Raw genomic sequence first — 542,280 nt, forward strand, 5'->3', positions numbered from 1 at the left:
TAAGAATTTTCTTTATAATATGAAAAGATTTTGCCAGGAAAAGGAATGAAATCATCAGTTGGATTAAGAAAAAATAAAATAAAATAAAATAAAAAATAGACACATTATGGGTATTGTAAAGCATATAAGAGAAAAACAAAACAAAACAAAACACTTTTATCACAATTATGTTATTTAAAAAAAAAAAAAAATGTGTCGCTCTCTGAAATTCCCCAGCCAGGCAAAATTTTTATAAACGATAGGTAGTGAAAGCAGAGCATGGCAATAAAAGGGTTAATCTACAGAGCAGAGCCATCTGGCTGAGCTGGTTTGTTATAATCGAGGAGATTATGTTCACGGGACTCAGAGTTAAAGGCTCCTCTCCCATAGAGCAACTCTGCACAACCCAAGCAGACCAACTTTGGGACTTTGAATGAACATATTTACATTTACCTTTCTCTTCATGTCGACTTTTCTGGAAACATTTACACGGATGCCATGGTTACTCCTACCACGGTAAGGGAAATTTGACGTTTTCTAATAGGGTCCTAAGAGGGCGGGGAGAGGAGGGGGGAGAGGGATTCTTTAAAGAATTATAATGGTAGTTTGGGAGGGGTGTCTTGCAAGAAGTAGATCTGTCCCAAATGTTGATGTGTTTCCCATTGTGCCTCCTCCTTCCCCCACCTCTAATTGTCCTACAGCTTGCTTTAGTTCTGAGATTTCTCTCTCCTCCTGCTCCGCACACTGTTGTTCAGATCCCTGGTAAAAAAACAGCGGAGGAAAAATATGAGGTGCTAAAGGAATCTAATTTGAGAGGCAGAAACAAAGGAGACTCTTGGTTTTATTTTAAGATGGAAACCAGAAACTTCAGATGTAACAAAAGGAGTTGCAAATCTTGAGTAGAGGTTGCAGAAACCAGCCTCAGAATACACAGCAGACTTGCCCTAAGGGAAACTTAGAGCCCATGACACGCAAAGTCAAAATTCCTACTTCCTAGACCTCTCCTGTCTCAGGTACTTAACTTCACTGGAGCTTTGTTATTTTTCATGCGAGTCAGACACTGAAAACTCTACTCATGACCTTTGAATCAATCTCCCCTCCCCTCAAACCCAACACTAAATTCTCTGGAAGGAACTGGAGATCAAAGGATACCCTGTACATCTGTGGTTAGGTGAAAAAGATATACTCACTTTGTGTGTAGGATGGCAGGGCGACTATTCTTACGCTACAATTTTCAGTGTTCATTAAGCGTCCTCTAGGAATGCAACACACAACAAATAAATACAGACATATAGAGAGCAAAATAGAAAGCTGTTTCTCATCTAAGCAGCTGAAATGCAGCTTAAAGCATTAGTTACTGGCAAGTCTTTATAGAATTACCAAATGTTATTAGCTAAGAGGGGAAAAAATCCTTGAATGGTTTAGATAGTTTTCTGATCAGTTCTTAATCCTTTATTAAAATAAACGAGAAAGCTCTGTGCTGGTCCTATCTCTTGAACTATAAATACGCATTATTCAGAGAGATGGATATTTTGGAATGAAAAGGGCTGCTATGCACACATTCCCTCATTCCTATATTTCAAAACCAGTTATTTAGAGGGGAGTGGGCATGTGCTTTTTCTTTCCTTTTTAAATAAACAGAGAAGTGTGCTGTGTGGTCCAGACAATTGTTATGAACTGTAGTGTTTCAAAAAGCACTCTTAACTCTTAGGCTCATGTGATTTGTTGCATGAGAAGTGCAAATGGTATGTAAAGTTTGACTTAACACTGTGCCCTCAGGAAAATACCCAGACAAAAAAGAAAGACATTCTCAGGCACTGAAATATGTGGCCTGTGCGAAAGTAGAGGAGTGGTACAAAAACACTTAAGATGTCAGAAAAATGAAAATAACTAAACTACCTTGCTTTGTGAAAAAAATAGACAAAAGCAGTAGAGAATGAGAGTTAAGCATGGTTTCAACAACACGTAGTATAAAGACTTATACTCTCAGATACACGTCAGTACCAGAAGCTGAGTCTGTTAGCATGGTAGAGGGAGGAAAGCAAGGTATGATCGCAGATGGAGGACTCAAACTATGGGGAGAAGATAAACCAGAGGGGTCAGGACAGGGGTGCTTTGTGTAGGAAAATGGTATATTTTGAGGTAACTAATATATTTAGTGTTTCTTTTTCTTTTTTTTTTTTTCCAGAGAAAAATTAATTAAATAATTCATAGAAAGAAATACCTCAGGAGTTTGTAGGGAAAGTATTAAGTGCTGAAAATAAACCACAATGTACTCTGCTATATATTGGGTAGTTAGAGCAGGTAAGCCATGCAAAGGTAGTCAGTGTAAGAGGGAAACTACTGCAAGTCAACTGGACAGAGAGAATCTTCATGGATGGAGAAAAATTTAGGAGCTCAGAAAGGGAACTATGACTTGAGAGGGATGGGAAAGATGCAGACTGGATATTGGGTGATAATATGAAAGGGACTTACAAGGATGTAGGAGGGGTGTGGAGGGGTATGCAGTGGGAGTTTAGAGAGAATGGTGAAAGCACAGTGCAGGAAGGATGTCTGGAGGAGGAAGAAAAATGCACATAGGTTTCTCTGAAAGTAACACCTTCCTGTTTATTTCCATTAAATTGCAACAAAGAGAACAATTACACTGTTTGATATAGCATATTCTCAGCTACAAAACACTATTTTTCAACAGTCACCTCTATTAACTATGCATTTTCACCAGCAATGAAAAAGAGCCCGCATACCACATTCATAAATATCTGCATGGCTGTCTGGAACACGGCTTGTCTTTCATATCCACCTCTGATGTAGTAGGCCAACAAAGTAAAATAGGAGGCATTACTTTCATAGCATCTGTCATATATTTGGATAGAAGCATGAAGAGCTGAGAGAAATTTCAGAGGCTATAAGCCTGCTGGAGTACTGTGGACGTGTTGTGAGTGGTTATGAAGCAGAGGCAGAATGAAGGAAAAAGCTGTGCGAAGGTACTGTGAGGAAATGCAAGATAAGTAAAATTATAGGGACAGGGAGAACTGTGAATATGAAGATGTGGCAGTTCTCATGAAGCATGAGAATGAGGAAAGAATGAAGAATGAAGAAAGAAGAATAAAAAGGGTATAAGGATGATATTAAGAGCTGGGTTTTCTGTAAAGATGTGTGGGCAAAGGGAGGTAAAGGACAAGAGAGCACAGAGAAGAATATTAGTTTTGTATTGCTTTGAAGACAAACTGAGGAAGTAGTTCAAAGGTGAATAGTTATTTGCCTATTAGAAACAAAGGATGCCTCTTATCTGTAGTCAGGATAGAACAGGCAACATGTAACAGGAGAAGCAGCTGAGGAAAATAGTGGAAAGTAACAAACAAAAGTGTGGGATTAGGAGAACACATACAAATTAAAAGGAGTGATATTTTATTTAGCGAGATGCATCTAAAGTACTTATGAGTGTCATAGGCACTAGCTAAAAGAAGCAGAAAGAGGGAATGGAACAAATGTGCTTGCAGAAAAATTACTAAAGATATAAAGGGATAACTACCTGCAGGACTTTATAGACCACATGGCTGTACTTATGTAAAAAGTGAAGTGTGAAGTGTGTGGATAGGTTAGTGGAGTTAGGAGTCGTAGGGCATGAATTGGGATTAAATGAGAATGACAGCTCATGTAACAAGGGGTGAGAAATGATGGTCTGTGAGCAAGAAGAGAAATTGTCAGTTTGTGTGTATTTGTAAGGATTACACACGAGAAGGTGGTAGAAGTGAACAGCTGTCTGAAAAGTGAGTTGTGCACACAGCATGCTCAAAATAAATGAAGTACAGGTAACTAGTATAGAGCTGGGTGTGGGACCTGGGAGAATGTCAACAATTTGGGGTGGGGAAGGGAAGAGCAATGAAGATTGGGAAGGATTTTATGAGGGTGTAGACAGTCCGCAGTTATCTGTCTCTTACTTTGATGAAGGTTGTCTAAGAATGCAGGTGGTAATGCATATGTAGATGGCAGCATATGAGCAGCATGGGAGCTAAGTGCAAGGGGCAAGCAAGTAAGAGGCACAGAAAAAATGCATATTGTGAGTGATGATAGGTGTGTGGATATACGCAATCACAGAATCACGGTATCACAGGAATTGGAAGAGACCTCTGTAAAACTTAAAGTCTACCTCTCCTGCTAAAGCAGGTTCCCTAGAGTAGGTATCACAGGAAAGTGTCCAGGTGGGTTTTTAATATCTCCAGAAAAGGAGACTTCACAATCTCTTTGGGCAGCTTGTTGCAGTGCCCTGCCATCCTCAAAGTAAAGAAGATTTTTCTTTACTTTAAAGAAGTTCATATGACACTTCCTGTGTTTCAGATTGTACCACAGAATGGTAGCACAGGCTTCTGGTGTGTTAGCCGCTCCTCCCAGATTTATGTCATTCACAAACTTGCAACAGGTGTTCCCTGTCCCTTCATCTATGTCACCAATGAAGATGTTGAACAAGACCACACCCAGGAGTTCCTGTGGAGTTCTGCTAATTACAGATCTCCAACTACACTCTGGGCTGCTGATCACAACACTCTGAGCTCTGTCAATCAGCCAGTTCTCAATCCACCTCACTGTCTGCTCATCTATCTCACACTTCTTTAACTATGAGGATGTTATGGGATACAGCATCAAGAGTCTTGCTAAAGTCACGATAGACAATACCCACTGTTCTCCTCTCATCTACTCAGTCAGTGATGACATCATAGAATACTACAAAATTGGTCAAGCATGATTTCCCCTTGGTGAATCCATGTGGACTACTCCTGATAACTTTCTTTTTTTTCCAACTTCCTGAATATAACATCCAGAATAAGCTGTTCCATCACCTACGTAGGGAGAAAAGTGAGGCTATCTTTCAAAGATGACAAAGAGCAATTCAACAATTACTTCTGGCAGATCCCTCAGCACTCATGGGTGCTAACCATCCGGACCCATGGCCCTGTGGGCATTGATTTTGCCTACACAATTTCTGACCAAATCCTCCTCAACCAAGTAGAAGTCTTCCTTTCCCAGACTCTCTCTCGTATCTCTAGGGTCTTGGATACCCAAGGGGCAGTCTTAGCAGTAAAGACTGAAGCAAAGAAGGCATTCAGCATCTCCGCCTTCTCAGCATCCTTTATTATCAGAGCATCCACCTCATTAAGCAACAAACCCACATTTTCCCTAGACTTCCTTTTTATGGAGACATACTTAAAGAAGCCTTTCTTCTTGTCCTTGCCAGTTTAATTCCAAGTGGGCCTTAGCCTTCCTCACTTCTTCCCTGCAGCCCCTGACAGCATTCCTATATTCTTTCCGAGTTACCATACTCTTTTCCCACATTCCGTAAACTCTTCTACTTTTTTCATGAGGTCTTGATTCATGCAAATGTTCTGCTACCTTTGCCTGATTTCTTGCTCTTAGGGATGCACCGATAATGAGCTTGGGAGAAATAGTGCTTGAAAGTAAAATATCTTTCCTGGGACCCCTTATTTTGCAGTGCTCTAACTTGACCTCCAAGTGGGTCCCTGAAGAAGTCAAAGTTGATTCTCCTGAAGTCCATGGTGGCAATCCTACTTTTTGCCTTGTTTTGTCCTTGAATACTACAAACTCCACTGTCTCATGGTTGCTGCAGTCAAGGCTGTCCCCAGCCCTGACACCCCCGACCAGCCCTTCCTTTTTTGTAAGAACAACGTCCAGCAGCTGACCTCTCTTGATTGGCTCGTCCACAACATCTCTCAGAAAGTTATTTTCCACATATTGCAGGTCCCTCCTGGACTGTGTGTATACCCTGCAATATTGCATTTCCAGCAAATGCTAGAATATGCAATATTGCATTTCCAGCAAATGCTAGAAAAGTCACCCAGGAGAAACACTGTCTATGATTGTGAGACTGCTTTCAACTGTCTGTAGGTCTCATCAACTTCCTCTTCCTGATCAGGCAACCTTAGTAAACATTCACAGTGGTGTCACCCACATTTGCCTGCCCCTTAGTTTTCACCCATGAGCTCTCCACCCTTTCATAATACATCCCGAGGGATTCAAAAGGATCCGCCATAGCTATACACACCCTTGAGGTGGCTGGCATTCTGGGTCATGTAATGGGAGGCAACTAAGAAACACTTGTTACTGTTCTGTTTGGTCTGGCTTATTCCCCAGTCATAAGCATAGCAACAGCATCGCCATTTTTAACTCCACTTCTTGAGTCCTTTAGTTTAAAGCCTGCCTCATTAGGTTAGTCCGCCTGCTGCTGAACATTGCCCTGTCTCTTCTAGACATATGGACTCATTCCTCCCTAACAGGTTATAATCTTCTTTGGAAGTCCCACTGTGATACCCTCATACCAACACCAGCCATGTACCCAGGAACTGATATGAACTATATAACTATTTCTGGTTTCCCTCTTTCCTCCAACTGGCAAAACTGAGAAGGTAACTTGGGCACCAGTGTTTTTCACTTGTGCTCCCAAGGCTCTATAGTTTTCTTTGATTCTGCCCATTTTCTGGCTTCCAGTGTCACTCATGTACATGTGGAAGGGCAACAGGGGATAATAGTCCATGCTCTTGACAAGCTGTGGCATGCTTTTAGCAATATCCTGGATCTCAGATTCCAGGAGGCAGCATATCTCTCAGGACACCCTGTCAATCCAGCAGAAAGGAATATCAATAAAAGGGAGTCACCCACTATATGCAGGCTGCTGGTCTGGCTTTTTCTTGCAGATCTTGGCCATGGCTGCCTATAGCTGTATAAGCATACCTGGCTTTGAGAGTAAAGCTAGAGTGTGAACTCAACTGCAGACTTAGAATCATAGAATCATAGAATCACAAGGTTGGAAACAACCTGCAAGATCATCTAGTCCAACCACCTTTCCAAGCTACAAGTACCACAAGCTACTAAACCATATCTCGTAGCTCCTCATCCAGGCGCCTCTTGAACACTGCCAGGGACGGCAACTGCACCACCTCCCTGGGCAGGCCATTCCAGTGCCTGACCACCCTCTGAGAGAAAAAGTTTCTCCTAATGTCCAACCTAAACCTCCTTTGGTACAACTTCTGGCCATTTCCTCGGGTCCTACTATTTGCCTGGGACTTGCTTTTGTGGATCACCAGGGATCAAGGTGTCTTTCTCTTAGTGTTGTTCACTTCTGGAATATGACTATTAAACAACCTATCTCTCTCTCCATTGGCACCTCTAACACTACAAAGCCTTTAAACTGCTTCTTGCAACCCAGCTCCTTGTTGTAAAAGATCGTCCCTGTGAGTGTATCATGTGTTAGTACTTACCTTATCTCCAAGAGAAGGTTCAAGGCACTCAATGCTACCAACTGTCTGAACTGAAGACTCGTTTCTTACCAGTTCAGTCTCAATGGATGCTGTAGACATCTCTGGAAATTTCTCTATAGGGACACTAGTTTTAGCTCTCAGACAATTGTTTACCCCCATACTGGCAGACATGAAGAGTACTTCCCTTGGTTGTGAATCTGCAAGCAAGTTACAGCACTTTGTCCTGCCTGCACAAACTGCTGTTATTGAGTGCTTCTCCCAGCAGTGATAAAGTGGGTCATCCACCACCCTTCCTTATTTTACATAGCACTAGTCACATGAAAGCTCATAGATCTCTTTCCAGTTTTTTCCAGGGATCAATTCCTGAACAACAACAAACAAACAACAAGAAACCAAACCAACAAAAAAAAACAATAGTGTTGAAGTCACAGGAAACAAACTGCCACCAGTGCAGGTTAGGCTAAAGCCCTAGCATTCCTCTGCATACTTCCTCCCTGTTTAACCATTGATCTACTAGAAAGCAAACAGTAATTCAATTTGCCATCTGGCTGGGAGAAGAGAAAGGGATTGACAGGCACAATTAGTGCTAGGTGGTTATAGGAAAGTGTTCAAAGCACGAGTAAATCGTCTGTGTTCAATGTGAGGAACATGGAGTGTTTGTATTCACCTGAACTCCTTTGTAATCACGGCACAGCCAGCAAAATATTTCTGCAAAGGTGGGAACATCTGGGTGATTCTGCATCTGTCTTCCAGTGCTGGGAACAAAAGAGCACAATCCATCCAATTCAGTGGTTGTGTGATACAAGCATGTCACTGCGTGAGCAAACTCAGTACAGCAGTCTTAAAGCTCCTGTCCTTTTAGGACAACAATCATATAGAAAGCTCAGAACAAGATCATATAGTCTTCTCTCTCTCATCTTTCTCTTCCTCTCTCTTCTCTACTTCTTCATACACACACACACATATACATAGGTCTTGCCCAGTCTGACTTTTAGGTTTGTATTTGAAATTTTTCTCTGTGAAAATAGATGTTGAAGATATGTGTAAAAGGAAGCAGAATTGTTTTGGAACAGATCATGTGTCTGTATTTACTGTAACTAAATTCACTGGCCGTCATGTGAAGCTCAGGAAAGTAACCTGTTGGTTAGATTTAAATACACATGAAAAGGATGGCAGTTCCATATTTCCAACAAGCAGCGTCAGAAAAACAGAGTGCATGACTCCATGTTACACTGTCTGTATTTTTGAGTGAGTCACCGCTCATCTAGCCATGTAAATATACAGATTGCATTGAACAAGTCCCATTTTTGTCATCTGTTACATGCCTGTACCAAAGGCAATGAGAACATTCCTGGAGGATTGCTTCTTTCTTTTAAGATTTATAGCGCTCCTCCAACATTTTCTGTGCTTCAGCTGTGTGTGTTACCCACTGTGGAACTCAAGTGCTACTTTTCAGTTGCTCTCTCACATCCTCCAGCACTGAATTCCTTTATTTGGGTTTTCTCTCTACTGTACTTATTCCATGTTTTATCTTACGTTACCTGAGTTAACATGTAAGAAACTCTTAATCTAATTAACTCAGATATATTTATTTCTTCATTTCTATTTGCCAGAAGTCTAAGTTAGTATTTTCAGAGCTAGCTGACATCAAGCCAGTGAGTTACAGAAGGAAAAGTATATTGTACTATACATGAATGTTTAAAGGCTTGTCTACCTTCAGAAGTGAATTCAGGTTGTGAGTGTGAAATTTAAACCCAATAGCTGCTTCTGAATAACTTTGTGGTTAGAGACAAGTTCTAAGCATCCTCTCCTACAGCTTTTTCCTCAGCCAGGAGGTGAACAAGGATAATTTCTCATTGTGGGCCCAGGTGAACTTGATGAGATTTAACAAGGCAAAATGCAAGGTGTAGTGCTTAGGTTGAAGTAATCCCAGATACAAGCACAGACTGGGAGAAAAACTCCTTGAGAGCAGCTCTACAAAGAAGGACTTGGGGACCTATATGTCCTATATTGTCCCCTATGAGGACAGGCTGAAAGAGCTGGGCTTGTTCAGCCTGGAGAAAAGAAGGCTGCGGGGTGACCTCATTGCAGCCTTTCAGTACCTAAAGGGAGCCTACAAAGAGGAGGGGAATCAACTCTTTGAAAGGGTGAGTGACAGCAGGACAAGGGGAAATGGTTTTAAGCTGAGGGAAGGGAGATATAGGTTGGATGTCAGGGGGAAATTCTTTACGGAGAGAGTGGTGAGGTACTGGAACAGGCTGCCCAGGGAGGTTGTGGATGCCCCGTCCCTGGAGGTGTTCAAGGCCAGATTGGATGGGGCCCTGGGCAGTCTGGTCTAGCATTAGGTGGAATGGTGGTGGCCCTGCATGTGGCAGGGGGGTTGGAGATTCATGATCCTTGAGGTCCCTTCCAACCCTGGCAATTCTGTGATTCTGTGATTCTGTGACCTTAGTGGATAAAAAGCTGGATGAGAGCCAGCAGTGTGCCCTTGAAACCCAGAAAGCTAACAGTATCATGGGCTGCATCAAAAGAGGAATGGCCAGCAGGGAGAGGGACTGCTCATCTATTCTCTGCCCTCATGAGGTCCCAGCTGGAGTACTGCATTCAGGCCTGGGTGCCCCAGCACAAGAAAGATTTAGAAGAATGGAGTATGTCTGCAAGAAGGCCACAAAGTGATCAAAGGGCTGCAGCACCTCCTATGAAGAAAGGCAGGGGCAGCTCGGCTTATTCTGTCTGGAGAAGGCTCTGGGGAGACCTCACTGCAGCCTTCCAGTACTTAAGGTGAGCTTATAAACACTTTATACAGTTTGATAGTGATAGCATAAAGGGGAATGCTTTTTAATTAAAAGAGGAATTTCTTAAAGAAGATATCAGGAGGACATTTTTTACTCACAGAGCACTGAAGCACGGGCTGCCTAGAGATGTTGTGAATCACAGAATCACAGAATTGCAAAGATTGAAAAGGACCTCAAGAGATAGTTGAACCCATCCTTCCTGCTAGAGGAATACAATAGGTTGCACAGGTAGGCATTCAGACAGGTCTTGAATATCTCTGTAGAAGAAGAATTCACAACCTCCCTGAGCAACCTGTTCCAGTACTCCATCACCCTTAACATAAAGAAGTTCTTCTGCATGTTTGTATGGAACTTCATACATTTAGGTTCTGGGCCTTTACTCCTTATCCTATCACTATGCACCACCAAGAGAAGCCTGGCCGTATCCATTTGCCTCCCACCTCCCTTTAGATATTTATAAACATCAATCAGATCTCCCCTCAGCCTTCTTTTCCCCAGGATGAGCAGATCAAGGTTACTGAGCCTTTCGTCATGTAAGAAATGCTCCAGACCCTTTATCATCTTTGTAGCCTCTGCTGGACTCCTTCTAGGAGATCTCTGTCTTTTTTGGACTGAGAAGCCCAGAACTGGACACAGTATTCTAAATGTGGCCTCACCAAGGCAGAGTAGAGGGGAATCACGGAATCACAGAATTGTTGGGTTTGGAAGGGACCTCTAGAGATCATGGAGTCCAGTCCCCCTGTCAAAGCCGGCTCCCTAGACCAGGTTGCACAGGTAGGCAGCCAGACAAGCCTTGAATACCTCCAGAGAAGGAGACTCCATAACCTCTCTGGGCAACCCATTCCAGTGCTCTGTCATCCTCACCATAAAGTTCTTTTGCATATTGCTGTGGAACTTCCAGTTTATGGTCATTTCCACTTGTCCTATCCCCACAGACCAAATAGTTGGCCATGTCCCTTTGTCTCCCACACTTAAGATATTTGTAAACCTTAATAAGATCCTCTTATCTTCATTTCTCAAGGCTGAACAGACCCAGGCCACCCAGCCTTTCCTCATAGGGAAGATGCTCTGGGCACTTTATAATCTTTGTGGCTCTCCTCTTTCCAGAAGATTCATGTCTTTTTTGTACCAAGGAGCTCAGAACTGGATACAGGTGAGGCCTGACCAGGATAAAGGGAGAGAATCAATTCCCTTGACCTGCTGGCCACACTCCTTTTAATGCAGCCCAGGATCCCATCGGCCTTCAGGGCTCATGGCTGACCTGTTGTCCACCATGACTCCCAGGTCTTTCTCCCCAGAGCTCATCTATTATTGGTTTTTCCTCATCTTTCCAGTTCTTTCCTGCCAGGGTACTGGCATATGATGATGGTGCATTCCATACAACTCTCTGCCACATATGTCACATACATACCATGTCATCTGCGTCTTGGGAACTGGTATTATTGTCCAAGTTAATTCCATACAACGTCTTTACCACAGAGAGTTCCCTCGAGTACTGGATACCTTTCTCCATGGTGCCTGGGTTAAGTACCAGGTCTTCCTTGAAGGGATATCCTTCCTTCAGGGCTGACAAGAGTTGCTGCCAAGGGGTGAGAGATTGTATTCTTTTTTCAATTGCTTTGTCAGTGCCTAGAAACAGATCTCAGCTTCTTGGCTTCACTGCCTGCTAAGTTCAGGATACTGGTTCCACCATCCCAGAACCTAAGCAGCCAGGTGGCAATATGCTCACCTGGCTGGTAGCTGTAATCTTTTTTGCAAATCTCACAGTTCACTTATTGATAGGAGTCAGATGGTTTCTGTTCCTTCTTCTTCCTTTTGCTTCTGTGATGGTCACACTCCATTTTTTTTTCTCTGTACTTATGAACTTCTCTCTTTGCTAAATATTCTGACTTTTGTAGACATTTTTCTTCTTGCTTATAGGGGTAACTGATATTGGCACTATTTTGTTCCTCAGTTAACTGTGGGGTTTGTCAGGGGGCCTGGAGTGACTACAAGACTGGTTGTTAGGATCGTGGTACCTGCAGGGCCTTTCAGTAGGGTTGGAGTAGCTGCAGGGTCTGTCAAAAAAAGTCAAAGCAACTGCAGAATCTGTCACAGGGGTTGGAGTAGCCACAGGGACCATCATGAGGGCTGGAGCAGACAAAAAGTTTGTTGCAGGAGTTGGAGAAACTGCAGAGTCGTCGCAAGAGGCAGAGAAATCGCAAGGTTCATTGCTGGAGTTAGAGCAACCGGAGGGCTCATTACAGGAGCTGGAGCAACCAAAAGGCTCAGTTGGCACAGGACATGCCCCAGCACGCTGCAGTGATTTGTGCCTCTTTAGGATCGCCAGCAGATCTTTTCCAAATATTCTACTAGTTTTTCAGGGTTCTGCTGTTGTTCAGAGGTGAAGGTCCAAACTGGTACGGGGGCCCACTGTTCTAGGCACCTGCCCATACCATCCTATACTCCCTGCCACTCACAACTATCCTGCCTTGGGGCAGATGTCGGGATTTTATTCTTAAATAATTGTTTAATCTTAAACATAACCAGCAACATACTGATGACTCATGCTGGTTTGAACATTCCATAGATATTCAGATTTCTCAAGAGCTATTGTAACTAGCTCTTGAGCTCTAGGGAAAGAAGGAAAAGTGAAAGAGAGGCTGAGGGACTGATAACACTAATAGTATAAACAATATGGCTTCCAAAACCCAAAGATGACTGCAGTGATGAATACACACAGAACAGCAGTTTCTCGGCTGCCAATTTTATCATGATATAAGTCAAGGTCACACAACACAGCAAAATAAAAACCTTAATCTAATCCCCAGTAATGACAAACAGTGCAGCAGGGAAAATAAGCAGCACACAAGGTGCTGCAATACAGTTTCAGAAGCAGACTCTTAAAGATCTTCTGTTAACGTCAGGTCTTTGGTCAGGTCTGCTGTTATCTCAATCCTTTGTGCCCCATGCTGTGCGCCAAAAATGATTGTTGTGGTTTAACCCAGCAGGTGGCTAAGCACCACACAGTTGTTTGTCACTCTTCCCAGTGGGACAGGGGAAAGAATTGGGAAAAAGAACAAAGTAGAACTCATGGGTTGAGATTTAACTAATATAAAAAAAACTAATTAGAGAAAAGCAAAAGATAATAGTTATGACTATATATACATATACATATATACATACACATAAATGTATATAACAAGCGGTGCACAAGCAATTGCTCACCCCCTACCAACCGATACCCAGCTCACTCCCTGAGCAGCAGAAGAAAGACAAACTCCTACCCCCTTCAAAACTCTCCTCTGGCAAGTTTAAGTCAGCTGCCCTGCTTCCGTTCCTTCCCAGTTAGTACGAGATGAGAAACTGGTATGGCTTTGGCTCTGTAAAACACTGCTAAGCAGCATCTATAAACATTCTCTATAAACTATAAATTTTCTCCTAGACCCAAAGTATAGCATCACAGCAGACACTCTGAATAAAACAACTTCGTCCCATTTGAAACGAGGACACAGTGAAAATGTTTAAGAACTACTTCAGAGGATTGTGGAAACATGTCTACATGTTAGCATGTTAGCAGCATGCACAAAACCAAAATGCAAGGCATTAGCAAATACATAGTCCAGTGACACCATTTTAGCAGAAGATAAACTTTACCCTGCTCTGGATTAGGTAACAAATATATCAGTATTAAGAAGGAACATGCCATTTCATGTGCTGAGCTTTTTCTTGGGTTGTAAACACTAGAAAAAATCTATTTGGTTCTTCGTTTTGAGCTCCCGTACTAAGTACAAAATTATTTCCTCCACTCATTTCTCAAAGAATTTTTTAAGGATACCTATTACAGTTTTCTGACTTAATTCTATCCACATCTTCACAGCACTAGAATGCCCAAGACTAAAGGTGATATTCTAAAAGCATAAGATCTCTTTCATCTGTCTGATACCACTCTGCATTTGCACTTGTCTTCTGTAATTATGTTAAATTTTTGTACTATTTCTCTCTTATCTTTCTCTCTTCTGATATAAAAAGAATCTTTCTGTAATAAATCCAGCACTAATTTATTATTTAAAGCATAGCTAGCTAATTTTCAGTACTATGCCTTACCAACTTATTCCCTAACATTTAATATATATTCTTTGAAATTATTTTCCCTAGTATACTATCTTGGGCTTTTCTTTCTGAGTCTCTTATTTCCTGCCCATTTTTCTAATCACTTTCTATCCTATTATTTCATGTTTTTAATTTTTATTATGTTATATATGTATATATATATATTTATTATATTTATTCTTTATTTATTGGCAGCTTTACCCTTTAATTTGTTCAGATTGCTAAATGAAACAACTGAAGAGAGCAGTACATCAGCTTTGATAGTATCACTTATGAGTATCCTGTTTTATGACTTACATCCAGTTTTCAAGTCAGGTTTTTTTTTTGCAGAGTAGATGAGAGATATTTATAAACTGAATATGTGTATGTACAGGGATGATGCATGCACATGTGTGTATGAATGGAAAAGTAGGGTTTGATGTGTGACTCCACTACAAGTTCACTGCATCCTGTTTCTTTGTCCTCTTTCTGGCCTTCCTTGCACTATTCTTGCCCTCTCTTTAGGTTACATAGGACTGCCACTACAATAGCTCTTTCTTTCATCAGCCAATTCATTGCCCCTCTTGAAATTTTTCCATACACTTCTGACCACTTACTTTCCTATAAGGGATTCAGTAATCTTGCTGGTAGCCTTCTACAGTGTGCTCATTCTCCACCTCATCACCACCATTCACACCTGCAGTATCAGTTCATAGTCCAGATGCCTTACTGAGCCCCTGTTGATCCCTTCCTGCCCTCCTCCATGCCCTCCTCCATGCATCCCATCCACTTGCCTCTACTTTCAGTTCACTTTTTATAGCACAGGGAAGCCAACAGCCTTACACCGGCAGAAGTGCCTCAAGTCTTTGGACAAAAGAAAGTTCTTTTTCAATAAATTAAGTAAAATAAACTTTCATTTGATGTGGAATGTGTGTTATTAAAGCATTTCCTATAGTTGGTGTGGTATTAGTATACACTATACACTAATGATATACACTATAGCTGTGTATATCATTATATATTATATATATATATTATTATATATAATTACAAATATCAGTACAAATAAGGACTATTAGTCTTTTGAAACTGCTGGTCCTAAGGACCAGAAAGCAGGATTTTAAAAAACAAAGCTGATACTTCTTTATTTGAAATAAACATAAGTTTTAGCATTTAGCAAGGAAAGCATTGTTAATCCAATACTATGAGGATCTTAGAATTCCACAAACTAAAACTCTTACAAATATTCACCTCATATAGAGGAATGTGTCTTAGACTTTACAAGTCTCTGTGTTAAAAAAGTCACTCTTTCTACTCACACACAGTGAGTACTGCTAGCACCACATCCCTCTGTACTTTTGCATGGTATCTACATGTCAATAAAACAACATGAAAGAGGTTGTGTGTGCTAGTGCTCAACACTGCATCTTGATCTTGCTTTATTTGTAAGACCCAGCTGAAAGTAAACCCTGGAAGGTCTGTGTACTTACAGAGTTTGGCTGCTTCTGTGTAATAAGTGTAATTTGCAACAGACTGTTTTTCTTAGTAATTTTTTTTTTTTTTTTTAAGAGAGATAGCAAAATAACAGTAGAAGATGAGTTCATTTGTTTGTTTGTTTTTAAAAAAGCTTCATAAAATTAAATTTTGCCCTCAGAAGCTAAAGCTCCTTTACACGTCTGTTAGTATAGGGAGTGGTCTTCCCTGGAATTTTCAGTTTTCAGAATTTGCTGCCATTTGAATCATCATAAAGCAAATTGGATAGGTTTAGTTGTTCTTTGGTGGATTCATTTCTTTGCCTTCAGCTTTCTCAGTGTCTCAGGTTCAGATTGTGCCTTTACTGACTCAATTTCTGATGACTGTTTCACAACAGCACTTAAATTAATTCAGCACATTTGTTTTTATTTTCACAACTGTTATAAAAGCAGGACTCACCTGAGGAGTAAATGATTAAATGCTTCTGATTACATGCCAAATTCTGATCTCAGTGACACCTAGACAATCCTACCAAAACCAGCTAGTTTCTCAACAAAACTTAAATTTGAGTCGTGATGTTTGTTTTTAAACCATGGATTCACATGCAAGGCATTTTAGTATGTTGAATCATATAAATTCAAGAGAGGAAGCGAATGTATCCAGATTAGACAACCGCTATATTTGACAGGAATAATTGTAGCAAATAGATTTCTTTGCTGGGATTTGTCAATTTCTCAGAAGGCAATAATTCCCCAAGCACACTTAAGTTTCAAGTAAGGCCCCTAGGACATAAAGTGTACACTTGGCAGATTTTCCCCTTGGTAGAAAAACTTGTCTTCTTATTGATCTCTCTGTTGACTGCTAGAGATATTAGCCATCCATAAAATTATCCAGCCCAGGAAATTGATACTTGCAGACACAGGGACAAAGCCAGTGAAGCTTGGAGCACTCTAGGGCTTAACAACGTCCGCACACAGGGGACAGTGAAAGCTGCTGGGGTTGAGAGGTGTGAATTCCTCAGAACTGGAGAAATAAAACCAACAAAATCCATCTCCTAATTCAGTCCAATATCTCCTAAAATGGTCTGTAGTCCAAAGATCCAAATCAACCAGGTGGCATATTCTTCAAAGATCTGTCTGTGGAATGTGTGTTATTAAAGCATTGCCTTTTCACAAGGACTACCCAGCAGCTTCTTCAGTCATATACAAAGATGAAAGTAGCTATAGTTGGTGTGGTATTAGTAGCTCTAGCTGTGTATATCATTATATACAATATATAATAATAATAATAATAATAATAATAATAATAATAATAATAATAATAATAATAAATAATTTTTTAATTATTATTAATTAAATATAATTATATATTTATATATATTATTAATTAAATATAATAAATAAATAATTATATATTAATTGATAATATATAATAATATATTATTAGTAGTAGTAGTAGTAGCATTATATATATAAGATAAGAATATAATATTATATATATATAAACAACACTGCTTAGCAGCAGCTATAAACATCAGTGTGTTATCAATATTGTTTTTGTCCTAAAACCAAAAACATAGCATCATACCAGACACTCTGAAGAAAACAATTCCATCCAAGATGAAACTAAGGCAGCTTGTCTAGTATGTGAGACAACTCTTCCAACAATGTTACCCAACTTTACACCGTGAAATGAAGACTCTCCTAGAACAGCTCCTAGCTTACAAATACAATATGTGCCCTGAAAGACTGTTTTTTCCATTGCATCTGAATCTTCAAAAAAGCTATTGTGCATTTAGAGAAAAGGTCATTCAAATTATTGCATTACTCTCCAACAAATTTTTTACAAATAAGTCTGTCCTGAGGGTAAAATCTGTTTGGGTAAATCTAGGTACTCTGCGTTTTTTTTTTTCCTTGTACAAAAGAAAACAAATTCTTACTGAAGATATTCATGCATTTCATGAAAGTGTCCTTCTGAATTCTGATCATCATGAGGGTTAGTTACATCATTGGATAACTGCCTTGTAGGTAAGATATGAGCTGCGGAGGCACTGGTGGAGTGCTACGCTCTGTTTTGAGTGATGTTTTGTGAATGATCAGGTATTCACTGCCCTGACGGGCAAGATATCATATTTGGGTGCACAAATCAAACTGCAAGAATAGATTCAGTGTGCGTGAGAGCAAACAGAAGGCAAGGAAATGCTGTTGGCAGTCATACTGTAGGCATGGCAGTGCTGCAAAATGAAGCTTTTTCCATAAGAATACACATAAGAATGGCTTTGGCAAGCACCTGTTTTTGCTATGATTTTATACAGCTCAGACATTGACGCTAAGACAGGTTACGAAACTTGTCTGAGGTCATGCAAGCCCAAGGCCATGTAAAAAGTGCGAGCTTTCAGGTTTTCTTCTCAAGAGATGTAGGCTGTGGTTGGTTCTACTCACTGAACTAGCCTCTTCCTCTTGGTTCTTCTCAACTCACCTCAGGCCACAGCTTCCTTTCTACCCCAAAGTTCAGTGGGTAAGCAGATCAAAATGAGAAGAGCTTCTATGTGACATGTCCTTCATTGAAAGGGTAGTAGAGAGAAACAAACCTTACTCTAGTGAAGTCAGAAGTAATTGGGATGCAAGAGGAGTGAAAGAAGAAGATCCAGAAAACACTGCAAAACTGCCTATGCCTGGATCATGAAGAAGATATCAGGGGCCTTCAGGAAATAAGAAAAATAAACCTTAAAAAAGTAGGACAATGAAGATCAGGCATGACAGTTCAATAATGCTCCCAGGCATCAATGCTTTGTTCATCAACAATCAACTGAAAGAGTTTTAATTTTTCATTTAGCAAAGGCATGGTCCTAGACTTTAATTTTCATAGTAGAAATCCTTATTAAAATGAAGCCAAATGCTCTTGTGCTTCAGGAAGTAGGAGAATAAGGGAAGATTACTTTGGATAACAGTATAACCTCACAGTGTAGCCTATACAAGGAGAGATGCACAGCTGCATTTCCCCAGGAGCAAAGTCCAGAATCACATTGTATGATAACTGTTGAGTCATGGCCTGAACCACTGATTGAGTACCTGGAGAAAGGACCCTGTCAGCTCTGGGAGCTTCTGTGACCAAAAGGGGTGGAGCCTGGCTCCACCTTTCTTAGACCTCATTTAAGGGCTGAATGCCCCTGTGGAAGGATCTCTGGTTGGAGCTCCTTCACTTGTGGAGTTTCTTCTGTGAGCCTAGATCTTCAGAGATGGGTGAACACCCTTACTTTTCCTTTGAAATACCATTCTGTCTGTGCTAGTCTCTTTGCTGCTTTGCTCCTGTATTGCCCTTCTACTGCATTAATCTTTCCAATTGTAACATGCATCAGGTTGGAGATGTGATTCCTCTCTGTTTTCTCTCCATACCACACGCTTTCTTTGCTCTGGTACAAGAGTTGATTACTTCATCCTTTCTTTTTCTTTGACTAATGTCATGGAGCAGTTCAATCTCCTGTTCTCCTAGTTAGCTACTTTCCTTATTAAGGAAGGGGCCTACGGTCAAGCTTGAACTGTCTGTACTTCTGTCATCTTAACACCCGCTCTCCATCCACTTCTTCTTAGAAGGGTGTACTGAGTGAGCAGCCTTTGTTCTCCTTGCTGCCAGCAGAATTGCAATGAGCAGACTGAACTTCAACAGTCATGAGAACAAAGTTGTGGGGAAGAAGGAGAGAGATGTATTCTTCTCTCATATTCCTACCTGACTACTTGGTGGCCATGGCAACATGTGGTGGATATAACCCAGCAAATATATTGTGTACATAGTCAGAGATGAAGATCTGTGTTAAAACAATATTGAATATTACAGGTACTCAAAAACATGAGACTGTGTTCCTTGAAACCTGTGAAGGACCAACATCTTCCTAACATGATTTCAATCTTTTCATAGAAAATATGAAAGGGATCCTGCTTTAAGTACAGAAAAAAGCAATCTCATCTTTAGAGACTTTTGGGAGATAAAGATATTGAAAATCTCTTTAAAGTTAAGAGGCTAATGAAAATTTTTGGATAACTGGATGCAGAGTGGATAATGTTCTCAGGCTTTATTGACAGTAGGAATACAAAGATGCAAACAGTGAAGGAAGCTAAGGTAACCTTACCTGTGGCTTGCACTGCTGGGAAGATCACACATACTCAGGGAATATTTTTGTGCCCTCTAGGAAAAGCAGTGGCATACACAGACCTCTTTTCTGTTCCGTGCTTCTATTTTCTCCCCCCTAAACTTCCATCTTTTTGTTGAAAACACATTAAGCCTCAGAAGTTTCTAGCCATGTATTGAAGTTCTCTCTCTTTTTACTATACACAGGGAAGCACAGTCTGCAATTTTAACCTTCAATCAAAATACAGTGAAGTGAAAAGCAGAGAGGAGCATGGAAGGTCAAAACTGAAAGATTCAGGATATCTGGAGTACTGAAGTCATTTGCATGTGAAGAGATTAAATTTAAAGAGAAAATGCTATGTCCGTGTTATTTAGTGAAGATAGGAGACATTTGGGGACTGCTAGAAATTAAATAAAATTGCAGACTATCTAGTCTCATTTTAAATTAGTATGCCTGGGGAGAAATCTGAATATGCAACTCATAAAAATTGAAGCTCAGAGGCTAGTTTCTGCCTTCAGTCATACAGAAAATACAGACTATAGACTGAGTCACGTACAACAGATCATAATCTGGCATAGTATCTGAGCTGGCTCAATATTGTATTAAGCTAATGTCAGTACTGATGAATTGTAATGAGAAAATCCTGTAGGGAATTGCTGAGGTGTTAATGTTCCTAATGAGATTCCATTCACTTGAGGAAATCTTAATAAACAGTGCTGTGTCTTCTGATTCAAATTGCTTTTTTAGACTTAAAATAACTATTGTCGTAAGCTGTGCTTCTTCAGATTTATCATGGTGTAAGTTAAGAGAGAATGTTGAAGAGACCTTTCCGTGTCTTTCCATCTCTATCAAAAGCAAGGAAGAAAGCATATGGAAATATTTGAACAAGGAGATAAAGCCTTCTTATCCTCTGCATCTTTTCAAAATCTTTTATTTTCCTTAAGTTTGGGAAAGCTTGAGTCTGTGCTGTGAAACTTGGAGTCATCTTCTTTGATGGTTCTGATGGCCCATAGCTATGTGGAAGAAAGAAAATAATATTGCAAGAAAAGTATCTAGTTTATCTAGACTGTAATGAAATAAACGCCTTAAAATACAAATGCAATTCCTCTATGTTGTATGTTGTAATTTCACTGCCTTTTTACTACATGTCAGTTGAGGTGGATAAGAGTTTAATCACAGTATAAACACAGTGACCTTTTAACTTTCTTTTGTTTGTTTATAACTAAAGAAAATTATAAGAAAAGTACAAACTGTAGGCAAATTTCCATTCTGCTAATCTGTGGTAAGGTGTTTTGTGTTAGTTGAGGGAAATCTGTACATCTGTATCAATTCAGCCATTTTGAGGCTTTCTCCTAAGGACTGAATGGGTTCAGATGAGAAGCTGTGATTTTTGGCCTCCTTACCGCTTTTATCTTCATTTAGTTTAGTTCTTTCACCTTAGAGCCTAGAACTCTTGTCCTAGAGCATTATTTTACTAGTTAGCACTTAATGTACAACAATCAAGGAATTACAACACTTCAGCTCAATATGTAATGTAGAGACATTATCTGTTATATCTAGTAGGCAAAAATCCATTATATCAAAGAATTTATTCAAGGAACTCAAGTACAGCAAGATAAGAACAGTCCTATGGCATTCCTGCCAATGTCTTATTCTACACAGACTATGCCAGGAGAACACTTTCAAGGCAGGGAGTTTTTCTGGAGATTTAAAAAGAAACACAATGTCCATTTTGTACGAAAATAAAATCTTTGTGATCATAAAACTTTCAGTTAAAGCTGGAGGGAATGAAAGGAACAAAGATGAAATTTCATATTGAGTCCATAGTCATTTAGATTTGATTAGCTCTTCTTGGTGCTCTGGGAAGGCAAAATTTAGCATTTGTAATGAAACAAAGTCCCACAAACTACAAGGAAGAGGGGAAGAGAAACAAATAATGTTCATTACAGTCTATCTTCAGGCCCCAGATAGTTGTTGGCTACTCTTGATAAGTGAATTAATAAATATGAAGGAATTATATTCCTTTTGAAGATTATCTAGTTGGAAATTTTCTTATGCATTTCGCTTTCTTTTCCTCTTTTTAAAACATTCTTGCTTTAGTTACTCTTTAGGCTCCATATGTCACATATCCTTTGTATGAAACAGTTTAAAGCAAATTCTCATTTCTTTCCTGAGACCTGATTCTAAAGCTTTACTGCTATGAACAACTAATACTTTAAAACTAATAAAAACTAATACTTTGATCAGTCTCTCCCTCTTCCATTTTCTAAATGTCATTTAACTCATCACAAGGCTTTTATATTCTTTTCTGTAAAAATTAGCCCAAACAAGTCTTCATTTGTAAGTGTTCCTATTATTAACTCCCTTCAATTCTACAGCTGATTGCTCTCTGACTTAGTTCATTATCATACTACTTGAGTTCATTCAAGTGCATTTTTGAAGTAATGCAGCATATAATCTTATTTTTTTTTTTTTTTGCTTTTGCTTTTCTCTAGAGTATATGTTAAATAGGATTTGTTTAGTTTGTTTTTCCAATTATCAGAGGCTTTTCAATAACTTTTCTATGCTTTGTACAAGCGTAACAATTTTCCTAGTCGGATTATTCTCTTTGCTTCTTTTTCCTTGGAAGAAATTTAATTTAGCATCTTCATAAATATTTGCTGTATGCCATTACATACATTTTCTGTGTAAGAAATGCATGCACTTAAAATTGTCCAAACTGTTCAGTGTAATTACCAGCTAATTCAACTTGATGCTTCCTGTGCCTCTCCTTAAATACTATTGTGGACTGGGGAAAATTCCTCTGCATCTAATGCAATTAAACACATGTGAGGGAAGTGTGAGTGATAAAAGACTGTCCTCCTGCCCTCTCTTATAATATTCACATTCTTCAGATCTGGTCTATACTGCTTGTTGTCAATCATGTGTGTACTAAAGGTGACAGAAAAAACAAAGAAATAGGATTAAAATGGACCTCCAGAAAAGCTACATCACTTAATCTATGGAATTTTCAAGAAATCTGTATCAGAAATGTACTGTTTTACAGGAGAATCATTCAGGGCTGCTCTAATTCTTGTCATTAACACAGCAATATGGGCAGAAGATTGTGAGTCTCTCTGAATCTGTCCTGGCAAAAATGAATTTTCCTCTTTTAGTCTGATTTGCTTGTTGAATTTAGCTATATCCATAAAAAGCAAGGAAATACAATTGGTAGTGGTTGCCTATTGATGGAGACAACCTGGCAATAATTTGACTGTAGATCAAGACCAGATCTACATTTAAATTTTTCCCAAATAGATCTTTTATCTCTTCCAAAATTTACTGAGGGCTGATGAATGTGGACTGTATCACTACGTAAACCTCATATTTTACAGAGATTGCCTTAAATTTGGTTCAATGGGCTATGTGTTGCTAAGACACTTCTGTTGTTGTTTGGATTTTTTCCCCATTATCCCTACTTCAGCCACAGGGTCTCTGTTGTACACAATTGTTGTCTTGTTCTTTATGCTACATCCTATGCTCCTTCAGATGTCTACTTCAACAGTTGTCCAGAGAAAGAAAGAAAGAATCCCTATCTGACATATCTGTAGAATGGCTTCCAGAGGGAGGTGTAGGCTCTGTAAAACATGGACATCTCTTCCTGTGTTGTTAAGCAGATATTTTCTAACTCCATGGAGAAGCCTAACAATCAAAGGAGACTAGGATCTGAATGCAGAAATTGAAGCCAATTAACTGGGAGCAGTTAAGATATGTGCTGTCTACTCTGGCTCTTGAACAGGTATATAGAATCACTCACAGCTCGCAAAGCTGAGATGATACACAAAAGAAATTGGTGTTAGGATCTTAGTCACATTTAATGGAGTTTTTCTGGTTGTGACATTCTCTATATCATGATTTCAGAAATACTGCTTCTTTAGCATTCAGATATTGTGCACAGATGGAATTTCAGCGCAAACTGGTGCTCTAGCATAGCTAAAGATCAAGAAGTAAATGTTTTCGGTTCAGTATGCCAGGGTACAGACTGTGTGTTTTTATTCAATGCTTTAATTCCATTTTTAATTGTGTAATGATCAGCACAAAAAGCTTTTAGGATAATTCTATTCTGTACCATTATCTTGATTCATGTCTATTGGACATTTTATTCAAATCAGTTCATGAAGCTGAGGAATTATCTCCTGACAATCAATACAAATGTCTGATGGAAAGCTAACTTCTCTGTATATATGACCTTGTTACCCTATCTCAGCCCAGAAGAAAGCTTTCTTCACTGGCCTGTCATCTTTAATGCAGCAAAGTTGAATATGCATTTGAAAAACAAGAAATTTTCAAAGCCTATCAAAACAGAGTGAAGTCACATGCTCTGCTGATAAGGACTGTTTAGAAGGAAATGAAATCAAATATATAGAACAAATAAGGCAAGTATTAGTTACTTCTTAGAGCTAAGTCTTGGGATTGCAAAAGATAAAACTTTAAATCACTGGAGCGTGTTACAGTCCTAAAGATTGAATGAAATGCCTCTTGAAATAATATTTAAAATATAGAAGAGAGGAATCTCAAATCAGAGGTAGCCTTGAAGTATTAAAAGTTACAAACTTGGGAAGAAAATCCAGAATCAGTGTCAGAAAGTTTACAAGTTGACCACCTGAAAATATTTTGGATTCAATAAATTAAAGCTTCTTGCTTGACTTGAATTTTAAAAGAAATAAACATTTTTAGAAACACAAGTTGTCTATTTGCTTGAAGTGAATAGGATTTCTTTCCACATGGCTTGAGGTTTGACTGGACTTTTCTTATTCAAGATATTTTCTGGAATTTAGGAAGTGTGGGATGTATGATATGGTTGTTCCAAAGTAAGAATCTCATCTGCTTGCTAGATACTAGCTACTCAGTAACCTGAAGAATAATATAATTGCAGTGGAATTATCATAACTAGCAATGTTGTTGAAAAAGTAGGAGATACAACTGTCTAAAATCCTTGAGGAAGTTCTTTTTGTCTGACATTACAGTATCTAGATTTTGTCTCGATGACCAGATCTTCTGTAGCACAGTATGTTTATGAAACAATATCACCTAGGGAAGATAATAATCCTTTGTATGTCAAACCAGCATACACACCAAGCAGGAACTGTTTTAACATTTGATGCCAGTGAACTTTTTCACCAATTCTAAAACCAGTAACTTCATTTCTTAATTTAAAAAAGCATCCTCCCTCCTACCTATCCTTGTTCTTCTTCTCCCCACTGTCATCACTGTTAACAGTTTGAGTAAGCTGGTAAAAATAAAAATATATATATTTACCAGTACTGTTTATTGTTGTGTTTGCTGATATTGACTGCCTAAATGGAATGTCTATGAATTGACAACAAGCCACATACATGTCTACTGAAATTGACTCTTTTATCAGTTTTTCTCCTATTGTCTTTCCATAAGACATACATTAAAACTTTTATCTTAGATTGTGAGCTTTGGGGGATATAGATTGACATCTTGCTTCATGACTATACATAACTGTCAGATCTTGAGTGCTAAGCATCAGAGTCCTGTAGTTCCTGTCCAGAGAAAGCCAAATTTTCTGTCTTTCTGTGGCCTTTCCCCTGCTTTGTGAATCTACATGCTGTATTAACTGAGGTCATGGAGCAGGAGAAACATCACTGAATTGCAGCTGTGTATTTTATTTCATAGGGTTGTGTGAGAGAGCAAACTTACTAGAAGACTTTATTTCAGCTGCAGCTGAGTACTATAACCCTTTTCCTGACTGGATGTGTGCCCATTGGACAGTCCAGAGAATCTTGGTTGCCTTCCAGCCCCAAATGCCAGAGGCATGTCCTGACTTCCTCTCCCCTTACATGACGAAGTCTGTTGGGTCTCATTCATTATAACTTACAAATAACGTCTTACACAGTCTTAGGCCTCTGAAGTCAGAATCTGATTAGGGCCTCCAGATGTTATTGTAATAGCAGTAATAATTAAAAATATTCCGTGATTAATCAAATATACCATAAACTTTTAATCTTTTTTTTTTCCACGGAGTTTTAGGAAAGCTGTTGCAAATCTGTAGTCATAAAAGAACTGTCCTTTAGCGTCATGCACACAGTATCTGTGACTTTGCAAATGCTCCTGACTTCAAGTACTGTTAAAACCAACTGAAAACTGGCAGTTCCTAGAAATTCTGTAGGATATCTTCTTGGTGTTCAGCTAGTCAGAAATAAGTGTGTGGTGCTTAAGTTCAATAATCTGGATTCCTAACTCCCCTTGGTATTGAATTTATTTTGAGAAAACAATTAAGGACTTGTTGATGCTGCTAAAATTAGCTTCATGTTTTACAGTAGCATTACCAATGAACATGTAGCTGCTGTAATGTCCTACTGATGTTACCAATGTCCAATGTCCTACCAGCATGTTACTTTACTTTTAGTTTGAGATTTTTGCTGAATTTGACTGCTAGTATAACTGAGATATTGTATATCTGTTTGTTTTGCTTCACTGTTGTTTGGACCCTGGGTAGCTACAGTGCGTTTAGTGATTATGAAAATAAGAAATGCAGTTAGAAATGCAGTTTCCTAAAATGATTTTTCTACCTGTAAAATGTGATAGTAGTACTTAACTTTGACTCAAGGTTACTGTAAGAACTTTGAGACTAGATTTGCTGTGGGAGCAGTTAAAGACAGCTCCTGGATCCAACATTCCTTAGATATATTTGTGAATGGGCAGTATTTTTAGGTATTTGTGTCCACTGTGTGTTTCACACATCTATTTCACAGAAGCTAAATAAAACCTAGGGAATACTAGGGTTTTGCTTGCCACAGTTTTCATATATAAAGCATACATATAATGAAGATATATATGAATATAGCTGTAAATGATAGTCCTGGATACAGACCTTACGGACTCATTATTGGTGTGTACAGTGATCGAGTGGTCTGTGGGTAGACTAATATGTGGCTTTGAGAGGCATGAAAGCTTTCACCCCCCGCCCCTAGACAGTGCATTTATCTCATGATGCAGGAGGTAACATGGTTTTGTTTGCTTATGGAAACCATGACACTGATTTTGCTCATAAAGTTATTTTCTCCAATTTTCACACTAACTTCACAAAAGAAAGCATAAAAGTGACTTCTAATTACAAGAGTTAAAGTTATGTTTGAGAAGAAAAATGTTATGATCCTAAAAATGGGTATAGAGGAATGAATTACAAGTACAAATAATATTATGTGCTTATAGTTTCACTGGTCCCAAGGGTAATCTGTTCCTGTTCTTCTGTAATGAAGGAGGTTTTGATTTATCCTATGCTTTCTTCGTCTTTAATGCCTTTTAAATTTGTGATTGACAGCCAAGAGCATGAACTGTAAGCTGTCTTGCTAAACAGAGAGCTTTGTAATATGATATGTAGCATATTTTGTATAATCGTAGACTTATTAAGATTGGAAAATACCACTAAGATCACCCATACAACCAATTGCCACCATGCCCATTAAACCATGTTACCCACTGTCACATCTACCCTTTTCTTGAAAACCTCCAGGGATGATGACTCCACCACTTCTCTGGGCAGCCTATTCCAATGTCTTATCCCTCTCTTTTGGAGAAATTTTTTCTAATATCCAGCCTGAACCTCCCCGGTGCAACTCAAGGCCATTACCTCTCATCCTGTCAGGCCTAAAGGCCAACCCCCACCTTGCTACAGCCTCCTCTCTCATACTCCTAGAGAGTAGTGAGGTTTCCCTCAAGCCTCTTCTTCTCCAGACTGAACAATCTCAGTTCCTTCAGCTGCCCCTCATAAGACTAGTGTTCTAATCCATCTCCAGATGAAATCAATGGGAGTCACTCCGTCTCCATTTGGTGAGATGGAATTGGACTGATAAAGCTGTGAGAAAAACTGAGGAATGCTTTGGGAGTATTTAAAATTACTTAATGAGTAAGGGTGAAAATATACAATCCCTCTGGTATTTCCTAATATATATATATGGTATTCCCTTCATATATCCAGTAATACAGTATGTCAGGATATTGGATACTGGAGTTTATCCTCTAAATCCACTATGCCCACAGCTATATCAAACAGTGAAGACTGTCATCTTCTTACATGATTCATCTAAGTACTGTGTCGAAAAGATTTTAGCTCTGGGAATAGAAGAATGCAGTTCCTCATTCTTCTTCTGCCCTTTTGGCCCCTGCTACTCCCAGAGATGGCTATATCCAAGATGGCAAGTAATACCAATTTGTGAGTATGTTAACTACCCAGCATGAATGGTCTTCTGTGTACTACGTTCGTATAAATTCTCTCTGCCTGATGTCAAACATAATTACAAATCATTCCTTCTTTGAAAGCCTGATGTATACCTGTGTATAATATTTTATATGCAATAGTAAAGGACATTCCTCCAAATGCAAGCAGCCATAGCAACTTGTAACATTTTCATTTAAAACAGAATAAACATTGTCTTCATGTCCAAATCAGTAAGTTGCAGGAGCATAATTAAATTAATATCTGCAATCCTATATCTCTTCATTTTATTATTATTATTATTTTTTGAATGGCGGTTGTTTAATAAGCTAACATCATTGCAACTGTTTATTGTTTTTCAAATCACAATGCCATATTCCTAAAGGAGAATATTCTTTTTTTTAATTGAAAATAACAAGAAACCCTTCATCATTAATTTTGCACTTGCAAATTCAGTTTTCCAGAATTTATATGTGTAAAGGGGGGGTGGTGGTGGTATTATTATCATTATATACTGGGTGGAGAAAGTGGCTATTTTCTTAAGAGAATGTCTAAGCGTTTCCAAATGTCACATCTTTCACTTCATCATTCATTTCAAATGTCACTTCATCTTTCTAGTATATGTAAGATAGAAGTTTAGAAAGAACTGAGATGAAATAGGATTAGTTGTATTAAGTCCTACGCTTTCAAAGGGAGTACAAATGTTCCTTATGTTTTCTGAAGATCTGTATTCTAAACAGCAGTTATCAATCCTTTTTTTTTTTTTTTTTTTTTAAATAAGGATTGATTGTAAGATGGTGGGTGAAATTTCCAGTGGTCCTGTTCCCACATACTAGCTCTGGAATTGAACACAAGGGTCTGTAGAGTCTTCTCTAGGTGTTAGCAAATCTTCAGGAATTGCACTCAATTTAATTTAAACATGATAGTGGGAGAACAGCATTTGATTCTTCTTCACCTCTTCTGCCATGGCTGTATCTGAGACAAACATGCATTTGACTTTGGTTTTAAGAAAGCTTCTGAGAGGCTCTCTTTCTGTGTGTACAATAATCAGAGCCTGCGCAGTAATGCCTTTGAGCAGTGAACCACCACTAAATCGTGCTCTAATAGTAGTGTTCATATTTGGCTAGAGTGTGTCTTGTTCCAGTACAGTAAGTTCAATAGGCCTGGAGCTGAACTGTAATACAGTCATTAATCAAAAACCCTATAAAATTGGGTTCCAGGAATTTATAAGTATATAATACAAATATGAGCTGTGAGATTTCTTCTATAAACATTGCATCTCAGCAATGCTTTGTGTCTCCCTGTGCACTATCACTTCACAAGCTAGCACAGCTAATTCTAGCTCTTAATTTCTATGTGCCTTAACTGTGTTGTCTTGTTTTCCATTCCTGCTTTTCTGTTCACAATCATTGTGAAGAAGAGAGACGAAGAGGACTCTTACTTCCACAGAAGCCTATCTAGTTTTTGTCAAGAGTAAATTGTATTATTTCTGGAATAAGGTAAACAGAACTGAATCTCACCTGCCAGTAGCCTGTCCACAAAACACCAGTTCAGTATAACACCAAAGTCCTTATGAATCTCTCTATTAACTTCATTTGAATTGATCTATGAAGTCCAAATATTTTCATTATAAAATGGAACAGAGAAAAATTATACTTTGCTTTTTGTGAAGAGATGTTCTTTCTATTTTATGCTTTCATTTTATTTGAAAAATTCTTTTGTTCATCTTCACTGTTGTTTTGCACTGAGTATCTAATTTTTAGCTGTCAGGGAGGGAAGTCTAACACTTCAAAGCATGGGTGTCCAAACTTGGTTTGTGTGGGCCACACTGAGTGAAGAGGGTCACATATAAAATGTAGAAAAGGTATAAAATTAGTGATGTATCTTACTTTTAAACTGTTTTTATTAGACCATAAAAAGATGGCAAAAAACCCAACATCACGCTAGTAGAATATTTGACTATTTTTGTGAAACTAATGATTATGTTAACTTATGAACTTACTATTTTACAAAATAACACAAGCTCAAGTTTTATAATTAAATGAGAAATCTTACACATCTGCTGTATCTTCACAGATACATAGGTAGGTTGAGATGTTAATGTTGCTAAATCACTGCATTTTACTTGCCAAATGTCACAAATATCTGTAATGTGTAATGCACACAGATTTTGATTCAAGTGAGTGTATGTTGCGAGAGATGGGAGTTAGCACTGCACTGTGCCTCTCCCACCCCTCCACAGTATTCCTTTGTTGCCTACGCAGTCTGTGCTTGAACATGCAATCAACTCATGAGAAATATCATTAGAAATCACATAATTATGTTAAAATTTTATTATCTTGCAGGGCTGCATTCTTAGCTGTCCAAGGCCCCTTGTGGCCCCTGGGCTGTGGGTTGGAGACCTAAGCTGTAAAATGTGAAAACAATGGGAACCTCTTGTTGAGACCTCTTCACTGGTCCTTGCAAAATGTTTCAAAGTAATTCTTCTGCGGAGGGTTGAAAATGACGATCACTCCCTCAGCCTTCCAAGAACGACATGTAAAGGACTTTTCCAGTGAATTAATTTGTATTCATGTACTCTGCAATGTTTTGTTTTGTCTTGTCTTTGGGCAGACTGCCTTGTGAGGGCATAAGCACGTAGTCTTTAACTCAGAAATTCTGTGAAGTAGAGGGACTTGAGTTTTCTTGTAGGCACTTGGGTGTTTTTTGATATTCATTTTTAATTTGGCATGAAAACACATCTCAGGAATTCACAAACCACTTAAGATATTCATTTTAGACTAAGTAAATGAAAATAGTTGTTAATTTTTAATTTTTAAAGGTGATGCAAAATACAAAGCTGCATATGTAGTTCACAAGGTTCCCTTCTCTAGCATTTGGTCACCATTTAAAACTTATAAACCAAGAGCTAAACATAGTGGTTATCTGTGTCTGTTAAATATTTCCCTCTCATTTGTTATCAACATTTGGTAATGATACATACATATGTCATGCAAGACAGTAAATATGCAGAAGTTCCAAGGGATTAATATTTGAAACTAGCGTAAAATCTAGAACGGTAATAACCTTTAGCGTAATCTGGAGAAATGAATGCAGCTGAAAATTGGCTCTAACAGAAGGTGCCACAGCAAAACTGATATGACATCCAGCCTCCAATCTGAGGGCTGCAGACACTTATATCTCCCCTAGGCGCATTTAGTTTAGTCTGAGGCAGGAAATTGCATTTTGATCTTCATTCTACTGCCAGCTGTAAGCTAAACTCATACTTCTTGAAGTCTGCAGCAACAAATTCATTAAGCACTGGAATCTAGGATAACTGTGCTCATTGGACATGTTAGCTCTATGCTTCTGTTTTCCAGAGTTGTAACATATGGATGAGGAGTCTTGCTGCATGATGCAACTTTGAGGATTAACAGCTGAGGCTTTGCATAGTGCTGTGGATACTAACATGACTGAAACACTAAGAAATGAAGAAGAACCATAAGTGCATATCTGAGGAAGAAAGCGTGAATGCTATAATTCAGACTAAGAGATCATAACATAGAGGGGAGATATTATCAGTCTATCAGACACGTGTTAACCATTCCAGTAAAATTTTGTTACTAACATACTAGATAAAGATTAGAAACTGCACTTATGCCTATGTTTCTGTAATAATAAAACATCAAACAAGACAGCATGGTAGTCAGTGTGAAAGTTTTCAGAAACTCCTCAATACAGCAAATGTGCCACTAAAGGCTATTTATCTTGTAATTGTCAAGATAAGTTGGGGCATTGACTCAGGTGCCCGCACACTGATTTTACATGCTGAAAGGGATTCAGCACATCCTCCTGTAATGCACATAACTCTAGACAAGCAGGAGTCTTCAGTAAACTGGGTCTAGATTTGCAGAGATGTTTCAGGCATGTAAAATGTCCCTTAAGACATTAAGCAAATTTCTCCTGGGTGTCTATGAAAAACAATCTCCATGAGACTAGTAGTATGTAAACAATATTCTTGCTTTATGGTTTGGTAGGATTTAAAAATGGCATTTACTAGCTAGCATGAGAGAAATTCACGTGTTTCAAATTTTGCGATTTAGGTTTCCCACATTGGCAAAGCACTCAAATATCAGAAAAAGGCTTCTGACATGCAGTAAGATAAGCCCTGCTTAGTTGAAGGATATATCAGGAAGATGTCCTTTGAGCAGCTATGGATCCTTACAGCACAGCTACAGATTTTATAAAATGTGTAAAGTTCTTATCCTGAAGGCCAGCGAGAACTGGATAGAAAAACAGATTATACAGAGCAAGCAAGAGTTTGGGAGCAAGGGCATGGTAATCTCTTCATGTCCATTTCAGACTCTGTATGATTTTCTTGTCTGGAACATTCTATTTTTGAGAACTCTGGAGCTATTGCAGGAGAGAGAAGTGCCTATATGTAAGAAAGTCTGCAGATTTTTGGTTGAGGGATGATACAATTTGCACAGAGATGTCATATGTTATTTCAATAAATGTCTATTTCTGAATTCATTGCCTTTGTAAACTCACTGAGTAGCAAAAGATAGTAGAGGAAAAAATGAATAGAATATACAGTACATTAAAGAGAGAGCTGGTACACAAAGTTTAATTTTGCATTTCAATTTTTAAAAATTGACAGAAATAACTAATTAGTATGTATTTGAAATCAATAAATATATTGTGAAATAATCATAAATGTAATATGCATTTAAAAAATAATAATTACGCTAGATTTCTTAAATATTGGGATCGACAACTGAACCTTAGGTTGCTGTGAGCTGCAAGGTATACAGTGATCTGCCAAAATAATAGTATATATGTATCCTTGTGCATTTATTTATTGAGACAGGGCAACTGAAACTGTGAAGGAATGCCACCAAAGGCCCTTGTGCTGCCCTTGCTGGCCTCAGCCTTATAGTAAAGGTAAGCAGAAAGGTTGGGAAAAATGTGTTTGTGGCATATAGGACTGAGAGGATGTTCTGCTTCATTCGGTGTGCTTTTGTGAAGGTTGGGGGAAAGTTGTTAAATATTCACATGTTTTTATGTCATGGTGTTGGGAAAAAACAGTTAGTACTGATTCTGTATCCCTGTTGTGAATGAGTAAAAATCCAGGCTTGCCAGTCTTGTCAAATCTGAACCTGTATCAGTCTGTTTTACTAAAATAGTTAAAATCTGGTAAACAAAATATAATATGATGGTTTCAGAGTTTCCATGAATAACTGAGTGCAACCATATGCAATTGCAATTATCAAAAATGTCCCCTGGTGTACATATGTTTTATTGTCTTTGGTAAATCTGCTGAATTCTCTGCAGCCTCTATACATACAACACCATGAAGAGCAAACGCTTGTATCTTGGAAAATAGTCATCAACAAGCATGCTGCGAAACAATGGGTGTGGATGTAGATACTGGACAAGGAAATTGTAGGTTGATTTTATAAGGAAAAGCTAGGAATATGATGGCATGATTACACTGTAAGAGCAACAGAAATCAAATAAGAGTCCCAAACACACTTCAAACTTAATAACAAACCAAAATCATCTTACAGCAAAGGTAAAACTAGGATGAGCATTAATCTTGTTTTAAAAATGGCCATGGGTAACAATTCTAACTGTAAATATTCCATTGCAGAAATCCAGCTAGTCCTCTAATAGAAGTCTAGCACATAGCAGGTGTTGAAAATGGAAATGCAATTTCCCAGCTAGGCAGACATGCAATATTTATGAGCCAAGTCTATGGAAATAACTGAAACTGCGGATAGGGACAGAATAATTTAGCAGAAAATTGAGTAAGTTTTACACTTCAGGAAAAACTGTCATTCACCTTTTGTCTGATCATGTTCCTACCACAGCCCGAATCTACTGTTTGGTGCTAAAGAAACAGTACAATATACTAACAAAAAAATGTGAGCATCTCCAAAAATAGAATTAATTGCAGCTATTTAGTTATCTGGTTGAGCCAAGTGAAGCACATACGAGAAAAAAGAAAGGAAAGAAAACAGATGCCTGAAAGGAAAAATAGTCCACTACCTTGCAGCAGTACCTTTATTACTTTTTAGCCAGTATTTTGGGTCCAAATTAAAAATAGACTGGAGTTGAATTTATATTCTGATTTGACAATATCATAATCTTGCAAGATATTTTTTGAAATTTCTTTCATATTGGTAGAAGCTTTTCACGGGCAGCAGATTCTGCTATGACATTTCTGGAGCATGGAAATATACCTCTTGCACTTTTGGATCTAAGTCAGAACAAGATCTGCAGAACTAGAATGTCTCTGGGAAAAACAAATCTTGAGCACCCTTCTCCTCAGCCAAAATCTGAAAATGCTTAGGTTTGCTCTATGACTGTTAGGGAATAATTGAAAATTGCCAGACAGGCAGTTCTGTTCCTGTCAACACTCCTAATTCAAAAGTCAGCTCCCGAATTTGCTTGAGAATTTCCTGTTTCATTCTGATAAGACTTCGGTCTCATTTTGGCAGAATACCTACATCAAACTGCCAAACTAGACATAGCAACAATTCTTACAGGTATCTGTGCAAATTCAGATAATCCTGGCGTGGGCCAGATCTCAATAGGTCAGTAGAGAATTAAGATGTGGAGAACTTAATGAAAAATTCCTAAAGAAGAATAAAGACAATATATTTTCCTTCTTTCCATCTTAAATTCACTCCATTAGAAGACTAGTAAAAAGGCTGGGATCAAGATAAAGTACTGTAATACTAGAGCTTAAGTAGCATCAATGTGGTGGTTTTGCCCATCATTCGCTCTCTGTATAGAGTGATCATCAACCTTTGAGAATTGGATTTAAGTGGATTTTTATACCCCTGTGCACACCCAGTTGTATTTGTGTATTTGCAGATGTGTCAAACAACTTTCACTAAGTGATTGCTTTTTTGAGGTGGAACTAATTTGGGGAGTTTTTCCTAGGTTTTAGCAATGTATCGATAATAAGAGCTTATGAAATCTTCCTTAAAATATTCATTGAAACTTTTTCAGATGTGAATGCAGTGTGACATTAGCAGAGCACAGCCTGACAAATAACAGATCCCAAATATTGTAATGCATAAGTTTAACATGAAAATACATGTTGCAATGAGATGATAATACAACCTGAAGACCTAAGAACATATGAACAAGTCAATCCAATTCTTTCTGAGGAATCTAGATTTTTTGTGGCCAACAAAATCAGCATTCTTGGCCCATGACTTGAAGGTCCTAATCCAGTTATATGGGATACTTAGCTGGCCTTCGTCTGGCAGATATTGTCCTGTGTCATGATCTTGTGCTATATTATGGCACAACATGCTTCTTTTCAGATGGTTAATTCTTCTTTGAAATATGCAAAATTGAAAGAAAATGCATGCCAATACTCAGTGGAAAGAGTTGCATTTTTCAGATGCACTCCCTTCTACAGTCAAGCGATAAGAGGAACTTATTACTTTGTGATGTGTACTAATGCAAGTTCATATCTGCTGTGGGGGAAAGAGCCTGAAAGCTTTGTTCCCAGTTTTCTCCAAGAGCATAATTATGAATTCTCAGATACTGCTAATTTGTCCAAAATAAAATGCAGTGCTAGGAACCGGAGAAGTATTCAGCACTGTTATAAATCTTTGAATTTGGAGGTTTTACGTAGACACTAGATGAGACAAATGTATCAACAGAATTGTCAGCAGTGAAGCTTTTGTTCTAGCATGTGATCATGTGCCTCTAGTACCATGAAGCATAATAATAATAATACAGATTTATTCCTTTTTTTTTTTTTTTAACAAGAGGTGAAACCATGTTTGAATTATTTCAGAGCAAGTAAGCACCAGAAAACAGCAGAATGAAAAAGTTATTGCTTTTCCAGGATCCCCCATTTCAGAGGCCATCTGGACCACCAACCAGTTGATCCTAAATAATTGTTACAAATTATGTTTGACATACTAAACATAAAAAAAAAAAAAAAACAACAACCCATAAACATGAAAATATTCAGTGGAAAAGAAGTACTGTTTAACAGTATAGAAATTACTCTACCTTGCATCTCCTTTTGTGCATTCCTACTGTGCTTTTTTAGCCTGTTTTACTGAAGAAAAAAAAAACTGTATTATCAAATAGCCTGCTAATCCTTCCCAGTCATTCCTAAATTTGGAAGTCTTTTATTTAACCAAATTATCAAGATGTACAAAATTTTCTAAAATACTAAAGTCCTACAAGTTTCATTATAACTGGCACGAAAACACACTCAGACTAGTGCCTCATGTTTAAAGAACAAAGCTCATAGCTTCCTAGTATCTGCATTAGCATTCACAGAGTTCAAATAGCAAAATGATGCGCTGTCTCTTCACAAGCCAGTAGTCAGAGAAGAGGGAAAGAGATAAGATACTATAGTTGTTTAATGGACAGGGAGGTGAGAGGAAGTGGAAGCTGAGATATTGCAGAATGTAAGGGAATGAAACTGAGAGAAGGACTACTGGCACAGAAAGTAAGCTCATAAGCAGTTTGGCTTTATTAATGTAGCTGTAAACCAACAGTTTGTGTTGGTTTAGTCTTTGTAGCTTGAAAATGAATTTCTATTAACCATAAAACCAAACACATCAGAACTGGATTATGTGCAGTTGGAAATTCTGACAAATCCATAGTCTGCATTAAATTCATGCTGTATCCTTTTCTATCCTTTTTTATAAAGTATAAAGCTTTTTTTTTTTTTTTTTTTTTTTTTTTTTTTTTTCCCCCCCTCCATGTAATAAGATAATTTACTCTGTGAGAAATAGATAATGTCACAAACAAGTCTGAAGGAGAGATTTCAAAATCTTGACCCTGGATAAACTATTCTAATTCTGTAGCAAAGACATAAGAATTATATTAAATTTGTATGAAGGATAACATTCAGGTGGGAAGACAAAGGTCAGAGTTACTAAAAACCATTCATGAAATGGGAAAGCAAGTAAACAGAACACATCATTATATAGACAGTGCTTGATACAATATTCATGTTCTGTATGATAAATCTCATGCACAATTTTTCAGTCTGTTATCAACTCCAGTTGGGAGCCACAGAGTTTTACATGCCTTCAAGCTGTTGAATAATATCAATGTAACATATTCAGAGTACATATTTAAATATAATTTAATTCAAGACAGTTGAAAGTATCAGCCTTGTCCTTCTGAGAGGTATCTTTCATTATGAATGGTTAGGATTATTTTGCAAAGGGTGTTTCTTTCCAGGCTTGTCTGTAGTAGACGTAGACTAAGTTTAACAACTTGCTTTCTTAATTGCAAATTTCACTTCTCTAATATACTGGGACACCAAGTTTGAAACCTAGCAAGTCTCTTCCACTTATAGATGAGATGGTGTCTGCATGCATAAAATATTCTGACTGCATCTTTATACAATTTTTTTTTTTCTCACTAAGATACTAAAAAAGAAGATGAGCAGCAATAATTTTGTCAAATAATTATAATATAAGCAATTGTTATTATTTAATTATATTTTATATTTTTTAATATAATTATGAGCAAACAATAAATTTCATGGGAGCTTCTGGATTCTATCTGTTTGGACAGCAATGAGACACAAAGGAGTCAGTTTGAGACATGAAAAAGTTACAATTTCATGCTGCATATTTAGGGGGAAAAATTGTTATGAAAATTGCCAGAATGCCCAGTAGAAACAAAACAAATTACAAGTTCTGTGGGGAAAGTATGAGACAGCTGACTGTCTGGATTAGCAAACTACAAACCCATAGGAACATGCAAAAAAGGAGAAAACTGAGGACTACAAGAGAGAATTGACAAAAGCCAATTAGAGCCTACTTGTAAAAGAAACATAAATAATTGCATTATATATATGGAAAAAGTATCAGCTTACGTAGGTCCAGATTTTGTTAAGATTTTTTTTTTTTTTTTTTTTTTTTTGCAACTATGAAACAAAATTGTTCTGCAAAAGATGGCAAAATGGACTGAGTGTATATAAGAAACTCAGTTGTGTATGCATCCTGTATGATTGAAGAGAATTAGTCATTGGAAATTTGAAAAGATTTATATACATATTAGCTGGAATATCACCTTGAATACAAATTAAAAATTTTCTAACATAAATTGTGCTTCTGTGCACAATTTAAAGTGAACATTGGAATGATGGAAAAGCATTTGAATAGACACCTATGGATGTTACGGACAAACAATAGTTCATTCTAATGTTCATTCTAATTAAATTTAAGATAAGAATTACTGGGCTTTTTAGTGTTGTTGTTTTTGTGAGTTTTTTGGCCAGTGGAGTGGCAGGAATTCTTTTATTTTTAAAGAATACTAGAAACACACCACTGAACATGATGAAGAAGGACTGAAATACATTTGCATCAGGGAAGTGTAGGAAAATCAAAATACAAGAAAAAGAACTTGAAAAAAAAAATTGAATTCATAAAACCAGTGATGATGATTTCCCAGAGCTCATATCGATGATCCAAAAATAATACATGCTGTTTATTCTGTGGGGAAAATTGTATTTTTAGGGTGTGTATTACCAGCCTCATTAGTATGTCAAGGGAATATTATGTGCTTACAAGTCTGGAAAATTTTAAAAACAGAATACCTGCTAATGTATGTCTAAAATCAAAGGCTTTACTAATTCTTTCTATTATCATGTAAAAATCAAACAGAAAATCTGCTCAGACATAGGTTATGTTATCTACTGTCTTGTTCAATGTACAATATATGTATATGTACATTACACATGTACGTATATACATGTATGTGTATAAAACATGCCATACATATAATGTTCAAAACAGAAGAGCCAGTGGGTCAGACACCACTGAGAGACTATACAGAACTATGAAGATATTTGAATTCCCATGCAAAATAAGATTTACAAGTGCTGTATTTTCATTTCTAATTGGTATAATAACAATTTCTAAATTACTCATAATAAAGTATAATTAACATTATATAGAAAGATTATGACTCTACAAATGGAAATTTAACTAGGAGGCAGAATGACAGGGTTAAACATAGTGTAGGAAAATTCAAGACAGAATTTCCTGTGTTTTCAAAGATAAAGAAGAAATGTATTTCTTAACAATTTCTGAGAATAACTGTGTAATTTTCAAGTCACTTGAACAATAGGATGAAAACAAGTATTTCCAAACTAATTTATCTTCAAGATAATGTAGCCCTTGTTGAGTCTGATTGATTTGATGCTGATAACTGGCAAAATGGGCTTGTGCTGAACAAACTTGACACTTGTCCCTTTATATAATCATTAGGTTTTCCAGACAGCAGAGTTCACTTCTCCCCATCTGCTCCTTTTCATGAAGAAAAAAGGAAGGAAGAAGTGAAAGTGATAAAATATGACTTTAAGCGCTTCTTTTCATGTCCTTTATTCTGTACCTGTGAAGACTAGGGGTAGTGCCTATGATTTTTTGCTTTGTGGAAAGTTAAATACTGGGTTTCATGCTTCAGGTCTTCCATGAGATAATTCATCTGAATGAAATTCATGGAGAAAAACATTGAAAGAAGCAAAGTAATCAAATCAAAATATACTTGCAGAAGGAGCAAACAAAACCTACAAATGAATGTGGCATCAGACTCGTGATTAGATAATATTTGATGTAATCTAGCAGCAAATAGGTCAGAGCAGAATTTCAGATGAAAATTTGCTATTCTAGATTTGGAAAATTGTTTCTACATTCAGAAAAGATTTTGTACAGAGACAAGTACTATCAGATAACAGAATCACAGAATTGCCAGGGTTGGAAGGGACCTCAAGGATCATGAATCTCCAACCCCCCTGCCACATGCAGGGCCACCACCATTCCACCTAATGCTAGACCAGACTGCCCAGGGCCCCATCCAATCTGGCTTTGAACACCTCCAGGGACGGGGCATCCACAACCTCCCTGGGCAGCCTGTTCCAGTACCTCACCACTCTCTCCGTAAAGAATTTCCCCCTGACATCCAACCTATATCTCCCTTCCCTCAGCTTAAAACCATTTCCCCTTGTCCTGCTGTCATTCACCCTTTCAAAGAGTTGATTCCCCTCCTGTTTGTAGGCTCCCTTTAGGTACTGAAAGGCTGCAATGAGGTCACCCCGCAGCCTTCTTTTCTCCAGGCTGAACAAGCCCAGCTCCCTCAGCCTGTCCTCATAGGGGAGGTGCTCCAGTCCCCTGATCATCTTCGTGGCCCTCCTCTGGACCCTCTCCAACAGCTCCCTGTCTTTCTTGTACTGGGGGCTCCAGACCTGGACGCAGTATTCCAGATGGGGCCTCACAAGAGCAGAGTAGAGGGGAACAATCACCTCTCTGTCCCTGCTGGCCACCCCTCTTCTGATGGAGCCCAGGATCCCATTTGCCTTCCGAGCCGCAAGGGCACACTGCTGGCTCATGTTAAGTTTTTCGTCTACCAAGACCCCCAGGTCCTTCTCCACAGGGCTGCTCTCAAGGACCTCTCCTTCCAGTCTGTAGGGATGCCTGGGATTCCTCCGGCCCAAGTGCAAAACTCTGCACTTTGCCGTGTTGAACCTCATCAGGTTCACCCGGGCCCACCTTTCTAGCCTCTTGAGGTCCCTCTGAATGGCATCCCGTCCTTCAACTGTGTCAACCACACCACTCAGCTTGGTGTCGTCAGCAAACTTGCTGAGGGTGCACTCAATTCCGTCATCAATGTCATTGATAAAGATGTTAAAGAGCACCGGTCCCAAGACAGATCCCTGGGGGACGCCGCTCGTTACCAGCCTCCACCTGGACATAGAGCCATTGATGACCACCCTCTGTCTGCGGCCTTTCAACCAGTTTCTTATCCATCGAGTGGTCCACCCATCAAATCCACATCCCTCCAGTTTGGAGAGAAGGATGTGGTGGGGGACCATGTCAAAGGCCTTGCTCAAGTCCAGGTAAATGACATCGGTCGCCTTTCCCTTGTCCACCGATGCTGTCACTCCATCATAAAAGGCCACCAGATTGGTCAAGCATGACCTTCCTCTGGTGAAGCCGTGCTGGCTGTCACGGATCACACGCCCTTTCCTCATGTGATCAAGCATGTCATCCAGGATGATCTGTTCGTGGAAACATTCAATAAACAATTAGAAAAATAAGTCACTCGGTATTATTTTATGAATTAAGTTAAAGTAATCAACTTTATGGACCTGGCTGAAGGAGCACTTGAATATCTTAAATAGCAAGAAGCTCTCTGTACCTTTCTCTTCTGGCACAGTAGAAGGATCAATATTTCTGCCTCTGTCCACCCTAAAAGAGCACGTTGTCCTGGGGGATTTGGAAAAAAAATCTATGACTTAGTTCACCTTTCCTAGTGAATTTGAATCCAAGAAAGGGGATGCTTGTATGCTCTTTGAGAGTTTTCTTCTACAACTATATTGTGTAGCACCTTGCTTGCTTCTTATTTTCCCTGCTGCATTAGGGGTTGGATTAAGGTTTTCATTTTGCTATGTAGTGTGACCTAGATTTACATCATGATAAAATTTGCAGCTTAGAAACTGCTGTTTTGTGTGTATTCATCACTGGAGTCATTTTTGGGTTTTGTCTGTTCAAACCAACATGCTCCTATTACTATGTGTCATGAATGTGTTTCAGGTTATGTTTAAGATTAACCAATTATTTAAGAATATATATCACCCTGCAATCTGCCCCAAGGCAGGATAGTTCTGAGTGGCAGAGAGTATGGGATCACATGGAAAAGTATAAGATGGTATGAGCAGTGAGCACACGTAGTTGTTTGGACCTTCACCTCTGAACAACAGCAGAATCCTGAAAAATTAGTAGAATACTTGGAAAAGATCCACTTCTGCCCTGGCAATCCTAAAGAGGCACAAACCACTGTAGCATGCTGGGGCCAGGCCTGTGCCTGTCGAGCTCTGATCAACACTATTCAGAATCCTCATGGGGAGGAGAATACCTATGGATCTGATGACAATATAGGGAATCCTTCAACTACTGTCATAGACGCTGAAGCATCTCGAGTTCCTGAAAGAATGAAAAATTGTGGCCTAAATGAAGTCAGACTACCACAAAGTGATCTATGATAGAACTGCAATCTGAACTCCCTGTTTTATCAGCAGTCAAGTCTTCTAAGTCAAGTTTTTAAAGGGATCACAAATTGCATCTGGGGAACTTGCTTCTGGAGAGCTTTGCAATCCCATTCAATAAGAAATAAACCTAGTTATCTTGGTGAAATTTTGCTAATTGGTGGGATGATCGAGAGGGTCTTCCATAGCATAGTGATGCACTGTGCAGGCATGCAAGTTTGTGTAACATTAATTTGGGGATCCCTGATTTCTGCCTGGATGTAGGTATACCTCAGTTATCCTTGCAATATGTTCTCTCAAAAAAGAGCTTTTTCCAAAGAACAAACATTCCAAGTCTAATTATTAAAACATTATTTAATTTCAGTAATTATAGCATTTATTTTGACTTCTTTCCTGAAGAATATCATCATAAAAATGATCATAAGAAGTGAAAAAACGAAAAATAAAATTGCAAACAAAGTTCTAATCTAAAATCATCCTATGCTAGGCCATTCTACGATTTTCCAGGCCTCTCCTGTTGCTAACAACTTTTGTGTTGAAAAATATGCTATACTATAGGAATGAATAGAATGCAAGTTGGATGGGAGATGATATTAAGATTTTTAGTGGAGTAATGGAAGCCCACTTGAATTGAAAATTAGACATGACAGATCTTTGAAGAATATGCCACCTGGTTGATTTGGATCTTTGGACTACAGACCATTTTAGGAGATATTGGACTGAATTAGGAGATGGATTTTGTTGGTTTTATTTCTCCAGTTCTGAGGAATTCACACCCCTCAACCCCAGCAGCTTTCACTGTCCCCTGTGTGCAGACGTTGTTAAGCCCTAGAGTGCTCCAAGCTTCACTGGCTTTGTCCCTGTGTCTGCAAGTATCAATTTCCTGGGCTGGATAATTTTATGGATGGCTAATATCTCTAGCAGTCAACAGAGAGATCAATAAGAAGACAAGTTTTTCTACCAAGGGGAAAATCTGCCAAGTGTACACTTTATGTCCTAGGGGCCTTACTTGAAACTTAAGTGTGCTTGGGGAATTATTGCCTTCTGAGAAATTGACAAATCCCAGCAAAGAAATCTATTTGCTACAATTATTCCTGTCAAATATAGCGGTTGTCTAATCTGGATACATTCGCTTCCTCTCTTGAATTTATATGATTCAACATACTAAAATGCCTTGCATGTGAATCCATGGTTTAAAAACAAACATCACGACTCAAATTTAAGTTTTGTTGAGAAACTAGCTGGTTTTGGTAGGATTGTCTAGGTGTCACTGAGATCAGAATTTGGCATGTAATCAGAAGCATTTAATCATTTACTCCTCAGGTGAGTCCTGCTTTTATAACAGTTGTGAAAATAAAAACAAATGTGCTGAATTAATTTAAGTGCTGTTGTGAAACAGTCATCAGAAATTGAGTCAGTAAAGGCACAATCTGAACCTGAGACACTGAGAAAGCTGAAGGCAAAGAAATGAATCCACCAAAGAACAACTAAACCTATCCAATTTGCTTTATGATGATTCAAATGGCAGCAAATTCTGAAAACTGAAAATTCCAGGGAAGACCACTCCCTATACTAACAGACGTGTAAAGGAGCTTTAGCTTCTGAGGGCAAAATTTAATTTTATGAAGCTTTTTTAAAAACAAACAAACAAATGAACTCATCTTCTACTGTTATTTTGCTATCTCTCTTAAAAAAAAAAAAAAAAAAATTACTAAGAAAAACAGTCTGTTGCAAATTACACTTATTACACAGAAGCAGCCAAACTCTGTAAGTACACAGACCTTCCAGGGTTTACTTTCAGCTGGGTCTTACAAATAAAGCAAGATCAAGATGCAGTGTTGAGCACTAGCACACACAACCTCTTTCATGTTGTTTTATTGACATGTAGATACCATGCAAAAGTACAGAGGGATGTGGTGCTAGCAGTACTCACTGTGTGTGAGTAGAAAGAGTGACTTTTTTAACACAGAGACTTGTAAAGTCTAAGACACATTCCTCTATATGAGGTGAATATTTGTAAGAGTTTTAGTTTGTGGAATTCTAAGATCCTCATAGTATTGGATTAACAATGCTTTCCTTGCTAAATGCTAAAACTTATGTTTATTTCAAATAAAGAAGTATCAGCTTTGTTTTTTAAAATCCTGCTTTCTGGTCCTTAGGACCAGCAGTTTCAAAAGACTAATAGTCCTTATTTGTACTGATATTTGTAATTATATATAATAATATATATATATAATATATAATGATATACACAGCTATAGTGTATATCATTAGTGTATAGTGTATACTAATACCACACCAACTATAGGAAATGCTTTAATAACACACATTCCACATCAAATGAAAGTTTATTTTACTTAATTTATTGAAAAAGAACTTTCTTTTGTCCAAAGACTTGAGGCACTTCTGCCGGTGTAAGGCTGTTGGCTTCCCTGTGCTATAAAAAGTGAACTGAAAGTAGAGGCAAGTGGATGGGATGCATGGAGGAGGGCATGGAGGAGGGCAGGAAGGGATCAACAGGGGCTCAGTAAGGCATCTGGACTATGAACTGATACTGCAGGTGTGAATGGTGGTGATGAGGTGGAGAATGAGCACACTGTAGAAGGCTACCAGCAAGATTACTGAATCCCTTATAGGAAAGTAAGTGGTCAGAAGTGTATGGAAAAATTTCAAGAGGGGCAATGAATTGGCTGATGAAAGAAAGAGCTATTGTAGTGGCAGTCCTATGTAACCTAAAGAGAGGGCAAGAATAGTGCAAGGAAGGCCAGAAAGAGGACAAAGAAACAGGATGCAGTGAACTTGTAGTGGAGTCACACATCAAACCCTACTTTTCCATTCATACACACATGTGCATGCATCATCCCTGTACATACACATATTCAGTTTATAAATATCTCTCATCTACTCTGCAAAAAAAAAACCTGACTTGAAAACTGGATGTAAGTCATAAAACAGGATACTCATAAGTGATACTATCAAAGCTGATGTACTGCTCTCTTCAGTTGTTTCATTTAGCAATCTGAACAAATTAAAGGGTAAAGCTGCCAATAAATAAAGAATAAATATAATAAATATATATATATACATATATAACATAATAAAAATTAAAAACATGAAATAATAGGATAGAAAGTGATTAGAAAAATGGGCAGGAAATAAGAGACTCAGAAAGAAAAGCCCAAGATAGTATACTAGGGAAAATAATTTCAAAGAATATATATTAAATGTTAGGGAATAAGTTGGTAAGGCATAGTACTGAAAATTAGCTAGCTATGCTTTAAATAATAAATTAGTGCTGGATTTATTACAGAAAGATTCTTTTTATATCAGAAGAGAGAAAGATAAGAGAGAAATAGTACAAAAATTTAACATAATTACAGAAGACAAGTGCAAATGCAGAGTGGTATCAGACAGATGAAAGAGATCTTATGCTTTTAGAATATCACCTTTAGTCTTGGGCATTCTAGTGCTGTGAAGATGTGGATAGAATTAAGTCAGAAAACTGTAATAGGTATCCTTAAAAAATTCTTTGAGAAATGAGTGGAGGAAATAATTTTGTACTTAGTACGGGAGCTCAAAACCAAGAACCAAATAGATTTTTTCTAGTGTTTACAACCCAAGAAAAAGCTCAGCACATGAAATGGCATGTTCCTTCTTAATACTGATATATTTGTTACCTAATCCAGAGCAGGGTAAAGTTTATCTTCTGCTAAAATGGTGTCACTGGACTATGTATTTGCTAATGCCTTGCATTTTGGTTTTGTGCATGCTGCTAACATGCTAACATGTAGACATGTTTCCACAATCCTCTGAAGTAGTTCTTAAACATTTTCACTGTGTCCTCGTTTCAAATGGGACGAAGTTGTTTTATTCAGAGTGTCTGCTGTGATGCTATACTTTGGGTCTAGGAGAAAATTTATAGTTTATAGAGAATGTTTATAGATGCTGCTTAGCAGTGTTTTACAGAGCCAAAGCCATACCAGTTTCTCATCTCGTACTAACTGGGAAGGAACGGAAGCAGGGCAGCTGACTTAAACTTGCCAGAGGAGAGTTTTGAAGGGGGTAGGAGTTTGTCTTTCTTCTGCTGCTCAGGGAGTGAGCTGGGTATCGGTTGGTAGGGGGTGAGCAATTGCTTGTGCACCGCTTGTTATATACATTTATGTGTATGTATATATGTATATGTATATATAGTCATAACTATTATCTTTTGCTTTTCTCTAATTAGTTTTTTTTATATTAGTTAAATCTCAACCCATGAGTTCTACTTTGTTCTTTTTCCCAATTCTTTCCCCTGTCCCACTGGGAAGAGTGACAAACAACTGTGTGGTGCTTAGCCACCTGCTGGGTTAAACCACAACAATCATTTTTGGCACACAGCATGGGGCACAAAGGATTGAGATAACAGCAGACCTGACCAAAGACCTGACGTTAACAGAAGATCTTTAAGAGTCTGCTTCTGAAACTGTATTGCAGCACCTTGTGTGCTGCTTATTTTCCCTGCTGCACTGTTTGTCATTACTGGGGATTAGATTAAGGTTTTTATTTTGCTGTGTTGTGTGACCTTGACTTATATCATGATAAAATTGGCAGCCGAGAAACTGCTGTTCTGTGTGTATTCATCACTGCAGTCATCTTTGGGTTTTGGAAGCCATATTGTTTATACTATTAGTGTTATCAGTCCCTCAGCCTCTCTTTCACTTTTCCTTCTTTCCCTAGAGCTCAAGAGCTAGTTACAATAGCTCTTGAGAAATCTGAATATCTATGGAATGTTCAAACCAGCATGAGTCATCAGTATGTTGCTGGTTATGTTTAAGATTAAACAATTATTTAAGAATAAAATCCCGACATCTGCCCCAAGGCAGGATAGTTGTGAGTGGCAGGGAGTATAGGATGGTATGGGCAGGTGCCTAGAACAGTGGGCCCCCGTACCAGTTTGGACCTTCACCTCTGAACAACAGCAGAACCCTGAAAAACTAGTAGAATATTTGGAAAAGATCTGCTGGCGATCCTAAAGAGGCACAAATCACTGCAGCGTGCTGGGGCATGTCCTGTGCCAACTGAGCCTTTTGGTTGCTCCAGCTCCTGTAATGAGCCCTCCGGTTGCTCTAACTCCAGCAATGAACCTTGCGATTTCTCTGCCTCTTGCGACGACTCTGCAGTTTCTCCAACTCCTGCAACAAACTTTTTGTCTGCTCCAGCCCTCATGATGGTCCCTGTGGCTACTCCAACCCCTGTGACAGATTCTGCAGTTGCTTTGACTTTTTTTGACAGACCCTGCAGCTACTCCAACCCTACTGAAAGGCCCTGCAGGTACCACGATCCTAACAACCAGTCTTGTAGTCACTCCAGGCCCCCTGACAAACCCCACAGTTAACTGAGGAACAAAATAGTGCCAATATCAGTTACCCCTATAAGCAAGAAGAAAAATGTCTACAAAAGTCAGAATATTTAGCAAAGAGAGAAGTTCATAAGTACAGAGAAAAAAAAATGGAGTGTGACCATCACAGAAGCAAAAGGAAGAAGAAGGAACAGAAACCATCTGACTCCTATCAATAAGTGAACTGTGAGATTTGCAAAAAAGATTACAGCTACCAGCCAGGTGAGCATATTGCCACCTGGCTGCTTAGGTTCTGGGATGGTGGAACCAGTATCCTGAACTTAGCAGACAGTGAAGCCAAGAAGCTGAGATCTGTTTCTAGGCACTGACAAAGCAATTGAAAAAAGAATACAATCTCTCACCCCTTGGCAGCAACTCTTGTCAGCCCTGAAGGAAGGATATCCCTTCAAGGAAGACCTGGTACTTAACCCAGGCACCATGGAGAAAGGTATCCAGTACTCGAGGGAACTCTCTGTGGTAAAGACGTTGTATGGAATTAACTTGGACAATAATACCAGTTCCCAAGACGCAGATGACATGGTATGTATGTGACATATGTGGCAGAGAGTTGTATGGAATGCACCATCATCATATGCCAGTACCCTGGCAGGAAAGAACTGGAAAGATGAGGAAAAACCAATAATGGATGAAGTGGCTAGCCTGCTTTGACAATATGAAGATAATCTCTCTTCCTCCCCAAGGGTCTGTGTCTCAGCTGCGGAGAAACTGGTTCAAGAAATCAAAGCAAAAGAAACAGCTTCAACTGCTCCTCCAGCTGTATGAACCCGTACTTCATCCATTAGGAGTAAGCATTCCTCTGCTCAAGCGAGAGGATATAGTAGATACACGCCATGTAGCATCCGGTGGTTTTACCTTCATGACCATGGAGAGGATATGAGGAAGTGGGATGGGAAACCCACCTTGACCCTACAGGCATGAGTACTTGAGCTGCAAGGGAAAACAGTCACAAGAGTGGGTGTTTGTAGCAATATGGACTCTTCAGTTTCCAGCAGGCAGTTCTCCAGACAGTGAAGACAGTGCAATCTTATATCCAAGGATGACAATGAGACTTTTGGTTCTGATACACAAGAGATGAGTAATAAATACCGTAATCAAAACCAGAGGGACCCTTCCTCCAGCCAGATGCAAGAAAGGGACAGTCAGGTGTACTGGACTGTGTGGATTTGATGGCCTATCACTTCAGAACCAAAGAAATATGAGGCTTTAGTGGATACCTGTGCACAACGTATTCTAATGCCATCAAGTTATAAAGGAGTAAAACCCATCTGTATTTCTGAAGTAAGGGGGAATTGCAAAGGTTAACTGTACTGGATACCAAAGTAAGCAAAAGGACTCCGTTGCAACTGGCTCAGAGGCCCTGTGCATCTTTAGTACAGATTACCTCAGGATAGGGTACTTCAAGGGCCCAAAAGGGTACTGGTAGCTTTCAGGATAGTTGCCTTGGAGGCAGAGGATATTAAGCAGCTGTCTACCTTGCCTAGTCTCTCAGGAGACTCTTCTGTTGTGATGTTGCTAAGAATAGAACTGCAGGTGGTGGTTGCTAGTACAGTGGTGCACTGGCAGCAATATCATACCAACCGGGACTCTCTAATTTCCATTCATGAGCTGATTCGCCAACTGGAGAACCAAGGAGAAATCAGCAAGACTCTCTTACCCTTCAGTAGTCCCATATGGCAAGTGCAAAAGTCCATTGAAAAGTGTTGCCTAACAGTGGACAGTTGTGGCCGGAGTGAAGTCACATCACTGTTACACGTTGCTCTGCCAGATAATAACTGCAGACAAAGGCAGCCAAATTGTATGCCAAAACTGACACTGTGAATGCTTTTTTCTCAATCCTTCTGGAAGCAGAGTTCAGGCCACAGTATGCTTTTACTTAGAGGGGTGTCCAGTTCACCTGGAATCGACTGCTCCAGGCATCAAAATACAGCCCTGCCATTTCTCACGAGCTGATCCAGAACAGGGGGAGGCTCCTGAATACCTGCAGTACACTGACAACGTCATTGTGTGGGGCTACACAGCAAAAATTGTTCTTGAGAACAGGAAGAAAATAATTTAAATCCTTCTAAAAGCTGATCTTGCCATAAAGAAAAGTTGGATCAAGGCACCTGCACAGAAGATCCCATTCGTAGGAATAAAATGGCAAGATAGACACTGTCAGATCCCCAAGGACATGATCAATTAAATAACTGCTATGTCTCCACCAACTAACAGAAAGGAAACACAAGCTTCCTTAAATGTTGTGGGCTTCTGGAGAATGCATATTCCAGATTACAGTCTGAATGTAAACTCCCTCTATCAAGTGATCTGGAGGAAGAATGATTTCACATAGGGCCCTGAACAACAACAGGCCCTAGAACAAATGAAACAGGAGATACTTCACACAGTAGCCCTTGGGCCAGTATGGACAGGGCAGGATGTAACAAAATGTGCTCTATGCTGCAACTAGGGAGAGCGTCCCCACTTGGAGCTTCAGGAAGAAAGGCTCAGGGGACACACAAGTTTGGCCCTTAAAGTTTTGGAATCACGGATACAGAGGATCTGAGGCCTGCTATACTGAAAAAGAGATATTGGCAGCAAATGAAGGGTTCTGAGCTGCTTCAGAAGTGGTTGGTAGTGAAGCACAGCTCCTTTTAGCACCCCAACTGCCTGTGCTGGGTTTGATGTTCAGAGGGAGGATCCTGTCCCCACATTGTCCAACTGATGGTATGTGGAGTAAGTGGATCACATAGATCTCACAACAGTTTCAAAAAGAGAATCTCAGTCATCCAGGAAGCTTAGAAGTGATTATGGACTGGCCCAAAGAATTAAGATTTCAAAATATCACCAGAAGAGGGGGTTATACGTGCTGAAGAGGCTCTACTGCATCATAAACTGCTGAAAAAGTTTTGCTGATGGGTCCTGTTGCATTGTGAGAAAGCATCAGAGATGGAAGGCTGCTGTATGGAGTCTTATACAATGAGCTGTAGAAGCTAGTGAAGGAAAGGGTGAATGGACTGTTAAAGACTGCACTGGGACATTCAAACACTGCAGTGTACATTTGACAAAAGCTGCATGGTTAGTGAACACTCAGGGTTCTGCCAAATGAGCTGATCCTGCCCAGCCAAACCTACTGCATACCGCAGAAGAGGACAAAGACCAGGTGGTGCACATAAAGAATGAGCTGGGCAAAACAGACTGGGTTATTCCTGCCTCAGACAAAAGCAAACCTATTCATGGGATTGCTTTTGCTCAGAAACCTAAGTACATATGGTGAGTAATGTGGATGAGGATGTCCGTTGTGTACCTCAGGGTGACTTGATGCTGGGTGAGAAGAGCCAATAATTTGAATTATGTGATGTTAAATTGCTACCTAATACTGTATGTCATCATTATTATGGTTCTTATATGCCTTTTTAACAGTAGTACAATAAGAACTACACAGGTTAAAGAAGAATGAACTCTGATGGAACCAGAACTAGCTTCTGCATGCAGTAACCCAACACTGAATCATCCCTCCTACACTGAAGGACTGTTATAATAGATGGAGCTCAAAGTTATGAACTATATGAATAACATGGACAATTTAAATGGATAGCCCACAGACTATGGAAATAGTGTATGTGTGTATTTATTAAAAAACAACAAAACAAGGTAGGTGATGATAATTAGTTAGGATGTGTAGAAACTGTGGGAACACGAATAAGGGAATAAGGATAAGGGGTGGATATTGCCTTAGTTTCATCTGAGAAGGAACTGTTTTACTCAGAGTGTTTGGTATGATGTTATGTTTAAGCATAGGCTCTAGAAGAAAATCTAGAAGAAACATCATCATCAGTGACCTAGATGGAGGGATAAAGTCCATCCTCAGCAAGTCTGCTGATTATACAAAGCTGGGAGGAGTGGTTGACACCTGAAATTAGTTCTGCCATTCAACAAGACCTGGACAGACTGGAAAACTGAGCACAGAGCAATCTTATGAGGTTCAATAAGAGCAAATACACCTGCAGAGGAATAACTTAATGCATTACAGGTTAGGGAATGACCTGCTGGAGAGGAGTTCTGAAGAGAAGGACTTGGGTATTCTAGTGGACAACAGATTGGCCATGAGCCAACAGTGTGCCCTCATGGCAAAGAAGGCCAGTGGTATCCTCAGGTCCATTAAAATGAGTGTGGCCAGCAGGTTGAGGGAGACGTTCCACTAGTCTCCCCTAGTGAGGCCACATCTGGAGTACTGTGTCCAGATCTGGGCTCCCCAGTTCAAGAGAGATACGAACTGCTAGAGAGAGTCCATCAGAAAGCTACAAATATGGTTAGGAACCTGGAGTATATGAGAAAAGGTTAAGAGATCTGGGTCTGTTCAGCCTGAAGAAAAGAAGACTGAGGGGGAATCTGGTTAATGTTTATAAATATCAAAAGGGAGGTTGGAGGCAAATGGATGAGGCAAGGCTCTTCTCAGTGATTTGTAGTGTTAGGACAAGGAGTAATGGCCTAAAACTTGAATGTAGGATGTTCCAAATAAACACGCGGAAGAATTTCTTTATGGTAAGATTTACAGAGCACTGGAGCAGCTTGCCCAGAGAGGTTGTGGAGTCACCACTTTCTATGGAGATATTCAAGATCAGTGCAATCTATTGTTGGGAATCTGCTTTAGCAGGGGAGTTGGACTTGATGATCTCTTTAAGTCCCTTCGAACCCCTGCAATTCTGTGATTTTGTGAGAAAAACTTATAATCTTACATTTCCCACACTTCCCTATGTTCTACCAGAAATACAGACTGCTTTTCTCTGAGAATGACTAATGATATTCCAAGCTAGTTATGAGCAAACTGCTGCACCTGTGCAATAATCATGAAAGATGTATTAGTCTTATAGTGCAGTAAAAATTCCTTATTATGGTCTGAATACAAACAATAGAGTTACATTTTACATGTACGACAGAGCATAGATTCAACAGCCACTGTCTGTAGCCACATTGTCATCCCCACCACCTCTTTATCTGCTAAAGCCTTGTCCAATTTGTGCTGAATTCATGAGATCTTTCTGGTGATTGAATTTATTTGGAGCAGGCCTCTTGTTCTTCAGAAATCCTGCCTTCATAGCATCTACATCCAAAACTTTGCACATGCATGTCTAGCATGTTGTCTTTTCTATTTGAAGGTTGGTGAACCTTTGAGGAGTATGGAGAGGCATTTCAGAAAACAAACTTAATTCACAAAATTGCCAAGGATGTATTTCTGCACAGCTTTTAAGCAATCAGGAGCCACGGGATTTTGCAAAGCAAACATGGGTTCAGTTTTAGTTAAAATGAAATAGGGCTTCTCCACTGAACCCCTTGCACAATGACAGTCCCAGTCCCATGGAACACAGCTGAAGTTCATTATGTATGGAGACACAGCAAGGCTCATGCAGTGTCTGGGAGAAGCTTCTGAGCCAGAACGCTGCTCCTTCCAATCAAATGATACCTTATAGACCTTGAGAGATACATTACCGCCCAAATAGCATTCCTGCTTTCTAGGCAAATGTGCATTCTCAGGTCACAGTAAAGCCGTCAGAAAATGGAAGAGAAGCTCTCTTTTCAACAAAAGCATCCAGGTTCTGTTCAGAAATTTTCATTCAAACTAAATGAAAGGTCACAACTTCTAACTGGCATTTCCTTTCTCTATTTCCTTCTGAATATGAACTTTGCCTGTATCCATTAAAAAGGTCGATGGAACTGGGACTTGATAGTGAGGGTCTAATGTTTTTGGAACTCTGACTCTTTCCTCTGCTTGCTTGCTTGATTTGACTTTTTTCCTTACTTTATAAAAACTAAATTAGAAAATACTTAAAAAGGCAGATGAGGAAAGTTTCAGTTTTTAAAACAGAACAAAGCAAAACAAAACAGAAATCCTCTTGCTTATAAACTAAATTCCAGCAAAACATTGTTTTGAATTTTACATTTTGAAAGACTTTTCTGCTTGTGCTTTTTTAACACCAGAAAATCTAATCTAAAAATATAAAGTTTTGAAATTTTCTCATTTTTTCTTAAAAAAAAAATAATAATCCTGCATGTAAATGATTCATCCAGTTGGAATGTAAATATGAAAACACCTCATGTTTTTATACCTCATATCTTACTTTGCAAAGTCTCTAAAAGGCTGCTCTTTCATATCCTACCAGGAGAAACAGGAACTGTTGTCTGACTAATACAAAACAATTTATTGGCCCTGTTTGAGCCAAAGTAGATCCAGATTGATTTGAAAGGATTGTCAAAGAGTTATTTTAAAAGAAGAAAATTTAGATGGATTTTCAGGGCTGTCGCAAAACATAAAAACAGGCCTCCTTGGTGTGGCTTTGGGCTTGTTTGCAAACATCTTGTAGAGCTTGAGAATTTATTTTGATGATCAGCTTAACTTCTCTTTCTTTAGTTTAATTTCATTTTTCCTGATTGCATTCCTTTGCCCCACCTTACTGTGAACACTCGCTTTTAGCAGTGTTTACACTTTCTAGATCTTTGCACAGGTTTGCTGTCATGCCTTTTTTATCACATTATAGCAAAAACTTGCACATTCAAGGCAAATTCCTTAAATGTCAGTTATACAAACTTTCTAGTCTTTTTTGCTGCTCTTTCTTTATTTTATTTTTATATGACAATACCTTCCAACATTCAAACAGATTTCTTGATTTTTCTGCTGTGCTACAAAAATTCCTTCCTAGCTCTGCAATGCCATGCCATGGTAATTGCATTTATTAAATATTATACCTTTCTAAAGTTTTTAGTAATTCTTAGGCCTTGCTCAAGATCATTATTCTCCCAATATACTAACTTGTAATTTCTAGTTCAACTCTCATTTTGTAATTTTCTACCAATATTTTATGTCTTCATTTCCCCAGCAGAGATTGTATTTTTCTTTGCGAACTGCTGTTTGCATACCTTCCCAGTACTGCTGCAAATTTAATTTGCTTGCTGCTTGACTCTTTTTCTATTAACAATTAGCAGTGAAAATACTATATACTTACACTACATACTACATACTACATACTACATACTACATACTACATACTATATACTAATATTATTCTCCATCATGGATTAGTTCCTGTGCTTTCTATTTCTAATTTTCAAATGATTTCCAAACAAACAAACAAACAAACAAACACCAAAAAACTGAAAAAAATAGACAAATGCAAAACTATGGGCAAATTATCAGTTTTTGTAAAAATAACACAAATCTAAACAAGTCATTGGAATTTACTGATTTAACTAAGAATTTGACCTTTAGATTTCTTGTTACCTTGGAGAATTTTTAGAGCTACACAGTGAATAATATGAAAGCAGAAGACTTTTGCAGAAATTGTTTACCTCAGCTTTAATTCTTTGTCATGACTAAGATGTGGCTAATTGCTTATCTCAGATGTGATTATTTTTATTTCCATATCACAGTTATCACTCTAGTGATCAACTTATCATACAACACTCCAGACGGGTTTTCTGATGCAGTCAGTGCAGCATGAAAACACATAAACATATTCTCTGTACTCCAGGTTTGTAACAGAATGCCTGTACAACCTTGTTAATTACATCTGACCTCTCTGTTTCCAGTCTGTTTAAAACATGAACAAGAGCATCCTCCCTAATTTTTCTGTATTAATGCAGATAAATGTTTTTGGAGTTCTCAAATATCAGCAATATGAGAGTTGTAAAAGAAAACACGATGATTTACATTGAGAACATTTACGGAATATTTATGTTAAATGTGTCATTAGTCTCTAAACAGTCAGACACCTTCCATATAGCATTAAGGGCATTATGCTGCAATGTTGTCAAGCCTTGTGTGGAGAGACAAAATCTTTAGTCTTAGTAGGGCAACAACAGACAGCTCTTTGAGGAAGAAAGCAAAGGATGTTCAAGTATTTATCCAGGATAACAAAATGTCAACATCATTTCATGGAGCTCCTTATTTTGCAGATGTAGAAAGTCATGAACAGAGATTTTGACTCTACTAAAATCTTTCAACAAATTAGAGGAACCAGGATCCCAGCCTCTCATGACCTCACCCTGAGTTTCTCAATTTGCAGATTAATTACTCAACTGGTTAGTGCAAAACTACATGATGGCATTCTAGGCAGAAGTAGACAGGTGTAATCATCATGTCACAAAAATATAAATGAGGAAAGGAATTAAAATAGAAAAAGACCTAGCTGTGACTGAGGAGAAATATTCCTGCTTCTGTAGCTGATCGCAGAGCAGAGGATGCAACTTGTGCAGTTGGTACACATTATAAATAGTCAAGCCTCTTGGTGGAATAGGTAGAAGATGCTGGAGAGTGTCCAGCACCTCTGGGAGGTCTCAGCTGCCCAGAATTCCATGTCAATGTTGCGGGGATGAAACCCTAACAGAATTACCACTGCACAAGGTGTGAGAAGCAGTTGTTGTTCCAAGTAGTGAGGTAAGCACTGAGGAACTGCTCCTGACCTTTCTCTTGGAAATAGATAGGTATGTATAAATTGATCATGTTCTAATCTCCAAAAACATACATTTGCAGAAGGATCAAATGCACACACACAAAAAGTTGCAATCAGCTGCATCAGAAAAGAATCGAAGTTGCTGCAGTTCTACTCAGCGTGTTTAACAGTTAAAGTTTTTTCCCCTCATGGCAGATGTATTATCACATTTTGTGATTATTCTGTCTCTCAGAAAGCTCTCACCATTTGAGAAAGCTTTCTATAGAGAAAAGTACAGTCAAGATCACAACTGTAATAATAAGTAAGGTAGATTTGTTTGAAGTGCAAGTGAGTTTTTCGTACTCGAGTATATAACTGTTTAAAGAGGAAACGACAGTGACTCAATAGGCTTAATGCCATTACTGCAATACCTCTCACTGGTATATCTCTCACTGGAGACTGTTGGGACTCAAGTACTGAGATGTGTTCTCTATTGAAAATGACCTTGATCAATTCGTAATTAAAAGCCACTGATCTACTGTGGGTCCCTCCTCCTCAGATACACTGTGTTTCCCTACCCCTCAGCCCATTTGCAAGAGGAATGCATTGGTTTCAAGTTCCTTCACTCTAGCTTACAGTTTGGTTGGCCCTGAGAATGGGAGGGTTAACACATAGAGCTGCCATAACCCAGTCCCACTTGATTTTATGTCTGAATTCTCAGGCTTCTTAGTGAGCCTTTGTGAAATCTTTGGTTTCAACTGTGTATGTTGAAATTTCTGTGTCTTGAGAAACAGAAATGTTCAGGAGGGTCATAGCATCTCTTGGGGCACTCACTGCTCTGTAGCCATCTATCATAATAAATTCTTCTACAGACATATAGTCAACAACAAATAGTCAATTTGATATTGACAAATAGTCAATTTCTATTCTGAAATATGTGCAAATTTTAATATACAATTATTTCATAATCTATCTTCTGCCATCTGAATATTCATGATACAGTGATATCTTTCATTCTGTACATTTTCATTCCCTCCCTAAGCACAGAAGGTAAGGACTGCATTTCTTATCAACAAAGTTATAAAGATTAGGAAATGTAAAGGGCATTTTGTTACTTCTTGTTTTCCGAGAGTTTGTGAAAATAGTTTAGCAACTATGAGAATAATTGCACTGTTAGCATTCAAAAGCCTGAATAAACTGTCAGCCACTACAAATGATCATTGCTTAGTCTGGAAAAAAAAAAAAAAAGCTGTTCTTAAATTTTTCAGAAAGTGCCACATACTTCAAGCTGACTTACATAAATCATGTTGGGTATTACAATACTGAATGAAAAATTTACCAGTCACACCAGCTTCTATTCCAGCTCCTCTCAGCAATGACTTAAAAGTGGATACTTAGGCTGTGTCTCACAGTACTAGGGTTTCACTATTTTCACAGCACATATTAAATGACATTTTGCGCTTCAGCTGTGTAGACTGTTCAGAGAGTAATCAAAATAAAAGATATTTATTATTTTTAATCACCACAAAGAAAACAAAAGAAAGCTTTCCAATCTTATGTAAAGCATTGTGTCAGAATAGATTGGAAAGTAATTTACCGGAGACTGGTGGGGATTTCATTTCTTAATGAAAATAATAGGTAAGATTGTTTATTTCTCCTAAATTTAGGACTTCCCCAAGACGCATATGCTAGACAGCATCAATACCCTGTCAACATCATGGGAATATAAACCATTAAAATAAAATAAAGCTAAGGTGCACTTGAAAGATTGAACAACTTCACAATGCATCATATTTTTAGTAATGTTTGTTTTTACCTGTTATGCCATGAATGTCAGCAATCTCCAAGTCAAACTTGTTTAGTGCACATTAACAGTCTGCTCTGTATACTATCAGTTTTTGCTGGCTTTCCTGCCACGGTGTAATATCCGCTCCTATAAGTCCTCTTTACCATTCAGACTGCTTAATTGCCATTTAGTTCTACTCCTAGTTCTGCTATGGATCTTTGCTCCTGTTGACATGTTTTAAATCACTTTTGAAAGCTGAGATAGCATCTCTGCGTAAGTGGAGACTGACACTATACAAAGGGATAAATAAGAAGAAATGAATATTTTCCTACTTTGATGACCACTACTTCTCCAAATTTCACATAGCACACTGACCACATTTAATGGCTTCTTTGAACCATGTATCCACCCACTCTTTTTAACCACCTCTAGCAAGAGTCTAGAGTAGCTCAAAGCATCAAAGCTACATCCTAAATATCTAGAAGACAACACAGAATAGTAGAAGATGAAAGCAAACCTAATCCAAAGATTCTCAGCAGATCAGGAAAAAAGTTTTACAGAATATATCAGCAGCCCTTCCTGAATTACCAAAACGTGGAATGGAAATGGAACTTGGAGGTGCAGGAGGCTACAGGCACAAAGCGAATCAAGTTATCTACCACTACGTTCTTCCAATACTGAGTTCCTAGTCAAATGATGATTTCATCATAAACAGGTAGGTCAATAAGGGATACATTTTGATGTAAATCCAGAGAAGATGCTAGGTCAATTTTTTCAGATTCAAACTGAGATCTCTAAAATCTTCTACAACCACAGAACAACAAGGTCAGGCATAGTACATATTGCACAGAAAGATTATTATACTGATTCAGTTTTATGTATGGTTATACTCGATATATACTGAGGACTCACTTAAGTCAGGCAAGATGATATACCTTAATGTTAAGTAGGCTGTGTGTCACAGCCAACTTCACATGATCTTTCTGGACTGGAATTTCTGAGTACACCACTATCTTCACAGGTAAACTGTAATTTCTTTAACCCCATCTTTGCATTTTCTTTCCAAATTCTTGTCCCCAAAGTATGTCAGAAAACTGTAAAGATCTGTTCTGAGACAATTTACTTTTTGTAGCACATTATTTATTAAGATGAAGTTAAACTGCAGGTTAAATTTCGGAGTAGTATAAACTTTTCACACCAAATTTATAAGACATTTTACTTTAGGTTCAACAAAATATTTTTCAACAAAAGATTTTTACCATTAACATAGTTCTGCCATGGGTTAAAAAAAAAAAACAGTTTATTTTAACTGATTTGATTTTGAGGTCTCTAACCCTATCTGTGTGCAGTATGACATTAAATGGAGTTTGCAGGAACTCTAGTCTTACTTTTCTCACCTCATCACCTGCTCCAACTTGTGTACTTTGTGAGTGCCACTTAGTTTTGAAATGAAGCAGACCAGTGACTACATGCAGCTGCATGCTGGCATGAATAATGCTTTCAGCTTTTGAGCAGTGTTCTCAGAGCTTTCCTAACCATTCTATGGCCTTGTGTGTCATATTAGTTCTTGTGAGTGCTATGAGAAACCTGTTGAATGACACATGTTTTAAAATGTCATTTCTGTTTTATAAGGATTGTAATTTACCAAGGGCAAGCTAAATTGCACAGGAAAAGATCTTTTATACAACTCAGTCTGGGTTCTGAGATCCATCTACATGAAGTTAGTATTTATTTAGGTATGACAGTAACTGCATGGTAACTGAAAATCTAAGAATTTCTTTCAAAGCATAGCTTTGCTGCAAACAACTGTCTAGATTTAGGCGAACTCATACTGTGACAGACTGAGAATGGAGAAAACGCATTTCTTGTCCATAAAAGGACATCCACAGAGGGTAGCTCTGATTTTGCCGCAGTTCCAAACTATGAAGAGGGGACTCACTGTTGCTAAAACAAGTTTTGCTTCGTTCCCTTTTCCCTTTTCCCCTTTTTCCTTTTTTTTTTTTTTCTCTGCCTTCTTAAACAGAAAATGCTTTGTTAGAAAATTTTATTTTAAAAGGTCAGATTTCTCTGCAGTTTTTTTCTGAGAAAATGCACAGTACCCAAAACATTATCAGCAAGTCAATGGAGGTGATTCTTTCGCTTTATTCAGTACTGGTGAAGTCACATCTGCAGTGCTCGGTCCAGTTCTGAGCACCCTAATACAGGAGACATGGACACACTGAAACAAAGATGACTAAGGGACTGTCATACAAAAAGGGGCTGAGAGAGATGGGACTGCTTAGCCCAGAGAAGAGAAACTCAGACAGATCTTATCAAGGTGTAGAAATACTTAATGGGAAAGAGTAAAGAAGGTGGAGCTAAACTCTATCAAGCGTTCCATACAATGACAAGAAGAAATGGGCACAAACTGAAATAGAAGAAACTACTGAAATAAGTGATATTTTTAGTTTTTTTATGATGAGGGTGATAAAACACTGAAACAGATTGCCTGGATGGGTTTTAAAGTGTTCATCCATGAAGATATTAATGAAATGACTGGACATAGTCCTATGCAAGCTGCTTCAGCTTTGTGACCCTGCTTTGTGAAGAAATATTAGAGTAGATGATCTCCTAAGGATCCTTGCAACGTCAGCTGTTCTGCAATTTTTTGAATCTGTGACTTCATTCCCGAATGCTAGCAAACTGACATATGGTGGACTAGTTTGCAGTGTGGGAGAATGAATCTCAAGACTTTTTTCAGTCACTTGAGGCAGTACTTCACCCAGGGCCTCTCACATGGTATGACAGTTCTGTAACAACATGAGTTTTATATTTTCATCTTCAGTCCACTGCCTGTGTAAAAATTTCAGTTAGTCTACTTCAAAGTCAATGGTTTTCTTCCATGATCTTATATTTGACAGTGAATATTAGTTTCATTTAAATTCAATTGCAATTCAATACAAAATAAACAGTTATCCACAAGGGAAAAAAACACTTCCTTACACAAATGCTCATAATTCTCAACTACAGTATGATAAAAGGATTGAACCAAGTGGCCAGAGGGCTTTCAGAAGATACTTAGAAGCTAGAATTAGGAAGACAATGCAGGAATCCACATTAAGCATAGTATGGCTAAGTGCAGTACAAAAAGAAGCACAGTTTTCAAAATTTCAGTCTCGAGTTCATTTTGATCTATTTGAACAAGACTTCATTTTCAAGAGGAGTGGGGAGAAGGTTGTCCTTCTGTCCATGAATATTTCTAGCTTAAGTCAGTTTTGTTCCACTCATGAAACAAGGGAACTTCATTAAAAGAAAAAAGAAAAATAGCAAACTGACCCCAGCCCAGAAAAAAAGCCACGAAAAAAAAAAAAAAAAAGCTCAGTGGATCTATCTGGACTTCCCACTTGTATTATAAAAGCCTAAACATTGGTTTCCGATGTTCAGAATATAAGAAACACCACTTTACAGCTTAACAGTGTATTTTCTCTTCAAGAGTACTCTATCTTATAGCTTGAGTGAGAGAACACTATTCAAACACTGTATTTATTTCTCAGTGTATGATGATGATCTTAAGGTTAGATACAAGCCATTTGATGAACAGAAATTTGATGTATTCGTGAGATTTCAACACATGCAAATTCTTGACACTTAGCAAAGTCAGACCTTTTTCATTTTATATCACTTTAAAGTCTGCTACTCTTCTTGTTTTTTTAAAACCAACCACTCATCAGAACAGACTCTGCAAAAGTGATTTAGCATCTGTTCATTATCAAGGCTTGGTCATGCTTTCCCAAGAGTAGCTACCTAACTTTGTGGAGATGGGACTTAACTGGCATGTCTGTCATTATGCAAGGAATGAATAAAAGTTAGATCATTCTTAAAAGTGCATGAGAGGTTGATTAAATGCTGAAAAAAGAAATTGTAAAATGTTTGCATTTAGTACAGAATAAAATTAAATAATGTATTAAAATACATATAGCCTATCTGTATCTATCATTACTGCATAAGAAGTAAAACATTAAAAATTAATCATAATTTTTATGTTTAAAGCATTTAGTAAATCTTACTTAATTGCTTTTATCTTGACTTTCTGTTTCTTTGTAGATCTTACAGGTGAACAAGGTGATGTCCATCTTGTTTTATGTGATATTTCTTGCATATCTTCGTGGCATTCAGTCAAACAATATGGATCAAAGGAGTTTGCCAGAAGATTCAATGAATTCTCTCATTATGAAACTCATTCGGGCAGACATTTTGAAAAACAAGCTTTCTAAGCAGACAATAGATGTCATGCAAAACTATCAAAACATAGTGCAGAAAGTAGAGGATCACCAGGAGATGGATGGAGATGAAAATATGAAATCAGACTTCCAGCCAATTATTTCAATGGATACAGACCTCTTAAGGCAGCAGAGACGCTACAACTCTCCTCGAGTTCTCCTGAGTGACAACACACCACTGCAACCACCACCACTGTACTTCACAGAGGATTATGTTGGAAATTCAGTGGTATTAAACAGAACATCTCGGAGGAAAAGGTACGCAGAGCACAAGAGCCACCGAGGGGAATATTCTGTTTGTGACAGTGAAAGCTTATGGGTCACGGACAAATCATCTGCTATTGACATTAGAGGACACCAGGTAACTGTGCTGGGAGAAATTAAAACAGGCAACTCTCCAGTTAAGCAATATTTTTATGAAACAAGATGTAAAGAAGCCAAACCTGTTAAAAATGGCTGCCGAGGCATTGACGACAAGCACTGGAACTCCCAATGCAAGACATCCCAAACTTATGTTAGAGCACTGACTTCAGAAAACAATAAACTTGTAGGCTGGAGATGGATAAGAATAGACACCTCCTGCGTGTGTGCATTGTCAAGAAAAATAGGAAGAACATAAATCTGCATCTCTTTGCTATATAAGTTATTACTTTAAATTATATGATATGCATGTAGCATATAAATGTTAATATTGTTTTATATATTATAAGTTGACCTTATTTATTAAACTTCAGCAAATCCACAGTATATAAGCTTTCTCTCTCAATAAACAAGACTAAAGGCTGTGCGTCTCTGCTATGGGCAACTGCAGATTTCTTTAGGCTATGTTTGTGACACTGTTTGTTGGCAGAACACCATAACCTGACTGTAAAATCTCTGTAAAATCAGTATTCTTAATTCAGTATAGTCAAACCAGTGACAGTTATTTTGTAAACTTGTTAAAAATCAGATTAATGTCAAGAGTTGTGTATATATTTGTATTTCTCACTATACACTCACATTTAATTGGATTCAGTATCAACACTAAAACAGAAAAGAACTAAAATCTGAGTCGTAGCCTGCAGCTGATGTTGTTGTCAGAGTTATCTAGTAACTGTAAAATACAATTTATCTTTATTGTGTCAGTTTTGTCAGTGAAATGACCGTTTTCCCTGTTAGCATTTCAGGATGATTGTTTATAATCCAGCAACCACTGTTGTTTTTAAAGTACATTAGTTTTGCAACTATTTCTAATGCTGACAAGTAATCTTAGAAACAATATTTAAAAAATCTAAAATGTTTGTAACTAAACTAATGAGACCAAGAGCGGATCTGAATGGATCATTAATACATAAATGATTATTTCTTCTGGATATAGTATTTATTGTGATTGACCTTTTCTTCTACACTAATCTATTATCTCATGCTTAATTTTTACATCATTCTTCTCTGTCTGAATTTTTAAATTAGAAACAAAGCCAGTGTTGTCTTAATGTCTTGGCTTAAGCCAAGAATATATAATTATTAAGAATTATAATAAAGAAAGAGATTATATCCTAGGATGGTTATCAAAGCCACACACCCATATGAAACTGTTCTCCAAAGTAGCACAGTCCTTGTTTTTAATAGAGGAAAAAATGAGTAGAACCTCACAGCAAACCTGGCACTTTTCACAGAGACATAAAAGATTTTATTTTTCTTTTTGAGCCATACTGTCACTAAAATTCAGGTAAATCATAGCTATAATAAAGTTATTCAGTCACACAGGTTTGTGGTTAGGGCAGAAAAACTTGCTAACAAATACCTCAAACTATTTTTTGCATTGTCATGTAGTTCCAGTGGGGACACTAATAATTATTCTAACTGAAGATAAGGGCCATTCTACATCAGCTATATTATGCCCTGGATGGTATCTTACTGTCATAAAAGTAAATCAGAGTCATGTCATGGATTTTGGTCAACAGAACTAAGATTGAACCACATAAATTATCTGTCCGTAGCTAATACTTAATCCACAATCAGTGCTCAAAACAAAGCCCTTTAGAAAAGCAGCTATAGTGGTCTTAAATTTTTACATTATGGCTTTCATTGCTGTAGCATGTTCCACATTAGAAATGAAAATGAGATCAAAGTATGCAAAAATATGGTGAAAATATGGTGATATGGTGCCTTTATTCATATAATTTTCACTACTGAAGAATCAACTTTGAATCTGAAACAGGTGATCGATGCAGCAAATTGTGTGGTCTTCCCTAATCCCTTGCAGAGAGCCTTACACATCATAAAATGGATAGGTTTCTCACAAGCACAAGCAAGGGAATAGCTGACACTCTGAAAACTAGGCTGGAGCATGGAGGTGTAATTCTGGAGGGAAGGTCATACACAAAAAGATTTTTTGAGAATTCTCTGTTATCAATATGAGGCCAGGGTATTTACCTCAGAGGAAAAGTAATCACCTCAGTGGACTAAAAACTAACTTTGCTTCAAGCAATAATAGCTTCAGTTTTAGTACAAAGGCAATGATTAAAAGGGAAGAGATGATGTAACAAGCAACTCAGTATCTAATAAATGTGATTAGATTTTTTTCCTGAATTCTCCCTCATTGGAAAACAAACAAAAGAAAACCATCAACAGATCTTGTGCTATTTTTACTGTCAGAAAAGTGTAGGTTACAATAACCCATGACTATTAATTTTTCTTTTGTGAGGAGAAGCATGCTTTTAAGAGGACTGTCCCACTGAAAAATTTTCCAGGTTATAAACTTAATTTTACACCCAAAATTTCCAAATAGAGATTATTTTCAGATACGATGAATAACTGAGACTAGATACTGTCATCTGTTATTGACTTCAGAGGTTTCCATTCTTCCATGCATCAATTTGGTCTATATCTATATAAGAAGAGCATCCTCTGAACTTGAATAGACACTGTTGCTTACATCCCATTAATTGGTGACTTCACTGTTCCTGGAGTATGGATGGTGCTCTTGTTTACACCACTGTATATCCAGAGAAAGTATGCTAAATACAGGTGAAAAAATGTATTATTATAGCAATGTAATTAAAATCAAAATGGATTCTATTCTAATTATTTCTACCACTGAAAATGATCATTCTTCATAGGTTTAAAGAAAACAATTTGTTATTCTAGTTAAAGAAAGTCATTATCATTCGTAACATCACTGATACATTGAGTGTTTTCTAAGTGCCCAGCAAAAACACATCAGAGCAAATATAACTACAATCATCTGAAACATATTACATAGGAAAGAAACAGGGTGCATAAGGTTATGAGATCAGCTGCCTCTTTCTTACCTCAGTATAGAAATGAACAGAAGTGTTACACTTTGGGTATGATCCAACTTCCATTGAAGTCAACAAAAAAATACTGAGGGGAAAGCTGCATCAGGCCATCAGTGAAGAGAAACCTGCAGATCTCAATCAGAGAGCAGAGCAATTGCACTCATTAGTTACATGTTCTTGTAAAACCTGTGTACACATAAGATGCTGTATAATTTTGTAACAAGTTTGTAAGCAAAGCCTGTAATAAATTTGTTAAAGCTTAGTTCTGTTTTGCTTGTAGCTTGGGATGATTTTATTGTCGGCTTCAGTGATGACACACAGAATTAAAAGTTCCCTATCTGACATTTTTGTATGTTTAAGTACTTAAGCAAAATACTCAGCTCACAATACTTACTTTAAGTATTTTGAAACTCACTCCTATTAGGCAATTTCAATATTCTGTCAATATTATTTTGCCAATAGATCATTACAAAAACACATTTCATTTAGCTTTTCTCCCAAATGATTGAATGCTATTCTGAAATTGCCTTTCTGTGTCAAAGTAAATTTTCTCCATTTTTTTACCTATTTTTTTATAGTCCATTTAGCAACAGTAAAAAATGCTCCTCTGAGGTTTTGGAAAACCATCTGCATTTATTTTATCACCTTTGAACATGTGTTCGGGAATGCAGTATGTGTAGAGAGTTTACTGCTACCAAGAGATTTGTGCTGCTGCACCAGGAAAAAACTTTGACTGTACAGAGAATGCACTAAAAACCACTCTGCTCATACTCTATAGTTTCAGTGCTATAGCAATCAACATCAGTATACATTATGTATTTGCAAACAATACCAAACAAGAAATAAATTTGACTGGGAGTCCCAAAATTAAAAATTTAATGGTAATGACCTGATATTTCTGTCCTTCCAGTAGATGCATTTACACAGTAAAGTAAAATGTATGACTATTCATTTCATTTAATAGAAACACTGTGGCAAAATCAATGGGATTCTATGTCTCCCTGCTTGGTACATGTATTTAATTCATCAAGCATGTGATGGTGGGGCCAAGGGAGAATGAGGAGAGGATAATCAGCTCAACAGCTTGTGAGAAGGGTGGGAGCATTTTTAACGTGCAGAGGGCTTATTTTCAAAAATGCTTTGCCTGTATTTTGTTACAGCAGATGGCAGAATGACGAAGCATGCGCAGACATAGTGTAAAAAAAAAAAAAAAAAAAAATCAGGCAGTGAATCAGGATCATGAAACCTTTCCCTGGGAGAGTCTGCTATTTTCTGCCCCTGTAGGTCCATACAGTTTTGTGAAGATTTTTTTGAGAGTTTAGCAGTAACATTTCCATTAAATTACATAACAAGAATCTGTGTCAGAAAAAAATATATCTGCTACTTTTTTTCTGGAATGTCTTAAATTCATAGGCTTGATAATCTTATTAAACATATGTATGTATACTTGTAACCAAAAGATGTTTTGGTACTTCTGATGAACAGCAAATGGTAATACTTTACATGATTTCTTCTCTGTTTTGTTGGGGAGCTTTGAAGCCAGAAGCACGTGAAAGCCATATTTTCACTATAGAACTGAACTTTTGATGTCATGATCTTATATTTCTAGCCAGCTTGATCACATTTTGCAGATGTTCATTGTACAACTAGGTGAGAACATGAGCAGCCTTCTCTAAATCCTGCTTGAGAAGCAGCTGTGCGTATGTTGGTTCTATATGGAGCATAAAGAGAGAGAATGTGACAGAACTTTATACTGTCTTTTCACTCACTTTCCCAAATCTCTAGTCTCTCCCTTGAGATGCAAGTTGCTTAACCAAGGAGTAGGTAATCAAGAGTGGCTTCTTGTTTATCTAGGGGTTGAGACAGAAGATAAAACTTTGACATGAGTACAGTGGGTTCTCCTCAGTTCACGTTTCTTGTCTTCTCAGAAGTGGGCCTTTCATGAACTTGAGTAGTCCTTCCATAAAGCAGTCTATGACTGCAGAATGTTGTCTACCTCTCTCTAAAACAGAGGAGCAGAAGATGCCCCTTCTGAGGATGTTGCTGCTATTTACTAGTGCCACAGAGGAGAGAGAGAACACTTGAAGACTTGGATTATTTGCAAGTCATGTCAGATAATTTGACAGAATATGCTAATATGCTCAGGGAGGCTTCTAAGGGAGATGAAATGCTGCTTTTTTCTAACTAAATATATTTCCATGGCCGGTGAGAGAAAAACTTCTGAGAAGACAGGGAGTCAGAAGTGTGGTGTTCCAAAAGTCTCACAGAGTTTTTTTAAGGAAGGTGGGGTTGAGGGACTATTCAGCTGTAATCTCAAGTGAAAGAGTCATTCCTGATATTACAAGTGTTAAATAAACGCTACCAGATCATCTGAAACATTGATTCAAAATGAAAATTAACCTCTTTTAATTGAGGTCAATCCTCCTGCATTAACTAGGAATTAACTATGCTCAATGAAGACAGAAGATGAAGTCTTGCTCTTGGTTATTCCAGTGCAACCCTTGTTGTCAGCACTTTGGACTACAAAGCTGTTAAGTGAGGGCAGAATTTGGCTAAATCCAAATTGAATGTGAAAGAGTTAGCCTAAGTTGAAAGGATTATCCACCGTGCAAAAAAAGCCAAGGTTTTATCATCAGTGTCATAAAAATTGCTGAGTATTCCATCTAGTTCCCTATACTTAACTTTTAAATGGTATTTTAACTACTCAATATGATCAGAGCACAAATGTTTAGCAGCAAATGAAAAAGAAATTAAATAGAAGCATGTAGTAAAATACTACGTCTAGCACTGTAAAAAGGAATCAACAGAAATTATGTTCTGTGTGTCTAAGGAATGTTAATACAAATCTTAATTTTGCTTTCTACATATTTTCTTGTGTAATAAGCACCTTGCTTACTGCTTGGAGACACTCACAGTGTGTAATCTGTGTATAATGGAGTAGAAATATGCCTCTAATCTTTCTAGGCCAAGTAAAAGTTGAGAAGTTGCACATTAGTGTAGTAGATAAATTAAACATGAGATTGAAATATTCTGCTTCTCAGGCTCAGAGATTAAATACATTTTCAAATATTGAATGGAGTTTTGTCACGTTATTACAAATACTTTCAGTCAGATTCATACGTGACACAGCCCACTGGTCAGATCGAACATACTTTGTTTTTGTACACACTGACTAAATGTGACTCCTATTAAGTTCGGAAGACAGAAATTTGGTCATTTCTACACTGCTGATAGAACATACACTATAATCCCAATATATGAGACAAATTACAGGTCAGAACATGGTTCCTGCATTTATGCCCTGAGGAAAAACTTCCAAGAAGGGATTTTTTCAGTGCTGGAAAAAAGTTCTTGGCTACCAGAGCCGCAGTGTCTGCACTAAGACACCGCAAAATCTTGTGTTTGAAGTCTCAAGAAGGCAGAATTCTTCAGACTGAAGAGCTGAAAGGTAGAAAAGGTGGAATGTATGACATAATAATTACTACATTATTTCCTTGAAAACTAAACTCCTCAAACATGTGAAACAGACTGAGTAGCCCTCATGAAACTCCTGGTCTCAGAATCTGACTCAGAGGCACAGGTCAATAATCTTGGCTTCTTGAGACTTGGTATCAGGATGTGGTAGTTGTTCTAGAAGAGGGTAAGGGTGAAAAAATACCTTCTTCCAGCATAACTAGATAGCAACAAATATGCAAAACAGAGTTCTTACGGAAACAGCCTTGTCTCAAACTCCCACGTTTTCTGGATTGCTGCATGCAGTTTTCTCAGAGGAATGTAAGGGTATTGGAAAACAGAAGTTAGACAGAAACAGGAAATTTCTCATTCAATAACTTTTTTTCAGTGATCTGTTTTCCTTTCAGCTTTCCTCTTACCATACGGCAGCCCTACTACAAAAATGTGTGGTGACGTTTTAAGTTATGAATTCCACTGCAGGGGAAGAAAACTACTGCAGTACTGTGCCTGGATTGAAGTGTTACTTAGTGTTACCACTTATCTGTGGTTCCTTCCTTTTTTTTTTTAATATGCCATGGAGACTGGTGTGGGTCAGCAGCACAAAATGCATATTTCCTGTTCAAACACACAGACAAGGAGAGAGTGAAGTCAACTCCACCATCTCCAAGGTGGCGGAGACAGGTCCCTTAACTCTAACAAGTGTAATCTTTGAGGAGAGAATTCACACCATTATTTTGTAAATCAGCTTTAAGAAAAATCATGGCACTGCTGTAATGATTTAGATCTAGGTCACAATAATTGAAAGACTAAGAAGAAAGGAATGTTTTTTTGCACTTTTGTTCAAAAGTTTTCTATTTAACAGTTTCATTTGTATCCAGAATATCAGAAAAAGCTAGTTGAAATAGCGGAAAATGCTTAAGTTACCCATATAATTTTAAGAGGAACTGTCACACACGGAACTAATAAATACATAGCAGTTCTGATCTCATAAAGGTTTAATGTCTGAAGTTCTTACTGACACAATAAAGCTTGGAATCATGCCTCTGACATTTTAAAGCAGGTGGTGAACTCTGAATTCATTTTCTGCATACCATGTAACTACTGCCTGTGGAACTACATGATGAATACCAATAAAATTATTTAATATTATAGATTACAGGAGCATTACACTATGCTGCAGAAGCTTTATGCTACAATTGCTCTTCATGTAGAGCTATCACTGTCAGAACTCAGATTGATTCAGTATAGCTCACTAAGTAAGCTAAGAAAGCTCAGGGACTTTCTGTGGCATAAGATAAATAGTCTCCCCTGAGAACCACCATACATAGCAGTTAAATTGAGTTTATTTCTTGCTTCAGATACAACTTCACTGGGCTTTGTTTTGCTTGAAGAAATGTTAATTAAGAAATTCTGCTGCCAGGGATATTTTCATGCTTCAAACATGTAGTATGTCTCTGCTTATAATCAGGGTAACCACTCCTAAAAAATTCCTCTGTTAAACCCGTAATCCCACTGCCCATCTGGCTGTGGGAGTGGCTTATAGATTTATTCTTCAAAAAAATACATAGTCAGGATTTACTGAGAACTAGTTCCATGGTTCGGCTGCACTGAAGGGAATTTGGTTCACTCAGCCTGCTTGCCTATGTCTTTGTCCAAGGCAGACAGCATTTAATCATATGCTCAATTTTAAAAAGACGAGTAGTTGTCTTGAAGTTGGTAAGATTAACTATGATTAAAACTAAGCACATGCCTAGATGAATCAGGACAATAATAAGGTTTCAGATTATATTACTGGAAATAATAGTGATTCAGAAGGAAAAAAAAAAAAAAAGAAAGAAAGAAAGAGAAAAAAAAAAAAAAGACAACAAAACAGCCCATTCAATCAACCAAAACCAACAGAACAACAGAACAAGAATGTGAGCAACCCTCGTATTTCCCATCTCATAAACTCTTGGCACTCTTTGGCAGTTTTTCAACATAGTCACCACCATTAGCTATGTATTTTTGCTAATGATGAATAAGAATCTGCATGCTATGCTCATAAAAATCTATATGGCCATAAAGAATGTGGCTTCTCATTCACATTGCTGTTGCTATTGCTGAAACACACCATCCACCACTTCACTGTGCTAACATCCACCTTTTCACTTCCATAAAAAAAACAGCAAGTGTTAGTGATCATCAATGGGTAAAATTTTTTCTGCATACAGAAATTCAGAATTAAACAAAATATTATCAGGAAGGTTCAACCTCTACTGCCATTCCATAGACATCCATCATGGGTCAACATAACAAAATAGGAGGCATTACTTCCAGAGCAGCCCTCCTACCTAAATCCATCTGCATGGCCTCTCGTCCCTTCAAGGAGTCAGTAGCACCTCTCAGTTTTGCGTTACTGACAGAGACAAACATTTTTTTGCTGAGCAGGGGACAGTATAAACTGACAAGAAGATTGACTAAGGTTAAGGGAAAGTTGGGATTAAGAAGCTGAGGCCACCCATGCGGTGAGAAAGCACTAATGAGAAAGACATTTTGCAAGTTAAAAATATAACGATTTCCTTAACACAGAGTTGTAAAATAACAGCTGTACAGCAAGGCAGAACAAAGTTTCTTCAGTGGTGAATGAAAAGTGGCCGAATGGAAAGACACCATCTGCTTTATCAGAAATAGGCTCTGCCAGACTGTAAACCAGGACTTCTTCAAGAGGAAGGTCAGGTTGCATTCCACCAAAATGGCAACACAGCTTTGTTCCACAGGCAAGCACAGCCATCTTCAAAGAAACAGTGAAATACTAGATGCTTTAAAAGGATTTTCCACTGTATTGATGTTGTTCCTGTAATACACAAGCCAAGGAATAGAAAAGCAGCACATCAAAACATGTTTGCATGTACTTGGAATCAGGTGTCTCTTTCATATCAGAGCATACTTTAAAAGCAACATTTCACTTGCAAGTCCATGGAGAAAAAAAAAAACTTCCTGCAGCACCTCAACCACAGGCAAGATGCTAAGAAGCAATCATTGCCAATGGCGACTTAAAATTACAACTCACAGGTAGGAATGAATACTCTGGTACTGTCCTAGGTTTCAACAAGACCACTTCCATTGCTTTGAGCGTATTTGACACTACAGTTTAGGACTGATCACTGTAGCGGTCAACCAAATGTATAGATATGAAATATACTTTGATCCTAGCTAATTAAATAGTAATTATGAGCACTTTTATTCAGAAGTACACCAGATGCAATGAAAGAAAGATGTGGCTGTAGCAAGGAGTTTTTTTGTTAATTCATTAGTGGTCCATCTGCTTGGGAGTGAGATCTGAAGCACCACAGAAGAATCTCTGGTCACTGCAAGATGCAGGTCTACTGCAAGATCAGGAGCTAACAATGCTCTTTGTGTGTCCTAATGTTTACCTTCAATCATCACATTTTGTAACACTATGGGACATGGTTTCTAATACAGTCTGTCTCTCTGCACTCTTCTTTCATACAGCTCAGTGCTCCCTACTATCACAACTCCAACAACTTTAAGATTTTTCTTTCAAACAGTAGCACATGGCAAATACAAAATAATGTCAAATCTAACATGTAAGTTTTCAAAACCCCCTGCGTAACTTGGAAGAATCCTGAAGCAGACTGAGATGATTATCTTGCAGTGTAACGGCTGACTGCTTCATAACACAATAGCTACTACTCACATACTACTACCCAGGGTTAAGGTGTGTGCTAGATAAGAACAGTAGCTTACTGAGTGTACTTATGAGCTTCCTGCTGACTAACAACTTTGACTTGCAAGAGCTCTCCATATCCCAGAATAAGAAATCAGGCAGATGAGGCAGGAAACCATCATGGCTGAAGTAGGATCTGCTCATCAGATTGATGGTAAAAAAAGAAAAGTACAAGCAGTGGAAGCAGGGATGGGAGGCCTGGGAAGAATCATAGGATTGCTGTTCAGATGTGAAGAGACAGAGTCAGAAAAGCCAAGGTGCAGATGGAATTAAAGTGAGGAATTTAATTGGCGAGGGATGTGAAAGAAAAATAAGAAGGGATTTTTTTGGATACATTGGGCAGAAAAGACAGGTAAATGAGAGAGTACCGCCTCTGATAAATGAGAAAGGAGAGCTGGCCTCCTCAGTCATGGAGACGGCTGAGGTACTTAACAGGTTATTTGCCCTGTTCTTCATGTCCAGAAAGGGTACTCATGCCTCTTATCTACAGAGTTTCTAAGTGGGGGTCAGGGGAGCAAAATCCCTCCCAGTGTAAGAGTGGAGCAAGTCCAAGACCAACAAATGAGGCTGAATGTGTACAAGCCTATGGGACTAAATAACATGCATCCCAGGGTTCTAAAGAAACTGACTAATATGGTTGCTCTCCATCACATTTGAAAAATCATGGTTGTCAGTCAAGTTTCCCAGTGACTTGAAAAAATAGAAATATCACTCCCATCTTTAAGAAACAGAGAAAGGAAGACCCGGGCAACTAAAGGTCAGTGAGCCTCACTTCTCTGCCTGGGAAGACCATGGAGAGGATTCTCCTAGAAGAGATGTTAAAGCATATGCAAGATGTGGAGGTGATCTGAGACAACCAGAAAGGCTTCACCAAGATCATGTGTCATGGTTTTATAATTTTTGGTTATCAGTATTCCACATCATAACACCATGTAATGCATCGGGGGCTTGACTGTGGATGCTCAAGTTCTGGGTGCCTGTCTGGAGGAGAACAACAACTACATTCCCCAGGGGGCTTTGCGGTCAGCAAGGAGATGTAACTCCCAGTAAGGTCACTTGATGTTCTCTTCTTTGCCTGCTCTTCTTTGCCTGTGCTCCTCTGTCTGCTCTTCTCCGTCTGCTTTTCTTCATCGGCTCAACTGGACCGCACTTCTCACCTCAGCGTTGTGGTGAGACCTATCCACCTTTCGCACACACTCCCTCTCTCTCATTATATTTTGCTGATACTATATTTAGTAAATTAGTTTGTTTCACCTCAGATCGTTGCTGTTTTCAATTATTTTGGGTCCCTTGTTTCCCTTTTCCGGAGGCGCAGATCTGCGGATCCCTCCAGCCCACTAGTCATGGAACCGGGCTGAACCAGCCCGTAAACCATTGACATTATGTCGTGCCTAACCAATCTAATGGCTTTCTATGAAAGACAGCAGCAGTGGATAAAGAAAGCACAGCTGATTTTATCTACCTGGATTTGTATATTCTTATCACTGAATTGGAGAGAGATGGATTTGAAGGGCAAACTGTCCAATGGTAAAAGAATTTGCTGGATGGTTGTAGCCAGTGGGTTCTTCTCAATGGCTCTATGACCAGGGGAGGCCGGTCATGAGCAGCGTCTCCCAGAGATTCATCTTGGACTGGTGCTCTTCAACATCTTTATCATTGATATAGACATTACCTCTGCAAGTTTGGTAATGACATCAAGTTGAGAGGTGCAGTTAACAGAATAGAAAGAAGGGATACCATCCGGAGGGACTTGGACAGACTTGAAAAATGGGCCCATGAGAATCTAATGAGGCTTAGCAAGGCCAAGTGCACGGTGTTGAACTTGGGTTAGAGCAATTCTAGATATGAGTACAGACAGAGAAAAGAACTCATTGAGAATGGCCCTCTAAAAAAGGACTTGGTCTTGGTGGATGAAAAGCTGGACAAGAGCTAGCAGTGTGTGCTTGCAGTCGAGAAGGCCTAAAGTATCCTGGGCTACATCAAAAGAGGGATTGCCTGCAGGGAGAGGGAGTTGATTTGTCCTCCTTGTGAAACCCCATTTTGAGACCTGTGTCCAAGGCTGGGGTCCCCTGTAAAGGAATAATGTGGAGCTGTTGGAGAGGGTCCAGAGAAGAGCCATGAATCTAATCATAGGAGCATCTCTCCTATGAACTCTTTAGGGAGTTGGGCTTGTTTAGCCTGGAGAAGAGAAGGTTCTGGGGAGATCTCATTGTGGTTTTCCTGTGCTTGAAGTGAACTTACAAGCAGGAGAGGATCAATTTTTTATACAGTCTGATAGTGGGGAATGGGGAAGGGGGAATGGCTTAAACTAAAAGAGGGGAGATTTAGGTTAGATGTTAGGAAGAAATTTTTTACTCAGAGGAAAGTGAAGAGCTGGAACACGTGCCAAGAGAAGCTGTGCATGCCTGCATTGGGGACCTAAAGGGCCCTGACTGAAGAATGATGCTGGGATGGGACAAAGTGTTCTGACAGTTTTAAAGGAACTGATATTTGTGGCTGTAGCTGCAAATATCTTGTTTTGTAAAGAGAGCTGACCTTGGTAGTTTATTTTGTTTCTTCAAGGACGTGTTTTGCAAGCAGGTGTTCCACTTGGGCTCTGTATCTTGCATTGGCCATGCAGGTATAGCATGCAAGTGGAAAAAACCCACAGACCATGGGGAGAATAAAAGCAGGAGAGAAGCTGTGGTGGAGGAGGGAGGAAAAGTGGACTTTGAAGCAGGGAATGCCCTGCTGGCACTACCTACTGAATCTACCACCAGCATGTTCCTTCCCTCTCCTTTTCAGGAGTTTGTCATCTCTCAAGGGTCAGTAAGTAATAGTGCACTTGCTTAGGGAATTTATTCTTCCCACTTACAGGGATTATCTAAAAATGGATGTCTGTGTGCGTATGAGTGTGTATGGTGACTAAAACTCACAACCCTCTGTGCTGCTTGCCTCTGCTCCTGAGACATCACATCATTCAGATCCAAACCTACCCTAAAACAGTGTTCTGTCTCCAGAGGCATTCAAGGCCAGGTTGGATGGGATCCTGGGCAGCCTGATCTAGTGGTGGTTGGCAATGATGTCCATGGCAGGGGCACTGGAAATAGATGATTTTTAAGATGCCCTCCAACATAAGGCCTTCAATGATTCATACAAAAAGCTTGTTTAGATCCCTTCCTGCTTCATTAAACATTAATTTGTAGACAAGCCTGTCAGTTCTTTCTATTAAAAGTTCTGTATGATGATGGGAATCGGGCTTCCAATTTTAGTTCCTAATCTTTGCAAATACTGTTCTTATTACATTGCTACTGCAATATTCTTATTATTCTAGTGTTATTCTATATTAGTCTTCAGAAATTAATTCAAAACGCTTCATGACTTCCAGATTTCTGATTCATGTAATATTATGTTATCAAAGGTAGAGGCCAGATTCTTTTCAGTGGTGTGTAGTAACAAGACAAGGAGCAAAGGCCAAAAACTGGAATATAGGAAGTTCCACACTAATACACATAAGAACTTCTTTACAGTGAGGGTGACGGAGCACTGGAATAGGCTGCCCAGAGAGGTTGTGGAGCCTCTGTCTTTGGAGCTATTCAAGACCCATGTGGATGCCCACCTTTGTGACCTAATGTAAGGAGCCCTCTTTAGCAGAGAGGTTGGACTAATGATCCCTAGAGGTCCCTTCTCATCTCTAAAATTCTGTAATTCTATGATTCACTACTTATTTAGTGTTGACATCTTATCCATTGACATCTGCTTGATATGTAGCATATCTTTTAGCTATCTTGCCTCTTGTCACCTTCAGTTGTTCTACAGTTTATTTTTAAATCCGAGAATCTGGAAAACAGTAAGAAATCAATGACATTTACTTATGTTGTAAATAGGGTGCCTGTCTTGCACTTGTTTTAAGTATTTACCATTTCAGTCAAATGTGACAGGGAAGCATTGAGTCTTACAGAGAAAAAACAAAGATACTACTTAAAATTGCAAGCGAAAAAGTTTGTGGAAGAATGTTTATTCAGTGTAATCTGGCAACGTGCTGCATAGCGGAACAGACCCTGCTCCTCACTATTGGCTAAAGAATAAAGAGAATTTTTCAAGGTTGTGGACATTCTTTTAATTCTAGTAAATCATGTGTTAATGCATAAAAGAGAAGTCAGACTGGATGAACCTTTTTCAATTACACGTGTGACATGCAGGAAGAAGAGAGAGGTGTGGGGAAGCATAACATGTACTAACCAGTTAGGACACAGAACAAGCACCAAGCAGTCAGCAGTTGCAAAATGGCTACAGTAAGATTGGAGAAGTTTGGCTCTGTACAACTTAAAGGACCAGATTTATTTAAGCACACCAGGGGAGATGCCTTTATAAGAGCATAATTCTCCACTGGGAAAAGGCAGGCCCCAGTCCTGGAAACTCTTACACGTGTTCTTAACTGTAAGCATGAGTATTCCTACCAACTACAGTCAGTGTATTCCTGTACAAACAATTAAGCACGTGCATAAAGGTCTGTAGGACTATATTTACTGAAATAGAAGATGTTACCAAGAAAGATAAATTCTCTGACATGGTGTTTGTTACAGCTTTATTCTAACAGGAGTGTGGTAAGGTCACAGTTACATCCCCCCTTTAATGTAATATACTCTGACCACTCATAATGTTAGAAGACATTAGCAGTCCAGGAAAAAAAAAAAAAAAAGCAGTTAAGAACTGCTCCACAAAAATCTCAAATTGTTGCAATAAAAATTGCTTAATTAATCATTCTAATATTTCTAATTTATTCTACATAATGTCTGTCATAGGCCCCTCACTAAAGGAGTTCAAGAGCATTTTGTACTGATCAAATTAAGTGAAAGTGACCTCATTTACTAATTTGTAGTTCCCATCTGTTACTCCCTTATTAATGAATCACAGACATGCACTCAAAGGGTATCAGTATTTTTGAAAGGAGGCCAGAATCACACCAATGACAGGGCACACATATCTTTGTAGCAAGCCATTGGCAAAGTGATCTTACGTATATCTATTCTCTGCTTCAGTTTTTTGCTCTTTATTAAACAAATCACAAAGTTTTCCTTACTTGCAGAATTCAGTGCCTTTCACACACACACACATACATGCTCGTACCTGTGCAGAGGGCTTCAAAGGAGAACTATCTATAATCCCTGTTGCCTGAGATCATTACAGCCTGGGTGCATACGAAAGTTAGAGCCTGTAAAGCGTGCCCAGTCCTTAGTGCACTGCAAGGATACCCTAAACAATATGTCTGAGATTTCCTTTTGGGAATACCAGATATCAGTACTGGGAGAGTCGTTAGGGTATTTCTGTTAGGGTAGATATGCTGTTGGAACAGGCAACAAAATTAGAGTCAGGCTTGTTTGGAACTGGCTGTTCTGTACAGGAACAATGATATAGCCATTGGCTTCTTAGTGGGATTGATTTGCATATATTAAATAATAAAAATAATATTATATTATATATTATATAAATATAAAAATATTATATTAATAACATATAAATAATATGAAGTAATAAAAATAATATAATGTAAATAGCTAAACACCGATAGAATTTAATCTCTAAATTTTTGCAATACTTTCCCTATGATTTGAATCAAATGTTAGCACTTTCCCCAGTGCTATCCCTTTCATTTTATCCTTGAGTTTACTCTGTACTTTCCTCAGGTTCCCACAAATAGGAAATCAACTTTAGAGTCCTCAGAGTTAGTAGATACACCGCCCATCTGTGTTTGCTCCCAGACATAAGTGACCTTTGTAAGAATCTTAGCACCAGTGGAATTATTTTAAAAGTATATGTTACAGTATATTTCAGGAAATATGGCAAATTTTCCTCCCTAACTGAAATGTCCTGAAATGCTGTGAGACTTATTTTGTTCTTACAACACCAACTTGTATTATTTCACAGTCAACTCAGTGAGGGTAATACCAGACTTCAGTTACCTATACTCAGTCTGTCTGGTTTACACATCACTTTTTGTACAGCTGTGTGGCTTGCAGCATTTTTTATGTTGTACTATAAATATGATTGTAGATATGATGTTATTAGTATGCCATGAAATGTTGTCAAATATAACTTAAAATTGGATTCTTAATGAAGATCTAGTCCTGAATTTGCTTTTTCTTATACTTGAGTCAGACAGAGTAGCAGCTCTGAAGGCAATGGACATTGGCTCATGTGTCAAACTGTACATCCAAGGAACAACTCTGAAGATACTGAGCATGTGGGAATTGGAATTAATATTAATTAACATTAATTAATATTACACAATCTGAACTCTACTAATGGGTTAAGACTTCGTGTATCCTGTCATCAATTAATGGGATCAAGGCTATTGTCTCAAGACTTTTTAATAATAGAAATCCGAAGGCAAACAATTAAAGGAGTTTCTTTTACCCTGCCACTGAAACAAAAAGTTCCTTGTGAGGCATTAGTACAGGTAGGAAGAATTTACCATGCAGGGAAAAGAAAATTGGACAGGAAATGTTTCAATGCTTATTTTAAACATCTGGGTGAGGTAGCAGATAAATAGGACTAAGAAACTTCAGAGAGTTTGAAGTCTTTTCCTTTCTGAGCCAGACTGCTCTTTCCAGCTGCATACTCCTAAAAAATTAGGTATTAAAAGATTTATTAACTGAAGAGGGAAAAAGCTTTAAAATATTTTTCTTCATTGCTTTAACTTGAAGCAATTCAGAGATTGTGTGCCCCTACATGAAGACAGAATAATATTCTTCCATGACAGAACTATGCTTTGATAAAATAAATTGCTTTAAGCTATAACTTGCTATGGAGTTTGGTAAAATTGTTTAAAAGCTGAATTTGTGCTACCTTGAATACATGTAGATGCAAGAATTTGGTTAAGGATACATATCAAGTTTTTCCAGTACAAGATTCCTGTATATGATAAAAATTCATATTTTGCTTTATCAAATGCTACCACATCCTATAGTAGATATTTATGCTATGCATATATGCTCATGTCTGGTGTGCAGCTTTCAGCAGTCAAGGATGTATCAGTCAGTACTCTCTATACAAAAACAGAAGTGCTATTTAGCATCCATTCGGCGGCTGTGTGAAATTAATCTTCAGTCATAATTTCCACAGGTGAGAAAGGTTTCTTGAACACGTTTGGCTGAAATACAGTATGGTAATAAAAGAGATAAAGTTCTTGGTAGCAGAAAACTGAAATATTTGTAAAAGAAATAGCAAGTAAGCAAAAGAAGCAGCTCTGATGGGGAAAAAAAAAAAAAAAAGAAAAAAAGAAAAAGAAGAGAGACTATAGAAAAGATTTCCTGTCTACTGAAGACAATACGCACTCTCTTATGAAAGCAGAGCAGAATAGGCAGCAGCAGCAGGTTAAATTTTTCCAGTGATTCTCACAGAATTGGGACACAGAGTTTTCTTTGGCAAATAAACTAGCTGCAAGAGCCAAATGTCTTCAGAAAGAGCTTATCCTCTGGTAGCTGTGTTTTGCTTGAACTCTCAAGAAGCATCTGTAAAGCACTGTGAAGCATGAAGCCATTCCAAATGAAATCAGTTAGATAAGGCAACGTTGATTCTGATTTAGATGCTTGTTCTAACAAACTTAGTAATTAAAAGCTCTGTGGAAAAGAAATGTCAGGCTGCCTGCTGTGCAGCAGAAGGTCAGGTTCTTATATAGAGGCCAAATAGTTTAGCAATAACTCAGCCCAGACGAAAAGACCAAAGGGAAAATCCTGCTCTTATATCTGCAGGGCTGATCTCAAAGCCCTACATCTATGCAATTAGAAGACAGGTCTACCACTGCACATTTTTCCTTTTGTCTGCTTTCCTGTGAGAAAGCACTGAGTGCAGAATTAGACGTTGCTTGCAGAGAATATTCCTGTCTCTTTTCTGTATCTGATGTTTGATGTAAGGAAGGAAGAAGATCACATTCCACAAGAATGCCTTTCTTCAAGGACATGCAAAGTTCCTGGATGGTTGCACTTTAAATCCATTCCTTACAGGGTGATGATCTGGTAGAAAAGGAAAGTCTCAGGGGACACAGTGGCTCTTGTAAGAGGAAATTAATGGCTGGCACACAGCTGTTTATATCCTCGTTTGTCAGCTACCAGGAGCACAGACAAGAAATTCAATTCCAGTCAAAACCTGAATTACTGGTTGACAGTTTATCACTAGTCTCCCTGCTGTCATGTCCAAGTTGGCAAGAAGTCCTAGTTTTAGAACCACCCAAACATTTTATTTCTCATACATTTTATATGAATGATGGAAGACATCAGAAACAATTTCTAGAATGCCTTACACATTAACAGAAATAGACTGAATGTCAGATTTATGTATTCTATTTAAACCGATGCCTAAATAGATTTTCAAGAACATAACTGGAAAAAATGATTCATCTGAACCCAGTTCCTCAAGCACTGCTTATATGAAAAATTATACATATGCTTATTTTCACATAATGCCAGAACAGTAAATGGCAACAATTTGTTCATGTGTTCATGTGTAAAAAGATGTCGGGAGAAGTTGTAGGATTAGACTGCTCATTTTCTATTTGAAATAGAACTTTTGTAGAAGTACTTCCTATTTAGCTGTATAAAAATAAAAATACATTTTTAAAATTGTAAAATTGTTTGAAATTGTTATGAATCCTACAGTACCCCAATGAGTAGATGCATCTTCCAAATAGATGGACAAAAAATAAATATTATTTCATATGCAAAGTAACTTTCACAGAAATATGTGATAGTGACATTAATTCTCAATTTTAAACTAGTATTTTTCATGTTTTATTTCTGTTTTTTTTTTTTGTTTTTGTCTCTTAGCATTGTCCATTTCTATAAGTTTTGGGTTTTTTTTCCAAATATGAGACCTAACTAGTGCAGCTCTCTTTAAAAGTGGAAACTCGTGAAAGCTTTTTTTATTTGTTCTAAGGGGGATAGGAATTCACTGGATTTTTAAAATTTTGATTTATTTTAATTGAAGTATGTGTACCATTTCATGTGAAAACTCCACTGGACAGAGAAGGGGGTGGATCAGGATACAAAAAACTGCTGCCTCACCACTCCTCAGAAGATCACATTCCTGTCTCCTCAGCATGTACACAGTTCTCAGAACAGAAGATAAGTTTCCACTTTCAGTATTCCAATTTTCATCAGTTCTGTTTGATTCCTTTCCCCTTTCTCTTGGGGACTTATAAAACAATCATGGCAATAATTAAATGCTAATACCGGTTTGAAATATCTCTGTTTCCAAGCCAGGACATTATTTCGGTAGATATTGCAATTTAATAGGAATGACTCCCATGTAACATCATTGTGGTCAGATTTATTTATTTATTTATATTGAGAGAAAGAAAGAGAGAGAGAGAGTATTCAGCCCTTCCTTACTGCACAAATATCTGCCAAAAATAACATTTCAAAAATAACAGAGATCATAAGCATCTATACATGCTGTACTCTTAAGGAGAAGATATTTTGTAAAGGCTTTCAATAGTGGCCTTCTTGACACCCAGTATATTCTACTTCTTGGAAGTAAAAGCAAATCCATAGGCCTGAAAAGAAACAACTGAGTATACACACCTTCAATCACTATTCCAGTTCTGGATAATATGGAAGTCAATAGAAAAATTACCTTTATTTTTCCTGAGGTTTGAGTAAAGCCTCAAGACAAGAAAGGTACATAGTATAGACATAACGTTTTCCATCTTCTGATAGCTAAGCTTTAAGAATGGTAAAGAGAGTTATGAGAGCTTCTTGCTTTTCTACTCAATTAAACTCTCCACATTTGGAAATGGAAAATAGCTCTATTTAGTGCATCTTGTAAACAGTGGTAATTATAAGAGACTTCTTCCACTACCTATAATTATCAGCAACAATGTTAGGTTCAGTTCAAGAGACAAAAAGTTATTTAAGCTTAGTGCCAGCTAACTTCTTTAACTCACCTTTGAGAAGCAGTTGTACTCTGTTGCAGTTTTAATGTGCATGTCTCTACATCAATGTAAATAGCTTACCTGATTTACCAAGATCAGATTAGTAGTCAGCAGAGCTAAGCATAGCCCCAGGCAGGCAGAGGCCACCCCTGAAAGACATATAATTCCACATTTCAAATAAGATCAATACAATTTCATCTTTTTTTTTTTTTTTTTTTTTTTCCAGTTAGGTAAGGTGGTACATCACAGAACATCCAGACAATCTGTAAGCAGACAGGAATCCATGTGGACAAAGGGTTTGTCTTCAGAGCATGTCATGCTCCTTGCTGTTCCCCAAGCCATGCTTGTATGTATGTAGCCAGACTTCCTGCAAGATTAGCTATACTCTAATCTGAGAAAGGATGACAGATTGTTTCTAATGAAGAACGTCACTTCTAAAACAGATTTCAAAGGAATCTATGCACAGTAGTACATGAAATTTTCTGTATTTTATTTTTGTGACTATTAGGTTGTAGCCACAAGTCCATATTGGCAACAGATCTAGATAGCTCTTTGTTTTTTATTTATTTGTGCTTTTTTGTTGGTGGTTTTTGTCTTTCAAGAGCAGTCATACTTACAAAGTGATTTATTTGAAGACACCAGGAAACTTAGTAGCAGATCCATCTAAAGAACCACTGTTTTATCTATTTATTTATTTTTAAAGTGTGGCATGATTCAAAGGCCTATGAATGCATCCAGGTCTTTGGGAATCTTTCATGAACAACTGATCGTTCTCATTTGGTTACCTTACTGAATCAACCCTGTGGGAGGTATGGGGGACTGGCGAGAGAAGAGAAAGCAGGGAAGAGCTAGACCCACAAATCCATCATGGGAAGATATGCATTTGCTTTGGTTTTCATCCAGTATTTCAAGAAGTGCATATATCTTTCAACAAGGATATAAAATCTGAGGGTTCAGTAGCTCTCTTTCCACTCCCAAAGGATCTCATGTTTATACCCATTAGGCTACTCAGTAATGAAGAGGGGAGGCAGTGGAGTGAAAATACTGTATTTAGTATGAATTCATAGGGGAAGAGTTGTCCTGTGAACAGTGCCTGAATTTGCTTAATACCTCAGGGACTGTAGAAGTGCATTTTTTCTTTGCATTTACTGTGCTCAAGAACAAAACCTCAGTCTTTTAGAGACTTCTATTAAAAAGTTTATTGCATTAACAGAAGAATATTTGCTATGGATAAAGCTGCTTGAATGAGCCAACAAAGCAATAATTTCATTTATGGTGGCCAACGATGCCGGGAACCTCTCTTCCACACATGCCTTCGGCAAAACCTTTCAAGGCAAACAGCAGGATGTTTTCTTCTACCTATTTTGTCTGCACGACTGCTCTGTATATTTGTGTGTGGAAGATATATTGGGATTTGTGATTTCTTCTCTGGCCTAACTCTGCAGTGACTTTAAGGTTCACTTAAGGACATCCTGATCAGTTAGAAAAGATTAGTTGAGCTAAATTTTCTCAAGGTGCCTCGAGTCTTGCAATGCATTGGGTGCTGGAGAGGGAACAAAAAAACACACTTATTTGTGCAGACACAGCTCATTTTTGCTGGGCCTCCTCTCAGTCTTACATATCTTTTCTGGAATTAAAACTCAGATGCTTAGCAAGTGAGGCTCTTTGTCTATCAAAGGTGTTAACAATCTCAGAATAAAGCCCTGCCAAAAATAACGTTTTCTCCTCTCTACTGCATTTACCCATGTTTGTTTTCCAGTGTACAACTGGCTTAGACTTGTTCTTAAAACTGAAGATGAGCCACTCTTTATTTTCCTTAGGGAAAAGTGTGGCAATTTCTCTGTTAGTCTAGACACCTCTGGTGGAGCTGAGGGAAGGTTCTGCAGGATTTAGTCTCCTACTCAGTTTATCTGCCTGCATGAAAACAATTCATTCTTGCTTGAATACAGACTGATAAGCTTGGACTAACAGCTCTGAGCAGCAATAAGAAGCGTATATACACTTGGCAGACCACACCACCAGTTATAAAGATCTGTAATTTATCCTATGAACGCATATCCTTCTCTGCATCCTGCTAGCGTAGCTTGTCTTTGAGAGACATCTACCACTCCCATATTTGGGCTCTCCAATGTTCCTGTATTTGCCTGTTCATTAATGATGATAAATGGTTTGTGCCATTCTCTATTGCAGCATCAACCAATGTTGTCTAATACTGTAATTGCATCAGTTTACACTGAAATCACAGATCAGCACCTTTTAAACATAAAAAAAAAAAAAAAGAGGAAATAGTCAAATAATGGTACTGTTCCTCATGTGGTGATATAGAAAAAAATGAAAGCAATGCAACTGCACTTGCTTATAAAAAAGGCCTCTGGCCACCTGGAAGAAACAAAAATATATCCTTTTGAAATCTCAGTTACCCAATACAACAAGACAGGGGGAAGAAGTCTGTCTCAGGCACAATGGACAGGCTCCAGGGTGAATGTTAGCCTGATTCTGCAGGTGTTTCTTCAGCAGAGTGCCAACTCAAGCAGACTGCTACTTTGTGTCACCAACAAGTTTCCAACGGCCTGTCAGGTGAGATTGGAAGAGGGGCTCAGCTAAATGTAAAGGAAGTATTTTGAAAATCCTACTGAAAGCTGTAGTCTGGATAGCCATGCAACTGCACAAGCCATCTGAAAAGATAGGAATTGCTTAAGCCAAAGCTGATTCCAGGTAAAAATCTCCATGAAGTCATGACATCAGGAAGAATAGTGCCTTGAAGACCACACTATTGATGAATTATGTCAGTAGGGAATGCAGAAGGGAGTCAGACTTCTCCAGTCTTTTAAGTAGGGATGTAGGTTACTCCAGAAATAATGTTTCCTACTTATCTCCATCATACAGCAACAGATACCAAAAGAACAACATTATTTGATAGATACAAAACACTGATTTTTAACATAGTCATCACCATTAGCTACTCATTTTCACCAGGTATGGACAAGAGGCAGTAAGCCAACTCAAAAATCTGCACAACAGATGTGACTCTCTGTCACTACTGCTAAAACACTACTCACCACCTCACTCTGCTAACATCCACCATTTCATCTTCATAAATGTTCAATAAGTGTCGATGAATGTCTCTGGGAATAATTTCTGGTGCATGGAGGAATTAATTCCACACTTCTGTTTTATAAACTTCTGAATCAGGTAACATTTTGTCTAACTGCCTCTGCTGCCACCTGTTGCACAGCAACAAAATTTAATGGAGTATTAGTGGAAAGTTTCACTCTGCTGCTATCCCATCAACATCTGCCTCTGACATTGTGGACCAATACAATAAAATAGGAGGCATTACTTCCAAAGCAACCCTTATATATACAGCTAGTTGCCAAATCCATTGCTAGAATGTCTCATTCTCACTCATATTTTTATCCTAAGGAAGAAGTTTGGTTTGCACAACCCCTGTCTTTTGTCTCTGAAGATCTCTGTGGTCACACAGCAGGCTTTCTCAAATATCCTACATTCCATCCTTGTCCAGAAGATCTTCACACAGTATGGCCTTTTGCAATCCCTAAGGAAACAAATGAGTACAGGAAGCAAATTTTCTTTTCTGCTTTCTATAAATAACAGTGAAAACATATTAGCTTACCCCTTCCAGATCATGCCTCCAATGGGCAAAAATCAAAAGACATGAGAACACAAAGCAAGGACCTGGAGGACTAAGTTTCTAATACAGCAGTAACGAAATGAGTGACCTTGACCCTGCCATATTTCATCTCCATATCTTAGTTAACTTCACCTGTTTAGTTGGAATAGGTGGATGTATAATTGAGTAGCACCATGTTAAAACTGGGCATTGCTATGTGATTGCTGAGAATAGAGCCTGGTATTCTCCATCAGCTGATCCTTTGGAGATCAACTGCCCCAAAGAAGAAGGCATCAAGAGATAGGAGAAACTCCTGTTATCTTTTATCAGGTAATTCAAGTGACACTACTTTACTCCTTATACAGTAAGGAGGGCTGCAGCTTTAGACAGGTTTTAAATGAAGTTAAAAGCAGTCACCAGCACATGGAAACACAAATGACATCTGTTCAAAATTAGCTCTGCCCCTTTTATCCTCATAAGAAGTCAAGCTGAACTTCTATCTTTGGACTCTCTTGACACATTAGCCTTTCATTACGAATAAATGGCTGACCACATTATGACAGACAAATGATCAGCAGCAGGAGGGTCTACCACCATGCCATGCACTCCCACAGTCACTGAGGGGGAAGTCTAATGAGCAAAGAACCTGCTGCAACTTTCTACTTATTTCCTGTAATTGAAAACTCTTCAGCACTTTGGAATGCAGATGCTTGTCAGTCACAAGGTCATAAATAGGATTAGAGGCTGTTTGTGGAAAGACAGGCAACTAGCTTTAGATGCTTGGTTGAAAACACAGATGTTTTCTGGCTGCTTAGTTGTTGGGTAGTGATGTCTCTAGGTCTGATTAAGCAGATTGGCAACTAGCTCTACTTTGAGGCCCAGTCTTGCAACAGGTGCAGATTGCCACTGAGAGTGCAGAATCCTAATAAGTTTTGGCTGCCTAATCAGCTACAAGATTCAAGCAGTGAAACTTCTGTTTAGATAGATACACCATGGAACACACTCTCTAGCCTCCAAACTTACCTCTAAAGTTTAATGAGCACAGAGACCTTATTTCTGTTAAGGAATCGTTGACTATTGAACAAGAACTTAAGGTACAATCTCACCATGAGGAGAATCTCTAATTAATTTCTCTAGCTTACTGGGGAAAACCTGAAAAAGAAGTCTGAGAAATTTAGTCTCCTCTATCCCAGCTACTGCTGCTGCATTTCAGAAATATATGAAAAACTTCTATTAACCAATATCTAGTTAGCTTTTTTGTGACATTGGCCAATACAATCATTTCACCACTATAGCTTCTAAAAGCAAATATTATGTAAAGAAAATAAAACTGTTAAAAGATTTTTTTTTTTTTTTTTTAATTTAATATCTTACAATGAACTGAGCTGTTTTTTCTGAGACTGTAGAACTTGTACAACTTTTGTCAAAGTAATATGACCATTAATGGTAACTAGCAGACTCTGCTCTACAGCTTTGCTACTCTTGTGTTTGTCCCTTCATTTCCATATCTGTGACAGAATTTATTTCTCTTGTCAATAGAAGCTATGTCTCCTGTCAGTAAATCATGTTAGTTTTACCCTACTGATGATGCGTTGTTGCACTAGTAATTCTGCCACAACAGAGCCTTAAGGACCTAACCAAGATTAGGGCTGGCGAGTCCTTTCATAAGGACTTCACACAGAAAATAAATAAATAAATACAAATCTTGCCTTGAAAAGCACTTCAAATCTCCAGGATACAAAATATACAGGATGAGATCTATTGTAGTGAAGTAACTTTGTCAGGGACACATAGGAAACAGCTACAAGATCAGGAACGTAACTTGCACCACCCACACCTCACTGCTGTGCTCTGTACTGAATTTCATTACAGTTAAAATAGGGAGAGAGGTTATATCCATTTTAAATCAGTCCATCAAAGCTTACAAAGCCTTTATATGAAATGCAGCTCCATACAAAACCTTGTCATTTTAGCAGCTTATTCAGAATACACAAATCAGCTGAGAGCCTATTACATGATTGAATGTAAACAGAAAGAAGAAATCATTAAAATCTTCAAGAGCAACAATATGACAGAGATTATTGTTTTTCACTCATCTATGTCAAGTCACATAAGGCTCCAGAGAAATACTGAGATCTGGTCAGTGCCCTGAGAAGCTGGCATTCTAATTATGCACAGAACAAAGAGGTCAGTGGATAAGATGAAGGTCAAAGTAAGCTGGGGTTAGGAGGATGAAGACATAAAATTATTCAGCAAAAACAAGCTCAAGTTATGCCTCCTTCCATCTTTGGGTTCATCCTAATGCAGACAAGAATCTGCCTCACTGAGGATTTCATTGTGAGGTGACTGTACCAAATACATCATTTTGTAACAGGCCACAGAAGAAAGTTTCAGGCAAATAATTCACTTCTCTGAAAAAAAGTGTTCAGATATAAAAAGATTACTGCTTATTTTTAAGTCATAGTCAGTCTCTTTCTGACGCACTCATACATGCAGTTTTTGCAGTTAAAAACATTCTACATATCTGCCAGCCTTACTTACCAATTTAATTTCCAGGTATATATCACTTGGAGCATAAATTTGTATTCCTCAAGTAGAATAACATTAACAAGAATACTGAGGTAGAAGCTGAGAGGTGGCAAGTATTAACATAAAAACTTCCCCTACTACATTTAACACTATGAAAGATAAATATCTGACTTTTGGAATCTGAGAAATTTGAATGAGTTTTATCTTGAGACAAAAAAAAGACTAATAATCTTGCATCCTTTCATGTTTTTTGTTGTTGTTCTCTGGGTTGTTTTTTTTTGTGTGTGCACGCATGTACTATCATTCAAACTGCTGTGAAAAATGGCAATATATTGTTCTGTAGATAAATTAAAATTCTGTAAAGAATGCACCAGTCAGTGCAAATCTAGTTCAGTTTAATACATTTCTTTATGTTCCTCTAATGTTATGTTTGCCTCAGCAACATACACAGAAATGAGTTTCACTTATAATATGAATTTGTGCAATGCACACAATACTTCATATTAGAAAATTTCAGTGACTCTTAGGTCCCTAAACAGTTTCAGCACACATCCAGTAGCAATAAGATTAAAAATAACACATGAATATGTCTTTATACAGCTTACAGAAGAGTTGAATTGTAACTTCAGTACCTCAAGTAGTTAACAAAAGGGAGTAAACCAGGAAGTTTACACAGTTGCAGAAGACTTCAGTTCTCAGAACCAGATTCTCAGATTTCCCAAAATCTCAATATTTTCTTATTTTCCCCCAGCTGGAAGGACTCTCATTGCAACAAAGACTCCAAAGGTCCAGCACTTCAGATTCTCTAAAACTTAACAGTTGTCCTTTGGGTTTGAAGTTTTGTGGGATGATTAGATATCCATTTTAGCAGTTACTTTGTGACCACAGTAATACATTGTAATAATGGATGGTAGGTATAGTGAAATGCTAAGTTACAGCTTGAACCAGTGATTGACCACCTGGTTAGGAAGGCAGAGCCCCCCCAGGGGAGCTCAGGTGCAAGCAATGCACCTGAGTGACCAGAAGGGGTGGAGCCAGGATCTACACCTTCCCAGACTTCATTTAAAGCATTGGTAGCAGGAAGTGAGGGTGGTGTCTCTGGAGATTCCTGCCTACCTGAGGATCTTATAGGCTTTCTGTAGGCAATCAGTTGTGGTTGTTTTTGTTGTTGTTGTGGTTTTTTTTTTTTTTTTTTTTTTTTAATTTCTGCACCTACTGTTGTCACATCTAAGCAGATCCACACTTGTTATAGCCTGAGGCTTTACTATCTTGTTATGCTTTCTATAATGTTACTGTAGGTCTCTAAAAGTGTTTGGATGCCTGAAGATACAGGTGGAATTAGCCAGAACCACCAGGTTACGTAAGATCACAAAAAAAACCCACATACCCCTCTGTCTCTGAGGTGCTCCAACATGAGAAATTTGACTTTGAAGATAAAAATAGTGAGGGTCAAACCTTAATTTCTTTAAGTCCTAAGTAGTGTTCAATTTCAGTAAAAGGAACGCAATCTTACATAATCTTTAGTCTCATAGTTTTCTCCTGTTTATGAAGTATTTTTTCTTTCTCTGAATGTTTTGCACTGTCTGTGGACCACCCAGCTCACATCCATGCTGAAGCTTTTCAAATATTTACTCTCCTGGTGGAGCAGCTGTTACATGAGGTCATTTTCTTAAACAATCCTTTTGATTACCCCTTCAATTCCTATTGCTAAGCAATATCTGGTCCAGGAGTATTAGCCTGATAAAAAAACAACACTTATCACCCTCATATATTTCACATTTCCTTTGGCATCTGGTCTGGGATATCCAGTTTTCCAGGGATTCTCTCCTTTTTATTCTCTTCCAGCTCCCTTGCTTTCCTTCACTCTCTCTACTCCTATAGCAGAAGCAGATATCCTGTAGTTTTTCACCTGTAAGACAGTAAAATTCAGTTTTGTATGATGTTGCTAATACAACCTCAGCTGGCTCAGACTGCAAAATGTAGATGTTATGTATAGCACTGTGCAGATTGGAACTAGGCAAAAGGAGTTGCCTTATGTATTTGTCTCTATCCATTTGAGTTCTCTAAGCATAATTCAGCTCACTCCCAGCTGTCCTTACAGAAAGTCACAGGTCTCTAGTATGATTACTGTCAAATCAGGCAGATCCCTTGGGATGTTTCTGATAGCATCTCCGGATAGATAAGAACATGTTTGCATGAAAGTAAGTGAGTTGATTCTCAGTTTCTATTCTTACTGCTTATCACTAGGTGTTCTGTGATGCTGATGGCAATGTAAGCTACTAACAAAAACAAGAGCCCTGAAGAGAGGATCTGTTTTAAAGAGGTAATTTACTTATGTTAGGTTGACAATGACTCAAACATCAAGAGGGATAGCCAAGGCAGAAACAACTGACAACAGTCAGGGAAGCTGCCTCATGAAAGATCATGAAGAAAAATGAAAGAAGAAAGGAAAAACTTATGATTTATATAGGAACAGGACCCAACAGCAATGATTTTTTTTTTTTTTTTAATTCCTGCATGCATACACATGAGCTATCTGTAGCAACAAACTGGTGAATAGTAAATACAATCAATTTTAAAGGACTGAAGGTGACACAGACCTCACTGTTTCCTGGCCTCCAGGCAATACATTTTTAAAATAGAAAGTGTTCCCTGGTGCTCTTTCACAAGGCTTTCCTGAGTATGATTGTGCACCCAGAAAGTGCGATGGCTTTCCTACAGCAAAACATTTAACTAGCTCTTCAGTGGTATGTAGGATATCATTAGCAATGATATTCAAGAACATCAGGAAGTCCTTCAGGAGGCAGAGTGGAATATTTAGGAAAGGTATTAGGTGAAGCACATCATGGATGTGAAGGGAATGTATCCCTCACTAGATTTTATCAACAGACAAAAAACAGCTTGGATGTGTAGGCTGCATAATTTTTTTTTTTTTTAGAAGAATTGCCATCCATAGAAGAAAAGTTCATACAAAAATCACAGAGAAGTCTAATTCCCATATATCATTCTTCCAATTACCAGATGTAAGGAAAAACAGTAAAGAAAGGTTGTAGATTGATCCTGTTTTCCCATGGTGTCTATCCAGTCTCTGAGACAGGTGTATAATAAATGAATACAGATGTTATAATTAAGAAATATACAGTAAAGTTAGGCTTAGTAATATTATTGCAACAGGAAAATAATATATGGAAAAATAATATATGGAAAACACTTACCAATGTTGTAGGCTCACAAGATTCTCCACAGCAAGTGATCTCCAGGAAGAGACAGGGGCAGTCAGCACTTAAATGGGATCTAGGAGAGGTAGAGCCAGGCTCCACCCCTTCCGGTGAATTACCTTCACCTGTGCTCCATGGCTGACTCATTGCTTGCCTCAAATGGTCAATCAGAGGTTCAGCCCATGTTTCAGCAGTTCCCATATAACAGGGAATGCTTTTTTTTTTTTTTTAATCACACTGAAGAAACACACCACCTGTTCTGTCAGTGCAAAATGTGGCTAGCTTTGGAGGATTGTTTCCTGTAAGATACTTTGAATCTCCATTGCTCTTAACACTAAGACATTAACATTGAAGTCTTAAAGAACAAATAGTGATGGTGGTGTTTGAATGAGCTCATGAAAGGTAAAGTGAGCTGATAAAAAGAATCATGTTCTCCAGAGAACATGATTTGCTTTATAAAAGGCTATAGAGGAGTTAAAGTTTTTGGAAACTTTAAGACTTAATGTTATTCTTATTATCCTCCACGTGGGAATCAAATGTTTCTGCATTAGAATTGGATAATATTTTTTTTATTTTCATGGTCTCCATTGTCATAGTTCCTTTTGGGAGTCTTTCTACTTTACTTGGGGGGAGAGCGGGTGGTCTCTGGTAGTTTGCATCACTTATCCTCTAGATGAACCTTCCCCAGGAATGCATGCTCTGTATATAGGTGTATATATGTATATTTTATCATACACATTGGGAGAATATCCTGCACAAGATTGATCAAACCAGAGAACAAGTCATGGCATGTCCAAGGAAGCACCTGAAGAGATACTGGGAAGGCCTGGCATCATCCCCACCCCCCATTGCTCTTTGTTTAACGAAGACTTTGAAGAAAATCACCATATCAATACGACAAGAAGAGCACTGAGCTTATCTTGGAAACAACAGGATGGCTACTGACTGACCAGATAACACACTAATTACAAATGTAAACTTTGATAAGATTTTGAACCTGGAGTACCCAGCCAATGAGGAAACGGGGGTGGGGGGGGGAAATAGGCAAAGGGGGAAACAAGGTACAAAAAGCTGTCATTGTGTCCTTAAGGGTGCTTCTGCTTGCAGGACACCTGCCATTGCAATAGTGAATAAAATCTGCTTTTATCAGATGTACCGTTCTGACAAAATTATCTGGATATTTCCAACGCTCAAGGTGGTGGATTTGTATTGACTATTTAAGATAATAACATAACTAGATAAAGATAATAAGTTCTGCATGTCTTAAACATGCTGTACATTTTGTACAACACTCACAGTATTCCTTGTATAGAATTCCACTGTATTTACAGTTATTCTCAAACCGATGAAAACTGGATGACATATCACAAAGTGATCAGCCAAATACATGTGGCACTGTTTCAAAGTGAGAAGTGTGTAATTAGCTATCAGAGAGGAATTAGTATTCAAGCTGGACTTGCTAATTTTCTGATTGTTTAAACTGAACACATACTAATATTATCAGCACACTTAGTATGCAGTTAGATTTTATTCTTGGCTTCAGAGGTTTTTTACAACACGGAAACTTGCTATAAATGAGACACACATTCTTATTTCCAGGAATTTCCATTTGCTGCTTATTTTGCAGTAGGACCTGAAGAATAACTGAGTAAAAAGAGTTGCTAATTACTTTTTTCGATTTAAAGAGCGTTTCCACATCACAACAGTTTATGTGAACCACGTAATTTTTTTATTTCAATAAAAGGTCAGACTTTTGAGTAAAGGTCAGGTTTTGAATAATGGGCTTTCTTAGAATCACAGAATCACCAAGTTTGGAAAAGACCTCCAAGATCATCTAGTCCAACTAAACAATGTCCCTCAGTATACCATCTAAACATTTCTTGAACATCTCCATGGATGGTGACTCATAATCTTCCTGGACAGCCCATTCCAGTGCCTGATCACTCTCTCAGAGAAGAATTATTTCCTAACATCCAAACTAAATCTTTCCTGGTGCACCTTGAGGCCATTTCCTCTAGTCCTATGTCTAGTTACGAGGGAGAGAAGGCCAACACTCACTTTGCCACAGCTTCCTTTCAGGTAGCTGTAGAAAGCAATAAGGTCACATCTGAGCCTCCTCTTCTCCAGATTAAATAATTCCAGCTCCCTCAGCTGCTCTTCATAAAGCTTGTACTCCAGACCCATCACCAGCTTCACTGCCCTTCTCTGAACATGTTACAGGGCCTCAATGTCTTTCTTGTAATGAGGGGCCCAAAACTGAATGCAGTACACAAGGACCAGACTCACCAGTGCAGAGCACAGAAGGGTGATCACTTCCCTGTTCCTCCTGTTAACACTATCTCTGATACAATCCAGGATGCCATGTCCTTTCTGGCCACCTGTGTACACTACTGGCTCGCATTCAGATAAGCATTGACCAATACAACCCCATCCTCTGCAAAGTTTTCCAGCCACTCTGCCCCAAGCCTATGGTGGCCTTTGTGGCCAAAGTACAGGACCTGGCACTTGGTCTTGCTGAACTTCATCCCACTGGCCCCAGCCCAGCTATCCAGTCTGTCCAGATCACTCTATAGGGACCCCAGGCAGATGAACACTTCTTGCCAACTTGGTGTCATCTGCAAACTTATTGAGGGCACTCAGTGCCCTCACGCAGGTCATCAGAAAAGATATTGAACAAGACAGGCTGCAGTACCAGCCCCTGAGGAACACCACTTCTGACCAGATACCATATGCTTTTAACTCCATTCACCAGCACTCCCTGGGCCCTGTGATCATGCCAGGTCTTTACCCAACAAAGAGTATATCTGTTCAAGCTACGGGATGGCAGCTTCACTGGGAGAATACTATGGGAGACAGTGTTGAAGGCTTTGCTGAAGTCAAGGCAGACTACATCAACAGCCTTTCCCTCATCCACCAGGAGGGTCGCTTGATTGTAGAAGGAGATCAGGCAGGTAAAACAGAACCTGCCTTTCATGAACCCATGCTGACTGGGCCTGATCCCCCACTTGTCCCACACATGCCATGTGATCTCCTTCAAGATGATCTGCTCCATAACCTTACCTGGCATAGAGGTCAGGATGACAGGCCTGTAGTTCCCTGGATCCTCCTTACAGCCTTTGTAGACGGGAGTCACACTGGCAAGCCTCCAATCCTCTGGGACCTCTCTGGTTGGCCAGAAAAGCTGATAGACAATGTAAATGGCTTGGCTATTACCCTCACCAGATCCCTTAGCACCCTTGAGTGGATCCCATCCAGCCCAATGGACTTCTGGCAGCCCAGGTGGAGTAGTAGGTCTCTAACTGCTTCCACCTGAATCATGGGAGTTTTACTATGCTCCCCATCTGAAACTTTTTTCAGAGCACCTTGAGGACAACTGATCTGTCTTTTAAAGACAGAAGAAAGAAGTCACTGAGAGCCTCAGCTTTTTCCTTATCCATCCACAGTGGTCACATTCTCCACTGCATCCAGTAAAGGATGGAGATTCTCCTTAGCCCTACTCTTACTGTTAATAAATTTGTAAAAATGTTTTTTGTTCTCTTTTACCCCAATAGGCAAGCTGAGTTCAAGCTTGGCATTTTGCTTTCTAATTTTCTCCCTGCATATCCTAATAACTTCTCTGTATTCTCACAAAGTTGTCTGTCCTTTCTTCCATAGGAAGTTGATTCTCTTTTTTCTCCAGAAGCCTCAGGAAAAGCTCCCTTTTCACCCACACCTACCTTCTTCCCCGCCAGCTCATCTTGAGGCACAGGGAGATAGCCTGCTCCTGTACCTTTAAGGCTTCCTTTTTGAGGAGTGTCCAGCCTTCCTGAATTCCTTTATCCTTCAGGACTGAATCCCAAGGGACTTTTCCTACCAGTGTCCTGAACAATTCAAAGTCCTCCCTCGGGAAGTTCAAAGTAGCAGTTTTGCTGCCCCTTCCTCTTCACTTCCCCCCTTCCACCCCCCCAGCTTCACCAAGAATTTCATGGTCACTCTGTCCTAGACAGCCCTGGACCTCCACATCTCCCACCAGTCCTTCTCTGTGAACAGTGGATCCAACAGGGCATCTACCCTGGTAGGCTCTCTTATAAGCTGCTTCAGGAAGTTTTCTTCCATACACTCTAGAAACCTCCCAGACTACACTGTATTATATTTCCAGCATATAACAGGGAAGTTGAAGTCCCCCGTGAGAACAAGAGCTGGCAATTGTACAACTTCTGCCAGACCACAGAATGCCTCATCGGCCTCTTCATCCTAGTTAGGTGGTCTACAACAGACCCCCACCAGGATGTTAGCTCTGTTGGCCCTCCCCCTGATCTTACCCATAGAGATTCAACCTCAAGCTCAAGAAAATCAAAACACTCTCAAACATAAAGAGCCACACCATCACCCCTCCTTCCTTGTCTAGCCTTTCTGGAGAGTTTATAGCCATCCATTGCAGCACTCCAGTCATGGGAGCAATCCCACCATGTTTCTATAATGTCAACTAAGTCATAGTTTGCCTGCTGCACAATGGCTTTCAGCTCTTCCTGTTTGTTGCCCATGTTGTGTGCACTGGTGTAGATGCACTTCAGTGAGCCACCTGTCTCAGACCCAGTCCCAACATCATTCTCCTTGGCCCATCTCTAGTGGGCCTGATTTTAACCCCTTTCTTCATATCCAGTTTAAATCCCTCTCAATGAGCCCCACTGGGCTAGGATCTGTTTCCCTCTTTGAAATGGATGAAATCCATCAGCAGACATCAGGCCAGGTGCTGAGTAAACTGCCCCATGGTAAAAAAAAAAAAAATGAAACAAAATGCACACACACATACACAAAAACCTGACAGAATTCTTGTGGTTGCTCCACTGTTCAGGGGGTATCATGCCATTGTCTTTCTTGCAAGTTCAGCAGAGTTACTTCACCAATCTATGTCCTGCTCACACTCTCTGATACTCCTTTATCTCTCCACCTCTTCCTTGAGCTTCATCACCTTACTGAGCAGAGCATCCACCTGCTCATACCTTATGCAGGTGGAATCCCTGTCATCCTTCACTAACAGCAACAGGCTCAGGCACTTGCAGCAGCCAGAGTCTTGAACTGTCACATTTTTAGGCAGATGCTCTGAGTTACCACATTTTTTCTTGTCAGAGCTTTCTGCCTAGCAGAAACTATGGCTAGATTTGTTGTCCAGGAGGCAGCCAGCAGGTGAGCTGATCTCCTGAATGGACAGAGATACTCTCCCTCCTCACCTTCCCTACTCAAACAGCCTAGGCAAACTGCCATGCCACCCCCTTCTGATGTGCCACGTGTTATGTTCCTGGGCCACTGTGCTCCCTAGAAAAAGGTTTTATACACAAATGGAGTGATCCCTCCACTGCAACTAGGTCCAGCCTTGCAACATCAGAATGCTGCTGCCACATGGAGGACAGTGGCACCCAGAAGCTGCTCCCTGACAGGGCTATCCCTCAACCAGGTTAGGCAATTCCTTGCTTTGGCATGGAATGAGTCCACTCCAGAGCTGACTACCTTGCCAAAAAGTCTCCAGAGCTGACTACCTTGCCTTGATAATGGCTGTTTTTCTCGGTTTGAATTCCTCACCGCACTTGACTTGCTCAGTTAGAACATGAAGACATCTTTGTTCAAATGCTGGTGAAATGCTCTGTATGGATGTTCTGCCACCAACGTAGAAGCTCATTTCTCTTTTTAGACTGTAGAGCTAACTAACACTCTTTCTGGATGAAAGAGACAGTCAGTTATGAAGAACCACTGCAGAGTCGTAGACCTGAGTGTATGAATCCTTCTTTGTTGTTTTTTTTTTTTTTTTTGGCTCAAAGCTTGCTTCCTGAGGTATTTCCTGTGATAGGACTGACTTGTCTAGGAGATGGGTGATGGGTGTTGCCGTGCGGCAACAACATCACTGTGTGGACAATTTTAGCTGTTTGCCTTCAGAAGAGAGTGCTCAGAACTGTTTACTGGCAGATCTAGCCTGTGATCAAATAACTCCAGCTTGTTAAGGGAGACTGGGGGATGATACCACTATATCCTGTGAAGACAAGATACAAGTGGGTGTCTCCCTGCTCCCTCTTATCTGCTGACAAGGCCTGGAAGATGGGAACAAAAGGAGTTCCTGCTGAGATCCAAAAACCAGAAGCTGTCACTCCAAAAAGAACTGACTCAACCACTCTGGACTTATAAATAACTACCATTGGAAAGAAATTGCCATCATCGCCATGGTCACCATTGTCATGACCAATGCCCAAAGACCCACCACTACTGAAGATCAATGACTGAACTACTAACCATGCTGGATCCATGGTGGTGACTATCTCCCTCTTGCTTTCCTATAAAGACTCCTTGCTTTTTCTTTCCTATCTTTTCTATCGTCCCCCTTCCCTTCCCCATTACCCTAATTCATAATAGTGTCTATCCTCCCCTTCCCCATCTCCCTGATTAAGATTTGTAATAAACTGGCCAGACCAACATTTGAACCATTGCTTCTTAATCTCACGCCAAGTATACATATATTAATAAGAACCTCCTCTCCCTCCTATAAACTGAAGCGAGACACTGAGTCATAGACTTCAGAAGAAGAAACTGGCCTGGGTGCTCTTTACTCCTCTAGGACCTGCTCCAGCCCATCTCTTCACTTCCCTGCCAAAAACTGGTTCATTTCAATCAAAGACATTTCCCAGAAAGGCTCCAGCTTCCAGATATTCTACTTTTTAACAAAAACATCACTTTATTTGAGAATTATTGAACCAATTACAGTGGTGATGAGACAGTCTTTATCTTCAAAATCCTCAAAGCCACTTAGACAGGAAAAAAAAAAGAGGTAAAAAGGAATATGGTTGTTGCTCAGGTAAGCAGCATAATAGCAGTTCTTACCAGAACTGTGGCATTGTCTTTATTTTTTTCTCTGCTGGCTGCCCACAGTGCTCACTGATAGCTGGTAAAATAATAAATGAAGATTATGAAATTCAGAAGCTCTAAAAGTGCAGGCAGTTCTATATCATCCTACCTTTGATCTTCCTAATAATTTGTCTCAAAGTCCACAGAGGTGTCTTTCCTTCCTACTGCTATGAAGTGTCTTACTGAACCTGGAACCAAAGCCCTTATTCTCTAATACAGGTGGACAATCAAAAGCATGCTCCATTTAAATATGTTGCACCAGGTCCTGATTCATCCCCTCCCTATTTTTACACACTTCATCATTGTATTTCTCCAGTGATTTTTCCAGTGATTTTTTCTGATATTCTAGCTACCTAGTAATTGTTTTCCTTCTTGGTTTCAATTTGGATCACTTTACACAACTCATAAACCATATGTGTCTGGAAGAGGTTGCTTAGTGTGGGTGGCTGGGAGAACAAGACTGAACTCAGGAGGAAAAAATCTTGCAGTTGTTTGAAGGACGCATGGACAGGTCTTTATCCTACAACAAAGGGATGGCTTTGAATGGAAATTCAACTTCTCATTTTAAATATTCCTTTGAAATGGGGAATGACATATATAGCCAATTCCTAAGAACAGCATTCTGTCTATTTTTATTTATTTTTAGTCCCCCCAAAAGATCTATTTCTGCCCAAGCATGGTAACTCCATCACTTTTAAAAATAAAAGTTATGTCAGAAATAAATATTCACGAAAAAAAAAGAAAGAATTAAAAAAAAAAAAAAAAAAGAGGGAATTGGTCTCTCTGAAATTGTTTGCTAAGTGAATAACTCTACTAGCTTTATTTATCCCTTTCATTCCAGCTCTGTGTTTTAGATTGAATCACTTCTGAAGATGGTGCTGCCGTTATCTCTATTGCTGTTTGGTCTACACCGCAGCATGACCTCAGAGCACACAGATAAAATTTCTTTTGGAGGGATCTAACCTGAAAGAGGCAGCCAGGACTACACTTGAAGTGCTCCAGCCGTGAGTATGCAATCAGACCACAGAAGCGGTCTGGAATGAGCATGAAGTAATCCATTTCTCAAACATATGTGAGGTGGACATCTGACTTAACAGCACTCACTGCTTCCCCCTGCTAATCTGCTTGCTCGTATAGTCGTGGGCAGTGTGACAACCTACCCTCAGCCATTCCAGCTTTGCAGGAAATAATGTTTTAACATTTGTTACATTACAAAACTTAATGGAATACCTTTCATCAGTAGCGCAGAGGATAAGATTCAAATCTAAAATAAGTAGTCACACATAGCATGTAGCAAGATATGAGAAATTTCAAACCATAGGAAAAACAAAGCTGAAGCTTGCCAAGATGGAAATGTTTCCAATGGAAATTAATATGTACATATACTAGCTTCCATTAAATCTTTAGATAAATAGTAGCATTTAAACGCTTAAAAAATGCTTTCACTATTACAGAACTGGCCAGTTTTTGTGATATCTGAGAGCACTTTATGACCATATAGTCTACATCTTGACAATAAAGTTCATAATCAATAATCATTCCCATCACGAACATTAATTAGTAATTGATGCCTATTTTTTCTCATGTCTTTGGTATATTTTAAGAAAATATGATGGTTAATTGCAAATAAATGTTTTTCCTATATGGCCTGGAATGAAGTTTTGGATAAGCAGAAGGCTAGACTGTCTGGAAACAACTCACGGCAGTATTTTTGAGATGAAGAGATGAAAGCTTGGATAACCAGTACCGAGCATCCGTAGTAACATACAATGGAGGCAATGCACTTACATTTGGAAATTTAGCTCTACCATAATTTTGAAGGACTGAAATGTGCCCAAAATAGATAATGGGGTTCGGGGGAGGGGGACAGGAAATTGATATGCTGTCATACTCTAATTTCTGGCTGTAATTAATGTTTCTAGAACATTTAGCAGATTTGGGATGGAGTTATACCATCTTGCAAAGGTTTAAGCTGTCTCTATTATTGATTTATTTGAAATCCTAGGAGAAATACTCAAAAGAGGACAGGAACAGGAAATGTAAAAAGATCAATATAAGGTTCAAACGCATATAATAACTATGGTGCACAATAAAAGAATAAATAACTTGCTCCATCCTTTAACCTATACTACAATCACATTACAGCTAGTTATCATGTAATATGATGTATTTAGCCATTATTAAAATGTCTTTTTCCTTGACACATAGAAATAGGTGTAGAAGATTCATTTCAGTGATACCACCACAGTTGGTACCAATTTTTGCATTAGGAAGAAGAGAGGGGAAAAAAAAAAAAAAAAAAAGGTACGAACGGTTTGCCGCGACCCGGCCGGTCCCGGGTCACGTGTGCTCCGGGAGAGGGGGAAGGGCAGAGAACTAGCCGATAGTTTTAACAAAAGAAAACACAACGGCAACGATCTGAGGAGGAAGGGTAATTTACTGAATCTAACTAAATCAGACAAAACGAGAGAGAAAAGAGTATCAAAAAATGAGAGTCAAACCACGATAGTGCGAAGGAAAGCACGTGCTTTCTCCGCGGCGAGCTGAGATGGCTGAGTCGGGCCAGACAGGGAGAGGCAGCTGCTCGGGGTCCGCAGCTCCATCCCACTTCCTCTTCCCGCCAGCTCCTCCGGGGATGCCGCCCCTTCCCGTCCCATCAGGATGCTCAAAGAGTCCACAACAGTAAACGAAACCAGAACATTAACTCGTTAACTCCCACTTGTCCACATGATGTTCTGATGTGGAATACTGACAACAAAAAAATCACGAAACCACAACAATGGGGAAGGAAAAACTGGTGATAAAAAAGATAGGAAATAAAAGCAAGGAGTCTTTGTAGGAAGCAAGAGAGAGATAGTCACCACCACAGATTCCAGCACTGCTCATAGGTCAGACGTTGATCCTCAGTAGTCATCAGGGATTGTTGTTTGGATGATGATGATGAGTAACTTTTCAATGGCAGTACAAGTCCAAGTGGCTCTCTTTGGAGTGACGGCTTCTGGCTTTGAGATCTCAGCAGAAACTGCCTTGTTCCCATCTTCCAGGCCTTGCCAGCAGATAAGGAGCAGGAAGCTGCCCACCTGCAACCTGTTTTTCACAGGACATGATGGTATCATTCCCCAGTTTTCCATACAAGCCTGGAGTTACTTGGTCACAGACCAGATCTTCTGCCAATAAACACTCCTGAGCATTCTCTTCTGGAAGCAAACAGCTCCAAACAAATGCTTTCAAATGTAAAACTGTCCACAAAGTGATGTTGATTTCCACACGGCAACACTCACCTCTCATCTCCTACATAAGTCAGAGTCCTATCACAAGAAATGCCTCAGAAAGTAAGCTTTGAGCCAAAAACCAAGAAGGGTTCAGACACACAGCTAGATCAGGTATCCAGACTTGCCTTGAAAGTCTCCAGGAACGGGACATCAACCACACCACTGGGCAAACTGTTCCAGTGCCTCACTTCACTTCACTGTAAAGGATTTTTTCCTTATATTCAACCTAAATCTACCTTCTTTGAGCTTGAAACCATTTCCCCTTGTTCTGTCACCACAGACCCTGCTAAAGAGTCTGTCCTCTTCTTTCCTGTAACTCCCTTTAGATACTGAAAGGCCACGATTAGGTCACCTCAGAGCCTTTTCTTCTGAAGACTGAAGAGCCCCAGATCTTCCAGCCTGTCCTCGTAGAGGTGTTCCATCCCTTGGATAATTTTTGTGGCCCTTCTCTGGATGCTCTCCAACAGATCCATGTCCTTCCTGTACTGAGGACTCCACATCTGGACGCAGTACCCCATGCAAGGCCTCACCAGCTGTTGTGGTTTTGTGATTTTTTGATGTCAATATTCCACATCAGAACATCATGTGGACAAGTGGGAGTTAACAAGTTAATGTTCTGGTTCCATTTACTGCTGTTTATGGGCACTTTGAGTATCCTGATGGGAGGGGAGGGGGTAGCATCCCTGGAGGACCTGGAGGGAAGAGGAAGTGGGGTGGAGCTCCGGACAGGGCCTGAGCGTCTGCATCTCTCTCTCTGGCCCCTGCTCAGCCATCTCAGCTCCCTGCAAAGAAAAGAACGCGTTTTCCCTCACACTATCGTGGTTTGACATTTTGGATACTCTTGTCTCTCTCATTTTCTTTGATTTAGTTAAATTCAGTAAATTACGATTCCTACTCAGACCATTGCCATTATCTATTCTCTTCGTTAAAACTACCTGCTAGCTCTCTGCCCTTCCCCCTCCCCCAGAGTGCATGCAGCCTAGGGCTGGCTGGGTCACAGCAAACAGTATCCCTTCCTTTTTTTTTTTTTTTTTTTTTCTCAGGGTCTGTGCCCCCCTGTCACGGACTTATATCTAAGGATAACCCCATGACACCAGCGCAGAGTAGAGGGCAGGATCACCCCCCTCACCCTGCTGGCCACACTTCTTTGGATGCAGCTCAGGATATGGTTGACTTTCTGGTCTGCAAGGGCATGTCACTGGCTCCTGTTCAGCTTCTCATCCACCAGTACCCTCAGGTCTGTTTTAGTTTCAGTGGGGAGGAACTTGACACAAAATGCCCTTTTGAGCATAGTCCTTCTGAGCAGAGGTAGAAGTCATCTTGCATTGTTCATATTTCTTTTCCCATATTTCTAGAACATTTCAATATATTTTTTTATGTTTCATCTTCAGTTTTGAGAACAAATTTCTTCGGTCTTTTCTCACAGAGTGCAAGACATCACTCTCAAAGCTGGATGCTTCAATCAAGCCACAGCATAAGATCTGTTTTCTCATTTTAAGTACAAAGTGACTTTTTTTGAGGATGTGCAAGTTTTTGCAGTTAAAGTTTTATGCAATAGTTGTATGATTGTCATTAACAGACTCCATACTCACATTAAAAGAAATGGTCTTAAAATTCAATAGGCCCTAAACATGCTTCTCCAAAACAGCTCTGATTTCCAAGATATTTTTTAATTAACATTCTTGGATTTATATATAGCTGTATTTTTTAAATTTCCTGGACTTGAAAGAGTAGGCTTTTTTGATTGTTACAGTGTTTTCATAACACTTTTTATTCATATATTGCTGGTGGGGCCCCCATATCCCGCAGCTTCATACAGTTTTGTGTATGGAGATCATGCAAAACAAACGCACAAGCACATTCTAATAGACATCTTTCCTGAACAGTAGTATTAGGAAGTTAAATAACAGGAAGTATCACATAAATATTTTGCATGTATATCTCACATTCACTTGGGGTTTAATTTTATCTCATTTACAGAACTGAAGTAGTTCTTCACAGTACACTTATTAGCTGTTGGAATGAAACCCTTTAGGCTTTAGGCTTTAGGCAAACTTTGTTAGCAACACTGGGCTTTCTAGATAGTTTGACAGTTTTGCCTGGAAGCAGAGCTTCTTCCTCTCTCAAAGACATGAAATCAGGTGTGAGCCCTTTAGAATCAGTGGAGCAGCACCAGCATCAACTAAAGGTTGTTGTAAGTTAAGGCACCCTCAAACATAAGGATGTATAGGTTTTGATGCTCAAATGACATTCAAAAATTGCATTAGCATCAACTGTATCTCCTTTTATCCACTAATTGTGTAATTCATTCAAAAGGGAAAACTAGATTGGTCTCATTTGTCACATGCTGCTTGGGCCAAACCCCAAGAAAATATTTTCCTTAGCTCATCACAAGAAAAACATTCACACACACTCTTCAGGATGTGCCATGACTGTTCTTCTAAAAGATGTTGTACAATTTGAAGACCATGATACTGGAATGACTAACTGACAACAACAAGAATGAATAACTGACAAACAAATAGCAACTTGGAATTGAAAATGTTTATGTCCAGACGTAGAAATTTCCACCAATGTCAACTAGTGATTAGACTCAGGTCTTTCTCTATTCTTCGTACAACTCTCCTGTTTTCAGTTTTGTTCTTCCAGTCCTGGACAAAAGATGTAGAAATTTTCTGTACAATTTCAGATGCTCTCCATGCAGTTGTTCCACCTTGCCAGAAGATGCAGAACTCTAGATATGTGAGCAGTTTTCTGTTTCCCTGTCTTTCTTCTTTCATTAATGAACTGTCATCACTCAAAATATCTTCTACTGAAGGGAAAGCTGTGTTTAATTCTTTGCATTGAGTGTTTACTCTCTTTGTGTTACTTCAGTAATGAGTGAATGTGTACAAATGGCTACATGTTTATATATCCAAAGAATAGGCAAGCATGCGGGAACAAACCCTATTCATTCCCACTGATCCCCAGAAGCACCAGGAGGGGAGACCAGCCGTCAACTTTCTCCTGCGTTCATGGATGATCACACCTTGTAGGTCATCTGAATAATAGTTGTTTTAAAGCAGAAGAGTTGGCCTCCTTTTCCAGAACAAAATGATAAAGAAATTGGTAGCCTTAGAGGTGATTAGCATCTTTGTAGTGTTTTTTCCTGAATTTTCTTTTTCCTTATGTTCTGAAGAGATGAACCACTAATTTTTATGTTATTTTCAATATGGCTTGTTTAATTCCATTTTGGAAATAAAAAGGGAAGAGCACAGGAAACTGAAGGGCAATGAATACTGAAGGTGAGGTCAAGACGACCACTGCTGTCAAAAGATGTGGAAGGATAATAAAGGCTGGGTGTAGAATGGCTTGAGAACAGCCCTGAGGGGAAAGATTTCAGAATGTTGATTGATGAAAGAATGAACATAAGCTGGCAATGTGTGCTTCCAGCCCCGAAGTCCAACTGTACCCTGGGCTGCATCAAGAGAAGAGTGACCAGCAGGTTGAGGACCAGCAGGCTGCTCCTCAACTCTGCTCTCTTGAGACCCCACCTGTATAACTGCATCCAGTTCCAGGAGCCATCACTGGAAGAACATCAAGCTGTTGAAGCAGTTCCAGTGAAGAGCCATGAAGATGATCAGATGGCTGGAGCACCTGTTCTACAAGGACCGTCTGAGAGAGCTTGGGGCTCTTCAGCCTGGAGAAAAGAAAGCTGCAGAAGGACCTTATAGTGACAGTAGAATATCTGAAGGAGGACTCCAGGAAAGCTGGGGAAAGACTTTTTAGAAGGGCATGAAGCGACAGGATGAGAGGAAATTGCTTTAAACTGGAAGAGAATAGACTTAGACTAGAAATTAGGAAGAAATTCTTTACTGTGAGGGTAGTGAGACACTGGAACTGCTTGCCCAGAGAGGCTGCTGATGCCTGCTCCCTGGACGCATTCAAGGCCAGGCTGGATGGGGCTTTGAGAAACCTGATCTAGTGGGAAGTGTCTCTGACTATAGCAGGGGTGTGGGAACTAAATGATCTTAAAGGTCCTTCCAACCGAAACCATTCTGTGATTCTATAATATCTATAGGTTAGAGACAATGATGTAGGGCTTAAAAGAGACAACATAGGGCTTGTAGGGAGGTAGGCAAACAACAAGAGGAACAGGGCTGATATCCCCAGAGCTGAGGTGGGGCAGGAGATCCTCCTTACTGTTAGCATGTTTGGAACTGTGCTTGTCAATATTCTTTTCTCCCTGCCACTCAGTGTCACAAACTTCCTGCATTGGTGACAAGACACAGGCTTCATGGATGTTGCTGGCCAACAGCCAGAGGCTTCTATGATAAATAGGCATGGTTAAGAAACCTTGCTGATAAGCTCTTTTGATTCATTTTCACTGAAAAAAAAATCTGTCTTACTATAGCTTTCTAGAAAATATATTAAAGAGAAAGAGAGAGAAAAGAGAAAGAAAGAAAAAAGAAAAAGAAAAAAAAACAACAAGGAAAACAAAGGAAAAAGGAAGGAAAAGCTATTTTATCTCCCATGAAGATCTGACATTACTTTGTCTGCAAAGGTTCTGTGGTGTTCCTAAGGAACTGTGGCTCAGCTGGCTTGCACCTGTGCAGGGCCTTAGGCAAGATTTCCTCCAGCACCCAGTTATAAACAGAGGAACAGGGTCTGCACCTAGCATAAACAGAACAGCAGCAAACATAAAAGGCTAAGGATCGTATGGGCTATTTAAATCTTTTTTTCATTTAGTACTTTCTCGCAGCATTCACTTTTGTTAAAGGGTTAAGTGATCCTAATCTCCACTAAAGCCAAGACAATAAAAGGCAAGTTACAATTCATTTATTGTCCTTCTTTCAGAGAAAATCCCAAGTGGTTATTTTTCTTTATCTACTAAACCCTTCCAAGGAAAAATCCATCGATGTCAGTTATGTGAAAAATATTTCTGACTGAACTGGAACTCACTTAGTAACTTTTGAAGTACTTCATTCTGAGATGGTTTGAGGTGTGTTCCCAGAACCTCTCTACTTTGCCTACCCTTTGTATAGGGCACTGTTTCTTTCTGCTTTCTTGCTCCATCTACTGGAATGAGTTTTGCATGGCATTTGAATGAATAAATCATATGATAGTTACAGAATCATAGAGTAATAGAATCACTAATACTGGAAAAAAACAGTAAGATCTTCTAGTCCAACAATGAACACATTGCCACCATGCCTACTATCCCATGTCCCCCACTGCCACATCTACCCTTTTCCTGAACACCTTCAGGAAAGTGACTCCACTGCCTCTCTGGGAAGCCTGTTCCAATACCTCACCACTCTTTCTGAGACTAAATGTTGACTAATATCCACCTGAACCTTCCCTGGCACAACTTAAGGCTGTTACATGTCTTCCTGGGAGAAGAGGACAATCCTCACTTTGCTACAACCTCCTTTCAGAGAGTTGAAGAGAGTGATAAGAAGCACAACTATTGATCTTTAAGAAAATCAGGCTGATAATATGACTGTTATGAGTTTCCCTTTAGGAGAAAAAAAATCTCTGTGAAGTACAAAAACACAATGTTTCTGGTCACAGACAGCATTTCAGAAGTCTTTTCCAAAGCTCACTTGAGATCTACCTGTGCTTACAGGAACAGCATCATATTGATTAGGTTGCATGAGTTGGGATAGGTCTATTCCCTCCGGGAGGAGATAAATTTGGATTCATAGAGAAGAAAAGTCATTGGTATTGCCAGCATGAAGGACATAGATGGGAAATTCATCAGCGTTCCCAAAAGAGAAAGTTCTCGATGTCTTCTTTAATATTCTGCCATTTTTTATGCTATTCCTTCATGTTTGAGAAGTGCTTTCATCTCACAGTGTTACAATGGGAATTTCTTCCAGTACTCTGAGAAGTGTACTTTGACTGTGATGACACAGGAGTATTCTGAAAGCTGCTCTTTGTGCTGCTCTTCCAACTTGAGAACAACAAAACTTTTGACTTGTCAAAGGAGCAGCATGAATGTCATGAAAAGTGCGTCAAAGTTTCTGAAACATCATGTACTTTGAAGGAATGTTGTTAAGTCAGGTAAGACAGCAGAAAGTTCAAACTAAATTACCCTATGGATTATACCTTCCTCTTAATACACAGTGTTCTAAATGATCTGAGCTGTTGGTGCTTCATCAGTAGTTATCTCCTGCATTCAGTGCTTCTAAGATGTTTACAAGGGGGAAGCAAGGAGAGCAGGATAGAGCAAAAGCTAAGAAAGGATGTACTGGGAAGCAGAGAGGCTGATCAGAAAGAATTGACATCAGGCTATTATCTTTTTTCCCCTAGGAACAATAATCTCCAATAAATTCAGTTCTATTTTCTTCACCTACTTCCTTTCCTTCATGTTTTGTGTAGCATAACTCTGCAATTGGGCTCACTGTATGTGGGGGAAGATGTAACTGTGAGCGAGTTACCAAAGAGTTTATCAGACTCCTTGATAGACCCTATCACTATGAAACCTTGGGAGTCTGGAGTGTGAGACAGAGAGCAAATGGTATCTGTTTGCATCTAAGGGTAAACAACAGGTTCTATTTGTATGCATTGTTAACCTTCTCACACTTAAGAAACCTTTCATCCTTTATCACTGTTGTTTGGGAGAAGCTAGGCCAATTAACTGATTAGAGGGACAGGAATTTCTTGCTTGTAAGTGAATGGTATATAAGATGTATGTTGAACACAACAAAGCAGAACTATTCTGATGCTACAAGAAACTGTGAGAGCTCTCTCACTTGACTGAGCGCCAACATATATGTTTGTATATTTATTTTAGAAACATTTTTTGTTAATAAATTAAAAAAAACCAACCCTCTAATCTAGTCTGTACAGTTGATATAACTTTGTCTTATAATTAAGAGTGTATTTTGCACACACTTTTTTTTTTTTTTTCAGACTTTTAATCAGAACCCTGACAATAAGAATACTCTTCTTTATTTAGAAGTCCTTATAGGTTTATCTTCTTACCAACCTTCAGTGTTTCCAAATTCTTATGAAATTATGTTGTTGTTTCTCAGAAGATTAGATTTAGTAAAATACAAACAAATGAGCAATCAAAAACTCTTCCAGCATCAACAGAAGGATATTTTGAGAATTAGTTGGCTGTACTTCGAAAATTGCTATAAAATTCATAATTTGCATACATACTGTAAAGTAAAAACAAAAGGGTAATTTCCTTTTAGTTTCTAATTTGTATTTTATTAGGCATATGTAATTATCTTCTCTCTTTCTCTCTCTCTCTCTCTTTTTTTTTTAGGTGTCAGAACAGATGGAAAAGAAACTGAAATCTAACAAGCAAGTTTAAATCATACCTGGAAAGCTCAAGATGACTTCATTGTTGTGTTTGTCTCTTAAAGAAGTGTCTACTAAAAATATTTTTAGAAAATAATCCCATTAGAGAATTGGCTTCTTAGGGTAAGGATAGCTTTCTGTTTAATTCCAAGGTAGAAAATGCAAGGAGCTCTCTCCCTATTTGTAGTTAATTGTAGTTAAAGACCCCATTGCTTTCTATTGTTATTTGATTGTTTCTTTTGTTGTGGGTTTTTGTTTTTTTTTTATTTGTTTTGTTTTAATTGCTGCTGTCCTTTGTGCATAAAATTTGGAAGAGTAGTCAGAAATTACTCATGAAACAGACTTTACCTTATGGGTCAGATTCAGATCAGACTGATTTCTTCCTTTTATTTCTCTTTAAGTAGAAAGTAGTTTGTTCCCCAGTGTATGAATTTCAAATGAAACTGTTAAGACTTTATCAATATATCTGTCAAAGATCATCTCACATTAGTAATAGTAGTCAGTGCAAGAATAACAACTTACAGTGAATGGACCAAGGTATTTTACATTGTAGAATTTAGAAGTGCTAGCACTAGTGACTGTTTTCCACTGATCCAGTTATGATAGAGCTCCACTAAAGGATGAGGCTGTGGACTTGAATCTCATAGTGACAACTTATAAAAGGTATGTGTCTACTAACACTGTACAGAGAACTTTATTCAAATAAGAACAGTATTCTTCCCAATTTTATGTTACTTATACTAGCATCGTGTACTACTACATCGTTAATCAGAATAGCTTTGATGACACGATTCTTCTTTAATTTCTTATATACTTAAATTCAAGCAGAATAGAAAGTTGCATAGAAGAAACTCTCTGATCAAGAGCACACTAAAGACAAAGGAAAGAAGACTTCCATTGATTCTAGAGAGGTTTGAACCAGAAGATCATGGACCAGGAGTCCATGCTAGAGACAGACATAATATAATCTCAAGATTTTTAAACTGTGTAGAACTAGGACATCAGAGAAAACAGCTTAGAAAACCTAGTGCATGTGAGTAAAATAAATGCTGTTAATGACTGCCTGAAGAATTGGAAAAAGTAAACCTTCAGGATTGTGATAGCAAGGTGACTAAAATTCCATAGAAATAAACAGTTTTAATTCGATGATTATGTATGAACAAAGTGTATTATTGGACTGTCTCAGGAGTTGCTATGGAATTTTCTTAATTTTAACAACTTCACTGACACTGTGAGGAAGGTAGTAAAGCAGCTCATTAATTAATGAAATGATTCATAGCTTAAAAATCAATTAATAATTATTGAGTACCGTTCTACGTTATGGGAACTATAGGAAATATTCAGAGTTTTGGTAGTACTGAGGGACTTAAGAAGGGTTTTAAAAGATTTAAAAAAAAAAAAAAATCATTTCCTTTAAAAGAAATGTTAGGTTGCACATATGACATACAGAATCCGTACTCATTTTCTTGCTAGAAATATAATTCATCCATTGTCTGTGGACCTTTTACATGAAACATGCATCAATGTCCTTTCCTAGTCAAGAGTTATGAATTTGGGTGAACGAGCGCTGCTCTGAAAGTAATGCCTCCTATTTTATTATACTGGCCCACAATGTCAGAGGCAGGTGTCAGTGGAATGGCAGATGTTAAACCTTCCTGCCAATATTCTGTAATATTTTGTTGCTGTGCAATTCATGGCAGCAGAGGGGCAGTCTGACATAATGGAATCTGACATAGAAGTGCATATGAAACAAAGGAGTGGAATTGAATTCCTCCATGCAGAAAAGGTTGCACCCACTGACATACATTAGCATGTGCTGAGTGTTTATGGAGGCTAAACAGTGAATATTAGCACAGTGAAGTGGTGGGTGGTGTATTCCAGAAGTGCGTCAATGTTTTATGGGCTGATTTGGCCCCATTCTGTGATTTGCGGGGTGGAGGGACCCATGAATCTGCGCCCCAGAAAGGGATGAGGAAAAAAGGATAGAGAGATGGGCCTAAAATAGAAGAATCTGAGGAGAAACAAACTAAATAAGATATCAGATTGCAAGATAACACACTATATAATATACATATTATAACATAATATAATTAATATAATATGAATATAAAATAATATAATACAATATAATTAGACTTCAAGCTAATAATCTAAATTAAATGAGAGAGTGTCTGAAAGCCAAAGGCCTTACTCTAATGCAGAGTGAGATGCGCAGTCAGGACAAGCAGAAGGAAGGGGAGCCTTGTCTTGTGACCTTGCCAGGGGCTTTATCTCCTCTCCAAATGCAAAGTCCTCTGGGGTATGTAGTTCTTCTGGGACAGGTATCCAGACCGGGAGAATTAAATCCTTAACTCCCAGTGCACTACATGATGTTATGATGTGGAATGCCGATAGCCCAAAATCATAAAACCATGACACAGTGATAACAGCAAAATGAAAGACAAGGCACATTGCAGATTTTGACAAGCATGGCACGCAGGTTCTTGTTCATGACTGGCAAAAATGCATAGCTAATTTGTTTGACTATGTTGAAAAATAGTGTTTGGTAGCTCAGAATTTGCTCTGTCAAATAGTGCTATTGTGTGTTTCTGTTGTAGTTTTCAGGAAAATTAATAGGTATTACTTTCAGAGTAATCCACTTACTTCTTTTCCTTTCTATTCTAAGTGCAGCAGAAACAATTCCTGCTGCTACATCTGAAAAACTGATGTTACCAGACATGTGAGATATATATTATGGTGTGGAGGAAGGTACCTACAAGTATGGGTCGCCCACCCTCCCCCCAAATAAATAAATAAATAAATAAATTGTTTGTAATTTCTTCTCAAAAGCAAAAGAATTGTACCAGGTGGGATATAAAGCCATCTATGCTTAGTTAAAGGATGAGTGTGTGTAACAGCAACAGAACAGAACAGCAACAGAGTCTCCTGTAGTCAGAAATGTTTATTGGTAACAGTAGTAAATACCATGCATGTTGAAGTAGATATTTCCAAGCAATAATTTAACAGATATACTTCCACAGAGGCTACTTTTTTCTTCCCTGGACTATGTTTAATTAGTTTTTAATGCCATGAAAAAGATCAAATTGCAGGAGAGGTCTAGATAACAACATTTTTCTGCTTTCTGAGAATGCTCAAGAAAATTACAGTGATAGAAGTAGTGTAGTGTAGTACTAGTGATGATGCTTTAAAACGAGGGCAAGTCTCCTTTAAAATTGCATGATGGAAAGGGCTAACATCCCCCTGCAGCTTCATTTAATTCTTGGAAGCCCTCTTTAAAACTGGAGATAGCCACTGTGGAGAGGTTAATCTGTGTGTATGGATCTGGATTCTCTAACTGAATGTGCTTAAGTTCATAATGTGACTCAGAAGCAAGGAGCAAAGACACCTTCAATCTGAGTCAATATATTCTCTTGAATATCTTCAGAAAGCTGTTTTAATCTTGCACCAGCAGCACAAAGAAGAAGCTGTGGTACATGGAGCAACAATCTCTGTTAGTTACCATAAGATTCTGCTAGCAGTAGAGAGACTAAGAGCTACTTACACTGCTACTTACACTGCCTAAGACTCCTTACACTGCCTAATAATTACATCAGGACCAGTTATACCTCTGTTAAAGCTTTATATTAGGGTCATTATTATATTTTTTTACTTCCTGTTCTCACTGTTCTAATTAGATATGTGTTATGTATGTCCCTCTTAATGCCACTAGACATGAAGCCTAGAATGTAGGTTCAGTATTTTGTGACTGTGTCTGAGTAGCATTAAATATTCATACACAAAGGGATGTAGATTTTCATTTGTTTGCACTTACTGTTGTTTTTATTCTTACTTTACTATTGGAACTATCGGACGGATCTACTACAATCTGAATAGAATGTTTAAAGGCATCTGCACAAATTTCTTCTCTACTTCCTTTTCTCCTTTCTTTTATAGAGATTTTAACTCATTTTCATTGCAAGGAATCACAAAAGCTCAGAGGTTTTGTAACTGCTTTGCATTTCTACTTGCATTCCTGCTTTCTTTTTCCCTAGAGAGAGCTTTCCATGCACGTCTCTTGAAATAGTCATTGTTTGCTTCTGAAATACGTATAATAGTAAGGGAGTACTTTGTGTCTGGACTTACAAGTATGCTGATGAAAAGGGATCAGATAAAGTCTTTCTTTCTTTCTCAAAGGAGAAAAGTTAGAAACTGGGAATGAATAAAGAATCAATCAGTGATCTACAGTTACAGGAACTGATGGAAATTAGTATCAGAAGAATCCAGAGGCTACCACAGAAGTGTAACAATGAATGCAGTCCTCGGGGACTGAGGTCAAGCAGCAAATGTGCAGGAATTTTCAATGAATGAAACTTTCAAGTTAAGAGAAACATAGAAAGCATATCACAGGTAAAGATAACTGAGCTGTGTGTCCTGCTTTTGATATCATAGTAGATCCAAATCTGGACATCAGCTGTGTTTGCTGCAATGCCTCTTTCCCAGCCTTGTTTGGGTGAGATATATAAATCTCAGGAGAAATTTCAGAGCATCAGCCTGCTTCTATAGTTCCTTTTGCTAGGAAATCTAGAAACACTTTATCACAGAAAGCATTTCAGTTGCTCGTTATGGAAATTCTGTGCCTAATACATTTAACTTTGTGATAGCTTTTTTTCTGACCATTCTTGAGTAACTCAGAATTTTTTAAAAGGCAAGAGGGTATTTCCTGGTTTGAGAGAAAGTGTGCAGAAATGGTTCTGTTAAGAAGAGCCTTCACTTTGACTATGTTGCATCCAGTTTGTTACAGGAAAAAGAGTGTAACTGTGAAACTCATTCTAAACCATGCATGTACTTCTGCTATCTGGAAAAAGAAAAGAAGAATAAAATATTCTAAAGATCTTGCTTGACTTTATTTCTGCTGTTTAAAAACTTGACTTTTCTCCCCGTCGGAGACATTTTGCTTTGAAGAAAATTAATTGAATCAATCAACTGGAAATGTAAACCACAACAAGTAGACAGTTCCAAACCCTCAGGTCTCCCTACCAAAATACTACAAAGTGCAAATGAGATCATAGTTGTCATTAAAATCAGCTGACATAAAGTATGGGCCCATAGATTCCCTGACAGGGCTTGTTGGTCCTTTGAAAGTAAAATAAGAGCCAAGAATTCCCAGGGGTGATTCATGCATTTCTTTCAGACAGCAGTGTCAAGATGAGATGGGTAGCCAGTTTGCCAGTGCCTTTCTTTCTGAGGTGACTACAGAGGGAATCTACCTAAATTTTAATAGCTATGTTGTGATCATATCAAGTGCATTCTCTGAGACGCAAGCTGCAGTATCATGATTTCTGTGCCTCACAAGGATGTTGTTCATCTGTCTACAGGTGACTGTGAAGTGATCATACTAGGACAAAAATTGTATTTAAAAAGAACAGTTTCCTGTAATTTTCCTACCTATTGGAATCACATATAAACACCAAATATATACAATGTCAATAGTCTACATTCATTACATTGTTTCAGAAGGTCTTCAAATCACTTGTTTTGGAAAATGTGTATAAGAAGAAGGAGTAATATAGTACGGCACAAAAAAATTATACTGTCTGAATTAAGTTTATGTGAGATAAGAATCAAACATGCAGTTTTTTGTTCAGGACGATGAATAACAATTAGCTTTCTAGTTCTAGCAGCTTTACTAAATTCTGATGCATACATTGTGGCCTCTGCCTATTATCACATACGTTCAGTGTCCTGCAAAGCAAAATATGATATATATGGAGATATATATGAAGTCCTCAGTTATTTTCAGTTCCTTCTGTTCTCAAAGTTCAGTGTACTTATCAATGGCCCTAAAAGCTCTACTGTGACATCACTAAATGGCAGTAGAAGTTAGAAAGGCACATCAACCCCCATGACTCTACATGTTTACCAGTCATATAGTGACAGCTAAAAGCCATGAGACCATGTCTTGAAATTGCACATTTCAGTAGGGTTAGTCAGATCTGCTAAAAGACAGATATTAGGGCAGAAATATCCCTTCCATCTCCCATTCCTCACAGGGAATGTATTCAGGGACTGCATATGTGAGGAACATTCCTGCTTACCTACTCAGTTGACATGCACCACTATGGGAACCAGCTACAGACTCAGCATAGCCCGTATCCTGTACTGGTAAATTCTGAAAATGTAGAAGCTCAGATAACATATAAAATGTAACAGAGACACTTACATATGGAGTTTCTAAGAAAGAAAAAGAAGCATCCTTTTTTGTTCCATTTCTTCCTTAACTGTCTCTCCCTCCCTTGCTTTTTTCAGAATTACAGCACGCAGTAAAAAGTTATTGCAGAGGTTATCCTCCTTGTGGAGTCACACTTCTGTGTGCTGTGAGCTAAAGGACGCAATGCTGCCTTTCTGACTGTGATTAAACTGAGAGAAGCTTGCAGCTTGGATTCTTTGGTCTTTGGTCCCACTTTCGTGTTTGCGTTTGTTACATGTGATAAAGCTTTCAATTAATTTCATTTTTTTGTGCTCTTCCTTTAAGAAGAAGTCAACAAGCACGCTTTTCTCCTTTTTTATTTGTTCACTGATGTCCTTGGGGATGTCAGGAATCATCCAGTCAACCAAAACACTGAGGAACATCACCAAGTTCTGCAAACAGAAAAATACATGAAAGAAGAAGGAATAATACAAAGCACCTTCCCTAAAGCAAAACCAAACCTGAGGTATGATGCTCATATCAACCACACTTTCCTGAAGTCAACATAGTATTATATGGTTGATGACAGCCTTCTTACAGAAAATCACTCACATTTGTATGCAGTTCCATCTCAGTGGTAAGACTGATTTAAACATGTTTCTGTCAGATCGAAGAAGGATTTGACTTGGATTCATCAAATAAATGTCTTAAGTAGTTAAAATAGTCTTGTTCCTTACAGAGGTTCAAAGGTACTCAGTTCTCAACATCAAGTTAGTTGAGGCTGTTACTGAATCCATTACTGAAGAGCAGGATTACTGGAACCATTTTCCTACACCATCATACCCATTTGGCTTTAAATGTCTTGCAGGTCATGGCGGAAAATTACTGAAGTCAGAGTAAAGAAGCAGAAGATGGCAATATAAACCAGGTAAGACTCTCAGGCACAGTTAGGAATATTTGACAGATGAGAAGAAAAGACAGGCATTTCAGTGTCAAGGATGACACTGATTAAACTGTCAAGAGATCCCAGGTCAAGGACGAGTACAGAAGGCTCTTGCCATTCAGAATATAAGCCATGACTGCAAATCAATGAACCAATGAACTTTCAAGCTGGGGGAGAATGTATTTCTGTTGACTTGTAGAAAGTAACAAAAGATCTTGGAGGATTTATTATTTCTGTTTATTTCTTGTTATATGTAAAGAGTAATGTTTCACAAGCTTAGATAGTATTTATGTGCTGACTCTGATTCAGCCCACTTACCTGAAATGTTCAAGATCCTGTACAGGCTATGTAACTGCTCTTCCATGAAGGGAGAGAAAATTAAGGAATTATGCCACACAGCTCCAAAGGGAGAATATTTTCTGCAGCCTAACGATACCTCAGAAAGACCAGTAAAGTGAGTACAAGCAAAACAGTTTGAATATTTGCAAGCAGAAAAACTCTATTGAAGATGGACTTCTTTAGTACATGCCTTTCAATCTCTAATCAATATTCTTGTGAAGAAAATTGCATAGCTTAGCAGGCTTACCTGAAATAGAATAACAAAAGCCAAGCGAGCAGATAAGACCGCCCAGTACTGTTTAGAAAACTCATATTGATTTTGGGACCAGGGTGGTTCTCTGTAATCTTTAAACCTGTCAATGAAAACAATTCATTTGTCACAAAATTCCAGCAACATTGTCCTACACCAACTGCTTTGATTAACACTATTTCGCAATCACAAAATCTAAGGAATGAAATCTTCCAGATGTTCCTACTTTAAACTGTATTATATAATACAACTCTAGAATTATAGCTGGGCTATTGCCACTGAATGTAACCAAGAGCAGAATATTATTCTAGTGTTGGACATTGTCAGATTTTTCTGAGTTCAAAATGTGTCATTTATTTTGTAAATTGATCTCAGTATACAGGGAATAAAGTATTGAAACTTAAGCAGAAAGATAATCCAAGGCATTCTCAGAGGAAAGGAGACAAGCTTGCATTCATCGCACCTGAGTTCAATTTGGGAGTAAATTATCCAACGTAATATCTGACTCACATTCTTGTGGTTCTTGCCTCTGCATAAATGACAAGGCAAGCCACAAGAAAAGCACTTCCTAAAATATCTGACTAGCCTTAGATAAGATAAAACAGAGCCTTGATGGCTTAGTGCAAAGACTGATGCTTTTAGTATCACCATGAATCATTTGGAAATAAACAACAGACTAATGGAAATCACAGATGCTCCTAAACTGGAAAAATTTGCAAGTAGCAGGGAATATAAAAAGCAATAAGAAATACAGACAGGAAACACAATCAGCGTAATCTGGGAACACATAAAATAATTAAAAATGAAACAGCTAAGGATCTTTGAAAGCATAAACATTGAAAGTAAATGCAATAAAAATAACCTTCAGCTTGTAGTAGTCAGCTGGTTGGCACAAGTTTGAAATATAGCAAAGTATGGCAACAGGTAAGTATTACTTGTGAATATAGAAACAGAAGGCATGATGGTGTTGTGAGGTATTATCCCTTCTTTGAACAGCTCAGGTAAACCCACACCTTGAATCAACAGTCAGCAGAACACTAGCAAATGATTAATGGTGAAAGGTGGTGTTGTCAGAGCTACAGACAAGGTATGTGGGCCTTGGCTACCCATTTCCTTTTTAATTATTTTATAGCATGAGAAACTTCAATAACCTAGATCTTTTGTAATTACTACATTCTACAGATAATTTCTTGTAGAGTGGGGAGAGAGGGGAGGAGGTGGGATGAACAGAATCCTGTATTTTCTCTCATCTCTTCAATTCTTTGCTTTTAAAATGCTTCATTTAAATGTATGCTATAGGGAACAAACAGTTGATGCTCCAAAGACTATTGCATTTTAAAGAGCAAACAACTCTTAATTCCACTTTAATTCCACTTAAAAAAAAAAAAAAGAAGTAGTCAATATGGTTTTAAGAACAGAGCACAGAATAAAGATAACTGCATACTGAAAGTAGAGAAATGTTGGGGAAGTTAAGTGAAAACAGATGGAGAAATCAGGCATCACTTAGACAAAACTGATCTGCAGCTAGAGGTAAAAGAAATATGCAGATAAAGAAACAAATATTTAACAAGTAGATTGTTTGTCAAAGAAGAAAGACAGAAATAATCAGAATTGTGGATTGTGGGTAGGTAGTTGGAACTACAAATGAATCTAAATAAGCTGATCTGTTTAGTCTCCTTTTTAAGCCGGTGTTTAACAATAAATTGAAGACAGCATTACTGAATCAATAGGAAGTAGTGTTTCCTCAGTGCAGAGGTATATAAGAATTGTTCAGGGAAAACATTAGAATCCAATACTGATCACCAGGTGTAGGTGAGATGAATCCCAGGGCAGTAAGGAAATTAATTATTTCAAAGACATTTTATAAATTTGGAAGCAGAGTTATGATAAAGGAAAAGTCCTCGTAATTACCCCCTATCTTCTGCATTTTTTCTTTTCAGTGTAACCAGAATGTTTTCATATACTCCATTATCATACCTAATTATAAAGATGAAAAGGACTAGAGTTATGTCACATAACTTAGCAAGGTTTGCTTTGAATTTGCCTTCAGCTACACAAAGACCATTTCCCTCTGGGAAAAAAAAAATTACAATAATGTTGTGTGTCAGATTGGCACTACTGTAATGTTTATTTGGAAGCAGTGTCAGAAAGTTGCATTGCATTAAATTCTGCTCAAAATCTTCAACAAATGTATTCTGTATTTTTGATGGGAGAGTCATTTTTGGTTTGCTATCGTTATTTTTAAGATACCTCAATCTCTGGCAATGCCTGAGAAGAGCAAAATTCAGGCTTATTTTAACCACGTTTATCTCTAGAGATCACAGAAATCTAAGAGAGGTCAACTTGTTCCCAACATATTTGCCAGAAGCAGAAAAACAGATTTTTTTTTTCCTGCTTAAGGGACAGGGCTTGTTGCCTGCCTCCTGGGACACAAGCAAGATACCTAATGTTTTATCACAATCGTAGTTCCATACAAAGTTGTGACTTTGATAAGATGTAAATGAGGTGGCTGATAATGAAGCGAGTGGATAACTTTTCATAAATGTTTTCTGACGAGGGCACAGAAATTCTTTCATAGTTGTTTCTCATTCAGTAGTATGTGGGCATGTTTGCAATCTATTTATTTATTCATTAAATGGTAACACAGACTTGATATTCCCAGGCAGTGACTACTTCTATACCTAGTGTTGTTATTCCCTTCCCATATTTCACTTCCTCCATTAAACCCACAGTAATCTGAGAAGTGAATTTCCAGATACACTGGTAGAGTCATACTCCAGAAGCAGAGTCCAGTAACTGAGACCAGGTAAACAGTTGCAAAGTTAATACAGCAAAGTCACAACAAAGTGAGAGGTTCATATGGATGGAGGTATTTGCCAAAGAAAAACGGGCATTAATTCTGTAATACAAGAACTGCTACGTGTAAGAACTGAGAGCAGTAAAGAACTGCACAGTCTTATAAGTAGGTGAGACAAGTATAGAGATGCTGCGCACTTTCATGCTTGACATAATGCTAAGCAATAACTCATAGCAAATACTAACACAGGAAACATCAGAGCTCATGGGAACAGAATAATGAGCAAAGAAAGAGGAGAGCCCTGAAGCTTAAGACATTTTACCTTGTCTACCACAAGTAGTCTTATATGCAGGAGAGTTTTTATTTTCTCTTTTTGTCTGCTCTCAGATCTCATCTGACCACATAAGAGGCAGCACAGATTCCTTCCCAGAAGTTCCTATGACTGCGAATGAATTTCCTGCTCTATTCTCTTTTCTTAACTGCCTAAAAGTTAGTAATCATAACCATATGCACTCATCTAGCCTTTGTCTGTAGTCAAAGTAAGCAGGTATGTACATTCCATAGGCAATCTTAAGAGAGGTGCCCAAGATAGAGGGCATCTCTGCATTTACTCTGCCTCCAGTGACCACAGAGGGAATGGAAAAGAATATTTTTCATGGATTACAGCCAGGTGAGACAAATACCACTGCTTAATATCAGTGTGATCCTAAGCATGATTATATTTTGCCTGTGTAGGAGTGGAGGATAAGCATGTGCAGATTACACCAACTTCTAGACTTCTTTCTCAAAAATGATTACGTTCAAATATTTAATATTTTATGTAAGATGGGTATTGAATTGTAGGCCTCATTACAGAACTTCCATCCCTTCTCAAGCAATTTCAGCAAAACTCATTATTTCCTAAGAAAATCAAACAATCATAGAATGGCTTGGGTTGGAAGACATATCAAGGATCATCTAGTTCCAATTCTCCTACCATTTGTAGTTTTGTAAGACACTACACCAGGCTGTCCAGGATCCTGTCACACCTCACCTCGAATGCCTTCAGAGATGAGGCATCCACAGCTTCTCCACACAACCTGCTCCCACTCCTCCCCACGCTCTGAGTAAAAAATTTCTTCTTAATATCTAAGTTAAATATCCCCTCTTTTAGTTTTAATCCATTGCCCTTTGTCCTTCTACTATCAGTCTGTGTAAAAGTACTGGAAGACCACAGTGAGGTCTCCCTGGAGTTTTTTCTTCACCAGGCTAAACAAGCCCAGCTCCCTCAACCTTGCTTCATAGGAGAGGTGCTCCAGCCCTCTGAACATCTCCATGGCTCTCCTCTGGACCCAATCCAACAGCTGCACATCTTTCCTTTACTGGGGCCCCCCATCCTGGACCCAGTACTCAGATGGGGCCTCGCAAGGACTGAGCAGAGGGGACAATTACCTCCCTCTCCTTGTGAGCCACTCCTCTTTCAGTGTAGCCCAGGATAATGTTGGCCTTCTGGGCTGCAAGAGCATACTGCTGGCCCATGTCCAGCTTTTCATCCACCAGGACCCCCAAGTCCCTCACTGCAAGGCTGTTCTCAATCAGAAAAATAAGCATGGTAAAAATTGATTTAGTAGCAATTAGGTATGTAGTCTTAATTCAGAAATATGCAATCATATAGAAGCAAGGGAACGTTTTTGGCTACTTCAGTAATCTGACTAGAATATCCCTTAAATAATCAATGAAAAGAGGTAGACTGCTCTAGAAAGCAATTTACAGAACCTAAGTTAGAAGCCTAATTACAAAGTAAGTTTCTCTCCTCACTTTCAGATGGTTGCTTGACTTACTTTATTTTTAGAAGAGCAAACTCAACAAATAATTAAGACCAATTGTATTATTGAAATGTATGGAGTTTTTTTTCCTTTTTTTTTTTTTTTTTTTTTCCCCTCTAGAACTGTAAGATGAAGAAAAAGCTTTGGCAAGACTGAAGTGTGCATTTTAACTAGCTTTAGTTACAAGCTTTCCATGTCACACTGAGAGTGTCTCAAAGATTTGTAGAAGAGATAAATAGTCATAACTTAACTGCAATCCTATTAAAAAAATGTGGCTGCCTTAGAGATCTGTATCTACTCTCTAAATACAATTTATTTTAAAAGTTACAAATGCAGAAATATATGGATCACTGGAAGTAATAATGGGAGAAATCTATCTGTATATTGAAAACAGATTTGTCAGTGAGAATGAAGTGAAGTGTATGACAGGAAGTATTCTGAAGTTTTATTAAGAAAACACTCAATTATATCTTCAATAACTATCAATATTTTCTGCCAGTATCACAAAATCACAGAATTGTAGGGGTTGGAAGGGACCTCCAGAGATCATCGAGTCCAACCCTCCTGCCAAACCAGGTTCCCTACACCAGGTATCTCAGGATTCAATGAATATATATTGCAAGGAAAGGTGCATCTGATGTGAATTTCACCTGTAATATTTGTCTCATTCTGCTCTTCTTAGTAGTTAGTTTTGCAACCCTGCTTTGCCACTGATTTGAGAGAATATGCTGACAGATTTTCAGAATCCCATCTGTTTTACACTTCAGCAAAAATTTGATCTCTGAGTAAGACAATGAAAGCAGGAGACCCAAAATCTGAGTTGGAGAAAGGAGGTTGGGAAACATAGAGGTGAAACTAGTTTTGGGACTAGGAGAGTTACAGATGGTTTCTGTCAGGAATATGAGATTCAAAAACCATGGCATATATCAGGAAAAAGAGAGAGGATGTATGAGAACATATCTCTGTGTCAAAACAAAGGAGACAAATTTAAGACGTCTGTGTAGTAAAAACTATATAAATTAAAGCTCTCCTTCAAAGGAGAATGAAAGAGGAAATTTTGCAATGATCTCTTGTGACTGCAGAAGCTAAATACAGTGATTCCAAGTGAATCCAAAAGGAAGGTGGGCCAGGCTGTTGACTACAACACTGACCATGGGGCTCAATTTTGAACAGCCTTCAGCTGTATCACCTTGAAGCAGTTCCCTGAATTTACAGATATTTTTATGGAAAAGCAAGGTTGCATTGACAGTGTTGGAACTATTATAGTGATTTCTCTTATAAACTGTAACTGTTCCATAACTATCTCCACAGTACGGTTTTCTGCTCTTCCTGAGGAACAGTGGACTAGATATTTTCAACATATATATTAGAAGTTGGCCCTTGTTTCCCCAGCCTGAAAAGATGAAATTTAAGCATAAGATCTGTATATAGGAAACAGTGCAGGTTTTAAAGATAGACAGAGCATATTGAAAACTCAAATCTTATAAAGTAAACACTGAGCTTAACGAAGAGAAGGAAAGTCTGGTTCTAATTAGCAGGAATCTAGTTTAAAAGCTGAATTTTGTCAATGAAAATTGTTTCTTGCACACATTCAAAGGATTTTTTATTTGATTAAGTCTGCAAAATTGTAAATGTGTGGGAAAACTCATTCTAAGCACCGTCTAACATTGGGGGAATAGTCTAAAAGCAGTATTCTTAAGACCACCTTTTTAAGACACAAACATTATTAGTTCCCACTTGGGGAAACTTTTGTCTGTCAAAAGAAATAGAAAACTGTCATCGGAAGTACTTTACCTGCAGAATAAAATGTCCTGTGCAAATGGGGAGTTTTCTGGTTGTGTTCCAGCCTTGAGATGACTGACATTGAAGTATGAGAGCGTGTGATTGATGAAGCCATGCATGCTTCCATTTTGACTATATGCATATTGATACATAAGGCGTGGAATGAAATCAGATGTGACAGCAATTACAAAAGCCTGATACACACACAAATAGATGGGGAAAAAAAAAAAAAAAAAAAGAGAGACAACATGGTGAATCTATGTCTAATGTGTCTCATATTAAATTGATTTAGTTGTCAATTTTCATGTTCAAGTAAGTTTGGAAGAGTGATGAAGTGCAAGTTAAATGGACAGACCTTGTACTGGGGTACAATCACTGGGTGATTATATAAACACAAAGTGATTTGCTTCGTGTCTCCAGGAGAAGGCAATAGTTAGGGAGATGGCATATATCTCAGATCATAGAGTAGCAAAAACAACTAATCCTTTTACGTTTCTCCAACTTTTTTTCTCTTTCAAGCCATTAGAAGCTCTTCAGCTTTAAAGTGTAAGACATAATAGTTGGTATATTCTGAAGCATAATTTGGTATTGATACACAGTGTCATCTCCGTTAAACCATCTGAGTGTAAAGTAGTCATCCTCTACTCTCCATTCTGAAGCAGGACTTAAACATTTGACATCACTAGATCTCATGCTGGAATAAAACTTGTATAACTGTGAGTGAATCAGACAAATGAGTATCTAGATCACATCAACAATAATTATCAGATCTGTTCAGAGCTACGTGTTGCTAAATAGTTCTGCATCAACCTTATACAGATGCAGAAAAGAAGCAGATCTGGGCATTGAATTTTTTTTTTTTCATATTGGGCATGGAGATATTTACATTTCTGTCGGCAAGAAGTAACTAACTGATATTTAAATTAAATTTAATAATTGAAAATGTTCAGGTTTTTTTTTTTTTTTTTTTTTTTTTTTTTTTTTAGACAATAAATAGTCAAGGATCATAAACTTGCAAAGTTATTCAGATAAAACCAAGAAGCTGCAAAAACTTAGCTCATCCAGCACAGATCAGTTCTGGAAAGCCTGAAACCTATGCCTGACAGCAACTTCATGGGTATGTGCAAGGCTGTACAAATATCCTGCCTTAAATCCTGCAAGCTGCTAATGCCCTAAGTGAGCAATCTTTGACTCATATCAAACAATTCTGCTTCTCTGGAGGCATTATAGTTGCCTAAGTTGTAATGATAGCTTACAAATTGATACAGAATGCTGCTATGCTGGAAGTTATTTTATTAAATAAATTACATAGCACCTCTGCACACATTCTCCTTTAGTAATGACAATTAGCTACATTTCTAAAGTGCTTTAAATCTATAGATCAAAAAGTCATAGTATTAAAGCTAAACTCCTTTGCATGAGTTTTTTTAATCATAAAGCATACATAATATATTTTTTCTTAAGGAATACATGTAGAACAATAAGCATAATAAATCTGTATACCAAACATACAGGTATTCCACACATATAATCAGTCTCATTCTATTAAAGAATATCTTTTCTCACTTATGTTTTGTAGCTTTGAAAATGTGTGAGCCAACTGAAGAAAAAAAAAAAAGCTACTCTTCCAGAAAAACTCATTCTGCGGGAGAAATTATACTTATTCCTCCATATTTCTAAAAATCAGAACAAAAATAACACTTTTTCTTCTATCTGGGGGCTAGAATGCACTTACAGATTTTATTTTTACAACATTTTCATTTGTATCAACAATTATAATAGCAGAGCGACAGAAAAATTATGGCAGTAAATGAGTTGATAAATCTTTATCAACTCTCTGGAGTATTGTCTGTTTAGATTCCAGTAATATGAATTATTTTTATACGAATTACTCTTCCTGTCCTATTTAACATAAGTAGATAGAAAATGAGGTGAGTGAATGGTTATCTCCTTCATAATTCAGATTCTGTTTTACACTTCCACAAGAAAGGACTGGATAACTTAGATTTTATTAGATTTTATAGCATTTAAGAATCACTTTTACATCATGTCAGAGGAATAATATAAGCTCCTAAGATCACATACTTACATTAATGATAACAGATAGCTTTCCGATACCACTCAAAATGTTATACCAAATTCCTGTAAGTGAAAAACAGAAGAGGTTTAGTAATATCTTTCTTTCCCCCCCCCCCCCCCTCCATTGAATACTTGGTATTCTCATCATTTTAATGTTTTTCCATTACTTACCTATATCTTTTGCTCTTACTGTGTCTGGCCTCCTTAGTTCTGTAACAAACTTTTTTGCATCAAGCCGAACTTCTATGATATTGTTCAGAAGAGCAAAGAGTGGTGCCAGAGGAAAGGAGGCAACAAAGAGCGTGACAAAGCCGAACTGGATAACTATAAGAGAAACATGTATTTTTCTCAGATATATTTTGAAAAGAACAGGTAAACACAGCTGACAGTAAAATGTTGGTGAGCTTTGTGGGTGATAAAACCCGCAACACTACACTTTGCAACTGGAATGCAGCAGTATATATTGGAAAGCAAGGCTATGAAAGAGATGAAGGTTTGTCACTATGTTTTATGAATAGTTCTAATAATCCTCCGGTAATGCATCAACACAAGCCAAAGTAAATAATAAATTTAATAAAGAACAAGGACTTTGCAGTGTATTCTGCTTTCCTATATAATCAGTTGAATGTGATGCTGCTATTCATCGCCAGTTTTTACCTGTAGGAAAATGATACTTTAGATATCACTAAGGAATGATACATTAAAGGAGGAAATATACAGTAACTTTATTTCACCACAGATTCTTTTGGAAAATTTGGTGGCAATATGGGAAGAGTAGTGTATGAAAACTGCTGAATCATGGCCTGAACATCTGCTTGACCACCTGAGATGAGCAATGAGTCAGCCCTTGGAACACAGGTGAAGGCAATTCACCTGTGTTGCCGGAAAGGGTGGAGCCTTGCTCCACCTCTCCTAGATCCCATTTAAGTGCTGACTAGAAGGGGGGAAGGGTCTCTTCTGGAGATTGCTTTTCTTGGAATCTTTTCAGCAAGCCTAGGATAAGGGTAAGCTTTCCATCCATTCTTCTTAAGCATGATAACATGTTTAGCCTACTTACTTTGTATGTTTCTTAATTATAACAGCTGCATATTCATTAATTATACACATGGTGAGACAGCAGGCCAAATATACTGAAGTTTACATCATGTCCTTTTGATGGTCGGGGGGGAGAACGTTACCCCACTAGATAAAATGATTCCAGGACAGATCCCAGGATTTGTGGGATCTCCCTACTATGAATTAGCAGTTATCACTGAAAAATAGGGTTCCTTATGTGTAATGGGAAATATTTCCCTATGTTGCATAACAGATTACTTTCAGGGACTTAGAAAAGATACACTGAACACCAAAGAAAGACAATTAGCTACCTCTGCAGTGGCAGCCACTATTAAATGCTTTAATTCATGCTGAAATGAGGAATAATAATTTAGAAAATGAAAACCAATTTTTGAAAGACCATATTGAAAAGTTAGTGCAAGAACTTGGCACATTAGCAGGGAAGAAGCCAATTCTGCATCTTCCAATAGGTCAAGTTTGTAACATTTCAAAAACCACTGACCAGACTCCTGAATCAACAAACTCAGTTGATCAAGAAAATAAAAACTCTAAATTAGGTCTCAAATCTCCGATTTCAACAGATCCACTAGAGGTTTGTCCTGTTGTAACTCAGAAAACAAGGAAAATACAGGATAGACTGGTAGGGGTGCTGACTGATGGGTGGCCCCCTGCCCAGACTCATTTGTACATAACAGCCCGGCAACCCACGGCAACGGAATTGATGGTTTTAGTACAACGAATTTGGCAGAAGCCTAGAGAAAGTGTGCGGGCTTGGTTATTAAGACTGTGGGATTCTGGGGCAGAAAGTGTTTTGGTGAATGGCTCGGAAATAGCCAAGTTGGCCACCATGACTGTCCACTCTGCTCTCAGGCAGAGGTTATATGTGAGTAATCAATATCTTAATGAAAAACCATTCTATAATAGAATGGTTAATGGAGGCCTGCTGTATGGTATGGCCGAATAAGTCTGATATACCTCTATGTATAGGGATATGGTCCTCCATGGAGGATCTTCAAAATTATATCTGCGAACTAGGCGTAAGGAAAGCAATTTCTGAAGACACATTTGACGGCCCTGATATGATCAAATTCTCAGAAGGGATGAGAGACTAAATTCTACAGCAAGCTCCCTCTCATTTGTACGGTACTTTGGTCTCTGTACTGAATTCCCTGGTGGCCTCAGAAGTGGTAGCCCAGCCGGCTGCCCAGTTAGTGGCCGACCTAGGAGAAATAGAACACCTGCGGACTAGGCACAATATTTGGACATTAGAAGCTGAGGTCCTGCCAGTGACTAAAACCAAGATGTCAGCTACTTGAGCTCCTCAATTGAGACCCATAAGGGTCTCCCAAAAACAAATGTTTAATGATTTAATTTGGACTGGGTTCCAATTTGCTAAGATTGACCGCCGGTCCAATCATGTCCTTCTCCAGCTTTGGAGACAACTAAAGGACAATCAAAAATTTCAGAATCTACCCTAAGAAACCAAGGATAAGGGTTATAGAGAGAATACCAACAACAAGATTTCATTGTTCTTAAGAGGAAAAAAAAAGCTGCCTCAGGGCCACGATGTCTGAGCCGCCAAAAGCAAAAGAATATGGTGCAGCAGAATTCATGGCGTGACAAGGGATGTTAGTCCCCCAAGGGCCTCCAGAAGGGACCAGAGGCCCTATGTAGAATTGACAATTTATTGGTCCTGAAAATATATTCAGAGAGGTATTATGGCATTAGTGGGCACTGGAGCAGAAACATCATTTACCTACAGAGATCCAACTAAATTTAATGGAGACAGAGTGATGATTGGTGCTTTTGGGGACAGACTATTCCTGTCACCCAAACATGGTTGAAGTTGGGGGTTGGGCATCTCCCACCCTGGGAGTATAAAGTGCCTATTGCTGCAGTCCAGGAATACATTCTGGGCATAGATATTCTATGGGTCTGGCTCTCCAAACAACTGTGGGAGAGCTCAGATTTTGACAGAGATGTATCAGTATCCGGGCAGTGCAGGCAATATTAAGAGGCCACGCAAAACATGGGCCTATTTGCGTGCTGAAACTGCGCCGCAATACTAATGTAATGCAGTATAAACTCCTGGGTGGGCAGGATGAAATATTGGGTTTAGCACACGAATTGGAAAAAGTGGGCATTGTAAGACCTGCACACAGCCCATATAGTTCCCCCATACGGCCAGTGCGAAAGTCAGATGGCACATGGAGAATGACAGTGGATTACAGAGAATTAAATAAGGTCACGCTGCCTATTCATGCGGCCATACCCGATATTGCCTCACTAATGGACACACTGAGTAGGAAGATAAAAACCTATCGTTGAGTCCTAGATTTAGCAAATGCGTTCTTCAGTATCCCAATTGCTGAGGAATCGCAAGATCAATTTGCATTTACGTGGGGAGACAGGCAGTGGACCTGTCAGGTCCTGCCACTGGGGGACGTGCATTCACCAACATATTGTCATAATCTAGTGGCGTGTGACCTGGCTAATCTGAAAAAACCTGATGATGTTAACTTATATAATTATATTGAAGATCTCCTGTTGACATCCGACTCACCAGAGGCAGCAGGACAGGTGGTAGGTTCATTAGCCGCCTATTTAAAACAGAGAAGATAGTCTATAAATCCCCAAAAGGTGCAAGGTCTGGGCCTGTCCGTAAAATTCCTGGGGGTGGTTTGGTCAGGAAAGACCAAAGTGCTACCCAGTGCTGTCATAGATGAGGTTCAGGCATTCCCAGTCCCTACAACACCAAAGCAGCTGCAAGAGTTTCTAGGTATATTGGGTAACTGGCGTTCCTTTATACCTTGCTTAGCACAGCTGCTAAGGCCACTGTACAGGCTCACAAAAATGGGGCAGCTACGGGATTGGGGGAAAACAGAACAGGACGCTTTCCAACAGGCAAAACTGGCAGTTAAACAAGCCCAGGCATTGGGGAGCCTACCCTCCCAGCTGAGTTGGACGTTCACATCACTCCTGACGGCTTTGGTTGGGGCCTGTGGCAATGCCAGAGTTCTGTTCAGACCCCCATTGGTTTCTGGTCTCAGGTCTGGCATGGAGCAGAAGAAAGAGTATGATTGGAAAAACAGCTATTGGCTGCCTACTCTGCATTACAGGCAGTAGAGCCGATAATGCAAACGGCTGAAGTTATAGTTAAGGCCACTCTGCCAATTCAGGGGTGGATAAAAGATCTGACACACCTTCCTAAGACAGGGGTGGCCCAAGCACAAACAGTGGCACGATGGGTCACCTACATCAGCCGGAGGAGTCGTCTGTCTTCATCACCATTAAAAGAACTTCAGAAGATTCTAGGCCCAGTGACGTATCACAGTGATGCACCAAAAGAAACATTGGTCGCTCCACCAGAGAAAAGTCCTGTTCAGGAGGGAAAATATCCTAGCCCTGAAGATGCCTGGGTCCAGCAAGGGCAACCCGAGCAAGAGGAGAGCAATAGCATACCATCCTTCGACTGAGACAATCTGGTTTGACGAGGGAGATGGTCAGCGCAGCCAATGGGCAGAACTGCGAGCCATGTGGATGGTTATAACAAGGAACCCGGTGATGGTATTCTGAATATCTGTACAGATAGTTGGGCTGTGTACCGGGGGCTCACTCTTTGGATTGCACAGTGGACCACCCAAGAATGGACTATCCACCCCTGACCAATCTGGGGCAAAGACATGTGGTTAGACATACAGAATACAGTCAAACACAGGACTATATGTGTCTACCATGTTTCTGGTCATCAGCCCCTACAGTCATTGGGAAATGATGAAGCCAACACACTGGCCCAAATTCAATGGATTGAGAATTCACCATCTGAGAACATCACCTGTTGATTACATAAGAAGCTACGGCATGTGGGACAAAAGACAATGTGGGCAGCTGCTAAAGCACAGGGACTGCCCATACAGCTACCTGACATCACCCAGGCATGCCGGGATTTACCCCTTGCTCTAAGATGAGACCAAGATCGTTTTCTGAAACAAGAAACAACAGCCCATCTTGCTAGAGGACACAATCCTCTCCAATGATGGCAGGTCAGCTACATTGGACCCCTTCCTCGGTCTGAGGGGATGAGATATGCCCTGACCTGCATCGAAACTGCAAGTGGGCTACTGCAGGCCTATCCAGTGCCAAAAGCAAACCAGGCATATGCCATCAAGGCACTCACTAAATTGATGTCTGCCTACAGGACCCCTCAAGACATCTAGAGCAACCAAGGGACTCATTTTACTGGTGCGACGCTACAGTGCTGGGCAGAAGAAAATAACATCGAATGGTGATTCCACCTGCCATATAATCCAACTGGGGCAGGCCTCAGTGAACATTATAACGGTATTCTTATTGCTGCCCTGAAGATAGATTCCCAGTCCCTGCAGGGGTGGACAAAAAGACTGTATGAAACCTTGCGGGACCTGAATGAAAGACCCCGAGACAGCAAACCAGGGCATTCCAGTGCCCTGAGAATGTTACAGACAACATGGACTACCCGCTTGGGATCCAAACTACAGGCACTGATAATCAGGTAAAACCCCAGATTGGCAATGAAAATAATCTTCTGCTCCCTGCCTCTGAGAATTTAGATCCAGGTACCCACAGAATAAAATGGCCTTGGAAGGTGCAGGTAGGAATGAAGTGGTGTGACCTACTTGCACGTTGGGGGCTATTATTGGAGGTGGAAGGCTCAGTAGTCCCTCCAGTAATACGTACATGGCCTACTGATATTGTGGTCAACACTCCAATCTTCATTGCTAAAGGGGCCCCCATCATGTCCCTACGGCAGATCAGGACACCCCCTTTGGTGCCTGATATAATTATGCAGCTGCAGGCATCTGGCCAGAAGGTGTGGTACACGTGGCTGGGACATGCCCCACTACAAGCTGAAGTGTTGACCCAGGATAGAAATACAGCCTGTATCATGTCCTGGAGAGCAGACCTTCCCCTCCTGGTACCCCTGAAACATCTGTATTACTTCCCGTGTGTCTTTGAGCCTTCAGGATCACTGGAAGGAACAAAATGCCATCAAAGCGTTCCAGTGTTACTGTCGGATCACATACAACACCTGGTGATGGTCTACATGGGACTGATGGAGCATAGGACAGGCCTGCACCTCGCGACCTGCTCAGTTACAGCAGAACCATTTACACCACTTCTATCACACTTACAAAGATATCCACCAATGACTGCTGATGTCAAGACATCCTATTTTTGGCCAGAGTACATGAACACATGAGTACGTGGAATATCCATATTACATTCATCTTTATACCTACCACAAATTCTCCATGCGAGCTTTTCTAGTAGTCACATATAATCCTATGACCACTCATTGGAGCCCTGCTTGACTTGGGTGATTATTCTCATATGCTTTGTGGTAAAAGGTTATAAAGACCAGTGTAAGAAGATGAAGAAGCTTTTTTTCATGGATTTCCTCCCTTTAGGTCAGATTGAAGGACTACAAAGATGAATACTACTCCATTTTATGTCAAAACCTAGTGAGCAAATTGCGAATTGTATACAGGGAAAACTTGAGGACAAGGGAAATAAAACCTTCTCTTCAAAACAGAGCACTAGATGTGTAGTCAAATGACATGGGCTTTATTTCTGATGAGAGAAAAAATCCAGACTGCTAGTATCAAGGACAAGACACCTGCATTGTCAATCTCATTCAGGAAATAAGTAAAGGCCTTAGAGCCAGCACACATGGAACAGCATTCCCAACATCTGGTGCCATATATACAACATTTCATTTAGGCTTAGGCTGGTTGGACCCTGAGACAAACATCATCAAGAGAAGTCTCCCAGATCAGAGCAATTATTAGAGGACCACTTTTTGTGGAAACTAATCACCTGTACACAGAACCTAAATGGAACTGAATCCCAACAAAGAAAGACACAGCAAACACTGTCCCTCTAAAGTGGCTTCCAAGATAAGATTAAGAGTGCAGATTGTTGGTTATTGTTCTTGTATAAGAATCAGTCCCCAATATAAAATTTCTCACAGTGAATATCACTCAGGTTCTACTTGATTTACACACTGAGTAGCATGGGTAACCTTTGCATTGTTTTTTGGTATCAAAAACTAACCTGAATGAAGGTAATTGCTTATAATTGTTTTCCCTTTTCCTCATTTCTTTATCAATAATATGTCATAGAACTATGTGTTACGCTAAGTAAAGAATGGAATAAGTTTCTAAGAAGAAATTTTTCAACCAAGCCTGGCTGAAATTAAGAAATAGGTGTAATTTACTACTCTTTAGTAAACATGTATATAGCAAGTCTACACACAACAGACTGAGCTGGTATTTTCAAATCCATGCTCAATATAGAGATCATAGCAAAATTTAAGTTCCTCTTCAATTATTCTTTTTTTTCTTTCCCCTTTTGCTGCTTCACATGTTGCCTGTTTGATGGCTTTTCCTGCTGTAGGAAAGTTCTTTCAAACCTTCCTTATGGTAGTCATTTGCTACAGACACTGGATCTGATCATTTGGTTCTTAGAATTCAAAAAAGAGTTTTGCCCAACTGCTTTTTAACAGCAGTCAGATGATGAAACTCTTTATTATATCTCTGAGAAAAATATGTTTTCATTTAATTGCCTTATAAACCCTGGGCTCTTAGAGACTGGAGAAGAGTAAAGAATCTGAAAATCATTGCTAATGTCAGTTTCTTCTCAAGAGAAAAGTCAGTATTGGTGTAAACTTTACACGCTCACAAGCATCATTCAAATGGTTTTTGACAGGTCTTTCTAAAGTTATTTCATTAGCGATGCTTATTGCTCCTCTAAATATCAACTTCCTCTAAATATCAGCTTCTAATATGGTAGGCTGCTTGTTGTGAACTTACTGCCAGCTGAATGGGAAAATTGCTATACATGCTGCATACTTTGGGAGTCATTTCAGAGTTTCAGAAATGGAAAGTACTCATTAAAAATCTGACGTTAACAGTGACAATTTACATTTCAGGACTCATTGCACAAAATTTTCAGATCACTCAAACATTCAGAGTTTCTGCTCAAGAGTGTCTGCTAAAAAAGATATATATCAGTTAATAGTACCAAAACAAATGATCATCAAAAATTTCAATAGTGCAAATTGAAACTATTATTGATTAATAAGGTCTGTTTAAGAAGAAAGCTCAGTACAGTCTGCTGAGTGAAATCAGATTGAGAGTACTGAAGAAATGACCCACAAGAGCATTCTCCAAGGAAAGCAGAGTTTATTAGCCATAAAACATTGGTCTCTTCCTCCCACACTAACAGCGTATGTAAAATGCCAGTGAAGGCAATAGAAATTTACTTGCAGACTTTGTGGTTTATTTCTTATTTGTTTTTCAGATTTATTTATGATTTCTACTTTAAAAGCTATGTCCCTTAGTCTAAATGTCTTGCATACTGTATGTTAAATCAAAGTCATGTTCTTGACTTCCATGGACTTGCTCTCAGTTTAATGTTTCAATTTCATGAATAATAATTGTTGAAATAGAATTTTATGCAATAATCCATGAGGCCATCATTCCTTTCATTGTCTGCCCTGAATTTTCTCCAGTGCCTTTGTTCCATGCTGCAGCTACTGACTTTCAGTCAAGTGGTTCCAAGCTATTCTAACACAATTCTTAAGGAAAACTTGTGCTTCAGTTTATGAATTGGAAATAGATTTTGAACTCATTTTCCTGGATTCGCCCTAGCTGTCTACTTCATTACTGTTTTAATGCTATGGATTGAGCCTTTATTCCGGGCCACAAAACATCCTAGTGTCACAAGCTGCTAGCTTGAAGCCTCAATACACATACTTTCCTAACTAAAAAAGTAAAATGACAAGTGGCCATACTTCTCTGAGTATGTCTTTCTGGAGCAGAAAGAGCTCTCAGCAAACTAATGTGTCTTTTTTTGAACGGGGAGGAGGGTTGAGAAGTTAACAGTCCGGAGAAGTTACCACCCTGCTGATGACATCTAGTGCAAATGACAGGAAACCTTTCTACAGGCAGACATGTTTGTTTGGCTTTGGGTGATTGGTCAACTCCTGAAGTGGTAGAAGTACGCATGATGGTGTAGCTGCTGGCCTAGGGATAGCTGGAAATGGAAATTCCAAGGAACAGGATCACCTGTGACTGATTTAATTTAGAGTGATATTAAACATCCAAGTCCAAGAGAACATTTAAAAAGCTGAACATTCTCTACTGAAGCATTAAGTTGCCTTGTGAACTGCATGAACTGGAAGGGAATTCTCCTGGGGCACATGAGCATAGATTAGCTTTAAGACAGAAATTGCTGATTCTTCTTCTATGCTTGCTGTTCTTAATGTTTACTGTTAAAAGGTTAATCACGAAAGCACCAGCTTTTGTGATCCCATTAGCCATCACACTGCCTGTTGCTTTAGTGGAGTGGTGCTTGTAACTTTGTTGAAATGGAGTATTGCAAATGGAATTTGATAGAAAAAAAAGTCCAGAGAACAAAAGTAGAACCACATTTCTCCGCATGAAAATTTGGAAGATTTAAAAAACAAAACAAAACAGTAAACCTAATTATTTCTATTAGTTTCAGTAGACATAAATAAATAAATAATAATAAAAAGAAAAGCTAACCAAAGATGCTCAGGTTTCTTAATATTATAAGTAAGAATAAAATGAAATCCCAGCAGGTCTGAAATGGCCATTACAAAACAGAAGTGAAAGAGTTATATCAAAAACTCCTCTGTTCTTGAGTTTTGTACTGCAAAGCACATCCTGGCATTGCTCCAAACATCATCACTCAAAGAAGTAGGGCCTCCTCAAGGGCAATTGTTTCATAAGGGAAAGCAAAGAGAATACACAACCAGAGTTCTAGTTTCTTACAGAGAGCATGTCCTTTCATAAAAATGAACAGAAGTTCCTGAATTTCCAAAGGGAGGTTGGGGGAGCAAAATCCCTTCCAGTATAAGAGCAGAGCAAGTCTGCGACCACCTTATGAGGCTGAATGTGTACAAGTCTATGGGGCCAGCTGACATGCATCCCAAGTTTCCTGGCAGATTTGGTTGATATGGTTGCCAAGCCACTCTCCACCACATCTGAAAAGTTGTGGTTGGCTGGTGAAGTCCCTGGTGACTGCAAAAAGGGAAATATCACTCCCATTTTTAAGAAAAGGAGAAAGGAGGACCTGGGGAACTACCATGTCTGTTGAACCGGAGAACCCCATGTCTGTACCTGAGGACATCATGGAGCAGATCCTCCTGGAAGAGATGCTAAGACACGTGAGAGATCAAGAAGTGATCTGAGACAACCAGAAAGGCTTCACCAAGGCACGTCATGCTTCACAACTCTGGTGACCTTCTATAATGGAGTGATGTCATCATTGGACCATGGAAGGGCAAGCGACATCCTGTACCTGAACTTGTGCAAGGCCTCTGACATAGTGCCACCCCACATCCTTACTTCTAAATTGGACAGACACGAATTTGAAGGGTGGACTGTTCAGTGGATAATGAATTGGCTGGATGGTCATAGCCAGAGAGTTGTTGCCAATGGCTCTACTTCTGGGTGGAGGTTGGTCACAAGCAATGTCCCTCAGAGGTCCATCTTGGAACTGGTGCTCTTCAACATCTTTATCAATGATTTAGACTGTGAGATTGAGTGTACCCTCAGCAAGTTTGGTGATGACACCAAGCTGAGTAGTTTAGTCAGTACAATAGAAAGAAAGCCACTCAGAAGAATCTGGATAGATTTGAAAAGTGAGCCCACAAGAACTTAATGAGTTTCAATAAGGCAAAATGCAAGGTGTTGCACTTGGGTTAGGGCAATCCTAGAGATGAGCACAAACTGGGAAATAACTCCTAGAAAGCAGCCCTGTTGAGAAGGACTTGGCCTAGTCCAGGGCCTGCTTGCTGTGAAGTTTCCTGGCTTTCTCCCATCCCCCCGCAGTGACCAAATGGTTCCTGAGATCAATGACTGAACTACAAACCACGCTAGACCCATGGTGGTATCCATCTCCCTCTTGTTTCCCACAAAGATTCCCTGCTTTTATTTCCTACCTTTTCTATCGCCCTGAACGACCAGGATGTGTAATAAACTGGTCAGACTAACATTTGAACCGTTGTTTCTTAATCTCACCTCAGGTGTATGTATATCTCAAAGAACCTCCTCTCCCTCCTATAAGTCAGAGTGAGATGATTAGGAAGAGCCTTGCAAGCTGATCAAGAGAAGGAATCCTTCTCCTCAGCACAACTGTGAACACACTTCACATTGTGAAGGAAACAATACCCCACAAGTATTGTTTCCTCTTCTGTGCTCCCTAGTAGATAAAGATATAGACATGCTGCAGTGAATTCAATAAAGAAGTGCTAAAATGACCGGTGGATCAAAGGATTTTATGAACAAGAAGTTTACATAGCTGGGACTGTTCTTCCACAAGAAGACTTGGGGGTCTCATCGATGAATTCAAATATTCAATGGGACCATTGAAAAAGATGGTGCTAGACCCTTCTCAGGGGTGCCGAGTGAAAGAACAGAAGACAATGGGATCAAACTGAAATAGAGGGAATTCAAGTTAAGCAAAAGTTTTTACTACTAAACACTAAACATGTTTTAGTAGTGTCATGATTTTATGATTTTAGTTATCAGTATTCCACATCATAACGTCATATAGTGCACTGGGAGTTAAAGAGTTAATGCTGCAGTTCCATGGATTGTTGACAGTTTTGTGTACCTGTCTCAAAGATAAGAACTACAGCTCCCAGAAGACTTCACTGTTCTTCTTCCATTCAGAGGGAAAGATAAAAGTTACTGAGTCTCGAGACTTATTTTTTTTTTTCTGCTTGTCTCTGTGGTGTGTGCTCCCTTGCCATCTCACCTTCAGCACTGGGGAAAGACCTTCATTTTTATGGACTCTCTCACTTAACTGATTTGTTAGCTTCAAGTCCTATTATACTGTGTTATCTCCCATTCCACATCTTATTTAGTAATTTAGTTTTCTCCCTTAGTTTGTTGCCACTGTTTTGTTTGTAGGCCTATCTTCCTACGTTTTCCCAATCCCTTTTCCCATGAGTCCCCCCACCCCATTAGTCACAGAGCCAGTCTAGACTGGGCCAGAACCATGTCAAGTATAAGAGTGATCAAACACTGGAATGGGTTGCCCATGTAACTTGTACAATATACATTCCTGGAAACATTGAAAACCAAGCTGGACAAGGCCCTGGGAAACCTGCTCCAGCTGACCAAACTGTCAACAGAGCTGGGTTATGTGATCTGGGGGGTCCCTTCCAACAACAGCCATTCTGTGATAGAACTTCCAGCTGGTAACACCAGACTCTTTGACAATAGAAGTAGTAACAGATGCTAGGACTTATCGTTGCTTCTATGTTGGTAATTCAGTAGTCTCATACCCCTGCTGTCTTCCATGAAAAGCTACAAAAGTATTTTGGTGTTCTTCCTTTAATCATACCAAGTCATGGCAGTCATGCAATGTATGTTACTTAGTCCTATGAAAAAACTATTGTTGCAGAAAGGGAATTCAGAATCTTACTCATTTCCATGTATTCTGGAGTCAGCCCAGTGAAAGGTTCCAAGCTGTAGTCAAGATCCCACTGCTGTGGGTCCTTTGGTTGGTTGGTGTCCATTTCCTTTGGTTCAGTTCTTTCATCCTTCATCTTCCTGAAAAGCTTCTTTAATTTCCTGAGGAACAAAAGGTCAGACCAAATCTTTTTTTCCTTTCCTTTCCTTTTTTTTTTTAATGTATTTATTTATTTATTTATTATTTCCCCAATAGGGTCTGTCCTAAATCTTTGTGTTAGGACATAAAATGAATATCAAGTTCCTTTAGTGCCAAAAGGCTAGCTTTGCAGCTTCTCCTAAGCTGCTTATTGCCAGTTAACAGGCTGCTGAATGAAATGGTTGCTGTGTTTCTGTATCAGAAGAAAGTTACAACACCATAATATGCTATGGTAAAGTTCAACCCAGTACTTCACAGTAATGACTTGTCTCTAGATACATATTGAACAAGCATATTTCTGAAGCTTAAGCACCTTGGGCTTAAATAATAGTAGTAGTTAGTAATATGCATCTCCCTCAAGAAGGAAAAACAGGAAAACAAAATCTTGGAAGGTAATGCAAAATCTTCATACTTCGTATGTTGCACAGGTGCACTTTTCTCTCAACATGAAATTTGGAAAATTCCATATAGTATATTTTGTGGTCAAAATGATTGAATGTATATATTGCCAATCAATGAGGATACTAGAATATACTCATTCATAAACCTGGTAGACTTATGAAATTTAAGCATAAAGATTTCCCACTGTCAACACCAAAAGATTGCTTCTGCTGATAAATCTGCAGCACCAAAAAATAAGTCTATCTAACTTACTGATAGCTCTGAAGCCATATAGGACTCTAAAAATAAACACCAGTGACTTCCAGTCAGCCCTGTAACCAACAGGAAACACTTGAAGATGCTTGGGTTCCAGTCATCTCTAATCTCAAGCACATATACCTGAGTGTATTTAAGTCAACAAATAGATATCTCTATATATACATATGTACTGCTTGGGGAATCTTAAAGAGACAACATTTGTCTCCATATTAAAAAAAAAAAAAAAAAAAAGTCTACAATTAATAAAAATTATGAAATATATACATACAAAATGTCAAGTTTGAACAGTATCTTAATTCTATTAAGGACCTTTGCTCTTGTAAGGACTTAATTCCCTTACAGCTATGTAACTATCTACCTAGCCAGTCTTCAGATGAAGAGCGAGATTGAGATTCGTAAGGGAGATTCAGTCAGGTCAGTAGAATTTGGCCCCAGGGTGGTTTTGTCATTCCTTTCACACACAGAAACAGACATAATACCTTAGTCACTTTGGGTTCAGTAAAAAAAAAAAAAAAAAAAAAAAAAAAAAAAAAAAAAAAATTACAAAAGTCGCTTGAGATATATGTAGTTACATCACATCAAAACTCTGCTATAGCACCTGTATTGGAACTCAATGAGAAGAATTGTGACTCACTGTATCTCATCTGCAAGTTTACTCCTAAACTATTGAAAACTACAGAAGTATATTAACATCAAATTTGAGAGATTTGTTCGAATTCTTACATGAGAAAATACATATTTCTGAAATTGCCGTTCTCTTTTGAGAGTTTACTGACAATATATGACAAAGTATACAGATCCCTGCAGACCCTGAAAAACTTATTTCACCAGAAGTTAGATATTCTATGTACTTGCACAGCTGTATCATCATCCTTTACAGATTTCTCATAAGAGATCTGCAAGTTCTGAATTGTCCTTCAGTTATACCTTAGTGCACAAAGCCTAGGCTTCACTGAGTGAAAAGGAATTGTTTTGGGCTACATATACATAGGCCACAATGAAAGTAATGCCTCCTATTTAATTTCAGGGAAACTACAATGAGCACGGTAACTCTGATAGAGCAAATTTTCAGCTACAAATATTTTTTAGCATAATCATCACCATTAGCTCTGCATATTCGCCAGTGATGAACAAGAGCCTGTATGCCATGCTTGTTAAAACCTGCACTTGTGAAGGTGATTCATAGTCTCTGTTGCCACTGCTGAAACACACTACCCACCAACTAACTGTGCTCACATCCACTATTTGGTCTCCATCAATGTGCAGCAAGCGTTGATGACTGTCAATGGGTGCAACTTTTTCTGCGTGGGGGAATTCAGTTCTACACCTTTGCTTGCAGACATGCTTCTGTATCAAAAATTATTTTGTCAGACTGACCTTTTGCTGACATCTGTCACAGAGCAACAAAATATAATGGAATATTTGTGGGAAAGTTCAACATCTACTGCCACACCACCAACATCTGCCTATGAAACTGTGGGCCAATGTAAGAAAATAGGAAGCATTACTTTTAGAGCAGACCTCATAAAATACATAATATAGTTAATGCATATAAGTAAAATATATATATATTATAACTATTAATATTTTTATTGAAATATAAAAAGAAAGCAATAAAGCCACAACACTAGTGGGATATTTGACCTTGTCTTTGTGAAACTAATGCATCAGTCTGATTCGACTGATGTGGCTGCAACTCATAGTGAGTTCTCAAAGTGTGATTTTTGATAAAATTTTACACTTCCTCTGCTTTCAGTTGTTCACAAATATACATACTGCCAAAAAGGAAAGACATACAGTGTGAATTTGAATTGAAGGATATTTTTCTCTGGTAAGATAGTTCTTATAGAAGGCTAGTAAAGAGACATGATCAAATTTTTGAGTTGAATATCTATCTGATTGCAACTATATGTTCCATTTAAAAATTCTCAGGTAATGTGTCAACTGAAAATGGATTTGCAAATATATGAAAAAATGATTTCAGCAATCTTCAAATCTGATCATAAATTAAGGTATCAGAATGGAAAGACTGCTTATTTTTCACTTTCATAGTACTGTGTTTACCTTATATATCAAGATGCATAAAATTACTTGCCATGACTTGAGTCACACCACACTGCACTCTCCCCATGTTCTGGTTTCAGCCCAGACAGCATTAATAGGTCACTGATGTTTGGTTGCTGCTGAGAGATGGGCTGGGCTGGGATGCTTGGTAGAGAAGAGCAGCTGTCTTTAAAGAACAGGGCTGGGGCCACCAACAGCCTGCTAAACAGTTTGCTAACAGTTCTTAGGTAAACGCAGGTCAGTTATGTTTTTTCACATCCTGTAGATCAGATCAGTTGAAATCTTAATTTCTCCTTTTGACCATGTTTTACAACAGCATTGGCCATTTTAGACTCAGTTGCCAAGAGCAGCTGCTTTGGATCCAGCCCAGTCAGAACTGGAGCAACAGATCTCAAAGTATAAGGTTTTAGGGATTTCCCTTGCTGGGGAAACACAGAGAAGCAAACCTACAGCGATTGGCAGCTCTTGTGAGAGAGGCTGACACGGCATAGCCATTGCCAGGGCATACAAAGGCCAAACCTGTGCCCCCAAAAGACGCAGTTAAGGTGGGCAGCAGCTGGAGTAGTAGCTCACACAGCATGACACTGTGATTCTGCCAGCTGCAGAAGTGAAGGGCGCTCATTCCAACTACCCTTGAAGTAGAATTTGTTTCTAAGACTGCAGCTCTGGCATGGGGGATATGCACCATTCACAGAACTACTCTAGACATGACCACTGCTTCCACCCAAACTGAGCTGTTAAAGGCAGAAGCAGCTATGCAGACTCTGATCTATGGGAAGTGCCTGGTCCTTGCTCCTGGAGCAGAGGTGGGTAGCAAACTCACCTGCATAAAATATGCCCAGGGAGAGGACTTCCTGCAACAGGTGACTGTGCTTTACAAGACAGTCAAAAGGCTGTGTACTATCTGGGAGGCAAAAATGGAGATAGACAGCTGGACTCACATGCAACCTGCATTGAATCTACAGTCTGAAGCCAAACAGCCCCAAACACCTCCAGAAACACATCCAGTCAGAGGGGAAGCCAACAGCAGTCAGAAATGGAAAACTGCCAGGACAGAGACTAACATAATTAAGAAGCCTGCCTCAAAACCAGAGAAGCTTCTGCAGAACTATGAAAGAAAAGAATAAAGAAACTGTAATAAATCCTCAAAACTTACTAAGGAAGCCAGACAACTCCGACTTGCATAGCATCTACAGCAACTAAAGAAAAGCAACAGGTGAGAGTGGTGGGTGATTCTCTTCTTAGAGGTACAGAAGCACTCATCTGTAACCATGCCTCACTATTTAAAGAGATTCGCTGCTTGCCAGGGGCCTGCATAAAGGACAGAGAGATTACCTGATCTTGTATATTCCACTGACTACTACCTGCTGCTGCTGCTTCACATAAGCACCACTGACATAGCTGTGAGTAACCTGAAAAATAAGGGACTACAAGGAGCAGGAAGTAACAGTGAAGAACTCAGAAGCACAAGTCATCTTCTCATGAATCCTCGCATTTAAAGGGATGGGAAGTATATGGGAACTGCTGAATCATGGCCTGAACCTCTGATTGATCACCTGCGGTGAGCAATGAGTCAGCCCTCTGAACACAGGTGAAGGCAATTCACCTGATCTGCTTTCTCAGATCCCATTTAAGAGTGAAGGAACTTTTTCTGGAGATTCCTCTGTTTGGAGTTTTCCAGTAAGCCTAGGATAAGGGTAAGTACTCTCTCTATTTTTTTTTTTTTTTTTTTTTTTTTTTTTTTTTTTTGTATAATAACCTGTCTAGCTAAACTCTCTTGTATATTTCTTAATTATACCACCTATCTATTCTTTGTCTATACATTTGATGAGCCAGCAGGCCAAGTATGCTAAAATTTACATCATGTCCTTTCTATAGAAATGCTTAGAAAAGCATTATTAAATGCTTTAGTTCATGCTGAAATAAGGAATAATACTTTAAAAAATGAAAACCAACTTTTGAAAGATCGCATGGGAAAGTTAGTGCATGAACTTGGCACATTAGCAGGGAAGAAGCCAATTCTGCATCTTCCAATAGGTCAAGTTTGTAACATTTCAAAAACCACTGACCAGACTCCTGAATCAACAAACTCAGTTGATCAAGAAAATAAAAACTCTAAATTAGGTCTCAAATCTCCGATTTCAACAGATCCACTAGAGATCTGTCCCATTGTTTAGTTGTCTCAATCATTGGTTCGTATTGTGAAGAAGTGGAGAGTATGGGAACTGCTGAATCATGGCCTGAACTTCTGATTGAGTACCTGAGGTGAGCAATGAGTGAGGGCTGGTGAAGACAATTCACCTGTGCTGCTGGAATGAGTGGAGCTTGGCTCCACCTTTCCTAGACTCCCATTTAAGAGTGATTACCAGTGGGGAAGGATCTTTTCTGGAGATTCCTCCTTTTAGAGTTTTCCAGCAAGCCCAGGACAAGGGTAAGCCCTCTATCTGTTCTTTTTTAGTGTAATAACCTGCTTAGCCAAACTCTTTTGTATATTTCTTAATTATAACGCCTATGTATTCATTGATTTTTATGGGGAGGGTAAGGGCTGAAAGAATTCAGAAAATCAGTAAACAGTTAAAGGAGAGGTGTCATGAAGTGGGCTTTGACTACTTTGGCTGTGAGACTAGCTTTGACAAATCTGGTATTCTGAGAGAGGATGGGGTTCATCTTTCAGAGAAGGGACAACAAGCTTTCCAATTTAGTCAGGAGGGCTTTAAACTAGAGTTGCTGAGGGAGGGTATCCTTAACCCATCCTTTATTGAGACTGATGATGGTAATGATGCCTAGGATTACAGGCCAGGAAGACGGTGCCTAAAGTGCTAGATAAAGGAACTCCAATTGGTAAATCAGCCTCAAGGAGAGCTCATTTCAGATGCCTGTATACTAACACACAGAACATGAGGAACAAGCAAGAAGTTACAGATGTGCACATACCTACAGGGCTATGATGTCACTGGCATTATTGTGGTGACATGAGATAGCTCAAATGTAGGAGTAGATGGAGATAAACTTTAGGAAAGATAGGAAGGGGAGAGGGTGTTACCCTCTATGTCAACAACCAGTTTGAGTCCATGGAGCTCCACCTGGGTATGGATGAGGAACTGATAGAGAGCTTATGGATGAGGATTAAAGGAAAAGCAAGAGCAGGAGACATCATAGTGGGAGTCTGCTACAAGCTGTCTGAGCAAGAAGGCCAAGTGGATGGGGCCCTTGCCCAGGCATAAATCTTGACCAAGGACTGTACTTCATGTTTTTTTACTTTGCAGGGTGGGCTTGCTTGTTCTGGTACCAGTTAAACACTTATTTTATTCGAGTGATTACTGAGGAGCTCCCCTTTATCCCAGCTCTGTTGGGTCTGGCTGCAGGTTCCCTGGAATATGGTAAAACACTTTTTTTTTTTTTTTTTTAGTTGCCTCTGGTAAAGTGTGACAGAAATCTCTATCATGTACGGAGAGAAAGAGTAAAGGGGTACCCCTGAGTAGGTACCCCACATGTCAGTAGGGAGACATCCCAAGTGTGCAGGACAGGTTTCATATTTGCCAGTAACATAGTGAGAGAAGCCCCTCAAGAGAAATAGGGTGCCAGTCCCTGTTAAGGGGAGTGCTTGAGAGAAGTACCCCCCAGGCTGTATGTCTTCCCAAAAGTAACGTGGTGAGGTGGGACTTGAGAGATTCAAGACCCCCCAAGAGAAACTAGAGAGCTTCATTTTTTGGTCACTTATTGATAACTGTGCTGCATTATGGTTGCTGGTTTTGTGATTTTGTATGTGAGTATTACTGTAACGGTGCTGACCTTTTCATTTTTTGTTTCTTCGCGCTGTGTGTATGTGGTGGATCTGCAGTCTGTTAAGCTTTGCTTCTTACTTTTGTAGCTGCAGCAGTGTGTGAAGGCAGTTCATACATTCCAGACATTCCAGACATGGTGGAGTCGGTTGTGGAAATTGCAGAGGAAACTTGTTGAAAACTGTAATAATTGATGGATTGGAGAAATGATTAAAATTATTTGTGGAAACCTGGAATATGGGGGGGGGGAGGGGGGGGGGGATAGAAGAAAAAGAAAAAGAAAAAAAAGTAAAGTTCCCATCTTGCTAGGGGATATTGGTTATGGCTTATCTTTGTAGGAATTCAGCGTACAATCGTGCCTTGAGGGAGCCGGCAGACTCCATTACCTAGCAATTTGAGGAGGGACAATTGTCCAGTATAAAGTGTATTTCCATTCTTGTGATTCTTGTGTATTTAGATTGTTATGATTGGTTGTGGTTTGCCAAGACAAATGAGTAGTGTGAGGAGAAACCCCGGCACCGCCCCCCTGTGGCTCGCAAACGGAAGAGCTGGGGCCCGAGACACTTGCGAACTACTGTTCTAAAACAGTGTTACCTGGGGGTGGGGAGGAATATACTACAAGTGAGAGAATGTCCTTATCTGCAGAGATCCAGGAAACCTGATATCTCCCAGCGTTAACACTGGAAGCCGCCAGGGCCAGAGATAAAACTGAAATTTGGTAGATGCTATTGGTTTTTATATTTACTAGGGCCACCGAAGCCCTTAATTGGTGGAGATTAGTTGGAGAGAAAACTAAAATTTTAAAATGGGATCTTTCCTAGGCAGGAGAGTTGCCTGGAAGATCAAAGAGAGCTGAGCCAGTTTGTAATGATGAATGTTTGGGGAGAAAAATAAAGAGGCTTGAGGAATTCACAGGAGGGAACAGAGAGGAAACTCAGAAAGCAAAAGAAAGGAGAAGATAGAGACAGGAAATTACTGGCATTGGCCATAGTGCAAGGAACTGAAAGGAGGATGAGGAGAAACAAACAAACAAAACAGTATATACAGAGGTATAACGTAGATGCTGGAACCAAGAAGAGAGAATATAAGGCCAGAGATCTCAGTTCTGGAACTTGATCAGTGTAGACAATGTTTGAATTTTGGGCATTGGCAGTGGGATTGCTCACAAAGAAACAGCAGCAGAGATCCAGAAGATCAGAGCCAGACCTCTCAAAGGCCATGGATATAATGGCAATAAATACAAAAAGAGGAGGACAGGGGGATGAGACCCCAGCTGAACCAGCAACAGTAACTATCCAGCTGAAGGTGGGAGCAGCACCAGTAAGACAAAATACTGCTTGGAATTATAGAGACTAGAGCCTTTGATAGAGTATTTTTAGCTTGCTAACTGCTGTATGAAGTCTTAAAAGGAAAAATGGAAAACTTGGTGATGGACTCCAGAATGTGGTAGTCCTCCAGAAACCTCAAATTGGAAAGCCTCGGTTTAAAAGCTGTTCCAACTACAATCCAGGAGGACAGAAAATTGACTTTGGGAAATAAAATAACTTTGTAAATCCCGCATGTGGTTACTGCAGTACTGAATCAATCAAAAGGGAAGTTACTGGTTATCCTGGAGCAGGATTATGAACTACCAAGTGATCCAGCAATCCTGGTGAAGCAAGAGCATATGAAATTAAAGATATGAAAATGCTTGTGGATGGTAGCAGTCTTCTGTGAGATGGCTTAAGAAGGCTGGGTATGCTGTAACAACCAGAGATAGAACTCTGGCACTACCACTTCAGCAGAGAAAGTAGAACTCATAGTCTTGTTAAGACTACTCGACTTTGCAAAACAGGAAAGTGTCAACATCTGGATGGACTTAAAATTTGCATTTGGGGTTGTGCATGTGCGTGGTGCTATCTGGAAAGAACGGAGGCTATTAATCTACCAGAGAACATTTGTAAAACATGAGAAACAATAATAGAATTGTTAGAAAAGGTGCAATTACCAGAAGTTGCTAATAATGCACTGCCACCAATGAAATGACAATATCAGTCTGGGCAACAACTATATACAGATAGTTTTGGCTGCAGATACAGCAGCCAAAACTCAGCAAAAGGATTTTCCTCCAGTTAGTACCCTAGAGATATCAAGAATTGATTGGTGAATCTCCAAAGAATCAAACAGAATAAGACAAATTGGCTTCCTTGCTAAAAGCTAAGAAAAATGAAACAGGATGGTGGGTAACTTCAAACAGTCAGGGAATAGTTCTCCAAGAAGATAATTATTGGGATATACACTGGAAATTAGATGCTATCATCGATAGTCTAAAGACTCAAGTTTTAAGCATGCAGATGGGAGGAACTGTGAAAAGCATGCTAAACAAGTGTGAAATATACCTGAAATGTAATGCACAGAATGCAAAAAGACCACCTTCTAGAGTTACAAGGAGAGGAGGCAGCCCAGGAAACAATTGGCAGGTAGACTTTTCTGAACTCCCCACGCAAGCTAGCTACAGATGCTTAGTGGTATTGGTTGATACTTACTCAGGATGGCCAGAGGCTTATCTCTGTCACACCAACAAAGCAAGGGAAGTAGTAAAAATCTTGCTTAAAAGAACCCCTAGATTTGGGGTACCAATAGGGATAACATCAGATAGAGGTTCATATTTCTGTAGCTAAAGTTGTTCAAAACCTAACAAATATTACTGAAATAGGATGAGAGTTACATACTCTGTATTGGCCACAGTCTAGTGGAAAGATGGAAAAAATGAATCAAATTTTGAAAAAATGTTAGTAAAATCTGTTATGAAACAGACTTGGAATGGCTTGAGGCCCTACCCCTCATCTTACTATATCTTATGGTAAAACAGTGTGCTAAATAGAAAATTGGTCCTTATGTATTTAATTTATTATTATATTATAAAATATTTAATGTAATTGGTCCGTATGTATGTATCCTTATTATGTATGGAAGACCGTTTCAGCTATTGGCAGGTAGTATTGATGTAAACCAATTGGATGAATTAAAACTAAGAGAATGTCATCTCTTTAGTGAAAGTCTTATCTTCTAACCAGAGATTTGTGGCTCAGGCAGCACCAACACTTCTGGTAGTCACAGTATATCCATTCCAACTCAGTAAATGGGTGTATCTACAGGCCTGGAGCTCTGAACCACTATCAAAGAAGTGGAAAGGACCATATAAAATACTACTACAATGCACACCTGCTATCAAGGTGGAAGGAGTAGACTCTTACACAAGAACAAAGAAAGCTTCCAACCCACAGTGGTAAGTGGAACAGACTGCACTGATGAAACCGAAATTTTCACGTAAATGAACACAACTTGTAAACAGGGAAATGGTTAATCATATTATGAACCTGAATATAGTTACTGAAATATAGTTACCTTTAGAGTATATAGTGATTTTTTTGCCTTTTATTAACTGCCTTAATTGTTTGCTTATGTTAGTTATTTAAAAAAGAAATTCTTGCAGTATTTAAGGGATATATATATATTTTTTTGTCTAAAATGATAGTAAATTTTAGCAATACTTATGCTTATCATTTGGATGCATTGGGTCAAAACTAAGCACATGAAGTTGATGGAAAAAGGTGGCTGCTGATAGCAGTAATATCCTCGGAATTGCCAATGTGGTAAGTCCATACCTATTATGGGAAATACCATTACACTATTGTAACAAAGTTGGGATACAGTATTTGTTAACAAATCCACAGAGTACTTTGCAGATAAATACATAGAATCACAAACATGGATTGTAGGGACCCAGTCTATGAATGCTGTCTGATAGATGAAGGGACTAATCAAATAGGGAATGCTTCACTAAGAAAATAAACACATTGTAAATGGATAGTACAAATGACAGATAAGTATTTTTGAAAAACATGCACAAATATTGGGTATCAGATAAAGAAAAAAGATGATTATGTGGAGACTGAGTTTGGAAGGTATTACAAAGGTGGACCACAACCTGTACCCTAGGAACAGTAATGCCAAAGGTGATGTGTAACAGATCAGTTAACTGCAATAATACAGAACTGAATACTCTTGGAGGTTGGGAGAGAAGTGTTCAATCCATTAGTAGAAAGGCTTAGTAGTTTTCACTCGTTCGCTAGGTGGTTAATTCCCTTTTTAGGAGTTGCAGAACTGGAAAAGGCTATAGTAAACATCTCAGCAGTTATGGAACACCTCAGAAATGAAACATTAGGTGCTTTTATTGCCCTTAAGAAGTCCAAAGCTTGGCCAGGGTAGTACTGCAAAATAGGACGGCTTTATGTATGTTGTTAGCTGCACAAGGAGGAGTTTGCGCAGTAGTAAATGCTAGTTGTTGTGTTTATGTAGATCAGAGTGGTAGAATAAAGACAGACATATATTAGATATGACACCAAACTGAAATACTGCACAAAGTAAACCAGGATTACATAAGCTGGAATTTTAACCAAAATGACCTGCTGGCTTCCCAGATTGGATTGGTTAAAGAAGTTACTCTTGTGGATAGAGTGTGTAATTATTATATATATCTTTGCTAGTTGTATGATTCAATGTGAGCAATGCATCTCTAAATATAAAAAGTTGAGGATGGTGAGGATTAGGATATAAAAATCCCAAAAGATATCCATAAAGGAAAAATGAGGGATTGATATAGGTTGATTTGCTTAGCAATAGGGATTAGTTTAAGAACCAATATATTGGTTTTACAAAATGAATCCATAAATTATAGTTTAAAAACTTTCCATTTCAGCTTTAGTGGTCTTTTTTCCCTCAATAATTTTGCACTGGGGACATAATAGAATACTGTAATCTTTTGCCTCAAAACATGCAAAGATGTTTTCCTCAGGGTCCACATACATCGTTTTTAAAGAGTGGCTCACTATGGCCTAATAAGCAGTGGAAATCTTCCAAACTAGGTAAAAGTGTATGGAAGTGAGTCAAACGGTGATGTTGGAAAAAAGGGGAAGATGACAGAAAATGCCTGGAATCCAGACACCACAGATAAATGTCTATTTCTATTAGATGGTTTTTAAGGTTATTCTTTCTGTTAATACTTTTTCTTTTGTAGAAAGCTAGTAAACTTTAGAGGGAGAAAACTAGATGGAAATTAAGTACCTGGAGCACCTTTATCTAGAGAAGAAGAAAGTTTGACTCAGATTCTCCTGTTTGCTGCTTTGTGTGATCTTCTCTTCAGTCATATTCCTGCAGTATGTTCACATAACAAAAGAACTTCTCATATTAATGGGCAGATGATACAAGAAGAAAGCAAAAAGAGAATTGAAGTACTTAAATTTCACATCCTCATCTTCAAGTTATTCTTTGCTGGTCCACCCAAACCTCCTGAATTCTATGGAAGCTTCAGCTGTGTTTGTTAAGTATTGAAATTAAAAAAAAAAAAAAAAAGGCAGCAGTTGCCCCATTAATTAAGAATAATTTTTGGTGAAATGCAACATAAAACATGGCAGCTATGGTGTGGCTTTAAATTGATTTCATTATCTCTTTGTATTCTCATCCAGCACAGTTAGGAGCTTTCTGAAATAAGTGATAGAGACTAATGTTGAATAAGAGGCTAAAATTGCTGTTACATTGAAATCAATGGGAGTTTTTGCATTTCTTATTTGTATATATTTTTTCCCCAGCAATGTGAGAAATTCAGAACGGAATAAAAAAAGTACTTCAGGTTAAGGCTCTCCAGACCTGCAGCTTTTTCTGGTCAATTTGCATGGAAACAAAAAGAATTATGGTATGTGACAGATCTGAGTGAACCACTGGATAGTAATGTCTGTAGAACTTCTGAATTCCAGCCCCAGTAATTCTAACACTTACATTAATCTAACTGTTGTGGTATTATTCAATGCAGAAATGGGAAAAGAAATTGCAGAAAGGTGAACTTGCTGGTGTTTCTAAACATCTTTCATATCTATGGTGCAATTTCACAGAATTGCAGGGGTTGGAAGGGACCTCCAGAGATCATGAGTCCAACCCCCCTGCCAAAGCAGGTTCCCTATACCTTGCACAAGTAGGTGTCCATGCAGGTCTTGAATATCTCTGGAGTAGGAGACTCCACAACCTCCCTGGGCAGCCTGTTCCAGTACTCTGTCACCCTCACTGTAAAGAAGTTCTTGCACACATTTGTGTAGAACTTCCTATGCTCCAGTTTCTGGCTGTTTCCTCTTGTCCTGTCTCCAGACATTACTGAAAAGAGTCTGACTTTGCCATTCTGCCCCCCACACCTTAGGTATTTCTAGACCTGGTGCGGGTCCCCTCTCAGTCTTCTCAAGGCTAAACAGACCTAGTTCACTTAGCTTTTCTTCATAGGGAAGATACTCCAAGCCCTTCACCATCTTTGTGGCCCTCCACTGGACTCTTTCCAAGAGATCCCTGTCTTTTTTGTACTGGGGAGCCTAGAACTGGATGCAGTACTCCAGATGAGGCCTTACAGGGAAGATTAGAGGGGGAGGGTCACCTCCCTCAACCTGCTGCCCATGCTCTTTTTAATACACTCCAGAATGCCATTGGCCTTTTTTGGCCATAAGGGCATGCTTCTGGCTTGTAGCCAACCTGTCATCCATCAGGACACCCAGGTCCCTCTCTGCAGAGCTCCTCCCCAGCGGGTCATCCCCCAGCCTGTACTGGTACATGCAATTATTCCTCCCTAGATGCAAGACTCTACACTTGCTTTTGTCAAACCTCATCTGGTTTCTTACTGCCCAGCTCTCCAGCCTGTCCAGGTCTCACTGAATGGCAGCACAACCTTCAGGCATGTCAGCCAATCCTCCCAACTTTGTATCATCAGCAAACTTGCTGAGGGTGGCCACTATGCCCTCAGCAAGGTCATTGATGAAGATGTTGAACAGGACCGGACCCAGCACCGACCCCTGAGGAACACCGCTAGTTACAAGTCTCCAACCGGACTCTGCGCTGCCAACAACGACCTGCTGTGCTCTGCCAGTCCGCCAATTCTCAACCCGCTTCACTGTCCACTCATCTATCCCACACTTCCTCAGCTTTGTTATAAGGATGCTGTGGGAGACAGTGTCAAATGCCTTGCTGAAATCAAGGTAGACTATATCCACTGCTCTCCCTCCATCCACCCAGCCGTAGTAGGCTACCAGGTTGGTCAAGCATGACCTCCCCCTGGTGAACCCATGCTGACTACTCCTGATAACCTTTTCTTCCAGCTGTATGGAGATGGCATCTAGCACAAGCTATTCTATCACCTTGCCAGGGACACAGGCTGACAATCTTCCTTCTTGCCCTTTTTGAAGACCGGAGTGACATTAGCTATCCTCCAGTCTTCAGGCACCTCCCCCATGCTCCAAGACCTCTCAAGATGATAGAGAGAGCGGTTCAGCAATCACCTCTGCCAGCTCCCTCAGCACCCATGGGTGCATCCCATCGGGTCCCATGGATTTATGAACATTGGTGTTGCCTAGGTGCTCTCAGACCGTCTCTTCCCTGACTAAAGGGAAGTCTTCCATTCCCCAGACCCTCTTACTAACCTCCAGGGTCTGGGATTCCTGAGGGGGAGCTTTTTAACTGAAGACAGAAGCAAAGAAGGCATTCAGTATCCCTGCCTTCTCAGCATCCCTCGTTACCAGAACACCCCCCTCAGTTAATAGGAGAGCCGCATTCTCCCTAGTCTTCCTTTTACTGTTAACATACTTAAAAAAGCCTTTTTTTTATTATCCTTTATCACAGAAACATAACAAGAAAAGGCAAGTTTGTGTTCCAATGACCCTGAGCAATGCAGAACTGCTATGAGAAGTTTAATTCCATAACTTTTGAGTCAGCACTGATAAGCCATAAGGAACACCTCAAATGATGGTTCCCAGCTGTTTGAGCATTTGATGTGCCAGAGGCATAACAAATGGCTGCCGCTAATAAACTCAGTCTATAGTCTGAGTTTGTTTATTTATTTATTTATTTATTTATTTATTTAGTGAAAGAGGTAGAAAATGGGAGTAAGGCTTTGTGATCTTCAGCAAATCAATTAAACTGTTCTGGGTTTTATGACAAGTAAAATATGAAGATTTTCTGGAAATAAATCCAGAAATTTTCGGATTTTGATAAAGAAGAAAACCTTTTTGATCTGGGTCATTATATAATTTAGCAGAGAGATAATTCCATGTTATAGACACCTAGAGGACAATTCCAGATTCTGAAGAATAAATCACCATTTATGATGTACCTTCCAGCTCTCCATATGAGTAAGGCTGATTGCAACACTTTTTGACCTTAGTGAAAATGCAGGGAGGAAATGGAAGAATTCATGTTATTTAAAGTGTCTCTCAGTCACTTCCAAACAGACACTAAAGAAGGGATAAAAATCACAGCTGCTAAAACTGGAGATAGAAAAGAGTGACCCATCTTTTTGCTACAGGACTATTTGTTGCACTGTTTCACTGTTTGAGTGAAAGTAGACACTGGGAAATAGAAGAAGAACCCTATTATGACATTATACCTTGTGAAGAAAACAAAAGCAGAAAACCCTTAATGGTAGATAAGAATTCTCTAATATAGGAGATGAGGTTAGACAGGAAGCTCATGATCAAGCAGAAGAGGTAGCAAAGCAGAAAAAACAGAATATATTAGGAAAGCAGGCAAGAAAGCCGGAGGATAGAGAGTGGTCTGTGTTTATCTACACATCTGTTACATCTGCTAACAGAAGCAAGCATAGATAGAACATGTGAGAAACAGACATGCTAGAAACCATGTTTGCACAACACATATGCATGTCTGGAGTCCCTATTGGTCTGTATTCATATGTGCCTAGCATCTTTGTGGCCAGCCCTCTGAAAATCTGTCTGATCCATACTGAAAGTGTGTCTCTGAGTGTGTGTGAGTGCAGGACAATGACTGAGTGCACCCTCAGCAAGTTTGATGATGCAGCTGAGCAGTGTGGTTGATACAGCAGAAGGAAAGGATGTCATCCAGAGGGACCTTGTGAACATAAGGTTCAATGAAGCAAAGTGCAAGGTTTTACATCTGGGTTTAGGTAATCCCAGATACATATACAAACTGGGAGAAAAAACACTTGACAGCAGCCCTGCTGAGAAGGACTTAGGAGTCTTGGTTGCTGAAAAAGATATCATGAGCCAGCAGTGTGCATTTGCAGCCCAGAAAGCCAGTGTTATCCTGGGTTCCATCAGAAGAGGAGTAGTCAGCAGGGCAAGTGAAGTGATTATGCCCTTTTATTCAGCCCTGGTGAGGCCCCAGATGGAGTACTGTGTCTATGTCTGGGGCCTCCAAAACAGGAAAGATGCGGAACCTTTGGAGTGGATCCAAGAAGGGCAATAAAGAGGATCCAGAGAGGTGCTGGAGCACCTCTCCTACAAAGACAGGCTAAAGGAACTGGTCTTGTTCAGCTGGGAAAAGAAAAGGCTGCAGGGAGAGTTCATTGCAGCCTTCCAGTGTTTAAAGGGAGTTTACAAACATGGGGAAAATCAACTTTTTACATGGGTAGATAGTGATAGAACTGGGAATTGTCTAAACTAAAGGAAGGGAGACTTAGATTAGGTGTCATAGGGAAGGTTTTTACTGAAAGAGTGGTAAGGTGCTAGAACAGGTTGCCCAGAGAGGTTGGAGATGCCCCATTTCTGGAGGTGTTTAAGGCCAGGATGGATGGGGCCCTGGGCAGCCCCAGTCCTGGTCTTGGACTCAATCTGGCAGTTGGTGAAGTTGGTAAGGTCCCTTCCAACCCAAGCCATTCTATGATTCTAGGATTGTATGACAGATGAGACGGAACAAAGAACATTTAGGGACCTGGTCCAAACCGGTAGAGGGGTCCATGCCAAAATAAACTGTTAATTTAATGAGCTCAATTGCTCAATAAAGCACAGTGTTCCCCCTGTTGTAAATAGTTCCAGTGATAAGATATATAGATACCCTCTTGATTTGCATGAGAATACAGAGCAGCAAAGGAAAACCAGATGTGTTTATTTCATAATGACAAGGTGACTGAAATGAAGTATTTAGCTGGGAAGGAGAGGATGAAAGTATGACTGTTTTTAAACTCCTACTCAGTTTTTAAAGATGAGGTCACTATATGTTGATGTCAGCAGAATGAGAAAGCAGAAAACAGAGAAAAATGGGATGAAATTTCCACTAACAGATGTAGTTTTGGAACTGAGAAACAGTTTGACAGTAGTATTCCGTTTTGACTGAATCAGCCTCTGCTTTCACGAATCAAAGATAATAAATACAGTATTTTTAACATCATAAAATTCTCATTAGAAAAGTGCAGTCACATTAAGTTTTTTGGGGGAAAAAAAACATCACGGGTTTACACTGAGGAATTATTAAGCCTTCAACGTGTCAGATATTTTGGGAACAACTTGTCACCCTCTTCTCACAATAACCACAAACTCAGTGAGGTGTAGACAGAAAACAGGCCTGCTTTGTGAACTTTGATGCAAGAATAATTAAACCATCCATAATCCATATTTGATTTGTTTGGGAAGTTTTTCTCTACGTTTGAATTTAAACTATCTTGACAGGAAAGGGGAGGTAAAGGGCTCACTTTTTAATTAGTTCATAACCTTCCAAGCATCACTCATTTTGGTGTCTCATTAGCCTTCAGTAGTGATGTGATTCAATAGCTATATAAACTAGTGAAAATATTCTAACTTCATTGGAGCTGAGGCATGCACCTAGGCCAGACTTTTCACCTAATACAATTCACAGAGCACTGCCATCAATAGTGATGATTCACTAAACAGAAACAAAACTTCTTAAGAGGCAGGAGAAGGACATTCTCAGTGGATTTTCCTACCTGAAGATCCCCTTGGCACTGTAGACACACAAAGAGATTTCACAATGTGTTTGGAGCACAGGACACTGTGCAGGGAGCACCCTGTTTTAGTCAGCTGCTGAACAGCACAGCATTATCTCCCGTATTCTCTGCCTCCTCTGTGATTCACAGAGACATAGAGGCAAATTAGAAGTGTGTGAACTTCATATGTAAACCTTTAAAACAGTCATAGATCAAGTAATATATTTTAACATCTTTTAGAAACTTGCTTTTCTCCTCTACCTTATAATAATTTGTATTCAGTGCTGCTACCACAAAAGCTTCTCTAAAAACTCCCAAATGATCTATCATGCCTTCTCTGTTTTCCCAGGTTTGTTTCTAAAATGAATTTAGATAAATTATTTAGTATATTCAAACATTTTCTTTCAGACATTTACTGCAAATAAAGCCAATCATTCAACATAAAATACAGTAATTCCATCACAACCGAATATATGATTTATCATCACATTCAATTAGAAACCACTGAAGTCAGTGGTAAAACACCCATTCATCTGAATAAAGATCAAGCCTGTAATTTACTGTGTCATAGAAATAAAGTGTGGAAACAGATAAGGCTGGGATACGCACGGGATTCCAATTTCAAACAGATTGTTTTGAATCAATTGTTTTCCAAGCATAATGATGCTAAGCTGAATACAGAGTTCCATCAAACAGCCTCCTGGAGCACACTGTAATTAAACAAAAATGTAGAGTGTGAAGGAAATAAGACAATTAATTTAAAAGTATCCACTTAGAAGAGTTCATACGAGCCCCTCTAAACCTGCATGAATTTCTGCCCAAGTGCAGAACTCATTCATCAGTGCAATCTATCTTAACAAGGTATTTTAACTCTACTCATAAAACCACATTACAGAAAATACACAAAGCAGTGAAATAGTTAATTGTGTTCCTGGACTACATATTTGCTTTTCAAATATTTACTGTATAATCAATGTAATAACCATAAAACAGTATCACCAATACTCTTCCAAACTGATGTCACCCAAGGGAAGAGAAAATCTTCAATCTTTCAAAGGCTTATGCATAAACTCTGCAATAAAACCTTTGGTAAGTCTGTTGCTTTTCAAGGGATACTCACAGCAATTTTAAAGGAATGTTTGGGAAAAAAGTTTATGGATTTGCACCAAATGGCCGTTGTTTTAGGCTATTAAAATCACTAGGTTTCTAGTAATTTATACAATAAGAACCCAGGCTAGTACTACCACAGGCTTCCAAAGGGTTTTCATCAAATCATGTAACATTTGCATCTTAGTGGCTGTTTGTAAAATAGATAAATTGTGAAGCTTCACCTAAGAAGGACTGTCAAAACTGCAGAAAAAGAGAACATAATATTGCCAGAAAGAAAATGGGGGGAATATTCATTTATGTTAAAGTTTTAACAAATTGATAAACTAGTTCTCAGTAAGTGTTCTATTTTTCCTTCACTGTCTGGATTCCACTGAAACACTGTAAATGCACCTGCTTCAATGATATCTTTTTTCAGTTTCTTGTGTACTTACTTCTTCCATTCGGTAACCATCAAACACATACACATAATGACCAGGACGGCCAACAAATCTGAAAGTGATGATAATATAAAATTAAGAAATAAAAAGTTAACTTCAGCAACATAATTGTTCTTTCATACTAGTTAAAACACTTCAGAACTGAATGCTTCAATTAATGAAATGTAAAAGACTGAAAACTTCAATTATTTGATTTTTTTTTCAAAGTATTATGACTATACACTTTTCCTACTACATATTGACAAAATAATTCTACTAAAATATTTTTCTGTGCTAAGAGCAAAACATCTCTCTCCCTTGATTAGCGGTCACAGACAAAACTGGCAGTATGTATTCTAAATCACATGCTCTTGGCATCTGAGTAATGCCCTGAATGGAGGACATTATTACACATCTATGCATAATCAAGGTTCTTCAGACTAAATTGGGTCAGAGTTCTTTTCATTAAATTGGGAGAAACAGTGAAATCAACTTTATTATGACCATATGACACCAAAAAATGGTTAGAAAAGAGAGGTCAGAAATATTTTTCATTAATGTCTTATAATATTTACATCTTCCAGTAAATTTTATCATTGAATTCTTAAATAAATGGTGCTGCATAGGATTAGTGAACAACATAGATTAACTAAGTTTACAGCCCCCAAAAGGAATGTAAATTGATTCGAAGCAGAATTCAGAAGACGCTTTTCATATTTCTGCTAGAGTTTTAGCAAACAGTTATCTTAAGTTTCCCATACAAAAGCATGTGAAATGCTGTGGATAACTGCATCCCAAAGGAGAATGATCCTAGGCCCATAGGAAGTAACACTTTATTTAGCAGAACAGCTGAATTAGTTTTTTGGTCAATCAATTTATTTCCCAAAATATTCAACTTCCAGTTGACTATGTTGCAATTTAGCTTGGGTAAATAGTACAAAATGTGAAGAAAGCAATAGGGAAAATAGTTCCAAAATTTTAAACCGAACTGGAATGTAGTGCTTTAAGAAAAAATTTCCAAAAATTGAAAAGTGAACATGAGTGAGAATTAGCATTAATTCACAGACCTTCATTTTTACACTGAAATTAGTTTCTAAATTAGTTTCTAAGCTGTGGATTATTCTTAGTAAGATAAATAAAACAACTGCATTTCAAAACAATGCTCTACTTTGAAGAAGAAAGAACAGCAGTAAAAATAGCGCTCAACATCCTCAACGTCAGGCCCTCTTATTCAACAGGTAGGCTTAGACAATTTTTGTCATAACTGGTGAAGGTGCCCCAAATCAAAATTAGTTAGGCAGATCTTTGCCTGTATTTTTTAACACAGATCCAAATCTGTGTTCATATCTATATGCATATCTTTCTATCCATCTTTCTATATATAAATACACAAAAAACATTTGTCCTACCTTCCTTTAAAAAAGGCAACATAAAAAATTGGTGCATATGAATTCACAAACTTCAATAGGAATGCCTTCAAAATCAGTCTCTCCTCAAAAGTTTTCTCTGTTTTTGGCATCTCTGAAGAAAAAAAAAAAGCAACAAACCACAGAATTCAATTAATCAATTAGTAAATATGTAAACATCCATGATATCCCCAAATACAATACTAAACTACAAACTTCAGATTCATACTATTTTTTTATTTCATCCTTTTAATTTCTGTTGAAGCACATTAACTCCTTCACCATCTGACTCTGGATTTCCAGAGAGTCTTTCCAATCTTCCAGATAGAAATTAAAGATGCTTTGGTAGAAACTTTAATAATGACAACATAATGAACTTGATTTCAAGATGCTTAAGGTAGTCTATGCAGTACGGTAGTATCAAAACCAACAAATCCTGATAGCTTGCCTGAATCTGACAATACCTCAGTTGTTTTCTCATCTTTGCTGCTGATAAATCTAGGCAGACCACATCAGCTTCCTCTGCATCAGGCCATGTCTGTGAAATCCTAGCTAAAACCTCCAAGTACTGTGACATTTATGATTAAATATATAATAGTATTAGATATATATTATTAATATAAGGTGTATATTGGTAAAAAATAGCAATAAAATGGAGGGAGGGAGGAGAAAATGATAAAGATGATATAAAGATGATAAAGATACAACTTATATTTACAAAATTCTACTAGATATCTAGAGTCTAAAGGAAAAAAAAAAAAGAATTAGTTCTTGTTCATTCAACTTCATAAAGCTAAAGTGGAATATATGCATATGTACATATATATATAAGGTGTATGTGTGTGTGTGCATATGTAGGTAACTCCAAAAGTAATACCTCCTATTTATTTCAATCGAAACTACAACAGATGCAAAAACCACAATAACACTGTTTTATAGAGTAGATTCTCAGCTACAAAGCTCTATTTTTCAATACAGTCACAATTAGCTATGTATTTTTGGCTGTCATAAAAATCTGCACCTGAGGAGATGACCCACTGTTTCACAGATGTTATGATGGAATAGTTGCTAGGAAAATGCTGATGAATATCAGTGGATGCAACTTTTTCCACGTGGAGGAATTAAATTACATACTTTTGCTTCATACAGACGTCTATGTCAGCCAACATTTTGTCCAATTGCCCCTCTGCTGCCATCAGTCGCACAGTGATAAAATATATATCAGAATATTGTTGGGAAGGTTCAAGATCTACTGTCACACCATCAACGTCTGCCTCAGATGTCATGGACCAATATAATAAAATAAGAGACATTAGTTTGGAGCAACCTTCATATATTAATGCATATATCAGTTAAACAGTTGAAGAAAGCATTAATACTCTCAGCTCATGAATGATGAAAACAAAGCACACAGATTTTCTTTCAGAAAAATATGTATAAGCCTTTTTTCTGTAATGAGATCTTCATTTAAAGATTATATCTGGGTTAGACTTTGTATTGCTATGCTCATAATGAGCTTTCAATTAATATGAGAGCAGATAATTTTACTATGTAAGTTCTTAATTGAAATTCTGTAGCAGAATTGATGAGACAAATCCAGAGCTCTAGCTTAAGCATTTCATTAAAAATAGTGCTATGCTTGGGTAATCATTTTATTTTTTGTTTATTTGTTTATATTTGTTTTCTTTTAAAAAGGGAGAAAGAAACATTTATTTGAACACTAAAGAAATAACAAAATGCTTGTAAGTCCCACAGACCAATGTTATTTGTAATCTTTTCCACCATATTCTCATAAAAACTCTACATGTGGTCTGATGAGCCACCCTTCATCTATTTGTATAGAAAACCCAAATTAAGTTTTCAAACAATTTGAAAAAATTGTGGATGACCCCATATGACAGATAGATCCATAGAACTGCTCAGGGCAACAGGAATATCCAGTAACAGCACTGCAGGTTTTAAAATGAGGAAGAGAAATTCTGGCTTTTGCCTTGTGCAGAACTCCCACAAAGATGAGATGAGCCACTGGACAAAAATTTGCACACCATATATGGTTCCAGAGACTCATTCAGTTCCTTACACCCTCCCCACTCTCAGATACACTGTTACCATTAGAAATATGCACAGAATTTACCCTATAGTTAGAGGAGTCCATTATGCAATAAATGGGTTAAGCTGGAATAGATGCATTAGAAAGAGAGAAAATTCTCCAAACAACCCAATATACTCATAATAAATGGCTGTGCAGCATGTTACACACACACACAAAAAAAAATGCATATCTGAAACTTTCCAGGTGAAGAATGAGCACAGATATCTGGTATGGGCCTTAGTTCACCAAATACATTACTGCCTTTGTAAGTCACAAACACAAGAAGCTTTAAATTTATCTCCATTTAACTGATCCTTTTTTAATCTTGATGAAATTCAGAGCGAGCAAATAAGTTCTAAATCAAGTCTGTCATTATCTGCTTACATGTTCAACTTTACAATACCAGGATATAATCTGCACTTCTGCTGTTATGATCTGGAAGAAAGGGATGTCATTGCCTTGCTTTGCTGTGTATAGAATCAGATGCATTACTTTGATCCTATGAAGAATGCAATCAGTGGTACTATTCTTGTGCTTACAGATGTACTTAATTTTTCACCCAAAGCGCTGGGAATGTTTGGTGTTGGAATAGAACCCTATGTTGTCAAGAGCTATTCCTCTTACCCAAGAAGCTTTTACATTAGCTGCAGTGTAAAAAGAAAATTAAGCATGTCTTACTCTGTGCAGCACAATGAAAGCTCATAACATAAACATTTATCACCATTAATGAATTGTCTTTAAAAAAAACATTTTTACTACATTTTACTACATCTGAGACATGCACTGGAGAAAGTTGACTGAATGAATTTTCTAACCTAGGAAATTTGTAATAATAGATGTTACTCACTGGATCCTTCTTAAACAAAACACCTTGTGGTTAATTAGGAATGCTACTTGAATAAAGCTACCAAGATTAGAAAGAAATGCAAAGTGATGTGGAGAATAATCTGAAAGCAAGAAAGAAATTCTTTCTCTCACGATTCAGAGCTGCACACTTTTTTAAGGGTGATGATTTCCTTCTGCACTTGCCCTACATACGCAACATCATTTCCCAGCTTTTGCCTGGAACCCTACAGGAAGGAGAAGCCTCAACTTCTTTTCTTTCAACTCTTTCCACACAGCAATGTCATGCCCTAAAAACTGTGCCATTTCTTACCCAGGCAGGTGCAGTCGACAAAATTGCTCAGGTCATGCACAGACAGTTTGTAACTTTTCAGTTATGTGAAAGCTGAAAATCTAGATACAATTTTGGCCTGAATGATAGGAAGCATGAGCTTCATTGAACTAGCACAGAGTTAATTTATGTAAATCTGCTAGATTCTGCCCAAAGCCTGATGCAAAATAGAAACAATCAAATGATTTAACCCCATACAGTGGCTTTTTTTTTTTTTTTTTTTTCTTTTTTTTTTCTTTCACAGTGCTTTGCTTGTTCTTCTGTTCTTTCAAATACTTTCGGAATCTAATACAAATGGTAAGACTGTCCTTATTGGTACTACATTTCAAAAATTCAGGACTCAACCTATAAGATAAATACAGAACTTTAAAAAAACAAACAAACAAACAAACAAACAAAAAAAAAGGACTAAAATAGATGGTTTCATTTTAGACTTTTCTTGAGAAACTGAGAATAAGAGGCATAAGTTATGAGTTCCTAAGGTTTTAGATCCAAACACCTTTAGATCCCTGCAATTTCACATGGGAGGCAATATAAAATTTTGAATGAGTAAGTCAAGTTCCAATTGTCAAAATGTTTCTCATTTGGCTGCCTAAATTTAGATATCCAAAAATTAACAGAGCACTTATTACAATTGTAAGCATCTGTAGTCACTGATTGTCTTTTAGTCCTGAGAATAACGGATTTCACTTTCCCAGTGTTTGTAGCATCTAGAATTGTAGGTGATATAAAAATATAGGAATCAATATTTAATGATAGCTGTAAGAATCATATTGTTAGACTCCTATCAGTAGACAGCTTTGGCCTAATCTATATGACAAAACAAAACCCCAGCCTAATCTTCTATAGTTGTCAAAGAACCTTTAAATGACTCTAGTATATCACCCGGCTTATCGCAATACATCCAAAAAAAAATAAAAATAAAATAAAAATCAAACCCTTAATTAAAACAGGTATTATCATTAAAAAAGCCCAGTCTAGACAAACCCCTGTAACAACAGAAAAATTCTTTGACCTGATAGAAATCACACTAGATAAATAACATGGGAAGAATTTGCTTTGTAGTAGTCAGCAATGTCTTTGTAACAACCACCGAGTTTCAGCTCCTGGAGGAAAAATTATATATCAAAATACATTCCAGGTCAAAAATTCTCATCTAATTCTAGATCTTGGTACAGAGCCAGTGCAATGCAGCCAGCTGAGATCCTGAAACCAGCACAGCTGCATTAACATGGCATTATGGCCAAGCTAATTAGTCCTATTAGTGGCACACTGCAAGTTGTGGCTCAGACCCGCAGTTTACAAAGGCATGTCTGAGCATCTTGCCCCATAGGCCTGAATATTTTCACTGACACTCTTCCATGGGAAATATTCCTATTAGAACATCCTTGAATACTCTTGTGTCAATACGTGTAATGTACTAACGAGGAATGTGGTGAGTTAGCTTTACCAATTTCTGTCAGCCATTTGGCCACGGCTCCATAAATTTCATCAAGTATAAGTATGACAACGAGATTAATGATGACAGCAGTCGCAGTCACAGTCACTCGTACATTTGACCTGGTTGCCTCATTTGTGCTGAATGACAAAGCTGCTGATGTAGTAATGCGGTATACGATCACACCAAATACTGCAGAAAATGTCAGTGTAATCTGTAAAGAAATATACACATATGTTAGTTTAATCATGATACTAGCTTTTAAACATAAGCACTGAATTAGATGTTTAGTTTGTTCTATGACTCGGAACTCTGTGGTTATTTCTTCAAGCAATACAATAATAAAGGGATAATTAAACTGAAATTTGAGAATTCAAAACTAATAAGGACATAATAAAAACAATGGATGCAGAATTATGAGCTAAAACAACAATTCCTAAAAAAGTGCATTTCCTCTGAGATTAAAGCTCCAGAAATTATCCATTCAGTTCTGGTGAAATTCAGATGGTTCAGGTTTAAATGCAAGTATTAACAGTACTAACAAAATCTTTTACCTGCCAATAGGTTCTGGTGGTTTGGAATGAAGGACCTACATGTATGTGAAGCCAGGGAAGGAGGTCCTGCAGAAGTGCTACTTTATGATAGCAATTCTGTTGGTATAAATATTGCTACAAATTAAAACATACTTATATATTTCCCTTACTATTATTAAGATAAAACACAGTTAAAGATTCATTTCACATGTCTGTCCTAAAAATCAGCTGGTATCCTGGGATCCTTCAGGGGTTGACTGGCCCGTGAGATGAGGAAATTCAGCACTTCAACTAAAAGTCAAATTCTCACAAGAAGAATTTGATTTTCACAAGACTGTGTTGTTCTAGTTAAAGAAAATCTCCAAAACCCACAAGGAAAGATGAATTTGAAACAATAACAATTAAAAAATAGCCCATATTCATAGCCATATCAAGAAAGAGAGAGAAGATATATTTTCTCCTTCCATTTTTGCCTTTGGCAAGTATTCTAGTGGGTATTCGTTATTACTTGTAAAACATCTTGAGATCCTCAGATAAAAAAGACTACTTAAATATGAATGATCCAACTATTGTAATTATTTCAGTGGGCCTAGGAGCCAAGGTTCAAAGCACAAGTTCAGCAAAATTTATCTATTAATTTTAATGACTCAGTAAAACCTTACTGAATCTGAATTGGTTAAGCACTGGAATAGGCTCCCCAGGGATGTGGTTGAGTCACCATCACTGGATGTGGCTAAAAAAACCGTTCGGATGTGGTGCTCAGGGGCATGATTTAGCAGAGGGCTGTTAGGGTAGTATGGTTAGGTTGCGGTTGGACTTGCTCTTGAAGGTCTTTTCCAACCTGAGCAATTCTATGATTCTGTGATTCTCTGCATACAAAGATTGACTCATGAATGGTACTAGGTCAAAAGAACCAGAACAGGATTAAGAGCTAGTTTTTACAGGTTGTAGAGAAAAGCTTGGCAAATTTTGTATAATAGTATTAATTATGAAGTGAACAAAAACATGAAGATATCAGATAGAATTCACCTACAATTTTTCTGAGAAAACTGTAATAAAATGTTAAATTTTAAAATGTCATGTTTTATCTCTTTAAAGGAATAATTCATTAATGTTAAATTAAATACAGATGACTTAAAAGTTTTTGCTTCATGCTAATATTTTTCATTCAAATCTTAAAGAATAAGAATATCAATATACAATATTCTGAATGAAAGTTTCTTTCCTTTTTTTAGTTTTCATTATATTGCCTTTTTTGTTGTTGTTGTTCTTTTGATTTTTCTGCCAAGCATGCAAGTATACAATACGCACAGCTCTTACTATGAAAGGAACACAAAGATCAGAACTATTATCTAACTTGGCCACTGAACTTGCCCACTACCAATTGCCACATAGAGAGATTATCCTTGATAATAAGACAAAATGAAACAAAACTACATTGTGGTAATCTAATTCACCTTGCATCTCTAGAGTCACTTGAAGCTTTTATTTTTCTTATTTTGGATCATAGTCTCCTTCCCCTTCATCACCTTTCAAGTATTCTTTTTTCTGCCTCTTTTTCCTGTGAATTTCTTTATTTCTTTGACATTTTTACTCTTTTGATGGGCAAGCAAAACCAGAAAAGTAAGCATCATTCTAGAGCCAATGAGCAATCTGGACCTCCACAACTATCCCCATCACAAGCACCCACTTATAAAAATAATAGCTTTACACTTCAGGAAGAAGAGTCATTATAAGAATAGTCATCACTAAACAGAGAAAGTGGAAATTTCAACTGACAGAAAACAAATGCCAGAATCTTAAACTTGACCAAAAGATTTAAACAAAACGTTATTGAAGGGTGAGATATCATCCTGGCACAAAACTTTCTGGGCTAAGGTGATACCTTCCTCCAACATTTTATTGTCCAAACAGTTCTCCAGTGGAACTATTCCAGAGTCAAGTATTATGCCATGTGAGCAGGAATAGGGCAGTAGCGTTCAAAAGAAGGAACAGACTGAACTCTTCTGCCATTACAATAATTGGTTTTCTACTTCTGTCTGAGTCAAGCACATGTAACAGAAAGAAAAGTGATGCCAGACTACTCTCTTGCAGCAGCTACTGAGAATGTAATAACTACATTAGAAATCTTTGCTGCAACATATACCTTCTAAGTGCAAAGTTTATGAATTGTCATGTTATGACGTTGTTACTAATGACATACAATCAAAAATGATATAAAGACAGCTGGGGCTAGACCTCCTCCTACACTAGTCTTATTGAGCAAAAATAAGATTTATGAACTTATTCTAAAAATCCTTTCAAAGAAGACTGCTTAAATCAAGTTTGGTTCTTGTGCCCTCTATAGTCAGGTAGAGGCTTTATGTAAACAGAAGAGCTTTGATCAGATTTTGAAGCACCTGTAAAACTGGAATTGGAAACGTTGGAATTATATGGTGGCATAAAACTATAAACCAGGTGTAACAACTAACTGAACAAGAAAACCAGTACACTTAATTAAGAGGAGAAAGGCCAGGAAAGAAAAACAAACACCGTTCTGCTTTAAAGGAGATTCTGCTTGAAAATTAGAAATAAAGAGAAAAAGCTTGCAATAAGAAAATTGCTAGCAGCTTTCAGGATTAGAATTTTCAGGGAAACTCTTCTATATAAAGTTGGGAAAGAGAAGAACAGAACACAACATCCATGGCCTGCAGGCTGCAAGAGGCCAACACAGCTTGTACTGTTGTACTCTACTCAGCCCCCTGCCACTGTGTCATCATGGCAGTGACTCCACCCTGCTGAGAGGAGGCATGCCTCCATCTGTCAGCAACACTGACAGATCAGCAACAACAAAACACTGATGCATGATCAGCATTGTACAAGCTGAAACCAGACACATGGAGGTCACAGTGTGGTGGTAACTCAAGTTATGGCAAATAACTTCAAGCATTTTCATAAACTGACTAAACAAAACAATATGAACAGTAAAAAATAAGCAGCCTTACTTTCCATTTTGATACAGAAATTTGAGAACAGGTTTCAAGAATGCTGAAAAAATACATCCATTTTTTTCATATATTTGCAACTTCATTTTCAATCACACAAATATATAACCTGTGTAGTTACAATCAAATATTCAACTAAAAATTTGATCGTCTCTTTACTAGACTTTTATGAGGACTATCTTACCAGAGAAAAATATCCCTTGATTCACAATTACACTTCATTTATGTCATCACTTATCGGCTGTATTCATGAACAACTATTTTCAAGGATGAAGCACAGGAAGAGTAAAATTTCATTAAAAAAGAAAAATCACTGACAAGCATCTTAAGAACTCACTAAGGATTGCAACCACTTCAATCAAACCATACTGATGCATTAGTTTCACAAAAACAAGGTCAAATATCCCACTAGTCATATGTTTTCTTACTGTCTTTTTTTCATGTTTCAGTAAAATTAATAAAAACTAAAATAAGTAATTTTTACTTACATATATTAAATGTGCTATATGTTTTCTCTGTGGCCTAAAACAACCACTGTTCAGTAAATGGGACCCAGGCAACCCAACTGTTGGGTACCCATATTAACTAATGAGTTCGTCTGCCTGACCTTTGGTCTTGGAAAAGATTATCTTAAACATCACTTTTCTGTACTCTCTTCTGCAACACTGGAAAGAAGTATGTGTGTGTGTATCTTTGTATCTGTGACTGAGTATTCTCAATTTCATCACTTATATTTATGTAGTTTTCACAGCTAAAAACATTAGCCTGTGTGAATAATAACAGAGACTGATGAAGCATTTACTTTCCTTAGTGCAATTCTATTGTAGATACTGACAGTAAAATTTCAATCTGATGTTTTCAATTATGGTATAACTAATCAGCAGGGGAAAAAAAAAAAAAAAAGGAAAAGTTACATATAATATAGTATGGATTAAAATTTTCATAATCTTCATATAAAAGAGTGGAGATGGCTCTTCGCAAAAGACTTGAGTTTTATACATAGCTTGTAAGTTGTCTTCTGTAGGTGCTAATGCTTTACTAATGCTTTACTAAATATTCTAGAAAAATAATTGTGGCCACCTTTCCTAATGGTAAAAGACAGCAGAGTTCCTCTAGTCACCAGGAGGAATTGAAGAACTGGAACTGTACATTTTACTTTTATAAATCTCCTCAAGATATTACCATAAGCACGAGCAGTAATACATAGGCTATGATGCAGGAAAGCACTTCAAGCTCATGCTTAGCAGACATTTAAAGATGAAGTAAACTAACTTGAGAGCACCTGTAAGCACTCTATCTGAAAAAGAAAAATTTGTTAAATTTAATCAGGTCTTTGTGCTTAGTCATAACCACTATTACTATGTGACTGGTAACATCTGAGCTAGCTTTGAGAATGTAATTATAATTCTCTTAGTTACTTTGCAGTTGTTGTTTCTTCTTGTTCAGTTTTATTCAGTGGCCAAAAAAAGCAAATATTTTAAGCATATGGATGATGTTCCATTAATTCTAATCCAAATTAGTGAAAACATGTACATTGACTTATTAAAATGCAAATGATTTTCAATTTTTTTTTTCTTTCTTTCTTTTTTTTTTTTTTTTTTTTTTGTGCAGAGAAGAAAACTACTGCAGTTTAGCTAAGTTCCAGATAATGTCAGTCAGAAGTCCTGTATAAAAAGTAAATGCTTCCTGTGACCTCAGGAAGACAATAGTCATTCAAAATTTTGTAAACATAAGCAAATGACACACCTAATACTCACATTCACATAAAATATACCTAGCATACTACAGATATATATATATATCTCTCTATATATACACATGTTTATGAACATTTAAACATGAATTTGACTTGAATATGAACATGAAATGTCTTCTAGTATTAGAGAATGAAATTAAACCTTCACATAAGGTGAAGGTTTATGCAACTCATGCAGTGTGTAGTAAACTAGAAATACAAACTTTTACGTATTTTAAAATAATTTAGTTCTTGAGCAAGTTTCCCAGGTCAGAGTGTGGTGCAAACTGGCATGTTTCATTGTTAGATGTGGATGAGAATGGGTTCTTGACAACGTAATGTAAGCTTTATTAGCCAGTCATTCATATTTCTCTTCACAAAATGCATCAGTTTCATCACACGATCTGCTACAAAAATTTTCAGCAATCATAATGTCCATACTTTACACTTAATCAGACCTGTACACTTTATTCTTGTTCCCAGGTGAGGATTGTATACCATGGTCTTCCACAACTACAGTATAGTCCATCAGCACATGTACTGGACAAATATTTCTCAGCAGAATATTTATTTATCCCATACTTCACCTCATTAGGCTTCAAATTTCTTAAATATTAGAACACACTTAATTCTCTTCATTCAAGGAAATACACAGTAGATTTCATTTTTTCAGATAATGGAGGATAGAGCAGAAGCCCTGTGGAGAGATGGCATCTAGCAACAGGCTGCTGTCATTACAGCATGTAATCCTCTCATAAACAGCATTTTGAAAAAAGAAGATAAAGTTGGAGATGTATTTTAAGATCTATGAATCTTCCTAGTAGGATATGTATTTCTTATCAATTGTAGGTCATTACCCTAGCTATCTGTAGCTATCTGTACATTTCAGCATCTTTGAAAGTATTATTCAGGTTTCCATCCAAGATACTAATCACTAAGTTTCTCACACCTAAGAAGTTTGGAGAAATAGATTATATTACCATAAATAAAATCAATCCAAAATTTGCTGCATATCCAGGCATACGGTCATTCCAAGTCAATTTGTCTTCTCCATCCTGTGACAAAAAAAAATAGACATTGTAGAACTGTGCAAAAGCAAATATTAGAGTCCATAAGATCTATCAGTGAATAACATTCTTACTTTCCCTTCTCCTGTTCTAGAACTAAAATTGATTATAAGACTTAGAAGATTTAGTCCAACATTTTAAAGCAGGCATTACGTTGAGGAAGAAACATGGTAAAAGTTGAAGAAAGACTATATAGAAAATACTTGAGAAATCAGGAAAAAAAGTGTAACTAGGTTTATAATATTTGCAAAAAAATGTAACCAGCTATATCTACATTTCATCATGCCAAGATTTGGACTTAAAATTCGCTTTAATTTATTTTCAGTCAGAGTAAAGTTCAACCACTCATTTTAAATTGCTTCTTGCAAAACTTCAGGAGAAATCATGAAAAGAATGCTATTTATCACTGCACCCAGATTTTCTGTCTAATGGCTTTATTAACTATATGTGGCCAGTAAGTTAATTCTCGCAATGATATCCTAATCATTCTTTGAGTACTTGGATTATAGAATAGAGGAATTACAAAGGCAAACATCCTCTTTAACTTCTGCAGCCAACTTTGTTTTCTTCTTCTCCCTCATTATTGAATAATTTAAAGTAACTGTGATCAGTAAAATATTGTATGCTTTTACTTTTCCCAAACTCAAGTCCATCTCATCTAAGAAGAGGTATGAATATAGATTTAAGAGGAGGGAATCGTATCTCCTATGTAAAATAATAAGGTAATTTTTTTTAAGATAAACTAAAACTTAACTAAACAAGTTAACTAAAGATTCTGAGCCCATTGCTGTTTGCATTTCAATGAACCACCATTGCAATCCTGTGGATGAGTATTTCGTTTACACTGGAGTTAGCCCAGAGTTAGTTTGTAATTTAAATGAATTTGTATTGGACAAGAAGAAAGCTTAAAAGTTTCAAATAAACCATTTTCAAGATATGATTTTCCTAGATAAAAATAAAAATAAAGAAGTATAACAACTTCATAAAAACCTTTCCTAAAGTACCAACAGGAATAGAATATATACTCTAATGACTCATTTTAGAGAATTTTCTGAGATGTATTAGGCTGAAGACATGATCATAGAAGCATAGAATCCCAGGAGGATGGGAGAGAGAATTGATAAAAATAGAGTAGAACTCATGGGTTGAGATAAAACTATTTATTAAAATAGAGAAAAGAAAAAGGATAATAGTTATGACTGTACATACATATCTATGAATGCATATAATAAATGATGTAGAGGAAATTGCTCACCACCCCAACCAGTGCCCAGCTAGCCCCTGAAGCAGTGGAAGAGAGCAAGATGAATTCCCACCCCTTTCAAAACTCCTTCTGCATGATATTTTATGGTACAGAATGCACCTTTGGACAGTTTAAGTCACAGAATCACAGAATCACAGAATCACTAAGGTTGGAAAAGACCAATAAGATCATCCAGTCCAACCATCCACCTATCACCAATGGTTCTCGCTAAACCATGTCCCTCAACACAACATCCAAACGTTCCTTGAACACCTCCAGGGAAGGGGATTCCACCACCTCCCTGGGCAGCCCATTCCAGTGCCTGACCACCCTTTCAGAGAAGTAGTATTTCCTCATATCCAGCCTGAATCTTCCCTGGCGCAGCTTGAAACCATTCCCTCTAGTCCTATCACCAGTTATACGGGAGAAGAGGCCGATCCCCAGCTCGCTACAACCTCCCTTCAGGTAGTTATAGAGAGCAATAAGGTCTCCCCTGAGCCTCCTCTTCTCCAGACTGAACAATCCCAGCTCCCTCAGCCGCTCCTCATAAGGCCTGTGCTCCAGACCCCTCACCAGCTTTGTTGCCCTTCTTTGAACCTGCTCCAGGGCCTCAATGTCTTTCTTGAAGTGAGGGGCCCAGAACTGGACACAGTACTCAAGGTGCGGCCTCACCAGAGCTGAGTACAGGGGAACAATTACTTCCCTATTCCTGCTGGTCACACTACTTCTGATACAAGCCAGGATGCCATTGGCCTTCTTGGCCACCCAGGCACACTGCTGGCTCATGTTTAGCCGAGCATCAACCAACATCCCCAGGTCCATTTCCTCTACGCAATCTTCTAGCCACTCCGCCCCAAGCCTGTAGCGTTACTTGGGGTTGCTGTGGCCAAAGTGAAGGACCCGGCATTTGGTCTTATTAAACCTCATCCCATTGGCTTCAGCCCAGCTATCCAGCCTGTCCTGATCCCTCTGTAGGGCCTCGCTACCCCCAGGCAGATCGACACTTCCAGCCAACTTGGTGTCATCTGCAAACTTACTGAGGGTGCACTCAATGCCCTCATCCAGGTCATCAATAAAGATATTGAAAAGGACAGGCCCCAGCACCGACCCCTGGGGAACACCACTCGTGACCGGTCGCCAGCTGGATTTAGCTCCATTGACCACCACTCTCTGGGCCCGGCGCTCCAGCCAGTTCCTTACCCAGCCAAGAGTGTACCTGTCCAAGCCACGGACTGCCAGCTTCTGCAGGAGAATACTGTGGGAGACAGTGTCAAAGGCCTTGCTGAAGTCTAGGTAGACTACATCAACAGCCTTTCCCTCATCCACCAGGCGGGTCACTAGATCATAGAAGGAGATCAGGTTGGTCAAGCAGGACCTACCCTTCGTGAACCCATGCTGGCTAGGCCTGATCCCCCGGTTGTCCCGCACTTGCCGTGTGATCTCCCTCAAGACAATCTGTTCCATAACCTTCCTTGGCACCGAGGTCAGGCTAACAGGCCTGTAGTTCCCCGAGTCCTCCTTACAGCCCTTCTTGTAGATGGGAGTCACATTGGCAAGCCTCCAGTCTTCTGGTACTTCACCCGTCAACAAGGAGCGCTGATAGATGATGGAAAGCGGCTCGGCTATCACCTCTGCCAGCTCCCTCAGCACTCTCAGGTGAATCTCATCCGGCCCCATGGACTTGTGACAGTCCAGTTGGAGTAGCAGGTCTCTGACTGTTTCCTTCTGAATCGTGGGTGGTTTAGTCTGCTCCCCAGCCGAGACTACCAGCTCAAAAAGTGGAGTATCCTGAGGATAACCGGTCTGACCCTTTAAAGACAGATGTAAAGAAGGCATTCAGGACCTCTGCCTTTTCCTTGTCGTCAGTAGTCACATTCCCAGCCTCATCCAGTAAGAAATGGAGATTCTCCTTAGTCCTCCTCTTACTGTTGATATATTTGTAAAAGGATTTCTTGTTCCTTTTAATCCCAGCGGCCAGGTTGAGTTTGAGCTGGGCTTCCGCCTTTCTGATTTTCTCCCTGCACATCTTAACAACTTCTCTGTACTCTTTCTGAGTCGCCCGTCCCTTCTTCCACAGGAGGTAGATTATCTTTTTCTCCCAGAGCCTCAAGAATAGTTCCCTATTCATCCAGGCCGGTCTCCTTCCCCGCCAGCTCATTTTGCAGCTCAGGGGGAAAAAGTCAGCTATCCCAATGCTGTTCCCGCCCAGCTCCTTAGGCCCTTTGCTGAGAGTGGCCTTGGTTCTGCACAACACTGCCTAGCAGTAACTATAAACATCAGCATTGTTTTTCTCATAGAATCACCTGGCATCATATCAGACACTCTGAAGAAAACATCTCCCTTTCAACTGGAATTAATACACCAGGTCCTTATCCAACCTGGCCTTGAACACCTTCAGGGATACGGTATCCACAACCCCTCTAGCCAACGTGTTCCAGCACATCTCCACTCACCTCTCAGTGGAAAACTTTCCCCCGAACTTTCCTCTAATCTAAATCTTCTCTCCCTTTGTTTTAAACCATTCCCCTTTTTCCTACCACTATTTATCTCCTTAAAATATTTATTTCCCTCCTGTTTGTAACCTAATCTCCCTTTTTAATTTTAGAAGGCCATAATGAGATCACCCCAAAGCCTTCTCTTCTCCAGACTGAAGAAGCCCTGCTTCTTCAGCTTGTCTTCATGGGAGAGGTGCTCCAACCCTCTGATTATCTCCGTAGCCCTCCTCTGGGCTTTCTCCAAAAGTTTGACATTTTTCCTGTGCTGGGTACACCAGACCTGAATGTAGTTCTCCAGATGGGGCCTCACAAGGGTAGAGCAGAGGAGGAAAATCACCAAACAGCCCAGTCCCTGGGCTAGTTTAACACTTTTGCTAGTTTTGCTTGCTCAAATGCCTCTTGTTCCATTTTCCTCCAGTCTGATTTTTTATCTTTCTTTGTGAGTAGATATAAAGGCCTCAGCAGCTGCATTAAGTGGAATATAAAGTAATGCCAGTATCCCAGTACACGCCAAAACTCTTGCAGCTGGCTTGGTGCAATAGGGACTGGGAGCACTTGAACCTTGCCTATTATCTAATTGGGTCTTCCCTGACCAAACTACACCCAGGAATTTCACAAACAGGCCTGGTCCTTGCACCTTCTGTGGGTTTATAGCCCACCCTTTCTCTTGTAGAAACCTACTGCCTTTCCTAATGCCTCCAGTGAATCAGATATCAACATGAGATCATCAATATAGTGGTACAGTTTGATGTTAATGGAATTATTCCAGTATGCTAGGTCATGCACCGCTAAGTTATGACAATAAGTAGGTGAGTGCACATACCCTTGCAGCAGGACCTGAAAGGTCCACTGCCTGCCTCCCCACGTAGATGCAAACTGGTGTTGCGATTCTTTATGGATGGGAATACTGAAAAACGCATTTCCCAAGTCTAGGACACAGTGGTAGGTTTCTATCTCCCTACTCAGTGTATCCATCAGGGAGGTAATATTGGGTATGGCTGCATGAATGGGCAGCATGACTTTATTTAACTCTCTGTAATCCACTGTTGTTCTCCACATGCTGTCTGACTTTTATACTATCCATATGAGGGAATTATACAGGCTATGTTCACGTCTTATGAATCCTACTTTTTCTAGCTCCTGCACCGTTCTGGAGACTTCGCTCCTGCTCCCCTGGGAGTCCGTATTGTTTAGTATTAGTAATCCAGCGCAGACCTGACAGGTGAATAGACTTTTGTTTCGCATGGTTTCTAAATATCACTTGCACTGCCCAGATACTAATGCATCTCTTTCTTAGTCTGAACTCTCCCACAGTCATCTGGAAAGAGAGACTCCATAGTGTATCTATGCCCAGTATATACACCAGGACTGGGGGAATAGACAACTTATACTTCCAGGGTGGGAGATGCCCAACCCCCAGCTTCAAATATGTATGGGTTACAAGGCTGGTCTGTCCCCCAGACACACCAATCATCACCCTATCTCCATGGAATTTAGTTGGATTGCCGTAAATAACTGAGGTTTCTGTGCCTGTGTCTACTAATGCTATAACTCACTGTATGTTCTTCCAGGACCAAAAAAATATTTCAATATAGGGCCTTTGGTCTCTTCTAAAGACCCTAGGTGCAAGGGGACTGGCATCCCGAGTCATGTAAGTAACAAGCACAATCAAAAATTCTTTTTTCTCAGGTGGCTCAGGCAATAGTGGCCCAAGTCACTTGAGGAGGCTTTTTCCTTTTGTTAGGAACTATGAAATCTTCCAAGTTCTATGTTCTCATTGATACTTTTTCAGTATTTTTTACCCCTGCTTTTTTGGGGATATTTTGAAACTTTTTATTTTCCTCCAGCTGCCTTCATAGCTAGAGGAGAGCATGATTGGGCAGGTGATCAGTTTTTGCAAACTGAACCCCAGCCCAGATTAAATCATTAAAATTCTGTTTTCAGGATACCCATAGAGGTCCCAGTTGAGAAGTCCATGGGGCAGGTCTCCTAGTTTTAGTTTTAGGGAGGACCTCTGTCCCTTCCCATTTGCAGATATTGCACTTGGTCCTAGGGCACTCTGTTTCTTCTGGATCAGCCACCAACTGGGTGGCTTGTTGGACAACAGCCTCTGAGGCTACTAAAGAGTTTAGTATGGACACCAGTGTGACATATTTGTAGGGGGGAGCTTGTTGTAAGATAAGGTCCTTCATCCCGGCTGAGTTCTTAACCAGGTCTGGACTCTCAAAAGCATCATCATGAATCGCCTCCTTCATTCCCAGTTCTCTGATATAATTTTGAAGTTCCTCCATTGAAGTCAACAGACCAGTTTTTATTGGGACACTGCTTTTATTTGGCCACATGATCCTACGTGCAGCCACTATCCATTGAATCAGAGAATGATTTTCCTCATTATGCATCACAGTCACATGTGGACCAAATGTGTGGTAATGGATACAAGTTCAGAAATCTTGTGCCCATCAATAACCACATTTCAGCCCCTCATGTCCCCTAATCTGAAGAGGCAAGCTGGTATGCTCTCTCATGGTTTCTGTTTAAGTCATTGTAATAAATCCCTGAGTTTGGCAGCTGTGTGCAGGTACACTGTGACACTGTCACGGAATTAACTAGATCAGTTTATGCCCGTGACAGGGGGCAGTAGGCCCCTGCCCTCCCCACCCCCCACCTGGGCCCACAAAATGGGAAGGAAGGGGGAAAAGGAAAAAAACAGCGGCAACAATCTATGGAGGTAAACTTATTTTACTAACTATGATATCGGAATGCAAGATAACACAATATAATACAATCTAATTGAAATTGAGACTAATAAATCAAATAAGATATGAGAGAGAGTTCCCGAGACCGAGTCAAACCTGAAAAAGCTTGAAACGGCTAGGAAAGCACCCTCCAGCACCCACTGCCAGGCAGTAAGAGACCGCCCCACCCCGGAAGGGTCAGATCCCATGACTTCCGTAATGTATAGGGATAGGTACGTAGAATTAGAGCATTAACACTTTAATTCCAGTACATGATGTTTTGATGTGGAATATTGAAAATCAAATAACCAAAACCATGACAGACACGTAACGTGGTGTGGGCAGGGGGGTTATTCCTCATGTGACAATCCTGCTGGTCTATCTTGGATTTTCTTTTTCTTTTTTTTTTCTTTTTTTTTTTTTTTTTGTGTGTGGGGGGTTTGTTTGTTTGTTTGTTTGTTTTGAGTCTTACTGGTCTTATTTCTAGAGGATCTGAGGTTCCCAGAATAAGTTACTTTTATTTTCCAGTTGCCTAATATGGGCTTCTAAAAGCTTATTTTCATCTTTCAATCCTTTCTCAGAGGAGTGATACACACTAATTGTAGGAGCAGCCATGCTAGAGGATACGGCTACTACTTCTTCCTCAGCTGTCAAAAAAAAGTTTGTTGTAGTTTATACAATAATTCAGCCATCTTACAAGGGGATTTAATAATGGGACCATGGTCCCTTATAGGTCCCAGAGAAATCTCTGCACCTTTGGCTGGAGCACCTTTTTCTCCTCTTTCCTCTCTCCCTTTGCTTACACAGGCCTGTTTCTCATGTTTTCCCTTTCTCCTCTCTGCCTCCATGGCATTTTTCCCTTTTCTAAATACATTCTTCCATTAATCTGCAGAGAGCTTTGCTGATGTCCTCTATTATAGCTCTAATGAAGATGTTGGAACTGACCATGTCCAGCACAGGTCATCCCCAGTCTCTTCCCAGAGCCCCTCAGTGCCCTGACACCAATTGCCAAGCACATTATATTTACTTTGCAATACTGAGCAAGAAAATGCACATTGAAGAGAACTCAGTGGAATGAAAGTCACTGAAAGTGTTTTGCCAGCTTCTTGTCATGGAGGACACAAAGGTCTTGACAGAAGAAGGGAGGCCATGCAAGGCAAAGAACATCTGGATAAAGGAAGGAAAAGATCAGAATATGATCTGGTGAGCTTTCTCTCTATTGGATGTGCTTTCTTTAACCTTATGTGACTTCACTATGAGTTTGCCATTCTCTGTAACACCAAGCCAAAGGCAAAAAATGAACATAGGATGGAATCAGAAGTCAGAAAAAAAATGGATGAAAATATTGTTGCTTAGCATGGATGGCAATAATTTAAGTACCAAATTTTGAAATTTTTTATCAATATAGTTTTTAATGCTAACAGAAAATGCTATTTTCCGTTACGGCTCTTGGTAAGAAATTCAAATCTAAAACTTTACTTGGTATTTCACATCACATTCAATTCACTGTCAGTAGTGCCATCTAGCTGTTACAAGGCTGTACTGTGAGTTTTCAAAAACACCTTGTCTGGAAAGTGTTATGCTTGAGCATTGCAGATAATAACTGTGTTTTGTTCTAAATTAATGGAATTTGTCAGTAGATTTCTTAGGAAACTCATCTCATTATAATCAATTACATTCATTATTGAACATTTCTTAGATTTTAGAGGTAGAAAAGCTTTCTGGGACATTAATGAAAACTCAGCCAGATAGGTAAGGAATCTGTTTGGAGCAGTTCAAGAAATGTATACAATTACTGACATAGTAGACTAACACTGATCATCTGAATAACAGTCTCAGTGGCAGATATGTCATGCTGTGGCATGTTCCCCAAAGGAAACTACATTTCATGGAAATGTTTACATGAAGACAGAAAAGTTCTCAACAGAGATTATGTTTCTGTGGCAAACAAGACAAGATAATAGATCATTTTTAAATTCTTTGAACACAATTTTATTTTCACTGTTGATTAGACGAAAAAGATATTGAGTATGTAGCTGTTTTGGATGTAGTCATGTATTCCTGATTTAAGATGATGTTTCTGGAAATTTTTTTCTTCCCATTAAAATTTTAAAAACATCATACAAAAAAAAAAATCAGAAGAGATATTAATACTAAACCAAACACCATCTAGGCCACGCACATCCAACCTGGTGCCCAAAGGCTATATGCATCCTGGCACAGATAACACTGCAGCCAGACCTCTGGGTTGTTTCATCATAATGGTGGCTCTACCCCAATGAGTAGCCTGGCTCAGCCCTGGGTACAGCTCTGCAACAACCAACATTGGTGCACTATTAACCCTGTCTGTGTTAAAAGCAGAGCATGAGGAACAGTGCAGTGCAGGTTCAAGTTACAGCAAATAAGTTTGTTTATTTTGATAAGCTGGCTAAACCCAGTCTTGTAAACAGTGGGGGGAAAAAAAAAAAAAAAGCATATTTGCCACTTCATTTTCAGTTAACATAAATACATGACCTGTAAATGTTTAAATTGAATGCACTGAGTTGCAATCAGATGTTCAACTGAAAAAATTGATCATGTCTCTCTACTGGACTTCTGTACACATTATCTTAGCAGAGAGAACTATCCCTCACTTCACAAACATGCCGTATTTTGGCAGTATGTATATTTGTGAACAAATGCTCTCAAGGATGAAGGACAGGAAGAGTAAAATTTCATCAAAGATTGCTGGTAAATACCTAAATACCTTGAGAACTCACTAAGAATTGCAGTCTCTTCAATCAAACGAGATTGATGCTTTAGTCAAGGTCAAATAACCAGTATATATACCACAAATAACCAAAACCACTAGTTTTATGATTTTGTTGCTTTCCCTTTTCATGTTTTAATAAAAAATACTAAAAATTTTAAAAAATATATTACTTATATACATTAACTGCATTATATATTTTATGAGGTCTGCTCTGAAAGTAATGCCTCCTATTTTATTATGTAGGCCTACAATATCAGAGGCAGATGTTGACAATATGGCAGTAGTGGTTGGAAGTTCCCATTAATATTCGATTATAATTTATTGTTTTGTGACAGATGTAGCAGAGGGTCAATCTGACAAAATACCATCTGACATTGAAGTGCATAAGCAAGCAAAAGTGTGGAACTGAATTCTTTCATGCATAAAAAGCTACAGTCATTGCAATTTATTGACACTTGCTGCACATTGATGGAAACAAAACAGTGGATGTGAGCACAATGGGTGGTGAGTTTCAGCAGTAGTGATAATGACAGTGCATCACTTCTGCTGGTGCAGATTTTTACGAGCATGACATGCAGACTCTTGTTCATCACTAATGAAAATTATGGTGACTGTGTTGAAAAATATTGTTTTGTAGCTGAGAATTTGCTGTATCAACTATTGTTGTATTCTTTGTATCTGTTTTAATTTCCGTTGAAATAAATAGGAGGCTATACTTTTGGAGCGACCTATGCAACCAAGACAATTCCTTTTCATTCAGTGTGGCACAGGCAAGCCAGAATGTTAGACATCCATGATCAAGTTTTTGCTGGATGGTTCATTTTTGGTTTATAACATCATATGTTACCTAACTTGATAAAGATCCACCACATCTTCACAGTGCACCTGCATCTTCACATGAGCCTTTTAGATGTGGAAGCATCTTGGACAGCACCAGCAGCTTTGTGGAAGTTGTGTTTCTCCGTGAATTGAATCACAGCCATTTTGCTCAGATCACAAGAGCTACAGTTATTTATTTATATTTGTATTTTCCCACAAGAAAACATCTCAAAGGAGGTGTTTGTAACCATCAATAATGCCAGCTTAACCTGCTCTCAAGGAGTAAACGACATCTTTTATTTCTTATGTTTCCTGGCTTATAATTCTAGTTTTGCAGTTCAGACTGTTCACTCATTTGTATATGAAAAACCTGAATGACATCACTTGGTTTTACATATGTCACGGTTCTGTGTTTTTTTTAATTGGAATTCCACATTATAACATCACGCAGTGTACTGGGAGTTAAACAGTTAATGCTGTAGTTTCTTGGATTGTTGATATTTCTGGTCTCCGGACTCAGAAGAAAAGAATGAACTACAACTCCCAGAAGACTCCATTTTTCCATTTCTGTTTTTCATTCAGAGGGAAAGATAAAACTGACTGGGAGTCACAAGACTTTCTTCTTTGCTCCCTGCTGTTTTGCCTACAGCATTAGTTACTCTACTAATGTAACTTTGATTTCAGAAACTCTCTCATTTTTATTTCATTTATTAGTTTCAATTATAGTCAAATTGTATTATATTTTATTATCTCACATTCTATTACTATATTTAAGTTTTTCCTTAGCTAGTTGCTGCCATTATCATTTGTCTAGGCCCATCTCCCTACCTTTTCCTCCCCCATATGCCTTTTCCCACAGTATGGATTTGTGGGTTCCTTCACCTCCTTGTCATTGAACTAGGTCAAACCAGGTCAAACCGAGACATAGAACTGCAGTAATTGACTGGAATAAAGTAAAAGATGATCAGGAAAGAATAGAATCTAGGACCTCTTTCGCTTGGCTTTCTAAGATTTTGCACAGCAACCAACAGTAAAAAGCTGTAGAATTATATTTCCAATAACAAAGTGCAGAAGTTCATCTGGAAGTGCACACAAAAAATATCAAACAAGTTAATGCCATTTTTATATCTATATTTTTCTGAGCAGAAACAAAAGCTTTAAAATGTGCAAAAAATCTGATGTCAAAATAAACATCCAATAGTAAGAATGGTGGCATCTTATACAGTTCTGCATTTGAATAACACATCAAAAATTACACGTGTATTACAGGCTTAAACAAGGAATGAAATGAGCTTATTTTGAAATAAAGTGTCACTGTAATTTTACTTTAAGCATGGCATAAGATGAAGACAAGGAGAAATGGATACTTCAGAGCTTTTGAGATGGTAAAAGAACCTAAGAGCCAGAAGGAACCTGCAGTGCAGGCAGTTTTTGAAGACAGTGTATACCAAGATGACCTTAGAAAAGGAGGTACAAATAAGACACATGAACATTTCTGAAATCTTACAGTGGTCCACAGTGACAACTACAGGTAGAAAACTGTTTTAGCAAATTCCTGGGACTGTTCCAGGAATTTGAGCAAGTCTGTACTAAAAGGAAAGATAAAAATGCTGCTACCCTGACCATATGCTGTTCCAGGAATTTGAGCAAGTCTGTACTAAGAGGAAAGATAAAAATGCTGCTATCCTGACCATATGCCAATGCCTGTACCTGTACCATTTTTTTTTTTTTATAAGGATAATAAATCTGGTTTAGCTAATATTCTTATTAGAAAAACCTCTAATTACAACTTAAGTATTTCTATGATGAAGTCACAAACCTCATTAGGTCCTAACAATGGTAATTACCCTTGCTGTTGAAAATGCGTGGCTTATTTCCAGGCTGAATTTGCCTATCTTCATCTTTCAGTCTTGGCATTTAGCTGCAACTTGTTTAAGAAAAACTACTAGCAGATATCTGGTTTGGGCTGTAGGTTCTTACAGATGGTAACCTGGGCACCTCTTGGCTTTTATTCTAGCTTCAGCCACTCAGTCCGAACAGAATAAATCAGCCAAGAACATAGCTGTGATTTGTCCCCTGCAGTGCGATTGGAAACAATTCTTCTACAGGCTACAACTTGCCTTGAAATGGAGAAGTATGTCTGAGCAGCCAAGGTCCTTTGCTTCAAGATACCTATATCCCTTACACAATAACAGACATATGATGCAATGGTTACTGTGCTAAATGAGGGTCATGGAGCACAAAAAAGCCTGGTGAAAGACACCAGCCTCTTCTCTGTCAGTACTGCAGAGAAACTGGCAGAATTAAGGACAAGATAATTTAAAAAGTGTCTAGTATTTATCCAACTTAAAAACCTTCTTCTGAACATTCTCAGAAATGCCAAGTTGTATGTATACATATATAAATAGACACAGACATACATGTAGATAAGTGCATGCATGTTGGCATATGCATATATATCATATGCATATGAGTACCTGAAAAAAAACAAACTTTTTTTTTTTTTCTTTTTTTTTCTTTCTGCAGAAATAGCGCATACCTAGGCTATGCTAGGAGATACATATTAGCTATCGGATATGATAGCTAGGATGAGAAGCCCTCAAAATTGCATTCCTATACAGCAATGTTATTGAAAATTCTACCTTAGTTTCAAATATAAGAAATCATTGTTCTTGGACTAATTTCAGAGAAGTATTTCAAGTTGTTTCATTCACTTATAAATAATGACAAAAAGCCAGAGGTCTGCTACCAATGTGATTTAAGTTTGTAAGGCTAAACTTGTTTAATTTAATTCACTGTTGTTTATTCAGAAATAGAAATATTTCCTTGATACGCTGTATTTAATGCATACTTTGTCTCTGATAGCCATCTTAATGTTTCTGGTGCTTTCTATGATTGTAGCATATAGTGATCATTATTGTATAAAAAGCATTAAGATGCTCAGTCTTCATATCACTGTTTAAAATCAACTCCTAGCTATTTACATATGGTTTGAGAGAGAACTGACTTTTTTTCTCTACAATGACAGTTTAACATATGGCTTTACAAGAATTCATTATTTACAAAAACAGAAGATATTCAGAATATTACCAGAAAAAAAGTACTGTAAAAACACGAACAATAGGCAACTCTAGTGTTAAGTATTCATTGTTCATCAGTAGTCTTCAAAATTGACAAAAATAGAGTAGGTATATATCAACAAAGTAAATTTCCGTAGTCGGGAAGCAGTTGCCATCTATGTATGAAACTGGCATGTAGTATCTAGACAAAGATCAGCAAGCAGTTTGTCCTACACTTAACAAAATAATTCTGAAAGTCTTGCCACCTAAAGGACCTCAGGGAAGTCTTGAGTCTAATAAGGCGATTTAGGATGATTCATATTTTGCTGTGTTGGCCCACAACATCAGAGGCAAATGTTGGTAGGAGAGGTTAAACTTTCCAAACAATATTATGTTGCATTTCTTTTGCCATGCAAGAGATGATAGCAAAGAGAAGGTATAACAAAATAGCATTTGATACAGAAGTGCACAAAAGAGTACAACTGAATTCCTCCATGTGGAAAAAATTGTACCTACCGACATCATTGACATTTGCTGAATGTTTATGAAGACCAAATAGGGGATGTTATCACAGTGAGGTGGTGGATGGTGCCTTTCAGTAATAGGAACACATTTTTACAAGCACAGCGTGGAGGCTCTTCTTTATCACTGGCAAAATGTATAGCTAATGATGGTATGTAAAACAAACAAAGGTGATGATGGAGCCTTTATTTGAGATACAGGCAACACAGAACAAGATGACAAAGAAAGAGGAACTAAGTCACCCCTCCCAGCAACAGTTCAGAAAAAGGCTGAGCTCAGGAATGCAGCCCTTCCCAGTTCAAACTCTTGCACTTCAGAGGGGGAGGGGCAAAGCACTCCGGTTCTGAGTACATACAGTACATTATCAACAGTAAGAGGAGGGCTAAGAAGAAATTCCATCCCTTGTTGGACACTGAGGGCAACACAGTAACCAAGGATCAGGATAAGGTTGAGGTACATAATGCCTTCCTTACCTCAGTCGTTAATAGTAAACTAGTTCCTTCCAGGGCACACAGCCCCTTGCACTGCTAGATAGGGATGGGAAACAGAATAGGCCCTGCATGATCCACTATGAGATGGTTTTGGACCTGCTCCAAAAGCTGGATGCTCACAACTCCATGGGACCAGGTGGACTGCACGCTAGAGTGCTGAGGGAGTTGGCAGATGTGGTTGCCAAACCACTCTCCATCATTCTTCAGCAATCCTGGCAAAACAGGGATGTCCCAGTGGACTAGAGCAAACGTGACACCCATCTTCAAAAACAGCCAGAAAGATGATCCTAGTAGCTACAGACCTATAAGTGTCACCTTGGTACGGGGAAGGTTATGGAACAGATAATCTTGGGAAACATCATGAACCAAGTAGAAGTCAGCCAGGGGATAAGGCCCAGTCAGCATGGGCTTATGAATGGTAGACCCTGTTTGACAAACCTGATTTCATTCTATGACAAGGTGACCCGCTTAGGTGGATGAAGATAAGGCTGTCAGTGTGGTCTACCTGGACTTCAGTAAAGCCTTTGACACTGTCCCACACGACATTCTCATGGAGAAGCAAGCTGTCCATGGTTTGGATGGGCATACACTCCACTGGGTGAAACACTGGCTGGCAGGCCAGGCCCAAAGAGTTGTGGTCAATGGAGTTAAATCCAGTTGGCATTGGTCACAAACAGTGTCCTCCAGGGGTATTCAACATCTTTATTAACGATCTTGATGAGGGGATTGAGTGCACCCTCAGTAAGTTTGCAGACGACACCAAGTTGGGAAGTAGTATTGATCTGCCTGAGGGGAAAAAGGCACGACAGAGGGACCTGCATAGACTGAATCAATGGGCCAGAGTTAACTGTATGAGTTTCAATAGGCCAAGTGTCGGGTCCTGCATTTTGGTTACAACCAAACCACAGGCAATCCTACAGGCTTGAGGAATAGTGGTTAGAAAGCTGCCTGATGGAAAGATACCTTGGTGTACTGTTGGATGGCTGGCAGAATAAGAGCCAGTAATGTGCCCAGGTGGCCAAGAAGGCCAAGGGCATCCTGGCTTGTATCAGGAATGGTGTGGTGAGCAGGACTCGGGAAGTAACCCTGACCCTGTATTGGGCACTGGTGATGCCTCACCTCGAGTACTGTGTTCAGTTTTGGCCACCTCAATACAGAAAGGACATTGATGTGCCTTGGAGCAGGTCCAAAGAAGGGCAACAAGACTTGTGAAGGGCTTGGAGAATATGCCCTACAAGGAGCAACTGAAGGAACTGGGGCTGTTCAGTATGGAGAAGAGGAGGCTGAAGGGAGACCTTATTGCTCTCTTCCAATATCTGAAAGGTTCCAATATCTTGCAGCAAGAGCGGGGTTAGTCTCTTCTCAATGGTGACAGGTGACAGGACAAGGGGAAACAGCCTTAAGTTGTGCCAGGTAAGTTTAGGTTGGATATCAGAAAGAACTTCTTTAAAGAAAGGGTTATTAAGCACTGGACTAGGCTCCCCAGGGAGGTGGTTGAGTCACTATCCCTGGTTGTGTTCAAAAACTGTTTGGATGTGGTGCTCAGAGACATAATTTTACGGAGGGTTCTTAGGGTTGTATGGTTATGTTGTGATTCTTTTCTAAGTCTTTTCCAACCTGAGTGATTCTATGATTCTATGATATTGTCCCAGATACGTTCCAAAGATTCTTAAGTGCCATTTACATCAATAGGTAATCTTGCATTTATGTCCTATCGTATAACCAAATTTCAATACAAGTCAAGAAAAATAGCTTCCTCTGGAAAACAGCTTGCAGTATGGAGTCATCAATGTAAAATTTCCTCAGCCTTCCCAGAAATATGCAGACTGACCCCCTCATTTGCTGGAACTACTTTGGATGGGTCTTGTAGAAGATTTTCAAGGTAGACTCTGTCCAACAGAAAATTGCAGGGATTTGTTGGGAATCCTCTGTTAACACAAATCTGATATAATGGATTCTATTACACATTCCGTTCCTCTAACTAGCATATTGTACATGATTGAAATGAAGGTGATAGATATGGACTAGGCTGCCTACATTATTGGTTTCTATTTCAATAAATTTTGAGCTAAGTAGCCTGTAATTTGGGCAACCATGTATCTGACAAGCATCCACAGAAATGCAGAAGCTTCAAATTATCATCATATGCATGCACACACATAACAGTTGTATCCTGCAACAAGATAAAATAGTGTCAAAATAAACAGTCCTTCCAAATTGTCTAATAGAGTAATATAGTTAATCTCCTCTGAGACGGAATGAACTTTTCATTCAACCATGAGTTAATAGGAGGAAAAGCAGTATGGGGAGAGAGAGCTTGTGTAGAGACCTCTCACTAATGTTTTTTTCTACAAGCCCATTCTCTTTCAAAAGTCATAGGGTATATTTGGTTTTTTTTTTTTTTTTTTTTTTTTTAACCCTTGTGAGAATATGCACTGTTCACTACTGATACACCTGCAGGGACAAGAGAAGGAGGGAAAAAGATTATTTGGAACATAGCAATCTTGAGGAATTCTCCATTATCTGCACTGCTGAATTCAAGGCTGTGTACTTTTCTATAATCTTTCTATTTGTTCCATTTCAAACTGTTATTAAAAATAACCTTGCAGGGGTCAAAAATAGATTTTATCAGAATTTAAAAGTGTTTTTAAAATTTATATCAATCTAATGAAAGAAATTAGCCGTTTCTAATGAAAGTAACAGCTCACTGTTACTACAGATAAAAAAAAAGCGGAGGCTTAAATTAGAAGACGTAGATTGAAAACTGAGAAAATCATTTGAACAATAAATCTTTCTTCCAGCCTTTCAAGCAGGCATAAATAACACCTGGGACAAGTTCCTATTTTCATCACTGAAGATTTTTTAGTAAGAGGTTAAGGAAACATCTGGCAAACTTGACATGGTGTATAGCTTTGGAGCGCAAGAACAGAACTAGATGTCTTCTCAGATTCTTTTTTTTCTGTGATGTGTATGACTTTTGTAGTCTTAGAAAAAAATTTCTGAGTAGTTTGTTTCTTTTACTTGTTCTTCAGAAAAAAATATCAAATGCTGAGAAATCTCACATTCTTCATTTCAGGAGAACAATATCCACAATATCCAAGAGATGCTACTTATAAAAAAAGGAGAGTATTCGTTGATTACCTCATGGAAATCTATACCCAGAATATAACCAGGAAAATCAGATATACCAGACGAGGGGCTTCACAGCAGACAGAACTCTGGAATGAAACCAAGGAGCTAGAGACTGGCTGAGGTACCACCTCACAAATATAGGTTCACTTTTCTACGTCAAGGCAATCCAACAACGCTGCTAACCATTACAGTTACCATAACCAGCACATTCCCAGGGGAATCTATCTTCACTAGAAGACGTAGGAAACACAATAGTGGCCTGCCCCTTAACCTCTTTATGTTTGACAAATGTGGTTTTCTGAGCCAATAGTCCTCTTACTTTTCTTTTTCTTTTTTCTTTTTCAATTATGCTACTATTATTTTATACATATAGCTTGTGGTCTTGAAACTGTTAAAATCCACCAACCGCAAATAGATGGACGAATAAAAGATGCATCACTAATAAAGCAATGCCACTGAAGTCTAACTGAGAATGAACAAATTAGCAACAGATTTAAGCATCTGAGGTAGTTTGACTAAATGCGCAGGTTTATCAAGAAAATGTTTTCTTCTATTGGGATTTCTGTTTAATATTTATTTCAGTACAGAAGAGCTTCACTGGGCAGCAGGAGAAACAGCCAAAGGAAAACAGTTTGCTTCTTTGCTCAATAAATGAACTATTTGTTCTGTATTTTAAGGAAAGTGAAAATCAGCACAGTGCTAATCCTGCCAGGCATGGCCTGCATGTGGTAGGTCAAATGAACCCTGAAATATTGTTTGTAAAGGTCTACAAGTTCAAAAGGAGACTGATGATCTTAGTAAACTTAGACTTTCAAGGGAACATTATACACTGGTGACTTCAGAGGCCCATCAAATTATTTAGCTCCCACTTTCCTACTACTAACCTGAAACATGGAACCTGACACATTTAATTTCTCTGAAGAGCATCTACCTTACACTAGCATCATCTGCATCCACCCCTTTCTCTTTTGCTGAATTATCCAATTGTCTGTACATCCAGGGATGCCAGGTGGCTATTCTACATGCAAAACAAGTTATTCAAAGATGCTACTCAGGATAGATTGCCAACTTTTGAATATAGAATGTCCTTTGGGGACCGTGAGTGGGTGGTAAGTTACCTAACAATTAAAAAGAAACTCTAACATGATTTCTAACCCTGTGGATTTCTATTACTCTAGAAATAACCCGGAAATACTAAGGCATCATTATCACAGAATTTCTAGAATCCATATTTTTCCATTCTTGTTTTAATTTTTAGAGAGAGAAGGCAACTGGAGATATTATCTTTGCTCTGACTCTCACATGAAGAATTATCTATAGTGAGAAGTTTGCATTTACGCATTGATGCTCTCAGAAAGATCTATTAATTTCAGTTACCTCATTTGTAGCATTCTTCTTCTGGTCCGACTTTTTCAAGCATGCTATGTGTGTGGCTTCACCTCAAAGAACATACAGCATTCATCTAATTCTTGTCAAACCCTATTTTTGTGATGTCACTTTCTGCCTGTCTTTTTGAATGTGTCTGTGTTTGCTCTCTCTTTTGTCCATTATTCCTACTCTGTCCACAGAACCACTCATTTCACTGACACAGTCATTCTATTTATTCTCACTCGCCTCTTGACATTGCCATATTATTCATCAGCTCTCATCAAGTATTCATCTTAGACTGGAATCTCTCACTGATAGGGATGGTATTTTGACTTGTGTTTCTATAAAATGTTTGGTGTGCTTCCAAAGTCTGTTAGAATAATTTTGTGATTGTATCATAACTACTACCTTCCTTCTCAGTTAAGTTCATAGTGGTACGAATATTAGAATATTTTTTATTTATTCAATTCTTTACAAACCTTTTAAAAAGACATTTAATAACAGAACTTGGAAACTCCTTATTCTCTAAAAGTTGAACTAAGACATTTCGCTACAATCAAAACTTAAATAAATGTGTATTTATAAATTAAGCCACATTTTCCAGTGTAGTTGGGCTTCAGTCCTACTATTGTTTGGAAAAGATCTGTTCTCATTGTTCTTCCAACACAAAAACAACAGATGTCTGTAGAAGGGAAATGTTGTAGCATTAACCCTACTATTAATACTTATTCATGCCATACAGTGCTATGGAAAATGACTTTAACTGGTAATGGAAACTTCCACATAGTACCTACCCACTGGCACTGAACATACAATAAAGTATTTTAGTTTATCTGATCCTGCAAATAAGGTTTGAAATAGTTACTGTCAGTGCTTTATTCTGTACTGTATTGAATGTATTCTACCTAATCAACAGCTGCTGGTGAAACAAGTAGTTCAAGGTGAGATGAGGAAATGAGTTGAAAACTAAAGTCTCCTACGTGAAACCCTGGTCAAATCTCACTAGCATAGTACCATATCCTTGCATTCCTTGCAGATTTGTGGAAGACTTTCTTACCTTTGACAAGGTCTTACAAAGGTGGATACAGCATGGCCCTGAACAACATTAATTTTGATATTTTTATCTGGACGAAAATATGAGGCGTTAGGTAGTGCTGTTCAGATGTGTCAATTGCTTCATGACATTTGATTGGCTTGAAAAGTATGTATGATAAAGTGAGAAATAAGAAGCTGTGGAAAACTAAAAACTTTCTCCCAGAATCATGTACATACAGTACCAACATACTGAGCAAAAATCCAGCTTTTGCAAATACAGTCATATTTTCTCAGAAAATGTTAATCAAGCAGAATAAAAAGGTAGCCTCTGTACCACCCCAGAGAATTTGTCTGTATTTGTATAGAGAAGTGTGAGAAACACATTAAAAAGTCAACTTCAGCTATAGTAAAAAAAAGACCTTCTATGTATTTATCATACCTATATTCATAGAAGCATAGAATATCCATAGTTAAAAGGAACACAAAAGGATTGTTAGGTCCACACCCAGGACCACTCAAAATTCAAACTCTTTGCCGTGACCGATGTCCAAAAACTTCTCAAACTGCAGCCTACCTGCTGCTGTGATCACTGCACTAGGGAACATGTTCCGATGCCCAACCACACTTTCGGAGAAGAGTTTATCTAACATCCAACCTAACACAAGATACGCAATAATTGTATAAAATTGAAGAGAATTGGCTCCAAAATTGAACCCTGGGAAATCCCAGTTATGACAGGCCACCAGCCAATATAATCCTATTTAATATAACCCTTTGAGCTCATTTTGTCATTCAATTACTATAATTGTTATTGTAATAATAATAACACCCACTCTATTATGCAGTTATGTTACAATCAAAAAGATCAACACAGTGGAAAGGTGATAGAGGAGAATAACAGCAAAGGGACTAGTGCAGATAGAATAATGTTACAAAGGAAAAGTGTTCATCCGTCTCCAAAGATCTAGGCTTGCAGAAAAGATCTCTAATCAGAGCTCTTTCCCCTTAAGTCAACCCTTAAGTGAGGTCTAAGAGAGGTGGAGCTGGGATCCAGCCCTTCCAGTTGCACACGTGAAGCCTGGGGTTGCTTTGACCAAAGTTTAAGGACCAGCACTTGGTCTTGTTGAAGTCTTTGGCCTCAGCCTATTGATCTAGCCCATCCAAATCTCTCTGAAGGACCTTCCTACCCCTACAGATCAACACTCCCTACCAACTTGATAGGAAGTTGATCTGCAGCTTTCATCTGCAAACTTTCTGAGGGTACACTCAATCCCCTCATCCAGATCATAGATAAAGATATTAAACAGGATGGGACCCAAAACAGACCCCTGGGGAACACCACTCATGACTGGACACCAGCTGGATTTAATTCCATTCATCACCACCCTCCAGGCCTCTCCCTCCAACCAGTTCTTTACCCAGCAGAGTGTACTTGTCCAACCAATTGGGCTGCCAGCTTCCTCAGGAGAATATTGTCAAAGACAGTGTCAAAAGTTTTGCTGAAGTCTAGCTAGAATATGCCAACAGCCTTTCCCTAATCCATTAGTCTAGTCACAGTGTTATAGAAGGAGATCATGTTGGTCAAGCAGAACCTGCGTTTCATGAACCTATGCTGGCTGGGCCTGATCCCCTGGTTGTCCTGCACATGCCATGTGATCTCACTCAAGATGATCCATTCCATGACTTTCTCTGTCATCGAGGTCAGGCTGACACACCTGGAGTACCACAGATTGTCCTTAAAACTCTTCTTATAGATGAAAGTCACATTCACAAGCCTCCAGTCCTCTGGAACATCTCCAGTTGATCAGGTGGAAAGTGGCTTAGCAATCACATCCACCAGCTCCCTTAGCATCCTTGGGAGGATCCCATCTGATCCCATGGACTTGTAACAGTCTAGATGGAGTAAAAGGTCTCTGTCTCCACCTGAATTGTGGGGGGTTTATTCTCTTCCTCATCCTAGATTTCCAAATCAGGGAGTAGAGTACCCTGAGGATAACTGCTCTGACTATTAAAGACAGACGTAAAGAAGGCATTGAGAACCTCAGCCTTTTCCTTATCCTCTGTGGTCACGTTCCCCAAGTTGCCCATCCCTTCTTCCACCGGGGGCAGACTCTCTTTTTCTCCTGGAGTCTCTGTAAAAGTTCCCTGTTCATCCATACCAGTCTTCTTCCTGGCTCATTTTATGATACTCATGGACAGCCTGCCTCTTTGCCTTTAAGACTTCCTTCTTGAGGAGTGTCCATCCTTCCTGGACCACTTCACCTATCAGGTCTGACTCCCAAGGAATTCTCCCTACCAGTGTCATGAATAGTTCGAAGTCTGCCCTCCAGAAGTCCAAAGTAGCAGTTTTGCTGCCCCTCCCTCTTAACTTCACCAGGACCTCACCAAGAATTGAGAACTCTACCATTTCATGGTCACTCTGTCAAAGACAGCTCCTGACCCCCAAATCTCTCACCAGTCCTTCTCTGTGAACAGCAGGTCCAGTGGGACACCTGCCTTGTAGGCTTTTTTACCAGCTGGGTCGGAGAGTTATTTTCCACAAATTCTAGAAACCTCCTATATTATGTAGTGCTTCCTCTGCACTACATTATATTTCCAGCCTACATCAGGGAAATTGAAATCCCTCATGACAACAAGGGCTAGCAATCATGCAACTTCTATCAGCTACTCATAGAATGCCTCATCTCTTTCATCCTAATTAGGCAGCTTATAACAGACACCTTCAGGATGTCAGCCCTGTTGGCCTTCTCCCAATTCTTACCCATAAAGACTCAACCATTGCTATTCCCAAGCTCAATAACATCTAAATATTCTCTAGCGTAGAGAGCCGCACCAACACTCCTCCTTCCTAGCATGACTCTTCTGAACAACTTATAGCCATCCATCACAAGACTCCAGTTTGGGAGTGATCACAGCATGTTTCAGTAAAGGTAACTAAGTCATAATTTGCCTACCATATGGTGGCTTCCAGCTCGTTAAGTTTGTTGCCCATGTTGCATGTCTTAGCATAAATGCACATCAGCTGAGCCATTTGCCTCATCTCCAGCCCTAGCCTTATTCCTTCAAGACTTTTCTTAAGCAAGCCTCATTTTATCCCCTTCCCCCTTCATACCTAGTTTAAAGCCCTATCAGATAGTCCTGCCAGCTCCTCAGCTAAGTTCAGTTTCTTCCTTTGAGACAGGTGAGACTCACCTGCAGGTATCAGGCCTGCTTCTGAGTAAACCACTCCATGGTCAAAAAAGCCAAAATTCCTGCAGTGGCACCAGCCTCTTAGCCACATTTTTATTGCAAAGGTTTTCCTCTCAATATCCCTCACTGTCACTAAAGGCAAAGAGGAAAACACGACCTGTACTTTTGCTCCATCAGCTAACCACCTTGATCCCCTGAAGAATAATCAAAGAGTAGAACCAGACTACAAAGTTTTTTAGTCATGTCTTTGACCAAGGTCCCAGGGAGGCAGCACAATTGCCTACAAGTAGAGTCTGATTAACATATTGAGCCCTCTGTTCCTCCCTTCTTAAGCATAGAACATCATGTAAGCAATGCACCATCAGTGCAGTTTTGACCAGAATGTGTTAAAGCCTAATTTTTTCCCACTGGGAGCTTACTCTTCCTTCACACTTGCCCCCTGCTTGGCATTTTACTGCTCTGTCTCACCAGAATGCAGTGCATGGGACCCAGACAGCTTAGTCAAAGCTGCATTTTCTTCCTTAACTCTATTGTCAACTGATAATTATACTCATTTTGAAAATAATGGGATATTTACCCAGTGGCAGTATTTATAAAAGCAGCCATTTTAATCACTTGCAATTTCTGTCCACCAAATACTCAAAGCAAGAGCTGAAAATAGAAAAGAAAAAGTAGCATGACTAGTAATGCTGGAAGACAGCATCTCGCATTATATCTCATAGATTTCTGCAGATTCAAGTGGAGTGTTAGTATGCCTTCTTGCTGCTTACTCCCTAAATTATCTATAGTCAAAGAATAGCAAGAAGTGCCCCCTAAGTTGGATCTCTCTAGGTTGGAAATATTTTTCTCTTATCTTTATGAGGTATCTAAGGCAGTGAGACAACACAGACTTCCCTCATTCTTTAGTTTCTTCAGAGAGGAGCACTGGCCAGAAAGATAAAGGCCAAAGCATCCTAAAAATTGCTTATTTGAGTTCATTCTTTCAGTCCTTAAAAAGAGAAACTTTAGAGATTCTTTTTGTAAAGGCACATCTGGCCAGACTTTCAAGAGCTCTAAGTTCCCAAACGGTTTTATGATTCTCAGTGGGCGATAGAGTCTGTTAAACACTTTTGAAAATACAGTCATATATAAAATTAAAATGAATTGAATTCAGTGTATTCTTTGGCCTGTATTCCTGACAGCTGTGATCAGACAGTTATACCTCAAGCTTGTGGATCAATCAGCAGCATCCCTCCCTGAGAACAGTCTAAATGTAGGCCCTCTTTAGGGTCTTTAGTAGGAATGCACTCTACAACAGCTGATCTAGTAAGCAGCTACCTCTGCTATATACTAACTGCAGTTCCACTAACAGCAGCACAGTGTACCTGGTGGTGACTCAAGGTTTCTCTTCCTTATAAAATTGCAGTCAAAATATTTGGTTGGCTTGGCAGTGAAATGCTTTGGCACGCTATACGGATTCCAATTATTTCTACTCTGAAAGAGAGCATAATCCTCGGTGAGTTTAAATTGCATACTGCTACATTATTGTACTGGGCCACAAGGTTCATTGTTTAAATTTCATCTGACTGGCTCAGTTTTATTTTTGCTTGCCTGAAATTTCTACCTCCAATACTTTCAACAAAAGTTATCCAGGGATTTAAAGAAATCTCTTAACCTCAGAATGGTTATTTTTCCTGCCAAGCAGATATGATTGCAGCTGGCTGATTCACTTCCATTCAGAATCTAATCTTGCCATTAAGTATTATATGAAAGTTGATAGCTTTTCTTAAAAACAACTAGCAGTTGGACTGGTTTCTCAAAACCCTGATGGGTCAACTGAATCATGAAAGCGAGGAACTCTTTCAATAAATGCCTTCAGGTGGATAACAGATAGAACTGTGCTCCTCCAGCATTTTGACTCTCTTTCAGCCTTGAATTCATTTGATTTGTCTAACGGCTTCTTCAGTGAAGAAAAATATTCTGATGAATGAATTGACTTATTGGATTGACAACTGTGACTGTATGGGAATTGTTGAGTCACAGTGTGAGCCACTAATTGTTTACCTGAGGCAAGGACTGAGTAAGCCATGGGAGCATAGGTGAAGGCAATTCATCTGTGTGACCAGAAGAAGCGAAGCCTGGCTCCATCTCTCCTACACCCTATTTAAGGGCTGACTGCCATTGGAGAAGGATCTCTTTCTGGAGATCTCCTCCTTTTGAGTTTTTTTTACTGTGAGCCTAGGACACACATGATCATTTCATTTATTTTTGATTGTCTCTTTCCACCACAATAATCTTTCTAACTATAAACCTGTAAAACCATTTTAACCACACCACTCTTCTAACTGTACATTTGTTAATTGTACAGTGACATTTAGTTACTTTAGGCACTATAGCTACACATGCAACTGGAATGTATTCAATGCATCCTTTTTTTTCTACTACAGTTTCTCCAAAACTCACCCCTAAGTTGGCTCTGTAGAGTTACAGCAGGACTCTCAGAATGACTTTAGAGCAAGGACTTAACTTAAGCTTTATACAAAAAAACTGTAAACATTTGTCTAAAAACTACAGAATCTAGCCCTAAGTTTAACACAGTGAAACTTGTTACATTTCATGACACACAGATCTTGGGGGAAAAAAATGTTCAATAGAATGTTTATTTGGCCATCTCAAGCAACTAGCAAGAAACAAATATATTAATTAGATTTTTGTTTAAAATGGTAATAATGTGCAGATAAAGTCAGCAATTTTAATATTTGCTAGAGAATTAAAAGTTCAGTTCTAACAATTCAAGAAATACACAAACTGTTACTGGACTCCTATTTGTACTCAATTGCTACATCAGAATCTAGAGGACTTAATTTTTGGCAATATCTTAAGAACCAGAAACTTCGGTCAAATCTTAAACATGCTATTGAAATAGCTTGAAACTACAAATGATTTGGTTGAAATTGCAATGATATCCTTATGTTCCATCAATGGATTAAGCTAGAACTCATGTCTAGAAAAATCCTAAAATCAGTTTGTTCCTTTGCTAACTGGGTTGTAAACTTCATAAACTTTATAAACTTTGGGAAAAAACAATTCTGTGTTGCTCTTTTAAAAGACATGGAAAACACAGAAAACATACTTCATCTCTCAAAGTTCTTCAGTACAGCATAATTTACTAATTGATTCCTTTGTTTCTCTAAGTTTATCTTATTCCTGTAAGGAACAATATTTATAGGTTAATATTTATCACATGCAGCATATTTGCTGTCAATATTGCTTTGAGAATAGCAGGCCATTTCAAGAAGTACACATGAAGCAATTCCTCTAGTTTTGTTGTGATCTTCATGATATCCAGTACTATAACTCACAAGCTTGAAATTATATTTCCTTAAGAACACTACAGTTTGCCATGTTGCCAGTTAATTGACAAAAGATCCAGAGAAAAGAAAACAATAGCAATAACTTCCTTTTTATTAAAGTTAATAAAAATAAGAGTTATTTGAAATTGTTTTGTTTGCTTTATCTATAAGTTAAGGGTCACATATTCCACATTTCTATATTTGATAATTTTGCCCTCAAAATATTACCCAAGAAGATCGTATTGGCTTTAATTTTCATGTTATTCAGAATCCGTTTTGTCAAGATAAAATATATCCTTTCATGAAATGATGTTTTGCATAGTATTTGTAAGTTACCTTCCAGAAAAGCATAAGTAATGAAACAGCTACAATAAATAATAATCTCCAATAAATAAAACACCTTTTTTGTATGTTAACAACTGTGTGGGAGGATTGATAAGGTAGCATATCTGATCATTGTCCCAGATCCATTACCTCAAAAAGCCTGGTAAAACTTCTTTGCTGATACCTTTATATATGCGTTGCATGCACCAGGACAAAAAGTGTAAAATTAATGTCAGAATAATTGTCCCACAAAAAATTCAAACATAAAAAGACTCTTTCCTTACACAGTGTATTTTGAAATATCTTAAACCTGAAATTTCAAAATTATGATGTATTATTGTAGGGAGTTGTTAGGTCACAACTTCAACTGGTGATTGAGCACCTGGTGAAGGGGTGTTGCTGGCCTAGGGAGCACAGGCAAATTGTTTGCATCTGTGCTCCCCATGTGACCAGAAGGGGTGGACCCAGGGTGGAGCCATCCTGGGTTCATATAAGGGCCAGCCAAAGAAGCAAGAGTATCTTTTGGACCTGGCTTATTCCTTAGGTTGTTGTACAGCTGAAGATCCCCTTTACCAGCTGGATGAGTTCAACTCATCTGTATGTGTCTGACTATTGGTTTACCTGTGAATACTTTTCTTGTGTTGTCAAGAATCTATCAGAAGCAATTTTGCTTATTCATGAGCAGATCAGTTATGAATATGTAAATCAGATTTTTTTTTTTTTAAATTTTGTTACATTGTTGATCTCTTTAAAGTACTTACGCCTTGAATCTGTAGGCAGAAATTAACTAAGCCCTTTTAAGGAATTCCCAAGTAGAATGGATTTCTTCTATGAGAAACGTTTGGTACTTTTACTGCAATTCTCATTTGCAGTTTTGAATAAGGCAATCCTTTAATAAGGATCTTTCATTCCTTTCCATTGATGTACAATTGCCAGAAAAAAAGAAATTTATTTTTCTGTATCTTTGAAAGATTCCCTTATTTTGTCATTTAAATTGCTTGAACATTCAGTTTATCAGAACAATCAATACTGAAAATTTCAGCTCTAGAGTGAAAAATTCTAACAGGATGTTCCTGAACCTCAAACCATTAGCAACTATTCCATAAGTAAACATGGGGTCTCTTCTTCCTTTAGCAGCTTGGCCACTGTACCTTGCTATATTTCCTCTTACTGAGGAAAATGAGACAGAATTGATGAGGAAAACATGAGATACAAAGCATGGAGAAATAAAGACAGATATTTAGAGATAGAGTAGAAGAAATACTTGGGAGGAAGGAGGAAAAAGAATAGAAAGGACTATGATAGGAGATACAGACCACAGTAATGGAAAGTAGAAAGGAAGGGAAGAAGTAGGTTAATTTTGAAAAATCTATTTGAAACACAGGAAATGTATCAACACTTTTAAGATGTTATTTGAATTGCTTTATGAAATGAGGTCTGACCTATTTTTCAGATGATTCATCTCAATAAGAAAGCCAAACACGGAACATGAAAATGAGGCCCAAATTAGGCATAAAAGTGTAATGCTTGATCCAGGAAGTTTTCTATGCTTTGCCTAAGACACTGAAATCTTTTACACAAAGGAAAGATGACAACTGGTCTATGAATTAGAAAAGATTCTGGGTAGATGTTAAAGAAATTTTTCCACTTCTAACCTATGATGATTTTCTTTATTGTTGTTTGGGAAGAGAGTGGGAAGGATTGGAATTATATGGTACCATGTCAGTCAGGTGGAGTCTTCAAACAAGAGAGTAAATTAATCATAGATTTTCAGCTAAATTTGAGAGTTAGACTAAAGACAGCAGTAAAATAAAGAACTATTCTTCTACATTGGTATCAAACAACTGTAGAAGTTTCCTTTTGATTTTTCTAGTTTTTATTCCATGGAACTTTAAGAATACAAGGAAATTACATGGAGGGTTGAATTTCTAACAGTTGTGTTATAAAAGATAAAATTCCATTTTAATTCATATTACTGAATCTCTCTGAGACTACAAATGTTTTACATTACAAACTAAGTCCTCTTTCATTAAATTTGCTTGTATGATTCCCAGGTGACATCAATAGGATAAAAATTATTTGAATGATCGATTAAGAACTCAAGTTTATCTATTTCATGAATTACCACAGTGTGAAAGATCTTCTAAACAGCTTGGCATCCTATTTCTAAATCAAGTGTATCATAAAAATTAACAGATCAGCAGGCAAGTGTTTTTTCAATTAAGTGTGACAATAGCTAAAAAAGTTGAGCAGTTTCAGCTGGCTTCTTCAGCTTTTCAGGGAGTAGATACCCAAAGAAATTTAATGTAAATGTATTTAAAAATGCAGACACAATTGCTGCATGCATTAATATAATCTCAAAATCATCTTGGCAACTATCTTAATTTAATGTTGTTTCCACAGCCTATTTATGTAAATTTGTCCCAAATCTAGGCTTCTCTTTTAACCTTGGAGATGAATAGCATAAAATTTTTCCTATAGGTATGGTCAATGGAAGGTAAAAAATATACTCAGATACAGGAGTTTGTAACCAGACACAGGAAAGGGAAAATACTCTAGTTTTCCTTATTCAAGCATTGGCATTAAATCAAAATCCAGCAGACTTCAGGAATCTTATTATTTAATCTGAGACTTCACTATAAATCTGTAACCTGTTATAGTCTTTCACTGGACACAATATGATAGTAAGTCAGTAACTGCAGACTTTATTACTTATTTTGGAGAAAATGATTGCTATGGAGTTAGCGCATGTGCCCGCCAGCCCACCAGGTAGTGGATGTGATTGTTGCATGATCAACTGCTGACTCCCCTCCCCCAGTTGGGGGGGAGGCCATTGCCTTGAGCAACCAGAGATGCATGTGAGCAAAATGAAGATTAAAAAAAAGAAATGAAGTTCAGAGGTAGTGGTGGGTGCCCCCTCCACTGAACTGCAGCCGTACAGGAAAACAGGACATCACTGATCAGCCTGCAGCCCCCTACAAACCAGCACGATATCACTGGACTCCTAATTGTGTCTGTCTCTACTTCATAACCTGTTTACTAGGATTCCTGATTGCTGACTTCCCCATCTTCCCTGCATTCCTTAACTGCTTAGAACCTGTAATAAACTAGTTGGTAAACATTTGGACTCATTTGGTGTCTTAATCTTGTTCTGGGTATATATGTTGAACCATCTCCTCCAAAACTGGAGCAAGGCATCCACTCACTTTAATAGTAAGATCTGCATCACTTTTGTAAATAAGCAGCTTAGGCTTCAGTTAGATAAAGCTCATAATTGTATCTATACTCAGGACACTGAATGAAATTGTACTGAACGTGAGATTTCCACAAAAACTCAATTTCTTGCTGTAAAACTAGTCACATCCACACCAGAATAGAGGGACAAACATGCTGGAAAAACACAAGTAATATCATAGGAATATGCATCTAAGTAAGCTCTAATTCAGTATTCTCAAAAGCATAATTTTAGCTTCATTTGTAGTCCAGAAAGCATCAGCTGCTGAACTGTAGGCTTCTGATTTCATTTTAGGTAAGTAATTAGAAGTTTTAGTCACTAGTGTAAAAGCTGTCATGGTTTCATGATTTTTTTATCTGTATTTTGCATCATAACATCATATAGTGCACTGGGAGTTAAAAGCATTAATACTCTGGTTCTGTGGATAGTTCTAGGTATCTGGTTCTCAGAAGAGAAAAACTACATAACCCAGAGGACTTTGCATAGTTCTGTTTGTTTCCTCTTCAGAGGGAAAGATAAAACTGTTCGTAGATCATAAGACATCCCTCTTTTTTCCAACCTTCCAGCATGTCTGTGCTCCTAGCCATATTGCCTCAGCTTACTTAGAGTAAGGCCTTTGGTTTTCTAACACTTTCATTGTATTTATTAGCTTCAATTGTTATTATATAGTATTATGGTGTGTTATCTTGCATTCTAATACCATATTTAGTAAGTTAATCTATTTCTCTGCAGATGGTTTCCGCTGTTTTGTTTTTAGGCCCATCTCCCTACCCTTTTCCCTTTCCCAGAGGTGTGGGTCCATTGATTCTTCCATTCCAATAGTCACAAAACCAAGCCAAAACAGCCCATAAACTGTTGACAGAGCATACAGCAAATTACAGCTGCTTACCAGTTATGTGCAAAATAAATGTCTTAATTATACTAGTTATCAAAAAATGTTTAGGCTACAAATTCATTGAGATCTATGTCGTGGCATAACAGTGAATGAAGATACAATGAAACTGAGACTTCACAGGCATCTGTGTATTCACATGAAATGAGGAAATCTTTAACTGCAGAGAGACCTCTACTTTGATGAAAAGCCCAATACTAGGGGATGTTCATTACTAATATGATAAAGTCTTATACCCTGGCTTCTATCCAAAAAGATGAAAGTACTGAGCCAGAGATCTCATGGAAGCTTATGCCTTAATATCAAGAAACCATGCAAAAGCTACCGAGTCTTGCAATGAGTAAAACATACAGCTATTCAAAGGCAGAGAAATAAAGGATTAAACCTCAAAAAATCAGGTGGAATGTCTATTCTAGTATTCAATACTCATCACATTTAATGTCTAACTTTTCAGGATCTTCTGAAGTGAAAAGCACTGGTACATTTGTGGGTTAAAATTAGGGACTAGACCAATAAAGGACATGTGGTGGTAATGGGTTGTCTGGTCAAGGGGAGATTGTTGACAAAGAAAGCCGCCTTCTGCTACAAGAGGCATTACATCTACAGGCTCACATCCTGATGTGTGATTTCAACCATCCAGATATCTGGTAGGAAAGCAACATGGCAAGCTGCAAGAAATCCATGTTGAGAATAGCTTCCTTGACCTGGTATTGGACAGACTAACAAGAAGTGAGGTGTTACTAGATGTGGTGCTAACCAAGGCAGAGTAGATCATTAAAGAGGTTAAGACCGGAGACAGCCTGGGCTGTTGAGTAAGAGAAAAGGTAAGCTGCAACTTACTTCATTTGTATTTTCTATTTTCATGTTTTTGTTTTTCAGCTTTTTCTGCAGCACTTTGGTTTCATACTCTGGTCTGGGATGCTCCTAAAACAGAAATAAATAAATAAATAAATAAATAGATAAATAGATAAATAGAATGAACATTATGATCAGGAAATGTCTAAGACTGGTAAGGAGTACCTCAAATCAACATGAGGTAAACAAAATCACTATGTAGACAATTTTACATTTGGAAGCATCTGTTTAGAATTGTTTGCCTTTGAAAGGGAGGGCCCAGGAGTGTTTATTGGCTGAAGATTGGCACAGAAGCAAATCAGACCAGCTTGATACAGGAAATAGAAATATGATACTTTTTCATCCTGTGAAGACATAAAAGCTGGCCTCTCCCTGCTGCTTCTTGTCTGCTGACTTAAATTTGCAAGGCCTGGAAGGCAGGAATAAAGGAGGTCCTGCTGAGATCCCAAAACCAGGCGCTGTCACTCCAAAAGTAGCTCAGCCACTTCAGACTGTAAGTATTTAGTCACTGTCAACTGAACAACACAACCTCCTATGACCCATCTCTACTGAACATCAGCACCTGAAACCAAGACATCACTGTATCAGGGAACAGTGAACTGCTCTGCTTTGCTGTGTTTGTATATGTCTGTCTGTCTTTCCTTGTTTTCTATTTTTTTCTCTTCTTTTATTTTTTTACTCTTTGTAGTAGCCATTGCCTATAATTGTCTTACCTGTAAAGCTTATTGATCGTAATTAGCAAATTAGGCAATTTTACCTTTAAGTAGTTGTTGTTGTTAGTTGTTGTTATGAAAGCTTTTCATAATTATTTGCTGTCTATTATTCCTTTGAGTCTTGAATGACTTCATCACTGTAGTGACCCCTGCTGACTAAAGAAGGTGTGACTCAGGAGGTAGAAAAAAATTCACCTCCCTGAAAAGCCACTGAGTGGTACAAGACAAGAAAAAAGAAAATTACTCCAGATGACTTATTCACAATTAAATCATATAGATGAATCAGTTCCACATCTCCTTTTGGACTAGGAGAATCACTACCTAGTGCTGTGGGATACGTTATGGGATGCAGAGTGAAGGAAAAAAAAAGGACAGTGTCCTTTCAATATAAAATTTGGGAAGAATAAAGGGTATAGGTAGGGAGTCTGCACAAAACAAGATAAAGAAAAAGCTGAGAAGAATATGGTCTCATGCCATTCAAAATATAGTCTAAGCATATCTAAATGTTAAAAGCTAAAGTCTGGGATGCAAGCTAAGTGAGGAAAGCTGAAGTGCACTGAATGATTTCAAAGATTATGTGGGAAAAATACCCACTGCTCAGAGCCCTTTCTGAAATGCCAGTGTATCATGGTTAAAAAACTTACACTGCTGTATCCCCTTCTGACCGTGACTACCCCAATCACATACATTTCAGATCTGTATCATTGGTCATGTAAACTACTCTTACTGTAATTTTTTTATATGTTTATCAGCCTAGTAAAAAAAGGTAATATTTTTTCATAAATCTGAAACAAGAGAATAAGGGTACTTTGGAAAAAAAATAATAATAATCCTGATGGGTAACAGGACAGGGGTTGCTTGGAAATTTAGAAGTCCTCTTGGGGGATATATGCACTGTTCATTCTCTTAACTGCAACATCTTAACTACCATCTCAAGCATTCTCTGTTGCACCCTAATTCATAGACACTGATCCAATACATTATTCATCTTGATCGTTGACTGGTCCTGACATGTAGAACAGGTATGTGAACACACTGACATTTAAATAACTGTCTTAAATTAGCATTTCCATGTCTTTTTTTCCTCTATGAAGAGATCATTTGTATATCTGCCTTAAAAGGCAGTCCCATGAATGATGTTTGCTTTCTACCAATCCCTGGGAATCTGGTAATGTGGTAGGCTTGCAGGAAGTTTTTCTCTAACATTCAAGTACAAGTATGACTCTGAAATGCTACTAGGTATATTTGGTATTATATATATATTATACTATATATATAAAATATTATATATTATATTTATATTTAAATTATATATATTATGGCAGTATACCGAACAAATCTAAAGTAAATTCTAGCACTGTAGCTTGTTTTACACTTCAAATTTCATATACTATTCAGATTAATAAAAGATATTCAAGAAGAAAGCAAGGAAAGGTACCAATTGATCTACATTCAGTAGATCTCTGCTTTGAAAGTGCAAGTATCACTTAACATCATGGAGTCCTTTTGCACTACTTATGCTTCACATAAAAATCAACATCACAATTAATGACGTTCAGGTATCACTATAGCAATTCTTTTCTATTGTCAGTTTTTCTTTAAGTGTTCACATTTGGTCAAGTTATGTTTAATTTTCCTAGTAACCATTTCAACATCCTTTAACTGCTTTTTGCGCACCTACATCTGGATCAGAACAGTTTATCTGTTTTCTCTGAATCTGCCAAGTTATCTTACCCTTGAAGAAAGAGACTACAGGACCTCCTGGAATGCAGGTATCTATACATTTTTTTTTATGAGAATACCTAATGAAACAATACTTTATAATACAGATCTAGAGATATTTGAACTAAATTTTGATTATATATACATGGATGTAAAGGAAAAGTCCAACTCTCTGCTGTAAAAACAGCGGGATTCAGAATCAATTCTTTGTCTGAAAATGGGAAGAGTTCTACAGTTAGGACAATGAGCTAGAAATAGCTGTGATGACTTGAAGAAGTCCAAATATCCATATAAGGATAAATATGAATCCTACAATGCTGGAAGTGTACCATAACAGCTTCCAGACATTTATTGAAAATCAAGCTAGCCAAGGTACTTGGAGGCCAAATGAGTGATCAGAGTAAAAAAAGATAATTCCCATCCTGTAAAACAAAAAGCCAAATTACAAAATTTTTACTCAGACAAAACCCATATTGATATCAGCAGGAATTTCCCTGAGAATTTCTCAGGGAAATCTGGCATTTGCCTCAAACATACAACGTATGTGTCCACTATACATTGCTAATTAAAGTTATGCATGTAATGATCCAGTACAAGAATATCTAAAAATGTGTATCTCTTGAATTTCTCTGTGGTTTAGAAAGAAAGTGATAACAGAATTCTACAAAATGTTTGTGACAAATACATTTGAGCAGCTAATTAAAAATAGAAAACCATCCCAGATTAACAGGCCAAAAAAAAAAGTCAACATACTGCTTTGGTTTTACTCCTTAAGGAAAGTCTAAGAACTGAGAACCCATTCAACAGCCTTGTCCTAATTTGTTGAATGCAAGCAGAGCAGAAAAGTAGTGAACACTGATTAAAAGGAAGGTATTCACAAATATTCACTGAAAAAAATTGCTGAAATTATACAATTGATGCTCCAAGATGGAAACTTGGAATGAGTAGAACAGAGAGCCCTGATGTTTTCCACTGCAAAAAGGTTAACTATTACAAATCAAGGGTTGAAAACCTCTATTACTTCTGATGATGACATAGTGGGAAGTTGGGAGGGAATATAAGGAAAAGATTATGTTTTACACCAAAGACCCATTTATACTGTCTTAGTAATGGGATGCTAATCCGAGGAAGATTTATTTTTTATCTCAACATTTGTGAATGGATCATTAGTAGATGCTCACAGTCTTTTTAGACCAAATCACTAGTCTAATAAACTCATTTATGAAAAATTAATACTCAAGTTTAAATAAGTTTGAATTTTTATTGTAAGTCTAGGAATGTTAAAAGATGAAAGTTAATGAACAAGCACATAGGAACTTGGTCTTCTAAAGTAACACAAAGAATAGAATCCTTAGAGTTGGAAGGGACATTTAAAGGTTACCTACTCCAGCTCCCCTGCAGTGAACAGGGATGTGCATTGCTAAATCAGGTTGTTCAGGGCTTGACCCAGCCTTGTCTTGACAGTCTCCTGGGACAGGGCATCAACCACATCTCTAGGCAACTTGTTTCAGTGCCTCACTACCCTTGCTGTAAAATACTTTTTCCTTATAGCCAACCTAAATCTACCCTCTTTGAGCTTGAAACCATTTCCTATTGTTCTATCACCACAGACCCTGGTAAAGAGTCTGTCCTCTTTTTTTTTTGTAGCTTCCTTCAGGTACTGAAAGGATGCTATGAGGTCACCTCGGAGCCTTCTCTTCTCCGGTCTGAACAGCGCCAGATATTTCAGTCTGTCCTCATAGGAGAGGTGTTCCATCTCTTGGATCATTTTTGTGGCTCTTCTCTTAACATGCTCCAACAGGTACCTTTGCGTGTGAGGACAGTTTTCAGGGGGTTTTGTTGACTCCTCCCTGAAGAGCTGGATGTTAACTTTCCTGAAATTTAGCATCCTAATTCTACTCTTTGCCTGTCTCATATCCTTCTGGAGTTTGAACTCAGTTATGGCATGGTCACTACAGCCCAGACAGCCTCCTATCCTGATTACCAATCAATTGATCATTCGCTTTGGTGAACAGCAGGTCCATTTCCATCCCCCCTGGTGGGCCCTTCAATTATTTGACTCAGGAAGTTATCCTCAGTGTATTCCAGGAACCTCTTGGATTGCCTACAGGTTTCCATGCTACTTTTCAAGCAGATATATGGCTGATTGAAGTCTGCCAGAAGGATGAGTGCTTGCAGTCACAATGCCTCCTGTACCTGGAGATAGAAGGCCTCATCGACAAGCTCTGACTGATCTGGTCAGTCAGATGGCCTGTATTAGACACCAATCACAAGTCTCCCTTTGCCACCTCAGTCTCTATCTGTGATCCATTGGCTTTCAACTTGCTCATGACTATTCTTTAGCGACAGCTCTTCACATTCTATTCCTTTCTCAAAGTAGATAGCAACACCTCCTCCTTACTTGCCTGTCAATTCTAAACAGCTTGTAACTGCCAATAGCTACTCTACAGTCATGGGAATCATCCCACCAAATTTCAGTGATGGCAACTATACCGTAGTTCTCTAGTAGCACAGTAGCTTCCAGCTCCTCCTATTTATTTTCCAAGCTGCATGCATTGGTGTAGAGGCACTTCAGCTGGGCAGCTAGTCTTGTCACCTCCTTAAAGAACAACTCTTTTATTCCTTTTAAATATTTCCCCATTGCCCTTTCTTATTTTCCCCAGCAGCTTCATCATCTTAAGGCTTCATATGTGCCGCGGTATTGCCAACACCTCTCAAGGCAATGGGTCCTTCAAAAATGAAGCAATCAAAATTTTAAAAAATATAATGTATGTTATGGAAATGTGTATTCTATATAGATAAACAGATATAATGCATTGTAAATCAAGACCAGTAGTGTTTTCAAGCCATATATCTGTGACTGTAAGGCTTCTCCAAAAGTAATGCCTCCTATTTTTATTATGTTGACTACCAATATTCTGTTGCATTTTGTTGCCTTGCAACAAATACCAGCAGAGGAGTAGTCTGATAAAATGGTGTCTGACATGGGAGTATGTCTGAAGCAGAGATGTAGAGTTTGAATTTCTTCATACAGAAAAGGACCCATTGACATTCAGTGATGTTTGATGAATGTTTATGGAGACCAAACAGTGGACATGAGCACAGTGAGGTGGTGGATGGTGCATTTCAGCAGTGACAACAATGACATGAAAGACAAGCCATGTCCCAGATGACCATGCACTGTTGTCACGTTACAAAATGAAGAATGTCTCAATCAGCTAATTCATGAAAATCAGCAGATTATGACCATGGAGCTGTGTATGGAGCTGAATATCGACTTCAGTTCACTGGAAACAACAATGACAATGTTGGAATAGATATAAGTTGTCACCAGGTTGGCCCCACAAATGTACACACAGAAACAGAAATAGCTCAAGATGCAGCCCTTAGTAGGTAAAATGATGTGCACTGTCTTTTGGGAAAGGAAGAGGGAGATGCTTTGTAGGAAACCATAGTAGGATACAGCACCATTTATTTCTTACTATTACATTTGATTCAAATGTAACCCATTGAAATACTTTTACGTTTGTAACAAGAATTTTAAGTTTGAAGCCAGATGCCAGAGCTCTAAGCACCTATGAGTTTTTTACATATTAATAAGAACGCCTCACAAGTAGCCTGGTTTTTCTGTTATCCATGAAATTCTCTACCAGGTAGTATTTATCAGTGTGGATTTTTGTTTATGAAATAATATTGCCTCAGTACTGACTATTTATATTTCTGAAATTTTCATTTGCCAGAAGTATTCTTCCTTTCAACCTATTCATCTCAAATACATGATCCATGACTTACTGGCAACCTGATTGTCATATATAGCATTTTAAGGAACACTTTAAAAAACAAGCTACATCATACACATCAGAACCATGCCAACAAAGACTTTACAATATTCAGAATTAATTGGTTCTAGAAGGTGACCAACCTGACCAATCACTGCATTTCCAAACCCTTGTGAATTTTTCAAGTTGAACTATAATCCAGTTTGGAACATTGGCTCATATCTAATATAAAGAAATACAGATACTACAGCTAATCTGAACTGAAAATCTATTTTTGAACATCAATATTTTTTCCAGGTTTTATTAATTTGTTTCAGCTGTGCCAATGCCTCTTGTAAAAAGAGCATGGCCAAAAGAGCACAGTCAAGGGAGGTTAACCTCATCTACTCTACCCTGGTGAGGCCACATCTGGAGTGCTGTGTCCAGTTCTGGGTTCCCCAGTTCAAGAAAGACAGGGAAGTGCTGGAGAGAGACCAGACAAAGGTTACAAAAATAATTAGGGGCCTGGAGCATTTTTCTTATGTGGAAAGGTGGATAGACCTGGGACTGCTGAGACTGAAGAAGAGAAGACTGAGAGGAGATCTTACCAGGATTTCTTATAAATATTTAACGAGCGTGTGTCAAGAAATGGTGCCACATTTTTTTTTTTCAGTGGGGCTCAAGGACAGAACAAGGGGATAAGGGACATAAACTGGAACACAGGAAGTTACTGTGTAACCTGCTGTAGGGAACATGCTTTAGAAAGGGGGTTTACTAGATTATCTCCAGAGGTCTTTTCCAACTCTTGTGTGATTCTTCACTCCTCCTGCTCAATGCCCTTTAAAAACTCATATCATTAATTTATTGCCTCACTACAAACACTGCCCAGTTTATTTCTGGAATTACTTTTCTGCAGCTTTAGTCAGTAGATTCAGATCACAGATGAGATGCCAGAACTGATAGCAAAAATGTACAGAAGGCATTTCTATCTACAGATAGCAGAGAACTGTTGAGCTGTTGAGGTCTAAGAAAGTTCCTTCCCCTTTTTCTGTAGAAGATATAATGGAATTTGAATATCTAATTCTCAGATTTCTTTGAAAATCTCATTTCAAAACATTTACCTTAACACACTCATATTTGAACACGTTATGGTAAGCATACAATCAAATATTTTGAGAATTTCATTATTGTATAAGAGATTATTAGTTAACAAGGTACAGATCACAAGTTTTTTACATAAACGTACAAACAAAAATGCCAAAATAGTTCTGTACTGCAGAGTACAAAGGCTGGTTTTATCAGTATTCCGTATCATAATATCATGTGACAGTCTGTTGGGTGCAGAAAACACAATGCACTGTGGTGCAGTGTTTCTTGTTTATTTCTAGCAGTCTCACACGAGTTCTGAGTTTACAAAGGGAAGATACATGTGACAGTCCAAAGAAAGATATACTAGGATGTATTGCATTTTCCAGGAGTCTTCCAATTCTGAGTGACAGGGGAAAAGCTCTCTGGTCTCTTTCCAGGAGGTGAGTGGTGGAGAGCCTGCTGATAAATATTTGGATTGATATTCTCTCTCTCCGCCTGTTTTATTTTTTGTTTGTTTTGATTTATTACTCTTAATTATTCTGTATTATCTCACATTCCTTTTAATAAATCAGTGTCTCCTATCTCAATCAGGTTTTTGCTTCTTCCTTCCACCCCATGCTCCCCCACCCCCCTTCCCTCACTTTCTACCAAGGGGAGGGAGACTGTTGCATGATTAACTCTTCAAACTCCAAAAGTAATGCTTCCTACTTTGCTGTGTTGGCCCACAACATCAGAGGCAAATGTTGGTAGGAGAGGTTAAACTTTCCAAACAATATTATGTTGCATTTCTTTTGCCATGCAAGAGATGATAGCAAAGAGAAGGTATAACAAAATAGCATTTGATACAGAAGTGCACAAAAGAGTACAACTGAATTCCTCCATGTGGAAAAAATTGTACCTACCGACATTCATTAACATTTGCTGAATGTTTATGAAGACCAAATAGGGGATGTTATCACAGTGAGGTGGTGGATGGTGCCTTTCAGTAATAGCAACACATTTTTACAAGCACAGCGGCAACACAGTAACCAAGGATCAGGATAAGGTTGAGGTACATAATGCCTTCCTTACCTCAGTCGTTAATAGTAAACTAGTTCCTTCCAGGGCACACAGCCCCTTGCACTGCTAGATAGGGATGGGAAACAGAATAGGCCCTGCATGATCCACTATGAGATGGTTTTGGACCTGCTCCAAAAGCTGGATGCTCACAACTCCATGGGACCAGGTGGACTGCACGCTAGAGTGCTGAGGGAGTTGGCAGATGTGGTTGCCAAACCACTCTCCATCATTCTTCAGCAATCCTGGCAAAACAGGGATGTCCCAGTGGACTAGAGCAAACGTGACACCCATCTTCAAAAACAGCCAGAAAGATGATCCTAGTAGCTACAGACCTATAAGTGTCACCTTGGTACGGGGAAGGTTATGGAACAGATAATCTTGGGAAACATCATGAACCAAGTAGAAGTCAGCCAGGGGATAAGGCCCAGTCAGCATGGGCTTATGAATGGTAGACCCTGTTTGACAAACCTGATTTCATTCTATGACAAGGTGACCCGCTTAGGTGGATGAAGATAAGGCTGTCAGTGTGGTCTACCTGGACTTCAGTAAAGCCTTTGACACTGTCCCACACGACATTCTCATGGAGAAGCAAGCTGTCCATGGTTTGGATGGGCATACACTCCACTGGGTGAAACACTGGCTGGCAGGCCAGGCCCAAAGAGTTGTGGTCAATGGAGTTAAATCCAGTTGGCATTGGTCACAAACAGTGTCCTCCAGGGGTATTCAACATCTTTATTAACGATCTTGATGAGGGGATTGAGTGCACCCTCAGTAAGTTTGCAGACGACACCAAGTTGGGAAGTAGTATTGATCTGCCTGAGGGGAAAAAGGCACGACAGAGGGACCTGCATAGACTGAATCAATGGGCCAGAGTTAACTGTATGAGTTTCAATAGGCCAAGTGTCGGGTCCTGCATTTTGGTTACAACCAAACCACAGGCAATCCTACAGGCTTGAGGAATAGTGGTTAGAAAGCTGCCTGATGGAAAGATACCTTGGTGTACTGTTGGATGGCTGGCAGAATAAGAGCCAGTAATGTGCCCAGGTGGCCAAGAAGGCCAAGGGCATCCTGGCTTGTATCAGGAATGGTGTGGTGAGCAGGACTCGGGAAGTAACCCTGACCCTGTATTGGGCACTGGTGATGCCTCACCTCGAGTACTGTGTTCAGTTTTGGCCACCTCAATACAGAAAGGACATTGATGTGCCTTGGAGCAGGTCCAAAGAAGGGCAACAAGACTTGTGAAGGGCTTGGAGAATATGCCCTACAAGGAGCAACTGAAGGAACTGGGGCTGTTCAGTATGGAGAAGAGGAGGCTGAAGGGAGACCTTATTGCTCTCTTCCAATATCTGAAAGGTTCCAATATCTTGCAGCAAGAGCGGGGTTAGTCTCTTCTCAATGGTGACAGGTGACAGGACAAGGGGAAACAGCCTTAAGTTGTGCCAGGTAAGTTTAGGTTGGATATCAGAAAGAACTTCTTTAAAGAAAGGGTTATTAAGCACTGGACTAGGCTCCCCAGGGAGGTGGTTGAGTCACTATCCCTGGTTGTGTTCAAAAACTGTTTGGATGTGGTGCTCAGAGACATAATTTTACGGAGGGTTCTTAGGGTTGTATGGTTATGTTGTGATTCTTTTCTAAGTCTTTTCCAACCTGAGTGATTCTATGATTCTATGATATTGTCCCAGATACGTTCCAAAGATTCTTAAGTGCCATTTACATCAATAGGTAATCTTGCATTTATGTCCTATCGTATAACCAAATTTCAATACAAGTCAAGAAAAATAGCTTCCTCTGGAAAACAGCTTGCAGTATGGAGTCATCAATGTAAAATTTCCTCAGCCTTCCCAGAAATATGCAGACTGACCCCCTCATTTGCTGGAACTACTTTGGATGGGTCTTGTAGAAGATTTTCAAGGTAGACTCTGTCCAACAGAAAATTGCAGGGATTTGTTGGGAATCCTCTGTTAACACAAATCTGATATAATGGATTCTATTACACATTCCGTTCCTCTAACTAGCATATTGTACATGATTGAAATGAAGGTGATAGATATGGACTAGGCTGCCTACATTATTGGTTTCTATTTCAATAAATTTTGAGCTAAGTAGCCTGTAATTTGGGCAACCATGTATCTGACAAGCATCCACAGAAATGCAGAAGCTTCAAATTATCATCATATGCATGCACACACATAACAGTTGTATCCTGCAACAAGATAAAATAGTGTCAAAATAAACAGTCCTTCCAAATTGTCTAATAGAGTAATATAGTTAATCTCCTCTGAGACGGAATGAACTTTTCATTCAACCATGAGTTAATAGGAGGAAAAGCAGTATGGGGAGAGAGAGAGCTTGTGTAGAGACCTCTCACTAATGTTTTTTTCTACAAGCCCATTCTCTTTCAAAAGTCATAGGGTATATTTGGTTTTTTTTTTTTTTTTTTTTTTTTAACCCTTGTGAGAATATGCACTGTTCACTACTGATACACCTGCAGGGACAAGAGAAGGAGGGAAAAAGATTATTTGGAACATAGCAATCTTGAGGAATTCTCCATTATCTGCACTGCTGAATTCAAGGCTGTGTACTTTTCTATAATCTTTCTATTTGTTCCATTTCAAACTGTTATTAAAAATAACCTTGCAGGGGTCAAAAATAGATTTTATCAGAATTTAAAAGTGTTTTTAAAATTTATATCAATCTAATGAAAGAAATTAGCCGTTTCTAATGAAAGTAACAGCTCACTGTTACTACAGATAAAAAAAAAGCGGAGGCTTAAATTAGAAGACGTAGATTGAAAACTGAGAAAATCATTTGAACAATAAATCTTTCTTCCAGCCTTTCAAGCAGGCATAAATAACACCTGGGACAAGTTCCTATTTTCATCACTGAAGATTTTTTAGTAAGAGGTTAAGGAAACATCTGGCAAACTTGACATGGTGTATAGCTTTGGAGCGCAAGAACAGAACTAGATGTCTTCTCAGATTCTTTTTTTTCTGTGATGTGTATGACTTTTGTAGTCTTAGAAAAAAATTTCTGAGTAGTTTGTTTCTTTTACTTGTTCTTCAGAAAAAAATATCAAATGCTGAGAAATCTCACATTCTTCATTTCAGGAGAACAATATCCACAATATCCAAGAGATGCTACTTATAAAAAAAGGAGAGTATTCGTTGATTACCTCATGGAAATCTATACCCAGAATATAACCAGGAAAATCAGATATACCAGACGAGGGGCTTCACAGCAGACAGAACTCTGGAATGAAACCAAGGAGCTAGAGACTGGCTGAGGTACCACCTCACAAATATAGGTTCACTTTTCTACGTCAAGGCAATCCAACAACGCTGCTAACCATTACAGTTACCATAACCAGCACATTCCCAGGGGAATCTATCTTCACTAGAAGACGTAGGAAACACAATAGTGGCCTGCCCCTTAACCTCTTTATGTTTGACAAATGTGGTTTTCTGAGCCAATAGTCCTCTTACTTTTCTTTTTCTTTTTTCTTTTTCAATTATGCTACTATTATTTTATACATATAGCTTGTGGTCTTGAAACTGTTAAAATCCACCAACCGCAAATAGATGGACGAATAAAAGATGCATCACTAATAAAGCAATGCCACTGAAGTCTAACTGAGAATGAACAAATTAGCAACAGATTTAAGCATCTGAGGTAGTTTGACTAAATGCGCAGGTTTATCAAGAAAATGTTTTCTTCTATTGGGATTTCTGTTTAATATTTATTTCAGTACAGAAGAGCTTCACTGGGCAGCAGGAGAAACAGCCAAAGGAAAACAGTTTGCTTCTTTGCTCAATAAATGAACTATTTGTTCTGTATTTTAAGGAAAGTGAAAATCAGCACAGTGCTAATCCTGCCAGGCATGGCCTGCATGTGGTAGGTCAAATGAACCCTGAAATATTGTTTGTAAAGGTCTACAAGTTCAAAAGGAGACTGATGATCTTAGTAAACTTAGACTTTCAAGGGAACATTATACACTGGTGACTTCAGAGGCCCATCAAATTATTTAGCTCCCACTTTCCTACTACTAACCTGAAACATGGAACCTGACACATTTAATTTCTCTGAAGAGCATCTACCTTACACTAGCATCATCTGCATCCACCCCTTTCTCTTTTGCTGAATTATCCAATTGTCTGTACATCCAGGGATGCCAGGTGGCTATTCTACATGCAAAACAAGTTATTCAAAGATGCTACTCAGGATAGATTGCCAACTTTTGAATATAGAATGTCCTTTGGGGACCGTGAGTGGGTGGTAAGTTACCTAACAATTAAAAAGAAACTCTAACATGATTTCTAACCCTGTGGATTTCTATTACTCTAGAAATAACCCGGAAATACTAAGGCATCATTATGGTAGACCCCGTTTGACAAACCTGATTTCATTCTATGACAAGGTGACCCACCTAGTGGATGGAGGATGCAGCCAACCTGAACTTCAGTAAAGCCTTTGACACTGTCCCCCACAACATCCTCTTGGAGGAGATATGATTTGGATGGGCATACACTCCGCTGGGTGAAACACTGGCTGGCAGGCCAGGACCAAAGAGCTGTGGTCAATGGAGTTAAATCCAGTCGGGGAAGGGTAAACTGCATGAGTTTCAATAGGCCAAGTGTCAGGTCCTGTGTTCTGGTCAAAACAACCACAGACAACCCTACTGGTTTGGGGAGGAGTGGATGGAAAGCTGCCTGATGGAAAGGTACTTTGGAGTACTGATGGACAGTCAGCTGAATAAGAGCCAGCAGTGTGCCAGGTGGCCAAGAAGGCCAAGGGCATCCTGGCTTGTATCAGGAATGGAGTGGTGAGCAGGACTAGGGAAATAATCCTGTCCCCATACTCAGCACTGGTGAGTGCATTTCAGCTGTCATTAAATAATATCACAAAATTTTTAAATCCTTTTCAACTTCATAAGTACCTCCACAAATAACTTCTACTGAGTTCAGTATTTTGTGCAGATTGAGAGAAGAGCTATTTCTCCTTCCATCTTTTTTTTTTTTTTTTTTTTTTTTCTGTGACATTTTGGGAATAAAAATGATAAGATAAATAACAGTAAAATGGAAGACTTTACAAGAGGTTGATATTTACACCTCTTTATTCCAGTTCATTAAAACAAGTGTTTCTTCATACATTTCCACAATTTGCATATTCATTTGATGTTAAAGAATAGCAGCCTCCATTCAAATGCAAGGATCAAGGCAACATAATAGTGCTGAGGTTTCTGAGTCAGGATCAGACTGATTCATCAATAAGTTAACCTTGCAAACTTCCAAAAGATTTGTCTTGCAAGCTGCCAGTGTGGCTAATTTACTTAACAGTGATGAAGTCCTTCCTTAGTGTACAGGAAAACTGACCTTGTTAGGTTCAACATAAGAGAACAGAGACTGAGAAAAAAAAAGAACTACAAATGGTGCCTAAGAGACCTTGAATACAGATAGTTCTGGGAAAGAGAGTATTGTTTCATTGTGGGACCTGAAAAGTGCAGGCAGGACTTGTGAGACTCTGAGAATGGAGAGAGTCCACTCTCCTACTTTTCAGATCTGTCTCAGTCTCCCTCAGAATACATATTCCCTGGCAGTACAAGATCCTCTCCCCTCATTCCATATCCTTCTTCCACCAAGAAAGCTGCTTCTAACCTTCTCTTCTCTGCAAGAAATGCATTGCTGACAAACTGCTATACTACCTGGATCTTCTGTGTCCCTGAGAAAGAGGAAGAAGGGCATAGAAATGGTCCCTGTTCCCAAAGGTGTTCAGTGTTGGACAAAAGGTGCAGTAGGCCATGGGAGAGAACCATTGGAAAGAAAGATTTTCCTCCTCATCACCCCTTTCCTCTAGCAGTATCTCTTATTTCCCATCATCCATGCACTGACCATGCACCAATCGACAATGACTTCAGGTCTTCCAACCTCATTCCAGTTGCTGCTCCCACTCAAAGTAACTACCTGTTTCTGCACTTAAAAAGGGTGGAGATGTTAGCCTCTTTTGTAAGCTCAGGGAATTCAGGAGGAAAGGAATTATGTCATCCTGAATGGCCCATGGAAATATCCTAAGGAATTAAGACTACCTACAAGGAAACAAAAGATTTTAAAGGGTTTGAGTCAGTTCTGGAAAGAATATAGATCGTTATAACATAAAATGAATAAAAGAAAGGAAATGATAGCTTGCTTATAAGTCTAGTAAAAGGGTAATAAAACGAACTGTATCTCCAGCATATTGTCATACTTCTCTGTATTGACAGTGTTGGAATGAGAAAAATTCACGTATCTTAACTGACTGCTTGGCAAGCAATGAAGTTACCACCTGCTTTATTTCTTCCTGTTTAAAATTAAAACAAGTTTAAAGTGTGCCTTTGTATGTATTTTTCTAATGGAGAAACAGATCGTACTAAATACTTTCCCCTGATTTCTGAAGGATAACATTGGTTTTTCAACATTTCTTCCCCAGTTTTTCTGTTAAAACTCTTATCTTCCTAAACATAACCCTATTAAATCTAATGGTGAAGAGATTTGACCAGAAGATGGGGGCTAATGAGGTAATCTTAGTATCATTAAATAATCAATGTTAACAGAACTTCAATGAAAATGAGAGAAAATTCACAGGAAGAAGTGATGAATTCCAAAAACATATAATAAAATAACACAAATAGATTAAAAAATTGGAAACATGATTCCTAATGGGAAAAATCAGAATAGGCATGAGAAAAAGTGTTAGATAACACATGAGGAAAGTAATCCAAAACATAGTAAAGATGTAGTAAAGAAGAAGTAGTAAGAATGAAAGGGAGAGATTTGAGGCAACAGAAATGACTGTAGCTACATATTTCTTTACCATCACCGATCACTTTTCCCAAGAGATCTATATGTGAATTATTTTGTTATTTGTTATTAGTTATTTTATTCGAGTCTGTTTTGCTCCTCTTTTTAAGCAAATAAAAGATGTCTTAGACAATTTGTTTTAGTAGACATTGTTAGAACTTAAAAAAGAGTCTGCCTCCATATTTTGTGATGTGGAAGACAAGCTGAAAACATCAAATCAATCATCTAATGAAAAATTTACAAAATTTAGTAGAGAAATTCAAATCAAACTGTGACCCAAAATGAGGGGAAAATAAAATATATCTGTAAGCATAATTAATATCCAAAAGGCTGCTTGATATTTAATTCTATTATCCAGCCTACTTTCCTTGTTATTTAATATAACTCAGTTATAACCCACAGAGTGTCTTACAGTTTTCCTTAAGGATTCAATAAATACTTGTTAAAAGTCAAACAGAAAAAGAGAAAAGAAACTTGGGAATTGAAAAATTAAAAAAAAAAAAAAAATTATTTTACAGATCAGAGGATCTAAACTTAGAATTGTAACTTACCAGATATATTTCTAACAAAGACAAACAGCTAAATTTCTCCCCGTACTGGAACGGTATAACAGCATGATTATTTGAGTAATAATGCCCTGGCTCCACCTCTCCTTAGACACATTTAAGAGCTGACTACCAGAGGGAAAGGATTTCTTCTGGAGATCCCTCCTAAGGAGTTTTACAGTGAGCTCAGGATGCCGGTAAGCATTCTATCCTCTTTTTGTTAGCTTAGCCAAACTTTCTTGTTTCTTTCATAATTACAACATCTTTATATTCATTGACTAACTTGGAGAGCCAGCCAGGCCAAATATACTGGAATTTACACAATGTTCTTTCTATGGAATATCTATAAATGGGCTAGGTGGGAGAACGCCAACCCCTTAGATAAAATGACTCCAGGGCAGATCCCAGGATTTGTGGGATCTCCCTATTATGAACTAGCAGTTATCATTGAAAAATGGGGTCCCCCACGTGTTATGGGAAGTATCTCCCCATATCGCATGGCAGATTACTTTCAGGGACTTAGAAAAGATACACTGAACACCAAAGAAAGACAATTAGCTGCCTCCACAGTGGCATGTCCACTATTAAATGCTTTAATTCACGCTGAAATGAGGAATAATAATTTAGAAAATGAAAACCAATTTTTGAAAGACCATATTGAAAAGTTAGTGCAAGAACTTGGCACATTAGCAGGGAAGAAGCCAATTCTGCATCTTCCAATAGGTCAAGTTTGTAACATTTCAAAAACCACTGACCAGACTCCTGAATCAACAAACTCAGTTGATCAAGAAAATAAAAACTCTAAATTAGGTCTCAAATCTCCGATTTCAACAGATCCACTAGAGGTTTGTCCTGTTGTAACTCAGAAAACAAGGAAAATACAGGATAGACTGGTAGGGGTGCTGACTGATGGGTGGCCCCCTGCCCAGACTCATTTGTACATAACAGCCCGGCCACCCACGGCAACGGAATTGATGGTTTTAGTACAACGAATTTGGCAGAAGCCTAGAGAAAGTGTGCGGGCTTGGTTATTAAGACTGTGGGATTCTGGGGCAGAAAGTGTTTTGGTGAATGGCTCGGAAATAGCCAAGTTGGCCACCATGACTGTCCACTCTGCTCTCAGGCAGAGGTTATATGTGAGTAATCAATATCTTAATGAAAAACCATTCTATAATAGAATGGTTAATGGAGGCCTGCTGTATGGTATGGCCGAATAAGTCTGATATACCTCTATGTATAGGGATATGGTCCTCCATGGAGGATCTTCAAAATTATATCTGCGAACTAGGCGTAAGGAAAGCAATTTCTGAAGACACATTTGACGGCCCTGATATGATCAAATTCTCAGAAGGGATGAGAGACTAAATTCTACAGCAAGCTCCCTCTCATTTGTACGGTACTTTGGTCTCTGTACTGAATTCCCTGGTGGCCTCAGAAGTGGTAGCCCAGCCGGCTGCCCAGTTAGTGGCCGACCTAGGAGAAATAGAACACCTGCGGACTAGGCACAATATTTGGACATTAGAAGCTGAGGTCCTGCCAGTGACTAAAACCAAGATGTCAGCTACTTGAGCTCCTCAATTGAGACCCATAAGGGTCTCCCAAAAACAAATGTTTAATGATTTAATTTGGACTGGGTTCCAATTTGCTAAGATTGACTGCCGGTCCAATCATGTCCTTCTCCAGCTTTGGAGACAACTAAAGGACAATCAAAAATTTCAGAATCTACCCTAAGAAACCAAGGATAAGGGTTATAGAGAGAATACCAACAACAAGATTTCATTGTTCTTAAGAGGAAAAAAAAGCTGCCTCAGGGCCACGATGTCTGAGCCGCCAAAAGCAAAAGAATATGGTGCAGCAGAATTCATGGCGTGACAAGGGATGTTAGTCCCCCAAGGGCCTCCAGAAGGGACCAGAGGCCCTATGTAGAATTGACAATTTATTGGTCCTGAAAATATATTCAGAGAGGTATTATGGCATTAGTGGGCACTGGAGCAGAAACATCATTTACCTACAGAGATCCAACTAAATTTAATGGAGACAGAGTGATGATTGGTGCTTTTGGGGACAGACTATTCCTGTCACCCAAACATGGTTGAAGTTGGGGGTTGGGCATCTCCCACCCTGGGAGTATAAAGTGCCTATTGCTGCAGTCCAGGAATACATTCTGGGCATAGATATTCTATGGGTCTGGCTCTCCAAACAACTGTGGGAGAGCTCAGATTTTGACAGAGATGTATCAGTATCCGGGCAGTGCAGGCAATATTAAGAGGCCACGCAAAACATGGGCCTATTTGCGTGCTGAAACTGCGCCGCAATACTAATGTAATGCAGTATAAACTCCTGGGTGGGCAGGATGAAATATTGGGTTTAGCACACGAATTGGAAAAAGTGGGCATTGTAAGACCTGCACACAGCCCATATAGTTCCCCCATACGGCCAGTGCGAAAGTCAGATGGCACATGGAGAATGACAGTGGATTACAGAGAATTAAATAAGGTCACGCTGCCTATTCATGCGGCCATACCCGATATTGCCTCACTAATGGACACACTGAGTAGGAAGATAAAAACCTATCGTTGAGTCCTAGATTTAGCAAATGCGTTCTTCAGTATCCCAATTGCTGAGGAATCGCAAGATCAATTTGCATTTACGTGGGGAGACAGGCAGTGGACCTGTCAGGTCCTGCCACTGGGGGACGTGCATTCACCAACATATTGTCATAATCTAGTGGCGTGTGACCTGGCTAATCTGAAAAAACCTGATGATGTTAACTTATATAATTATATTGAAGATCTCCTGTTGACATCCGACTCACCAGAGGCAGCAGGACAGGTGGTAGGTTCATTAGCCGCCTATTTAAAACAGAGAAGATAGTCTATAAATCCCCAAAAGGTGCAAGGTCTGGGCCTGTCCGTAAAATTCCTGGGGGTGGTTTGGTCAGGAAAGACCAAAGTGCTACCCAGTGCTGTCATAGATGAGGTTCAGGCATTCCCAGTCCCTACAACACCAAAGCAGCTGCAAGAGTTTCTAGGTATATTGGGTAACTGGCGTTCCTTTATACCTTGCTTAGCACAGCTGCTAAGGCCACTGTACAGGCTCACAAAAATGGGGCAGCTACGGGATTGGGGGAAAACAGAACAGGACGCTTTCCAACAGGCAAAACTGGCAGTTAAACAAGCCCAGGCATTGGGGAGCCTACCCTCCCAGCTGAGTTGGACGTTCACATCACTCCTGACGGCTTTGGTTGGGGCCTGTGGCAATGCCAGAGTTCTGTTCAGACCCCCATTGGTTTCTGGTCTCAGGTCTGGCATGGAGCAGAAGAAAGAGTATGATTGGAAAAACAGCTATTGGCTGCCTACTCTGCATTACAGGCAGTAGAGCCGATAATGCAAACGGCTGAAGTTATAGTTAAGGCCACTCTGCCAATTCAGGGGTGGATAAAAGATCTGACACACCTTCCTAAGACAGGGGTGGCCCAAGCACAAACAGTGGCACGATGGGTCACCTACATCAGCCGGAGGAGTCGTCTGTCTTCATCACCATTAAAAGAACTTCAGAAGATTCTAGGCCCAGTGACGTATCACAGTGATGCACCAAAAGAAACATTGGTCGCTCCACCAGAGAAAAGTCCTGTTCAGGAGGGAAAATATCCTAGCCCTGAAGATGCCTGGGTCCAGCAAGGGCAACCCGAGCAAGAGGAGAGCAATAGCATACCATCCTTCGACTGAGACAATCTGGTTTGACGAGGGAGATGGTCAGCGCAGCCAATGGGCAGAACTGCGAGCCATGTGGATGGTTATAACAAGGAACCCGGTGATGGTATTCTGAATATCTGTACAGATAGTTGGGCTGTGTACCGGGGGCTCACTCTTTGGATTGCACAGTGGACCACCCAAGAATGGACTATCCACCCCTGACCAATCTGGGGCAAAGACATGTGGTTAGACATACAGAATACAGTCAAACACAGGACTATATGTGTCTACCATGTTTCTGGTCATCAGCCCCTACAGTCATTGGGAAATGATGAAGCCAACACACTGGCCCAAATTCAATGGATTGAGAATTCACCATCTGAGAACATCACCTGTTGATTACATCAGAAGCTACGGCATGTGGGACAAAAGACAATGTGGGCAGCTGCTAAAGCACAGGGACTGCCCATACAGCTACCTGACATCACCCAGGCATGCCGGGATTGTGCCCCTTGCTCTAAGATGAGACCAAGATCATTTTCTGAAACAAGAAACAATAGCCCATCTTGCTAGAGGACACAATCCTCTCCAATGATGGCAGGTCAGCTACATTGGACCCCTTCCTCGGTCTGAGGGGATGAGATATGCCCTGACCTGCATCGAAACTGCAAGTGGGCTACTGCAGGCCTATCCAGTGCCAAAAGCAAACCAGGCATATGCCATCAAGGCACTCACTAAATTGATGTCTGCCTACAGGACCCCTCAAGACATCTAGAGCAACCAAGGGACTCATTTTACTGGTGTGACGCTACAGTGCTGGGCAGAAGAAAATAACATCGAATGGTGATTCCACCTGCCATATAATCCAACTGGGGCAGGCCTCAGTGAACGTTATAACGGTATTCTTATTGCTGCCCTGAAGATAGATTCCCAGTCCCTGCAGGGGTGGACAAAAAGACTGTATGAAACCTTGCGGGAAATACAGCCTGTATCATGTCTTGGAGAGCAGACCTTCCCCTCCTGATACCCCTGAAACATCTGTATTACTTCCCGTGTGTCTTTGAGCCTTCAGGATCACTGGAAGGAACAAAATGCCATCAAAGCGTTCCAGTGTTACTGTCGGATCACATACAACACCTGGTGATGGTCTACATGGGACTAATGGAGCATAGTACTGACCTGCACCTCACAACTGCATGCCTCCAATAACATCATCGTGCACTGGCACATAAAAGAATATGAACATTCACCAGTCATCATTCATCTTGACTTGTACTAATGTGTGCCGTGATAGAAATTGCATAAGCATCATGATATAGCAGATCTTTGTATTAGGAAAAGTTTACCCCCTTAGTGAACTTGCTCATTGGTTCATGCTGTGAAGGGGTGAAGTGTATGGGAACTGCTGAATCACAGCCGGAACCTCTGATCACAAGGCAAGCAATGAGTCAGCCTGGCTCCACCTCTTATACACCCATTCAAGAGCTGACTACCAGTGGGAAACTCTCTCTTCTGGAGATCTTGCCTCTGGAGTTCTGCAGCAAGCCCAGGATGCAGGTAAGCATTCTATCTAAATTCTATTATTCTATATATATTCTCTTTTGTTATTATAACCTGCTTAGCCAAACTCTCATGTTTATTTCATAATTTTAACATCTTAATATTTTGATTTTACAAATGTCTTCTCTCACTTGCATTTCAAATTAGTATGGACTTTTCTGTCTGTCCATTTGTTATTCCAAAGTCTGTTCCAGGTTCTAAAATTTCATCTATCATATTCAATTTTTCATTCTGAATGACTCTTAGTAAAATAAGGTTCAATCTCTCCACCCAGAGAATCTGAAGCAGGAACATACTGGGTCCTAGAAATACAATTTCTAAAGATTCATGGGAAGCCCGTAGTTTCTATTCTCCATATAATTAGAGTTTCTCAGCATTTCCTTACCCTTTTCCTATTGCAAGTAAAAGGGAGTTCTCTCACCCATCTTCCTCAGCTACATTCTTTATTACACAAACAGAAAAACAGACAAATAAATGCAGAACTTGCACTGGGTTTCTCAGATACGCATCTAGTATGTAAGTACTCACACTGAGTGCTTTCATAGTATTTTGAAGATTCATGTGTTCTGTTTTCATGTTTCTAGTCTTTCTTCTCCTCCTCTCCCATTTAGTTATTAATCATTCAACTGCTTTTCAAGACAATTACCCATCTAGCAGTCTAATACTCAATGACATCTATTATTTATGTGGATTTGAGATTAGAAACATCACAAATCTTCTAAGTCTGTACAGCTACCAGAATGCATACATGCATATAAGCCTTGGGGAGTCTGCTTCCTCAAACTGCTATTGCTAAGTGAATCTCTTGCGTGATTCTTCTGAAGCAAAAGATTCAGCCTATCATGTTTAAAGAAAGTGATTTTACTGAAGTTTTTGTAGTCAAGAGTCCACAAAAATTACACAGAACACATTTCAATATAATTTTCCACAATGCCCATCTAAACTCATCAACTCTCACCATAGTCTTCATGTTTTGGTTCTATTACTTCCCTTTACCAAGAGACTTTTAATAACAAATAACTTAATCCCATCTGGTCTTAAAACTGTTAAAACACCTGAACATATTGCCCCTTTCCTCCATGCTCTGTTAAGTGATCCTGAGTGTTCCTCAGAGTCCTGTTCCTTCCCTCTAGCCTAGCCTGATCAGACATGATTTTTCATGTTCACTACAATTTTTATCAGTATATCAAGTCATCTGTAAACACTTCACTGCCTGAAGTGATTAGCACACTGATGAAACAATGTCAACATCTGTCTTAGGGACAAATTTATCTTCATCTCCATTAATTTAAAGGATAAAAGGTGAACAAATCTGATCTAACTTTTTCATTTCTTCATTTATACCAAGAGAATGACAAAAAGATATTTTGACATCCTGTTTAAGTTAAATGTCAGTTCAAATGTCCATTTTGAGCATTACTTCTCACAAGAGATCAGGATCAGATAGAAAATGTCCAGAACAGAACAAAAAGACATCTAGAAAATAAGAACTACGGAAAAAAAGCTGAAAAAACAGAGGCTAGTTCATAAAAGAAAGAGAGAACAATATGTTGAATTTCACTGGGGATGGGGTAATCTCTTTATCTTTGCATAAAGGAACAAGTGATAACGAACAAGTAAGTAGGTTTAAATTACACATTAGGAAAAGCTTATCAGCAGTAAGGGAAGAACTAGGATCAGTATTATCAGACTGCTGAAGGAGAAAGTGAAATCTTCACTTACAGATTTTTTTTAAGAACAAATAAGACAAACATCTTTTTATAATGATTTAAATAGAACTGATCCTATCACACACAAGAGACAGCCCTTCACAATCCTCTCCAGCCTTTTCTTTATGGTTCTGCACTCCTAATTCTTCAGCTTCTATTGAGATGTGTCTATAACTCCTTTATTTGTCATAAACAAAGGATTCTTGCTGATCTCATGATTCCTGTACACAAAACTTCAACACTTCAGAACTCTTCATCACAGGGCTCACAAATCTATAGATCCTTTCACAGCATTTTGCAAAGACTGCGTGAAACCTCAATATTTTGCAGTGTAAAGGATTAACTTGAAATTCAGTAAAATCTGCAGGGTTCATCAAGCACACTGCAGAGTAAAGAAGTATTTGCTCTCCTTCCTCTGTTCATAATGTAATCAGTACGAGATTGCTGTTCTCTCAGCTGATAGTATGACATTCCACATAGGACAAGCAATTATTTTTGATTGCTGTTGTACTGACTTTATATCACACCTTAAAACCTGGAAGTATCGTCCACTTCATCATTGAATAGGGAGCAGTAAAAATGTTGAGAAGCCAGAGGCAAAATAGGGCAGGATGTAATAATCTAATTAAGAGAAGCAATACTTCAGAGGTCTCTCTCATGCTGAAGTAGTGATGATGGCTTCATGGTGCTGAAGGTTTCATTTTGGAACAGTGATAGGAGGAACACTAAGGTCTATTGTCTTCTATGTTATTTTTCCCATTTTATCCAATAATTCTTATCTGAAAAACTCTACAACAGTGGAAAATACAACCATACTACAGCAGAGATTCATGACTACATCTTAGTTTTCTCATTTGAGCTCTACTTTCCATCTGAGCTTAAGAAACAGGGCTGGAAAGTGACCCTGTTCTAGCTTTGTATTTGGTCTGATACTAAAGGAACTGTGCTGGAACACAACAAAATGTGATCAGATTCCTGGAATGGGAGTTGTAGGACTTCCTTGATCTGACAGGAGAATTTGAATCCATTTCTTAAAGTCAACAAAGAGAGCAGTCAACAACAAATTATTCTTTGTAGGTACACAGCTTGCTAGAAGTGATAAAAGAGAATCTAATTGCTGCAATTCTAAACTACTTTGCATTTTGAGCAGCATGATGATGAATCTGACACTATTTCAATGCCATGTCAGCATCTATCAGTATGGCATATGTAATGCAAATGCATAGTTACTGTATTTAGAGGATATTAAGGGATATTTAGGGCTAGTAGCTCCTCTGTTTTTAGTCAGAGTTTGAAATCAATGATGACATTCAGTAATTTAAGCAGACAGTACGCTATGACACAAAATATCTGAGAATAAAACTAGAAGTGTACTTGGGATGTTGTAAATAGTAATCAACTATTATCTCTCACTTTTCAGCAACTCAGGTACAGTTTGAAGACCTATCAGTTTATTGCAACGCATTTCAAAAATACTCTTGAGTAATCAAACATATTGCTTGCTTAAAAAAGCCCTGAGTATATGAAACTTAGGATGCTTTTAAAATGGCATCATAGATAGAGGACAGACCTAGATGCAAATATTACTTATGTTGTCTTAACATGTTACAATTGATATCATAAGTTTTGTTACACATAATGAAGTGGCATCTATGTGACAAGGTATTAACTTCATTCTGATACCATATTCTATAAAATGGCATATGATATTTTTAACAAGGAATGAGTTGCTGGCATCTTTCAGTCCTTTTCAACACTGATTGTTAGAATTAGAATGCTAGTACATATGTGGCTATTTCCTGAAGGATACAATGTTTCCTGAAGGATACAATGACACTCAAAACTGTGCCAGTTCTAGCATTGAACTGAAGAACATTCATTAGAAAGTATCCTCAGAGTGAGAATAATTTATGCGGTAAATTAGCTCAGGGAGAAGAAACTTACTTCTTCCTCCAATCCAGTCAGATCCCAGAAGTAACTCAGCCTCATCTGTAAACGCTTCCACTGCTCAAGGAACATAGTAGCTTTAAAAAAAAAAAAAAGGGGAATTATAAATGTTTGTGTTTCTTGTAAGCACCATCTGATATTTGAAGCCCATTATTCTGGACTTTAAAAATAAGAAGGATCTCCATTCCAATTCTAAAGAAAGAACACAGTACAAGTACAGAAACAGTAATTACTATATATATATATATATATATATTTTTTTTTTTTTTTTACAAGTAAAGTACAGAAAAGAGACTCTACAGATTGCCCAAAGGCACTAGAAAGTTCTTGTCAGGAACTGAACCCTGATCTGTTAATATCCACCCCAAGAACATTATCTCTCTCAATTTATTATGAGTCACAAAGCATATAATGAAACAAAACTTAGGTCTAAGTATTAATATTAACACTCTAGTTATCCAAACAGTCTTTCAGTCAGAAACTTGAGAAGAAAGTAGGTGTAGCCTGCTCTTGAAATCAGTCATTGATACATATATGTATATTATGACCCATTACTGTATTGATGAAAATAATCTTTATTTGAAATATATTAGGGGATAGTTGAATGGTTTTACACTGTGTATGCACTTGACCTTAGGGTTTTGCCCAAAGCATGGGCCAGTAGTTCAGTCCTCTGTTTTTCCTTTTTCATTAATTTGAACTAACAGATCATGTAGTGCTATCTTGTATTTAGTCTCTTGACCTTCTCATAAATGCTCTAGATACTCCTTTGCCTGGCTAGCTGTGTAATTTACAGACTTCTGGACTTATTAGAAATAGCACTTACTGTTTGCTTGTGGATACCTATTTCCAGAATATTATAGCAACATTATTCCAGAATATATCAAACATGTATATAAAAATAATATTAATAACTAGTATGGACACTGTTTTCTATTTTCTTATAGTTCTTTTCCTCTTTTCAGTTGCTTCAGAGAGGTTGTTTGATCACAGCAGTATTTAAATCACTTTGAGTACCTTGTAGATAACTCCCCAAGACAGAGAAGAATGGAAATTCAGATAACAGTGGGGAGAGTTCCACTGCTATTAAAACAATCTGAATCTTACAAAACACTATCCATTCCCACAGTTCACTGTGATTAAATATTTCTGCACTGGAATCCTTTAATTTTTTAAGAAATAAAAGATTGTCAGTATACTGGAAGTAAATTCAGGTGCTCAGCAATTAAGTTTCTAGTCTCCCTTTATAGAAGAGATGATACGCAAAGTTATTTTAACTATGTTTTGAAAACTTAAAATATTTTAGATAGCCTAAAATTATTTTGTAAGGTGCTGTTAGTCATTGATTTTTTTTCCAGTTTGTCAAATAACAGTTCTACTTTTAGCTTTGCAAAAAATTTGTCTAGACATAATCACTACAATACGTACTAGGATTTCTGAAATTAGAAAGTTTGCATTAATTTACATAAGCAGAAAACCAAACCCACTTCATGGCAACAGGAAAACTGTGGCCCATTTTCTACCAATCTACTCTCCAAATGGTAGCTGAAGACCATAAGACACAAGTCTGTAAGTTCATCTTATTTGTAATCCCTCTAGCAGTGATTACGTATTATCAAGCTTCTGTTGAATGATTTTCAGGAAGTGACAAACAAAATCTTCTAAATTATGCAGTCTATTCTATCTGCAAGTTCCTAAGAACCTCAATGCTGTTTATGCTCAACCCCAAGTCTTTTCTAAAACAAGCTGTGAAATTTAAATAGTTAGAGTAAAGCACACTGCGGAGTTATAGATTAATGTTTGCTCAATTTCATATTAAGAATTAAGATTTCCTTCTGTAAAAATGAATAAATTAAATCATTTTACAGTAGCAATTACACTTTTAACTTCCACAGTAAACAAGATCTAGAGTGAAATGAGGGCATAGCACCAGCACCAGCAATGACACACATGTAAGCACAGTGGTTGAGGTGAGGCCAGACACAGTATTACATTGCTGTTTATGAAGTGTTTTGACCCCTCAGAGAGGCAGAGTATTTTTGCCATTAAAGAATACCAAGCTTGCATAAATAATATATTCTAATTACAAAAATAAGAATAAACTGTTCTCAGAATCCAATAAAGTTTTGATGAAATTGTATCACTAAGTTGTCCTACATGGAAGTGGAAGGGCTTAAATGCTTTTAGTTGCATACACCATGGGAAAACCCAAATACACTCCAGTCCCAAATGCAGAAGAGCTTAATAGGACTTGCCACTTCAATAGAAAATGAAGGAAAACATGACAAAGATTAGAAGTGAAATCAAACAAGGAAATAGAGGGGAAAAAAGATGCAGTTTCCCTACCTGGACTACCCAACTGCTCTTCATTTATTTCAAACCTTTCTGTTGACTAAAGAATGCATTGTAATAATTTCTTTTCCAGTTTCAGCACAGAGATTCTATTACTTGCCTTCTGAGGAAACTTTGCCAACTTTGGAAAGCTATATACATTACACTCACTCTAATATCATTCTACTCTGTGTAAGACTATGTTCTACTGCCATGTATCAGCTTTAATTTCAGTGAAAAGTCTGTGAAAGACAAAATTGTTTTTCTTTTGTTGTCTCAAAGCTTGCTTCGTGAGGCCTTTCTGGTGAGAAGGCTCTAAATGAAAACTGCAAATTATCTAGGGGAGCAAGTGGCAGGTGTCACTATGCCACAGTACTTCTGCTTATGATTGTCAAGATAAGCAAAAGCAAACAAGCAGACTTTTGGGGGGGCAGCTTGGAGGAGGTGATAACTACAAAAGGCAATAATGCTCGTGCATGGCAAGCCAGCAGGGAGTGGAGCCTTCACTATCCATTGGACCAGGTACATCACACTAACAGAGATAAAAGAAGGGAAAAAAAACACAGAGAAATGGGGGATAAAAAACCCTCACTAGACTAAGGACTTTGGGGAAGAACTTGCAGAGAAACCTTTGATGGAAGATGACCCTGATGGGAAAAAACTCTTTGGAAGAACCTCCTCTGGCCTGCTTGCTGTGACTGGCTGAGTTACTGAGATCAACAAATGTAATACAGACCATGCTGGACCCACAGTGGTGACTCTCTCTTGCTTTCTACAAAGACTCCTTGCTTTTTCCCCCCCATCTTTGTTTTATCACCTGTCTTCCCTTCCCCATATCCCCAAGCAACTAGGATTTGTATTAAATTGATCAGACTAGCACTTCACCCATCATGTCTTAATCTTGCCATTGGGTATACATATATTAAAAGAACCTCCTCTCCCTACTATAAACTGGAGAGAGACAGAGTCCAGCAATCAAGCTTTGGAAATCATACTTACCCCAGAGAGCCATAAAGATGGAAAAGAAGACTGTGGCAGGATTGTCAAATAAGTGACTAGCTCGAGCTGTAGAACACGCAGAGCTGAGGTTCCAGTAATCACAGAACTTGTCACAGAGAGGGCACATGGTGAAGGTATTATGCTGGTCACACATTTCCTTACTGTGAATGATAAGAGCATGAGTTCTTAGAGTAAGAAAAGGGTTGTACAATAGTGATGTCAAGAAGCAATTCATACCTATTACAAGATATTTTCAGTATGTGGCTTGCAGTAATAGGGAAGAAAAGTCCATCAGCTCTGTGTCTCTTAACAACACATTGCCAACCTCTGTAATACTAAAATACTGATACCTTACCAACAGAAAATTAAAAACAGGGTCCAATTTAATAAATCAATATATACCTTATTAGTGCTTTTGTGAAGACTACACTAAAGATTGGGATTAATAGTACTAGAAGAAAATAAAACACAATCAAAATGGAATTCGCCATCTCTGCATTTAGCTACATGATTTTATCTGTCTATGGGCAGGCTGTGATGCGATAGGACTTCTCCTGCTCTATGATAAGAGATGTGATGCACGCTTGGGGGCGTAGACGCACTAGATGCGCATAAATGGACATGGACGTAGGAAGCATGTAAAGTATATAGGTCACTGTTTCGCTTGCAATAAATGCCATTTTGCCTACCATCACATTGGTGTGCACGTGGTGAGATGGTCGGGTCACAGCGGGGACGGTGTGAACCTTGAGCAGAACATAGGAACGTGAGGAACAAGGGGTTTCCTATGAGAAAACAAGTATGCATTTATGCGCATCTAGTGCATCTACGCCCCCAAGCGTGCGTCACATCTCTTATCACAGAGCAGGGGAGGTCCTATCGCGTGACAGCCTGCCTCCTCGTAAACGCCTACAACAACACATAGACCAGATTTGAATTAAAGAAAAAGAATTTTGTAGTAGTTGGAATGGAAATTCTATAGGTTCTTATCTCATTTGCCCATGACAAAAGAAATTTTTATATGACAGCACAAAAATCCACATTAAATATCATATTACTTTATGCATTTTTGTCCATATTACTGGCCACATGATTCTACATAAAAGCCAGGTCCAATATACAAGCATTTTAGTTGTAATCTATGTCCATGACACAGAACATCTACAATATCGTATGCCAGGAAGACACACTAGGTTGTTGTAGAAGTGACACAGGCATTGTACACCGTCCAAGAGTCTCATTTTTAGGAAAGATGTTATATTTCTCATTTGCCTTGAGATTTGTCTCCATCCTGCATTTTATTTTGAAGGATGTTTATAATAGCAGTGGGTGTTCACCTAAGATAGGGCTTAACACAAATTCTGGTCTGTACTATCATTTACCATAAAGTTTTGGCTAAGTTCTTAAAGTGCACCTAAACAAATGTGTTTTAAGGGCATTCAGATATTGTGTCCACAGTGGTTTCAGAAAATGAAGTTCTTTCACTTTTCAGGGTCCTCAACACAATTTCCCCACAGTTACAGGGCTCTTTGGCTGAATAGCTCTTTGTTTTTCTAGTATAGAATGCTAATCTAATTTTCAAATTTAAATAAAAGTTGTAGATCTTGTAAAAACTCAAGTATTTCACTTCTGCCCTGTTCATTCATTTGCTAAGCAGTATTTCCTTTGCCTTCTTACTCTACAAGATTTGTTCAGCTACCCTCCAGAAAAGATGACATAAGAGACTAACAAATAGAAAAAAATTTTCTTTAAGGTCACTTTAATTTCTAGCCTTATTTACTATGCATTTCCTCAGTACCTACAAATAATTTAAAAATCATTGTCACCATTTTTTTTTAATACACTAAACTTTACCTGACTCTCCTGAATATGATTTCAATTTTTTTCGTAAGGTTTATATGTGAAATAACTTCATACCTGCATGGTCTCACTCAAATGAATTGACTCATGAAAACCTTAAGTGTTCTTACCCAAGACTGTGACCTAAGGTAAAACTTGCAGCATTTTCATTGATATAGCTGGTAAGTTGTGATAAGATCTACTTCTAAATCAACCACCATTAGAGAGTACTTTCTCTATTACTTCAAATAGAAGAGCTATTCAAACTGTACTATCAGTATGTTTTCTATTATATAATTCAAATGGCATAACTGCTAACAGCTGTATCATATAATTAAAATATTGCTCTATTTTGAAAGGCATTAAAGGATACTGCAGATATATCTTTGAGATAAATCTCACTTCATTTTTAATGTTACAACAAGCTCTCCCACAGACAAGAACAGCTCATAATTTGGAATACAACCTAACTTAGATGTATTCATCCTTACCTATCAGCAGTAATGTTCTACTGCACAGTGATCTGCTTTTAAAGTTGCCAATTATTTGAATGAACGCAAGAACTACCGCAACAAATGTTACCAACAGCTCTATTAAGCCATTGTGCTGCCTCTACCAAGAGAGAGTCCCAGATAGTGTATTAGTGTATGACTGTGAAGCAGTCATAGAATACTCATAGAATCTTACAATTCCTGAGTGGAAAAGAATCAAAGGATTGTTGAGTCCAACTCCCAGTCCCCACACAGGACCACTCAGAACTGAAACCTTATGTCTGAGAGAGCTGTTTAAGAAGCTTCTTGAACTTCAGCAGGGTTGATGACATGACAACTGTCCTGGGGATCCTCTACCAGTGCCTGACCACACTCTCAATTAAGAACATTTTTCTAATATGCAACCTTTTTCTCCTGAGAAAACTCCATGTCTTGACACTGTCAGCAGACAGAAGACACCAGCATCTGTCACCCCTCTCCTCCCATGAGGAAGCTGCAGACAGCCATGAGGCCTCCCTCAATCTCATCTTCTCTAGGCTGACTAAACCCTTCTCATGATCTACGTCCATGACAGCAGGGGCATAGGCCTGGGGAAGAGAGCAAAGGAAAAAAAAAAGGGGGTACTAGCAGTTTGCTGTACAATCCGGCAGGCCCTGGCCCCACAGCAAGGCACGCTGTGGGCCATGCACTCCAGGAGAGGGAAAAAGGCAGAGAGCTAGCAGATGGGTCCAACAGAAGAAACACAACAGCAATGATCTAAGGAGGAATGGTGATTTACTAAATCCAACAAAAAGTAAACAAAATGAGAGAGAGGAAGATCAGAGCACCCAAAGTACAAGTCCCCATGATAATCCAAGGGGAGCATGTGCCCTTTTCTGCTGTGAGCTGAGCAGGGCTAGGGGAGAGCCACTGGGGTGCACTTTGCACTTCCACCTATCTTCCTCTGCACCAAGTCCTCCAGGAATGCCGCTCCTCCCCTACCACCCAAATATTCAAAATACCCATAAAAGACAGTAAAGCAAACCATAACATTAACTCTTGAACTCCCTCTGGTTCACATGCTGTTCTGATGTGGAATACTGACAACAACATCACAAAACCACAAACATACTAAGATGAACAAAGCTGTCCAAGAGATGGTATTTTCATTAAATTCTGTGAGTTCTGAACTTTCCCAATAGTACAAAAATATTCATTCACAGAAAGCAATTGGATGGCATAAAAAAGAACTTACAAGTAGTCTGATGCTTTGATCCTTAGTTATTAAAATAATGCTGCGAACTTAAACATTTTTACATCAGAATCTGCAATACTGAACAGACAAATGAACGTTAGTCATTCAAATGAATCATCTACTCAGTGGATGTGTATTTCCAGTGCCTAAAGTGTTGTTAATCTGCATCACTGTATTTCAGACTCATTAAAAGCAACTCTTCTCATTAAGGCTTACAATAGAAAAAAAGTGCCGTCATAACTTTCAAGTAATAAAAATCTTTTCATAGAGAAGCTTACCTAGGAATGTCGCTCTCAATGGTTATACATCCATAAAGAAATACAATAATCCCAACGACTGAAGATGGAATGAGGAATTCTGTATATAAGCCCAGCCACGCAAAATAAAGTCCTATTTTTTCCCCAAAATACTTCCTGAAAGAGAAACAAACAAAAGAAAAAAACATTTGCCAACAGTATCATTTTTGAAATGTATTTTAGTTTCTTAATCTCCAAAATTTAAAATAATTGTCAAAAACAAAACTGTCAAAAAACTGTCAAAAAAAAGGCTGTATTTTGAAGTTAGTACCACCAAATGAAGTGGATGATTTGAGTACTTTGAAGCACTTTGCTCTGAGAAGTTAGAAGAGAATCCTGTTCCAGTTATAATACATACTCAAAATCTACCTCTTACATCTTTGAACTGAAGTCAATGAAATACTCCATACTTCCATCAAAAATAACAGTACTTCACCCAAATGTTTGGCAGAAAATGGTGGGAAGGATTCAGTTCTCCAAAAGCACATCCAGGTGAGCCATCATTCTTTTCTTCTATAAACCTTCCTGGATTTATTTGGAGACTACATTTGTAAAGATCTTATTTCCACATTACTGACAGCATCCTCTGATATCTTTATAGAGTAAGAAACTTGAATTTCTATTAAAACAGGAAGGTTTACTTGCATTTCTAGCATTTTCTTTTTAGAAAGAATAAATACCTTTGACAAATGAGCAGACCATGCAGCTGGTTTGAAAAAAAATAACTCCTGCTCTGAGGAACAGATTATTGTTGATACTGATAAATGTGTTGCTACTCAACATCTTCATGACTCATACTGAAAGCAGCAGAGTAAGCACAAATGAAAGTCACTGGTCTTTCCAAAATACTGCTAGGAAAGATTACAAACACTACAAAACACCAAGAAATTCAGACAGCAATTCAGCAATGACAATATCAACATTAAAATGAGACTAAATTTACATAAAATACACACTGGTTTAAAACATATCACAAGTCAAAGAATAAGATGGAAGAGTGCTGGTCAGAAGACAGTTATGTACACAGGGTATGCAATTGCATTTAGCCAGAAAAATGCACATTTATGAAGTAGGGGTAGAAAGAACAAACATTTTTGATAATATATCTAATTAAAAAATTGGCAAGACTTGTTCCTGAGTTCAGCATGATCCCACTTAGAAACTGACTCTAAATCTCCTGACACTAAGAAAACTTTACCCAGACTTTGTATTCCTCATTTAAGTTATTCCTAACAGAAAATAAGATTTTTGCAAACATGGGACAAAGACTTCAGAAATAACTCTATTCTGACAGAAATTAGTACCAAAAATTCACACATGTGGAGCCTTTCAACATCATAGGTAATGCTGAAGTTTTCTATGCTGAAATATTCTACTCTAGCAACTAACTCTTAGGGCAAGCCTGCTCCTGCTGCAAGAGACAGCAAAGCACTAGAACCAAGGAGGAAAGAAATGGGGTAACATTAAAAGTCTCAACAGTCAAATTTACAGCTCCCAGGAAAGGACTAATGGTTGAAACAGTGGATTTTTTTCAATCACTACTGTTCCTGCTGCTCTTCTCATACCATCACAGCTGCAGCTGACTTCCCGTTCCTAAACTCTCACATAGGGAAGAGGGCAGTGTTGTCATACTTATTTCAGTGTTGCCTTACATGAATGCTTATGTTTTATTTGTTCCAGAGAGAGCTTATCATTAAGAGAGGAGATATGCAATCCTAAAAGGGAAAACTAAGAAGCACTTAAAGGTGATAAACAGTGTTAATCTTCAGTATGAGAGAATGCTGTAACTTGGAGAACAGGTGCGAAAGCAAGGCAAATTTCATTTCCATGAAAGACATACAGCCATTACACCTGAAATTTGCAAGATTCTAATAAGAAACAGAGTGTATGAATTATCAGACAACATCATGACAGAATGATTTCAGTAGCACCAAGGTAACTAGATACAATTCTCAATTCTAGAAAACAATTTCCACAAGTAGAGCTATCTAATTCATCTCTTGCTCAAACGTCTTTTCTTACAATCATAGAATCATTTGAGTTGGAAGGGACCTTTAAAAGCCATCTAGTCCAGCTCCTCTGCAATTAACAGGATCATCTATAACTGAATCAAGTTGCTCAGATACCAGTCCAGCCTGATCCCGAATGTCTCCTGGGATGGGGTATTCACCATCTCTCTAGGTAACTGTTCCAGTGCTTCACTGTTATTATCGTAAAGCTGCAGTGAAAGCAAAGGCATGCCATTCATTTCCTGATGACAGATTGGATCCACTAACAAAAAGTCCCAGCCCCAGGCTTCTATGGAAGCGTGAAGCCCATTCCTGCCTTCAGGAATGATGAATGGAGTGCAGGGGAGCCAGCCTCTTGTCTCCAGAGGGAAGAAGTTAAAATGAGTAACAGTGTCTTTCCTCACATATCATTATGCTGCTCTACCGGCAAAAGAGGCAGACAAGGGAGGTGAAACACAGCCCTACTGTGTTCTTTAGGAATGATGCTGAAGCTGAGAAGGTGCTGCTATTTTCTGCAGGAACTGCCCCAGGTCCCATAGTGTTGCAGAGATGTGCATGTGTGTACACAGGGGCGCGCGCACACACACACACACACACACACACACACAGGAAAAGGCCCATTGTCTTCACATAGGCTTATATCAACATTTCCATTACAGCATAGTACACTGCTAACAGCAATAGGATTACCAGAAAGATATTTAAAATGTATTATTAATGTACTGCTGGAGGCAGGAAAGATGTTAACTTGCAGACCGTCAGAGAATTAAGAAGAAACAGAGGAGCCATATTTAATTTTAGTTGATAGAACTCAAGGCAAGAAAAATGGAAAAAGAAATCAAGACTAGAAGTTCCGTACTCTACAAAGGTCAACACTGATAATTCATAAAAAACACATTCTTCAATACTTTTCTTCTTATATACATATCACCAAAAAAACAAAACTTTATAAACTATATGAACAAAATGACAGACTAGTTAGGGAAAAGGACAGTTAGTGCAAAAACTTAGGACTGGCATAAAATCTAATCTACTACGAGTGATGAAAAACAGGTATTCTCAGTGTTAGAAAATGAAATCCAGAGTACTATCCATTAGACTGTATTCATTTTTATACTAATGTAAATACCACCTCACTGGCTCCAACATTTTACACTGGCTGGCTTAGTTTTCTTTCCTGGTTATACGTTCAATACATTCTATAGCCTAGTATATAATTAATTTTCTATAACACTATTTCTGTTATTCTGTTAGTTCAGGTTTCATAACTATTCTTTGTAATCACATCTGCAGTCCAAGGAAGTCAAGTTCCTTCATTTATGAAAAGATCAGAGAGAATGAAGAATTTTAAATAAGGGATGTAAACATCACAGAATCACAGATTCATAGGGGTTGAAGAGACCTCTGGGGATCATCAAGTCTAACTCTCCTGCTTTAGTAGGTTCTCTACAGCAGGTTGCACAGGAAAGCATCCAAGTAGGTCTTGAATTCCTCCAGAGAAGGAGACTCCATGACCTCTCTGGGCAGCCTGTTCCAGTGCTCTGTAAGTCTCACAGTAGAGAAGTTCTTCCCCATATTTGTATGGAACTTCCATTTGAGATTTTTACCTGTTTCCCCTTGTCTTGTTGCTGCACGGCACTGAAAAAAAGACAGGCCCCACTATTTTGACACCTTCTCTTCAGCTATGAGATCTCCTCTCAGTCTTACCTTCTCCAGGCTGAATAGTCTCAGCTCTCTCAGCCTTTCTTCATGTCTTAGTTTCAGCTGGAATTGGATTGTTTTCTTCAGAGTGTCTGGTATGACATCTGGTTTTGGTTGTAGGAGATAAATAAAGTTGATAACATACCAATATTTACAATTTCTGCTACACAGTATTGTACAAAGCCAAGGCCACTCTCAGAAAAGGCCTTAAGCAGCTAGGAGGGAACAGTGTTAGGACAGCTGACTTAAACAGGTTTCACATCCCCAACCAGCCCTTACTTGTTAGTAAGAACAAAGTTCAGCAACACAACTCTCCTCACTGGCTCCTCCGCCACTGGCATCAGAAAGTTACCCTCAATGCATTGCAGATACCTCTTGGATTGTGAGTGCCTAAGAGTGCTGTTTTTTCCAACAAGAGTCCACAAGAATGAGTGCCTCGGATCACGAGGCTACTTTCAGCTGTCTGCAACAGCTGAAAGTTGCCTCAGTTGATCAGGTGGCCTGTAGTAAACACCCACAGTAGTGTCACCCTTACTTCTCACTCACAAACTCTCTACTCATTTTATATTTAGCCCTCGGCAGAGCTCAATAAGTTTCAGTTGTTCTCTCACATAAAGAACAAGTCCATCACCCTGCCTCGCTGGTCTGTCTTTCCTAAAGAACGCATAACCATCTATGATAGCACTCTGGTCATGCAAGCTGTCTGACAACATCTTTGACTGCACAGAGATCATAGAATAGTTTGAGTTGGAAGGGACTGTTAAGATCATCTAGTTCCAGCCTCCCTGCTATAGGCAGGAACATCTCCCTCTAGACCAGGTAGCTCAAAGCCATATCCAGCCAGGCCTTGAATGCTTCTGGGGGGGGTGAAGGAGGGAGCATTCACAATCTCACTGGGAAACCTCTTCCACCACCCTCACAGGAAAGAATTTCTTCCTAATATCTAGTCTAAATCTACCCTCTTCCAGTTTAAAACCATTTCCTCTCATCCCTGTTGTCCCTCCCCAGCTTTCCTGTTGGCCCCTTTCAGGTCTCTGGTTCTTCCTGTTTATTTCCTATGCTCCATACATTGGTGTACAGGCACTTAAAGAAAACAGAATGGACTGTGTATCCATACGGGGATGCAAAAGGATTCCTCATAGCTATAGTCACTGTTGACTGGACTGGCTTTATGACTCACATCACGGAAGGCAGCTAAAGAGCATTTGTTGAAGTTCCAATTGGCCTAGCACAATCCACAATTGATTGCAATGGCATGAAAATTTTATTTTGTATTCTACACTCCAAATCCTTCAGTTTAAAACCCACCCTGCTGTCTCAGTGACAATCAGCATATAGCAGTATATACTCCACATTCACACCATAGCATTGCCTTTAAACCTCTTGGAAGAGAAGTCTATCACACTTGCACAGAACGTAAGTAAGTTTGAAATTACATTGTTTATAAGTTTAGATAAGTTTATAAGTTTAAATATTTATGTTGTTAATATATTTGGAATTACCTGTTCTGTTACGCATGCCTTTGGTGGTAACATTTAGGAGATGGTTTTACTGCATTTTCACATTTGTTGTTTTATGAAAGTTTGAGTATGAAGTGAGGAGGTAAGTATATGACTGAACAACAGAAGTAATCAGATAGCTTATAGCTTTTCTTCAAGACTGCCTGAGTGAACATACAGAATCAACGCCCTTGGAAAAGCACAGAACCTTGGGAGACTCAACTTGCTCTTAGATTTCCTCCAGTTTGAAAAGTAACAAGTGCACTTGATAACAAGGCAAATGTCCTTCCTTATTTAAAGAACAATGTACAGTGTATTACAGTGCTTCAAAGGGGTCAAAGTAGACTAAAAGTAGTCCAGAAATTTAGCGGTTCTGTGCTGCCTGCTGTTTTAGTAAGCAACCATGAATTACCACATAAATTGGTATTTGGTTAAAAAAAATCAAACAGAACTAAAGACTGGCTGACCAGGGTAAATGAAGTTGGAGCTTACAGTTCATAAGTCTTTAAAAAAAAAAAAAAAACAGCACTGCAATGATATATGACATCTATAACTTATAAAGCTATCTGGATTCATTCCAAGAGAAAGTGAGAAGAGCTCAAAAGCATCCCGACAGTGTCAACAAAAATCAGTTGCTCAGAAGAAAACTGCATTGTTCTGTGACTTGACTTTCTGAATATGAAAAATAATTAAGACTTCTGTGCTTGGTCTCAGTGTGTTTACACACCAGATAGTGAAATGTCCTAAAGAGAAACAACGACAGTTCTTGAAAGCATGATAAATTTGAACCTGAGTCTATCAAGCTAGCAAAGCACAGGACATAGATATTCTCCTTCATTATTTGATATGTCCTGAGACCTGATCTTTCATCGCTCTGACTGGAAGTCAAGTCTGTGCAAAAACAAAGTAAAATACCACAAAAGATTCAATGCAACCTCCAGCAGCCACAGCTGTACTCAGTGTTTTTTTAAATCAGACCTCAAAAATACCATAATGTGGGTTAACTTCTAGAACCCTTCTGAAAATCTCGATAAGAAATGCACAGAGGCATCACTTTAGAAAGTTTGAAGATATTCCATCCCCACTCAAGTACATAGGTTCATACTATTTCAAGGCTGTTTCATTCTAAAAGCGGGATGCTAAGTTTTCTCAAATGTTAGACTCTTACATACTTGTAGCTGGGAGATTGAAGGAGGTGATTCCTATACTCTTCTCTGCTCTTGTGGAACATCATCAGCTGTACTGTATTCAGCTCTGGGGGCCCCAACATAAGAAGGACCTGGACCTATTGCAGCAGGTCCAGAGGAGGGCTGAAAATGATGATCAGAGGGCTGAAGCACCTCTCCTATGAAGAAAGACTGAGAAGGACAGGATTGTTTAGCCTAGAGAAGATAAAGCTCCAGAAAAATCTTCTAATACTTAAGGGGGCCTACAGGAAAGACAGAAAAAAAAAATCTGTATCAGAAATTGCAGAGAGAGGATAGGGGAGAGCAATTTTGAAATGAAAAAGGGTACATCTAGATTAGATTTAAAGAAGAAATTCTTCACAACATGAGTAGTGAAATACCAGAATAGATTACTGCATCCTTCAAAGTGTTTAAGACTAGACCAGACGAGGCTCTGGGAAATCTGGTCTGGTAAAACGAGTTCCTGCCTATGATAAGGTGTTTAAACTTGATTTTTAAAGTCCCTTCCAATCCAAACCATTCTATGGTTCTATGCTCTAGTACTAAAAGAGAAAAATAGAATGATTATAGAGAATAGCCAATACAGTGTTGGCTCATAAAAAAGGTGGTGGTGGTTGTTTTTTTTAAATACATTGTTACAGTTGGTGCTACAGCTAGAAAGATTACCCTAGTGAAAACAGGAAAAGAAACAGTGAAGGAACGCTCACCTGCATCTGAAAATCTAGATTCACAGGAAAGACTCCACAGAGAAGGGATCTCCAGAAAGGAGATCCTTTCTCAGGGGCAGTCAGCCTTTAAATGGGGGTCTAGGAGAGATGGAGCCAGGCTCCACCCCTTCCAGTCACGCAGGTGAATTGCCTTCACCTGTGCTCCTACAGCGGACTCAGTCCTTTCCTCTGCTGATCAATCAGTGGTTCAGGCCATGACTCAACAACAGTTCCCATACGCACATTAACAACAAAAGGAGGAGCAAAGAGAAGATGGATTCACTACTTGATGAGAATGGTCATCTTAAAAACTGGAACATAGTCAAGACATTTAGTGCCTTCTTTGCCTCTGTCTTCAACATTGGTGATAGGCTCTAGCACACCATGTGCCCCAATTTGGAGGACTGCAGCTGCAGTAAGACTCCCTTGAGGATGGAGAGGCCTTGCAAAGAGATCTAGAAAAATTACAGAGCTGGGCAATCACCAATCGTGTGAAAAGTAATAAGAGTAAGAAGTGTCATATTCTGCATCTTGGCTATACATACAGTGTACCTCTCCTATCAGAAGCAGTAATCAAACATTTTTTTCTGTACATTATTACATTCTAAGGTGAAATTCTGAGTTTAATCTGGAAAATGTTTTGAATGCTATTCAAATGGCCACCTCACCTAATAAGCACTATGTTCTTTTGACTGAGAGACATGTACCTAAGGAAAGATTCAGTCAGACCCTCCATAGCTCCTTCAGAAGATTAACAAAAATCGCAGTTTCTCTTAACATCCCTAGATTGAGTGAATCATAAGAAACAATGTTTTAAAAACCTGGGGAAAAAACAAACAAACAAACAAACAATCCTGCAAAAACTGTATTTCCTCTCCTATCAAGAGCTAGAATAAGAAATGTTGGGAAAGATGCAGTGAAAATGTTTGCTTAATTCCCTTTGCTTAGCCCATGTAATATTTGAATCCATGTTTCTGCAATGTGATTCTGTCTGTCTGGTTGCCAAAACAGTGTATTTAAAAAAAAAAAAAAACAAAAAACAAAAAACAAAAAACAAAACACTAATATTTAAATTATATTGCATATTAAAATTAAATATTTAAATTATATGCTTGCATACTGGTCACTGCTTCTATGCCAAGCTGTGCAATTTGTAATGGACTAAGATTTTGGAAGGGGGAGAGAAGGAGAAAAGAATAAATCCTTAGATTTTGACTTCAAAAATGAATGTTGGATACTGGACATGTGAATACACACGCTGGAAAAAAACTCTGGAATCATTCAAGAACAATGTTAAAAAAGCAAAAAATCATAGAACCAAAGAATGTCCTGGGTTCAAAAGGACCATAATGAGTATCTAGTTTCAACTCCGCTACCACCCAGAGCCACATCCAGCCTTGCTTTGACTACCTCCCAGGATGGAGCATCCACAACACCCTTGGGCAACCTGTTTCAGTGTGTCACCACCCTCTGTGTGAAAAATATCCTAATATTTAACCTAAACCTCTCCTTAGTTTAGATCTATTCCCCCTTGACCCATCACCACCCATTCTCATAAACAGTCATACCCCTCCTGTTTTTATTCTCCCTTCAAATACTGGAAGGCCACAATGAGGTCTCCCTGGAGCCTTCTCTTCTCCAATCTATACAAGCCCAGTTCCCTCAACTTTTCTCATAAAAATGAATATATGTATATATATAAACACATTTAAAAAATATGTTTTAGACATCAAGAATTGGGAAATCTGCTCAAAAATTTTCAGTTTTTTGTTTTCCGTACCACACTGTAGGCCAACTGTTATTTCATGCATGCCATAGTTCATTTTCCACAAAATCACCCCAAGTGAGTCAATATTTTCTATGTAAAACTTGCATTACAATTAATTATTAGGTAGGCTCTCCCCTGTGGAATTAATTGAAAGTCACATGCCTTCAAATAAATTTACTCTCAAAAAAAGTGGATTAAACTCTGGAATAGACAAGTAGTACCCTCGAGGTATGATTTTATATAAAAAAAAATTGTTACCATAGCTAGTTTAAAAGCTGACCTACCTGCTCTCTAACCTATCTTCTTAGTTGTACTGATGAATCATAAACCTGTGTACTGTTAAAAAAAATATAATCAAACCCCCGAAGGGACATATCCACCTCTTTAACAAGCCAACTCATAGTATAGTACTATGTACAGTGGTGACAGATCATTGGAGAAAATGGTGCCAGAGTCAGGAACTCCTATGACAGATTTCTCCATGAGAAGAAAATCTGTCCATAAACTCAAGGCTTACCCATATATGATTTGCCACATAAATACTAATTTCTCATATATTTTTAATCTCAGAAAACAGTAATTTCAGTTCAATTTCAGTAATGAAACAAGAGGTTCATTATTACTGAGGCAATAGTTTCCATCACACTGATTTTTCCACCTGAAGTTTTGAAAACTGTACACTTATTTCAGAAACACTGCTGGAGTATAGATAAAATAGATAAAATTCCAGTCACTATAATAGAATCAGGAACAAGACAAAACATTTCTGTATACCTCATTGTTTCATTCCAGGTAGTTACTTGTGTCCAGATTTTTCTGGACTTAGCATATTTTCTCCACTTGAAAGAATTTTCAGGGTAGGATTCAATCATTTGTTCAAACTATCTGGGACATCTGGGTGGAATTACTGCTCAGCAGCAGCACTGGGGCTGCTGTGCATCGAAAGATCCTAAAGATTTCTACCATTTAAGTGCCTGGTAGCCTATATGTGCATATTCTGTCTAGACAGTCCCAGGCAGAAATGTATTACTGCTAAATCCAGATCTACAGAGAGCACACAAAATGGAGCAAGATGGAAGCCAAGAAAGCCTCCTGGCAGAAAGCAGTCCCACTTGGAACAATTTGACAGCAGACAGAGAATTTTTTTAATTAAGGTTTTCAGAAGAGAAATTAACTGTGTGAGGAAAAAAAAAAAATAAATAAATCCAAATGATTCTGTAGACAGAAAGCAATGAAAGGAGTTTTTGTCCAAAGCATTGCTTAAGCTGAAGATAAAGTTCAAGACTATCCAGTAAAGAATGAATATGAGGGTACTTGTGAAAATATTTGATAAACCAGTACAAGAGCCTTGAATCAAACCCCTAATACTGAAAGCTATCTTTAACATTTATGTTTGTGCATGCATCTGCAAATGTTCCCCAACAATTTTGTACCACTTGACACCATTGGTAGGATGTAGGAATAAGTTCAGAGCCAAGACAGGGCATTTATTTCTACAAAAAAATGTCCTTTCCTGTGTATTTTTTCACACTGAATCACCTCCAGCAATTCTGAGGGAGAGTGTTCACCAAAGATCAAGAGAGAAATCGATTCTTTTAGCCGGAAAGTAGAATGGAAAAGGACTTTTCCACAAAAGCCATTTAAAGAAGTTAACTTTCAGTTGAAGCTCTTGTTTGAAACTGTTATTTAACAAATTTTTTTGCTGCTTTCTCCAATGATACCCGAAGCCTAATCTGACTAAACTACAGATTCTAGCAGCCAGAGATGCATTTTCTTAAAAAAAAAAAAAAAAACACCAAAATTTATTTATTTATTTATTTATTTATTTATTTATTTATTAAAATGTGTGATAGGATGAAAAAACACTGAATGAAGACTGGAATCCCTTAGAGAACAGAAGATTTGAAATTCACTTAGCTGTAAGACTGTGTTTTCCCCTAGCCTCTTGACTCTTTAGAAATAATAACTATTAAACACAGTAAAAGGTTGTTGTTTAAGGAGATGATCTGTATGGAGGGAAGGCAATTTTAATGTATACAAAAACCTGGCAAAAATGTTGTGAATAAAAATATAGGATTCAAGTTTTAACAACAATTTAAAATAGCAAAAGATAAAACTTTATCCTGTAAAGAAATAAAATGAAAACAAACTGCTCACTGAATTTCACAGCTTTAATAATGTTATTGTTTGCATCCCAAGAAGTTTTCAGAGTACAGGTGGGAGAGGAGATTTTGAGGAGGTGGTGGATTATAAACTAAAAAAGCTATTGGACTCGTTACAAAGAAACAATAGAAGCTTATTAAGTAGATATGAGGACTGAGACAGAAATTAAGGCAGAGTACCTACCAACTGTGTAAGCAAACATGATACTGGTTAATCAGAAACACTGTAATCAAATTCTCTACTTTCTTATGGAAAAATACAAAACTTTAAGGGCTTCCACAGAGATTGGTTCTGGATTGGCGTAAATACTTTGTAGAATGTTCTTTATGGACAAAGAGAACTTTTTACTGGAAAGCTAGGCACAAAGAGGATGTGATGTGTAGAATTATAAAAATGATAATCCATACGATTTTTCAGATGTAGTAGTAGCAGTCTTTACGCAGTGTTTGAAAGGATTAAGTTGCTAATTACATAATTCAGTTGATAGCTGGATTTGACTGTCATATTCTTTGCCTACAAAAAAAAACTACATACCTATAAATCCATGCATTAACCAGGCACTTGCTCAAGATAGACACTTACAGCAATAGCAGGAAAGCAATGCGTGTCTCATCACTTAGCTTTGAAAACTCATGCAACACAACCCATAAACATTCAGTGTTTCTTTTGCTAAATCAATCAAACCCTGACAATCAAAAATGTCACTAGACCTCCAAATCTGCAAACTCAAAATTCAAAACAGGTGGCTCAGATTGGTGGTTGGACTAGATGATCTTATAGGTCCTTTCCAACCTTGTGAATCTATGATTCTAGGATTCTACCTGAGGATGAGTCAACACTACTCTGTATCAACAAAGGTTACCTATGGGGAATGGAGTTCAGTTTCACAACAGAAACATTTCAGCTCACTATGTGAAATTGCATAAAAGGAATAAATAATCCATTCAGTTACGCATATCATTCTTTTTCTGTCATAAGAAACTCTAAAAATGAATAACCTATTTAAAGTGATCATTTAAAGTGCATCACCCTTTCTTTCAGGCTGGCAGGAGGTTTTTCTTCTTTCTTCCTTTTTTTCTTTTTTTTTTTTTTTTTTTTATGGCCCTTAGCACTTATTGATACTCTTCCAGCTTTTCTCTGATGCAAATGAGAACTTTGCCCATGTTCATAGATACTTAGAAAAAATGTGATGTCACTGATATTTTCTTTCTTTCCTAATCTTCAACATTCACAAAATAGTTTCCATAAATTTCTGTCTCATCTAGTTTAATAGAAGTTGAAGTTCAGATACTTCATTCAGAGCAGCAGCTGTGGAGCAAGGTAAGCAGCATGAGAACCAAGGACACCTCTAGAAGAAGGAACAGCTCACAGCTCTGATTGGATAAGTGCCTGCATGAATGGTTAAGGAGTGTTTGTAGAATACTCTGTTAACATGTAAAGGTGAATGGGAAAGTTGTAACGACGGATGAGAAAGCTAAAAAAAAAAAAAAAAAAAAAAAAGGAAACTTGTGAATGTATATAAGTATTATGAGAACTTGTAATAAGGGTTTGGATCACTCAAATCTGAGTCCGTACATCAGACGCTGCGTTTTGATGGCAATTTATCACTGCTGTCAGATAGACACCATATAACGGATAGTTGTACAATTTCCCATAAAAGACAGGTATAATAAATTCTTTTTTATACACATTGGATAACTTGAGGCAGTCATTCTTAACACTATCCCACTACTGTAGGCTTAAGATAATAAGAGATTTATAAAATTTTATTTTTAATATTTTAAATTTAAACTGCCAGTTCTTAAGACATCTGAGACTATGACAAATGAAAAACAAAAACAAAAACAAACAAACAAAAACCCCATACTTAAATGCAGCCTATAAGTGCAATTAAATGCATTTTTTTTTATAAGTTCAACTGCAACTATTTTACCAAGACAATAATAGAGAGTAGCAGCCTCACCTTCTCTGTACTGCATTAAAAACCTTTGTTTTTCTGTTCTCTGTGCTTACTGTGGACGTTTAAGTATTTCTCATGTTATTAACCTTCTTTATGTGGGTATTTACAGGGAATAATTCTTACATTATGCTCTGTTCATAATCTTGACATCTTGTTTTTGTTCACCATTGGAGACAGGTATGTCAGGGACCAAAATGTCCTGGCCAAAGTGATTTTGAGGTGGAATGAAGGATTCTGATAGAGAATATAACTGGTTGGCTACATGACTAGAACTATGGTCCACATGACAGTTTTAAGGAAAGAAGCAGTCATGTGTAGAGCCTCTTATCTTGTTTTGGTAGGGAGCTCACCTTGCTAGTTTTTTGCAATAACTTGTTTTTGAAAGCACATGTTGGGCTCTGCATCATGTGCATATCACACAGATACAGTGTACAAGTGGAAAAAACCCTGCAGACCCTGGAGAGAATAAAAGCAGGAGGGAAGCTGCATTGGATTAGAAAGAAAATTGCACTTTGAAGCAGGGGACGCCCTACTGGTACTATCTATTGAATCTACTGCAGGCATGTTCCTTCTCTTTCTCCTACTTGGTGTTTCACCGATCTCTCAAGGGTCAGTAAGTAATATTGCACTTGCTTAGGGAGTTTCTGCTTGCTGCTTACTGAGATTATCTAAAGCAGATTCCTGTGTGTGTGTGTGTGTGTGTGTGTGTGAAATGAAACTCATAACCCTCAGTGCTGTTCTGAGTGCTTAGTTTGCTTGCCTCTGCTCCTGAGACTCCTGTCTATTGTATCCAAACATACCCTTAAACAACAGGTTACTAAATCAAACAAAGGTATGATTTATCCTAATGCAGAGATATCTTTTTACAAAGATAGTTGGGTGCTTCATATAGAAAAAGTCTTAATAAAGGCTATGTCTCTAAATTAGATGACAAGGGCACCAAAAATTCCTACTGAAATTAGGATGTGAAGAGATTTTAAAAAGAAAGTTTAGCAGAACTGTAACCACTCAATTGCAGTAGCTGTTTTCTTCTCCCTGCAGTATCCAGCCATATGCACATCTAAATGCCTACAAATATTTGTATACATGTATATAAAAGTTTATAGGATTTGTTCTAGTTTTTCTAGTGTATAGGATTTGTTGTTTTATTTCCTGTCAAAATATATTGATGTCAGTGCTAAAGATACCAGTTGAATTAGAGCCTATCACTCAATTCCAATAAGAAATATAAATTACTGAGTGTTAAGTTTCAACACCACACAGGCACTAAGAAACTTATTCTGTGACTAGATGAAACAGACTTCTAGCTGTCTGTAAAACTATGCTATCCAAGGGGTGGGCACAAAGAACATGTGCAATGATATCTTCAGCCTTCAGAGACAGCCTTTGTGTAAGTCCTAATGTAGATGTGCACATCCTTTGATGAATCTAGCTTCTGAAAATTTATCAGAGGCGTAAAGAGTCCCAGTGGTAATGAAGGTCTTAGTGCTCTGAAAGTAACCTGAGGCCTGGGGATTATGTTTATCAGAAAGCAGAGATCTGGATTTCCTCATTATTACAGTACAAGCCTACTGGTTTGAAATTCAATTTTAGAACCAATAAATAATACCAAGCTCTTGCCAAAACAGACAGAGAGAACCATTTCCTATAGGACTGGTGAAGACTTCTAAATGCAGAGCTGTAAGGAAATCATCAAACCCCATTCACAGGCCTGTAAACAGCAGAATAATTGAAGATAAATTCTACATTGATTTATGCATCATGAGCAGAAATCTTCTGCTTTTTTAAGAACACAGACAGCAGCACTCATGTGTGCCCTGGAATAAAAAGTCCCAGGGTTGGAGGGGAAACTCCCTACAACTGTGTATGAAAAGTGGTGCCCTTGTCTGAAGCATCTAATAGTCCATTTAATTGAAGTATGATGTGATAAAAATGTCTATTCATAAATAAACTGGGTTCATGAGGGGTAATGGAATGGACCTTGAAAAAGAGAGGTCACGAGGGTTAATTAGATCACACAGACACTGGGAAAGATAAAGAATTATAACAATGGAGGAAGCATGGTCCCATCTCCTTCTTACTCCCTCTTGGAAAGTCTCTTCTATTAAAACTGGCACAAAAGACAAAGTCAAGTTTGAGTGAAAGCGTTTGTAGTACTTCCAGCTCTACCTAGTGATTTAATGCAGATGAACTACCAGGTGAACATATCCCATGGTGGCAATAAGCCTTTGTTGCAGAGTTCTTCGGAACCATAAAAAAAACGTTGGACTTGAAGTGAAAAAGGGTTATAGTAAGATGCACTCAGATTATCACTTCAGACTTGTTCTCAGCATAGGCTTGGAAAGGAGCTGGATGAACTTCTGGCAAAATTACTGTAAGAACTCACAGGCATTTTTATACATAGTTCTATTTTCATTTGATTGTTGCTTTTTCCCAAGCTTAAAGTTGTGTTCTCCTCTTTTTCCTAACAAAGAAGTCCTTATTTAAAGTCTCAGCATCTTTGAGAATATTAGAGATACATCTGCTAAAGACATTCAGGGAAAAATTGCATAGTGTTCCCATAATTCTGTATAGAACATAGTTATTTATCAACAAGTGCATTTTACTTTTGTTACCCACCTGGCATAAGAAGACCCTCTCCAGGATCCCATACATCAGTGCTGTCTCAGAAGAATCCCACAGTAATTCAGTAGAGTAAACATGAAATCAGCTTGAACACATTGATGCATGAATAGTCATTGCTCTCAAAGAGAAAGCAAACCCTCATGAAATAAGCAGTACGGCTGACATTCAGGGAATAAAAGAATCAATGGGTAAACCTGATGCATGATAGTTTTCCATTTAAAATGCATTTCTATTAAATAAGCAATCAGTCAGGTAGAAAAAAGCAAAAATCTCCTAATTGTAATAGTGTGAAGACCCCACTTCATGAACAATGTTATTCAGAAGGTAGAAAGCACCAGTTGCTCCAGCAGAGAGAAAAGTACATTACTATTCTTCACACATTAGCAAGAAGGTATTATTATACTGCCTAGCTACAGTAGTGTCTTCTTTTCTCTCTGCAGCGTCAGGAGAGATGGTGACAATCATATGAGTGTTTGAGAGAGGCTCACTACTTTCAGTCTGCTGATTGTATATGTAAGACTTGACTCACTGTTCTCTGCTTTGAAGCGTGGCTTTCAGAAAAGATATAAATACTTACTCCAAATCTGTGAAGTGTAAGACTGACCTGCTGGGTCATCCAGCCCAACATTGAGTGATGCATTATACATGTATCTCTCTTCCAAAATATTAGTTGAGGCTGATTAGGTTTAGTACTAAGGCAAGCTTTTGAGAGGGTTGTTCAACACCAATCTGAGTCAACCACATACCATAATGTGGTTACATTTTATAAAAAGTAAATATTGTACATTTGGCTAATAATTGAATAATAATAACTTAAGAGAGAAACACAGTAATTAAAACATACAGGAAAATTTGCATTTTGAGGATCAGTAATGCCATAATTACCACAAAAATTGACTAACCAACATTTGAATGTTCCTCTGAAATTCTGAAATGCATCACAGGCCTTTAATTTCAAGTTCTTGCTGTTCCAGACTATATACAGTGTCTCTGTATTTTCTCTCTGCAGATGAAGATGCATCCACGAAGAGCCATGATGAAAGAAGCCATGATTTGCTAAGGTATTGATCAGAACAGATTGCCACAGTTGTGGGAATGCCGTATAAGAAACTGATCTTAATTACAGTCCTGTCAAAGAGGAAACACTTATCTCTAATAAAATTAAAACACCATTTCTTCAGAACTCCCCTTTTCTTACTCTACCATTCCTTTAAAATGTCTGTATCCTAAATAGATGAAGCAGATCTACCCATTTTGGTTTTTGTGGTGAAGATTGTTGGAAGAATCAAAAAGAAAACCAGTATGAACAGTTTGGAGTCCAAATGCTTACACTGAACACCACACTAAACAAGCTCAAAGATACTGCAACACTATCCAGACCTGAGACAAATCAAGTTCAGAATATTATAGGTCTATATTTTAAAAAATGGCACACAGTGATATCAGCTGCTATGATTTAAGAAGAGAGTACTCAACTGCAGGAACTGGAAGAACTGACAGATGCTAAGTCAAGATCAAGATCAGAATGGCACATGACAAAGAATTCTCAGAATTCATTATACACTAGGTTGAAACAATTTTCCATACACAAGAAAAATATAGTTAAAAATAAGGGGGGGGGGGGGGGGGGGAATATATTACATAGAATAACTGAAACTCCCATGTTTTTATTTACATTGCTATACTCTATAAATAATATTTTAGCTAACACACTTTTCCATCAACTGCTGCAAAAGGAGTTATTGTATACATAACCTTAATTTTTACAATGACTATATCTTCTCCATTTCAAGCATTACATCATGATAAGTATGTACTGGCACTTGGAGTTTAGAAAGTAATCATGCTATAGACAGTGTAGGCTGTTAGGTATTAAGAAGTATTAGCAGGAGGAAATAGAAATGAAAACATGGAAAATGACTAATAGAGAGCATCCAGAGGACAACAAAGATGGTGAAAGGTCTAGAGGGAAAAACATATGAGGAGAGACCAAGATACTTTGGTTTGCTCAGCCTAGTCAAGAAGAGACTGTGGAGTCCTACAGCTTCCTCACAAGGGGAGTGAAGAGACAGGTGCTGATCTCTGCTCTTTGGTGGCAGCAACAGGGTGCCAAGAGAGTGGTCATGGCACCAAGCTTGCTGAAGTTCAGAATACACTTAGAAACACTATTTGAATCTTGGGTTGTCCTGTGTAAAGCCAGGAGTTGGACTTGATGATTCTTTGGGTCCCTTCCAACTTAGAATAGTCTGTGACTCCAGTACTTACTCAGAGTGAGGTAATTTTGCATTAATAAAAATACAACAAAACACGGTCTTCTCTTTAAAGTGATGATCTCCTATCCAGTATTTCAGTTCATACAGAGATCTTATCTGAAGGTGTTTCAAGATGCTCATTAAGTATGCTTTTGTCTCAGAAAGATAGCCAACTTTTATGCTCTTGTCTCAGAAAGATAGCCTACTCTCCGTGATATCAGTAGCCTCAGCATAGTCACTTTATCTGTCGTTTAGTGATGAACGTTACATAGAACCAGATGTATAATTCATTATAAATTCAATTTGCTAATTTCTTGCTTGCCATAAATCATTAGAGGTGCCCTGATAAAGGACAAGAGAGAAGGTTGGATATTATTCCAAGACAAATTTGGAGAGGACAGATGGAAATCCTTCTCCCCCTTGAGAGGGCTGCAGTGCTGGAGATGTAACTATGGAATATCCTTCCTCAAAAATTTCAAGTTTGCAAGTCACTTGATCTAGCTTTCAAATCACCCTTGCTTTGATCATGGATTAAGCTCAGGGAACTCCAGAGATTCCTATACAAAACTTATTTATTCTAAAATCACATAATTAAAAGTCTGTTTAACATACTGTAGGCTTCACAAAACCTGTTCTCTTCAGGAAGGTTCATAAAACTCCTAGGCAATGTCCTATCCTACCTGTCTCCAGATCAACACTGGTATTAGCTATTAGGAAAATGACAAATTCATTAACTACCAAAATTAGTAAAAATCAAGTCTGGTTATATGTTTAACTAAGGAAAGAGCATCAAGCATAGATTAAAAAAAAAAAAAAAAAAAAAAAAATTAATCACAGGTAGATTTTATAACTCTTTTTAAATTATATTACAAGAATTAAGGGGAACTAGAATTGATAAAGGCATTCCTACAAGGACCTACACTAGATTAAGTCTTTTCTACTATAAATCAATACTTAAATTATGTTTATTACACACATATCTCTAGAATTCTGCACTTATTAGAATTGCAATTGTATTTTCTACTTTTTAAGTCAGGTATATCTGTTAGAAAATAATTTAAAATTTCCCTCTCAAAAAATGTCTCATTCTGTCCATCGGAGTTGGACAAGCAAAAATTAAATTAATGTAACTCAAGCCTCAGTTTGCCCTTTACTATCTACACAATCTGTTCTATAAATCCCCTTAAAATTTTTACTTGAAATTGTTCTGCATAAAAAACTTAGAACTCTTACTGTATTCTCATTTGGAGAAGCTTTCACCATTCATCATTGGATCTCTTAATTTATAATAAAAAATAACTTGTCTCCTGTATCCCCAAAGAAAGGTATACTAGGCAGAGCAAAATACTTCTACTAATAGGAACATAGGAATCAATGGAATTGCAATGATTCTCTTTATCTTTTTTTCTTTCTTTTTTTTTTTTTTTTTTAATTTTACATTTTTAAAAACATGAAAACATTCTAAGACCAATCATACAATTATCACTCCTATAGAATATCACCCTTAGCAAGGACCTCAAAGAGTCACAGTCTGTGCCAAGAGTGACTATAATGAATACACAGTTTCTAGCGCTGGTATATATATTCACTTGGACACCAGTAACCTTCAACAGTAGCAAGGAACTGAAGGAACAGATAATTCTACAAGTGTCATATACAGTCCTCCACTATAGGCATCTTGGGTTAAAGAACGACCTTTCATCTGCATTCTCACTGAGTAAAGGTGAAAGAGTTAAAAAGATCTACACTGTTGCATGTTGTCTTAAAAATTAGATTTAAAAGGCCAATTAATTTGGAGGTATGAATATTGATACAACATACTCCAAAAGGTTTAATGGATTGGAAAATCTCAGACTAAACAAATTTTTGATATAAGGTAAAATAAATGAATGTAAGTTTGTGAATTTACACAGTGCTTCCATAACCAGAAAAAAAATAAAAATAAAAATTGAGTATAGTCTAATCAACCTGAAAAAGAAAAATTACAATATTTTTTCAAAATATGAGGTCAATAGGCAATTTTTAGACATGTTGTAACAGTAATCATTTCCCTCCCCTCTGCCACTATACAGGGATGTAAAAACCCAGTCCAGCTGCAAAAAGAAAAGTGTGGTAATTTCTCATGTATATAAACTATAAAGCTCTAATTTTACCCAGAAAATAAAAACCATATTTGTTTTACAGGTAACTGTCAAACTTGCAGTCAAACAAAGAAAAAACGAACGAAAGAAAAATCATCACTGAGAACAGAGAATCAGTTGCATGTCTGGACCTTTTTTTTCTTTCCCAGAGAATTTCTATGAAATCACACAATATAACATTGTAATGAGGACAGCAAGATATGAATGAAGATGAAGCAGATGTGCCTCTATTTTTAATTCAGCTAAGCTGCCGAGTCTGGTAAAATTTGAGAATTTCTTCAGTCATGGTTTAACATAAGATTTTTCATATCTACTAAGGATGTACTAGGTATTGTAATCTAGTTTTGGGTTTACATAGTTCATCCAGTAGCCTGGCCTAAAAAAAAGTAGGAAAAAGTTGTAAAAAATTATGTAAATTCTGAACTGAATTAATATGGCAAAAAGGGAAATTTCTGTCTTGCAGAACTTCACTAAGATCTGATAATCTCCCTTCCATTTGCCAATTTGAAACATCTCACAGTCAACAAAGTTCAATTCTGCACGTCATAAATTTAATACTTCAGTCTGTGATAAATTATATGCAGGACTTCGACTTTTCAAACATAATTATTATATTTTGTAAATGTTATTGCTTCTTGACATTACTAACACTAGATCTTGCAGCTAATCACTTTGGGGTAGATTGTGTAATAAAGACCAGTTGCACTTTGATTAGTCAGAAATAAACACTTTTTTCTCAAGTAGAAAAAATATGAAGTAACAGATGTATTTTTTTCACTGTTTGCTAATATCACAGTAGATTTATTTTTTTATAATCTAGTATTTCTAGTGTACAACAAATATTGTGGGATTTTTCCTTTTATTTATGTTTTAATAGGTATGGTGGAAGTTCCTTAAGAAGTGTGACAGTTTTGCTTTGCCTATATTTAAACCTAACTTCTCTGTTTGAAGCATGACATAAATTTTAAAATTCAAATTCAAATAGCAAAAATAATGTGAACACATGGATGTTTTCATATAGATAAAATTTGTAAAATCAGAATTAAAATAAATCAATTTCAAAACCGACAAATACTTTCACAAACTGTTTCTGGTTATTGACAACTTTGATCACAATCCAATAAAAATTCATGAAAGTAATGAGAAATATTATATTTCTTTAGGATAACACAATATACAGAAAGAAAGGTATCATCAGAACTACAGAAAAGCAGGGAGAATTTTTTTCTTATGTATCAATCAATCTAAGATGTCATATGCTGAAGTAACTATAGGAACTCTTATTAATCTGTATCAGATAAGAACAGGGTCTCCTGTTGTCCTTATAAATCCATATTACCTTATGAGGTCAATTGGCTGAAACTTGTAAAATACTCCATATCTTGCCCATTCTCGATACAGCAACTAAATAATAAAATAAAAACAAAACAAACAATAAATTAAATTGAGATAACTGTTCTTGTTTGTTTTTATAGACATTGTCAAAAAGTTAAATGAATGGAGCAAAAAAAACAACAACAAAAAAAAACCAAACCCACAGTTTTCTGTAGTTCAATACAAATACATTTTTTGAACAGCTAAAGAAGACTTCAGTCATGCCAGAAATTCAAATATGGGATAAACAAGCCTTTTCTCCATATACCTACTTCCTCCATATCATATTTATTTGACTGTAATGTTAAAAACAAGTGTTTAAAGAGAAGGAAAAAAATGCCATAGCTTCATGAAGATCTTTGGAAAGAAACAATTATACTCCTAGACTAAAATTCATCTTTAATATAATTTATTTAATGTCTGGAATTATACCACAAGTAAGGAACTCTACAGTGTTTTCAGCTAAAAGGTGAAGTGAGACAAGAAGAGTTCAAAATCAAATTGATAAGCTGATAAGTAAAGATATATCAAGATGTAAGAAATGTGGCAAGAATTTTCTGCAACAATTGAGACTATTGTGTCCAGTGGACGCTATATATAGCTCCTTCTCTCCTCATGCTGCTCTCACACACACAACTTTAAACATTTAGTGTTGGAACTCCAAACCCGCCTACCAGTTACAAGCAGCACAAAAGGATGCCCTTCTGAGAGCACAAGAACTCTCAGTCTCTTAGAATAAGAAAGCAGTCAGGGGAGGCAAGAAATTGCCGTGGCTTGGCAAGGACCTGCTGGCTAGACTGAGGAAGAAGAAGGGATTTGACTGGCTGTTGGAAACAAGGGCACATCACCTGGGGAGAGTTCAGGGATGCTGTCTGGACTTGCAGAGAGGAGATTAGGAAAGCTAAGGCACAGGTAGAACTGAACTTAGTGAGGGATATTAAAAAGAATGGGAAGGGATCCTATAGGTACATTGGCTAGAAGAGGCAGCCCAAAGAGAGCATACTTCCTTTGGTAGATGAGAAAGGAAAACTGGCTAAGACTAGACACATATGGAGAAGGCTGAGATACTAAATGAGTTTTTTGCCTTGGTCTTCACTCCAGCCAGGAGTGAAGGCTGGATTCTCGTATTTCTCGTGTCCCTGAAGCTTGTACCCCTGAACCTCTAGCTGGTAACTGAGGGAGTAAATGGAAAGGAAATCAGTAATTATGGTATGAAAGGCATTACATTGTTCTGAAACCAGTGACAGCTGCTGGATAGAAATCACCACCCGATTAATAATTTGGCAAAAGAGTTAATGTGATAGTAGTGCATTTTATAACAGTGTACATACTTATTAATAATTCAGAAAGGATTTTCAACAAGCTTTTCAGAAATAGGTGCAGACCACCAGGAAGCTTAGAGGAAACATCAGAAGGATTTAACAAATTTGGATGGCTATTCATCATGTTTTAACTTCAGAGGAAGTAAAAAACAGGGTAGTTCCATTTAAAACAACAACTGCAAAACAACAACAAAAAAAACCCACAAGATTTTCTATGGAAACACCTGAATTCTCTATATTACTTTCACATTTTTATGCTGTGGGAGGACTTTAGACAGTCTAAGAAAATATACTCATTGAAAATTATTTCTTGAAGTACAGACTAATTTAAAAAAATAATAATAAATGAAAACAAGAACATGTTGATAAATGAAAGTAAATGAATTACATCATTATTTATTGATTGTGAATGCAGAGTATGGTTTTATCCAAAAAGACATGTCAAGCCTTTTGTCCCTAATTTCAAAAACAAAATAGAGAGGGTGCGGAAAGAAGGAGTAACACATAAGAGGTGAGGTCAGCTCCTTAAAAATAAGGCACTGCATCATTACTAGTACAGTAGAGTAGTAAGGAAACTACATCTTAAGAATATTTCTGTGTGGAATTTCTGTGTCTCCCAAGGGACTACCTGTTCCCTTTCTGTAATCACTGTCTGTGGCTTGCTAGTCTCACAGAAACTGTAGCAAATATGGAGCAATGTAACTGCACAGTTAATACCTTGGAGATGTCTACTATTCTGTCAGATTTGGCTAGGACTGGGCAGTAAGTTTAAAAATAGCAGGAGAGGAAGACAAAACGAGAAACACATGCACACGAATCAGAATAAAGAAAACAGAGTACATTCTGCAGATAAATTAAATATTTGTACTATTGATTTCTTTAACAGAAACAAAGGAAACAACAAAGATTCTCAAAAACAATTAGTAAGATAACAATAAGATGTAGAATTTTTTATCTCGCTATTTTTTGAGGTTTCCCATTCTTACTTTTCTAATGTTTATAATGCCTCTTCTCCTGCAGATGCTGTGTGACAGGATTAGGTAAATATCATCAGAGCAATTAAGATTTGAATCCCACAGACACCTATCTACCTGATTATTATTGTTCAGAATAAGGAAACTGGCTTGCAGCCATTTAAGGAAATGGAGCTATGCCAATGTGTAATTGTTAATGATTCACTTCAGAGTACTTTCTGGTCTTAGATAAGGGAGTAAATCCCACCCCACTGAAGAAATTGAAAATTCTGCAATGAGATTCAAGGAGTGTAGAATCTTATATTACAGAACATTGCTGTTACAGAGCACAGTCTTGAAAAATGCTTTGCATTTGTATGAAGAAATGGTGAAACTAGGCTCAATTTTCTTCAGCTTCAGCAGCAGCTTTGCCCTGGATGACATATTGATATTTTCATATGAATTCTTGTGGTTACCACCTTAAAATCACCCCTTGCCTATAATCTGGTTTAGTTTCATACATAACCCTACTGGTAAGTGCTTTCACTGAAACAAGAATGTTAAAACTATTAAATTATTAGGACTACTTGAAAGCTAGAGGATTGAAAGTGAAGAGCAGAAAGACAGGTCTTTTAAAATTTCAATCATTTTAGGAACAGTTTGCTGCAGCATTTTATCAGACAGCAGAATCACATTGGTAATGTCAATTCCAAAAGACATAACACTGAAAGTGAGTTTATGGTATGGATATTTTCCACTCATGTGCTGCATACACTAACCCTTAGACTTAGCAATACAATTTTATAAGATTAAGATTAGTATGGAGAAAGGAATGGGCTTCCTTTCCTGATTTTTACTAAATTGAAATGAATTCTGAAAAGGGTTTCCTAATATAGTTTTTTGTATTTTATCAATTTCACTTAAAGCAGAATTCTATGTAGATTTATGATAACATTTTTTCAATCTGCTTCTAATAACCTATGGATGTTGTAATAATATATGCTATAATATATAACAGCTGAGTAATTCCCAGACAGGTAATGAATCCCATGTATATTTCTCAGCGTCAAACATATTTCTAGTATTGAAGGGTTAATTAGAAGTTTAAAAAAACTAAATTAGCGTTAATTATCATTGCAAGTTATTAACATGCTGCTGTGCAATATGTTTCTTTAAAGGATTTTTTTTTTTTTTCTACAGCAGAAATCACACTGAAACAGAGAACTATCCTTACCATAGTCTTAGGAAAAGATTATTGCAGTGTTAGGAAGACAGTGAGTGTCATGGTTTTGGTTTTTGCTTATTTGATTTTCAATATTCCACATCAAAACATCATGTACTGGAATTAAAGTGTTAATGCTCTAATGCTACGTACCTATCCCTATACATTACGGAACTCATGGGAACTGACCCTTCCGGGGGGGGGCGATCTCTTACTGCCTGGCAGTGGGTGCTGGAGGGTGCTTTCCTAGCCGTTCCAAGCTTTTTCAGGTTTGACTTGGTCTCGGAAACTCTCTCTCCTATCTTATTTGATTTATTGGTCTCAATTTCAATTAGATTGTATTATATTGTGTTATCTTGCATTCCGATATCATAGTTAGTAAAATAAGTTTACCTCCATAGATTGTTGCCGCTGTTTTTTTCCTTTTCCCCCTTCCTTCCCATTTTGTGGGCCCAGGCGGGGGGTGGGGAGGGCAGGGGCCTACTGCCCACTGTCACGGGCATAAACTGATCTAGTTAGTTCCGTGACAGTGGGTTTCATTGACAGTTCATTACTAATTCTAGTAGGACGTGCCATAAACAATCAAATGAAAATAGATCATTTTCTCCAATGAAATGCTGAAGAGGGTTAAATAAGTATTAATTATGGCTTAATTACTGCTGCCTTTTTGGCCTACATATTCCAGACAAGTTCTGTTCATCATTCTTTGGGTTTATACTACAGACTAGTGAAATGGAAGATGCAGACAAGTTAAAATGGCAAAACAAATAGAGATAGAGGAATAAAGCACAAAAATGCCACCCTTTCCTTTAAATCTGATCAAGACCTTTCAGGAAAATAAAAATTGAGACTATTAGATTCAGATAGAAAACAGATGATGTTATGCATAGAAATACTACAGCAGATTCAACGTCTAGCCAGCAGAAACATGTGAATAATTAATTAATTATTTCTGGGAAGACCCTTTTATATTTTTAATGCTTAACACTTCATAGCTGAGTCTACTGGACAGCATAAAATGAAGGCAACACCAAGTAGTAGGGTGAATGCTTTTCTAGGTATTAGTGCTTTCAGGCCCTCTTTACCCTTCTCTCACATTACCCAATCTTCTTACATTGACTACTGATCATTTACCTTCCTTCTCTCTAAAAAATGTACTAATCTTAGAAGAAAACTATGCATCTGACTTTTAGAGTCCCTTAATGTATCACCATTATCACTTTTTGTCCTGGTTTTATCAGTATTCTATATCATGTCACCATGCAGCAAGCTGCTTAGTGCTGGAACATGGTGCCAGGATGCTTCATTTTCTGGGTCTTACCTACTGGTAGTGTTGGCTATTCTTACACAAGAGCTGGCTCTCCAAGAGGAAGATACACTGAGAAGAGACAGACTACAGTTCCCAGGAGATTCCAGTACTTCCTACATGGTCTTCAGTTCCAGGTAATGGAAGTGAACTAGACTCTTCACATCTGGGCAGCGTGGCCACATCATGGTCGAAACACCTTTCTCAACCATTTGTTTGATTTATTACCTGTAACTCTTTTTTTATATCATTATCTTATATCCTTTTACCATTGTAGTAAATTCATATCTCTCCTTGTCTCAGTTGGGTCATTTTTGTTTTTCTTCTCACCAAAAAGGGGATGGGAGAGTGAAAGGGGCCATGAAGGTCTTCTCCCCCTTCTTCTCCCCTCCTGTAGTGCATGAAACCACTACACTTACTCAGAGACAATTTCTTCACAAACAAAAGGTTCAAAATTATAGACATAAGTACACAAGCTTCTGCATAGTTTGCTTTCCAATTCTGTCTGAATAGTAAATGGAATTGTATATGTCTCATGAAGACATTTTGTGGCTGAATATTAACACTATTTAACAAAACCAATAAAGATTATGTTTTCAGATTTTTACCTACCCAATATTGGAGAAATCAAATTTACTTGAATGATCTATGAACTCATTCTTAATATCAGGAGTTCAAATAATCATAAATTGTGGCAATTGCACCCAGAAACTACACTGAGCAGAGACAATAAATGGCATTTTCTTAATTCTCCTTCACATAACAGATGCCAATATGTAATATCAAAGATTCAAAAACATTTATGAAATGATTTACAAGTTACCATGAGTACATGCAACTTAGCTTCGAATATAGCAAATACTTTAGGCCTCCAGACATTCTCTTTTTCTTCATCCTTCCCTTTTCCATTTCCCCACAATTTTCCCTCCTTACTTACATTCTTAATGTTTGAATGTCAAGGAAAAAATACAAACAGTAAAGAATGGAATGTCTCTTAGCGGATTCCATTAATTAAATGTTTTTACACATTCATAATAGTAAGTATATGTACTAAATATAATCTGAAGAGATCATGCATCCATTTCTCTTGTGCAGATGGTGGGTGATATATTTTCAAGTCATTTGACAGCTAGAACCATTTTCTTTCCAAATTAACTGAAAGTAGATTTTTAAAAATTGTATATAATTTAAGTAAATGTACAATAAAATGAATAATGCAATTATGTTTTAGTTTCATAATTATTCATCTATAGCATCATTTGATTATGGAAGGAGAATAATCATATAAATTCTTGAACTACTTTTGCATTTTTGAAAAATATTGAAAAATATTCTCTGTGCATGTGGAGCAAAACTTGAAGCAGTTCAAGATATTTACATAAAGTTAAATTCACTGAAACACTTAATGAAATGTAATAGAAAGTCTTACAAACAAATTTTAGTGTGCAAAAGAACAGAAAAATAAACAGTGTAATAAGTGTTAAATGCATTGAAAAAGCATTTGTTTGACTAAATGTCGGTTCCTATCTTATGACAACATTTCGGACATTAATTAACATAGCAAATTAAACCTAACATTACACTAATTCACTAATTTTGTAATGTACTGTACCTTTCTCTCATTCATGTCATCATTTTGGTATTCATATTCACCCTAAAAAAAGAAAATGTAAAGTAAAAACAGTAAATTCAATAATAGATTGCTCAGCTGCTCATACAGTGTAGATTTTACTTTTAAGCCACAGTCTGAAACATATTTCTACAAAGGTTTTAATGCTAGAACTGCACACTAAAAATAATAGAATGTATTTTCATTGTTACCGGAAATAATCTTTAAAGTCTATGTACATAGGACACTCCAAAAGTAATGCCTCCTATTTATTTCCATGGAAACTACAAAAAGATACAAAAAGCACAATAGCATTATTTGATAGAGCAAATTATGAGCTGCAAAACACTGCTTTTAAATATGATCACCACAACTAGCTATGCTTTTTTGCCAGCAGTGAATAAGAGCCTGAATACCACATTTATAATAATCTGTGTGGCCATCTGTAATGTGGCTTGTCTTTCACGTTATCATCACTGCTGAAACACACCACCCACTGTGCTAACATCCACTGCTTCATCTCTATTAAATGTTCAGCTACTGTCAATGAATGTCAGTGGGTACAATTTTTTCCAGATCGTTGCTTCATATATAATGCCATGTCAGACATCATTTTGTCAGATTGGCCCTCTTCTGCCCACTGCCCTAAGGCAAAAAAATATAATGGAATATTGGAAGCAGTGTTCAATCTCTGTTGCCATATCACTAACATCTGCCTCTAATGTAGTGGGCCAACATAATAAAACAGGAGGCATTGATTTTGGAACATCCTTCATGCTATTGAGTAATATCATGAGAGAGCTAGATTTTTAATGGGATACATACATCATGAAGTGGGTATGCAGCATCATAAACGTTGTTTGCTATTAATGTGCTAATACCTAAAATAAATAAATAAATAAACAAACAAACAAACAAATAAATAAAGCAGAGAAGATTATTGATTTCCTTTGATGACATCACATAAAAGATTGAGACATTTTACTGAAAATGATCAAAATCATGTAGATGAGTATCTACTAACACAGAAGTATAGAAGTATCCAGCTATGATAAACATTTTCATAGAAAAGTTCATTTCTATATGTGCTTTTTCTTGAGTGAACTAGTATGATATAAAGACAGTTTTGATTACTTTATCATCCTAATATAAAAGAAGTATGTGACTGAGAAGGAAAATATCTGGGAAGTCCTTTCTGAAGCTTGATAATGATCAGAATCATGGATTCCTACCGATACACAAACACACAAAAAATACATTTACAAAAATTTGTGATTAAGAAACTCCTGCTCTCCATTCACTAACATTATATTGTGTTTATTTTTCATGGAACCAAATACTAGTGTTTCTGTCCTTCCTCTTATAAATAAGTAAGATAATCTTTCTGAGTTTGAAACAACTCATCTTTGCAGGAGTTAAATCAATCAATTCTCATCTAATCCATGGTTATGATGGAAAGCTGCATTTATCATGGCAAGAAGTGCTGACTTCTAAAGATTGCAATAAAGAAGTCTGGTGAAAGATACAGCAAGATTGAAGGACACAGCAGTATTACAGAGAACCCTTATTACTAAGGGCTTTGGCAATTGCATTCCTATCTAATGATTATATCACCTAAAGACCACTACAGGCTCTCGAGAGTTAGAACTTTTACAGCTATTCTGTTTCCAGTATTTGGAAGTGAACACAATTCCTCCATAAAATGTCAGTTAAGATTAGCAGTTTATTCCAGACCTATGTGCTTCAGTGTCCAGCAGAAAGTAATCAGAATATTTGTCCTTAGGAGAAAACAAATGGTAGTCAAATTACACAACATTCTGAAATATTTTGGCAAAAACCTTGGCAGACACTCTAGATGGGCATTAGCAGTAAATTTCTCTCTTGGTACATGCAAAATATCCTTATCCCTACATGCACTAAGATAAAAAGGAAATATTAATGTTTGGATTATATCAATTCCTCTATTGAAAGCATTCTGCTTTTGGAAAGCTGGTAGCAGTTCACAGTTATGCTAGAAGCAAACATACGTATAATGTATAACATTGTAGAAATAGAATCATAATCAGCCCTACACAGCTGCAAAAAACAATAAGCAAATGTATTTGAAGTGTTGTTATTTTCCTCCTACCATATGATGATTCATGAAAACGAAATACTGTTCAAACACTTCCAATATCATCATCTTACTTCCTATGCAAAATAAGTAACTAAATCCTAGGAAAATAGAATAAAGCCCTGCCTTAGGTCCCAGCAAGGGGAAGAAAGTAAGCAGGCTTCCAAACTGACAGAGGGAAAACTTGTGCAGGGAGAGTCTGGACCCTTGTCTCTGCTCAGGGAAGAAGGAGAAGCCCTCCCCTTGCCCCTGAAGTCTCCCTAACCAAAAGACATGAAGTTCTGGAGATGGAAAGAGAAGAAGGTATGGACGGTGGTTCAGAATCACAAAAAGGGCAACTACATTAAGAAGATCCAAACAAGAACTCCAGTCACAACTAACGCTACTAAAAAAAGGTGAAAGGTCTTAGTAATTGGAGAGTCTGTGCTGAGTGTCACTGAGGCACCCATCTGCTACCCACATAATCTCTCTAGAGAGGTCTGCTGCCTGCCAGAGGCCTGCATCCGGGACATCAGGAAGAGGATATGAGGTATGGTAAAGACAGAGGACTACACTTGATCTTTCAAGCTGGTTCACACGAGGCTGCAACTAGGAAATTAAAAAATATTAAAAAGGATTTTACATTCCTTAGGGATATGCTGAAGGGGTTAGGAGTGCAGGAGGCTGGGATGAGGGCAGAAGGAAGAGAACAGACCAGCTGAATGAATGGCTGAATGGATGGTGTCATGTCCAGAGCTTTGACTTCTGCGATCTAGGACACACTTTCAATAAACACGAAATGTTGACATGGGATAGAACACAATTGATCAGGAGGATCAAGAATATACTAGGAAGCAAGCTGGCTGGGCCTATCACCATGGCTTCAAACTAGATTTCTTGCGGGAAGGGTATGTACTGCTGAGTAACATAGAAGAGTCAGGGAACACTGTCACTTTAGGAAGCAGCAGGGGAAAACCTTACATTTGATTAAAGGTTTTTGGAAGGGTTCCTTTAAGAAAGTAATGTGGCCAAAAGCCCACCTGAAGTGCCTCTATACCAAAGCACATAGTATGGGAAATAGGCAGGAAGAACTGAAAACCATGGTGCAGTTGAAAAACTACCATCTTATTGCTGTCATGGAAATATGGTGAGATTACTCACATAACTGGAATATCATGACTGAGAGTTATGAACTTTTTAGAAGGGATAAGCAAAGTAAGAGACGTTGCCCACTATGTTAAGAAATGGATAGACTGTGAAGAGCTGCCTCTGAGAAACAGTCACGAACATGTTGAGAGACTGTGGGTTAAAATTAGGGACCAGACTGGTAAGTCATCCAGCAGCAGGGGGCTGCCTGATCAAGGGGAACCTGTTGACAACCTTCAGATACAAGAGATTGTGGACTCACAAGATCTCATCCTGATGGGAAATTTCAGCCACCCAGACATCTGCTGGGAAAACAACACAAGAAAACAACACAAAAGCTGCAAACAAACCATGAGAATCTTGGAGTCCACTGACGATAACTTGCTGGTTCAGGTATTAGACAAATCCACCAGAGGTGAAGCACTGCTGAACCTGATGCTCACCAACATGGAGGAGACTGTCAAATTAAGATTGGAGGCAGCCTAGGCTGCAGTGACCAAGCCCTGGTGGAGTTTATGATCTCAAGGAGTGCAGGCCTGGCATAGAGTGGAGTCAGGACCTTGAGCTTCAGGAGAGCGAGCTTCAGGCTGTTTCAGGAATTGTTGGATGATATACCCTGGGAAACTGTTCTTAGGGAAATACAAACAGAACAGATATGGCAGCACTTCAAGGAGACCTTTTTGAGAACACAGAAAGAAACCCCTGCCCCAGAATAAGAAATCAGGCAAAGAAGACAGGAAGCCAGCATGACTGAGCAAGGGTCTGCTGGTCAAACTACAGGAAAAAAAAAGTATAAGTAATGGAACGAGGGATGGGTGGCCTGGAAAAAATATGGGGATGCTGTCTGGATATGTAGGGATGGGATCAGGAAAGCCAAGGTGCAGATGGAATTGAACTTGAAGAGGGATGTAAAAAACAAGAAAGGATTCTTTAGACACACTGTGCAGAAGAGATGGGCGAAATAGAGTGTACCCACTCTGATAAATGAAAAGGAAGAGCTGGCTTCCTCAGGCATGGAGAAGGATAAGATACTTAACAGGTTATTTGCCTCAGCCTCCACTGATACTCAGGTTTCCCATGCCTCTCACGTCCCTGGAGGCCAGGGGAACAAAATCTCAGTAAAAGAGTGTAGCAAGTCCGAGAACATATCATGAGGATGAATGTGTACAAGTTTATGGGGACAGAAGATATCCATCCCAGGGTTTTGGAAAAAAAAAAAAAAAAAGGGCTGATGTGGCCTCTGAGAAACAGTCATAAACATGTTGAGAGATTGTGGGTTAAAATTAGGGACCGATAAGTCATCTAGCGGATGGGGGGTGTTTGATCAAGGGGAACCTGTTGACAACCTTCAGACATAAGAGATGGTGCGCATCCTGATGGGAAATTATACCCTCCAAGTAGTTCTCCATCATATTTGAAAAATTTAAACCCGGGAATTACAGGCCTGTGAGCTTCACCTCCATTCTGTGGAAGTTCAGGCAATGACTCGTCCTGGAAGAGATGTTAAGGCACAAGACAAAAGACGTGACCGAAGACAACCAGAATGGCTTCACTAGGGATAAATTGAGCCTGACTAATCTGGTGGCCCTCTATGATGGACTGATGGCATTGATGGACAAAGGAAGGGCAACAGATGTCATTTACCTGGACTTGTGCCAGGTCTTTGACATGGTCTTGCACCACATTCTTATCTCCAAAGTAGAGAAATATGGATTTGAAGCCTAGACTGCTAGGTAGAAAAATAATTCATAGAATCATAGAATCCTTAGAAATGGAAGGGACCATTTTAAGGTCATCTAGTCCAATTCCCCTGCAATAAACAGGAACATTCACATCTAGATCAGGCTAGGAGGTCATAGTCAAAAGAGTTGTTGTCAACAGCTCTATGACCAGCGATAAGTGATATCCCCCAGGGTCTGTCTTAAGACCACTGCTCTTTAACATCTTTATTAATGATGTAGACAGTGATATCAAGTGTATTCTCAGCAGGTTTGCTGATGACACAAGGCTGAATGGTGCAGCTGAAAATACAAGGGACACCATTCAGAGGGACCTGGACAGGCTCAAAAAGTGGGCACATGATAACTTCATGAGGTTTAACAAGACTAACTGCACTTGAGTTGGGACAATCCCAGATATGAGTACAGTCTGGGAGAAAAACACACTGAGAGTAGCCCTGCAGTGAAGGACTTAGGGGTCCTGGTGGACAAAAAGCAGGACATGAGACAACAGTGTGCTCTTGCAGCCCAAAAGGCCAACAGAATCCTCGACTACATCAAAAGACGGTTAACCAGTAGGGTGAGGGAAGTATCTGTCCCCTCCTATCCTACTCTTGTGAGGCTCCACCTGGAGTACTGAGTCCAGGCCTGGGGCCCCCAGTACTGGAAGGATATGGAGCTCTTGGAGCTGATCCAGAGGACCACTAAGATGATCAGAAAGCTGGAGCACCTCTCCTATTAAAAAAGGTTGGGGGGAATTGGGGTTGTTTAGCATGAGGAAGAGAAGCCTTTGGGGATATCTCACTTTGGCCTTCCAGTACTTGAAGGAAGCTTACAAGCAGGAGAGGGACTGACTTTTTACACTATCTGATAGTGACAGGACAAGGAGGATTGTCTTTAAAGTGAAAGAGGGAAAAATTACGTTAGATATAAGGAGGAATTTCTTAGAATACAGTGAGGCACTGGAACAGGTTGCCCAGAGAAATGGTGGATGCCTCATCCCAAGCTGTCAAAGACCAGGTTGGATGGGGCCCTGGGCGACCTGATCTAGTGGTCGGCAACACTGCCCATGGTAGGGGCATTGGAACTTGGTGATCTGTAAGATCCCCTCCAATCTAAGCCATTCTATGAGTCTATGATTCTGTGAATGCTTCAAGAAATCTTTTGAGATTCTCAAGTTGAGTATTCCAAACACTGGTGAAAAAGGAGACTCTTAGTGATGCATGAAGCAAAGAACTTTTGGGGGACCATCTCAAAAGACAAGAACAGTTACTGAATATAGGTCAAATGTGATGTATAATCATTTCAGGTTATAGTAGAGAAAGGGAAAAACAATTGCTTCTTGTCAAATTGGACCTCAAGTTGACCTAAGCTTGAAGTTTTTACCTTAGAAGAAAAAAAAAAAAAAAGCTTAAGAAATTCTCTACTTATGTTTTGATCTGTAAAGGTGGCATTTATTACATTATAAACTAGAACAAGCTATTAAACACAGAACTTTGAGTAAGAGGCTAAAATGAAAGCACTTAAGTGTACTTATACCACTTACCCTGAAAGACAGATTTCTTCTTTCCATCTTTCTGTCACCTCAACAACTTAAGAGTTTGAACAATCTCTCTGGATCCCAAGGCAAAGTGTCACCTTCGGGAAGTGGCTTTTACTTCAACAGACTTTGTGTCCCTGCTGCACTCAAGGCTTCTCATCTAATCTGCCTTGAACATATTTGTCTCCAAATTTCTGTACTCTGAAAGCATCTATTTAATTAAAAAGGACAAAGGTGTTGTTTTGTTTTGTTTTGTTTTTCATATGATAAAAAACAAAACAAAACAAACTGTAACATTTCTGTTTCAGGTTACAGAAATTAATCTATTTTCCATTCCAGCAGCTGTAACAAAGAAATCTGTTACTGCAGCTTGACCACACAGTTATACCAAGACTATACAGGAAAACATTATACACAGTACAGTTATTGTGTAGGTCCCTCAAAATATAATGCCTCCTGTTTATTTCCACGAAAACTATAACAAAATACACAATAACATTATTTGATAGAGCAAATCCTCAGCTACAAAATGCTATTTTTCACCACCAATAGCTATGCATTTCTGCTAGGGATCAACAAGAGCCTTCTTACTGCCCTCATAAAACTGCACCAGTGAAGGTGACCCTCTACTTCACAGCTGATGTGAAAGCATTGTTGTTAGGGTAATCTTGCATGTGCAGTCAGTCTTCTATTAGTCCAAACAGATGGAAGTCAGAAGGTGGTAAACTCAGACTGCACAGTGTATACAGTAGGACAGCGCAGCCAAGGTTGGCTATATGCTCCAGAGTCTTCAAACTGATATAGGTCCTGGTGTTACTGTGTTACAAGTAAAAGGTTGTCTTCTTCCCAATTTGAATCTGAAAGTTTGAGCCTTCAGCTTAGTCAGCATTACAATGTAGTGGTCATAAATGATGCCTTGTCCTATACCAGGAAATCCAGAAGGAACACCCCTTTCCTATCCCCAAAGCAACCCCTCTGCTGCCATCTGTCACACAGCAAGAAAATTTAATGAAATATTGTTGGGAAGGTTGAACCTCTACATCCATACCAACAACATTCACCTCTGACATTGTGGGCCAATATAAAAAGGCATTACTTTTGTTACAGTCCTCATATGTATAAATAGAGGGCATAATATGGTGATACGTGTGTTCTTTAGGTTCCCACTAAACTTCTCAGTTCTGCAAGTGAGCAACAAGAAAGGCTGATTTCAGTGCAGTCTGTCAGACCTGTAAAAGCATGCAAATATTTTCATTACATCATGGCTTTCTTTTTTTAATCATCACTTGTCTCTTCAAAATATTCCAAATATTTAATTTCCCCATTCATTAGTCCCAGACAAAAGAGACTGCATGTTAATTAAAAAGGCCTTGACCAGGCTAAAAGGAAGCACGATACCCAAGGAAATACCTAGGAATAAAAGTCTATATAAGAAATCCATTCTTTATTCAGGATCACTTGAAGGAAAAGGTCGAGAAGTTTAAATTAGATTATAAGTAAACTTGATTAGAGTGGTATCGTCAAACACCTCATTTGAAGAAAGGAAGGTTAAAATTTGGCCATTCCATTTCAAGTTTTTGGCATTTCTTCAAGTAAGCTTAAAAACTATTTAGAGGCTTAGTCACCTCTTCCTTAACTCCTACAAAAGTCAGCCACCATACTGCATTAGACGATTTTCTCTATAAAGAGTATGTCCTCTATGATCTCTATTCTGGAATCTGGAAAGGAAAGGGCGGAATACAAGGCTGAATGTAAAGAGATACAATTGAAATACTGATCACTACACAGGAGATTCCTACTCCTGAGTGCCCCACAAAGTCAGGATGTGTCATTTAAAGTGTTAGCACAAGGTCCAGTAAGGCACATGTACACAGGCTGCCAAAGACTAGTACTTTTCTTTCAAAGGTACTCTTTGAAAGAACTGAATATCTGCATAATTCTAGATCTCTTGTCTCTCGGTAGAACCCAGAAGTATCAAATCTGAAAAATGATGTCTTCTGTCTCTAGTTCCCACCTCTTCCTCCTACCTGTGGCACTGTTTCCTCCTTCGGTCTGGCTGTTGCTCTCGAGGGCTAGCTCATGTTGACAATGAGCTCGCTATTTGATTACGCTCAAAGCCTTACTCTTGATAGATGGTGACCACAATTCTGGATCAAACTAGGTGCTGAAATAACTGATGGAGGACACCTGGTTCAACATCTAAGCACCAACTGAGCATGCAAAATGTATATAAGCCTAGAACACTGTTATCTGCACGAGTGATCAAGCGCACAGAGAGACTTTCAGAAAACATGCAAGACAAGTAATAAGGTCACCTCTTCGACTCCGCAGAGATATGTGTTGTGATATCACAGTGGAGGAAAGGAAAGAGTAGCAAAAAAGAGAGTAAGTATACTTGCATATAATCTGAACTTCAAGGAAAAAAATACAGTGCTCCATATATATCAGGGTTACCTCAAAAGCAGATAATCACAGAGTATCCTGAGTTGGAAGAGACCCATGGAGATTATCAAATTTAACTCCTGGCTACACACTGGAACACCCAAGAATCAAGCCATATCTTCAAAACAGTCATTGTTAATTCATGTATTCCACTACGCCGTTCACAAACAGCGTTTGTAAAGAACTAGTGATAAGAATAACCTGGAAAGATACATTAGTCTATTGAAAAGACAAGGAAAATCTCTTCCTAGAAGAATTAATGCAATATATTGTAGCTGACATCTGAATTCTCAAAAGCAGAATATAATCAAATCACATTAAACTGAATAATAATTCTTGAAATGCAAGTTATGTGCCAGATCCTGCATCTATAGAAATGAAAAGCAAACTCTCATTACCGCATCCTATCTAAAGTACGTGAACCAGAAAGTCTGATTATATTCCTTTCTTCAATCTCTTTTTTATTTCTTTTTCTAGAAATGTGCCAGCATACTCTTATGTTCTTATAGAATCATAGAATCATTAAGATTGGAAAAGACCACTAAGATCATCTAGTCCAACCATTTGACCGTCACTGCCATACCCTCTAAACCACGCTCCTAAGTGCCACATTTACTCTTTTCTTGAAAACCTCTAGGGACAATGACTCTACCACCTCCCTGGGCAACCTGTTCCAGTGCATTACCACTCTTTTGGAGAACAAATTTTTCATAATATCCACCCTGGATCTCCCTGGGTGCAATCTGAGGCCATTCCCTCTTGTCCTACCACCTCATTACAACCTCCTTTCAGATAGTTGTAGAGAGCATAAGGCCTCCCCTGAGCCTTCTCTTCTCCAGCAATTCCACTTCTCTCAGCCACTCCTCACAAGACTTGTGCTCCAGACCCTTCACCAGCGTTGTTGCACTTCTTTGGGCATGCCCTAGGGCCTCATTGTCTTTCTTGTAGTGAACACAGTAGTTGAGGTGGGACCTCAGCAGTAGTGAGTACAGAGGGACAATCACCTCTAGTCTTGCTGACTACACTTTTTCTCATACAAGCCAGAATGCCATTGGCCTATTTGGTATTTATACAAACTGTGGAAAGATCTCCTTTGAGAGTAGCCCTGTGGAGAAAGATTTGGGGGTCCTGGTAGGTGAGAAGCTGGACATGAGCCAGCAGTGTGTGCTTGCAGCCTGGAAAGCCAACTATACTCCGGGCAGCATTAAAAGAGGAGTGGTTAGCAGGGAGAAGGAAGTGATTGTCCCCCTCTGCTCAGCTCTTGTGAGACCCCATCTGGAGTATTGCATCCAGGCCCGGGGCCCGCAGCACAAGAAAGACATGGAGCTTTTGAAGCGGTTCCAGAGGAGGGCCATAAGATGATCAGAGGACTGGAGCACCTCTTCTATGAAGAAAGGTTGAGGGAACTGAGCTTGTTTAGCTTGGAGAAAAGAAGGCTCTGGGAGACCTTATTGTTGCCTTCCAGTACTCAAAGGGAGTGTATAAACAGGAGGGGGCATGACTGTTGACATGGGTGGAAGTGATAGGAAAAGGGGGAATGTTCTTAAACTGAGACAGGCGAGGTTTAGGTTAAATATTAGAAGGAAGTTTTTCATTCAGAGGGTGGTGACACACTGGAACAGGTTGCCCAAGGAGGTTGTGGATGCCCCATCCCTGGAGGCATACAAGGCAAGGCTGGATGTGGCTCTGGGCAGCCTGGTCTAGTGGTTGGCAACCCTGCATATAGTAGGGGAGTTGAAACTAGATGATCATTGTGTTTCTTTTCAACCCAGGCCATTCTATGATCCTGTGATCTGGGCACACTACTTGCTCATGTTCAGCCAGCTGTCAACTGACTCCCCCAGATCCCTTTCATAGAATAATCATAGAATGATTTTCTTCTTCACAGCTTTCCAGCCACTTTGCCCCAACATTAGTGTGTATGAGGATATTGCAACCAAAGTGCAGAAGCTTGTACACCTGGTCTCAGCTCAGCAATCCAGCTTACACAGATTCTTCTGTGAGACTTTCCTGCACTCATGCACATCAACTCTTCCACCAGTCTGTGTTATCTGCAAACTTACTGAGAGTGTACTCAGTCCCCTTGTTTGGATCATGAGTAAAGATATTACACAGGGCAGGCCTCAATACTGACCCCCTGAGAAACACCACTCGTGACTGGTTGCCAGTTGGATTTAATTCCATTAACCACCACTCTTAGGTCCCAGCTGTCCAGTCAGTTCTTTACCCAGCAGAGAATATTCCTGTCTAAGGCACAGGCCGCCAGCTTCTCTGGGAGAATACTGTAGGAGACAAAGTCAAAGGGTACCATATGTATTATTTATTAAAGTCTAGCTAGACTGTGTTGACAGTTTAAAAAAGACTCATCCACTAGCTTGGTCAGTTGTTCAAAGAAGAAGATCAGGCTGACCAAGCATGACCATTCACAAAGCCACACTTGCTAGTCCTGATACTTAGGCTGTCCCATACATGCTGTGTGATTGCACTACCTGCTCCATGATCTTTCTCAGTACCAAGGTCAGGCTGACAGACCTATAGTCCCTGGATCCTTCTTCTGACACTTCTTGTAGAAGGGCATCACTTCAAGAAGTCTCCAGTCATCTGGGGCCTAGTTGGTTGACCAGAACTACTGGTAAATGATTATAAGTGGCTTGGTGAGCACTTCCACCAGCTTCTTCTGACATGCAGCTTTTGGAGCGGGTCCAGAGGAGGGCCACTAAGATGATCAGAAGGCTGGAGCATCTCTCCTATGAAGAAAGGTTGAGGAAACCAGGATTGTTCAGCTTGATGAAGAGAAGGCTCTGGGGAGACCTCATTGCGGCCTTCCAATACTTGAAGGGAACATATAAACAGGAGGGGGAACAGCTGTTTACAAGGGTGGATAGTGATAGGAAAAGGGGGAATGGTCTTAAACCGAGACAGGGGAGGTTTAGATTAAACATTAGGAGTCAGCTTTTCACTCAGAGGGTGGTGACACACTGGAACAGTTTGCCCAAGGAGGTTGTGGATGCCCCATCCCTGGAGGGGATTCAAGGCCAGGCTGGATGTGGCTCTGGGCAGCCTGGTCTAGTGGTTGGCAACCCTGCACGTAGTAAGGGGGTTGAAACTAGATGATTGTTGTGGTCCTTTCCAACTCAAGTCATTCTATAATTCTATGATTCTTCAGTGTTCCTGGGTGGAACCCATGTGGCCTCTTGGACTTGTGATAGTCTAAGTGGAGGTTTAAGTGGAATAACAGATCGCTAACTGTTTCTTCCTGACTTGCAGAGTGTTTATTCTGCTTCCCATCACTGTCTTCCAGCTCATGCGGCTGAATGCAAATGACCTGAGTGTTAAAGATAGAAGTAAAAAAGGAGATAATCAGCCTTTTCCCCATCCCCAGTGATAATATTCCCCGCCAACAAAGGATGGAGCTTCTCCTTGATCCTCCACTTGCTGTTAACATACCTGTAAAATTTTTTTTTATTATCTATAACAATACTGACCAGAATAATTTCTAGCCTTTCTAATTTTTCCTTTTCATGTCCTTGCAAAATATGCGATTATTGGTTTTCCCAGTGATACTTTGCCTGGTATCACAAAGAACTTTTCAGATGCTGTTTTGGTTGTAGCTGGCAGGATTCCAGGGAATGTATCTAGAATCCTGAACTAGACACATCATGTTCATTTGGCCATGGAAGTCTACATACAGCAATGAGCCACCATAATAACAAGTTGTCTTCATTGTTCGGCCTAACTGTCACATATAGTCTCTGCTGCATGGCTGGGTGAGATGTAATGGAGGACAGCTTTTGTATTTCAGGCCCATTAAGATCGGTGCTTTGTGCTCCCATATCCCAATGCCTTAACAGCCATGCAGAGATACTTTCCCTTGATTTCTACTTAAATCCATTCTACTTAAGTCCATTAATACAGCTGCCATGAAAGGGGAAGCCATGGTATGGATGATGGGTTCATCAGGTGGCCACCCCGCAGATGGTACTCCTGCTCTCTCTTAAATGTTTCAGTTTTTTGGGTTACTATCAGTCAAATTCGTAAAGGTTCCAGTTGTATCAGACTCTCTAGTTGAATATTTTTGGTGGAGTTACCTTCATTGCTCCTTAATGGGACCTGTTTTTCCACCATTTTCACCAAAGAATTCCATGGGAACCCTCATAACCCCAGAAGATGTCTGGATAATTCCTCCTCAAGGAAGTTGGATTTTCCCCATCAAAACCATTGCAAGATTTCCTGTAAGACATCCATAGTGGGATATGGAATCCAATCCTACTCATAGTGGGATGTGTAATAACATGGAAGAATTGCAGTCATTCATAAGGGAACAAGGAATGAAACAGGCAGTTTATGAGGAAAACTTTGAAGGCCCTGGCCTAGTAAAATTTATGGCTGGGATGAGAGATTTGATTTTACAGCCTCCCACCAATACAGTACTTTAGTAGCCATTCTAAACTTTTTGGCAGATGCAGATGAAACAATTCAGCAGGCAGCACAAATAGTGGCTGACTTAGGAGAGACAGAACACCTAAGACCTAGGGGAAATATACATTTTGTAGAATCCAGAGAAAATCACCCTTGTAAAATAGTTCAAATAGCTCTGCAATCAGGGCTGGTATCTTGCCAGTAATTGTGGAATGACCTTATAAAAACAGGTGTTATATATATAACATATATAATATAACAAAATTAATAAATATCCAAATCATTTCTTAGTAAACCTATGGTGACAACTTAATATCAATAAATGTTTTAAGCTCTCCTCAATGAGAAAGGAGAGTATAATGGAATTTGGAGGACATTCTAGAACCAGCCATGCACAGACAATTGCCCCAGGCAGTCCAGCTGGCTACTACTGGGTCTCCTGTGGAAGAAGATCTAGGTCTAGCTACATTAAGGACATGAAGGGATGGGACTGTAGATTGTAGAGAACTGAAAAATTTATCCCACTAATTCATGCGGTGGTAACCAGTATTGCCACTCTTCTGAACACATTGAGAAAGGACTTAGAAAACTTCCATTATGTCCTAGATTTAGTCAATGCATTCTTTAGTATTCTAGTTGCTGAAGAATCACAAGATGAATTTGCAATTACATGGGAGGGCAGGCAGTGGATCATTCATACACCAAAGGTACATTCATTTGCCAATCTTTTGCCACAGTTTGATGGCACATGGCTTGGTGGGGTGCAATAAACCTGATATGTCAAATTATATCGCTATATCCATGACCCAGTGTTAATGTCAGCTTCTTTGGAAATGCTTGAAAAGACAGTAGGCTCATTACTGGCCTACCTACAAAAGAAAGGGTGGACTGTTAATACACAAAAAGTACAAGGGCCCAGATATCAGCCAAGATTTTGAGTGTTTTTTGGTCACAGAAGCCTAAGTATTAACTAATTTCACTATCGACAAATACAAGGATTTACACTAACCCTGCAAAACACTTACAAGAATTCTTAGATATCTTGGGATACTGGAGGACATTTATACTCCCTTCTTGCACAGGCCCTGAGGCCCTTGTATAAACTAACTAAGAAAGGCTAGTTCTGGGACTGGGGACAGATGGAACAAGAAGCTTTTCAACAAGCAAAAATAGTTGTCGAACAACCTCTGGTGTTCAGTGTATTTGATTGACACTCTTCCCACTGAACTAGATGTGTATGTGACCCAAGAATGGTTTGGTTGGGGATTATGGCAGTGATAACTTTCCGTTTGGACTGCAATTGGGTTCTGCTCTCATGTGTAGCATGGAAAAAAAAAGATACAAAATAACTAGAAAGCAATTATTGGCTAGTTATTCTGCATAGCATGTGAACCAATAACACAAACAGCAAAAGTAGCAGTAAAAACAACACTACCTCTTCAAGGGCAAATGAAAGATCTGATGTATGTTCCTAAGATGAGGTGGCCCAATTCCAAATAGTGGCAAGCTGTGCCGCCTATCTGGGACAACACAGTTACTTGTCCTCTTCATCTTTAAAAGAAAAATTACAGAACATATTTGGCCCAGTGACATATCACAGTGATGCACCTGGAGAAACTACTGTCACTCCATCCAGTGTCCTGTATAGGAGGAAAAATAAAAATTCCAGAAGATGCCTGGTACACTGATGGGTCCAGAAAGGGGAATCCAAGTAAATGATGCATGGTTGCATACCATCCCTCAACCAAAATAATCTGGTTTGATGGACAAAGTAGTTAGTGGGCTGAGCTATGAGCAGAGTGGATGGTCATATCCCGGGAACCAGGTGACAGTGCACTGAATATCTGCTTGGATATCTGGGCTGTGTACTGAGGGCTTACACTTTAGATTGCCCAGTGGGGTGCTCAGGATTGGACTATCCATGCCCAGTCAACCTGAGGCAGAAACATGTGGCTGGATATATGGAACCTGGTTAAGCATAGAACAGTACATGCCTACCATGTACACTGGCATCAGTCCATGCAGTCACTGAGAAATGATGAAGCTAACAGCCTGGCTTAGATTAGGTGGCTGAAAGATTTGTCAGTAGAGAATATTGCTTAATGGTTATAGAAGAGGTTACAACATGCTGGACAAAAGACAGTGTGGGCAGCAGTAAAAGCATGAGGGCTACCTGTTCAAATGTCAGATATCATCTTGGCATGTTATGAATGTGACGCTTGCTCCAGAATGCAACTGAGACCTCTGCCAGAGACAACAGCCCACCACAGCAGAGGACAAAACAACTTGCAGGGATGGCAAGTCAACTACACAGGTCTCCTCCCTCAGCCTGAAGGGGCCAGGTATGCCTTGACCTGTGTCGATTCAGCAAGCAGATTAATACAGGCCTATTCAGTACCACAAGCAAATAAATTCTATACCATCAATGTGCTCCCCAAACTGATGGTGAGATATGGTACAGTTCACGTTATTGAGAACAAGTAGAGAATGCATTTCACAGGTGGGACAGTACAGAAATGGCTGAAGAAAATAACATTGAGTGGCGATTTTACCTGTCCTGTAATCCAATGGGAGCATGCATGATAGAGCGGTACAGTGGAATTCTAAAGGCCTCTCTGAACACTGATTCTCAGTCCCTGCAGAGGTGGGCCAAGAGAGTGCATGAGACACTGAGAGACTTAAATGAAGGACCCAGAGATGGTCAACTCAGTGTCCCGTGTCTATTATGAACTACTTGGTCTTTCCCACTTAGGATTCAAATTAAAGAAAATGATGCATTTCTAAAACCCCAAGTTGGGGTAAATAATCTTCTGCTCCCGGCCACTGGGAATCTAGTGCCAGGAACACACGAGGTAAAGTGGCCTTGGGAAGTGTAAGTGGGATCAAAGTGTTGTGGCCTGCTCGCACCATGGGGTAGAGTATTATAAGCAGGGGAATGGTAATCCCACAAGTAATTGGTACATGGCCCTCCGAAATTATAATAAAAACCCAATTTTTATTGTGAAGGGGACACTAATTATATCACTCTGGCAAACCAGAACCATTCTTTTGGTACCTGCTAAAGTTATCCAGCTGCCAGTATTCAGGCCAAAGAGTGTTGTATAAAAGGTCTGGACAGAACTCTGTCCAAGCATAAATTTTGACCCAGGACAGAAATACAGTGTGTAATTAACAGTGCCTCTTTTAGTACTGATCAAATATTTATTTTACTCCCCCTGAGATCTGCAGCCTATAAGACCACCAGTTGGAGCAGTGTCACAAAACTACAATGTGCTCCAGTGTCACTGAAGTATCATCATTCCATCATATCCTTTGGTGACATCTGGTGATGGACTTTTTAACTGACTGCTCTAGATTGGACCCTGCAACAGATGCAAGATTTACACATAGATCTTCAATGTGGAGACTAGACTACTTTCAGAGCAGGTAAGACAGCAGTGGGCAAGGGATCTGAAATGAAAAAGGCCAAAAAAAAGCTCTTTTTAAGACTTTTTTGAAGCCAGAAACAGTGCTGTGCTTGTGCTGGGGGACTGGCAGCTTGTGGGCAGGCTGCTGAGCAAGCAAGGGTGGAGTTGGCACATTAGCAGCACAGTTTAAACACCCTATGAATTTGTCATCACCTGCCCTTGATGTTGGCATCTGGTGATAAGCTTTAAATAGCCTCAGAAAGCTAGCTTCTGCCCACAGAGCACACCAGGTGAGTAACCATGGTTGCTGGCCACTGAGAATGGGTAGGTTCAGTGAGTGAGCACAGCCCACACTGCCCATTACAGTTCTGCAGCTGTGGGTGTGGGAGGTGGGTGTTGTGTGGTGAGGGGTGTGTTGTCCCTCTTTGCTCAGGAGATCAGCTTTCCTCTTGACAGTCTCTGAGACCGCAAGCCTAAACATGGTCTCCACCAGACAGCGGGCTTATTGCAAGAAGACCGTGGCAACCCAGACAGGGTGCCTGCCCAGAAATGTAGCTGTTCAGGTCTCCAGCTGCAGGGAGTGCCTCAGCCTGCTGCTGCCCAGGGAGGGTAGCAGGGATTCCACCTGTGTTAGGTGTGAGCTGGTGGATGAGCTACTCAGCCTGGTGATGGAGCTCAAGGAGGAGGTGGACAGGTTAAGGACCATCAGGGAGTATGAGTAGGAGATTGACTGGTGGAGTGACTCACTGGTGTGATGGAGGGAAGGGTGCCTGGGAGATAACAGCAGAAAAGATGTTGACCCCCTGCCCTGTCACAGTCGGACAGACTTGACAGATGAGGAGGATTAGAAGAGTCCCGACTTGATGTCACAGGAGCCCCCCTGCCTGCCTATACCGCTTCCCCAGCTCCCACTCAGCAACAGTTTGAGATGCTGGAAATTGAAGGGGAGATAAGTGGGGAGGCAATGGAGGAAGAGGGGAGCCTAAGGCGAGGCAGTCACCCCCATGCCTTGAGATTGCCTCTGTCAGGAAAGAGAGAAATATGGTCATGGTGGGTGACTCCCTTTTCAGAAGAACAGAGGGCCCCATATGCCGGACCCAAGCCATCAGGAAGTGTGCTGCCTTCCTGGGGCCTGGTTCAGGGACATAACTAGAAAACTCCCAAAGCTAGTTAGGTCCACTGATTACTTTCCATTATTTCAGGTGGGTAGTGATGAAATCACTCAGAGAAGCCTACGAACTATAAAAAGAGATTTCAGGGGTTTTAGGCATTTAGTTCAAGGTGCAGGAGTGCAAATGATCTTTTGTTCTATACCTTCAGGGGCAGTGAAGGACATGGAGCAGGCTTAAAAAGCGCAGGTAATGAATAATTGGCTCAGAGGCTGATGTTGAGGCAGAAGCTTTGGGTTCTTTGATCATAGGGCAGTTTACTCGGTCCCTGGCCTGTTGTCCATGCAGGGACAAAAAAAGGGGGAAAAGAAACCTACCGCAGGAGCTATCAGGGCTTATTTAAAGAGCTTTAAACTAGCTATGACAGGGAAACAGGGCTCACCAGAGATGCGCCTAGGGGAACAATGCTTAGCTGGGGGTGAGGCAGATGACTCAGCTGAAGCAGGAGGAGCTGGAAGCGATTGTGCGGCCGGCTAAATATGACCTAGTTGCTATTACCAAAACATGGTGGGACCACTCTCATGACTGGAATGCTGTGATGGATGGCTACAAGTTCTTCAGAAGGGATAGGCAAGGAAGGTAGGGTGGTGGTGTGGCCCTTTGTATTAAAAAGAGTATTTTGATGTTGAAGACCTTGGGGTTGGGAATGATAAAGTTGAATGTCTATTGATAAGAATCAGAGGGAAGGCCTGTAGGGGCGACATCTTGATGGGGGTCTGTTACAGACCACATAATCAGGATGAAGAGAAGGATGTGGCATTCTATGAGCAGCTTGCGGAAGTTGCGCAATCACCAGCACTCATTCTCATGGGAGACTTCAACTTCCCTTATATATGTTGGAAATACAATACAGTGCAGAGCGCAGAGGAAGCAGTCCAAGACGTTTCTAGAGTGCGTGTAGGATAGCTTCCTTACACAGCCAGCACGAGAGTTTACCAGGGGGGTGCCTTGATAGACCTGCTATTCACTAACAGAGAAGGACTGGTGGGAGATGTGAAGGTTGGGGACTGTCTTGGACAGAGCGACCATGAAATTGTAGAGTTCTCTATTCTTAGCAGTGTCAGAAGGGTGACTAACAAAACTGCTATTTTGACCTTCAGGAGGGTGGACTCTGTTCTGTTCAGGACATTTGTAGCACAGGTCCCTTGGGAGTCACTCCTTAAGGGTAAATGGGTCCAGGAATGCTGGATGCTTCTCAAGATGGAAATCTTAAAGGCACAAGAACAGGCTATTCCTGAATGTCATAAGGTGAGCCATAGGGGAAGAAGACCATTGTGGATAAACTGGGAACTATTGTTGAGACTCCAGAGGAAAAAGAGAGTCTATGTCCTCTGGAAGAAGGGACGGGGTACTTGGGGAGATTACAAGGAAGTTGCTAAGGTATGCAGGGAGGAAGTTAGGAAGGCAAAAGCCCAACCTGAACTCAGATTGGCTACTGCAGTAAAAGAGAATAAGAAATACTTTTACAAATGTATCAATGGCAAGAAAAGAACCAAGGAGAATTTCCATCCTTTACTTGATGCAACGGGGAATGTGACCACTGAGGATAAGGAGAAGGTTGAGGTCCTCAACGCCTTCTTTGCATCTGCCTTTAATAGGCAGATCAGTTATCATCAGGGCACTTTACAGCCTGATATGGAAGCCTGGAATGCTATGCAGAATACACCCCTGGTGATTCAGGTGGACAGAGTTAGAGAGCTCTTCATCCATCTGGACTGTCACAAGTCCATGGGACTGGACGCTCTCCATCATCTATGTGTGCTCCTGCTTATCTGGAGAGATCCCGGAGGATTGGAGACTTGTTAGTGTGACTCCCATCTACAAGAATGGCCATAAGGAGGATTCCGGAAACTACAGGCCTGTCAGCCTGACCTCGGTACCAGGGAAAGTTATGGAGCAAATCATCTTGGGAGAGATCACATGACATGTGAGTGGCATCCAGGGGATCAGGCCCAGCCAGCACAGGTTCGTGAAAGGCAGGTCGTGCTTGACCAACATCATCTCCTTCTACGACTGGGTGACCAGCCTGGCAGATGAGGGAAAGGCTGTTGATGTAGTCTGTGTAGACTTCAGCAAAGCCTTTGACATGGTCTCTCACAGTATTCTTCTGGGGAAACTGGCTGCCCATGGTCTGGAAAGGTATACCCTTCTTTGGGTAAGGAACTGACTAGAGGGCTTTGCCCATTGGGTAGTAGGAGTTAAGTCCAGCTGGTGGCCCGTTACAAGTGGTGTCCCCCAGGGGTCGGTACTGGAGCCCATCTTGTTTAATATCTTTATTGATGACCTAGATGAGGGGACTGAGTGTACACTCAGTAAGTTTGCAGATGACACCAAGTTGGGAGGTAGTGTCAATGTGCCTCTGAAGGGAGGTCCTTCAGAGGGATCTGGATAGGCTGGCTCACTGGGCTGAGGTGAATGAGATGAGGTTCAACAAGGCCAAGTGCCGGGTCCTGCACTTTGGCCACAAAAACCCCATGCAGCACTATAGGCCTGGGGCTGAGTGGCTGGGTGACTGTAAAGAGGAAAGGGACCTGGGGATGTAGACTGATGCTTGGATGAACATGAGCTGACAGTGTACTCAGATGGCCAAGAGGGCCAATGCCATGCTGGCCTGCATTAGCAATGGTGTGGCCAGCAGGAGCAGGGAGGTAATCATCCCCCTGTACTCAGCACTGGTGAGGCCACACCTCGAGTATTGTGTTCAGTTTTGGGTCCCTCACTATAGGAAAGACATCAAGGCCCTGGAACGTGTCCAGAGGAGGGCAACAAAACTGGTGAGGGGTTTGGAGCACAAGTCTTATGAGGAGCAGCTGAGGGAGCTGGGATTTTTCAGTCTGGAGAAGAGGAAGCTCAGGGGGGACCTCATTGCACTCCAGAACTTCCTGAAGGGAGGTTGTGATGAGGAGAGGTTCAGCCTCTTCTCCCAGACAACAAATAGAACTCAAGGAAATGGCCACAAGTTGTACCAGGGGAGATTTAGTTTAGACATAAGGAAAAACTTTTTCTCTCAGAGAGTGGTCAGGCACTGGAATGGCCTGCCCTAGGAGGTGGTGGAGTCACCATCCCTGGTAGTGTTCAAGAGGTGTCTGGATGAGGTGCTATGAGATATGGTTTAGTAGCTTTTGGTATTAATGGTGATAGGAGGACGGTTGGACTAGATGATCTTGAAGGTCCTTTCCAGCCTTCTGATTCTACAATTCTAAATGGACAGCTGAATTTGCAGATTTTTTTTTATTACACTGTGACAAGAACTATTGATTCAATATTGTAATTGAAATATATGAATGTGTTCAATAGCTGTTCATACTGTGAAGGGGTGGAGTGTAGGGGAACTGTTATGTCATGGCTGAAATATCAGACTTGTTTTATTACACTGTGAAAAGAACTACTGATTCAATATTGTAATTGAAGTATATGAATGTGTCAATCACTGTTCATGCTGTGAAGGGGTGGAGTGTAGGGGAACTGTTACGTCATGGCCTGAACTGATGATTGAATACCTGATGAAGGGGTTGGCTGGCCTGGGAAGATCAGATGCGTGCAGTTTACCTGCACTTTCCCTGTGACTGGAAGGGGTAGACACAAGGTCCTAGGCTCATTTAAGGGTTAGGTTCCAAAGGAAGAATGTCTTCTGTACAAATGTCACTTCCTGCGAAGCAGTGGACTTCAGCCAGAGAATCGCATCATCAGCTGAATCGGTCATCTTTTTCCTTTAAATGATTATTGGTTTTCCCAATGATACTTTGGTATCTCAAAGAACTTCCAGAATCAGTTTTGCTAGGACCACTAGTACCACTAGTAACAAGTAGTAGCTAGGATGACTAGGAACACTACTAATGTCCCTAAGCTGTGCCCCAAAGAGGCAGTAGCCTTCCCTGTGAGTAGGGTCCTGACAGCACACTGAGCCCTCTCTTCCCCTCAGAAGGGAGTCTCTTATGACAACTACCCTGCTTTTATTCTTGGCAGAGGCAATCTTGAGACAATGATGTATAAAATCCTCTGGAAGGACTTTCTTCAGCATCTTCATTTACCTGTTCTTCACAAATATTCATTGATATATTTAAGCAATTCCTTTCAAAGTAACATATATGGTTATCTTCCCTTCTTACCCATGCTGTTTCTGGTCTTTGTAGAAGTGCGCTTCAAAATTTCGTGTACCTATGAAAAAGAATAACAGTGATATAAGCTGGAAATTGTCTTTTAGAATTATCTTCCTCATGGAGGGAGCAATAGAATGAAACTTCAAAAATGAGGAACTTCTGTTGCAGTTACTAGTTAAAACTTAACAATGATACAACAATTCATACTATTTGATTTTCTGATACTAGTGTAGAGGCTGTGTTCCGCTGTGTCACATCCTTAAAAACTATTAGAAGTGTAAGGAGTTCAGGTATAATGAGTGTTTTAAACTACAGAAAATCACAAGATAATCCAACTCTTGTTTTTTTTTTGTTTTTTTTTTGGTTTTGTTTTTGTTTGTTTTTTTTTTTTAAAGCAATCACATCTGGAAGTATAACATTAAGCTACATATAGAAGTAATCAGTATATACACTGTTATATACACTGTATCTATGAAGCCAAAGTGTATATGGCAAACATAGTATGCTGGAGAGGAGTTGCATAGCGTCCATAAAGAGAAATCCTGCCTTGCTAACCTGCTGGGGACTAAACAGAATGTCAGGAACATAATAAAAGGCTTCTCATCAAAGACTACCAGAGCAAGTAAATTATAGGATTGTAGAGAAGATACTTGCATGGAAGAAGATCTGACTGAACAGCAGGAAGTTAGACTTAATGACAACTTTTTTAACAATAGTCTTGAGTCAGCAGTACATTCTTCCATAGCATCTATTCTCACCAAGCTATATGAACTACTGTGTAGCTTCAGCAGAGCATTTCTTACATATATGAGCTTACACACATATAACTGCTTAGTGCTTTATAGGAAAAGAGAAATTAATAAAATGATGGGATTAGCAAAGTAGTCAACACTACTAAATCTCATTCAGTGCGAGAAGTTACTTTTGCATACTTACTATTCGACTGCGGGTAGCATTGTTGAAAAATGTGTTTTTATCTCTGATGTTGTACCTGAAAATGTTAAGAGAAATAAATCAGAGATGTTTTCAGAAGTGAGTGAGACAATATACAAGATTTTGATTTACAATTAACTTACAAACCACAGTAAGTAAGATAAACAAATGTTTTAAGGAAATGAAGATGAAACTGCATGATATACTGTGCCCCTTCATTCAGAATTCTACTGGGACTGCAGTAACGGTGGGCACAAAAGGTACATAAATATTAACTAATGTAAAATGCTTTTCTTTTAAGGAGAATGTTGTTTACACAAACTGACATTTCAATCTTTTCGTTGTAAAATATTCTCAACTCTATACAATTATGTGACAGTTCTAACTTGCCTAATACATATGCTTATTACTCTTCTCCACTCAACGTTTTAATTGCTTTAAAATAACAGTTCCACTGGAATCATCATTTGTGAAATTCGCCTTCCCAGTTTAATCCCCTCATTCACTTTTTTTGTATTTTGTATCAGTAGAAGTTTTCAAAGAGGACAATAAATGATATGTTTTATTTTTCACTGAATTTGATGTTTCACATAAATACAAGGAAAAAAACAAGCAAAAAAAAAAGGGGGGGGGGGGGGGGAAGAGGGAGTGGGATATATAAAATTCAGATATATTATTCTGAGTGAAAGAGGAAGTGTCAAGAAATTCTTATCTTCATGCTAGCCAAGTTTTAATTATGTAGTCACTCTGGAAATAAGGCCTCCTATTTATTTCCATGGAAGCTACAACAAATTCAAAAAGCACAACAACAGTATTTAAAATAATGAATTCTTAAATACAAAACACTATTTTTCAACATAGTCACTGCCATTAACTATGTATTTTTGCCAGCAATGAACAAGAGCCTGCATGCAGCACTTGTAAAAATCTATTTGTCTGCCCAGAACATGTTTTGTGTTTCATTTTGCTATTGCCTCTGCTGAAACACGCTACTCATCACCTCACTGTGCTGTGACATCCACTGTTTCATCTCCATAAATGTTCAGCAAGTGTCAATGAATGTCAATGGGTTTAATTTTTTCCACATGGAGGAATTCATTTTCACACTTTTGTTTCATACACACCTACATGACAGACACTATTTTGTTGGAGTGCACCGTCTTATGGCAACAAAATTTAACGGAATATCGTTGGGAAATTTCAACCTCTACCTCCATACCTCCAGTATCTGCCTCTGATGCTGTGGGCCAACATAATAAAATAGGAGGTATTACTTTTGGAAGAGATCTCATACTACAATAAATCTTGCAAGAGAAAATATACTACCAAATTTCTGTATAATCTTTCTTGTCTATACAAGCAGTAATATTATTATCCTGTTAACCATAAATTTGTTGCTATATTTTTACAGTTCATTATAAGAACATAGTTAATTTATTTTTGCACTGCTTCAAGTGCCTTATCTAGCAGAAAAAAGAACATTGACAAAATTCTTTCCAACTTAGATTTCTGTTAATCCTCTGAAACTGATTTCAGTGTTAATGCACATTTCCTCAGTAATCCCAGAAATGGTAAAATCTTAACAAATTTCTGCTTTTTGATTGAAAAACTCTTATAATTTATTTATGTCATTTTTCCTAGTTTTATTGCTCTTTACAGTTTAAGATACTCACAAATATATTTTCTCTCTGGAAAATGGATAAGACAGGTTTTTCATCTTGGTATCTTCTTGTGGCACATGGGGTTGCAGAGGTTCAAACAATTTGCACCATATTTCACTTAACTTTTTGACTATTCCCTCTTCTTCTTTGATTTCATACATCTGAGTAAATAAAATGTCACATATGAACATGACTTCCAAAAATACACTAAAATGAAAAAAAAACACCATTTTTATACACATATTTAATTCTATATTTAAAATAAGCACCTTAACATAAATTCTCATGTAAGAGCAACCACCTGAATCTGCAAAGGTTTCAGTTCTAGGGACACAAGCTTCTTGCAGAAGAAAACTCATAGTACAAGAAAAATCCTTACTAATTCATCTCAGCTAGGAGCTGCAAGAGTATGATAGAAAGGTAGAGCAATGATTTTGACTTTGTAGCTGTAACTGGAAATAGAGGGGCAGACAAAGCAAGAAAGAAATTTACTCACTGTCAATGATACTGCCACAAATAAATGCGTTATTTTGGGGTAATAAAATTTCTAGTTTTCTAATGACACACACATACAACTGCCATTAAAAGTGAGGATGCCTGGCTCGTGGCTTTATGGCAATTCCAAGGACGTTGATTCAGATTGACATGTCAAGCAACAGAGCCTTCCAGAGATATAGAAGTATTTTTTTTTCCTGAAATACAAACGAACTTACCAAACGTGTTTATTTGCAATCTGATTAATCAAATTAAGTAAACGAACTTTATGTAACACCTGCATGAGCCTATGACAAAATACTTCTTTTATTATTTCAAATTGAAATTACATTAAGCACCTTAATTAAGCATCTTAAGTCTTCATAATTTTTAGATCATCTGATCCTCTACCTTCAGCACATTCTCAACTTTTTTCAAGGACTGCAGTTACGTTCCTTGGAAACTTAGACATTCTTTAACTTTTACAGTATTTTGGAGGATTTATTTTATTGTTTGAAGTTGTTACACATCTAACATGCATCTAATTTGATGATGTATCTAATTTGCTCCAGTGTAGTGAATTCTCATTCATCAAAAGTAACAGTTTAGTCCTGTACAGAATAATACATGTAGTTGAATTTACTTGGACAGCACGATTTACCAGAATGTCATTTGTCCTGAACGATGTTTTAAAACTGAATGTTTCAAAAGACTTTTTTGCAACCAACTTATCATGTTTAGAGATGAATACTTTCAACTGAAAATCCTTTATTTATGGTTTTATTGGTTGTTTGTATAAATAAAAGTAATATCACAGAAAAAAAAAAATATATGCTTTTAAAATGAAAGAAAGAAATGAATTTTACTTTTGTTGTTAATGGCTGATTTTTTATTCTTATTTTTTCATTTTTTATTGCTAAATCTTTGAAATACTAGGTTTCAGTTTTTCAAAGCGTGTCTTTGCCCCCACAGGAAGTTCATCTCCTGACTGTCTTTGCAAAAAATTTACGACAGTAACAGAATTTTTGTGCCATGCTTACTCTATTTAGCAGGTAATATTCAATTTCTGCAACTGAGAAAAAAACAAGTAAAGCAGAAAGGACAATTCATAGTCGCTGTCCAAAGCCTATTCATTTTCAGAGGCTGATTACAGGTAAACAGTTGAGGGAGACTGTTTAATCTTACTCTATACAATAGAGTAAGAATATGCAAGACTAGCTTGGCCAAATCCCTGACAGTGACAGACAGTAATACTCTAAGGTGCAGACATCTTTTACTGGGTGAAAACAACTGATAGGTAAAAATCAAAACACTACGGACATATACTTTCACTATCATAACACACTGCACGTCACCTTTGAAGAAAGTTCCTTGACAAAATTCTGAATAGCTACTGCCTTCTGAACTGCAAATCCCTCCTCAAAACTCTCCTCTATTGTCACTCTACAGAACATGGTCTACCAGCGAGCTGCCTCTGGGGCCTTTGAAATCTCCTCAGAAATTCCCATCTTAAATTCAACTCTGAAAACTAAATCATCACAAAACAGTAAAATGAAAGAATAAGCATTACATGTTATTTGGAGTGATTTAGTATAATGTACCTCTAAGAGCTTCAAAACATTTATGTTTCTGATCAGTCTTCCTCCAGGCATAAAACTAATTTTTATAAAATGGAAGATATTTACCTTTTTAGTGGGCATTTTTATTTTAAGGAGTTCCGCTTCTCGGCTAAGTACTTGCCAAGTTGCATGAATACGGACAAAGTTCAGCCCTTGGCTCTTATTCTGAAATATGTAGTGAAAATAACAAATTTCAATATTATTAAAGAGAATACAGTAATCAGGTTTCAAGATGGCATATCTAACTAAATCTTGCAACAAAGAGCAATCATAGTAAATAACCAACTTCAATTACAACAGGGATTAAATGTGACTTTCTCTTTAAAAGTCAAATCATCTAATGCGTGGGTGTCCAACCATTTGGCTTGCTTGGTCCACAAGGAGAGAAGAGGAACTGTCTTTGACCACAGATAAAATATATAAAATAGTTAATGTATATAAGTAAAAAAGTTTATTATATATATATTTTTTAATTAAAATATTAAAAAGTGAGCAACACGTAGAACTACAGAGACATCTGACATTTTTGTGAAACTAGTCCATCAGTCTTGTTCAGTGGAAGTGACTGCAATTCTTATTGCTCATCAGAGATTTTTTATGAAATTTTTTTCTTCCTGTACATCCTTGAAAATAGTTGTTCACAAATGTATATATTGTAAAAAAATTGATGAAATGAGTAAGGTGTGACTGTGAAGCGAGGGATATTTTTCTCTGTTAACATAGGTAGATGGTAAAGTATGATGAAAGTATAATAGAGAGACAAAATAATTTTTTTTTTGAGTTGAATATCTAATTGCAACTCTATACATTCAGTTTGAAAATTTACAGGCAATATATGTCAACTGAAAGGGGAGTTGCAAATATACAGAAAAATTGTTTATTATTTACGCAATCTTGAAACATTATCAAATTCATTAATCAAAACAGAAAGTGAGCTATTTTTTTGCTGTTCACAAGACTGTGTTTCATCAATATATCAAAATATAGAAAAACTATCTGTCATAACTTGAAATAACACTGCACATTCTGTGTCCTGGTTTCCCTCCAGTCACTGCCAGTTGCACACCAATAGTTTGGTTGTTGCTGAGGGACAAGTACATGCTCAGGGTGCACTCAGGACATGCCAGGTTTCTTGGCAGGGAAGAGACACTGCCATGATAGTATGGGACAGGGGGTGGGCCACAGTACAAGGTGTCCCATGGGCCGCAGGTTGGGCATGTCTGATCTAATGCTCTAAAAGACATAAAACTGCCTGCCTACTCTGCAACTGCATGTGCACCACAAAGATGCAAGGTTTTGGGAATCATCTGGATTTGGGAATCATCTGAACCAGAAATCCCTGAGCTATAGGTTCCACACACAAGATATTTTGAAAGTTACATGGCTTCATTAGTGTACTTTTGTGCCCATCTGAACAAGCAAGGACAAAACATTTATTCTGCTCTGCATTTGACCTTAAGCAAATTGTTCTTGTCCTACTATTTCTTGTACACCTAATCAGATAAAATCAGTTGATCTTGTTCATTAAATCACAAAACCATGACACTTTTCCAATGCTCTGTCACACTTACCATACACAAGATCTTCCACATGTTAGTATGGGACTTTCTTTGTTCAAGTTTTAGCCATTACTCCTTGTCCTTTTGCTACACACCACTAAGAAGATCTTGGCCTCATCCATCTGTCTCCCACCTCCTTTTTGGTATTTATAAACATTTCTCATATCCCCTCTTAGCCTTCTTTTCCCAGACTGAACAGACCCAGGTTACTCAGCCTTTCCTTGTAAGGGAGATGCTCGAGGCCTTTAATCATCTTTTGGCCCCCCACTGACTCCTTCTAGGAGACCTCTATATTTTTTGAAATTGTTAGTTCAGAATTGGACACAGTAGTCTGAATGTGGCCTCACCAGGGCAGAGCAGGGGGGTAGGATACCCTCCCTTGACCTGCTGGCCACTCTCTTTTTAATGCACCCCAGGATACAATTGGCCTTCTTGGCCAGAAAGATGCACTGCTAACTCATATATATGGGCCAATATACTGCCCACCAGGACCCTCCAGGACCTTCTCTGCAGAGCTCCTCTCCAGCAAGTCATCCACTAACCTGTACTGATGCATGTAGTTATTCCTCTCCAGGGGCAAGACTCTACACCTGCTCTTGTTAAATATCATTAGGCTCCTCTCTGCCCAAATCTCCAGTCTATCCAGGTCTTGTTGAAAGGTAGCACAGCCTTCAGGTATATCAGTCAATCCTCCCATCTTTGTATCATCAACAAACTTGCTGAGGGTAGACTCTATCCCTTCATTCAGGTAATTGATGAAGATGTTGAACAAGACTGGACCCAGAACTGACTCTTGGGCAATACCGCTAGTTACAGGCCTGCAACCAGACTCTGCACTACTGATGACAGTCCTCATAGCTCTGTTAGTCAGCTAGTTCTCAATCCACCTCAGCATTCACTCATCCATTCCACATTATCTAAGTTTTGTAACTTGGATGTTGTGGGAGACATTGTCAAACACCCTCCTGAAATCAAAGTACACAACATCCACTACTCGCCTCTCATCTACTCAGCTGATGATGACATCATAGAAGGCTACAGGATTGATCAAACATGATTTCCCCTTGATGAATCCATGTTGACTACTCCTGATTACCTTATTTAATTCCAATTTCTCGGGGATGGCATGCAGAATAAGCTTATCCATTACCATCCCTGGGACAGAGACTGACTGGTCTGTAGTTTCTCAGCGCTTCCTTCTTGCCCTTTTTGAAGGCTGGTGTGACATTGGCTGTCTTTCAGTCTTCAGGCACCTCTCCCATTTTCCATGACCTTCCAAAGATGATAGTGTGGTTTGGCAATCACTTCTGCCAGCTCTCTCAGCACTCATGGCTGCATCCCATACGGGCCCTTGGATCTGCGTGCTTTGAGTTTGCCTATAGATAATCTTTGTCCAGATCTTCCTTGATCAAGGGGAAGTCTTCCTTTCCCCAAATTTTCTCTCTTTATAGGGTTTGAAATTCCTGAGGGGCAGTCTTGGCACAAAAGGCTGAAGCAAAGAAGGCATTCAGTGACTGCTTTCTAATTGTCTTCTCTTACCAGAGCACCCACCTCATTCTGTAACTGGCCCACATTTTCCCTAGTCTTCCTTTTACTGTTGATATACTTACTTAAATAAACCTTTCTTGTTGTTCTTTACCTCCTCACTAGATTTAATTCCAAGTGGGCCTTGGCCTTCCTTGTGGCATGCCCCAACATGGCATGCCCCAACAACTTTCTTATGTTCCTCCCACGTGGCCAGACCTTTTTCCACATTCCATAGGCTTTCTTCTTCTAATTGAGTTTTTCCATTTGTTCTTTGCTCATCCATGCAGGTCTCCTGCCACCTTTGCTTCATTTCTTGCTCTTAGGTATGCATCTATCTTGAGTTTGGAAGAAGTGGTGCTTCAATGTCAATCAACGCCCTTGGACCCCTTTAGTATCCAGTGCTCTAAAACACAGCATACCTCCAAATACACAAGTTGAAAAGGTCAACATTTGTTCTCCCGAAGTCTCGGGTTGTAATTGTACTTACTGCCTTGTTTCTTCCATGCAGGATCCTAAACTCCACTATCTCATGATTGCTACATCCAAGGCTGTCCTCAACATTCACATCCCCAACTAATCCTTCCTTGTCAGCATTCCAGTCACACATTTTAAAACTACTTGTTAGTCTTTTCTGATACTTAAAATAATACAACAGTAACAAAATCAGATTTACATTATAGTCAGATCTTTTTATGAAATTACAAAGAGAACAATAAATTAGTACTAAATAGGCATAGTATTATAGAGGATTACTAATCAATTTAACATAAACTACAGCTAATTTGTAGTAGAATGAACAGCTTCTTTCATAAAACCTCCCAGCAGGTCTTCATGATGACCTGTATCTGTCCTGCCAGGAAGTGAGTCTGGTGATTCTAGTAGAGCATTATGAAGGAAGATGTGGAAATTATCAACAAATCACACTTGGACCATGGAACATCTTTTTCTGTGACATTATTTGGTGACATTACATGACACAACTCCAATACATAAACAAATATTTTCCAGGAAAGCCACCTGTGATCTGTGGCTCACAAGTGGAAAATAAACTGGAGTCCCTTGTGGTGATAGCTGTGATCTACACTGTCACCATGGTGCTTTCAAATACCTAGTGCAACAGATCCATTTAAAATTAAGTCCAGTCCTTTAGTGAGCAAAATTAGGAAAAAAGTGAAACCAAGCTTTGTCAACTCTGTGACAAAGCTGAGCCATTTCTTAAGGACAGCATTTTAAAATAAAAGAGTGCAAGAGAGGAACAAGCTCCATAAAGAAATTTTTGAGAAATGAGCTGTTACAATGTACTAAGTTCTCGTGTATGTTGATCAGCGGATGCCTTGGACTTTTTGACTCTGCATAGACCTGTGGCTGATAGATAAACAGGAGAAAAGGATGATGGACTACCTTCATATAGATCAAAGAAAAATATACTGAGGAATGGCAGGATTGATACAGGTATTAGAGCTGAATGTGAAATAGTAGCTGAAGACATACTAGTGTAAATGGAGAATCCTGGACAGAGCAGTCCTGTGGCAAAAGTACTAAGGAAGGCTGATGTGAAGATACAGTAAATACTCAGAGGTCTGAGACAGGTGAGCAGGTCAAACACTGATTAGGTGAAGCAGTGTGCACTGACCTGTGAAAGCTGAACAGTAACACTGCATATAGGGTAAATACTATTCAGTCAACTCACAGAAACCAGTGACAAACAGGTAAGCTTGCTAGTTTGTATTTAACTATTCTGCAAAAACTTGACAGTATGTCTTCAAAACACAGGCTACCACAAAGATATTCCTGGCTCCTACAGTGCAGAGTGTGAGCAAATAAATGATTCAGTAGCCTTCCAATGGCCTTCAAAAGGGACAAGATCTTTAGGAAGCTACTTATCATGATTTCCTAAAAGGGTCCTGTGGCAGTTGAAAGTGCCAATGTTAAAAAACAGACAAAGAATGATAATTTAAAGTCTTAAATTGTATGCAGTATGAGAACTGGAAAAAGAGTGTGAATGTTTTCAAAACAGTCATTGGAGAATATCATTTGCAAAAAAAGTGAGAACAACAGCAAATGAGAAAGAAAATTATATAAAAAATCACACACAAATTCAGAAAAATTGAATATGACCTTTAGAAACTGTACTGGAATTTAAACTTTTCTTCACAGAATTATAAAAGATAAGTAGTCTTTCTCCACCAACATAAACAAAATAGGCTGTGGGCTGTGTCCTGTCAGAAGTGTGAAGGATACAGCAGAGAGCACAGCTGGCAGTGGGAGGGCACTGGCCCGTCGAAGCAGACATGCTGTAGGGCAAGCAACACAGCCGTCATCATGGAGCCCACTGGCATAACACATCAGCCACCACTGCTTCATGAGCCGGGGGCACCAGGAACCAGGCAGTCTCTATACCCCTCCCCCTTCAAGGATTCTGCACAGGAAGAGAAATGCAGGCAGTAGCTCAGATGGAACAGAAGAGTCCGATTTGTCAGCACTGGACCCACCTTGTTTAATATCTTTATTGATGACCTAGATGAGGGGACTGAGTGTACACTCAGTAAGTTTGCAGATGACACCAAGTTGGGAGGTAGTGTCAATGTGCCTCTGAAGGGAGGCCCTTCAGAGGGATCTGGATAGGCTGGCTCACTGGGCTGAGGTGAATGAGATGAGGTTCAACAAGGCCAAGTGCCGGGTCCTGCACTTTGGCCACAAAAACCCCATGCAGCACTATAGGCCTGGGGCTGAGTGGCTGGGTGACTGTAAAGTGGAAAGGGACCTGGGGATGTAGACAGATGCTTGGATGAACATGAGCTGACAGTGTACTCAGATGGCCAAGAGGGCCAATGCCATGCTGGCCTGCATTAGCAATGGTGTGGCCAGCAGGAGCAGGGAGGTAATCATCCCCCTGTACTCAGCACTGGTGAGGCCACACCTCGAGTATTGTGTTCAGTTTTGGGTCCCTCACTATAGGAAAGACATCAAGGCCCTGGAACGTGTCCAGAGGAGGGCAACAAAACTGGTGAGGGGTTTGGAGCACAAGTCTTATGAGGAGCAGCTGAGGGAGCTGGGATTTTTCAGTCTGGAGAAGAGGAAGCTCAGGGGGGACCTCATTGCACTCCAGAACTTCCTGAAGGGAGGTTGTGATGAGGAGAGGTTCAGCCTCTTCTCCCAGACAACAAATAGAACTCAAGGAAATGGCCACAAGTTGTACCAGGGGAGATTTAGTTTAGACATAAGGAAAAACTTTTTCTCTAGAGAGTGGTCAGGCACTGGAATGGCCTGCCCTAGGAGGTGGTGGAGTCACCATCCCTGGTAGTGTTCAAGAGGTGTCTGGATGAGGTGCTATGAGATATGGTTTAGTAGCTTTTGGTATTAATGGTGATAGGAGGACGGTTGGACTAGATGATCTTGAAGGTCCTTTCCAGCCTTCTGATTCTACAATTCTAAATGGACAGCTGAATTTGCAGATTTTTTTTTATTACACTGTGACAAGAACTATTGATTCAATATTGTAATTGAAATATATGAATGTGTTCAATCGCTGTTCATACTGTGAAGGGTTGTGATTCCATGTGAAAATAAATTTGTTCCTTCTTGCTGCCCTTCTAGCTGTTCTGGTCAATGAGACACAGAATTTTCAGACTTAGATTGCCTTTTAATTTGCTTTCATAAAGACCAAAAACTCTGCATGAAGAACATTCACCTTCTCATTTTTGTTTTGTATAGCAACAACATAAAATACACAATTATATATAAATTAATGTATATATTTATAATAGCAACATTAAAATCAGGGAACGCTTCCCTGCACTGCTGTATCCACTCCCACACAAATTTCCAATGTTTATTACTTACACAGAGGAGTTGCATAAGATCTCTTTTGTTTCCTTCACATAAGGTGTGAAACCAAGACTAAAAAGAAATGCCTCGAAATAATAAGAGTTCAAATAATAGATACTCAGTCAGAAGCATATGGAAGAGATTACTTACTTGGTACCAGAAATTCTTGTAGGGTTGCTTGTTCCTACAGACAAAATAGGCAGTTGCCTGAGGATAGTGAAGTCCTATTCTCCCTACTACTAAATCTCCCAAATTGAGGATTTCTTTTTCTGCCAAAGAACAAGTTGAGACACATCAGGCAGCAGGTATTGCCACTGGAGGAGTCTTTATCCAGCAACTGTGAAAGTTTCTTCCTCACCCCAAAAAGCAGCAGTATGGTTTCTGTCCCTTAAAAGGTCAGAAAAGCAGCAAATCATAGGACCCAAATCCCCAAACAATCTTATATTTAACTACATTACTTCTGTGAAACAGCTATTCAGTCTGTACTAGTCTAAACAGTTTACAGAAATTATCACCATTTCAGCCTCCAGATTTCCTCCAGGGGCTCTTTGGTGACTGCAGTATAATTGTGGAAGAGCAGCATCCCTCAGGGCTTCCTGCATCGCTCTTCCAGTTGTCTCCACAGATTTAATTTATAGATTATAAATTCTGCTACAAACAAGACTACCGACAATTTGAAAATCTTTTCATGGGTCAACCTGTGAACAAACCAAGCTGATTTTGTTAGTTTTCATACCTTTCCCCTCAACTGCCACGTTCTCCCCCTGCTGTGTTCCAGTGGAGAAAAATAAGCCATGTCTGCTGTGTTCTTATCTCTATAGCGGTTTGCAGAAAATAGAAATAGCTTCTCCAGCAGGTGGCAGAACTCAGCACAGTACACTTAGAAAAAAAAGAATCACAAGTTTGGGAGGCTATTGCCATTTTTACTAGGCAAGTCTATAAAGGTAAATGTGGGTAAAATAGGGATGTTTCTTGCTCAACTTTCGTTGTAAATACCACCAAATTGTACACTTCAAATCTACTATCATCTGAAATTGTAAATTGTAATGCCTCTATATCTGAAACCATAGATAATTTGCAAAACGTATTACTTCTGGCCCAAGGGCTCCAGAAACATAATTGATAGTGTATAAACCCACTTCAAAGTATCCCTTCAGTTTTATCTAAGACCTTTGGAAGCCATTGTGACTAAAGTACCCAGTAGCTCAGCATTAAGTGTCTGGATGTTAATTAAAATACACAGGGTAATTCCGTCTGCCTAGTAGTCTATCTATTTAGGTGACAACACAATAATTAAAAAACAGGAGTCATAATGCAAGCTTCTCAACTTTGATAAAACAGTCAACTTAGACAATTGTTACCAGTAGCATGGAGCTACTCCAAAATCCTCTCTAAAACTGAAATAAAATTTCTCCTTAAATAGTTAATCATTTTGACTCTATTTTCATCATGGAATCATAGAATCATAGAATGGCCTGGGTTGAAAAGGACCACAATGATTATCTAGTTTCAAGCCCCCTAGTACGAGTAGAATTGCCAACCACTAGACCCAGAGGCCCAGAGCCACATTCAGCCTGACCTCGAATGCCTCTGGGGATGGAGCATCCACAACCTCTTTGGGCAACCTGTTTCAGTGCGTTACCACCCTCTGAGTGAAAAGTGTCCTCCTACTACTCCTAATAACCTAAACCTCGCCTGTCTGATTAAAATCATCCCCCTTGTTCTATCACTATCCACCCTTGTAAACAGCCATTCCCCCTCCTGTTTATATGCTCCCTTCATGTATTGTAAGGTCACAATCAGGTCTCCCTGGAGCCTTCTCTTTTCCAAGCTATACAAGCCCAGTTCCATCAACCTCTCATCTCCACTTCACTATTGCTGCAGACCTTGCATCTGTTCAAAATTGATTTTATAATCAATTTTATTACATATTATTTTTATTACATTTCAGCCCCATACAAGAGCTAAACATGTTTTGCCTGATTAATGCTTCTGTAACAAGAGAAGTTGAAAAATACCCATCAAATATTTATGTAATGGGGATATGAAGTGTTCCCCAAAGAAGCATTGCCATTCTCTTGTTCAGAGTGAGAGAGATGAAGAGAGAGTGAATGAAATGTCCAAGTACTTAGGCCACAAAGGACCCCACTCTTCTTCCAATATTACACCACTCCGCATGTTAGCTCCTTGGCTTCAGAAAGCATTCATTAATATGAATATACATCCTAGAGTCATCAACTTTTTCTACCTTCTCAAAATTAATGTACCTTATTGTTAAGTTTCCCTCTGCACATCAGATGAAGGTACATTCTGAAATAACTTGAATATTTGTACTAAGTGCCTGCAAGATTCTTTATAGGTGCTAAGGACTCTTCTTGGAATTACCTGCAAATCACATTGAAAAAATATGTAAAATGGTATCATTTTTCTGATTATATCCAATTTAACAAATACCACTATAACTAAAATCTAAGATGTTTTGTACTGAAAAATATTTTGTCAAGGAAAAAACATTCTATTGAAATAAATTAAAGTCATGGCCAGTTAAATTCCACTTTTCCCACTGCAAGATATTGACATTAAATTACATTATGACTTAAATATGGTAATCGATAATGTAACAGACCCAAGAAAACAACTTCCAGTGCAAAAACACTGTGGGACTACAACAGAAACATGCTCTACTTGGACTATAATTTACCATGATTTGGTTACTATTGTCTTTCACCACTGACAGGAGGCAAAAGATAAAGCCTTGTGCCAGAGAGGGAGTATCTTAGTGGGACAAAACAACTGCAGCACTATAATTTTTATTTTAGCCCAGGTGGGATTTTGGATTTTGTGGTTAAATATTTTGAAGATTTTTTTTCTGTGATTTTTTTTTCACTTGACTTTTTTTTTTTTTTTTTTTTTTCCTTAATGCAGCTTTAAAAACATGTCTTGGAATACTGAGTAGAAAAATCTAAATACCATCAGCACTACTCTTGTCAACAGTATTACATAAGATGATACACTGAGCTGATACACTCCTTGGCTTGAGCTGTGATGTAGCCAGCATCGTTTAATGAGATATTTTGAATATACTAGCTCAAAAGTTCCAGTTATATAAGCTTCTTGAAGGGTAGTCTATACTTGGTTTTAAAACCATTGTCATGTTATTGTTAAAAGATGTTCTCATCTTGTAAAAGCTATTTAGAAAACTATGTTTCATTTCCCCTGTGCTTGAAAATGATGTGCTTTGTCAGAATGCTGTTAGTGTTTTTTTCATTCTATTCGTGCTATGCTTTTGCCATGCCTAATACAGACTGAATAAAGTATCTTTTACCTTTGCAGTCATTAAGGCAGAAGGGGTAGGGGAAGGGAAAGAGTAAGGGAAAAAGGAAGGGAAAGAGAAGGGAAAAGAAAAATCAAACCTCAGAACTTCCTGCACTGTCAATAGTATTTATTGTCCTTCCTGTGAACTGAAGTGGAATATTCAAGGTGGCTTTGAGGTGACCTTATCATTATACTATTCTTTACATATCTAATGCAGAGGTTGATCTGTGTCACTGCCTGTTAAATAGTTTATTTGGAGGTGACTCTCATATCTTTGGCAGCTAACTTGCAAGGATAAATGTTACCTGTTGACTTTTCCTCTGAAATTTACGAAGATGCACCAAAGAATTTGGATTCTGGCACAAGCATATTGGAAAAATAATTTTACTGTGATTTTAACTGTGTTTTACTTTTGAATGAGAAGAAGAAAATACTGCAAATGCAGATTAGCATTAAGTATTTGCTGGTGGGGTCACTAATACAGTACTGTAAAATAGAAGCCAGTTGATTCTACAGACATATACAAGAGTCAACACAAGACTTTCTTTATCGTCCTTTACCTTCATAACACCAAACAGACCAGACACATGTAGAAACATTATTTTCACTCATACAAAGTGTGCAAAACAGTAGTTCTTTGCTGCTATTTTGCTGTCAGCTGATCTGAATAGAGCTTCCTCTTCTGTTCTACTCTTCTACCAAATGTCAGTTCCACATAGCACTAAGTTATGGTAATTATACTGTTTTTCTGAGCACAGGCTATACTGGACTTTGGTTTGAAGAGATTAACCAACTAAAGATCATATTGATCATGTTGTTAGTATCCCTGAATGTACCCTTCAACATTTCACTGTGTCTATATTTACAATATTTTGAGGAAGCCTTCCCCAAAGCCAGAGAATACTGAATGGCAGGGAGTGTGGAGAGACTTGGGAGAGACTTCAGAGAGATGGACATCCCAGTGTCATGGAACTTTACTCCTGAACACCTGCAAGATCCTTAGAGCCTAAGCAGATATTTGAGACAGGGATGTTACAGCTCAGGCAGATCTGAGGAGGCACAAAGTATTGGGGCCTGGCTTATGCTTATCGGGCCTTATTCAATACTATCCCAGAGAGGGAGAGAGTTTCCAAAATAGAGCAAGAGGGTCTCCAAACTGAAAGGGAGAGTCTCTGAGCCAAAAGGAAGAGTCTCTGAGCAGAAAGAGATTGTCTCCAGGAGAAAGTCCAAATCAAGAGGGAAAATCTCCATGTCTAGAAAGAGAATCTCCTAGTCAAGAAACAGTCTCCAAATCAAAAGAGATTGTCTCCAAGCCAAGAGAATCTCCAGGTTCAGAAAGAAAGTATTCCGGACAAGAAACAGAATCTCCAGACTGAGCAAGACAGTATCCAAGCTGAGAAGAAAATTCTCCAATCTGAGAGAGAGAATCTCCAGTCCAAGAGAGAGAATCTCCAACCTGGGAGAAAAGACCTCCAATCTGAATGAGACACCCTCCAAAACAAACAAGACACCTTACAATCCAAGTGAGACACCATCAAAACCAGGCGAGACTCCCTTCAGTCCGAACTCGACAGTCTCCAATCTGAATGAAACACCCTCCAATCTGAACGAGACACCCTCCAAAACAAGCAAGATTCCAATCCAAGCTCGACAGTCTCCAAGTCAAACGAGACACCCTCCAATCCAAATTAAACAGTCTCTAAACTGAACAAGTAAAACTTCAACCTCAATAAGACACCCTCCTAGCTGAACAAGACATCTTCCTAACCTAACAAGACAGACTCTGAGCTGAGCTGGAGAGAAAGAGCACTGAAAATGACCAACTTGATCAATCACAGGAGACACCAGAATCAATATCAGTTGACCCTGTAAAAGGATAGAAAATGAAATGAGCATCACTTCCATTTAGAATGGAAGAAAGAGGAGGAAGAGAAAGTAGAAGAAGAAGACACTGTAAGAGAAGTGAGAGAGGAAAGAGGTCCAGAGGAGTGGCTCGGAGATCTAGGAGATCCAGAGAGAGGAACCCCCAATAGGATCATGGTCACTAACACCCAGAAGCGCCCAGGAAGTCCTGAAAGAGTAGGAGGTGAGGAAGATATCATCACCATTACTACTGGACCTGTGAAAGACAGAAATTCGACGTTTGAGAAAAGACTTTTCACGCCACCCAAATGAACCCATTGTCACATGGTTACTTTGATGCTGGGACAATAGGACCAACAGCATGTTGCTGGATAGTAGAGAAGCTCACCAATTGGGTAGCATTGCTAGGGACTTTAATCAATACCACAGCCAGAGGTATTAGTGGATGTTAGGATGAGATCTTCACTCTCTGGAAGTGGATGCTGTTAGCTGTAAAAGGAAAAGTACCCCTTCAAAGATGATTTGATGTCCAAGATAAAGAAATGGAATGCTACGGAAAAATGCATCCATTATTTGAGAGAATGTGCCACGGTGGAATTCATTCCTGACAATCCAAACCAAGAGAATGATACAGAGAGGGTCAGGTGTACACCAAATACATGGCATAAATTCACAAGAACTGCACCAGAAAAGTACACATTAGAAACAATGTATGGCAGAGGGAAACAAGACCCCTTTTTTTTAAAATGAACTGATTAATAGACTTCATGACCTTGAGTTACATTTAACCCCTATACTAGCTTGCATTTCAACCATTTCAAAAGTAACTGAAAGACTGGACAGAGTAGAGAATAATCAAGAAGATATGATGGACTATCTACTGTGCTTTATTGTGATGAAACAGATGAAACCTGATGGTGGCATCAGAGACACCTGATGGGGATCAGGATTATCAAAACAGCCTACTGGAGGGTCTGATCAAATTAGTTTCCTTCCAACCTGTGTCATACAACATCTCAGCTATTAAAAGAAGACATCCTGCGTGAGTAAGTGACAACAGTGAGACTGTGTCACATATTGCTTTGTGGCGTTACCTACATGACCATGGAGAAGATATGAAGAAGTGACACTAAAAACCCACTCCTGCACTTCAAGCTCAGGAAAAAGAATCACAAGACAGATGAACGCCAAGATGAACTCCTCCAAAAGGTGATCACTCTGGTTGCTGTGGGACATGGCAAAAAGCTGTGAGGACCCTGATTCATGGCTCACAGAAGAAGAACGATAGAGGTAACAAATAGAGGAGCTCTGCCCCCAGCCGGGTGAGAAAGGACAGCAGAGTGTATTGACTGCGTGGATTCAATGGCCTAGAACAGAAATATAAGGCACTGGCAGACACTGGTGCACAGTGCACTCTAATGTCAGAGTCACAAAGACAAAATCAATTTATATTTCTGGGGTGACTGGGGATTCCCAAGAGTTGACTATGTTGGAGGAGGAAATAAGCCTCACTGGTGAAGACTGGCAACAGCATCCTATTGTGACTAACCCAGGAGCTCCCTGTAGACTTCATATTGATTACTACAGAAGGGAACATTTTCAGGATCACAAGGGGTATCCATGGGTGCTTTGGAATAGCTTCTGTGGATACAGACGATGTAATCAGCTGTCTGTTTTGCCTGGCCTATCAGAAGATCTGTCTGTTAAGTTGCTTCGAGTGATAGAGCAACAGGTACCAATTGCTACAAAAATAGTACACAGATGGCAGTACCGCACCAACAGGGATTTCTTGCTCCCCATTCATAAGTTGATTCATCAGCTAGTCAGGGAGTGATAAGCAAAACTCACTCATCTTCTAACAGCCCCATATGGCCAGCGTGTAAAGCCAGTATGGAATGGAGGCTGACAGTAGATTACCATGACCTGAATTAAGTCACACCACCATTAAGTGCTGCTGTACTAGATGTGCTAGAACTCTAGTATGAATTGGAGTCAAAAGCCACCAAGTGGTATGCCACCACTGACATCGCTAATGCCTTTTTCTTTATTCCTTCAGCCACAGAATGTAGGCCACAATTGGCTTTCACCTGGAGGGGCATTCAATATACCTGGAACTGTTTGCCTCAGGGGTGGAAATAGTCCAACCATTTGCCAAGGGTTGATCCAAACTGCACTGGTGATGCTTCCAAGTTCTTACAGTACATTGATGACATTATGGTGTGAGGCAATAGAACAGAAAAAGTTTTCAAGAAAAAAGAGAAAATAATTCAGATCCTTCTGAGAACTGGTTTCGCTATTAAGCAAAACAAAGTGAAAGGATCTGCACAGGAAATTCACTTCCTAGTTACAGAGTAGCAAGATGGACATCTTCACATCCCAATGGATGTGGTCAATAAAATCACTGCCCACTAGTAAGAAAGAGACACAATCTTTTCTGGGCATAGTGGGCTTATGGAGAATGCATGTTCCAAACTGTAGTCTCATTGTAAGCCCTCTTTATCAGGTGATGTGGAAGAAGTATAATTTTATGTGGGGACCTGAACAACAGCAGGCTTTTGACCAAATTAAACAAGAGATAGCCCAAGCCCATGGCCATGGGGCCAGTACAGAAGGGACAGGATGTAAAGAACATCCTCTACACTGTTGCTGGAGAGAAAGGTCCCACTTGGAATCCCAGGAGAGACTCAGGGCCCACCCCTTTGTCTTCTGGAATGAACCGTACAGGGGGTCTGAAGAGTGCTACGCTCCAACTGAAAAGGAAATCTTAGCCACATATGACGGGGTTCAAGCTGCTTCCGAAGTAATCAGTACTGAAATGCATCTCCTTCTAGTACTTCAGCTGCATGTCCTAAACTGGATGTTTAAAGGAAAGTTCCCTTCACCCATCATGCTACTGATGCCACTTGGAGTAAGTGGATTGCATTGATTATGCAACAAGCTTAAATTGGGAACCTCAGTCATTCAGGAATCCTAGAGGTGATCATGGACTGGCCTGAAGGTAAAAGGTTTGAAACATCAGCAGCAGAAGAAGTACTGCATGCTAAAGAGGCCCCACCATACAATGAACTACCAGAGAATGAAAAGAAATATGCCCTGTTTACAGATGGATCTTGTCTATTGTGGGGAAGCATCACAGATGGAAAGCTACTGTGTGGAGCCCTACACAACAAGTTGCAGAGACCACTGAAGGAAAAGGAGTATCAAACCAATTTGCAGAGGAAAAGGCTGTCCAACTGGCGTTACATGTTACTTAATGGGAATGTCCAATGCTTTATCTTTATACCGACTCATGGATGGTGGCAACTGCTGTATGGGGGTGATTACAGCAGTAGGAACAAAACAACTGGCAATGAATGTATTTGGGCTGCTGAACTGTGGAAAGACATTGCAGCCCAAATAAAGATATGGGCATCAAGGAAGAGATACAACATATTAGTGGGCAAGAGATCAAGAGGTGGACTTAACACAGTTATTTATAATTGCACAGGTTATTAATGACTGTGAAATATGTGTGGCAATTAAACAAGCCAAGAGGATGAAACCTCTCTGGGGGGAAGGGCCATGGCGAAAGTATAAATATGGGGAGCCGTGACTGTATGGGGAGGCTGATTGTATCACCTTGCCACAAACCTTTGATGGTAAGTTATGTGCTTACCATGGTGAAGGCAACCACTGGGTAGCTTGAAACATGCAGTATCCCATGCTACCACCAAAAACACCATACTCACTCTCTAGAAACAAGTTCTTTGGTGACATGGCACTCCAGAAAGAACTGAGTCAGACAATGGGACTCATTACAAAAATTCTCTTGTAAATACTTGGGCCAAAGATCATGGCATTAAGTGGATTTATCATATCCCCTATCATTCTGGTAAAATCAAATGATGCAATGGATTGTTAAAAACTATGTTAAAAGCAATGGGTGGTGGTATATTTAAGCAGAGGGAGAAGCATTTGGGAGAAGCCACCTGGTTGGTCAACACTCAAGGATCTATCAATTGTGATGGCCCTGTCCAATCCAGCTCCCTGCATACTGTAGAGGGAGATAAGGTCCCTGCAGTACATGTAAAGAGCATGTTGGAAAAAGCAGTTTGGATCTTTCCAGCTTCTGTTTTTTCAGGGACGTGGGTCCATATGGTGGGTAATGCAGAAATATGGGGATGTTCAATGTGTACCACAAGGGAATTTGAAGTTGAGGGTGTACAATCTGCAATTCCATGTAAATATATGTATATATATGAGTGTGTACATGTGTTTATTGCTTGTTAATTATTGTTTGTTTGTATATTTTAAGCATGATGTAGTGATGTGGAATAAGGAGTGGAATGTCATGGTTTTGTGGCTTTTTTTATCAGTATTCTACATCATAACATCATGTAGTGCACTGGGAGTTAAAGAGTTAATGCTCCAGCTCCATGGATCACAGATAGTTCTGGGTACCTCATTCTCAGAAGAGAAGAACTACATACTACATACTCAGAGGACTTTGTGTTGTTCTGTTTCCATTTTCCATTTAGAAGGAAAGATAAAACTGTTCGCATATCATGAAACACCCTTTCATTTCTCTTCTGCTTGGCCCAACTAAGTGTCTTGCCTCAGCATTAGAGTAAGTGCTTCAGTTTTTCAGACATGCTCATTTTATTTGATTTAGTAGCTTCAATTGTATTATATTGTATTATGATGTGTTATCTTGCATTCTGATATCTTATTTAGTGAATTAGGTTTTTTTCTCCTCAGATTGCTGCTGCTGTTATGTTTTTAGGCCCATCTCTCTACCCTCTTTCCCCTTTTTCCTTTTCCTGGGGCATGGGCCCCCCATCCCCGCTAGTCATGGAACTGGGCCAAACCAGCCTGTAAACCATTGACAGGCATGTATAAAATAGCTCATATTATTTATTTTTTATGATTCCTAATTTGGGGTTACAGCAACAGCTTTAAATCCTAGGATGTTCAGCAGTGAACAGCAGTGACAAGGTTTACGGTTAGCTTCTTAAAATGACTATGAGATACCTCAGGAACAGTACACATAATACATGTGATTCTCCTATTGGTTAACATTAAACCAGAGAAGGTATAGAGACAGGCTTGGCCCTGATGCAGGATCACAGCGAGGCTTCTGCTTGCCAATGTTTATGCTCCCTGCATGTCCATCTTATGCAACATGGTGGCCATTACCCATCGGGCACCCAGTGCCATGCAGAATACACAATTTTCTCCCTCTTACCTCAATGTCCTTCTCAATCTCCAGTCCTGCTGCGGCTAGATTGCATTCATACTCTTCCCTCTGCAGTCGTTTTTCCTCCTCCAGGGTGTCCAGTGGGTCCAGCTCAATCACTTGAGCCTCCTGAGGGATATGCTGGCCACTGTCTGGCTGCAGATTGAGGCAGCCCTTCTTGGTCTCTCCATTTGAAACGATGGCCATGGAGGCTGCCCTATGTATTGGTCCTAGTGATCCAGCTCCAGGCTTGTGCTGGGTGAGACGTTTCCGGTAGTGGTAGACTAAAACATAGTCAACCTTTCTGTTGCTATCTCTGAAGTGCAAGCCACTCATGGAGCCCATGGCCTCTCCTTGGGTCCCGTCCAGATAATTGTTTATAATCTGGAATGGAAATACATGGATGGAAAACCGAAAAGTACAAGGAGAAGCCAGACCTTGGGGCTGAATTTACACAGATATTTAAAAGCACTAGTTGAGCAGAGTTAAAATTGGAGATTAATTGAGAATACAAATGAGCTATAAACTTGTACACTATTGTTCAGATTAGGTCATGTTGAGATCCTCTGACTGCAAACATACAAGGGTGCCTAAATATAGCAGCTTTATCTTGCTCCTTGAAATGTACAAGATAGCTACCCCTCTGATTGTGCTGGTATGGTCAGGTATGTCTGCACTGTCTCTTTGGCCTCTATAAACAGGACATAGGAGACTACATCAGCATTTTAAAATGGGATTGAAGTTTGAGAAAAAAGAATCACATTACAGTTCATGACATAAAAAAGGATGAACTGTGGAAGAAAGTTGGACAGGGAGGGGAATCAGACAAATTTGTGCAGGAAGGAAAAGAAAAAACTGATTCAAGGTAGAACATGAAAATGTTCCTCCAAGTAGTACAAAGGCAAGAAGGGCAGAGCTGAACACAGATTATTTAGCAAATACCAGGGATTAGAGAGAAAATACAGTTGATGTGTATTTTAATAAGAGAAGAGTATGTGGCTGAACAGCAGCAGTGCAAAAGAAAATCAATGACTAAATCAGTGACATTAAGATCACTTACGTTCTACTCGACTGTGGACTGCCTCTGCCACCTTCTCCCCTCTATACAAATCCTGGCATGGAACTACTTCTGTTCTAACGACCGCCACCCCACCCCGTGCAGGGACAGCAAATTTGATGTACTTTTGTTGAACACTGAAATTAGATTTTAGACATTAGCTTCCACTTCTTTCACTAAGGTAGCTTGTATATTTTCCAAATTTTTTAACAAGCACCACATCCTGCTCAATGCTGTACCTTAAAACCCTTCACCTAACTCTCTACAGTGCCATTCATTACCGTGACAACAGCCCTCTTGGGACTGGGGAACTACATAAATGCAAATAAATAGAGTCACACTAATTCAGAACATCAACCCATAAATCCAGCTAGTTATGGCTCTCATAGTTTTCTATAGAAGTAAAATATTGACAAGTACTGTTAAAAACTTATTTCTCTTCCCTATCTCCCCTTCTATTACATGTACTGGTAGCACTTCAAAGTTAACCAAATGTACTTTTTACAGTTTTCTCATTTGTTAACACAACATGAATACTTAAAGATATTATATAAATGCGAATTATATTTTTTTAAAACCTGATTTTCATTGTTTCCCTTCACATCTCAGTTTCCCACAAAGCAGCTTTCAATCACCATATCTCTAAATATTTTTTTTAATATGCATGCTCCATCCTTTCTTTCCTGAAATTATCACCAGATAATCTGTTCCACACATTACACTTATCTCAAACTTATGTGTAGTGCATTTCAAACTTATGTGTAGTGCATTAATACAGTCTCTCTAGGCATATATAAATTTACACTCAGCAATGCATTCTGATGGAATATAAATCTACTTGGGAGATAGCATTTTATTGCAATTCCCCATGTCCTAGTTAGATTTATTTTCATAATGTACTCACAGGCAGTCCACGCAAAGGATCCATCTCTGCCACAATGAAGAAAAATATGTTCCTTTCCAGACTCACACAGTACAACACAGAAGTGATGATGTCACCACCTCCTGCTTACTGGCACAATGCAATGCTTAGCTGTATCTAGAGAAGATGAACTCTAAACTTTCTCTCCTCCCTTATGGGGAATTGCAAGCAGAAATGAGATTCATCAAAAAAAAAACACAGGAGAAGGAACAATGGAAAGTTGCTAACAGGTTTTCTTGTTTATTACCTGTGTGCAGCCAGCTGCCACATCCCAGTCACCTGACAGATCACCATAGCAACATTAGGTGTTGCTGGAGTTACACAAAATAAAAGGATGACGAGATACCATCATGCCCTTCTCCCTCTCTCCCTCTCCTGTTGACTCTTGCTTTTTCCTCACCACAGACTTTTGGCAGCAAAATGCCATCCCAATTACTGTGGGTTTCTATTGCTAAGAGAACAAGACAAAATTCCCATTAATTTTTGTGAAAAAAAAATATTTTGTTTGCCCTAAATTTGCACCACTTCACTTTTTTGGCACAGGAAGACCTTATTAGAGATAAAAACTTATCAAGTAAGTTGCAATTTGCAAAATTTCTGGAAGAGCCATCAAGATCTTTCCTCTCTCATAGCCATTCTAGAGGTTAGAGTATTCTAAATTACCATTTTCAGTCCCAGATTCATTGTTTCATAATATTTCCAAGATAAGTAACTAGCACACGAAGCAATAAGAATATGGGACGGTAGGATCAACATTTTATGAGTTCTAATCCTCTAATAGAAAATATATCACTACATACCCCAGGAGATCTCTCTTCTAATATCAGCTTTGCTAGGAAGACTGTAGCCGTCCCAGTTCCAACCTTGTTCGCATTAACACCTGGGTATGTGCTGACCCACACTTTGAAGAGGGATAGCCAATTCTGTCATCAACTTGCAGATCTATTCCTTCACCAAGGTAATAGCCACCTCTCTATTCTTTTTCAAAGAATTTTGACTCCAGGAAATAATCAATAGAATCTTTGTGATACCACTGGAACACCCATTATTAAGACACAAATTACAATACAAGAACCTACTGAACTATCTAAAGTTGTAGGATACGTCTACTAGCACTGTTACTTTTCTCAGTACAGCTTAGTTTTTCCTAACAGAGAAAGAATGCATCACACTGCTCATCCTACTCCAAACCTTTTCTTCATCCCAAAGTTGTTAGAGTTATGTCAACGAACATAAAATCCTACTTACAGAACTGTAGTCAGCATCCACACAGCTAGATGCTTCTAAAGATCCTCTGATCCTGCTGTTGTGCAAGGAAGGCCTGTTTTGAGGAACTGTTAGGTATTCGCTGTTGTATCCCAAGAAATACCCTCTTGATGATGTTGCTGCCTTCAGCCTGTTCAGACTTGAGGAATGAGAGTTGATTAGTGTTATATAAATAGCGCTTTTGTGCAGGTGGTTTCCTAAAGGAATAGGAAGTAGGACAATTAATGAACACTATTAGGCTTCAGATACTGAACTAGATCATTTGGAGAAGAATACCTACAACTGCAGAGGAATAGCAGGTACCGCCTTTAGCTCAGTACTATGCTGATTCTTCAGTATACTCCTCCTTTAATCACAAAATTAGATCCTGGAAATTAAGTGCACTGCAACTAGCCATGGACCTTCTTCCTAAACATGTGGAAGTTGTATGCTGTGTGTTGTGATTGCAGCAGGGCTCTCTGGGTGAACCATTCATGCTGCATGGAAACTAAATCACTGGAACTGAAGTGAGTCAAATTTGCTTATGACTTACAACTAGTCTTGAAGGTGACATGTTTCAGTTCCAGTATATAACATGATCAAAATTTAGTTCATTCACATAGAAGCTTCTGGCTATCAGTCATTCTCTACTAAGAACTCAACTTCTGGTCTTATTCTGAGGGAGTAATATCATGAGAATTTTAGTTTTAGATGTGCTTCCCATCTCCAGTATAAAAAAAATGCCATGGCCATAAGACAGCATAATTGAAGGGGGGCAGTAATTGCATGCCATTTCCTATTCACTGCCAGTGCAAGTAGTAACTGTATCTTTGCTGTACAGAACTGTACAGTAACAATAGAGAGCAATTTTTGACCACAGACTTCAAATGCAGATAGTCAACAGAATCAATAACACAATGCAAGAATAAAGGTAAAAAGTAATGGGTACAGAAACCTGTATAATGCACAGATGTTTCATATTCTTTCCCCCTCTAGTGGTACAATGGCTGTAAATGAAGATCGTCTGGTTTTTACCAATAGTTTATTTGAGATGCTTATTGGGTTCAGGAATTGTGGCTTGTTCTTTCAAGTCATCTCTTTCTACCAAAGAGATGACCCATTTGCCTCATACGTCTAGCCCCACTCTTCTTACCTTTTTAATTAACAATCTTAGCAATGAAATTCTCTGCCTTCTGTGTAAAGAAAAAATAATAAAAAAAAAATCCACCAAAACCAACAACAGTAACAAAAACCCAAGCACATAATGTAGTTACTTTGTAGTCTAAGAGGAAATGTCCTATGACATTGCTGCTCTTGTTAGGAGCTGTGTGAGGATCCTTGTGTGCCATAAGAAAGTGCTGGGAAATTCCAGCAGTTTCCTCCAGACCTTCCTCATGGCATTGGAGATTAGGCAGATGTGAAGGCAGGAATAATTCTCATTCTCATTTAGTGTTCATGAGACAAAACAGTCTTTCTTCTACACTGTTGAAACATGTAACTGGTGGCAGAATCAGTGAACCTAAACTGCATTTCAAAAGAAAAAAGAACTGGAGAGAGAACTGTATGCAGGAAACCAACAGTTGTGCAGAGTTCGTTTAATTAAAATAATTTAAGGAAAATCTAAAAGCATAATTCTTGAAGATGGTCATAACTGAACTCTGCTTATTCCTCTCTTTTGGGATGGAGGGAGAAGAATTGCTAAAAAGTGTCCAGAAGACAGATTTTCCTCTTAATTTTTGAATTTCTTGAATTTTTCAAGAGTCAAAGGCAGGCATTGTGTAATCTTCTATACCCCCAATACAAATTCATTGTGGTTTTAGCTGGTACAGACTTGGTTATTTTTATAATGTCTGGTATGATGCTATGTAGCTTAGAAAAAAAAAAAACAAACAATGTTGATAACAAATTAATGTTTTAGCTGTTGTTGATTAGTGCCTAACAGAGCCAAGGACATCTCAGCTTCTTAGCTTCTCACACTGTCCTGCCAGCAAGGAGTCTGGGACACACAAGGAGCTGGGGAGCTGGGCGGGGTCAGAACCAGGACAGCTGACCTGAAGAGGCCAAAGGGATATTCCATACTATATTACATCATGTGAAAAAAAAACCTATAATACTATGGGGAAGTTGGCTAGGTGGGGCTGCCACTGCCTGGGGACTGGCATGGGTCAGCAGATCGTGATAAACTGCATTGTGCAGCACTTATTTTATGTATATATACGTACATACATAATTAGTGTTGTTATCGTTATTTCTCTCTTCCTTTTCTGTCGTCATACGTACTTTTTTATCTCAGCTTACAAGTTCAACCTTTTTTTCTTATGCTCTCCGCCATCCCACTGTGGATGAGGAGAGAGTGAGTGAAGGCCTGTGTGGTGTTCATCTGCTTGCTAAATTAAACCACAACAAGACTGAATCTACTTACCTGCAATTGTGTGAAAAAGAGACGTCAGTAAAATGCTAAAGAAGGAAATGCTTGAGGGGTAGGGGTTTCCCCTGAAAGTTATGATTATTCTTGTGTGTCAGTAGCAGATTCGTGTCCTGCAACATTTGAACCATGCAGCAGATTGGCTCACCAGTCTTGCTTTTCTGATCTCTCAAGGAGACGTAGTGTTTTAGTTAATTGGAGCACATAATGATGCCACAAGGGAAACTCAAAGGCAAATAATAAGTGAAGTTTTTATTCCCAGCAGCTATGCAAAGTATTTTCAGTTTAAGTATGGAATATCTCACAAGAACTTTAAGCACAGTTGCTGAAAGACCTTTTTGCTTCCTAGTCATTTTAGTTGGGCCAAGGGAAAAAAATATATGTTTCTGCAGTTCATTCATAATAAAATGATTTAATTTTTATTATGCTTCCCAGCCTTCACAAACCATGTCACAGTAGTGAGGTTAACACTGGTAAGTAGGTATGACAGACAGGGACTTTGAGTCAGAATAAGTTTTTAGACAAAAGTGTAGATTCCATGTCAGAATTTAGAAGACTCCCATTCACACAGAAAGTTTTCATCTTCTTGAATCAAACTAACTGAACCAAAATGATCTGAATGGCTTCCACATTTGACAGTGCTTTCCTATCGTACTAAAGCTCCTCAGGATATTGTTCTTCAGATGCTGCATGATATCATTTCACTCTGTAAGCCTTTATGATATCTGGCATATTTGTTCTCATTCTTTAAATATTATAGAGGAACTGGTATAAATAGAAAGACTCTTTTTTCTCCAAAAGAGTGGTCAGGCACTGGTATGGGCTGCTCAGGGAGGTGGTTGAGTCACCATCCTTGGAGATGTTCAAGAAATGTTTAGATGTTGTACTAAGTGACATCATTTAGTGGAGAAATATTGGTGGTAGGTAGATGGTTGGACTAAGTGACCTTGGATGTCTTCTCTAACCCTGGGTATTCTATGATTCTAATTTAGGTGTGTATACATGCACATACTCATTCATACATAAGCTTATGCATAGCTTTGTGGGGTACATGTGCACACACACACACGAAAACACCACAGCTACTCCCCACAGAACAGTAGTAGAGTGTATCTTGAATTCCAACTCTAAAATGAGAGTAGATTAGAGATTAGAGAGAGTATCTACTCTAGTAGATCTACTCTCATTTTAGAAAAAATATTCTTGGAGCCTTCCCTTCAGTCAAGTATCCTGAAGTTTCAAATGGCTTCCAAGAACAAGGTACTCCCACAACAGAGTTCAGGGAAGACATTTAGCAAGGAATTAGCTCTAGTTTCAACATGTGAGAGGTAGATTGTGCTTTTGCAGCGGAAGTTTCCAGTATTTCTGTATGTAGTGTAGGATAAGATATTTTTAACAAAGAAAGCTGATGAACAGAGTAAAGTTGAGTTGAGGCATTCTCACCTGGGTAGAATTGGCAAAGGCACAAGGTAAGGTAAATATGCAGGGTAGGGAGAGCCTAGTGCAGAACAGAACAAATGCACTAACTTTTGGTAGCATTATCCTCCTATCTCCATAGAAAAGTACAGAACATACCTAAAAACAATAGACTGGTAACAGACTTTATATGGAAATGTATCATAGCAACAGTGTTGGGAAGATTGTGAGCCTGAAGTGCTCAATCAGTCAGTGCCAGGAGAGGTATTATTTGCATTGGGCCCACAGTGGATTTCACTGACTGGGCACACAATTTCTCCCCCTTTCAACTAGGGGGTGTGCGCCCATTATTGCAATAATGAATAAACAGCTGTTTTCACAAAGATCTGTGCCTGACTAGAAGTCGTGATTTTGAGCATGTTTCTCACAAACACCATGTCATACCAGTAATCATTTATTTGCCCAGTTAGTCTCTCTGCACTCATTTGCTTAAGTTTTCTGCAAACGTAGGGGCTGGCCACATGTGCGCCAATTGGCCTCACGATTTCAATTTCCAGTTTCTTGTCTAAAGTGTAATAATTAAAAATACCACCAAAAGTGGAAGGACTGAGGAGAATGTCTTCAAGCACAACAGTAAGTTGAGCAGGAAAGAGTCCAGGTGAGTCTTGCATATTTCCAGGTGAGAAGACTCCGCAACTTTAATGGGCAGCCTGTTCCAGTGTTCTGTTACCCCCACAGTAAAAAATGTTCTTTTGTATGTTGCAGTTTTTGCCATTTCCCCTTGTCTTGTCACTGTTAACTGATGAAAAGAGCCAGGTCTGGCCCATGGACATCCTGTTGTACACCAAGACAACTAGGTCCTTCTTTGCAGAGCTTCTCTCCACCTGTGTTCATGCATGCAGTTATTCCTCCCCAGGTGCAAGACTACAGTTGCTTTCGTTGAACCTCATTAGGTTTATCCTTCCCCAGCTCTCCAGTCTGACTACGTCTTGATGAAAGGCTGCACAGCCTTCTGGTGTGTCAGCCATTCCTCCCAGCAAACTTTGCAGACAGTGGACTCTATCCCCTCATTCAGGCCATTGATGAAGTCATTGTACACGAACCGGACCCAGTACAGACCCCTCAGGAAAACCATTAGTTCAGGCCTCTAATCAGATTCTGTGCCAGTGATCATAACTCTCTGAGCTCTGGTAGTCAGCCAGTTCTCAATCTACCTCACCATTCACTCATCTATCACACAAATACTAAGCTTACCTACAAGGATGTTACAGTAAACAGTGTCAAATGCCGTTCCTGAAGTCAAGTTAACAACATCCACTGCTCTCCTCTTATCTACCCAGCTAGTGTATCATAGAAGGCTACAGGATTGATCAAATATGATTTCCCCTTGGTGAATCATGTTGACTTCTCCTGATTACCTTATTTTACACTAATTTCCCAAAGATAGCATCCAGAACAAGCTGTAAAGAAACAATAATCCCTGGGACAGGGGTGAGACAGACTGGCCTGTACTTGCTGGGATCCTCCTTCTTGACCTTTTTGAAGGACGGAGTGTCAGTGGCTATCCCTCCAGTCTTCAGGGACCTCTCCTGATGATAGAGAGAATTTTAGCTATCACTCCTACCAGCTCTCTCAGAACACAAAGGTGCATCCTACAGGGAACTAAGGAGCTAAATGCATTCATTTTGGCCGTACATTCTCTGACCAGATCCTCCTCGACCAAGCAGAAGTCTTCCTTTCTTGACACTCTCCCTCTTACCTCCAGGGCCTGAGATTTCCAAGGGACAGCCTTAGACGTAAAGGCTGCAGCAAAGAAAATGTTCAGTAGCTGTGCCTTCTCTACACACCCCACAACACCCCAAAGCAGACCAATATTTTCTTTACTCTGCCTTCTCCCTCAAAGATATTCTTTGTGCTTGCCATATACAGTTTGAGATGCTCTCCATAAACACCTAATCTGCAGGCTGCAATTCTAGATCTCTTGTCTCTCGGTAGAACCCAGAAGTATCAAATCTGAAAAATGATGTCTTCTGTCTCTAGTTCCCACCTCTTCCTCCTACCTGTGGCACTGTTTCCTCCTTCGGTCTGGCTGTTGCTCTCGAGGGCTAGTAAGAGGCTAAAATGAAAGCACTTAAGTGTTCTTATACCACTTACCCTGAAAGACAGATTTCTTCTTTCCATCTTTCTGTCACCTCAACAACTTAAGAGTTTGAACAATCTCTCTGGATCCCAAGGCAAAGTGTCACCTTCGGGAAGTGGCTTTTACTTCAACAGACTTTGTGTCCCTGCTGCACTCAAGGCTTCTCATCTAATCTGCCTTGAACATATTTGTCTCCAAATTTCTGTACTCTGAAAGCATCTATTTAATTAAAAAGGACAAAGGTGTTGTTTTGTTTTGTTTTGTTTTTCATATGATAAAAAACAAAACAAAACAAACTGTAACATTTCTGTTTCAGGTTACAGAAATTAATCTATTTTCCATTCCAGCAGCTGTAACAAAGAAATCTGTTACTGCAGCTTGACCACACAGTTATACCAAGACTATACAGGAAAACATTATACACAGTACAGTTATTGTGTAGGTCCCTCAAAATATAATGCCTCCTGTTTATTTCCACGAAAACTATAACAAAATACACAATAACATTATTTGATAGAGCAAATCCTCAGCTACAAAATGCTATTTTTCACCACCAATAGCTATGCATTTCTGCTAGGGATCAACAAGAGCCTTCTTACTGCCCTCATAAAACTGCACCAGTGAAGGTGACCCTCTACTTCACAGCTGATGTGAAAGCATTGTTGTTAGGGTAATCTTGCATGTGCAGTCAGTCTTCTATTAGTCCAAACAGATGGAAGTCAGAAGGTGGTAAACTCAGACTGCACAGTGTATACAGTAGGACAGCGCAGCCAAGGTTGGCTATATGCTCCAGAGTCTTCAAACTGATATAGGTCCTGGTGTTACTGTGTTACAAGTAAAAGGTTGTCTTCTTCCCAATTTGAATCTGAAAGTTTGAGCCTTCAGCTTAGTCAGCATTACAATGTAGTGGTCATAAATGATGCCTTGTCCTATACCAGGAAATCCAGAAGGAACACCCCTTTCCTATCCCCAAAGCAACCCCTCTGCTGCCATCTGTCACACAGCAAGAAAATTTAATGAAATATTGTTGGGAAGGTTGAACCTCTACATCCATACCAACAACATTCACCTCTGACATTGTGGGCCAATATAAAAAGGCATTACTTTTGTTACAGTCCTCATATGTATAAATAGAGGGCATAATATGGTGATACGTGTGTTCTTTAGGTTCCCACTAAACTTCTCAGTTCTGCAAGTGAGCAACAAGAAAGGCTGATTTCAGTGCAGTCTGTCAGACCTGTAAAAGCATGCAAATATTTTCATTACATCATGGCTTTCTTTTTTTAATCATCACTTGTCTCTTCAAAATATTCCAAATATTTAATTTCCCCATTCATTAGTCCCAGACAAAAGAGACTGCATGTTAATTAAAAAGGCCTTGACCAGGCTAAAAGGAAGCACGATACCCAAGGAAATACCTAGGAATAAAAGTCTATATAAGAAATCCATTCTTTATTCAGGATCACTTGAAGGAAAAGGTCGAGAAGTTTAAATTAGATTATAAGTAAACTTGATTAGAGTGGTATCGTCAAACACCTCATTTGAAGAAAGGAAGGTTAAAATTTGGCCATTCCATTTCAAGTTTTTGGCATTTCTTCAAGTAAGCTTAAAAACTATTTAGAGGCTTAGTCACCTCTTCCTTAACTCCTACAAAAGTCAGCCACCATACTGCATTAGACGATTTTCTCTATAAAGAGTATGTCCTCTATGATCTCTATTCTGGAATCTGGAAAGGAAAGGGCGGAATACAAGGCTGAATGTAAAGAGATACAATTGAAATACTGATCACTACACAGGAGATTCCTACTCCTGAGTGCCCCACAAAGTCAGGATGTGTCATTTAAAGTGTTAGCACAAGGTCCAGTAAGGCACATGTACACAGGCTGCCAAAGACTAGTACTTTTCTTTCAAAGGTACTCTTTGAAAGAACTGAATATCTGCATAATTCTAGATCTCTTGTCTCTCGGTAGAACCCAGAAGTATCAAATCTGAAAAATGATGTCTTCTGTCTCTAGTTCCCACCTCTTCCTCCTACCTGTGGCACTGTTTCCTCCTTCGGTCTGGCTGTTGCTCTCGAGGGCTAGCTCATGTTGACAATGAGCTCGCTATTTGATTACGCTCAAAGCCTTACTCTTGATAGATGGTGACCACAATTCTGGATCAAACTAGGTGCTGAAATAACTGATGGAGGACACCTGGTTCAACATCTAAGCACCAACTGAGCATGCAAAATGTATATAAGCCTAGAACACTGTTATCTGCACGAGTGATCAAGCGCACAGAGAGACTTTCAGAAAACATGCAAGACAAGTAATAAGGTCACCTCTTCGACTCCGCAGAGATATGTGTTGTGATATCACAGTGGAGGAAAGGAAAGAGTAGCAAAAAAGAGAGTAAGTATACTTGCATATAATCTGAACTTCAAGGAAAAAAATACAGTGCTCCATATATATCAGGGTTACCTCAAAAGCAGATAATCACAGAGTATCCTGAGTTGGAAGAGACCCATGGAGATTATCAAATTTAACTCCTGGCTACACACTGGAACACCCAAGAATCAAGCCATATCTTCAAAACAGTCATTGTTAATTCATGTATTCCACTACGCCGTTCACAAACAGCGTTTGTAAAGAACTAGTGATAAGAATAACCTGGAAAGATACATTAGTCTATTGAAAAGACAAGGAAAATCTCTTCCTAGAAGAATTAATGCAATATATTGTAGCTGACATCTGAATTCTCAAAAGCAGAATATAATCAAATCACATTAAACTGAATAATAATTCTTGAAATGCAAGTTATGTGCCAGATCCTGCATCTATAGAAATGAAAAGCAAACTCTCATTACCGCATCCTATCTAAAGTACGTGAACCAGAAAGTCTGATTATATTCCTTTCTTCAATCTCTTTTTTATTTCTTTTTCTAGAAATGTGCCAGCATACTCTTATGTTCTTATAGAATCATAGAATCATTAAGATTGGAAAAGACCACTAAGATCATCTAGTCCAACCATTTGACCGTCACTGCCATACCCTCTAAACCACGCTCCTAAGTGCCACATTTACTCTTTTCTTGAAAACCTCTAGGGACAATGACTCTACCACCTCCCTGGGCAACCTGTTCCAGTGCATTACCACTCTTTTGGAGAACAAATTTTTCATAATATCCACCCTGGATCTCCCTGGGTGCAATCTGAGGCCATTCCCTCTTGTCCTACCACCTCATTACAACCTCCTTTCAGATAGTTGTAGAGAGCATAAGGCCTCCCCTGAGCCTTCTCTTCTCCAGCAATTCCACTTCTCTCAGCCACTCCTCACAAGACTTGTGCTCCAGACCCTTCACCAGCGTTGTTGCACTTCTTTGGGCATGCCCTAGGGCCTCATTGTCTTTCTTGTAGTGAACACAGTAGTTGAGGTGGGACCTCAGCAGTAGTGAGTACAGAGGGACAATCACCTCTAGTCTTGCTGACTACACTTTTTCTCATACAAGCCAGAATGCCATTGGCCTATTTGGTATTTATACAAACTGTGGAAAGATCTCCTTTGAGAGTAGCCCTGTGGAGAAAGATTTGGGGGTCCTGGTAGGTGAGAAGCTGGACATGAGCCAGCAGTGTGTGCTTGCAGCCTGGAAAGCCAACTATACTCCGGGCAGCATTAAAAGAGGAGTGGTTAGCAGGGAGAAGGAAGTGATTGTCCCCCTCTGCTCAGCTCTTGTGAGACCCCATCTGGAGTATTGCATCCAGGCCCGGGGCCCGCAGCACAAGAAAGACATGGAGCTTTTGAAGCGGTTCCAGAGGAGGGCCATAAGATGATCAGAGGACTGGAGCACCTCTTCTATGAAGAAAGGTTGAGGGAACTGAGCTTGTTTAGCTTGGAGAAAAGAAGGCTCCGGGAGACCTTATTGTTGCCTTCCAGTACTCAAAGGGAGTGTATAAACAGGAGGGGGCATGACTGTTGACATGGGTGGAAGTGATAGGAAAAGGGGGAATGTTCTTAAACTGAGACAGGCGAGGTTTAGGTTAAATATTAGAAGGAAGTTTTTCATTCAGAGGGTGGTGACACACTGGAACAGGTTGCCCAAGGAGGTTGTGGATGCCCCATCCCTGGAGGCATACAAGGCAAGGCTGGATGTGGCTCTGGGCAGCCTGGTCTAGTGGTTGGCAACCCTGCATATAGTAGGGGAGTTGAAACTAGATGATCATTGTGTTTCTTTTCAACCCAGGCCATTCTATGATCCTGTGATCTGGGCACACTACTTGCTCATGTTCAGCCAGCTGTCAACTGACTCCCCCAGATCCCTTTCATAGAATAATCATAGAATGATTTTCTTCTTCACAGCTTTCCAGCCACTTTGCCCCAACATTAGTGTGTATGAGGATATTGCAACCAAAGTGCAGAAGCTTGTACACCTGGTCTCAGCTCAGCAATCCAGCTTACACAGATTCTTCTGTGAGACTTTCCTGCACTCATGCACATCAACTCTTCCACCAGTCTGTGTTATCTGCAAACTTACTGAGAGTGTACTCAGTCCCCTTGTTTGGATCATGAGTAAAGATATTACACAGGGCAGGCCTCAATACTGACCCCCTGAGAAACACCACTCGTGACTGGTTGCCAGTTGGATTTAATTCCATTAACCACCACTCTTAGGTCCCAGCTGTCCAGTCAGTTCTTTACCCAGCAGAGAATATTCCTGTCTAAGGCACAGGCCGCCAGCTTCTCTGGGAGAATACTGTAGGAGACAAAGTCAAAGGGTACCATATGTATTATTTATTAAAGTCTAGCTAGACTGTGTTGACAGTTTAAAAAAGACTCATCCACTAGCTTGGTCAGTTGTTCAAAGAAGAAGATCAGGCTGACCAAGCATGACCATTCACAAAGCCACACTTGCTAGTCCTGATACTTAGGCTGTCCCATACATGCTGTGTGATTGCACTACCTGCTCCATGATCTTTCTCAGTACCAAGGTCAGGCTGACAGACCTATAGTCCCTGGATCCTTCTTCTGACACTTCTTGTAGAAGGGCATCACTTCAAGAAGTCTCCAGTCATCTGGGGCCTAGTTGGTTGACCAGAACTACTGGTAAATGATTATAAGTGGCTTGGTGAGCACTTCCACCAGCTTCTTCTGACATGCAGCTTTTGGAGCGGGTCCAGAGGAGGGCCACTAAGATGATCAGAAGGCTGGAGCATCTCTCCTATGAAGAAAGGTTGAGGAAACCAGGATTGTTCAGCTTGATGAAGAGAAGGCTCTGGGGAGACCTCATTGCGGCCTTCCAATACTTGAAGGGAACATATAAACAGGAGGGGGAACAGCTGTTTACAAGGGTGGATAGTGATAGGAAAAGGGGGAATGGTCTTAAACCGAGACAGGGGAGGTTTAGATTAAACATTAGGAGTCAGCTTTTCACTCAGAGGGTGGTGACACACTGGAACAGTTTGCCCAAGGAGGTTGTGGATGCCCCATCCCTGGAGGGGATTCAAGGCCAGGCTGGATGTGGCTCTGGGCAGCCTGGTCTAGTGGTTGGCAACCCTGCACGTAGTAAGGGGGTTGAAACTAGATGATTGTTGTGGTCCTTTCCAACTCAAGTCATTCTATAATTCTATGATTCTTCAGTGTTCCTGGGTGGAACCCATGTGGCCTCTTGGACTTGTGATAGTCTAAGTGGAGGTTTAAGTGGAATAACAGATCGCTAACTGTTTCTTCCTGACTTGCAGAGTGTTTATTCTGCTTCCCATCACTGTCTTCCAGCTCATGCGGCTGAATGCAAATGACCTGAGTGTTAAAGATAGAAGTAAAAAAGGAGATAATCAGCCTTTTCCCCATCCCCAGTGATAATATTCCCCGCCAACAAAGGATGGAGCTTCTCCTTGATCCTCCACTTGCTGTTAACATACCTGTAAAATTTTTTTTTATTATCTATAACAATACTGACCAGAATAATTTCTAGCCTTTCTAATTTTTCCTTTTCATGTCCTTGCAAAATATGCGATTATTGGTTTTCCCAGTGATACTTTGCCTGGTATCACAAAGAACTTTTCAGATGCTGTTTTGGTTGTAGCTGGCAGGATTCCAGGGAATGTATCTAGAATCCTGAACTAGACACATCATGTTCATTTGGCCATGGAAGTCTACATACAGCAATGAGCCACCATAATAACAAGTTGTCTTCATTGTTCGGCCTAACTGTCACATATAGTCTCTGCTGCATGGCTGGGTGAGATGTAATGGAGGACAGCTTTTGTATTTCAGGCCCATTAAGATTGGTGCTTTGTGCTCCCATATCCCAATGCCTTAACAGCCATGCAGAGATACTTTCCCTTGATTTCTACTTAAATCCATTCTACTTAAGTCCATTAATACAGCTGCCATGAAAGGGGAAGCCATGGTATGGATGATGGGTTCATCAGGTGGCCACCCCGCAGATGGTACTCCTGCTCTCTCTTAAATGTTTCAGTTTTTTGGGTTACTATCAGTCAAATTCGTAAAGGTTCCAGTTGTATCAGACTCTCTAGTTGAATATTTTTGGTGGTTACATTAGTATTTTCTTTTTTATCTGTATTTTTTTGTTCTTTTTTAGCAGCAAGTGCCACTTGCTCCAGAAGGGTAAGGTGAGGTAAGGTCAGTCTGTGATGGAGCAAAGAAGTGAGTGACACCATCAACATGGTGCAGAGCAGCAGGTCTTGGTCAGGATCAGGGGCAGAGGTATCATGGTCTGACACAGAAGCACCTCAGGCAGACAGTAGCAGGAAAGTAGGAACGCAGATCCTTTCTGTTATGGATCTGCCCGAATAACTCTAGACAAAGATACATGGGTTAGGAAAAGACAAACTGAGGGTTAACCATTGTATAGGAATGTAGGTAAGCAGGATGTAAGGCCAGATGAGAAAAGAACGTCTCAAAACTGTATTGTAAACTTGAAGAAACATTACACAAGGAACGGGTCAGGATCGGATTACTTCTGTTGAAGAAAATAAGCCTTCATCCCATGACCACTAGAAGGAGATCCCCACTGCCCACAGCGTGCACTTCCATGTTTCATCAAGACAGCTTCTCCCACTGCCTTCAAAATCCACAAATCAAACAATACAGTTCTTCAACTTCCACAAACACCCAGCACTTGGTCTCATGATTAGGGTACTCAATTATAAAACTGGTCCCATTACTCCATTTATGTTCCTGGTTTCTTATACAATATTCCCCCTCGCTCACCAGCAATGTTTCTCCAGTGAGCCAAAATACAACCCAGGAGGCCTTCTCGGTACCACTTTAGATACCCCTTGTTCCATAACAGCCTCGTAGGTAACACTTTCATGACATAAACATTTAACAATCACAAAAACAGTGACAATAATCAGTACAATTTATCCTCAGGATCCTTCCTCTCCCTGCCTCCCTCCAGGGCCCAATCTTCCCTCTGTATTCATTCCCCACACTTGCATAGCTACCCACATAATTGCACTTCTTTCTTCTCCAATAAACAACATATCCATGATAAACATCATTTCCATCCATGAGTAGAAATTAGGCCCTAGAAATTGATCTAATAGTTCTGCTACATTTACAGGATCCTCAATTAAGGAAATTATTTCCTTTTTGAAACTCCTAACTTTTCTGCTAGAAAAAACAGCAAGTATTAGCATACCCTATTTCCCTTTGACCTAAAGAGTCTTCCCTGAGAGGATAAAGTGAAGTATCAGTAAGGTTAGTGTCAGAGAAAGGAAAACTCTCCAGGTCCCATTCACACTGCTCCAACTCCCTCAGTAATCGTGAGTGCATCCTCTCTCCAGGAACCTGCACAGGATCAGCAGCACGGCCACTCCCCTTCTCTGGAGAGGTCACTGCCGCTTGCTTTTGAAACTGGGGGGGGAGGGGAAGGGGGAAGGCGGCAGAAGTTATCTAAGGGATCCCATTTATGTTCTTTCTGCCTCTCTTTCCTTTTTCTTTTGAATTCTGACTCCTTCTTGTGAGACCCCTATTTTGGTCAAAATCATGATTTTCCCTGTAGTGGCTCTCTAGGCTATATCCGTATACAGTATTTAAACATATTTTCCCTGTTCTTTTCCCTAGTTTGGGGATTATTTTCCAATTTTGAAGCTTCCTTCCCAAGGGGCTATCTCTAGGCAAGAATCTGGGGACCCTTTTCCCCTGTACTTGGGAGCTCCTATTCCCAAGGAGTCACCTCGCCACCCAGACAGGACCGCTGAAATCAGTGGAGTGCACCTATCCTGTCCAGGGCAGTAAGGAAACCCCCAAAGAGGCGATAGTAATCCCAGACAAGCCCACAAATTGTTGGAAATATCCAAATAATTTTTGTCAGGACGGTATCTCTGATAAAAACAGATTTTATTTGCAATTGCAATGGCGAGCATCCCGCAAGCAGGAGCACCCTTAAGGACACAATGACAGCTTTTTGTACCTTGTTTCCCCCTTTGCCTATCCCCCTCCCCTGTTTCCCCATTGGCTGAGTACTACAGGTTCACAATTTTATCAAAGTTTACATTTGTTAATTGGTGTGTTATCTGGTGTCAGACAGTAGCCATCCTGTTGTTTCCAAGATGTCTCAGTGCTCTTCTTGTTGTATTGGTATGGTGATTTTCTTCAAAGCCTTCGTTAAACAAAGAGCACCCCGGGAGGGGCCGGGAGGGGGATGAGGTGATGCCTGGCCTTCCTGACGTCTCTTCAGGCGCTTCCTTGGGCATGTCATGACTTGTTCTCTGGCTTGATCAATCTCGTGCAGGATATTCTCACAATGCGTATAATAAAATATACATTTACGCACCTATGTGGGAATCAAATGTTGTTTCTGCATTAGAATTGGAAAATATTTTTTATTTTCATGATCTCCGTTGTCATAGTTCTTTTTGGGAGTCTTTCTACTTTACTTGGGGAAGATCTCTGATAGTTTACATCACTTATCCTCTAGGCGAACCTTCCCAGGAATGCACGCTCTGTATATATGTGTATATATGTATATTTTGTCAAACACATTGCAAGAATATCCTGCACGAGATAAAACCAGAGAACAAGGCACGGAAGCAGCTGAAGAGACAATCAGAAGGCCTGGCATCATCATCTCCCCCCCCCCCCCCCCCCCCCCCCCCCCCCCCCGGTACTCTTTGTTTAACAGAGACTTCGGAGGATTGCTTACACACAAGGAAAACAAATTCTTTCCCTAAGCATGATGTAAATCTACCAAAGAGCAGTGTAGCTGTTATACATTGTAAAGGACATCAGAAGAGTGACACTGTACAGGAAACTGGAAATAAGATGATGGGTCAGGTGGCAGAACAGGCAGTTGAAGAAGGCTTTAACTCCAGATGATAAACTTAAAAACTCTAAAGCTGAGTCAGAACCTGTAAAATATTCTAGAGAGGATAGGAATCTAATTCATGATATAGAAGGGAGGGCATCAATGGCAAATTGATTTCTCAGAACTCCCAAGAAAAGGGGGGTATCGCTGTATGTTGGTACTAACTGATACCTTTTTACAGTGGCCAGAGGTATTCCCTCATAAAATTAATAAGGCATGTGGAGTAACTAAAGTATTGTTACAGGAGGTTATTCCAAGATGCTAAGGAACTACTTGGTCTGTCAAGGAAAGTGCACTGTCGAAAGTTAAACTCATAAGGAAAAGATGAGGTGGTTACTAATTTGCTTTATTTCAGTGTACACGGGGTGGTGTCTGTGGCAACTTGATGTTGTGTGCTGTTCCATTTTGTATTTTGGTTGCAATAGTAATATGTTTTGTTATATTTATTTATTTGTTATTGTTAAACATATGATTGCTACTCTTCTCCCTTCTATGGGAGCTTGGATCAAGCTTACATTTCTATACTTAACAATGGTTGCTATTAAGGAAAGTAATAACACTCTCACCAGTGGCCATGAATATCATAATGGAAGTAATATAATGAGCAGGTGTCATTTGGGTAAACATTTCTGCTGGCTGGGCGGAGATGGGAGAGCTCAAACTCCCACCAGGCATAGTGAGAACTATTTGGAGCTAGTATCAAAATCCAAAGAGGGTTAAAAGAGTAAATAGCCCATTGGTAAGGTCTAATATAGGATACCATAGCTTCGTGAGAGCCCTTACCCTGGTCTTAGGAGTAACTCAGCTGGAAAAAGCTACAGTGAATATCTCTGCAACTCTTTGTGGCTTGTATTATTATAATCATCTTGCTCATTTTAATGTGTATTGCAATGAGATGTGTATTATGGATATGCAAAACTTCTGGAGATACTTATGAGGAATGGAAAAAGTACAAGCTAAGGCAAAAAGTAGAAAGCAGGAATTATTTCAAAACTTCCCTTTTCCCGAATTAAGTAATTCAGCAAAAGAATTTGCTAGGTTCAGGAAAAAGGGGGGATTGAGTTAGGAGAGGACAAACTGAGGGTTAACCATTGTATAGGAATGTGAGTAAGGAGAGGACAAGATAAGGGTTAACCATTGTATAGGAATGCAGGTAAGCAGGATGTGAGGCTGGATAAGAAAAGAACATCTCAAAACTCTATTGTAAATTTGAAGAAACACTACACAAGGAACGGGTCAGGATTGGATTACTTCTATTGAAGACAATCAGCCTTCATCCCATGACCACCAGAAGGAGACCCCCACTGCCCACAGCGTGCATGTGCAAGAGGGAGGGACCATATGCTGATGGGTTCTCAGAAATGTAATGAATATGTATACGAATTCCGGGAAAATCATTGATTATGTATTAGTTCGGCCTATATCTGTAACAAGCTTTTGCCCTATGTTGTGCAAGTTAGGTGGAACAATCCCCCTTGCACCTAGTGTCTGCACAGCACTGAATAAACCATACCTGCTTTGTAATCTTACTTGGGTTACAAAGTTCGATTCCACATGTCACACAAATGTAAAGATGTGTTGGCACACCTTTGGTAGACCCTCATATACAGGAGCCCTCAGCTCTGACATTAAGAGCAGGAAGAACACACCTAAGTTAATGTAGGTATGCATTTGCCTTTGGCATATACTATGAAAGTCATTTAAGGGACAGAATATGAACATCAGTCACAAAGAATATAGGAAACAGAGCAGAGCTGTGAAGAAAGATGTGGGAAGCAAAAGTACAAACTAAAAACCTGAGCCGCTTTGTGAGTAGTAGCATTAACTGAAGAGATAATTGAGCTGTATCTTCGTAATAAATTGTGTGTAAAACTTCACAGACTCTGATCTTTTTTTTCCTTTTTTTTTTAAATTCTTTTTCCTAATCCTTCTTTAAATATAAAGGTTACATAAAGCACCTGATTTTTCCCACATTAAGTGTGTATCAGGGTTAAATCAAAAAGTGAAGGATTGGTGATAGTACAGGGGCACTGAAGTAACATTACAAAGACAAGTCTTATTTCTAATAGTTGTTTGCGCTCTGTAACTTGATACACAAATAATTTTATGAAGAGGACTGGGTGGGAAAACAAAGATGTATCTTTGTTTTCGTGATAGTTCAGAATTTACAGAGCTTCGTGATAGTTCAGAATTTACAGCAGACCTACAAGTCCCAGAAACAATGAGCCAACCTGGGAATAACTACAGAGTTCTGACCTGTAGCAGTAGAGTGCCACAATATTATCATGGAACATCATTCTAAATTTGTATTCTAGGAACTTAAACACAAAAGCTTTTACACACTGAACAGATTTATTCCTTGCCTATAGGAACTAAAAGCTCACTTCTGCACACTGTTTTCTAATTGCTCTTTCCCCAAGTTGCACTGCAATAAGGCAAAGGCAGAGGAAAGCAGCAGAGGTACAGCATTTCTATCATAACTGTCTTTTTCAAATGGGTCATGACATTTCCCCACAGCTGCAGCCCTAGAACTTTAAAAGAAGCAAACTCTGTAAGTTTTGTCTCTGAGCTGTCTGTATGTAACTTGGGCCCCCAACTTTTCTTTTTGTATATATAGTTCTTTTCTTTTTTTGAAAATGCCCTGAAAGAAGATGCTGAAGTCCTTTGAAAGTAATCCTTTCTCTGTTCCCGATCTGTCTATTCATATTCATAGGCAGCAATTAACAGTGAAGTAGAGAACAAACTTACCAGATACTTGAGTTTCCAACTCGTCCAGAGGTTTGGTTAGAAGTTGAATCAGTGCTAATAGGATGTGGCTGTGCTGATCACGTGCACAATCTGTTTCTGCACCGGCTTAAGCTGTGTCAAGTTAGCAGCTATTTCCATTCTTGCCTGATCCTGCTTTAAGCAAACCATCAGACTGAAACTAATTAGCCAGACCTTCTGTTTTGGTTATTACCATCACAGAAAAAAAAAGGGAGGGAGGGGGAGGCAAAATTCCTATGACAGGAGAAGTGATTGAAATTCTCTGCTCGAACTTCAGCATCTTTTCCTCATGCTCCTTAATACCTCAACAAGAAACGTAGCATTTTCTTTTTCTCCTAACTGCTCAGAAGGCAGCTGAATAGAGGAAGGAAAAAAAGAAAATGGGGCTCTGCAATACTCCCAGAAAGCAGTTATTTCAAGGATTAAAATTTTTTGGGAGAGGTTTTTATGAGTAAGAGTTTCTATATCTTCAGAGCTTTGCAGCACTTCCACAGAGGAGGTAAGTGTGGCAAGCTTTTAATAACGCTGTATCTCAGCTATATTCAAGTTACCTTGCTGCCTGGATGCTATACTGCCTGGATGCTGTTCTGTCATTCATGCATGAAAAAAACAGGCGATTATTTTGTGATTAAGTATATAGTCAGACCAGGTGATCAAACTTGCTTAGCCTTCAACCTTTAATATAAACCAATATAAACTATGTGTTGGGTGTGTTGGAAATATCCAAATAATTTTTGTCAGGACGGTATCTCTGATAAAAACAGATTTTATTTGCAATTGCAATGGCGAGCATCCCACAAGCAGGAGCACCCTTAAGGACACAATGACAGCTTTTTGTACCTTGTTTCCCCCTTTGCCTATCCCCCTCCCCTGTTTCCCCATTGGCTGAGTACTACAGGTTCACAATTTTATCAAAGTTTACATTTGTTAATTGGTGTGTTATCTAGTGTCAGACAGTAGCCATCCTGTTGTTTCCAAGATGTCTCAGTGCTCTTCTTGTATTGATATGGTGATTTTCTTCAAAGCCTTCGTTAAACAAAGAGCACCCCGGGAGGGGCCGGGAGGGGGGGGGGGGGGGGTGATGCCTGGCCTTCCTGACTCTCTTCAGGCGCTTCCTTGGGCATGTCATGACTTGTTCTCTGGCTTGATCAATCTCGTGCAGGATATTCTCGTAATGTGTATGATAAAATATACATATCTACTTTTATATACCGAGTGCATTCCTAGGGAAAGTTCGTCTAGAGAATAAGTGATGCAAAGTATCAGAGATCCCCCCCCAAGTAAAGTAGAAAGACTCCCAAAAAGAACCAGTGGAGACCATGAAATAAATATATATATATATATCCAATTCTAATGCAGAAAAAACATTTGATTCCCACAGGTGCAAAATTATTACTGACCTTCTGAGAAACGACTTATATTTTTTTTAATGATAATTGGAAGAAGGTGTAATAATATGACATTCAATTATTTATCTTCTTTCAAATTTATCTATGTTACTACAACAATTTTGGGTTTGTTTGTTTTAGTGCAAGAGGGGAAAGCAGATTTGTTTAATGACAATAAAGTGCAGTATTTCTAGTGGAATGCAAATTGAGATTGCATATTATGTTGTGAGCTTTGTGAATACTGGACGTTTATGTTTCAGAGAGAAGAGCGATTCAAGTCATATATGTATACCACAACTGAACTATCACAGTGTGTTTATACGGGCAGCAGTGCAAGTTGTCATGTCCCAGTACTTGGCCCAGGTGCTGTAAAACTTCCCCAGAAAGCTGGAGAAATACATGTATTGGTTGTAATCTGGTGTTTGTCTTTCCAGTGAACATTTCAGGCAGACTGAAGAGAATGAGACAAAATTTCATCCTGTTAATTTGTTTACTTCAGCTCAATTGAAGTGCCACTATAACAGTTTTGTCACCTAGACACATACCACATTCCTGATTTTACCTGAAAGGCAGGGGGGTCAGGATTTCTGACTATGTCTTAACAGGTTAGTAAAACTGCTCTGTGCTACATTTTAACAGTGACAAAAGCAGAGAAATAACGATTTGTCTATCTCTTGGCGAGTAAGGGAAGATGAGTACATTAGATGTTACAGATAACTTTTTAATACTTGCTTTAGTAGAATAATGTCTTCAGATACAAAAAGGTTAAATCACATCATTCTTCTTCATTTCTTCATTTGGAATGGCATTTCTTAATTTCTAAGTAATACATCAAGAGATATCAAATATTTATCCTTCTTACCCTGCTAGTATTTTGTGTTAATCTCAGAACTTCACTTACAGACAGTTATGAAGCAGTAGGCATCCTAAATGCCACAGCTTCTGAAGTGATCATCCTTGAAAGTTTAGATTGCAGAAATTTAAAAAAAAAATTAAAAATTAAAAATGTTGCTATGTGATGTTCTCTACCAGGAAGGATGCTTCTTTGCATACAAACACATGGACACTAGTTTTGAGAGGATGCCTGTAATTTTGTTGGTTTTGGTTTTTTTTTTTCTGGTGTTTTTTAATTATATGAGTACCCCATCCATTTGAACAAATGAATCTCTTTGCTTGATCACTTTGATCGAATGTCCAGAACTGTACAGGTGTACACCAGTATTTCATAACACTATAAAATCATTTGAGTTGGAAGGAATCTTTTAAAGGTCATCTTGCCCAGCTCCCCTGCAATGTAGAAGGACATCTACAGCTAGACAAGGTTGCTCAGAGCCCTGTCCAGCCATACCTTGAATGTCTGCAGGGAGAGGATATCCACCACCTTTGTGGTGCTTCACTACCCTTATCATACAAAACCTCTTTCTTATGTCCAGTTTGAATCTCCTTTCTTTTAGTTTGAAACCATTTCTCCTTATCCTATCACAACAGACTATCCCTATCCTATCACAACAGACTAAAAATTCTATCCCCTTCTTTCCTACAGTCCCCTTTTACATAATGAAAGGCTGTTATCAGGTGTCCACAGAGCCTTCTTTAGGCTGAATATCTCACACTCCCTCAGCTTCTCCTCTTGGGCAAAGTGCTCCAAGTATGTATTTCATATATACTTATATAATATAAAATGTGTTATATATATGTATGTGTATATATACATATATTTTATAATATATCGAGTACAGACAATAAATAATACACAAAGAAGGCAATATGATTGAAAACAATATCTAGTTGGTTAAAATGAAGATGGGTTTGAGTTTTGCTTTCTGTTGGTTGTTTTAGGATAATTTTCATTAGAGAAAATCATATCTAAATAACATTGTTTCCTGTGGTAGGTGAGTATGGTGATAATCGACAGTGCAAAACTGCAAAAAAAAATCCCAATACACCAAATTGTGTTTCACCTGCTGTAGAGGATCTTGGAAGTTAGTAAAAATTACCAGAGAGATTACATGCTTTTAATAATAAAGAAGCTTTATAAAGACTTCTCCCCAAATCCATTTACTGTCCATGTAAATCTATCTTGTAGCATGTCTACCAATCAAACTGGTCTTCTAAAGTGATGAGAGGTGAAACACTGGAGAAAAGCCAAAGATAGCTCAAAACAAGACTTGCAAGATGTATCTGCAAGTTAAGACAATGTTCCTCAAAGCCTGGATTTTGCAGGTAAGTGTTAATTGTACAATGAAACTGGGCTGTGCAAAAGGCACTTGTAAACAGCAAGGAGGGAATCCAAATCTATTTCGTAGAATCATAGAATCCCCAAGGTTGAAAAAGGCCTCCAAGATCACCTAGTCCGACTGTCCACCTACCACCAATATTTCCCCATTAAACCATGACCCTTAGTACCACATCTAAATGTTTCTTGAATGCCTTCAAAGGATGGTGACTCTACCACCACCCTGGACAGCCCTGTTCCAATGCCTGACCACTCTTTCAGGAAATAATTTTTTCCTAATATTCACCCTGAACCTCCCATGGCACAATTTGAGGCTATTTCCTCTAGTCTTACCACTAGTTATGTGAGAGAAGAGGCTGATTCCCACTTTACCACAAGCTCCTTTCAAGTAGTTGTAGAGAGCAATAAGGTCACCCATGAGTCTCCTCTTCTCCAGACTAAACAATTCCAGTTCCCTCAGTCCTTTCTCATAAGACTTGTGCTCCAGGCCCTTCAACAGCTTCGTTGCTCTTCACTGGGTACACTCCAGGGGCTCAATGTCTTTGTTGTAATGAGGTGCCCAATACTGAACACAGTACACAGGGTGTGGCCTTACCAGAGCTTAGTACAGGGGTGATCACCTCCCTAGTCCTGTATTTCTAACACAATCCAGAATGCAATTGGCCTTTTTGACTACCTGGGAACACTGCTGCCTCATGTTCAGATGAATGCCAATCAACACTCCCAGGTCCATCTCTTCCACACGGTCTTCCAGTCACTCTGACCCACACCTGTAGCACTGCAAGAGGTTGTTGTGGCCAGAGTGCAGGACCCAGCACTTGGTCCAGCACTGTTGAACTTCATTCCTTTGGACTTAACCTGGCAATACAGCTTGTTCAAGGCCTTCCTACCCTCAGGCAGGTCAACATTTCCTCCCAACTTTTTGTCATATGCAAACTTCCTGAAGGTGCACTCAATTCCCTTGTCATCCATAAAGATATTAAACAAGACAGGCCCCAGTACTGACCACTGGGGAATACCACTCATGATTGATCACCAGATGGATTAAACTCCATTCACCACCACTTTCTGGGCCCAGCCCTCCAGTCGGTTCTTTATCCAGCAAAGAGTGCACTTGCCTGAGCCATGGGCTGCCAGCTTTTCCAGTAAACTACTGTGGGAGACAGTGTCAAAGGCTTTGCCGAATTCTAGGTAGACTACACCAACAGCCTTTCCCTCATCCACCAGGTAGATCACTCGATCATAGAAAACCAAGGCTGGTTAAGCAGGACTTTCTTTTCACAAACCCGTGCTGGCTGGGCCTGATCCCTGTTATCCTGCACATGCCATGTGATCTCATCAATATGATCTGTTCCATAGCCATCCCTGGCACCATTATCAGAAAGAGCTCTTCTGGGATAGGCTGCCTGGAAAAGCTAGTTTCTCATGTCAGCAGGTCAGTGTCAAAAATCTGTGCCTTCTCAGTCTATTAAGTGAGATGCTAAAACATTTTCTTCCTTGTGCTCTTTCTCACTTGTCTGCTTCTATTAAAGAGTTTTCAAGGGAGATGCTTCTTCTAGCATTGTACATCAAGCACAACAGTGCCTTGGCTTTGCTTGGAATGCACTGGCATTAGATAGACGTCATAAATATAAGTATTGATTATACAAAAATCCACAGAATTTTATTCTACAAGACAAAAACACTGAGTTATCATTACTGTATGCCCATTTTAGTTCATATACTGGCACATACATTACTTTCATAGACATGAAAGTAAACTTGCAGCAGAGAAAGGTGAAGAAAAGCGAAGTTCTATGGGTCATTCTTGAACGGGCATGAAGTTTTAATACAGTTCTGTTGTTCTCATTGTATTGAAGTTACAGCTACTTTGAGTTTGAATCTATATATTTTTTTTCAACGAACCTCTTGGCTTTCCTTGGAGAAAAATAAAAATTGCTCTAGTTAGAAGGTTGACGTTTTTATTTCAGTTTATTTCTCCCCTAAAATATTAGACCCATTAGACTTCTTGTTAAATGAATCAGAAGTAATAAAGACAGGAATGTTTACTTGTTTGTTGAACAGACATTTAATTAAATGTTATCTATCCGCTTTGCAGTTAATGAAAATTAACCTCTGATATTTCAGAGGTTGCAGAAGACAGTAGCTCCATCTTTATCCTGTGGATGTCCTTGCGTGTCCTTCCCATGGCGATAAGCTAGACTTATATAATTATCTGATTAGAAGACCTGTCTGAATCCATGAAGCTCTCGATTGCAATCCTTTCAGCTTTTGCAAGCTAAAGAAGGTCAGTCTGGGTGAAGGTCCTAACAGAAATAAAGTAACGGCAAGAGGAAGATGAAGGTATTGCCTTATACCATCTATGTACTTCTTTGCTCTGGACTTCTTTGTACAGGCTCTGATGTTCAACATTTACTTGTTTACAGTTTCAGATGAGATTCTGTGCACCTGATTACCTGGGGGACTCAAATACATCTGTCAGGACGCTCGATGTCTAGAGGTAGCTACAATGGAAGGGAGAAAAGTGGTGACAGATCTACTGCAATAAGTGAGAATGGTGCTAATAAGGACGTGTTTGTTCTTTTTCTCTCTGGGGTTATTGTGCTTTTCACAGAATTGTAGGAGTTGGAAGGGACTTGTACAGTCCAACCCCTCTACTAAAGCAAGTTCTCTACAGCAGGTCACACAGGTAGGCATACAGATGGGTGTTGTATATCTCCAAAGAGACCCCACAGTCTCTCTGGGCAGCCTGCTTCAGTGCTCCATCACTCTGACAGAGAAGAAATTCTTCCATGTGTTGTGTTCCAGTTTCTGCCCATTGCTCTTTATCTATTGATGTTTGCCACTGAAAAGAATCTGTCCCCAACTCCCACACTTAAGGTATTTATAAAAAGCTATGAGATCCCCTCTCAGCTTTCTCTTCTCCAGACTGAAGAGACCCAGACTCAGCCTTTCCTCGTTAGAGAGAGGCTCCAAGATCTTAATCATCCCTGTGGCCTTCCACTGGACTCTTTCTAGATGATCCTCATCTTCATTGAACTGGGATGCCCAGGGCTGGGCACAATATTCCACATGTGGCCTTGCCAGGCCAGAGTAGATGAAGAGGATCACCTCCCTCAACATGCCAGCCACACTGTTTTTACCACTGACAAGGGCACACTGCTGGCCATCCTGTTGTCCACCAGGACCCCTAGGTCTTTCTCTGCAGACCTCCTCTCCACCTGTATTGATGCATGCAGTTATTCCTCCCCAGGTGCAAGACTCCACAATTGCTCTTACTGATCATCATCAGGTATCATTCCATCCAACTCTCCAGTCAATCTAGGTCTCGTTGAAAGACAGCACAGCTTCTCACAGCTTTATATCGTCCACAAAATTGCTGAGGGTAGATTCTATCCCTTCATCCAGGTCATTAATGAAGACATCAAACAAGACCAGACCCAGCAATGATCCCTCCGGAGAACACCAGTGTTATAGGCCCCTACTCAGACTCTGTGCTACTAATCACAACTCAGCCAGTTCTTATTCCAGCTCACTCATCATCCCACACTTTCTAAGTTTCCTAACAAGGATGTTATTTTATGTTTTTGATGCATATTTTGGTCTGTGATTTTGAACCTGATTTCCTGACCATTTCAGCTAGACTTCTCAGAAGCACTCTTATCCTTCAGGACTGTACAACCTTTCCATTATTTCAAGAACACTTCTTGTAGAACTGGAGAAACTATGCTTTTGAACCCACAGTCTATTTACAAGCTTTACTAATGTCATCACAAAAATGTGGATATTTTGGCTTTTTTCAAAACGCTCCCCCAGCCTCCCAGCTAATTTTAAAGAAGTTAGCTTGGTTCAAAAACAAGTTGAAATATTTCTTGTCTTTCAAAAATGCAAATGAAATGAACAGTTCCCTCTTCTATACTTTTATTTTTAAGTCAGTATTTCTCAATAAAGGTCCTTCACTGGCACTAAATTCCATCAGAAATCACTCTCTGGAAAATATTTTTTCTTCTGTGACTAGATCAAATGACATTTAAATCTAGTTATTTTTTTTCTCTGGGAGCAATAACTTAAACCTGCCCCTGACAATTTCACATTTGAAATAACTTTTTTAGCTAATGCAACAGATGAAATTCTAGTATCTGGAATAAAGGGAGATAACTGATGAGCTTTTTCTTCAGGCTGGTCTGTAGAAGTACTGAAGTAGATAGTTAAGAGCTGTCTCTCAGCCCCATTCTCAGGTACTGAGGATTTGCATACAGTACATAAGTACTTAGCACATAATTTCTCTGCGTTCAGATAAAGGAGAAAAATATATTTGTATTGCAGACATATTTGATTGCCTGAGACATAATCAACATTGTTTCTGTATCAAGAACATCTCCCCCTTACTGTGAAGTCTCGCACAATAATCACTGTACTCACTGACCGGATGGGAGAATTAAGAGCAAAAAATGAAATACATACTATTTGTGGCTAAGGTCTAAAGTGGGGAAAGCAAGTGTAACGTCTTCAAAGACAACGCTAAATGCTTTGTGTTACGTTCTTCGGGTAGGAACAACTGTTTCAGTTACTGTGGTATTTTCTTGTATTAATGAGAATAACTTTCTATATGAATATGAAGGAACAATGTAACGTCTATTACTTCTACAGCAGTAACAGTCAGAAAATACTATTCTGTTGTGCTAGTAAGTTTTATTGTTTGCTATGTTGATACAATTAATTAGAATTCTACTGGATAAGATTGGCTACAGAGAGGAAATGAGACTTGCTTTGTAAAGTTCTTCATCATAAAACTCAAGATTAAACCATTGAGCTTCTTCAAAATATTCACTCTGTACACTTCCGCAAGCTGCATTCACATTGAGAGGCAGAAGGGATGTAATGCTGTACCACTGTGCCATTGGGACAGTGGAGTGGGATGGTAACTGTTGTTGTTTGTATGGCTGTACAGCAGCTGCACGTATCTTCCCATTTCTCTGTCTGAATGGAATATCTTGTATTGCTTCTACATTTACCCTAAGCAGAAAAAGAGATACCAAGGTTCAACAGTGCCAGACCTCAGCGAAATGAGAATCCAGGTTCTTCCTTCAAAACATACATGATTTCTTTGCCTCATGTTCAGCACCCTGCTGCAAAGCATTAACTCAGAAATGGGTATCTTGTTCCAGAGTGTAGGATGCTAGTCAAAGAATAATGTCTCACAACCATAAGCACAGCAAAGAAAAGGTAAAGGAACTAGTCATGGAGGGAAAAAAATTTAAAAAAAAAAAAAAAGATTTCCAGGATTGGGGAGTTGACCTCTAAGCAAACAAAAAATGGTAGTTAAGAAATATTTCTCTATTATTACCTCATCTGTATGTATGAGAACCACGTTCAGAAAATGACTTAGTCCAACTGCTTCTGAGCCATGTTTCTTGCTGCTCTTCATGCTAAGTAAATATACTGTTGTCTTTCTGGTTGCTATTTTCCATTGTTCTTCCTATCTTATCACTTTTCTAATTTGTACTTAGGTGTCAATGATTTTGACATATGTTTTCATGATGAAAAAAACAAATACCTCTATCAAACTCTATTAGAGTCCATTTCTTTTTGTGTCTCTGTACTCTTATTTCTGAGATTAATAAAAAGTATGCATAGCATTATGAGAGAAGTACTTAGAAAAACTACAATCTACAGCATGAGTATTTACTCAATATGTGGCCAGAAACAAAATAAAATCTGTACTTTCCTAGGCTAAAAATTTAATTACTACTGATCTGTTGTGGACAGGAAAAGAGATAAAGCAAGGGTTTGTTTTGTTTTTGTTGTTGTTCATTTTGTTGTTTTTGTTTTTAATGAAAAGTAACTGCTGTTTTTAAAGCTTCCATTTGTATTAGGATCTGTGCAGCAAATTGAGGTCCTTCACCAGTTATCTATGTGAAAAACCTGGCCATGTGTTTTCATAATGCCCTGTTCCCATTTTTTCCAAGTAGTCATGGGCAACATGAAGACTCATTTTGCCGACATCAGCTAAAGATAAAACTTAAAGGCTGGATGCAAACCAACTTCTTGGCAGCCATCCTTTTACATCACAGTTTTGTCGCATGTAGTTCTTGTATGAAACATCTTTATCTGCTACAAACCAGTCAGGGAAGAGAATGGCTTCTTTTGTTCCCAGTCTCAGAGAGACAGAAATATCTGGAAGGGATGCTATGCTTCTGTATGAAATGGAAGTTGCTCTACAAGTTGCAAGGAGTGATGGGCAGAAACATTTCTTATAATAATAATCTTCTAATCCAATTGTGGTAACATGCAAGACACGTACTACACAACAGCCACCAGTGTTCAGGATAACAGAAAAGCCACAGAGCTTACAGAGCACAGAAGTCAAATCATAGCACTTCAGTTTAAATGCCTGTTTACATTATCATGCATCTAAATATCTATTTCTGCTCTTATAAAACAAATTCAGAGCCTACAGAAGGATACGTGTCCTTAATTTTAGACAGAAATCTAAAAATCAGCCTCAGTAATATAAAGATGGAAATTCTCTTCTAATTCTCTTGTCAGAGCCATTCATTTGGAAGCAATGGATTGTGAACTGCACCTTTGTACCTTAGATTATGTTCCTCGTTTCCATGCTGGCTCAAACAAGGAAAATTCAACGTCACTAAATTACTTTAGGAAGTGTCAAAGATGTTTTCATTGTCTGAGTGAATCAGCAAGGACAAAAAAAAAACCGTGATGCTCTGTAAAGTGAGCCAAAAGTTCCCTTTGTGTAAGAGAAAAAGTGGGCAAGGTAAGGTGTGTGCATTGGCAAAAGAGGGAGATGAATTTATTTCTTACCTCACAATGAGAAATAGGCACTTCCTTTTCACCCACACATCCATTGACGTTCTTATAGTGCAGTCTGGTACTTACTGGTCGACATTCCTCTTCCACACCTATCAAGTTAAAAAAAAATAACAATAGTGTCTGACAATGCTGGCTGGCAATTTTTTCTGTGTGAATGTATTGAACTACAGTGATGTAAAAGTGATTCCTAAAATTCCACAGAAGAACAGGGTTTCTCTTATGTTTCTTTTCAATTGCTTTGTTTTAAAACTCTCTTACCAACTAATATTTGCCTTTTCTCTGGTGGCTTCTATTAGGTGCCTCAATTTTAAAAGATAGTTCAGCACTACATTGGGCGAGCTGATGTAAAGGAATGATGGCACATCCGGGAAACCCAATAACTCAACCAGAGAAAAAATAGCACCCTGGCTTGGCTACACCTGGAACTGTCCCAAGAGAGATATTTCATTCATTTGCGATGATGCCCTTTAAGATGAGTCAATGGGAGCAATTCTCCAAATCACATTATAGACTGAGGTGAGTCACTGACTACAAGAGTGTAGGACTCATTATTGTATGCTAAGGAAGTACAGCCTGGGGTTCTGTAAGACTCACTAGGATATTTTTAAGATATGATAGACTCTCTAGTCTGTGCATTTGGTTGGTATGGAGGCTTAAGCATCAGCACTTAGACCATAGGTCACAGTGTCTGAGTCTAGGTTTGCAGGGCTGTGATGACCGTTACCAGATAGTGAGTATCTATGGCCACTCAGGACCTTCATACTGATCAACCAGAGAGGGAAACAGGATGAGACTGTAGGTCTTGCTCATGATTGTCAGGGTACTAAGAATGTGCATGTGTTTGTGCGTATGTGCCTCTTAGGATATATGTTCAGCCTCACTCTTGCCTAGAGCTGGGGATATGGAGCTCTAGCAACCTTGCCTAGTTCAGGCTGCTAGATTTTACAATACTTCATAGTTCTTGCATGTGAGGTGTATTTGGCAGAAAACCAATGTGAAGAGGAAAAAAAATTACAGAACTATTTCTGAAAATATCTAAGTTTTTGTCAAGAGAAATTTTGTCACTGTCTTCAATGAGCCATGAAATAATCTAATACATGTGTTTTTTTTTAGTACTTTTCACTGTTAATGATTAGTAAGTTCTCATGTTTAATTTTATGCTTCTATCTAACAAGAAATTAGACAGAAGTCAATGTTTATTATGTGGGCAGCAGCAAAACAAAAAACAAGCCAACAACAACAAAAAAAAACACCTCCATAGTTCCAGGGCTGCTGGAGTTGCAAATTCTCTTTTAATGATTTAATCACTTCACTTGATAAAACTTGTCCACATAGGAGAAACACACTTATGTGCGCACAGCTGAAAATAATTGTTAGACTCAACAGTAGTTTCATTGCCTTTTTAATCTTGACTTACTGACTTGTTCCCAAATTACTTCAGTTTTTTAATTTACTTTTTCATAGACTTTCTCCTTTGCAAAGGCTGCTGCTTGTAACTTACAAGACATATTCAATTGGGATCAACTGAGAAGAGAGGTAGAAAGCAGAGATACAGCTCATTTCTTAAGAGGAAAACAAGGAATATCCTTTGCAAATAATAAAGTCCTTTGACACAAGAATGTAATGAGAAAATAAGCCTGTTCAATTATGCACTCCTAAGTATTTTAAACCTGGAATGCACTTGGTACACTAATTAGCTAAAACTGCCAAGTCATACCCAACAAAGAGAAACTGGTCCTTAAACAACCTTTGCTCAAACCATTCTAGACTATTATTTGAACTTGAGAGAATAAATTATTTGTCCAATTATTAATATGTTGGGTTTTTTTTGGTATGCAATATTTCATTTAACTTAATTTTACTATTGCAAAGAGCTTTTAAATTACTATAACCACTAATTAAACATATTTATTGAGCTATGATCATTCAGAAGAGGCTTTCTTCTCTACAAAATTACAGTGATAGGAATTCTCAGTAAAGCCCACTCACCCCACACATCTTTTAAATCTTAAGGTATTTTTGTGAATAGGTGATTTTCAGCATTCCTTACTTGAAGCCTGATAGACTAATGCTCTCATCACTAAATTACCTGTTTATGCCATTTAATGATAATCTATCTCAAAAGCATTTTGATTTCTATTTCTACAGCCAGAACTCAGTGTTTATACAGACAAGCAATGGCTTCAAACTCTGTAGAGTTTACTTCTTTCACCAGGAGTGTTATTACACTGCTAATCTTTTATTTATTAGCGCATGAATAGAGCAAAAAAAAAGAGATAATGGAGGACTGGCAAGATGTTGATATTCTGACATTAAAGATAATGTCTTTTTTTCTTTATGAGCTGCAAGATTTGTGTTCATTATTATTATTATCATTATTACTATTTAAAAAGGAGAAAACTGAGAATCGCAAGGTTGGAAATGACCTACAAGGTCATCCAGTCCCAACCAGCCTCCCACTACCATTGCTACCACAAGCACTAAACCATATCTCATAGCTCCTCATCCAGACACCTATTGAACACTGCCAGGGATGGTGACTCCACCACTTCCTAGGGCAGCGGAGGACCACTCCTCCAGCACCTGACAACTCTCTGAGAGAAAAAGTTCTTCCTTATGTCTAATCTAAACCTCCTCTGGTACAACTTGCGGCCATTTCCTCAGGTCCTGATTGTTGCCTGTGAGAAAAGGTTGAATCCCTTCTCATCACAACCTCACTTCAGGAAGTTGTAGAGTGCAATGAGGTCCCCCCGGGCCTCCTCTTCTCCAGACTGAACAATCCCAGCTCCCTCAGTTGCTCCAGACCCCTCACCAGTTTTGTTGCCTTTCTCTGGACACGTTCCAGGGCCTCAATGTCCTTTCTGTAGTGAGAGGCCCAAAACTGAACACAGTACTCAAGGTGCAGCCTCACCAGCGCTGAGTACAGGGGGATGATTACCTCCCTGCTCCTGCTGGCCACACTATTGCTAATGCAGGCCAGCATGGCATTGGCCCTCTTGGCCATCTGAGCACACTGTCAGCTCATGTTAAGCCAACCATCAATAAATACCACCAGGTCCCTTTCCTTTTCACAGTCATCCCCACTCAGCCTCTCAGCCCCAGGTCTATAGCGCTGCATGGGGTTTTTTGTGGCCAAAGTGCAGGACCCAGCACTTGGCCTTGTTGAACGTCATCTCATTCACCTCAGCCCAGTTTGCCAGCCTATCTAGATCCCTCTGAAGGGCCTCCCTTCAGAGGCAGATCGACACTACCTCCCAACTTGATGTCATCCGCAAACTTACTGAGTGTACACTCAGTCCCCTCATCTAGGTCATCAATAAAGATATTAAACAAGATGGGCTCCAGTACCGACCCCTGGGGGACACCACTTGTAACGGGCCACCAGCTGGACTTAACTCCTACTACCCAATGGGCAAAGCCCTCTAGTCAGTTCCTTACCCAAAGAAGGGTATACCTTTCCAGACCATGGGCAGCCAGTTTCCCCAGAAGAATACTGTGAGAGACCATGTCAAAGGCTTTGCTGAAGTCTACACAGACTACATCAACAGCCTTTCCCTCATCTGCCAGGCTGGTCACCCAGTCGTAGAAGATGATGTTGGTCAAGCACGACCTGCCTTTCACGAACCTGTGCTGGCTGGGCCTGATCCCCTGGATGCCACTCACATGTCATGTGATCTCTCCCAAGATGGCTTGCTCCATAACTTTCCCTGGTACCGAGGTCAGGCTGACAGGCCTGTAGTTTCCGGAATCCTCCTTATGGCCCTTCTTGTAGATGGGAGTCACACTGGCAAGCCTCCAGTCACAGAATCACAGAATGGCCAGGGTTGGAAGGGACCCCAAGGATCATGAATCTTCAACCCCCCTGCCACATGCAGGGTCAGTCCTCTGGGACCTCTTCAGATAAGCAGGAACGCTTGTAGATGGCTGGAAATGGCTCTGCAATCATCCCCGCCAGCTCCCTCAGCACCCTAGGATGGAGCCTGTCTGGACCCATGAACTTGTGACAGTCCAGATGGAGGAGTTCTGTGTCCACCTGAATCACTGGGTGTGTATTCCAGGCTTCCAGATCAGGGCACAAAGTGCCCTGATGATAACTGATCTGCCTATTAAAGGCAGATGCAAAGAAGGCGTTGAGGACCTCAGCCTTCTCCTTATCCTCAGTGGTCACGTTCCCCATTGCATCAAGTAAAGGATGGAAATTCTCCCCAGTTCTTCTTTACCACTGATATATTTACAAACGGATTTCTTATTCTCTTTTACTGCAGTGGCCAATCTGAGTTCAAGTTGGGCTTTCGCCCTCCTAACTTCCTCCCTGCGTACCTTAGCAACTTCCTTGTAATGTCCTAACGTACCCTGTCCCTTCTTTCAGAGGACATAGACTCTCTTCTTCCGGAGTCTCAACAATAGTTCTTGGCTCATCCACAATGGTCTTCTTCCCCTACAGCCCGCCTTACAGCATTCAGGGACAGCCTGTTCTTGTGCCTTTAAGATTTCCATCTTGAGGAGCATCCAGCATTCCTGGACCCATTTACCCTTAAGGAGTGACTCCCAAGGGACCCGTGCTACAAGCTTCCTGAACAGCAGAGTCCACCCTCCTGAAGGTCAAAATAGCAGTTTTGCTAGTCACCCTTCTGGCATCGCTAAGAATAGAGAACTCTGCAATTTCATGGTCGCTCTGTCCAAGACAGTCCCCAACCTTCACATCTCCCACCAGTCCTTCTCTGTTAGTGAAGAGCAGGTCTAGCAGGGCATCACCCCTGATAGGCTCTCCTACCAGCTGCGTAAGGTAGCTATCTTCCACACACTCTAGAAACCACAGAGGACTGCTTCCTCTGTGCTATATTTCTAACATGTGTCAGGGAAATTGAAGTCTCCCACAAGAACGAGTGCTGGCGAGCACTCAGAGATCCACCACAGAAATAAGAGCCCACCCTTCCTCATATAAGGAAGCCCTATCTAGTAGTTTGACTGCCATTTAATGCATTAAATTAAGAGTTGCAGGGCTGACTCCTTAATGGCAGAATTTAAGATGCAGGCAGGTTGTTCAGTAGGCATAAACCTTTGACAAGCATCTGTTTCCAACATTTTTTTGTTGTTGTTATTATAATATTAAAAAAAACAATTATAATTACTTTTCTTACACCAGCTAATTCTGCTAAATCTATTTTTCAGTCCACTGATTATTTATTAAATTTTTGACTCAGTCTCAGTTTATGTGACATGTCAACCTGCATATTTGTAACTGTTCCTTTTCTCTTTAGATAAACAATAAAATATAACATTCATAATTAACATGTGTATAATGGTACATACTGAAATGTAGAGAGTATCTGTTTCTTTCAAAGTGCTTATGAATACTGTCAAAACAATATTCTAGAAAAAAAACATGACAGCATTATCCATGAGGGTACTGGGGTGACTACATTTCTTAGCTCTCCTTATCCAACAGTTTAAGTTCTCTGCAATTTCCAAACAAGACTTTTGGCTTATTTACTTACATGTGTCACAGCAGGTATTGCCTAGTTTTGCAATTCTCCCCTAAAACAACAAAAATACAAATATTTTGACTACTGATACACATCTGTTCTGCTGAAAGTCTACAAAATTATGTTTGAAACAGCATGTTAGGCAAGAGAATTGTATTCCTATAAACATATAAAAATATAAATCTATAGTAATAACCAATCTCATTTTAATCTACTTAAAGTTGTTGAACATGTGATTTCATTTGTTGATAAAAGATTGGAAATAATTGACATGTTCAGTACTTTAAAATATTGTTTTCAATTTAGCTAACAGTAGAAGTTTTTTAAAGTAAAGACAATGAATACAGATCAACTTCTAGGAACCAAAGTGACAAAACACAGTGTATTCAAATCTTCTCTCAAAGAAAAACAGTTAAATGTCCCTCCTGATTTTTTTTTTCTCTAAACTTACTGTTACAAGAGAAAAACCCACTAATTTTACAGATGATGTAGTGGGGCTTCATTGTTGCTTCCATTGTTGCACAAGGGAGGAAAATAAATACAATTTGGGAATTTTGGTGTTAAAAATGATTTACAATTAGGGCATTCTGAATGTTGTGATAACACCATGCCTGCAATATAATCCAGCATTATTCAAAAATTCTGTTTATGTTGCAGCAACTTCCCAAAATGGTTTTATTCTTTCTGCATTTCACACATCAATTCTTTCTCGATTTGCTTGATGTGTATGTTGAGCAAGGTTTGGGCATGAGCTTTATTTAAGATTTCCTATTTCCTGTCATGCTGAAAAAATGGGACCAGTTAGTATCTGAGTGATGTTAGCTAAGCAAAAATAGAATACCATGTACAACACCCCTTCCTGGACTGCACAAGTAGGGTTTTTATTACACCATTATACCAAACCACTGCAAATGCAGAGGCTTGAGCTCTTCCAAGAGCATGACTAAAACTTTCTTACTCTAATCTTTTAAGAGAGTTGAGAAAAAATGCCTTGGTATTTAATGTATATTATCGTAAGCAAAAACAAAAAAAAGAGTCCAATTTGACTGTTTCTCAGTATGCATAATTATTCACACAGCTTTGCTCAGGATACTGAACTGAAAATACCGTGAGAACAATAATTTTCTTGATTTTACTGCTTCACATGAAATCTCATGGAATTACTGCATCTCTCCAGCAGTGCACTTTCACATGCGGCATTTATTTTAAAATAAAGGAAACTTACAGTTTTCCGAATTTCAAAGTAAGTTCAAATTCAGTTTAGCCAAGGTATGGTGAGAGAACTGGAGTTTCCTATCCCTAATACACTTATGGTACTTATATACAGAACAATAAACATGACAAAGGCTATTGGGAAACACAGAAACAGGACCCATTTCACTACTTACACCTTCAGCCAAACATCTTCTGGGATCAAATGGAGGACAGCCAGTGATTCTCCTTTCCCAGATAAAATCCCCTTTCTCATTTATTTTACAGAAGTGACTATCACAGCCATCCTGAAGTGATTCATTTGGCTGGAAAGATTTAAGAACTGTTAGCTTTTGCTAAAGCACAGGACAGTAAGTTTTCAGGGTACTGTATAACCTGATATTCCTTTATTAATATTCTATACCATATTCAAGTAATATACCACTGTGAGGAAGCTTATAAAACATGGCAATCTCCAGTAAACTGTAGTTTTCTAAAAATAATTATTTACTCTCATAGAAGTACTGAATACAGCTCAGCGAAGACTGCCAACTCTGACCTTTTTTAGTTCTTACCAAGGAAGGAACTTCCATTAACTTAAAGAAGAAACTTGTCTAAGCAAGAAACAAATTGTCTTTTAAAGAGACATATAAATGCATATTTAATAGCTGGTAGAGTGAGGAGCTTCCTCAATGAAATAACATAATCACACACAAGGAACTCCTGTGTTTAAGAAACTATCAAGCTGGGAAATTTTTTTGAGATTCACATTTTCAACTTAAATTATCCATTTCATTTCAAAGGAGGCTTTAGATTTCTGCTAGGTAGCTGTTGAGTTCCTATTCAAGTTAAAGTTATTTAATAATATTCAAACTTCTAGACATCAAGGTTGTCCTTCTCTAATTCACTGTGCTGTGAATTCATTTTCTTCTATAAACAACAACAAAAAACTTCCTTTAGAAAACATTCTGGGATATAAAAGAAAAGGTACTAAAAACACCTTACTGACTAACAAAAAAAGAAGAAAAATAAGCTTTCCTTTTAGCTACCAGAAGTCTGTGCTACATTTATGTCAACTCTTAAGTAAAAGAAACAGTGCTTTGAACTTACCCGAAGGTACTGAAACCTTCCATCTCTCAGTCTGATGCCACATGAAGTTGGCACACATTTTCCACAGCAAGAACCAGAAATTTCCTGCCTTCTGTAATTCTAGAAGGCGAAGAACTTCACATGGAATTGTTTCTCTTTCCTCCCTCCCCCTCCCCCTCCCCCATCCCCCCCCCTCCCCCATCCCCCCCCATCCTCCCCCCCCCCCCCCCGGTTGGGAAGCCCTGCTTGGGCTTTTTTGTTTGTTTCTTTTTGTTGTCTTTTTTATCTTTTCGTTTTGTTTTGTTTTTTTTCCTAAGCATATCTCCTATGCATTTTTTTAGAAGGTGTTTTCCAGGGAGGAGAGAATGGAGGAAGAATTCAATAGCTGAAGAAATTGTAAGCAAGTATTTTTGAGGGTTTTTTTTTTTTTTTTTAAGTAGGTCTAAACTAGCTCAATCGAACAAATTGCATGCTTTTGTTTTATAAAGGCTGGCATTAATCCTTGTACTGATTTATAATAAATATAGAAAGAAGTTTATTTCCAATTACAAAGTCTCTTGTGTCCACTAAATTCAATATTCTGTGACTATAACTGTAGCAAGATAAGGCTGACCAAAAGAAGTGACAGTAGGAGGAAACAAATTCATTAAAATATTCTGAGAGGCATGCAATTCACATTTGTGGTGGGTAGGAACTTTCCCATAAGCTAATATGTTTCTCCGTAAGGTCATTTTTCTCCATAAGCTAAGAAGGCTAGAAAACCACTGAACATTGGACAGGGAAATGGAAGAATAAGGCTAAGATGGAAATTATGAACAATGAAAAGAAAGAGAGTAATGGAGAGGATACCATCATAAAATGAAAAAGAAGGAAAGAAGAAAGGAATAATGGAGCCTGAAAAATGGCATAAAAAAGGAAAAATACAGTGGTGGGAGAAGGAGTATGGAAAAAACAAGTAGAACTTGATGGTGAGGATAGAACAGATATAATGGTAAGTGAAAAATAAAACAACAGAAAAACTAACTTAAGACATGAAGTGTCCCACAAAAATGTCTCCAGCTGCTACACATAACAAACAGCTGCTTATGATGAGCTAAATTTTCTTTAAGACAACAAACACTTCCTGGTTAAATGAAGGCATGCATGTTATCCATACGTATTATTATAAAAAATAATTGGGGAGAGTGGGGTGTTAATATTAAACCACTAGAAGAAATCTAATTTGGTAAATTTGCTCTACTACTGAAAATGTAAGCACCTATGGTAGGCCATAAACAGAAAACACATCCTGAAGAATAGAATATGCTGCAGTTGGCTGCATTTCAATGACCAATGCACTAACTTTCACTGCTTCAAGAGACAGTAGAAAGCAAGTGCTCCCGAGACAGTACATACTCTACCCCATGATTTTGTCCATTATGGATGAATTGCTTTTAATCTAGGTATATTACAAAATCAGTGACTGAGACAGAAAGGATTCAAAGTGAGCGAGTAAATTCCACTGGCCTTAGAGTGATGAATTCTATTAATTTGATTTATTTGAATTTGGTATCCTTCAAGTTCCAGTATCATTACTATGGCTACAATCTAGACCCGTAAGCTGCCTTGGGTAGCTGCGCATCTCTGAAACATAATTTCATGGTGTTTAATAATCCCAACTGGAAATAGCTCTCTTTTGTTTTTATTTTTATTGTTTGTTTAGTCCAAATTTTTGAGTCAGGTTGTAGGAAGGCTGTTTGGGAATTATACAGATACCAAGAGGGGCAAGAGTGGAATGTTTTCCCTCCTGTTTTTTCCATGTACTTTATTGATTCTCCTACCTTTAATTTTTACAGCTAGCACTGAAAAGGAAGAATTCTTATTTGTGCACGTCTGTGTGGGAACATACACATGCACACATGTTACTTGTCACAGATTCATTTTAGTATACCTTTTGTCATTTATCTGCCAGGTTACATTTTGTGAAAGGAAGAAAGGTGTTCAGCACCAAGGTTCATCATTTATTTTCTCTTCAGGAGTGTGACTAAAATCGTATCTAATACAAGTGGCAATATTAGGATCCAGAACAACATTTAAGTATTCCAGATTCATCCCTTTGTCACTTGATGCAAATAAACAGAGTCAAGGCCTTTTTTCTCACCCAACAGACTAATGGAACACATATGTGTATGTCTAAATTGCCTTCGCCCCATAAAAGAGACTGGCTGTTTCTAGTTTGTGTAGGAAATAGAAGTCAACAAATAACCTCTGCCTATTTAATTATTTGTAAGACAAGCTAGCTGGGACACTGCTAACAATTAATCAATATCAGGGGTTGAGCCTATAGTTGTGTTCTGTTTTGTTTACTTGTGCAGCTGGCATAGTGGAAATTTGATTTACTGCTTTTTCCTTCCAACTTCTACCAGACTTCCCCATAACTCTGTCCCCTCCTTTTGCAAGGACTCTGTTGATGAATTCTTCTTCTAGATATCAGCCAGGAATCCTGTATGATTATGTCAGAGATGTATTTTTGATGCAATGGCCATTGCTTGCACAGGCTGTGGATTTGTGTGGGCCCACTGGACTCCATTCACTCCATGGAAAGGCAGAAGACAAGAGGGCATTTAAACATTTTTCTGTGAAAGTTAGTTGCTGATCTGTGTTCTTTGGACAGGGGGAGACAGAGGTAGCCTCTGCAATTTGCTTAGATCTCCCTCATTTTGAATTGTTAACGCTAAAAGAAAAAAATATATATGTGATTCAGCAAACTACTTAGGCACTTCAGTCACACTGTTGGTCAGCAGAGTACAAATGAGAGCAATTTGCCAAGCTTATTCATTGCTAACGACAGAAGCAGCAGCAGACTTCAAAAAGGTCAGTGAAACTAATAGGAATAATCACTTCAAATTACTACTGGGTTCAGCTATTAGACAATTTGGAAATAGTCACAGGAAAGTCCTGAAAGAGGAAGATTCTGACTGAGCTGTCAGTTCCTAGATAGACAGAGATAATGCAGGAAATGACACTATAGCAGTTCTAGCACTTCCTGTAATAGTGATTTCTAATACCTCGTTTTGCCCAAAAGGTAAGTAGCCTAAATTGTACAAATACTGATATATACAGTGAAGATCTTATCATCAGACAGTCTTAATCAGAGCATCCAGAATTGCTTGCACTTACTGTTGGGCACGGTTCACAGCTGAATTTTGTACATGTGAGACTGTATCTCCGAGAAGACACTGACTGGAGGGAGCAGATGCATGTTGTGCATTGATCCACCATCATGCGTTTCCATGGCTGAAACATTAGAAATGGCTGGTAAAGTCTGTCTCTTGAGCAAAACTCAAACAAATGACCAATTTTATCTGTGTTAACTGTCTTTCATTAAGCAAAGTTCTTCAAGTCCTCGCAAGAGAAAGCAAAATCAATGCCCTCACTTTCCAGAGATCCAAATTTTACATCTATAATCTCCCAACAAGCAGCAAAGCAGAAGCCTATTTTTCTAGTAAATCATTCAGAATTCTGTAATTTCCAAAATGGCATTGTTATTACTTCCTTAATTACAGAGCTAGCAAAGAAGAAAGGAATCTCTGAAAACAGTAAGAAAGATTTTGTCATGAGTTGTCCTTACTATGTGCTAGGTGGTTTCCACCAGTTTATTTTTCTCAAGTGCTGTGAATCAGTTCACGAACAATATTTAGTTCTTGAGCCATCACAGCTAACCATTTATGAATGAAAATTACTTGTTATTATTTCTACATATTAAAAAAAAAAAATCACTTAGAATCCCTGGAGGCCTAAAAGTTTAAAATTGTCAAGAGTAGAAGGAGAAAAACAAACAAAAAGCAGTTACTGAATGATGCACTGGACTCCCTCACAGCTACAAGAAAATCAGTGACTGAACTGGCAGAGAACTTTTTTGCAGCACTGTTTTCTTAATCCCATCACCTTTTTGAAAGCAAGCAAAAACGACGTTAAAACATAGAGTGGAAAATGTCACACTACTAGATAGGAAAGAATAGGATGTGGAGTTAACAACTGGATTAAAGAAATTCTAAATCCAAATTCTTTCTGCCTCCAAAGAACATAGACTTTCATTTTAACCTCAAAATAATAAACTGCTTTGGCTAAGTGGACAAAATTGGTGCAGTGCATGAAAGACTGCACAAAGAACATCTGAAAACTAATAAACAGACACCGAATATTGCTTGACAAAAACTTCGGGTAGGCTTCAAAATGGAATTTCACTGTTGACTTCTCAGAGAACAGGCATTTCCCGCATCTCGTACTACACGTAACCATAATGTCATTTTTTTATTACACACAAGTAAACATTCCTGGAACAAATGAAGTAAAATTAAGAAGTTAGCCAGAGCAAATGTGTAAAGTTAATGGATTTAGGGGTAGTTCTGAGCCACATACCCACTGAAGAACAAATGTTTTGAATAAAGAATATTAATTACATTCTATCACTAGACCTCAGCACAACACCTGTCTTTAGAGCTCAGTGGTTTTTAACAGAGCACCAACAAAAGAAATGACTTTATTTTTGTTTTGTAGAGGTCTAGGAAAAAGATTCTCCATGAACAATATGATGGAGGTTGTAATTCTGATGGGAAGACATCAAGTATTTTAATAATTTAGCTTGAAATTTCAGTATAAGATCCCTCACTTTTACCAATTTAACCTTCTATTATGAATATCTAGAGAGTTGAAAGAACTGAATGGATTCAGACATGAAGACACACATAGGTGTGGAATGGCAAGCAAATATACAAAACGTGTTGTTTTGTCTAGTCTTAACATTGGAAAGGGTTTGGTTATCAGAATGACAGTTCTAGTACAGAATTTATGGCCCCTAAAGGTCATTTGGTTCACTGATAATAGCACTGCTGTAGTGGGTTACTAACCAGGAGATCAGGCTGCCCAGGACCCCATTCAATCTGTCATTGAGCACCTCCAGAGATGAGGCATTCTTCTCTCGGCAACCTGTTCCACCCTCTGAGTAAAAAATTTCTTCCTAATGTCTAACCTAAATCTCCTCTCTTTTACTGTAAAGCCATTACCCCTTGTCCTGTCACTATCAGACCATGTAAAAGCTCCCTTCAAGTACTGGAAGGCAACATCTATTTGGCTCTAAACATACGTAATTCAGTTCCTCTAGATGAATGTTTACACAAAATTCCTTAGCAACGTTAAGCTTTCATATCAAGAAGAAAGGATCTACAAAACCACAACTGATATAACAATTGCTATGCTCACTGGATAGATTAAAAATTCCAATTTTATAGAAAAAGATGAGTAAAGGTGAGCTATCCAAAAAACACTGTTATGGGCAGAAATGAAGTGCATACTAGAAACATGTTAAAACAAAACACACAAAAACGGAGGAAGGATTTACTTTGATCCAAAGTTTCTATCACAGTTTAGTTTTATAATTTTTTAGAGTGTTCAACAATCAGCATGCAAATGGACTTTAATAATGATATTTTGTGAGCAAACATAGCTTAGCATGACAAAACTGAGTGAAACAATAGATTGGTGCGACTTTTTCCCTTCATATAATACACATCTATCATATGTTTTCTTGGCTAGCATAGAATAAAATGTCAACATCTGCTAACCCAGTGCTAGTCAGTGCAAACAAAATAACATGCATAAAGCCAAGATCTATTCAGATCTCCTACAAAACTACAACTCAACAAATGCCTGAGAAAACAGATGAGTGATGCAGATAATCCTTCCAGTAACTACAAACACCTGCTTGGAATTCTGCAGTAAAGCCCACCACATTTTTAAGAACAGTGGAGTGAATATGATACACTGAATTACATAGTTAACAACTGCAGTAAATGACTCAAAACTTTGAACTATTCAATGAATGAGTTAATAGAGGAAAGTTTTTCCCTGATATAAAATGAAATCTGAAACCTACTATTAAAGGATACAGAATAAGGGGTTCAAAATCCTGGAAGTATAAACTTCTGTGAACAACACATCTTCCTTCCTGACCCGAGCTCTAAAAGAGTCACTGAAGTAAGAAATAAACTAAGATAAAGCTGTGGTAACCCCAGCTGCTCAAAAAATTTCAGACATACAACTAATTAGCTTAAAAAAGTAACTGAATAAAAAAAAAAATGAAAATACACATTAAACAAGTTCTAATTTAAGATCCACAAAATACTTTTATCCTTTTTTTTTTCCCCATTAAAATGTCCCTTTTGTCTAGATAGGTTCCAAAATTCATATCTTCATTCAAATTTCACACTCTTCTCTCCACTCTGAAAAAACGTTTTAGTAACTGTGTTGCTGAACGCTAGGTGCCTGATACAGTGAAAAAGTAAAGCACAGAAGTAATACAGCAGCTGGGGCCTACCTATACCCTCAAAATCTTTCACAGACTGCGTTTGATAAAATGGCTGATTGTCAGCAAGACAAGTAAAACATTTTAAAATCTGGATTAAAAAAAAGTTTTTATAGAGGTCCAAATAGCAAACAAAAACAAATCATAATGCAATTGTGTCACATCATGAATTCATGATAATTTAAGAAATTTTGTTAAGATAGAAATTTTTTCAGTATTTGACAAATTTAAAGATTTTACTTTTTATCTTCAAAATACTTAATAAGGGCTCTTAATAAAAGCTTTCTCAAAAATTTCTGATGTTGTACTTAAAATATTTTTAAATACTTAAAAACAGAATAAGGACTCTGACAAATCCAGTCAACATTTTGTTGGAAGAGAAAAAATTATTTGTTCATCAAATAACAGCACACAATTGGAAAGATACCTTCTTTTTGCAACACAATTTAATTTACAAATTTATATTTACACAATCTATGACAACAGATGTCAGGAGCTGACAATTGTACTGAATAATACTCTCTACAAGAAAGTTTTTTATGAAAGGGAGTTACTTCGTCTCTCAACGTATTGTAGAGGAGACAAACAGATGATGGAGGTTTAATGGCTTTAGCTCTAACAAAATGAAGTACTTATACCTACTAAATATTAAAAAAAAAAATCCAAAATGGAAGCAATATATGGAGAGAGGTGCTCTCTGCTCAAAAAAACAAAGAGTTTTGCTCCTCGAGAGTCCAAAGAGATTTAGATTTTATCAATATACTTTATCAATAAACAAAAAAAAAGGAACATTTAGGTTAAAAGTTAGGTTAAATGAATAAAGGGGACCTGTTTCCCCCAGGGATGCTGAGAGAGCTGTCTGACACCAGAGGTGATGCCAGAACATGGATTTAGGGAAATAATGGCCTATTGACAGAGCTCTCCAAAGATAAATTCAGCATAAATGAGATCAGATGCTTAACTACAATCCTTCCCACTGTTATGGACTGGGTAAAACACATCTTTATCTATCCACTAAGTATCCAGTTGAGACAAAAACTTCCTCTGAGCTGAGATCAGCAGAGATTTTAAAATGGCACAGAAGGCAAGCAGGAGCTTAGCTTTCCTATTCCTGCTACTAGCCAAGGAGAGAGAGTCCTCCTTCCACACAGGTAGAACAAGAGTCTCTACCCTTTCTTAATCTTTCTCATTCTCTAGTAGAATACAGGAAGCATTCCCTTCCCTGAGGTTGGTAAGAATCACCTTATAGATTATCTATCACAGGCAGTTTCCTATCTGTCTGGTAGCCTGCAAGTCATTACACAATGCAAAATAGCACAGTTTTTAAGCACTTTTTTCCAAACATCCTTTCAAGATAAGAACACGCAACTTTCCCTATTTTGCAGAGATGCTCACTGTCATACAAGAAAGTTTGTGGCAGGGTCATGACCCGGATATGCACATGTGGAACTCCTACAACTGCTTTTAGTACAATGTCTCATTGGTAGGGATTCTGGCTGAGAAAAGCTGCCCTGTACACTTACGTGTATTTGAGCAAGTCTGTTTTTTTTTTAAAAGCTCATTCAAATAAGCTAAATGTCTTATCACTACAGCAAATAAAAGGAAGCTTGCCTTACCCCAATAACAGTGCCATTCAAAGGACAACCATTCACGGGTACTGAAAGAGATGGTAATATTGCATTTAAAGTGCTGTTACTTGGACTTAATAAAGCAGAAGTATATATATTCTTTATTCATTAAAGTTCCAACTGAGGACATCTAAATCCAGATACAGTGAAAATAAATACAATTTTACCCTCTTACGTTATAATTTGAAAAGTAATAATTCAGCCAGTTATATTAATCTCCACATCCAAACATCCCTTTGCCTCCAAATATCCCTTGCTAAGTTGCTTGTTTTTTCTTTCCCTACCCTTTTCTTAAATTTATTTATTATGTAGATTTTCCCCTCTGTTTCTATCCTCACATTCTCAGAAAACACACTCAGAAGTTTTCAGCAAGTTACAACACTTATTTCTCTTTCTTCTTCCACTGAAGTTCCTTCCCATGAGGTTGTCCCAAATACCTGTCAATTATATGTGACTGAGAGTCTGCCCATACTGTGTCCAAACAGCCAGATCTTTTGATATCTATTTTTGATGTAAGTATATGCTAGTAAATGGCCACCACTACAACACTCAGAGATGTCCAGAAGGCATAATGACTCCATGGAAACTCTCTGTTCGTAAGGAGTAACAACACTGCAGATGGTAACAGCATTGCACCTTTCTAGGTCAAAAGCACGTCAAGACCTTGTAATAACTGCTTAACACCACAAACTAGTGCTGTAATTTGCTGTTAATACATAGCCTGGTATGTCTCTCTAAGTAATGACAATAGTAATTAATTCAAAAGGAAACTGAGAACATTGTTTAGAAAGAGAAAATAATAGCAGCAGGAGCTACTATAGTCAATGTTTAAATCATGCAGGATAGCTTCAAAGTGATATTACGCTTGCAAAGGATACACTTTTGAAATTGCCACTGTAAAACAGAAGATTAGCACATGAGATGATTAACTCTTCACTGATTTCATTTGTCATTTGTCATACAGAATACCTTACCACATCTGCACGTAGGACAGCAGTCTATTACTTGGTCGCAGCGTAATTCAGTTCCATCTGGACAGTCAGGTACATCCATCTGAGAGCAGGACAGATTCTTTTTCTGCACAAAAACCTCATCATTCACTCGGACGCACTCATTAATTATGCACTTATTGAAGGGGGATTGCCACTCCGTGCCAACCTGACAGGAAAGTGTTAAAGGATTAAATACAGACAGAAGTTTTTGTGTCACTAAACAAAGCAAAGGGCACCCTAGTCAAAGCACTAGTTTGCAGAATATATATCCACTGCTTTGGGAACAACCTGTCACTCAAAAGTTCTTCACAAGCCCATACTGTGACTATCTTTTTACAAAACAGTCTTCTGCTTGGTTTTTTGGGTAAGGAAATGAATGGGGCAGGTGAAATAATGTTCAAAGAAGAAAAATGTATGCTTACATAGATTTAAGTTTACATTTGTTCCTTGTAGCTGGTTGTGTTGCACTACTCAGCAGCCAAGCTGGCCATCTTTCCACTGGAACCTACTGCAAACCAGCTTCACTAAGCCCAAAAGAGGCTTTGACAATAAACTGTTGAGGAGAAAAGACTTGCAAATATAGGAGAGACCATATCCTGTTGATGTCCCCTGCTGGTTATTATCATCCACGAGTCAGATAAAGCAGGTCATGGGAAGAGATAGCAACACAGACCTGAAAGAAAATGCTCCCTAGTTCAGTGCCATGCAGAGTTGATTACTGCTTTGAGGCAGGATGCTTCCACTTTTCATTTCACTTAAATAGTGATGTGAGAGGATCGAACTAGGTGACCTTTAAGATCACTTTCAAGTCAAGACATTCTGTGAGAATCAGACCCCTCCAGTAGTCAAACATTGCTCAGAAGATTCCTGAATATTCTTCCTTCTCCTGTTTGTTAGACAGTTCATTCCTTGCTGACGACACAGGAGATGAAAGAGTACACAGCAAGAACAAGACAACAGAGTATAAGTATCTATAACTCCAATAACACAACAGAACCCAGTAATACACAGCAGGATGTGGGGGAAAAAAGGCCTTCTGAGGGCTTGATTTATGAAGCAGAGAATAATACTGATCCAGATTATGAAATATCTTTGGTGAAATCAGGGAAGAAGCAGACAGCAAAATGATACATTTATATTTTGAAAAGGACAGAAGCAAACTGCTTTTGTAAAATAGGTAATTTAAAAGTTAATACCAAATATATGAAAGTGATATGTAACTATAAGCGCAAACATGCTATAAAAGAATAAGGGGGGAAAAAAAAAACAAGGGAAGAAGGTCTTTTATGTTAAGCCCGTTTAACTTACTGTTCGTGCTTTTCTTCACCAAATCCAAATTTCTGTGTAAGATTAAGTAATTTAATGCTACAAGAGATGGCAAAGGTTTGCCAAGGCCAGTTAGTTGGATTAGGGACAGAATAAACTGAATAAACGGAAGGAATTTAAACATAAATGAAGAGAAAAAAAGAGAGAAAATATGGCCTAGTTATCCAGAGTGATAGATTGTCTGCAGAATATTCTGAATGGCTAGTTGCATGTATTTATTTTTCATTATTGGTCTTTTTGGAAAGGACACAAATAAATACCAAAGGAAGAAACACTGCTGAAAATAAGCTGTTATTTTGAACAAAGAAGTGTGCCTAGAAAACCGCAGTCAGACCTGACACTCAGCCTTCATCCTCACATCTTCAGTAAACAGATGCAATTAATATTTCTATCCACATTCAGTTCCTGATATTCTCATATTTCAACTCACATAAAATGGGATATACTATTTGAACAGAACCATAGAATGCAAGCAGCTAAATATCCAACCTACATAGCATCCACCATTATTTAAACAGATTTTCTACAGCCAGAGAAAATGTTTTCATTAAAATTCTTTTGAACTATCATTTGTAAAATTATGAATTTTCAAAAAAAAAAAAAAGATTTCTTCCTTAGAGCCTGAAATGGGATGGTGGGAGGGTTTGCTTGTTAGGGGAACAAAGCGAGTAAGTAACAAGTCCAGTACCCGCTGGCTTTCAGCGTTGCCAACCTTACAAGAAAAATAACTTTGTTTCCTTCTGTGGAGCACAAAATAATGCCAGGGAATTTGTTTTAGAAGAGGAAAAGTCCTCCCAACTATCATCTCACCTCATATAAACGAGGATCTGCATCACCCCGAGACCAGAATGGTTGCTCTTCACAGGCAGTTTTCTGGCAGCGCCCACAGCACTCCCCGTCTTGAACAATATAGTTATATCCCTGTGGGAGAAAAGAAAAACACTGATCAAAGAGGAAATAAGAAGAGAAAATAAAAACACAGAGCTGAAGACTTAACGTTAGCAACTTCTTAAGGAAAGTATTTTAAAAGCAGAACTGTAAGGCTGTATACTGATATTACAAATAAGAAATCCATCACTCAGAAAACAGTATATGAATACAAATAATCCAGTTTGGAAGAAAAAAAATCTCTTTGAGAATCACTACGTGAAAACATCTGCTTTTACACATAAATGATACAAAAAAAAAAGTGAGAATTATTTGTTTTTAAAAGTCTTTATTTGTATACATACATATATATAAATATACCAATAATATTGTACAAAAGAAAATACAAGATGAAAATTGTTCTAGTGGCATTTTGGGCATGAATTAGCACCCACAGTTCTCCAGCTCTGAGACTTCAAGGTTAGAAATCAGTCTGAGGTCTGAGTGCATTCAGATGATTTTTAACATGCTGAAGCAGAGGGAAGGGGTAGATCAGATATGAAGTCTGGGGATCAATTCTGACCGAGCATTGCACCATTTCAGGTCTTGAACAACTAGCCAAGTATTCAAAAATGGGAGCATGCCAGTGAAATTATTCTAACTAGAAAAAATATACTTAATATTTAACAACTAGACAGCCTCTATGGGGCAAAATATAATAACGCTGATTTCCATACAGATGTGAGAATGTTCTGACAGTGAAAATAGAGTTCATGGGAAAAATGTCAAAGAAAATAAGAATCATTCCAATTGTGCTCAACAACTTTGAGCTGAAATTACTTAAGTATTCCCAAGCACTACCTTTCTTCTCTAATAGGGTCAGAGTTTTCAGTAGATTTGTGGGCAATGTTTTGCTGTTGAGCATTTTGTTTTATATGACATTTTAATGGCTAAATGTGCGTGTGAACTATTTGAAGCACGGGTACAATCTTTTGTTCACATGGCAAACTCAGAAGTATAAGAGTAAACAAGCTGCCTGTGATAAACTCTGCATCTTGACTAAGCAAAACCCAGCTACAAGATTCAAATTTCACAAAACCTGTGTGATTATCAGAGTCTAAAGAGCAAACTAAACAAGATGCCATACAGCAGACTTAAGCATACCACTAAGACACTGTCAGTGAACTCTGTTTCACACAGTTCAGCCTATTGAAGTGGCCCGTTTGGTGCTCAGTGGACTCAAAATCTGAGGACTCCTCTGTGGAAGAAACATTGGAGGTCACAGCTCCAGGCTCCTGAGCAACTCCCAAGACAGCATTCGAACCATATGCCTCTGGCTGACTCAACCCACCAGTGATAACACTCAGCTGCTACAGAGAACCTGAGAAGTGTAAGCTCTGCCGCTAGATCAGGCTGTTTTGTCACATCTAATTGCAGAGATTAAGGCAGTATTCTGTGTGAGGAGTGGAATTGCAGTGGAATTTTGCCTGCTTTTGAACTGGGACTTGCAGATTAATTCTTTAGCCTTCAGAGAATGCACACTGTGGTCCCATTGCCCACTCAAAACTGCAGGAAGGATCTATATAGACTATGACTTGGCCTACATGGGCACTCTGCTTTCATTCCAGTGTTACTCAGGATGCACAATTAATCTTTTCATGGATACTAAGGTTTTGGCCAGCTGCCTTCTGGACTACAAAGTAGGAAAGATATGATAGAAAGTATCCCTTAACACACAGCATTTTTAAGAAGACTCCAGTATTCCACTATTACACTTTGAGATAAGAGTCCCTAGAGAGAACCAGAGGAATGAAAGAGAAGGAAAAGAGCAAGAGACATAATAGGATGGATACAAATGAACTTCAAACGCTGAATGCAAAATCTTCAGTGGTGATGAATCAGCACAATTCTAGAGATTTCCCTGGAGAAAAGCACCAGGTGAGAACTTAATTCTCTATTTGAAAGTATCTAGAACATTAAAGTATCCCCTACTAACTTCCATAATAAATTACGCTTGAAAACGCAAGCAGGGTGTTTGAAAATACTTCCCAACAAGACTGTCACAGTTTTTAAATATGATCCTGTTGTTTAATCCTCTAACAACAGTCTTCCTTTGAAATTAATTTATTTGACCTCCTTAAAATACACACTATTAAGCAATTTACTTCCATGTTTTTCATGTAGAAGTCAAAGTATGCTCCTTCAAAGGTAAATATTGTGTTGAAATATTGGACATTAAAGCCAAAAATTTCATAGTCTATTACAACCATCATTCACTATGTCTTTGCACATAGGGTACAAACATTCATAGAACCACACAGAATCATAGATTGGCTTGGATTGGAAGGGATCTCAAACATCACCTAGTTCCAACAATTCCCCTGCTGTGAGCAGGGCTGCCAACCACTATATCAGGCACTAAATCATGTTGTCCAGTGCTGCATCCAACCTGACCTTGAACACCTCCAGCAATGGGGCAACCCCAACATCTTTGGGCAGTCGGTTCCAGCACCTCTCTATCTTCTCAGTGAAAAATCTAACGTCTTTTAATTTAAAACAATTCCACCTTGTCCTGTCACTATCTACCTGTGTAAAAAGTTGATTTCCCTCCTGTTCATAAGTTCCCTTTTAAGCACTGGAAGGCCACAACAAGCCTTCTCTTCTCCAAGCTGAACAAGTCCAGATCTCTCAGTCTGTCTTCATAGGAGAGGTGCTCCAGCACTTTGATTGCTCTCATGGCCTTCCTCTGGACCTGTTCCAAAAAGCTCTGCATCCTTCTTATGCTGGGTACCCCAAGCCTGGATGTAGTACTACAGATGGTGCCTCACAAGGGAAGAATAAAGAGGGACAAACACTTCCCTTCCCTGCTGGCAACCCCTCTTTTTATGCGGCCCAGGATACAGTTGGCCTTCCAGGCTGCTAGTGCACACTGCTAGCTCATGTTAAGTTTTTCATCTACTAGGACCTTTAAGTCCTTCTCCACATGGCTGTGGCTCTCAAGTAGTCCTTTTCTCAGTCTGTACACATACCTGAGATTGCCACAACCCCAGTGCAACACCTTGCACTTGGCTTTGATGAGCACGATCAGGTTCTCATGGGCCCACTTTTCAAATCTGCCCAGGCCTCCCTGGATGCCATCCCTTCATTTTGTGCACACCATTCAGCTCAGTGTCATCTGCAAACTTGCCAAGGGTGCACTCAATCCTACTGTCTATGTCACTGATAAAGATGTTAAAGAGCACTGCTCCTAGCACAGAGCCCTGGGGGACACCACTTATCACCAGCCATTGCATTTTGATGTCCTCAAGAGAAATCTTTAAGTAAGATGCTCCAGGAGAATAGCAAGGTACAGAAATCACTTCTAAGTGACAGATGCAATAATTATGACAGTTACCTACTTGCTTTATCACAATTTTGTGAGAATGATAGGAAACAGTAGAAAAAATGACAGGACTGTGATACATATTAAAGCAAAAACACATCTTGTTTGCAAACAGATTCACTGTTAATCTAAGTCCCTCCTTCTATGGTGTTTCTGTATGTGCTAAAAGAATAGATCAGATTCGATTTAATTTGGTCATTTCTCACAGCAGCACCATTCATTCATCACAATGATGGATTGTTATGGATTGTTGTTATGGATTTTTATTGCTGTTTTTAGAGTATGTTTGTTTGTGGGTTAGGTCTTTTTTAATTTGTAAGTAAAAATCTGTAAGCTGTTTTCACATAAGTCAGATGATATGGACAGCAATGACATTTCACAGCCTTAAAACTGGCAATGGAATTAATAACAGAAAGCAAGAAGTAGTTTGAATATCAACTCAGTAATGATCCTTAATTAAATTAAAGACAATAACATTGTCTTTAGTGCAAAGACAACATTCAGTGCCTTCTAATCTGAAAAATAAGCCTTGGGGTCAATTCTAATTGGGTTGCAGAAATTCTGTGGTCTTTGATATGTATGTTCACTGAATTAGGAATAAAATCTGAGTTCTCCAGTTTTTCCAAAAGATATGATCTTGGCCTTACATTTTAATAATCTTATAAAGATGGTTTTTTGCTGTTGATGTTGATTGCTTATATAAGAAAAGCTTTTTTGAGATTGCAATGCTTAAGACTGTAATTCTGCATTAATTATATTTTATTAGAATAACAAATTACTAATAAAATTACTGATAGAAGCCAAAATAAAGCCAGATATTTAAAATCTAGTAATTATAAGCATTGCAATAGTAGAAGTGAGTCTCTTCTAAAATGGAAATTAAAAGGATTCTTTTGCAAAAGCTGAAAGCTGTCACAACTATCTCATGGTTTTCACTGCACTTGGCATCCTGAAGTTTTCTGATCAAACTCTACATCTACAGGAAGAGCAGGAATTTTGGGAGATTGATTGTTTATTTATTTTGTTTGTTTTTTTAATGGGTTCATTTTCTGCTCTGATCCTAGGCAGTTACACAGCATTCAAGACACTGCAGAGGGAAACTAACTTATCAGACACCAGATCACTGAAAGCACTGATGTTGCAACTCACAACTGGAATATCTGCTGCTTGCTCAACTCATCAAGTTTTCCTGGGTTAATAAAATATATAGTCCAAAATAAAGATTTTAAAAACAACTTGAATGTTTGCATAGTATTATCTAGCTCATCTTTGCTTCTGCACTTAGGAAAAGAAGTTTTTTTTATCACCTTTTCTGGGCTTCACTTAATGGCTCAGAAGAGGAAACTTATGTGAGGAAAACCCTGGGTCAGGAAAAGATTTGCAGAGAATCCTCTGCACCTCACATGTCCCAGTCCTTGCCAATCCACGTGGATCCTGCGCAACCCTTGCGAACTCACAGATTGTGAACACTTAATCATCAAGTTGGAAGGAGCTTCTTCAGGTCAGATATGCCCTCTCCTGGATGAAATTGCCGTTGCCATCAAGAACTAATCTACATATATTCTGAAAGTTTTAAAAAGAGGCAAAATGTATTTGTGGTCTCCAGCATTCATAGCTTAACTACTCTTCTGACCTAATGTCAGTGGGTAAAGGGTGTAGGTTGTCACTGTGTGGCTAGGCAGCCACTTCTATTATTGATTTTATTCTATTATTGCATTTTATGCATACCTGAGCTGTATATTCCCATTGTCCTCACTGTCTGTCTCCTTACATGCTAACCACATGAAGCAAGGACATGGAAATGCTCATGAATTACAGACAAAATATGTTAAACATCACTCTAAGACATCATGTTAAATTTTACAGTGATTTTTTAATTCCTTATTCTCCACATTACTTAAAGGTGTGAAATGTTAAGGGTAAAAATTGGGTTATTTAAAGGCAGTATGAAAAACATTTTGAACTTTTCTTTGCACTAACCATGTCAGGGCCAAAGTTTCCTAATCGATGACACTGGCAAGTATTGCTGACTTCTAATCAATTCCTTTGACTCTTCTAGAATTCCTCTGCCAACTTTGTTTACTGAATATCTTTATCCTCCTGATTAACCAGTTATATCAATATAACAAAGCAACTCAGAATTTTGAGGGCTTTCAAAAATAGATCACATCATTTTAAGGAATGTGACAGCTGTCTGAGCATAAGAAAGGTGACAGCATATCTGTTATTACTGCTATAATTGACAGAGCTTAACAATAGACAGATCTAAAATATTCTCCTCAAAAAATGAACTACACCTATAATTAAGTTATCTCAAACTTTGGGTATTGTGAATATTTATTGTGCAAGTGAAGTAAATTATAGACACTTCAGGGTGCAGTTCTATACCTGAAAGATAAAATTATGTTAATTCTGTTTTTCTTGTCAGCAGAATCTGATCCTGAAGCAATAACCCTAAAATAAAGTCAGTAATACTCGGACACTCCTAGGTTGTGTTTCCAAGATAATTCACTGCTACACTTACTTCCTATATTTTTTTTAGCTTCTCTAAGCTCACAGGTTTAAAAGCATTTTAGTTCCTATCAGTGCTCTATCACTGATTTAATTGTTACTGATTTAAATGTTACTCACCCGAGAGCAGAATGTGTTACATATTTTGTCATGACATTCCATCATCTGAAATCCTGTAATATCATCTTTCATACTAGTGCAAGAACATTCCTTGCAACCATTTTTCCAGGTTTTCCCAATGGGGTAGACAACGTTGTTGTGCACACACACCTATTGAATGCAACAATTTATATATGAAAGAACACACTGCTATTGTAAAGATACACTTAGTTCTAAAAGGCTGTTTATTAACACATGAAACCTACCATAAGTTCTATGTCATATTTTAAAGCCACTAGATATGCTACAAATCTCAAAACTGAGATCATTCTGTTGAGGAAAGGAACAGAAGTGCAACCAAAGCTGCTGTTTTATAATTAATGAATTGGAGATTTTTATTTGCATTCAGACGCAAATAAAAACTCAGTTCAAGGCCTGACTAGGTTTCACATGAATTATAATGGGACCCAATATTTAGAGATGATAAACAATGAATCCTGTAGAAGATGTCCCACACACACACAAAACTTTTGCCAGCTATCTCATCTGATATAAAAAGATACTATGGCAAGCTACATGTAGTCATTCTCTTTTATCATCCTTAAATCATCACAGCAACCATAAAAGTAGCATCATCTTTTATACTGCATTGTTAGTAAATTTTACAGTGTATTATTAAAGAGATGTGTCTGTTAATTTTGTAGACATAGAAATTGATTAAAGAAGGAACAAAATGACTTATGTAAGGTGTTGAACTATGTATGAGCAGAAAATAAAGCCTACTTCTCCTGAGCTGCAAGACACTCTAACCATACATTAAGCTTCGGTTGCTCCAGTGAATGTTTCACTGCCCTGAAATCTCTCTTCTAAGCAACCTTATCTTAAATATTAATGTAACATAATAACTTAATAAATGATTGGCAACATTAGGGAAAAAAAATATTTGAATGAATTAAACTTTAACCAAGCCAGATAGTAATTTAGAAAAATAAAATTAGCAATATAGTTCCCACAAGATACAATGCCTCCTCAGACAAAGGTAATCAGAGAACAGAAAAAGTCTGGGTCTATGGTGATGTAAATATGTCAATAAAGTTAATATATGATTGAAAATATAAAATACTAAAATACAGTAATTGTACTGAGCCAAAAGTACACACTATAAAGTTTGTTATCCAGAAAGAAACCAAAAATTTCAAAAAAGACCTCTAAAACATCATACATAGTATATAGGGATTTGATACATATATATGTGGATATACCATTTATATATATTTATATAAATTATATATATTATATTTATGGATTATATATATCTATAAATATATACAAGCACGTATTATCATCTGAATTTCTCATAGTCACAAAAATGAAGTGATTACATCAGAATAAAATTACTGTAATAAACAACTACAGTAGGTTCCAAGGGTGCATTTTTCACACACAGAGATGAAAAATGCCTATGTATCACTTTCTGTTTGGGGTTTTGTTAACATCTATCTGCCCACTACCTTTAGTGTTTTCACCTCAACATAAAAGATAATCTCATTGATGGACTTCTAGTCCACCTCCCTTACCATGTCTGGAACACAAGTAGTAGATACGCAGCCACAGTCATTGGTGAGAGATCTGGATAAATACCCAAGAGGACAGCTCACTGTTGAGTTACTGCAGCTGCAGGTACACTCATATTTGTCACAGCACTCCGTCTTCTTAACAGTCAGCTCCCGATGGGGTGGGCAAAAAGGTCTTTGAACTAAACTACACGCTTCTTTGTTACAAGCTAGCAAAAAAAGATTAAGCAAATACAATTTCAGATCATTGCAAATGAACGGGACAGTTCTTAGACACTAGGGCACTAATTGCTACTGCAAATTATTATACACCTCCTTAAAATAATAATAGATAAAAAAATAGAAGACCCAGGTCAGAGATTGTACTGTAGATTCAGAAGAAGCTCCTATCTTGCCAAATATATATATGTATCTTCTCATATATACAAAAAGATTTATAAAATATATACACAAATTTCAGAGCACATATAGGGTGTTCACAGTTTCCTTAATTCAAATGTGAGTACACTTTTGAAAGTGTCAACAATAACTTTTTTCCAAGTCTGTGAAATCATTACATGGCCAATGGCTTCCAAATAAAACTTTTCACAGGGAAAATGCTGCATATAAAAGTCATTGTCAGTGTTATTTAAATGCAGTGCTCCAACGTTATTCAGTGCTAAATATGTATCTACATCTTACCACATGTATAATTCGGTCTGCATTCTCCAGGGTTAATCAGAGCAAGCTGTAGGCCAAACTCACAGTCAGGGACAGGAGGCAAATCACAAGAAACTAGATCACAGACTGAGAAGAGAAATTGAGAGAGTGTTTAATGCCTGACTAATTAATCTTCAAGAAAAGGTGTACACATTCAAGTACATTCCCATTATGCTTGTTCCCTACACTCAGTTGCTATCCTAAAATCTTATGCAAGTTAGCGTTCAGCAGGTCAGTGATCATTTTCAAAAACAGCTTAGGGAACAGTTCAAGTTTGGGTTACAAGGGCTGAAGTTCTAACATACTTCGTTAAAAAAACCATATCACAAGGAAATGCATACTTGAAAAAAAAAAAACATTTCTAATGTTACTTAGCAAAAAAAAGCTTCTTTCTTTTCTTCATCTCTTATAGAAGGGCAAAGTTGAGTTCGAAGTTTCCTCAGGACTTTTTTTTTCCCACATAGACAATAATTCAGTCATTCAGTGGTTTAAAAAAAAAAAAACACTGTTTTGTATAGTTTTTTTAATGATGTATAAAAACATGTAAACACGTATCAAGAAGATTCCAACAGCTTATGAGAACCTACCACACTCATACACAGGGCAGCACTGGTTAGGGTCCCTGCGCAGACGAGGAACTTCACAGGGGCCACACTGCACAGCTGGAGTGAGAATGAAACATCCATAAAATAAGTTTAGATAAGAACTAAAGCACTAGGTTAACAACTAGGTTGAGACCAGTTGTATTCAGAGCTAAACTAACTTACTTTTGGTAGTAGTGCAAGGTCGAAGAGTGCAGTTTACTTCTCTGTTGTCAAGACATGTACAGATCTTGCAAGGCTCACTGGAAGGAATCCATATTTCCATGTGCTGCAGGAAAAAAAAAAAAATTAAAAACCCAACCAAACAAAAAAACTGCATTGATTGTTAGAATGAAATATAGTATTATGATCACTAGTATACTAGTATATTAGCAATGGGAGTGGATGAGGGTGAGCAAAATTAATGAGGAAAAACAGAAGACTACATGAGGATTTAGTTGGTTGCTCTGTTTAACAGCAGGAAACTGAGGAGATGCATAATTCTGAAATAATTGTAGCGTACGAGTTTAGCTAAACATGTAAAGAATGTGTGGATGAGATGAGGAATTACTATTTTTTTATACAAACAAAATGCTCAGATGTTATAAATGCAATCTCAAGCTGTTGTGAAAGTAACAGTGGACTCATGGAACTATATGCCATGGCGGATATTCAGTGATAATGATAGAAGAAATGATATTTTCGGAAATACACAGAAGTGGCTTCTTTCCCAAATTAGTTGTACTTATACATAAAGAAACAAACAGTACATATTTTTGATTAAGAATCTGTGGTGTCTCATCACCTGATTTCCCATTCATTTGCAGGCTGGAAAAACACTATATAGCAAGCCCAAATCCGAAAGAATCACTCCTGTAATGACCACCAGCAGGTAATAAGCATATTAAGAAACTACCAGTGAAGTATATAATTATTCAATACTGGTCTCTCTTATTAGAGGGAGGTAATCATTGATTTTAAAGATGTAGAAAGTTATAGTGGGTCACCTACATTTAAAACCTATGACAATAGGTAGGTATGAATGAAAAGATGGGCTACAGGACAATAAAGTTACACTGTACACTCAGTCATGGTTCTGGGTGATAACATGTAGAATCAGCTAAGATGCCATTAAGGGAAAAGGCATCATCCAGAGAACTCCAAAGTGCATTTTAAAAAACCAGCTTGCTGAAACCCTCAGTAAAAAAGAAAGGAAACATGCTGTCATCTGTACCTAGCAATATCTACGTGATTTAAGCAATTACAGGAATCTGTAAAGACAAGTCAAATGGTATTTTACCTTCAAAGGTTGAAAACACGGCAAGATAAGAGGAGGCATGCCAGAACAAGACAACTGGAGATTTTCCTAAGCTTAGGAACAGAATTGCATAGAGCTAATTAATGCATAAGAAATCTATTTTAGTCAAGGAAAGCTTGTGTTGATGTCTGCTAGAAAAGATCTTCTGCTGGAAAAGCCTTCTGCCATAGATTTCAATTGACTGAGTTAGAAAGCCTTGAGAAGGCAACTGACAGAGAAAGTCTACATTTACAGATGGTGATATGAAAAGCATTTGGATATTTCATGACAGAAAAATAGAATCACAACTTGTGCTCTAACTTTTTCATCAGCCTCAGTTTTCTCAACATAAATGAGTCTCTTTCTAATACTAGATGAGATAACAAGAAATAACATGGTGTTTGTAGAGCTCTTAATAGGTATCGGTACTGAGAATCCCATAAGCCCATGCACTACTTTGGATAGAGAAATGAACATAGAAAAAGAACATCGGGGAAAAGAAGGGGACTAAGATGATCATAACTTAACAACAGTTTCACTGCCTGAGGTGTTACTCACATGGTTGGTCCTGCAATGGTGGAGATGCAAAAAGCTGAGAGCTGATCCTCTTTCCCAACACAATAACTGAAGTTAAATCTTGCTATCCAGGTACAGACTAGAGGTTTGGAGAGTTAAGACCCCATTAAGGGGTATGCAACAACTCATATGAGTTTCAGAACTTGTACATAAACAAGCAGATATCACCAGAGTCATTATTCTCAAAACGTGCTCTGAGCTTTTCTCCATGAGAGCTTGAAACAATTATTTAAAAGGAAAATGCACCTAGTTGCCTGAAGATTTGGGGGCTTAAAGTATACAGCCATGAAGATCTTAATGTATACATGTAATAACAATTTAATAAAGAATCATAATGTTAAAGAAAAGTTCACAATCTTAGTGGGAGTTGTGAACAACTGATCTATGTTTAGGGTATGTTGTAATATACACTGAAAGCTATTATTTTTTTCCTTCAACAGAAATAATACAATGAATTTTAGTTCCTCTTATTACAAAAAAACAAACTATTTTCTTCAATTTTTACCAGTTTTATATGCAGTACACAGATACAAAGATACTGTATATAAGAGAAAGATCCACAACTGACCTACCACGATTACAGCTACATGTACGGAGATACTGTAATTTTAAAATAAAAGCTAATACAAGCTACATGTTGAATCCTTCAGAAAGAAAAAAAAAAAGAATTAAAACATACTTTTTATTTTGGAAGATGTCATTTGAATAACACAGTTGTGGAATAAAAAAAAAATCACACTTCCCTTTGCTTGACAAAATCGGTGTCTAAGGCCTGAGAGAAGTTTAAGGCTTTTAGGTCCCTTGTCCATCAGGTGGAAAGCCTCAAAATCTCTGTTTTGGAAATGCTCACTCCCAGACTGTGCTGCAACAGCACCAGCAGTTGATACTGAGGCACAGAGCTGGGCAGGCACAGCTGGATTTCCCAATGCACAGAGGACCTGACCAGCAAAGGGATGCCTGCACATATCTTTCACTAAGTGCACTGTTTACCAGTGCCCCAGCACCTATAAAAGGCTGTTACACAAGACAAACTCATTGAATGGTTTAGGTTAAAAGGGACTTTAAAGGCCATCTATTTTCAACGTTCCCTTTAAGGACAGTATTTCCAACCACTAGATTAATTGGTTGGTTAGGCTTTGAATGCCTCCAAGGATGGACATCCCTAACTTCTTCAGGCAATCTGTTCCAGTTCCTCACCGCTCACTAAGTAAAGAACATATACCCAATGTCTAAATTTTTTTTTCACTCGATCCCACTGTCTATGTCGTTGATAAAGATGTTAAAGAGCACTGGTCCTAGCATGGACCCCGGAGGACACTGATTATCACCAGCCTCCACCTGAGTTTAGAGCCATTCATCACAACCCTCTGGCTTGACTTTCCCATGAATTTCTTATCCACTAAAGAGTCCACCCTTCAAATTCATATCTCTCCAATTCAGAAATAAGGATATCTAGTGGGACTATGTCAAAGGCTTTGCACAAGTCCACGTAGACAACTTCATTTGACCTTCATTGGTCCACCAACGACCTCACTGAATTGTAGAAGGCCACCCAATTGGTCAAGCACAGTTTCAAGTGAAGCTATGCTGGCTTGCTTGGATCACATCTTTGTTTTTTGTGTGCCTTAACATCTCTTCCAGGAGGAAATACACTATAAACACACACACAGGGACTTCTACATACAGAAAATCTATCTAACAAAAACAAATGTCTTCGACTGTATGCTCGGTGAGCATGATAAGAGGTAGTGATAAAATTGTAAGAATGTATAATCCTTAAAATACTGAAACTAAGGCCTTCTTTAAGTCCCATTAAAAAAAAAAAAAATGAAGATTTAAGATTTAACTGAATGATTTTGATGAAAACTCTGAGTGGAGTAGCTGTGGCTGAATAGGAAGAGCATCATACTCCCAACAGGGATGTAGGCAGGTACTTGTGCACCCACTTGCATGATAGAGCAAGAGAAATTAGAGTCTTTCACTGCAGTGTGGTACTCAGCACTCATACCATTCATCCCATTCTGAGGTCTGACTTAGCTGAGGAAAGTGGATTTTCTGTGAAAATTAAAATGATTAGTTTCTTCAAAGGAATGATCCTCATCTACACATTAGTCAAATTACAAAAAAAAAAGAAAAAAAAAAAGGTGGTAGGCTAATAGGACTTTAAGTCATCTTAGTCTGATGGCTCCATACCAGGCACTAAAAATATTTCAGTAAGCTGTACAAAAACAATACTATGCATGATAAGCAAGTGTTCCAGACTAATGATTAAATTGTCATTACTGGAAAAAGCCTGCTGAATGAAGAGTTCATCTTGCTAGAAGCTGGCTTATGCCATTCCTCCTCTCTTCCCTGTAGCCCTCCCTCCACATAGATGTGTTTCTGGATGCATACAGTCCCAGCTGTGAGTTTTATATCCATACCAGCCAATTTCACACTAGGAAAGCTCATGGGGCTGACAGCTGTCTGGCTATGATGAGCAGAGCTAGTAAATAAATTGTCCAAAGGGAAAAGTAGTTAGACTTAGAGGACAGATTTACTTGCAAAAGTACAAACCACAACCACTTGTGAAGGCAACATGCAAAGTATACATTTACCTGATGGTGCGTGCCATCTTCACTGGTGCATTGTGTGCAAACTTCTTCACCAACACAGCTGTCATTGAAAACCACCTGCCCATTTGGACAGAAGCAGCCCTCTGTGGGATAATCTTTGCAGACACTGAGACTGGTACTATTCTCACAGATCTTTATGCAAGCTTTGTGACAGTGATCATATATCAAATATGCAGGACACTTCATTGCTGGGGAAGACAAAAAAAAATTCTTTAGAGATCTAAAATGCAGATTTCCTACTCCCACTTTCTTTAGAATTCTGTTGAGATTTTTGAAAGCCAATATCCTCTGCAGTCCTCTTTGAAAACACATTTTTTGAATAATAGAACCTGCAGTATAAAGGGTTTAAAGGCATACGCTTAAGTTGCAGCCCACAGAAAAATCATGAAGCCACTATTTTAGACTGCATGCATCAACACAGCACAACTTACCCCTTACAATGATACAACAGTTTGCATGAGCTGAACATCTTGTGTAGCTTTGTTTTCAACACTGGATAATAGACACAAGAATTCAGACTGTCTTTACATGCATTAGAGAAGCACTGATAACAGCTCAGGATTAGGACATAACCAGGACAGACAACAGCACTAAATAAAGAGATTTTTGACAATTTGATCAGCAATAGTGTTCCCAAGCAAATAAAGAAAGCTAATGAACAGAATTGTTTGGTACTACAACACCAAATCTGTTGGATACCTGCATCTTATGAACTGAACTGCCTTAAGTGAAGGAAAGTTGCACTCCTCTTGCTGAAGCCAATTTCATAAAGATTTTGCTGATGAATTCAGAAGAGTTAATTCATAAAAATCATAAAACTAAGCTAATTGATAGTAGTTCGAGAAACATGGATACTGCTTGCATAATGTGTACTCCCTTGTCTGCTTTATTTTTCTCTACATCTTCAATTAAGAAAAATGTTTCTTATTTCCTAGTTTGTTCCCTTCCAAATATTTATAAAATCTATTTTAAACTCCTCTAGCAAAAAATGCTGAAATAAAATTACTGAACAAATGCCTGAGCTCCCAACTCAGTGAGCATTCATCAGATACACTGTCTATATACATGTACATCTCTCAGCTAAAGCAAAAAAAAAAAAAAAAAAAAAAGCCTTTAAAAATAAAACTTTTCTGTTTCAAAAAATGCTAAATTCAATTATTTCTGGTGTATACTCTGTTGGAGTATATGATTGTACTTTATCAGGCACCACAGTCCAGCATGCACAGAGGAACTTAGAAACCACAGTTGTTGAAGATTTCAATCCCATTACTAAATGTTTTGGTTGGATTCTGCATAAAATATAAGAAGTCTGTTCATGTAAAATAGGAAAATTTGACTGCTTAAAAACTGCTAGTACTAGCTACAAAAACTATTCTGCATAAAAAAAAAAAAGTTTCCAAAAAATTCTGCAAACAAGGCAACTGCAGTAAGAACCATAAATTTTTTTGTGTTGGAAGTGACCTTTAAAGATCATCCATTCCAATGCCTCTGCAACAAACAGGGACATCTACAGCTAAATCAGAGCCCCATCCAGTCTGACCTTAAATATCTTCAGGGATGAGGTATCCACCACCTCCCTGGGGAATCTTTTCCAGTACTTCACTATACTTATGGCAAGAAAAACATATCCTTACATCGAGTATAAGCAGCAACAGATGCTGCCTGCAATAGTTTTGTATTCTGATGTACATCCACAAAGTACATCCACAGCACCTGTTAGAGCAGCACACCATCTACATATTTATTTGTGCCAACACACAATCCTTTCATCTTGCTTATCTACCAGTAGCCCTAGAGAAAATCTAATAAACCTCTGCACAAAATCAGGTTAATTTATTTTAAAGTTTAATGTTGATACTCATCAGTGTAGAACCCGGGCAGTTCAAAAGCAAAAGTAGTGTCAATGCTATATAGCCTCTAACGTACTTCATGCAATGTAGCACGTAGCTGTGTTTTGCAAACAAATAAAGCTAGTTCTTGAGTGCCCCTGTTCTGAACTGGCCTCTAGCCTTGGGGCACATAGGAGTACAGTGCATGTAAGTAGCGTCAAGACATGGGATAAACATCATCAATATCTGGAAAATGGTTTGTAAACATTCTTTCATCCTAATGGCACAGTAATAACCAGATGATTGTAGAAGGCCACCTCAGACATCATTGTGCTTCTGTTCTGGAAATCTGGCCAGGTCCTGCATGACCCACATGTTGCTGTGCAGTTTGTATGGAAAATTCTGCTATAGACACAAAGTGAGGAGAAATTAGGTATTCCACACTGACAACCTCATAAAATTGTATTTCAACAAGCCACTCCCTCATGCTAGCTATTTCAGTGTTTCTTGTTTCTGTGTAAAAGACTGTGGATACTAGAAGAAGGGAAAAAATAAGGCTGAAAAGCTAATGAGCAGAAGAGTAATTCTTCTGCCAAACAAGCTTCAAATCATTTCATTCAACTCAAATTATAACCTATATGAGGATATTATAATCATGCTTTGATACTGTATTCTAAGCTGACTCCATTAAAACACGATTTCTTCCTTCAAATAGGAAAAAGAACAGTTAAAAGAAAAAAAAACAAAAACACCAAAACTCTGAAAACTCACCAGTTTTCTATAAACCTATGAAATCACATTTCAAGGAGACATGGCTATTTTGTCTTTGAATTACAGTAGTCATTCCTAGTAGATATTCCTTCACAGAGGTCAAATAATCTGTGAGGCTCTACAGTAAGTTCAAGCTCATCAGAATAAAATAAACTAATTACAAGTCCATAGTGAAAAATCTAGAGTCTACAAAAATGATAGGGTTTCTCTGGAAGGTGAAAAAGAAATAAAACAAGCTTCTCCAGAACCATGCAATTTTTATTAAACGTGTAGTATTTGAGAGTTTAGGTTGCACTATTTAATCATTAATGTACCCTGTACAACATCCTTGTAATAAGCAATTTTATTTTTGGCAGCAGCACACTGCACCTGCTTGAAGTAAAAAGATGATACTATTCTTAGGCCACTAACAAAATTCTTTACGTAAGTAGCATTAAAATTGGCTACTCTCTGGCTATCCTGGTATATACTGTATAAGAAAGATGGAAATTCGAAGGTTACAGAGTTGTTAAAGTACTTGGAAATCACAATTTGTAAAAATCTTACAAAGCGCTAAATTTGGAAAATTACAGGCAATATTCTACTGCTCTTTTCTAGGTCAATATTTCAAACACACTTTTGTTTCTTAAAAGAACCAGTATGAAACAGTAATATGATATTCAATAACCTATTCTAGAAAGATATTAAAGATATTAACTGGAGGCATGGGCCAATTTCACATTCTTGACAATATATTCCATAATTCCCTCAATCTGATCTCAAACCAAACCGAAATACGTACTGAGATTTTGTGGTATCATGTGTTCAAGACGCTAGCTTTCTAATTCTGAAGTAAAAAAACATCTGGGAACAAAAAGGAAGGGAAACAAGGCAATAAAAAAAATGACTACACAAAAATCAGATGCAAAAAACAACTGGGATATGAAGACACTGTAGGCTGGACTAGTTGGGAGAGAAAATGTCTCTCTCTCTACACATATATGCATTCCAGGTCCCTTAAATGCATTTCGCTGCAACTGAATATCTAAATGCCTGTAATAATTGCAGCAGATAAACAGCATAATTCCACGAGCATAGAATATGCCACCTCAAGAGTCATTTAATATCCAGGGTACATTTTTGGCAGATCTTTCATAATAGGGCTTTCAGGAAAGAAAAAGGCAATTAAAAAAAACAGGAAAAAAAAGGGCAGAATTTCTTAGGTCTATAAGAATTTTGAGAAGTATACAAAACAACAACTGGATGAGACTAACACTAGCACCTCTATTAGGCTCTGGGCATTTGCAAGGCCAGCATCCTGCTATGCTGTTTTCTCATAACACTTAAACTCTTCACTTTCAATAAAGAAGTAAAACACAGAGAGAGGGAGAACCAGATTTGCAAAATAACTTAAAGATAGCTTGGGCAGCGTAGATAGCACACTTTCGAAAGAAAACACCACAGTTCATAGCCGTTTCCCCATTTTTTTTTTTTTTTTTTTTTTTTTTTAAGTACACTGGAAGTTTAAAAATCAAATAAAGCCTGAAAGCCTCAGGCTTTGGTTGAAACATGGGGAATTCACAAAGACTACTGCTCATACAAATATGTGCAAAAAAAAAATTCAGAAAAGTCTGAAAAAAAGGTTACAGGCCAGGAAGGAATTCCACCAGCACAAATTATTAGCCTCCCTGCCTGTCTTGCTCTGATCCTGTGATGTCTGTACCAAATCAATTATGTTTGCAAGTAACCGGCAGAATGAGGGCAATTCAAACATGACCCCATGACAGTTCACTGGCCACGAAGTCAGACACTATCACGTAGCTGCATTTTTTTCATAGGTTATTCTTCCAGCCTTGCATAAGTGCCCTGCATTTCACTAGTTAGCATGTTATTAAGAGACACTTATTCCATAATATGCAACTTAGTAGATGATCTTTAATACCACTTACACATGAAAACTTGATCTGCCTCATATATTCAAAAGATATCATAGATATTCAAAAAGTAATATTGCACTAAATCAGGAAGTTTCTGTACCAGTTTTAGTATATGGAAAACCCCTTACGACAGAACTCAGGTGTTCTCCAGTCTATGCAGATCCCATTTTCTCTGCAGATGTGAGCATAAGAAGTTATCATCTCACAGGCTTCTTCCTCATAGCAGCTGCTCTCTTCACAGGCGTCAAAGAACATGTCTGGGGGTATTATCCTGTGGCATGCTGAAAACTGATCAGAGAGCAGAAGGTGGCAATGACTGGTGGCATGCTCAGAGCACTCTTCTTCTCTCTGGATTTCACAGACCTTCCCCATCTCTTTCACTGTCCATTCTTGAATAAACGCATCACTGTTAGCAATAACCGTGCCGTCACGTAACATGAAGTCATTGGCATGGTTCTGGTCACACACTCCTAGGAGGGCAAGTAAAAGGAAAAGAAACAGTCTGAATATAGTCAGCAGTAAAACAAACCTAGAGAAAACAGGCTGAGGACTGAGCTTGTTGGGGCTGCTCATTAAACTCCAAGGGGAAGATGAATCAATATTAGTTATAGCAGTTATCAGAGTAATCGTAATGAGCCTGATTTTTGTTTCTGTAATACAAGAGGCACAGATTATGCCATAGATGTCTAACCTGTTGTAGAAGATACCACAGAATTAACTCTCCCAGGCAGAAATTTTCCCCACAAGCCCCTCACCTTCCCTCCAAGCACGGGATGGGACTCACATCACAGTGTGCTCTTGCATATATACAAAAACCTATATTTAAAACCTCATTTTAAGAAAATCTGGAACAAGCTGAATCTTGTCATAAGAGTTAATTTTGCATGCTGAAGCTTTCCACTGAATCTAAGAATGCACAGAAGTACTTGTAAAACATGACAGATGCCTAGTCTTTATCTTTTTAAGGTCTTACTGGGTGTCAATGAGCTATTACACTAATAGTCATAGTAGAAAAAACAATACAGATTAACAATGTGCCAACAGTGGACTGCCTGGATGAGAGAATTTGCAAGGCTCAGGACTGCACAAATTTCAGCATTAATAATAGTTCAAATCTCAATAGAAAGTTGTTAAAATCACTAACGTCCTAACTTACCACAAAGCCCTTGTGTTTCTGAAGAAAAGCTCTTTGGATTAAGTTTAAGAATAAATTCGTTATTTCTTGGAGTAAATGTGAGATTATGGCAAAGATGGGAGAACTTGATTTCGTGCATTATTGCTCCATAGACAGTGACTTCAAACAAACTGCTTGAGTAGGGAATATGAATGTTTTCACCGTCAACAGCCACCTGTTTTTAAAAAGGCAAAATGATCACATCAATTATGACAAGCAGTTAAGATCAATCCAACCTAATCATAGTTGAATCACATTTTGACTGAATCTGGTCATAAGAGTTAATTTTGCATGCTGAAGCTTTCCACTGAATCTAAGAATGCACAGAAATACTTGTCTTACATTTTGTGCAGTACATGAACAACTTCTTCAGCATTTTTCGATATGAGTGCATTTCTACAGCATAACAGATACACAGACCAGTGTCCTAATGCCATGAAGCTAAAATGCTGCATTCAGACCCTGTGACACTAGTGAAAGTCAAGGCTATCCAGTACCATACCAGACTGATTAAAAGTGTTTTGGTCAATCCTATTTTATTGCATGAGTTAGATGAGATCACCTTTTCAGGTTAGTTGACTTCTGTATGTCTGAGGAACTCAGAGACTGCAAATGTTTCATACATAATTTGAATACTTTATTGAATACAATATTTGAATTACCTATAAAAGAAATGTAACACGTAACTCTTAGCTGGCCTTTCTTTCTACTGAGATCCACCAGCAAGCAAGGTAAGAACCAACTCCATAACTCTTCAGGTAGCCACAAACTTGCATAGGTTTTAAAAAATGGGACTGCTCTCCTACTCACTAATTAATAACATTGCATAGAGGACCTCTACCAACAAAGGAAAATCAGAGTGTAGGATGTCCTAATTCCTGCCTTTCTGGTAGAAGTATCTGGAAAACACTATCACCCCAGTACAGTGGGGAAAACGAGAGGAGAAACAATGACTGGTTTATTATGTGAATATAGAATACATTAGGAAGTTTAAATGAGGCATTTGCTTATACAGCTAAGAACAAGTTGCAAGAAGAAGAAACTTGATAGAGGAAACAAATCTGTCCTCCTAACCTAAAACTCCACAGCACGAGCAGAGAATGCACAGATGACTTAATTGGCTTTTGCTTACTGTCATATTACTGAAGAGCTGAATGGATACACCACGATGTTTCACTTCAATAGCATCCATACAGTTCATCTTTGGTATAGCTCTGCACGGTCCTTCATGGAGAAGAACTTCAACATCATCTTGTATATGCTGAAACAAGGTGTAGGAGCAATTGCTGGTGAGCTTAAAATTACGCCCATCAAAAGTGACAATATGTCGAGATGAACTTCCCATACAGACACCTGTAAATCAACAAATAACAACACGTAAGCATGCGCTTTCTTTCAAATTAGACTATTTCTTCACAATCATTATAAGCATGTAAATTCAATAAATCACTTTAATCATAATAGCTATTAACCTGTATTTATGTTATTTATAAAGTATCACCTGCACAAATTAGTACTACAAAAATAGAATGAAGCTCCCTCACATTGAATGCGATCTGCTAATAAATTTAATTCAAAAAATAAAAGCAAGGAAAATGTATCTCCTATTTTTAGAAAGGCTGCAATCGTATTTGACTAATTTAACTGTCATTATTATGACATTGCATTTTATTCGATAAACTGTTTGTTTCAAACATAATACTATTTCATTTTATCAAACATGTCATAAAAGGATTCAAAAGGATAAATACATATATTTTTTTCAGATGGAAAAGAGAGGAAAAGAGAGGAGAAATAATGCACACAGGATCAACTAATGGCCTACTGATGGGTTAGTGTTGTATATATTAGGTTAGAAACTATCTTTTTTCACAGACTGAAGAATAAAAATTATAATACCATGAGTACCTAAACAAGACCCAAACAAAAGGATGATTCAAACTCAGTTCTTTTGCTTAAAGACTACAAGGGCAGGAAAAGTCATCACTACTATGCAGGAAAAAGCTACTACTCTTAATAACTCTAAGATTTTTTTACTATTGTCAGCTGAGAGCAATCTATTTTGTGTTCCTTGACCTTCAAACTTGATTTCTGTTGCTGTTTAATCCCAACAGAAGGCTAAGAACCACCCAGCTGCTCACTCACTCTCCTCAGGAAGGATAGAGAGAAAACTGGAAAGGTAAAAATGAGACAGTTCATGGGTTGATACATAAAGACAGAAGATCCCACAAAGAAAGATCCCACAAAGAAAGATCCCACAAAGAAAGATCCCACAAAGAAAGATCCCACAAAGAAAGATCCCACAAAGAAAGATCCCACAAAGAAAGATCCCACAAAGAAAGATCCCACAAAGAAAGATCCCACAAAGAAAGATCCCACAAAGAAAGATCCCACAAAGAAAGATCCCACAAAGAAAGATCCCACAAAGAAAGATCCCACAAAGAAAGATCCCACAAAGAAAGATCCCACAAAGAAAGATCCCACAAAGAAAGATCCCACAAAGAAAGATCCCACAAAGAAAGATCCCACAAAGAAAGATCCCACAAAGAAAGATCCCACAAAGAAAGATCCCACAAAGAAAAAAAGGCATACGTACAAGCAAAGCAAGACAAGGAATTCATTCACTACTTTCCATCAGCATGCAAGTGTTCAGCCCCTTCCAGGGCTTATCACATGTAGTATTTTCTTTGGAAGACAGATATCATCACTCTGAAAGTCATTCCATAGTACTTTGGTCATTGCCAATCCTCATTAATCACCACTCTTCACTTAATACAGATATCTTTCCCATAATCTATGGGCTAAGTCTATAAAATATCTATTGAGTTCTTTAAGTCCATAATTTAGCTTCTATCTGTAATGAAGGTCATCTGGTAGGAAAGGTAATGCTCTTTGGCATTACAGGAAATCAAAGCCAGCAAAGGTCAGGTCACTGCTGCACTTATACTCCTTCTTGTGAGGCTCATCCTCTGTTGGCTCAAGTGGTTCCTGCTATAGGACTTCCTATAATGCGCAACTCAGATCATGACTTACAAAAATTTAACATTATATCCATCACAATGTTTATCCCCAGCTCCTTTGGACCAGGCTACAGATCATAATATCACAATTCCTACCCTTGCCCCTGGCCTGGCCAGTGGCAAAGACTTCCTGCTATAGTACTTGCTATAATATGCAATTCAACCATGGATTACCGTTTAAAGACATATCCATTACAGACTCTACTTCTTGTCCTTTTGGACAAGGCCATAGGGTTTCACATTGCAATGAACTCCTCCACTTGCCCCTGCTCTAGCCTGAGCTTATCTGTTGGCCACAGCCCCAGAGAGGTCTAACTGCTCCAGCACATTTTTATCCATGAGCCATAAATCCTTCAGAGGTCCTACCTACAGTACCATGGACTTACCCATTGTCACAGTTGCTTTGATGCCTATCTGTTCTGGTGTGGGTTTATTTATTAATGAGCCACAGTTCGTTCAGAGATATGCCCTGCTGCAGAAAGGATTTACCTACGGACACTTTGAGGTCCGTAGGTAACACTCTGGCATGGCCTTTTCCTTTGGTCACAGTCTCCTCAGTGGTCCCTCCAGATGTCTCTTCAGACATTTTCTATGTCTTGGTTTTATCCACAAATACAAATGTTTTGAGGTATTCTGGCATGGCCTTATCAATGGACATGGACACTGCAAGATGTACCTGCTGTGACACAGACTACTCCCTGGCCACAGATGCTTCAAGATGTGCTTGCTCTAGAATGAATCTATCTGTGGCCACAGATGCTTTAGGGTGTACATGCTCGATGTGGACTCATCCATAGGTCAACAACCTCTGACTCAAGTTCAGTCTGGAGTTCCAGACTGTCCAGAAGAGCAGCACAGAGACAGCAACAATGCCTTAGCCATCTGCCAGCCCAGGTTGATGGTGACAACTGTTGTAATTGTTCACAGGTGCAGCAAAGCAAGATGGTAAAGAGCAAAGCAAAGGGCAGAAGCAAAAGCAGCCACTAATAAACACAGGACTCTAACATACAAGAAGGCAAGAAAGCCCCATGACCACCACAGGAGCCTAACAATTATCATCTGAACATCTATAACATTTATAAATTTGGTCTAGCAACTCCACACTACAATTAGATAAATCTGTTATCATCTTGAAACCTTAGTGCCCCATGCTAGGTGCTCACTATCCATAATATTTTTTTGGGAACACAAACATCATTACTCCAGATGCCCTCCCCCTTCCTCCTTCTTGACCCCAGCTTTTATTGCTGAGCATGACACCATTGGACATTCTTTTGTCCAGTCTGGTTCAGCTGTTCTAGTTTTGTACCCTCCCAGCTTCTTGAGCATCCTGCCCTCTTCCTCCTCAATGGCAGGGCAGTACAAAAAGCTGAAACATCCTTTGCTCCATATGAGCACTGCTCTATTGTAATTAAAAATGTTGGTGATACTACCACTGTTTTTACCCTAAACTCAAAACACAGAAACATATAAACCTCTCTGAAGAAAATTAATCTATCCCAGCCAAAACCATGACAATTTCCCAGGAAAAACAGCTCTGAACTTATAGATATTCTTGTATAAACAGTAGTAAAACAAGTAAACAAGTTAGCAATAAAAGATTTCTCAACCTTTCTTTATTCTTGAACATCTAAATATAATTCTAGGGATAATGGGAATCCTTTCAAACTTCTCATAAGTATTCCATAGCACAAAATGTATGAATGCAATCCATTTAAACATAGTCCACAAATACCCAAGAGATATGAATCACACATTGCACATCATGTTGCTGAAACTATTTTGAACTAGTTCAGCAAGCAAGCAGCTTTATGTTGTAACTCCTGTTCCTAATTCTTTCTGTTCACTTTTATGACATATTAAAAACAGATTTCCAAATACTTCTTCGCAAAAGCATTTGCCAATATTCCAGGGATCAGATACACATACAGTACGTAGATATTTTTGCAAGAAAATTTCCATTTTTTTTCCCCCTAAATTTATGAAAATAATTAAATAAGAAGAGAAGAAGAAATAAGAAAAAGAATAGTGATTAAAAATGGGGCATTTCAATTTCTCAAGCTATGGTTTCCTCAGGGACAGACAGGCTTTGAACTGATAGATAAGGTTGATTATATCATCTTGCTTTGCAAACCTTTGATGTTAAGAGCTTACCATTGTGGAGACAATCACTGGGTGGCTTGAAACACACATAGTATCCCATACTACCACCCAAAATACCATACTCAGTCTCAAGAAACAAGTCCTGTGGTGACACAGCACTCCAGAAAGAATTGACTCAGATAATGGGACTCATTACAAAAATCCTCTTGTAAATACTTGGGCTAAAAGTCATGGCATTGAGTGAATTTATCATATCCCCTATTGTGCACTAGCTTCAAGTAAAATTGAATGATACAGTGGGTTGTTTAAAACTATGTTGCAAGCAATGCATAGTGAAACACTAAAGCAGTAGAAGCATTCGGTAGAAGACACCTGGTTGGTCAACACTCAGGGATCTATCAATCACAATGTTCCTACCCAATCCAGCTCCCTATGCACAGTAGAGGGAGATAAGCTCCACATAGTACATGTAAAGAGTACGTTGGGAAAAGTGGTTTCGGTCTTTCCAGCTTCTGGAAAGGCCAAACCTCTCCGTGGAACTGTGTTTGCTCAGGGACCTGTGTCCATTTAGTGGGTGATACAGAAAAATGGGGATGCTGAATGTGTACCACAAGGGAATTTGATGCTGAGGGAGTGCAGTCAGTAATTCCATGTATGTATATATATGTGTGTGTGTGTGTGTTTAATGCATGTTAATTATTGTTTGTTTATGTATCAAGTTTTGTATCAAGTATAATATAGCGATGTTGAGTAAGGGGTGGAATGTCATAGTTTTGTGATGTTTGTTATCATTATTGTATATCATAACATCATAGAGCACACTGGGAGTTAAAGAGTTAATGCTCCAGTTCCATTTGCATTTCCAGGTACCTGGTTCTCAGAAGACAAGAACTACATATTACAGAAGACTTTCACTGTTCTGTTTCCATTTTCCATTTAGAGGGAAAGACAAAAACGTTTGCAAGTCGTGAGATATTCCTCTTTTCTTCTGCTCATCTGCAGTTTGTGCTCCCTATCCATCTCAGTTTCAGCATTAGAGCAAGGCCTTCAGTTTTTTGGGTACTCTCTCATTGATTTATTAGCTTCAATTCCAAATGTATTGTACTATATTGTATTGTCTTGCATTCCAATGTCATATGTAGTAAATTGACTTTCCTCCTCAAATTGTTGCATCTCTCCTGTGAAGACAGGCAGAGAAAGTCGGTATTATTTAGTCTAGAGAGGAAAGGGCTCTGGGAAGACCTTATTGTGGCCTTTCAGTACCTAAACGGGTACTATAAGAAAGATGGGAAGAAATTCTTGATTAGGGAGTGATGGGACAAGGAGTATCAGTTTTAAACTAAAAAATGGTAGATCTAGATCAGAAGTTAGGAAGAAATTCTTCACCATAAGGATAGTGAAGCACTGGAACAAGTCACCCAGAAAAACTGCGGATGCCTGATCCCTGCAAGTGTTCAAGGCCAAGCTTGGATGGCACTGGGCAAGTGCCTGATCTAGTAGAAGGTTGGAACTAGAAGGTCCTTAAGGTCCCTTTCAAACCAAATCATTACATAATTATATGAGACTACATTAACAGCAGTTTTTACACAATTAAAGTAGAAGAAACAACTTCTGTTGCTGCAATGTTAAACAACTGGATGAAATGGCACTAAGTGTCTAAATAACTAAGTACTACCTAACTCAGTTCCAGTCAACAAAACACACATTGCCATGCTCCTGCAGAACAGACTACCTAGCCAAACTCCACCAGTAACAACAAAGAAATTCTGACCTCCCAGTACTCTCCCTGCTATCTCGCCTGTAAATCTTACAAATTGTTGTAAGTTTTTGATCTATTGCAGATGTTGACAGTAATGACACAGTATCAACCCAGTTTCACTAAGTAGTATCACAAGGTGCATCATCTTGGGAAATTAAATCGTGGTCCATTAAATTAATAAAGAGCTACACAAACATTAGTCTCTGTTAAGCAGCAGCAATCTCAAGTAAACTATAGACCTCTTCATAACAACTGACTAATGACACAAATGTCAATTTTAATTTCAAACTATCAGAAATTCTTTAAGAATACATGATTTCAGTGCCACAAGTAATGTTTTCATATTGGTATTAAAACACTCGGGATCAAGATCAGAACAGATGCAGTTTCTATAGGTAGGTATTACTAAGAATGTCTTTAAAACTCTATAAAATGTTTAAGATGTTTCAACTAAAATATTTCCTTTTCAAGTATTTATATCAAAACAACTATGTTGTTTCTGAATAAGACAATGAACTAGGAATTGTTCTTAAAACACCCAGTTTTGCAGAGGATATTTTAAATTGAAATCATGCATTCTAAAGAGGAGGTGTATATATTCTGACACATTCTGAGGGTTCTGATTTACTTTAAAAGTAATCCTACGACTTGAAATACAAACCCAGTTTTAAGAATTATGTTGAATTATGCACTTCTCTTAACACCTCAAGGCCAGTGAAATTCAACAAACTGGAGAAATTCAGGCTCTGAACTTGTTGAAAATGCTATAGGAAACACCCCTAGGTTCCATTCTGATATTTTTACAGATTTTAGCTGTAATAGAGTATATGACTGGACTGTAGAAATGCAACCTTATCCTCAGTAAATTCAGCATTACCTTTCTGATAAATATTTCAAGTGATGACAAGGGGAGACGTGCATGCAAAAATAGATACTCACACGGACACATCCATCGGCAGCCACAAGTCTCTTCAACCTTAACAGCCGGAAGATTGCTGTGACACACAGGTTTTGGCATCCTCTCACAATTAATTTGGTGACTCTCCAAAACCGTGTAATTACCCGGGAAGCACGTCACAGTGTGGCACTGATCTAGTAATGTCCATTTGTCACCAGGCTAGATAAAGAGACATTAATATTTAACTATTGAAGAGAACATCACTGGGGGCTTGAGGGAGGTTGAAGAGAGAAAAATGCAAAATTTGTCTTCTACCACACTGCAATCTATAGTCTCCAGATAGCACATAAAATAACATAAAATAACAATTATAGTAGTGCTAACGCAAATAAGCTTTGAATAACTAAATAATAGAATGAAATGTATTAAGGACTTTATGAGCAAGAGAAAGTTAAATGTAGCACCACTGCAGGAAATAGACTTTTGAAATTCCAAGCAAAAATAATAGTCTAGAATAGGAGGTGTTTTGCCACCATGAATTATCTGATACTACATGCATTTTTAGTTTAACCATCCTATAGCATGCATGGATAACATAATAAATAATTCCCCTTGGCACTTCTTTAAATGCCAATGCCTCTAGTTATCATATGTTGCAAAATTACTTTAGAGCTCTGAGCACAGGTGCTCATAGCACAGCAAGAATTAACAGTATTTAGCGCAAGCTATGGAGGCATGGAATATTCTAGTGATTTTATCCACAGCTACCAAACTTTAAAGAAATTCCTTCCCACAGGGAAATTGGTTATTCACTAGACTAATGCTATTAGATACATATAGCATTATTATAAAATTAAAAACAATTAAAACACATCCTCATCTTCTTTAGAAGACTGTCCTTTAGAATAGTGTAAATTTTAAGGCAGCGGGATTACTTACTACTAAATGACAGAGAAATAGATGTAGTCACAACCTGAACTAGCTTAAGACTCATATCTGCAAAAGGCTGAAGTCTCACAGGCCTCAAAAGGCTACAAACAATCTCAATGAATTTTAAATTAGATTGTTCATTCTTGGGTTTGCACACCCAAAAGCACTGTCAAGTGTGGGAAACAGCCCTTTCCAGACCTACCCATCTCTACAGAGGTGACTTCAGAAGTAAAAAATGAGACAATGATTCTGTGCATTTCTTGATAAACACAAGCAGAAATAAGTCTGTAAGTAAAAAATGATTGCTAATGAATTAAGTTATCAACCATCCTTTCCTCTTGAATTTATTTCCCCTTCCCATTAAAGAGAAGAACAGAGTGACGCAATACCTAGGTAGATAAACCATAATTCATAGGTTCTTCACTATTTGGCAGACAATCAATTCTTCACTGTTGCACAAACCAAGAACAGTGACATAAAAGTCATGCTCTGTATCCTTGAGCTACTACATACCATCAGGTCTAAAAGAGAACTCTCAGATGTACATCCACAACAATACATAGTAAATATGACTTGAATGACTGTGCAGGCATCTTATGTTTCAGGATTTGGGAAGGGAAGTTGGCCTGAAAGTGACTTAATACTTTTCAGGCCTGTGAACCTAGAGGGTGCTGTGAAAAAGAAATGTAAAGAACTATGGAAAAATATATTTATATAGTGAGAAATAAAATGTGCGTGTTTTTTTTTTTGTTTGTTTGTTTTTAATTATAATGGCTTTGCCTACAACTCAGTGAAAGTAGGGCACCTGGCAGCTGTGCAAGACTGGCAAAGGATTCTCTGGCTTCCATATGTATTTAATTTCTTTTTTCTTATTCCAATCCTTTATAGTACATCAACTGGAAAACATCTAAGAGCAGGACTTCTTGTCCAGCAAAGCACACCACATTAAAATGAAAATATCAATTGAGGGATCCAAACAAAATCAAGAGTTCTAGTGCAGACGAAAATCAGGAGGTTTCAAAGAGAAAAAGACCCTACATCCCAATCAATATGAAATCACAGAAGTTAAAGTAGAATAGAAGGAAAGCAAAACCTGAATAGGTAAATAGAAATATGCTGAAACAGATGGGCCAGAGGAAGACTCAGACTTCCTCTTTGAGGGAGCTCTGAACATAGGGACATAGATGTGCACACTCTTTATATTACTGCAGATCCATAGAAAACAGTCAGTGCCTGGACTGGATTTATCATTTACCAGCTTTTAATTAAGTCAAGGTTTTTGCTCGTTGGTTGTTTTTCTCTAAACTAAATATTGAGCAATACTAGAAAAGTTTTGTTATGGCAACTACTAGTTTAGGAATGTGATTACTATTGCTAGAAATTATAGAATCAGAATCATTACAGTTGGAAAGACCACTAGAACCATCTAGTCTTAACTGCTAATCCATCAGAAGATAGCTAAACATACTGAGATACTGCTAAGACAAATGTTAACACTTCAGTTGCCACTTGCAATCCTGTTTAAAAGCATCAGAGAAAGAGTGCCCAAAAGAATAAACTACATTTTAAAAAATCATAATCATTCTCATATTCTGTCATGCAGCAAGTTCAAATCATATTAAAACAGTGGCTCTCCACACAGCTTGTATTTAGAGCTATTTGAACTCACCGCAGGGCATGAATACAAAAACTCAAATAGATTCAAAGTAATGCCTTCGATTTTATTACGTTGTCCCGTGGTATCAGAGGCAGATGTCAGTGATATGGCAGTACAGGTTGAATTTTCATGACAATATTTCTTTAAATTTTGTTGCCGTGTGACAAATGACAGCAGGACAAACCGACAAATAGCATCTGGCATATGAAGAATATGATGCAAAGGTATGAAATTGAATTCATTCATGTGGTAAAAATTGTACCTACTGACATTCATCAATACTTACTGAACATTTTATGGAGATCCAACAGTGGATGTTAGTACAGTGAGGTGACTGGTGACATGCTTTAGCAGCAGTGACAGCAGCAGTTGGTCACCTCTGCTGGTACGGATTTTTACAAGTTCAACATGCAGACTTCTGTTCATTGCTGGTGAAAATGTATAGCTAATGCTGTTGGCTATGTTGAGAAATAGCACTCTGTGTCTAAGAATTTGCTCTATCATAAAGTATAATCATGCTCTTTGTATGTGTTGTAGTTTCCATGGAAATAAATAGGAGGCATGGCTTTTGGAGCAACTGTCATATTTTCTGTGTCTAAGCAGTTCAAAAGCATTTCCTTATTAGCCACATCCCTCCTTTCAGTCATTTAAGGGAAAAAAAAAATCAAGATACTTCCAATGTATTGAAATTTAAAATAAATCAGAATAGAATTCGTAACTGACGCTTACTAAAATATATAAGGTTGTAACAAGCTTATGCTTACATCTTAGAATGTGTGAAGCATCACGTAGACTCAATAACTTTGGTATCTCACCTGAGATCTGAATCATTTATAATATTTACATCATTCTCTACAGAGGATTACTTTCAAGAGAGCAGGTAATTTTGCTAAAATTTCTGATAATTTTCTCAGGATTAATAGAAGATTCTATGCAAACAAATGCTAAGAACTCTAATTTCATTTCAGAAATGCCTTAAGAAGGCATGAATTTTCCTAGAGAGAAAATTATCACATAATAATTATCTTGTGATGAAATTTCCATAGGGAGGAGGTACTTGCACTTTCTAGAAGTCTGGACAGCAATGTTACCTTCCCCTATACACATACTTTTTGGGAACACATAGCTTTCCGAGAAGTTTTTACCAGGTGGCAGAAGTACATTTTTTCTTTTTCAGGAAAGGCAGATGTAATACTTTGGCTCTACACTGCCTTCAGTCACATTCAACATACTGCAAGATCAGGTATTCTTGGATTAACTCTCCTTGGCATGCATAAAAACCTCCTGTCAGTTCAAACACCACCATTTTCTTCCTCAAAAATCATTCTCAGAAAGAAAACCTTAATATTAGCCAATACTTCTTGTTTCAGAACACCTACTCAGGCATTCATCATCCTGCGTAAACTTTGTAACTTAAAAACCACATGGATGCTACAAGCAGTAAACTTACTTCCTTTTTGTTTCCATCTTCATCTATACATTCTCTGACAGGGTCTGAAAGAGAAACAAACATCTTTTATCAACCTGACTCCCTTACCAAAGCTTAATGAAGGTGATGCCTGCCAAAATATAGGCTATTTAATTTAAAGTGTGAATTAGACAACATTTGGATTACAAAGTAGCAGAATTTCTTGTGACAGGTTCTACATGATACCAAGCAAAGCATTCACAGGTTGGTTAACAGTCACATACAGAAGAAGAGTAGTATTCACCAACAGGTAAAAGGGCTCTTTGGCTATGCAGCACTACTTTACAACAAGCAGCCACAGGTGCAAACAATTTGTGCTCACTAGGCCAGACACACCCCTTCACCAGGTGCTCGATCACAAGTTCAAGTTGTGGCCTAACAGTTCCCCTACAGACTGTAGAAAGTATTTCTGTACTCAGCTATGAAACCTGTTTGAGTTTCCCACCTGAAGATTACAGGCATTTGCCCAAAATGTACAAGAGAAAGTCAAAGAATGAGTACACTTTCCTACTGCTAGCTTTATCTTACTTCTACAATGGCACTGGTCCTGAAAATATCCTGTGAACAAAAAGGTATTGAACCTCTTAGGCTGTAATTTTTCTTCGTATTGACATATATTTCTGCCCAGATGGTACTTAAAAGATTACAGCTCTAAGGAAGGCTCCAGCCTTTTTTGTTTTCTGAATCAGAAATATTTCTGCTAATTAATAGGTAATAAGAATTTCCACACATACACATTTATTCAATGCAGAAAGAAAAATACAGAGAGTAACCTGAAGCAAAGTGTCAGCAACTAGTATAAATATGAGAATAGCTGTACTAAGAATACTTTCAGTTTCATTAAATTCAAATAATACTGTTATGTGTAATTTTTTTCTGTAACCATTTAGATGTTCACAAACTTGCTTCCAAATTATAGCACGTGCTATAATATATATATATTATACATGATATACATATATTTATATATATATATAATACATGCTATATATATATATATATGCTATATATTCCAAATATAAGCACATGCTTATGTGCTTTCATAACACACCTGAAGTTAAGTGGAATGATACATAAGTGCTATGGGATGAGCATGTATCCAGGAAATTAAAACACTGACTAGAAAATTCTTTATGTGTTACTGAATTATGCTACATATATGCCTTATATGCTCTTTTCCAGGACAAGTAATACATTTTGAAAGCATTTGGAAGTCTTTTAAACATTTTTAATAATATTATTCTTGGTATGCTTCCATTAAAAACAAACAACAACAATAACAAAAAAAAACAGGACTCTGTACAAGAAATTCAACTATATGAGTCCAGAAGGGACAATATTACTTTATGGAATATAGGAAAATTAAATAAGATTAAATAAAGGGAGGAAAAAAAGAAGGAAAAAAAGGGTAATCATTTCATGCTCCATAATGATGGTTTTACCATCAACAGAAAGAGACAGATTTCTCAGATTAATATTCAATTTTTTTTTACCATACAATTTGTTTGTTAGAAAAGCTGGATGTGGTTTTATAGTTAAATGAAGCTTCCACATGTAGATTATAGCACATATTGCAATAAGAAAATAGCTACTGGTTTCAAATTCCTGCTCCTCATCCTATATCAATGTAATTTAAGGTAAGAACATCACATATTTTATAGTGTGAGGAGAGGAAGTGGTTCTTCAAAAGCTTATTTAAAAGAAAATAGAGAAAATGGCAGCTGTTTGATGCTCTGGAGAGCTTTTAAAATGCCAGAAGTGATCCCAGTGGAGACTAATTGGATATCTCAAAGCTGAACTGTGCATAACCTGCAACTCCCTCAGGGTTGTATTTGGCTCTGTTATTTTAATGGAGACATAAATACTACTAAAGCTGATAAAAACCTCTGCAATGACTAACACAATGAGACACTGGCTTGCAGAGAGGTTACACAGATGCTATTGTGATGGATGTAATAATAAAACAGGAGAAATAAATACCCATATATACACAGACAAAGGAGGCAAAACAAGTAAAATAATGACAAGAGTTGAAATGAAATTTGTTAGCAGGAGAACTATCTACAAGTATATGAATTAACCTATAAAATATTTTACACTTCTTTCCTCTCCCATACATTACAGTAGTAGTTTGTTTGTTTGTTTTTCCCCAGAAACAGTTAAGTCTTTCTTACTCTTCCTTTTCTTAAACTTTGGTTAAATTCTTTGTAGACAGACAGATACCAAAGCTTAGTGCAGAAAAGAATGTTATTTGAAATCTTTACTCACAACTAGCTTTTAACATTTTGAATCACGGAATCGGACTTATAGGGGCTGGAAGGGATTTCTAGAGATCATCTAGTCCAATCCTGCTGCCAAAGCAGGCTCCTTAGACCAGGTTGCGCAGGTAGGCATCCAGATGGGTCTTGAATATCTTCAGAGAAGGAGAATCCACAATCCCCCTGGGCAGCCTGTTCCAGTGATCCATCACCCTTACCGTGAAGAGGTTCTTACACACATTTGTGTGGAACTTCCTATTCTCCTATTTGTGGCCATTTCCCCTTGTTCTATCACCACACACCGCTGAAAAGAGTCTGACCTTGTTCTTTTATCTCCCGCACTTTAGATATTTACAGACATCTATCACATCTCCTCTCTCAGTCTTCTTTTCTCAAGGCTGCACAGACCCAGGTTGCTCAGCCATTCCTCATAGGAGAGGTGCTCCAGGTCCTTTATTGTCTTCATGGCCCTCCACTGGACCTCTTCCAAGAGATGCCTCTCTTTTTTTTTTCTTGTAGTGGGGAGCCGAGAACTGGACACAACACTTTGAAGCATGTCCCATTCATTTATGACCAGTTGAGTTTTTCTGGTGTCCTTCAGTTAGAGACCAGTCATCATTATTAAGGAGATGATACATGAAAGTTTAAGCTCCCGCAGTTTAAAAACTTGTAGAGAACTCATTAATGGGAATAGAAGTTGGATACATGCTGAAAGGCCTCAAATTCAGTTTACCCAGCATGGTGGTGACATAGGTCAGCATTTTTTAAGACTGTCATTGAAACAATACTAAAGGAGATCTAGTCTGAGTTCTCAGCTCAGGAAAAATCATTGGATTCTTGCATGAAATTAAGTGAAAGTTACAATCATTGAAATAGGTAGAAACATTTCAGCACACTGTAGCTCTTTTGTTGCTTATTGTGTTTTGATTTCTGTTTTTGCTCAAATTACAAAGACACAATTATACTGGACTTACCCATGCACACTTTATTGATAAATTCACTATTCAATGTGACCGTACTGGATAAGTCTTCAAAATTCTTGAGTTTCATGATTCTATTAACAGCCAATGGCCCAGTCAAAGTCCTGAGTTGTTGTTCATCATATCCATTACCAACTCCAATAGGAAACAGGGACACCTCTAGGATAAGATAATAAAAGATTTTCAGTGGATAATGCAGATTTCTCTTTTTTTTTTTTTTTTTTTTTTTCCTAAAAAATTTACTAGGAACATTTTCTTTCAACAGTTAATTTTCCACATATTATTTGTATCACTCCCTTCACATAAACTAATTGCAGTTTAAGGTAGAAATTGCGATGTTGTAATTAGTGTTAGCTAAAATGAAATCACAAACATAATAATATTATGTAAGGTCAACAGAATGAAGATACAGATTTATTGGCAACATCCTCACTTTTTTCAGATAAGAAAACAACATATTGAAAATTTTTCATTCTGTAATTAGATTGCAATTGGATTATTTTCAATTTATTTAGCTAAAATATAACAGTTGTTATTTAGGCCATGCCTTATTCAAGAACTCCGAAAGCAATCAACAAATGAAGTCACTGTTCCTCAGTTGAATACCTGAAGAAACTGAGGTGCAGAAGCTACAGCCAGAAAACTTGAAAAAACACTCATACCAGAACCAAGTTCCCATACAAGTCAGTACAGAATTTGACTAAATCCTTCATTTATTTATGAATCTTTCAAGATTCACTATATTGCAGCCATATTGAATTTATAGCATTAAATCACATTTCAGATGTGCCTGTCTGTTCATACGAACCAGGAAAATGAAATGCCATTAAACTGAGAAGTCTATGTAAACTGTGCAGCTTAAACTGCAGATTAGTCCTGATCTTACCAGTAATTCAAAGGAACCTTCACCCTGAAGGTTTTCTTCAGGCCTGTTTCTTACCAGAACTTTAGACACAGTAAGACTGTATCAGTAAATTTACACACAAGTGCCTGAATTTTTCACCCTTTGTTCTAGCAAATTACCTAAAAAAAAAAAACAACTCTGCTTAAAAATAATGTCAGTGAAATGAGATTTACTGTTCATTCTTGCAGTGAGTGCAGCAGTCTCCATGGTGTCTTCTGATTTCCCTGACACAATGACTATTATCATCTTTGATGCATTGGGTCTCCCTCCATAGGATTCTGACAACGCGTTCTGAACTGCAAAGTCAATGGCTTTGCCTAAGAATAAAAGATAAATGAAGGACATGATTGAAGGGACCTGTAGTGATAGGACAAGAAGTTTTAAAATAAAGAGGGTAAATGGAAGAAATTCTTTACTCAGAGGGTGGTGAGGCACTGAAGCAGAATACTCAGAAAAGCTGTTAATGTCCCACCCCTAAACACATTCAAGACCAGGCTGGATGATGTCCTGGGCAATCTAGTCTAGTGGGAGTTGTCCTTGCCAATGGCAGGGCAGTCAGAACTAGATGATCTTGGAAGTGTGTCTTCCCTCCCCCCCAACCGAAACCATTATGAGATTTCATAGAATCGTAGGAAGGGATATAAAACTAAATCATATGTATTATTAGTAGGTTATAAAGTACTGGAATATTACAGGATTTCTCTTCAAAGGATATTTAGTGCCTTCTTTATTGCTGCCACATGAGAAAGCTACTAAGTCCCTAGCAGCATTACTAATACACCCCAACACAAAAGATTCTTCCTTATATCCCTGATCTCCGATGTACTGAAAATCTTACTGCCTTTCCATAGCCACAAGGATAAAGTCATGATTCTTGTTTTAGTAATGACCTTTTCCTGAAGTATTATCATTGTGTTACACAAAAGGAAATAAGATGACTAATCTTGAGAAAGGACATTGAGGTAGGTGTTCAAGCAGGTCCAAAGAAGGGCAACAATGCTTGTGAAGATCTTGGAGAATATGCCCTACGAGGAGAAACTGAAGGAACTGGGGGTGTTCAGTCTGGGGAAAAGGAGGCTGAGAGAAGACATTATTGCTCTCTTCCAATATCTGAAAGGTGCTTAGAGCGAGAGCAGGATTAGTCTCTTCTCACAGGTGACAGGATGAGGGGAAATGGACTTACGTTGCACCAGGGTAAATTTAGGTTGGATATCAGGAAAACACTTCTTTACAGAAAGAGTTGTTAAACGCTGGAATAGGCTCCCCAGGGAAGTGGTTGAGTCACCATCCCTGGATGTGTTTAAAAACCATTTGGATGTGGTGCTCAGGGACATGATTTAGTGGAGAGCTGTTAGAGTTAGGGTAATACAGTTAGGTTGTGGTTGGACTCAATGATCTTTAAGGTCTTTTCCAACCTGGGTGATTCTATGTTTCTATGACTCTGTGAGAATGTATTTGTTTCCCAATTGCAGAATAACAATGACATCTGGTGGCTATATGATCTGCCCTCAAAGAACACTACAATTTCATACTACATTACTGGTACACTGAAGTTGTTCAGCTCCCAGAGAATTCAATCTCAGCAAAAACCACAGACCAGCTAAAATGGGTAACCACTGCTCTTTAATTGTGAACAAAGTGAATACTCAGAGAAAATTTTGTTCAAAATCTTAAAAGCTCCCTTGGATTTGGAAATCATCAGGTCAGGAAGCAGAAATGATACTATATGACTGATGTGATGCTCAGGGAAAACACTGAATGGTGAAAAATAAGTGCCTGAGATACTAATTCTTCTGAGTAATCATCTTCAAAGAACTATCAAACAGAAATATGCTTGCATAAGGAATATACTGACAAGCTTTGAATAATAAAAACATTTGTAAATCAGATCATAGATAGCTCACCAGCAATCCTTCAGAACAGCTCTGCACACCTAAACATTTTGCAATTTATTTTGTTATCCATCCCTCTTAACTGACAGAAGCAAAGATAATTTCACTAAGCTACTGCAAGGACAACCTCTATGAAATCCATTCGGCACACTGACTATTGACAACATGAGAACAACAACTGCATACTCTACAAAGCTTTACCTTAAGAAATCAGACCTTCAGGAAGAACTTAACCCTTAGAAGAATCTAGCCTAGAGTGGGGAAGGCACCCAAATGTCTCCATTGTTGCAGTACTGCCTCGAAGGTGGGATTACCTTTTCAAATTCTGCTGCTTTGTCCATCCTTTCATCTCCAATATCCTACATTTCCTGATATGACAGCCTCTTTCCATCTTAATCCAGACACAACTTCTTCCCTGTTAGAACATTATCACTATTTATTCTCTAGAGGCCTAGCCTCATCTTCAGTGTTCTCTCTCCACATAGATGCCCGCAATTGAACAGAAGAGCTGGAAATGTTCAGGAATTCCTGTCAGACTCCATTTGGCTTACTGCAGAATTACAATCCAAAATGAGCTCTTCTTCTTCTGTAAGACTCCATCTATCTAGTTCATTTATCTCCACTAGCAATCACTTGTCTACAGAAGGTCACATATTCTTCCAATATTACTTTTTACAGATGAAATTAAATCACTAAAGAGATTCTGTTCAGTAGAAAGTTTGAATGTGTAGATTTTGAATGTTTTTCTACTTATAACAAAACACTTTAAAATATCTTAATTGATTGGGCGACGTTGATTCCATTTCACAAAATACTATTCACAATTATATCATTGCCTAAGTCTACATTTATGAACAATTAATGTTCAACTTTGACAAATAGGCCTTTTTAAAATCTTTTTCTTATTGTTTTGAAGAAGACCATTCAATAATTAGTTGTTCTTGTTTGTTTGTTTTTTGTGGAAATCATCTTCTGCACAGTCAGAGAAGATTTTAAGGACAAAAAATCTGCTGAGTAAGGTTGGAAATGTTTACTGGAAGTCTATGGAGCATTACCTTAGATTCTTCCTTTCTGAATAATATAATTAATGTTTTGGATAAAGAGAGAAAAATATGAAAAAAAAAGATATGCTAATCTGAATTGCAGATATTAGATTGCAAATAATTCTGAACATCATGGAATGAACTGAAAGAACACAACTTGCTCTATAATATTGGACATACATCCAAGAACTAACAAACAAGATTCATTCCAGAATAAGTAAATCCAGAGGAACATAAACCAACACAGCAACATTTGATGATTTTGTCAGTAATCTGGGGAAAGCAGAAAAATGTTTAAAACAGTTTTGTAGTTATTTTATTCATTTTTGTCTGAAATGAGGAATAAAATGTAATACCCTTGTGTGGGCCTGTGGAGCTGTGACAGGGAACTCCAAATAGGTAGAGGTTCCTATTGGGAGCTGAAGTGTCCATGTCTTCAGTGGCCTCAATGATTTCGCTAACACTTCTGCAACTACTTAACCAAAAAGGAGAAGTCAGTTTCCCACAAGCACTGAAAGTTGCCTGGGAAAGAAGCAAAAAGACATAGCTCCTTAGCACTTGAAAAGTTACAGAAACAGCCAAAGGCTATGAAGCCTGTGGATAGTCCAGATTGCACCTGGTAACCAAGGACCTGTCAGAAACAACCTTCTTTGACAATAAATCAGAATCTGGTCTTTATATCTTAATTCAGGATTTTAACAGAACATGAATTTATTTACTAATTTATTTTTACTGAAAATATCAGATTTTTTTTTATTTTAAGCAAATTAGCTTTTGCAAACTGATCCCACATGTGGATGTTTTAAAAGGTCTGTTTATAAGACTTCAATATTCTGCTATTAATGTTAAAATGTGTATGGGAGGGAATAGGTGAGCTTGAAGCAAGTCAGAAAGACCTGTTTTTTACTGGATGAGAGCCCTTAGATCAGGGCAGGTGAAGGGGGAACAGATCTGGAATAATCTCTGTTGAATAAACTCCATACAGAGAGGTGACAGACACTTGTTTTCTTTAATTCAATTATATGCTCACATCAGCAGTTCAGCTGACACAGGTGTGCTTGCAGCTCAGCTTTTAAAATGGGTATTATCTGTTCAGCATTGCACAGACTGGCTCTCTTAGCAGCTGTGCATGTGAGTGCAAGAAAACATCCTAGGAGACAAGCCACTTGTTAGAGCCGTGCTAGAGCCACAACTTAAAGCAGTCATAGCCAACCTGCAGCCTACAGCCCACATGCAGCCTAGCACAGCTCACAGTCACTCCCCATTTCTGTCCCACACCATCATTGCTGGGGCTCTTCCTGACGACCAGCCCTGCCAGGCCCCTTAGCAGCAACTAAACATTAGCATGCTATTAACACTATCTGAGCTGAAACCAGAGCATGGGGTGCAGTGTAGTGCCAGTTCAAGTCATGGTGAAGAAGATTATGCGTTTTGATACATTGGCTAAACACAGTCCTGTAAACAGCAAAGAAAATGCATCCATGCTTTCTGTTTTAATAAAGGAATTTAAAAATAAGTTTCAAAATTGCTGAAAAAAATGTCACGGTTTAGTCTGGGCAAAAATTCATTAATTTTTTTTGTTTATTTGTGACTCCATTTTTAGTCGACATAAATACATTACTTGTGAATTTTCAAATGGAATGTATAGAGTTGCAATTAAAAATTTGATCATGTCTCTTTACCAGACTCTTGTAAGACCTCTCTTACCAGAAAGAAATACCCCTCACTTCAAAACTATGCCTTATGTCATCACTTTTTGACAATATGTACATTTGTGAACAACTATTTTGAAGAATGAAGTACAGAAAGAGAAAACAAAAGCCTCTGATGAATATATAGAGATCTCATTAAGAATTGCAACTACTGCCATCAAACCAGACAATCGTGTTAGTTTCACAAATACAAAGTCACATATCCCACAAGTTTTATGCTTTTTTTGCGTATATTTTAACTAAAAAAAAAAAAATTAAAAATAGAATAATATTTGTTACTTTATATACATTAACTCTATTATGTATTTAATGAGGGTTGCTCCAAAAATAATGCCTCTAATTTTATGTTGGCTTACAATATCAGAGGTGGATGGTTGTTTCTGGTATGACATTAGAGATGGAACCTTCCCATCAAGATTCTGTTACATTTTGTTGCTGTGTGACAAATGGCACCAAAGAGGCAATCTGACAAGTTGGCATTTGACATGGAAATGATTATGAAGCAAGGGTGTGGAACTGAATTCTTCCATGTGCAAAAAGTGGCACCCACTGACATTTATTGACACTCACTGAATTTTTTTAGAGACCAAACAGTGGATGTGAACACAGTGAGATGGTGGGTGGTGCATCTCAGCAGTGATAGCAGCAACAGTGAATCACCTCCACTAGTACAGATTTTTACAAGCACAACATGCAGGCTCTTGTTCATCACTGCCAAACATGAATAGCTAATAGTTGTGACTATGTTGAAAAAATAGGGTTGGTAGCTGAGAATTTATTCAATCAATGAGTTTTATTGTGCTCTTTGCATCTGATATAGTTTTCATGGAAATAAATAGGAGGAATTACTTTCCGAGAAACCTATGTAAATGCAGCCCAAATCAATGCTTCTTCACACAGTGCAGTCCAAGCCAAAATGTTAGACACCTATGGCTTAAGGGAAGGTAAAGTCAGTCATATGACTCAGACCTATAGTTGTTCTCTCCATGTATAGCTTTGATTGAAACAGGATTATTTTGGTCAGCAAAGGTTGCATAAGAATTATAGGGTCATGTTTCTGCAACAGGGAAGCCAGCACAGATGAGAAGAAACAGATGAGAATGATGGTCAGATGAGAATGATATTTTTTGATAGGTAAATCTGATCAAGTTCTCTATAAGCTAAAAAAATTTCCTAGGGAAGTACAGAATCCAAATAGAGCTTTCTAAACTTTCTAAGCAGCCTCTGTGTTTCCAGAGGCTTAAGCACAGACAGAGTGAAATGAATGACCATGCATTTCCCAAGGACATCAATCCTTCTACTCAGCCATCCACATTCACACATTGCAAAGTGCAGGACAGGACCACAGTGGCTTATTTTCATTACTTCACTGGGAGGAATTAATTATACTCTATTCCACTTAGGCTTATTATACTGTACCCTTAATCATGATTTCTGAGTATTTTCCAATGAGACATAAACAAATCACTAACAAGTATGCCATATGGCTGCTTCTCCCCTTTCATTTTCCAAAGATTATGTTTTCTCTACTTATTCTGCAGCATTGTTTACTATACCCATTACAATATAAGATTTCATGAAACTTATCTATTCATATGTAATGGTTTATCCTAAAATGAGCCTATAGAAGTCTCATTGGCCATCTGGTATTTTTATTTCTCCAGGCTGAGAAAGCAATCATGGCTAACCCTTCTGCGAACTATGGAAGTCAGGTTTTTTTCTCACTTTTCTGTACCAACAACTCTTTACAGCCTACTGTAGGCCAAAGACCCTAAAAATCTGTATACTCCTCAACAGGACCCAGCTAGGCTGCTGCCAGAGCAAATGTAGTTCTAGTCCAAAAGAACAAAATTCTCAGGGTATCTGGTGAAAGATCAGCTACACTGTAAGAGAATCATTGTTTGCTGAATCTTACAACTGACACATGCGTGTATTGAATTTCCACAGATTCAGTGGGAAATCTGTGTTATGTTTTAGCACATAAAAATTTGAAGTGGACATGTGTTTCAGGATGCAGATTTCCAGCAAATACACTGTTTCACAAGTGATTTTTGGTAGGTGATCACTGTTTCCTGGCACCATTCCCAGCTTTCCGTCAACCTGAGTCCTTGTGGGGCCAGCATGGCAATTTGACAGGGAACAAAACTACCCAATAACACAGTAGTTAGGTTCTAAGCTGTTTCAAAACAAGACCCATTACACTGGCCCAGCAAAGAGCAACAAACAGCTGGAGGGAGCAGCTATCAAATCCAGCATAAGCAGCTCTGCTGCTAAATATCTCAGTAATTGATATTGAAAGGTTTATGATTGAGTTTTCACTTTCTGATCAAATTTTGCTTGCTTGAAAGATAATGAATTAAAATCATTAGAATTATTTCAGAGCTAAAAAGTAACTGCTACTCTTCTTTCCAAAATACATTAAGATAAAACCCAATTCAAGTCATTTAAAATTACGTTTTAATGAAAATTGAAACTTTACCAAGAAATATACATATAGTAAAGATAATAATTGAATTAGAAACCTGAGCACTCTCGTGGAAAACACTAACAGAAATTGGTGATCAAGATCAGACTATATTCACAGGACTTCTTTCTTTTTTTTTTCCTCCCTTCTTGCATAAATAGTAACATCCACATAATCACTCACCCAGTCTGGTAGGACCTTGTTCCCTCTGTTTAATTGAGTGCACCATCTTGATGAGATTTTCAGTCTCCTGAGGCTTGTTCAGTGAAATTTCTAGATTATTTTCCCTGGCATACTGGAGAACAGACACATGAACTGATGTATTGCCTGAAGTGAAAGGCAGAAAACAAACACTTTAAGCAATGCATATGAATGTCTTACAATAAAAATCTAAAGACCATCTTGTTCCAATCCCTGTGTCATGGGCAGGGAGGTCTATGTAGTGCATTGATCTCAAATAGTGCTGAAATCAGGACACAAAGATCCACAGCTGAAATGCTTTACATAAAATATATGTATATATTATATACATATATTTATATGTATATAAATCTAGCTTTTCTGAACAATTTTGCCATCTTTTAAAATAACAAACAAACAAACAAAAAAGACTTTAGTGAGTTGTTTGTCTAGTATAAGCAAAAGAATTTGAAAGCCATTATGTCTTTTGAGTTAAAAGACAGGCACATACTGATATCAGCACTTTCAATAAATGCCTGTACAAAGTTTTTCATTTCCTCAAACTCTGATGCTCCAATATTGGGACTTCCATCCAGAAGAAACATGACATCCATAGGTTTGTTGCACAACTCTGAGTTGGGAGGAAAAAAAAACAAAGAGCATTAAGCATGACAATCAGAACTAACATCTACTAATCTATTGGCAGGAGTAGAAAGGGCAGATAGCTGCAGTTGGAGAAAACAAAGCTGAAACAGTAAGTGTATTTAATGAAGGGCTCAAGATTTATATTTCAATTCCATCTTTTCTGCTACTGTTCTTTTGCTCTCAGAGGACTAAAAATAGTAAACCAGAAAAACAAACAAATAATTTAGTCACTTTAGATAAGAGGAACTTTGTTACTTTCTTGAGTTGGATAGATGAGAATACTCTTTTTTTGCTCTTACATTCCATCCTATCTGAAAGCTTCTGTACACTACTGACAAACACAGCCAAGGACTGCTCAGACCACAGAAGGCTGGCTGCAGGTCAATGGATGGCACTGCCAAACTGGGGTGGAATCACCTGACTCTAATAAGGATAAATGTTCCTTCCTTGGCATTTGGACAAAATATTAATTGAGATATGAGAAATTTCAGATACGTGAAGTAAAAACAAAGACAGGATAGAGGAAACAGGAAATTACACAAAAAAAATACATCCAACTTTACCTGGTATTTCTGTCCAAGCTTTATGAGAGCAGCATGACTGCAACACTAATTCAGGTGCTTCTTCAATAAGTGTGCTGTAACTTCGTAAGATTATTGGTCTATTAGGCTGACTGATCATTCTAAGCTCATGGACATTTGCACTGGGAGTTATGCCTATGGGAATAACATTTATACTCGTAGGATGTCGTGTTATAACATCAGTGGAAGGATTGGATGACACCATATATACCAAGTGAGGCACATTCTGCCTGCCCCCATTTGCTGATGTAAATGTATGTTTGGAAATATAGTCAAGGGCATGCCCAGTGTTGGTGGCCTTCCCTCCTTGGTAGGGTATACTCCTCACTTTCTCAATAATACTTTCTTTAGACTGTATTTCCCTAAAGGAATATTCCAGAGTGATAGTGTCTGAATACTGCATGACAGTAACATGAATATTTTCTTGTCCTATATTCATTTCTGTGAGCACCTTCTCAAGGAACTTCTTGATGATATTGAAATTTTCCTGTCCTACATTGTCAGATCCTTCAACAACAAAAGCAATGTCCAGACTTTTTGTAGTGGTATTTTCTGAGAAGTGTGGTGGTGCTGTAAGCACCCTCTGGGTAAATATGTCATCAAACATTGTTGGAGTGGGCACAGGAGAACTTTCTGCAGGCCCAAGATCACACAGATAATCGATTAGGAGATCTCTGTTATCCATTAGCTCCAACACATTATTCATTTGGAAGGATCTAGTATGTAACTGCTTTTCAATGAATCTGATTTGTTCCACATTAAAATATGGTCCAATTCCCACAGGTATAACTGTAATTTTTTTATTCTTCAAGGCTGGGATGATGGTGCGGACTTTTCCTGGAGACTTGCTTGCTAGAAATAGCATCGCAATTTGGGCAGCATTAGTCCTTTCTGCTTTTCCAAACACTTGAAACACAATGTATTTAAGGACTTCAGCAACAGATGCTACTTCATCACCTGTGTATTTTATGCTTTGGACAATTTTTTTCATCTGGGACTGTGTTTTGATATCTTTAAGGCCAAGGTAGATTGTAGGCCCAGCCCTGTATACCAGAATTGACACTCGGATTTTCTTTTGAGAGATGTGGAGTTTGTTCATCATTCCAGTTATGAAAGTCTTCAGCTGTTCAAAGTCCGTCTCTGACAGTTTATTGGAGCCATCCACTAGAAAGGCCAAGTCCATCATCTTGCTGCATGAATATTCACTAGGTGCAAGTTCTCTGTCCTCCTCTGGAGCAGGCGTTGTTAGTGTTAGGATTTCTTCCACTGGTTCACAGGACACACAGGTTAAATTCTTCCCTTCACACAGACTACAAAAAATCATCAAAAGTAACTATTAAAAAAAAAAACAAACAATGCTTCTAATAACATACTGCCCACATCTTACAAAAGAAAATCCACTGGTTATATATCTTAGAACAAAATCAAAAGAGTGATTTTTTTTCTTCCCCTTCCCCACAAGGAACTGTATAGCCAAACCCTATTAAACCCACTCAGAAGAGGAACAGTTCATGCATGTTTGTTTAAATACAGGAAGCTTTTGAAAATATATGCTGTATTTGTCAGACAGTGCTCTTCTTATAAAAGCTTTTGGTAGAACATGTAAAATCTATTCTAGGAACAGCATGGAAACACTTTGAGCTTGAGCAATGCAACAACTGGTGAACTTAACTGGAAACATGGTTTGCTTCACAAGGAAGAAAAGCTATGAGGCAAACTGGAGGCAGCTAATACAAAGAAAAATACTAGAGTTGGCTCTAATAAGATTTAGCAGAATTTGTGAAGAGGCTTAGCTTACTCAGGCTTTAATCTTAGCAAAAGAAAAATATAACCAGCTTTCTATCCACATCTAAACTGTACTAGTTTCCTTTGATTTTTTTCTGACTTGTTTTGTTTTGAATAGCTCTGGTACATGTTCATCTGTTGGGAGAAAAAGAGCCTACACTCACATAGTCATGTCCTCCGCTAACCACATATATTCACCCCCTAGTTTTTTAATGTCTGTTTCATTGTCTTCCCCATACTGCTTTCTATTTTCCAGTCCCTATGTGTTTCATCTGTTTTCTCTTATTCTTCTTACCTCCCTCACAATTTCTGCTCACCTCCCTTAGTACATTTTTCTCTTCTCCCTTCCATCTCAGGTTTGAGTGTTCTTCACTATCCAATGCATCTCTACATTATCGACTGCTAATCTTTTCTAAATCCCATAAGATTTTCCACTTCTGTCACTCTCCACCTTTTAGGAACTTGTTTATAATTCATTAATTTCTAACTTTAGCAAAGCTTTAACACTTCTACTCTGCTAATTCGTGTTTGTATAATTCTCTTTACTTCACTTATCTGACCAAAAATCTGTACATCTGTACTCATGAAAGTGGCTCAGAATCAGTAAAGACATTTTACTTGTATTACTGGACAGTATAAGGGAGAGAATATGGTAAGTATATGAAGGAGTAAGGATCAAAACGTACTAATTCTCACTGCCAAAGAAAACCAAAGATGTACAGACTGAACAAGTAAATGCTAGAAGAATTATCATTTTTTTCAGAAAAATGTGTCATTTTACATATGGCATCTTAGTTTTAAGTTCTTCCAGGGCTATATTATTTTCAAGCTGCTATGAGTGTCTTTTTAATTGAAGAATGCTCAGATATTTTTGGCATTAATGCAAACCAACAGAAGGTTTATTATTTTTAACCTAATATGAACAAGACTTTTCTAGTTTCCAATTTCCTTTGGGTATTTTCTATAAAATTTATTTTTGCACAATATCTTTTATTGTTTGTACAGATGGTGTAGGCATCTGTACAAATTAGGTGACAGCTATGCAAAAAGATGTTTCCCTAGTGAGGTAAGTTATCCTAATACTCTGTAATCTTTTGTGAGCTGCAGCCAATGGATCAACATTTAAGAAAAATTATTATTAAAAATTTCAAGGATTAGGAAACATATACTCATTTGTGAAGACTTTTTCTTGACCTCTTGATGGAATTCTAGGCTCTTCGTGAATACAGTTGTTTTCTTGATGGTGTTTTGTGGTTTTTGTTTTTTGTTTTTTTTTTTTTTGTTATTGATCAGCCTAACAGTCTCACGTCTTGGGTTTATAAGGCAGATGCACACTAGCTCCAGCAAAAGGCCAAGAATTCCAGTTTTGTACCCATCTGGAGGTTCTGTGAGGTTTAGACTGTTTGCAGCTAGGGTGTTAGTCTGGGCTAATAGCTACTGCAGTTTAACAACTCAGTTCCTATTAAATAAGATCAAATAACACAATGGAAAAGAGTTTTGTATTCACAGCAGTAGGAATTTCTAATTAAAGTATCTCTCAAGAGACTAGGCAGTTGAAGCAGGCCAAGCTTTCACGTAATATAGAACTTTGTGTAATATGCCATTTAGCAGCATACAATATGAAAATCTGCCTCTGCCACTTTGCAGCTGAAGGGTCTAATCCCACATAATGCTCAGCATAGTGCACCCTTGCATTAATTTTGTAATGTTTGGAAATGCATGCATGCAGGATCAGACTGTAGTATATCATCTTAAAATCTCAGTGAAATAATTTTCTCAATTATGCTGCACACTTCCAAATGCTCAGGATCTAGAAAGTTCAAGATGGAGTGCATTTTTGGATCTTGCACTATATATATGTAATTTTGTTTAGTACCAGCAGGAGGAAAGAGTTCTGATGGCTTTACTGATGTTGAATCACACCTTACAAAAAAGAAGAATGACTTAAATTAGTGGGGCCACCACACAGGGGAAAAGACACTGTTGAAAGGAATTAATGGATTTCCCTTTCTTAAATTCAATTGTCATCCAATTATCCCACCCATCAAAAAAGTTCATTTTCAGGATATTTAAGAAAGAGTCTTGACACAAAAGAGGGTTTCTAAGTCTCATCCTCAGTAGTGTATTTAAGTGAAGTCCAAAAGCTTATTTATGGGGATGCATTTCATCTCTCTCTCTTCGTCCTTCTCACAAGATATATTATTTCACTGCATAAACTCTTCCATCATACCAAGATTGACAGTGCTGCGGATGATCTCTGCTCAAAACTACTCTCCTTCCATGTGGGATCTTGACATCTCCAACTGCACACACTGGACAGTCTTCTGGACTGACACAATCCAGGGACAGTTCATCAAGTATTTTCCCTGTTTTGAAATAGAACAGTAGTATAAAAATGCCAGTATTCTTGAATTGCAAACTCAATCCATTGCATTTATACTGCTTAAAAAATAATGACTAGTTTTCTGAGTTGGGTTCAAGTTCTGAATACTCCACTAGTGTTAATGTCACTGCAAATTTGACTTCACAAACAGTTTTTGTTTTAGTGGGATACTGAAAATACTCAGTGTAGAACCTGCAATAGCCAGGGCCATGCAGAAGGTGAACACAGTTCAGAATAAAGTATTAAAAATACCATGAGAAAGAAACATTTTCCTTTTCACATGTATATTACTGATTTGTCCCCTTATTTCCTACCTCCTGGTACTCATCATACTGGAGTACTATTTAAATGTCTATTACCTGCATACTGAAGACTTTAGTATCATATTTAATACTTACATAAAGTTATATCCAAGAAGTCTCTCATCTTTCTGTAAAAGTGTAAACAGAAATACCAAGACCCAGAATAGCTATTTTTGGTCTTAAAAAAAATTTCTTTTTGTGCTTTCATGAGATATGAACCATAGAATAATAGAATCATAAAATCATAAAATCATAGAATAGCCTGGGTTGAAAAGGACCATAATGATCATTAGTTTCAACTTCTGCTATGTGCAGGGTTGCCAACCACTAGACCAGGCTGCCCGGATCCACATCCAGCCTGGCCTTGAATGCCTCCAGGAGTGGGGTATCCACAGTCTCCTTGGGCAATCTCTTCCAGTGTGTCACACGACCCTCTGGAAGTGAAAAACTTCCACCTAATATCTAACCTAGGCCTCCCCTTGTCTCAGTTTAAGACCATTTCCCCTTGTCCTATCACTATCCACTCACGTAAATAGCCGTCTCCCTTCCTGTTTATATGCTCCCTACAAGTACTGGAAGGCCACAATGAGGTCTCCCTGGGGCCTTCTCTTCTCCAAGCTAAACAATCCCAGTTCCTTCAACATTTTAACTCTGATCTTATGAGCCATATTTTCACCTGAGTTTTCATTCTTCATTTGGATCTTCCTTATCTTTCATATTTTCCTCCTGCACTTTTTTCATTTTCCCCTTTCTAAGAAAGATGATGGGTACAGTTAAGCTGAAAGCTGCCGGGCAACTTCAGAAGTATCGGAGCCCTGAGAGCAGTAAGCAGGTCAAGTTGATGAGTTTCCTCCACCATAGGAGCTGCTTTGAAGGCAAGCATTTTATGACTATTGAAATAGGCTGGTTTTGGGATCAATCTTAATGACCAATATATTAATTTATTAAAAGGAATCAACACATGCTAGTTAAAACATTTTTCAGTTTAGCTTTGCTTGGTGTGTGAACAGCCTTGTTTTTCTCAACAGTTCTGCTTCACAGAAGCACTGAAGTCACAGTAAGACTACTTTAATCTTTGCATCCACCAGGTGGAAGAATTTTTCTTGAATTTCACGTAAATTGTTTTGAGTTACAGTGCACCAAGATAGAAAACTGTTCATTGGGGAAAAACAGCTAAAAGATCATCCGTAGGGCACTAGAAAGAAGATGATGGTGGAAAAATGAGGAGAAAGTAAGTGGTTTAAGACCACCAGAGGGCCATGCATGCCCAGAGGGACATTAGCACATATTAACGAGTTCTTGGAAAAGAATGAATATGTATGCCAATGTATTGCATATGTATGTCTTAATTGTTTAAATGTGGAACCAGAACTCCCAGTGTGCATGCTTGGTTTATCAAGTTGCCTTGTACGTGTCACGCGAAATAAGGAAACGTTGGCTTTCTAACTCCACATTGCAGTTAGAGAGTTTCTTTTCTGGATTTCAGATAACTGCATCCAGCACAAATTCATAACCTACAGAGGCAACAGCCTCTATCATTATATAGCCCCTAGTCCCCCTATCTCCCTGATTACACTGCTCTCGTCTCATCATTCTCAATGACAAGGTTCCATTCTTCTCTTCCTGGAACCATTTAGTGCCCTCCACATATTGTTCTCATCTCACGGACACAAACTAGGATTCCTAACCAAATTCTAACTTACGTTGCAAGAAACTGTGGTGAAAATACATCAATAAAACAGTTGAGGAATCAATTGCAATATCTAAACCCTAAGCAATTTCCATCCTTAGAAACCTGTGAATGTTCCTGGAATGTAAGACTGTAATTAACTGACTACAGCAAAAGATGGACTTACCTGCAGGACAGTGAACATGGCATCCTTCTACACACTGTAAAGGGCACTTCAAAGGTTCTGCGTGTTGGCATGTTATAGGACAAGCAGGTCCACAGCTATTGTATCTCCATTCACATTGATTATCTAAATCTTGTTTATTTAGGTTCTCACAGCTTTGTGCTATACAATAAAAGAATTGAAGGCAAAAAATCAACACTGAAGTCATCATGTCTTTCAGAACTAAGACACCAAATTGAATACAAGGTGTACCACATATGTATTGAGAAAGATTTACAATTTAAAATAACTTCCCCCAGTCCATCCAGGGCAGGCTACTTCTTCAAATACATCTATTTTTTCACATAATGAAATACTTGGTGTAGATGAGGAAGAGTTGTTCTTGACAAAAATGATTACTAAGAACAAACTCTATACCTATTAAAAAAAAATCTGGATTTGACTGGTCTGCAATCCATTCTATCCTCTTGTTGAGGAAATGGCTTTTCAAAATAAATAGAAAAGGGAGGGGAAAAGTCACAATGAGTTGCAATCTTTGTTCCATTACAGTGAATTTCTCTGGACATCAGAGGGAACAGAACTAGATAAGAATAGTCTAGCTGAGCCAACGGCTTCTTGATAAAGAATTTATACCTTTTCCATTTGCTTGTCATTCAAAATCATTTCCAATTCTTCCCCATCAACATCATACTTACGGCACAGATCTCGTGATCTCCAGTGAACAGTAACACCTTTTTGTGCACAGACATGTGCATAGGCTGCTATAGCATCACAGAAACAAGCACAGTCTCCAATAGATTCACAGGCACAAGTGTCATACATGCAAATATCTATGTATGGCTCAGGATTCACCTGAAAAAGATGAATTTAGGATACAGTACGCTAAATCACCTTAACCTAAACGTATTTAACATTCAGATGGTTTGGCTGCTCCACTCACCAAGAGCTGAGATGTTATGTAAATCAGCGCAGATCCTTCTGCTGATGCCAGCAAGAACTTAAATGGGGCCACATTCTCAGTTACAGGCACTGTAGTTTACTGTCCACCTTACTGCTCCTTATGTGGATCAGCTTTATAAATTTTGAGCCCTATTACCAAACTGTCTTGTGCAGTTTGAGTAGAAAGAAGCTTGAATGGCATTAAATTAGGTTAACTTTTCCTCCACCCTTCTCTTCCAAAATGCCAACCCTTTTACTTGACTTCATGCATCTCTCTACAGTTTAGAATGAAATTTTCCTCAAGCAGTAGTTTTTCTGTGGTTTTCCACTAGGGAAATCTTGCATTTTCCCAGCTGCTATAGCTATCAGCTAAAGACAGGGTCAGAGATGAGAATACCAACTAGGCAGTCCATGTTCCATGTGCTGTCAGAGTAACAGCACTATTTCCCTTAGCTGTAATAACTATCAGCACAGGTCATGAAGAACTGATAAATGAGAAACACAGGACATGATACTTACAAGTTTTTTGCATTCTTCAAAGAGACCTCCAGACAGAATGTTGCATGATGTTTCTACCATCACCTGCTTCAAGACGTTGTCATTACACAGTGGAGACACCAGGGCCTGTTCCCAGTTGAACTTAATATCATAAGAGACATGTACACACTGCATTAGCCTTGCTTTCAGAACCTCAGGACTCTTCAAACTGAACAGATTCACTCACTTTAGACATTTTTAATAACAAGAAATCTGCAGAATGCAAAGCAAAGCAGGTCACCTGCCACATTTTCTCCAGCTCCGGCATGCTACAGTCTTAACGTAGATATAATCTTAATGGTAAGTGCTGCTGTACCAAACACCTATCCTGAAAAACAATCATTCACAGCTCTTCAGAAGGCACGAGAGACTCTTCAAAATACAATAGCCAAGGTCACTGCTGAATACAAAAAGGCTCAGAAGTCTCCATTTTAATTTAGCTAAGAACACAGATACTAATATGGTTTTTATCACGGTGATATACTGTAGATTCTACCCTGCACATCTCACTCCTCATTGCCATAATTTCTCCTATTCTCCAGTCAATACTGAAGTTATGTCACCACACATAAGTAAACCAACTCAAAATTCCATGTGATCAAAAATGAATATTTAGTTTTGTTTTCTAATTATTTAAATATTTTGAGGAAAGATCTTTTCTTCCTCCCTTTGAAAATATAGGCCTTTTTGAGACAAAGTTTTCAGTCTTGAGGGCATCATATGAATGAAAAATTCCATTCTTTAAATATCAAAAAAGTTGCCTTCAAATTGTTTCCAAAATTTTGGGTATGGAAATACTTTTGGACATATTATTTGTGAGCTTGAGACAAATTTATTATTCAGTTTCTTCCTTTCAAAACTCAGCATTTGGAAAAGAAGTGCACTCTCACATGTAACATAACTAGTACACTGTGAAATCACATTTTCTCCAGGACAAGGACTTGCATAACACTTTCAGATAGCAGTTAAGCTTCTCAAAATTCAGAAGCAGTGATAACTGTGAGATTATTCTTTTACATCATTGTCCCAAAGCTTGCTGGGGACACAGATGAACAAGTCCAAGCAAGTCCTGGGCAAGGGTTGTGAAATCCTTTGTCTGAGGCACACAGATGGACAAGGCTAGGGCAACGAGAGAGAGAGAGAAGCCGCAGATTAATGGCCAGGAAGCAGTCTTTCGTGTGGGTTTATCTCAAGGAAGATGGCTATCTTGGGAGGTACTGCACATGACTCTTACCCAAGTGCCCAGGAATGCAACAATGGCAGAAGAAGGATAAAAAGGGGACCTACAATCATGAGGTTGAGCTTTTCTGGCAACAGATTCCTCATGAAGAAGAAGAGGTTTCTGACGACAGGAGAAGCCTTATGACCTGCCTCTCTCCCTCCTGGACTTGCTCTGCGCTCTACCAGCATGCTGAAGAAGAACAGAGGTGTCTGCCATCCGATTCCTCACTATGGAATTCCTGCATGCTGACACTCTCCTGGGCCTGCTACCTGAGTCCCGCTGCTTCCTCCCATACTGGCTTTGCGACTTATTCCTGCTACCTGCTTGCTGCCCAAGGCCAGCCACACTGCTGCTGCTCTCCCCCTGCACTTTTGCCTCAAACCTGCGAAACGGCATGCAACGGGACCACTGCTGGATCCTGGTAGTGACTATCCCACTTCATGCAATTCTTGCTTATTTCCTATCTTTTCTATCACTTTCCTTCCCTTCCCCATCTCCCTAATTCATAATAGTCGCTGTCCTTCCCTTCCCCGTCTCCCTAATTAGGATTTATAATAAATTGGTCAGACCAACATTTGAACCGTTGTTTTTAAACTCACACTGGGTATTTACATATTAAAAAGAACCTCCTCTCCCTCCTATAAATTGGAGTGAGACAATAACATGGCAAAAAGGTCTTACATTCACTCTTGTACCTTGCCTTTTCTGTTCATGCCTCTCTAATCTGAAAATAGTAACAGAATGCTCTCTAAATAACATCAAAAATAATACAGAAAGAAATTAGTCTATGCATTGAGCCATTCATAAATGGATGAACTAAGATGTGAGATACAGGGATAAAGAAGTTTGGATGGAAAAATATGAAACATTTATCTGAATTTGTTCTGTCTGAAAATTACATCTGGTTGAGTTTTTTTTGTTGTTTTTTTTTTTTTATTTTTTTAAATTAAGTTTCACAATGAGATTTCCAGTTATACCTGGATTTTTAGCATCTAGACTGGCAAACTCTATAAGGTCTTTACCTTTCAGACTGGCTATGTTAACATTCATCTAAAGCCAAGATGCCTAGAGGCAGTAAAATATTTAATTGATCTTTCATCAAATTTCAAAAAAGAATATTGGAAAAAAATTATACGAGTTCATTTTTGTTTATTTCTATTCCTTCAGAGCTCTTTAAGCACTCCTAAGTGATACTGTAAACAGTATTAATTAGTTTTCATTTCATTCACAATCACCTTTTCGACATCAGCACAATACGTATTAACTTTCCAAGAGTTTCCAAAGTCAACTGGATCCACTTCAAGATGTTCATTGCTGCTGGTTAAATCATTATTCTGGATTCCATCAAAATTTCCACATAGACCACACACTTGATCCTTGCAGGGAAAGAAACACAAAATACATAAATGATACATCTATAGCCTGGCTCAGAGTTTTGTTTTAAAGTCTTTTTAACCTAGTGCATTAAAGGCATAAGTCTTAAAAACTGAATTATCTCTGTCCTTGTCAAATTCCCTAAAACATACACAATCTGACATGCAGAATGTTTAGTTCCCATTCTGCTTAACTGAAAGTAGGACTAGCCTGTCTCCATGTCTTCAGGGATGTGAGAAGACAACTCTGACTAGTGGTGCCTGTTGGGTCTGTTTGGGCCAGGACCAGGAAGTTTACATATGACCCCATTTTATTCCTCAAGATGACTGTCCAGTCACCATCACTAGTGAACCTGGCTCCCTACACAGCTCCTCTTGTACATGAAAGAAATTTTTTCAGTCTTTCAAAGCAGAGTTACTGTTAGGCACTATAGCACTCATCATCATAGCTCATCTCCAAAGACAGAGAATTTAGCCTTTACAGTTGAAGGACCAGGTAAAGTAAGCAACCCTTGTGTATTACAAAAAAAAAATCTCTTCATTTTCAAGCAAGTAGCTAATACTTCAAGGGAATCTATCTGCATGTCTGCATTAAAAAGTGCTATCAACAAGGGAGGATGTAAGTGCATTCTTTAGTGAGAGTAAGAATTAAAGCAAAAAACACTTACATTGAAAGTGGCTTTTAAGATAACTGAGACTCCCATAGCAAGATCCCATGTCACAGTGATGCTTTTGCTCAGTAAAATGATGTAATAACGGCCAGACTTCATGACTTCTAAGTCACTGCTGTCTTTAGGAGATACCTTAATGTTTACCTGAACAAGAAAAACGTTGTATTATCAATGATTTTCTTTTTCACATATACCATTTTCCCAGTAGGACGTGAACTCATATAACAGTGGTTATGTTCAACCATGCTGTTTGCCAAAGAACAGCCAGCTCATAGAAACCACACAGATAATCCAAGAGGGTTTGCAAAACTGCAAACAAATGACATATACAAGACTAATTACATGCCTGCCTCTACTCGGAAAAGCTGCTGTGGATAAGTTAATTCCTTAAAAGTAAAGCTTCTGAAGAGCAAATCAGGATGAAAATACAGTCTTTCAATCTCATCACATTTCTGCACCTTTGAATGAGGTATTGTCGCATGCATTACTTAGAGAAAGTTGAAAGCTTAAACACCTCCAAAAAAATTGCAAAGCTGAAGTAGGGTTAATAAGGAGGGCCAGGTATATACAATTAATGAACAGTTAAATATTTTGTAGTTGTTCATTGAATAATCCTTATTTATAACATTATATTATTTTTTTTCTAAAAAAAGAAAAAAAAGGAAAGAAAAATTTTGTACTCCTGAGGCAGGTAGCAAGAAAAAGGCTGGATTGGTATAGGTGTAAAGCAAACAGAGACACCCACGTGCATGGGTATGCTGAAGAACCAGAGCCTGATTCCTAAGTCAGGAAGTTGTTTTTTTCTCTGACCAGTTACTCCAACAGGAAAAGCCCTGACAAGTTCCTTTTGATGTCTTTTCATTTTTCCACCCCTTTTACTTCCTGTGTGTGCCTTTCCACCCTCTTTTCATCTAGCTGCCAATTCACAGTCTGCAGCTAATGGGAACTTGAGGCATTAATTTAAAATACTTTCTTTCAATCCCTTTTCAATGGTTGTGGTCATAATAGCTTTCCCTTTTCTTGATAGATTGTGATTTAATCCAGCAGGTAGTGGTGATGGTCTACATGGGACTGATGGAGCATAGGATAGACCTGCACCACACAACTGCATGCCTACAGTAACACCATTGAGCACTGGCCCATGAAAGAATATGAACCTCCACCATAGACTGATCATCACTCTGTAAGAGATTATTATTTTGCATCATCATTGTCTCAAAGCTTGCTGAGGACACAGACGAACAAGTTCAGGCAAGTCCTGGGCAAGGGTTGTGAAATCCTTTGTCTAAAGGACACAGATGAACAAGTTCAAGCAAGTCCTGGTCAGGGGTTGAGAGATCTTTTGTCTGGAGAAGTTTGATGGACAAGTCTTGGGCAAGGATTGCAAAATCTTTTGTCCGAAGGTGACCGAAGATGGACTGGGCTGGGGGCAATGAGAGAGAGATAAGCTGCAGCTTAATAGCTGCAAAGTGGTCTTTTGTGTGGGATTATCTCGAGGAAGATGGCCATCTCGGGAAGTACTCGCAGGACTCCTGCTAAAACGCCCAGGGATGTCACGTAGGCAGGAGAAGAAGTAGGATAAAAGGAGGAATCGAAAACCATGAGGAAGGGAGGTTTTCTGCCATCAGATTCCTCACCACGGAATTCCTGCATGCCGACGGACTCTCCTGGGCCTGCTACCTGAATCCTGCTGCTTCCTCCTGGACTGGCTCTGCGACTTCTTCCTGCTACCTGTTGCCGCCCCAGGCCTTCCACGCTGCTGCTCTCCCCCCCTGCTGCTTCTGCCTCGGACCTTCGGAACGTCGTGCAACGGGACCGCTGCTGGATCCTGGTGGTGACTATCCCCGCTTCACGGCATTCTTGCTTTTTCCTAGCTTTTCTATCGCACTCCTTCCCTTCCCCATCTCCCTAATTAGACTTATAATAAACTGGTTGGACTAACATATGAACCGTTGTTTCTTAATCTCACACCGGGTATACAGATATTAAAAGAACCTCAGCTCCCTCCTATAAATTGGAGCGTGACACACTCATCTTAAATTGCGTCAACCCGCATCACGACAGGCAATTGTATAAGCATCACAATGTGTCAGATCTCTGTATTAGGGTGACCTCTAGCTAACTCAATCATCGGTTCACGCTGAGAAGGGGTGGAGTGCTTGGGAACTGCTGAGTCATGGCCTGAACCGCTGATTGATCACCTGAGGCAAGGACTGAGTCAGCCATGGGAGCACAGGTGAAGGCAATTCACCTGTGCGACCAGAAGGGGTGGAGCCTGGCTCCACCTCTCCTGGATCGCATTTAAGGGCTGACTGGAGGTTCCTCCCTTTGGAGTTTTCTACTGCGAGCCTAGGACATGGATGAGCACTTCATTTTTGATTGTCTCTTTCCACTGTGATAATCTAACTATAAACCTGTAAAACACTATCCTGACCATGCCACTCTTCTAATTGTGCATTTATTAATTGTACAAGTTGTAATCAGATGTTCAACTCAAAAATCTGTTCATGTCTCTTTACCATACTTTCATGAGACATATCTTATCAGAGAAAAATATTTTTTGCTTCACAGTCACACCTCATTCATGTCATCTGTTTTTGGCAATATGTGCATTTGTGAATAACAATTTTCAATGATGAAGCACATGAATAGTAACATTCCTTCAAAAATTTCTGATGAACACCTTGAGATCTCATTAAGAATTGCAACCACTGCCATAAAACAAGACAGACGGATTAGTTTCACAAAACACGGTCAAATATCCCAATAATTTTATGTTTTTGTTGTTTTCTTATTTTAATTTTTTAATTAGAATATTGAAAGTCAAAATGTTCTGATACTTACGTATTAACTGTATTGTATATTATGCGAGGGCTGCCCTAAAACTAATGCCTCCTATTGTTTTATGTTGGCCTGTGATATCAGAGGCAGATGTTGGTAGTATGGTAGTAGAGGTTGAAGCTTCCCAGCAGTATTCCATTACAGTCTGTTGCCATGCAAAAGGAGGAGCAGAGGGGCAGTCTGACAAAATGGAGGCTGATATGTAAGTACATATGAAGCAAAGGCATGGAATTGAATTCCTCCATATCACTACGCTTTCATCATCACTTTCTGAATGTTTATGGAGACCCAAACAGTGGATGTTAGCACAGGGAGGTGGTGTGTTTCAGCAGTGGCAACAGTAACTGTAGGTCACTTCTACAGGTGCAGATCTTTACAAGCATGGTATGCAGGCTGCATACAATGGTGAAAATGCATGCACTGGTGAAAATGCATAGCTAATGGTGGTAAGCATGTTGAAAAATGGTATTTTGGAGCTGAGAGTTTGCTCTATCATATAGTGTTACTGTGCCTTTTCTATCTGTTGTTGAAATAAATAGGAGGCATTACTTTCATAGCAACCTACATATATGAAGTCCAAGACAATTCCTCTTCACTCAGTGCAACCCAGACAAACCAGAAGTTTGGACATCTGTGATCTACACTGTTAGTGCAGTGACTGAGAACTGCTTGCTTGTGAAAGAGGTAGATGAAACATTTCAATCAGTGCAAATCATGATAAAAGCATGGAAGAAAGAGGAGCCCAGAAACCATTCATCCTCTTCGTGGTATAAGAAAAAATTTCTTCCTTATCTCATTATGTTTCCCTGCTCAATTCAGTAAAAATACTACAATACAATTCAATTTTCTTCATCAGTGCAGTATGATCAAAAGCCTTTATACACAGAGAAGACAGTTTACAATCCTGAAGGATCTCATGAAGAGAGCTTTAAATATTTTTAGGAGAAAAATATGCTAAAAATAGATTATTTAGGAACTGGAAGCATTTTCATCTTCCCCAAAGTATCACATGTACTATCTAGATGTATTTGATTGCAGTTAATATAAATACCTATAGTAATCCATCTCTTTCAAACACTGGAGAAAAAAAAACAAAAACAAAGGGGGACTGTGAAGTCATGGCTTGAACTGCTCATTGAGCACCTGATGAAGGGTTGTGGCTCGCCTAGGGAGCACATGCAAATTGTTTGCATTTGTGCTCCTCATATGATCAGAAGTAGTGGAGCCAGGGTGAAGTCACTCCAGCCTGTTTCCCCTTCCTACATAGCCAGAGTCCCTTCACCAGCTGTTTGTGAGTTCAACTCTTCTTTCTATATATGACTATTGGCCTCCTTGCAAATTCTTTGATATTGCCAAGAAGCTGTCAGATGCTGTTTTACTTTTTTTGTGAGTAGAACATTTGGCATAGTTGGCAGGATACCAGGGGAAGTATCCAGAACTCAAAGACAGAAATGGCACTAAGGAGTTCCCAGTTAAAGGAATTAGGATTTAAAGGGACTGTTTATGAGGAGGATTTTGAAAGTCTCAACCTAGTTAAATTTATAGCAGGGATGAGAGCCCCTCTTAGCAACATGGCACCCTAGTAGCTATTTTGAACCCTCTGGTAGCTGTAGATGGAACTGTGCAACAAGCAGCACAGATACAAGCTGATCTAGGGGAAACAAAACACCCAAGATCCAAGTGAAATCTGTACCCAATAGAAACTAGAGAGACTTAATCTTGCAAACCAACTTGAAGGGCTCCACAATTAGGACTAGTAAGAGTATCTCACCGGCAAATGTAGAATGATCTAATAAAATCAGGGGTCCAACCCCAAAAGATAATAGACAACTGAATCATGTATTACTAAATTTATGGCAGCAACTTAATGATTGATGTTTTAAGCCCACCCCAACACGAAGGGTGTAAGAAGAATAGAGTGAATCTCCACCCAGCCATGGAATTTAGAAGACATCTTGAAACCTTCAACATGAAGGTAGCAGCCCCAGGCAGCCCAGTTGGCCATTGCTAGGGCTTCCATGGAACAAAATCTGTGCCTAGATATATTAATGGCATGAAATGAGGGAGAAGGTCCTCTTAGAGTTTGGGCTTCCTTGGTGGACTGAAGGCCATACTTAGAACTAACAATCTATTGGTCTTGGAAGACTATACAAAAGATCATGGCTCTAGCAGATACTGGAGCTGAAACAACTATAATTCATGGCAATCCATCAAGATTTCTGGGCATGCATAATGTTGTAGGAGGGTTTGGAGTTAAAATGATTCCATTAACCTAAACTTGGTTGATGTTAGGTGTAGGGTGTCTTGCCCCCTAGGAGTATGTAGTTTCTATAGCCCGAATTCAGAAATATATATTAGGCATAGATACACTCTTGGGGCTGACTCTCCAAACTAATATTGGATAGTTCAGGTTAGAGATTAGAAGTGTTAGTGTCTGGGCCTGGTCAGTTGTGCAGGAATATGCAAAGCATGAGCCTATTAGGTTAACTCAGCCATCACTAATATGAAGCAGTGTCAACTCCCAGGCAGACAAGAAGAAATTATGAAAACTATTAGAAGAAATTAGAGAAAGTAGGAATTATATAATCAATGCATAGCCCATGTAACTCTCCTATATGGCCAATCCAGAAACCAGATGGAACATGGTGCATGACTGTAGGTATAACCCTACCAATTCATACTGCAGTACCCAATGCTGCTACCCTCGTGGACATGTCGAGCAGGGAGCTGGAGATCTACTATTGTGTCCTGGATCTGTCTGATGCATTCTTTGGCACTCCAGTTGCTAAGGAATCACAGAACCAATTTGCCTTCACATAGGAGGATAGGCAATCGACCTTCTAGGTCCTAACACAAGGGTAGTTGAACTATTCAACCTTCTGCCACAATTTGGCTGCACATCAATTAGGCAAAATGGGATAAAGCTAATAATGTATAACATATTATTTCACATTAACCTCTTCCACTTTGGAAGCGCTGGAGAAAATGGTAAACTCATTACCAGCTTGCTTGTAGGAGAAAGGATGTGTTATGAGCCCACAGGAAGTCTAAGGGTCTGGACTGTCAGTAAAATTCTTGGGAGATATTATTAATAAAATTCAAGCATCCTTAGTACCAACCATGGCAAAACACAGGAATTTCTGGGCATATTGGGACATTCATATACCTTCAAATACCCCACCTCATGCAGATTTTAAGAACTCTATATGCTCGGGGACATGATTTAGTGGTGAGATGTTAGGGTAGCATGGTTAGTTTGTGGTTGGACTTGATCTTGATTTTATATCGATTAACTAAGAAATGCTAACTGTGGGAGTGGGGACAACCAGAACAAGATGCTCTTCAATGGACAAAGTTAGCTGCTAAATAAGCACAGGTGCTTGTATATTTGATCCCACTCTCCCCACCAAATTGGATGTACGTGTGAATCAGGAAGGGTTTGACTGGGGATTGTGGCAGCAGTTATTGGCTACCTGTTCTGCATTGCAGGTGGTAGAACCAGTAACACAGACAGCAGTAGTAAAATGCTGCCTATTCAGGTGTCAGTGAAAGATCTGGCCCATATTCCTGAGACAAGGTGGCCCAAACCCAAAAGTTTGCGCTCTGGCTTGCATATGCAGCAATGCAGTTGTTTGTCTTCTTTGCCACTGAAGTAAGAATTGCAAAAAACATTTGGCTCAGTGACATACCACAGCAATGCACCCCCATGAGGTTCCCATCTCTCCACCAGAGAAGAGTCTCATACAAGAAGGAAAATATTCAATTCAAGAGAGTGCCTGATACATATGTGTGTCCAGAAGAGGAAATCCAAGTAAACGGTGTGCAGTTGCATGTCATCCCTCAACCAAGACAATCTGGTTTGAAGAAGGGGATGGACAAAGTAGTCAGTGGGCTGAATTATGAGCAGTGTGGACCCCCAAAAGCCGGGTGATACTGCATTGAATGTCTGCATGGATAGCTGGGTAGTCTACCAAGGAATTCAACTTTGAGTCACACAGTCAGCTGCTTGGGACTCCGTTCACACTAGTCCCTTTGCTACTCTGCTCCTGTATCACACTTCCACTATGTTGACCTTTCTGATTGTAACATTAAGCAAAAAGGCTAATTACAGTAATACAATGATTATAATCCTACTAATCTGTTCACTTGGTGATATAGTTTTCAAGAACCACTGAGCATGAGATTATTCATACCTAAAGTCACAAAAATTCCAAAATTATAATGAACTCTTCAAAAAAAGGAAAAGAAAGAGAAGCTTACGTACATTTCCATTAAGCAACTCTATTTCTCCACCTTTATACAAAATGATAACCCTTTTGGTACACTTTTCACCAGTGAAGCTGCACCCTTCATTTGAAATCAGTATCCGGAATGTCCCAGAGTTATTCTTGCAGAAATCCTATCAGACAAAAATAAATTAGTAAATCATTGCTATGGACATTTTACAAACATATGCAGATGTCTGAAGAAAAAGGGAGTCTCAAATAGAGCTACTCTGAAAGTAATACCTCCAGTATATTATTACAATGTCAAAGGTGGATGTTGGTGGTACAGCAGTAGAGGCTGGACTTTCCCACAAATTTTCTATTACATTTTCTTGATGGACAGATAATTTTGTTAGTGACAGATGGTAGTCTGACAAAATGGCAGCTGACATGGACTGAAGTAAAGGTGTGAAACTGAATTTCTCCATCAGAAAAAAATGGCACCCATTGACATTCATCAACACTTGCTGAACATCTACAGAGACCAAAGAGAGAATGGGAGCACAGTAAAGCAGTAGGTGCTGTGTTTCAGCAATGGCAATGAAGACAATGTGTCACCTCTACAGGTGCAGATTTTTACAATTGTGGTTTGCAAGTTCTTGTTCATCACTGGTGAAGATGCATAGTTAACAGCAGTAAACATGTTGAGAAATAGCTTTCTGTGGCTAAGAATTTGTTCTATGAAGTAGCGTTATTGTGCTTTGTATCTGTTATAGTTTATATGGAGATAAATCAGAGCATAACTTTCAGAGTGACCTACATAATACTCAAAGTAATCTATGTGGCAAATAAGATATATGCTGACATGTCCATTTTTCCTACGTTGATTAATTTATCTATTAGCATTAATAGAGGTTTTGGTTCACCTATTCAAGAATGAGGCACACTCAGTCAGTGATATTTTAAATAGTCTTGTAGTAGTGTATATTCTTATTGTTCCTAAGATTGTAGTATTACTGAGCTCTCACTAGCATCAGGATCATCAGCCTTCTATGGTAATGCAGCTGGTATCAAAGTGGAAACATGTTTCAAAGATCCAGCCAAAGACGCAATGATGACACTGTTCTGTCCAAGAAGAATTTCAGGGAGAAAGGTACTTCATGAAAAGGCTCGTCGGGAAAAATCATGAAACAGGACAATTTTTAACTGGAGAAGGCTATTATATAAATTAACAGCAGGTCCATCTATTTTTAGACCAAATTTTAAAATAAATTCTTCTTTCAAACACAGACTTTTAAATACATAATGATTTGCATTTGTAATTGCCTTAATTTCATTTAACTCTCCAAATTTCTGATAGCTCCCGTAAATCACAGACTAAAGTTAGCGTGCTATGTATTTATTCACCCCTCCACTTTGCTGTAAGGAAAATGAGTAATTTACTCTAGTTTTGCATGAAACAGTGATAGTGCCAAAGTGAACAAGCAGAGTCTGTGCTTTGGAAGCATTTAGAGAGCGTTCACTAAATACTTTTCTAAGGCATACTGAAGAAGTCTGATCCAGTAAGTCTGTACTAGAGGATGAAGTGGTTAGCAGAAAGGGATAAAGGACTGACTAATGGGCATCTAAAATTCATCACTAGAAATGAGATTTGTATTGTATTGTTCCTCCATAACATGCTACACTCACACATCTTATGACTGCCAGCTAGACACACCACAATCCTAATTTCACTTCTCTATAATGTGATGTAGTCTTATAATTTCTCAAGGTATTTTTGAAGCCATTGATAAACTCTGCTCTCTTCTGCCATGCATCTGGCTTAGCGATCAAGACAGTGATACTGTGGCTTATGCAAATGTTGGATTTCTCTGGTGTAAAACACGGGCATCATGAGTTAGGCACTTGACATATTCTTACCTGAACTAATACATACTGACATTCTCCTGGAAACTTGTATTTCATTCCATCAAATGTCAAATAATGAGCTGCACCAATAACAGTGCAGGTACCATCACAGATATTTTTGGTGCATTCCCACTTTCGACCATGACAGACACTGCAACATAGGAAAATGAGTGATCTTTAGTATTTATATCATTACTTGCAATATATAAAATAAGTAAAAGAATGTAAAGTGCTTGAGGAAAAGTGAGACAGTGAAAGTATCTCCCTCCAGGAGCTCATGAACTGATGATTCTCCAAGGGATACACAACAAGCAGTGATACAAAATAATGACCTTTCACCATCTGAAAAAGCTTCTAATCTTACTTGTCATACACCAGTAATGTGTTGAACAGCACACAAAGATTCTGGGGGCCCTCAAGTTCAATGCATTTTAAAAAGGGTTGGTTCTTCAGCATAAAATGTGTTCAGAAATCTTTCATAATTTGGTATTTTTCAAGTTCTTCAAAACAAAACACTTGAAAATAAAGTAACATAAGTGACAAATAACTAAGGGAGGAAAATGGATTTTGAGCCTTTGTACATCTGTAAAACAAGACATACTGTCTAATCTACTTTCGTATGAGAAAGGTGGCACCTCTGCTCTGAGCCCAAAACTTTGTTAATGACTGAAGTATGTTTCTCATCAAGATACTTGAAAAAAAGATTGGAGTCCAAGTTTTGTAAGCAAGTGTCAGTGATTAAATTCTGCAGTAAGTAAATAAGTAAGCACATAATTACATAATTAGGGATACAGATTCTGTGCTGAAAATGGGTTGACTATAAATGCAAAAAGCTGATAGTTCAGTTTGACTTTCTTCACGATCAGCTTTCTTTAAATCTGAAATAAACTGAGGTGTCTATGATTCATCCACAGTAAGAAGCACATGCAACAAGGCTTTATGAACAGAACAACTTTCTCTGCTATTCTGTTATCTCACAGTGGAAGTAATGATATTAAAACCTAACTCATCCCTCAAGTTCCCCTGCAGGAAACAGTTTTGGACAGAAAGTATACAACTGCACATTATTAACTCTCTGTATGTTCTTCTGCTGTATATTGTACTGTATTATTCATGCTCTCATATAACAGAATTTTCTTCTGTTTTGTCTATTTCACATGCTGATTTACTATGTCTAATGTTTTTCTTAATTAAATTGACACCAAGAAATCTTTTGCCTAGTACATCAAAGTAGCACATTTTTTGAAAAATGAGTATATAATATTTCCAGTACTCAGAACTGGAAATACAAGTATAAAAAAAAAGTCTCTGTAACATTTTTTCTTGCAGGCCATTTTAGGGTTTGTTGGTTGTCGTTTGGGGAGAGGGAAGCTGTTTCAGTTTTTCACTTGTGGCATTCTCTGGGCAAATCACAAAATTCCCCAGGGTGAGATTTGATCTGAACATTCCCTTCTTTTTGTTGGGCACAGGTCAGAGAGACCTGCAGACCACATGAGAGTAAAGTCTCCTTACGTGTCTTTAATCTGTCTATCAGATGCAGCTCTGAGGAACTTACACACTTTTCTCTGCTGTCCATCCTCAGGTGCATCTCCAGCAGATCCAGTTTGGCTTCAGCCTTGAAAAGGCTCTGTTCCTGGGCTATTAGCATCCTTACCCAGACGGACTTTAATTATGCTATTATGAGCCAAATGATTACCTCACTCATCAGCATAATGTAACATTCAGTAACATTAAGTGCAGAAACAGCACACTAACACTTTCAACACTTAAAGAATATGTGGGTTTTTGTTTGTTTTGTTTTTACAAGCTGCACATAAGAATACATGCTTTTTGAATTTCTTCATTACAAAAACAGGCCCGAGCAGACCCTGTTGGAATATTTCATAATACTGTTAGCACTTCATTTTAGATATCCTGCTCTTCTTACAGTAGCCTCTTAGAAAAGCAGTTTGATTAACTTCTAAGGAAGATTACAGGTTAAATATAAAATTTAACATCAGCAAGTTTGCATTACATAATTTTTTTCCTCACTGAAAGCTAAAATAGTAGTAAATTTAATATTTGATGATGACAAAGAATGTGTTTACTCTAGTGATCAACTTTGGAGACCAAGTAACCAGGACTATAACTCAGTTTGCCCTGTGGCTTTTGTTCAGAGTCTATAATTAAGTCTAATAACATCCTTTTCTAAAGAGGTGTATCTATTTTTAAATGAAGTTCATTCTTCTGGAAAGTTTATCTGACCTAGTAATTGGAGGCATTACCTCATGGTCTGATAAGAGTACACATATGGATAGAAATATTTTTTTTTTCTGTATGTCAATAGCTATGTTTATACACTCTCTGAGGAATGTCTGTGTGATAGCATCTTTCGAGGTCTCCTGGGGTGGTGAAATCCGAACATCTTCTGTATTCTCATTTGGCTACAAACAAATAGAACTCCAACCTAAACCTCCGCTTATGTGACATAAGCTGTGATAAAAGTATATCTAATCCTGAAAGGAGATATACCAGTCATTTCTTGCCTATATATTTTGCCAGTAATGTTTTATTGAACACCTGCTAGATTCCTTACAAGCTAAATATGGAAGAATACGGAAGAAAAAATGGAACTGCCTGACATGCAGAGCAAAGCAAGATGCGTCATGTTTTCATAGCATGGGGAATTCTGAAGATAAATCAGGCAGAAGGTTAAGTTTTCATATCATTATACCTATTTTGGTGCAGTGGCTGAACTACAACAACAGTGATGTCATAATAAAACTGACTGCATTCTTTTTTTTTTTTTCCTTTTTTTTTTTTTTGGTGGTATTCTCTTTCTTCCTGCTCCTCCTTTCTTAAAGGAAACAAACACCTTAGTATAAACTCAATTATACTGAAACATATAATTATAATAGTGTAACAAAAAATAGATCAAGATTCTTATTGTTCACAAAGACAGCAAGCCTTTTGTTGCTGTGACACCTAATAATCTAAGGTTTGCACAGTACCTTTACAAATAAGCTTCAAGGAAGTAAATACCATAACCCTCAGATTAAAATAAGGGAAATTGAGAAATAAAGAAGATACTTCTTCAGGGCATCCACCCAAGCCTCCTGCCTTTTCCAGAGATATTATGAAGATTCACAAGCCTTACTGCTGAATCTGCAAGTATGAAAGAGATTCATTCCAATCTCCTGCTAGCTAGCAGGAGACAGCAAAAATAATAAAATCAATAAGCCCACCAGCCACTTCACTGTGCTAACATCTACTGTTTGGTCGCTGTACATTCTGCACTTGTCAATGAATGTCGATTGGTGCAATTTTTGCCTCATGGAGCAATTCAATTCCACAACATTGCTTTGTATGCCTTTCCAGACACATAGACAGATGCCATTTCTGTCAGAATGCCCTTCTTCTGCCATCTGTCACATAGCAACAAAACATAGCAGAATACTGGCAGAAAAGTTCAAGCTTTACTGCGGTACTGCCATCAAGGGCCAACTTAATAAAATAGGAGGCATTACTTTCAGAGTATCCCTCGTATATGATGACAGATAGACGCTATTACTGCCCTGAGGATTTTCTAATCAAGCTCTGTAAGGGTGGGGAAAAGGGAATTCTATCCCTACTTTACAAATGTAAAAGCTGTGGGATAAAAATTCTAAGGTACTTCCCCAAGATCAAATTGCTAACAAAAGCGATAACAGTTACAGAACTGCATTGTCTATTGCCTTAATCTGGGAGTAATTGTTTAATCTTGAAAACATTTCACAGCATAATAAAAACTGTGCAGTAGATTTTCTTTAAGAAATGAAATTTCAGTAACATAAAGCCTATTACATCCTCTGTTATTAAATCTAATAGGTAGAGTAAGACCAAGATTCTGTATGTATATACAAAGCCAGATTATAAAGTATCTGGCTTTTCAAATTCAATTAGAAGAAATTAGCAAATTTCTTCCGTATAGTGCTTCATAAACATTACTCCAAATTTATTTATTTATCCACAATTCTTAGAATGACAAATTTTGCCACTAGCTGAGACTTGGAGACATTACATTCTTCAGGAATTAAAGTCTCCCATATGTCAAGTCAAATGTAAATGCCAAATCTGACACCTCTGTCTTATATATTGCATTAGCAGGTGTTCACATCTGGCAAGAACAAGTGAGAATAAAAACTCCTGCAACAGCAGAACAAAAAGAAAGAAAAAAAAAAAAGGAAGATCTGAGCTCCAAATTGCAGTTTCAATTCTTCTTAATTCTCAAAGCAATAGTAATTTCCTATATCACTTTGTAAATGACATTTGACTTGATATTTGCTGAGAACTATCATGAAGCTTTTCAAAGTCATACAGTACAAACAGCTCTACTCTCCCTTATTTAAACAAATTTGTTTTCCAGTTTTATTTTCTGTATTCAAGAAAAATACCTAAAATAAGATGAAGGTCTTATCAACAAGAAAAGCACAATTCTTAATATTTTCTTCATGTTGACATTGAAAAACTTCTATCTTTAAGAAGAAATGTCACTTACAATATCACTGTCAGAAATAAAAGTTAGAAGAATGAAGCAACAAGGCTACAACTGATTGAAGATTTTATGAATGACTGAAAATAAGAGACTGTGTATGGTAATTATGATGAAATGCAAATATCACAACAATAAGAAAGAGTTTCGCCTCTTCTCTTTTTCAGTAAAATTATTATTGCATCTGTTTTTTAGCCGAGTCACTTTTGCCTACTCGTACTGTAGGCATACTGTAGGTATGTATATCATACTATCACTACCTTCTTGTACTAACATCCACTGTTTGGTCTCCATAAACATTCAGCAAGTACTGATGAATGTCAATGCGTGCATTTTTTTTCCACTTTCAGTGACACCCCTTTGCTTCATACACACTTCCATGTCAGATGGCATTTTGGCAGACTGCTCCTTTGCTACCATCTGCAACATGGCAACAAAATGTAATGGAAGGTTCAAGTTCTACTGCCATACCACAAACAACCACTTCCGACATAATGGAACAATATAATAAAATAGGAGGCATTACTTTCAGAACAGGCCTCATATTTAGAAATACATTAGGCTTCCTGCAGAAAAACACTGTTCCATTGACTCACCAGGTGTTGCAGTCCTTAGTCACTGTCTCTCCCTTGGTATATTCTCTTCCATTGTGAAAACACGGGCATCTGTCAGGAGCAACACATTTGTTCTCATGTCGCACCTAAACAAAACACACAGTCTATTAGCATGCAGACCCAGCAGTACATACCAGGACTCAGAATAGTAAGCACAAGAAAACGTAGATAAAGGAAAAGTTCAACAAAATGATCTCAAGATATCTGACGTAAGAAACATACAGCATTTCTATTTTATTTTTTTCATATTAAGTAGAGCTAAGAATATGCAAAATCACTCCCTTGTTTCACCAGTTAAACACCAGCATAAAAACTGCTAGAGGAACAAATTTGAGTACAATCACAGTGAAAATTTCAACTTGACCAGAAACAATATCTAGAGCAGGTTAAGATTTTGTGATCATAGATAGCCTGTTCCCCTCAAAAGCCAACCTGACTCAAAAATTTGCAGCAGTCATTCCATTTCTTTCAAATGCCTCCTTACTACCCAGAAGACCAGGTAACTAAAATAACTATAAGTCCATTCAAAATATTATTCCACTGTTGTAGGCTCTGTCGTAGAGAGATACGGTGTTGTATTCTAGCATTTGCTTTTTCACTTTAGGACTAAGGATTAGTTTATCTTTGTATAACAACAAATAATACATTCTGCTTACTACAAATTAAAACAACAACAACAAAAAAGTGTTTAGACCATTCAATTTTTTGTCAAGTTTGTTGTTTTATTTTTAAATTCCCCTTCCATTCTGAAGGCATTCAGATCTAGAAAACATAAAATCAAGACTGGCTATGATTTTTTTATTATTATTTTTTATTTTTTTACTTCAGTGTGGTTCTGTAAAACTAGGGAAAAGTTTGGCTCTTGCTTCTTGGAATACTGAAATTGAAAGTGCTTCCCCTCCCTCTCACTCAGAAGTCACAATATATCACCTCAATTTAAATTCTTTCTGTACAATCATTAAAATAGTTTTCTTTTTTTACCATTAAATCTGAGCCAATGAAATCAACGTAGTCTGAATACTTAATAAAGTAGAATAGCTCTGTCTTCTCCTATGGGGACCTAGAACCACCATAGGGAATTACAAATAAAAAGGATTTCACATCCCAGAGACCATTTGTTCACATGTAGCACTGTGGATTATGGGGATTTATTATGCCAAATGAACTTATGTCAGTAGAAGCAAATGGGAATAAATACTTTTCTAGATGATAGAGCTGGGGTTCTGCCTCAAACCTAATCAGTGAAAAAAACAGGCCAAAGACCACTGCATGTTTCATAGGGCATCCCTTCCTGGTGGTATTCAGGAAAAAGTAGTGTATGACTTTACACTCATAGCTACATTTCTGAATTTTTCAACTGTATTCATCAGCACTGTTCACAACAGACTTAAGTGCTTGTTCCTGAATACAGAATTAGGGATTACACTTATGTTGAGTAAAAGGAATTTCGGAATCCCTTCTTTAGAATCCCTTCTACTTGCTTTCTCATGCATCTACATGAAGCTAGCCACAGCCTGTCCCCAGCTCTAAAAACTGAATAGACTGACATATGTTTGTGATGGAAAAAAACAGATAGCATCCTTTGAAGTTACAGGATCATTAATTCACTAGCAAAGAGGAGAGACTACTTTGTCTGGATGACGCAGAGAGGGTAGGCAGGATGTAGAAATTTGAACATACATAATCCAGAGTGGAATTTCATCAGAAGGCTGATTACTTTTCTCCTGTAAAACTAGCCATACTGGTACCACATCCAGAAGATAGCATGGCACTGCGCTGCCAAATACACTGAATTACATGCCTGGTGAGCACAGTTCCATGTAGTCATTATCTACTAGGCCAGAATCATTATTAATAAACAGCTGGATTTTCTATGGCACCCTCTCATTCCATTAATATATAGCATTTAATACAGAAAATCAAACAGTGTTTCAGTTGATGGGAAGAAACCACTGCAATGACTACAGCTGGTTTTTACCTCACGTTCTTACAGCGGTGCTCCTAAGAGTGCATCCATGAGATTATAGATGGTTGACTAGATGCTGAATCTCTCCTCAGCTAGGAACCTGATAGAAACGTCCACCACTTCCTTACCCTCTTCCTAATTGTTAAATTATTAATAAATTTTGCAAAAGTGAGGACACTTTTACAGACAACAGAATCTTTAAGATTCTTCTACTCTAAACTTTGTCTTGCTGAGGATACATCTGAAGCTCTTTTAATCAATACACTCTCAATATGTATCTCTCTACAAGGTTAACTCAGATTTTCAATCTGTTTCTCCTCATAAACCTGACAATCTCAGGAGAAAGTCAGCCAAATTTAAGAAAGAGTAAGGGATTAATTAAAGGAAGTTAGAACCCAATAGCTGATGTAAGTGAAACAGCCTGCCACTGACTCCATGCAGACAAAAAACATTAAGATTAAGCATTCAAAATGTAGTGTTTTAGACCTGAATTTAACTTTATGTTGCCTGCATGTTTCTTATGTTTGTTTTACAAAGCTTTATCCTTTGGTAGATGCACATACCAGAAAACTGATACTGACTCCTTTTGAAGAATGTCATATCATTATGTAAGACAAATCTACACTGAGAAATATACAGAAGAGCAAGCAAAAAAATCAGAACAACCATCTATTAAGTTTCTGGTGAAAACTGATTGAAGTTTTAAAGAAACCTTCGAAGATGGTTTAGTTTTATTCTTTTTTGAGTAACATATCATAGTTAGAAATAGATTTATCTCACAGCAGACAATACAATAGAATTTTTCATTTCAATTTTAGACCCTAATTTTGCTGCAGTTGGAAACTTTCCAGTTTTGGAGTTTCTGAATTCTGTATTTTCAGAATGTTCTGTCCTCTTTTTTTTTCCCCAGGTAGATGGTTAACACAGCACTTGTATATTTATTAATAACTTCCAATGAGAAAAACCTGGAGTGCAGTAAGCTAATACACAGAAGTATATTTTTCCTCTTATTTCTGCGTATATTTTATCAAGTATCTTTTTTTGTTCCAAAGACAGAAGCAGGGAAATTTTCCTACCCTCCAGAAAATTAAAAAAAAAAAAAATTACTTTCCATGACACATCACAACGCCCTGAACATTTTTATTTTCAAGAAATCAAAATAGTGTAGAAGTTCCAGACAGTGAATTAGAGAACTTTTCAACTGGAATAAAAATCAGGAGAAATAAATTTTCTCCTGCATTTTCTAATTAAGAAGTAATAGACTGATCAGCAATTTCTCTCTCAAGAAAATGTTCCAATTCATATCTTGATAACTGCAGCATCAACTTCATTAACAATCCTTGATTATATTGATTTATTTTTCAAGTACGCAATTCAAAATTGGCAGCCAATTTTGGTTAAAGATTTCAGACTACGGACTCATTTAACACAACTAATGGATCTGTAAATACCTCTATAAGCATAGGGATATAACATACTTAATTAGGTACTGACTGCTACATATATTAGCAAATTGTACTGAAGAATTTTTTAAGCATACTGGATATTTCTGAATGTGCTTGCCATTTTACAGAACCAAGAAGATCAGTAAGTTACTAGAAAGAATTCATGATTTTCAAATGCTCCCCTAAGCAATTAGGTACCTATTGGTGATGAGGAAGCAAGTTGGCATTGTCCCATATAGGCACGCTTCAGGAGTTTAAGGTTACAGCAATATACAACCAGATTTCATTAGAAATCACTAATTTGATCTTGTCTCCCATGGGTATGGTTACAGCAAAGTCGTCTATACACTAGCTTGTCCCATTGTGGTTTTGAGAAATGTGAATCTCAGTTTCATATTTTTATTCCCTGCCAGATGGAAAGTAATTCTGATGCAGTTATATATGAGTCTATTGGAAGACTGAGCCATACTGTCATCTGGTGGATAGAACAGCTTGTTTTACTAGTTGATTGGTTATTTTTGTTGTTGTTATTTTAAAGGTGGCCTAACTCCTCAGTTGAATTCAGTGGCACACATCACACCACTACAGAATCAAATGGAATTTCTCATTCCAGAGTGTTCAGGACTGTGTTGCCTAGCAAAAGTGTTATGTAACAAATGTTTGAATAATAGCTCCAACCAACTGAAAATAAAAAATTAGATAATAAAGGGTAAGATTAAATACTAAAAAGTTGGATTTTTTTCCTCTTGAAATCAGTTTCTGAGACCTGAAACCTAAAAATAAACATACACCTCAGTCCTGCAATAACCCACATCTTCACTTGCAAATAGTAATATCCAGCACATATTACTCTGAACAGGCATTAAAGAGCAATAAATGATCTTCTGCATTTTTATACAGCCTGAGTTGCAACATTTGAAGACTTCTTGTTTTATACCTCACGTCATGAGAAAATAGTACCTGCACATCTTTAAGTACCACAAGTATCAAACAAGTGTAGGATATTTTAGCCCTCCAAAAAAATAAATTCTCTTTTTTCCCAACATGTATCAGATATTTCTATACATTTCATACATCAGGCATCATAAATGTCATGCCAACAGTTCTCCTGGGCAGACAATTCAAGACTGGCCTCTACTCCATAAAAAGCATACCATGTTCAATTGCATAAAAAGCATACCACCTCTATCCTACTCATGGAATTCTTGGGGCTATGCAAACATAACAGGCAAAGAGGTAACAAACTGCCTCTAACCAGTTTAGGAGGACCTGTGAAAGGTATTAATCACAAGGCCAGTACTATGAAAGAGTAGCTTACCTCATCTCAAAGGGAAGAGCATGCTGGAACATTCCAGAGAGAAGTAAACTCCGAGTCAAGATATTTATCCCTCAGTTGCTAACCCTTAAATAAGGACAGAGCGGGGAGAACCCAAGTCCACCTCTTGGGGGGAGACCCAAGTCTCACACAGATGAATTGCTTGCACCTGTTCTCCCAGTGCTAGCCCATCTCTTCACCAGAAGCTCAATCACTGGTTCATACAATGACATGTCTCTATATAGCTCCCAATCCCCAACTGCTGAGTGAGATCCTACACACACTTCACCTGCCCAGTTACTGTTGTACAGCTCTGAACATTGTTTTTCTTTCACTCAAAGAAAAATAGCAGTAATTTACTTTCCCTTCTACACTGGATGCTTTGGATTAGGGCTCTAAGCTGATATTTGCAAAGACAGACTGTGAACTCCGTAAGTATTTGTTCAATTTAAAGATTACTTAAACAATAATTAAATTTAAGGGTTGCAGGGAGGCCATAGTCCTGAACTCAAGAAAGCATGTTCAACACACTGCAATTCCAATATATCTCTGGCATTATCTTAGAAAGTATCACGTTCCACTTTCCATCACATGGGGAGCTCACTTGTCTTGTAGCAAGGTTACAGCAGAGGGAGAGAGTTGACACATACCTACAAAAACTTGGCTGGATGTTGAGTGGGTAGTTTTATTATGTGTTTCTGCATACTTCTCTCTCTCCCTTTCTCTCTCTCTCCCTCCCTTTGTCTCCCTCCCCCTCCCTCCCCCTCCCTCCTGACTGAGGAAACATTTGGGGGAACAGATGAAGAAAGAATTAATTGATCTTTAAAAAAAAGAACGTTTTAGCTGCTTGGTTATCAATTATTATCTCAAGCTAAACTTCATCTTCTATGCAGGTATATTAGTTAGAAAGAATGAGCACCTGTATATTAGGACAAGGACTGCATTGAAAGTAATGCCTCCTATTTCATTATGTTGGCCTGTGACATCAGAGGTGGACACTAGTGCTACAGCAGTAGAGGTTGGACTTTCCCACAAATTTTCCATTACATTTTGTTGCTATGTGACAGGTGGCACCAAAGGGGCAGTCTGACAAAATGGCAGCTGACATGGACTGAAGTAAAGGTATGGAACTGATTTCCTCCATCAGGAGAAAATTGCACTCACTGACATTCATCAACACTTGCTGGGCATTTAGAGACCACAGAGAGCACAGTGAAGCAGTGGGTGCTGTGTTTCAGCAATGGCAACGAAGACACTGTGCCACCTCTGCAGGTGCAGATTTTTACAATTGTGGTTTGCAAGTTCTTGTTCATCACTGGTGAAGATGCATAGTTAATAGCAGTAAATATAGCTTCCTATAGTTGAGAATTTGTTCTATGAAATAGTGTTATTGTGCTCTTAGTATTTGTTGTAATTTCCATGGAAACAAGTAAGAGGCATTAGCTCCAGAGCAACCTACATAGACACATTAAACCAGCCATAACTTTATAGTCATTGTGAAATGACTCACAACCACATTTCCAAGCTGCAAAACAACTCTGATGGGAAAGAATGATAGCAAGAAAACAAAGGTGGTATGCTTCAATTTTGTGCAACTAAGCCTCCTTACCATCCCTTTCGGACACACGCATCCAGATACACAGCCATGGCTGATGCATTCCAGGTCAAAATTCTGGCAAGTCTTGGCACACTCCAACCCTTTAGCTCTTGGGTTATTTTCAGGACAGATAAGTGTTACCATGGGTGATCTGCATGTCAAGCTCCTTTTTACTTGAAAAAATAAGTTTACAGAAATTTCTTTTAGAACTCAAGTATTGGTAGCATAGTATTTTTCTAAAGGATGTTAGATAATTAAATTCAGATATAGAATAGAGCAACACCACTACAGTTAGGCTAGCACAAAAGCATGAATACTAACACAGAAGCAAAGTGATTGCACTACAGTAAATACCATCCTACCAATATAAACAGACTCCAAATTGCACTAAAGCTTGCAAGTACACTTTATTCTGAAACATATTTAAATCTGTAGGCAGTGTACACAAGCATCATCACAAAGATGTTCTCAGATCCATCAGCAGCATACTGCATTTAGGCTCACCTCCAAAACAAGCATACTTCCATCAACAACTGTTAATAAAAATGTGCATAGTATAAATAAAATACTTTCAAATTCTGAAACTTCAAGTGAAACTTCAATTTCTGAAAGAATTTCCTACTGAATTCTGGGTTACTCTTTCAAGCAAATGAACTATATACATCTGAGGATCTCTGTTGTTTTCTTTCTTTGTTGTTATTTTTTGTTTGTCTTAATGAACTATTTCTAGGAAAATTATTTCTTTGAAGCATTAAAGCATGAGTTTGGTGAGAGGTCAGTATTGATGTACTCCTAAAAGTCTTAACCTGAGGGAGTTACTGTTACTGGTGGTCTATGAAGACATATTTAGTAGGCTGCCATGCTGTTACCAGTCAGTCAGATTTGCAGTATTTTCCACTAGAAGCTTGGCAGTAAGGATGTCTGACACTTAATTCAAAGAATCAAAGTCAATCGATAAACTCTTGTCTCAAACTCATCAACCAAAAAATTTCTCACAATATCCTGAACAGGTGCATTTGGTTGAATGCAATGGGAGATACTATATTTGTGGTTATTCCCACTGATTGTGCAGAGGTATTTCCCAGGCTTCACCAAATCCCCAGTATCCCTGTCCTCTCAGAGACATTCAATCTCAGATTGCCCTCTCCTATCGCGATCCTAGAGATCTCCATCTGGGTATCAATGGAAAAATCACAAAGTCCAAGACCACTGGTGTGATGTTTTTCAACACAGTGGATTTCTCTGTAAGGCAATTTTCAGGCTCTAGAAAATTTAAAGTTGAAATGCCTGCTGGCTGGAAGGCACAGTGTCCAACAGCAGGCTAGTTTTCAGGCCAAAAAAAAGTGTTTGTATGCACTGGAAATGAGAGCTTGTTGGCCAAGGAGAAAGAGGTATGAAGTGCCTACTTACTGATGTCATATGATCCTAGAATTGTAACTGGAAGCTTCAGATCACTAAAGAATTTCTTAACTTCTAAAAGCACAAAGAAAGTACAGTGACTAAATATGATTTTGAGAGGTGGGACGCAATGAGCCCTGCACCTGCCATGCAAACATTTGTATCCTGTAACAAAATACACACACACCTCTCTTCCCTACATTGTATTACCAGAAGACCAAAGGCAAAAAAAGGAGAAAAAACAGGAAATATTAATTAATGCATACTAACTTCTGGCAGAAGGCTTCTCATCAGCAAAAACATCTGGCAATAAGGCACCAGGAGCTCTACTTTTACTGCAGTGCATGAAACCATCTTCACAATAGCTAAGAGAAAACAGAGTTTATATTTAACAAAGTGACTTTTTTTTTTTTTTTCCAGCTTACAATGCTTTTACCAGATGGCCAGATGGGCCTACAGGAAACCAGTGAGAGTAACAAAATTATACCTCTAATTTGGACTGACTCTCCATCCAATGAGCTTACCAGCATTAAAGGTCAAACTTCTTTGAGACAGTCAGTGATGCATTAGCATGGTAACAGCTTTACTCTTGTCCCTGTCCCACTGAATCCAATGCATGGTTCTTTTTATGCACAGGCATAAAGCTGAGCATAATTATAGTCAAGTTTGCTGTGGAGACAGGTAATGGACCACAAAGTGCCTGCAATAATTGATTTCTGTGGTAGAATAGAAAAGTAGAAGACGCTATTCCCAAATCTAAGTATGTCATGAGCATGTACCAATTACATCCTGCAGTGGAATTGCCAGGTCAAAGCCTGAACCACTATGTCAGCACGTAGGTGCCTGGAGCTGGAGGGGAGGGAGGAGTGCCTAGATCCACACTTCCTCTCACTCCCCATCTCAGCAGTGCTTCCAGCCATGCTTCTGGAAGCACATATGTACTCAGAGCCTGAGTAGTTCCTCTTTCCCCCCTCCCTTTCTGGTGCATCTGAGTTCAAACTGGTGAAGGCTACATTCCTCAGCTCGTCCTTTTTTCTAAACCGTTGCTGAGAGGTGTGAGTTAATTCCTCTTTCTTTGATATCTTGTTCTAATAACACCTGCATCTCTAATAAAGGCTCTGTCATTGCCTTTGTTTGCTTTACACATCCCTACTCTCAGTGTACCACTACCCAATTTAACAATTAGAAATGCTTTTTAATATTTATATCTTTGGTAAGTAACAAGGTTTTAAAATTTATTAAAGGTATTGCAGTACACAAATGTAATTTTGAAAGCCTACAAGTAGCCATTGTCAGTAAATAAACTCCAAATCAAACTGTCAGAAACTGTTCACAGAATAAGGCTTAATAACCTGTTTTTGTTTTTCTTTTTTTTTTTTATTAAGATGCCATTTGAAATGGAGAGATGCGACAGCAAAATTTGTTTAGTTGAAGGCAAAAAAAATTGTTCTCTTTTAAACTTCTTTCAGAGGAGATAATCAAACTGAAGAACTAATCCACTTAGTCAAACCATCCAAAAATTTCTAAATCACATCGTGTAGCAATAAATCCTGTACTTACCACATAGTATAATGATCCGAAAAGATATCTTCTGGCTGGAAGATCTCACCATCATAGTAACAAGAGCACTGGGACTTTGGTACACACTCCTCACTCTCATCTAGGTAATGCCCAGGTGGGCAGTAACAGCCTTCCATGCAGAATTCATCACAGTTCTCGTCTGGGAAGGACAGAGATCGGCATGTCTGGTTGCACAGTGTCCCACACTGCTGGTAAACTTGGCCTTCAGGACAGGTCATTGCTGTGGAAAGATATGTACATCAGGAAGACCAGGTCTTGAACTAAATGAAAAAATTAACAAATTATAATAACAGAAATACAAGTTAATTAGGGCAGAAGCTGATAAATCAAATAAATGAGAGAGTTTCTGAAAACCAAGGTTATTACTCTGATCCATCAGTGAGCAAAAAGAGAAAGTCTCATGACTTTCAGTCAGTTTTCTCTTTCCCACCAGTCAGAAAACAGAACAGCAAAGTTTTCTGGAACTGGTAGTACATCTCTTCTGATACTCTCAGTGCACTATATGATGTAATGATGTGGGATACCAATAACAAACATCATAAAACTATAACCTTCCACCCCTTACTCAACATCACTACATCATGCTTGATATACACATAAATAAACAATTATTAACATGCATTAAACATACACACACGCATTAAACACACACAGAATACATGGAATTACTGACTGCACTCCCCCAACATCGAATTCCCTTGCGGTACACACTGAACATCTCCATTTTTCTGTATCACCCACCAAGTTGTCCCTGAGCAAACACAGTTCCAGGGAGAGATTTGGCCTTTCCAGAAGCTGGAAAGACCCGAGCCACTTTCCCAGTGTGCTCTTTACATGTACTACTCAGAGCTTATCTCCCTCTACAGTATGTAGGGAGCTGAATTGGGTAGGAACATTGTGATTGATAGATTCTTGAGTGTTGACCAACCAGGTGTCTTCTCCCAAATGCTTTCCTACTGTTTTAGGTTGCATTGTTTGCAACAACTCATTGTATCATTCAATTTTACCTGAAGCTGGTGAATGATAGGAGATATGATGAATACACTCAATGCCATGATCTTTGGCCCAAGTATTTACAAGAGAATAAGTTCTACCTCCTCAGATCTACCTAAGCTGCAACATCCTTGACTTAAATAGTTGTGTAAGCTCTTGGGATGCCACAGGTTTTCAAAAGTGAAATCCCAAGACACTAGAGGTCCCCTTTCCCCTAAGATTTTTCTTAAGCCCCTCCATATTCTCTGCCACTCCATATTCTTCAGGTATAGGGAAGGCTTCCTCCAGATAAAGTAAATGAAGATACACTCAGGGAGGTTGAGAATCAATTTAGCATTCCAAAAAACATACAGAACTTGAGAGGAAAACATGGAAACCTATATAAACATTGTGTTGTTTGTAAGATTAGCTACTTCCTCTGGGATATAACTGCCAATACTCCAATCATACAACAAAGCGTACAGGTATCAGGTAGGCGTATCCATCAGTGCTCCAGTTGGTTTTACACACATACACACATCGAAAGCAGAAAGTGGCGAATTTCATAAGAAACCAGTTCATTTTAAGAATTAAAGTTCTGAACATAATAGTATTTAATCCTTTAAAAAGCACTTCTAAAATAAAGAACAGTTTCATAGTTGGCATGATGCCAAAAGAAAAAACAGTACAGTGCCCAGAGTCTGGCAGACCTACAGTCTAATCTATGAGGGTCAACGCTAGCTACAGCACTCTGCAACTCTTTGTATGGCATTCTAAGAAAATCCATCTTCTGCTAACATTAAAAATTCAATTTGGATTTCCCAGGCAATGCCCCAGTAACTGTAATGGACACATGTCTAAAGATAACTTTGACAGGGGGACAGCAAGCCCACCAGCCCAAAAAAAGGGGGGGAGAAAGGGAAAGGGAACAAAAAGGGAAAGAAAAAGAAATAGCAACAAATAGCAGGAATAATCTGAGGAGGAAAGTTCATTTACTAATTATAACATAAATATAATATAGCAGAAATGTAAGTTAATTGGGATTGAAGCTAGTAAATCAAGTAAATGAGAGTTTCTGAAAATGAAAATTATTACTCTGTTCCAACAGAGCAAAAACACAAAGTCTCACAACTTTGCAGACAGTTTTATCTTTCCCACTGACTGGAAAATGGAAACAGAACAACAAAGTTTTCTGGGACCTGTAGTACATTTCTTCTCTTCTGAAACTCCCAGTGCACTACATGACGTGACAATGTGGAATACTGATAACAAAAAATCATAAGACCATGACACTGAATTACAGCAGCTTGCCTTAAAGTTAAGCCTAGTGCATTGCTCTACGTAAATGAGCAAAAATCTTACAAAGTGCAGGGAATAAATTTTTGGACTTCATTGCAAACCCTGCAATGTAATTCAACAACAAAATTTCATCCATAATGAGAAACAGTTTCTGTTCAATTTCTGTTACCAGATTCACATTAACACTTTCTTTTCAGTACAGTCAAGGACAACTTAGTGAAAAAAATTAGAATGCATGTCTGTGCCTTTGTGCCTGCTACAACTAAATCTAAATCCTCACAACCAGATGCTGTCAGAATTATTAATGGAAATAGGTATGAATAACAAATCCACTTAGCAATTGTGGAGCTAAACCTTGTATTCTAAGAGTTTTTTTTATTATGAATGTAATTATTTGAAGACCTAGTTTTGTCCTTCAAAACTGAATTGGCTTCTCTGTCTATAGAAGATTAACTTAGTTTTGAGAAGCGCCTCTGTGTACAACAGCATTAGCATTAGGTGGCAGCTATGACAATACATTTCAGAAGATGAGAGTAACGAGTTATTATTACCATGGGATTTTCACAGATACTGCTCCTGCTGAGTCCTTACAAATCCCTCTCACAGAATCCATGCAAAGGCAACAAGCAACTAGCATGCCTCCGCTACATTAGGGAAAACAGTCTGATCAACATGACCTTAAAATCTGAAGATACAGGGATCTTTTTGCCACCAAACACACACATATATACATACATGAAGCACATATGCATCAGAGACACAGACCTTGAAATTATGGCCTAAATATTCCTTCCACGCATCACAAAGAGATTGGTTCTATTGCTTATTCACAGAAGGCTGTAAAGGCAGGAGCCAGCTCACTTGGTAAACTAGTACTAACCAGCCATTTCCCAAGAAACTGAATCACAGTTCACCAGCACAGGAACAGAGCTGGTGTTCTGTGCACCGACCCTTTAATACAAATTACACAAATCGCACATTCACATCTTGAGCCCATTAACAGGGAGACTGTTCTCCTTCATAACACAGGAGATGCCTGGGGCATCAGGATTGTTTAATGGGAACTGATGGATCTGTAATCAGGGAAAACATCACTTGATGAGAACATCGTAATGTAATGATGAGAACTCTAATGTACAGAGAAAAGGAAGCACTGCTGCACTATTAAAGATTAATTGTGAAAATCCACTTGTTCAATTGCAGAAAGGACAACGGGGCATTATTGCTTCTCCTTCTTTCAGCCTCCAAATCTGCACGCTTTTAAAATATTTATTACATTGCAGTTCCACTAGCCGAACATTTCCCTAAATTAGGTAAAATATTTTGAAATCATGCAGTATGTAAATCCATTTCATTCTCACTTGCAATAAAGGCTATCCAGCCTGCAGAAGCTGTAGCCACAAACCCTACAGATACAGATCTTACTAAGTGGAACACCAGTGACCTTTTTCTTTCTCTTCCCCATAGCTTCTACACACTCAATTTATGAATGTTTTTCCCGCTCTCCCTTCAGGAGAGTCCCCATTCCCTAAAAGATAGATCACTATGGAAAAAAAAATCATTTCACAAATACTTATGGGAAAAAGTGTGCCCATGCCAAGCAAATTTCATTGCAATGGATTTTTGTTTATAATACCATCCAAAGAGAAAAGTAAGAAATTTAAAAATGCATTCTCTTTCTGTTCCAGCTTGTTAGTAGTTTCCTAATTAATCTTGCATTAAACTCATCATAGAACAATAGAATGTCTTGTGCAGGGAAGGATCTTAAAGACCATTTAATTCCAATCCATTCAATCTAATTCCAATTCATTCAACACCTCTAGTGATGAAGCATTCACAACTTCTCTGAACGAGCTGTTCCAGTGCCTCACTATCCTCTGAGTAAATAATTTCCTCCTAGCATTTAACCCAAGCCTCCCCTCTTCTGGTTTGAAACCATTTCCTCTTGTCCTGTCATTATCAGATTGTGTAAAAAGTAGTTTCTCTCCTGTTTATGAGCTGCCTTTGATTACTGGAATCTTCTCTTCTCCAAGCTAAACAAGACCAGCTCCATCCATCTTTCCTTAAAGGAAAAGTGCATCCAGCATCTTCATGCCCCACCTCTGAGTCCACTTCAACATCTCCACAACTTTCTTGTGTTCCAGGCCTGGATGCAGTACTCTAGACAGGGCCTCACAATGGCAAAGGGAGATGATCACCTGCCTCATCTGCTGACCATCTCTCTATTGATGCAGTCCAATATGTAGTTGAATTTCTGGGCTGCAAGAACAGAACACTGGCTCACATCAAGCTTTTAATCCACCAGAACTTTCAAATAGATCTCCACAAGATTGCTCTGAAGGAGTTCTTCTCCCAGTCTGTACACATCTCTGACATTGCTCTGACCCAAGTGCAACACCTTGTACTTGGCCTTGTTGAATCTCATTAAGTTCACATGAGCCCACTTCTCAAGCTTCTCCATGTCCCTCTGTATGGCATCCCTTTCTTCTGTCTGCACCACTCAGATTAGTCAAAACTTGCTGAGGGTTCATTCCATTCCACTGTCTAGGTCATTGGTAAAGACACTGAAAAGCACCAGTCTCAAGACAAACCCCTGTGGGACACCACTCATCATTGGTTTCTATATGGACATATTGCTGTTCGTCACACACTCCAGCTGTGACATTTCAAACAATTCCTTATTCACTGAATAATCCACCCTTCAAAACATTATCATTCCAATTTAGAGACAAGAATGTGGTGCGGCACCACGCCAAAGGCCCTACAGAAGTCTAAGTAAACTACAGTAGTTGCCCTTCCTTTGTCCACTGAAACAATCACTCCATCTCAAAAGGCCACCAGGTCAGTCAAGCATGATCTGCCCACAGTGAAGCCATGCTGGTTATCACAGCTCATTTCCTCATCTTGCATGTGCCTTGACATAGCTTCCATGAAGATTTGTTCCATGACCTTCCTTGGTACAGAGATAAGGCTCATTGGCCTGTAATTCCCCAAGCTTTCCATTCTCAAGTATGAGAGTGATGTTTTCCTTTTTCCAGTCACTGAAGACTTCACCTTAAAGCCAAGGCTTTCTAATCTTTTTTGATCTGTGTGAAAACATCCTGTTGTTCCATTTCCCCAACTCTGAATTGTTTTATATTCTGCCAGCATCTCATCTTATAAGTTGTTAGCCTTTGAACCAGGATTGCCACTTATGAAAGGGTGGAATGCTGCAAGTGATCTTCAGGGGAATTTAAAACTTAATTTTTTCTGACGCTCATGGAAGAGAAGCTTCTAATAAAGTGTCATAGTCAAAGCTCTTTTTTGTTAATTAACATTCACAGACTCAGGTCGTCATCCTGAACCAGCTTCCAAATCATACTAGAATTTAGAAGGGCGGTCAGCAAAATGACATTTACCAAGAAAATTCTGGTGAATCGTGTGCATGAAAATAAGATCTCAGATCTCTGCACTGGCAGCGTGATAATCAATCTCCTAGGCAATTCTTCAAACACTGAGACAAGTGCCACAGCAGTTACAGAATGTCTGTTCTTGAAATATTCAAAATATGCGTAGACAAGGCCTCAGAAAAATCTGCTATAAGCTTGCCTTGTTGTAAGCAGAAGGCTGTAGACATCCCATCTAATTAAGAATACCTTCAATGTTTACAGTTGTGTTCTATTTACCATTCAATATTTCTAAGAAGTTCTTTTGAGAAAACAAAAACAAGCAATTTTTAGGAGTATTTCACTTACGGCAGAAATCAGGTGCTCTCCACTGGACCACAACATTCTTCCTAGCACAGGCTGTTGCATAGTTAGTAATAGAGGAGCACAAGCAATCCTTGCCACTGAAGCAAGAGCAAACATCAAAATGGCAGTTCTTCACATAGGGAGTAGGACTGACTTCATGGTGACAGGGTTCAAAAACAGAAGATATCAAAATGGAGCAGGATTCCTCAGCGTATTTGGCTAAGAAAAGAGAAAAAATATGTGAAATCAGTGCTTTCAAGAAAAAAAAAAAAAATAGAACCACAGTAATTGAGTTGTTGGGTTGGTTTTTTGGGGGGTTTTTTTTTGGGTTTTTTTGTTTTTTTTTTTTGCTTTCATAGGACAAAAGCAACAACAAAAATCCAGAAGAATAATATCAGATCAAGTAGGCATAGATAGCTCATAGATCATGAGTTCCACTCAAAGAATAATGTTCCATTAATAAAACAAAACAAGGAAAAGCAATACTTTTATATTCTGTTACCACTATCTGTGGTACTGTAGTTACTTTTACAGGGCCCCTGCTTTATGCTGATTTTTATATTTGCAGAATTAAACCCACTAGGCTATACTACACTCTTAAATCAACAGTGCCTACTCTGGTCTATGACAATGAAGTTCTCCGTGTTCTTGTTCATCCCAGAAATCAGAGACTGTTGTAATACGTGGCATGAGAAAACGTCTCTGAGAATACATCCACAGTCCAAGCAGAACAGTTAGGCACTACAGAGGGAAAGAGGGAGCCTGTCAGTTCAGACCGGGTAAGAGCAAGAAGTCAAGAGATCAGGGAAAGTATATGATGTGTAAGGGCAGAGGGGTGAAGAGAACAAGTGTGCTGTCATTATCCTGTAGGTGGACAGAATCGCTATCAGTTGTATGATTAGTTTTAGTGACATACACTTGCGCAGCAGATGTGGTGGTCTAACACTACCGTACAAATTAAATGGCAGCATGACCTCACATTACTGATTTTTGTTTCTATTTTCAGAAAACAGTACATTATCCAAAAGAAACCTGCATCAATTAGTATTTGGGGTACCCCCTCTTTCTTTTTTTTTTTTTTTGTTCCTCTTCCATTTAAGATGGAATATCACAGGTTGCTGAACAACAGCACATGTTAATATTGGAGGGAATTCAATACCTAAATGAGGATTGAGATTGCAGGGGTCATTGTCTTGTTTTAACAAGTCTTGACAGTCTGCACTGAGTTTCCAAGAGTTTCCAAAATCTTCCAGAAGAACTTCCACCAAGCCAGAAGGAGTAAGAAAATCATCCCCTTGGTTACCATTGTAATTTCCACACAGGCCGCACATCCTTTCAGTATATATTAGAGATACCTAAGGAACACAAATGTTAGCCCAGCCATCTTCCAGAATAGGTAATCACTGTAGGGCAAGATTTTCTAAGGAATGAACCATTTGCAATTAACTAAGGAAACTCTAGAATATATCACACAGCACTACATTCATTGTACTACATTCTTTAACTGCTCACAAGAATGTTGTTATTAATAGCTGCAGGACAACTTTTGAATACAAAACAAATTAAGGTAGTAACTGAAGGTGACTGCAGAACTCTAGCTACAAGAGGGCCTCAGGCTCAGCCAGGTTTGTGGTTATTTGGAGATTCTCCACATGAACAGAGCATAAGAATGCAGGTCTGACAAGCCAGCCCAGCTGGTTTAGCACCTAGGGATTAGTACACCAGGAAGAAACACCACAGGCAGACTGCAGCTCTGAGGGAGAAAATAGATTCTTAAAGACAATGTCTGTAGTCCTCAAGATTCTACCATTCTGAAGAAAAACAGACTCAGGTAAGAGCTAAAGGATGATGGACAGCTTGGTTAGGGAAGGGGATCATGAAATTAGTTTGTCATTTACCTTCTTGGCAGATGCAAAGACAACCACTTTAGCTATTTAACCTGACCTCCTGCATAACTCAGCCCAGATCCTGTTTCATCTGTTCAAGCTGCACTATATGTTGGCATGGTGTTTCACAAGTTAAACATTCCAGCAATTCCAAAAGCCACTGTAAGAGTGAGGTGTGTGTTGGCTGGTCAGCTATCAGGAGAACATTGCACAGTAAACAGCCTTCTTTCCCCTCCCTCACAGGCTCTTCTGCATTCTAACTTATTCTGCAAATAACAACAGACCAAAATATACACACATTCGTATATAAAGCATGTTACTTGAAGCTTTCTGCCCTTTCTGCTCAATAGATTCCCTTACAGTTCACTTATTTTAAACCCGGATTGAGCATTTCCATGCTATTGCTGTCTGCAGCACAGACAAATCCTTGTGGTTAATCAAGACTGACTTTAAACATTCCTCATAAAAGAAGGAGCATGCATCATATATTGTATGAGTTAACTGATCTTTCCCGGAAATAACTATGGATATATATATCCATAGCTCTATATATGTTATTCATCCATAGCTCTATATATGTTATTCATCCATAGCTCTATATATGTTATTCATCCATAGCTCTATATATGTTATTCCAGGAGTTATTTCCATAGTTATAACTGTCCCTAGAGTCACCTTCATCCCTTATTATAAAGTCATATGAATCTATTGCTATAAGGCAGGACAGTTAAATTCAATGAAAACAAAAAATACAGTTTGAAGGGCATCTGCTGAACAAAACACAAGTATTCCTTGTTAATAATGGCTGCCACTGCACAAAAAGGAGAAAAAAGTCTGCTGTGGGATGGAAATGTTTTCTGGAATACAAAAGGACCTATATATTGCTCAAGAAGTATAAAGGAGAATGGTATTTCTAGCATGCAATGAAAAGCAATTTCTCATGGCACAAAGCAAGCCACTGTATATGTTTGGGTGGGTTGAGAGAGGTGGAAGGAAGGCAGAAATAAACGAGACAGAATGAAAGAGTACCTTCACCAGCAGTTCACCACGGCCATCCCAATCAATCTGCAAATCTTCCCCATAGGTAAGGCGAACTGAAGTCCTCACCACACGCTGGATCCGAAGGGCACCTCAAGGCAACCACAAAGTATCAGTCAAGACCAGATGTAGCACTCAATCCATGGGACTGCTGAGGTTCTCTGAACAGGACAGTGGGGTGGCTGCCAGAGAGGAGGAGCACCAGCTAGCCCCCCTTTCTACTTTCAAAGTTTTGTGCCTGCTAATCAGCTCACGTGCATGAATTTGTCCATAACACCTGCTCAGGAGCCCCAGAGGAAGATGTATGCATATTCTGAAAAAAATTAGGTATTAATTGTGACATTTTGTTAGATAACTTGTGGGATTTTAAGCTTCCAGGTTAAAAAATAACAACTTTTAAAAATAGACCAATGGCAGTTTTCAACATCACATCCCCCAAATTGAAACCATCTTAATCCTCCTAGTTTTAGAACTGCTGACCCAAGATGTGTCAGCTTCACAGAAAGAAGCTGGAACTTTCAGTACACAGAAATAGAGGCTGCAAGTGAGAATTTGATATGGAAAACACTTTCTGATTGAACTATACCTAAGATGACTAATAAAGGGGGATCCCTTCAATAGCTCACCAGTTAACCCCTTGCACACACACACACCTTGTAACAAAGGGGTCTGTATGTCTTGTCCATTCAGTGAAATTCCTCCTCCATGTTTCATTTTTATTAGGCTGTTGTCCATATCTCGGATTCGGACAGAAGCAGAGCGAGTGCACACAGCATCAGGATCATCTGCACACTACAGAGAAAAAAAATTTGCTTTGAATCTCAAGATTTTGCTTTATTCATGACTCCACCTTGGGCCCACAAAAGAAATATCAGCCTGTTATTCAGGAGGCAATAAGCATCTTGATAGTTTTATTGATGGACACTGCCTCCTATAGACATCAGGCTGACCCAGTAGCATGACCAAAAACTATTATGACCACATAACCATTCAGTCAATGCACCCTACTCAGTGTCTGTGGAAACTTGTTTTCCATAGGCACTAATGAGCAGCAGCCTCCAGGGTGCTCAGGAAAGGACACAGCCTCTTCTACTTGTACTTGCTTAGTTGACAGAGGAAGAGGAGGCTGATCCTCTAAATTGCACTGTTAATTTGAATCTCCTGGTAGGCTACTGGAAATGATAATGAGAAAAGGCAAAATGTTTATTATCCAAGGAAAAAGACTTCATCTGTTATTTGAACTATTCCATAGGAAAATTACTTTTGTTGTCCTGACTATATGCAATTCCTATCATACTCCCACAGCCCTTCCTGCTCACTCCAGAGTGTACACACAGGCATGAGCCAAAACTGTTGTTACCTGGACAGTCTCGATGATAACAGAAAATGAGTTTTCCACACAGTCTTTGGCAAATAAGTACTGGCAAATCCCACTGAAGGTGAAGTGCTTGTTGTCGAAGCTTTTGAAATGAGATTGGCCAGTGATAGAGCACTCCCCTAGAAAATTGCATAGAGCAGTTAATGACCCCAGTGCTGGCTGTAACGCAAATCCTGCCCACTGTGTCACAGAAGGGGAACAGTAGCTGGATGGCTGCACAGAGCCCACATCCCCTGAAGGCCAGAGAGTATGGACAAGATGCTTATCTCACTGTTTATTCCTGTAAGTCATTACTAGTAGCAACAATAGCACCAACAAAAGCAGGGAAATATGGCATCAGTCACACTCAGGAAATGAAATCCTGTCCATGGAAAATGCTTCAAAGTAGCTAGCTTATAATGAAGTATAATGCTTCAAAGGCTAGCTTATAATTATATCAGAGAACAGCTTAGCTCCTGGTTCTGAAGTGAATTTGATTCTTCTGTAGCATGTCAGTGTGGCCCTGGGAAATCAGCACAGTTTCTCAAGGTTTCTGCCAGCTAGGTCATATACAAATTACACTAGTTTAAGTAAACTAGTTTATTGAACGAAAGAATTGAATTGAAATTTCTCTTGAAGTATTTTTGTTTGAAACCAACATGATACTGATGGCATTCACTTTTATGTAGCAACAAATTTCCTTCTGTACAAGTGACAGTGCTAATGCCTAAGGCGGCTACACCCTGTTGTGGAAGCTGGGATTCCCCATTGTCACTAGTGTGCTGTGCGCTGGACCACATGGCCGCTTAAACTGATGCAGGGGCTTGCAATATCTCAAACTAGAACACTTGAAAAACACTTTTACTTAGTCCAGTGTGACACATCTGCATCCAAAGACTGGGCCAGCAATCAGTATTTACAATATGTACAAGTACTAACTGAATAATACAGAAATTTGATGTTTCCACACTCCTGCTACAAAAAGAAGCTACCTAAACATTTCAGCATCTTAACATATTTCTGTAAGCTGTGGCTCTTCATTTCCAAGACAGCAGCATTTAGACACCACTACTGGGTGGTAGTATCTTGATATGCCACAGTCTCTGCAAACACATAGGAAAGAGCTTGCAAACAAATTATTTCATATGAGTATTACACAGAGATATTCCTACTGCAAACAAGGTGGGAAGAAGTTCAGGTGCTGGGTCTGTACTGGCTATTTGCTGAAGGAACAGCAGTGTTCCTCTGATGACACAGATCCTTAAAAAAAAAAAAGGAAAAGAGCAGCCTCTTTTTTTCCCCCCACCAGACAGTGGTCCTATACATACAGTACAATATCTGCTTAGTCTCACAAGGAGAACTGAAATACAATCTCATCTTCATTGCATTGGAACAAGCAGGTAAGAGCAAAGACAAAGTCACCCTTCACTTGGAAAGAAAAAAAAAGTAGGATGCAAGTGGAAAGGATGTGGATAACATTTACTCACTTGCTAAAACTTAAGAACTGTAGGACCAACATACCTGGGCATTCCCCATTACTGCAGATCCAGATGCCATGCCGACAAATGCTACAAAACAGAGTTACCAGTTATGCAGTAATTTGCAAATTAAATTTTTTTCCCCACAAATAATTGAAACACAGACTCTCATTTTATGGAAATTAGACCAGCATCCTTTCCATCTGCCATAATCTTGTTTCCTAATATAATATGTCCACTCCCTTATCGCTTCTACAATCATTTGACAGCAACAGCTGGTAATATGGACTGGAATATTTACAAAACTTAAGTAGCTTAATTTCCCCTCCCCCCCCCCATAGCCATACGTATAATAGAGTTTTCATATTCTACTGATGTAGAATGAGTTTTAAAACCAATTCTCAAGATATGTCTACTGATATGACTGAATCATGGAGAGAAAAATACTTTGACCTCTGGAAATTTTATCTACAACACTTAGTTCAGAGTGAAACTGCAAAACTGGGTCAAAGATAGCTCAGGACCCCTTTGAAATTAGAAATCTCTAGGATGATATCCCAGGGACCTTCAGGACAGCTGCCCTAGTGCTGTACCATCTCAGAAGATAATTTTTTTCCTCATGTGCTAAGGGGAATTCCATTTAGACAATTTGTCTAAATCACCTTTGCCATTTGCTTGTGTCTTCCCTTCCACTCTCCCTTATATATTGAATGTTTCACCTATTAGCCTTTAGACAAATCCAATTCTCCTCCCCAGTCACTCTCTAGTTCTTCATTCTGCCTCTTGCAGTAGGGCCCAGCACCAGCTATGCTACTCCAGGCGTAGCCTCTTGAGTTCAACACTGAGGGCAAGAAGCCCTGTCTCTTACCTGCTGGCTTGATTTATGCAAACCAAGACCTTTATCACTTTGCACACTGTTTACTTAAGCTTCCTTCACTTAGATGTTCTTGCAACTTGCATAAAAAGGGCAACTATCTGTTTTAATGTCTTTGGGTGGTGAGTTTAGTGCAGCCCCCCAGAGGAGCTACTAGTAACCAGCCACAGGCACTCAGACTGAGATTTCCATCATTCTTGGGTCTCTGAGACAACAAGCCTATCAGCCCAGAATATCCAAAAAAAAAACCAACAAAAAAGTGGGTTTCAATAGATGCTACTCTTTTTATTCCTTTAATTATTCCAGCCCTTGAAAAGCAGTTGTGGGGAGTCAATTTACTTAAGATGGTGAACACAGAGCCGATAGGACAACAGCTTTATCAATTCTGAATAACAGGAAACGTTTTCTAACAATACAACCTATTAGGCAGCATTAACCTTTCAAGAATATTATGGGTGTATGGAATACTGTGTGGCCAACCTCAAAGCTGCAGACAGGTGCAGGAAAAAAGATGGAATGCTAATGTTATTATTATGGTTCATATTCTGTGACACATGTTGCTGATAATGGAAAGCTGCACATAGACAGTCTTCCTTCTCTGTATGGTGGCCTTAACTAATTCCTTCTTTAGTTTAACTGTAAATATCTGAGCACAGTGTTATCTGAACTCCATTCACAAACATGTTTGCACTTACACATATCAGATCAGGAATACATTACTCATTTCCTTTCCTTTCTTGAGGCAGCCAGCCTTCCTCTTCAGATTTGTATTCACAAGTGAAAGAAAAATCGTGAGCTGTGCAGCTGGGTAAATCCAGCTTTTTAAGAGGTTTCAAAACACATGCCTGAGCTAGCACCTCTTTGAAAGAAATCAGGTGTAGAGGTTAAATAAATGTGGGAAGTCAAAACAAAGACACCACCACTGACATCAATTAGAGATGGGAGCCCGCCAGTCTGTCTTATCCACAGGAAACAGATAGTTCTCTACTATTTGAAGTATGACCCTCACATTGTTACACAAGCACACACATCCCTCAAAAAGCAGGGCTGTTTTGTATTTGTGAACAGCTCACTTCTAAGAAGGGGGTAGCATTTCCAATAAGAGACCAGACTCTATGCCAATGAAAATAAATACTTTGAAAAAAATCATCATCACATACAGAGAGACCCTGATCATCTAAAACAGTCACCAAAAATGTACCCAGTACTCTAGAGCAATAGTAACCATATCAGAACACTGAATTTACCATGAGTTACAGTCCTGAAAGATGGTGAAGCCAGGAGGATAACGTCTTCCAGAGTGGATGCAAGAACAGTCAGAGCTTTCAACACAATGTTCACCATCAAGGAGCTTCCCCTCTGGATGCATCAGGTAACAGCACATACACACAACACACAGGGACACAAACATAAACAGGATTAGATTTTCTAGTTCTTCATATATTTTGGCAAGACTTCAAAACATTATCATCTGTAATTAGTCATGAATTAAAAAGAACGTGGCTTGCCAAAATGCCTCGTGGAGGCAGATCTCTACTTTCCTTACAGTGTTGCCTCTCCCACAGATGTGCAAAATGGTATGTTTCTGGTGCTCCCAAAGAAGTTCTGTGTTCAGCCAATTCATGAGTTCAAAACAAATACCGGAACACACAGGAGTCAAAAATGGGGAACATGATCAAATATGACCTGAGCTAATTGTGGGAATCAGATGTTGTTTCTGCATTAGAATTGGATAATATTTTTTTATTTCATGATCTCCGTTGTCATAGTTCTTTTTGGGAGTCCTTCTACTTTACTTGGGGAAGATTGCTTATCCTCTAGACAAACCTTCCCAGGAATGCACGCTCTGTATATAGGTGTATATATGTATATTTTGTCATACACGTTGCAAGAATATCCTGCATGAGATAAAACCAGAGAACAAGGCACGGAAGTGCCTGAAGAGACAATCGGAAGGTCTGGCATCACCATCCCCCCCCCCCCCCCCCCGGTGCTCTTTGTTTAACAGAGACTTCGGAGACAATCACCATATCAATACAACAAGAAGAGCACTGAGACACCTCAGAAACAACATGATGGCTACTGACTGACACCAGATAACACACTAATCAACAAACGTAAACTGATAAGATTGGCTGGGTACCCCAGGTTCACAATGGGGAAACAGGGTATAAAGACTGTCATCTTTATGACAGCGCTCCTGCTTGCGGGACTCCCGCCATTGCAATCGCTAATAAAATCTGTTTTTATCAGAGATACCGTCCTGACAAAAATTATTTGGAAGTTTCCTACATAATCTAGGAATTTATTTAAAAAAAAAAAAAAAAAAAAAAAAGGGGGCTCTGGATGTTCTGGATTATATACATACATAGATCAAGTGCAAAGCATAAACCTGAGAGCTAACAGACCTATCTATAAGTAAAGAGTGTCCAGACAGGTTTTGTATTTGTTGCAAAAATACAAAAGAAAAAAACAAAGTAGGGAACAAAGGAACAAAGTTGAACAACAACAACAAAAACATCTATCAGAAGTAGTAAACAATAGAAGAAGCCTTTGCAGGCAGTATACTTTTAGCTGTCTTAGAACACAGGGAAGGCACTGTTCCACGAGACAGGTTCTGTAATAAACATACATTATGATGTAGAGATGCAGTTTCTCCTCCCAACTGCTGCAGAAACAAGGAAGTGAGAGGTCTAACTTCCCAACTTGAATTCAGTTTCTAAAATTCTCCACATTACGTAACTGTAATTACATATTCTATACATCTTACAAAGATAATTGGAGTCATTGGGCAGTTATAAAGACTTGTCTGGGAATACAACACAAGCTAGCAGTAGAAGAAAGGACAAGTTTATTTCCCTCAGATCCCCATGTTGATAGGTAGCTGATATTCCTCTATTTTAAGAACAGCTGCTGTAAAATATATATATATATATATATGATTGCTAGAAATTCCTTTCCCTCTTCTATGAGAGAATCCTTACAAATGCCTAGAGAGACTTTGACCCTTTTCTCTGAAGTCACCAATGACAGTGACACATATGTACTGTCAATTCCTACTCCCTGTCATATGGTTTCTTCTAGTAATTTACATATTTCTCATGCAGTACCCTTTCTGTTGAGCTTCTGTCTCTCTGCTCCTCAGTTTCTATACCCTTACACCTTTTATGTTCCAGACTGATCAGAGAAGCTACAGAAGGGAGAACAGCCAGAGACCTCCAGAGCTGGTAGATTCAGTTCCTTCAGTTTCTCCCAGCACTCCCAGGAATATAAAAAAAACATATAATACCTAGCTCCTATGCAACAAAATACAATTGTCTGCCTATTTCCTGTCAACTTCCCCATGGATGTGTCCAGGTCCTGCCATGGAGTGACAGCTTTAAACCTACAATACACAAGAGATAAGCAGCTAAATGAGAGCTCTGACTAGTAGTGTTTTAGAATGCATTAGTTTCTCCTCTGACAAGGTTTACTCATCATTACTGCCTTGTTTTGGAAATCAAATGACACACTCCATAAAACTTCAGTCATATTTTGTATCTTAGTACAGGACAGTAAATACATCTGCACATTCATATCGACTCACGTTTGAGGTCTGAAATGAAGAGGTAGCACTATTCAAAATAATAACAATGAAGAAGATAGTAAAGGGAGCCAGGACTCTAACTCTCCTCCTGCAGTTATGTTATGCACAGTAAACAGAGAAGGAAAACTAAAACAAAACAAAAGCAGTCATTGGGATGCCACCTTTAAGTTAATAAAAGCTCCTCCACAAAGGATTCAGTAGTAAGTAAAATCATTTATCTAAAACACTGACGACTTTTAGAAATGGAAAGCAAGTTCTATATGTGATGTTTTTTTAATGAAACACATTCCGTATGTTCTTTTTCCTTCCTCTAATTTCCAGAGAAAAACAGTCCAGAAGAGATCTAGATATTGCACTAGTATGCAGCTGCTCACCAAGAATGAAAGGCAATCTTAAGATGATTAAATAGCACTGATGTTCATATGACATTATAGTTAAGTCTTAAAAAATGGCCCTTTCATGAAATATTCAGGCAGTATTGGAATTGGCTTACTCTAGGGCTTGGTCCCAGATAAGAGAAGTGTTTCTGATTTCAGGAATACTTAAGAGAAGACACAGCTTTCTTTCTTCTAACAAAGTACGTAGTAGCATTGCCAAACATTTCCCTGTAAACAACCCAGTAAATAAATTACCAGGGCAGCTGCAGCCATCAACGCATTGCCCATGACACACTTCATTGATATCCAGGCTCTGGCAGGTTTTAGCACAAGGAGATATACATGTCTTATACTCCATGCCAACTGGACATCTTGGCTCTGAAATAATGAAAGAAAAATTAGAAGTGCAAATTCCTGAGCAGTTCTTAAATAAGTTTTCTTAATTACCAAAGCCTAAAACACAGAAATGCCAAGAAAGTGTTTTATATATATATATATATATATATATATATATTTCTTTCTTAGACACAGAACACTCAGTTTTCAACATCATCATACATTAGGTCATATAATAAACATTTAGAAAAGAAACAGACATCAACCTCTGTAGAGCAAAATAAGATAACACAGTGCCTTCAAATGGGATACACGTACTATAGAATAATAATAGGTAATGAAGAAGGAAAATAAGCTCACCCCTCTCCACAAGGAGTGACAGCTCAAGAGGAGTATGATCCCTACTGAGAGATGCCACCCTCTTTGTTGCTACTCTTTAAATGAGAGTGAGGAAGGATAGATCCAGGCTCCAGTCATTCGGGTACACTGCTTCCTTCTGAGCTCCCTAGGTTAGCCACACCTTCTCACTTGGTGTTCAACCACTGGATCAGCTGTGACCCAGCAATTCCACTACAGCCTTTAATAAACCAAGCATTATTAACTAAAGCCAACTACATTAAGAAAAATTAAACACAGGAAGAAGTTTCACAACAATATCTAGGAAATTTGGACAGACAAGCACTTTCCATACCTTTGAACTGCTCAGTTGCCCTATTTGTTTAGAAAACTACCCTGATGTTTTTTGTTTCCAGAAAGAACTAGGAAACATTTAAGTCTACAAAATCCCATTCTTTCTAAAGAATTCACAGCTCAGACTAACATGCATACTTGAGTGTAATACAATGAAAATCACAGCAATAACAGGAAAATAGAAGGCTGCAGCAAGTGAGGAGCTGCTTAAATGCAACAGCTGTAGGCACCAAAATAAAGGAGGAAAAAAAAAAAGCTGCTTACCATCAGAACATCTCAGGTACACACAGATCTCTGGTAAGATACCTTTGCCACCATTTCCAACTTTTAAATGAGGTCCGGGAAGGGGCATATCCTGGCTCCATCCCTTCTGGTCACTGAGGTACATTGAATGTACCTGAGCAATCCTGGCTTGGCCCTGCCTTCCTACCATGCACTCAATCATTGTTCCAAGCCCTGACTTAGCATTTCTGCTACTTTATGGTATCCCTACAGCTGATATTTTGTAGGCAAGACTGTTATGTATGCACATACTATATGAACCATTTGTTCATTCTAATGCATAGAAAACTGCATGGGCTTTGAGTGGGAAGGACAGACTAGAGTTAGCCCTATCCCAACAAATCCTCCACTGATGGAGATGGGAGGGTAATGAAGGAACAGCCTTGTCTTCTATGGCATGAGGTCTCAAGCACCCGCTTGCAGAAATGAAGCATGCACAGCACCACTGTCCTTCTGTTCATGTCATGCCTCCAATACATAAAATTATTACCATTATCTAAGACAGTGCAATAGCACAGATGAAGAGTCATAAAATAAATCTCTTGCTGTGGCAGCAGGCATGGGTAGTATTTCTGACTTGGAAAAAACTTTTGTGACGTCAAGGATAAGAAATGAGCTCTAGGAACAGAGATATTCTCTCATGGCTTTAGCAAGATTTACAGAGAGCCTTAGCTTAAGTGGGTACTCTGGCTTGCATCCTGAGCAAAGAGATTAGTTAGATCCTCTTCATATCCCAATGGTAAGGTAATAAATTACTTCAAGAATTAAGAGTTTGTGTTGTGGTGTACAATCCCTTTCATAAGCAATATCTTCCAGTCCTAATTATAATCTGAAGGCGGTATTTTCTGGTTGTTTACCAGAAAAGAAATTTCGCTTGTAGGGCTATCATTATGCTGAATAACTACAAATAGACTGAAAAAAACTGGTCTTTCTATGTAACATAAGCAGCATGGAAAAAATATATGTATCATTGAATACATATAGAATGATCTTTATTATTACTCATTTGTACATATAAATACTTAACTGGGTGTAGTCAAAATGCTAAGTCATGGCTTGAATAGTGATTGAGAACTTGATAGGAAAGCAGAGCCAGTCCAGGAGAGCATGAAGGGAAGGAGTAGAGCCAGGATCCATCCCTTCCTGGACTTTTTTAAGGTTTGGCAGTGGAGTTCAGATATCTCATCTAAAGATCTCTGCTTACTTAAGGGTCTTACAGGTCTTCTGAAGGTAAGCAGTTTCTTTCTCTTATTTCTGAGCAGATCCTCACTCACTATAGCCTGAGGCTTCACTGCTCTATTGTTTTGTGCTACACTGAGGTTCTTTGGTAGAGTTGTGTACCTATATGAATTCCAGCAGGTTGGGGCAAACATGATCTTACTTCTATAAAATCTTAGTCAATTTAAGTACTTCTTTCTTTACAAAATTTCAGTAGGTATTGCAATCAAGACCTCAGAAAACCGAGTTAATAAATGCAATATTTCAAGATCCAATCAGGATCTCTTACCTAGAGAAAAAAAATTGTCAAAACTCAATATCTTAATTCTGATGTTTTAGGTAAATCAAAGAAAAATAATTGTCTTTACTAAACAGTAGAGAGTGCTGTTCATGATGATACTGATGAGATCACACATATGAGCTGCATGTAAAATAGAACATTCTAGATCACAGAATCGTAGGGGTTGGAAGGGACCTCCAGAGATCATCGAGTCCAACCCCCCTGCCAAAGCAGGATCCCTACACCAGGTCACACAGGTAGGCGTCCAGGCGGGTCTTGAATATCTCCAGAGAAGGAGACTCCACAACCTCCCTGGGCAGCCTGTTCCAGTGCTCCGTCACCCTCACTGTAAAGAAGTTCTTGCGCACATTGGTGCGGAACTTCCTATGCTCCAGCTTCTGGCCATTTCCCCTTGTCCTGTCTCCGCACACTGCTGAAAACAGTCTGGCCTCACCACTTTGCCCCCCACACCTCAGATATTTATAGACCTGGATCAGGTCCCCTCTCAGTCTTCTCTTCTCAAGGCTAAACAGACCCAGTTCACTTAGCCTTTCTTCATAGGGGAGATGCTCCAGGCCCTTCACCATCTTTGTGGCCCTCTGCTGGACTCTTTCCAAGAGATCCCTGTCTTTTTTGTACTGAGGAGCCCAGAACTGGACACAGTACTCCAGATGAGGCCTTACCAGGGCAGAGTAGAGGGGGAGGATCACCTCCCTCGACCTGCTGGCCACGCTCTTTTTAATGCACCCCAGAATGCCATTGGCCTTTTTGGCCACAAGTGCACACTGCTGGCTCATGGCCAACCTGTCGTCCACCAGGACACCCAGGTCCCTCTCCGCAGAGCTCCTCTCCAGCAGGTCATCCCCCAACCTGTACCGGTGCATGCAATTATTCCTCCCTAGGTGCAAGACTCTACACTTGCTTTTGTTAAACCTCATCTGGTTTCTTACTGCCCAGCTCTCCAGCCTGTCCAGGTCTCGCTGAATGGCAGCACAGCCTTCAGGTGTATCAGCCAATCCTCCCAACTTCGTATCATCAGCAAACTTGCTGAGGGTGGCCACTATCCTCTCATCAAGGTCATTGATGAAGATGTTGAACAGGACTGGACCCAGCACCGACCCCTGGGGAACACCGCTGGTTACAGGTCTCCAACCAGACTCTGCACCGCCAGTGACAACCCTCTGTGCTCTGCCAGTCAGCCAGTTCTCAACCCACCTCACTGTCCACTCATCTATCCCGCACTTCCTCAGATGTTGTAGTTAGAGTGATCAGATAAATCTATAAGAAGTTTAGGATCTTCGTATGTGGTTCAAACAACCCCTTATTTAGGGAAAACTTTTAGCAAACGGGTGCATGATGGGGGGCTGGAATGGAGAGCAAGCAAAGGCACTTCAAATAAATTGAAGTGATTGGCACTTCACAGTTTAACCTGCCTGCTTTAATCAACACCCTAAAAAAGCATCAGTTGTTCTTAGCTATAACACATAAATCTTCAAGACAGGCATGATCTCCATAGGATAAGTAACTTGGGAATAATCCTGCCAACTTACTGCATGAGCTCTCTTCAGGCCACCCATCCAAAATCACTCCTTCATGAGCACAGTTCCTTGCGTAATCAAGAAACACTAAGCAGTGACAATTCATGCTGTAGGTAGAGGAACAGATGTCTTTTTCACAGAGATGAATGTATGGCTCTGGATCCACTAGATGATGGCACCGTGCAAAGGTTAAAGATGTTTTTAGCAGCTCACAGGTTTCCATGACATCCTGCATGGCAAGTGAGGAGCAAGGAGGCCAAGGAGACAAAATAATTAAATTACTGTAATCATAAGAAGAAAAAGATTTTCCGAACACTTTGTCACAACAGTTCTTAAATAATAACATCAAGGTTACTATTTAACAAGAAGATGTTGTTAAATAACATCACAGTCAATAGCTCATTATCACCACATCCATGTATACACAGAGGTACACAGCAATTAATACAAAACAGCTACAGTTATGTCAGTTGATCAATCATCAAATGCAGGAAAGCAATGACATGCTTACTATCCAGTGAAGAACCACATGGTGTTTAGAGTACCAGGAAGAGATGCATGACAAGGGGGAGAAACTTTCCAGTAGGGAAAGAAGAAAAATGAACAGATCCTCTTTCAGAAAATGGGGAACAGAGGAAGTTTCAGATTGAAAGATCAATTCTGACTAGGATCTGAGGAATTAAATTTGTTTTCTATTTCTGGTTTCATGTTTGTCACTCCTGCTGGCTTGTCTAATATAGGATAGGTTAATCTAATTCACATAAATGGCATGAAAATAACCCAAGAAGGAAAGCAATTTTTTCTGCTTTTCTAGCAAGTTAAACTGCATGCTGACAGTTAGTGCAAGGACAAGTCTGCATAGTGAGATGGGGAGAAGTGTGCTGAAACTTGTCCTTTAACTTAGCAGCAAGCTAAGTTGTAAATTAGTTGTACACAGAACACAGCCTAAAAAGAATTCACTTCATTCTGAGGGAGATTCTCAGGTAAACCTTCCCTTATGTCATAATTCAGTAAGTCTTATATCTTTACTGCAGCTTTCTGGAAGGATGAAAACGTGCTCAAGTAGGAGAATTATTTCTGAAATAACCCTGACACAGACAGTTGAAGCTTAACTTTCTACTTATTCATCATTGTTTTATATGAACTGTCGTAGCCATGCTGTATATTTCAGGTCTATTACAAAAAGGGAATAGGTTAGGTTTTTAAGTTCATTGATTTGCGGTAATGACACACTACTCCTGAATGCCTAAACAAGTACTTGAGGTGAGAGCATGTAAAAATTGCTGTGCTACGACTGTGTTTGTGACCCATCATTAATGATTTTTAAAACCTCTCTCTCCCTACAGTATTATTCACTCTTGTTCAATAACATACCCAATGATTGATCTCTAATTGATTGTCAAGAATACAAGTTATATGCTAGAAAAGAAGTTATATGCTAGAAAGTTATGTAGTCATAACTTTCTCTATTTAAAGGTTTTCTTGCTGTTCAATTTGCTTAAGATATTCAACTCCATAAAAGGAATTACAGCTGAAATTTTCCGGTCTTTGAGACATCTCAGTTACATATTGCTATGGACTAATGGACATACCTTGCTCTGCAAATTATGTATATTTCAATCCTTTCCTTAACACCTAATGATGATGCTGAACTAGCAGAGCTTCTTGTTCTTTAGTTAGGGGACAGTACAGTTTCACCCACTGCTGTAGCATTCCTGCTTACAGGACTTACTTTGCACCAAAAGAAAATTTAAATAAAAATCCACCCTGAAATTGTGCTTAGAACACAGAACAGTGAGAGTAAAACTACTATATATTATAATATGTATATAGGTGAATCTATTTACATTGCTTCCTTTACTTCTCCATCAGGTTCCTAAGAGTTTATTTAAATGGCTTGGCATTGTCCATACACTGGCAAGTCCTATTAGTCACAATCTCACTGACCTTCTTTGTTCTCTACTCCCACCACGCAGAATTGTAGGAGGTATTTCACGCATTCTTATGATTTCTGCAGCACTAGTGTCTGAAACATAGCTTGTTTTTCACTGTCACCACTACTGAAATGCACCAGTCACCCGCTCACTGTGCTAACATCTATTGTTTGGTAGAACAGGAGAACAGAAACTGTGAAGGAGATGAAACATTCCTGACCAACAGCTGGGACAATCAGCAGCTCCAGCAGACTTCTGCATGGGGAAGTACAATCAGAATGTCTACCAGTAGTCCAGCTGGGAGCTCTTGGTGCATAAGCCTTTTCTGGCCACAATGGGCACCCACCCGTGGGTGGGTGGGGGTAGCCCACCCTGGCTTTCAGCTGGAGAGCCACCTTCTCCCTAACTCACCAGTTCCTTGATCAAGTTTCATCTAGTCAGTCACCAATTCTGCAACTTGAGAGGCTCACAAAATGAAATTGAATGAGGTGTAACACAAAGTTCACCACCTCCAAGTTATTCTAAACTTAGTTATAAAACAGTACAACACTTCAGGCTCCAGATAAGGAATCTAAAGCCGTTTCCCTAAGTATGCTGGCTGAGTATCTTTGCAACATGTGAGGCAAGGAAAGAGAAAAGGGCTGAAGCAGAGGCTGCAGGGAGGGAGGCAAGGAGACAGAAGTTTTACATTCTGAGATCAGAGCAAGAAAATAAAGCAAGCTATTCAAAAGCTCAGTATTCTTTAGCAAGCACTAATTTGGCTGGATTTCTGCTAATAGCACTGTGTTCATTCTTGCGTAGTGAATAAATCTAGCCAACATTAAATACCGTGAGCTCATGAACTCACAACAAAGATAATTTCATCCAGCTAATATTCTTGTGGGCAAGCAAACTTCGCCCAAGAAAGGAACAATATTTAATGTGATCTGTTAAAAAAAACACAAAAACATCACCACATTAATTGCACTCTACTCCTCAGGTTGATTTCATTTTGTATCTTCACTTAATTAAGGGATAGGATGCACCTTCGGCAAGCTTGCTAATGATACAAAACTGGGAGAAGTGGCTAATGCAGTAAGGTTTTGCTTCCATTCAGTGAGATCTGGACAAGTTAGAGAACTGGGCAGACAGGAACCATATGAGGTTCAATGAAGACAAGTATAGGGTCCAACCCCTGGGGAGGAACCACATGCATCAGTATGAGTTAGGTGTTGACCTACTGGAAAGGAGCTCTAGGGAAGCATCCTGAAGGATGGCAGATTGACCATGAGCCAGCAGTGCGCCTCTGTGGTCAAGATGATCAATGGTATCCTGCAGTACACTAAGAAGAGCATGGCCACCAGGTCAAGGGATGTTATCCTCCCACTCTACTCTGCCCTGGTAAGACCAAATCTGGAGTACTGTGTACAGCTCTGGGCTCCCCAGTTCAAGAAAGACAGGGAACTACTGGAGGGAGCCCAGCAGAAGGCCACAAAGATTATTAGGGTTGTGGAACATTTCCATTATGAGGAAAGTGAGAGATCCGAGACTGTTCAACCTGGAAAAGACTGACCTGGCAACCATCAGCATGCATCTGCCTGTCCTGTTTATGGTTTATATAATAAAGGAATCACAGAATTAGCTGTTCTGTGTTTCTCTAACTAGTTAGACCTAGTACAGTACATGGAACTGAAGTCTTCCTCCTGGCAGGGGAAGCAGCAGGGTGGCATGAAGTGTGCACATCTACAGAGAAGATCACCTCTGTCAGAAAGCATTACTTAATCATCTCCCTGCTCTGGTGATGCACAGGGTTATCAACTCCAATGCATACACAAATGCTGTTTGCAGTGGTGGTGGCAACAGATGTTACGCAATGCTTTCCTGCTCACAGAATAATAGGAGTTGCTCACTTAACTCTAAACACATCCATTAAACACATTTTTTTCCCCAAGTAATGTTGGAGTACCTTTGGAAACAACTCATACTTCAGGCTCAAGTGAGTTGTTTATCTGTTTGGAGTTAGGGATTTTTTTTCCTCAGAGATTGGAGAGGTGGCAATATGTATTAGATTTATAAAAATAATTCAGCCAGGTAGGATGCAAACTGCATTCAGTAACAAGGAAGCATAGTTGCATCCTGTGCCAAGCCTTAAGAGTGTTGGGAGCAGCTACACCAAAAGAATGGCATGCTGCATCACTGCCACCTCCAACACATGCCAACCACTGTATCACATGCTTCCTGCCAGACTAAGCACTGATTCCCACATATTTGCCATGTGACAGCACAAACAATGCTTTGCATAGCTATTGCAGATCACTCTGTACCTCTGAAATCCCAAACAGGCATCTCCTGCATCTAGCATCCTAACCATTTGCTGATGGAGGAATACGTCAGCTGTAGGACTCAAGAAAATATAGATATTGCCCTGCCTTCAGGTAGGTAAGGTTGAAAACTCAAATGGTATCTTATGGCACAAACCTTCTCTGCATCAGATGAAGCGTTGCACATGCTGCTTGGAGCCTGCACTCTCTTGCACAACTTATTTTCACTGCGCAATGCCCAAGAGTTTGCAAAATCATAGCTGTTTCCCACAAGGCTCCCTGTGAACCAACAAGAGGAGAAACACACAGTTTTTCAAGGGGTTGAGTAACAAAGGGTCATTATTGGCTATTATAAATGCCATAGGCAGGTGAAAGCTATTTTAAAAATCTGTAGCACTGAAAGAATTTCAGTTCCAAATAGCCTGACAGTATGAGATCCAACTTCCTCTGGACCCGCGCAGTGGCAGATTTCTAAAATCCATCCCTGTACAGCAGGGCAGACCAAAGCCTGCAGAAGGCAGCTCCCAGCACTCCTCACCTCTGTATGAACATGCTGGAAGTTATTTGCTGGTCAAACATACTCTGCAGAAACCTAGGCACATCTAGACATTTTCATACTATTTTGAAGTTGTCACAAAACAATAGAGATTAGAAAGGCAAACAAAGCAAAGCTGTTCTCACAAACCAGTGGAAGTGTTCCTGATCACAGTTAACCTTCATTTTCTTGATTTCTGAAAGGAAATCTTATTTGAAAGAAATGTAACATACACCATAACTAATCTTGCTTTGGATCTTGTCCCGAATCATGCTTCTCTGCAGTATTATAAAGCAGCTCTTGGCAAAGATGTGGACCTGTTTTGTTTAGGAGCCAATCTGAAGGACTTAATGCAGTCATGTCTAAACTTCAGGCTTCACATCACATGCTGCCCAGATCAGCTCAACACTGCAGCTGGCACTCCTTCCTGTCCCATCATCATTACATCAACTTCACTCCACCAAGTGGCCAGGCCTGGTACAAGGAAATAGGGAAGGCTCAGCGCGGTGCTGACAAATGATATGGCACTAAACTTAATTTGCAAGTAAATTGTGTCTGTTTCAAAGACTACAGTTTGAGAAGACATTTACAGAAACATGCTGTCAAGTTTACTGCATATCAAAGAATGCTTCGTAAAGACAGAACAGCAGAACTGAAAGTTTGTCACCTCAAAAAATATTTAAAATTAAAACTTGAACAGACTCTTTTATAAAAGCTAGTTAATGTGATAACAAATAATTGCAAAAAAAAAACAAAAAACACAAGCTTTCCCTGATGGTGAGTTTGTTAAGCAGCGTATAGAGAGCACAACACAAAGAATGCCCTGATAAAAAAAAACTTTTTTCTAAAAATCAGCTTGTCTCTCCAGACTATAGCCAGGTAAACTATGGAATTGGAAAATCTATTAAAAAAAATTGGAGGGTAAAGCTGTTAATTTCAGATTTTGTGCTTTAGCTGTAGATGAAAATACATATACTACAGATACAGCTAATTTGCCATTTTCATGAGAGGTACTGATAACAAATAATGTCACTGTGAAAAAGGCTTATTGTTGCAATTGAAAAGACATAGCTAAATCTCTTGATTTACATGAAGCAGTAAAAAATATATTAAAGCAATCTTCTTAGAGTCACCATTTACTTTTCAGAAGGAAAGAGCCTAAACTGGGAAAAAATGCTGAAAATCTCCACAAAGTAAAATCAAGTCCTTCATGATCCTTCATGGAATTAAAAGGAAACTTTGTGCCAGAATGTGAAGATTAGAAATTGCACACAGATTTGCATTTTTGGTGGATTTGACTGCTCATTTAAATGAATTAAGCATCTACCTTCAAAGTGAAAAATGACCTGATCTGCGCCATATTGCAGACAATAGCAGTATTTGAAATGGCAAGCTGAAGTAATGTCAAATAATTTCATGCATTTTTATACTAAACACAGTCATGCAAGCGGTAAAAGAAATGCAGACATTCTTTCCATTTTGATAAAGAAAGCTGAGAATAGGTTCTGAGATTTCAGGGAAAAAAAAAGTCTTCTCTTGTATATTTGACACTCCATTTTCAGTCAACAAATGTATTACTGGTAAAATTTTATGTGAAATGTATTGAGATGCAATCAGATTTTCAATTCAAAGGAAAATTTGATCATATCTCCTCACCAGATTGTCATAAGTCCTACCACACCAGGCAAAACATCCCCTGCTTCACAGTTGCACCTTATTCAGATTGTTCACAAATGTACATTTTGCCAGAAAACAATTATTGTCAAGGATGAAGCACAGGAAGAATTATATTTCAAAGATCTCTGATAAAGACCTTGAGAACTCACTAGGAATGGCAATCACTGTACTCAACCCAGACGTATGCATTAGTTTCACAAAAACAAAGTCAAATACCCCACTAGTTTTATGCCTGCAAAAATAAAAGCTCTGTGCTTTCATTGATATATAACAGACAACAATAAGTTTTGCTACTTATACACATTTATTATGTACTTTATATGTAGCTCATGGCAATTCCTGTTCACTCAGTGCTGCCCAGGCAAGTCAAAGGGTTGGACAGCAGTGAGTTAATCTGTATGGCTTTTGCTTCTTAGGAAATTCAAGGCACATTACATCTTTTGATTCTCCACCGAAGGATGTGGTTAATCAAGAAAAAGAATGCTTCCTCAAATTGTCTCCCAGGATTTTGGCCTAGCTGACTGTGGGACTACTTCTGTTTTGATGGCTACCTGCTATAGAATAGATAATTTTCTAACTCTCTCTATTCTGTGACTTCAAATGTTTTTCATGGGAGAATATTAGCTCTTACTGATAACACATTCCCAAGACATCACACTGAGAATATCTTGAAACATGATCCACACTGTACCTGGAGAAAGGGTGAAATACTATCTATTCTTATACTTTGTTGTATAAAATAGTATATATATTTACATTCTTAATCTAAATTTAACTGAGTGATGTGCTGTAAGCTCAGTACAAAAACAGTTTACAGAGCACTATGACCTTTCCTAATTCCTAAAAGGTTGTCATTAGAAGTATACAGAAAATGCTAAGGGTGGGTGTAATAAAAGACAGCGGATACTATGGACTTAAACAGTAGATAGGCTAGGCACTTAAAAAAACAGCAAGAAGGAAACTCTTAAATTTACCACAGATCGCAAAGATTAGGCTAAGGATTGTCATGGTTCTATGATTTTTGTTATCAGTATTTCACATCATAACATCACATAGTGCACAGGGATTTAAACAGTCAGTGCTACAGTTCCATGGATTGTTGATATTTCCAGGTACCTACTTCCTGGAAGAGAAGAACTACAAATCCCAGAAGATTTCACTGTTCCATTTCCATTTTCAGGGAAAACTGCTCAGAAATCACAAGACTGTCCCTTTTTTCCTTCTTTACTGCTATTCTCTGCTATGTGTGCTCCCTAGCCATCACACCTTCAGCATTAGAGTAAGACCTTAAGTTTTGGACACTCCTTTATTAGCTTCAACGCTAATTAAATTGCATTATATTATCTCCCATCATGCTATCATATTTACTAAATTAGTTTTTCTCCCTTAACTTGTTATCAATGTTTTGTTTTTAAGGCCTGTCTCACTGCTTTTTCTTTATTCTGCTTCCCCATTTCCTGGGGAGGGAGCCCATGGGTCTTCCCTGCCTCATTAGTCAGGAACCCAGGAACTAGGCCAAACTGGCCCAAAACCATTTGACAAGATGAAGACTACTGTTATGAGTAGTAAGATATTAAATCATAACTTTTTACAGCAAGTAAATAATATCCAAAACCACAGAAAATCCTCTCTTACCTTACCCACAATCTCAACATAATTCAAATAAAATTAGTGAAATTCTGTCACTATCCACTTTTTAAAGAGCAAGTTACATCAAATCAAGCTAACCATTTTTCTGAGCAAAAGTGACCAGTATTATTAAATTAGAAGCATTTGTTTTTTTAAGAATATGGGAAAATTGTGTTCTCATTTGTTTTTCAACATAAGCATTTTCATTTTGTTGCAACTGTGACAAAAAAACAGGATATTTCAGGAACAGCTGAGATTATGGTTTAAATTCAGTCCATAGGGATTGAGACTTTAAGACAAATTTGGGATGTGATCATCTGGTGCCACAACTAATCCCTGGAAAGAGACCATTAGGTTACATGAGTTTACCACATGATTTCCCTTCTGTACAGGAAATGACAAAACTACTGCACCAGCTTTAAAAAAAAAAAAAGTGAGCTACAATCTGCGAGAGGTAGAGAAACACTTCAGCAGCATCTCTCCTTTCATCACACTCACAGACGGTGACTCTTAGAGGACTATTAGTCCCCAGACAGTTTGCCATATCAGTTTAAATCAAAACCATTTGAAGACTAAAATATCTTGAGTTGTTTGTTCAGCTCAGAAACCTGTTGTATTTCCAATACTTTCAAGTATGGAGCTCACAAATCTTACTGTATTTAATATGAATACATTTAATAGATAAGAACTTAAGACCCAAACTAATAGGGAAAACATACCTAGATTTTAACAGGAAGATACACAGAATAGCCAGACCAGCCTGCAGCCAACATTAAGTCAACCCCTCTGTGCCTTCAGATCACTAAGACATTGTACCAAGCTCATATCCTGGGTTGCACTGACCTTCACAAGACCTAATCAGGCTAAAAGCCAAACAAAGACTGCACTTGAAGAAAAGCATAAATGGCTTTATAACATACTCTGCTTAGATCTCTTCTGAAGAGTATCACCTTTACTAGCTGCTTGTGCTCCCCCTCACCTGAAAGTTAACTCCAGCATTTTAAGGAATGGTCTAAAAAAATCCTAAGCTGATTTTACTTGGAGCATGTCAGGAGGAGTGCACAAGCCACCCTGCTAGCAGAGCTGTCAAGGTGATAATTTCTAACATAATTAATTCTAGATCAGATTACATGAAAGATTGATTGTATCAGAGAAGAAAATGGTCAGAATTGGGGTAATACAGTAATTTTTCAGGTTAAAAGTACAGATCTGCTTGTCCATACATTTTACAGAAATCAAGGTCTTCATCGTACAAGAACAGTTTATGCTCTTGTCACCTTCTCCACTGTTTTTCAGCTCTTTGAAGAAGCAACCCTACCACGTACTTCACCACATCAGAAATCTAGAGCTGGGAAAGTGCTCCTTTTGTAAGAGGGAGGATACTTTCAAGAATGTTAAGCAAATACAGCAAGAAAGGTGTAAACACAAGCAGCAGAAGAGCTTATCCTATATTTGAACAGTGCTAGGCAGTACAGTCTCCTTTGCTGCTCTTATCATTTATAGTAGTCTCAGTTCCTGTTATTGTCTCAAGATGTAAGCTTCAGACCTCAGCACAAAGTCACTAAGCCCAGCTGTGATATTCTGTAATGTCTTATTACTGGCATTGCTGAAAGGATAATCAATCACTTTACAATATGTGAAAACAGTTTCTTCAGTACATTGAAGCCACGCTTATAACTCCTAGGCATCAGTAATACACATCCATTCTTGGAAAAGAACACATGGTTCTTTTCCATGTTTTGTCTCTCTCATTTTCTATATCATTTATTTTTAAGACATACTTTACATTATCAATTTAACATAATAATTCAACTTAGTTTACTCTAAGTATATTCAAATGCATACTAATAATTATCAAACATTCTGAAATACTTTAAATCAAGATGGTCCTTGAAAGTTATGTTCATGACTTCTCCAAAACACTCGATCTTCACTCGTACTGACAAACTTCACATAATGATGCAGAGAGCAGCAAAAGCTATCTTGTCTCTCCCTCTTGCTAGGAACTACTGAGATACGAAGTGCACTTTTAAACACAGCAACCTATCTCAGAAGAAAAAAGTAAGCACTTTATAACAGCATACCGTGCCTAATCCATGTAGGAATCTGCTGGAGCAACACCCTGGATTTAAGTATTCTGAAATTGAAACACTACTCATTTCCCACGTGTCTAACTGATTTTTAAAAAAGTTGAATCAGTGAGTATTTCTCATAATTTTTGCTGGATTTTCCTCATCTGTTCCCCAGTACCACTGTGTTACATATAATTTAGCCCAGAGCTTCATCTCTGTACTTCATCATTTAATGTTTCCAGGCATTAAATTCAGAGCACTGGGTTTTGCTCAGGAATGAGATTCTATGGTTCTGTGAGATTACATCATTTCCCTTTACAAAGAAGGGAAGATGAAAGAACTTGGACAGCTTTTTATTTCATCGAAATGAGTATCTGACATTCATATAGAAGCATTTTTCTGGATCAGCAAGACTGTTGAGTCACCCATTAGGAAAAGTGCAGAATACATCGCAGTACAAGCACAGTCTCAGTCTTACCTTCCTGAGTTCTGAAGTCATCTTCAGCAAATTTATTGAAGTTCCCACACAGCCCACAGGTCTTATTATAGTACTTTTCTTGAAGGAATATCTGAATATTCCCACTGATATCAATCTTCACCACAAAGCCATAATCACTGCTGGATATTTTATAATAACCCGCCTCCTTCTCTATAAATATGCCATTAGAAGCAAAAGGTATGGAAACTCTGTGATGAAAAATAAGAATCTCTCAGAATATGACATTAAGCATATTGTTTTTTTCCTGCTGGAATATTTGCTGTTCCAATAGTACTAGTACCTTTTGTCTCCCTGTGTTACATTTCCATCCAACAAGAAACGAAGGTTGAAATATTCTCCAAGATACACAGAGAAACCGATTTTCTCCCCATCCTTGTAGTTACCTGAAGAGATGTGATATAAGCAAATAAAGTTAGCTCTGAGGCTGAGGAGAGTAACTTGTAAGAATGTGTTACAGTACTGGAAGCATACTGTTTATCATCTTCAAGAGACTTGCAATTCTAAGATGAAATAGATAATGTGAAATACAGAGGTAGTCCCAGGATAAGGGTAGGTACTATCAACTCTGAGCTGCCCAGCCTCTAGCTGTGGACTCATGCTTTTCCCTTTACTATCTCTAGTCAGTGAATTCTCTATCTCACTGTGCATACTAGATGAGCTCCCAAGAAGATGAATCAGTTATCCACCCTGATCCCTGATCTTTCCCTGCCTAGTTTCCTCCCCAAAACTACCAAAACACCCATAGCTCAACAGTAAGAAGAGGGAGTGAAATCTACTGAATTGAGAAAAGAACTAGGCATGGATAACTTAGTTCTTGATAAGCCCTCTAACCATCTCAGTTGGTCTTTAAGAGCTTGATGCCAATATTGGTTGTACAACTGAGCAGAGCTATTTCACTCCCAGTTTTTCAAAAGCAAAGCACAGATATAGAGACAAAGTGATTATATTCCAAGACAGAAGAGATTAGGAGAGCTGAAATGTTGTTCCTCTGCTTTTGTCCATTGTCTAGCTCTGACTTTGTTGCAGTTACTTGTACAGTGCAGCACCCATGCTAGACAGGTCTGACTGCTCTGAGGCAGCCAGATTAGGGTAGATCTGGTCAGTCTGACCAGACTAGGATGCTTTACTCAGCAATGCAGATTGCAATTCGCAACCAGATATCCAAAGCAAAGAAATCCAAGTGCTTATGCTGAGAAAGGAAGCAAAACCAGATTGTACTACACTTATGTTCCTAAGATAAAGGCAAAAATAATGCTCAGAGGCTTTAAGATCTAACTAATCACATAAAACACATCAGTGAATCCATATTTCACGTCATATTTCACGTATACTGCTGAATTCTTCCAGAGAGGAAAGAGGAAAATTATACAGAATTGCTTAAGCTGAGGAACAAAATGGTTTCTCAGACTGGTGGGATGAGTTTAACTTCCTTATAGTCAGCATAAAGTCATCTCAAACTACAACTAATAGAGAAGAGTTCTTAACAAATATAAAAACACCTACCAAAAGAGATCAGTGAAAATGCAACATGTGTTTTGGTTCTCTTTTCATCTATTGCATGTCTTTAAGAATAACATTGCAAAGAGTCATGCTACTTCAAAAGCATTTTGTCCTGCAATATGGGATTTTTCTTAGTGTAGTGATTGAGCATACAAATAAATGTCAATTTTATAGTGGAATGTGACTCCTATTTCTGTACTCAACTCTTAAAAAAAAAAAAAACAACACATTCCTCTAGGAAATTCAGAATTGAAAGATCTCACCTTCCTTCGTTAGAAGAATCAGTTAAGAAAAAAAAAAATCTTTCTTAGCAGCTTGCGAGCTGTATTACTAAAGGAAAATAGAAGCCAAAGTGACAAAACTTCCTAATTTCAGAAGAAAACTCAAAATTTTTCTAATGCAGCAGCCTATCTCACAAAGGGAAATATTATTTTCCTTCTCAATGACAGAACACAGCACAGGATAATTAATGTAACATGCTTACAATATTCTGCCAGTGTTACTATTTTATATCTTGCTCAGACTCACCCAAGAGTGTGAAGGAGCGTTTGTGACAGTCACCAGCAAGGAGGTAACTGCAGTCCCCAGCAAAACTGTAGAAAGAACCATCAAAGGTTTTGATGTGATCATTCCCAAAAAGGCTGCAACGGGAAACTGATGACTCCTGAAGAAAAGAACCTGAGGGTCCTGAATAACAAAACACAAGATAACTCGCAAAGTAAAACAAACATTTCATAATTTAAGAACTTATCTGCTGTTTTTTGTTTATTTGTTTTAAACCCTGAATATAATCTGCCCTGGACCTTAACCTCTAGCTTCTAGGTAGACTGCACACCTGACATGACAGCCCATATGATCAAGAATAGATTTTTTCACTACATACATCAGCAAAAGGGCTTTTTATCTATATTTCTACTAACCTAAACCTTGCATGGCTAATTTTAGTGCTTTAAAAAAAATTCCATGCACTCATATTTGTGCCTCAATAGTAATAGTGAAGCCTGCTAGTTTGGGAAGCCAGACTTCACTGATTATAGCCTTAGTGATCTGATCCTACCCAGTACTTGTTGAAAGTTGAAGAGCCAAAAGAACAACCTTACTGATGTCACTAGTAAGAGACAGGAGAACACTGTCTGATCAAGGACTGCAGGATTAGATGTGCAAAAGAAGGGAAAAGGTCTCGCAGAAGAAACAATGAAAATACATTATATGACAGCTGCTGTGGAAGTAACACCCCCTATCTTACTATGTTGGCCTGCAACATCAGAAGCAGATTGAACCTTCCCAATAACAATTCATTGAATGTGTGACCATGTGATAGCAGCAGATGGGCATTCTGACAAAATAGCGTGACATGGAAGTGTCATGAAGCAAAGGTGTGGGACAGAATTCCTCCACAAGGAAAGAAACTGCACCCACTGACATTTATCAACACTTGCTCAACATTTATGAAGAACAAGCAGTAGACATTAGCATGTGAGGAGGTGGGTGATTTGTTGCAGCAGCAGCAACAGCTATTTGAAAGAAAAGCCATATTTCAGACAGCCACACAGTTGTTTGATCTTTTTTCCTCTAAGCACAACATGAAGGCTCTTATTTATAACTGACAAAAACGCATGGCTTTGATGGTGATGACCACATTGAAAAGGATAGCTGCCAAATTATCCAAAGAGATATTCTGTACCATGTGACATCATGCGAAGTTATGAAAGGTATGGGAAGCCTCTGATCTTTCCTTTTGCTTTTTGGAGTCTAGGTGGGCATTGGTCAGCAGGTGGCGAGCAATAGTTTGTGCATCACTTGTTACATACATAGTTATAACCACAACAATTATTGCGCTCTTGTATCTGTTGTAGTTCCTATGGCTATAAATAGGAGGAACTACTTTCAGAACAACCTACATAGTTCCAAGGCATCAAACATGTTTTCCTACCTGTTGCTACAGTGACCAGCAGTAGCTCTGTCAGCACTGCCAAGAGGAGCATCTGTCAAAAATCAAGATCCATTAGAATATTGTATAATCAACAAATATATAGAGTGGTGTGTTTAGGCTAGTAACTACATATTGTGTAGCTAGAAATAGCACAGTAGAAAGGGATAATCAAAAATAAATGAAAATGCTCACCTGGGTCCTGGACTCACAGGAAAACTCCAAATGGAACAATCTCCAGAGAGAGATCCTTTCTCAGTGGCAATTAGGCCTTAAATGGGGTCTAAGAGAGGTGGAGCCAGCCTCCACCCCTTCCAGTCACACAGGTGAATTGCCTTCACCTGTGCTCCCACGGCTGACTCAGTGTTTGCCTCAGGTCAGAGGCAATCAGAGGTTCAGGCCATGATTCAACAGTTCCCATACAAATATTCTTAGTCTGGGGTGTAGTCTATTTCACAACAACCCACCATTTTCTAAATTTTTTCCTGTAAAGTTATTTTTGACTATCTACACCACTTCAGAAAGATTTAATCTAGTTTATGTAAACTTTCACAGTAAGTTGGTTATACATCCATGCTTCTTAAAAGAAAGTAATTAGGAAACAAACTCTTATTAGTTTCCATTTTCACTTATCACTGCAAGAAAAAGATAGTTTCCACAATAAATTCAGCCTAACATATACACGTACTCTGTTTTACACAAGTTTGCATGCATGATATCTGCTTGCAGGTACACACATCTTATTAATGTCAATTATGCAGATCCAGCTCACAGTCACGTAAATAAAAGTGCAGCCTGCCTTATTTATAGTAGAAAGGAAACCATGTTATAAACACCAGTCATACAACAGTGCAAATGCCAATCTGACATAGTTCTGCAAGATAGCTAAGAACTAGCAACTACATGGGAATAATATTAAACAATAAGCATTATTCTCAGATTACACACTTGCGGGTATGATAGCATAAATCAATAAATCAAGAAATTCACTAAGACATAAACTGGAGCATTAGAAAGCAGGCATTCTTTATTATCAACACTAGATGCATGGGGGTCAAGCTCCTCCTATCACACATGCCTTGCACAAAAGATCTTGAGCTTGTATACATTACCCATATTACATACGTAGAGGTTTTCCCAGATGTATGTTACATATTCAATTACTGATTCCAAGCAGAACCTCCTTGTTTTCTCAGTACAAAGTCTCAGCAGAACTTCCTTATCTATTAGGTCCAGAGACACAGTTATCTCTGTTATCTGAACCAGTTACAGGGCTATCCAATCAACAAACACTAGCAAGCTTATAATATAATTGCAACTTCTGTCAGGTGTATTTTTAGTACATGCACTGCATAATTGTGACTGAATCCAATATTATATTAGGTTTTTAGCCCCTAAATTTTACAAAGAAGGGAAAGATAGAATACACAATACAAAACCTATCTTCAGTCCCTTTTTATGTTCCAGTCAGTTCTAAGCTATCTGCTTGAAGTTTTTTGCCTGGGGAGCAGGAACTACTAACAAATCCAGATACAATCAATAAGATCTGCCAGTATATTGTCCTCTATAGTTTTCATTTCTAGTTAAACTGGTAATAAACGCACCTTCTTCTATGTGAAACTCCTCTTGTGCATGAAAAAGAAGCTCCTCCAGTTGCCACCTTTAGCTTATACCACCATAGTTCCCTCAACAGAGGGGACTGAAGTGACTTTGAAATGAAGTTTCTTGGTTTTGTACAAGCCAGGAACTCTTTATTTTATTTAAAAGGAAAGATAAAGACTAAACGTCATATCCGTCTGATTCTCAAGACAATAGTTTAGAAGTTGCTATTGTATAAATAACATAGCCTTCAATGCCAGAAAATTACAATGGGGGGAAGTAGTGTTAAAAACTTACATGATAGATAAGTCTTCAAAATATATTTTTCATGTGTATATGTGACAAATCTCACAGGCTGAGCCAATAGCACACTTGTTTGAAGAACTGTTAAAAAGGATAGGATGCTGTATGACTCAAAGACCCCACTGCCATGTAGCATTTTTTATTGTGAACAACTGCTTTAAAGGTAAAAAACAAAAACCCAGCTTGTAATGACATGCTTTTGTTCTCTTATTACAAATACACACGAAACAGATACAAATGTTGCATTCTTTTAGAGCAACACATTCAGTCCTTGAATTTGTATATTCAGAGAGATATCCTGAAATAATGTAGTAAAAAGTTAATCATGCATATAGTCGTCAACAGAGATAAGCACAAGCTTCGTGGGCAAATATACACTGAGCAAGAAGTGCAGACCAAATGATGCCTTACTTTACTGTCAATGTCCCATGCTGCATATTCTCCAATAGCTAATGGCAATAACAAAGGTTTTAGCAGGCAACATGCTTCCCTGTAAGTCGCATCCTGCCAGAGAATCAGCTTCTTACTTCAAACACAGATAAACAAAGCAGAACAATAAAAACACACTTTGTGAGAGCCCTGGAACATGTAGGTGTCTTGTCAGTAATTCTGAAAATAATAATCCCTTGTTAGTCACAATATATAGTTCTTAAAAAAGTATAGCATAAAAAAATAATAATAGAAAAGCCAAGAACAAACAAACAAAAAAATCATTATGATACTTCATACTGTAATCATTCCTTCCTCAAAACAATTTCCCCTATTGTTCCTTCAGGCATCTAGGCTGATCCTTGCAAATAGAAAATGAATTATTTAAATATATTATTTAAATAAAAACTAAAGCCAATTTAGATGAAGAGTTAGAAGTCTTGTTAGTCATACCTTTTTCTTGTAAAAAAATCTTCATCACATTACTATGTAAAAAATCCCATTTAGCATCAGGCAGAAAAAAAAAAAAAAAAAAAAGAAATAGAGACAAATTATGCCTTCCCATGTGACAAATCACTGAAAAAGATTTAGAAACAAATGTTTCCTACTGAGATTTTTTCAGTCTGATGCTTCCACATTTTTCACAGTAGCAGTAAGTTTGCCTCAAACACGTTCATGGCAATAATAACACAGTGGAAAGCACAATGACAGCAAAGCAGCAAGATCCCACACTACAGTGAGCAAGGATTCACTCAAATGCATCAGCCCATGTGCGCGTGCGTGCACGCACGTGCACACACACACACACACACACACACACACACAAAAAAAAAAAAAAAAAAAAAGGAAAGAGGGAGAGAAACTGCTTACTTACTTTCAAAAGGCCTCAGGTACACGCACATCTCCAGAGAAGTAACATACCCTCACCCCCACTGCCAACCCTTAAATGAGGTCTGGGAAGGGATGGATCCTGGCTCCACCCCCTTCTGGTCACTCATGTGTATTGCATGCATTTGGGCTCCCCTGGTTTGGCCCTGTCTTCCTATGAGGTGCTCAATCATAATTTCAAGCTGTGACTTAGCATCTCCCCTACACTAATGCAAGAACACACCTAACAGCACTTGAGGAGTTCCCATGGAACATCTAAGGAAGTGTCTTGTGTGCACTGAAACTTGACATCCACTGCAGTCATGGCTCAGAGATATCCTTCCATTTGGGGTTCCTAGCAATGCTATTTCTTTGATAAAGTAGCAGGAAAGGTTAATAAATCTTCCCCTGGTTTCTTCCTGAAATGTTCTTCTGCAAAGAAGAAAAATCTATAAGGAAAAAAAAATGCAAGTTGAGGCTTTTTAAAACTTTTTTTTTTTAATAGTTTTGCAAATAAATACAAAAAAAATCATTAGTTGTCACAACAGTAGAAGCCAGGAATTGCTTAATAAAAGAACTATATGTCTTTTGGTTATGTTTGTTTCTTCTGTTGCAGCTCCGGGTGCAGATATATGTCTTCCAGCCTCTACCTTCAGTAGACCACTCTTCATCCAGCAGTATCCCCAGGGGAGATGTCCTGCACAAAAACAAGAGCTGTATAAAATTAAGAATGTTTACAGCAGAGTACAGAGTACATACTGATGCCAGTTCCCTTTTTTTTTCAGTCTGAGTTTCTGAAGATCTTCTGTAGAAAGAGAAATTCCAAAGACTGACGTCCCAGCCCATGGAGATCTCTTACATCTAATCAAGGGAAGCTAGGATTTCACTTGAAATGTTTATTCAATTTTCTTAATCACTTTTTAGAAAGAAGCTACACCCATTCATACTCTTCACAGTTAATTCACTTTTTTTTTTTTTTTTGGCTGGGAATCAACATTATCTTAACAATCTTTTTATCATTAGACTAAGTCACATGTTTCTTGTTCTGAAATGCTGATTTACTCTAGTACAAGACAGAGCATGTTACTCACTGTAGAGGACAATTAAGTTGAAGAAACATTCAAGGCTAACATGGAACAACGGGCACCATTATGTGATCAATAAATCTGTGTCTTAAACACACTGCCTCTCTTTCTATTCTGCAGCCATCTACTATAAACAGAGGAAGGGGGGGGCAAAAAAATGTTGTCTCTACCTCCTATTTTTTCTTCTTATATTGAGCTACATGAACACGTCCTCCTTGTTGCTCTTGAAGGTTTTCAAGTTTGTAGAAACAGTTCTGAAAATACACACATGCAAAACTGATCTTTCGATCTCATATTAGATTCCTAGCAGTTCTTTATGTTTTCTGGAAGATGAAAATCAGCATGGATTTTCAATTTTGAGATCTTTGGGATATTCAAGCAGATTTCCCAGTTTATGGGAAATGGGCAAAATATGTAACACAGCAAATTTGATTTGAATCTGGTAGACTGGCAGAATATAACATCTTTCTGTCCTGGTGCTCAGGTTAATTGACAACATTTTTCACACTCTTTTCTGTTTCACCTTTCAGCACAGAATGAAAACAGCTTCCCTCAACATTAATAGAAAAATAAAAGCCAAAGGTTACCATCAGCCATTTTACTTTAATATAAACTCTTTCATTAACATGCTGTTATTTAATTTAAATAGCAAACCTGGCTCACTTCTTATCATCCTACTTCCTCACTGCCTGGAACGTGACAGAGAGCTGCCAGATGATCACATACTCCTACCCTTTTGCAACAGTTCCCAACTCATCTGTCCAGTCTGGGGTCTGTGTTCACCCTCATTCACTACTCTATTTTATTTTTCCTCTCCTACTACCCCTGATGCACTAAATATGTAACAGGACATAACATCACTTTCCGATTCTTGGAAGACAGGAAGTCTTCCAAATCAAAAATAAGTTGGTATTATTATAACAGGTGTCATTAACAATTGCCTAGAGATGATTTTATAGCAATTACAATGATGGCAGAAGCTGATAATAGTGCCAAAACTGACTCCAAGGAAATTATTCTCATTTTAATGGGTAAACATTCACTATCATAATTAACATTGCAAGCTTAATAAATTCATTGATTCTCCAACATAAAGAACAATTAAATACGTTTTGTAAGACAGTGTCAAAAATGCCAGACTTCTCTGTTAAGCAAATATATATATACACATGTATATATATATATCAACTGTATGGGCTGGTTCAGCTTGGTTCCGTGAGTAATGGGGTGGAGGGACCCATGGACCCAAGTCTCAGGAGAGGGTAAAGGGGGAAAAAGGGATAAAGATAGGGAGATGGGCCTAAAAAAACAAAACAGTGGTAATGAGCTAAGTGAGAAAAACTAATATACTAAATATGATATCGGAATGCAAGATAACACAATATAATACAATATAACTGGAACCGAGGCTAATAAATCAAATGAGAGAGAGAGTGTCCAAAACTAAAGGCCTTCTAATGTTGAAGGAGAGATAGCTAGGGAGCAAACATCACAGAGATGAGCAGTAAAAGAAGGGAGAGTCTTGTGATTTGGGAGTAGTTTTATCTTTCCATCTATATGGAAAACAAATACAAAACAGTGGAAGTGGAAGACATGCAGTTCTCTTCTGAGAGCCAGGTACCCAGAAAAATCATCAATCCGTGAAACTGGAGCATTAACTCTTTAATGCCCAGTGCTCTATGTGATGTTATGATGTAGAATACCAATAACAAAAAAAATAAAAACATGACATTCCACCCCTTATTCCACATCACTACATAATACTTTTTACTTATGCAAATAAACAATAATTAACATGCATTAAACATACACATATATATACATATATGGAATTACTGACTGCACTCCCCCAACATCAAATACCCTTGTGGTACACATTGAACATCTCAATTTTTCTGCATCACCCACCAAGTGGACCCAGGTCCCCGAGCAAACACAGTTCCACGGAGAGATTTGGAAGTTGGAAAGTCCCAAGTCGCTTTTCCCAATGTGCTCTTTACATGTACTACAGGGTCCTCATCTCCCCCTACAGTATGCAGGGAGCTGGATTGGGCAGGATCATTGTGATTGATAGATCCTTGAGTGTTGACCAACCAGGTGGCCTCAGGCAGCTTTCCAGCCACTCCTCCCCAAGCCTGTAGGGATGCCTGGGGTTGTTATGAACAAAATGCAGGACCCAACACTCGGTCCTATTGAAACTCGTACAGTCAGCCTTGGCCCAGTCTATCCAGATCCCTACAGAGTGCCTTACTACCCTCCAACAGATCAACGCTGACTCCAAACTTGGTATCATCTGCAAACTTACTGAGGGTGCACTCAATCCCCTCGTTGAGATCATTGATAATGATGTTGAATAGCAGTGGCCCCAGTACAGAGCCCTAGGGAACACCACTTGTGACTGGCCGCCAACTGGGTTTAACTCCATTGACCACAACTCTTTGAGCCTGTTCATCCAGCCAATGTTTCACCCAGCAGACTGTATGCCCATCCAAACCATGGGCAGCCAGCTTCTCCATGAAGATGTTTCGGGGGACTGTCGGAGCTCGGCGGGAGACAAAGACACGACCACAGAATTGATCAGAAAGTCTCAACTTTAATCAGAAGGTTGCGTGCATTTATGTTGGCTCTAATGAAGCTCATACTTATTGCAAAGCCCGAGCTCCTGATAGGCTCTTCAGCTACTTGTTGCCCCAGCCCTTCTTTGTACTTTTTGTGATTAGACCATGCCATACATCTTTCTTATTTCTACATTCTCCTGCCTTCCTACACATCCTGTTAGTTTGGTCAAGGACTCTCTCCTCGTTAGCCTTGCTTACATCCTGTTACATTGCTCAAGGACTCTCGTCTCATTAGCCGAATACTGTCTGTGTGGCCTTTCTCAACCAGCCAGGTCTCAATCACGCTCTCCACACTTCCCTGTTTTCTTTTTGGACAACTAGGCTAGCTCCTACTACCTTATCAATTGCTCGGTGTATTAAGCGATGTAGACAAGAGAACACATATGGCACCACCCACAGTAACACAGTTAACACCCCCAGTATCATAAGCATGAATCAGATGATGTCTCGAAACCAGGGACCAATTCCTAGCCCACGGAGCCAGTCCTCTAACCCCGAACCCTCTTCTTCCTGCAAATGGCTGGTGAGGGTCTGTAGCTTAGCTATTTGTTGGTGTATTGATGACGAGTGTTCCGTGAAGTTCATGCAGCACATTCCATCAAAGTCCTCACATCCGTGCCCATGAGCCAGCAGTAAAAAGTCTATAGCGGCGCGATTTTGCAGCGTGGCATGCCTGACTGAATCTGTATCTACCAACAATTCCTCTAATACCCTTGAAGTGGCATTTGTCTGCTTAGCCAATCAGAGCCGTGAGATGTTCTTTCTTCTTCTGAAGGTGTCCTTGGTTCTCATGCTGCTTATCTTGCTCCGCAGCTGCTGCTCCGTGCAGTTTTTCTTACGTTCCCACATTTCCCCCTTTTTTGTTTATTAGCAAACTTCTACCATACTATAAAATAATAACACTAATTATATTAATAATACAATCATTATAACTCAATCAAGGCCTCGATTGACAATACTATAAGTGTGAGAAAGGAAACAAGGCAAACATAACATCATGACAAGAAATACTGTTAACCTACTAAAAAGAACAAACACGTGTTTGGTCTGCAGCCCAACTTTCTGCAACCTGGAAATAAATCCCCAAGGGCCCCATTCTGTGCTAATCTCTAACTGCTTTGAAAGAAGTCGTCAACTTTTATATATTCTGATATATTGATTTTGAAAAATCACTAAGATTTGTACAACAGATGCTTTTAGAGTGCTCATGATTGTGCCTTTGGGCTAATAGAAAATTAATAGTTGAGGAACTTTGCATGCCAGATAGAACTAGGGGCATTATTACTTACTGACCCTTGAGAAACAACAACCTGCAGAAAAAGGGTGGTGAATGCGATAGGCAGTGCCAGCAGGGCGTCCCCTGCTTCAAGGTGCACTTTTCCTCTCTCACCCACCACAGATTCTCTCTTTCTTTTATTCTTCTCAGGGTCCGAAGATATTTTCCATTTGTACACTGCATCCGCATGGCCAGTGCGTGATACAGAGGCCAAATGGAACATCTGCTTGCAGAATGAACTATCAAGGTTAACTCTCTTAGCGTGTTCCTTTGTCTCAGGTGCTGCATGATCATATTTTAAATTCCCGAATAGTGAGATGAAAGAGAGTTGATCATTCTATAATATAAGGTCATCCCTTTGCTTGGGATTGCTTTCCAGGTTTTGTCTTAACGCTACTAATACATTAAAATAGCTATCTCCATAGACTTCAGCATTGGTAACATTAAATCCTGTTAATTCACATTCAATCTATTACTAAAAAAAAAAATTAAAAAAAATAAAAATAAAAACCACACAACAACGGTTACTACTCTGCTATTTGCAATACAACAAGTTACAAAGCAAAACCAAATAATAAGAAGCACATAATCCCAATCACTATGAGTTCATGGTTGTTTCAAGCCTGGTTTCAGTCTTTCTCATCATTTCACATCCTGACACCGTTCTTTTTGTGGGTTCCGTGAGCTGCAATGGGAGTACGCACAACCATTTCCTTTTTCCTTTTGTGCAAGCAAGACAGTAGTGGACAGTTTGTAAAGTAAGCATGGTGTGACGATTGTGTCGTTTAATATCAGTCCGAGATATTTCCAGGGGGACGTATGCTGGATCTTTTCCGGTGCTATCACTAGTCCTTTTGCTGCCAGTGTTTCATGCAGGAGTGTCATCTGTTGCTCAGCGTGTGTGGACTTCTGACGCTTGCAAAGCGTGATTAGACCATGCCATACATCTTTCTTATTTCTACATTCTCCTGCCTTCCTACACATCCTGTTAGTTTGCTCAAGGACTCTCGTCTCTTTAGCCGAATACTGTCTGTGTGGCCTTTCTCAACCAGCCAGGTCTCAATCACGCTCTCCACAGGGGACAGTGTCAAAGTCTTTACTTAAGTCCAGGTAGACCATATTGACAGCCTTACCTTCATCCACTGAGCAGGTCACCTTGTCATAGAATGAAATCAAGTTTGCCAAGCAGGACCATTCATGAACCCCTGCTGACTGGGCCTGATCCCTTGGTTGACCTTCAATTGATCCATGATGGCTCCTGAGATTATTTGTTCCATAACATTCCCAGGTACCAAGGTGAGACTGATAGATCTGTAGGATCATCTTTCTGGCCCTTTTTGAAGATGGGTGTCATATTTGCCAGTCTCCAGTCCACTGGGACATCCTTGTAGCCTTGTAGCCAGGAATGTCACAGGATGATGGAGCGTGGCTTAGCAACCACATCTGCCAACTCTTCAGCAGTCTAGGGTGCAATCTATCTGGCCCATGGGCTTGTGAGTGTCCAACTTTTATAGCAGGTCCAAAGCCATCTTATTATAGATTATGCAGGGCCTATTCTGTTCTTCATCCCTATCTTCCAGTGCAAGGGGTTGCATGCCCAGGGAGCAACTAGTCTAACTATTAAAGACTGAGGTTAAAAAGGCATAAAGTACCTCAGCCTTATCCTGATCCTTGGTCACCATGTTCCCCTCTGCATCCAACAAGGGATGAATATTCTCTGTAGCCCTCCTCTTATTGTTGATGTATTTATAGAAACATTTATTGCTGTCTTTCACCTTAGTGGCCAAGTTCAGTTCTAGCTGTGCTTTGGCCTTTCCAATTTTCTCCCTGCACAGTTTCACTACATGTTTGTAATCCTCATAAGTTGCTTGCCTCTTCTTCCAAAGACCATAAACTTAACTTTTGTTCCTGAGTTCCAGCCAAAAGTCTCTTTTCAGTCAGATTGGTCTCCTTCCCTGTCAGCTCATCTTTTGTGACACTGTGATGGTCAGCTCCTGCACCTCTAAAATAACTGCTTTAAAGTATTCCCAGCCTTTCTAGGTTCCCATGCCCTCCAGAACTCCCAAGGACTCTCTCAAACATGCTCCAAAAGAGACCAAAGTCTTCCCTCCAGAAGTCAAAGGTGGCAATTCTGTTGACTTCCCTCTGTACTTCAACAAGGATCAAAAAATCTATCGTTTCATAATCAGTTTGCCCCAGACAGCCTCCAACCTTTACATCCCCCACAAGACCTTCTCTGTTAACAAACAGCAGGTCCAGGAGTTTACTTCCCGTTGTTGGCTCCTTTGCCAACTGTGTCAGGAAGTTATTGTATGTCTCTGTCTGGACACTTGAAACATACTAAAACTAATCAGCAATTCTTGATTTTTGTTTGTTTTAATGAATAAAAAAGAAAAGAGATGTAAGAATATCAAGTGCTGTGGAAATAAGAGTATAAAGGAGTATAAGGGGTATAAGCCTTGTCTCCTAAATGCAGTTGTTTGTTCCAACTGCCTGACAGTGAAACTATCAAAAGAGCCAGAATTGTGACAGAGGATAAATAAGAGGAGTTTATCTCCCCTTGACACTGAAGGACAAAGAACAATGCCAGTGCTGTTTCACAGGTTTGCATTCATCCCATATCTGGGCATCCTGCAGCAGATGCTGCCATGCCCTCAGAGACACTTAGGATCACTCTTCCTCTTCCTCCACTGAAGGTCTACTCCTTAAATAAATATATTTAACTAGAATATGTTAAATAGCAAACAAAACAGCGATAGTTCCCATCACAAATATCAATTTTATTTGTCTTGAAACCACTTTCTGCACAGTCTGGATAGAATTCAGCCCCCAAACAACAGATATTTGCAGATGTCAGCTCCTCCTTAGTTACCAAAATGAACAACCTCAAACTGAAGCATCATTAAATATGCATTTGTAACCTAGGTACTCAAATGAGATGAGGGACTGCCAAGTGGCAAGGAAGAAGGGAAAAAATAAAAACATCACAGCCTTTCACACAATTGTTACCTCTCCAGTCAGCAATAAAAGCTGTGTACTCAACTCTCACAGCCCCCTGAGTTCTGGTACCTGGCAAATATTTGGCGAAGTACTGCATACTTGCTGATTACCCTTGTGTGTACTCCAAGTTAATGGTGAATTATGAACTGAGCCCTTTGCACATTGTGTTCCTGTATTATTTTCAAAAAGCTTCTCTCCTCTGCTTAGAAAATTAAAGAGGTGATTTAAGCCTCTCTGTGGCACATCCAAGTTTGTGTTTTAGCTAAGCTGAGTGCAAAGCAGGGAGAGCAGAAATTTACAGAGACACAAGATGCATGAGAAGAGAACAAGTCTTGGAGTAACCAAAAGAACTCAAGGTGAGCATATGTACAACAACCAGGTTGATCAAATGGATCATCAATCAGATAGACATTTATCACAGTGCTGCCTCTGAGCTGAGGAATACTTGCTAAATTCAAAATTCAATCTCAAAACATTAACAGTTTGGGATCAACAAAATCTCAAAAAATACCTGGTAGCTATCTGCTGTATGATTCATCTCAGGCATCCATGTTAACACCAGAGAAAACCACTCATCACATCCTTCAAGTTAAGTCAAGAGCAATTCTGCTGGAGCAGATGGGGCTGCATCTGCTTGTGTAAGGGCAAAGGGTGCCTTTCTGCAAGGCAAACACTTTCAGGTGCTCCCTTAGCTCAAGGCTGAATCATGGTAATTCCATGATTACTGCTCACATTGCACTTCACCCATGAGCAATCAGTTGCCATTTCTATCTACCTAGCAGCCTATTGAAGACACACATGTAATTTTACAGGAAATCAAGTACATCTTTCTATTTTCTATGACACTTCAGAATTAAGATACCAATCAGTATCTTCAATCTTAGTAATTTAAATTAAATATTTAATACCAAGTTTAGAGACTTTATAAATAAAGGTAGTCAAATGCCTGATTCAATGCTGAGTATTATACAATATACTTATTTTCTATGAGAATAAGGCCCTTGCATTTAAGAACACTCAAAACATCTGAGAATTACACCTTGATTCAGTACTAGACTAGATAGACCAAAACCACCTTTCTTGTTATACATATAGCTGACCAGTTAGAAATTCTAGGTAAGCATTTCCTCAGATGTCTTTGACAAGTCATAACTGACATTGCTTGGCTTCACAGAAATAATTTTGCACGTGCATAATGGAAGGTTTGGTTTTTTTAAAAAAAAAAAGAAGAGTAAAAAATGAAAAAGTATTTGTGTAAGATTTGTATCCACCTTTAGTATCTTAATTTAAAATCAGCAAATTTGCTAACTTTATTTCATATTAAGAAAATATTTGGATAAACAGAACTCATCATACTTAGATGATTTCAGATTTGGATATATAATAGATGAACAATTTTTAGTAACAATTGACTTAGTAAAACAAAATTTTAATACAAATGCAACTATCAAAAAATTCATATAAAGCATATATGTAAGCAAGACTGTGGTTCCCTATTAGGATACTGATTAATTGGTTGGCATTTCTTGAAGTTTCAACATCATCAGTAGACTAGAGTCCTGTCTCAATTTTAAGACATACCCTTGCCTCCTGACATTCAGAGACTGGTTGTTGAAAAATCTACTAATCTTCCAGTATACTCTAAAATTTCTATTGCATCTTTTTATTTTTTTCCCCTTTTCCACTCCCCCCCCCCCTTTTTTTTTCTATCCATATATTATCCAGAAGAGTATTCAAAGGCTCTATTAAGCAATTGTTGTCTTTTGGTGCAGTTGACACCATAGAAGGGAGGGAGACTAGAGGGACCTGGAACAGGCTTGAAAAACTGGACAAACGCGGATCTAATGAGGTTTAACAAAGCCAAGTGTTGCACTTAGGTGGAGGTAATCCCAGATAGAAGCACAGACTGGGAGAAAATTTACTTGAGAGCAGCCCTGTGGAGAAGTCCAGTGGACCTGGAGGTTTGGATGGACAGAAAACTGGACATGGACCAGGATTGTGCTCTTGCAGCCCAGAAGGCCAACAGTATCATGAGTTGCTTCAAAAGAGGGGTGGCTAGCAGGGAGAAAGATGTGTTTGTCCCTCTATACTCTGCTCTTTTAAGGCCCCATCTGGACTACTGCATCCAGTTCTGGGGCCCCCAGCATAAGAAGGATGTTAAGCTGTTGGAGTGGATCCAGAGGAGGACCATGGAGACAATAAAAAGTCTGGAGCACCTCTCCTGTGAAGTAAGATTAAGGGAGCTGGTCTTGTTTAGCTTGGAGAAAAGAAGGCTCAGAGGACACCTCATTGCAGCCTCCCAGACTTGACAGGAGTTTATAATCAGGAGAGGGAGAGACATTTCACATGGTCTGACAGTGACAGGACAAGGGGAAAAGGCTTTAAACTAAAAGAGGGGAGATTTAAGTTAGATGTTAGGAAAAAGATTTTACTTAGAGGGTGCTGGCAATTAGAAATGCTGACACAGATTGACCAGAGAGACTGTATATGCCCCATACCTGGAAGTATTCAAGGCTTGATTGGATGGAGCCCTGGGCAGCCTGATATAGTAGTTGGCAACCCTGCTCACAGCAGGGGATTTGGAGCTTGATGACATCTGAGGTTCTTTTAAACCTAAGCCATTCTATGATTCCAAGACTATGATTCTATGTAAATAAGAATGCTTAGTCTGTTCTAAAATAATGCCTTCAGGTATCCCAAAAAATCTGTGAGGAGCAAATGGTTTTCTTCTAATTTAACTATGCCATTTATTAGTAGCTTTTCTCTTCTGTTTGGAATCAAAATCAATGGCCTTAAGAGACTCCTCCAGAGTTATGTTTCTTACACAGAAAGCTTAGCTTTACAACACTCACCTTGAAGCACCTTAGAAAAATTAGAGCTGCTTTCAATGGTTTATGAGCTGGTTTGGCCCGGTTCTGTGACTAATGGGAGAGGGGGACCCACTGACCCATGCCCTGGAAAAAAAGGAAGGGAGATGGGAGATGGGTCTAAAAACAAAACAGCGGCAATGATCTGAGGAGGAAAGTTAATTCACTAAATAATATATAGGAATGCAAGATAACAAAATATAATACAATATAATTGGAATTTATGCTAATAAATGAAATAAAATGAGAGAGAGAGTGTCCAAAAACTGAAGGCCTTATTCTAATGCTGAAGGGGAGATGACCAGGGAGCGCACACACTGCCAGGACTAGCAGAAAGTGGAAAAGAAGAATATCATGATCTGCAAACACTTTTTATCTTTCCCTTTGAAAAGAAGATGGAAACACAAAGTCCTCAGGGGTATGTAGTTCTTCTCTGAAACAGGTACCCGGAAACATTGGCAGTCCATGGAACTGGAGCCTTAACTCTTTAACTCACAGTGCACTACCTGATGTTATGATGTAGAATATTGATAACAAAAATTCATAAAAACATGACAGCTGCTTTTGGAACACCTGTTTACTCTAAGAGCTTGGCTCACTCATAGTGATTTTAAACTGAACTCTTCTATTCCTTCATCACCTCTAGATGACATAAGACTGGTTCCAAAGAAAAAAAACAATAAGAAACTGACAATTGAGTTGGAGAGGGGATGAGAACTGAGAGAAAGGCAATTAATTAAATAAAGCATAAATTTCAGTCCAATAAACAGCATTTTTTATCAACATTATCCAAGATGTGAGCAGTTGTTTTAATTTCCTAAGAGCTGTTTTTAAGCTTAAATGCAAAACCATATATCTGAAAAATAGAGATTTTCAAGACTTTAAAGAGAACAGTACTGGAAAACAAGGTTATCTATATTTGGTCCTTCATGAGTTAAATATATACCAGAACAGCTCATTAGATCATTTCCCTCAGAAGAGTGCTATTTCACAACTAACATCAAAGGCTTACCTTCTCCAGGAAGTGCTGTGTAGTTATTCAGAAATGAAACCTTCATCCTTCTAAATAGAGTGCTTAAATAGGAAGTTACTCTCCAGCAGCCAATCTTGAACAGTCACATGAAAATTAAGTCATGCTAATTTTCAGTGAGGATAGAGCTTATGGAGCATTTTGTTCACAATAGCAGTTCCTAACAGCACATTTCTATCACCAAAATATCTTTTGATATTTTTTATTCTTTTATTCTTTTACTCTTTTTGTTGTTTTGTTCTGTGTTGATAGTGTTGGCTATCACTTTTTTGTTCTTGGCACTGAAATAAATAAGGTTAATTTATATTATATACTATCTTTATATTTATACATATTTATTATGTTTATATTGTTATTGTATTTATTTTCTTTCTCAGGTAACAATCTTCTGGATCAATTCTGCTTAGCTGAAAAATCAGGGAAAAGCATTCTACATTCTTCATTGTAAAACATTAATTCTCTTGCTTTCTTAAATTGAATTTTTAAAAAAATAAATAAATTTAAAAAGCATTTTAAAGCTCAGTCCTGTAACTACAGTGTTCCTAATTCACTTATACCAAAAAAAAAAAAAAAGACTATTCAGAAATATGGTTAACTGAAATAATGCCAAATATTCAGACTGCTTTGCATCAGAATTTAGAATTGTAAAACAATAGGAAATTGTAAAAAAAAAAAAATAAAAATTTAAAAAAGGAATATTGTAAAGCAATAATCTCAAACAAAAAATAATTTCATGACCATTTTTCATCCACTTTCTAGCAGAAAAGTAAAATCATAAGTGTCTCCTAACCTGTGTTGTATGGCTCTTCATTAGCTGGAATGTATGACAGAGGGATGCTGGGACAGCCTGGAAATCTACTCCTTGCTGTCTGTTGACATCACAGCTTGCTGGTAGTATTCCCACATGGTATACACAGTCAGAGCCTGGGAGAACTACCAGCGTTAAAGTGCTAGAAACAAGCCCCAGGTCTTGGGTATTTTGAAAGCTGTATGTGAGTGACTTATTTATTCCACTGAGCACACAGACGAAATCCAATGTCAGCTTAGCATGAAGTGCTAAATGAAAGTTTAAGTCACTAGCTTATAACAGCCACTAGCACCAGGAGAATCATCACTCTTCAGATCTTAATTAAAAATAAATGGTACCTTGCCAGGCTTCCTGTCAAGGGGTCAGATTTACAATCAGTTGCCTTTCGGGGATATTGGCACTGTGCAACGCAATAATGAGAAAGCATATGACCTCTGTTTTCTTGTCTGTGAAGCATAGACCTTGAGCCTTTCACTGTTTTCTATTTCACAGAATCAAAGAATCCTAGACTGGATTTAGGATTGTGAGGAAGGAGTTTATGTTTGGAGGCATATACTTGCTAAAAAGAAGCTGAACTGCATAATTACAAAAGCCTTTGGATCAGTGAGATGCTAAATTTCCTGTTGAAACTGGAAAAAATGTTGATGTCTTTTATTCTTTTTCATGATACAATGTTTCTAGAGGCCATTATAGTGAAACAGTTGTGCTGACAAAGGCACTGCCTCAAAGACAACCCTAGAATGATACTCACTATATGCCTGGATGGGGCCTGGGACTTAAAACAGCAAGTATCTCTTCATTTAGCCTGGGAGACATCTGCTTCTTGGGAATTTCCTAATGATCAAGTCCAGGAGTTTGACTCAGTGCCCAGTAAGCATGAAGCCTGCTCTGTTAACAGGATAGGAAGGTGGAGTGGTGTGTGAAAAAGATGCTTCTGGCCTGCAGGACAAGCTGTATCGTATGCTGATACTGCATATGCCTAGGGAGCCTTGGAGTAGCAGCTCTTGCAGTGAAGCATCTGCCATCCCAGAAGGCAGAATGGACCTCTATGTGGAAAAATACAGATTATGGCCTGAACAGGAGGCCAGCCCATGAGAAAGGACTCATGTTGATACAAGCTATAATGATATTATTAAGTTTGCTAGTGTTAGTTGATAGCCTGCAATTTGGTTCAGTAACTGTCTTTGGACCAAGTTATCTGCTTAGAAGACAGAAGTAGAAGGAAGTTCTACCGAGTCTTTGTACCAAGAAAATAAGGAAAAATCTGACTCCAAGCAGAAGTAAATATGCAATATACCTCTGGTAAAACTTCTGCATATGTCACACAAGTCATATATATAAGCTGAAGATCTTACATGCAAAGTATACATGACAGGAAGAGCCCAGCCCCCATACATCAAGACCTGATAATCATCAAATCACCAAGGTAGGAAAAGACCAGTCCAACTGTCCTATCATCAGTATTTCACCACTAAACCTGTCCTCCAGTACAACATCTAAACGTTTCTTTAGCACCTCTAGGGATAGTGACTCCACCACCTTCCTGGGCAGCCTGTACCAGCACCTAACCATTCTTTCAAAGAAGTATTTCTTAACATTTCCTGAATCTCCCCTGGCACAACTTGAAGCCATAATAAAGAATGCCTGCTTTCTAACAAACTAACTTGAGTCTCAGAGAGTTTCCTGACAGACTGATTTACAGTATCATTGTTAGCTTGGAAGCACAAATACACTGGCTTTAGCTTCTGCATGTAGCTAGAAGAAACTTGTTTGTGATAAACTGCTCTGAGGCTGTGTTGTGGTTTTATTATTTGTGGTTGGCATTCCACATCATATCTTCATGTAATCCACTGGGAATTAAAGAGTTAATGCTGCAGTTCTGTGGACTATCAATAGCTCTTATATCCTGGATTCAGAAAAGAAGAATGAACTGCAGTTCCCAGAAGACTTAATTATTCGATTTCCATTCTGTTTAGAGGGGAATATAAAACTGACTGGGAGTCACAAGACAGTCTCATTTTTTGCCCACCTTTGCTTTGTATGTGCCCTGCCTGTTTCACTTACAGCATTAGAGTAAAGCCTTTGGTTTCAGACACTCACTCATTTTATTTGATTTATTAGCTTCAATTCCAATTATATTGTATTATATCTCATACCGCTATCATATTTAGTAAATCAGTTGTTTCCCTTAGATTGTTGATTTTCTCATCTAGGCCCATCTCCCTGCCTTTTTCCCGTCCCCCCTTTCCCTTTTCCTGAGGCATGGACTATGAGTCCCTTCATCTCCTGTCCTGGAATTAGGCCAAACTGGGCCAAACCATAACAAGCTGTAACTAAGTACCTTTGCTTTCTGTGAATGACCTTCCTTATCCTGATATATTATTGTCTTCTGCTGTTATATATATGGCCACAGTTCTAAGGGTATAGTGTAGACATCTTGTTGGTCAGACACCACTGGCATCTGTGGGGAGAAACCTCAGTGTGGATGTACTACTGGACAGCCAACCCCCAGTAACATGAGAACCTTTCTATTAAACTGATGAATGTTAACTTGCCTCTGCATCCTTTCTTCAGTATTGTAAACCTTATGCAGAAGTGCTGGTGCTTTTGCATTACAATTGGCATAGTCAGCAGGATCTGAGGAAAATAATGCTGTCAAGGGAACTGATCTGCTGGGTGAAATTGCAAAAATGCTGAGAGAAAGAAATCCCAAGGTGTAAGCGAAGCTCCATGTGCTGTAGAATTATAGAATCCTTAGAGTTGAAAGGGACCTACAAAGGTCATCTAGTCCAGCTCCCCTGCAATGAACATCCACAGCTAGATTAGGTTTCCCAGGGCCTTATATCCAGACTCACCTTTTGAAAGTCTCCAAGGACAGGGCGTCAACCACATCTCTGGGCACCAGTTACCTTCACTACCCTCACTGTAATAGATTTTTTTCTTGCATCTAACCTAAATCTACTCTCTTTAAGCTTGAAGCCATTTCTACTTGCTCTATCACCACAGGCTCTGTTGAAGTGTCTGCTCCTTCTCTTCTTTAGATAACTCCCCGTTAGACATTGGAAGGCTGCTATCTGGTCACCTAAGATCTTTCTCTTCTCCAGGCTGAATCATAGAATCAACGAGAAGACCTACAAGATCATCCAGTCCAACCATCCACCTATCACCAGTAGTTTTCACTAAACCGCATACAACACAGTGTCTAAAACGTCCCTTGAACACTGCCAGGGTTGGTGATTCCACCACCTCCCTGGGCAACCTACTCTAGCATTTGACCAGTCTTTCAGAAAAGTATTTCCTAAAGTCCAGTCTGAATGTCTCCTGGCACAACTTGAGGCCATTCTCTCCAGTTCTATCACCAGTTACACGAGAGAAGAGGCTGACGCCCAGCTCACTACAACCTCCTTCGGGTAGTTATAGAGAGCAATAAAGTCTCCCCTGAGCCTCCTCTTTTCCAGACTGTACAATCCCATCTCCCTCAGCCTCTCTTCATAAGACTTGTGCTCCAGACCCCTCATCAGTTTCGTTGCTCTTCTTTGAACCTGCTCCAGGGCCTCAATGTTTTTCTTGTACTGAGGGGCCCAAAACTGAACACAGTACTCATGGGCACACTCACCAGTGCTGAGTACAGAGGAATGATCACTTCCCTGCTCCTGCTCACAGCAAAATTTCTTGGCCATCTCGGCTAGCTGAGCACACAGCTGGCTCATGTTCAGCCAAGAGTCAACCAATAAGCATTCCTGGGGAACACCACTCATGAGTGGTAACCAGCTGGATTTAACTTGGTTCACCACTAAGTCTTTTCTGTGCTTTCTGTTCTGCTTGGATTTTAAATTTTGATAACTGCTGAATATCCAATCATGTTCTATTAGAGAGAAATTAATTTTGGAAGACCTCAGTTTTCTTTCTTATCAGATTCAGAAGTTGAGTTTTGAACTTCCCATTAAAATCAATTGGAACGTTCCTGAAATTCAGTAAGATTTGTATAGCAACTAGGGTGAAATAAGGGCATGTATGCAACCAGTCAGTATGGATCAGTTGATAGGCATGCACTTATCCTACCTGATTTTTTTTTTTTAATTGTGTGCTTATAACTCTATATAGACATAATTGTAAAAGTAAGGCAGAAGTGACATCCACCTCAGCTAGGCTGACACATTAAATACAACTAAATCCATATTATGCTAAGCAGACAGAGTGTTGTTCTGCACACTGAGAGCCTCTCTACTTGTTGCTAGGTACAGTCTTATCAAACAGTATTTCAGGGTACATTTGGATCTGAGAGACAGGATGTCTCAGGAGCAGAGGCAAGCAAACTATGCATTCAGAGTAGCACAGAGTCTTATGAATTTTATTTAACATACGCACACACACACAAGCATCCATTTTAGATAATCCCAGTAAGCAACAAGCAGAAACTCCCTAAGCAAGTGCACTGTAACTTATGGACCCTTGAGAGATGGCAGGCTCCTGAAAAGCAGAGAGAAGGAACATGCTGGTGGTGGATCCTATAGGTAGTGCCAGCAGGGCATCCCCTGCTTCAAAGTGCTTTTTTCCTCTCTCCCACTGCAGCCTCTCTCCCCAGGATCTGCAGGGCTTTTTCCACTTGCATAGTGTACCCGAATGGCCAACGCATGATACAGAGCCCAAGTGGGACACCTGCTTGCAAAACAAGGTTCCCGACACATTGAGGTAGTGTGAAACTCCCGTGCACAAAGGCAGCCAGGTAGTAGCGCTCCCTCCCCTCTGCCCATCCCGGATGCTCCCTTACATCCCCGGGGCTCCAGGGAACTCGGGAGCGGGGGATGGTCCGGAGCCCGGGGCTGCAGCAGGTGCGGGCAGCAAGAGACATTAAGCCTGGGCGTGGACAAGGGAGGAGAGAGGGCTGGGCTGGAGGGCTGGAGACGGTAGGCGGGCAGGGACTTGACGGGGCAGTACTTAAGGAGTGGCGTGTATCAAAGCTGTCGTTTGGGTACTTGTCCTTATTGCTTCTACTCGTTGCTATACGTCAGCAGAATGCCTGTCAAAGGAGGCACTAAGTGCATCAAATACTTGCTCTTTGGCTTCAACTTCATATTCTGGGTAAGAGATCCGTGCTTGGATCCGGGAAGGGACCTTCTCTAGCGCTTCCCCGACGGGGCCACTGAGCATAGCAGCTGAGATCTGCTATGACTGCTCGGAGTGGGAGCGGCAGTAGTTGTTGCAGTGTACTTGTTCTGGGATTTGTTTCTTTCTACTTCTTTTTCCCCTGCCCATAGGAGGAGACACGCTGTGCTCTCTCCTCTCCCCCAAGCTGCTGGCACTCCTGTCTCGTCGAAGCGTCCAAGGGTCGGGTGCGTCTGCCCCTCCCTCGTCGAGCCGGCATTACAGGGCTCCCGGAGTAGGGGCCGCAGCCGCGCTGCTCTCCCTGGAGCCGGACCTGATTCGCCGGTCTGGAAACGGCCGGCAGCGTTCACGAGAGCTCCGCAACGAAGTGCTGAGGAAGGGCTGGGGCCGTCCGTGCTCGGCAGCGGGGCAGAGTCGGGTGCGGCCTTCAGAGGTTTTTTTGTGTTGTCAGGAGGAGCCTGAGTAGAATTCATAGCCAGCTCATATATATATATATTTTTTTTTTTAGAAAATGTTTTTTTTTAATTTTATTTTATTTTTTTAGAGCTACAGTTGGAAAAGACAGGCTGCATATCCTACTTGTTAACATGTGATGCAGCTGGATGGGAAGGCAGCTTTCCCAACACTGTGTACCACGAAGCTGCACTTCTTGGCAGTATGGAGGCTGTTCTGGTGTGCAGACTACTAGGGGGTACTGAATTAAATCCTTGCAAGGTAGCATTTGAAGTCACTGTTCTCTTATGCATTAACTTTTCTTGGTGGGACCCTCAGCTGAAGCCAAAGCTTCTGCATCAGATCCTTCAGGCAGTGCCTCCTAAAGAAAAGCCTAAAATGATTTGCATGTAGTAGCACAGAACAAGTGAGAGTTGTATCTCTAGCATGGCTTTGGGTACAAATACCTCATGTGCACAGCAGTATTGAGAAGCATGGTGTAACTTATGTTCAGGCTGCTGCAAGGACATCTGAATTTAGTGTTGTTTGCCTTTTGGAGAAGTACAGAGGGAACACAGTGTGGCTTCCTGTGTGCTGGATGTATAAGTGTGAGGATAAAGGGAATTTGTTTGAGAAGCAATTGTTCCTTATTTCAAATAAAAAACAAACTTTCTCTGCTATCTGCTGCTGCAGAGAATTGCTTGTGTGACATCTTTATGCTTATTACCCTCTGATGAGGAGAAAATAAATCAGAATTTTATAGAGAAAGCAATTTTATGATCAAGTGTAGTAATACACTTGGAATAACTATAGATCAAATGTTAATGCCGTAATAGTTCTGATCTCTTTAAAAACAGGTTTCAGTAAAGCTTAGAACAAAGCGTTCAGAGGTTGCAATTAAGGGAAATCAAGGGAATTTATGTAGAAAAAGGTTGCAGTGGCAAGATAAAGAAAATCCTAGACTGTTTAGTATAATGAGGAGAGAGTTTAGTTTGGAGGCATATAATAGCTAAAAAAGGAGCTGAACTGCATATTAACTGAAGCCTCTGAATCAGTGAGCTGCTAAACTTCCTGTTGAGACATGAAAACAGGCTGATGCCTTCTTTGCCTAGTGCAGCCCTGCTGAAAAACACCTGGGAGTATTGGTGGATGGAAAGCTGGGTATGCACTAGCAATGTGCCTTTGCAGCCCAGGAAACTAACTGTACCCTGGGCTGCACCAAGAGAAGCATAGCCAGTAGGTCAGTGGAGATGATCCTGCCCCTCTACTCTGCTGGTGAAGTCTCACCTGGAGTACTGCATCCAGATGTGGAGTTCTCAGTACAGGAGCAGTGGGTGAAGGAAATGCTTCTGGCCTGCAGAATTACGTGCTGACACTGCATATGCCTAAAAGAGCTCTTGCAGTGATGCATCTGCAACCCCAAAAGGGCAGAATGGCCTATCCAAGGGTGACAATGACCCAAATGTGGGAAAAGGATGGGTAAAGGTCCTGCAAGAGAAATATTTGAGGGAGATCTTAGAATGGCTTGAGTTGTAAGACACCTTAAAGATCATCTAGTTCCAACACTCCCTACTGTAGGCAACTCTGCCACCCACAAGATTAGGCATCCTGGGGCTCCATCCAACTTGGCCTTGAGTACCTCCTGGGATGAGGCATTCATGACTTCTCTGGGCAACATTTAAGAAAGTTTTTGTCTTTCCATAGTCATCTTATCTTTCTGGAGGTGAAAAGTCTGACTGTGCATAAATTAAGTGAAATTCTAATACCAAACCTGAAAGACTGATCAAACAACTGTTTGGCTGTGAGATACAGAGGAAGAAAGGGATGCCATTTATAGGGATCTCAACAGACTCAAAAGGTGGACCCAGGTGAATCTGATGAGGTTCAACACAGCAAAGTGCAAGGTTTTGCACTTGGGACTGAGGAATCCCAGGCATTTATACAGACTGGAAGGAGCAATCCTTGAGAGCAGTCCTGCAGAAAAGTACCCAGCGGTACTGATGGATGAAAAATTTAACATGAGCCAGCAGTGTGCTCTTGCAGCTCAGAAAGCAAATGGTATCCTGGGCTCCATCAGAAGAGGAGTGGCCAGCAGGGTCAGGGAAGTGACTGTCCCTCTCTACTCTGCCCTTGTGAGGCCCCATCTGGACTACTGTGTCCAGGCCTGGAGCCCCCAATACCAGAAAGACAGCTGTTTGAGAGGGTCCAAAGGAGATCCACAAAAATGATTGGGGCTGGAGCATCTCCCCTACAAAGACAGGCTGAGGGAGCTGGGCTTATTCAGCCTGGAGAAAAGGCTGCAGTGTGACCTAATTGCAGCCTTTCAGTACCTAAAAGGAGCCTATAAACAGGAGGGGAGTCAAATTTTTGGAAGAGTAGATAAGAAGGACAAGGGGAAATAGTTTTAAGTTGAAGGAGGGAAGATTTAGGTTGGATGTCAGGGGGAAGTTCTTTACAGAGAGTGGTGAGGTGCTGGAACTGGCTGCCCAGAGAGGTTGTGGATGCCCCATCCCTAGAGGTGTTCAAGGCCAGGTTGAATGGGGCCCAGGGCAGCCTGGTCTAGTATTGGTGGCCTTGCTGTGGCAGGGAAGCTGGAGATTCATGATCCTTGAGATCCCTTCCAAGCTGGGCCATTCTGTGATCCCCAGGAGAAGTAAAAAAAAAAAACAAAAACAAACAAACAAAAAAAAAAACCAAAACAAAACTTTTGCTTTATTCTACATAGCCCAAAGTTTTGGCATTCTGTTGTCCAAGAGCTACTTAACATTGTCTCTATTGCTGTAGTTAGAGCCAGTGTGCCTCCTGAACCAGCTGAAAGTGCAGATTGCATGAAGTGTGATCAAGTTCATATTTATTTTTAAAACAGTTGTCCTCAAAAGGACAAGTGAGGAATTTAAATGGCCTGCAACAAACTTACAGACATGTACAGATGATGTATTAGGTGACATATTATCTCTCTTCATAAGAGACTTGAGAGAGAGCAAGAGGAGATGGGAAGGGTGTCAGGGGTTACTAAGACCAGAAGTGGGAAACAGAGTTGAAACTGTGTTCCAAAAAGATAAATGTCCATAAATGCTGGCAAGCCAAATAAAAAGTGTAGTAAGGCAAGCTGGAATTGAGCTTTACAGTAACTTGCAAAAAAAAAAATAAAAATCCAAATAATATACTCCTTCTTTAGAGACACTAGAACGAGGAGGCCTTCCAGAGTCCTTAAATGCAGTAGCCAATCCAGGTACAAGCATGTTAGTAGGAAAATACTGCAAAACTTGACTTCGCTTGGCATGTTTGAGGAACACCTTGAATGTCCTGTGGAATAACCTGTCCATGACACTATATCCATCTTGGGATTAATCTCTTGATGGAAAAGTAGTGAAATAACAAAATAACAATAAAAAAAATGCTGACTAAAAACTTGCCAGAATCACAACAGTTATTTTAGTACTATAAATGAATGTGCTGTGCTTAGGTAAAACCTCTGGCTTACTGCTCACCTTAGGGCCCAGGAAATTGAGTGCAACAGACATTATTTACAGCTCCTATAAAAATGGAGTAGGGGCATATATGGTGCCTCTGGAATAGGCTGAGAAGATTCTCTTTATAAAGTTGGTGTAGAGATGGAGATGTTATGCAAGAAAGAATGGCTATTGTAAGGAAGTTAGAATGTAGTTTGCTTTGAAGCCTTCAGAAGTCTGAGTGCTGGAGAAGGAGTGAATTCTTATTACTACTAGTTTACTTTTTGTATGTCCCCTAGAAGTTTAAGGGCTCTTTGGGGGTGCTAAGCAGTCCTGGAGTGATTTACCAGTGTGATGCCTGTTGACAAGAACTGTCAGAAGGAGGAACTTGTAAGCCTGTCAGCATGATTTCAGTATTAGGTAAGGTCATGGAGCAGATTGTCATATGTGTTCTCATGGCAAGTGCAGACAACCGGGGGATTTGGTCACAGATTTTTGAAAGACAGATCCTGCTTGACCAACTGGATCTCCTTCTGTGAACAGGTGACTCACCTAACAGATGAGGGAAAGGTGGTAGATTTAGTCTACCTAGACTTTGTAAAGCTTTTGACTGTCTCCCACAGCATCCCCTTGGAGAAGCTGTCTGCCTGTGGATTGGGTAGGTGTACTCTTTGCTGGTTTAAAAAAAAAAAAACCAAAAAAAACCAGCTGAGCCCAGAATGGGATGGAGTTAAATCCAGTTGGTGTCTGGTCACTAGTAGTGATCCCCAAAGATCAGTACTGGGGCTAGTCCTGTTTAATATCTTTATTGATGATCTGGATAAAGGGATTGACTGCACTGTCAGTAAGATTGCAGATGGCACGAAGATGGGAGGAAGTGTTTATCTGAGGGTAGGAAGGCCCTGTGAAGGTGTCTGAATAGGCTGTATTGATGGTCTGAGGTCAGTTGCTTCAACTAGACTAAGTTCTGGGTCCTACACTTCTATCACAACAAGACAGTGCTGCGGAGCGTCTGGGAAGTTGCACAGAGAAAAAGTATCTGAGAGTGCTACTCAACAGGTGGCTGAACATGAGTCAGCAGTGGGCCCAGGTTGTCAACAAGGTCAGTGGCATTGTGGCTTGTGTTAAACACAGCACAATTAGTAAAAGCAGGGAGGTGATGTCTGTCTATACTCAGGAATGGTGAGTACTCCAGTACTGCATTCGGTTTTGGGCCTCTCACTACAAGAATGACGTTGAGACCCAGGAGCTTGCCCAAAGAAGGGCAACAAAGCTGGTAAAGGGTGTGGAGCACAAGTCTTAAGAGAAGAGATTGTTTCTTCTGGAGAAGAAGAGGATCAGGGAAGGCCTCTTTGCTTTCTACAACTACCTGAAAGAAGGTTGTGATGTGGGCCACTTCTCAGGTTACTAGTGATAGGATGAGTGGTAATACACTAGTGAAAAATCAAGTTCAGTATTTGGAAAAATTTCTCAAAGTGCAGTGAGGTGTTGGAACAGGCTGCCCAAGTGGTAGAGTCACCATCCCTGGAGGTTTTCAAGAAAAGGGTGGCACTTAAGGACATGATTTAGTGGACGTGGTGGTGATGGGCTGACTGTTGGACTACATCATTTTGGAGGTCTTTCCAACCTCAATGATTCTATTATTCTTTTCCAGTAGTGCCATCTCCATCTTTGCATAGCCTCTACTGCTCAACATGTGAATTGGGAGATCAGTCAGAGAAATACCACTGCCTGCCCTGTTTTGTTTTGATGCCCTTCCCAAAAAGTACACCCATGGGATACTCAGACAGATTCTGAGCATAGCCAATCTGATAACTTTTATTTCTTCTTTTCTTTTTTCTTGCTGTTTTGGTCAATGTACTCCTACCTGGACTTGCACACTGCTATTCTGTCATAATGCTATTAATACTGGCTGTATCGTACTTAGTAATAAAAACCATACCAGTTGCCTTTTTTTTTTTTTTGAAGTTTGAGATGGTGTGGGGGAGGGAGATGTAGAGGTTCATAAACAACTAATAGATTTTGACATGGCAGCTTGAGTCTGGCAAGAGAATTGTGGAAACTTCCCATAACGTGCCTTAAACCTAAGTGGTGTTCACTTTGCTCTGAACAACTTTAGTCTGAGCATATGCCTGATTACCTCAATCTGTGTTATGAATTATTGCTTCCCACTGAGCTCCCACAGCTTGCTGGGCTGACTTGGGCTAGGTGGCAAATAAATGTGTGACAGCTCCTAGTGTGACTGTGTAAGGTCTTGCACCTGCATGCTATCCCACTGACTTTCCCTTCTTGAACAGGAGTCAGGACTTGCATCATTAAGCTTAAACACCCTTTTTTTCCCTGGTGAATTTCCTGGCATACAAAGATGTCTTCTGCTAATGTTCGCAACTTAATGTGTTTATAACCATGGAAGATTTACAGCATATGCTCAGAGTTCATGCAGAGTCTTTGCAAGGATTTACTTTCTTTTTCCATTATACAATAAGGCAACTGTCCTGTCCAAGCTTTCTACTTGGAATCTTTCATTTATAAACAATTCCTTTAGTCTAGGAGAGCTCCTGCTAGAGCAAGATTAGTTGGATCAGGCTTGGAGAGCTCTTCTTTGATTAATTTGGAGTTTATCTGTGACTTTACTCTGGGCTGTAATCCTGCTGTTTATATTGCACTTGAGACAGCCAGATCAGCGCTCTGATTTTGCTGTTCAAGGGAAGAAGCAGAATTGCTGGATGAACAGGGAATAGACATACATGCAGAGGTGTATGCATGTATACATACAGGAGCAACAGAAGTAGGTTTTGTCTTCTCTAATCAAGTAATCTAGTTGCTGAGTGTATAAGTCAAATGCTGCTTTGGTTCAGCTTAACAGCTTTTAATTCAAGTAGATGCTGGAAGTCAAGAATGGAACTAGAGGATGTTGCCTTTTACAGTTTAAGTTACAAGTACAGTAGGCTTCCTTCTGAATAGGAACTTCTGTGAAATGGGCACTGATCTTGGCTGTGGCTCAGGAATTCTATAGTGCTGTTGCTGCTATACTGGAGTACCATTTTATTGCAATATCTGTTGTGACTTTAATTTAGCCCATAGCCTTCTTGAGAACTTTCTTAAGCAGAATGGAAGTATTTCCTTTCCAGTCTATTTTTTTCCCCTCTCAGAGTCTAGAAGCTGTAGCTTCATATATAACTGCTAGCAGTCATTTCACATCTTTTAGGAAGGTTTGGGTGTTCTCTTTTTTTTCCTCAGATCTTGAAGTAGAAGTTCTGTTGTGGATAACACAAATGTTGCAATTAAGGGTTGCAATTAATTAATTATGTTGAGCCTCACCTGTACTTCCTGTTTGTGGTTGTTTGTTTAGAGATTACTGGCAGTGTGCTGTTGGCTTGCCCTATGTAAAACCAGCATAACAGCCATATAGAACCTGGCATACTTCTTTACTTAAAGTCTTCTGTTAGATGAAATGCTGAGTAGACAGCACTGAAAGCAGCTTTGATACATAGATATATCTATCTATCTATCTATATATAAAACTTTTTTTTTTGACTGACTGTATTTCCACATACTAGTTTACCTTCTGCTCAAGGTAGTGCCATGTACTTGATAGAAGTTATCTATAGCTTTGGCCCTAAATGCACTAAAATTGCGTAACAGAGGCTTTTTCTCTATAAAGGTGCTTTGAAAGGGTCTGCCATCTAAGCTGCATCAGCCAACTATATAGACTTGCTAACCTTTTGGACCTCAAGCAGGCTTTGTGCATGAAAAGGCAGTTTATTGGAAGATGTCTATAGCACATGCAGTTCTGTGGCTGCAGGGTTGTGCTTTTTCAAGGTGGGTCTGGATAACGAGTTCAGAAGGGACTGAACAAAATGATCTTTGAGAAAGAGTAGTTAAATCTAAAATAAGCTTTCCAGCTTCCTGAAATAGGGTCATGATGTTCTGACACTACTATTAATAAAATTTCGAACCTGAGCAGCTCAGATAGTAACTTCTGATGTTTTCTCACCAGTGTCATTAAGTCTAATGACTCCCTTTGAAAACTTTCTACTAGCGGACTGTGAAACCTTAGATGGCTTTGTGAGGGAGAGGGAAATCATAGTGGAAGTGGCTTGATAATTTCACTCAGTGGCTAAACTCTAAGGCAATACTGAAGCCAACCCAACTATGGTGGGGAGAAGTATTGTCACTTTTGCCTCCAGAATAGGTCAGCTGTTACTTATCGTAAATACAGAGCAAATATCTATCATTCAGACATAGATACTTTAGCAGTTATGTCTTGTGACATTGAAGGCTAAAAGCATTGTTTTGGAGATGCAAGGCTGTGTCACACCCATAGATAGATAAGCCCTTAGTAATAGGCTGGCTTGAGAGAAGTTTTAGTGGGAGACTGTGCTGTGGGAGCTGCAGAACTGCAAAGGGAGGGGGGTGGAAAAAGGCTCAAAAGGCTGCTCTTTTTTTTTCCTCTCTTCCAGCACGCAGAAGGATGCATGTAGGAGCAGAATGTTTAGAGCAATCGAGATGCCACTTTTGATATCACATGCAAGCAAGAAGCCTCCATTAAAGTAGAGGTGGAATGATCAGGGATTTTTATCCTTGTCCTTTGTCGCTATAGAACAGAGATGAATTGAGAAGAAATAAGCTGGGAACTTAAGATGCTTATTAGTGGTTATAGAAAACAAGAGGAGCTTAGTTAGCTTGCAGGAATGTCGGTAGTATGCTTGTACTTATTACTTAGTACGCTTGAACTTACTACTGGAGTTTTGCTGCTTCAACCTTGTTTCTAATACCGTAAGTAAATAATTTCCCTTTTAATGACAGACTTAGTTCAGGCTGGCGAAACTGTCTCCCAGATACTCTTGCCAATATATTTTACTACAGTATCTTTCATAAGCACAAACAAGTTCATTTTTGTAGATTTTGTGAACATAGAATGCTAGCTTCAGGAAGAGAGAGTTCTATTCTCTCTGTTAAATTTCCTATTTCAGTACAGGTTATTTGTACTTAGAAATATCTGGAATTACTGAACTCACATGACAATGCAGAAATTCACCTGTTAAATTCAGAAAACATTAAAAAAAAAAACAACCCACCACCTCTTAGATGATCTACCATTGGAGAGTTCTGCTTCCAGGTATCCTGGGTGGTGGAGCTTGAATACCTTTATCAGGGAGGAGAAATAGAACTACCGAAGCCACTTGACAGCTACTGAAGTAGCACCAGGGAGCAGAAATGCTTCTTAAGTGCCGAGTGGTAAGTGGAGTCTGAGCAGTTGCTGCTGCCTGCAAGAGTGCAGTGCAGGAATACCTGCTTTTTTCCTCTGAGTCACAAGTTAGTGCCGTATCTTATTCAACTTGTTTTAATGAAAGTAATTTTTTTTTAACCTTTGACTTTTAAATTTCCATTTTTAGTTCAGTCATTGTGAATAGGAAGATCACAAACTGGAAAAACAAGTTCACTTCCCTTAAGAAATATGGGGGAAAACGTCACTTTTGTGTGTATATCATGATGAGGGAGATCACTTTTAATCCTGCAGTTCTCAGTGATACTGAGCTGTTCACTGATACCTGTAATTATCTTGTTATTTTTCTCTCTCAAGATAGCTACATTCCAAAGGAGAAAACACCACACTGCACTTTGTTTATAGTGCTTTGGGTGTGTATTAAGCTTTTTCAAAATGATCCATACCAAGTATGTTAAGACTTTCTAACATTAATCAAGCAGTTTCTTTCTCTGAAGGATTAACGGAACACTTCTCTTTGCTTAGAGTTGCGAGATTATCTACTTGATGCAGTGTTCTTACTTTCTTCACAAATAAAGATCTGCTGGATTATAGATGTTGTTTAAGTTGTGCAAACCTTCACTGTGCCCTGTTCTGTTTGCAGCACAGTCCTTGAGCTCTCTAACACTGGAGCTTGTCAAACAGCAGAAATATATAGCTACTCAGAGCCAGGCACTCTTGAACTCTGCAGTTCATGAGTTCTCAGAAGCCATGAAGAGGCAGCAGGTTTTTCTCCTAACACTTCAGAACTGGATACCTATAAAAGCTGAAGACTGAATGACCCCAGAAAGCAGGGTTCTATCAGGGAATTAAATGTTTGGTGACTGGAAAGTAATCTGTAAGTATAGGGTTTGTTTTTTTTTTTATCACCAAGCCTTTCTGGTGTTTGAGATTGCTAAGGATTTTCCCAAGCAATGCTGTGGCAGAGTGCCACATAGAGCAGGAACTTCTCTCCCTGCAGTCCCCTTGGCAGCTTCTCTTCCCTTGGGATGGTGCATCTGTAGAGTACGTAGAGGTGACACACTCTTATTACATTTAGTTATTGCATCAATTGTACGATTTAGTTTTTCTGTCAGCATACTTCTAACAAGGGAGGCTCTGGCTCTGTGCAGGCTTTGTTCTTGCTATGTTATGTATTATTACATATTATGACTAAGCCTGTACCTATGCACATGGCACTAAATATCATTTGCATAGGTTTGGAAACCTTTGTGTGGGTTTAGTTCTGCACATTATGTATCAATTCATCTTTTTCCCAGCCTCAACCCTGTAGATCTTCTCAGAGGCAGGCTTGGCAGGTATGTGTCTGTTGTACAAATAGTGCCGGTTTTTTTTTTCCAGCAAATTTGGCTTCTCTGAGAGCTGCCTGTCTCACTTTTCCTCACTGGTACCTGAGCCCTTGAAAACTTCAGTTAGGATGTTTTCTGGTGAGAATTTACAAGGGTGATACCTTCCCATCGAACTCTTTCTTAGCTTGATCCTTTATCCCATACCAGTCTTAAAAGCTTTTTTTTTCTTGATAAAGGTTAGGAGGTTAGAATAGATAGCTATAGGCAACCAGGGTATGCCCGCCTTCAGTAAATATGAATATTCTTCTAAGAGAATAAGTTCTCATTCTTTAGAGAGAACATAGGGCCAAGGGTTAGGCTTGGTGTCTGAGTGTGTTCACATGCTTTGTGTGGGAATTCTTTCCATATTCTTGCTTAAAGTTGGCACTTGAAAGTAAACACCTCCCCATTTTTTGGAGGCAATTCAAGAATGTGTTGCCTTCTAGAAGGGACTTCTCAAAGATAAGGCTTTTTTTTATTTTCATGCATGCTCAGCCTAAATGGAGTTCTGTACTTGCTAAGCTTTAAGCTTATTGGTCTTCATAAAACTTTTTTCTGTATTGTGTGTTGGTATATGTATCACATTCCTTCTTTTGAGCTTTTCTTCTGATAGTTAAATGCTATTCAGATAAAAGAAAACCTGAAAAGTACATGCATGCCACTAATACAAGCCCTATGTCAAAAGGAGCCTTGAGGCATACAGGCAAAAATGATATGTCACAAAGCTACCTAAAGCTTAACTATGTTCTTCTGGATCAGCACACAGCAATGTTGCTGTTTTAGCAGCCTTTATTTTCTACTGTCTGTTGGTGCGATAACTTGTTGTGTCTTTGCTCTTGTGTTACAAATGAGATCATTCTTTCTAAACTCAGCACTGTGGTACACTGAACTATCATCAGTGTTTAATGTGCTAACAATTTTTCCTAGCCCTATAATAGTAAAGTGCCTTTTCTTTACATTATGCATGTCCTTCATAATGAGTATGCAAGATTTGTTAGCCATGCAGTATCATTAGTCAGCTGGAATAAAACATGGGTGGAGTAGTCAAATATCAGATTTTCCAATGACACTTCTGTAAACTTAAGGTATTTTCAGTATTAAAAAAAAAACAAAACAAAACATGGCATTGTTCTCTTGTTGTACTTTAATATGCAAACAGAACTGTCAACAAGATGCCTCTCATCAGGAATTGTCTTTAGTCTTATTTTGGTATCCCTGTCTTCATGCGGTTCTGTCACCACCTTGTTAAATAACAGCACCAAATCCTGTGATTAATTCTGGTGTTGGTAGGGTGAATGTATTAGTTGTTTTTATTTACTTGTTCTTACAGCTTGCAGGAACAGCAGTTCTTGCAATTGGATTATGGCTTCGGTTTGATGTGCAGACCAAAAGCATCTTTGAACTGGAATCCAACAACATGACATTCTATACAGGTAAGTTGTGCAATAACTCAATGGGATAGATCACTGTTTTGCTCTTAGAGTCCCTGGCTACTTTCTTCAAGGCTAAAGACAAAACAGTCCTAATCAACATCTGTTTGGCTGAGGGTAGCTTGCTTTTGCTGGTGTTCTGAGCTGCTGTGCTAAGAGCAGCAGTGGTGGACTCTGCATGCTGTTGGTAAGCACTTGAGAACTCCTGATAAGCATAGGAAATGTCTTGCTGATGCTTCTCTCAGATAAGTCAGTCAGATTTCACACTAAAATAAGTTATTAGTGACATTAATAAGTACTTTTTCCCTGAATTGACAAGCTATACAAAACCATAACTGCATCCCTTCCCATCTCTGAAGAAATATACATACTATTGTGAAATTCCTACAGCTCATTGTATACTAATACTGAAAAGAATGTACAATGTCTTAATATTTGAATATCTATTACAGTCAACCTAACCAATATAGTTTTAGGCCAGGTAGAATCTACTCCTTCGTATTTTGTGATCTAATAAGATCTCAGTCTAGGCTTCCTGCAAACAAAGCCTGGTAACTCTTAAGATATTGATCTCTACAGCCACTGTCAGGCTTGGACAGAAAAATGGATGTTCCTTCATTTACCATCAGTAGATGCTCAAACCCTTCATGAAACAGAGTAGCTGAGCTTGAATGTCCCAAACAACTGCATACGAAGAAAATTAAAATATCTGTTTCTTGCATGTATCTGCCATCTTATGCTTGGATGCTTGTTGTATGTACATACATTGTGTCAGTATATTTCATATAGCACATGGGCTTGTGGGCTGCATCATTAGCCATCCCCAGCAGGTTTGTCTTAGGCAGCTTTCTTGTGATTTAGCTACTTGAACTGTTTTCAGCACACAAACATACATCCGTGGGGTCAGTGAAAACAATATAAGCCATCCTGGTATGTGCTGTTCGCACTGTAGCTTTTGGGTATCAGGTAGTCTTGCAGAGAATACTGTTAATACTGAGTTGAGTTTTTTAGAGACAGTAGCTAAGATAAACAATCTATACTTGTGCATCATCGTGAATCAGCTGCAGTCCACAAGCATGCAAACTGGCAAGAAAGTCTGTATTCCACTGATGTGGTAGTAGAGTGGGTTCTTCCTGCAGTTGCCCAGATTTCCAGATGCTTTTAAGTGGACTTCAGGAGGGTAAGAGAGCTAAACATAGCTGAGCTGAATTTTGAGCAATCTAAAACAACCCTTTCACCTCCTAAAATTTATGGCAATTTTGTAATGTTGTATTTTGAGTCTATGGCTGAATACAGTGAAACAAACCTATTAAAGTCCATAAGTTAAACTGAGTTTAGAAAGAGGTTAATATGAATTAATGGTTTGACTTTTTTACAGAGCTAATGTCTGGTGATAGTTTTCAGTAGGAGGTTAAAAGAATCTGCCAGCTTGCAGCTAGTAAGAAAGCAAAGGGAGTCTGGTTTTCATCATCTGACTGATAGAATTTTTAAATTTAATAATAAATCTAATAATTTTAATTTTTTAACTAGAAGAAGGAAGATCTAGATTAGATGTTAGAAGGAAACTGTCAGAGTTGTGAGGCACTGGAACAGGCTAGCCGAAGAAGTTGTGGGTGCCTCATGCCTACAGGTATTGAAGATGACTCATGCCCGTGGCAGGAGGATAGGAACTCCAAGATCCCTTCCAACCCAAGGCATTCTATGGTTCTTTGAAGTTACCTCAAAGGCCTTCTATTCTACTATAAGTAAAATTTAAAATGAGAGGTTCTTATGAACTTATTTTCCCCCACAATGGGAAAAATTTCAGCTGAGTTTAGAAAATGCTGTAATTGTTGATAAGAATAATCATTTACATAGGCTTAATCAAGTTAGGTGTTTATTTTGGCAGGTAATACTTACTGGTTTGTTAAAGAAAGCCTTTCTTAAACCAGTGTTTGATTGAGTCTCTGAACACCAGAACTGTACTTCTTGTCTGTATTGATAGAAAGAGAAGCTGGACATGAGCCAGCAGTGTACATTTGCAGCCCGGAAGGCCAACTATGTTCTGGGCTGCATTAAAAGAGGAGTGGTTAGCAGGGAGAGGGAGGTGATTGTTCCCTTCTACTCAGCTCTTTTGAGGTCCCATCTGGAGTACTGTGTCCAGGCCTGGGGCCCCCAGCACAAGAAGGAAGTGGAGCACTTGGAACAAGTCCAGAGAAGGGCCACTAGGATGTTCAGAGGGCTGGAACATGTCTCCTGTGAAGAAGGGTTGAGGGAACTGGGCTTGTTAAGCTCGGAGATGAGATGGCTTCAGGGAGACATTGTGGCCCTCTCATATTTGAAGGGAGCGTATAAAGGAGGGGTTATGTCTGTTTACAAGGGTGGATGGTGATAGGACAAGGGGGAATGGTTTTAAACTAAGCCAGGAGATTTAGGTTAATATTAGGCTTTTCACACAGAGGGTGGTGACACACTTGTGTTGCCCAAGGAGGTTGTGGATGCCTCATCCCTGGAGCCCATTCAAGGCCAGGCAGGATGTGGCTCTGGACAGCCTCGTCTAGTGGTTGGCGACCTTGCACGCAGCAGGGGGATTGAAACTAGATGATCGTTGCGGTCCTTTTCAACCTAGGCCATTCTATGATTCTATGGAATGTCAAAGTAATTTTACATGTGTTGTGTTAATGTTTTTACAGTTTTTCACCACCTAAGTGATACTAGCCAGCCATCCTATGGGACTTGTGTTTTCCCAGCTATCTCTTATTGTTTTTAATGGCTAGCAGCTGAAGAGCTGTAATTCTTAACTTGATAGTTCCCAACATTAGGAGATATTTGGGCATAGGAGTACTTAGTCCAGAACTGTTTGCTCTCTCCTCTTTAACACTTGCTACTTAAATTCTGGGCAAAATGGTCTATAGATTTAACCACTTGATTTAAAGAAATACCTGCTTCCAAAAAGGCAGAAGATTTTGAATTTCTTTTAGTTAGAAAGGCTGTCAAGTTAGGCAGCTGAATATGACACTGTGGCTGGTAAAATAATTTGGTAATTCTTGATGAACAAGTAGGGTACAAAAGCATTTAAAGCTTTGACAGATGATTGTATTGTCTGCTTCCATCAGGAGAACAGGTACTGAAAGAATTTCGAGTTCCTGATAAATCACTAGTTCCAACTAACTGCAACACTTTTTTATCCTAAAATAAGTATATTATTTGGTCTCTGAGCCAATTTTTAAGTGTGTTTATAGTTTTATTTTGATGGCTTTATCTTGTACTTTTTCTAAATTTTGTGAAACTGCAGCAGTGGTGCACATCACCTGTTGTAAGTTGAAGTTCTATTAATAGCATCTCAAAGCTTGTGGGGAAGCTTGCTTTGAAAATTAAGCTCATCCCACTTTTTGCTGAAAACAACAAATCTTTTAAAAGCTTTTTATAGAGCAACTAACTTGCTGCTGAAGATTCAACTAGTTTGTATGAATCTTTGTTTCTTCTCCTTTCCAGGAGTTTACATCCTAATTGGAGCTGGTGCACTCATGATGCTGGTTGGCTTCTTGGGATGCTGTGGTGCATTGCAGGAATCACAGTGTATGCTTGGACTGGTAAGCATGAGTGCTTAAAGTAATGTTTAAACTTAGCAATCTGATCAGAAAGGAAGAATAATATTTGCTGTGGAGTAAAAGAGAACAGATGCGAATTGGATGGGTCTCACAGTGTTTTAATTTATGGTCATTTATATAATGATAAAATGTTTAAATAATGGTATCTAGTTTCCATTTCTGGCACTAAATCAAAATGTATGTTACATTTGAATGCAAAACGACCAAGTTAATGACATTCAGACACTGAGAATCAAGAGTATCAAGAGAATGGGAAAATGTGTGAATGTGGAACTAAAATTTTGGTAAGATTATTGCTGTTTATTAAACAATTTGTCCTAAACTCTGCTTTGTTGAGATATTTGAGACCAGTACTGGAATATTATAAGATCTGCAAAGCAGCAAACTTCTGCTGTTCATAATCACTGTATGAACTAGTCTAGTTGACAAGTGTTCTTCAAGTCAGTTGTTGGAGAGTAACCTCATTGTTTTCAGACTGCTGGGACTTACTGAGTTCAAGCATGTCTGTACTTATTGTGGAACTACTAATTCAAATAACAAGATATGGTTAATAAGACTGCTGTAGCTGGTGGAAAAATAATTCACTTCCTGTGAATTAATGCTTTATAAAGTTTTGCCTTCCTTAAGTTATGCCTTTAGTCCATTATTGTTTTAGTCCATTATTGTAATTCTGAACACCTCTTTTTAAATTGCCTTTAAGTGGTCAGTGTTCTGGAACCGATAGTCAGTTGAATACGGTGTTACTTCTATTTGTGTTAGAAACAAGTGACTATCAGCTCTGAAGGAAGGCTCTTGGGTGACATGCTAGGTACTAAGTTATGACTCGTAGAGCAATAAGGGTGACAAACCAGAGAAAGCATGTTAACTATACGATGTCTATGTGACCTGTGTAACTTCAAGTCTGAGTTAACAAATAATTGGCTTTAATTAACACTGATAAAAAATGCGGGATTCCTGCTTGGAAAACATTGCCAAGCTTACTGATGCTCTCAGAAGGAAGTGTTGAATGTCCTATTCCCTGTTTTCAACCAGTTTCAGAAATTCAGCTAAAAACAGGTTGAGTGATAATTCCCACAAGGGACACTGGGGACCAAACAAGCTTTCAAGGATGTCTGCTACTGTTGGTTTTTGGTTTTTTTCTTTTTTTGGTGTTATGGTGTTGGTTAATGATGTGGTCTTGCTCTTCTAGTTCTTCATCTTCCTCTTTGTGATTTTTGCCCTTGAAATTGCTACTGCCGTCTGGGGATTTGCAAATAAAGAAAAGGTAGGTTGCTGTTAAGTAACAACCAAAGAGATCAACAAAACCTTATCTGACACCTCAGTGAGTGTTCTTCACTTGAAAGACCATGCATGTTAGTTTCTTATTCTTTCAATGTCACAGCTTCCAAGTGCAAAGATTATTCCCAAAGCTGCAGGTCTTAAACTATATTGTAGTTTTCTTAACATTTAATACCGTCCTTCTGGGGTTTCTGTACAGAAAATCTCTCCCCTACAGATTTTTGCCCAGCCAGCACCTTCCATCTATATTTCAGCTCAGCAAGCAACTTCCTTCAGCACTTGGGCACAGTAAATTCCGGTCCTACAGCCTTTGGACTTAGCAAGCCCGTTCCTTCTAGCTTTCAGTACAGCTAGCCTCCATTCTTCTGCTTTTTGGTTCAGCAAGACAACTTCCTATTGACTTTCAACCCAGAATGCCTTCCTTCTGAGTTTCAGCACACTATACTTCATTCTTCTGGTTTTGTACACAGCAAATCTGTTTCCTTCTTGCCTGGGGCCTAGTAAGCCCCTTTTCTTATGGGTAAGGACCAAGCAAGCCCCCTACCTTCTGCGTAGCAGAGCAGCAAGCCCCCTACATTCTGTGTCTTTGTCCAGAAAGTCTCCTTCCTTCTGCATTTTGGACCAGAAAGCCCCATTCTTTCTTTCTTCTGGTTTTGGCCCAGCAAGCACACTTCATTCTGCGTGTCACCCCAGCTATTTCACTTCTACCTGGCATGGGGCCCAGCAAGCCCCATCCATCTGGGTTTCAACATATCATACCATGTTCTCTCTGGCTTTGGGCTTAGAAAGCCCCCTTCCTTCTGGATTTGTGCCCAGGATGCTCTCATTCTGGGTTTTGGCCCAGCAAGCACCCTTCCTTGTGCATTTCACACCAGCTAGCCCACTTGCTTATGTGTTTCGGCCCTGCAAGCCCCTTCCTTCTGCATTTAGGGCCAGAAAGCCCCATTCCTTCTTACTTTTGCCCCAGCAAGCTCCCTTTCTTCTGTATTTTGGCCCAACAAGCACACTTCCTTCTGCATTTCACCCCAACTATTCCACTTCCACCTGGCATAGGGCCCAGCAAGCCCCCATCCATCTGGGTTTAAGCATATCAAGCTGTTCCTACTGGCTTTGGGCTTCTTTTTAAATTTGAGGATTGTGTGCCTGTGTGAATGTAGATGTCTAGTGGAAAAATGTACCAGTAATAATCAAATATTGATTATCTATTTAATTTGGAGGAGGAGGGAGAAGGCAGAAGGCTTGTTGCAGCCAAATATGATTAAACTAATTACTGAATTAAAAAGACTATAGCAGAGAGGCCAGAATCCAAGGTGCTGTTGTCCCTTACAGGTGCCTTCTGAGTGTCTGCACTGTGAAGTGAAGCAAGCCTTCAGTAAGTTCTTACAATTTCTAGGAAGAAGCTTGCTGTTAAAGGCTAAATATCATATCTAAGCCATGACTGTTCTGTATTCTTGCCTCAAGTTGATATACTCCTCAGATATTTTTACCACTGTGGATGTTCACATGCTGTGGATATTGCCTTGTCACTGTGTATGAGTTTATGTAACAATAAGGCACCGAGCTGGCTGTGCTTTTGGTGCAGATCCTGCAGTGAGGCCTTCCATACCAGTCAGGCTAGGAGTACCACAGATTATTGCTGCTCTAACAGTTCAGAAATAGGAGGGCTTTATGCTTAATCACCAGAGTCATGTGAGCAAAACTAGCCAGTGTGAAGGTGCTGCAGACCACGAGAATAGAAATGTTGGTAGATGTATTGGCCTCCTATGCCAGGGAAACTCTAATGTAGGTTTGGCTCTAGACTTTTTGGCAAGCATTTAAAAATAGCAAAAATAATTAAAACTCTTTGGATATACTTTGTAGAAGTTTTGCTTTTTAATGCTCAGATTTTGTTTCCAAACTGAGTACTTGGTTCAGGATTGTTTTGCTGCTTATATTATGCAACTGGGGAATGTAGTGACTTCTGGAGTACAGCAATGAGTAGGAAATAATTCTGTGTAACTAATGGGGAAAACTTAGTTTTCTCAATCCTCTTAGGAGCTCATAGTTCTGAAGGGAATCTGTGAAGCTTATCTGTTTGGGTCAAGGTTATAATGTGAGTATACCATTTAGGCTTACTTGTTCCAGGTGATAAATGATGTCCACCCTGTTTCCACTCTCAATTTCTATATGTCAAAAGGCTATGTATTGTAGATTGTAGAAATATTAATGACTACTCTATCCAAAACAAGCTATTAATCAAGGTAAAACATTAATAGAATACAACTATCTATCTTGTAGGTTGTTGAAGAGTTACAGGATTTCTACAGAGAAACCTATGAAAAGAGATCTCAACCAGCTGCCAGAGAAACCTTGAAAGCATTCCATTTTGCTGTAAGTGCATAGTTAGTATTAAACTAGATACTGTTTGACGCTGTTCTCTAACACATCCAGAATCCTGTACAAATCTAGTACCTTACTAACTAGAAGAAACCAAAGGAGAACTGGTAACAAACTGCAGCTCTTGTATACCACTAGTGAACTCAGTATACCTTTTTCCCGTTGAAATAAGTAGGACTAGTTCTTTTCCTAAATAAATTTAAAAGCAAGCTGAGAAACTCTAGAGCTCTAGCACTGATCTGAAGGTACCACAGTATGTGTAATTGCATGTGTTTAAGAAGTTAATCTTTCACCTATAAGAAGTACCAAGCTGCCCCAAAATGTGTGCATGTGTATGTTTAATGAGATTAAGCTCTTACTTTTTGAGTCTTATATTTTGCTATAAACCTTGTTCTTAAAAATCCTTTTAAATCAGATTTGCAGGACTTCTAAGCAAACTGCATAAGGTCTGTAATAATAGCTAATGTAATCTAGCTTTCTTTAAGCAAGTACAGAGAGGGGAAAAAAAAAAGTAACTTTTTTTTTTCCTGTCTTCTGTTGTAGCTGAACTGCTGTGGTATTACTGGAGGTTTTGAGCAGCAGTTGATGGACACCTGTCCAAAGAAGACCTTGCCTGAGTCACTTACTACAATGGTAACTCATGACCTAACTCTCCAGTAATTCTACCAAATGAGAATGAGAAACAGCACTCCAAATAAAACCTTCCAGTCCATGAAAAATGCCTTGATTAAAAAAAAAAAACAAAAAAAAATTACATGAAAAAATTCTTGATAGGCAGCCTATCCACACAGTCAATCCTCTTGTAGAAAATCTACAGTCTCCCTGTAGAAGGAACAAGTGAGATCAGCAGGAAATCATACTCTATAGATACATGCAGATGCATGGTGTTGTAGCCTATGTCATTAAATTCAGGGGTATGATAAACAAATTAATGCAAAAACTTCACATAACACACTCCAGAGTTCTGTTGTCTAGACTGCTGCTAACATAAAGTGCCTTCCTGATATGTACTAAAGTGTTGCCTCTCTTCCTTTGGGAGGAGAACATGAGAAGGGAGCAAGTCTGAGAAATTTGCCATTTTTGAAAACAGGAGATAGGGTAGATAGTGCACTGGTGTCTTGCTTGGGTGGTTATATGATAAATTCTCTGAATCAGATTCCAGTGTTGAAATAGTGCTGCAGTGATGCCTGTATGCCACAGACAGGAGAGGCATTTTTATAGTTCACAGAATCATAGAATCACCAAGGTTGGAAAAGACCTTTAAGATCATTCAGTCCAATCATCCACCTATCACCAGTAGTACTCACTAAACTTGTCCCTCAACACAAAATTCAAATGTTCCTTGAACATCTCCAGGGTCAGTGACTCCACCACCTTCCTGGGCAGCCCATTCCAGTGCTTGACCACTCTTTCAGAAACTTTCAGAAAAGTAGTATTTCCTAACATCCAACCTAAATCTTCCCTGGCACAGCTTGAAGCCATTCCCTCTAGTTCTATCACCAGTTATACGAGAGAAGAGGCCGACCCCTAGCTCACTACAACCTCCCTTCAGGTAGTTATAGAGAGCAATAAGAGCCTCCTCTTCTCCAGACTGAACAATCCCAGCTCCCTCAGCTGCTCTTCATAAGGCCTATGTTCCAGACCCCTCACCAGCTTTGTCGCCCTTCTTTGAACCTGCTCCAGGACCTCAGTGTTTTTCTTGCAGTGAGGGGCCCAAGAGTGGACACAGTACTCGAGGTGTGGCCCCACTGAAGCTGAGTACAAGGGGACAATCACTTCCCTGTTCCTTCTGGCAGCACCTTTTCTGATGCAAGCCCAGATGCCATTGGCCTTCTTGGCCACCTGGGCATGCTGCTGGCTCATGTTCAACTGAGCATCAATCAACACCCCCAGGTCCATTTCCTCTATGCAATCTTCCAGCCACTCTGCCCCAAGCCTGTAGTGTTGTCTGGGGTTGTTGCAGCCAAAGTGCAGGACCTGGCATTTGATCTTGTTGAAACTCATCCCACCGACTTCAGCCCAGCTATCCAGTCTGTCCAGATCCCTCTGATACTTCCAGCCAACTTGGTGTCATCTGCAAACTTACTGAGGGTGCACTCAGTGCCCTTGTCCAGGTCATCAATAAAGATATTGAGGAGGACAGGCCCCAGCCCCTTATGACAGGTTGAGCAGATAAGCTCAAACAAGCAAACAAATCAATGTTTCAGTATGCATGAAACACTAACAAATATGGTTTCTTTTCAGCCATGTCCTAAAGCCATTGATGATGTCTTTAATTCAAAACTGAACGTCATTGGAGTGGTTGGCCTTGGTATTGCTGTGATAATGGTGAGTTTGCAGATTATGGGGTTGCTGCCTGGCCAAGGCTGCTTGGAGTACAGGTCTATTGAACAGTGCCAGACATTAACTACCATCTGTGAGCCTGTTCTACTAATCATGAGTACCTATAAGTTAAAGTTGTATGTTGTGGGACCTTGAAACAACTTGGTGGGTGGGGTGCCTGGGGACTCTATGCTTCTACTTTGGATTAGGATCTGCCTCCTTGTAGCTTTAGCATTAGCTAAGTTGTATTGAGTGATTGTGGGGTGTGCAGGTTGAAAACATGAGCTTGGCAACATGAACAGTTTATTTCCTCTTGAACTGACTAGGAGTCTGAAATAACAGCGCTATTAAGAAAACTTGCACTTGTTTCCTTTCTTGGGAGGCAAATATGATGCAGATGCAATAATGTTGGGAAGATCTGATATTTAAGAGATTGACTTGAATTCGTAGTTGATCTGTTTTGAAGTACTGAGGGTAAGGGGGATTGGTGAGAATTAGCTGAAATTTGGGGATCAGAGGGAAAGGAGGCCTGGGGACACAAACTGCAAAATAAATTATTAGTATGCATTTTGAGCCAGGAAGTATCTATGCTTTTTTGCATCTTGATAAGATTGTTTTTTCCCCATTCTGATTTCTAATGAGTTTGTTTTCTTTACAGATTTTTGGCATGATATTCAGTATGGTTCTTTGCTGTGCTATCCGCAGAAACAGAGAAGTGGTCTAAGAACTGTAAATCCAAGGTGTCTGCACTATAAAATATGTCATTATCTCTAGTGTTCTTAAACCATTTCTAAAAGAAAATTGTATGTTACCTTTTTAATGCTTTATTTGGTACTGATGTAGGTTTGCTTTCTATGCTATAGGTTAAAATGATAAAGTTATATTTGACTCAAGATGAATATGTACACAAAGCATCTGTTTTTCTTGAAACTTAAATAATTTCGATATATTTATGTTTAAGGCAATTTGATACTTAATAAAGAGTAATATCTATTTTATGTTTGAAGAAAATCATTGATGGGGCAGAGCCTGATTGTATGGGGTTTTGAGCAATCTGGTCAAGTGAGAGATGTCCCTGCCCATGGCAGGGGTTGGAAGTATATGTTCTTTAAAGGTCTTTTCCAACCCAAACCATTCAGTGATTTTATGTTTATGTCAATGTAATTTTAGAAGACAATTCCAAAGAATGCAAAGATCTTTCATGATTTGCTTTGTTGGTACATATTGTGGAAGGTCTCATAATTTCTGCCTTTTTCAGTGCATGAACAAAACCAGTTATTAATTATATTTTTCTTACTGCTGCAACGTCATCTTCATATAGGATGTTAAAGGATAAGTGTCATACTGATGATACACAGGCAATGGTACCCTGCTGTGCTAGGCTCTGATACCAGGTGGGCTTTCTCAGCTTGTGTCCTGGCATAACTCTATTCCTTGGCATCTGACATGGCCTCAGTGTCTTGATAAGGCAAATTCCTATAGCATGTTCTTACACGATTTTTCTCAGTAGCTGACTTTGTGCTTTGTCCATCCAAAACTAGTGATGTACACAGTCTTAAGGGCCAATCTCAAATTCTGGGAAGGGAACACAAGTTCTACTAGAAATTAATGTAGTGCCCTGCAGTCCTGCTCATAGCAGCAACTAGTACTGTGGCTATTGTGTTTCAAACTAAAAGTAAAAAATGGGAGAGAGCAGCTGTGTTACTGTGGAAACCCTAGCTAAAAAGTTACTAGTTTTCCTATCCTTACAATCTAAATGGCCTTTATAGTGTTTAAAATACTTCCTGGTTGGATACAAACACCAGAGCTTTGCCAGTTGCTGTGCTATACGTTCTGCTGTAGCACCTCATATATATTCTTAGGAGTTTCTGGTGTTTGTCATCTATGTATTTTAAATTTTTCATCACTTCCCACTTTTCTCTTGTAAGAAGGTTCTCTTTTGACATAAGAAGTGTCAGAATTGTGGAGGGTTGGGGCTCCAACTGTAGCAATAGATTAATACCTGGATGTTTTGCCTTGTTGATAAATTGATAAAAAGCCTTATGCAAATACTAAGCTTTCCTCTGTAGTCTATTCTCTATTTCATGGTGCCTTCTTAAAAAAAAGATCAATCTAAATGAAGTGAGAAGCAGGTGAGTAGCAAGTGCAGGTGAATAGCATCAGCTGTGGTGGTAGTTCTCAAACTGATGTAGAATTCAACTGAATAGCTGGAAGGATAAGTTTGCACCTGTTTTCTAAAGAAGCTAAATGAGCATTTTCTGTACACACTAGTCTTTATTTTACAACACTGCCTTCTTACAGTGTTTATGGTAACATTTCATGGTTATCTGCCATCAAACTCTTTCTGGAAGTACCTGCAACCCAACTTTCAGCCCTTCTTGAACATTGTATATGTGTTGGTTGGAGTTTTCTGTAAATCTTTTTTTCAAAGAGAGCTGATTATAGTTACTGATGGTTACTTGATTATTACTTTCCTTTTAGCAAAAACATGAATTATAGGTGTAATATCTAGTTGCAGTCCTCCTAAAATCTTAAAGCTGATATCAAATCAATACTTCTCAAACAACTGCTTCTGAGGCAGCTGGCTTTTCAGGCAGCAACTGGGACAGATTTGCTGAAGAATTTGCTTGTAAGTAATGGCAATACCACTTTTTTTAATTAAAAAAAGGCTTTCTTGTACTGTCCCTCTGAGCAGAGGATGAGTTTCCCATCTTCACATCAGATCAGGTGTATCTGAAGAATATTTGCTTGGAATGGCATATCAGAAGAGGTGATAACTGATAATGGAGGTAAGTCCTGGTTAAGGCACTAACATAACACTGACCATTAAACCGTCAGATGAATGATAGGCAAAGATAGCATGAACTGTTGAAATACATGTGGCATAGCATAGTTGCTGCTGTGTTCGTGAGGAAACATTGATAAGCTTTGCACTGCATTGCTCTGAGGCTGCTGCAGTATGTGCCTGCTATCCACTGCTATGAGGAAAATCAAAAGGAAGTCAAGGCAGTAGAGGATTTTTATTTGTTGTAAGCTAGCCAAGGACAGCTGGGAAAAGGAGTACATAAAATATGGAAATTTGCTCTGAGAAACAAACATATCTGCTGCTATGAACTCAAAATATGCCCTTGCTACTTGGCCAAACCTTACAAAGTTGTTGAACTGGATTGAGGCTTTCCGTGATGTATTTATGCTAGTTAAAAAATATTTTAGACCACTTTCAAAAAGTCAGACTCAGCCTTCCTCAGAAATTAAGGGAGGTCTCAAGCTAGCTACGTGGTTGGCAATGTTGGCAGAAAATGCACTAACATAGGGAAAACTTGGGTTTTGCATTGGGAACAACACTTATCACTACGGAAGAGGTTCCTTTTTGTAGTGGAGCTAAGAAGGACAACTGTGGTACAGCGTATTGTCATTTTAAGGGAGTCCTAGCATATTAGCAATTGAGTCAAGTGCAAGGAAAAAATAACAGCAGATCCCTGAACTGTGGAAACAGTGAGAGATGTTGGAAGAAGCTGCCAGTAAAAGAAAGGTGTGAGCCTAACAGACTCAGTGTGGGAAGAATTGTCAGATTGTATTCTGAGAATTTGCAGTTCAGCAACTAATAGGTTTATTTCTAAAGGGGTAGAGAATGTCTGACAGTGGGATACTGTTGTTAGCTGCAGTATTCTCGGAAAAAAGAAATGCTTCAGCAGCAACACCATGAACTTACCTTGACAGGCTATCTGGATCAGGATGATTCTGTATTCCTTTCACCTATCAGCCCAAATACTGTAGAACATTTGCAGACAGTTCTTACGAACTGATTGTACATCTGCCCTACTTCACCTTTCCTGCTGGATCTACAGTTCAAGTGAGTGTCACAGGATCTGGCTGGGAGCAACTGGGAGGGGAGGTAGATAGAAAAGAAAAGAGTGATAGGGACTGAAATCATAGTGCTAAATGTGAGTCAGATTCTTGTTTGTGGGGAACATCTAATTGAGACCCCTGATGAGGGGATTTCTGTCCCTCAGGGGAAAGCTGCTGGTCCAGAACATGCACAAGCACTAGCTAAGTAAAACCCAGCCTGGACTCTTCTGTGTTTCTATGTTAAGAGGGTGGCTTTTGCCTGGAGCCACTATATAATTAGGATGATTATAAAATAGTAACCTTTTCAGTTTCTGCCTCTTGGCAGCTCTGAGGAAATGACCTAATTTGAACTGACCTAATTCAAACTCTCAGCATTGAGGACCTTGATTCGTACTAAAAGTCACTTTTAAATGAACCTAGAACATATAGACAGCTTCCAGACTTCACTGGCAATAATAATTAGTGAGATTTTCCACTGCTGGATACAGGCTTTCATGCGTGTCTCCTACAAAAATGAATCTACAAGGCAGCCTTTCATGGCTGTTTGAATGCTTCTCTTCTCTAGCTGCCTATTTGACATTCAATAGCTATTCAGGCTGAAAACTATTTTTTGCCCTGTCCTCCATGTTGACATTTAATTGCTAACTTACTAAGTGCTGAGTGCTTGCACTTCTGCTTTGTCCCACCAAAGAAATGGCTCATGCAATGTCAACATAAAGCATCAACCTTAGCATGGCATGCCCTGCTTATGACAAGAATTTTAGGTTTGAGCTTCTGCTCTGGGGGTTGGTATGAGGAAAGAACAGGAGTAGAGGAGAGAGTTTTTTTGGCTTTGTAGGAATGAAACAGCATGAAAACTGCACCATCAGCTTATGCATACACTGCTGCCCCTGGACAGCTGGGGCAGTGCTCAGCAGCCTTTTCTAAAGCCACACCTCACCCCAGCGCTGCAATCATTTGAGGATGGTAATTAGAAGAATCCTTCTTAATTGTTATACTTTACACTCCTCTGCTGCTGTGCCTAAGTGCTTTGCTGTACATTCTGGCATGATTCCCCTTGCAGCAGAGATTCTGAGTAGGGCAGCTAACACCTCCAAATTACAGGTTACATCTCATCCTTGGACACACAGTAGGAGGAGAGTTCCTTGTCAGCAAGTCATGATTCATGCTCCTGGGAAGTTCAGTCAGGCAGATGTTAAAAGTGGCTGTGGATGTTCAATAGAATTTACTGTTTTCTGCTTTTATGACACTCATTAATTCTTTGAAAATCTCTGTGACTTTACTCTGAGTAACACGATAGACCCTCAAATACTAACATAACATATCCCAAATTGGAAGGGACTCACAAAGGCCATTGAGTCCAACTCCTGGTTCTATGTAGGACCATTCAAAATTCAAACCCAGTGCCTGAAAGATATGTTCAACTGCTTCTTGAGCTCCAGTAACTTGGGCCTGTGACCACTGCCCTGGGGAGCCTGTTCCAGTGCCTGACCACTTTCTGATGAAAAACCTTTTCCTTACGCTCAGTCCAACCCTCCCAAGACATAGCTCTGTGCCATTCCCTCAGATCCTGTCACTGTCAAAAAAGAGAAGAAATCAGCACCTACTGATCTGTACCCCTTCTGAGGAAGCTGTACACTGCAATGAGGCCTCCCTTCAGTCTCCTCTAAAGAAAATTATTGTGCTTTTGTTTTTTTTTCTTTTTAAATTTTTGCTGGGGGCTATGTAAGTAAGGACTGTACCTGTGGGACAGAAGGGGATTTTGCTCCTTCTCTACTCTCTCTTGCACAGTCCACATCTTCAGCCCTTATCGTGCACCATAGTTGAAGGTTTTTGCATGCTATGCACATCAAAGAATGCTCTTGAAAAGAAAGCAACGTGGCAAATCTGGTGTAAATGGATGGAAAATAGCAGATGGTCAAATCCAACCCATTCTCCATTAGTGTAAATCATGCTTTAATGGGTAATAGATGAGGCAAATTAGTGAGGTCTTTTCTCGTAGAAGCAGAAAGGATGACATACTGTGTGTCTGCTGTCCTCCAACATGGCAACAAGGGTTTGGGGTTTTTTTGCAAATTATGAGGGGAAAATGTCTGGGATTCTGCCATTCAACCTATCAGCTGCCAGCCCAAGGAAGCAAATAGTAATTAAACAGTGCGAAGTTACTTCAGTTTTACTGCAGAGGCTGGGCAGACCCTTACTTTCTCTAGGGTATGAGAACTGTTAAGCTTATAGAGATCCATAGGCTTTTAGAACAGGCCAATTTTTTGTTGACTTCATGAGGTCCAACCATTTATTCAAAGCAGGGTTGGCCATGAGGTCAGGACAGGTTAAACAAGGCTTTATCCAACACAATCCTGAAAACCTCCAAGGATGAGAACTGCAGAACGTCTTACCTGATCCACTGCTTGGCTGTCTTCCTGGAGGGAAAGCTTTCCTTACAAGAGTTTGAACTTCTCTTGGTTCAACTTATGCTAATTATCTGCCATCCTGCCACTATGTACCACAGTGAGGTTGCTGGCTCTGTCTTTTTGGTAACCTTCTCACAGGTATTGGGAGGCTGTCATTAGCCCCCACCATTCTTCTTTTCTGCAGGTTGGTCAAGCCTCATAACTTCAGCGTCTTTTCACAGTGAACATGCTTCAGAAAGCTAACCATCTTTGTTGCCCTCCACTGAGCTCACTCTGTTTTTTCAGTGATGGATATTGAGTCCCAAAACTGGGCACTGTGTTTTAGATGCAGTTACTGGCTACTGACCTCCTTTAAAAAGATTTTCTCTTTTTATGCACTTGGAAACTTGCACTACTTGTGGGCTGATTTTCTGTTTCCACCAGAAGCAAATAGGGAAAATACTGTGCTCTTCTCGGAAGATATTTAAGAAGTCTTTGACATTGGGTATTGTCTGGAAAAGTTATCACAGACACGGCTCTTGTTTGGCTGCTCTCTGAGAAACTCCAGACTTTTGCTCTTGGATTCTCCCTTGTGATGCTCCATCCAGTTAGTAGCCAAAGTGAGAAAAACTGTAGATAATGAAAAACAGTACACTGCCTTATGGGTTTTTGAAGGATAGAGTGTCCATGATCAAGAATGTTATCAAGGAAAAAGAAATAACACTGAGTAGAAATGAGACAGAAAGCTGGACCAACAGTGAAGGCACCACTTAGCAAACTCTTCCTGTCAAAGACTTTGGCAAGATTGCTAGTCCTATATGTCAAGATCCACTAGAAAGACTAAGTTTTTTCTTTTTGCGAGGGCCAGTTTAGCTCCACCCTTGACTTGGGTATAGGAAGCAGGCTTTTCTGCCATCTGCTCCCCTTCCTCATTTTGTCAGGAATCTCACAAGCTGCTTCCCAAGCTTTCCCAGCTGTGCAAAGGGAAGCAACCATTGTCCTTTTCATAACAGGGATCCATTCACTTTGAACATTTTATTACATTGTGAGCAAACCTGCCCTCTGTCTAGGCTTCTGCAGTGAGCTCACTTACTTACATGGGAAAATTATGTTAAATGTTCGGAAAATTTTCCTTCTGTAAACGTTTGCTTTACAACATATTTATTTGTAAAGTTTTTCTTGCATCTAATAGTAACTTTTCACGTGATTCCTCCATGCTTTTTGTGAACAGATCTTACTGTCAGCTTCTTATCATATCAGAGTTCAAATGTCTATGCAGGAACTTTCTGCCTGCCTCAAGTTGAATTTTGTTATATGAATGTGTTTCAGCAAGTAGAGCTCAGATGTTTTCAACAATAAACTTAGAGAAACACAACTTGTTACTCTGCCAAAGCTTAAAAAAATAGTATAATATATATTTTTTAAAGTCTAACAATGATTTAGCTAATGCACAGTCAGGTTGTAACCTGCTGCTGTGGACTGTGTTGCCAAGTTCCTACAGAAACTTCAAAACAGTGCAACAGGCAGATGCAGGTATGATGTGCTGCAACACTGAGAGCAGGTCCTCTCATGCCCATGACTTTGTTGCTGATCCTGTGTTGCAATCCACAGAACAATCTGACTTTTCAGAAATGCATGACTTTGCGACTCACTAGCTTCCTGGATCTAGGGGAAGGAAGATTCCAGTCCAAAAACATTCACAGATTTCATACATTTATCTCTTTTACAAGGAAATATTTAGAACATACATGTTTATACATTACCAGGATGGTAAAGTGAGTGCAAGTGTTAAGATCATTGCTTTGGGACAGCTTTTATTATCACTGTTTTGTGTCAGCAGAAAAATGAAGAACCTCAGAGTAGACAGTGAATTATCCTTGTACCTCAAATCTACCATGGCAGTTCTGGCACCTCACAGCCCTTTCTGGCATCAAAGCAAGGGAAGGGAGAAAAAAACAGGGATGGAAGAAAGGGTCAGAGCTTTAAACAAAGCAGGGAGCACAAATGCAGAGCACAAATCTAGAATAAAACCTAGACAGACCAGTAAGGCGTCAAGGCAGAGATAGGTATGGGGAATGACAGGAACATGTAATATTTGGGAAAAAAAATTGGTATGCAGAAGATCAGAGTAAAAAATACAAAGGCATCTTCTGCCTTAAATGTTGGCACTATAAAAAGGGCTATTAGCAAGCTCATTAGCTCCAATGATGAAATTGAAGAATCCAGTCTTCTGATGATCATTATGTGTGCTAGTGACCCTACCTCATGAAACATATATATTTTTACCACTTATTTAACAACAACAAAAATCAACACTCAAGAACAGAGAATAAATAACATTAAGGTTGCAATCTCAAGTGATGCTACCATAAAAAAACATGAAGGAAAACTCTCATGTATTCATACATTTTAACGTAGATCTGCAAGATCTCTTTTTCCCTTTGGCAGCAGATTGGAAGTCCTAATACGGAGGAAATGAGAGGAAATAAGGAAAAGAAAGAATGGCCTTGTGATGAAGACAAATTATGTTATCAGAACTAGACAGAATGTCTGTTCCTGACTGAGAGTGGTGCAGGACAAGACACACACCTCATTTTCTGTGTGTATGAGAAGTATCTTTAGCTTTGCTACAGTGTTGGGCACAAATGACAGCAACTGAAGTCTGTAAGAGCCATGCACAACAGAAGATTGCACCTGTGAATGCAATTATGGCTTTATTGTCTTAGTTTGATGCCAGTGCCTATTTCTGAACTTTATCATTTTTGTCACTGCATTCATAAGCTGTAAAGGAAAGATACAGGAAAGAACTATAGTAGTGGCTCCTATTCATGTAGGGTCCATGTCTCTGTACCATTCACCAACAATGCTGTGAGCATTATCAAAATGCCATGCAGGAATAATTACTTACTATGTTGTTAGTAAAGATTACACAAAGTAAATATGATCTCAGTCATACACTGTCTGAAAAGCCCCCTAAAATCCAAATTGCTGCCTACATATCCACTGGCTGAGACAGAGACTGTGAGCTAAAATACTAATTAATTACAAGATCACCTACTATTATATTATATGGGCACAAAAGAAGCTGCACTTTTACTAATTTTTCAATGCTCAGCTCTGTTATCTTAAATAATTTTCATCTTTCTTTTAATAAGCAACACTGATGCTCTTCAAAGTGCAGTTCTACTCACTCAGACATGCACCCATTACTGGTATTTTCAGTGGCTGCACACCAGATATATTCTATATGTAGTTGCTAAACTACGAGCTGTTTTTCTGCCCCTAGCATTGTTGCATTATCCCCATTTCATCTACATTTGACAGTACATTTGACAGTAGAAAATGTCCTACAGAGTTCCACACACACACACCGCTTCACCCTCCAGATAACTTGACATGTCACCTCTCCTGCAGGCTCACATGGCACTCACTGCTCAGCACTGGAGGGACACTGCACTAGCAGAAAGAGGCTTTCCAGAATGGCAGATTGATACAAAAATGAACCATGCTTGCACCATGGACAGCAGCTAACAGAAATAATAGCTGGTATTTTCAGTCCTTGTCGCAAACAGAGCAAGGAAACAACCTAGCAGCCAAACAGCTTGTATGTGGGTTAGGGTTGTCAGTAGTACGCAGCTCACAAATCAGCTCAAAATTCATGCTGAACCCAACTCAGATCATTGCTAAGGCTTCAGACGTACCAAAATGCTCTCCAAGAAGACAAGCTGAGAGGAAGAGTGGGCAGTGCCTCAGTATGTCCATTCCAGTTAAAAAGCCCAGAGTGCAAATTGTGTCTCGGCATTTCGGCCGTCCCTCACCCTGTGGCTCAAACCCTTGCAGTTTGACTCTGTCAGGAGAGCTACTGGGACAGAATGCAGAGCAGCAGCCCCAGGGCAGCAGAGCTATCCCATTAACACAGAAACATTTGTAACCAACCCTGGAGCAGTTCAGGAGCTAGGGGTCCTCAGCACTGTGTGAAGGGAGTTGCACAAAATAACTTTTCATATATGTTTCTCCTCACCCTCTTTCTGGTTATCCTCTCTCCTAGGCACTCTTTTTCCCTCTAGCCTTCTCCCACCGGTGTTTCCACTTTCCTCTAGGAGCCACAACTACAGTAGTTCAAAGAGAATCTTACTACTGCTCACAACACATCATGGCATTTTAATTTCAGGACACTGCCTGGGGCCATGCACAGTACAAGGAAGAGTCTGGTCATAAATACTCGAGAGCAGGACCATTTTCCCAGGCTGCTGAGTGAGCAGATGTGACTCCACACTTGAACACACATGGTTGTCTGGTGTCCATGTGGACGTCAGGGCACAGTCTAGCACAACTTCTCATGTGTGCCTCTTGCTGTTGCATACAGAAAAGAAAGGGGAGAAATAGGAGAAAAAAAAAAAAAGAAAAAAAAAAGCTAACCAGCTACCTCAAGTGAAAGGGCTGAGGAGAAGTGACAGTGTTGAAAGAAGGAAGAACGGTAAGGAAATGATCTTGATCTTCCCATGGAAAAACAAAATGCCGGGGGTCTTCCATTGCAGCAGGGAGCTTTGGAGGGGCTATGTTTCCTCCTCGTCCCCACGTGCTTGGGAGCAGAATGGACCCCAAACATACACTTTGCAGGTTCACTTTGCTTTGTTTTGAATCTTGTTCATATTTTGCTTATAATTTCTGAGAAGAAACCAAGCGGACATTAGTTCCCCTCCCCCTCCCCCCCAGTGCTCTAACAATATATTGTAAGCACAGTGGAGACAAGCAGCATCCCACATGTCTACATATAACTGGAAGGTCTAACTGTCTCCTGTCTACTTGCAGCTGCATTGCCATAAATTATTATTTTTTTCTTTGCAGTTCATTTCTCCACAACAAAACTTAGTGGGCTGCTATTGGAGCACCGATCTCTGTAATAATGCTGGTGTAAAACTGAGGATTTACCATATCTTATCTGAACAGGTCATGCAGATGTGAGCACACAGGACCCACAAGAAAACTGAGCAATGCATCTGAAAGTCCCACAGTGCATGCATGACTTATGCCATGCATCTTATGCTCTGCATGCTATTCTGGTAGATTTATTATCTATTCTGAAGATCTGATTATCACTAAGTTAAACGAATTGTCCACAGGTGTTTCCATGCTTGTCAGCATTTATCTGTGAAGATGCATGATACTGTCAAATAATGGACTTGATTATTTTCATATATTATTCTCATGCAGACACAACCATATGAAGAGGAAAATCAGTATTTACCATCCAACAATAGATTATATTTTTTTAATAACCTTTATAAGTGATAAAAACTGGAATTTCAACTGATCAGCTGAATAAACATTGATACTTTGTAATTCATCCTTCTTTAAAGAAACTAAGAATATTCCTCTTGATTAAAACAGGTGTTATTTCATTAGGCTTTCTCTTGAGCCTTCATCAAATGGCAATGCAAAGAATCTTGTAAACAGAAAAGCAACAGTGCATTGTAAAACATATCCAATTTTACTAAGAGAAGCTGCAGCAGAGAGAACAGCAAGAGGAGCCTAATTATGAGAGTTCAAGCTACTAGTGTATCTGCTAATATAACACCAACTCTTGGTGTTATGTGAGCACATTGTTTTCCAGAAGTGGCAAAAAATTGCCTTTGCTTCTATGGAGTAGATTAAGCTAGGTTTAGCTCCAGCTAAGTCAATGGAACTGCAAAAGGAATGAATTTGGCCTTTGCACACTGTCAAGTACCTACTCTGTTTTCTACAGGTGCAAAACTTTTCTACATTCAAAACTTCAAGCCAAATTAACTTGGCAAATCTAAGGTGCAAGCACGGAAATGAATATTACTGTTTCACTCAAAATACTTGGAGATGCCTACATTTTATTCAAAAGCTTGAAAACAAAAGATTTTCCATTTAAAAATTTTACTATGCTCACTCAATCCCAGTAATTTCTGAAATTGCTTCACATTGCGATCCTGAACATCCATATAATTTTTATGGGATATATCACAGGCAGAATATGCGAGTTCACTGTGCAACACAGCAAATGACAGCCAAAAGGCCTATTTCTGAAACTAAAAATTTTTCAAGAATATGTAGTAAAGAGAAAAACAATTCAGGTAAGAAAAGGCAAGTAGGAGCAGACAAGCCAATATTCTGTTGTTATTATTCTTGTCCTTTTTATCTCCTGGAAGGGTTGGTTTTGGACCTAGACAATATTTATAAACAAAACAAGCTAAAGAGAATACTGCAGTCATCACTAACAGTTTTCAGGTCACACATGTAATTGCAGTGAAAATTCCTTTTCATGCTTCTTAAAAATATTGGTTTAGACTGTTCAGCTGTGGATGAGTGAAACAAGCATGAACTGAACTGATGCTCATTCCCAGCCACATTCCCAGCCTGCTGCAGTCAATAATAAATGTTTGCTCTAGAAAAAGAAAATTCCTTCACAATTTTGTAGATTCATGACATAAATCTGTTTCTACCTATACTGCTTAGCCTTTGGCCACTGATAGTGTTGTGCAATACATTGAAATGGGAAGGAAAAAAAAGTAGACCAGCAGCATTCAACTCCTACTAACATCCTTTATGGTACAGGAAAAAAAAAAAAATGAAGCAGAAGACCTGACAATGCTTAATTTCATAGAGTACAACAGAAGCATATAGAACATGGTAATGTAAAAATTACTTGAGCCATGCCTGTGGCCAAAAGACAATGAAAAGGCTCACAGTTCAACACAGAAATCGTCAGAGGAAATGCACTGTCAACTTCATGTAAGACAATGGTTTGTCCTCAGAAGAACATGGCAAGATCCTGACATTTTAGACATTCCTCATACATCCTATGCATTCTGGTTAAAGCTTATTTGGAAGCCACAGTTCCTAGGAAGTGTAGCCATTTGTTTATGAACCAGGATATAAAGCCTCTTCAGTCAAGTCCTCTGCTACTACCACTGATGACTAATTTCAGAGATGTATTTTTATCTGTTTCCTAGGAGGACAGCTCCAGGTAAAGCAGCAGCCAAGACTACTGAATCAAGATCACTTACTGTACTAATTACTCATAATAACACTGCAGGTTGATGTTCCCTCATTAAGATTTCAAGAATGTAAGAGAAAAGCCACAGCTATGAAACATCCCAACAGGTTAAATTGCAACCCATCCTAGAAGATTGCAGGTGCAAATGCAAGGCATAACTCATTAACAGTCCACAGTTTCTGTTAACTGAAGACGACAGTTAAAAGCTTAACCCATCTCACAATAACTGAGCCACTTCAAGTGTTGTGTCAGATCTTAGTATCTTGTGAAAGTGCTACCCACAAAATATTTAAGTTACCAATTCCTAAGTAAGTTTGAACAACATAATTCTCAGCAATTCAAACCAGATGCAAATCAACTAATAACTGATGGAGATTTGGTTATATTACTGACATTTATATAGTTTGATTATATTATTTTTTATGGTATTTGTATTTTAAAGCTGGCAAACATGAAAAAATGATGGACTGGACTTCCCACGACACTTCTTGTACTGTCTGTAGTTTCTAAAATTAGCTGTATTTGCTGGAGTTCCCCTTGTTTTGTATGCAACTTAATGTCCCTGGGCTCTCATCCAGGATACTAGCCATACTTTCAAACTCTTGAGAATTTCCACCTATCCAGGGGACTCTGTTGCCTGTATCAGCTCTTTTTTTCCCCTACATGCTCATTAATTATTAAGAAGTCAGATTTTGGAAGAAAAAAAACAACAACAACAAACAACCAAAAGAAGTTAGATTGATTTAAATTTTCCAGCTTCTTTCCTCAGCAGGAAAACAATAATGGCAATAATAATAATTTTTAAAAAGTAAATTACATCATATTCTCTTCTCTATTCTTATTTTGCAGTTCAAATAGTAATGTTTCCTCTTGCTTTTTCTCAGAACACAGCATCAATCAATTCTTCCTTAACATCTGAAGAAAAATTAAGAAAATTCAATTTTCACATGGCCTTGAATTGCTTGGATTTTTTCCAAATAATCCACATTGCAAAATTAGACAAACATCCTCCCTCAACTCTTTACAGCAGATCTAGAGCAATATAATTTTGTATCTAAAATAAATGTCTTTTTTCTGAAAAGTCATTTGGGAAAACAAACAAAAAAGCTATCCCTTCCTCTCTTCTTTCTTGAGAAGTTCTGCCTTGACATGAGACATGAGACATGTAGAAATAATCAATCCTATCTAACTGCTCAATTTATAATGCAGTAAGTCTGATAGTTTCGCCATCTATTTTACTCATACCATTTATTCTCCATTTCTATTACCAACAATACTCTCTTCCTTCTTGATGCTGCTCCCTATTTCCTCTCTTTCAGCAAGTGATGTCAACTCCAGTTCTTTTTGGTGGTTCTGGTATGAACTTTGGCCTGATGTTATTGTTCCCTTTTGTTTTCCAGTATGTGGCATGGATCCTAATGTTGTTCCGTGGAGCACTTGAAGGCAATATGGAGAAGAGGGCAGACAAGGCAGCTGAGTGTACAAAATCTGCTCTGTGAAAGACTGTCCTCCTGCTGTGCTAGAAAATGGCATTTGAGAGCGCAGCTGATGCAAGAACAGAGCTCCCTGCATGTAGCAATCATTCCAGGGGACAACTTGATTGGCAGTGATGCCCACTGAGTAAAAAGCAAGAACAGAAAAAATCATGACAACAAGGAAAGCAGGATTAAAATCATGTGTATGTAAAAATGCATGTTTTGCTTCTCACAATGTACTCCGTGCAAAACAATGTTACAATTATTCCTTAGCATTTACTACAATACAACAAACATCACACACATATAAAGATTAGTTTTGTTTACATTGCAGTCCATCTATTCAGAACATTTATATTCAGAGAAAAAAAACTCAAGCTATATCATTGCTATAATCTAAATAACAAGATGTCACTTTGGCGTGGCAGGGTTTATGTAATGATATTAGAGACTCCACAATTGTTTTTTATTCCTCCACTCCAGTTTTCTGAGTGAGCTCTGCAAAGCATGAGCAGGATGCTTAATCATCACTTTGAAAGCTGCAATTCAAGAACCTTGAATGTTTGTTTTATTCATATATATTAATACAACTGAATTATTCACCTGGTTACATGCTGAAGTAAGAATTCATGGTGTATCTACACTGATTTGGTTCTCTCCCCACTGCATTTCTGTATCTCTGGCCCCAGTTATCAAGAAAGAGCCACACCACTTTTAATTCACTACATGTTGTACTCCAGACAGAAGTAAGACTCTGAGACTGTCTCTTCAGCAATACCTCTTCATCAGTCCTAGGAAATCTTATACCTTTACACACCCCTTTATGCTTGCATGATGCACTCTAAGGTATGCAACACACTCTTCTGCCATCATACTATAAAAATATTAATTTTGTATGCTGGAATACAGCCATTACTTCTAAAACTTTAAACTGAAAAACCACAGAAAATAATAATTCTGCCTCGCAACCAGAGAGAACCAGGCCAAGTGTTAGAAAGAGTTGCTGCCAACCTGTTCTAGAAAATGTTTGCCATGAAAAGTGAGCCAGCTTTCACCAGTCACCCTGTGAGACTTTTTCCTTGACAAAGTCCACAAAAATGGTACAAGAGCAGAATCTGTAGTCTGAAAGCATTTTATTCTCTTATTTGATGAGAGGTGTTTTTTAGACTGTGATTTTATTATAACAAACCTGACAGACAAACTAAATAAATGGCAGTAGTATTACCTTTTGTTTGTACCAGGACTTGAACAAATTCAGAATACAGATCACAGATACAAGAGGATACCAATATTGCTATTTCTACTTTGTTACTTAGAATAAAGCAATTCAGCATAATTTAAGTGATATCACAAATTCCCACCAGAGAATTAAAAAAAAAAAAAAAGTCATAACAATATTCTCTTGGCCTCTATTTCTGACTGTCTTCCACTGTACTACCCCAAGATACATGAAGTTCTTTCAAAATGATCTCTGCAGAAACCCAGCAGATTTGGAACCCTCTTTTTCTTGTTCCCTCCAACTACTCAATTTCCTGTGACACTTCTTCATTTTTCATTCCTGACCACTACCTTACATACACCATAGGCACATTAGTTTGTTCAGTACTCTTTGGAAAAAGGTAAGTTGCTCTCCAATCTCTCTAGTCTAGATGAAACCACTGTAATACCAAATATACACACAGTAACATTCTCTATAACATATAACCTAAGAAGTAACTTCAGATTCAAATTAATAGGTCACAAACAACTTAGAGAGCAAAATATTATGGGAAAAGGAAAAAAAACAGTTAATTATATATATTATGCATATATATACACATTCCTTCTTTCTCTCAGTCACCAGTAAAACCACTGATGACCCTGAGGCTTTCAGATGACACTCCTGAGGAGTGAGATGTCAAGATTTCAGAAATTTACCTGCATTTCCATTCTGCCACTGTAACACAGGCTGTTCCCCCACATGGTTTTGTACATAGCCCTGTGTGTCTCCTGCTGGCCCATAGGTTACCATTCCAGTGCTGCCAGGTGGGGCAAGGAAAGCTGCACTGGATTTAGTTGGTGTTGTAGAAGTGAGGTGAATGCTGGAGACATTGCTGGGTTGGAGAAATGGCAGATGGTGGAACTGGGAACACTGATGCTGCTGGGGATGTTGGGACAGCTGGTAAGTTCCACCCTGGCTGCCATACTGACAGTATGGGGTCTCTAGACTGCCTATAAAGTCGAGCTGCTCAGGAGAAACTGTTGAACACAAGCTGTGGAGAGCAAGAAGAGAAGCAATTCAGAGTTCAAAGTAGGGTCAACCCCAAACAGCACGTTCTAACATATACAACTATTGTTTTATTCACACTTGACAGCCATTCAAATCCTTATCTGAATCCAACGCTTTCTTTCAAATCCCAGGCACAGGAAAAAAGAGAGAGCGCATTAACAGCAGGATTCTCAAACATAGCCCACTGATGGGGACTACCTTTTAGTTTTTCCCACTCTCTAAATGGCACACACCAACACTTAATGCACCCCCTCTCAAGGATGTGTTTCTGTGCTTCATTTCCACTTGATGTACATGCAATTATTATGGCCATCAGTTTTCCAAAGGTAAGTGCATAGCCCTACAACACCATTATACACTTTTGCATACTCCATCTAAAGGGTTTGTTTTGAATTCTCAGTTACACTCCCATCTATTTCCTTGTCCTGTGTCCCAGCTTTGTCCTCCCAGAATTCACTTTCTTTGTCTTCCTCAATGAGAATCTCATCTACTCCTACCCTTGATTCTGGATGATATAAGTGAAGGCCTCCTTGGAGCTGTTTTCCTGACCAGACAAGCTGCATTCACTGTTGGGAGCATCCAGCATCAATGGAACAATGTGACTGTAGGGGCTGAAGGAAGGACTAAAAGGCAGGCTGGCCCTGCGAATAGGTGGAGGACTAGGAAGGCTGGGGAAGCACTCCACCCTGCTGGAACTGAAGTCAAGCTGCAGCAACGCCTTTGTCTGAACTGCTTCACAAGATGTTATCATCCCTGTCACTGGAGAGACTGTGAATAAAAAGAGAGACTGTCATACTAAAAATTAAAAGGAGTAAGCACAGGGTCAGTCTAATAAAAGTATCAAAACAGAAAGGCAAGATGCTAGTGAAGGAGTGTAGGTTAACTGATGTGAATAAAAGTGAACAAATAGCAGCATTTCTTCTGGGAAGAAAAACAAGTAGTAACAAGCTCTCTGGAACATACAGTTATGTTTATTAATTAGCTAAGATTACCTTCAGAATTTTAGTCTCCATATAGTAGATTTATTCAGCTCTCAAGAAGGCAGTCAAATGAAAATAAGTACTTCATGGAAAGAAAGACAGGGTCCCCCAGCCTTCTTCCACATCTACTGTCCTCTGGGAAGAATGTGCTGCACAGATTATCCTTTTGAAAAATTCAACTAATTTGAAAGAAACAAAAAGCATGCCTTTGGAGACACACAGTCTCGACCGTGTTTTAAAAACACAACTTTTACTCCTGATATGCTTTTGATGAATCAAGCCAAACACTAAAACAAACAAAGCAAAAAGATAACACAGATGTCAGCCTTGGGAAAAGGAAGCTGGGAGATGAGAAAGCACAACAACATATTTCAGTAGCTAGTTTTGTTTGGTGGTCTGTCTCTTCAGGCACTGCTGGAAAAGAAGAGCGGAGCAGTTTCTTACCAAGCCACCTCTGTGGAAAGAGGACATGATAGGAAAAGTTTATAAGCATATATGCTGGTGATCCAGAACAAGTATGCACAGATGTTCAAGAATTTTACATGTGGTCTCCAAGAACTTATACGTGAACAAAATGATCTTCCATTAAGCCAAACATCAAATTATTTCTTTTTAGAAAAATGTAACTATCTTCAGGTATATAGGGCAATGAAAATGATTTTTTAAGACTAGTTAGGCCGAACCAGAATAAGGATGAGCAGATAAGAGAATATACATCAGACATTATTATTCAAGTACAATTGGTCTACTTCCACACATGGCAAAGCACTCAGGGAATGCTACAGCAGTGTGAATAGTTCACAGCTGTACTTCACTCTCACAGGCATGGAGGAACATCAGATTCCTCCAGCACTCCCCCAGCTTATGCCTTTGGCATAAAACCTAAACATAATACTGCTGCAGCTAGAATGAGAAACCTTTACAAAATTTTGGAATGCACATCCAGAGAGCTAGTAAGATTCCACTTCAATCACCTGCAGTTCCATTTCTAAGATTCCCCAGTGAGCTGTGCAATTGCATTTATCTTACTGTATCTTCCTGTATGATTTTTTTCAACTAACTGCAACTGTGTAAAGAGACAGGATCTTCCAGTGAAATCTTGAATAGCCCTGAGTTTGGGATAATTTCAAAAACTAGATCAAGACACGGCATCTCTAAACCATTCATACTCCCAGGCAATTCCCAGTGGTTTAGTTTGCTATTTAAATACGATCTTTCTCTGTGTCAGGCAGCATTTATGTTGCACGTACATGTTACGTTCATAATTCTTTTGACATAGCATGCAGTCCAAAGTTTGTAAAACAAGTCAAAGCAACTTTTAGTTTCATAACAAGCCAAAATAACTTGGCCAAAAACAGAGCTGAAGCTCTGTTTTCATTTACCAAAGTCCTTGTTTGCAACGCCCCAGAATATAATATTTTGCACAAACCTCATGAAACTGTAGCCATACTAGATACAACTTATCTGAAAAATTGTCTATATCCAGATAGATTTCAGTTAAATAATAATAGTACAATTAGCTATTTTGAAGTTGGCCTTAGCCTTGCTCAGGACAAACGTGAGCAGTGTTAATAACATATCCCAGAAAAAGAATTTTAAACCCACTTTCACACATAATGAGAAGTGTGTTCTGTTTTTTTAAAATATATATTTAAAAACATTTAGTACAAAATAGCCCTTGTGGATTGTGACATTAGAACTATGAGTAATGTCTTTGCTGTAGTATAGCTTCTTTCTCATCATCCTGGCAGAATTAAGAAACCCATTTATTAAGAGCAAGACATTCCAATAACTGAAACAGAGTCTTAAGTTAAAAGTAAAGAAAAAGATGTGGAGGATATGTATGCTACTCTCAAAGTGACTGTTTTCAGTCATTCACTAAACTTTAGGGGATAGCATAGGATTCCTATGCTACAGATCTGTCCATGAACTTAAAACTGGGCATGGGAGTTGCTTTTACTGTTATCAGATCAGATCACCTCCAAAATCTTTGGTATTAGCGTGACCTAATCTGCTTTGGAGCCCTTTCTCCCAGTATCTGCTATACATTACTTTCTCATCATACTGACTCCAGAAGACCTTGGCATAAGGCAACTGTCACAGTTCTGGCAGATAACTAAGCAGACTACTCAGTAGGTGTGAGGAACATGACCAGCTGCTCAAAAAGCACAGTGTTGGGTACAGTGCAGCTGATGTTGAGCAACAAGTCTAACCTCAGACAATGTACTTATATTAGAACTGCTTTCTTCAGCAAAAGTCTCTGTTATTATGAGTCTCAGTCACACACTGAACAATCCAGTTTCTTGTAAATAAGACATGCCTGTGTAATAGTAATCACAGTACTTACTGGAACATTAAGGGCCATCATAAAACTTGTCTCATATACAGTCTCTTCCTGAAATTACTATAAGTTCTGTAAAAAAAAAAAAATACATCTTTCCTGCAAATGGCATCTTTAAAGCAGAGAAAATCTTAAAGTTAGGAGCGCAAGCATTCTTCAATTAATTAACTAAAGATGAGTAAACCAATTTCAGCTTATAACTATAATGCTAGAAGCGTGTTGGTCTGATCTTATGGATTTTCAGTAGAACAGAACCTACTACTTGTTTCAAAGTTGTGAATCTTGTTTGCCATGTAAAATATACATCATCAGTTTTAAAGTAATTCGTTTAAAGGCCAGAATAAAGAATAGCGAAATCATTAGGATTTATGAGATTTATTTACTGTTCTTTGATGGATCATGTTGAACTTCGTGCAATTGCTCCATCCCCATTTGAATTTCTGCTTCTGGCTAATCAATCACATTGTTATTTCCCTAAGAGCTACAAGCTCTTCCTGCAAAATCACCAAGGGGAAGAAAAAATCTTCAACTAACAGAAGCATAGAAAGTAGCTTTTATTTCTATGTGGGTAAATGCTTATCTATATATAAGTTCATAAACAGCTTCTGAAAAGTAGGCATCAACAGCTAAATCACCAAAAATCTCATAAAATACACAAAATTATTCAAAAATACACACAACTGCCTAATTTTGCTTGAGGAACTTCTATAACTGGAAGTTTATGTACATGCATGGCCAGTGCTTACCTGCATAAACATGTTCTTGTTTTGCATGTAAAAGGCATTGAATTATACATGCATCCAAACTTTCCATAACACTAAGGAAGTTCAGTCCTACTCAGAGACATTCAGGTTTCATCTCTGAGAGGTCATCTATGTTTTAAATCACTAAATCAAAGTAAAATAATTGTCAGAAGTCTCAGTCAACTAAACTGCAAACAATTAGAAATGTCAAATACATACATACACATTATTTTGTTTAAAGCTAGCTACCTATCTAGCAAAATCATAATATCATTCTAAGACCAAGGCAAGCTCAAGTGAAAATTTCTGAAGCACAATTGAGTCTTCTGATTTTGGTATTAGCTGTGCTATTCATAACTGCTACAATGGAAAAATATCTCAACTGCAGCTTGCTGGCACTTTTAACCACCAACTTCTTTGGATAACTGTATCAAATTGTGAGACAAAAATAAAAAAGATAAAAGATAAATCATAACTAATGTCTAGAGAGCAAGGAAGAAGCAAAGAAAAAAAGGGCACTGAGCACTTCATAGAAGTTAACAGGTTGTAGCGTTCTCATGCACATAAATAACTTGCTTGTCCAGCTGAAAGTGGAAAAACACTGCTACCAAGGATAACACCTGAACACCTGAATCATTCCATTAGGCCCATCTCTGAGTATAACTGCACCATTGCATAGATCATAGATTATTCTGCTGAAATCCGCCATGAGCTGTTTCCACTGAAACATTTTTTCCTGGCCTTTGCCTTGTGGATTTATGACCTTTTTATTCATTTGTTCACTCTTATCTTGCTCCTTTTACTTGGCATGTTGTCCTATCCATGTTTTATCTTCTTCATTTTCTGAAGTCTTCTAAGAAAAATGGTGAGTCCTAGATGGCCTTGTTTATGAGCAAACTTATTTCTGAATGAGGATGAATAGGTCTGCCTATACAACACTAGATGAGGGGGGAAAAAAGGAAGTCTCATTTTTCATGGTTATACTGTCCTACATCTAAGATATGACTGTGACTAAAGGCTTTCCTGTGCTTGGAATATGCAGATTTCTCTCCTATGAGAACTCTCTTAATAGCAATCTTTTCACTCAGAAGGAGCAGTACCCCAGATCTCTACCTTTCCTGGGCAACAATTCACATTCCTACAAGTCATGGGAAACTTTAAGACTGGAAGGAAGGGTGGGTTTCATAAACAGTGAGTTCAACCTGTATCATTACACCTACCACACTCCTCCCTCTCCTCAGGAAACCAGGATAAACAATAGTAATAATAATAATAAATAAATTACTTCACAACTTATGCTCACTAGCAAAATATGCCTCTTTTCTGCAAAGTAATTTAGAAATGTTAATATCGTTGTCATACAGATATTTATTTGGAAAATATTTACCAGCTTTAGATGACAAACAGACTTTAATACTGTTTGCTTAGCTTGTTTTAAAGAGAACAAACAATTCACTTTCACACATCCTTAATACTAAGGATACTGGAGTTTCAGACAAGTAAAGGAAGTACATATTGCATAAAAGCTAGATTTACATACAACATCAAGATCTGGGGAGTAAAAACCTATAAATCTTTATCTTGATTTTTTTTTCCATACGAAGAATTGGATCCCAATGTGCAGATTCTCCAGAAAGAAATGGCTCAATACAGGCGGATTTGTACTTTTGCTCCAAAGAGCACATGATGACAAAACTATTATTCTGGCTATTATGTGGAGAAGAACCTCCAGTTGCAACAGTTATCATTCAGCTATAACAGCAGAACGTCTCAACCACATATCCTCATGAACTCATGTTCAGAATTCCTTGCTGGGCTGTGGTATGACATGAATGAATAGGAGCAGTAAATTTAGCTCTAGTGCTAGCACAGAGGCATCATCCAACATAGCCATTAACGTGATTAGAAGGGAACTGCTAAATCTGATATCACTTTTTGTACTGATGCGATTGAACTCTAACATGACCTCCCTGAAGCATCTGAGAGCCTGTCAACATCACCAAAAATAACAAAAATAAGGTTTGCACTGCTATGGGTCTCACCTGAGGAGGAAGCAAGCAATGCAGAATGCTCACTGAGCCTGCTGGAGCAGTTCCTAGTTGTAGTGTCTACACTTAATATGGCAGACTGATCAGGCAATGGAGGCATTGGCAGAAGAGGTGCCCTGGAGTTGTACATAAAAGGTATGAACTTGAATTGGAACACAATGCAAGACATTATCACAAAATACACACTTCTTAAACTATCCTACAACAGGTAGATCCTAGATCATTAGATCAGTAAACACTGTCTTACTTATGAGTGCAAGGGACATTATCAACCAATATTTGAGGAAGCAGTCTCAGACTACTTGTGTGGAAAGGACAAGTAGCAGAGACAGTGCAGTGAAGTCCATCAGGTGGTCTCCTATCTGTCACTTAATGATTCTCTTTTTATTCAGTCTTTTTAAGAACAAGATTCTCGCTCCAGATTGCCATAAACTCCTCTGGAGACTTAATCTCTTCTCCCCCCACCTTCTCTTCTCTTGACAGACTACATATCTTCTCACTTATTCCTTTTTCCTTCTGTTCCCCGCTCATCTCTGAAACATGCTGTTTTTCATTTCTTCAGAGAATAGCAATATCTCCATGATATCGTTACATGCAAGCAGCTTTTCCATCACCAAGTGACAAACTTATGAAAATGTTAAGTGATGGTGGAAGGAGGTCTGGAATAAAAAGCTTCCTGTGTGCACACAAAGGGCCTAAACAGCAGATAAAAAGAAAATAAAAATGAAGGAGTGATTTTGTTTATCCTTTCTATTCAAATCTGCTCTCTGCATGGTTTCAGTAAAACAATGCTACACTGTGCCCAAAAGCTCTTAAGAGGATGGACTACAACAATTTGCCAGAAATCTGACTGGCTGGAAAAAAAAGAAGTGCAATAAACCTTCATCTCAATGATCAATTCTTCATGGCTTAAAAATGAAGGTCAAAAGTAATATGTGAAGACTTAATTATTTAGGTATCTATTGCGGAGAAATGAGTAAACAGAGCAAGTCCCTCACCCACAAATGTCTGACCCAGAATGGACTGCCAGAGCTGCTGACGTTGAGTATTTTTTGCTGCCTTTGACATTCGACTTCTCTGTTTTTCGCCACTTTGCTCTGCGATTCTGAAACCACACCTGATCAATAGAAAGAAACATTCAGATGGAAAATGATTTACACACAGGAACACAGGCAAAGAAACAGCAATGACTGCTTCCATGCTTGCCCAGATGAATCCAGAACTCTTGAAGAAACTTTCTTCCACAGAGCATCTGCAAGATTAACTCCTCCCTACTTCACTTCCTCCTCCTGACACTTTTCTGGCACAGATCCCATAAGCCACTGTTACCCACACAGGCATTACCATGATACGCTGTGGTGTCACCCCAACTACAGCTGCAATTGCCCTCCTCTTTTCATTGTCAGGGTAGTGATCTTCCTGGAACACCTTCTCCAACTCTTCTAGCTGCTCTAGAAACAATACAGAGAGAGATGGAAAGCATGCGAGGAGAAGACAAACAACAATTTCAAAAACAAAAAAAACGTTAAACAAATTTTTTACATAGTTAGCAATATATGAGCAACGCAGGTGGTATTTTCTTAAAAGCAAACCACAGAAATAAGCAAACGTCTCCTTCCACAGTAAAATATATATTATTGCTAGCAATATTTCAAGCACAAAGACTTGGCAACTTTTAACTGAATAAGTTCTCACACCTCTAGTACTGCAAAATGCATTGCAAATACTATTTAGAGCAGTTCAGCACCTCCATGCTGTGCCTTCAGGATGATGGAAGAAACATTAGTGCTATTATCGCTACAAGTATCACTGCCTGCCACTGGGTTCCCCGTTACCTACCTGCGCTATAGAAGGTGCGTGTCTTCTTCTTGACTGGCAGTAGAATTTCTGGATCCTCACATAAATCCTCTTTCTGCTTGTTCTCACCATGACTACTTCCAGATTTCAGGAATGAAGATGCCGTGTAGGACTGCTGACCTATAATACTGGCTGAAGTGCAGAGCACTGACCTGCAAGTAGTTGGGCCATATACATCCTCTAACAGTGCTAGCCTGCAGAAATCTCCAGAGATTACACCAGGTACCTTCTCAGCACACGTTCCACTTATGCAATTATTATTTTTCTTTGCCACATTTTCAGTCACATCAGAGTAATAACCTTCACGCTGTTTGAGTGACCCTGAATTATCTGTGGGTGCCTGTGCAAACATAACAACAGGAAGAGAAGGCACAGAATTTATGTTGCTGAAGAAATCTGACAACTGTACACACACTGAGGCAAGGTTGAATGGAAGGGCTGTTGAGTCCTGAGAAGTTGATCCAGTGGCCTGCAGCATGCAGTAACCGCTATCTTCCTCCTTCACAAGGCTGGTCCTATCTTCTATTTCCAGGGTATCCCCAACTTCTTTTATAGTTGCAAGTTGGAATGCAACTAGCGCATTACTCCCCGTACTGTGTCCACCAAGAGGATCAGCATCAATCATAAAGTGCTCAGTGTTCAGTGATAAGCCCTCCTTGCTGTCTTTACACTCTACAAGGAAGAAAAAAAAAGCGTTTCCCAGACTGACTCATATGTATGCTTTCTTACCCAGGTGTACCAAGATAAGTTTCAGTCATGGAAAAGGGGAAAACACTGCACTAAAAATTAACAGTGGAAAAAAAGACAAACATACTTTGAGAGTTCAAAATAAGACTGACCAGGATAGAAAAAGAAAAAAGAATACAATATAGTCAACATAGAGATATTTAAACAACTGATCTTAGAAAAGCCTCGTCTTGAGAGAAAAAGTGTCAGCAAAAACAGTCAACTGCAAACTATAGGAGTAATTAATACTAAGTACACACACAAAAAAAAAAAAAAAAAAAAAAATTGAGAGAAAGCTGCAGATAACTAACAGTAGTACTTTTAAGGAAAACAGCACTGTGAATAACAGAGGCCTTTGGAATAAAGAACATAATAAAAAAATCTATGATATATCAAGACACCAAATGACTCCTTACAAAAATAAGCCAAAGACAAATGAAAGCGAGACTCTGGTCTATTCTGTCAGCAGTGATTATCTGACAAATAGCACCACATTATAGAGGTTTCTGTTTGTATCATACTGAAATTGATCAAAATTAAAACAAACAAACAAGTTGTATGAACATTTATTAACTGACATAACTTTCTTCAGCTTCAGACACAACAGTAATGAATAACAGATGTAAGGATGGGCAATGAAGAAGGTACCAGAAAACAAAAATAGATTAAGTCCAACTAAGTTCAATAAAAAGCAGCAACTGCATTATGCTAACAGATATCAAATAGTAGAAGATAGTTAAGCAAGGGAAATAAAATGGTCAACCATTAATTTACCAATGAACAAGAAATAAAATTTGTTCTTTTCCAGCTGCAACGTACATTTTCAAACCAAAATAATCTTACTGAGTTTCTCAGAATGCATGTAGAATTCAGTGTGACTTACAGGTGGGTGTTTTGTTTTGTTCGTTTTTAAGGGGTGGCTATTACTCAAGAGTAGAAAGTAGAATAAAAAAAAAATTAGAACTGTATTTCTGGTTCTTTCTGGAAAGAGGATGATTTGAGCCAATTGCTGGCAGCATTTCAATTGTAAGTGTCTACAGAGAATATGTGGCAATTTAATTGGAGAGCAAAGCATTAAAAAAAAAAAAAAACAAAACAAAAACATTTCACTCTATCCTACTTTTTACTTATAATAGCACAATACAATGTCAAAATAAAGAACTTGCTTTCTGATCCAAAGCCTCTTTCTTAAACAATTGTTAATTGAGTAGGAAACTCACAACATCAGTCAGTTAGGTCAGCATTCAAAGAAGTACAAATGGACATCAGACTGCTTCCAAGACCTCTCAATTTGCCTTTTTATAGGATTAAGATAACTGAATCAGTATTATAGGAAAAAGACAGTTGCAAAACACTATGTACCTATTATGATACGATCTTGTTAAGCAACAAGTTTATTTGCTGTTACATGAGATTAAATACCCAGATGGGAGGGGCCAAGAACTAAGGGAGGGAAAAGCTATGTATACATATGCTATGTAATTCCCTTTTCCACTGTCCTTCCTGCTTTATCTTGTTTCAGTCCTGTTCTTGCTTATTACATGATAAAACTAGTATTTTCACGTCATTCATCCTGTCATACTGTGCTTCAAATTAGAAATAATACTTTCAGCTTCATGACTTAGAGACACTTCCAACTAATTTTTACCTTTATTTATGCACTAGTATGCATTTAAATCACAAAACCTATTTTGAAGTCATGTACCCATTCCTTGTATCCTTAGTAGAGACAGATCAAAAGCAGGGATTTTTGCACCACCTGCAGGAATAATCCTTTCATCAAAAAACAAAATCTGCCACCTCTATTTCTTAGACACAAAGCAAAGACCTAACAACTCAAAAGTTGGTATTGACAAGAAGATACCTGAAATGAAAGTAAAACTTGGGGGGGGGGGGGGAGGGGGGGAAAGATAGACCTTCACAGTAACAACCACAGAGTTGCCAGCGCTCTCTTTTCATCATTGGTACTGCAAGAGACCTGATTTAACATCACAACATCACATTTTTTGGATAAATAATCTGAAATAAGAGATCTTAAGTGAATAGGTAGATCATACTAGTGGAGTCCAGAAAGTCTGAAGTTGCATGAACAAGAAGCAAAATTGTCCTTTTCTTCTTGCAATCACTTCCTCAGAGTTCCTAGAACAAGGTAAGCATTTGCACAGTGACACCAAGATTTTTAAGGCTGCTTTGAGCATTTGGTGCAAAGCAACTCAGACATGCAGGGAAAACCGTAAACTTTACAGAGACATCCATGCAACCCAGACAAAGAGGAAGAGAACTGGGGACTTAAGAACCACCAGCCTGGAAACTCCGAGGTAGCAGGATCACACCGCGGAGATATAAAGGGAAGTTAGCAGCCTCAGCCTCCTCACCAGTTTGCCCTGTACTTTTACAAGCCCTGTGACTCCAAGGCCACACATAGACACTGAGCAGCCCATAGCCTCGAGACAGCACACGGAATAAGATAGCAGCCATCCCAGGGGCAAGGGCTCTTATCATCCGTTTTGCAAGTACTGGTCCAGGTTTGGTGGGATTACTGCTCAGATAAGAGCCCGGAGAAGGAGCCGACGGGGTTGTTATTTTTTCCTGGGGCTGCTCGTTAGGTTCATTGTCGGGTGCCTTCTCTCCGGTGATTACCATGAGCTGGCGCTGTATTCCTGAAGCTCTCTACCCTTACCTGCCCCTTTCAGCATTCGTTCCTCCTCCATGCCCACCGCGTTCCTGCCGGCTGGGCAGCTGAAGCACATCCAGCCCACCACAGCCAGGCGCGGCCTTGTTACTACTGCCCCGCCCAGCAGCAAGCCTTGTGCGGGCAGCGGGGCCAGCCAGCTAGCTAATCAAAGCCAGCTGCGGCACCAGTTACGGGGAAAGCGTGGCCCAGAAGCCGTGGGGCTATCTGAGAGACCTATCTTAGCCACTCGGCCAAGCAGGGGGTGGCAGTAGACGGGCAACTCCTGAGCAGAAGCAAGGACTCCCGATAGAACCATATGTAATGGGGTGGCAACACTAAAAGCCCTGATATCAAGCTAGTGGTGAGGCACAGCTCCTGCTGGTTGTAAAATCATGCTTGGAGAGAGTTGGTCAGTGGCTCAATACCTGGATGGAGTGAAGGCTGATGCCACTCACGAGCCTGACCGGTGCTATTTCATATCTTCATCATCAACTACAGTGGGATCAAGTCCATGCTCAGCAAATTTGTGGATGACAGTAAGCTGTGTGGTGTGATCTGCACACCCGAGGAATAGGATGCCGTTCAGAGAGACTCAAACAGTGGACCCAGGTGAATCTTACAAGGTTCAACAAAGCCAAGTATATGGTCTTGCACCTGGGTTGTGGTAATCCCCGCTATCAATACAAGCTGGGGTATAAAAGAATAGAGCACAGCCCTGCTGAAATGGACTTGGGAGTACTAACAGATGGTAAGCTGGACAAGAGGCAGTAATGTACTCTTGTAGCCCAGTTAAAGCCAACCATATCTCAGGCTGTATCAAAAGCAGCATGGCCAGCAGGTCAAAAGAAGTGATCCTACTCCTCTCCTCTGTGCTGGTGAGATGCTTTGACCCAAGAGTAATTTTACAGTGTTAAATGAGTATAAAATGAAGCATGTGTAGCAATGTTGTGTAAATGAAGTACAATTGGTATGACAGTACAGCTGATTCAGATAGCAAATGTAAAGAATGCTGGCTGGAGCGTCAATGAAGCTAAAATGATGTTTAATTTCTCAGAGGCATCCAGCTGACCAGGTACAAATCTGATCTTATAGTGGATAGAACCTCTTAAATATTAAACCAAAGGGAAAAAAAAATAAATAAATAAAGACTGCTTTAGAGGTTCTTGTCTCTAATCCACACTCTGTTTACTTACTGCATGAAGTTTGGCTTACTCTAGTATCTGGATCAAATGTTAGCTTTTTCTAGTATTCTGAAGAAGACAAAGACTATGGAGAATGCTTTATCTCTTTACAAGGAACAAATACAAGGTTTCCAGGGCTGTGATGCTCTAGTTTTTTTAGGGCAACATATATACTTATGTATTTCAAACTTTTTAAAAATAGAATAATAATTTAAAAAAAAACCCAGTACTTAAAATGTTTTATTTTTCAACATAAACCAAGATTTTCCCAGGTTCTCAACAAAATTTTTCAAATGTAGCTCATGCCTGTATTTCATTGCTGTTCTTACCACAAAAAGAAACAAGCACAATTGCCCTGGGTTGTCTTTAAAGTTCTTTTTTTTCACATAGCAGCATGGAAATGCTGGTTTACTTATTTATATTTTTTGTCCAGATACTCTTTATGTCTTGAAAGGTTCCTGTGAAAGATTCATGCTTCTTTTTACAGCCCACCTTTTAAAGTAAGTTAGCACTGAGTTTGATTTCTTTCTTCACTCGAGCCACAACCTTTAATGGCCATCACCATTCTAGCTGTTCCTGTAGCAGTAGTGGGAATGTCTGCAAAAGAGAATCATTACAATTGATCCTAACCTAATTTGTCAGAACCCTAATTTAGGTTTTTGTCTTGAATCCCTCTCTAGAGGTAAATTTGTCCCTTTACTGACTATGCTTATAGTCAGGTTTTGTTTTTTTTTTTATTAGTGAGGTGATGCTAATAAGTTTGCTTTTGATACTTTTGAGTGTTCTTCCATTATGTTTGGTTTAAAGTTCTTTTACCTATTGTAAACCTTACATTTAGTTTGCTGTTGTCAGATGCATCTTATTCCAAATAAATGAGTTTTAGGTTCCCAGTGTGTGAACACTGGCTCTGTGCAGTTGGAATTAAGAACTGAATCTTACAGTCTCAAATTTTTCTTCTTTCCATGTGGTTACTGTCCAGATCTTAAGTATTCTAATGATTATCCTTGAATTTTCTACACGCTGGAGAACCATATAACAAAAAATGAAAATCTATATCTATCTATTATATATATATATAAATGGATATATATATATCATTGTGTGAAACTCATTGGAGCTTATATGACATTCAGAATGCATGTCTTGACAGGAATACTTAATTGGATAGATTATGAGAGAATTTGTCTGAATCTTTCCAGCTGATAGAGAACATAAAGCCAGGAACAGCAACACTGGAGCAGCTTTGTAAGTGAAGACCAGCCTGCAGCCAGGGATAACCCCAATATAGGCAGAGGTGATGTCCTCACTGACCAGAATGCACAGCTAGAGCATCAGAGCAAGGTGATGATAGCAGTAAGCAGATAGCAGATAGAGTAAAGAATTATTGGCTTATACACTGTTAACAAGATGACTGCTAACTGAAAATGGCAATATCTGTAGCATTCCTGTTCAAGATACAGGTAACAAAGATGAAGCTGATACAAATATGATACACCTAGGACTGCTTGCACAAGATGACCTCACACAGACACAATTGAAACATCAGTGATTGTGATCACTTTACATATTTCGTAAGACTTGAATGAGCAGATATTTTGGATCCTTAAATATCTGTGGATCTTGGTGAGGCTTATAACTTTTCTTATGTCACTGTGTAGTTTGAGATAGGGCTTTACTTCTGCTCTGAGCTATGTACCAGCTTCAGTTCTTCTAAGGCAAGTGTATGTGTACTGTAGTTTGAATCATAAATTAAAAAGACAACCCTAGAATCTTTCAGGTTGGAAAAAACCTTAAGATCATGAAGTCCAACCATCAATTTAACACTAGAAACCCACCCCTAAACCACATCCTTAAGTGCTTCATCCACACATCTCTTAGATACCTCCACGAACGGTGACTCCACCACTTCCATCAGACAGATTGTTCTAATGCCTCACTATTCTTTCTGTGAAAAAACTTCCTGATATCCAGTCTAACTTTTTTTCTGGCACAACCAGAGGCCATTTCCTTGCACCCCATCACTTGTCACTTGAGAAAAGACCAGCATCCACCTTGCTGCAACCTCCTTTCAGGTAGTTGTAGAGATCTAAGAGGTCTTCCCCTAGTCTCCTTTTCTCCAGACTAAACAGCCCTGTTCCCTAATCTTGTATGTCTAGTTTTCTAGACTCTTCACCAGCTTTGTTGCTCTTCTTTGCAAGCATTCTAGTAACTCAGGATCTTTCTTGTAGTGAGGGGCTCAAAAATTTCACATTACTAGTAGATCCAAATCCCATCTTCTCTAGGTCATTCTTTTAGCTAACCTTTATATGCTGATGACTAATACCACTAGGAAACCAGCAGCAGCAATTATTCCAGAGATCATTACCATGGC

The 542,280-nt window shown here is 38.8% G+C and overlaps 5 protein-coding genes, 1 long non-coding RNA gene and 1 pseudogene across 16 annotated transcripts; 4 read left to right on the forward strand and 3 right to left on the reverse strand.

Annotated features, from left to right (window-relative positions):
• The first annotated feature begins 374 nt into the window (after positions 1-374).
• Positions 375-63,167, forward strand: NTF3 (neurotrophin 3). Of its 2 annotated transcripts, XM_090134459.1 has the most exons (3): positions 375-495; positions 32,785-32,862; positions 61,635-63,167. In XM_090134459.1, exon 3 carries the CDS (start codon positions 61,656-61,658, stop codon positions 62,427-62,429), a length of 774 nt encoding a protein of 257 aa, XP_089990585.1. In that variant the 5' UTR covers positions 375-495; positions 32,785-32,862; positions 61,635-61,655; the 3' UTR covers positions 62,430-63,167. The 2 variants fall into 2 exon arrangements, with proteins under 2 accessions (XP_089990585.1, XP_031462083.2); XM_031606223.2 differs by lacking the exon at positions 32,785-32,862.
• A 48,765-nt stretch (positions 63,168-111,932) lies between these two features.
• Positions 111,933-308,596, reverse strand: ANO2 (anoctamin 2). The gene is made up of 25 exons (XM_090139455.1): positions 308,572-308,596; positions 307,470-307,684; positions 304,252-304,626; positions 287,002-287,100; positions 284,855-285,003; positions 283,185-283,239; positions 282,258-282,306; positions 261,041-261,096; positions 260,219-260,260; positions 253,769-253,833; positions 232,400-232,534; positions 228,558-228,718; positions 225,225-225,304; positions 200,586-200,669; positions 169,036-169,110; positions 162,816-163,017; positions 158,103-158,214; positions 156,709-156,766; positions 155,777-155,877; positions 137,711-137,859; positions 125,327-125,479; positions 125,166-125,218; positions 123,089-123,270; positions 116,690-116,795; positions 111,933-115,612 (listed from the first exon to the last, which is right to left on the reverse strand). The coding sequence occupies exons 1-25, from the start codon at positions 308,594-308,596 to the stop codon at positions 115,331-115,333; spliced, it is 3,063 nt and encodes a 1,020-aa protein (XP_089995581.1). The 3' UTR covers positions 111,933-115,330.
• Positions 142,252-150,262, forward strand: LOC116237223 (uncharacterized). The gene is made up of 4 exons (XR_004168688.2): positions 142,252-142,317; positions 143,887-144,000; positions 147,540-147,670; positions 149,462-150,262. It is a non-coding gene; the product is annotated as an uncharacterized LOC116237223 (long non-coding RNA).
• Positions 216,640-217,904, forward strand: LOC149919747 (uncharacterized; annotated as a pseudogene).
• A 22,604-nt stretch (positions 308,597-331,200) lies between the features above and the next one.
• Positions 331,201-471,119, reverse strand: VWF (von Willebrand factor). Of its 8 annotated transcripts, none has more exons than XM_090148114.1 (52): positions 471,093-471,119; positions 467,891-467,942; positions 466,486-466,644; positions 464,738-464,840; positions 464,437-464,645; positions 458,203-458,324; positions 453,824-454,040; positions 449,723-449,845; positions 446,752-446,863; positions 444,674-444,720; positions 443,156-443,292; positions 442,449-442,587; positions 441,787-441,887; positions 440,031-440,226; positions 438,875-439,090; positions 432,849-433,089; positions 431,559-431,653; positions 429,903-430,063; positions 423,550-423,653; positions 418,456-418,594; positions 416,595-416,729; positions 409,487-409,633; positions 408,681-408,821; positions 406,206-406,325; positions 405,443-405,599; positions 404,751-404,909; positions 402,440-402,575; positions 398,407-399,734; positions 397,710-397,829; positions 397,202-397,345; positions 390,081-390,224; positions 388,998-389,162; positions 385,748-385,791; positions 381,752-381,929; positions 375,063-375,283; positions 373,913-374,105; positions 372,885-373,226; positions 368,223-368,428; positions 363,939-364,041; positions 363,759-363,833; positions 363,154-363,258; positions 362,476-362,681; positions 360,920-361,069; positions 354,850-354,960; positions 352,696-352,879; positions 351,710-351,750; positions 346,910-347,026; positions 343,772-343,870; positions 342,859-342,987; positions 341,483-341,522; positions 335,976-336,073; positions 331,201-334,166 (listed from the first exon to the last, which is right to left on the reverse strand). In XM_090148114.1, exons 2-52 carry the CDS (start codon positions 467,940-467,942, stop codon positions 333,978-333,980), a joined length of 8,400 nt encoding a protein of 2,799 aa, XP_090004240.1. In that variant the 5' UTR covers positions 471,093-471,119; the 3' UTR covers positions 331,201-333,977. The 8 variants fall into 8 exon arrangements, with proteins under 8 accessions (XP_090004240.1, XP_031452977.2, XP_031452978.2 ...); XM_031597117.2 differs by lacking the exon at positions 471,093-471,119 and adding an exon at positions 469,492-469,608; XM_031597118.2 differs by lacking the exon at positions 471,093-471,119 and adding an exon at positions 468,083-468,117.
• Positions 471,120-488,698: 17,579 nt separating this feature from the next.
• CD9 (CD9 molecule) lies at positions 488,699-512,339 on the forward strand. 2 transcript variants are annotated; one of them, XM_031597121.2, is made up of 8 exons: positions 488,699-488,851; positions 500,687-500,789; positions 504,261-504,358; positions 505,566-505,640; positions 507,932-508,024; positions 508,574-508,663; positions 510,275-510,358; positions 511,011-512,331. In XM_031597121.2, exons 1-8 carry the CDS (start codon positions 488,786-488,788, stop codon positions 511,074-511,076), a joined length of 675 nt encoding a protein of 224 aa, XP_031452981.1. In that variant the 5' UTR covers positions 488,699-488,785; the 3' UTR covers positions 511,077-512,331. The 2 variants fall into 2 exon arrangements, with proteins under 2 accessions (XP_031452981.1, XP_031452982.1); XM_031597122.2 differs by lacking the exon at positions 488,699-488,851 and adding an exon at positions 489,033-489,293 and having other exon boundaries at positions 511,011-512,339.
• A 9,578-nt stretch (positions 512,340-521,917) lies between these two features.
• Positions 521,918-539,617, reverse strand: NOBOX (NOBOX oogenesis homeobox). Of its 2 annotated transcripts, none has more exons than XM_031597123.2 (8): positions 538,735-539,617; positions 535,311-536,000; positions 534,816-534,922; positions 534,470-534,588; positions 533,466-533,587; positions 527,857-528,127; positions 527,008-527,342; positions 521,918-525,231 (listed from the first exon to the last, which is right to left on the reverse strand). In XM_031597123.2, exons 1-8 carry the CDS (start codon positions 538,802-538,804, stop codon positions 524,864-524,866), a joined length of 2,082 nt encoding a protein of 693 aa, XP_031452983.1. In that variant the 5' UTR covers positions 538,805-539,617; the 3' UTR covers positions 521,918-524,863. The 2 variants fall into 2 exon arrangements, with proteins under 2 accessions (XP_031452983.1, XP_090004290.1); XM_090148164.1 differs by lacking the exon at positions 538,735-539,617 and adding an exon at positions 538,430-538,718.
• Positions 539,618-542,280: the final 2,663 nt, after the last annotated feature.

This window comes from Phasianus colchicus, chromosome 1 (genome assembly GCF_987193195.1).
Source record: "Phasianus colchicus chromosome 1, bPhaCol1.hap1.1, whole genome shotgun sequence".
NCBI classification, from domain to species: Eukaryota; Metazoa; Chordata; class Aves; order Galliformes; family Phasianidae; genus Phasianus; species Phasianus colchicus.

Coding starts and splice junctions, on each gene's coding strand:
- CD9 (XM_031597121.2), top strand. CDS start 488,786: ATGCCTGTCAAAGGAGGCACTAAGTGCATCAAATACTTGCTCTTTGGC. Junction 500,790..504,260: donor CAACATGACATTCTATACAG/GTAAGTTGTGCA, acceptor TCTCCTTTCCAG/GAGTTTACATCCTAATTGGA. Junction 505,641..507,931: donor GATTTGCAAATAAAGAAAAG/GTAGGTTGCTGT, acceptor TCTATCTTGTAG/GTTGTTGAAGAGTTACAGGA.
- ANO2 (XM_090139455.1), bottom strand. CDS start 308,596: ATGAGGCAAATGGGTCATCTCTTTG. Junction 232,535..253,768: donor CAGCCAATTGACCTCATAAG/GTAATATGGATT, acceptor TTTCTCTTTCAG/GAAGTATTTTGGGGAAAAAA. Junction 163,018..169,035: donor TTGGATTGATTTTATTTATG/GTAATATAATCT, acceptor ATTTCTTTACAG/ATTACACTGACATTTTCTGC.
- NOBOX (XM_090148164.1), bottom strand. CDS start 538,697: ATGGTAATCACCGGAGAGAAGGCACCCGACAATGAACCTAACGAGCAG. Junction 533,588..534,469: donor TCTGGGTCAGACATTTGTGG/GTGAGGGACTTG, acceptor GTACAACTCCAG/GGCACCTCTTCTGCCAATGC. Junction 528,128..533,465: donor ATTGCTTGCTTCCTCCTCAG/GTGAGACCCATA, acceptor TTTTATTCACAG/TCTCTCCAGTGACAGGGATG.
- VWF (XM_090148114.1), bottom strand. CDS start 467,942: ATGCTCCTCTTGGCAGTGCTGACAGAGCTACTGCTGGTCACTGTAGCA. Junction 458,325..464,436: donor TGACTTCAGAACTCAGGAAG/GTAAGACTGAGA, acceptor GTTGGTTCACAG/GGAGCCTTGTGGGAAACAGC. Junction 443,293..444,673: donor CAGTAATGGGGAATGCCCAG/GTATGTTGGTCC, acceptor GCAATTTTCTAG/GGGAGTGCTCTATCACTGGC.